The 466,480-nt window shown below is 32.7% G+C and overlaps 19 protein-coding genes, 3 long non-coding RNA genes and 1 pseudogene across 53 annotated transcripts; 13 read left to right on the forward strand and 10 right to left on the reverse strand.

Annotated features, from left to right (window-relative positions):
* Positions 1 to 68,604: 68,604 nt before the first annotated feature.
* LOC122570303 lies at positions 68,605 to 69,101 on the forward strand (annotated as a pseudogene).
* A 43,786-nt stretch (positions 69,102 to 112,887) lies between these two features.
* LOC122570295 (myb-like protein X) lies at positions 112,888 to 208,521 on the forward strand. 5 transcript variants are annotated; one of them, XM_043732412.1, is made up of 5 exons: positions 112,888 to 113,368; positions 201,412 to 201,676; positions 201,922 to 205,685; positions 206,610 to 206,706; positions 207,977 to 208,521. In XM_043732412.1, the coding sequence occupies exons 2-5, from the start codon at positions 201,545 to 201,547 to the stop codon at positions 208,004 to 208,006; spliced, it is 4,023 nt and encodes a 1,340-aa protein (XP_043588347.1). In that variant the 5' UTR covers positions 112,888 to 113,368; positions 201,412 to 201,544; the 3' UTR covers positions 208,007 to 208,521. The 5 variants fall into 5 exon arrangements, 3 of the variants coding, with proteins under 3 accessions (XP_043588347.1, XP_043588346.1, XP_043588348.1); XM_043732411.1 differs by lacking the exon at positions 112,888 to 113,368 and having other exon boundaries at positions 201,362 to 201,676; XR_006317779.1 differs by lacking the exon at positions 112,888 to 113,368 and adding an exon at positions 206,417 to 206,530 and having other exon boundaries at positions 201,363 to 201,676; positions 206,610 to 208,521.
* On the reverse strand, positions 195,736 to 200,492 carry LOC122570299 (BTB/POZ domain-containing protein KCTD9). 3 transcript variants are annotated; one of them, XM_043732422.1, is made up of 8 exons: positions 199,980 to 200,492; positions 198,967 to 199,088; positions 198,698 to 198,883; positions 198,408 to 198,568; positions 198,027 to 198,253; positions 197,607 to 197,936; positions 197,392 to 197,519; positions 195,736 to 197,325 (listed from the first exon to the last, which is right to left on the reverse strand). In XM_043732422.1, exons 1-7 carry the CDS (start codon positions 200,028 to 200,030, stop codon positions 197,403 to 197,405), a joined length of 1,194 nt encoding a protein of 397 aa, XP_043588357.1. In that variant the 5' UTR covers positions 200,031 to 200,492; the 3' UTR covers positions 195,736 to 197,325; positions 197,392 to 197,402. The 3 variants fall into 3 exon arrangements, with proteins under 3 accessions (XP_043588357.1, XP_043588356.1, XP_043588355.1); XM_043732421.1 differs by having other exon boundaries at positions 197,382 to 197,519; positions 199,980 to 200,491; XM_043732420.1 differs by having other exon boundaries at positions 195,736 to 197,519; positions 199,980 to 200,490.
* On the reverse strand, positions 206,610 to 210,034 carry LOC122570304. Its single transcript, XR_006317780.1, has 2 exons — positions 209,367 to 210,034; positions 206,610 to 209,115 (listed from the first exon to the last, which is right to left on the reverse strand). It is a non-coding gene; the product is annotated as an uncharacterized LOC122570304 (long non-coding RNA).
* Positions 210,035 to 211,831: 1,797 nt separating this feature from the next.
* LOC122570261 (mitoferrin-2) lies at positions 211,832 to 213,950 on the forward strand. Its single transcript, XM_043732357.1, has 4 exons — positions 211,832 to 212,114; positions 212,302 to 212,526; positions 212,604 to 212,811; positions 213,758 to 213,950. The coding sequence occupies exons 1-4, from the start codon at positions 211,832 to 211,834 to the stop codon at positions 213,948 to 213,950; spliced, it is 909 nt and encodes a 302-aa protein (XP_043588292.1).
* A 7-nt stretch (positions 213,951 to 213,957) lies between these two features.
* LOC122570301 (protein ATP6V1FNB-like) lies at positions 213,958 to 217,463 on the forward strand. Of its 2 annotated transcripts, XM_043732426.1 has the most exons (4): positions 213,958 to 216,457; positions 216,550 to 216,785; positions 216,867 to 217,018; positions 217,221 to 217,463. In XM_043732426.1, the coding sequence occupies exons 2-4, from the start codon at positions 216,594 to 216,596 to the stop codon at positions 217,444 to 217,446; spliced, it is 570 nt and encodes a 189-aa protein (XP_043588361.1). In that variant the 5' UTR covers positions 213,958 to 216,457; positions 216,550 to 216,593; the 3' UTR covers positions 217,447 to 217,463. The 2 variants fall into 2 exon arrangements, with proteins under 2 accessions (XP_043588361.1, XP_043588360.1); XM_043732425.1 differs by having other exon boundaries at positions 213,958 to 216,785.
* Positions 217,464 to 218,280: 817 nt separating this feature from the next.
* On the reverse strand, positions 218,281 to 220,665 carry LOC122570300. Of its 2 annotated transcripts, XM_043732424.1 has the most exons (5): positions 220,188 to 220,665; positions 219,877 to 220,079; positions 218,861 to 219,063; positions 218,575 to 218,752; positions 218,281 to 218,502 (listed from the first exon to the last, which is right to left on the reverse strand). In XM_043732424.1, the coding sequence occupies exons 1-5, from the start codon at positions 220,483 to 220,485 to the stop codon at positions 218,302 to 218,304; spliced, it is 1,083 nt and encodes a 360-aa protein (XP_043588359.1). In that variant the 5' UTR covers positions 220,486 to 220,665; the 3' UTR covers positions 218,281 to 218,301. The 2 variants fall into 2 exon arrangements, with proteins under 2 accessions (XP_043588359.1, XP_043588358.1); XM_043732423.1 differs by having other exon boundaries at positions 218,281 to 218,752.
* An 883-nt stretch (positions 220,666 to 221,548) lies between these two features.
* On the forward strand, positions 221,549 to 227,895 carry LOC122570297 (ATP-dependent RNA helicase SUV3 homolog, mitochondrial). 2 transcript variants are annotated; one of them, XM_043732415.1, is made up of 16 exons: positions 221,549 to 221,567; positions 221,996 to 222,137; positions 222,233 to 222,468; positions 222,553 to 222,775; positions 222,848 to 223,016; positions 223,081 to 223,192; positions 223,314 to 223,444; positions 223,540 to 223,853; positions 223,929 to 224,070; positions 224,154 to 224,312; positions 224,383 to 224,562; positions 224,630 to 224,778; positions 227,147 to 227,268; positions 227,414 to 227,470; positions 227,547 to 227,641; positions 227,734 to 227,895. In XM_043732415.1, exons 2-16 carry the CDS (start codon positions 222,064 to 222,066, stop codon positions 227,791 to 227,793), a joined length of 2,223 nt encoding a protein of 740 aa, XP_043588350.1. In that variant the 5' UTR covers positions 221,549 to 221,567; positions 221,996 to 222,063; the 3' UTR covers positions 227,794 to 227,895. The 2 variants fall into 2 exon arrangements, with proteins under 2 accessions (XP_043588350.1, XP_043588349.1); XM_043732414.1 differs by lacking the exon at positions 221,549 to 221,567 and adding an exon at positions 221,764 to 221,920.
* An 84-nt stretch (positions 227,896 to 227,979) lies between these two features.
* On the reverse strand, positions 227,980 to 230,235 carry LOC122570298. Of its 3 annotated transcripts, none has more exons than XM_043732419.1 (4): positions 230,017 to 230,235; positions 229,518 to 229,743; positions 228,368 to 229,427; positions 227,980 to 228,301 (listed from the first exon to the last, which is right to left on the reverse strand). In XM_043732419.1, exons 2-4 carry the CDS (start codon positions 229,734 to 229,736, stop codon positions 228,009 to 228,011), a joined length of 1,572 nt encoding a protein of 523 aa, XP_043588354.1. In that variant the 5' UTR covers positions 229,737 to 229,743; positions 230,017 to 230,235; the 3' UTR covers positions 227,980 to 228,008. The 3 variants fall into 3 exon arrangements, with proteins under 3 accessions (XP_043588354.1, XP_043588351.1, XP_043588352.1); XM_043732416.1 differs by having other exon boundaries at positions 230,011 to 230,234; XM_043732417.1 differs by having other exon boundaries at positions 229,518 to 230,235.
* A 9,376-nt stretch (positions 230,236 to 239,611) lies between these two features.
* LOC122570115 lies at positions 239,612 to 242,848 on the forward strand. The gene is made up of 5 exons (XM_043732033.1): positions 239,612 to 239,744; positions 241,111 to 241,345; positions 242,184 to 242,348; positions 242,454 to 242,563; positions 242,641 to 242,848. Exons 1-5 carry the CDS (start codon positions 239,612 to 239,614, stop codon positions 242,805 to 242,807), a joined length of 810 nt encoding a protein of 269 aa, XP_043587968.1. The 3' UTR covers positions 242,808 to 242,848.
* Positions 242,849 to 243,345: 497 nt separating this feature from the next.
* LOC122570116 (CDK5 regulatory subunit-associated protein 3) lies at positions 243,346 to 245,989 on the reverse strand. The gene is made up of 9 exons (XM_043732034.1): positions 245,852 to 245,989; positions 245,278 to 245,452; positions 244,961 to 245,199; positions 244,621 to 244,891; positions 244,414 to 244,544; positions 244,079 to 244,342; positions 243,777 to 243,988; positions 243,533 to 243,704; positions 243,346 to 243,454 (listed from the first exon to the last, which is right to left on the reverse strand). The coding sequence occupies exons 1-9, from the start codon at positions 245,855 to 245,857 to the stop codon at positions 243,383 to 243,385; spliced, it is 1,542 nt and encodes a 513-aa protein (XP_043587969.1). The 5' UTR covers positions 245,858 to 245,989; the 3' UTR covers positions 243,346 to 243,382.
* A 433-nt stretch (positions 245,990 to 246,422) lies between these two features.
* Positions 246,423 to 248,020, reverse strand: LOC122570376 (transmembrane emp24 domain-containing protein 7-like). The gene is made up of 3 exons (XM_043732599.1): positions 247,717 to 248,020; positions 247,217 to 247,453; positions 246,423 to 247,120 (listed from the first exon to the last, which is right to left on the reverse strand). Exons 1-3 carry the CDS (start codon positions 247,870 to 247,872, stop codon positions 246,905 to 246,907), a joined length of 609 nt encoding a protein of 202 aa, XP_043588534.1. The 5' UTR covers positions 247,873 to 248,020; the 3' UTR covers positions 246,423 to 246,904.
* Positions 248,021 to 250,821: 2,801 nt separating this feature from the next.
* Positions 250,822 to 336,899, forward strand: LOC122570354. 9 transcript variants are annotated; one of them, XM_043732554.1, is made up of 13 exons: positions 250,822 to 251,073; positions 265,250 to 265,429; positions 278,013 to 278,248; positions 288,633 to 288,717; positions 289,843 to 289,966; positions 322,967 to 323,386; positions 325,265 to 325,459; positions 326,757 to 329,437; positions 329,744 to 329,835; positions 329,973 to 330,095; positions 330,174 to 330,249; positions 331,199 to 331,463; positions 331,612 to 336,899. In XM_043732554.1, the coding sequence occupies exons 3-13, from the start codon at positions 278,083 to 278,085 to the stop codon at positions 335,989 to 335,991; spliced, it is 8,607 nt and encodes a 2,868-aa protein (XP_043588489.1). In that variant the 5' UTR covers positions 250,822 to 251,073; positions 265,250 to 265,429; positions 278,013 to 278,082; the 3' UTR covers positions 335,992 to 336,899. The 9 variants fall into 9 exon arrangements, with proteins under 9 accessions (XP_043588489.1, XP_043588492.1, XP_043588484.1 ...); XM_043732557.1 differs by having other exon boundaries at positions 325,268 to 325,459; XM_043732549.1 differs by having other exon boundaries at positions 329,973 to 330,249.
* Positions 255,008 to 258,775, reverse strand: LOC122570359. The gene is made up of 3 exons (XR_006317797.1): positions 258,213 to 258,775; positions 255,684 to 255,773; positions 255,008 to 255,604 (listed from the first exon to the last, which is right to left on the reverse strand). It is a non-coding gene; the product is annotated as an uncharacterized LOC122570359 (long non-coding RNA).
* On the reverse strand, positions 317,718 to 318,839 carry LOC122570358. Its single transcript, XM_043732565.1, has 2 exons — positions 318,344 to 318,839; positions 317,718 to 318,272 (listed from the first exon to the last, which is right to left on the reverse strand). The coding sequence occupies exons 1-2, from the start codon at positions 318,772 to 318,774 to the stop codon at positions 318,155 to 318,157; spliced, it is 549 nt and encodes a 182-aa protein (XP_043588500.1). The 5' UTR covers positions 318,775 to 318,839; the 3' UTR covers positions 317,718 to 318,154.
* Positions 336,900 to 337,581: 682 nt separating the features above from the next.
* On the reverse strand, positions 337,582 to 339,384 carry LOC122570357 (WD repeat-containing protein 61). 3 transcript variants are annotated; one of them, XM_043732563.1, is made up of 9 exons: positions 339,278 to 339,384; positions 339,186 to 339,189; positions 338,988 to 339,097; positions 338,751 to 338,920; positions 338,411 to 338,649; positions 338,232 to 338,325; positions 338,069 to 338,162; positions 337,807 to 337,978; positions 337,582 to 337,702 (listed from the first exon to the last, which is right to left on the reverse strand). In XM_043732563.1, the coding sequence occupies exons 2-9, from the start codon at positions 339,186 to 339,188 to the stop codon at positions 337,601 to 337,603; spliced, it is 984 nt and encodes a 327-aa protein (XP_043588498.1). In that variant the 5' UTR covers position 339,189; positions 339,278 to 339,384; the 3' UTR covers positions 337,582 to 337,600. The 3 variants fall into 3 exon arrangements, with proteins under 3 accessions (XP_043588498.1, XP_043588499.1, XP_043588497.1); XM_043732564.1 differs by having other exon boundaries at positions 338,787 to 338,920; positions 339,186 to 339,327; XM_043732562.1 differs by having other exon boundaries at positions 339,186 to 339,327.
* Positions 339,309 to 341,161, forward strand: LOC122570356 (28S ribosomal protein S27, mitochondrial). The gene is made up of 3 exons (XM_043732561.1): positions 339,309 to 339,444; positions 339,596 to 340,709; positions 340,787 to 341,161. The coding sequence occupies exons 2-3, from the start codon at positions 339,639 to 339,641 to the stop codon at positions 341,069 to 341,071; spliced, it is 1,356 nt and encodes a 451-aa protein (XP_043588496.1). The 5' UTR covers positions 339,309 to 339,444; positions 339,596 to 339,638; the 3' UTR covers positions 341,072 to 341,161.
* Positions 341,162 to 341,198: 37 nt separating this feature from the next.
* LOC122570355 (coiled-coil domain-containing protein 22 homolog) lies at positions 341,199 to 345,475 on the reverse strand. 2 transcript variants are annotated; one of them, XM_043732558.1, is made up of 8 exons: positions 345,289 to 345,475; positions 344,638 to 344,809; positions 344,259 to 344,559; positions 343,942 to 344,186; positions 343,439 to 343,855; positions 342,915 to 343,355; positions 342,636 to 342,808; positions 341,199 to 341,618 (listed from the first exon to the last, which is right to left on the reverse strand). In XM_043732558.1, exons 1-7 carry the CDS (start codon positions 345,339 to 345,341, stop codon positions 342,689 to 342,691), a joined length of 1,749 nt encoding a protein of 582 aa, XP_043588493.1. In that variant the 5' UTR covers positions 345,342 to 345,475; the 3' UTR covers positions 341,199 to 341,618; positions 342,636 to 342,688. The 2 variants fall into 2 exon arrangements, with proteins under 2 accessions (XP_043588493.1, XP_043588495.1); XM_043732560.1 differs by having other exon boundaries at positions 344,638 to 344,798; positions 345,289 to 345,427.
* An 805-nt stretch (positions 345,476 to 346,280) lies between these two features.
* On the forward strand, positions 346,281 to 410,865 carry LOC122569893 (DENN domain-containing protein 5B). Of its 6 annotated transcripts, XM_043731524.1 has the most exons (21): positions 346,281 to 346,592; positions 388,507 to 388,616; positions 390,527 to 390,747; positions 397,274 to 397,468; positions 398,103 to 398,574; positions 399,114 to 399,250; positions 399,326 to 399,513; positions 399,779 to 399,954; positions 400,767 to 400,978; positions 401,061 to 401,267; positions 401,358 to 401,366; positions 401,574 to 401,748; positions 401,835 to 402,096; positions 403,191 to 403,298; positions 403,802 to 404,060; positions 404,237 to 404,504; positions 404,677 to 404,989; positions 406,878 to 407,054; positions 407,144 to 407,354; positions 407,435 to 407,650; positions 407,752 to 410,865. In XM_043731524.1, exons 1-20 carry the CDS (start codon positions 346,475 to 346,477, stop codon positions 407,622 to 407,624), a joined length of 4,008 nt encoding a protein of 1,335 aa, XP_043587459.1. In that variant the 5' UTR covers positions 346,281 to 346,474; the 3' UTR covers positions 407,625 to 407,650; positions 407,752 to 410,865. The 6 variants fall into 6 exon arrangements, with proteins under 6 accessions (XP_043587459.1, XP_043587462.1, XP_043587458.1 ...); XM_043731527.1 differs by lacking the exon at positions 403,191 to 403,298 and adding an exon at positions 402,197 to 402,232 and having other exon boundaries at positions 407,435 to 410,865; XM_043731523.1 differs by having other exon boundaries at positions 407,435 to 410,865.
* LOC122569894 lies at positions 383,177 to 385,595 on the forward strand. 2 transcript variants are annotated; one of them, XR_006317610.1, is made up of 4 exons: positions 383,177 to 383,674; positions 384,506 to 384,772; positions 384,879 to 385,119; positions 385,186 to 385,595. It is a non-coding gene; the product is annotated as an uncharacterized LOC122569894 (long non-coding RNA). The 2 variants fall into 2 exon arrangements; XR_006317609.1 differs by having other exon boundaries at positions 384,879 to 385,595.
* Positions 410,866 to 432,972: 22,107 nt separating the features above from the next.
* LOC122570127 (protein spaetzle-like) lies at positions 432,973 to 438,024 on the forward strand. Of its 4 annotated transcripts, none has more exons than XM_043732047.1 (8): positions 432,973 to 433,438; positions 433,506 to 433,619; positions 434,621 to 434,759; positions 434,878 to 435,059; positions 435,664 to 435,729; positions 435,799 to 435,902; positions 436,778 to 436,970; positions 437,474 to 438,024. In XM_043732047.1, exons 2-8 carry the CDS (start codon positions 433,563 to 433,565, stop codon positions 437,516 to 437,518), a joined length of 786 nt encoding a protein of 261 aa, XP_043587982.1. In that variant the 5' UTR covers positions 432,973 to 433,438; positions 433,506 to 433,562; the 3' UTR covers positions 437,519 to 438,024. The 4 variants fall into 4 exon arrangements, with proteins under 4 accessions (XP_043587982.1, XP_043587981.1, XP_043587979.1 ...); XM_043732046.1 differs by having other exon boundaries at positions 432,974 to 433,403; positions 433,492 to 433,619; XM_043732044.1 differs by having other exon boundaries at positions 432,975 to 433,403.
* A 5,730-nt stretch (positions 438,025 to 443,754) lies between these two features.
* LOC122570262 lies at positions 443,755 to 444,261 on the forward strand. Its single transcript, XM_043732358.1, has 2 exons — positions 443,755 to 443,890; positions 443,972 to 444,261. The coding sequence occupies exons 1-2, from the start codon at positions 443,755 to 443,757 to the stop codon at positions 444,259 to 444,261; spliced, it is 426 nt and encodes a 141-aa protein (XP_043588293.1).
* A 9,659-nt stretch (positions 444,262 to 453,920) lies between these two features.
* On the forward strand, positions 453,921 to 454,397 carry LOC122570263. Its single transcript, XM_043732359.1, has one exon. It carries the CDS (start codon positions 453,921 to 453,923, stop codon positions 454,395 to 454,397), a length of 477 nt encoding a protein of 158 aa, XP_043588294.1.
* Positions 454,398 to 466,480: the final 12,083 nt, after the last annotated feature.

Below are 466,480 nucleotides of genomic sequence, written 5' to 3' on the forward strand. Positions count from 1 at the left end.
GGATCTGAGAGCGATAATAGAGAAAAGAAGGGCAAAGGCAATACAAGACGGGGTGGAATGACAGGAAGGTAGCGCAGCAAGGAGGAAAAAAAGACCAAAGTGGCAATAGTGTGTAGGCATAAGTGGGAATAGTGTGTAGGCATAGATTGCAATATAGTGTAAGCATTAGTTTTAGACTAGAGGTAAGAATAGGCTAAGTACAATAATGTGTTGTAAAAATCGAAAGTTCGTCCAAAGCCGAGAGGCACGGACTAAATAAAAAAAAAAAAAAAAAAAAATAAGTAAATAACAATTGATAAAAAAATAGATTTATTTGAGATATAATTAGAGAAAAAAATAAAATCTTTGGAAATAGAATAGATAACTAAAGAATAACGGCACCCTATGTAAATGTGTATAAACTAAGTTGTAAATTTGCAATATTTATCTCAATACGAATCTTGTTATTTCCGTCCCTAACCGTGGGTCGATTTAACGATTTCCGTGCATCGAAGCACAAGACGTAATCAATTAGACTTTGCCCCAGGGAAATTAACATTTTGCGACGATTAAACGGTGGCAGACTCGTGATTTCCTGTCGTTCGTGGCCATCAAATGATCGAGACTCGCTGGGAATATCGATTTAAGTACCGACACTTCTCATCGTCACGAAAAAGAGTTCACGTGACCATGGTGTTTGCACATTTTAAACGATTAGCAGAAGTTATGCTATGCGAAAAGTGATGACGAACCTCTAATTAATCCACTCTGTTTGATTAGACAACAATCAAACTGTGTCCGGAAATGAACTACCGCGGACCGCGGATGTTGTTTCGATCGTAGAAACGACGATTCCTCTTCGAATTGTTTACATACGGTCGTTTGCAGTTGAAGAAAGTGTTTCTCCTGATCGAATATTTTTCCATTTCCATTCGATTACTAAATTTCAGGGTAATTTGAAACCTTTTATTTGAAATAAAAATGATGAATAAATATAACGAGTAACTATGCCAAATAAAGTAACAAAAGAATCTATTTGAAAATAATGCTGTTTAAATAGATAGATTTCAAAATTTTCCAATTATTTCCAAATTATTTATTTACCAAATATTTGATCATTTCAAATAGTATTAGATAGAAGATAAAGGATAACAGATAATTGTTTTATGTATAAGGAATATATTTATTGGCGTGAAATGTTCACCTTAGAATAGGAACATTTCATCACATTTAGATCATCGTGAAAGTTAGGAAAGTTGTGTATGCTTCAAAAAGTAGAATTATACATAGAATTTTAGAGTAAAAAGTAAAAATTCCGTCGACCATAAATATCCTTATATTTTTCTGATGAAATCAAATAACAAATACGTATATATCAAGTAAAACAACAAATATTATAATAATTTATTTTTATTATTCAAATAATAATGTAATATATGTATTGCATTATATAATATATATAAAGTAATGTAAAATAATAGCTAAAATAATGTAAAGTACTTAAGAAAAAATAAGAAAACGAGTAGCAGATAAAATAAAAATTTTATTTTGATAGTTATTTGAATATAAATTTATTTCGCCAATGCTCAATCCTAATACTTACCAATTTTGATATGCAATAACTTTTTTTATAGAATGATTTATGATTTTTCACATAGAGTATTTGCATTACTATTCTGTCGTTAATGACGAGTAAATGAAAAAAGTGGCAGAGCAATTACATTTTTTACAAATAAAATAATAAATTAGCATTTTAGTTGCTATTGACATGTATGGTATGTCGCATTAATTAATCTTGTTAATGCAATTGTTTCGTTTTTGTACATCGTCGTTTTTGCATTCTGCATGTTTTGACAAGATGACTTATAAATCTGAAAACAGACATGAAATTATTGTTATTGAAATTTTTGATGAAAAAGAATGTACAATATTAGAAATAAGATAATCATAACTTAGTAGCAGCGAATGCATTAAATGGATCTTTTAAATTTTACCAGGATATGTAGATATGTATTTGTCAAGCGAATGATGAATTCAAAATTACGCATATAAAATTAGAAATGAAAAAATTAATTTGGATATGCTAAAAAATTATGAATCTATAATCAAAAAATGATCATTCCATCATTCTAAAAGAGCTAATACAAATTACGCAATAAATTATGTAATAAGTAATCTCGATTAATTATCGGATTTTGCATGAAACGAATAAGAATGAAAGAATCAATATGACCTATCTCTGATATATTTGAAAGCAAATTCAGTTATCTCTAACGAAATAGTACTCATTCAATGCTTGAAATAAACACGAAATGCTTAACAAGAAAGCTTTTAAAGGTATTCCATTTTATATGTACAAGTATACTTTAAAATATCTAGAAATTAGAATTACGATATCAAAAATCTGAAACCAAATCAAAAGATCCTATTAGTATCAAGATAACAAAGAAACATTTATTCTCCACTTTTATACTCGAGATGCTACTAGTTAAAAATAGCTTGCTGGCGGGCTAACAATTAAACGAATAGGACAAAAGAACGATTTATAATCACGATGATATGTATGCTTATTAAAATCATTTATTATGTATATAATCATGGTACCACGTAATCCGCGAAATCATTGGAAATGGCGTTCCGACCTATCGGTCGCATATCAGATAATTAATTTCTCCATTCAAATTAATTTATCGCCAACGTCCTATACGGTGGCGTAACTAATTAATTAGCTGAATAAGCGAGTACGACGAATCATCCACTTCTCGCGAAGCAATCGAGAAATTGTCCCTTCTACTCGCCTTTGTCGTTCATTGCCTCATCGTTCGGTTTACTGGAACTATGTATTATGAAAATTTTCAATTGCCTTTCAAAGGAACGATGTTCTCACAGACTATCCTTTTCCTCTTTCTTTTTTCTCTCATTATTTTCTCTTTTTGTGATCCTTTTATGAAATTTTTTATACTTTCTGTCATGCAGGATTCATCACAGCTTCTTTGATTCTCTCTTTCCTCTTCGTTGACTTTGTGAAATCTCTTCTTCTTTTCTATTTTTGTAATTTCGAATAAAATTTTTCTGTTTACATGCAGAGCTTTCTATCTTCTGGCTTTGCCTTCTTTTTCTTTAAGCAGCGGAAACGCTGCGACAGCTACGGGTTAATTTCGTGTTCATCAAAACGGACGCTCGTACTGCGAACGTACACGAGTGGAATGTTGACGCCCGGTAGTGAAGCACTGTATTGTTTTATATAATCCAATTCACACGAGCGATTTGCAGAAATTGGACACTATGTCAAATTTTCATTATTCTTTCGCACTCGATTCATCAAAAGATTTCACGGTGATATGAAAATAATTAAAAAATGTTCGTTTTCTCTCAAATCGATAATAAATAATATAAACATGAAAGTAAATGCGTTTTTGAAAAGCCTGATACTAGTGAAAAAATGTGCCCACTATCTCCTTTTCGCGGTAGATTGACATGCTTTTAAATAACACATATAAAGAAAATACACTTTTTTATGATTTTGGTAACGGATTATCGCATCCACGGCTAAATTGTAACGATATGAATCGATCGATAACGATCGATTGCTGCGATATGAAAGTTGTTGGATTATTATGGGAAATAAGTGCGTATGTGACAGTATGCGACAGTGAAAATTATTCAACATATTGAAAATAAGTTATCTTTATACATAGATTATATAGATATACCAACCATTTGTTTAGTATCAATGGCGCTGATATTCTTTTCCTTTGTTTCGTTTCTGACGGTTAGTTTTTGAGAGTTCAATCTAAACTATAGACGTTCTTTCTTCGAACATAAATTAAATAAAGAAATAATTATTACAACAAGAGATTGTTACATCTTCCAATTCATTGCCTATAACCAGTAAAAGCGAACGCAGAATGCAGTGGCAAATTAATGAATTGCAAGAAAAATTGGATGCGTAAACGTGGCGGTGGCAAACACAGATCAGAAGTAGGGAAAGGGTAGAGAATTTTATACAACAAGAAAGAACATGAAAAGTAAAGAGAGAAAAGTGATATACGAAGAGCACTAAGGTAGAAGTATAAAATCTGGTGAAGACGAGCGACCTTTTGACACTGCGTTCTCTCTGCATTATTTGTCTGTCTTCGTTGTTTTTGGCTACTTTAACGAGAACACTGCGTCAGGAAGCAGCTCGATTGCACCGAAACTTAGACTTCTATCTGTTTTCAACATGATTTCTTTCTCTTCACTTTTCATGTTGCACAAAATTCTCTTTGTTATCTCTAACTCTCTATAAATGGCTATATTTTCCTATTAGGATCTTGCAGATTCTCGTTTGATATGTAAAATTTTATTTTTCTCTATTTCACCATATAAATTCTTTATTCTATTCTTTCTTTTCATTATATAATCGTGACCATTCCACTTCTTTATAATCTTTCCCTTCTCACACTCCTTTCTATGAAATAGTTCTCTTCTCTTTCTGTAAACTATTTCTTTCCTCTTCGACTTTATAAACCCTTTTTCCTTCCAATTTCTTTTTTCGATAGAGTTTTCTCTTCTTTCATTCTTTCCACGGAAAATTTCTATTCTTTTTCTTCTTTTTTTCCCTGTAAGAATTTTTCTTCTTACATTTTCCTCTGTAGAAATTTTCCATTCTTCTGTTTTTCAATTTTCGAAATTTTCTCTCTTCGTCTTTTCATTGGATTCTATTATTCTATTATGTAGGGTGCCTCGGTTTTCTTCCTACTAAACGTTATCAGTACATTCCATAGATCAAAAGAAACAAAACTTGTCATATAAACATATTAATGTAAGTAACTATTATAAATTCCTATTATATTATTTATATTAATTAAGAAATCGAAATTAAAGTATTATATCTACCATTAGTAATGTTTCTGATAGAAATTGTGACACACATCGAAGGAGCGATCTTTCAACACAGTCGCCTCTTTTGTATCTTTCTATTTAATTAAAACGCTCGAATGGTCGCGAACGCGATCAGCAATTATAATGTGTTATTCATTAGCCATGCCATACATTGTGTGGCAATTAAATTGGAATTTAAGAACAATCTCCGTATGAGAGGAATTTAATTATACAGCAGCTTCGATTGATTTCCGATTCATTTAAGGAGAAATCGATAATTAATCGACCAGTCATCGCAGTTCTATTCGCAGCACTATTATAATATTGCACACCAGAAATTTTTTTTTATTTGGTAGACTATTTACAATCAATTCTCATTGAGAAATATAAGTAAATTCTTTTGGCGTGGTACTGTAACTTGGATTATAATAGTTTATAGTATGTTTGATTCTAGATGAATCTAATGCTTCAATCTACTAGGTACTGTCTTCTTAGTCTGCGGATCTGATCCTTCGTGTCAAGTAGTTGGGTAACTAATGGGTTTCGGTGGTTGTTAACTTTTATATTATATTTGTTTCTGAACTTGTATATTTCTTCTTTAACTGTGAGTATCTTAAGGTCGCGATGTATTGTTTCATTGGTAACATACCAAGGTGCATCTATTAAGGATCTTAGAGTTTTTGATTGGAATCGTTGGAGAATTTCTATGTTGGAATTACTCGCCGTTCCCCATAGTTGGATCCCATAGGTCCAAGCAGGTTTTAATATTTCTTTATGTAGCATTATTTTACTCTGCATGTTTAAGTTGGAGCGTCTGCCAATGGGCCAGTAGAATTTTTTTAGTTTTGTTTTCAGTTCTTTAGATTTATCTACGATGTGCCGTTTCCAGTCATCCTTCTGCCTAGGATCTTTGTTTGGAACTGGAATATTATTTATGGTCACCTGTGGGCAGGATTGTTTTCGCAGCGTGAAAGTTATGGATTTATTTTCATTTATTTCGAAGCGCCATTTGTGGAACCACTTTTCCATAGAGTCGAGACCTCGCTGGAGAATTGAGGAGGCAATTATCGGGTCTGAGTGGGATGCTAATAAAGCTATGTCATCTCTGTTAAGGTTGGTAAATCGGCGGTGTAGATGGTGAACAGCAAAGGTCCGAGAACACTGCCTTGGGGTATGCCAGCTTCTATTGGGAATGTTGCGGTTATACCGTCTAAGTATTTAATCATGAACAGCCTATTGGTTAGATATGATTTTAGGATGAAGTAGTAGGTGTGTGGTAGGATTTTTTTTAGTTTGAACAAAAATCCTTCATGCCACACTTTGTCGAACGCCTGCTGAATGTCCAGGAATACCGCAGAGCAATATTTTTTCTTTTCTAGATCTTGGCTGATTTTATGGGTTAGACAATGAATTTGCTTTATCGTAGAATGTTGTTTCCGAAATCCGAATTGATGATCTGGCATTGTTTTCAAGTGCTCTGAGAGTGGAAGGAGTCGTTTCGTTAGCATCTTCTCAAATAGTTTGGACAAAGTGGGTAGAAGACTAATTGGGCGATAAGAGCTAGTTTCATGTATTGATTTTCCTGGTTTAGGGATAAGAGTAATTAGTGATATTTTCCACGACTTAAGATAGTATTCAAGGCGAAGAATTGCATTAAAAATAGAGGTAATGAGAGCAATCCCTTTTATGGGAAGCTCCTTGATAGATTTGTTACTTATCTGATCATGTCCCGATGCTTTCCTGGGATTTAGATGACGGATTAATTCTATAACTTCCAGAGGTGAGAAAGGTTCAATAGGAGGAGACATCTGGAAGGGAGAGTGCAAGCATTCGGCGTTATTTCGGCGGCAATAGTGGAGGAATACGGTTTGAAGACATTAGTTAGGTGACTTGCAAACAAGTTGACTTTTTGTATAAGGTTACATGCTCATCCACCTTGCGGACAGCGAATTGGAGCGATTATTTGCGGAGGACGAGTCAGTTGGAAGAGACAGATTAGCAAGATATTTTTTAAAACAGTCATTTTTGTCATTTTTGAGGATTTTGGTTAGTTTTCTTGTTGCGTTATTTAGCTTACGCTTGTATTCAGGTGTTTTATGATTTTGCCATACTCTTCTTAGTCTGCGTTTTTCTGAGATTTTTATTATTATGTAATGAGGATATTCATGTTTATTGGCAAAACACTTAGTGGGGGTGGAAGAACAGATGGCGTTTATTATGCTGGTGTTTAAATATTCCGTGGCTGCTTCTATATCTTCATTTGTTTTTAAGGATATTGAGGCTGATGTTGAATGATTAAATACTTCCCTAAAGAGCTGCCAGTTTGTGAGTTGGTTGTGAATAAAACCATTAGGTTGATTTTCGATAATTGTTGAGTTAATTGTTGCTATGACGGGTGAATGATCTGAAGAAAGATCCACAGAAGAGTTGATTTGGATATATCTTGGCGAGATGTTTTTAGTTCTAAAGAAATCTAATAAGTTAGGTAGTTTGTTAGTGTCAGTGGGCCAGCAAGTGGGTTCGTCTGTACCGAGGTAATTAAGTGCGTTGACGTTACTGCATTTCAAATGATTTTCACCTCTTACTGTGATAAGGCTGCTGCCCCATTGCGTATGTTTAGCGTTATAGTCTCCTTCATCTATGAATCTATTGCCCAGGTTTTCGAGGAATTTATCGAAGTCTTCTTTGGAAATAGAATGTCTAGGAGGACAATATACTGCTGGTGTGGTGACTGGACCATGTCAATTTTCTATGACTACGTTTGTAGCTTGGAGGTAGTCCTTCTGGAATGATGGAAACTCATAGTGTTTTATGCTGGTCTTGATGATAATTCCGGTGCCGCCGTGGGCCTTTCCACTGGGATGTTGGGTATGGTAAAAGTTATAACCACATATTTTCAGGTATTTTTAATCGGGGAAGTGAGTTTCAGATATAAGCATTACGTCAATTTCTTGTTGTTTTAGGAAGAGTTCTAGTTCGTATTTATGCTGAGTTAGACCGTTAGCATTCCAAAGAGCTATGCGTATTGGTTTTATTTTACGTCGGAGTGTATTAATTTGTCCACGATGATTGTAAGCAATGATAGCAAGTTATTAATTTGCTCTGTTTGTTTCACGATTAATTTTTCAAGCTTATTGAAGTTATCCGTGCTTTGTGAGCTGGGAACACTATTTTGTGATTGATCACTATAGATTTTCGGTCTGCTTTGATTTCCTTCAACTACCTGTGCATAAGAGGTTGAAGGATTAGTGAATTTTTGTGGACTAAGTGCTTGGTTGGTTAGGTCTTTAACTCTGGGTTTGGGATACTTATTTTTATACAAGGTCTTGTAGATTGTGCAACCTTTATAGTTCGCAGGATGCTCTTCTTGACAGAGGATGCATTTCGCAGGAGTTTCTGAAGATTTTCTGCACTGATCTGTAGGGTGAATACCTGCACATTTAACGCAGCGGTGATTGTGTTTGCAATATTTCTGCGTGTGACCGTACCTTTGGCACCTTTTACATTGAACTATCTCTTTTTTTTATATAAAAGGTGGTACAATTTTTACTACATAATTCATTAAAAGATTGATATTATAGGCTTCTTTTTTATTTGGCTTTTGCTTTAAGTCAATAAAGAATAAGGATAGCGGGTTTTTTTGTGATTCTATCCCTTATATTGTTAATGTTGGTTACTTCATGGCCATGATTTAAGAGTTAAAGTTTCAGTTCATCTAAGTTAGTTGAGTGGTGGATGTTGCGCAGTACCACACGAAAAGGTCTTTCTTGTTTCAGTTGATAAGTGTGGAAGTTTGCGTTCAGGGTTTTTCGTAATTTTGTTAGTTTTCTATAGGAGTCTAGATTAGCCGGCAGGATTTTAACCTGATTATTTTCAGTTTTTAGTATGTAATCCTCTTTGTTAATATCTTTCTCGATGGACTTTATCATTGTTTGAATGTCGATAACATCATCAGTGAAGGTTGGTGCGGAAGGAGGATTTTTTTGTGTGTGTCGATTTGTTGATATTTCAACTACGTCCATAGAATCGTCTGTAGATTTTAATATTACGAATCTGTTGTAAGTGGTAACATGGCTTGTTGACGGTTCGTTCTGACTAGTGTTTACATTTTTTTGACTGAGTCTAGCTTAGTTTTCTGATGATGTTTGTGTGGTTTGAAAGATGGGATATATTATTCTTTTGCCATGGAGGAGGTAGAACAGTACGGTTATAGTTTTGCTCATGAGAGCCTGATCTAGTTACTTGGGCCATGTTCGAGCTAGTTAATTCAAATTGAAATAACTAGTCGAGAGGCCATGATTTGAATTAGAGATTAGAAGTGTTGGATTTTCCACGAGTACGTTTAGGAAACACTTGATTTATTTCTGTTTCAACTCATTTTCGACGGAGGGTCGTCACTTGTTGTATTGTGAACTTCACTAAACGCTAGACACACGTCTACACGCTTCGGCGGTCGAAAGGAAACTGAAGACCAGAAATGAACAAAAAAGCACGCACGCATATTAGAATTTCTGCCGAAAGCATTTGACTTGAACAAAATATGCATATGTTATTCCATCGAATTGGAATATTAGTTTTGTTGTGATTCACTTTATTTCTATTTCTTCCACAGTAATTATTATCTGTTTAGGTTTAATTTTTTTCTTGTTCTCATATTTCTAGTATTTAGTACTTCTTATTATAGTAAGATAATAATAATAGTATACTAATAATAGTAAGGTAATAATAATGAAACGTAATAATATATAAATAAATTTGTTATAATATAGAAATAATATAAAATATTTACATGATAATTACTAATATGATCCTTTTAATATTATTATAATATATAATATTTTGGGACTTCTTTGATGGATAAACGAGTTCCAATTCCTTTAATTAAATAATTAATTTAATGAGTTGATTCTACTGCACAAAATGAAATTCTTGAGAAATCTCACGTTTAATTATACCACACTATAATCATACCATATTTTTTTCTTGCATTTTTACTTATACAATATGCTAAAATTGTTTTCCGTAGAAATACTGAAATGCTCTTATGCTTACCCCTTTTACACTGTAAATTTTACAAGATCGATCTTCCAAAACTCTCAAAACTAATGAAATAAGCAGAAGTTCACACGACTTCAATTTTTCTACCTTTTTCCCAAAACTCGAATTGATATCTTCATTCCAAATTTCATTGCGCCATCCCTGCACTAAATCGATAGAATTCAGCTGAAACTCGAATCTAACGACAACGTACCCTAATTTCAATACAGATTATAGCTTTAACGCGTACAGTATCTCGAGTAACGAATATCGAATAACACGATCTCCAGCACCGATACAACCGATCTAGTAATAATATCCGTAACAATAATAATCACGACGATGGTGACGCTAATAACGTCAGCGCCGATTATGTTAACCGGCGGTTAATAATGATCTCTGTATCCTTATGTCGTCGAATCACCGAGGTATAGAGGAGACACGAAGGTAAACGGCGCACGCTTCCAAACTGCATCCCACCGTTCAATCTATTTAATTAACGTGACTTCGCTGGTAAAGTGTTATCAAGGCTTTCGGCAGCATGAACTGGGCGAACGAGCCTTTGTCATATGGCGAACGTCCTACTGTCACGTTAAGAGGCAGAAGTATTTTTTGGCACTCCTGTTCGTGATTTTAGATAAATTGGAATCGCCTCTAAGGATCACTATCTGAATTGGAAACAGTCGATTAATTTCTGTTTATGTGCTGCTTTCATTAGCATTTCCTTTAAAACCCTTTCGCTGTCGTTGAAAGTAGGAAAGGAAGGAAAAAGTTAAATTTAAGGGAAAAGTCGCTGTTCACGACCAAAAATTCAAATTTTTCAGATTTTTCATAATATAACATATATTTTTTCATGTGTAATAATAAAAAATGCTGCGTAGACAATCCAGGTGGATTTTACAACGTTTTTCATACGTAAGTTGTGAGTAAATCGGTTCTTACTGCAAGCCACATGCATGTGACATATTGTTACCTATTCGGTGCACTTGATGTTACTTGACGAATAAAAGTTTCGATAACGAAATCAAAAAGAACGAAAACAGCTATGTTTGCATCTTACATCAAGCGCCGAGCGATCTACGAGTGTCGTGTTAATGTCTTATCTCGCAAATCATTCGTGTGGCTACTTACACAAAATCTAATATTTAATATTTTGTGTTCAGAAGATGAAATCTATCGCCTAATGATAGGTATTTACAATTTTTGTCAATCCAGAGGAAAATTTTAGAGTAACGTAAAACAATGTGTCGCATTGTCTGAGCAATGATAATTTTTTGTTGTCTATAATACATAGAAGTATACATATACGGGAAAATATACTACAATTAACGTTCTTATAACACATACAGTTATCAAAATTTGGTAGTAATATTATTTTACTATATCCGTCATATTTTAAATCTGGTTTTCAAGATTATACATATAATTCCCTCTTGTTCCCTAGATGTCACAACATCGAAAGTAAAACAACGTTGAAAGGATATGCTCATCATATCCTTTCCTTATGCTCTAGATGTTACGCGCGTTTCAAACTGTATTACTTTTAATCATTTAAATAAGGTAATTCTTTCAAAAAGAAACACATACATTATTTAAAATTGTTGCTGATAAAATTATCTCTAAAATAATTGGCTGTAAATATAAAAGATTGTAAAATCGTTTTGAGAATAGACAATGCCGCCGCCATATCCCATATCAACAGGATAGGCAAAACCAGGTTCGTCAAATACCATAATTTAGTAAAACGGATATGTCAATAGGATAGGGCAAAGGAGAAGAATAATTTTATTTGCGTCATACATTGTTTCGAAGGAGAACACAGAAGCAGGTGTTCTATCTCGAATAAAGAATGAGAATGGCGAGTAGGATAATTTGGCTTTCAATAAAGTTGTTCGAAAATTTGGTAACGGGGAAATAGATTTATTCGGTATGAGAGTAAATAGTAAATGTAATCGTTTCTGTTCCTGATTACCTAAGAAAAAATTAAAAAATCTAAACTCGTCTACAAGGTCGTGGTCCGACCAGAGGTTATTTGGAGGACCTTAGTAAAATAAAATAAGACAAAAGCAAAGGGCGTTAAGGATTTTGATCGCCCCAAATTGGTCGAATCAAAACTAATATCCGGTTTTCAAGTGACTCCTCGCGGAAAACTCGATTCTGATCTCGTTTTGTCTCCATGTAGATTGAGGAACCTTCCCCGGACAGGGCATCTAAGTTTAATAGCAAGGAGATTATCTGCCAAGCATTTACGAAGGGTGGGGCGAACCAGACAACAGCAGATATTATGGTAGCGACACTGGCAGGCGCAACTGTGAACTAGTACAAGTCGCCTCTGCATCAATGGCAAGTTTTTGCAGGAAGATTCACTAGAAACTTCGTCAACCCTGAACGTAATAGCGCCCTAGGTTTCCTAATGGGATGTTTTAACGTAACAGCGCCTTATGGCACGTTGAATCCTCACAGGTCTGCAATTTTCCTTATTTCAAGTCACAAGCTCAAAGAGGATAAAGTGATTGCCGTTTCCTGAAAGGAGTTTTCGAATTAAAGCCTGCTCGATCAAAGCATGTTTATATTTGGGACACATCCATAGTGCGGCTGTCTACTATTTACAAATGCTTTATCCGTTATAAGAAATATCTCTAAAAAATGTAATTAAGAATACACAACAATGTTGAGTTCACCTGACAGAATTGGAACTCTCGGAAACATTACAATCAATAATGTATATAAATCTCCAAAAGAACTGGAGACTGAAATCCTCGACGACACAAGACCTCAGGTTCGCAATCCTGATATGTATATGTCGGAGATGAAAGGGACACCGGGGCCTTCCCTTTGGAATTCTTGGGAAAATCCCCAATATTTTAGTTTTTATAATTTAATCCGATTATAATTATCCGAGATTTGTGACAATGAGCTTGGGCTCGAAGTGACAACTAGTCGCTGGACGTAACCGCGGACACGGGATGAACGTTTTTACCTAATAGAGGTATAGAGTAATTGTATAGCTCTTCTTAAAAAGAAATAGTTATAGCGGCACTCGACAGTAAATATTCCAACGGTTTCTGTCTTGTGGCCCGCCACACACAGACCCTATTCTTCGGGCAAAATGATTACCAGATATCGATACATCCCCACAGTACATGTTCATAGGATAGCTATCCTGAGGACCCGCTATAAATCTTAGGATTTACAGTCCCTAAATCTACCACCTACTACGGGAAGATACGGGAAATCTGCTTTTCTCACGAACGACGCTTCCCGCTAGCAACCTTCTCTCAAGGGCGGTTAACATCCTTCTTCAACCATCAAGATAGAAATTAACCAATTAGCAGGAACGTCCATTTCCCTCACTTTCCGAACGAAGGCTTTTCTCGACGAATCCGATGATCTCGTGTCCTTAGACACACCCCATCATAGTTTTCCTCTGCAGCATCATCGTGACGGAAAGTTATTCTCTCTCGTGAGGTCTCATTAGCGGATTACACAACGTCTTCACGATCAGTGAATACTCTACAAAGAGTTAGTTTAGTAATACTTGTACCGTACACAAGTAAGTCGAGTCCGACTTAGACTTTGGAAGAAAGCGCGTTTTGTTATCTCGTTGACCGCGAATTCGTTATCGAACTTAAGACCATTGTCAATGTAATCACCGCGGTTACTTGTCAAATCTGTAATATCCACACTTGTGTATTAATAATCATTTGTACTAGTACATATCTTCTCTACTGCATAACAACAATGTCTAATTCAAATGAAGATTCGTTACACGCCCCTAACCCTAATCATAATGTGATCCCGACATATATATATGTCGGATTCGCATTATGATTAGGATTGGGGTTAAGAGCGTGAAACGAATCCTCGTTATGGTTAGACTTTGTCGTTATGCAATAGAGAAGATATTGACTAATGCAAACATGATTGTTACAGATATCGACAAGTAACCGTGGTAATTAGATACTCGAGACGCTAGTGATAATGATTCTAGGTTCGATAACGAATCCACGGTCAACAGGATAACTCTTTATTAAACGTAAAATACTTTAACACACAAACACGTTTAATGGGACGCTCTGTATATACTGCTCGATGTGTAACTCTCCAAGGCGATCGCACGAATAATAAACTGATGGAAATTTTCCTTCCTTTACGATTGCGTTCGTTTGTTATATACTGGTCCGAAGCATCGAGAAAGTTCCAATCGCCGTTGCTAGGCAATTTCTGCTTGGAGTTTGATTATTAATACAACGTGTGTCCCATTATATTGACACCTCCGACGCAAAATGTCCATCCCGTGACCGCGGCTACGTCCGGCGACCAGTTGTGTCACCTCGAACCCAATCCCACTATCACAAATCTCGAACAAATACAATCGGATTGAATGACAATTGTTTAATTACAGCTATAGTAGAATCTAGATTACAATGTTACGGGATTTTCCCACAGTTCCAAAGGGGAGGCTCCAGCGTCCTTCCATCCCCGACATATATATCATATATATAATATAATATATTATATATTATAATGTATAATATACATCTACATAAGAGCTTAATCTAGTATCGTCCTAGCGGTGTCCGCTTTATTGCATAAATAGTGTAAATATTAAAAAGATTCATCGCTTATGGTTAAGGCGTTAATGAAAGGACAATTACTCTATACGTCAACGTTTCTGTAGATAGTTCGAGCATGTAACTGAAAATGAAGTATTTCAATTTAATTCAATTACATTTTATGTAATAACAGCATAATTAAAAAAATATTACAATTTGAAGAAAAATTATTTATATATTTTATATTGTATTGTAATTTTATATTATATTTTATATTACATTATTATTTTATTTTACACTGTAAAAAGGTAAGTAATGAAGACACTGTTAAAATAATACAGAACCAGCAAATAACTTTAACTAGCTAGGATATAAAAAGTATTAAAAAAGAGTGAACAATGTGTGTATAAGGTGTGATTTTATTGTATTGTATTGTATGACGTGTGCAAAAATGTTGTTCGAAGCTTATTTTTGAAAGTACTTTTCAGTTTATTTTCTAATTTTGTTAAAATGTTAAATTCAAAAATATGAAATTTATTAACATAACTTACAAACGGCTTATAGTAAAATTCTAGTAAAATCGCGTACAATATTCACGAAATGCAAAAACAAATATAGACATTTTTCATACGAATAAACGATTGGAAACGAATGTTTAGTTTCTTGAACAAATAGCACAAGTTCGAAAAATTTCATACAAACTTCGATTGATAACTCGAGTGAGTGATATGTTCGTTCGTTCGTGATTTTTTCAAAGGTTATTCGAGAAATACCTATTCTAAAACGATGAAAGTTTACATTTCACGCTGCCTGGGATATCGCATTCGTACATTGAAATCCATCGATCGAGCTGGCAACGTGTTCACAATTTGTCGCGGGCCAAAAACGGAGTTGTGGTTTATGGTCCATAAAACGATTCAGGCGTTCTATAAACAAATCCACTTTCAATTTGTTCGCATCCTCTTACTGGAAATGCACTGCAATGGTAGATATCGCTGAAAGTTGTCAACAGCAATCGAACGCCTACGATCATATCAAATTCTTTTATTTTTCTATCTTTTCTTGTATTTTGCAATGAACAAATTTTCCAACTGTATATTTTCCAGTTGTTTCATATGTTTCTTATTGTATCATTTTCGTGAATCGATGTGAATTTTCTAATTGTTTCTTGTGAGTGATATATTTACTAAACAAGAAAGATTGGTTTTAAAATTTGGGATTGGGATAAGTATTTGGGATTGAATGGAAATATATGAATTTAAAGTCATACACATATATAATTTAGTCTTGCGAAATTTGCATTCAATTTGAATATATAAAAATTCAAAATTTGATTTAACAATTTAATATAGATTTCAATAGATTAAAATTCGGTTAAAAGCTGGGTTTTATTTGAAAATTGTATCAATAGCAATCACGTACTTATTTGAGTTATTGGGAATGTAGCAATTAATAACATTACACGACTAGGGTAAATTAAACGGAAAAGTATGATTCAGATATGGAAGAAGTTAACATGAGAAAAGATTATTTATAGGAAAATGTATCGAACAAATGTTACTTTAGTCTTTAAAACTTCCTTTATCACTTTAATTAAAGAAAAGACTAATTCCATTGTAATTACGAAAAGTTATGCAACTTGAAAGTACAGTTCCTATAAATATATAGTATATCATTATTGTATAGTATATCATAAATATATAGTATTGATCATTATTCTCGGATGAAGTCCAATACCAGGACCTTCCGTCAGATTCGAATCTGTTAATTTTTGTTTCGTCACTCCATATAACTCTTTTCCAATCTTCGGTCATCCATTCTTTGTAGGTGTCAACAAATTGTTTTCGTAATTTAATATTTTTGTTTGAAAGAGCTGGTTTACTTTCTTTTTCCTTCGCTCTAAAACCAATTCTCTTTAAAGAGCGAATGGTCCATTCGCTAGCACTTATTTCAATTTCCTGAGCAGCAATTTTTGATGTTTTGTAACTATCCGACCGAGTACAGTGTGCAATTTCACGTGCTGCTCTATCCAAAATAAGTCGCGGTCTACCATTTTGTGAAGAAATTGGTGCACTAACATACTTTTTTCTTATTCTTGCAACTATCGTATGACTGACACCACATTTCTCTGTAATTTGCCGCAACGACAAACCTTTATCACACAAACAAATAATACTGTTCTTTTTATCTTCACTAAGTGGCTTCATCTCGGATTAAGCATATCAAACTGAAAAGTAATCTAACAATAGTGTGGAACAGTTGATTGCGAAACAGTGAACAATCAATGCTTATTGACAGTTTCGTTTCCCTGACATTTACATGCTATCATAAACGTTTCTGACGAAACGTGCAAAACTGTAAACATTGTTTCAAAACACAATTATTATAAAATATTCTGTACATTATTAATGTTAATGAAAATGAACTATTACATTTCGTTAATCAGATGCAGCTTGTAGTTACTGTTACCTAATCTTTACCGATCACTTGAATTATCGCCTTTTACATAAAATCAGCGGAGTGTGTTTACACTTTTGCTCGTCTCTGTAAGTGTTGTTAAAATGTATTAATTGCTGACAAAGAAATAACTAAATATAGCTTTATTACTATCTTTCAGAATCAATAGATTACATATCTTAATTATTTCTTTATAATCTATTGAATAATCAGATATATTAATATTAGAAATTTACATATAGACCCACCGTTCTAAATACTATTGCGAATTTATTAGAATAACTTTTTTATCAGATTAATAGAATCATTTTATTTATTTTATTTACTATCTAATTCATATATAGTTACGAAATTAAGCATTCCAGATATAAAGAATTTATTAATTAATAAAAAATAACATTTCATCCCAATATAGTTTTTTTTCTGTTATAATCTAATAAGAATATATTTTATTCTATATCATTTTGCCCTATAACATCTATTTTCCATCTGTAACTACTTTAGCTACTTTTCAATTCAATTAACAACTTTCGTATCTTAATATATCTTGTTATATAATATTATATAACTTGTGCAGCGGAAAAGAATATCGTTAGTATAAATATAAATTATATAAGAATTGTTTTAAAAAAGTGATTTATCCACTTTTCTCCTTAAAAAATGTAAAAAAATAATAAAAATATTAGAAATGTAAAATATAGGTCTTAAACCGTAAAAATTGTTGTACCAACACATAATGTTAAACATAATTAAACATTTAGTATGTCCCAGTCGTACAGAATATTCTGTAAGAATGAAATTTTGTAATGGTCTAAAAATAAAAAAATTCTAGATTATTAGACAAAACAACTGCGTCCGATTATGCAATCACTTTGACCGACGTTGTTCGCATCACGATGCCATCACATCCAAACTCTTTACTAAACTAAATTGAACGCAAATAAAATTACTTTTAAATAAGCAATTACTCTGGCACTAATGGCAGAGCGAGCGTAATTAAAACAGCGACCAGAGCCGCGCGTAATCCGACAAATTTCCTGCATACAAATCCGTCAAATTAAATCTCCTTGTTCCACGTGTGCAACGTCACGACTCACTACAACGCTTATCTAAAAGACAGGAACAGGAACTGTACTAGAGTTTATGAAAATATGTAAAAGAAAGAAAATCACGAATTATGGTTTACAATAATATGTATGTATTGTTATGTTCTCCAGAGTTTATAGAATTTCAATGATTTTTTTTTCTTTTTTTTTTCAATAAAAGATTTAGGAAATACGTATTTTTGATCTGTGGATTTGTTAGTATCATGGAATTCCTACCATATTAGGTTTTTAATCTTCTTGAGTTAATAAAAAAATATACCATACGCAAATATATAAGTACACGTATATATGTACAGGCTCACACAAATGTTCAAACATTTGTGAAAACTTATTTTGAATATGTTATATATGTGCAAAACATTTTATATCACATGAACGATACGATTGGTTTATCACAATCACATTGGTAAAGTTGAAAATGTACCCGAAAATGTACATTGAAGTTATTTATAGCAAGATATTTATCGTAAACATACACTTCATAAAAATCACAAAATTATATAAATAGTTAATTATCCATTATACTAGTAAGCTTCAATATTTCATGAGACCATTTCTAGCATTAGTTTATTAGTATTAATGCATTTCTAGCATGTTTACTAAATATATGTGTTTAAAATAAATATGTTGTAATTAGTATATACATTTACTTTTATCGTATTATCTATTATAAATTATGTACATTTCTATATACATTCTCTAATTTGTGTTAAATTTTACAATTTTACAATAATATAATCTTTTCTATAAAAGCGTTTCATATAACACATACAATTTGGACAATGAACATAAAAGTTTCCCACATTAAGCATTCAAATACCTTTATGAATCCTGTATATTAATATTATTATATAATATTATTTTATAATATTAATATAATGTATAAACATTATGTATAGACGAAAAACAGGGTAAGTCCATGTTCCATTTCTTACAGGGAAGCAGTTTTCAAATTCAGTATACTAAATTCAATAGCTATCAATTAATCCCATGTTATCAAAATTGTCGTTTTATCTGATTTTCGGACTGAACATGATATAGTACTTGTCATCATATTAAAATATTATCTGTTTCAATAGTTATATCTCTAGCTACTATTAAACTTTATCCACTATATCTTTAAACATAACAGCTATTTTCCATCTTTAATTATTTTATATCAAATATATTTTTTGGTTACAAATCTATCACTAGAAAAGGAGAATCACTAAAAATATACTTATCATGTATGTTCTTCTTGTGATGTCAATGGGTCATATAATAGTGTAATTACATATTGTTACGTATCTATAAATCACATACAATATTATTATAGTATCAATATCCTATATAATAATCCTGAAGGTTTTTACGAATTATTATTGTCAATTATGTCACATTATTGCTTGTGAAGCAATGCAATAATTATAAACTTCTTTCAAAATACTTCAACTATTCAGTTTTGTATAAAAAAAACTAGTGTAACCTGCCACACGTATAAATTTATATATCAAATACATTTGAATATCATACCAAATACATCAATCAACAAAAAGGTATAACTATTAATTGCAATTAGTAATTATTTTTAAATTTGTATTTGTATCTCATGCAAATAATCTCTGTAATATTAGTAGTAATTACTCATTAATATTAGATAAAAATAAAAGCTATTGATTTACAAACGCAAAAGTAAAATTTATTTTCAGCAAATATTTCCCAGGAAACTTACCGAAAATCTACGGAAGCACCCTCGTGCCCTGAAATATAAAATACAGATGTTAGTTAATTACTCGAACAACACATATACCACTCCATTTCACCGATACTCATTTAATGGCACAAACTTCTCGCATTGAGGCTATTTATTTATCGATTTACCACTCGAGAAAATTTATCTGTCAGGTCTATAATTCAAAATGTGTCCTCGAACTGTATAGCCATACAGCCTAATTAAGCGATTTATTTTACTGGAATAAATAGCAACGATATTCGAATCAGCAGAGAGAAAAACTTGCTGAAACGTTTCCTAGTTGGACAAACTTCCTGAAACTCGTTGAGTAGGAAGCTTTTGGGGGTTTCCAGGCTGAAAGCCTTCTCGTTCGTCAAGTACGTTAAAGAGAGTGCAAAAACGCCGTTGGCGTTTCATGGCTGCCACTGATATCGCCTCAAGTCTGAGTTTTATGGGGTTTCCTCATCATCAGCCATTATACATACGTAGTTCCTATCGACTTCAAAAACCTTACTTAAAATTTCGTATAATAGATAAACCTGCAACGGTAATTTATAAATACAGAATATGTACTAAAATACATTAATACCAGTAATATATTAGTCTCATAGAAAGAAAACATAATAAGTACATTTTTACTGACTTTTCAATTTTAATTACATAATATGATTGAAAATTGTAATAAACGATATTTTAATATCTTCAATATTTTAATATTGTGATGAAATCTTATTTAGTTTCAAAGCCAAATAAAAAGACAATTTAGATAGCATGGAATATTGATGGCAATATATTTTCAAACAGTTGTACAGAAATAGAAATGTGACCCTGTGGCCTTCAAATGTAAGAGAACTTTAAGTACAGAAGTATGTATAATTTGAACATGATTAGGATACTAGGCATTTATTGAAAGCATTTACTATAGATTTGTTTTCAACTAGGAGACAATTTCATAAAAAAAGTAAGGATTGAATAATGCAAGTGGATAATGATGAAAAGTACAACGAGACTGTCTGCCTACACGGTGTAAGATAACAAACCCAATATTGCACTGATTTTTAGAATTGCACGTAGCAATCCTTATTAATAATGTATGAAATATGTGAGACTAAAGCATCGAAAAAAGAAATTATTAATTATTAATAGGTAGGAAGTAAATTAATTTCCAAGATTGATCAATATGATAATAAGAATTCATGTAAAGCTTGCAATAAGAATGTATGTAGTACTAATGTGAATGTGGTTTTATTTGACTGCAATAAACAGTTTTTGAGTTACCTTAGTAAATTAATAGCATTTGTTTTAAAATTATAATAATTGTGGAGTAAAATGATACATATTTAGGAAACCTCACCATCCCAAGTTTACAGTACTAAAAAAACATTTGCTGCTTTAAAATTAGAAAAAACATTTAAGTAATTTTCAAATTCATCACTCAATCATTAATTGTATGTATAATTTGATCATTATTATATAAAATAATCATTAATTAAATGTATATTATTGAAAATTTTCATTAAATTAATATTTTGTACTTTAATCGATATACTCGTAATTTTCGAATTTGTATAATTACCTTCGCAATGATATTCCATCCAAAAGTGAGAAAAAATCTCGCAGAATGTATTTTTGAGGAAATTAGATAATTATTACTTATGGTCATTTAGGATGACAAACCGAAAATGACAAAAAAAATTTTATAAGCAATATTATTCTAGCTGATAAATTTAATTAATAAATTAATGTGCTGTTACATTTAAAAAGATTCTTTTTTTGAAAAAATAATATTTTTTGAATTGTGCCATTTCTAATATAAAGATATTATGTATTTATTGAAAATGACAACTTCAAATAGCGTAAAAAATAAGATATGTAATAGAAGGAAAGAATGAACAAGCGCAAGTGAGCAAGTGAAATGGAACCGTTTATATTAGGTTGTCCGAAAAGTGTTTTTCTTTCACAAACGTGTTTGTTTACAAGAGTGCACGTTTATACAAACGTGAAACCAAGGCTGTGAAATGTCGTGGTGTTTATCTCAACAGAACAAAATGGATCGTACGTAATTCGACAAAATAATATAAAACAAAAAACGTTGTGCGTCTATTATTTCCTCATAAAACGAAAGAAACTTTTCAGACAACCTATAGTTAGACAATTTCAGTTTTTCTATGTACCTACATTACTATGTAAAAATTCTTGGGCCATCTTCAATAATAACAATTTTGAATCCATCCTCCCATGATGCAACAATCATATTTTTAGAAAATATGCTTACATAACGTTACATAACGTAGAAAGGAATCTTTTGATATTTATTATTTGTTCATGAGAAAGAAGAGAATACCTGATGAACATATTGGTTGGAGCCCAATTAATGTATGCAGCGGGAGTGTGGACAAAATAGCAAAAGTTTAAAATAATTTTATAAAAAGGTGCATGGGATTAGAAATTGTATATTTAACAGGTGAGAGCAGGCAGATAGAATATCGAAATACAGAGAAAGATTATGGCTAGCGAATACCTATTGAAGATGAAGGACTCGAGGAAGCAAAGTAGCTAAGTATATCCTGATATAGCGAAGTTCCTTAATAAGAGGACTAAGAAACAGTATACCGTTGGAATAGATGAAGATGACGAGGAAAGCGTTCACGGGAGCGAGAGACGGAGAAATTTTAGAACTAATAGAGGGAGAGAGAGAGAAGAGAATAGTGTTCAAAATCTTGAATTAAAAATTTCTTAAGAGTTAGCAATAAATTAAAAATAACATCAAGTCTCTTTATATTCATTTAATAGGTGATTTACATTTTTGCACGGTACTGTAATTTCTAAGGCATCCATTATTTCGGAAAGTGTTACTACAGAAAAATTCGCCGAATCTATAAAAGTTCGTAAATTGTGTACACAACAATACCGATAGACATTTTACGGTGGAGAAAGAAATTGGATGTTTTCATGGAACAATGAAATGTGTATCAGGCGGATATTTGTCGGAAACACCTTAATAGATTTCTTCGTAGTTGATTCCGGAAGTAATTCAGGCCGAAGATTTTTCATTTCCGTACTGCCATATCGTCCATATCTACTGACTTTTATCTTTTCATACAGTTCATTCAGGTAAAGAAGTAGAACATCAGTTCCATCTAGGATTCTGAATTTAGGCCAATTCTTTCATATTTTATCATTTTCTTATCTTGTTCCTTCCAACTTTCCATAATTGCCAATAACTTGCCATAACCGACTTTTTAATTACATCCAAGGCATATAGAATACTGAGACGAAAAGAAATTGAAAATTTGTAGAAACAATTTTTATTTAGTAAACGTTATACTTATTTAATGAAGTATTTTTAGACATTTCAGTTCACTTATGATATTTTTTTTTTAAATTCTGTTAGATATCTTTTTGTTATATAACATTTTACTCCATTTTGAAGCGTTGTACATAATGATTATTATTTTCAGATTCTTATTTACATGCTTCTAGTTCACAAATTTGTTCAAGATGGTAGAATAAACACAACTCTAATCTTAATCTTTACGAAATATATGTGTATGAGATTACTTAGCAAATAGTACTTGATAAATATCTAACTTAGCAAAAATTAATTTTAAAAATATAAGTATATATTTTTAAAAAAGTAATTATTTACATCAGCGCACAATTCACTGATTTTGATGATCTTGAAATATATTGTCAAAGTCACCATTCCGAACACCTTTTCGCTATGTACGTTACCGCTACTCGGTTGTCACACACTCAAGAAGGCCACCCGCTCAAAAACAGTAATCAAGTAGACGAAACATCCTGCACGCTACAGCTATCGAAATAATAACAAAACAGTAATTGAATAGTCGCCTCTGATATACATCCGACGATAATCCCTCCAAAGGGATTAAAACATTAATATAAAAATCTTCCTAAATTAGCACTCAAGACCTTATTCCATTGTAACACTGAACCGTCACTCTGTTGGATTTATATAATAAAAATTCCATCATCTTATACGAAGTTCAATTTTTTCACCTTATTCGTGAAACGTTCGAACGTGACGCGAGATCACCGGCGATCTATCGGTTTCGTGATCTCTTGTATTTCCAACGTGACACGGTCTTGGTTTCCGAGATATTTACAAAAACTTCAATAGAATTTAAGTTATGATTACGCTTTGTTCTGGAATAAGTGGCAGCATTTTTATATAGTCCAACCTAAACTTAGCTGATTGATTACCATTTTTAATATTGTATAAATAAAGGAGAAAATAATGCGTTATGATTTGGGCCACACTAATGTTTGGTCTTCATAAATATTTAGCGGCTAGCAATGTCAGCTTAAAATAATTTCTTACAAATTTATCGATGTATCGAATGTTGCACTTGATTTTGATCTTTAATTGATCGAAATAATGTGTACAAAATGCATACGTATCTCCCACACGCAATTTAGTAATTATCACGCACGGCCTTAGTTTTTGAGTTATACGCAAAAGTATGTTTAGTAGTAGGTAGTATATTGCAGGCTGCAGTTAATTGAGATTTAGAAGTTAAAGGTAACATTAGGAATAACGACCTCTGGAAAGCCACGTGGCGTAACACCGAGATTGGTCGAATATTATTTCTCCCCTTACAGTATGTAATTAATAATAAGTGGTAGTAATCGAATTTATGCTGTACTTATAAAATCGAAAGAAATAAGAATTAAGTTATACTGATATCACCGTTAGCAGGATATTGATCTAACCCAATCTATAGCTGATTTATCTTTCTTTATATTAAAAGCAATTAGCAATGAATTAAATTTAACTTGGGCCTATATAAAATCGGAGTGATCTATTCGTCAGAATAAAGTGTAAGGGATACTAAATTTAGTCGATGATTGTATGTGAATACCTAACTAAGGTGGAGGCATGTATAGAGAAAAATTATTCAGTATGATGACCTTGGTAACACATTTCAAGCTCATCAAAATCGGTGAGGTGTGCCATGATGTAAATAATTAGCTTTATAAATTTATCAAAATAATCACTTTTAGAATTAATTCATGAAACTAAATCATGTCCACGGTATATGTAATCTGATCTTTGTATCTATTCTTATACCTATATCTGTATTGTAAACCTAAAATCTAGAAACGAATAAGACACATTGAGAAACTTTCTTAGAAAACTCATCAACGAAACGAACTAAACTGCCAAGAACTATCGTATCTTCGAATCTCTTCATACCGTCGATCTATTCTACTTCGATTAAGTCGTTATCGAGTCTGACAAAGTAAAATGTTGATAAATTACGCGAGAAATCCGACTCATCGTCGAATTGTTCGAAGAGTTCTAATTGGTCGTTAAACACTTACTTTTTTAACTATATAACTGCAATTATGAGTTACGTTCTTGCACACTTCATTGCTTATGGAAATAAAACATTCGCAGTTGGAGCTGGCACAATAAGCGTGTCATGCTCGAAGAGACTGCCTTCCTTACGGGTCTTTCAGTAAACTTTACTTACAGTTTGTTCGAGTCACAAATAATGGACCAGTTTTCACAGTGAAACAATCAAGGACTTTGAATGGGAAGAAATACCTTGGAAAATACCTCCCTTCTTTATCTTCGTATAGAAAAAAGAAAATGTTAATTGCGATGGCATGGAATTTTGGTGATGCAAAATTTATATGCAGTCTATACGGCGTTTTATATGTCTAAGCTAAATATCTTTTTGTATCGAATATCTATGAAAGTCTTGACATCGTTTATAACACAAAAGAAAAGTGCTGCTTTTTTTACGAAACCTGTACAAATGAATCAAGTTCAAATAATTTGAATTCGAGTTTGTGTTCATGCACTATAAGTTTGTGTTCATACAAGTTAATCGTTTGATTTCGAGTTTGTATTTATACAAGCGAAATCGTTTAACTTCAACTTTGTGTTCATACAATGCAAGTTACTCAACTTCAAAATAATATTCATACAAGTTAAGTTATTTAATCTTAAGTTCATGTAAGTTAAGTTACTCGATTTCAAGTTTAACGCTTATGGTATGTGTATGTATAAACATGTTCTTATCATAATTAAAGTCGACTCCTATTTTATTGACAGCACCTAAAAACAAAATATCTAAATGTGTTAAGTGTTATAAATCAGAGTATAACAAACCGAGCCGAATAATAGAATAGAAAGATACCTTTTATACTGATCAATTTCCAATCTAAGTACTAGAGAATACAAAGATTAATCAATTGATATAAAAAAATGTATGATTCTATTTGAAAAAGTAGTGGTGACTTATACATATTCAAAATGTCACTTTCTGAGTAGATATCTACACTAAATCATATATTATTTAAAATCGTTAAATTTTTCCTCATGAAATTCTTTTCTGTCCTCTATCGTTTCAGAGCTATAGCTTGTTCCAGGACAACCTGTATTTCATGTTCCCATTATTTTGCTAAACATTCTGAATATTTGCCTTCAAATTTGATAATGTACAGTTGATGAGTTGACAAATGTTCAAATGAGTTGACAAATACGTAGATGTTCTTTGATACGGTATAGTAATAAATTAAATAAATGATGCAATTGCTATATCTATATCTATACGATATACAATATATGATCGTTTTGGTATTTAATAATAAAACAACAATTGTAATTATAATAATAATTTGAACAACAACCGTATATGACACTTGCTTTTCTTTTATTCATAGAATGGTAAGTTCTAAAGATACGAGAGGATTTTGTCTTGTAGACAGAACGAATATACAAAACAGTTAAAACAACGTGGAAATTTAAAACATGTGTTGTAGTAAACCGCTGCGGAAGGGAATTGCACATAAACGCGAAGGAGTTCGCGTGGAAATTATGAGGTCGGCTCTTAAACACGACATCGCTTTCCGTGCTTTCCACTGAAGTAATTCCGCCGGCACAGCGCGGCGACGACAGTCGCTCGGCATTACTCCTATACTCGTGAAAGGAGCGATAACGAGTATCGAGACGTTCATGGCGGTACCCACGGCCGGAAACGGATTCAATTTTCTTCGAGCAACCGGTGCGAACCAATCGGAACGTGCCCTCATGACCCACCGAATTTCAACGTAAACGACCAAATAAATCTCTTTTGACTTCTACTGAAATATCCAACATTTCTAAGGTCTGAGCTTACTTGAGACGTATACAGACAAATATTATAGAGGGGAGTACCAGGCTGGTATGGGTTCCCAGGATGTAGAACCACGCCTTGGGAAACCCCTATGGATCTGATATTATCCAATAACTGGGTGGCAGCTGGTTAGTGCCTTTGGTCCTCGTCAGCTTGCCGATACGGTGCGGAGAATTTCGGAGAAGTTGGTGGGCCCATACCTGCCAAAACTATTCACCTCACCTTCTCGTAGGGCCCCCCGTCACCCTGCAACGGCATTGACCGGGGTAGGGTGCGGAAGAGTGAGTAGCACAAGGATTAGAACTAATGGTGACGACCTCGGCAAAACTTAAATAAATAAATAATATGGATAGCAAACGTAAAAGAAATATAGCTTATGGTGCAGGAGGGGAAGACCCCAGTACCGGCGCAGTTGTGGGTAGTCAAGTGGGCCCCGCTGCGTCATCGTCTTACGATTACGGCCATTCGGGGGTGGATCGTCAGGCCCCCCGGATCGGTTTCTGCGCCTGGCGAGGAGAGGAGGATATTGAGATAGGCAGAAGGACAGGAGGGTACCTTTGTGGCCCCCTCCATGGTTCCGGATGCCGGACCATCTTCTTTAGAAGTATACTGGAGGGCCTGCACGAGGTCCGACGACGAGAAATCGATAGTCTCGTTGAAGTCAGACCTTTCTATCTGGGTGCTACCGGGGCGAGAAACGGAAGGTGATTTTCACTATCCAGGACATGCCCGAGAATCTCGTGCGTGAGCCGAGGCGTGCCACAGCTGCTGATATCGATGCTGAGATGATCAAGAGGGTCAAGGAGATAATCAGGGTGGTGATTACATCGTCCAACCTTAAGGGAACCTACATCAAGATCCTTAAGGAGGCAGCAGCCTCTCTTGCCGTCGGGACGATGGAGTTGTCCAAGAGGATTGGACCCGTCTGCGGTACCCAGGCACCAAGATTCGTGGATGCGAGGCCGTCGTTGCTCTTGGAGTAAAACGAGGCCCTGCGGAAAGAGCTTGCGAGAATGGCGGTAAGCGCGCTCCAGGAGTGTTGTCGGTGCGGCGTCTCGGCTTCCGAGTCGGGGTGTTCTCCGAGAAATGGACAGAGCGACAACGCGCGTCTCACTGCCCTGAAGAAGAAGGTCGAGGAGCTGGGACCCTCCATCATAAGGGCCATTGAAGAGCGCCTCAGAGATAGGCGACACAATCGTGAGGCACGAGCCAGACAGAATTCGGTGACCTCGGCTCGTACCACCAACTCCACTCAATTACCATCACTCCCGAGGGAGCAGTAGAGTGGAGAATGGAAGGTGGTCGAGCCAAGGAAAAAGGGAAAGAAGAAGGAAAAGGTGAAGAAAGTCACAGAAAAGGCAATGGGGAGCCAAGTCTATACGGCTTCATCCGCGACAGACGCTCAGTCTGGGAGGAGGACAAAGGGCATTCCGAAACCCAGTGCTGCCTCACCGTCGGAGACCTCAGCCAAAACCACGAAAGGTGTGCCGGTGCAAGTGCCTAAGAAGGCTGTGCTCCCTCGCTCACCGCGATCATCTGCGGTGACTCTGACCCTGAGCGAGAGGGCGAAGACGTCATACGCAGAGGTGCTGCCGTCGGCAAGAGGGAAAATCCTGCTGGCGGAAGTTGGCATCGAGGTAGTTGAGATGCGTAAGGCGCTATCATCTTGGAGGTTTCCGGTGATAAAGACCGGAAGAAGGTGTCCACGCTGGCGACTCGTCTGACGCAGATCTGGGCCCGGCCACGGTCAGAGTCGCGGCTCCAGCCAGAATTGCGGAGGTGCGTGTGGTCGGGATAGACGTCTCTGTCACCAAGGAAGAGCTGCGGGACACCTTGGCGTTGGCTGGGATGCGGCGGCGCGGAAGTGTAGGGCGAAGAGATCGGGACCTCTAGAAGCGGTCTTGGCTCGGCTTGGTTACGTTGCCCACTAGTCGGAGCGAGGAAGCTCGCTCAGGCAGGGAAGGTTGCACTGGGATGATCCATTGCAAGGGTCAAAGTCATCACCAAGAGGCCATGGTAGTGCTTTAAATGCTTGGAACTAGGCCGCGTCAGGCCGACGTGCGTATCGACGGTGGACCGGTTACACCTATATTATTATAGGTGTGGCGAAGCTGGGCATCGTACTAAAGGCTGTCCTGCCTCCACATCCAAGTGCGAGTCGCACGGGGCACCTGTAGCCCACCGGATAGGAGGAACGGCGTGCTGCCCGCCGAAGAAAAAAAATGGGAGAATGCCATCAATTCGTGACTCTGCCGCGAAGACGGGCATAGCGGATCCAGCGTGCGCCGAAGGAGGTACCAGAGGAACGGTAGATGGCCGGGAGGAGGCGATGGATCTGGTGCAGTGAATTCATGCGCCTTCTCCAGACTAATCTGGGACGGTCGAGACGGGCGCAAGAGCTGCTCTCCCAGACCGTCCGGGAGAGCAGGGTCGCCTTGGCGGTGGTGGCTGAGCCGTACTGTATTCCCAACATCCCCGACTGGGTCGAAGACCTGAATAGCTTGGTAGCTGTAGCATGTACACCGTCGTTGGGTTCCCCTGACGTCCTACTCGATCGTGGCAGCGGCTATGTCGCCGTCGAGTGGGCTGGAATAGTGTTGGTGGGCGTCTACGTTTTCCCTAACATCGGCCTGGCCGCGTTTGAGGACTTTCTGGACGGGGTTGAAGAATGCGTCAGGAGATACCTTTCCCGCCAGGTGCTCGTATTGGGGGACTTCAACGCCCACTCTTCGCAATGGAGCAACCCCAGAATGAGCACACGTGGGAGGATATTGTCAGACTGACATCACTTGGGCTACCCCCGGCGCCTTCCGACGAGTATTGGATTGGAGAGTGGCCGAGGGGATCAAGACTCTTTCGGACCACCTCTACATTTAATGGAATTGGCGCCTGTAACAGCAGCTACTACACTCGCCACGCAAGCCTGCAGCACCGGAGGAAGAGCCAAGAGTTCTCGCCCACTGCTAAGGTGGCGTGTCAAGGAGAGGTGCAATGAGGTGCTCCGGGCGGCAGTCATTGTGGCTGCCTGGAACTGGGTCGACGAAAAGGCAAAGACCCTTCTTCAAGACGTGAGCGCGGCGTGTGACGCCTCGATGCCCGGTAGTGGACACCATCAAGCCGTCCACTGGTTGCCCGCAGAGTGTTCCAGAGGGCGCGGCGTAGACGGATTCGCGACAATGAAGAAGAAGTCTCCCGCTGCTACGAGGCGTACAGGAAAGCACGACGCACTCTACAGCGAGAGATCAAATTCGCGAAAGCTCGGTCCTGGAGGGACCTTGTTCAGGCGGTCGAATCCGATCCGTGGGGGAGGCCTTATCGGATAGTGATGAAGAAGTTGCGCCCGTGGGCCCCCCACTGACCGCAAGTATAGACCCGACGTTGCTTGCCAACGTCATCGGATCGTTGTTCCCTTCGCAAGACGACGATGATGTGAGGAAGGCACAACCATCCTCCACCTGGACGGTGGAATGGAAGGATGAGATGGATGTCACCGACGACGAGTGTTGGAAGCGACGAAGAGGATGGTCTCTCGGGACGTGTCACCGGGTCCAGACGGAATACTAGGACTCTCCGTCTGCGACGCCTCTTTACAAGATGCCTGAGGGAAGGTGTCTACTCCCGGGCATGGCGGACGGCGAAGTTCGTTCTGATAAGGAAGGAGGGTCGTCCCCTGAACTCACCGGCGGCGTACAGACCGGTGTATCTTTTGTACGGATGGGCAAACTTCTTGAAAAAATAATCGCCACCCGTCTGAAGGCCCATATATCGGAGCGGTTGCCCGGATGGCACGATAGCCAGTTCGGTTTTCGATGGGGCCATTCGTGTAAGGGCCATGGCGAAGCCCATGGTGTCGCAAAACGGGGTGGCGTTGGCGGTCTCGCTGGACGTAACAAACGCCTTCAACGCCATTCCCTGGGACGTGATAGTGGAGGCGCTGGAACGCTTCGAGGTGCCCCCTATCTTGTGCGTATCATCCGGGCCTATCTGAGCGACAAGTGAGTCACTTACAAGGATAACAGCGAGGAAGAAGCGGAAGGTCGGTTGAGTGGGGTGTTCTACAGGGTTCTGTGTTGGGACCCATCCTGTGGATCACGGCGTATGACTCGGTCCTTCGGGCCCCCTGCCTCTGGGCACAGACATCGTCTACTACGCCGATGACACTTTGGTCCTGGCCGGGGGACGATGGTTTTATGAAACTCTCCAACTCGGCGAGGTTGCCGTGGCGTGCGCGGTTCGCGCCATTCAGGAGCTGGGCTTGAGCGTGTCACCTGCCAAGTCCGAGGCCAGGTTCTTCGACCAACATCGTAGAGGAATCCTTCCTCCTGGCCTCTGTGTGAACACCCGCGGAGAGGTAGTAAAAGTGGGGCTCCAGATGAAATACATGGGTCTCATGATCGACAGCCAATGGACGTTCTGGTCGCACTTTGAGCACCTGGTCCCTAAAATGACGGCCGCAGCCAACGCCTTATGCGGCTTATTACCATACGTTGGCGGGGCTGGAGTCGAACTTCGTCGACTGTACGAGGGAGTGGTTCGATCCAGGGTCCTGTACGGGGCGCCGGTGTGGGTGGAAGATTTGCCGAGGAGTCGACACAGCTTACTGCTGATGAGGAGACTGCAAAGGATTACCTCCATCCGAATAGTCAAGGGATATCGGACTATATCCCACGCGTCGGAGTCCGTGCTAGCGGCGTCTCCTCCGTTCGAGCTACGGACCAGCACTTCGACGGATGTACCATCAGCTGCGGCGCCTGTGCTCGGGCGGGAATACGCCCTCCACCTACCAGTCGGTCCGTGACGTCAGGGAGGAGGCAGGGCTCGAGACCTGGGACGGTGGCACATTCAGCTCGTCGCCGAGGATACGGTGCGGTCTCATCGAGCTGATGAAGCGGTCCTGCTGAACTGGGAAGCCTGGAGAGATCGTGGCGGGCTTCTGCTGACATACAGGATGACGCAGGTGCTCACCGGGCACGGAGCGTTCGGGGAGTTCCTGCTAAGGATTCGGCGGGAGGTGACCAGGAAGAGGAAGACACGGCATAGCACACGCTGGAGTTCTGCCCGGCGTGGGAGGAACTGCGCCGTATCCTACAACTCTCTATCGGCGAGAGTTTAACCCCCAAGGCGATCGTAGAACCCCTTGTTGTGGGGGCAACAGGAGTACATCGCCGTCCGCTCCTACTGCGAACAAGTCATGCTCGTAAAGGAGCGCGCCGAGAGAGAAAGGGTGAGAGGAAATCATCCATCGAGAGTGCCGTCACACCGAGGAGGGTCTGCCCCTCCCCCTCGGACTTGCATGACGGCCCAGGCAGCGAGGCGTTAGGAGGAGTGATTCCTCCTGACGACCCAATCTACCAGGGATAGCTCCCGACTGCGTGATCAGAGAGAAGACGAAGGAGTGCTTCAGCAGTAACACAAAGAGATGGTCCCGGAGCTCTCCTACCAACTGTCAGGACGACCACCGTGGAGGTTCTAGCCGGTACGAATCCGGCACTACCCGGTGCCCTCTCCCCGGAGGGCGCGGGGTGCCTATGAAGGTTTCCTCCACGAAAAAAAGACATATATTATAGATAAACATCTACTTTCTCCGTGTAAAGATGTGTAAATTTCTCGATACGATGACCACATTTCTACCTCTGATTACCTATTATCGAACTGTAGATGCTTATATAAATACAGTTACTCGCATTGATATTCAGTCACAATGCTACATTTTTTGTTTTGTATAAGAGAGGTTGATATGTGTAGTATACATGTATGTATACCGTGTTATTTGTTTTACGAAAACACGAATCATTTATTATGTCTTGAAAATAATTTCATAAACAATTTCTTCCCAAAAATAACATTTAATTGTGCGATAACTGTAAAAATAACTTCGTTACAGTTTCCTGATTATGTATGTCAAATTAAAATATACAAAAGATATAATTAATATTATTAAGAATAATTAAATAAAGTATTTCTTTATGTAATAAAAAAATAAAAATAACTGAACGTAAATAAAATAATTTATTAACTTTTTATGTGTATAGTTAACAGAGCTATTTGAAATCTCATTAGCATTTGAACGAAACACTACCACTATGATTGTATTGGTAAAATTTGAAATGAATCTATGACTGTATGTATACAGCAGGTACAAAATATTTATTGGAAGCATACACTTCGCAAAGGTTATTGAAACATTTGAATAGTCAATATTCACTATATTAATCAGCCACAACATGTAATGAGTTCATCTTTACCGCTAATTGTTTGCTTAAGACTATTATTTATGCTGTATACTAATTTTTCACCGTATGTATATTAGCAATAAATATCTTGTAACTTTCATATACATTTTTGGATGGGTTTCGAATTTTACTACTATCGTCACGATAGTGCCTCACTACGATCTTAACAAAATTTCAAAAGATTTCATATAATGCACATAATATTGCTAACTCATAAAAAGATTCTGTGGTATATGTCAGAAAATACTTTTGTAATTTGCTATGCACAGGGTTTTCAGCATAAATCAATGAATTCAATATTTCTAAATCCACGATAATCTGAAGGTCATAGCATTGCAAGTCGTTGAACTTGTCTTGGCATCAGCTACAGTGCTATGAAATCAAAAATATATCATGTCGTTTGAAAAAGTCAATACTACCTTTATTTTATATAAAAAGAAGCATTTTTGGCGATTTTAAGTATTGCAATTTGTATCTGATTCAAAATAGATCAACTTTTGTTTCAAATATCCCTTGCTATATTATCGGAACTATTTGAAAAAATGTGCATACCATTTCGTTGAACACCCTCTACGTTAAAAGTTACATTAAATTGTTTATATTATTTATATTAGACTAGAATAATTTCTGCACATCGACTTTTAATTTTAGAAGCCATATCATCAACATTATCTATTAATTATATCATTCACTCTTGTACTTGATACTTTTAATTGGAGTATTCCCACAATCCGATATCTCATATCAGATTACTCGTTATATAATAATCGATTCCGGTGCGACTCGACTGAATGACTTAATTGGCCGAGCTGGGCAAATGAACACATCAACGGCCAATTGTTGATAACAGAGAACATAATTAGAGCGTTTGACAATAAAATTTATTTTCATCGAAAACGAATTGATTCGTTAATCGACGTTGATCAACTTGCATGTAGATTGCCTTGTAATCAAATGTTCGTTTAATTTTATTAAATACGCCAATCTTACCGGAAACTATTTCGATGCACAATATGTGAAATATCGGGATATATCAAAATTTCGTGGAGATATCATGTAATTTTGTCATGACTATGCTGAATTCGTCTAAGCGAAACCGAGAATCCATAAGCTGGATGAAATTTTCGAAAATTCCGAGAAATTTCGGGCAAACTACTGCACGAGTAGATCGGAAGTGGCATTAAATACCTTAGCAACGTTTCCATTCGAAATTATGGAGCAGACTGCGCGTAAATGTTTGTTCCAGTTAAATACTTCAAGCTTTGGAAATTCCTTTCATTGATAAGGTGATTTGTAGATTTCGCTTATTCATAAGAAAATTTTAAAACTCGCTCGTCACATTATTAATGGATTTCTATCTGTGACATCGAAATTCCGAATAATGTATAATTATTTACGAAAATTAAATTTTGATATAGTAAATACATATGTACAGAATGCCCATAAATAACTATCATTAGAAATATGTAATTGCTAAATGGTTGATATCATCGAAAAAGGAATGCATTAGCTTTTTTACTTTCTTCGTATAGAATATGGTAATTTAAAAGAAAATTCTGTTCACCAAAGTTTTCAAGGCGTTTGAATAATATAAATATCGAAATAGTAAAGGAATCTGAAATATAGTATATATCTATTTTAGTACAGCTAACGAAATATTATTTAAAATATAAATTTTGGAACAGTAAATAGAATCTTGAATGAATTAAATAGAAGCCAATATAATTAAGAAATAAATTTTCCAATCCCTTATAATTAGAATTTTTCTTGTTTATAGTACAAAAAATTTAAAATTTATTACGATTTTTACTTACTTTATAATATACGTAATACTATATATTGTTTTATTGCTATCTATCGAATTATTTAATATTTATTTCCTGATTGATTCGATACTATCTAATATTTCTATTAAATATACTCTAGAATATTAATTCACTGTAGAATTTGAAGCCTGTATCGTCATTTGCCAAATCTGAAATATTGTCACTCAACCATATGCAATCACTCAAAATTAATCCTTAGGGCAACCCACAACCAAGTTCTATCCTTAGAAGAAAGTTTCGTATTTCATAACCCACATTTTCAAAGTTCTCAAACAATTTCAATCGAACTTTAACTATTCCGTCAATGATGCTACATAAATTACATAAATACTGAATGTATCCATATTAATAGACACATATGTATGAATAAGTAAATAAAATAGTTAGAATAATTTAATTTATACTACTTTATACTAAGTAACCAAATAATCTGAGAAGCTATATGTTTGTGGTAATGAGAAAAAATAGATATTAGTAATTAAAAATTAAAAATGTTGATTATCCAGGGAGATTACATTTAAATATGCAGAGAGGTTTATATTTTTTCAATTTACAACAAAAATATAATTCTATTAAAATATATTTCCATTTTGAAATCCCCGTAACTTTTTTGAAATATCTCGAAAAATTTACCTCACTCAATATTCACAAAAATCCAAACCCAATAACGCAATAAAAGTGACAAAAATCATTGTCCTTAAAAAAAAACCTCATTCCTTAATGCCAATGATAAACGACGTTTGTCTTAGAATAGAATTTCGATAATGATGGAATGTATATGTACACACACATATATATACATATATACATACATATATTCTTCGCGTTTTCTCTCTGACATAATGGTTCACGAGCTTCCAGCGTTAAATTATCCCTCCTTCCACTTTACCCTCTCTCCTGACGACGTTTCCATTCAGATCCTTCAGCTGCCTTCCGGTTTGCGTGGAGCCTCGAGCACGCCAAATAGAAGAATAACGAGTGGGGCTATTCGATCGCAAAGTAAATGCCATAGTTTCCCGGACGCTGGAATCTTGCTGGCTGAGATAGAAAGGATGGAATTCCTAATGAGTTCGAATGCTCGACCACGCGAAAATAGGGAAATAAGTTTCAGCTTGCTCGAGACCGATATAGATTAGGTATGGTAATTGGCTGCTCGATTATACTTCGTCTGGTTTTGTAGAACGAAGACTTTCTTCTTAAATGTGAGTATGTTGAGATAATTGGAAAATTTGAAGAGACGTAAAGTGAGAGGAGTGCATGTGGAATTGGCTAATCATTTTCTTGTACTGAACAGAGCTGAAGAAGGAAAGGTCATAAAATTATAAGCCAAGGTAAATTTGAAATTTCCAAAAATCTAACAAACGAGTCATCTTAAATCAAACAGCCATCTTCAATTTATTTCCACTATTATTACCCCTTTTCTTGGATTTTTCCTACAATCCTCTCTGCTTGCAAACCTCTCTTATACATTCTTATTTCCTTCTCTCACAAATTTTATTCTCTATTAAATCACCTATTTCAGCTTTTTATTCCTCCTTTTTATTCTCTCTAATTCCTAGTTTCAATTACTTATATAATCCGACGGTCTGATAAAAAATATTATTTATCAAAATTAAACGTACTTGTCAAAAATCGTTTTCTCTGATTAGAAATTTAGTGTAATCTTTACTCCTTAAAATGATGCCATATGATTTAATTGATATCATATCCTTTATTCAATACTAAGTGACATACTAACTCTGCAATATCATATAAAGTCGCTTTTGCGAATAATATATTTAAAGAGTCATTCTGAAATCTAATAACATTATTTTATCCAATAAATAGATAAAACATTTTATATTCTTTTCAAGAATTCCTACGATATATAACATATCTTTATATATACAACATATACAAGTTGAAATTTATATGAGACACTTTTACTCTATATTGTATATATGTTGTATATAATAATGCATACATATATAGTTTTATATATTATATATATCGGAGATGTAGAGCCATCGAGCCTTTCTTTTGGAATACTTGGGCTCCAGGTGACACAGCTGGTCGCTGAACGTAGCCACGGTCACGGGATGAACATTTTAACCTGACAGAAGAAGTACCGATATTGAGAGACACGCTGTATTAACGGACATGCCCCGGCCGGGAGCAATGTCGGCCCTATGCAGAACTGCCTAGCAACGGCGCCAGGAATTTTGTTGATATTCCTAATCAATATGTAATTGACAAATGAGATCCAGACAGTCTTTTATTGTGATCTCCTTGGAGAGTTTACTGATATCGGGGTTTCAGTTTAAAAGTTACCGAGCGACACAACTAACGTTATTTTGCGACTCAGAGAAAATATAATCTATTGTACAAAGAGTTTCCCGTTGACCGTGGATTCGTTTGAACCCAAGAATATTGTTAAAAGCGTTCGTAAACTTATTAATTGTAAAACCTTGTAAAAGTCATATTTATACGTGTTATATAATTTAGTGTAATATAATTTAGTTACGTAAAACAATGGTAAATCCAAATGAAGAATTGATACGCACCCAAAATTCTAATGATAATTCGACATATATATCATATATAATATAGTTTTATATGTCGGATTCACATTATGATTAGGGTTGGGGTTAAGGGCGTGAAACGAATCTTCGTTATGGTTAGACTTTGTCGTTATGCAATAGAGAAGATATTGACTAATGCAAACATGATTGTTACAGATATCGACAAGTAACCGTGGTAATTAGATACTCGAGACGCTAGTGACAATGATTCTAGGTTCGATAACGAATCCACGGTCAACAGGATAACTCTTTATTAAACGTAAAATACTTTAACACACAAACACGTTTAATGGGACGCTCTGTATATACTGCTCGATGTGTAACTCTCCAAGGCGATCGCACGAATAATAAACTGATGGAAATTTTCCTTCCTTTACGATTGCGTTCGTTTGTTATATACTGGTCCGAAGCATCGAGAAAGTTCCAATCGCCGTTGCTAGGCAATTTCTGCTTGGAGTTTGATTATTAATACAACGTGTGTCCCATTATATTGACACCTCCGACGCAAAATGTCCATCCCGTGACCGCGGCTACGTCCGACGACCAGTTTTGTCACCTCGAACCCAATCCCACTATCACAAATCTCGAACAAATACAATCGGATTGAATGACAATTGTTTAATTACGGCTATGGTAGAATCTAGATTACAATGTTACGGGATTTTCCCACAGTTTCAAAGGGGAGGCTCCAGTGTCCTTCCATCCCCGACATATATATTATATATGTCGGAGATGAAAGGGACACCGAGTTCTTCCCTTTGGAATTCTTCGGAAAATCCCCAATATTTTATTCTCTATAATTTAACTCGATTATCATTGTCCGAGATTTGTGATAATGAGCTTGCAACCGCCACCACTAGTGAGCCACCAACATAGAAATTAACCAGTTAACAGGAACGTCCATTTCCCTCACGAACGAAGGCTTTGCTCAACGAATCCGATGATCTCGTGTCCTTAGACACACCCCATCATAGTTTTTCTCTGCAGCATCATCGTGACGGAAAGTTATTCTCTCTCGTGAGGTCTCATTAGCGGATTACATAGCGTCTTTACGCTCGGTGAATATTCTACGTTTAACAAAGAGTTAGTTTAGTAATACTTGTACCGTAGACAAGCAAGTTGAGTACAACTTGGGCTTTGGAAGAAAGCGCATTTTGTTATCCCGTTGACCGCGGATTCGTTATTGAACCTAGGCTCATTGTCATTAGTCTCGAGTATCTAATTACCACGATTACTTGTCACATTCTGTAATAATCATCTTTGCACTAGTCAATATCTTCTCTGTTGCATAACAACAATGTCTAATCCAAACGAAGATTCGTTACCCTAATCATAATGTCAACCCGACATAATATGCATCATCTCTAATACCTAACAAACCGATTAATTCACCGTGTAAAATAGATATTAACAGAAAATATTGAGTGCAATAACTGATTTCGTTATATCGTCTAGATTTGATTTGAAGCAAATAAATTCTTCCACTTTTATATGATTAATACAGCCCATTGGAATAAATTAAGTTTATAAATTCACACATTCAGAGAAAGTATGGCGTAATTCACCTTTACACAAATACAACTCTTTCTTTACGACGGAAGAGTAATTCAATCTTAATCACACATGCAAGTCGCCAAAAGTCATACTTTAAATTAAATAAAACACTAAAATATCTCTAAAAACTGCCAAGGAACATACGTAAGGCAATATTTCAGTTGGGAAAGTAAAATAACAGAGAAAAGTCGATACGAAAAGAGATTTCGTTTGATTTGTACGAAAGTCGTTATCTTCGCACCTACTTAAGCTGAATTTGGATCGGCCAAGATATTAAAACGCGTTCAACGACCATATTTTACGCAGCTCAGACGATTCGGCTAATCTAAGGAATTTATTTCGCCCCGCGGCGAACGATGCCGAAATAACTTCTTCGTCTCGGTCCCTTTCGAAACTGGTTCGCACTTTTATTACGCTTTGTTACGCAAATGGAATCTGTATCTCGCTCCGGAAAGGAGAACGAAGGTGATATTTCTTTTAAATCAAAGGAATTATGCATGGAACGAATCGAGAGGTTCTTAAAAACAACTTGGTAGTTCCTTACTAGTATTCTTTTGTAACAAGATACAGCGATGTTTGTATTGCCAATAGTAGATGACGAATTGAGCTTGTTTTTAGATTAGCACAATGGTTATTCCGTAATAATGTACAGGTCGACGTAAAACATAAGATAGTTAATTACAGTTTGTCATATCGAATATTATAAATTTGAATTTAATGGATTTTAATCTTGTCTTTTGGTAAAAAAAAAGAAAACGCCTTTCAGCTAAAAAGTAGGTATAATTCTTTTAAAGTTCACATTCTACATCTATCCGAATACTTTAAATGAAATTTCCATTCTTTGCATAAGAAGGAGGACTTTTTAAATTATGGAGATTACTACTGGCTTTTTAATTATAGAAAAATGCTATTATCCAGGAACTTTTTAATACACATAATTTATGAAGATTCTTCTTCTAATATTTCTCTATAATAATTTTATACACTATCATCGTGTTACTAAAAATTCTGTCAAACGAAATTTAATCTTGTTGTCGGAAGCTAAAATGCAAGACGCTCTTCCTTTCCTCTCCAAAATTGTATACTTCGTAGAAAACCTTGAATACAATAAAAGTCTGCATGAATTCATAAAAAAATACGTCTTATTTACATCTCTATATGTACACCTCCGAACAAAAAGATAACACATGGCATAAATGCGGAAAATTTTATTGAATAGTAAACAAAAATGCAAAGATATATTTCATTAACTTAACATCCAGTTTTTATTGTACCACTATATAGTTCCGATGAGAAAACAAATATCTTTTCCTGTAAAATTAGAAATATGACAAGAATTCAGTCGGACAAGTGTAAAGTTTAATGTATGAAGCATATCGACTTATCAACAAACAAATACAAGCATACGTAGTGCGTATTGCAGGGGAGAACTTCGTATTCTAACAGGATAATGCCGCGATCCGTACTGCACAGTTGGTGAAGAAGTACCGTTTTAAAAAAAAGATCGATGTTTTACAATTGTCAATAATGTCTCCCGATCTAAATATAATACAAAATTGTTGGAATGAGCTCCCAAGAGCAGTTTATGAAAATAGACGGCAATTTCAAAGTGTAAATGTCTTAGAAAACTGCATTGTCAAAGAATAGCAAAGAATAAGATAAAAAAAATGATAAATCTAAATCATTACCAAAATGAATGACAACAATTGTGAAAGATAAAGGAAGCTATATGAAATATTACATAATAATATTTTTGGTAAATATGAATAAATTTTCATTTTCATGCAGTATGTCATATCATTTTGTCCGACTGAATGCTTGCCATATTCCTAATTTTACAGGAAAAGATATTTATTTTCATTTGAGAATTATATAGTGATATATTAAAAACTAATTGTTAAGTTAATGAAATATATTCTTGCACTTTTATTTGTTATTCAATAAAATTTTCCAAATTTGTGCCATGTGTTATCTTTTTGTCCGGAAGTATATACGATGATAATATATGTAATGGCTGCTGAAGTATTTGGATGGCCGAATAAATATACTGCTTTTTTCCATGCAAACAATGAACTTTTTAAATTCTGTATAAATCTTCACTTTTTGACCTAACGCTTCAACAATAATTTACCAAAATTAAATATATACAGCATACCCGGTTTATCTGACATTCAAATATCTCGAAAAATATAAATGGCACGGAAAAATGTGTCGGATAAAAATTATATGATGTGGAGGACGATATACTATACTCTTATATACTATATACTTGACCTTGCGATGACCTTGAAGTGTTCTGTGAAAATTATATTAGAATTTTCAAATGAAAAACTGCACAGTTTATTACATGTTGTTGTAACTGATATTGAGATGTTTACAGAACACTATAAAACTTGCATCTTTCATACCATCCGCTATCGAGATACGAAGTATCAAATCCAAATATTTAAAATAATACTTTCATATTTTCTTTTAAATTATTTATTTTATGTCGTATCAGATTTTAACGCCATTAACGACAACTATTATATTGCATTATAATATATTATTATACAAGGTTGCAACATATATTTCCTTATTTTTACTTAATATTGCATATCTTAGACCCGAATACTTATGAACTAGGATGCGTTATTTAAACAATACTTATGAATTATATGTTTAATCACAAATATACATGTACAATAAATTTTATCTTTTTTTCGATTTTGCAACCTTCAGTAGGTGGTTCTTGTGGGTACTTTTGTGAGCTAAACACGAACCTGCAACTCGTCTTTTTTTAGAATCTATAGTTTTTGAAAAAATCAATTTTGGATACAATTGCAAATTTTCAACATCGAAGATGTTTTTAATTCTTTTACAGTAGTGGTTCTCGAGTTGCGGTTGGGAAATTCCATTTATTCTCCCAAATAAAATGATATGTACTGCTATTGCATTATAAGCATTTAAACGTGTTTAAATAGTGTTCAAAGTGAAACGAATACCTAAATGGTATCATCTTTTGCTTACAATTTCCAATTGTGTTTCGAAAGCTAGAAATCTAGGAGAAAATTTAACCCTAACAAGCGATAAAGCAGATATTTTTGCCAAGAAAAGCATGAAGAAAAATTAGAAAATTATGTTTTGATTCCAATGTAAAAGCGAAAAGATTTAGCAAAACGCGCGGCGGTAGCTATGATACTCAATGCTGACAGATAATGGCCGCGCGTTTAGCAGTTTTGCTGTGCTGACCGGCATGTAAGGCAATAGTGACTCTTAATGCTGCAAGTGTGCCTCTCAAGCACTGTAGATAAAGCTGATCGATATGTATCAACATATTATTTCCTGAGAAAATCGTTGATACGGTGGTGGAAATTGTTCTTTTGGAGACTAGAAACAAGCGTAATAAATGCTTATATACTTTACGAGATTTTTCAGGAAAGGAAAGGAGGAAGCACTTTGCCACACTATAAGTTTGTCAAATTATTAGTAAGTCAGCTTGTAAGTAACTTTCGGAATAACCATCTGTATGGCAGGCCTTCCGGAACAGATAAAGGACAACGTTTAGATGGTAAACCCCATATAATAAATCAGTTGCCGAAAGGGAAAAAGAAAAAGTGTCCTGTTTGTTCACCAAAAGGAAGTAATGCGATAAAAAAACAAACAGTTTTCTACTGTAAGACCTGTGAACGCAAACCCGGTTTGCATCTCAATGAATGTTTTAAAAAATTCCACACAATCAATTATAATTAATATAAATATTGTATATCAAAATTATATTAATTCTAAGATGAATAAAGATTGTTTTGAATGACTTTAATATTATTATTTACACATCATTGTAGCATTTAAAATCTGACACTTAAAAGCTTGCAAGTCGAAGTATGATGAGAATAAGTTGGAGTTGCCGGTCCATATTCACAATTAAAAGTCGAAGAGTTAAGAGTTGAGTACCACTGTCGCCGGCGTGTGTTTTGTCAAATTTCATTGTCAAATTTTGTCAGATTCTATTTCATTTTTATATTGGAAATAAAACATGATTTTCTAGGTTTCCTTGATGTTTCTCACAGCAAAAATATCTGCTCTATCGCGCATTAGAGCTAGATCCTTTTCTAGACCTTTAGTTTTTGAGATAAACTGAAAAATGTAAGCAAAAAATGTTTTTTATTGCTAGTATACACTTCGTTTATTACTTTAGGTTGTTCTAAGAAGGATATTATATTTCTCACATATATTTTTTGATCGTAGGAGGAAGTTTTCCTTTTTTTCTTAAGGCTCTGAAAGCGGAAATCTCAAAGTATGTTTTATGCACAGTTTAGTATTACAATTGTTGCAGAATGGCTGACCGGATTTCGTTATTAAGCATTGACGGGAATATTGTAGTATCTTCAACGGAATATAATGTTATTATATCCTAATATTTGTAGTTTATTTACAATGAATGAATTATACAATTATAGACAGAAAAACGATGGTAGTTTCATATGAACTAATCGCAATAACACGCTATAATCTAGACGACTCTCGACACAAAGGATCCAACGTTCGCTCTCACGCGGACCACACTCTCTCGACAACGCTAACAGCACTGTGTCGACAACACAACTCCCACTCACCGACTGACTTCTCGATTTACCTGCTTCGGCTTCTCAACTCAAACTGCCCTGCTCTCGCATGTCTTTTGTCTTCCCGAAGACCCACCACACACGTGCCGCGCGACCGCTCGCGGCCGAAGCCACGCAGACCTTTTCTATCGAAGTATTCCTTTGAAGGACTGATGACACATTTACGGGCCCATCGGCACCTCGGCTCTCGCGACATTGTGTGTGGTCTACCCGCTAACTCCTAGGCCTTATGTCCGCCATACTACATTTGTATTTCATTTTTTTAATACATTTTTTTTCATTATGTGTCTAATTCTCAGTTTCGTTATAATTTTGTATATCTTCCTTGATTCAGATAGAGACCGATTTGAAGAATAGATATTTTCTCTTATTTCAAAGAGCTCGGTACATTTACTGGTTTTCCAATTTTAATTCCATTTGTGTAAGGTTTTCTTTCTTAATTCCTTCAAGAATTTTTTTGCATCTACAATAAGAATTTCTAGATTAGACAAGTCAACGCACACTTTTCTTTGCTTAAATATACAAAGTATGTTGTCGCAATTCTTCTCGAATAGCTATAATATATTATTAGGATTAGATTATTAGGATTAGGATTAGAAATTTCTCTAAATAATTTTAGGTTAGCTGTGATATTCTGCAGATAGTTTTAGGGGTGAGTTTTGAATTTTTTATTGTGATTAAAATGCTCTAAGTAAATCACGTTTTCATTGAAATTAACTCGCAAAAGGTACATATGATTCTTATGTTGTCTTTTATTGCTTCACATTTAATTACATTGTCACTAACCACTTTTATGAATGCATAAATATATGAAAAAATTGAGTTGTCACTAGTTAGATGGTACGATAATTTAATAGTTATAATGTGTGGAAGAAGTTGAGGTTACTTTTTTTATGTTAGGAAACGTTATATTTACAGTGAAGACAAAACTGTATCAATATTAGGAAATTTTACGTCAATCATTATTTATTGCTTGAAATAATAAGTAATGTGAAAAAAATTATTATATATATTTTCGTTGTGGTTTCAGTTTATACAAGACAATCTGTTTTATTTGAAAATTCCTTTCTGTTCATAGTCGACAAAAGAAAACAATTGACTCAGTTGTGCACCGCACATAGAAAAGGAATATACCTCGTGTGCCTTTGCAGTTTGTTTACATGTAGTAGTACATGTAGTAGTTTACATGTAGATTTGTTTACATAAAGGAATTCTACGTCTTAGTTTGTTGTATTCAGCCATAGAAAGAGACACGCAAATAAAACAAAAATAAATATGAGGTCAATTTGTTCAAAATTTGTTAATAAAATTACTACTTTTTTGAACGATGGGTTATCTACACAAAATGTAATGTTAACCAGCCAACAATGCAAAGACTAAGATAACAATATTGTAAAAATATGTTATTAAAGATGAGAGGACGACCTGAAAATATTATCACCGCAAAATGAACGAAGAATTGTGTATTTTATCGGATCCGATGATGTTTCATCTGCCATAGTATAGCTGCAGAGTTATTGAAATAAGACACAGAAATACGGATAAGTAAATGGACAGCTCGAAGGACTCTTAAAAAAATGTTAAGACTGATTTTAAAGCTATTGAAAGAAAAAGAAGTCAATGTTGTCGGAGAAAACTTCGTTTATCATTTGCCAAAAAATGCCAGAGATGGACAATTGCTGATTGGAAATGGGTTATTTGGTCGCACATAAAAATTAACAGAATGTACATCGATAGAGAATCTCTTGGCGCTGGATTCGCAGAGACCAACTTCCTTAATCTCTCAGACAATGAAACATGGAGGTGGCTCCATCATGTTCTCGGGGTGTTTCGCGGTTTTGGCGCTGGTTCATTAGATCGAGTTAATGGTATTGTGAATTAACACATATACAAAGATATTTTGCAGTGGTATCTTTGTGAGAATAGATGCTATTGATAATATGCAAATTGCTAAGGAAAATATAATATTCCAACATGATCGAGGTCCGAAACATACAGCCAAAAACATAGCCAAGAGTGGCTAAAAACAAAGATTTTTGGAATGGGTTACTCAACCTCCACCTCAACCCAGTTGAGAATCTATGGTGATTAATGAAGAAACGATTGTGAGCTTCATACAATGCACCGCCGACGTCAATTACAGAATTGGAAAACAGAATTCACGAACAATGGGGGCAAATATGTCCAGAATATTGTGAAATACTAGTTGAAAGTATTCCAAGACGAATTAATACTCTCCTAAAGGAGAAACAGTTGTGGAGAAAGTATTGAGAATATATTTATGCTAAAATATTTCATTATTAGAAAGGTGCAAAATTTGATCTATTAATTTTTTTACAGATTAGAAAATAAATTATAATGCCCAAAGAATTTTTACGTTTACTGTAAACATGAAAATTGTACATAAAATTTGTTTTTCATTTTTGTTACTACTTATAATGATGAAAAATGATTTATTCAGAAACTGTGATTATTGATACAATTATGCTCCTCACTGTAGTTCCTTACAAACATTTTCTACTCTATTTATGAGTGGCATACGTTGTTTTTTAGCTTCGTTATAAATGGTTTTTAACTTGTTACGAAATATGCGTTTTTGCACTGGATTATTAGCAGAAGCTAATAGGTTACATTTTATATACATAGTTACATGTTAATTTCATTCTTCCTAAATCAACGGGCAATGTTATTCAGCTAGAAGGCTTGAAATTGGACTGGTAGAAAATGCACCTAGCAAAATACGAAGGCCCATATTTCGGATAGAGTCTGGTGTTTTAGCTGACGCGCCTACTCCGTAGATTATTGACGCATAATCGATTTTCAAAATATTTTATTATCATTTCAAATATTTTCCTACCTTACAACAATTTAAAAGAAACACTATTTCCAAGATTGTTTAATTTTATCTAAATAGAATAGACATTTTAAATTAAGTTTACTATTGTATACGTGAATAAAATTTGAATTTTTAGTAATTATTTACAGAAAGAAAATCCCCACTGATTTCGATTGAAAATTGAAATCAGTTGAAATATGTTGTCGAGCACATGATTCTGAACAATTTGTCCCTATACATGTTATCATCGCTCGGCCTTAGTTTCCGAGCTATACGTACAAATAATTTTTATCACTATGTACTTTTAATACCATGTATTTCTTAAAAATTTCGTTTAAATTAGGGCTAATCAGTAAGAAATCAGTGTATTACAATTTATAATTACTAAATTTATTGCTACATATTAAAATTGATATTATATAATCAGAAATATTTCTGCCATCGAAAAATATAGTTATTTGACTAGTAAAATTATATCGGCGTAGAAATAAAAATTCTGCAATGTAACCAACGTAATATTGTTTATGAGTTCCGCAAATCTTAACTATCTGCACAGCACCTATATATGTATTAACAATTAGCAGATGTGTATGAATCAGCAGATATATATGTATACATGTTTCTCACTCGCAACCTGGTGATAATCATACAGGGTCTTAGTTTTTCAGCTATACACAGAAATATGTTTGATAGTACATACAAATAACAATAAACGGTAATAATCGAATTTACGACACATTTATAAGATCAAATAAAATAAAAATTAAGTAATGCTAGCGTTACTTTCCATTTAATGCAACTCATAACCCATTTCTTATTTATATTAGAAATGATTAGCAGTAATGAGTTAAATTTTGGGTGTACTGTATAAAGACGTTTATACCAGAATGGAGTGTAATCGAAATTAAATTTAATAAAAGTTTTTTGAGAATATCTCGAAATTTAAGACGGAGCAATGGTATGTATAGGGAAAAGTCCGGAATGAAGACCTTGATGATACACAAGGTCATCGAAGTCAATGGAGTGTACCCTCTTGTAAATGATTACCGAATTTTTTGTTGTCAAAGATATCAAATTTATTTATACATGTTAAGCCACGTAGGCCACTCGTCGGAGACCTACAGGACGAGATTTTATACTGCTCATCGCTCTTTCTTTTCAACGGAGGCCTAGGTCATCATGCGACATTCACATATGTACATACTGGGGAGGAAATACATACTTGTGTGTGTTTTTTCTCTACGTTCCCTCACTCTCGCACGTACAATACAAATGTATCATATATACAATAATATACCTAATATATCATTCAAAAATTTCAATTACGTATTTCCATTCCCTATTTCTTTTCAATAGATAAAATACTCCTACCTTACACCCAAACATGCTCAAAGCTATCTCAAACAGTCTTGCATCAAGGTAACCACACCGTTTGCACTATGATAGAAAAGCAAGAATTAGAAAAATTCGTAGCTTGTAAATCCAGGCAACGGACGCTCGAAATGACGGCCTAACAAAGGAGCGCTACGGGTATTTCGGGATCTCCATTGTAGTTAGGACGCGATTTATCGCGATAATTTCCATGGTAGAGCTGGTAATTTCTGGGAGCCTCCAACGGTCTCTCGGGTTCGTTCTCGCGCACAATACTTCTTTGTTGCATTGTACACGCGCAAAGAGCTTCCGCCTTTTGAAGTATGTAAGTCCGCTGTTTCGTGTAAACACGCCTAATTCCGCTTTATAGCGCGCAGAACAGCGTCCTCGGTGTTTCACACTGTTTACCTTGTTGCTTAATTGAATGCAGTAAGAGGGTGAACTATGTTGTTGCGATCGCTACCATTTACGATTTCGTTGAATTCTGTTGTAGTTGTTATGTACATGCTAGAATTAAGTAAAGTTCAGACAACTGAGCTAAAGAAGGTAATACAATCTCATATAATTTTAAATTTCTCTTTTCTAACATATTGCATGCTTGCGTTTAGATCGATACGAAATCTTCTTAATTTTTCCATAAACTTCCAGATTTTACAGTATATTATACAAGGTGAGTCAAAACATGTGAAAAGTACAGCAGCAGCTGATAGTAGAATAAGTAGAAAAAAACACAGCACAATAAGTAGAAAATTCACATAGACGTATGTCCGATCTGACCTTAGTTTCAAGTAATGGCTCGTTTAACTGTTTTAGCAGTTGTAATAGTTGCTTACCTAACTTCGGAGAAATTTCTCGAGATGATCAAGTCAGCTTTACCAAAAGCGTGAATACATCGCATCATAGATTGTCGAACTTGTTCGAACAGTATAGATTTTAGATAGATTATAGATAGCAAGAGATTTTAAATGCCCTCATAACTAATAATCGGATGGATTCGGACCCAGAGAGCGAGCTGACCAAGAAATTAGGCCAGTACGCCAGAAAATCGTTGATCTAATTCATCTAACAAATGTCTAGTATCACAAAATAAGCTGTAACTCGAAAACAAGGTCATATCGGGCGTGTATTTATATGAATTTTTCGTCATATTGTAATGTGCTGAAACAATCCCTGCTATCCTTTCCACATCTTCTGACTTACTCCGTATATGCTGCAATATTTTCTATTTCTTTCAATTTTGTTAGTGCAATACTTTTCCATGCGCAACAATACAATTCGATCGACTACATTTCTGTCTAACACTCTTCAACTCATTACTCTCTTGCCTTTTAAATAAATCTACTAATGCTATAAGTAAGTGATATATTTTCACTTCTGTATCTGCTCGCAGTTGAATAACTATGATATATAGTATACTGGCAGAAATCGTAAGAATGCAAAATAAGTCGTCTTTCGTAATTTTGTCCAACCAAAATCAGTTCATATTTACATTTTTCTTTCTAACCCTTTTGTCGTATATCGTATGAACTTGTATGTTCACTCTGGAGATGGTATGCAACATACAGGGTATATAAAATGTACATTTCTTTTCTTTAAATATGCGAAATATAAAAATATATAAACTGTCTTATAATTTTGTCCAGAAAGTACTGTATCAGAGTGTCTAACTAACTGAAAAATTAAGGCACGTTTCGTGACGTCCGGGTAAAGATTGTCAGGAAGACTGGAAGATATTATTAGAAGTGGAAACGAAACTGCAATTGTTTTGAATTCTGGACCAAATAATCGGAACGTGTAATTCCTAGCAGCATCCAAAGTGAATAATTACTGAGTGTAACTGCCGGCAGCTTAGCTTAAGGTAATGTAACCTCCTCAAATCGGATGTATCCCTTTGATGCGACTCGATTGAACACGATCAATGCGTTTACCTCAAGTTCTAGCATAATTAGAAAGAGTTTAACCTTTAACAGTCGATAATTGTTAAACTACACTGATAATTGAATAAATTATTAAATAAACGTTGATATTTAATAATATAAAGAATATAATATAATACTGCATCTTTATATAATGCATATGTTTTGCATATTTATGTTTCAAATCATATGCACGAGATATGCGATATGAATATCAATATGCTCAATAATAATAATATGAAAACTATAAATCATATCAGACGATATTAGTAGCACGTACTTTAACTCTCTCTCTCTCTCTCTCTCTCTCTCTCTCTCTCTCGGATATTTTACATATTTTGCGTGCCTGAATATCATATGCTTCTTGCACAATTATTAATATACATAAACATTCACAATATAGTCATGATAAATATTGAAAATAATATACGATTCTTTTATCCCTTAATATTTAGTTATATTTTGTTAAACTATAAAATATGAAATTTATTTGATCGTTATTAATTAGCCGTAATGCAAATAAATAAACATTGCAATGGATAAACACACCACATTATTGGTACATTATATTCAGCTATTCATAGTTCAGTAAACTTATTTTTGTAATTAAAAATCCTAAAACCAATCACGATATTTTGCAATAAATACTATAAGATTATTCGTTATCTTTTTATGTAAATTATTTATTTGGATTATAGACTTGTGTTGTATAATTATTTTTCATAATTTTACGTCGAATAAGACAATAACGTAACTTGCAGTTTGTAAAATTTACTTCTGCAATCTACTTATTTCGACAGAGCAATTTATTAACATTCATTACTTGCAACTTGAAACATTAAATTTCTCTAGCAGAACCATTACAATCGTGCAAGAAAGCTCAGATATCAATTCTTTAAGTAACACTCAGTCTCAAATTAAAATAAATCACTCTTATTAACGTCCTCTAATCACTTCAATACATTCAATCTTTTAATACATATTATTAAGGATTGATGCATATGAAATGTCATTTCTTCCAAGTTTGAATTTGATAAATCAATACTTGATCTATCATATATCTACATTTATGTATGCACTACACCATTAAATTTCATCCTATCGTCAATTACTAACCATATTAAAAAAGAGAATTCTAATTACAGAAGTTTAACGAATTACGAATATGAGCTTGGTAAGATCTAGTTTGCTGGAAATCTTCGATCCATCCATGAAATGAAAGCGATTTTAACGACTTAGCCATGACGATCGTGAGAAGCCAGTTGCCTCGTGCACCCGTCTTTTATTCGCAATTTAACAAAGAGCTATTCGATTGTGGAGTGCATGGCCGTTCATTAGGGACACTAGGCCGAAATAGACGACGTAATTAGCGGCGCACTTAACGGATTGAACGCGACTAAAGCACTCGTACCATTTGTCCTTAATGGAAGCGTGCCCGACGTGAGCATAGACCTCCCAGTGCTGCCAGCGATTTGATCCGGCCATTTCTAAGATAGATTACGCTGCAATGAAACACCGTCAAAGATATAATAGGCTGATAGATAGTATCAATCACTTTAAGTGGAAGTAGAGCCTTTCGTTTTATGTTCTTCTATTGTCAGAATTAGATACTGTCACGATATGTCTTTCTTCCCTACCTGATTGGTGTCGTCGAAATTTTCAGAGTAGAGATATAATAAACAATCGAGTATTAATCATCGTGAATTTAAGCTTTTAATTTTGCTTTTATTTTTCTTTTGTCTTCTCCTTTTTTGGTGGTGAGAGGGGGGATTTTATAATATTACGATGTCTTTGTTCTATGTCTGGACAATATCTGTTCTAAGCGAAAAATTGTACATTTTTTACTGTTTGTTGTCGCCAAAATGGTTTCTGATGCTGGAATATAGATGTAATAGGTCGATAGACATGTTTAATATGGTTGACAATGCATAGTGATAGATATAGTACTTAATAAACTGATAGATAATTTCACGATATATATTTGTTTCATGCTTGCACGATGTGTTTAAAAAAAAAATATGATGTGATGTTATCTAAAATTCCGAAAATTTTATTCTATATAGAATTTTCAACATGTACGATCTTTTTCTTATTTTATACATACTTTTTAATAAACGTTACTATTACGTATTATTTCCTTTTTTTAATATATCATATTCCATAATATTTTCCTTTAACTCCAAAATTAATTTTTTTCTTGAAGCACATTATGTATAGTTTACTATGAAAATATAGAATAAATAATCAGTTATTGTATAAGTAATTTTCAAATGCTGAAATTATTATTGTATTTTATAGATTTTATTCGTCTTTACATTAAATGAAAGCACAAAATGTTTACGACCATTCAGAGATACAAAGAAACTCATTTTATATTTTTATGCTTTTCTCTATAAATACTATTCAAGCCAAATTTTTATTTCTTTTATCTCTTTATTTATCTTTTTATTTAAACAAAATTTACAAGGTTACATAGTTATAACTATACATCAGCTTACTACTATACATATTATATATTCAATGTTTGTCCATGCTTTACTCTTATGTTTAAATATTTAGACGCATTGAAATTTGATGGTATTAGGTGGGATCTTGTTGAGAACTGAGTGTTTGGCAGAATCTTAAATAAATTTCGTTGAATTTTTGTTGGTAGTCTATAGTTCGATAAAAACGATTGTTTCCCTATTGGTTGTGTTTCCAATGATGGCTGTGTCAATGTGTTTTAAGAAGTATAGCTGTGAAAATGAAATGTGTAGAAGTAGAAAAGATGTAGTTAGACAACGAAGTTTGCAGGAAGATAGTCTGTGCTTTCTTTCATTTGGTTACTGGCTGCCAGGCATGCATACGACCGATGTTGACTCCGATGATTGTAATTTTTTATCATCTAGATTCTGTCTCTCCATGAATCGTAGGGACTCATGACACGATACTTACTATTAGAGTCCCGGAAAGTGGAAGTAGAGCAGTTGAAAATACATGCTGTTCGTTGAATTACTGCCAAGTCACATATCATCTAACTGTTATTATTCAATTGATAGAAAAATTAAATTTCTCAAAAATAGCAATCGTTCCCCACCGTGTTATATAGTTCGTGTACCGTCGAATTTATACTATGCTATTAATGCTGTAATTCTGTCAAAACCTCAATCATTTGTAAATTTACCAACTAATTTCCTATTAATTAATAAGTAGATTAGTTCAAATCAATTGAAAATTTGAGGCGAGAGATTTCAGCTAAAGCAATCACAACAGAAGATCATGAAAGTCGAGCGCGTACCGATGCCAAATATCAGGATTTTCAGAAGGAACACCGGAAATGAGAATGCACTTCCCAACTATACCTTCGTGCAGCACAGCTTTTAACGAGTTTTAGAGACTGGCTGACCAACTTTTCCAATTTAACCAGATGCATTAAGAATATTACAAGCGACCAACCATTACTATATATTCGAATTAGGAAGCTCTGCCTGCAAGCGACATTTTTTTCTTGGATCTATTTTTATTGGGATCATACGTTCTACTAACTGAAAATTCTGATATTAAGGAGCCTAAGAAACTGCCGATTCCAATATTCGAACTCCGTTCTTTATGCTATTGTACTTTTGTGCAATTTGGACAGATTTATCACTATATTAGTAAATGTGAACTGCAATGTATAAGAGAAATCGGTGAAAATGCTAAAAATGAAGAATAGTAAGATTTTAATTCAAATTTGGTTTATACTATTAGTAGATCTGTGTGCAAGATATTTAAGAAAATATTTCAGATGATATACATATTATATGTATAGAAATTTGAAGAAACGTTTGATTATAGTAGATAGTTCTAATATTTATAAAATATCAGTATCTTCTCCTAAATTTCCTAATATTTACTATCTAATTTTTAAATTCTTTTAAAAAATTTTAATTAGTTTTCTAATTATTAATTCATGTCTTTGACGGTTTATTTTCCTAATTCAATTATACATAATTTTTGCAATTTTTTATTCTTAAAATCTTTAACTTTCAACTCTTAAATTTTCAAAATTCTGCTTCATCTCAATATTACAGCATAAAATTGTCGCAGTTTTATATAGCATTTTGATACAAAATTATAATATTTTCACAAAGTGGAACAATAAATAGTTTTAATTGATCAACAAACATTAAATATTTTATAAAAACGTTTAACATTACAAAATCTCGAGCTTGTCAGTGTCAATTTCATGTTGCAAACGTTCAGTTTTAATTTCCAGGAGAAAGAGAGAATTACGCTTTTGCACATTTTTGCTAAATTATCCACAAAGGAGGAGCGCCAAACATGCATATGTGCGTGATAAAAATTCATGAATAAAAAGTGCTGAACCGTCATGTATAGGACAAAAGTGAGAGATAACAAGAATTGCTGCTTTTACTGTGATTGTGCGTTATTATTATTTTTATTCCCTGTTTTTATTGTACTTACTGTGCGACTCGAGTCACGTATAACCACGTCCCAATTGAAGAAAGAATTTTCAATTACTGCCATCGTTTTGAATCAAATTTATGAACGTTGGAATCATAATAATTTATGAAATCCACCCGTTATACAAAAAAATGATTCTTTAGATAATACTTAACAAATATTTATTTAAAACAGAACTTCAATATTTCAAAACGGGTTTAAATTTCTATAAATGGTAAGTGTATATTTCACAAATAGTGTACCCTCTAATACCAACATATATACCACCACTAAAATTTTTTAACACAATTATTTCATATTCAAGCCCATCTCGTGTGAATGAATATCATAACGCACTTTATTTATCATATATCTTTCCCATTCCTTTTATAATTCTTGTCTTGTCATAAGTCTATAGTCTCAATTTTATCATATTCTTTTATTATATTTACCATCTTGTACAATCTTTTTATTGTTGTTTCCTATTTCTTCTTTTCAAATACCGTTTCTTCAGAGTTTCAATCTGATGGATTAATTTCGTCTATTAAACTTTGTTTTGTTATCAATTATCAGTAATTATTTTGAGTAGCATTAAGAAAATTTATAATAAAAATGTTAGATATTTGTGTATTTCTTTATATAAAATTAAGCTTAGAAAAAATACAGCAAAATATGACAAGAGAATTTTTTGATAAAATTAAACGTAATTAAAAGTAAACAAAAGAAACTACAAAAACAGCATTCGAATAATTTCTCAATTCTAAAATTTTGGAAGTTTACTTTCGAGAATCTAAGGATTTTTGTAAATCAAGAATAATCAAATTAATAACTCGGTGAACAATTCTATAAACAATTCAATTAATTATTCTAACTAAACGTACGACGTTTGATAAAAAATTACCTATGTTTTAGGTTTCATTTCATGCAACGCTTTTTATATACCGACTTAGTATTCATTTTATATCAGTAAATCACCTGTTTAAAAAAATAATATAAAATAAAATAAATCACTTCGACCCTCATTCCCTATTCTTCTCATTTATTTGCAAATGTACTTAATGTGTAGAAAAAATATGGAAAATTAAATCAATAAATAAAGTTTCCTAAAAATTCCTGGAGAATAAAAAAAGCTCATTACATAAGTTAATTTATACTTATTTTACTCTAATAATCTTATTATTAATTTTATTGTATGATATTTAATTTGCATCGCTTACTTTCATAATACAAAGTTGTAGAGCATTCGTACAATACGTATAAAATATTAAAAAAGTAAATAATACTAGTAACGATATTTTACGCATGCTCTCTTAAGAGAGTATGCGTAATGTACAATGTACATTAATGTACACCAATACCACCCACTGTTCAAAACCATATACCAATTTTCTCAACATCTCTCGTCAAGATTTCATTCGATACAACATCCACAAAGTTCACCACAAAATCAATAACTAAATCGCTGTTAAATCGTATCTGCTCGATCGATCGAACAGGATTAGAACGATCCAATTCTTTCTCCGTGAGAAGATTTCAGCCACGGCTCTTATTGCCAGCATGACGAACCACTTTCAATCCGACAGCCCGTCAAAGCTCACGACACCGGCAAGATTGCGTCGCGCCTGTCGCGAAGGTTGAAGTTGAAGGTTGAGGTTGAAGTTCGATTAAAGCTTATGGAATCTGGACAGTGATTTTCATTTTGCCATGACAACAGCAAGATTAGTCATCGGGAGACGTCACTCTTGTCGAAGAGCACTTTACACACCCGACCCACCTTTTTTATGTAGCAACATAATTAATTTGCACCGATGTTTTCGAAGCCCTTCCGTTTCCGTCTTACCGATTGTACATTTTACTGCGTTTCGCGTTTTCTTCCACCGTTCCCTCGCCGTCGATGATATAGTCACATTAAATGAAACTGTTGGAGCTAAACGCATCACTGAAAAGAGAGATTTAGCGGAGAAATTTTTTGCGATCAGCAACCGGAGGGTAGATCTACGGCGTAGAGGATCTCGAGATCCTTTTGGAGGATAGTTTACTGAATATGAAACTCTTTTTCACGGTGTTATTAAGGCCATTGTTGACTCGCTTTGAAGGAACAAGATGAAAGCATACATATAGTTGTAGAGTTAAGAAGATGTAGCTAATATTACAAAGATTATAAAATGAGACGCTAGCATATTTAAAAGAGTATTCCAATTTAGGAGGATCAAAGAATCAATTTTTTAATTGCACCTTTGAAAACATCTTCTCTTCAACCTTTAAAACATCATCAAATTTATACGCCTGAATTCAATGAAATGACAGCGATTTTTTTACGGTTTCTTCTATATGGGCTCGTGAAAATATTTCGACACTCTCCATAGAAAACTTTAATGTGCTATATTGTGTAATAATATGAAACATTTTGAAATTTCATTAGCACTGTAATGAGACATAGCTAATAAAATATCTACATGTTTACATTGATCAAATTTGAAACCAGTCCGAAAATTTATATAGAAATTACAATATATTTACTACAAGCATATATTAGTTTGCTGTTGAGTGCCGAAGCGTGCAGACGTGTGTCTAGTGCTCTGTGAAGTTCGTAAAATAACACGTGACGCCCATCCGTCGAAAGTGAATCGAAAAAAAAAAACATAATCAAGTGTTCTCAAAACTTACTAGTGGAAAACCCAACGCTGTTAATCTCTGACCCGAAACATAGCCTCTCGACTAGTTACTTCAAATTGAACTAACTAGCTCGATGATGGCCTAAACATCTCTTCCTCCGCCGTGGCAAAGGAACAATGTATCCCTACATTCAAACGACGCGAGTAACATAAAAAAACGAAAACCGGAAACAAATAAAATAAACACAAACAATAGTCAAAATAAACCGCAAACAAAACACGTGACCACCTACAATAGATTCTCAATACTGGAATCCACAGACGACACCATGGACATAGCCGAAACACCAATTAATCAACATACTCAAAAAATTCCCCCTCCCCCGCCTATCTTCATCGATGATGTCATCGACATACAAACAATGATTAAGTCCATAGAGAAAGACATCTGTAAAGAGGACTACAAACTAAAAGTAAACAACAACAAAGTCAAAATCCTGCCGACGAATCCAGACTCATATAGAAGGCTTACAAAGCTACTAAAGATCGTGAATGCAAACTTGCACACATACCAGCTCAAACAAGAAAGACCTTTTCGAGTGGTTTTACGCAACATTCACCACTCAGCAAACTTAAATGAAATGAAATTCGAACTTTTAAAACACGGCCACGAAGTAATCAACATTAGTAACATAAGGCATAGAATCTCGAAAAACCCACTATCCTTATTTTTTATTGACGTAAAACAAAAGCCTAACAATAAAGAAATTTATAACATCAATCGATTAATCAACTCAATAGTAAAATTTGAACCACCTTTTGTTAAAAAAGAGATAGTGCAATGTAAAAGGTGCCAAAGGTACGGTCACACACAGAAATACCGCAACCATAACTTCCGCTGCGTTAAATGTGCAGGTAGTCACCCCACTGACCAATGCACTAAATCTCCGGAAACCCCGGCGAAGTGCATCCTCTGTCAAGGAGAGCATCCTGCGAACTATAAAGGTTGCTCAGCCTACAAGACCTTGCACAATAATAAGTATCCTAAACACAGAACCAAGGAGACAACCAACCAAGTACTCAGTCCACAAAAATTCTCCACGCCCTCAATCTCCTATGCCCAGACAGTACAGGGAAATCAAACGAAAATCCATAGTGAACATTCTTAAAATAGTGTTCCCAGCTCACAAAATGAACTTTCGCACGTTCGCGGGGAGACGCGATCTCGAAGAAGCGCGCCAACGAGAGTCGTAAATTCCCGTTACGATTGACTAATCGACGCCACGAATCGTACGATCCCTTATTTCTTGTGGGATAATAAGGGTGATTAATTGAAATAACGCTGCGGTTGACAGGTTGCTATATATTTAATCGATCCAACAACTTCGGTGATACAATAGTGAATGCTTGTACGTACAACGACGAGTGAGTACGACCTGAGACTTTTTTAGTATCGTTGCATTGACTGACTGTATTCAATCGAACACTTGATGATGACTTGCTCGAGAGTTGAACGAGAGCAGAACGAGAACTGAACTGGAATGACGTGGTGATGACTGCTTGACCACTTGCTCGAGAAGTGCTGAACTGGAACTGCCCGAGAATTGTACTGAACTTGGAATGAGAATAGAACGAGACTGCTGAACTGGAACTGAGTTGGAATTGGACTCAGACTCGGATTTGGAGAGAATGAGACTGCTGAACTGCCCTTAAGGTGTCTCGGAGGAAAGCTTGGTGTGGGTGTGTCCTTTGACCGAAGAATGCGGATTCGTTATTCACACTTTTCGTCCAGGAAGTGAAGGTAACGATCCGCGATGCCGATTGGTGATGACCCACTCTGATGAATAGGATATGCAGAAGTCTCCCACCAACGTAAAGCGGCGGTGGACTTTGCTCCTGACGAAAAACAGCCTTTTACGATGGACATGTGTTAGCTTTTCCCATCTGGTGACTGTCCACTTTCTCCGTGATTCTTAGGAGCGTCTAATAAACTCAAGGACCTTCCCAAGACCCAGCCATAAACTGCAAATACTTCTAGAATTAGAGAATTCTCCAGACATGCAATTTGACTGGCAAACATGTGTGGAGACAATGCAACTAAAGGTTAATGTCTTTATGGTGGGTCCCTGGGTCTATTGAGAATCGGGAAGACTGTAGATTGACCGTTGGCTGCCAGATAGCGAGGGATGGCGTGCAGATGTCCTACGCGACGTAACACAAAACACGGACAACTTCACTAGACTCGAAAAACTAATCGAGAAACAATCAGAGCAAATTAACAACTTATTATCATTATTAACACTCTTCATGGATAAATTAATACGCACAGAAGCAAAATAAAACCAAGACGCGTAGCTCTTCGGAATGCCAACGGTCTAGCTCAACACAAATTCGAACTAGAACTCTTCCTAAAACAACAGCAAATCGACGTAATGCTCATATCTGAAACCCACTTCACCGACAGAAACTATCTGAAAATAAACGGTTATAACTTCTATCATACCCAACATCCCAGTGGAAAGGCCCACGGCGGCATCGGAATCATTATCAAATCCAGCATTATGCATTACGAACTTCCATCATTCCAGAAAGGCTACCTCCAAGCAACAAACGTAGCAATAGAAGACTGCCATGGTACAATCACCACTTCAGCGGTATATTGCCCTCCCAGACACTTCATTGCCAAAGAAGACTTTGATAACTTCCTTGACGCTCTGGGCAATAGATTCATAGCTGGAGGGGACTATAACGCCAAATATACCCAATGGGGCAGCAGACTGGTCATAGTAAGAGGTAAAATCTCTAAAAAATAGCATAATCACCAACAATCTCAACTACCTCACCACATATGAACCCACATACTGGCCCACTGACACTAACAAAATACCTGACTTACTTGACTTCTTCATAACTAAAAATATGTGGCGGCACCCGCCACGGAATTTTCCGCTGGCTCTGCGATGCCAGGCGTTAGGCCGTCAAGAGTGCAGCATCGGCGTGCCTGTTGTGTGTCATCGATATCCCCATGGTTTTCCTCAGCCAAATTCTCGGAAGAGCAAGCGCGTGGCATGTGTCACGGCACTTCTAATGAGCGCGTTCTAGTGGGGATGTCGATGGGTACCAAAGAAAGAATTCGTTTGCCTCGGATGGGGTCATTCGATCCTGCGTTACGAAACGAAAAACAACTCGGCGTCGAGCCGACGACGAAATCGACGACTGTTAACTTGCGACTTGTGTAGCGACGCTCGCCGTGAGCATTACTTTGTCACGAAACAATAAACTGGACATTATCGTTAAACATCTTCCCGTGTACATTCATTATTCCCACGATACTCATAATCACCTCAAATATCTCGCCAAGATATGTCCAAATCAACTCTTTGGCGGATCTCTCTTCTGACCATTCCCCCGTTATAGCAACAGTCAGTTCAACAATTATCGAGAATCCACCTAATGGCTTTATTCATAACCAACTCACCAACTGGCAGCTCTTTAGAGAAGTCTTTAATCACTCAACTTCAGTCTTAATTTCACTAAAAACTAATGAAGATATCGAAACAGCCACGGAATACTTAAACACGAGCATAATAAACGCTATCCGCTCCTCCACACCTATTGAGACTTCTAACAGCAAACGTGAATATCCCCATTACATATTAAAAAAAATATCAGAAAAATGTAGACTAAGAAGAGTATGGCAGACCCATAGGATACCGGATGACAAACGCAAACTAAACAACGACTGTTTTCAAAAATATCTCGCCAATTTGTCTCCCACAGCCGACTTCAACTACTCACTATGGAAGGCTACCAGGAAACACACGCGCCTGCCGCAAATAATCCCTCCAATCCGCAAGGTGGATGGGTGCGTAGCCCTATAGAAAAAGCCAACCTGTTTGCTAAACACCTATCTAACGTATTTAAACCCCATTCCTCCAAAACTGCCGCGGATATTACTGAATACCTGCACTATCCCTTCCAAATGTCTCCTGCTATTGAACCCTTCACTTCTGTAGAAATAATAGAATTAATCCGTCGCCTAAATCCCAGGAATGACCTAATATGCAATAAAGCAATCAAGGAACTTCCCATTAAACTCACTCATCACATCAATTTTTAACACAATCCTTCGCCTTGAATATTATCCTAAGCCTTGGAAAATATCACTGATTACTCTCATCCCTAAGCCTGGAAAACCAATATATGAAACTAGCTCCTATCGCCCAATTAGACTTCTAACTATCTTGTCAAAACTATTCGAGAAGATGCTAACGAAACGACTCCTTCCACTGCTAGAGGATTCGGAAACACTGCCAGATCATCAATTCGGTCTTCGGAAACAATATTCTACAATAGAGTAAATCCATCGCATAACACATCATCCAAATCCTAGAAAAGAAAAAATATTGCTCAGCGGTATTCCTTGACATTCAACAGGCATTCGACAAAGTATGGCATGAAGGGCTTCTATACAAACTTTAAAAAATCCTATCACACACCTACTACTCCATTCTAAAGTCGTACCTAACCAAAAGACAATTCATGGTTAAATACTTAGACGCCACTACCACAATATTCCCAATAGAAGCTGGCATACCCCCAGATAGTGTCCTCGGACCCCTGCTGTTCTCCATCTACACTGCCGATTTACCAATATCAAGAGAGATAACTATAGCAACATTTGCTGACGACACAGCGCTATTAGCTTCCCACGCAGACCCGATAATTGCTTCATCCACTCTCCAGCGATGTCTCGGCCCTATGGAAAAGTGGTTTCATAAATGGGGCTTCAAAATTAATGAAAAAAAATCCACACATGTAACCTTCACGCTTGCGAAAACAAACCTGCCCTCAGGTCACCATTAACAATACAACAATTCCTAACAAGGACACAGACAGATACCTGGGCATGACCCTGGACAGGAGATTAACATGGAAAAAACACATCACAGACAAAATGAAGCAACTCAAGGATAAACTTAAAAAATTTTATTGGCTCACTGACCGACGCTCCAACCTAAGCACGCAGAACAAAATTACCCTCTATAAGACCGTAATAAAACCTGTCTGGACCTACGGAATCCAACTGTGGGGAACAGCAAGTAATTCCAACATTGAAATACTTCAAAGCTTCCAATCGAAAACGCTAAGATCCCTAATAAATGGTATGTCCCCCTGGTATGTCACCAACGAAGTAATACATCGAGACCTCAAAATACCCACAGTCAAAGAAGAAATAACAAAATATAGCAACAGATATAGCAAAAGAGTCAACAAACATCGAAACCCCCTAATTACTAAATTACTTAATACGTCGGACCAGATTCGCAGACTAAAAAAACACTACCCGTTAGACCTAAGCACAAGATTTAACTAGATATTTATATTAAGTAATATTTACTTATTTATAATACTTATTTATAATTATACTTATCTATGATAAGTATTAACTTATTATAAATATTTAGCCATGTCACTGCACTACGCCAGAGAAAATTACTGAAAATTCTCAATGCGAGAATTGATTGTAAATTACTAATAAATAAAAAAAAACAAGCATATACACACATATTTAGTAAAAAGTTAGTATTGTTACGTCGCGTGAAACGGTCCGCGCGACGTCCTTCATTGTCTGACCGTCAAGCCCAAGCACCATTATACAGATCCTGAATAAACCTAAGGCACCACCATAGACCGAATCCTTTTAGCTTGCAGAAACCTTTAATCCTGCAAGTATTTTCGGTTCATAGTTGGTACTTAAAACAGTCCTTAGGCTTATTGCACGTTCTTACAAATTACGGAGAAAGCGGATGGTTGTCTAACGGAAAAGCTGACTTTTTCCATAAACAATGTCGCCCATGAGCCACGTTGGTAGGAGGCTTCTTCCTCTTATTTTCATTCCTAGCGTTGGTCATAACCAATCGGTATCGCGCAGCCTCACTTTCCTAACGAAAAGTGTGAGCAACGAATCCGCTTTCTTCATACAACAAAGACACCCACTCTGAGCTTTTTTCCGTAATCACACAAGAACGGACTTCACTTCTTCTACTACATTAGGAAAATCAATTAGTTCTCACGACGACAGAACAGTCAACTTGTTCTCTACACTTCATCTCTATACTTATGCTATTGACTTCATCTCTAAACTTGATCTCTAGACTTATTCCACAGTAATATTCGAGTAACAGTCAAAGTTCATCAGTCAGTTCACATCAGCTCGATTAAAAACACAGTTCAAGGAACCTCAAGAATCAGAAGTCAACAAGTCGAAGACAATCAATCAACAGAAGATACATCATCACAGTCGCCAAACACGAAAGGAGTCTCAGGTCGTACACATTCGTAGTTGTCATTTCACATAGGCAGCCTTGTATCACATTGAAGTTGTTGGATCATTTAAAATATATATTAACCTGTTAATAGCAGCGTTATATTCATTCAACCACCGTTATTATCCCAGAAGAAATAAGGGATCGAACGATCCGTGGCGTCGATTAGTCAAATCGTAACAGGAATTTACGACTCCCGTTGGCGCGCTTCTTTGAGATCGCGTCCCCCCGGGAACGTCCGAAAGTTCAAGTATATAACATGAATATCCATCTTAAGCATATATTAGTGTGAAAGATGACCCTACTGAATGTTGAGGCTTATTAATATATTTTATATATTAATATATACAGTATATGTTGCATATTAATATGTCGGGTTGACATTATGATTAGGGTAACGAATCTTCGTTTGGATTAGACATTGTTGTTATGCAACAGAAAAGATATTGACTAGTGCAAAGATGATTATTACAGAATGTGACAAGTAACCGTGGTAATTAGATACTCGAGAAACTAATGACGATGATCCTAGGTTCAATAACGAATCCGCGGTCAACGGGATAACAAAATGCGCTTTCTTCCAAAGTCCAAGTTGTATCCAACTTTCTTGTCTATGGTACTAGTATTACTGGACCAACTCTTTGTTAAAACATAGAATATTCACGGAGCACAGAGACACTATGTAATGAGACCTCACGAGAGAATGACTTTCCGTCACGATGATGCTGCAGAGGAAAACTATGAAGCGGTGTGTCTAAGGACACGAGATCATCGGATTCGTCGAGGAAAGTCTTCGTTCGGAAAGTGAGAGAAATGGGCGTTGCTGTTAATTGGTTAGAGAGAGTTGTTAGCGGAAGCGTCGTACGTGAGAAAAGAAGATTTCTCGTATCTTCCCGCAGTAGGTGATAGATTTAGGAGCTGCTAAGACTAAGACTATTTGTCAATTTGAAGAACCTCAACTAAATAAATTCTAAGATTTATAGCGGGTCCTTAGGCTAGCTGGAAATATACTGTGAAGATGTATCGACATCTTGCCATCATCTTGTCCGAAGAATGGAGTCTTTGTGTAGCGAGCCACGGGACAGAAACCGTTGGAGGGTTTACTGTCGCGTGCCGCTACAACTATATATTTTTTAAGGAGAGCTATACGATTACTCTATACCTTTGTTAGGTAAACGTTCATCCCTTGACAGCGGCTGCGTTCGACGACTGGTTGTCGCCTCGAGCCCAAGCTTACTATTACAAGTCTCGAACAAATACAATCGGATTGAATGACGACAATTGCTTAATTACGTCTATGGTAGAATCTAGATTAAAGTGTTAAGCGATTTCCAAAATACCAAAGGGAATGCTCCGGTGTCCTTTCATCTCCGACATATATAATGTAAAAACATTGCACAGGCCCCTAATTTAGGAAATTGTCCCACAATTCTATGGTCCGTGATACATAATCAACATTCCTTGACTGTATACTGCATCCAATTATGCCACAGAATCATTCTACAAAATCGAAAAATTTTTTATTCAGTTCTATATACTCATGAATATTAAAATTGTTATTAACTATGATATCGTAGAACTTCAGATTTCCAGTAGTACTAAACTAAGCTCGTGAATTACGTAAATATTACTTAGTGATACATATTAACATGTGCTCTATTATTGAAAGATAAAATAATAATAATAATGATGTTTATCAAGAAAAATAAAATAACCTTTTATATCTCTGTTAGGTTATATCCACCAATATACAGGGTGGTTTGTAACTGGTGGTTCAAGCGGAAAGGGGGCGATTTTACACGAAAAAGGAAGTCGAAAATATAGAATAAAAATTTTTCGTTTGAGGCTTTGTTTTCGAGAAAATCGACTTTGAATTTTAAACTTTTGAACTTTTTTTCAACGTTTTTAACTTTTGAACTTTTTTCTGCTCTTTGAATAACACGTCTGTCAAGATGTCGACGATTTGGATACCGGTGTCTGTAATGATCAGCTGCGGCTGATGCGTTACCACCACACGCACCTAACGAAAGTATCATGTCCGTATATTCCCGATTGCTGTATGTAGACATGATCGTAGACTAATAGGTACTGATAGTGGATAGCGATAAAAGTCGGATAGTAAGTTAATAGGTAGGAAAACACTTCGGTCACGTTGGAAGTGTTTATCAACATAACGTCAATCGAGACAACGATGTACAGTGAGATCCGTTATAACGAGACGTGATAAAGTGCACGCGTACGGAGCGAAAATTCAAAGTCGATTTTCTCGAAAACAAAGCCTCAAACGAAAAATCATTATTCTATATTTTCTACTTCTTCTTTCGCATAGAATCACTCCCTTTCCGCTTGTACCACCAGTTACAAACCACCCTGTATATTTTTTCATGTATCTTCTTTTATTCTTATTTGTATTTTTATATATGCTTTATTTTTATATTCATAGCTTGTGTTCGACCATTTAGGGAGAGATGCGATCGCGAGGAAGCGCGCCAACAGGAGTCGTAAGTTCTCGTTACGATTAGATAATCGACGCCACGAAATGATCGGTCCCCTAATTCGTTTAGGATAATAGAGGTAGTTGAACTGATTATAACACTGAAGTAACAGGTTACAATATACACTTTATTCCAACAACTTTGTAGACATAGACAGTTACGCTCGGTGCGTATAGATATAAGTTAAACAAATGACTGATCTAAGACTGATAAACCAGTCAAGACATTGACTGACCAACGTATGAAAAACCAGTCAAGAAATGTTGACTGATTTAAAGATGGAAAACCAGTGAAGCTCGATGACTATTGATGGGTCTGTCCAGCGCACGGGACCATCGGATTCCTTGATAGTAATTTTGGCTAGGAAAGTGGGTGAGGAGGGGTTCTAGCCGCCCCCGAGAGAAAGTTGATAGCGGAGGAGTGAAAAAAATCAAATTTCCCGCGTCTTCCTGGAGTGGACAATAAATTTAAGGGACATTTGAAGTAAAAAGATACTTGTTTGGTCTGAAGTACCTTAACTATGAAAATGCCAAGATTTATGGTAAGTCCTTAAGATTATTAAGGGCACGCAATGAGAGTATGTAGACATCTGGCAGCCAGCTTGCCCGCGGCCTAATTTGTGCTGAGAGTACCCGGACGTAACAGCTTGAAACTCTTAATTATTAAAAAATAGTAACGCCTGAAACAGTAAATTAAAAGTAACACCCAGTCTTGAGCTTAGCTCGGATTATACACCAATAATAATAGAATAGAATACACAAACAAACCAATAATTTATAGCAAACCAGAGTCGCTTCGCAATAAAAGCACCAGATGGCAAACATTTGAAGAACTAATCGTAAGCAAAATCAACTGCAATATTCCACTAAAGACATCCAACAGGCAGTAACAACATTGAGAGAAATTATAAAAGAAGCAGCATGGACAACTACAAATTATGAACCAAACAACAGGCAAACTAAAAAAAATTCCAACAGATATCCTTGACAAAATCAGAGAAAAAAGGAAAGCGAAAGCAAAATGGCAAAAACATTGAACATGTGAAAACAAAAAACATCTAAACAAACTCGCAAAGGAAAAAAAAGTAAAATAATAATAACGAATTCTCAAAATTCATAGAAACACTCTCTGCGCACGAGAATGCCAACTACTCTCTATGGAAAGCGACGAACAAAATAAAGAAGCCAATAAAACTACTCCCAGCAATCAGAAAAGCAGACAACAGATGGGCCAGAAGCAACGAAGAGGAAGCTGTATAATTCTCCAATCGCCTTTGTAACACATTTACCCAATATAATATTAACAACAATAAAACCAAATGTCATTCAGATGAAGAAGCGCAAAATACTAGTACTCCAACTAACAATCACTACACCATAACTAATACAACAGCACAAGAAATTAGAATCACAATCGACAAAACAAAAAACAGTAAAGCACCAGGAATCGACCTAATCAATGGTAAAATCTTGAAAAACCTTCCCCCAAAAGTAATACGTTTAATCACAATAATATTCAATGCAATTTTAAGAATCCAATACTTTCCTAATCTATGGAAGCTAGCACAGAACATAATGCTACCTAAGTCAAGCAAATACCCACACCAAACTGCATCTTACAGACTAATATCAGTACTTCCTGTGTTTTCCAAAATACTAGGACCAATATTATACACATTATACACGGCCGACATACCAACAACTACCAACAGCAAAATACTGACATTCGCGGACGACATGGCTGTACTAGTCAGATACACCAATACAGAAACAGCAGTCACATTACTACAAGAGCACACCACAAAAATAGAAAAATGGCTACAAAATAAACAAATAAAAGCAAATATTACATTTACACTAAGAAAACAGAAACCACCAAATATCCAATTGAATGGCACGCACATAACACAAACAAGGCAAGTTAAATACCTAAGACTCCACTTAGACACACAACTTACATGAAAACGACGTACTAAATCAATTATAGACAAAATACGGATAAAAAGAAGACACATGTACTGGCTAACTAGTCGAAACTCTAAACTCAGTAAAGAAAATAAACTAAAAATCTACAAAACGATAATAAAACCAATCTGGACGTACGGAATACCGCTATGGGGTACAGCAGCAGTGAGCCACATAAATAAACTAGAGTCGCTACAATCGAAGATACTGAGAACAATAGTCAATGCCCCATGGTATGCCAGAAACGAGAATATACACAAAGACTTAAAAATACTAACGATCAAAGAAGAAATCGGCAGATACGCAGAAAAATGCAAGGAAAGAACGGCAACACATCCAAACCAGCTGGCTGCTGAAGCGAGTAAAACTCTCATAGAAAGAAGACTAAAAAGAAAACACTCTACTAACCTCACTAAAGAAATAAAATAGTCAAACTCGAAGATGGTATCCCGCTGGGGGTAGCCATCCACATGTTATTTAGCAATTAAGTTAGAAACATTTACCAAATGTCCAGGTGGACAAATTGTAAAGTAGTGATAGAAACTAGTGATAGAAACCGGACCAAAGAAATACGCGATCTTGCAAAAGCTATAAAACTGAAGTACGACACTGAAACCGACCAGCCACAGATGAGCACCCATTTAAAAACTGGTGCCGATAACATAATAGATGACGAAACTGACGAACCAGACGCTTTACAAAGACCACGAACTAGTCGCAATTAGACCAAGAAACGACTGCGGGGAAGAACAAGGCCTCCAACCAGGAGAGGCTATATGTACTGTTGAGATACTTCGGAGATAACGTAGGTGTTGAAGACTTATATTCATGTTTCAGACAACACGTATCAACACCAATCACTATTAGAAATTGCAGAGATAAATTGAAAAATTTGAAACAAGGAACAACGGAAAGCATACAATCTTTCAACTCTAGATTCCTATAACAGCTTAACGAATTAAACTACGAAGTTCAAAGCGAAAACCGCACGCCAATTGAACGACGACACGTAGCTATGGATATTCAAGAATGCGAAGCACTAAAGACATATTTGCTCAATTTACGATACGAAATAGGACGGATGGTAGTAGTTAGCGATCCGAAAAGCTGAACCTCGCCCAACAACTAGCAGCCGATAGAGAACAATGGTTACGAGAAGCAAATCGTGTTGCCAACCGCCCAAAGAATTAATCTGTTAACACTACGCCCGTATCTAAATGAAATGCTATCGATCCACAACCACGAGCTTTTAGCCAACCATCAGACGACCGCATAAAACTAAAATGTTCCAAGTGTTCACGAATCAGGCACACAGCCGAAATCTGCTATTCTCAAAATTTTCCATTCGCCAACCAGGGAAAGATCCCACCTCGAGTAAACCAAGCAACGGAGAATGCAGAAGAAACGTACCAAGAGTCAACTGCACCGCTACAGGAAGGTTATTATCAATTGTATTGCGACGAAGAGACGGAGGTAGAACCAGGTTTATCATTGATATCGGAGCAGGAATAAACCTTATAAAGAAAAGGCTTCACTGAACGTCTAAACCTCCAGACTTTCCTAATGGGAAATGACAAACACAACACCGACAAAATTTGCAATCTAACCATGCTCAAGAAAAATCACCAATTCCACGTAGTCCCTAACAACTTTCTTCTAATCGAAGATGCAATAATCGGACTCCCATTCCTTACAAAATATCAATACAACGTCACTAACGATAAACTAACCCTAGACGAAATTATATTACCATTCCAGAACACCAACAACAAGATAGAACCAGGTCAAACTCTAATCTCAACTCAATACATTGAAGGAAAGCCCACACCAGTATGTTTTATCAAATCTGTCATATTACAAACGAAATAGAAAAACCCGACAAATTAAGTTAAATCAATAAATTTGCACAAATAATACGTACCAAACATATTTATCCAGAATTTCGGGAATCTCTTGAGAAAATCCTTATCAATTACCTGGACGTTTTTAACATTGAAACAGACTCACTACCATGCACCAACCTAGCCGAACATGCAATCACACTCAAAACAGACCTATAAACATCAAATCTTTTAGACCTCCTGAATGTCATAAAAAAGAAATTGAAACTCAAATCAACGACATGTTATACAAATATCAGATAGTCCTTATAACGCGCCAATTTGAGTAGTTCCAAGGAAGTTAGACGCGTCAGGCAAACAAAAATGGAGAATCGTTATAGATTTCTGAAAATTAAACAAATTAAGACGCGTATCCTCTACCAAATTCGGACGAAATACTCGATCACTTAGACAAAGATAAATTTTTCTCAGCCCTAGACCTCTCGTGAGGATTTTACCAAATACTTATGGGACAAAAATCTAAAAAATATACTGCATTCTTAACGCCACAAGGTCACTTCCACTATAATCGCATGCCTTTCGGACACAAAAACACACCGGCAACGTTCCAACGCATGATAGATACCGCGCTACGGGAATTAGTAGGAAATAACTGTTTCGTATACCTAGACGACATCATAATATTCGGAAGCACCATCCAAGGACATAACCGAAATCTAGTTATTGTATTAGACAGATTACGAAATGTAGGATTAAAAATGCAACCGGACAAATGCGAACTTTTGAAACCAAAGTTATAATATCTAGGACACGTAGTAACAAAGGAAGGAGTAAAACCTAGTTCCAAAAAGATTCAGGCTGTGAAAGATTTTAAAATGCCAAAAACCGCGACTCATATAAAATCATTCTTGGGACTCGTTGGGTACTACAAAGAATTTATACGCAACTTTTCTAAAATCGCGAAACCACTGACAGATCTCACAAAGAAAGACAATCCATTCCACTGGACTGACAAACGACAGTTTGCATTTGACATACTAAAATAAAAACTCTGTGAAGCTCCTGTACTACAATATCCAGACTTTGAAAAAAACATTTACATTAATAACAGACGTAAATAACGAAGGATTAGGATCAATACTCTCCCAAGACGGACATCCATGCTGTTACATATCCCGAACCTTGAACCCTCCTGAGAAAAACTATTCCACAACCGAGAAAGAGTTACTAGCAATAGTATGGTCAATCAAAAGACTAAGGCAATACCTAAAATTTAAGATTCAAAGTGATCATCAAGCTCTAAAATGGTTAAAAAATGTTAAGGATCTGTCATCGAGACTTATGCGATGACGCTTGGGACTCGAAGAGTACAATTATGAAATTTTTTTATTATTTTTCTAACAATTATGAAATTGAATACAAAAAGGGAAAGGAAAAGACAGCTACAGACGCTCTATCCCGATTGTATCCTATCACCGACGAAGAAATTCAATCCGTAGTATCCGATCTAGAGAACCCAGGCTATTATGACGAATATATCGACTGGAAAAATAATATCACCCCAGCTCCAATAATTCAAAAACCTAACAGACCATGTTTTAAACAAATTACAAAAACCGAACTAGAAGACTTTAACGAACAACACTGGTTACATCAATTAACTAAATACTTTACTAAATGCTAAATTGAACGCTTACAAATAGGAATAAACGATAATAGCTTCAGCACGTTAGAAAAGGTAAATATTCAACTCATACTAAGATTCTTAACAACAAAGTTCTGTCAAATTAAATTAATATTTGGACAAGATCCGCCGGTAGACTACAATAACGAACAAAAACAAACGATACTACGCGAAAACCATAACGAAGTAGTAGGACATTTAGGTATACATTGCACCGTGAAACGAATACAAGAGCACCATCACTGTACCAACCTAGAAAAGACGTCACATAATTTATACAAAACTGCAAAACTTGTCAACGAGAGAAACTAAACCGTATCAGAGTCAAAGAGCAACCCTTGATAACTGACACACACGTAAATCCTAATGATAAAATGGTAATGGACATATTTGGACCTCTCATAAAAATCAAACAAGGTAATCAATTTATCCTGTCTATCCAAGACCAACTGACCAAATACCTCGTTCTCATACCTTTAAAGGACCAAACAGCCAACTCGATCATTAACGAACTTTTGGATCACTATGTGTACATATTTTCCGCACCTAGAAGTATCCTCACGGATATGGGACGAAATTTCGTATGTAAACTGATGGATACATTTGAAAAAGCTTTCAAGATCCAACACATAAAAACTACCTCCTTCCACGCGCAATCTAACGGATCCCTTGAACGAACACATACTGTAGTAAAAGATCTTATTCGAACTTATACAACCGACCGACAAAGCGATTGGGACGAAAATTTAAAACTAATATGTATGGGATATAATACCTCAGTACACGAAACGACCGGACATATCCCTTTCGAACTGACATTTGGACGACAAGCTAACATGCCATCCTCAGTATCAAGCACCCCCACCCTAACTAAAGAACAATTGTTTAACCTCTGGAAAAATCGACGTAACGCCTATGTAGCCAAAGCAAGACAAATCTCCGAATCAAACAAAAAGCGATATCAGAGAGATCAAATACGAAAAATCATTAAAACATAAACAATATTCCAAGTAAAAGATAAAGTATGGGTACATAACGATCACAAAACCAACAAACTAGGCCACGAATGGCTAAGACCGGCAGAAATCCTCTCATCCAATCCACCCACTTATCTTATTAAATATTCCAATGGTCAAACACAAAGAATCCACGTCGATAGACTAAAACCTTACTTTCCTGGAAGAAAACAGTAATATTAACAATTCTGACCTTTGAATACTACAGTGGCAATATAGTAGACAGTCACTCTCCAGAATACTACCGAAAACGAAGATGAATGGACCATTCAACCTAGACGATCCACTAGAGACACGCGCTTTAACGGAACAAAGCGAAGCTAAGAAGGGGGGAATGTCACTGAGCCATAAATTAGCGATAAAAAAACCAAGCGGGTCTAAGGAACATCCCGCAGGCCATCGAAACTACAACGTAGAGAGTATTCCAATGTCAGAAAACAGTAACAGCATGACCATCTCTGATCTGGGCCCCGGCGACACCCTCTTCATAGGTGCCAAACCCATAGTATATAAACCTTCCTAAAATCAGCTCTCGACATTCTCTGTTATAACACTCTGAACCGTCATTCTGTTGGATTCGTACAATAAATTCTACTACTATATTTAAAGTTCAATTCTTTACTTTATTTGTGAAACGTTCGAACTGCGACGCGAGGAGATCACCGGTGATCTGTAAATTTCGTGATTTCTTGTGTCTCCTACGTGACACCAGCGAGTTTTTTTTTATTATTTAATTTGTTCAGCTGGACATTAGGTAAATTTTCCTAACTTAATTGCCAAATAACATGTGGATGGCTACCCCCAGCGGGATACCATCTTCGAGTTTGACTAGTTCAACTTCCCGTAATAATCATCCACCCTATCATCCCTACATAATAAACATTTGAAGAGGTATGTTTCTTAAATTTCCATCTTGAGGCCTGACATTGTTGTGCTGAAATAATATCTAACGTAGATACAACGTTTTGACGTGTTACAATATTTTTTATATAAAGTTTTATATTTTCACATGTACATAAAAAAAGAAAGGGATATTGTTCAGAGTGGCCGCAGTGATCGATCGAGATGAAACTTGGTCGGTGCTGTAGGGATGTGAGAAGACCCCAAATATAAAATCTTAGCTTCGGGAAATCATACGTTCGTAAGATACGGGTCTAATTCAAGTCTAAAGCTCCGAATGGTAGTTGCGCCCGATCGGGACGAAATTTAGTGGATATCATGGGATGAAGCAGTAGACCAGAAATATAAAATCTTAGCCTCGGGAAATCATGCGTTCTGAATATACAGACTTTATATTTCAGATCTAGTATCTCATTCCACGGTATCCACCAAATTTTGTTTCGATCGGCCACTGGGACCATTCGGAACAACAATCAAAGAAATAAAGTAATGAATTATGTATGATAATAAACAAATGTTACGATTTACATTTAATAAAATGAAAGAAGAGCACACAAAATAGACTAACTTAAATCCTATGTTCCAATAAGTCTCAGGAATGTCGGAAAAATGATAAGAATCCAGTAATTTTTCTAAAAGTTAACGTTAACTAACAGTAACTCTTTGATCATACTACCCCATTAGATTTAAAGATTTTCATTTTTGTTTTGGTGTATAGCATTGCTTTTCGATATTGATTTTTTGAGCTTATATTAATTTGTAATACTATAATATAATAATAATATAATTGATATACGTAACATTATAGTTTACAAATTATTAACTAGATAAACAATAAACATATCTGGTTTTGGCTACATTGACTTATGTTTTGCTGCATTATGTCTCAGAAACACTACGTTTCTGTTATTAATAACTGATAGAACAAATTTTTCTTAAAACTTGTAAAAACTTCCTTTGGAAAAAGATTACGTCACTTAGCCAGATTAGGCAAAAACGTGGGTTCTACTCATTTATATTATATAATAATTAGTTTATTATTAAATTTTATATTGTAGCATTATATTGAAAATTGTTATTTATGTATACGTCTACATACGTTTATATGACATATAAAACATATAAAACAGTTAATTTAGAGAAATTAGATCTATATTATTTCATATATCGAAAAATAAAATATATTTTATTTACACTATATTTCTATTCAAATTTTAGAATAAAAATTGTTAAAACAATTTTAGCCTTTTATATAATTATTTATAGAAATTCAAAGTTTACGTTAAATATTTTACTTGATATGCTATATTAACTAAAGTACCATGATGCGAATTAATTTGCATATACAGAATGGATACGTGTAATGGATACTTGTCATGCACGTATAACGGGATGGTGCTTCATTAGACAAGTAGAATTGGACACCGCGTGGTCAGACAAAATGAATGGGTCAACATTTGAGCTAACGAGTAGAAACGGATAATCTTTAATCAGACCGACACAAATATGTACTGATATTTAATCGTATGATAAACGATCCCAATAATGGATAAAATACTAATGTGAACAATATTAATTTCGGAGTGAGATGTATAAGCTATAAAAAGTATAAAATACAATGATGAAACATAAAATATTATACTATTCTGTTCGTATTTGTCGCTCGTAGAACACTTCTTTTTTCCACTCTTCTCTACTTTTAACCCCTCGACGTACAATTTTTTTTTCAACCTAATTGGTCAAAAATGCATAATTTTATTTTTAACGGAACTATTTCTCAGCTGCATAATAATAAATCTAATATAATTCTAATGCTATATCCTACGCTTTTTATACAATAAGGTACAAAACGCAAATTAAAAAGAAAATAAAAAAATTATTTGTGCTCGTGTCTGACACGTGCGTAAACGTTAATCCTTTCGAGTCGACTTATCTATATTTGGATTTTATTACATTTTCTTATAGAAATTTAACAATAAACTACGGATAGGTACAGGACCAAATTTGAAAATTTTTTGTCAATTTAAAAAATTGAGAAATATGTGTCCCAGTAAATTTTTTGAGTGGTACATATATGTCTTGGAAAAGTTAAGTAGATTACTGAAGAATAGAAACGAAAACTAAAACACTGATAAATGAAAACGAACCGTTTTTATCAATTTTTACGGGAATATACGTCGCTGAGGTCTGGCGCAGACGTGCGACCTTTTTCGTTGCGATCTCGCTGCGATCATATGTTTGTCTTCGTTGTTTTTATCTGTAAAGACAAAGTGAGACATATGATCGCCGCGAGATCGCAACGAAAAAAGTCGCACATCTACACTAGTTCTAAGAGTCACCAATGCTCATTGTTCGTCAAGCAATAGCGTAACTCGGTTCGAGGTTGAATGTGAAACAATGCAAATGATAAAATTTTTTCACTTTTGATTCTTCCTTTATGAAACTTATATCAACACGCTTATGATATTTCTGGTTAAAGTAAGGCTTAATAGGAATTACAACTTCGACCGTGTTCAGGTATAAGAATAAAAGTACCTAGTAAGATATATGTGTCCAAAAACGCATAACGTACAACGATTATATCATACTATAGATTGAAAGGTTAGAGTAAAATATCTCAGAGAATTGTTCAATGATGCATGTAAAAAAACGAAATTTCTATCATTGTAACGCTGCAGCCATATATCCTACTAAAATAAGAATTACCCAGCGCGTTACTACGTTGTTTACTCTAATTGCCAATCAAAGATAATAATATATAATATAAAATAAGGCACATATGTAGGCATATTATTCAGAGAATCACAAATATTTATTGAGATATAGATAAGGTCAAAGGCGTCTAAACGGTAAGAAACAAAAGAATACTTGTAACGACGGTTCTAGAAGGTTCCAAAGTGTTCCAGACTGTTCTTACATTACATTACATTAATATTATTACTTTATTTCATTATTTGACATTAATATAAATCTAAAGCTCGAAAATTTAAAAAATCTTTGAATCGGGCTTTTTATAATTTTTTGCCTTGAAATAGTTTAATTAAGAAAAAATTGTTTAATTGATATTTGGCAAGATAGTTATCTATAAGGCCAATGCGGAATTTTATATTTTTATACATGCTATTTATTTTGCTGAAATGGTAAAGTAACAACTTCCATTTATCTTGTCGTCTGCTTTTGTCGTTTAACTTATCTAAAGACCATTTATGTATTTTCGTTGCCGTGTTATTTATGCTAACTAGCGAATAATCTGTGGAATAATTTAATTTTATTTGAAATATTATCTTACTTTCTCTCTGACGTTGGTTATTTTCAATAATTCCTCTTAGGACATTATTTCTCTTTTGATATTTTTGTAATAAAACGTTATCAGTTTTGAATTTCACGAACCAATATCTATTGAATTTCCCTAACATCTACATAAGCTTCTTTGAATGTTAAATCCATGCTTCCCACGGCTTTTGTGATACATTTTTCCAAGTTTCAACTCATAAAAATGCATTGTTTCACGGCGCCAAGTAAGAAAGTAACAACTTTATTAGAACACTTCTTAAAACTCGAAATATATGTTTTATTACAAAGTTTTTACCTGCATTCTGATACATATGCACATATTCTATATTCATTTAGGTTATAATGATTATACTGCGGATGTTTATATTTACACAGAATTCACATAATAAGCAAAAATACATGAAATATCTAAAAAATATATCTAAAATATATCTAAAAAAATATAATACTCGTTATAATATTTGATTACTGGGTAAAACAAATCTCTGTTTTGGTTCCATTCTTTAATTGTATTCATAAATATTTGAATTTGCGTATCTAAATATCCGTTAGTTAGTATTAATATGTAGGAACAGAAATATTCAGCCGATCAGATTGCTGCATCAGGATTTGAAGCCGGACCTTTCGTTTTCCGGACGGGTACTTTAACAATTTCTTTTCTTTTTTCTCGTAACGATCGCTTTATTGCGTCAAAAAAGAGTAATATTGTAATAACAGAAAGGTAGAACAACTAAAATAACTAAAAGTTAACAAAAACAATGACATTTAACATTAGACCAAAGGTTTTGAATCAAAGCCTGCACCGTTTTAACATTGATTCCTAACCTATGATATGCATAAACTTATGGTAATGTGCTTTTATACTACGGCTATAACAGTTGGGTAACTCTATGTGGCATTGTACTACATAGGTTTGCCTTCGATTGGTTTGCTTTGGTATTGGGAGTCAGGGAATATAACACGTTGCATATGAGTGCTTTCCCAATTAAGCTACCCAGGCTGTCAGCGAATACCTTCTCTCAAATTCCGAAGTATTACCAGGCGGTCGCCTACAACTCGGTCAGCCCGACAATTGTAACCCGCCCTCGATCACGCACAAAGCACAAATACACAAATCATTAACGTTGGATATCGCGTTGGGATACATCACACTTCTGAAATTATGCAGTGATAAATATTCAACCGATTGAGTTACTGGACCTGGATTCGAACCCAAATCTTCCGCTTACCAAGCCGGTGCTTTCCCAATTAAACTATCCACGCTATCGGCAAACGCCTCCTTTCAAATTTTCAAGTATCACTAGGTGGCCGCCTACAAATATAATAAGGAAAAAGAAAGTATTCCTAAATAATAAAATTATTATATCCAAGACTAGTCAACTCGTTTCCTCGGATAATCGAACAGTCCGCAAAATTTAAAGTATAGCATTTACGTGCAAATTCCAAACATTAGAATAAAGATATCTCATACATCTTCTTTATGGGTACTTGCTATTCTAACAGTCAGAAATCGAGAATAATTTCATGAATCATTTATGCATCTTTATACATTCTATTGAAAATTATTGCTGAAAATAAAATATCCATTTATATGAAGAATAGAATCATAATTCTAACAGACGACGCTGGCACGTGAAAAATGCATCATCGATACGATATGAGAAATCCGTCGACAAAAGCTTGAAGTCCAAGAAAATTTCTTACAATATTGGAAGAAAATTATAAGAAAGATATCTTTATTCATATATGCTTTGTATATTCACTCATAGGCTTTATCCGTTCTTTGTTGAAATTTAAATAACAATTTAGTTTTCTTAATAGAATACAAATATTTCAAACTGAATTTCTTAAAAAATGTAAAAATCAAAAAGGCTAAACCATTCTAAAAATTCTAAAGATTCTAGTTGAATAATTTTTGTCAAGAAAGAACAGATAATGAACATTAATAAAAACCTCCAGTTCCAAAAACTAGTAGTATCACAAAAAAGCTTCCTATCTATTGAAAACTTTGTGTAGTCTATTATTCCTAATGCCAGGCCAAAATCAGTTCATTATTCGCCTCAATTTTCAACAATATTCAAAAAGTCGACCGGCAAAATGTAATTTTTCGATCAAGCCGCCTGTAATCTATAAAGCGCGAAAAGCGCGGATCGATCGAAACATCTTAGTGAACTCGTGCTCCCAACGCAGAATATTGGCCGTATTCTTACACGTACGAATTATAAGCCGTGCGTTTCGTCCGCGCTAAAATCATGCGCCATTAGTAAAGAACGATCATTCCCAATCGCTTTAAATCTATTAGAGTTAAAATCTGTTAAAAGCTAAAATCATTTCGAACATGATTCAAAGCTCAAAACTCTTGAAAATCTTGATCGTCTTGGAATTATTAAAAATCTTAATAGGTTTGAAAATCTTGAGAGTTTAGATAAATTTTTTGATGAATATTCAACATTTCACAAGCACTTTGATTACTTTCAACTAAGCAATATCACCTGTACAAAATATTTAAGAAATTTGGAAAGTCCGAGTTATCATAAATACAGGACTCAGTACTTATCATGAATCATGTTCGCAGTAATTCGAATTTGTCGCCACATGTACAATACAGATTCCAACCGATTCGGAATGTTTCAAATCCGATCACTAAACATAATGCAATTTGGCGAACATTGTTGAATCGAGCGACATTACATCTGATGGAAACGCAATAGTTGAATTACGAATGGTTAGAAAGAGTTGAATCGAGAAATTGAGTCCAGTTCGAAACTAGAGTTATTAGAGCGACTTGTGCGGCCGATTAGAACATGTAATTTTAACGGATTACCGGGGTCATTAAGCGACCAGTCAGAGTTTGGCGAGTGTCAGAGGTGAAGTTAAATCCTGGTACGAGTTTTGGTGTGTAGGAGGAAGTTCGGCAAATTGTGGAGACAGTGTTGAAATGTCATTACGTTTCGGGATGTTTGTGTGAGAATTTGATAAAATTTTTAGAATCAGTTCGTTTATCTTGACGATTTTAAATAATAATTTGGAGTTCGGTGAATTTAATGAAAGTTAGTGGTCATCTCCGAACTAAATTTGCCACATTTTTCTCATCTCTCTGAATTTATTTGTAACTGTGAATTAGTTTGAAAATGAAAATTATAAAGAAATCAAATTTTGCTAATTTATATCAATCGCAAGATTATTGTTAAACACATATTCAGATTTATCAATCACTATTATTCATCAATTTATTATCATTTACACGAATAAAAAATATGACCATAATTGTTGAGCATTGACATTGGTCATTTATTATCATTTATGTAAATAAAACTCTATTTTATACTTTAAATCTGACAAATCAAAGTTAAAATATCTATTAAACTAACAGTTTTTCGACGTGGTTAATGTTTTTCATGGTTCGATTACTGTATTAAAAGATATATGGTTCGGTTAAAAAAAATAAAGCTAATCTTAAAACCTCCCCCACTACTGAATCTGTAAAAAAATAATTTGCGTCACATGATGGACCTCTTCATACCAAACAACATTTGTAAAAACGTTTTTTTAATAAGACCGATCCCCCACAAGATATTTTGATTTTCCGAGATAAAGGAAACACTCTGTGTGTGTAAACATTTTTTCGTTCCTTCAAAGTGTATACTCGCTTTTAACTCTCACTGTATATGTAACGTCAAGACCTCAAAAGCAAATAATTACGTTATTCACATGTGATAATGGCAGTCTAAAGTAAAACGTTTAGAGAGATAAAAGTAAATTTTCCTTTTTGCATCAGATTATATTAAAAATTTCATGAAAATTAGATTTACAACACAAAATACTGCGTAACCTCACAAAATTCCTCGAAGAATCACTTTTTATGTTGCCATGCCTTTTACATAGTCTTTTATAACTTTATTTTTATGTAGGTTGATTGTAGCCCTAGTTGCAAGCAGGCTACCTGGAATTTCTCTTGTTATTTTTTTGTTTCACGTCTGCTAAAGTATGCAGATGTTCATTAGAAGATCAAATACGTGATTTCGTTTTGCATTGTACTGCATACATAAATGAATAATATCTGTGCATATTCTCTGGAGTTTCGCCATTTACGCTACATTTGCAGTAAAAATAAAAAATGCCATTCTCAAAATACTAAAACTTATGATCCAAAATAGAATGTGTATTTTTATGACGAAAAATGTAGGAGTCACCGCAAACATTAAACTGGCGCTTTATCTTTTACTTTTAGTAACACTCATTTGTTTATAAAATTTCCAAATCTTTTTTCTGTTCTAAGCAATTTGCATACAAACATTATTGTGGAAAAGTTGTATGTTGTCGGAAACAATCTTTGCGGAAAGAACTCGAGCAAATTTATTGGCTAATTAAAATGTGAGGCGTAGTATATGAAAGGTGCCAAATGAATACCCGGCGTTTTATTCAACAGTTTGTTTATTAAAATTTGACTAACCCGTGTGGCCCGGGCCTGACTAGAAGAAGTATTCGTTGCGAAGGTGTATTAACCCAATTCGCAACTCGCTCTCGATACCGACTTCTTCGCAACTAGACGCTTGACGTTCACAACTCTCGACTCACGATTCCTACTGACAACTGTTTACTGACACTTGCTTACTGAGGACTGATCTGTTAATCGTCTTTCTTCCCTTTGTCATCTTTTGATATCCCCACTACGCGCGTGTTCGTAACCGTCCGCGATTGTAACATCAATCCACATCAGAGACCAAACCCACACACCGCGGGCAAGATGGTAGCCAGATGTCTACATATCCTTGGCGCGTACCCTCAATAGTCTTATGGATCCACCATGGGTGCTGGCATTTTCATAGTTAAGGCCTTCAGACCAAACAAGTGAGGTAGATATGTCGTGATAGTGACAGCTGCTGGCTGTAGATGTCGCTGCTGGGGTACTGCTGTATTTTCTTCCTATTTAAGAATCGTGGAAGAAAAATCGGGCTCCGGTCACTGGGATTCGAACCCGGGTTCCGAACGTTCGCAACCAAACGCGCTAACCACTGCGCGTCGTCCGACACTAGTTAGTGTCGAGTGGTGGTATTTACTTGTCGAGTGCCGCCACACAAGTATCTTTTATTTTAAGTGCCCCTTTACATTTATTGTCTACTACGGGTTGACACGGGAAAGTTAGTTTACCTCACGCTTGGTATCTTTCTTAGCAACTTTCTCTCGAGGGCGGCTAAAACCCTTCCTGGTTCAGTAACCTTCTTATTATCCAATCGGAAGCGTTGTCTACTGCCCTCATTTTCCTAACCAAAATTGTCATCAACAAATCCGATGGTCCCGTGTCCTTAGACACATCCACCTCTAGCTTTCCTCAGACACAGTATCGCCACTAAAACTCACTTATTCTGTATCCTTAGAATACAGCATAAGTCAACATATCTTTACCGGTTTCTATCTTTAGACCAGTCGCGTACTTGATCAGTGTATACTCAATTGTGAATATTAAGTGAAAAATAAAGTTCAATAAAAAACAAAGTTAATAGTTGTGTTACGGTTCAGCTATCTTGTTTTCATTATATAACCCTCAAGTTTACGTGACACGATCGTGATCATGTACGCCTTCTTCCGAATATTTGACGGAAGGACCACAGGGATACCGATGGACCATTAGGCCTATTGAAGTTCCCGACACTTTCGGCTTGTCGGTACTTACGCTTTATCACGACATTGTATATATTTCGACAGTCTTTCATAAACAGTCTTCCAGCGATGCTATACTATGGACCGATGAAACCGTTGGAAAGAGAATTGTTCTTTCCGGTCTAGTGTCGTTACAAGTGTTTAAAGAAAAAACACAATATAGCACGTACGGAAAAACTAAAAAATATCTATACAAGTTATTTATTGTAACTCATTTATACTACCGAATAAAAAAGAAAGTAAAAGAAATGCATCCCTATTTTTCAAGATAATATACCATTTGGTTAAAAACAGTTCACAGGCTCTCTATGACATAACAAATAAGAAATAACTTATTCATCAACACAGATACGTAATTGGATAATCGTGACCCACATACGTAATAAAGAATCTCTGCTTAGTTTTCAAAAATATATAAATTTGCATGAACATCCGCAGTTAATGAGTTGATATTACCAAAGAACACAACTATATCTATTTTTCTCTATCACCAAAATACCAAAGTTCTGCAAATCATTACTTCGAAAAAATAATCCAAACCCCGTCAAAGTAGCGAATTAGACAATCGAGTGCCACAGATCAAAAGTGATTTAACATCGACGATTTAACCGACGAAACTTCGATAAAGTTACAACAAGCGAGCCGTCTTGCAATTTATTAGTTCTTAGTTAGAGCGTAAGTAGCTGTCGGGAAAGTTGTTATCACCGGTGACTAAACGAGCCAATCAAGACCAAGTGTTCCAGCCCGCAACGCCTTCATTTCGCTTCAGCCGTCATTAAAACGGAAGTTGTGGCAGCCGCGGCATAATTAGAGGCTGAAATCGGTGAACGTCGCGTTGCGGCTTTAAAATTCGATGTGTTGGAAGTTCGTTACGTTTTCGAGATATTGTAGAACTGTTGATTTACAGACAGGTTAATTGATTATGCAGTGAATTACAGAAATATTCGTAGCCTTCCGATTGCCAAATAATTGATATTATTTTACAAGATTCTTATCGAGGATGATGTACGTGAATAATGAATGATGACGTATAGTAAATAATATACCTGGCAAAAACATCATTCAACACATATCTAATTTTACAACCTTAATAGGCGACTGTGATAGACTTTTGCGAGCTAAACACGAATCTGCAAACCGCTTTTCCTAGAACCCACAGTTCTCGAACAAATCAATTAAAAAAAAAAATGTAAATCTTCAATTTTAGAACTGTTTTGTGTTTTCACTGTAGCAGAGCTATCGAGTTGCTATTAAGACGAAAAGATTCTATGGACTCTCCCCAGTCTCTATTATATTTAAATAATGACCAAAGCGAAAAGGACATCTAAAACGTACCACTTTTTGCTTGCATTTCCCAATTTATTTAAAAAAATAGAGGTCTAGGAGAAAATCTAACCATAGCACGCGATAGGACAGATATTTATGCTAAAGGAAGCATCAAGAAAAGCTAAAAAATTATGTTTTGTTTCCAATATAAAAACGAAACAGTTTGACGAAACATGCGGCAGCGTCAGTGATACTCTATGTCGACGTGTAGATGACCTTTACTTTGATCATTATGTAAACATTTAAATGTTTATAATGCAATAACGATACATATCATTTTATTCGTAAGAGAATTTTTTCGTCTAAACAGCAACTCGATAGTTGCTACTGTAAAAGCACAAAACGTCTTGAAAGCTGAAAATTTCCAAACTTTTTCGAAATAAATTTTTTCGAAAACTGTATTCGAAGAAAAAACGAATTGCAGATTTGTGTTTAGCTCACAAAAGTCTACAAAAATCGCCTATTAATGAATGCGAAATCGGGAAAAATTTTAAATTTGTTAATCGGTGTAATTATCATAACATTGTATATCTTAAAAATTTTAGTATTTTTAGGTATCTTAGTACTATTACATTTAGTCAGAAACTTATTACTAGAAGTATCTAGTGGTAACGAAATATGCATTTAAAATTCGGTATAAAAATCTATATAGATATTACAACATTACGTAAAAGTAATGTTACATTTTTCGTGTCGATAACAGGTGCAATATAAAATTTTATATGGCAAAAGAAATATTGTAATGTGATTTTAAACATGATGGCCTTTGAATTATAATCAGTTTATTCCGTATCGTATTTTAATAAATTGTACTTTATCATAAATATATTATTATTCTCTAAACGTTTGAATTCGGTTAATATTTAAAATAAAAACATAAAAACCAGTTCCAATATTGTAATATTAATCGAGTATAGAGATTATATTTAAATATGGTTTGAGGTATAAAAATTGTAAAAGTTGTTATAGAGTCGGTTATTGTAAAGAATCGTACCTCCTATTTGTCTTCGTTTCCTTTAAATGAGGACCTTCATACCATTCATTAGCGTAGCAATTAATTTTCGTAAAAAAGTCTTTCTCATATTTCATCACTTAATTAAATTCGCGTTAATTTCACCTTTGTTTCTGACAACTTGTGCAACTCGCTGGAACCAGAACCTCATTAATCGCACAGTTAGTCCAGAATTTTCATGTATTTCAGCAATCTCTCTCTCTCTCTTTTTCTCCCTTTCTGTTGGTCGAAATTCACGACATCCCCATGAAAAGAACAAGTTTCTCTAAAAAGCCTCATGAATTTTGCATGAAGTAGACATTTGTAACGCATTCTAGGATTATACTAATCGCGAATTCAGAGGCATCTCTTAATGAATTTTATTTTATTATTCAAGTATACATTGAAGAAGGTTTATAAAGTTAATATACTTAATTTATTGGTAAGATATAATTAGGTGATCTTTCTTATATTTTAAAAACTAAAAAAAGCAGTTTTCACTTCATATTTGCTGGAGATTAATTTAAGATTTAAAAGAAACAAAACTATTCATAAGAATTATTATTATTGATAAAGAAAAGTTTATAATTCAAAATTACAATTAATGTCATTGAGTATTATGAAGTTCTATAATTGAACATATTCCGTCCGAGGAAACAAAAAAACGTGAGGATTTTCTTGGGAAATTCATGATGCCTTCGTAATCGAAAAGCTATTTTAGAGAACGGGACTTTAGCAGTTAGATCTATTTCAATAATCGCAACAGTACTTTTAATTTTCTATATTTATCGTGCTCTCAATAGCCAAATGTATCATAAACGCGGTTACTTCCAAAGGATGATTTAATAGATTGTAACTATGCGATCGATTGACGGCCACCTGGAAAATTTACTGCGACCCTCATTTAATTAGCTTCGAAGTCCAACGCTCATACTCTAAGATCTCTCAAAGATCTCCCGTGTTTTGAGCGCACGAAAGTGTTGTGAGTGATGCCTAGTGAGCGTTCCTTGCGTTGAAGACCAAACGGCATGCATATTTTCGGTACTTCCGTTTCGGGTCCTGCTGGACGTCTGATCGAGTTCAGCACGTCAATCTCGTCTGTACCATTGAAACTTCAACAGCATCTCCACCAGACGTGGAGTAAAAGTCGTTCAATCTCTCAGCATCCGGGGAGAATAATTTCATCCGTGTCCTTGAATCGTTAACATCTTTTTCACCAAACATGATGTAAGTATCGTTAGCCTTTTATCATTCGGAGAGAAACCGTCTTGTATTAGCTTTCAAATTGTCAACATCTTCTCCACCAAACGTAGAGTAAGAATAGTTTAACCTCTCAACATTTGGAGAGAAAACCTCTCCATCAGACATGAATTAGGAGCCGTCTTAATCTTTCAACATTCGGAAAGAACAATCTCATCTGTGGTTCCCGAATCGTCAACATCTCCAAGCATTCGTGAAGAAATTATCGGTTAATCAGTCGAAACGATCAGTTGACAGTCCTGTGTGAGTTCTTCGGCTGTAAACAGTATTTCCAAACATTCGTAGAGCGAAGTATCGTTTAATCAGTCGAACGATCAATGAGCAATCTAGTCCGGGCCATTCAATTGCAAACTTCACCACCGAGTATTCGTGGAATAACGTATCATTTAACAGTTCGTAACGATCGTTCGTAAATCTTGTCTCAACAGTAAGTGATAGTTCGAACTCTTCTCATCGTTCGGAGAAGAATAACTCTTAGCGTTGTTGACTGTTCTTCGGTCATTCAACCATTACTCTCCCTCGTGAATTAGTTTTCTGAGGGTAATTCAGCGGGTAAAAAGTATACACATATAGTGCAATGTCATTGATATCGAACGTACACATGTTCTTATACGTACACAACATAAATTCGTTAAATTTTTCTGGAAATAATGTGATTCTTTTGAGATAGGATTAAGTCTACACTTGAAATTAATAATTTAGTATATATGTATATAATTATGAATAATTATAGAAACTGTTGTATGTATATAGATTCATCAGAATTCAAATATAGATGTATTAAATATTAAATATATATAATGTAAATTAATTAAATATTTTAATGCACATGACACACACCAATAGTATATAGATATCAAAAAATAGCTTAAAATTTTAATAAACAACTTTATTCAAACACAGAATTGGATTAAAAATACGTAATGCATATTTAAAGAACACAAGAAGGTCAATAAACTAAATTTAAATTGACGTTTAAATAAGGAAATATCCGCGATTCAAATTCTCTTCGATTAATACGAAATAGGATTAAATGATGAAAATTTACCAAATTTTGAAAATATTTTTCATTACACATAACTTTACTATTTCTGCTGTTAATACTTCCTGTCTTTATTAAAAACAAGATTCATGTTAGATTATCAACACTCTTTATTAGAAAAAAGAAGAAACTTTAAGAGCTGTATTTTCATTATTTTCATAAATCTTATATAAAATAAATCTATACCCAGCACAAATAAATGAGATGCAATAACGAATTTCAAATAAACGAGAAAATTTGTATTTTGTGAACTTTAACGTTTTTACATGAATTGCTTGTTTGTTAGTAGACTATAGATATTTATGTAAATTCATATGTATATTGTGGTAATTAAAAAGATGAAAATTAAATAGAGATTTGTTTCATCTAGTAAATATCATAGTTAGTACTTTACATTTTTGTACTTTTTGTACTTATAAATTTCTAACCAATACATACATAAAAATACGCAGTTTAGTTATTAAGAACAATTATTTACAGTATAATCTATAGCAGTGGCAATTTCAATAATTTCATCTATCTTCGCTTGTATACACTAATCATCGTAGCAAGAAAACTTCATAGAAGATTAAATAGCTGATGGCGGGTTTCCATTAATATGATAAACGACCAACAAATCAGTATAATCGTCTCGCGTTTAATCGCCCCGCTGCAGCGATGTAAAATCACCAAAACGTCATACAAGATAGTTGGTCACTATGAAGGTAACCTTTAAGAATCTCTCTGTGATGGAGCTGCTCCATTTTGCGGCCACTTCTGGGGTAACTATCCTATAATTTCATCAGGGAGAGTGGTATTCACGTGGTACAGTCTTCTAGAACTTTAAAATTTACAAATTACGTAAGCAAATGATTTATACTTGTCTACACGTGTAAAGTAAATTGGTTAATCGTAATTTTAACATCAAAGGAATCTTTAAACGAAGTGAAAGTTGATGTTTGGAAAATGGAGATTCTATGTAATACGTGTATGAGCATGTTTAACAAGACAAAATTATTTCTCACGATATGTAAATATTGTTCTTTTTCTTTTATGAATGAAGAATATGTATGAATTGTTGAAGAATATGTATGAAATTTTTATACAAATACATATCTTTATAAAACAGTACAATTTTTCTAATAAATTGTAAGCTTTTAAAGATTGGTAAAATTTGTTTTATCTGTAGCAAACTTTAGCTATCTACCATTTACTCTTAATCGGTTATATACATTTATTTTCTTTTCATTAGAAATCGCTAATTTCCATTCGATATAAAATATACTATACCGTTATTAGATTTAATAATAATAAAAAGTAATAGGAATAATTTTTAAGGAATAAATAATTTTTTTATCGTATAGAACAGAAGAAACTAGCGGTGACATACAATAATTCAGGAAAATATATAAACACAAGTAGAAAATTTATTTAGCTATTTAATATGACGAAGGCGACCAAAGTCTTGAATCTGGATCTTTTGAATTTGCTGAGCGATTGATTGAAACTGATCATGAACGGATCGATATTGCGGAGTGTTTAGATTATCGGCGCTCGGTCAGCCGCGAACACGGATAACTGAAACGGATCCTCGAGAGAGGTTCGTAATTATATTCATAACATTTAGAGATAATCTAAAGATATATATGGAGAATACAAGTTATTTATTCTAAACATAGATTTACAAGGGCATCACAAGCGTTAATAACCGATTTTGATGAAATTTATAGAGGATATATTTCTAAAATAATATTTGATCCGTATCGTTTGTAGCAGCACATGAGTTAGAGGACAATTCAAATCATGTTGTTATTTTGCCTCGGAGTATCAAGATCGTTAGGATACACGTAATATAAGAATAAATAAACTCCGAGCAAAACAATGCCGCCGCTACGTGCAACCGTCGAACAAAGACGAATTTAAATTTTCCGACTTTCCCCCGACCAGTATAAATAAACGGACGCGATCGCGAGCGACAGTACACACAGAGTATCTAGTGTATTTCCGAGCATCACAAGTATCCAACAGTATCTACCGAGTTACGCGACGATCATTTACGAGTATTTATCCGCGGTTTTATTTTGCGATTAATACTTTATACTAACGACTCAAGCCTACAGGCTGTTCATTAATTTATTATTTTAAATATATTCAACGGTTTCAACAACGAGCAATCTCGTCCTTTAAACCTCACGTACTAACTATCCTCTACACACATAAACCTTCTACACGTTCTTATCATCCATATTTAGGAGGTGAAAACAGATGAAAAACGTAGTTTTCGCAATATCTTGAAAACTCTTCGTAGCAGGAAAAAATGTTGCATACAAAAATTATTTGCCTTCTAGTGGCAAGTTTGATTACGTGAACCGCTTTTTAAAATGTGCAGTTATTATAGTTATATATAGTTATTTGGAAATTATAATAGAAGTTAATATATTTTTATTAATTTTTCCTGTAAAATATAATATCCTTTTGTCTAATTCTGTTTATTTAAACCATGAACCGATATAAAGTAGGTGGATACAATGAAATTTCCAATAAAAACTACTTTTATTAGCAAAGGTCACGTTAATCTATACATGTAAATACTGATGTAACGATAACAAATCTGACATATGTAATTTGTGTGTGTATGTGTGTGTGTGTGTGTGTGTATGCGTGTGCGTGTGCGTGTATCATAATATAATGTAATGTAATATAATGTAATGTAATGTAATGTAATATAATGTAATGTAGTGGAATATGATATAATATCACAGATTGCATTTTTATTATCGTGTTTCGTGTATCGTGTAGAATAAATTCCGTAATATTTTTAGGACTTTTTAGTATTTTTACACGTTTACTGTTTGATATTATGCCTTGTGTCATTTGTTATCATTAATAAAAGAAGTTGTAATAGATTATAAATTAATAAAAAAGATATTAATTTTTATTAGAATTTATTTAGTTATTAGAATTGTTTGGGATTTGGAGTGGTCGTCCGTTTATAACTTGGACAACGCATGTGCCTTTTTTGGGAAATTCTGAATTTCCTACCTCCCAAGTTGTAAACTCTAAAGTAAATATCTGGTATCAATCAGCAATACCAGAGGATATGTGCTCACGAGGGTACACAATTACAAGATTGGAAGGAATAGATACCCACCCCATAAAAGCCATCTCTCACAACCGTTGATTGCCGAAGCGTGTAGACATGTGTCTAGTGCTCAGTGAAGTTCACAATACAACAAGTGACGACCCTCCGTCGAAAATGAGTTGAAACAGAAATAAACCAAGTGTTTCCTAAACGTACTCGTGGAAAATCCAACACTTCTAATCTCTAATTCAAATCATGGCCTCTCAACTAGTTATTTCAATTTCAATTAATTAGCTCGAACATGGCCCAAGTAACTAGATCAGGCTCTCATGAGCAAAACTATAACCGTACCGTTCTACCTCCTCCGTGGCAAAAGAATAATACATCCCATCTTTCAAACCACACAAACATCATCAAAAAACTAAGCTAGATTCAGTCAAAAAAATGTAAACACTAGTCAGAACGAACCGTCAACAAGCCATGTTACCACTTACAACAGATTCGTAATATTAAAATCTACAGACGATTTTATGGACGTAGTTGAAATATCAACAAATCGACACACACAAAAAAATCCTCCTTCCGCACCAACCTTCACTGATGATGTTATCGACATTCAAACAATGATAAAGTCCATCGAGAAAGATATTAACAAAGAGGATTACATACTAAAAATTGAAAATAATCAGGTCAAAATCCTGCCAGCCAATCCAGATTCCTATAGAAAACTAACAAAATTAAGAAAAACCCTGAACGCAAACTTCCACACATATCAACTGAAACAAGAAAGACCTTTTCGTGTGGTACTGCGCAACATCCACCACTCAACTAACTTAGATGAACTGAAACTTGAACTCTTAAATCATGGCCATGAAGTAACCAACATTAACAATATAAGGGATAGAATCACAAAAAAACCCGCTATCCTTATTCTTTATTGACTTAAAGCAAAAGCCAAATAAAAAAGAAGCCTATAATATCAATCTTTTAATGAATTATGTAGTAAAAATTGTACCACCTTTTATATAAAAAAAAGAGATAGTTCAATGTAAAAGGTGCCAAAGGTACGGTCACACGCAGAAATATTGCAAACACAATCACCGCTGCGTTAAATGTGCAGGTATTCACCCTACAGATCAGTGCAGAAAATCTTCAGAAACTCCTGCGAAATGCATCCTCTGTCAAGGAGAGCATCCTGCGAACTATAAAGGTTGCACAATCTACAAGACCTTGTATAAAAATAAGTATCCCAAACTCAGAGTTAAGGACCTAACCAACCAAGCACTTAGTCCACAAAAATTCACTAATCCTTCAACCTCTTATGCACAGGTAGTTCAAGGAAATCAAAGCAGACCGAAAATCTATAGTGATCAATCACAAAATAGTGTTCCCAGCTCACAAAACACGGATAACTTCAAGAGGCTTGAAAAATTAATCGTGAAACTGTTGAAGATCACCGCTTTTAAGAAAACTCTACATCTGGTCTTTTTATCTTTCTAAATCACTGAAGCCATCGACAGCGTATAGACAAAAGACTGGGACGAAGGCAGACCATAAACAGTCGACAGGCGACGTTGGCTTCGGGGTTTTTCAGTTATAGAGTAACACTGCTAGCGTGTGGATCTGGACCAGCTCATATTATTATTTCATTCTTGTAATTTTCACTTCCGTATTCAAATATATTTTTCTACCTTATAATTTATCCACGCGTCTCTCTCATTATACATCTAATAATCTCAACAGAAACAAACAGAGCAAATTAATAACTTGCTATCATTGCTGACAATCATCGTGGACAAATTAACACGCTCCGACGTAAAATAAAACCAATACGCATAGCTCTTTGGAATGCTAACGGTCTAGCTCAGCATAAATACGAACTAGAACTCTTCCTAAAACAACAAGAAATTGACGTAATGCTTATATCTGAAACTCGCTTCACCGATAAAAATTACCTGAAAATATGTGGTTATAACTTTTACCATTCCCAACATCCCAGTGGAAAGACCCACGGCGGCACCGGAAACATCATCAAGACCAGCATAAAACACTATGAGCTTCCATCATTCCAGAAGGACTACCTCCAAGCTACAAACGTAGCGATAGAAGATTGGCATGGTCCAGTCACCACATCAGCATTATATTGTCCTCCTGGACATTCTATTTTCAAAGAAGACTTCGATAAATTCCTTGAAGACCTGGACAATATGTTCATAGCTGGAGGAGACTATGACGCTAAACATACGCAATGGGGCAGCAGACTTATCACAATAAGAGGCAAAAATCTTTTGAAATGCATAAACGGCAACAGACTTAACCCTTTCACTTCGGTAGTCCAGTCCGCCTAAGTGCTCTCCCTGTACGGAGGCGCATGAAACACTATACGATCGTTTGGATATATGAAATATATTACGTGAAATGTTGTTACGTTTGATGTTGTTTCAACAATAAGTAACTTTTAAGAAGCGATTAATCCAATATATCAATAAAATCTACAGAAAATATTCTGCCGATAACGAAAAGATATATTATTGACTACAGATGGCACTGGTGTATACCTGATATATGGGGTACCGATCGTCGCGTGGTCGCCGCCTATAAGCGGCACCCGTAGCAAAAGGGTTAATTACCTCAGTACAAACAAACCCACTTACTGGCCCACTGACATTAACAAACTACCTAACTTATTAGACTTCTTTATAACTAAAAACATCCTATCACACACCTACTACTCCATCTTAAAATCATATCTAACCAATAGGCTGTTCATGAATAAATACTTAGACACTATAACCGCAATATTTCCAATAGAAATTGGCATACCCCAAAGCAGTGTTCTCGAACCTTTGCTGTTCACCATCTACACTGCCGATTTACCAACTTTAACAAAAATAACCACAGCGACATTTTCTGATGATACAGCTTAATTAGCATCCCACTCAGACCCGATAATTGACTCCTCAACTCTCCAGCGAGGTCTCGACTCTATGGAAAAATGGTCAAATGACGCTTCAAAATAAATGAAAATGAATCCGGTCATATAGCCTTCACGGTGCGAAAACAATCCTGCCCATAGATAACCATAAATAATATTCCAATTCCAAACAAAGATTCAGTCAGATATCTGGGCATGATTTTAGACAGAAGAATGACATGGAAACGACACATCGCAGATTAATCCACGCAACTGAAATCAAAACTAAAAAAATTCTACTGGCTCATTGGCAGACGCTCCAACTTAAACATACAGAGTAAACTAATGCTATATAAGGCAATATTAAAACCTGTTTGGATCTATGGGATCCAACTATAGGGAAAAGCGAGTAATTCCAACATAGAAATCCTCCAACGATTCCAATCAAAAACTCTAAGATCTTTAATAGATGCACCTTGGTATGTTACTTACGAAACAATACATCGCGACCTTGAGATACCCACAGTTAAAGAAGAAATATACAAGTTCAGAAACAGATATAATATAAGAGTTAACAACCGCCGAAACCTACTAGTTATCCAACTACTTGACAGGAAGGATCAAATCCGCAGACTAAGAAGACAATACCCATTAGATTGAAGCATTAGATTCAACTAGAATCAAACATACTATAAACTATTATAATCCAAGTTACAATAACACGCCAAAATAATTTACTTATAATTCTCAATGAGAATTGATTGTAAGTAGTCTACCAAATAAAAAATAAAGTATAACTCATTTTAATCAAGTGTTTGATGCTAAAATCCTTTCATAATTTAATAACACTTAACAGATTCACCAATTCGAGGATAAAATTTAACAACTGAAAGCAAAGCAAATGGCTAAAATTATAGATTTATCTAGGAATTTTTATATACAGGATATCCTTAAAATCGTAGTACCGATGGTGATTCTACATTCTACATCCAAAATGAATCGAAAAAAAGAAAGAAAAAGATAACATTTTTTTTATTTAAACCTTCGTTTCCAAAAAATGTGTTTGAAAATCCGCCAGGTCTCCGTGTATTAACTTCTTTTTTATACGTGGGGAAATCCTCATGGACACCTCTCTCACCCCCCCCCCTCCCCGCTTGAGAGCGGCGGGGTAGTCTCGGACTATACCGACTAAAACCCCACGGTGCATCACCCGACGCTCAGCTGGAATGCCTGGGGCCCAGAAAATTTTCGGATTACTGCCAGATCACTCCTGCGTCTTCTTCTGTCTGAGAGAGTCGTTCCTTGGTTAGTTCGGGCATTGGGAGGAACTACCCCTCTTTACGCTATCCCATGGGCCGTTGTGCAAGTCTGAGGAGGTCCAGGTCTTCCTCGGCGTGTCGGCCTCTATGACCACCTAGGACGGCGCAGGAACCCTGCAAGGGTGGGATGTTCTCACCCTCTCCCGCTCTGTTCGTTCCTTTACGAGCATTGCGCTTTCACAATATGAGCGTACTGCTAGGAGCTCTTGTCGCCCCGTCAGCATCGCTTTCACATCTGACGAGGTTACTAATCTTTCGCCAATCGCCAGCCGTAGAACACAACGTGGGCCTCCCACGCCGGACAAAATTCTAACGTGTGTTGGGTCGTGTCCTCGCCCTCGCCACAGTGATGGCAGGTGCTCGTCACCTCTCTTCCGATCTTGTTCAGGCATTCCCCGAATACTCCATGTCCTGAGAGCACCTGCGTCATCCGGAAGGACAGTGGAAGCCCTCCGCTGGCTCTCCAAACCTCCCAGTTTGGCAGGACCGATCTAACGGCTCGCTAGCCCCGGATCTGGTCTTCGGTGAATAGGTGGGAACGCTACCGCTCTCACACCTCTCGTCTAACTTCCCTCTGAACACCTCGAGCCGCCTACTCGGCAGGGGGAGAATCCCCGCCTGAGCTTCGGCTCCTCTGGTCTTCGTACACTCGTCGGAGCGCCAAGGCCTGGAGCTCGAATTCTGCCCCACCGATATTCGGCAGCAGTCCACATAGAGCGTTGGCTGTCGCCGTCACTTTAAGAACCAGGAGCTTGAAGTGCGGCCCAAAGTCCATTGACTGTCGATGGTGAGGCCCAAGTATTTCATCTGAATTACCTCAACCTCCTCTCCGCTTATGTCCAAACACAGGCCGGGCGCAGGAGTTCTCCTACGTCGGTAGTCATAAAACCATGTGGCCTCCGACTTGGCATGGGACACCCTCCCTGGAGATAGCCCGTATCACGCAGCAGCGGTGGTGGCCCAGCGTCTCGTACCACCAGCGTCCTCCGGCCAAGATCAATGTGTCGTCCACGTAACACACCATGCCTGAGTCTGGACGCATGGGGCAACGAAGCACTGCGTCGTATCCGATAATCCACAGAATGGGACTCAAAACTGAACCCTGCGGAACCCCGCGCTCAACGAGCCACCGTCCTTCTCCATGCTTGCCGGTATAGCTGACCCATCTGTCGTTCAGGTAGGCTCGTATGACACGAATGATGTAGGGAGGCAACTCGATAAATTCAAGGGCCTCCAATATCCTGTCCCAGGGTGTGGTGTTGAATGCACCGACTATGTCTAAAGAGACTGTCAGCGCTACTCCACCCCAGGAAACCATGGCCCGTGACATCTCTCGTACCCGGTTCACCATCCATCGTCGAGCGGCCCCGCCGGAAGCCGTACTGGCTTTCGTGCCAACCGGGCACTCGCCTTGACATGTAGGCAATAACTCTTTCGAAGAGGTTGCCCACTTCATCCAGTAGGCACACAGGACGATATGCGGACGGCGAGTCTGTCGGTCGTCCCTCCTTCTGAAGCAGGACCAGCCTCGCCACGCGCCATGTCCGAGGGTAGACTGCCTCCCTCAGACACCTTGTACATAGGTGACGTAGTCTAGGGGCCATGACCGCCATCGTCTCCGCCCATATCCGTCCCGGGATTCCGTCCGGGCCCGGCGCCACGTTGCGGGAGACCATCTTCTTCGTCGCATCCAGCATCTTCTCCTCCACAACCCCTAGTTCTTTCCTCCACGCCACTGTCCAAGTCGAGGAAGTGCGCGGCTACTCCGAGCTGTCCTCCTGTGGCGGGAACAGTGTGCAAATGACCTTCTCCAGCAATGCCGGATCCATATCTGCCGTCAGTGGTGGGGCCCTTAGATGCAGTTTCTTCATCACCATCCTGTACGACCGTCCCCGCAGGTCGGATTCGACTGACTGAACGAGGTCCATCCAGGCTCGGGCTTTAGCTCAAAAGGCGTCAATTTCCCTTACTTTCCGAACGAAGGCATATCTCCACGAATCCGATGATCTCATGTTCTTAGACACACCTCATTATAGTTTTTCTCTGCAGCATCATCGTGAGGGAAAGTTATTCTCTCGTGAGGTCGCATTAGCGAGTTAGATTGCGTCTTTACGCTCGGCGGATATTCTATGTTTTAACAAAGAGTTAGTTCAGTGATACTTGTACCATCTAATTACCATGGTTACTTGTCGAAATCTGTAATAATCTTATTTGCACTAGTCAATATCTTCTCTATTGCATAACAACGATGTCTAATCAAAACGAAGATTCGTTTCATGCCTCTAACCCCAACCCTAATCATAATGTGAACCCGACAAGTATAAGGTATAAATATTTGCAGATTGTACTCGAAGTTAATATACTCTTTTCTAAATTTATGATAAATCCTAGTCGCTTTCAAATATTATACGTTGACTCAACAAATCTTTTACATTCTTCAAACGAATCGTGTAAATAAATCACGCAAGGAATACCTTCATTTCTTAATTACGAACATAAAGGTTTCAGAATGTTCATAAAAGCGAAACATGCCACGCTTAATCTAAACGATAAACAGTTAAACTCAAATAAAACATTATTAAAACTAAATCTGTGGATTTTTTTATCCTACCTTGCTATGGGAATTAAATAATAGACGTTTCTAAGATCGATCGTATTTTTATATTGTTCACCAGTGTTCCAAGTTAAAGTGTTCGGTATGCATAAACTCATTTAGCTATCTTAAGATTAAAATTAATCGATAACCTCCCATAGATTTGAGGGTTAAAATATGTTCGAAATAAATTGATTATGGGAAACATTACATTTTTGCTTATCAATCATATATATAACTATATTCACTTCTATAATCGGTCAATCCCCATTTAGCGGTCTATAACTTTGAAAAACATGAGAATGAAAGGGTATTTTGTAATTATTTAACCAGGATAAAATCGTCGGATCTTGTGTCAATTGCTGCCATTCATGAATATAATTTTTGATTCGAACAGATATAGAACTTAAGAGAATTATATCCGCCTCTTCTGAAGGTGCAACTGATGTTGTGACCTGTATCTCTCTTTCGTTCTAACTCCGTTGGTCTTTCCATTGGTCCTTCCAGGTTGGCGCCGATATTCTGTACCCACTCAATGACATCGCTCTCTGGTTCTTCGTTCGAGACTGGATCTTCACATTTTTTGCATCTGAAATTTAACAGGGTTTTTAAAGCTTAATCTTAATTAAGATCTCGAGCTTTTAACCTCTCATCAAGTCTTTTCCTAAATAAGAATTCATCCGGCGACGCTTCTCTCAAAGTTTCTCCGAAATTGCTACTTAAATTAGCTACAATCAAATTTCTTCTAATTACATTTCCGTCGTGTTGTAAATCAGTGAAGACACTAATCGCTCACTCATGATCTCAACGAGTGAGATATTAATCTCTTTTTTTTTTTTAGCATTTCTTTTAGCATTCAACAAAACACCGACGACTCGTATCACAGCAGTTATTTTCTATTATCAACGATTCTCTCGTCTTTCTTAACAACAGTCGACCGAAGAAAATCCTTTATATTCAAATTCAACTTTGGCAGGCCACATATAATTGCCTTAAGAACATTCTCACTTAAGATTAATGTTATTCTTTTTTTCTACTTATTTTCGTTTATATGTAAAATCATCGTACTATGCTATGCACCCTGTATGGTGTGCGTAAGCAATTGATTATAAAAACCTAGCTCATAAAAAATTGGTAAATGTCTCTATAAATGATCTTCTCTATATACACTAGTTTTTTTTACAGACTTTTTACAATCAATTCTCATTGAGAATTATAAGTAAATTAGTATACACTAGTTCAAAATAAATTTAGTAACAGCATGATTACGTGCTAATTGTAAGGACAAGAAGTGGAACTTGTAACTAAAACACAATTTCACTAGCAGTTATTAATAATAAATGCTTGAAATAGATTCCTATATATACATTGGAATAACAACAATGATCAACAGCTATTATTGTATATTGAGTTATTAATTATTAATTTATTAATGACACTTCAGTGAGATTATTCAAAACAACTAAATTTGAGTTACATGTAGAGATCGATAATAATGAGCCGAATTAATTTGATTTGTATGGTTATGATTCAAAAACATAAAACAAAAATTAAAAACTTTACTGCTGACTGAATTTTCATTACGTTAATGTAGTACAATCAGAAATTATTTCGACAAATATTTATTGAAATAAAAAGTAATATTAATATAACAGATGTTATATTACTGTTTATAATGACAATTATTATATTTATTTATATTATAGTCTAATAAATAATTAGAGATAAATCATTTCCGAAACCGTATTACAGAATCATCATCAGAATTACTATAAATTGGGATTTTCAGTGATTTTTATTCTATATGATAGATTTATTTATAGATGGATTTATTTACAATGAATTAAACAGGAAACGATGGTTATTTAACATGAACTTAATGCAGTAATGTGATATAATCAAGACAACTAAACTGATAATTTATAACTCACAACTAATAATTAACAACTCATTACAACTCGGCAACTAATGATTAACCAACTCGCAACTCTCTCTCGACTCAACTAACGACTCGCAACTAACTCTAAGCACTTAGACTTTCAATTAACAACTGACGGTTAATCGTCTTCCTCCCTTAAATGTCCCTTTATCGTCTTTTCATGCCCCCACCACGCACGTGTTCCGTAACCATTCACGATCAAGGTCACGTATGCCTTTTTTCAAGTAACTATTTGATTAGCATGTCAAATATCTAGGAATACATTTAGATAAACACCTTACATGTAAGCATCACATAAAATCAATAACAAACAGAATACGTGAAAAAATGAAGCAGATGTACTGGTTAACCAATAGAAAATCTAAATTAAGCATAATGAATAAACTAAATATATACAAAACAATAATCAAACCAATCTGGACATACGGAGTCCCACTATGGGGGATGGCAACAATGAGTCACATAAATAAAATAGAAACAGAGCAAGCAAAAATCTTAAGGACAATAGTTAACGCTCCATGGTACATCAGAAATGAAGACTTACGAAAAGATTTAAAAATTCCAACAGCCAAAGAGGAAATCGCCAGATATGCAAAAAAGTATAAAGAAAGACTTGTAACACGCCCAAATCAGCTGGTTGCTGAAATGAATAAAACCATAATAGAAAGAAGACTGAAGAAGAAGCATCCTGCAGATCTCACAATAGAAACACAATAAAACCTGGAAGATGGAGTCCCGCTGGGGGTAACCATCCACATGCTATATTTTATCAAATATTTACAGCTATAATATTTTACCAAATGTTCTACTGGACAAATTGTAAAATTTAAATAAATAAATAAATAAACTATTTGATTGAAGAATCGAGGATACATTGATGGGCCGCTTGGCCCATTGAAGTTTCCCGACCCTTTTGGCCTGTCGGCACTTAGGCTTTTTCGCAACATTGTTTACATTTCGTTAGATCATTCTGAAAAAATCCACGATACTACAATATAATTATGTATGTATTATTAAAATAACAGTTTTTTATTTTATTTATTATTGTATATATTTTTTATTTAGATAATTCTCTAGTTTGTTAATAGTCTAGTTTGTGCCATGCAAAAATCTTAGGTCACTTACCGTTGAAAATGTCTTCTTTTCATGAATAAATATTAGACTTAATGCCACTTTAAATCTTCCACTGCATTTTAAAATGTATTAGGCTCAAGAATTATTAACAGCTAGTTAAAATGATATGAATATAATTTAAAATAATTCATATTTTGTATAAACTTCTTTTGTTCTTTTGATTACAAGAGCTTTCTAGGAAAGTTTTCCAAATAAGTTTTGAATAAACTTACTCGATTACTTGTTTATTCGATAAACCTATTCGATTATCAGACATTCTGTTTTTAGGAGTTCAAACAATTCATTTACTTTTATGACTTGTTCTACATGTGTCTTATAACTTTAAATTTAAAATTCTATATATAGTGGTGAAGTAAAAGCAACTAACACAACAAAGGAAATAAGTAAAAATTCATTTTTATTAACACCATGTGGACATATTCCATAAAGATATGATAATTGTTATCATAAATAACCTGCTCATTACTGTACGCTATAACTCTACATTATATCACAAACCCAAGTACCCAAATCCCAAAACATTTTTCTCTTCATTATCACACAAAATATCGCCAACCAATTCGATATTAGAAAAACCAGAAAAAACCACAAATCTCTTATGGTATTCAACAAACGTCCACATAGTCTTATTCAAAGCAAATTTCCTTTCGGTAACATACAGAACTGTCGTGTGAACGTATTCTTTTTTAATGTAATGGGAGTTAAAAAGTAGAGCATCGAATATTGCATTTCGTTTGCAAAATACATTTCTAAGATAAAAGCGTTTAAACGAAAGCAATCGACAAATCAAATGAATATATATTTGAAGTCAATTGGTTTCTTTCTAACATTAAGAACTCTGGTAAATTAAAATGCTATAAATTATTGATACCTGCTACGCAATTTGTTTCACATTTAACAAGTATGATGTTATTTTTTTTTAAATTACAGTGCATAATATGTTTCTACAATTTTAGTTATCGTTGAGCTTTTAATTCTTCCTCAAAATTGGCATAATTTCTTTGTTAAATGCAGACTATCTAAATTTATTTCCTTGCTTTTATCTCGAACCTTTGTAACCTCTTAAAATTATTTTAATAATATTCAATTTTCATCCGAATTTTCTATTCAAGACACTTCATTTGATTTGTATTTGCTTTATTTAGAAAATAGCCTTTTTCCAAACAGATTCTATTTAATCGTATTTTTTAATTTTATGAATTACATGTTTTTTTTAAAGAATTTTGTAACAACTTTCAGAGAGCATTTATAATCACCGTAAAAGGTATTAAACGTTGGTTATTTAATCAACGATGTTTATTCGATAAATTCCTATACTCATAACTGTGTAACGCTTATTAAACGGTCCAATAATTAAAATCCAGACGAAAATCGAATTTATTAATGCCACTCTGTTAATAATCCATTGTTTAGTACTTACGAGTTCGCTGTCAATATAAAACAATTGGTATACTAAAGAATATTAACGAAAGTTATTTAACATAGACGAAAGTCTATGTGTATACATAATGTTTATGACAAAGTGCTAAATTACAATTAAGAAATGTCGTTCAGTATTAAACGAAAATATATTGTTATTGTGGATTTTAATATCAAAATAGGTTCAAAGCTAGAAAAAAGATGATATTGCTCATGAATCACAATGTTCGTCATTTTGAAACAATTAACTGTGCCCTGACACAATACCTCCACCAAGGAAACAATTAAGACATTTGGAAATTCGAGATAAACAAAACTTTGTGAATGTCAAAGTTCTAGTAGAAAAATAGTGTCGCCTTTTGGTAATAAAAGTGACAGCGATGGCAAATGGTAATGTCTAGTAGGAAATTATAATGTTCAGTAGGAAAAAGAAATAGTGTCCTTTTCCAGTAACAAAGTAATGCTAGTATTTCTATAGTGTTTGTATTGCAATAGTGGAAGCAGGAAAATAGCTATATATGTACTGAGGATATTTATGTATTTATGGAAAATTTTATTATGTAGGATATATATGTATAATATGTAAAAACATTTTAAATGTCCGAAAATGCCCATTATAATATTTAGAAGGTGAAACAAATCACTATTTAAGTATCATTTCTTTAATTACGTAGATGAAAATGTAGAAAGAAAATTTGTGGAACATTGCAATAGTATAAAACATTATAAAACATTAGAACTCCAACTAAATGCCTAAAATTTAGATTATAAATAAAGTTTCACGAAAACATTTAGGTCAAATCAAGGAGAATAATTTTATACTATTCATATCACGTTCGTAAAAAGCTTGAAGTTCTCCTCAAGGAATCCACAGCAGTATTAATTTGATCCTTCGGCCCTCTTCTATCATTCATAAAAAGAGAGAGAATAATCACTTTATTCACTCCTCAACATTTATTTCTGCTACTAGAGAAGCTTATAATGAAAAATTCAATCGCAAAAGATATTAAAACGAGATGACATTTCCTTTAACCGAATGTACTTATCATCAAAGTATATAGGATCTCGTTTATGAAAGTAGGAAATATTTCCGTGATAATTAAAAATCTGCTTAAACGTTCCCATTCTCTTATACGTGGTTATTATTAATTAATTGAAATTAATTATTTGAATTATTAATTGAATCCAATGAAGAAAAAGGTCTGGAAAAAGTCGATACTTCTGGATGTGAAATGTATGAAAATATATCACAGATACGTACATAGTCGACAGAAGAAAAAGAAAGAAACAAAAAAAGGAAAGAAAGGAAAAGAGATTAAACCGTGCAATGAAATCCAGTCTGATCTGAAAAAGGCTTCATTCAACCGCTTTTGATGAAAAGTCGCTAAAAATAGTAACGGTATTGTACATGAGAGAATGGAACGTGTTCATTACGAGGCTACTATAAATCGAGCCAACACTGTAAATCATTAAAAAGCACGAGATACTCTGAGAACGTTTCGAATTGAGAATATCGATTCGACTACGGTGTTTTTTCCTTCGATTTCTAAATATATCTCTTTCTAATGTTGAATAAAAAGGTTAAGAAATAGTGATAGGAAGTGAATTTCTTAATCGATTAAATTGATAGTAAATACGTTTTTAACGTACAATCAGTTGATAATAGCATTAATGCTTCTCCTTATTTTTAATTGCGATACGGTATGATGCTAATATTAATTGTGTTTTATAGATATAAGTAATCAATAATCCTATAAATAATTTTGAAAGGTTCAGATAATTCTCATAATTTATTTTTAATCCCATAATTATCGAATTAATCTTAATTTACAAAGACATAATGTTTTATAAAGAGAATTTATTTCAATAAAATATAGGTAAATACAAATAAATTATTCATATAATTATGTCACAGTTTTTCAAGAAGTGCGAATACAACTACGCAATTTTATATACATATACAGTATTTCTTTCTCAAAGATGGGAGAAGTCGTCAAGTATGAAAGTCCTAAAGGGCAGTACCAAAGTAACAAATAAGAAAAATATATTAATGAAATACTTAAAAAACTTAAAAGCACTGCTTTAAAAAATATATAATAAAATCATGTTTATTTTCAGATATTTCCAGATCTTAAAAAAAATATTAAAATCTTACTAGATCTTCCATATCTCAAATTCAACACCATAGATTCATAATCTCTTTGTCTTTTCTGCAAAATCGCTTATCAACCTTCACAACGCTCATCATTCTCTCATTATGAATACCACGAATTATACACATAAACCTAATTAACTTCACTGTTTCTTTTAAAAAAAGAAATCAATAGACAAAACCTCTTTGACTTAAACAAGATTACTATCTCTTGCAGCAAGAAATCCGTCGAGCGTGTTGAATTATGTTCCTCTAGAAACGAACCCACCCTTGGTTACCACCGATTATGAAGCTTCTTCCTGCAACTCGTTATTCTTCATCGGGCGTCCCAGCAGCTTCGGCATTTGTCTCGACGTGGTCGAACAGCAACAAAAGGAACGAGAACGATATCTCGCGAAGCTCGTTCCAATCTTGTTCAAATGCGATAAGCGACGAAAACGAAGAAAGTCGAGGGAAACACAGTGGAAAAATAAGGAAAGAAATATACGAAAGACAAAAGCTTCTGAACGCAATGCGCCGTCGCGTCGCGCCGCAGCGGTTATGCGGTGGTAACAACATGTTTTTGTATCCCTTAAGTTGAAAGACCTTACCATTCCCTTTTTCCTTCCTTAATTCACGCCCTTTTTTGTTGTGAAAGTTTTTTTGATATCTTCTTGTTACATTTATACTATCGAAATTTGGAATCATTTTTCCAATTCTACTTACATATCTGTCACTCTTAAATATATGAACACTTTCACCGATTTTTATTAATAATATCTGATTGTTATTAAGGATATATGAATTAATAGCAAACTAATGATCAAAAGCAGTACTTAGTATATTTTTGTGAAATTAGGAAATGTTTCAAATTTAAATAGTTTATTTACAATTATCGGTTATAAAGTTAGAATTAAATACATGATCTGTCGAAGTATCAAACGGTCTTAAATGTTATTGTTGGAACTAATCAGGGTAATCTCTCAATCAATGAGGAAAATCCTTTTCTGTTTTATTTATAACTTGACGACCAGACGAGCTGAGTATAATAATCTACCTAAATAAAAATACTGTGTAACATCAATATAAATCTTTTCATTGCATATTAACATTTAAAAGTAAATCTAAATTTTTCTTGGTTTTGTGTTCCACACAACACGTAGCAATTTCGAACTATTGATCGGTAGTCTAAGCACCGTGATAATGATAAAGTTGTAATGAAATGAAAAAAAATAATAAATTGATTAAGTCAATACAATGTGTTACGTCGCGTGAGATGGTCCGCACGACGTCCTTCATTGTCTCACCGTCAAGGCCCAAGCACCATTATACAGACTCTCAATAAACCTAAGGCCCCACTATAAACTGAATCTTATCAGCTACAGAACCTTTAATCCTGCAAGTATTTTCGGTTTATAGCTGGTACTTAGAACAATCCTTAGGTTTATTGCACGTTCTTACAAATTACGGAGAAAGCGGGTAGTTAGCTAACGGAAAAAGTGAATAACTATCTAATGGAAAAGCCGGTTTTTCTCATGAACAAGATCACCCCCGAGCCACGTCGATAGGAGGCTTCCTCCTACAATCTTCATTTATTAACGTTGGCTATAACCAATGGGCATCGCGGATCGTTCTAACGAAAAATGTGAACAACGAATTCACGTTCTTAGTTGAAAAGGCACACCTACATCGAGCTTTCCTCCGTAATCACACAAGAACGAACTTCACTTGTTCTCATAACGACAGAGCAGTCACTTCATCCCTCTACTTGTTCTCTGGACTACAGAACAGTCACTTCATCCCTATACATCTTCTACGACATCAGGAGGGTCAACTCAACTTCTACTTCCTCTACACCAGGGGAATCAACTTCTACTTCTTCTACTACATTAATACATTCAAGTGTAAGAACCTTGCTCTACTACGACAGAACATTCAGTGCGTCTCTATCGGATCTTCATCCATCAAATAATCGTCTATGACATTTATATCAAACGTAACGGCGTAAGTCTTAAGTGTAATAAGTTGTTGGAAATATAAAATTAATAACCTGTTACTCGCAGTGTTATACCACATCAATCACCCCTATTATCCCAAAAGAAATAAGGTTCTGTTCGTGGTGTCGATTATTATAATCGTAACGGGAATTTACGACTCCTGTTGACGCGCTTCCTCGCGATCGCGTCTCCCCACGACTGGTCGAAAGTACATGGTCCTTCGACCCGGATCGTGCCAGTGAAAAGTGCACTTACCAGTGACTACACAGTGTCACGTGAAATCAACATTCTAACAACTTTAATCACATAATCAAACGATCGGCCATCGGAAAGGAACGCCTTCCTCGCTAAGCATACATGCGACCTCACGCCGCACAGTAACGAGCAGCAACCGATTTCCGGACCAACGTCCATTTCATTACAAGGTAAGCTCGTTCAACTCAAACATGGACCACGTTGAACAAATCAGCACGTTACGGCGGAAACGACGCTCCTTAATCAACCGATTTACAATCATGACGCGTCAACTGGAAGAAGGTAAAATCAGTCCCAGAGGAATTAGGAGACCTAGACGAGGAGGAACGAGCGAGCAGCTTGGAGATAAGGGACCCGTATAGCGATACTTTGAAATTTTTGTTATTGTTGTTCACATTTGTAATAAGAAATTAAAAATAAAGTTCTATGAAATATTTTAGAATATAACTTTTCCAATATTTAATATTAAATTAATTAATTTCTATAAAACATTATGTATAAGTATAATCTTATATATAATGCTAATATACTCCAAGAAATCGATATTGAAGTTTTATTAAAATAATAAAACTCATTCTATACATAACAAATAATAGAGGAAAGTATAAATTAAGTACATAGATCATTTTATTTCATATGTTTCGGGGAGGGGAAAAATTTATGCGAGTTATTCAATAATTTAATACATTATTAGGATTAATAATAGTTATTATTAGAGTTAATAGTACACTATATAGTAATAGTACGACTCAATGATATGTCGACTATCGTTCAAAACGCCACTATTATTATAGTTTCGTATTATATTATTACTATCATAATTCTATATTATTATTACTTTACTAGTGTTATTATTATAATTCCATATCTTTCCATTTCCTTTCTCACTTTTCTTTCTGTTATAATTTTAACATCCTTTCTAACAATCTCCGTAACATAAAACTGAGACGAACATTCTTCATCGCTTAATAGCTTATAATAAACAAATTCACACTATTGCCCAATAAAACATTATCCAAAAATAAGATCTCACGGCAAACAAGGCACTTTGTCAGTGTACAACGATTATCCATTGTAAACATTATAATCTCTTTCTGCATGAAATTTCATTCTTCGGAAGCGTCCGAATATTTCATCGGTTTCTTTCCCCATTTTCCCTAGTGATTCGTGCGATCAACTTTTGTCAATACAATTTCTTGTTCCCTGGAACAAGCTCGGATCGTCTAGTCACCGTCAGCCAACCAATAACGAACGACACACCAGCTGGGTCACAGGATGACACCGGGGTGACAAGGGGACAAAGTAAAAAAAGAGAAGCGAAGGAAGAACGGGATAGAGAAAGAGGAGGGGAGAAATGTAAGTTACTCTTCCTCTCGGTGTCCAAGCCTCTCGGTTCGATTTTCCCTCGCGGCCTGCCCTAGCACTCATAACCTAGATTTTAACGGATAACAACGCACCCTCCCCCGCACCCTGGACTACAGCGCGACTGGTTGCAGCTCGTCTGTTTTCTTTCAATCTTCAATGTGGCTTGGCTGTTGGTTCGCGTTCGTCGATATCGGAGGATTCCTTTTCCTTCACCGCTATTCTTCTTCTTTCCTCCTTTTTTGTTCTTTTTTCTTTTTTGTCGCGACTTCAAAGAGAGTAACGGCCATCGATTCCGGGATAAGCGATTCTGGGTCAACGGTCTTCCTTGTGTCCCTGTTACCCCTGGCTGGAGGGTAAATTGATATTCAAGGGAAAAGAAAAAAGCTAGAAACGGATGGAATACAAATGGTTATGTTCCATAGAGGCTTGGGCGATGTTATGTCAGATGGGGGCGTTAGTTTGTTGAAGAAGGATCTGTTCGAGATGGGGATGAGAAGTTTTTTGATGAAATTTCATAAGGCGCACGATGTAGAAAGATTTGTTTTAAAATTGCGATTTGGTGGTTATTGAAGATCACAAGTGAAATAATAGAATATATGTCATATTTTCAAATATCTGTCACAGAAGAGATCAATGAAATGATGAAGTATCGTTTCTCCTTATAGAGAAGCAGTATTAAAGATCAGAATCAATCTGATATTCCGAACATTGTTTTTTAATACAACTTTGGCATTAATTATGTAGTTTTTTATACTATTGATTATAATATTGATTATACATTTTGCTTATTCTAAAATTTCTTATATGTACCACCTATTTTTTAAAGAATTATGTTTGCTTTCTTGTTATCTACGTCATTGAAATAATTCCTATTAACCACCAAGTGATATGAAGATCAGAATATAAGAAAAATATACTTATCACATTTTCCTTATAATTTTATTAATATTTTGTTAAAAAAATAATATGAAAGTATACTTTATACGTTTATCGTATTAATATTTTATTTTAATTATATTTCATTGATTTGTATAAATAGTATTCTCTCTTACTGCATTTCTCACAATAATCTAAATATACATTAAATATAAAACAAAGATTCTGTATTCTTCCTAATGTTTAATAAGTTTTGGAGAACGAAAATAGGAAATACTTTATGAAAGGAAATATATATGATAGGAAATACTTTATATCGATAATAATGATCTAAACAGCTTGTATAATGTGTACAGAATAGTTGGAATCAGAGAGGAAACAAAAGGACTGTCGATCCTTACTGGCCGGGAAATATTGATCCATCGTTCCGCTTCAAACGTGATAACGATTATGTAATTAACAATAAAGTTACAAAATAGCAGTGTATTGTTAAAATATACAGGATGGAGTAGATAAAGTTACGAGCTGCTTTCTCCGAAGCAATTGAAAACATCAACTTGAAATTTTCAAGTGTTCAATTGTGCAGAAAAACTAACGTTTTAGGGTGTAAGATATTGTGCTTCGTAAGAATAGAAAAGATGCTACCCCTACTTTTTTTTAATTGAATGAATTATAACCACAAAGTAATACAATTACATTATAATTCTTAATTCATATCTTCTCATTCAATTAAATGCAATTCGTATACAACAATATATGCTTCTACGAAAGAAAATATGAAAAGAAAATTTCATACCGCATGTAAATCCATAACTCCAGCAACGTTATCAAATATTCGCAGATATAATATCACAAGAATAAATGCGTGTTAGGAGGCGAATGAATAACTTTGAACTAATCTCGTTTCGAGTAACGAAATAATGTAATAAAATAATTTTCAAAGCAGAATACATTTCTTTTGATATTTCCGCTAAATTCCTTAACTGTACAAAATAAAAAAAAAGTGCCAGGAGTAAAACTTTTCACGTTTGACAACATCTTTCCGAATATCAAAAATTAATATGCCATTTCGTTTTTAAAAAATGGAAGTGGCACCTTTTCCACCCTTACGAAACCCATTTCGATAATATTTTATATTCTAAAATGTTACTCCCCCGGCACCATTTAGCGCCTGAAAATTTCAAGCTAGAGCTTGTAATGGCTTCAGAAAAACAGCTTGTAACAATTTATCTACCCTATCCTGTTTGGATGGGAAGTATCTGCCCATTTTCTTAATGTCTTTAAAGAATCAAAAGAGTACAACAATTTTATTAAACTATTTTATTTTCTCAAAAAAACAAAACATTTTGAAAAAGATAATATAGAGCCAAGAAGAAACAATTTAATCTTCCTATGACATTCAAAGCTTTTCTAATACGTTCATGCTGTCGTTTCTTCAAAATGTTTTTATAATTTAGAGAGAGTAATGAGTTAGATCGAAAATGATCTAAGTGCCATACAATCTGTGTTACGAATATGATTTATTATTATGAAATAAAGAATTTAAAAACCTACTTTTTCGATAAAAAAAAAGTCATCTCACAGAAATTCCATTTTCCCTATTTCTAAATCTTGTAATAATACGCTATCATGAGCAGAAACGAAATAAAAGGAAGGATAGAAACAGATAAAATAAGGAAAAAACAAGTAAAAATTAGAAAATAAATGAAATAACGTGGAATCTATCGATTGTGATTCGCAATGGGAATGGGCGACTCGATTTGAAAATTCGAAACAAAAGTAATCGTCCCTCGGTTTAGGTGTCGCCATTACCGGCAGAAATACCGACGTGCCTAAAAAGCATTCGTGCGAGAAAGCGATTGACCGAGTCGCTGGAGCAAATCAGATTTATCGGACACAGACGGGTCAGAATCGCTCTGAGTAATTAACCGAGTTATTCGACGACGAGGAAAACCCGGTGCACCATTCTCTGTCGCTTTTTGATGCTTCGACCCTCATAGCCGACGTCATCCTCGTTTATGGAAGTATCATTTTCGTCTTTCGTTTAACTCACGCAAACGGCTTGCGAGCGCAATCAACGCGTAGCACGTTGAATTTCGACGCATGACCTTTGTTTAAAATCTTTTTAGGAGAAAAGCACAGCATACGTATAGAATGACGCTAATTGGAGAGAAAAAGGAATGAGTTATCAAAGTAAATATTAAATAGAACTGGTTCGTTGGATTTATCGAGAATCTAATGAAAATTGGAAAAAAAGAATTTGAGATGGGAATGATTCGAATGAAAATATAGAGTGATGAATTTGACCGTTGAATTGATTTCTTTATAAAACTGTAATTCTGAAATAGATTACGATATTAAGATGCTGCACTTTGAGATAAAATATTTTGTTTCTGGTTACTTTTAATCTTTAACTATGAACCACCCGTTGCTACACCGGTCTGAATTTTTATTTTCTTAGAAAAATGAATAAGAATATGATAAATAATTGATAATATTAAAAAATATAAATAACTGTATATATATAACATATAAAGATACATTTTTGCCATGTGCATCTTCATTTCTACGTAACATCATGCAAATCCGTGTATGGACAAATTCTTCGATTTAATTTTCATTGGCTATCCGTACCATAACGTAATTTCCCGCGAATTCCCTCTTCCACATTTAGTCAATTCAAAAGCTCCAACGGCCTTGTAGCTAATAACGTATTCTAATAATTAGAATGTCAGAAGCGACATTCACAACTAAAATCGCTATTGCTAAGAATGATGTATATGATCATTTATTAAAGAATGAAAATTAAATGATTCTTTTCATGGTTCTATAAATCGATAATTTAATTTGATATACGTAGTTCGGTAATTATTTACGTCAGGTCATACCTCATTTTTATGATTTAGAAATATGTTGTCACGGCCACTATTCTGAACAACTTTCGCTTATACCTGTTACCGCCACTCAGCTTTAGTTTCCGAGATATTCACAAAAACTTTCAATAGAATTTACGTTACGATTCTGTAGTAGGCGATTGTATTTTTGTACAGTACAATATAAACTTAACTCATTGATAAGAGAGATAACCATTTTTGGTATTGTATAAATAAAAAATAAGTAATGCGTTGTGGGTTGAGTCAAAGTAGTCGAGTAATACCCGGAAACGCTAGTGTGGAATAATTTTGGATAAATACATTGATATATCGAATGTTGCGTTATAGTTTGATCTCCTATTGGTCAAAATAATGTATACAAAATATGTACATGTTTCATGCAACATGCAACCTATTGATAACCATGCACGTTCTTTTTAAGTTATACACAAAAGTGTTTTCGGTAGTAATAAATAATAATAAATCGTGATAATCGAATTTACGATATACTTGCACCTATTTTGTATGCCATAACCTATTTTGTATGCCAGTAATTTATCATTTTCTATTTATATCAATAATGACTAACATCAATGAGTTAAGTTTAGGTGCATCTACATAAAGATGTGGCAAGCTATATGCTAAAATAATGTGTAATGAAAACTAAATTTAATTGAAGCTGTGTGGTGGTAACATCTACGGGACGCTAAAAAAATAAGTGCAAAAGGAACCGTAGCGTGATTCTACACCTCTAGATCGGTGAGCATTTATAAAAAAGATTCCGTGCAAAATTGACCTTGAGCATGATTTTCGAGGTCAAATCTTTTTATTTGCAAAATTCTTTATTGTACTACTTATCAGGGGGAACAAGAGATCGCAAATGACTTTTTCTCCCGAAAAATAAGTTATAGTTTCAATAACTCTTCAATTCACAATGTATTTACATTCTGCAATCAGATACAAAAAAAGTAACATCTATTGATATAGATTAATATTGCAAATCTATAATTATACACATATTGAGTATTTCCCTTTCTTTGTTTCTTTTTTTCTTTGTTTTCTTTTTTCTTTTTTTTTATCAATAGTACCGAATTCGCACTTCTTACTCCGGTCGAATTTCCTTCCAAAATTACGTATAACTTCTTACTTCGGATAGTAAAAAAGATGTTTAATTCGATATATTCTCCTGGAATATCAAATTTCTACCAATGATTCCGTAACCGTAAGTAGAACACAATAAAATCTTTGAATTTTTTTCTTTTCGTATATACTTATTTTTCATCGTAACGGCGGAAAGTATACTGGATTTGACATTACTGTTCAACGGATGTAAATTATAAAATCGAATTATATACAGTATCTTTTACTCCGCAAAGAAAAAAGTCCAGTGATGTCGAATCTCCTGAACGAGGTGATCCATCTCTAACCTCGCATAATTTGCTATGAAATCGTGAACGTAAAAGTAGTAAATACAATGCTTTTATTATCGATGTAGGCATATAATTCTTCGCCATTCTTGATTATATCTTTCAAATTACTGCATATGTTTTTTCACAAGCCCAAATCTTCGCATTTGTTGATTAAGAATGCTACTGCATTCATCAAACGGTACAGGAAACAAATGTAATTACGACTTAAGTATCATCCAATGTTAAGAATTTAGCCCAATAACCTAACAATTTGCAGTGCTGTAACGCAACGAATTTGATAAAATTGCAAGTTTCCTTAAAGATAATAATTAACCTGTTCTTCTTTAGGAATTTGGAGGCGATTTGAATTCTTGATCACCAAATTGTTAACTTAATCGCAGAAATTTGTATTGTCGCGAGACCTTTTTGACACGTAAATATCTTCCATTCTATATTCTAACTGTATTCTAATATATCTGTAATTTTCTGCTGCTTCAATAATAATACAAATGTAGATACAAACATATAAATGTAAATATAAATATATCGTGAATGAAACCAGTTTGAGAATTGTTAAAACCGCAACATCAACATATTTTTCCCAGTGAAGGGGTCATTAGCGACTCATGGTTCTTTTAAGACTTTTCATGATCAATAGATCACGTTGCAATGATAAAAAATCTTGACAACATATTTCAGAGTCGTCAAAATCGCTGAGGCGTGCCCTAACGTAAATATATAATTACTAATCTTTCATTTCAATGAGACACCGAGAGAAGAAGAAATGTTTCCGTTGAATTCGCGAACACCTGGCGCCAATGTCTGTTCCATTTGTTGTCAGACTTTCTCATTGCGAACGTGCGATTCCTTTAGACCTTGAACGAACGTTATCATTGGAGGGGGCAACCTTAAGAATCTAGGCGTACGTGATGGAAAACACGTATACATATCGGGTAAGAAGCCACATATTCTGTTCATCATTTTCTGTTCAACCATCATTCGATATTGGTGTATTGTGGTCAATGTTATTACGCGGCTTGTCACGTGCTTGTGTTCTACCGTTAAATTGTGATTTTCAATCCTTGTGAAAAATTTTAAATTTGTGGAATTTTATTGAAATTCTAAGTGTCTGTAAATCGTTTCGAAATTGTGAAAGAAATGTGCTTGTTTCAAAAACTTGAAAAACATGATTTCCGAGTTATCATTATGAGAAGGTCGCAGGATCAATTACGATCGAAGAATGTTCTTTCGTTTCCATCATGTGACCGGTAGTGAATACGGTAGTGTTATGTCTATCTTCTTAATTCAAATGAATCTATATTGCATTAAATGAAAACGTGTTATTACCAGTTGTTCCGTAAACATGTTTGTGTCAATAAATTTAAAACTGTCATATTTTGAATATCGCTGTTTCAGTGGATTTCAGTTAGATACAAAAAGTGTTGAAGTTCAACTAGCGTCAATTCAACTGATAAAGTAGTAAGTAGGAACTATTAATATACATATTTCCAAATACTTGTGTAAAATTTTTTCGAGATATACTATTTTTTATAAAATGTCCGTAATCTACATGTCCGATTTTTGTGATTGAATGATATAAAGATTGTCCTTTTTCGAACTGAAACATTATCAAAATGTCCAAAATACACATATTCTAAATTGTCATTCAGGTTAATTGTATTACTTGCTACTAACAAAATTTAATTGTATCACTTTTGTTAACTTATTGTTTATACGTCGAATTTTTTTACTTTAGACGTATTACACTGTCTTATAAAACATTTTTCAGTCTTTGCGATATCCATTCGGTAAACCTTGTAAAGTGTCTCGTCCTAAACACGAATTCGGAAGCAGCATTGCTGCATCACTCGCTATTTTTGAAAAAGATGAGTTTTTGTAAAGATGCACGACTTTTTTTCGATATATCAATATAAAATGTTATAATATTTTGTTATTCCAAATAGTTGTAAATTGGCAACAAAGTTTAAAACAGAGCAAATTCATAAATTTCTTATCCGTTACTTTTACAATTTTACTAAAAGTTCTTCATGCAGCATAAACTCCATATTTATACTACATTATAATACCACATTATACAATGTCGGATTCTGTAGACATTTCTGAAAAAGAAATATCGCGAAAAAACTGCGTTCCCACGAACTTTCTTCTTATTTTCCATTAGATATTCTGTTGAAATCAAATTATTCGAACTCAAACGGCTTGAATTCAACTGACTTGATTAGTCTGAAGGAAAAAGTAGATTAGATGGGTTCTTATGAAAATATACGCTTTTATAGAAAATTGGTAATGATTTTATATCGCGATAAGTTCCAACAATAATCAATATTCCCTTTCTTCTTGAAAACTTCTCGAAAATCGTTCACGAATCTTATCGTAAATTAACTATGCTTTGGACCGAAAAGTGTCTCACCCCCAGCCTATTTATTTCATATCTAATTAAACTTTCACTCAATCACAAAGTTTCTCGCTCGAGCACCGTTCATTAATTAATTTATAAAATATACGAAGAATATAGAAGAAATAATTCCTGTTAACTACCTAGTTTTAATCAGCAAACGAATAATTAGTAACAGTAGTTTATTTCATAATGAAAGGTAAATTAGTTTCCTCATTTGCTGAAATAAATAAAAATGACATAAACGAAGGTAACGAATAAAATCCACATAAAGATTTATTTTTATATTTTTTAATTATAACTCTAAATGTTATAATCAATATTTTACTTTTGGTAGTTTTTAATATCATGCGTATTCTGACCATTTTTTAATATTTGTATATAAGGAGCTTTAATTTATTTTACTATTTCTTATCGATAAATTTCACCCTAAAATAAGTAGAAAATAGTACAATGAAATAGAACTTTTATATTTGTTTTCGGTTATTATGTGGCCAGTGGTTTTCTGTTTCCTCTGAAATACGATTTTCTATTTTCCAAACATTCAGCGGGCAACACATGTGTTTCATAAGCAACGATTTTAAAGCATTGCAAATACTACTTTCCGTGTAATCTTGGCTTTTTAAAAATCACATGAAAATTCCAGCATACTAGACTTCGTTTTCGTAAATAAATGTTTTCTATATATGCAATATTAAATAATATCGGTTCTAGCTGTGTAATAATAAATTTGCATTCATTCATTGACATTCGATGAATAGATATCAGTGTTGAGAATTGTGGATCTTAATCGCTGAAATAAAAGTAAAGGAACACTAAGGTTACACTTAGAATTCATATCAAAATAGCTTTAGATTTATTTAATAAACGATTTCCAGGATCTTCGTCGATATACATTTGCATGCGTCTCAGCACTCTCTTCGTCCCGCCATCTGCCATATCACACTGCCAACGGAACAGTTACATTCATCTGTTTTTCGCGACGCCGCGCACACACATACTTCCACACTCATATTCACATACGTGTGTCATTACTATGCGACCAATCTAGTCTATCACACAAAATTATACATATCTCAATAATCAACACAATGTAAAAATTATTAATACAAACTACGGATACTTATGTAATTATACATTTGTCGGCTCGTCGTCAGAAGAAAGATATTGGGCATGTAACGATTCTTCACTGGAACTATACATCTTCCTTATAAAAGTGAAGCGACTTTTATTAACACGAGTATGGGTTTTACAGAGTTAACAAACAACCGCGTTGATAAGACACTTATGACAATGGCCTAAGGTTCGATAACGAATCCACGGTCAACAGGATAACTCTTTATTAAACGTAAAATACTTTAACACACAAACACGTTTAATGGGACTCTCTATATATACTGCTCGAGGTGTAACTCTCCAAGGCGATCGCACGAATAATAGACTAATGGAAATTTTCCTTCCTTTACGATTGCGTTCGTTTGTTATAAACTGGTCCGAAGCTTCGAGAAGGTTCCAATCGCCGTTGCTAGGCAATTTCTGCTTGGAGTTTGATTATTAATACAACGTGTGTATATTGACACCTCCGAGGAAAAATGTCCATCCCGTGACCGCGGCTACGTTTGGCGACCAGTTGTGTCACCTCGAACCCAATCCCACTATCACAAATCTCGAACAAATACAATCGGATTGAATGACAATTGTTTAATTACAGCTATAGTAGAATCTAGATTACAATATTAGGGGATTTTCCCACAGTTTCAAGGGGGAGGCTCCAGTGTCCTTCCATCCCCGACATATTTTTATGAACGTAATTAAAAAAATATCTTTTGCTTTCCTTACGAAATATTATAACGCATACTAGATTTTAGATATTTTATATATTTGTAATTTTAAGTTTCCTACGAACGCACAAATATCCCCAATCTAATAATAACTCCAGTGAAAATTAGATCAAATAATTTATTGCTTTTATTTTAAAATTAATGTCCTTTGACCCTCTAATTCTTTGAGGTTTTGGTCCGTACATCGTACGAGCAGTCCGAGATGTTTGAGAGCGATCCAGAAACAAATACATTTTTAGTTAGTTACATCTTGCGTTTAACGTAAAAGTACTTTATAGGAATTTTATCATGTGTATCAATGTATTTGTTTATTCTATAAATCTGCAGTTTAAAAAAAATTAGAAAGCATTTACAAAAAAATTCGAAACATTAACTGTTTCCGGTCATAATTTCTGGGGGCATTGCTCTCCTAATATTACAATGCCAGGCAATACTCGGACTCTGACTGAAAATAGTTTAAGAATATAAATATTCCTTTGATCATGTTTGATTGAGGCAAAACTGAAAAAAATAACGTAATCTTTGATTTAAGAAAACTACAGATAAAATTAAACTGCAATAGAACAGTCTGTATACTTCCAAACAGTACATACATATTACTGTGCAAACAGCAATTGCTGAAATTTTAAACAACTACAAACAATTTCTCAAGAGGACACTTTTCTCTTATAATTACACAGATAAAGATTTCTAAATTTATATTTTTATACATTTTATTTTAAGGAAATATTCCAAATTTTATTTCAAAATTTACTTTTAAACAACAGGAGGATTGAAATATTGTACGGTTGAATAAAAGAATATTTGAATACGTGATTGGGTAACTGAACACTTGAATATTTGAATACATTTCAGAAATGATCAATATTTTTATATTTTATATTTTTATCTTCTTATATTTCAATACTATGTTGTCGGCATCGAACTGCGATATAAAAAATCTTTTCCTTCATATAAGATAAAAGGTCAAAAAGGCATTAAATTGTTTACTGTGTATTTTTGACTTTACAATGTTGTAGCTGATGTCAATGCGAATTCAATGATTCCCTACTTAAAAATACGTGGAGATTAATTTGAAATTATTTTTTTATATAAAAGAACTATTTCCATTGAAGATCACTCATCATGGATGACCAATATAATGAACAAACTTTGCTATCGTTATTGACGAAACTAAATTAACAAACTTCAAAAACGAACGTATAATTAGGTTAGTGATTCTTATACTTTTACACAGGTGTAAAAAATGCTATACGTATCTGAAAAACGAAGAACGCTTGTAATCTTCTCTGAGCACTTCTTTCGACTGACTCGTAGCAAGCGCGATTTCTACGTTTATAGAGATTGTCGTTTCGTCGACTATCGCTCGAACACAGACAGAAAACTGCTTTCCTGCCGATATGATCCGGCGACGCGGAAAACAAGCTAGCGGATAAAGCGACTCCGCAAACAGAGGCATGTTTAGATACACGCGAACAAGTTCCTCATTCAATTTGACTTCGCCAACCTCGGCTTTGCGAACGTCCGATTCAATTAACCGTTACAACCGCCGTCAACCAGCTACGAAACCGGATAAACAACGCGCGAATCGTGCGACAAACACTACTTTAACCGCCATTGTCATTGAATCCTACTTCTATACATTCCTATACACATACAATTGCTTTCTTTGCAAAGAAGAATTTTAATATATCATAAGGAAAAAGAATTTTGATTTATTCTATTGATCATATTGGATAATGCTTAAAATGATAACTAAAAATTGCAAATATGTATGTATCTAATGAAAGCCATTTCAAGCCATCAGAAATAATAAAGACTTCTTCAAAGAACAATATGAAAATAGCTCGAAACGGAAGGAACAATAGACAATAAGCTCAGCATTTGCTAATAAAGTGGAAAGTTTTTAACTGAACTTTCAACCGTTCGCGGGGAGACGCGATCTCGAAGAAGCGCGCCAACGGGAGTCGTAAATTCCCGTTACGATTTGACTAATCAACGCCACGAATCGTTCGATTTGTATGCAGTAGAATGTGGCATACCATCGACAGAAATGCTAGTTGTTACTTTCTAATAAATTACAACATTGATAGTAAATCTAATAATAGTAATACGAATAATTTTTCAGTAAGAAAATGATAATAAGCAATTGATACAACTATAAATGATAGAAAAAAATAATATAGTAAAGAAACTAAATTTTGTAAAAATGTTACATCACTGTATTATAAGCAATAGTTACATTTCTTCAAAATTATTTGTACACAGTGTTTAAAAAGTAAGAAAAATAAGCAAAAACTACCATAGCGTGATTCTACATCTCTGAATCGGCGAAGATTTGTAAAAAAACAGTTCGTACAAAAACAATCTTGACGTTGAAATTCCAGGTCAATATTCTTTTATTGCAGCGTATTTTAGCAGTCATAAGAATAAGAAGTCTTAGAGGAACCATGGATCGCAACTTAAGAAAAACTGATAAAATTTCAGTAACTCTCGAACTCACTTTATTTATAGTGTGCTTATATTCTACAGTCAGATGCAGAGAAAATATTATCTACTGTCCCTCCTAGATACCACACATTTACTATTATATATTCTATATTTTTCTTTCTTCTTTTTCCTTATTTTTTCTTTTTTCTTTCCCGCTATTTAGACAAACCCGAACTCGTATTTTCTACATTTCAGCCAGGTTTCTTCCTAAGATTACGTATTGACTTTATATGATAAAAACCATATTCAAACGAATGTTTTAATTGTTCAACGGATGTAATCCGTTCACTCCAACCATAAACAATTTCTTTTCTCAAAGGAAAAAATCCACTAGCGTCTACCCTCATGAACGAAAGGCCGCATTTGAATAGCAAGTCCGTATCCTATCTACAGTGATTCAAATATTTCGTTTAAAAAATGGCAAACCGGTCGACCATAGTGACATGGAACACTATCATGTATGAAGCAGATGGCGTGATGCTGTGATATAACTTCACGTAGTTTATTTTGGCTAGGAGACGTAAGCGTAAAAATTGCAAATATGTTGCACTTGTTATCGATGTAGGCAAATATATGAGGCCAATAATGTGATTTCCAATAATTCCCGCCCATACGTCGACGTTGAACCGTTTTTAATTAAATTTTTCGACCACTGCCTGCAAATTTTTGTGAATTCAAATCCTGGAATTTCATTCATTGAGGATGATACTATTTGATAAACTGCTTTCACTTGTATAATAAATAACGCACATTTCAAAAAGCGTAGTTCGCGTTGTAATTTATATATTCAACGGCGAAAACTTCATCGAGTAGCATAGTTATTTGGAGTGTTTGAATTTTATAAGATTGAAAGCCTTCTTATCGTGTTTGTCGCACTGTCGTATGATTGATTTTTACTCGACGAGTTATTCTATGTAAACCCATTAGTGGATAAACACGAGGGAAGGCGATAATTGGCCTGGTCTTCTTTACGCCAATTAATGCGGAGTTAACCTGCATTCGCATGTCGCGATATTAATCCTTGATCACCAAATTGTTAATATATTTAGCTGCTGAAAATAGCATATCAGCCGCATTATCGCGGTACCTTTTCTGCTCGTGAAGATCTTCCATTATTCTTGAATTCTGATATATTTCACGAACTGATCTATCATTTCCTGCTGCTTCGTTAATACCACGATACTTTTTCACTAAATGTAAATATAAATGTAAATATATGACGAATAAATTCAATTAAAAAATTATTGAAACTTTAAAAATTTTTTCAGAGAACGGTTGAGTTGCGATCCATGGTTCCTTTGAAACTTTTTATCCTTATGACGTGTAAAATATACGCTGCAATAAAAAAAGATTGACCTTGAATTTCAACGTCAAGGTTATTTTTGAACGGACTGTTTTTTATAAATTTCTACCGATCCAGAGGTATAGAATCACGCTATGGTGGTCTTTACACTTATTTTTTATGCAGCCTGTATAATATTCATTCGAATCTATTGATATCGTATTTTGGAATGTGACGCATGGATAGAGTTTCTTACTGTAATTGGCGATGGTGAATTGTAACAAAGTTGAGACCGTGAGGAAGTGTTGAGAATAGTTCAGGTTGTAAAAGTGTGTGTTTAAGAAGAGGCCGGAATGATTTATGCATGAGCATTTTGAATTATAGATGTGAAAGTATTTTGATTAAAAAGGATTGGCGAAAAGTATGTTCTATAAAAATATGAAGTTTGTGCGCACGATTGCTATGAAGTATATAATAACTGAGAAAATGTAGTTATTTTGGCTGATAAGTAGAGCACTGATACAAATACATATTTTTAAAATACATATTCATATTTTTATAAGTATAATTAAAAGGATAGTACTTATACTAGTACTAGTAGAAAATTGATTTATTGATTACATCTTGTAAACAGTATTAGATTTTGGATATTTTATGTACTTTTGCATCCTCAAATTTCTCATAAATGCATAAAAATCCGCAATCTCTGATGAGTGTATAATAATGAATCATAATAAATGTGTGGTACTTTTCAAACGTACCGTTGGTAGTAGAAACTAAAAAAATTAGGTGTCTTCATCTATTGTTGTTGCTATTGGTGTATGTTGATTTATGTTGATAGTTGTATTCATAAAATTTGTCAAATATTCTTCTATCGTTTCTTTGCGGCAGCGTTTTGTAAATGGTTCATTTCGACTGCTTGTATTTGGACTGTATATTGTGTGTATTTGAAATGTTGTTGCGTATATTGTGTCTGTTCGGAATGTCGCGTGTTGTAACAAGATTTTATTCTTTTTGTTGTAAATGTCGATTCTAAATTTTCTTCTTGCAAACTATTGTAAGAGTCAATTAAAATTTGTATACTTTGTACATTCGGATTATGGATTGTTTGGTCATAGAATTGTTTAGTGAGGAAATTTGCAAGTATCCCAAAATATAGAATGATCCTGCGAAGCACTATAATAAGAATAAAAAACAGTTGGTGTGGATTAAGCATGCGAGTAATTACATATCAAAGAAAGCGACGTTTGATCTTTCCAATGTACGACAATTGTGCGATTCGGTAAATAACGTGCAATCATAGTGGTAATCTCTTGACAGTTGTGAGCATGGTAGCAGAATTTCACGCCCGTGTGCATTGCATAATTAAAAACAAGGACCTGCCGAATCGTACAGCGACACCGCTACGAGATGGCGTCGCTGTTGTTAGACCATATACATACGTATCTACTTAAGTTCCTATATTTACCTTAGCAACGACAATAAATGAGATTTCATTTGTTTTCCAGAAAATCACTTCCGTGGTCACTTTACATTTTCTTTACATCACAGTCGTACACAATAAGTCTCTTGGTGATCGACTGCTAACCATAGAACACTGTGATCGCTGTATGCGTAAAAACATATATATATACATATTTTGTTTATTATTTTTACGCGTTTATAATACGTATATACATGTCTGTACATATATACATAATATATATAACTATACATCACGGCCGTATCCCACGCGTATATGATCGCCTTTTTAATTACTTTTTTTCGTTAGTGAGCTAAATAAGGCGTGCCTATCTGGTTTAATAACTAAAGATAAAATAACCCAACTTATCAATATTGATTGAATAATATTACTATTTGTCTGTAATCAAACGAATATAGTTAATCATACTTAGAAGGAGCAAAAACTTATAAAAAACTTTTAATACGGGAACTAGAGCATACATCCACGCTCACATTATAACAAACACTGAAAAACAAAATAGAAAAATACGAAACAAAATAAATTTGCATGAACATTAAATTTTTGAGATGATGAGATTAAATAATAAATGAGATTAAATTAAAATAAAATTATAAAAGAAAATATATAGTAAAGGAAGGGTGGTGGGGAGTTCTATGTATGTACGATCACATGCAACTTACACGCAGTGATTGAAGCGCTTACTGCTTGGCGGACTAATTGAGAAACTTTCGCCTTATATTAAAACTCTTACTTCCATCACAAGAGTTGCCAGATCTGTATGTAATAACGTGTATACGACCTGCCTCAGATACAGATTCATTATACTTTTTAAGTTATGGCATTTATGACATTAACGTTTTTAAGTAAATCATATACATATGTTTGAGAAAAATTAAAATATTTTATTTCATATAGTGTAAATAAAGAATTAAAACAAACTAACTTAGTTAGACGTTGTATTGATAATTAATATGTCGCGTATTTCGATAGAATACACGGTACGCGAAGAAATTTACATAAGTTCATAGCGATTGTTACTGCAAACTGCGTATCATCAACAAAGAGCGTTTGCGTATCAAGAGCTCCGCACTCAAAGAATCAATTATTATTATAAACCATTAGAAAACCTCCTTGCAACAAAAAAATTAAATTCTTCACGATATAAGAAGCAAGGGAAGAAAGTAACGAAAGCACGGCGTTCACAGGACTTTTCTCATAGAGAATACCCTACTACGATCAAACACAATTTAATTGGATGTTTCAGTTTAAATTTAATTGGAAAGCTTATTGTTAAACGATATGGTAAAAGAGGTAGGAGTTAGACGAATAATAAAGTTTCCTAGTTAACGAATGCTAATTTTAAAGGAATATTCAAACACTCGCGCGCGCCTTCTGAAGTATTCCAGTATCCTCTCGACTCTTTTAACGACGCGAATTTAATGAACCGGCCCGTTTTGAAGCGCCACTTACGACCGAGAAAACGGGAAGTTTAAATGTTAATGCGACTCCGTCGTGAAGGCACTCGTAAAACGATGATGGGCAAACAAAGAATGTATGATTTCGGAAGAAGAAGAAAAACGACGATAGGGGAAAAGAAGAAGAAGTAGGAATCTGTTGATAATTGTGCTTTCCATCTATCATGTTCTTTTCGCCATCCTATATTGAAAATTGTATAAAAAGTTCTTGTAGTTCTCCGAAAACTGATTCAGCATTCAAAAATAATAGAAGAAGATCATATAAATCTAGAATAAGATTTGGATGAGAAATGAGAGATATGTACAATGGCTCACGAAAGTACCCGAACAAACTTTAAAATAAAATAACTTATTTTTTAGATTGGGGCAAACAGTTGGAGTTTCTTTGTGAAGCTAAAAAAATTTCGAGAAAATTGCAATTGATCGAAATTGTGGGGATGATAGTAAAAGTCGTTCTTTACAGCTTTTTTATCTAAGCCTTTAATGAAAATTTAAAACATACGTTTTGTAGATTTAAGAATTATATACATACTGACATCAGAATTGGTTAACGAGTGCCAATTGCGCTGCGAGCTACGAACTGTTAAAAATGATGAAAACGACTTTCAGCCTAGAACTACAATATTAAATCTAAAAATTTTATCGATGTCTGTCACTTCCTTCTGTATCAGCCGATCTCGATTTACTTCAGGACGTGGATTGGTTTTTATAACTTATAACATTAAGCAATAATTGTCCTTATTGAGTTCTTTAATTTCATGAAATATTTAGTTAATGAAAATAATAATAATAATTAGTGGAGCTTTGGTAAATTGTACCAAATGAACTGTTCCTTTTTAATAATTGCTTTACCCGATAGTTCTATTTGAGAAAATCGTGCTTATTTGCTGTGCATACACACCAATGTATTCAATTGCATATAGGTTCAAATAAATACAGTGTTCTAGTACATTCAAGAAGATATTTGAATTAGAGTAAAATGAATATTAAAAGCAAAAGAAGTATTGTATTGTACGTAAATATTCTTTAAATATTGATGATTATGATTATTCTTCTAAGGGCAACTAGAAACAACTAGAAAAAGTTTTAATTAACGAAACGTTATTAGTATCTGCCTAAAAGATCTGTATATATATAAAGAGTTTTTAACGTCACAACGAGCTGTATAACTTTAACAACTTTTAAAAAAAAAACACTGAGAAAGATTTTTAATATAAAACAACAGATTTAACTGAGGAGAATCGAGATATTGGCACTTAACATTCGAAGTGACATTATACGTAGTTCTTTGTTTTAAAGAATATCATTTTCTTTTCTACAAACAAATAAAATTTTTAATTTCTAAGTTTCTTTTCCAAATATTTGATTATGTAATATGGAAATATTTTTAATACCAAGTATTATTTGTTTTGTTTACGAATTAATCGAATTTTTTATTCTTTAAGTAATATTAACGAACCTTTAAACAATAAAAGTATAAATTTAAAGAAAAGCACTAGAAAAATTTAAATATTTATCGTCTTAAATACAAGAAAGTCTCATTCTAAATTCCAGATTAAAAAAACTAAATGAAAATCTCAGTGAGAGAAAATAAATTTTGGAAGTTTTATATTTAGTCTTAAAATTTTCAATTTTAGTTATCGTCTCTAATAACCATATATACATACATATATGGAGTTCATGCGACGTTAAAATGTAATAAAATAAAATGTGAAGAAACAACGCGGCACTAACGGCATGAGTTCCGGTGAAGAACACAGGTTAGAATTACGGCTTACTTAGGATCTTACCATTAATGCTTACGAACCAACCAACGTAATATAGACTCAACAGGTATGGAACGAGAATAGAATAATACCTTCGAAAAGTTTTCACTCATTATGGATGCACTTTCCGCGAGGGAAAGATTCAACGCGACTAGAAACCACGAAGATCTCGTATTCTACGAAAATCTTTGGGGAACAAGCGAATAACTGTGAAACGATGTTTCAAACTAGCTCGGGAAATGGAAGGAGAGATTTGTTTGGCTTCAGGGTTCCTACCACGAGAAACAAATATTTGAACAAGATTGGTGAAGGAAAGGTATACAATTTTTAGATGGTTGGCGCGTTAGTGATTTGTAGACGGTATAAAAGGTTTTTGATTTAAGAAGAGAGATGAAAATAATAATAATTTACTTAAATGCAACATTCTATAGATATGTCGGATTAGTTTCAACACCTTTTAAAAAGTGGCCTATTTTATGACTTTATAGTTTACGTTATGGTTCCATAATGTTACATTGTTAATGTAGCTATAAGGTCCTGCGTGAAATATTTTCCTGTCTAAAATATATATTTACTATAGCGTTATAATATAAATAACAATCTGAATAATAAGTGCCTATATGACTTTTTGAATTTTTAAATTTCCAAATTTCCAGTGTTTTTAATTTTTACAGTCTCAAAATTTCAAATCCTTTAATTGTACAATTTCTAAGCGTCTACATTTTTTATTTTTGAAATTACCAAATTTGTATATTATCTAGTTTTGCTAACTTATCAATTTTCGAATTTTATTTTGTGACTTGGTTGCTTAAATCTGTAACATTTATATAAATCTAAACATGTAATAATTACATATAACAATAGCACTGCAATATTATGAGCACCATTGACTCACACTAAATTATACGTATTAGCACCTGTTCCACTGACATTCTCCACTTTCTCCATATAATCTTCAACCTTTAATTACCCTATATATTCTCTCTTCAAGAACTAACTAAACCTCTACAAATAACGATGATATTCCCCCAAACAAAAAATACTAGGATCCTAGAATTTCAACTAGAATTTCAAAATCTTCTCGAAGAATCTTTGAAAGCAATTTACAACGTTCCTGCATGCGAAGACCAACAATTTCGCAACAATTATCAACGGTAGTTGGAAGCCTAGGCCCATATTAATGCAATCGATTTTCTCCTCGAAACCAAACCCACACCCATTGGCACCATTGTACACGTACACACACGTGTTTGCGCGTGTATATGATGCAAGGGCAGCACAGTGTTTTGGCCATAAGACCGTAAACAATAGCGGTAACCAGGTCAAGATAGCGGACATATGTATACAGGCGAAATTAGTGTACAGGCAATATGGGACGTGGAAGACGAACAAGAAACGATCCGATTGTAATTAGAATTAATTTATGGCTGGCTACGTTGTAATCGAAAACTGGTTCAACTATTTAATTAATGGTAGGCTAAAATGGTATCGACTCAACACGGTAATTTCTGTCCTCAAACGATTGAGACTCGATACAGGCTCTGTAGACTGTAGACACATTCATCCTTCGTATCGCTTTATGGCTCCACGAAGTCCAGTTAACAGCGATGTTGTGTGATGTAATTTGATACGATCTCGAAAGAAAATTTCTGAGGAAATGACTACTATTCCACATTTCATTTTCACAATATTAAATTTCTGTAGTCATATTATAGTGCTACTAAATGATATAAAACTTAATATACTTGGACTTAATTAATTAGTGCATGAATGCTATAATTAATGTATTGATGAACAAATATTTTTTGTAGCCACATTATCTGTGGTTGACATGTGTGACACATCATTCGAACATGATGAAATTTGCACATGTCTATAGACTAAAAACTATCAATCTCGCGATGAGATTAGTTAAATAAGTTGAAATACGAAATAGTATTTGATTATTGATTATTAATATACGTAATAATTAGTAATGCGCCCCGATTGGATAATTTTTACGAATCCAAACTACCAATAAGTATGTCTTGTATCGATCACCTAATCCCTTCCTCTGTCATTATCTTTCCTTATTAATCTGTAGGTATTTTAGTTTATTGATTTTCTATCTAAATTTCACTTCCTACGTAGACGTATGATATCACAAAGCACACAGAGTGATTGTTGTACTTAAAGGACACAAGTTTGGAGTATTAAGTGCTAGTTTTGTATCTCTTTACTATCCCCGTTTAATTTCATTTCCACTCCTTTCTTTCTTTCCAACTCTTTACTTTCCGCTTAATTTTCCAACATGTCATACATTGTTCAGAGTTTGAAATACGAGACACGAAAATCTAAAAGCTCTATTAACAATATTACTTAAACAATACTAATTTCCGTCGACAGTATGAAACCAGATATACGAAACAAAGAAGAGTCTATACTCAGAAGAAAAATGAAAACCTAACAATTTTATTACTTATTAATTTAACTGAGAAGCTCAGAAAAAAGTAGTACAAATAATAAAAGTAAGAGAATACTATGGGTAAAATTAAGCTTCGATTGTTCTGCTAAAAATGTCCATGCTTTGATTTAAGTGCACTTTTGAAAATAGGTTCGTTTTAGATAAGAACAGAGTTTAGTAGGATTTTCAGGGATTTAAAATTGAAAATTCCTTTGATATTTTTCTGCTTTTCCTAGAAATACGTGTAATGTTGCGATAATATTTTTCTTGGTGAATATCACGGTACATGATTTTTAATTACGCGTTGTTTATATTGTTCGCGATTACTCAATACAAACGTTTTCAAAAGTATTTTCAAAACGTTGGATTGCAAATATTTATTTTCTCTTGCCAAAGATTGAGTGACTATCAAGAAACAATCGAGTGGCTTAAAGAAATGCAATTAATCAAAGTAAGAAATGATACGCAAAACATAAGAAACAGATAATATATGTCGAAATAATAGCCAGTTTGGGTTAGGTTCGAGGAATATGAAAAAATATCCTAACTTTTGAGTCATCAAAAATCGTTCTCTTAAAAATTTCTTATATTTACGAAGAATTTATTTTTAAAATTTCAGTCAACTCGAAACACGGATGTTTTCGGGAATTCTGTATAAGTTCCATTAAAAGAAATCTATTTGTAAACAATAAGCTATACACGTACATTATCATTCATAAATACATACATGGACGCTTTGGTCGATTTATTTGAGTAATATACAAATATTATTAAGATATATAAATTAATAACAAACTAATTAGTCAAGCCAACACTTAGTATCTGTTAAGGAGTGCAGCGCGGTGATTTCATGATACAGCAAAGCATCGTATTGTAGTATCGTGGACGAAAGGCCTAAGAGATACCGGACGAACCATAAACAATGTCGCGAAAAAGCCTAAGTGCCGACAAGCCCAACAATGTGTCACAGGGTAAATTCGACTAATTATGAGTGACCGCCGGGGTAGCATCCAATCACACTAAACATATGATACATCCGTTCTTAGAAACATATTTACATAACGACCAAAGTCTTTTTCCGCTCCAACGAATAAAGAATATAAATACTCCTCCCAAAATCATCCAAGTCAGTCTGCATAAGTCCGAATCAGCCTGAATATTAAAGTCTATCGTTGCAAACCGCAGACATTATAAAAGGTTTACCATTTAATAATTGAGTGAAAATAAAGAACTCGATCCCCTGTTTGGAGATCGACATTTTTTAGTCACTTGCTGAATTATTACGCGACAAATGTATCGTCGGCCCATCAATCGAATAGTTACGCGGAAAAGGCCTGCGTGACCCTGGCAGGATCATCTAACGACTAACTTCATTACACCCACTTAAGGGATATGCTTCGCTACAAACCCACTGGAGGGGGGTGACTGCAAAATTAGTTGACTTTTAGGAATAAGTTAGTTGTCAATCGTCATCCTTAGTTGCCTATTGTCCTTGTTAATCGTCATTGGTCACAGAGTTATCATTTGTTCCAGTTTATTCTTTCGAATTAGATCTAGTCTTCGCTAGTTTATTTGTTATCCTTTGTCCTTAGCAATCGTTCTAATACTTATTTCCCACATTAGTGGATGGTCCTTCGACCTAGATAGCTAGTTTTTAATTAGTCGGCGCACCAGCAACGTGCAAAATCCAGCAAACCTCGTGCGATCGCAGTATTAACACTATCTTTTTGTTTAAAAACTTGGCAATGATATATTAAAATTAAATGCGCAATCCGGTGACATTCTTGCCAATTTTAAACATTATTGCTGATGATAATGTTTTTATCAATTTGAAAGAACTTTCTTTATCTGATCTACAACTTGAGAAGCAAGTACTGTTACAGAACTCTCTTGATCCTATGAAATAGTACTATATGAAATATAAAACATGCCAAAACTTTTACGAAAATGACTGGATTGTTATAACTTTTCACCATTACGGGTCGCATCTTTCAGAGTTATCGAGACATTTTATTACAATTATTTTAAAAATTATAGTTAACATACATTTTTTCGTTAACTTGAGTGTATTTATTATAGTCTGTGCCATTATGTTATTGCATTCATTGTCAAAAGAAAGATCAATCTCAAAATGATTAAATAACAAAGCTACTCTGTAATTTGCAACACTTACAGGTAATTCTGTTATTCTATATGAAGTATTGTGATATTATTTTATGTAATTCATTGCACGAAACGTTGAAGAGAATAAATGTGACAGTATTCTCAAAAATGAAAAGTATGCTCTTTATTAATAGTCGTAAATTCAGTAACGATTAATTTTATTAATTTTATCTTAGCAAAGATAAACAACTTTTTCTCGCATTGATCATTTTATACAATTAACACAAATTAATTTTGCGTAGCTCAATTCGATAACGAAGATATTCGATATATATCGAAGATATTTGATATGATAATATTATACTTTTATAAATAAAATGTGTATTTTTGGTAACAGATTTCGAATGTAATAACTACTATCAATCGTTAACTTGTTTAAATGTTTAGTCATTTATTTAGTAAAATTGTGAAACTCGATATAATGAAAAATAAAAGGAACAAAAAGTGAAAAACCGAAGTAATTAATAGATCGTTCATTTATATATTAAGAGAAATTGATTATATTTATATCTGTATATGAGTATTTTACACTTACTATTTTTATGCTAAAATAACACGAATAAAAGAACGTGAAAATTACCATATATAACATATATAGGTACATAAAATATATGTCAAGTTCTCATTAGGGTTAGGGGCGTGTACGCCGTATCGCCTTGCACGCGCTCTCCTCACTACAATACAGAGTACAATAAGCAGGTAATGGAAGTTGAGATGTTACGACCTTCTCACACAGCATCAACAGCGACAAACAATTAGCACGCACCAAAAGATCAAGTATCAATATCAGCAAAGGTAACCACGCGTTTAGCAGGGTATGACCCATCATAAGCAGAAATTAATACTATAGGATCATTTATTAGAAATATTAGAAATTATGAATTCTAGTGATTTCTATCCTATATGATAAATTTATTGATAGATGGATTTATTTACAGTGGATTAAACAGGAAACGATGGTTATTTAACATGAACTTAATACAGTAATGTGATGTAACTAAGGCAATTAAATTGATAATTCACAACTCACAACTAACAATTAACACCTCATAACAACTCGGCAATTCTCTCGACTTAACTCTCTCAACTCAACTCACTACTCGCAATTAACTCCTCGCTGACTGAGGATTAATCGCCTTTCTCTCTTAAGCATCCCTTTGTCGCCTTCTCATACCCCCACCACGTACGCGTTCCGTAACCGTCTGCGACCACGATCACGTACGGATTCTTCCGCGTAACTATTCGACCGATGACATATTGATGGGACGCTTGGCCCATTGAAGTGTACCGAAGCTTTCGGCCTGTTGGCACTTAAGTTTTCTCGCAACATTGTTTATAGTTCACCAGGTATTTCTTAGACAATCTTTCGATACTACAATATTGCAAGAAGAATGCAGCAGTAAGAACTTCTAAAAAAAGAGAAACTTAAATGAAAACTACATCAGCTGAAACCCTAATACTTCTGGAAGAACACCGGCAGAAACGAAGATTGCAGCATCCGCAGAAGTAATCACGTACCAAAACTCCGTGCTATCATGGAATAATTCGTCACATGACAATTATCCCATGATAGCTTAGTATAAATAAGGGTATCCACTTAGAAAAAGCTCAATTAATTGAAATTTTATTAAGATTCTTTGAGTTCAGTTGTTCAGTTGTCAAGAGTTCAGTCAGTAAAAAGAGAGTCAATTATTAAGTTCGATCAGTTAGAGTCAGTAAGAAAGCTCAGTCAGTTAAAAATTTGTCAAGAGTTTTCTGTTATTCAGCAAGAAAGAGTTAGTTAAAATAAAGTTCAGTTATTCAGTTCAGTTATAGAGATCAGTACAGTTAATTGAAATTTTGTCAAGAGTCAATTAAAAATTTATCGAGATTAATATCAAGTTCAAAAGAACAGCAGTCTTTGCGAAGCCGAGAATTGTTCTTAATCCAGTCTTTGAGTGATATCAAGAAGTAAAACCGAGCATTTATTAATCGTCAACGATTCATCTATAATATTTTACCAAATGTCCTAATGGACAAATTGTAAAATGATTTATTTAAAAATAAAAAAAAAAGAACAATTCATACACTCAGTCTTTCAACAACTATACTAAGTACGATATTCCAAGAGTGCGATCGATTATACATATAAACAAGGTGAGAAGCTAAACATTATAACATCTTTTTCTTCGATTTCGGATTCGTATCACATGTACGATTTCAATAAAACTATTCGTTGATTATTATTGTCAACAATCAAGGAGATATTGAAAATATTTACTTATTTCAAAAAAAAATTTAATCCTTCCCATGCTAGTATCCCTGTACATAACGAGTAAGCCGAAAGAAACGTGGAATCTTATTTATCAGTTGTATTGATACGCTAATTAACGCTACCCATACGGTTATATTAACGAATTAGAACATCAAGAATACGACAGTTTAGAAATTCAAAATAGTGACGTACTCTAGAAGGGTGCGACAAGTTTCTGAATTTACTCCATTCAGTTGACGCGAAGGTGTTAAGAACAAAATTTATTGGAATATCCGAAATAGTGCCGTGTTTTAAAAGGGTGCGACAAGTTTTTGAAACCATTGCATTCAGTCGTTTGCCTAGTTTCAAAAATAACGAGTGAGAGTCGAACCAATCGAAATAGTTAATAACTATTTCTGGCGGTAGCAATTACCGCTTTGACTTAAATATAATTCGAGAAATCTAAGATTCGACATCTAGAGTAACACATAACGGTTACGAACACTGAAGATCAAAACCAGATCGTAACAGTTACATATATATTATAATATATGTACTATACGCAATGTATACATATGAGGTAGTCTAAATAATATACTACTATACTACTCAATGAATTTAAAATTATTATCTTCGTTGAATATTATTAGTGTCTAAAAAGTTATGACTATTCACTTACTTCTCCAATATCTGAATAAAATTTTATTTCGGTATTAGAATGTTATATAATAACAGTGTATAGTAAACCGTAAATTACTGAAGTAGTGCAAGCTAATTATCGAAATAAGCAATGATTCCATGAAAAAATCCCTGTTCTACAAATAGTAATTTGCTTTTAACAATGTATTACCAATCAAAAACCAATAATTTATTTCCAATCACTTAATTTAGCCACTCTATATTCTACACTAATTATATAAAAATTTTCCTTGTCTACATAATTTTGGATCATATTGTTAAACTAACCGCAATTCGTTAAGTATCACCAATTCCAAAATTACAGAAAATCATACACAAGTATAATCCAATTTTAGTTCATATTACATTTAAGAAACAAGCAACTCACTACACGGTAAATTCAATTAATGATATCAATTTAACCCGTTTCAATTAATAAATTCTCTCGATAGTGTATCTAGGAATACAAATTAATTCAACAAAATGAAGAGTACTGGAATAGAAGCTACTTTGCTACGATGGGTTTTCATAGATGAAATTAGATAAATTTTGAAATCGAAACCATAGAACGTTTGTAGCTATACGTCGCACTGTAGAAACGAACCGAATCGATTAATGAAAACCACTGATGAAAGTTTCAATTTGATTTCGTGGAACCGGTCAACTGTGCAACGGTGAAAAGCAATCGAAACCCTCGAAGCGAAACATTTTTGAAAGCGGTACAATTCAAATAACCATGCCTATTTCCTTTGAAAAAATTGCTGTCAAGCATTTCATCGACTTCATAAACATACCAACGAAATTGGTACGAAAATAATGAAACATTAACAGAAAAAGTATTTTTGTGATATTTGCTGTTTGCAAACACATAAAAGTTGAAAAAGTTACAGATGTCAAGTACAAAAATATAATAAAATATAACAGCTATAAAGTCCCGTTTTTTTTCAATTGTTTTACTATTATTAAAATTCGGGCTCGCTCAAGTTTATTATAAAATGTATAACGTTTATAAATTTCTTAATTAGAACTGCTAGAGTGAAAGAAACTGATAAAAACTTATAAAAAAAGGTGATGGATAAAATTAACAATAAACGCTTCTGGAAACTCAGCACTATACTCTAGTAACAAGAATAGTAGATCTATACATATATATTATATAGAACTTTTAATCTTAATCATTCTAATCTAAAAAATAGAATAAAAATCTTCTTGTTCGCAGAATGCTCTGCATACGTATCTATTTACGTACCAAAGATAATTTACTTATTCTTCTTATTCATTAATATTATTCATTAGTAATATAGTAATAATAGTATTAATATTATTCATTCATTGATAAAGATAGTTAGTGATACGATTAAGATACATAAGTTAAGAATGTATTAAATTTACAATTAGTTTTATATATAATATCGTTAAGATATATTATATCTACTTAAAACTTTCGGCATTTAAAACATTTTTACTATTCTAGATATTTGAAACATTTTCGAAACATGTTTAACAAAATCTCTATAAATGAAATTTTTTCTCATAATTAGAATCCAACAAACGAATTTCAATTAATATTTTTGTAATGTAACTAATCTATTTTTCTGTTTAGGTGTTTATCTATTTTTTTACTATTATTTTTTTACTATTTATTTATTTATTTATTTATTTATTTATTTATTTATTTACTATTATTTTTAGTTCGAAATAAGAAAAATTCTAAAAATATATTATACGTCATGAAGTAATAAAAACAAAAAAGCTACTATTTTTTCATTTCATTCAGCTTTCAATTATCAGAGAAAAAAGCATTCATAAAAATCGTCCAAAGTGGAAAACACGAAATATTGATTACGGAAGCGAAATTGCAGCTGGTATAGCCACCGCAATGCCATTGTTGTTGATATCAAATTACATTTTCAACACGTCAACCAACGTACACTTGATATCCAACCACTTATGCGGTTATATCCCTGACAATAGTTCCCGTTTCGAGTTTTCGATCGATGCCTGACTTATGATTGACCAGTTCACTTAAGCGTCAATCCCAACAATATTTATGGATATAGATATAATATTTTGGATAACGATAAAATATAATAAATCCATCTTTCAAAAGTAAACAACTGCAAACATAATAAATAACAATCTTTATTTGATGGTATCAATCGATTACTTAATAAATCTAACAAAATATATGAAATATTAATATATTGATATACGTACAATAAATCTATTAATAATAAAATATAATATAATAAGTCTACTATATTATAAGTCTGTAATAAGTAATGATCTCAATTCATGTACTCAATAAATTTTATAGGATATATTAAAAACATACAACGACTCACGAAAGTATTCAAACGCTCGCTATTGAATAATGTAAACAATTAAGATATGCACATTACACAAGATTTGAAATCAATGTCATAAGTACTATACAAGTATAGATGCAAGTATCAAGATTCTATATCTAAAATTTGGAATGCACTCGATAACATTTGTAGAAGTTATAAAACATTCATTGCAATGAAACAGATTCAAAAAAGTAATCGAAGGCCTAAATCTTAAGCGAATAAACAATGCTTTTGTATACAAAGTAGAAACATTAGTATACTCAGTTGATGTAGAAACATCATGTAGTGAGTTTTGTGCTTCACTGTAAGTAATGTATTGACGAGTTTCGAAAAACCAGAGACACAGATATCCAAGAGAGAATTGATATGAAAATTATACGAAGATGAAAAATCAAGTATCTACGATACATTGTATTATCAAAATATCAAAAACCGAAGAAATAGTCACAAACAAACACCCTACAGGCAGACCCAAAAAACTAACTAATAGAGAAAAAGAAATTATTATACGCAAAATAAAAAAGGATCGAAATATTTTGGCTATGAAACGTATTCAAATAGTTGCCAACTACTTTGGAAAGAATTTTCGTGCAGAATTATGTCGTAGGATTTTGCGAAACAATGATTTACATGGTAGAATTGCAACAAAATATACGTTAATAAGATGAATCAAGTTGGACATTTAATATTTGCGAAGGAATTATAAATAAAGATACTACTGTAATAAAGTTACATTCTCAGATGAAAAAAAATATAATGTGTTTGTATCGTTATGTCTGGAGGCAACCCAACTCAGAACTGAATATTAAAAAATTACGCCCCACTATAAGGTATGGCAATAGTTCCGTGATGTTGCAAGGGAGCAAGAGGCGGGACTGAAAATCTCGTTTTTATAGATGATATTTTAGATAAATATAAATATTTAAGTATTCTTAAAAACAGTTTAAAAAACAGAGTTACAAAATTGGGGTTATTAAACAATTTTTATTTCAAACACCACAATGACTCCAAGCATACAGCCAGAATTGTGAAAAAATGATTATTGTATAGAAAATTTCGATCTTTAACTCGATCGAACATTTATAGGAGGAAATCGGTAAAAGATTAAAAAATTACGACATAACTTCGAAAGATATACTTAAATAAAATATTTTAGATGCATGGGATTCTATCGAACCTAAAATAACTGAAATGATAGTACACAACATCCAGCTATATTTCCAAGCAGTGACTAATGTCGTAGAATTATGTCACCACCTTATTTTTCATTAATATTTAGTTGGGTCTTCTTTGGCTTTAGCTTCCTGCATGAACATTTTAATGAAAAATAACTAATACCGTTCGGTTACTTTCGTAATTTTGTTTCTGTACATGATTGCAATAAATGTTTCATAACTTCCACAAACGTTATCGGGTTCGCTTCAAATTTGAGATATATAATTCTGATATTTAACATAGAACATGAAGTTTAACGTATATATTTTACTTGTTTAAAGTTTCAATAGCAAGCGTTCGAATACTTTCGTACGCCACTGTATATTCGTTTATTTGCAATGTACATGTGATAATGATAAATATATCATGTGACAATGATAAAATATAATAAGCCTATTGTAACCTCAGAAACAAAGTGGATATTAATGATATAGGAATATAGAGATATTAAATTGCAAGCAATGCATAATTAAGGAGAATATCGTATTATACGTACGCTAGGTAGGTACTGTGTGTTTGTTATATTCCGAAAGCCATGTTTCGAATTATCGTCATACTTTATGACGAGGAAAATTAATATCACAGGTTCCTCATAAATCAAGAAGATCCTATTACCTATTATAGGATAACACTGATGCCTGTTAATGAATAACCGAGATAAAACTGTCTTTGTCGTTAGTTACTGCTCGGAATTTTCGGGGCTAAATCTTGACGCAATACCGCCAAAATTGTAGATATTTTTAGTAATATACATTTAATAGTACAATATTCTATTTGGTCCAGTTAATATTATTGTTTCGTTTGCAACAAATTCATTTAAATACTGATATCATTATATGATATAGTAATATAAGTATTTAAGTGAATTTGTAGGAAATGAGACAACAATAATTGGACCAAATAGAATATTATATTATTATAGTATGTTATTTAATATCCTGTTACTAATGATAATTAATATTCTGCACTCCTAGAAAACTTATATCTACATATTACACAAAACATTTTGAAATGTCACTAATACTCTAACGAGACGTTGGAAAATTTGAAACGGATTTGAAAATATATTGAGAAATTATAAGATATTTATTGGAAGAATATACTTCTAAAAAATCAGTGAAGTATTTGCACAGTCAATTATTTACTACATTAATAAGTCACAATATATAGTGACACCATCTTTTGTGTTAAACATATGTTTAAGACTACCATTCACGCCGTATACTAATTTTTCACTAAATGTATGTCTGCAACAAATGCCTTGTAATTTCTATATACATTTTCGGATTTATTTCAGAACTATTACACTCATAATAGTCGTGTCTCGTTATAGTGCTATCGAAATTTCAAAAAGTTTCGAATAATGCACAATATTATACTCATAAAAAGAATTCCGTGATAACTACTGAAATAAGTATTCAAATTTCGTTCGCCACTATAACAATATTTATATTATTATACTTTATAGAATAGTATTTTGCAATGGATTTAAATAATGTCATACATAAATTAATATTTAATAAGCTATGTTAAAACTGCAATTAAATAAACCACCAGTACTGTATAGAGCGCGTTACAGACATAATGTTATAATTTTTGTTCGTAGATTTACAAAATTTGTGCATAAACCTAGGAATTCTTAAGGAATAATGCTGAAATGATCGAAGAATAGGCTACATATCGCAAGGAATGTTACATTATTTATATATGTCAATAAACTAATATTATATTCGTTGAACTAACTTTCCTTTTAAAATGAGTTTTTTTATACATTTGAACTATAATGAAAAACATTTCAGTAGCATATAGAATTTATTGTATAATTTATTTTTATGTCAATTTGTAAATCATTAATCTATCAAAAATTACGAGTTATTACGTAGTGAGAAAGGAGTAAACAAATAATAAATGAAAAATGACAAAGTAATAGATTGGTCGCTACACCATATATAGGGTGTTTCGTTGAACTGAAAACGGTAGAATATCTTGCAAGCGATTAAAGTTATCGGAAAAATGTAGGGGAGATTTAATGTAACAAAAGTTGGGGAGAATTTAAGGTCAAAATCATTTTTTTAAATGGAACCATATATAATTTAGCGAATATTTTAACTTTACTCTGTCAAATCTACCTTTTTGTGTTTACGTTGTAACGTATGAGAAACAAAGACAACGTAAACACAAGAATATCGTTCCGCGCCTTTTTTTGTCCTCCATACGACAAATTAAATTTAAAGTATCTTCTAAATTAATAATACATCGTAGTAGTGGTATAGTACAAAAAGTAATATATCGACATAAGTAGGTTAATATTTCCTGATAGGGAAAACCGAGATGGATTAATCAATGTATTAAAAAATATATAGTTCCTTTTAAGAGAATAAAGTTCACCTTAAAATTCTCTGCACTATTGAATGTGCAGAAATGTACCATATAATGCCCATATAATGCCCACATTCGAACCAAACAACTTCTGTTAAAACATTTTTTTTAATAAATTTAATCCCTCGTAAGATATTCCACCGTTTCCAATTAAATGAAACACCCAGTACATAGATATAGTTTATAAATTATTAATTTCACAACTTTGTCAAACTGTAATTACCTTCTACTTTTTCTCTTGTCTGTATACTTATCGATCCACTGAAATATTAATTTAGAAGCAAAATCCACCCTTTCAGAAAATTCTAGACACAAAATAATTCAAATCTTCAAAGAGTTACACATACACATACAAAAATTTGCACAAAAATTTCCTGAAATTCTCAGTTGGGGGTTGTAAATATTTCTTCTATTCCCGTATACGACAACGAAAACTCTCCAATTACGGAAGCGTGCTAAGTAGGTCGACATGTACTTCAACCACGATACTAATTTTCTTTACTGCTTGCATTTTGCAACATGGCCGCCAAACTCGAAAATTAGCGAACGTAACGCTAATTGATCTCCATTCTCTCCATCTTGCAGCGTCGAACGGCAATCGAGTGACTGCAATAAAATCACGATTTTAATTTCTACACAGCTGATTGTCGATTGTAGCCGACAACGCGCGAGAAAATTTGATATTTCTTACAAAAACATTGATTGTAGAATTATAGTCTCTATTGTAGGGTTTTTATCGTGCATTTATTAATTAACCTTTTCAGAGCATAATAAAAGAACGAAGAATTCAGGAAGAACGATCTACAAAATAATTACTTCCTTATTGTCAAGGCTTCCTATATTTCTGACAGCAAATAAAACTTTATAGATCTTTTTGGCTTTTCCTGTGTTATAAATTTTAGTAATTTCAATTGTTAAACTTAAAAATAGTTTATTCCTTTATGGATACAGATTTATTGTATTTCCGACACAAAATATAAAAAATATATATGCAAATAGTTGTAAGTCCTTTCCTGAGAAATAAATTTTAGTCATTTTATTATACGCTTAGGCATTACTTAAATAAAATATTTGAAAAATAATTATTTATATGATATATCATTTTATTTGACTAAATGTTGTTTTGAAATAATTATGCGCTTATTTGAAAAAACAAGCGATGTTTCTTCAAAGTATTTAATTATTTAACAATGAACAACCGCATTATTTAACAATAACAATAAAATAAACAATTACTTTACTTCGTATTTTATATCTGAATGTATAAATGTTATCTTATATCTATCTATATCTTAGATCATTTCTGTTCTGTTATATATATAGTGTAATTTTGCATCAGAAATATTAATCGTATGTATTAAGTGTCTTATGTGCATAAATTCAAATACGGATTATACAAAAGTAATTAAAATTGAAACAATTTTGTGAGCGAATATTACTATATTGTAAAACAATTTAGCAAGTTAGCGATAATATTTATAACTTAAGTGTATACAAAATACAAAATGTTAAAAAATTCAAATTAACACAGAATAAAGTTACGCGTGTTATTTGTAAGATAGAAATGCTAAAGTAATTGTAATGATTCTTTATTTCAAATTGCCAGCTTTTATATTTATTTCAAATGATATTTACCCAAGCCTATTTCGTTACACAAGATGTATCACGCAACTCTCGTCACGATTTTGCAACCACTTCCGATAATTTGACGACTACTTTCGATCGACTACAAATTGCAATATAAGAAATGTCTAAAACATTGTTTCTTCTATAAAAAATCAAGATCATTTTAATACACAATGTTTATTTCTGTGCATTGCTTATGCTCTTTCTGTATTATTAACAATTTTATTATTATTTTGTATTATTAACAATTGTATTATTAACAATGTATTATTATTATTGTATATTGCGTACGATTAACATTTTTCTTAATGAAGCTCGCCATTTTAAAATGTGTAACTTGATCAAAAAATGAAACAATTTTTAACGATAGCATTTCTCTTTATCAAACCGACATTTCGCATATCACAAGGTATAATATAGCGAAATGTTTAATCGCAGAAATATGTAGATCTATGAAATATGCAAGAAAATGGCATTATATGACAATGGCATAATATGATATATGTAAAAAAATGGTATTAAATGATAAAGCAATATAATTGTTATATCGTTAGCAATATCAGTTAGGTGCTAAAGTGTCTATATTATTCTAGATAATCGAATATCACAGATAACCGTAGATAATTGAGCACTGCGGTAATTAGTGTTAGAGTTAATCATCACATGTTGAGTTAACAGTAATTAGAGGTTACTAGTACAGCATTATCACGGATAATGGATAAATATTTAAATAGCTAGTGGTGAAGCACAGAACGTTCTGGTATAATAAGTGCAATTGAAAGTTTATTTTCTGTATTATCAGGAATAATTGGCAAATAGCAATATATTATAGTACATTTAAGAGCGAATGAATTTAACATAGCATTATTAAGAATTTTTTTATTACGAATTAAACCCAATGCCATGAATATCAAAGGCAATAAATGGTTGGTAAGAGTTAGAGGACAGTATTCCGACGATTCCAGCAGATTATCAATACGGAAGCTCGGAAACAATAAGCCCAACATGTTCCCGTCGTAATTTGCAACATTATTGTGTTGCTTTAAATTATATACATTATAGTATTCCGCAATCGTACTTGAAGAGAGAAATACATTTGTATTAGGAGACAGGAACTCGTGAGACAAAATATCATCAGACATGTGAATGTAGCGTATGTTGGATAGATTGTAGTCACCTAATATACGTATTCATGAATCCGTTGCAACTGACAATATTTCATCAACACATACACAATGGTCAAAATATAGAAATTGAGTATCATGTACCGTCGATAACAAAATTCGTTTCTCGTAAATGCACTTTGATGAAAAAACATTCAATTTTATTTAGTGAAGGAATCGATGGTGAGCATCTCAAATTATTTGTAACCGCGACTTAATAGCCCGCCACTTCTCTTACACTAATTCCTGCCGCAACGAAAGACCATATAGCTGTTAAAAAGTAGCTCTGATCCAACTATTGTCGTCACACAACCAAGTCTCGATGAAAAGAATATCATATTTAAAGAAAGATAAGTAGAGGAAAATAAGAAAGGCAGATCTTTATAAAGATATAGAAACGCTGAGACTGTTTTTACACGGTACTTTCTTACGCGGTTTTTTACATGGTTTATTCAATTTTATATGATTTTTTAACGCGTGTTATTAATTTTTACATGATTTGTTTAACACGTTATATTCATATGTGCACAGTTTTGTTAATACGTTTTACTTATATTTACACGATATTGTCACACGTTTTACTTACTTTTATCTTCAAGTCAAGGAAATCGACAACTACATTCGAAGACCAGTTTTGTCAACATACGAATTCCACTTTATTATCTCTGTAATATAGACAAGCAGCTGTTTTAGAACTGGAGTAGGAGTGTAGACAGTTAAAGAGCGCTATTCATTTATTTAAGAAGCATCAGTTTGAACATTTAGTACTTGAACAATTGAGATTGTATTGTTTTAAATTTCTCAAATTTGCATAAAAATACAAAAAAACATATGTCATCACGACTGATACGAAACGACCAGATAAAGGATATTTCGAGCGACGAAGGTGATCTGTTTCTAGTAATAAGAAAACGCATTCGTTGTAATGTAATAGAAAGTGACGATAAATAAAATGTGGATTTTTGAAAAGAATGGTTTTCTGATTTTCCTTAGCGCATTATCTTTTCTCTGCTGTGTTTATCGAATAAACTATTTTCGAATGCAGTTCTATATTTTAAATTGCTTTTTCTCTTGTTTGCTTTAGTTTAACACAGGTTCGATACTGTGTTGCAAATCAATTATTTTATGATTTTTTTATTCAGCTGTTTTTACACGGTACGCATCCGACGTATAAAAGGAGTTCCATGTGTAGATCGCTAAGTTTAGTTCGAAGACCTCTCACATTTTAGTAGGTTGTAGACACAAAAGCGGATACGTTGCCTTTCGCTCGGTTGGCAGTGTTTCTCCGCATCAACGTGAGCATTCCGTTCCAATGGCGAATTGTTAGAGAAGGATCATTTGTAGAACGGAGTTGATTTCTGAGATTGCGCAAATGACATTTCTATTGTGTTCAGTCTGGTTAGATGGAATTTTAACAGGGTCCTTGTAGTTATTTTTCCATTTAAATAGTTCAATAGTGGAAAAAGATAGCGGAAGTGCGATCTTCAAAAGTCTTGGTTCATTGGCAATATTTTTATCAATCTTGTCTACGGCGATGTAGGGTTGATTATCGTAGTTGTAGGGCATGGTATTGTTTAAAATATTATCAACGTTCAGGCGATCATTAGATATGTAATTTGAAATCAGAGATCCATCTAAATTGCTAGAATGGCGGCACTCGACAGCACAAATACCGCCATTTCGACACTAACTATCATAACGGACAACACATTTACGCCTCAAATTGGTGACTCCGGCGTGATCTGCAGCAACAAAAGAGGTGTGACCGTGATAGCGCTACCGAGACTTCCATCATCGCAAATTGAAACCTGTGGCAATCTGGACTACTACTGCTACGACGAACACGGAACGACCCTTTCATCTTCAGCAAACCTGGACGTCTCACCTCCGATCGACGCGCAAAGCAGGTGACTGGGTGCGAGACGATGACCAAGCTAGGAGCGCGATGTGGCCATTGCAAAGTTCATGGGCATCACCATCAGCACGTCATTATTGAAAAATGGAACAGAGGAATACGACCGTACGCGGAACGCTTCGCACCGTATCGAAGTATCCATCGCCACATCGAAGATCTCGCGCAACATCTGCACGGGTTTGACTACAAGCGGTCGACGCTTTATCCCGCGTCGAAAGACAAATCCGCAGATGTCGAACTTTCTCACAAACGCACACGGAACAACGAATGAATCGTACGACCATAGGCACAACACAGAAAGAGAAAAACGTTATCATTATAAGGGGGTACTGTGGCGGCACTCGATAGCACAAATACCGCCATTTCGACACTGACTATCATTACGGACAACACATTTACGCCTCACTAGTTTCCGATAGATCTAGCAGAATTAGATTGTTGAATCTCGCACGCCTGTCCCCGAGTTCCATGATAACATCTGCCATTTTAATTATCTTGTATGAGGCCTCATTACTATCTCTAATGTAAATTGGTAAGTTCAGTAATCTTGGCTTTACGAGAAGCATGAATGTATCCATGATCGCTGTGTATTTTGACAGTCAGAATTTCACCGAGTTTTCTGAACTCATTGGTAAAAAAGGCGAGGAATACCAGATGCAAACGTATTGTTAGCGAAATCCGTCGTCGTTACTATGATCGTTAACGCCTTCAGATGATAATAGGACAGGTGAGATTTCACAGCAGATCATATTGCCGCTGTTCCAAGAATGGCCAGTTGTAGCTAGACATTTAGATCTAGTGTGTGATGAAATCTCACAGGAATTGCATGTAATCGGGTTTGTCACTAATTTGTCACAGCCTTTACAAACAAATTAGAGTAACGTTTTTTATTGCTTTAAACATTTTAACTAAGCACAAGCAATCAAGTTCACGAGAAATTTGAAATTTTAAAAGTAGAAATCCAGACGTACGATCATCCACGATCGAAATAAACAGAGCAATAGCAGAATACATCTGATTCATTCGGAATCGGTAGACTTTTCTCTCTGAAGGTTGAGAAAATTAACTATTTTCATTCCATGTCTGATGGAGAACATATTTGAACTGACGACGAAACTGACTCTCTGAATGGTGTTCACGGTTGAACTCTCTCTTAACGGGAAGCACGTGACCGATACCTGGAGAAGCATGTGAGGCTTCGATGTTATTGGGTAAAGCTCGCGGTATTTCGTCCGGAGAGCACTTGACTAATCGGGCCGTTACAATCTGCCAAATCATCCTTTAAAAATTTTGTGTATGATTTGATATTTGATATGGTATTCAGAGAAACATTTAATACATTATTTGATATAATGTTTAGAATAAAAATTAATTCCCCGATTAATTTAATATTTAATACAGTATTCGCACATGCATTTCACAACATAATATCCAATTTCATTTAATGCATTTCCATTATGAATTTTATCTTACACATAAACCTATCTTCAACATAAACCAGCAAATAATAAGACAATAATGACACGATAATCTTTAACAAAGCTGTTTGAACATAGAATAAAACGGGAGAAATGCGATATTTATAGATGGTTTCGTACTCGGAACACGTTGAACCGATATTAAATGGAGCATATTTTTCCGTTCCCGACGGTCCACGTCAATACATCGCCTGTGGAATGTCAATGGGCCAGCCAATTTCATGTATTTTTCTTCCCTCTCGTTTTCGTAAACCGATTCGACCCATTTCCCTCGAACGCCAACGAAATTGCTTGATAACGGTGGAAACGGGCTTTGCTTTTTACACTGGCGAAAGATGGTTGATTAATGTGCCGGAAGATTGCGCGGTAAATTTCGAATGGACACGAAGACAATGATAAAAAGTTAGATAGCATTTTGATGAAAACCGATGAGGTTCATGAAATTGTCGTTGGTTGCTGTACAAGGAAAACGAAGTTTACAAAAAATAGATAATATGAAAATTCATTTGGTGATTGAGATCTTTTTATAATTAACTCGGCTATAATCTAAGAATCGTCTAATTGAAACATCGAATGCAAAGAACTTAACAATTTTTTAGAGATTTGAGAATGTCAGTTTATAGTATTAACTACATTAATCGTACAAACATGAAATTCATTTTTTTCAAATTAAAACCAGATAACGCAATAAAATTGGCGCTTGCATTGAATATTCTGTGCTCACATTTGTTTTACACCGCGAATTATTCAATTTGTTGAATATTGGAGTTACATGTGTAGGGAGAGGGCTAAATGGTTTTTAAAAAAACGAGTCACGTTCGTTTACTTAAGTATCTTATGTGATGAAGGCGACCGAAATCTCGGATCTGGGTCTCTTGATGTTTTCTCGGCGACTGACTAAAACCGATCGTCGATGGTTCGATGTCGGAGAATGTTGAGATTATCGGCGCTCAGTCCGCCGCAAACATCATTGCCTGACACGAGTTCTCAAGGGAGGTTTCCGCCGTCTCATTGCCTACACATTTTTCTTTTTTTTTTTTTATTTGGAAGAATTTTACAATCAATTCTCATTGAGAATTATAAGTAAATTATTCTGGCGTGGTACTATGTCGTGTATAATAAATGTTTATCGTATGTTTGATTCTACTTGAATCTAATGCTTAAATCTAAAGGGTAATGTCTTTTTAGCTTGCGGATCTGATCCGTCGTGTCAAGTAATTGAGTAACTAGTGGGTTTTGGTGGTTGTTAACTCTTATGTTATATCTATTACTAAATTTGGATATTTCTTCTTTAACTGGTATTGTCTACACATGGAATTTGCTTTATGATATGATTATTTTATGATATATACAATACAAATTTAGTATCACTTTTAATATTCATAGTTTATAAGAAACGGCAAACAGTGTGATGTGAAAGTTGAGAGAATAAAGTCGATAAAAATTTGTGTTACAGAAACGTGATGATATTTTATTTGTATTAATAACAATAATCTTTTTATTTTTCTTTATTGATATTCCTGCGCTATTTTTCATTTTCTTAATGTGAGTTTCTTAATGATTTTATCCATTGTATACATTTTTTCGCAAATAACAGTTTTTCATTGTTCTTATGTTCAATTCGTACATTTCAAGCAATTTCGCAGATTATGGAATTATCCAAACCGACATTGTTTTAATGCACTGCATCATAATATTTCACCTTATTAAACGATTAACTCGTCATACTATTGGTCATTTTTAACTGTATAGGAACATAAAGGTAAGGAATTAACGGTACTCTGTCAAAAACTAAATCCTTGAAACATTTTAAACGAACATAAACTAACAGTAGTTACACTCTAGATGCACTCTAATTAACTAAAAAAGTGTTAAAGTTCTAATCTCTATTCATACTTTCCCATTAGAAAATTCAAATTACTTTTATATCAAGTAATTGATCCGAAATTTCCGAGGAATAGTGTAAGTATAATATACGGCATTGTAAAATTAAATCCATGTAATACGAACGTTGCAATGTAATATATAATTATTATTATTATTTTTATTTAGTCCGTGCCTCTCGGCTTTGGACGAACTTTCAGCTTTCTTTACAGCTCTTTATTGCACTAATCGCCTTCTTATCTCTAATCTGACACTAATGCGTAATATATAATTACTAATATAATTCAGAGAAGTACTTGAGAATTTAAATACCTAAGTAACTAAAGAATAAAATGTAGAAAATAAAACAATAAATACTTTTAAATAGTACAAATTGTATAATTAAGACGAATAAAATTACCTTTAAAATAAAAGGTAATATTAGCTTTCTGAGATAATTATTTTATAGACTTTCTATATTCTATTCCTTATTAATAAAAATTGATGGGATCAATTAAAAGATACGGATCGAAATAATCGTCAAAATTATCAGAATCTAACCGTCAACAGGAAGTGTTAATGGTTGAATACAGCTCTTAAGATGAGGTACCATCAACTATAATCACCCACTTCGACGATTGAAGTAAATGAACCACTTATGAAGAGCGTGAGTGCTCGGGTAAGACACGAACGATAAGAGGGTTAAATTGATTAACGTAACGGAAATGGTGTTAAATGGTAAAGCTCGTAACGCTCTGATATCGACTAGAAAGAAAATCCGCCGAAATGTACCTAATTAACGTGGTAGAAAGTGGCAGTTATCTCCCACACAAGATATTGTGGAATTATGCTATAAAAGATCAGCTATTTGATCGTGTAAATGTCCCGGTAATATAATTGAAAATATTTCACATATTTATATTAAACATTGGAAAAGGGACGAATCTTATAAAAAATATGTTCCATTAGCATACTAAAAATTCAAGTAATAAAATATATTTTTATAGAGGAGGCAACTTTTCATATTTGCAATAACTTACTTGTTAACAAGTTCTTAATAAATTATCAATCCGATTATGAAAAATTCATATAGAAATTTTTCAAAACCTCTGAAAATCATCAAGTTGGAAAAGTGTCACAAATTCTTTGACAAAATATCTTTGTTCACAAATTCATCTAACTATATCGTAACAGAAATTGTCCTAGAACGTAGTATCATTTACTGTAAATAGTAGATTTATCCAATCCGTTATCGTCGTAGATAGCTTGGACTTCTACAAACATTTATAAATAATAATATTTAATAAATAACTAAATATAAATTATATATGAACTAAATATAAATATGAAATAAAGATATAACGAAATTATGCATAGAAATAAATTAAGTAATTTTTAAATAAAAATGAAGTATCTTTTAGAAAGTACATTATAAATATTTCGTAGAAAAGATATTTTAGAGAAAAAAAATATATTCTTTTACTCGATCTGCTTAACCACGCAAAATCATGCAAGATATCAATGAAGCGAGCATCTGTCCAATTGTGCACTACGATATACAGAGTAATGGAAGAAGAAAGGTGGAGAAAGCTTGTTTTACTCGATCGAGTGAAAGTTCAATAGCGTGCAAGCGTGTTGACACGTTGCTTGCACGACGTCTCGACACTTTCGAGAAAGCTCGTTTAACAGGGCTTGTAACGATTTATACATTAATAGCCAACAGCCACAAAATACTCATTAGCTCACCCTTGATGGCCTTTCGCTTCTTTTAACTGCTCATTAGCTATTTATATCTTCGTTATTCGTGTGGCTGCACGTTTCACCATGTTCGTGGATGCTCTGCATTCGCATGGCACGTGCGTCATCGTTGTTAGAAGGGATTACAGAATGAAATTTTATTTTCATTATTCGGCTGTCTATATGGCGAAGGATTTATTCGCAGATATTAATAATCGTGAAAAAGATTCGTTGCGAAGGTACAGAAGTTTGTTGAACAACTCTTGAAAGAAAATTGCAAAATGCAATCTTGAGATTTTTAGTGGATTCTTATATTAATACATTAACATACGTTTGTTGCTGATCTTTGTAATATTAAATTACACATGTTTATGTAAATTCATACCTTTATGAATACCACTAAAGCAATGAAAGCAATATAAAGAATTGTTTCGCTTTTTATCTTTTTTTCTTTTGGCTGATAAAAATAAGTTATAACATGCAAAGAATATATGAGTAAGTATTGCGAAAATACTATAATTATTTATTTTATTCATTGTATACACACCATAAGTATACCACAATTTTTAAAAGTACTTTGTTTTATATGTGTTCTATATTCTTCCATATCTTATGCATATTGTGCGTTTTCATACATTTAAATATCTTATAATCTGATCTGATTATGATCTGCACTCCTGAATATAATAATATCCAATAATTTTGTTACAAAATCTGTGTTTATAGTATGAAACATGTATAGAAATCTGTGCAAAACTCTAAGATCATCTGTATATGTATGTAGTCGCTAGTTTTCTAATGATAACTAAATATATTTTAAGCAAATGTTCTCACGTACTGTTACACAGAAACGAAGTTTAAAATATTTCCTTCCACTGTTACCTTTTATTATTTCTGTTAATCTAAAAATTTTTTTAAAACTAATATTATTATTATCTTGTTATATCCACATAAAACTAACCAACAAAATACGTCTATTCCTACATATTTATATGTATAATTGAAGAACTTGGAGTAAAAATAAGATAAGTGTGCTTTTATCTAAAAATTTCGTTGCTTGGAAACTTACAGGTATTTTCTATCAAAATTGAACTTTATCTATAGCTTACACAAGTTGGAAATTTACGCTTTTTCTTTGAGCCCCTTATTTATTATCTTATTCTACGTCTTTATTATCTAAAATTTCTAAATATTATTTCTTTCGATTAAAATTCTTTAAACGTATCCATCTACCTCAAAGTTATCTATAAAAATTCATTTCTGCGAAAACTCGAAAACTTTCTTTTAAAAATCGTTGAAAATCGCCACGTCGACCAACTCGATATTCGCCGGACGATCCGAATAGAATCACTAACAGCGAAATTTCTTCGTACAAGCGTCGGAGAAGAATCACGAGCACAGATCCTCGTATCGAATCTCCAGGGAAGTGTCGCTGTTCTCGAAATTCTGACTTCCGCTACCGCTTGCCGTCAAGCGGGTTACCAATGTCAAAATTTTCTTTAAGTTATAAATGCATAATTTTTTTGAATTTAATAAAACGCTCTTAAATTACCAATTTTGGAGTGTCACAAAATCGCAGAAAAAGACAATTTTCAAAATTTCAACTTTCTATCTGGTAATTCTATCTGGTAATCTGGTCTCCTAACCAAATTAAATACAAATAGCTCGCTTAAGTCAAAGAGAATCGAGGCTGACTTGCCTTTTTTTTTAAACAAAATATCTTTTCTTTTCTTTACAACAAAATCATTTAGGTTGACAAAGTCCCACACCGCTATGGATCCTTCCTTGTGAATTTGGACCTAGTAAATTGCATATGCAATATAACGAACTCTTACTGCGCTAATCTTGATTTCCTCGACATTAGCACCGATAGTTTTAGAAATTCACTTCACGGTATTTTATAAGTATAACTGTTACATGCCCGCTCTAACTGTATGTTTTCTCTCTGCTCTACTTTAATTTTAGGTTGTACATTAATGGAAATTTACCCCGTTTGCCCTTAAATAATAAAATAAAATTTACTTATAGTCTTATCATATATTAGTAGCATTTTGCAGAATGACTGCTGTATTTTCTCTAATTCTTTTGTAAATCCAAGCCCCCATATTCCTGCTGCATATAGTAAAATCGCCTATATTATTGCTCTGTGCATGGTGGTTCTTGCTACCCAGTTGCGTACTTTTTCTGCTGTTAATGTTCTCTATACCGTTCCTATTTCGTTTTTCGCCTTTGAAACACTTTGTTGCCGTTTTAAGCGTTCTTGTTGTTATATCTTGTTATATATCATGGCATGCCTAGATATTGGTAGAAATCAACTTCTATTGTTTTCTATTGTTTGCCCTTTGAACTTAACCAATTTATCTTTTTTTTTTGTTTGTGTTTTTTCCTGAAAATTAATAATTTTGGTCTACAAAGTCGTCTGCAAGCAGTCATATTTCTGCTTCTTTTCTTGTTTGTATAAATCCTGCATCTATGTATTTTTGCTTTATGTCGCTTATTAATAATATAAATAGGATTGAGCTTAATGTATCTCTTCCTGAACTTATGTAATTTCTATGTCATTCGGGTAGTTATTTTCTTGTATTCTTACTCTGAATTTTGCATCTGTCTATAGCTTTCGTATTATTTTTATAAAATATACACTTACTCATCCTTCGTACATTTTTTTCTATAAAACTATGTGGTTGACTTTTACGGATACCTTCCTAAGATCAACAAAGCTAGTACATAATTCTGCTTTCTTTTTCATTAGTCCAATCCTGCCTATGCTTCTCATAGCGTTTTGTGTTACTCGCACCAGTCATTTAGCCTATTTGCTAGTATTGTTGTGAAAATCTTTTTATTGCGTTTACCAGTGTTATACTTCTGTAGTTTTCTGAATTCGATTTTTCTCCCTTCTTGAAGAGTAGTATTTGTTCTAATCTCTTCGGATTTGTTCATCCGTATTATCCTGTCGAATAAAGCGGCTAAGTAGATTATCCATTGCCCTAATAAGTTTTCGAAGTATTCACTGATCAGTCTATCTATTCCTTTTTATTCCTTCCTTTTTTAACACTTTGATTGTTTCAGATATTATTACTTGGTTATCCAATATAGGATGTCTATAGCCTATATAGAGAGTGGGTATTTCTTTCTGTGGTAAGATTGAAATGTAATAGCCTATTATTTGATCTTTGATTTCTTTTCCTTTGGTAGAATCTTTTACTAGTTTTCCAGAATGTTGAGGTGTCTTTTATATTCCCAATTATTTCTTGTAACTTTCTATAGTTTTGCTCTTTCTTTTTCTTTATCCTGTTTGTGCATTTCTTCTTAAATTAACTACAAGTATTGTATTTTTATAATACATTTGGGTATTAATAATTATAATACATAAAATGATTTTAAATTGTCTCAGTATATTAATACATGTATGTAAACTCCCTAGAGAGTTTAAGGGCGATAAGGACTTTCTCTGTTTCACGGACAGACCGACTTTCTTTGTTTTACGGACAACCATTTTGAGAGACGCTCATTTTCCCAAACGGACGGAAAGCCATTTTAGAGAGATGCTCATTTCCCAAACGGACGGACAGAGAGCAACAGCAGAGATAGACAAGACCATAGTAGAAAGAATAATTGTTTAAGACATTGAAAATTGACGAAGAAAGACCGGTAGCTCAGGACGTTGAAAATCGATTTTCGATTTTCAGACTTCAGAATCGATCCTCTGAATTACCACGTGATAACGATTTTACATGAATATACTTCATAAAGAAGTTAAAAGATTAAAAATATTTCGCTCATAATAATCTTGGAACGAAATTACACTAGAAGTTACAAATCTTTCGATTTTATCAATATCAAGAAGATTGTATGCTATTCCTAAGGAAGAAATCATAAAAAAAAGATAGATTTAAATTATATTACTACTAATATATTATTAATATAGGACATAATGTTATGTCTATCTCTTTTGTGACTTCATAGAGCTAGAAGCAGTATTCATAAAAATGTTTATGATACAAGTATTATATAAATTTAAATTACCTATTATAAAATATAGCAATAAAATATTTTATTTTTTACTATATGTGCATATTATTCTATATACGTATAGTACTTACTATTTAAGTGTCATTGCTTACATTAACATTGAAAGTCTTTCTATTAATTTAGACCTCCTTTTTAATACGACCTATAATTAAAAAATTCAAGTAACAGGGTAGTTCCGCAAGATTTTATCATTACAAATGCCAATTTTACCACTGCATTTTCGCTTGTAAAAATTAATGTAATTACGTCATAACATTCCATTGCATTTAATTATAGTAATTATAAAAAAAGTTATAGATTTATCAAAAATTTATGTAAAATTTGTAATTTAAATTTTGTAATTCTCACAAAAGTAAACAAATGTTCAGATACTTTTCAGTAATAGTATACGTCCCCAGTAAATCTATTGCAAAATGGCAAAAAATTATGTATTTGTCGTTAAAATCTTTAAAATTCTCTCATTATTAAACTTTTATAAAATAAAGAGCTTTTATTATTCAAACAAAATTCGCTTCTATGAGGAACGCGAGATGAAAAACAAACAACAGAAACAAATTAAACCTCTAAAGTATATAATAAAGCATCAACTGGTAAGTAAGTAATTTCAATTTAATTACGATGAATATATGATCTAAATTCTTTAAACGAAATGCTAATTATTAATGCTAAATAATTTTCGTTGAATGGCAGAATAGAGAAGCACGTGAGCGCCAGCGCTCCATTTTCTCCGCTCTGTCCCGAGGACAAATTAATTGCCTGTTTATACAAGTCGAACTAACAAATCTATTTCACTTCAAACGCATCCTCTATACAACTTCTGTATCCTAATTACAACGTATCCTTTTGATCTTCTCTCGAACCAGTTCCGAAATGCGCAGTAGTCACGACGTACCTACCGATTGTTATGCAGTCCCTGCCTTTACGCTAAAGTCGAGTGCGTAGATATTTGTTGAATAATTCCAGCCACGGATTCATTCCATATATTATTTTTTTCTTTGGTTCTATTATTGCTGACGCGTCTCTGTTCAAACGAGGATGCGAACGAAACCAGTGTGGAAGAAATTTAAACAGTTTCCTCCTCGGGTAGAAGATATTATCGTACTCCCATTGTAAACTTTTTCAATTTTTCGGAAACTATTTTGAAAGTAATATTTTAGGTTGCTTTCTTAGAACTTTCTTTTTTATACTTACGTATTTTTTCCAAAACTTCATAAGGGTGTTTGTGACATGGGAAAGCATATTAAGCTAAATAATTGATCAAAACTTAAGATTACAAAAATAATCTGTCAATAAGAGAACAAACTCAAAATCACAAATTATGAGACAAATTTTCATTTCGTATAAAAGTAAATTCAACATAAACATTAATGAACGAAATTCTATATCTTGGAAAATGTTACAGAATATCTTATGTCACTACTGAAAATTTACTTTTTATCGATTTGAAACCTTACAAATATAGTATTTTTTGTTATTGTAAAATGTCTAATGGAATAAAAAAAGAAACTTTTTATAAATAACATAAATTTTATCTTAAAATTTATATTTATTATTATTAATGAAAAATTTAATCCTAATAACATTATTTTAAAAACAAAATATTTATAAACTATTAATAAATTAACATTAATATAAAGAATGTTTTTAAATAAATTTTCTTAAAATTAATATAATTAATGATATAGTTATTATACGATATCTTATAACATAATCTTGAGGTGTAAGTCGTAATAATGATAGGAAAAAACACAAGTATATTTAACAATATATAAATTTATTATGATATACTCAATATGTCCACTTCATATAGAACTCGCGATTACTATTAGCGGTTCGCGATTCGCGATTACAAGTTGGGCTACTGGTCGATGCGTTTTGATACGCGATACAAGTTCAGACGGTGATTGCTTAAGATGCCGAGGAACTTGGATCAATTATTGACTCGGACCGATGCGTAACGACTCTGACGACTGTAACGACTCTTGTGTAACGACTGACTTTCCGTCACGATGGTGCTGCAAAGGAAAGCTATGATGGGGTGTGTCTAAGGATGCGAGATCATTGGATTCGTTGAGGAAAGCCTTGGTTCGGAAAGTGAGGGAAATAGATGTCGTTGTTAATTGGCTAATTTTGTGTTGGTGGTTGGAAAAGGACGTTAACTGCCCTTGAGAGAGAGAGTTGCTGGCGGGAAACTTCGTACGTGAGAAAAGCAGATTTCTCATGTCTTCCCGTAGTAGATGACAGACTTAGGGACTGTTAAGAGAAAGACTATTTGTCCCTTTTGAGAATCTTAGCTAAACAAATGCTAAGATTTATAGCGGGTCCTTGGGCTAGCTGAAAATATTCTGGAGAATGTATCGACATCTAGCAATCATCTTATCCGAAGAATAGGGTCTTTGTGTAGCGAACCACGGGACAGAAACCGTTGGAAAGTTTATTGTCGAGTGCCGCTACAATCTTCATCTTAATAAATTAAATTTATTATAAATCTATTATTAAAGTTTTTATAACTCGAAAAGAATAAGATACAGTAAAAACTGTTGCAATAATCAAATTTATTAATTTACAAATTTTTATATTATTTAAAACAATAACACAAATTATTGTAAAAATGTACCAGTTGCATTAAGTATTTGAATGTGTTCTTATTACTAACGTATAAAGGGTAAATAAATTGCGTTCAATCTCTGAGTATTATAAACCGAATATAGTTTTAAACCATTGTAGTACTTATCTTCTTTTGTATTTAGATTATTATTGCGTTAAAGTACTGTAAAATCGCGATATACAGCCATCAATTTGTATTTTTGTATTGTATTTTTGTAATAATTCATTTACAATTCGTTTATATTTATTTTGTTGTTACGTATGTGTTTCTATTTGATGATAAATCTGTTTTCGAAATAAAGAAATACAAAACAACGATATGAGTTTTGTAACACATAAATTAGCAATTTCAAAATTTTCTATTATATTTGAAAAATAGGAATTAAATACGGTTAATAGTAATAATAAAAATTATGAAGGTTATTAACAATATGATATATCTTTAGTCATTTAGTCATTTTTAGTTCTACAATATTGATTGTGTGGAAACAATATATTTTTATAGATATCATTATTATTTTTCCGCATAGTTCGTGCGGCGTCGAAAATGGAAACAGCGTTATATACTTTTATTTAGGATTAGGATAGTAGATTATATTCCTATTTAGCAGAGATCCAAAATAACAGTTGTTTTAAACATTTTTTGGAAACAAGTCACTGAGTAAAAATTAATTTTTATTTAAATGAGCCAGTTGTAAATAAATTTCAAAGAAATTTCTCAAAAAATGAAATCATTGAAAAATATTAATTTACAATTGTTCTGATTACGAATAACCATTATGAATGATTAAAATTTTTTTTGGGTATCAATAATCATTAGCAATATTGGAAATGTTATTTTGGTTACCAGTAACCAGTATAAATGACCGATATTTTTTTCGTTACCAGTAATCATTATCGATGAACTGAATTTTATTTTGGTTACCGATAAGCAATATTGACGGCTAAAAATTTTTTTGGTTACCGTTTATCAATATCGACGATAAAAATTTTTTCTAATTGCATTTGACTATTGTCAATTGTTTGTAACGTTAATAATAATTAATATTCATAATACAATATTAATACTAGAGTTAATTGTACTACAATATCTTTTATCCTATTCTTTTGTTCATATAAATGTTCATACATATATACTATTTTTTACTTAATAAAATACATAAGTTTTATAATTAATTTTTTTATATTGACAATGAATATATACCAATTATCAGTAATGATAATAACAATTAATAATAGTCGAATGTAACTAGGACAAATTTTTGACGTCGATAATGATTATCGATAACCAAAATAAAATTCCGGTCATCGATAATAATTACTGGTAACGAAAGAAAATTCTGGTCATTTATTATGGTTATTCGTAACCAAAATTTTGTAATTGAAGATATTGACTCTTATACTATAACTTTTAAAATTTGCTTTATAACAGTTATGCTATCTGCTATTTAGTAGAATAAACGATAATTTACAAAAATATATATATATTTAGTGCAAAAATAATTTTCATTCTGCGAAGTTACCAGTCTCCCTCTTTCTTTTCTCTTTGTCCTTCTTCTTGAAGTTTACTTTAAGTCAACATCTTTTACTTCAAAAGTAACGACAAACTTTCTATTATGTATGCAATTTCTCTCGTGAAATGTTTGTCGAAGAAGCGTGCGAATATGTAAAATCAACTCTTCTACCACAAATTTTCCGTTAACCAGATTTTCCTAGTTCCTTCCTTCTTCTTTTGAATTAAATTTTTGATTCGATCAATACTCTAAGAAAATTTCAATTATTTTAGCGAAAGTAACAGGGCTAATACTACATATGTTAAAGTTCTAAAATTTTGTTCTATTTTTGTTGACATTCGATTTCAACGACAACTTGTACTACGTTGATACTTGCAAGGAAAATGAATCAGAATCTTCCTATAGAATCGAATGCAATTAGTAAAAATTCGATACTATTATTTTTATATCAAATCTGAATTCTGTCATTTTCATCTTCATAATCTTTATTATTTTATTTCTTTTTAATATCAGTAAAATTTTACAAATCACAATGCACAATTAATAATGCTAATAAATAATCTTCAATAATAATAATATAATGAAATAAGTAAAGTCCTTCAGGCGAATTTTATAATTTAGTTACAAACAATTGATCGTCATATTCGATGTAAAATTGTAAAAGTTTGTGCAAAAATAGCCTGTAACCCAGAATTTGTCACTTGTCAATTTAGTAATACTATTAGAAAATTATTGTACAAAATAGCATACAAAGGATATTTTTCTAGATAAATCTAAGTATCGTCATTTATGGACCACATTTTACTCCGGGAAAAGCTTGATCATTTAGATTTATACGTGATGAATGCTACACAGGCTTAGGGTACCCGTTTACGATCCTTTTACACCCTCTTGGAGACAGGTGGGTCGATAACCCCGAAACCTGTGACCCAAAGAATCACCTACTACGGGCATGAACATCTACAAACTTATCTTTATCTACGGTGAAAATAGAGAAGTGTGAAATTTCCAAGAGAAAGGATAGTCGACCTTAAATACATCTGTACAATTACATAAATGCCACAATTTATACAAGAAATTATATATTACGTACAGTATGATATAATTATCGCGATCATATTGATAAGATATGAAAATTTAGAATTGTATTATACCTTCTATAAAGGTATCAGATATTCAGACGTACATTTCACAAAGATCACATAATTATTTAAACAACTGACTATTCGTTATGTTAATAATCTCCAATATTTAGTGAGAGTATCATTAACACCAATTACATACATGTTTAACACATCTACTTATTCATGCTGTATACTAATACTTTTTGTAATAAATATCTCGCAATTTTATACTCATTTTCAGGTTGGTTTCAAGCTTTGTCCAATATAATTGGGATAGTTGCGTTTCATATTAATGAAATTTCAAAAACTTTTCTATAACACATATAACATGAGCATGAAAGCTTTGTATGGAAAGCGTGCAAACACTTTCGATATTTTTATATAGTGATAAGGAAACAGAAAAACTTTTGCTGGATGTTGTCATATGTTTATCCTTTGATAACACGGATGAACAAGTTTGATAAATTTTGTACATATATAAAAAATATAACCGGAATACTTCCATACAGTTTTTCATGAATATGCATTCGCCTACAAGAATTGTATTTTTTGATATCATGAATCGATACGAAATAAGTTCATAAAACGTATGAGAATACGTAAAAAACTTTATTGCGAAGAAAAAGAATTTAAAGGTCGATAAAATTATATTTCCCTTTATAAATATGATTTTTATTCTTCTTTAAGAAAAATAAAGTGACGAAAGATTATATTGTCAGAGAATTTCTACCCTTCCTATCGTACAGTTTTTCACGCTTGTTTGTATTTCTGTAAATTTAATCGTTATTATATCCGATTTTATATTTACTTACTTTTACCGAATCTTCCTAAATTATTTAATTTTGTTACTCTTATACTCACTTTAAAAGTGTTAGAAGGATACGTATTATAATTATTATAAACTTATTTTAATAAAATCAGTTCTTATAAACGAAACTGTAAAGGTAAAAAATATAAAAGATAGAATATATTAAAATTATAAAGGAAAACGCAAGAAGCATTTAGTTGAGATAAAGAAATGATATTCGACGACATTAACTACATTAATAACAACGAAGCGCCGAGATGTAATATTCATTATACTTCTTTGGTTTCTTAATTGATACATGATCAATAAAACAGTGAATGAAAATTATCTCCAAGATCAAATGATCTTTTTTCGAATTATTTCATTATTTATTTATCAAATGAAATAATTTGTTATTTTGTGTCTGAATAAATATTTGTTAAAATAATGTCTCAAGTGGTTTTTAATTCTATTATATATAAACATTAATTTCTTTATAGTGTCTCTCGTATATAGATAAGTTCTGACATTATTTAACGACAATTTAAATTAAAATAAAAATTCGACTAAATTATGTCTCAAGCGTGTACAAAATACATCTAAATTTCGAATTAATATTAAAATTCAAATTATTTGTCATTTTAATTTAAAGAATTAATTTAAAGGATTAACATTAGCGATTGAAATGAAAAATTATTTTAAATTAGATAAAAGTCACAAAATAGTTCAAACGATTTATTATTGCAAATTATTGTTTTCCATTTTTATTTCAAATAAAATTTGGTTAGACGTGCAGCTTTCTACATCCTCATTTCCATTCAGAAATTTTCCTCATTCGCCCGCTTTCTTTTTATATTGAGAAGCAACGACTCGAATCAGCAGAAACATGTATCAATTTCCTCGAGCCACGATACAATACCGGTGTACGAACGAAGCGTATTCCTTGGAAGATCGCAATAACTTGCATAATTTAGTGTTTTCGGCGTATTCGCGAGAACGTATGCAAATCCAAAGCCAGCTGCTCGAGGAGCCCATTCTTTGATCCTGTCGCTGAAAGTTCTACGGATCGTAGTAATTCGACGTTGTAGCGAATTTTGGCCAGATCAATGATAACAATGCCATGAATCGTATTCCCTGGCGTGGTTTATTGCCGGCGAAGTTTCGAGGCCGACCATGCCGGGGATATTTTTGCTATCCTCGGATCTTGTTCGTTCTGATTTAGGATTTGCGCCACCTCTGGCTCTCGAATATTGAAAAATCCGCGAAAACGATAGATTCATAGATGCGTACAATTTTTGAATGAAAAAAATGTATTTGTAGCTACAAAAGGGTAATCTACTTAGCCTGTTAGAAAATGTTAGAAAATGCTATTATGTCTTTCTTAGAGAAATCAAGAAGCTTTTTTTGAGGAAAAGAATCTACTGGGCTATGATAAATGCAGCGTAGCTTATAAGTACAGTGGTTATAAAGAGTATTGACATTCATCATTGTATTTAGCATAGCATTTAATTGCCAATTAATTAGGTTCAAGTATATTAAATTTTGTATCATATAATACATATTTACTCTCATGTGATTACAAAAATTTGGTACTACGGGAATAAAATGCATAGAAACTAATAAAAGAATGCTTCATTGGAAAATGATAGTGCATGACAATACTTTTTCTAGGCTTTGTATGTAGACACTTTAGTTGCTTCATACATCTATTATTAAAATATATCTATGAATTAACAATTAACTAATGATCAGAAATAATATTTACTATCGTCTCATGAAAGCAAGAAATATGTATTAATTATAAATGATATATTGAAAATATTGAAGAAATTCTCTCCATCTTATCTACAACTCGAAAATCAAACGAACTGAGGATAAGAAACTCTGTAATGTTTGACACTTACAAATATCAATTTTTTTATTGCATATTGTCATTTAAAGTTAAATTTTATCGTATCGCAATATTGTACGCCAGCACTATTAAAGAATAAAATTTTCCTCTTTCCGTGTATTTATATTTTTCTAATTAAATCACATTCTATCAAAAATAAGCAAGTATCCACATGCTTTCAAGCGGTAATGTATACAAGATGGCCCGTGATTTAGTGTAGAACTTTTTCAGTGTGTTCTATAAGTAAAAATAAGACTAAAATGCCATGTAGGAAAAAGACCATAAATGCTTAATTGAAAGTCATAATATAAAATAGTTTAACATATATACAATATGATAGTAAAGTTTAAAACAAATATAAAAATGTACATGAAAGTTACAAGATATTTATTGCAAACACAATGCGAAACATCCAGAGAGATCACTAAATTATTTGAACTGTAAATTATTGATTAGTAAACCTATTAGTAAACCTTAATATTTAATGGGGACAGCTTTAGCACTCATGATATGTTTAAAGTAACTCGTGGTATACGGTTTTTTATTAGCTATATTTTGTAATAAATGTCTTGTAACTTCTTTTTCCGATTCTACCACTACATATAATCATGATAGTCATAATAATATCTTACTACTAATGAGATTTCCAAAAGTTTTATATAATAATAATAATATGTTCGTAAACATTTGTTATGCTGAGTTTATGCCACTATATGTTTTTCGTGGGACACGTTCCAAAATTCTTTCTCGACGATAAAGAAAAATAAATAATTTGCATATTATTTAAAAACTAATTTAGTATAGTACATTTCTCTTTCTTGACATTAATTCTCGAGAGAAAGGAGCTTGTTCAATATTATTTGTTTTTCTATTTAATTCTATCTATAAGCACAAAAGTGGAAAAATCCAATTTATAAAAAAGATTTATAAAATAAAAAATAAAAGTTATAAATCAGTTCACAAAATCAATTTTTTGATTAATGAATTGACACAAAGTTTAAACGAAACGAAGTTTCATAAACGTAATATCTGCTTTTATGTGAATTGTAAAAATTATATACGTTATATACATTATATATACGTGTATAATATTTAACGTAATTGCACTTTGTTCAATGGAAAACTTCTTCGACTATACGTTTAAATTTTAATAGAGTTTCCATTTTTTAAAGCTCACCTCTCAAAGTGCGCCATAAATTTCATCTCAAACATCATTTCATTTTTCAAGGAAATATATGTGGTCAGCTGAATTTGATATATTCCATGAAATTATTTTAAAAAATAATATTTCAAATGCACACAGTTATTTTTGCTTTCTAACATAATATTGTTATATTTGTTAAAATATGATTTTCTTTCTCTCTAGATACGTCCTACACGAATACGTCCACTGAATTATTGATTATTCTACTGAAATATATTTTTGAATTAAAAACATTATGCGAAAGAAACTTCCTGATATGAAGAAATATAATTTTTACGTGATTTTCTTTTTCGAAAATGAAAATGTTTTCCAAAATTTCAAATATCTCTGTTATTTCAAAAGTTGCAAAAGGATGATTATTCTGAATTTGCTAATATTGGATAAAAGTGTAATGGACGAAACAAAATCTTTTTTATTTGCTAATGAAATTATAATTAAATCATTGTATAAATGACATCGCAATAAAGACAATTCATGAAAATTCGATATTGTCACTTTATATAACATAAGATGTCGTTAATACTAAAATCAAATCATAAATCATAAAAAATTGAGACAATTTATTAGAGAACAGAACTGGAATAAAGAAATTTGCAAAAAAAAAATATATTTTTTGATTGTCATAAAAATAAATGATGAGTGAATTAAATTCGACATATTTCACGAACTAGTATCTCTTTGAAAAATTATCGTCAAGTACAAAAATTTGCTGCAAATATATTTTACGATCCGTATGATAAAAAATTGAATTCCGATAAAATCGAAAACTATTGCAAAATTATGTCACTTTATAAAGTTATTATCAAACAGAAGAAATTTGCGACAAATATATTTCATAATCATCGCGAAAACAAGTAAAATTCAAATAAATTCTACTTATTGCAGAAGAATGAAATTGAAGATTTGTTAATCAAGCAATTTATCAATTCGTCACGCCTCGAAAATATCCACTCTGTTAAGTAAGTTTCACTTCGTTGGACGATGTCCCAATAACGTCTATTGCGTTACCACCCCAATGACGCGGTTTTGAACACCAATCTACTTACGAGACCTTTGAAGATACTTCCGAACAATACCGCAGCCTGAAGTTATGCAGGGCTAGCAAGGTCAAGCATTCCGATAACCAAACGTTGTACATATTATAGACGGAGAAATCGTAAAGTCAGCTTCAATTTTATCGAGAGCTTGCTTCAATCAGACTTTATTGAAATTTACTTTTATTTTTTGCGAAAACAATTTCTGCATATGATGAAGCTCTATTAATCGAATCTGAGATTATTGCGAATTGATACATAAATTACATTAACTTAGCTTTACTAATATTTCAGATGTTATACATAATATTCTTATTCAATATTTTAACAGTTAAAATTAGAATATATACAAGTAATTAGTTTATGGTTTTAGATTTAAATCGTAATATGAGAAAACGTTTTGCAAATATTTGCAAAGTATCTCTAGTCTATAAATCTATACTAGTCTAGTAACTATAAATACACTTTTATTGTCAAATATTTTGTCACTTATGTCACTTTATAATCACTTTATAGTAATTTTATAATCGCTTTATAATCGCCTTATAAATGTTTCAGTATTATATAATTAAATGATATTAACACATTGACTACGGTCGCAATCTAACATTACTGAATTTTTTAGAATAATTATGATAAGATGAACTACGTAAAATATCTTGGTTTACGTAAATAACTAGATAACATTGTAAGATAAAAGAAGCTTTATTAAAAACTTAATAATTTTCATATTTTCATTATAACATAATATTTTAGAAAAGAGTGCTATAGTGTATTATATTTGATGATTATTAATGTATTATATTATAATTGGTGAAGATATTATAATTAAGTATTATAATGTAGTATATTAAAATTGAAAAATTCCAATCCATATAAATTGAAACTATCATTTACAGAGACGATAAATAAATAAAATAAATAAATACCAATACTCAAGATCTCATTATTAGTCGTCATGAATAATCAAAATATTTGCGTAATTTCCTTTTACGAGTTTCAAACAAATACTATAAAAGTTTCTGAAAATGTAATTTGGAGAAGATTAAGGACATCATCTATTCCATCTGGACAATTCTTTTAATATAGAAATTATTGAATTGTTCTATTACAAGAATTTTTAAATTTTAAAACTGATAATTCTTATCAATTCGGAATACTGAAACTAATTAGTCGTTAGAAAAGTGCACTCAATTATATGGAAATTATTTTAATTAGACATATTCAGTTAATGCAGAGTAACGTGGAAAACACATATAACAAATTTGAGAAAGAAACGCATTTTAAATAAAACTTACAATCACTTAGGAGACATTCACGAACACATCCAAATTACTTATTAAGTCCAAATTAGATTTTAGATCAATCATTTACAATTCTGTATACAGGCTTCCCCTTAAAATACCAGAAAAAGCTAACAGTAACATTAAATCTCTCTCTCCCTCAACCAATAGATATATATACATATGTACATCTCAAACAGAACACGCAAAGTCTACTCGTACGTCTTTCATGTTTCACAATATCAACCCTCATTTTCCCTGGATTAACGAAAAAACGAATGAACCGAAGCCAACTGAAAATTTCGATTCTGTTCGCAGTAGGGGCGAAGCAGGGCGGAAGGAGGGAGTTTTTCAATTAAATCGGAAACGATAAATTCGCGTTGGTGGGAACGTTGGAACGTTTCGTTCGATTTCGTTCAGTAGAAACGATCAAATCTTCCGCTTTCGACGGAAAATTCGAGGAAATGTGTCGACTTTGACGCGGCGATAATGCCGCAGCTTGTCTTTCCATGGTATCCGGCTCTATTGGATTTTGATACGCTTTCCAGCTACAGCCAATGTAATCTGACATTGAATGGGAAATTAATTATACGGAGCGGTGACCTCAGGGACAGCAGCGAGCTTAGGAAAGTGTGCTTTTAAGCGTAACAGGGCACAGGACATCGCGACAGCGTGTTTCGAGGGTGAAAAGCGGCTCAAAGCGAGCCAAGCATTACTGCTTCCTGGTGTTCTCCCCAAACCTCGGCGATCTCTTGTAACAGTACATTGGATATCCAAGGCAGCCAGCTTTTAATCGCTCCGTATAATCTTTGCAGCGTGACGGTAATTAAGATCTTCTGGACGAAATGAAGTGTCTCAATGGAAAAACAGGAGAATAATGAAATTTGATATTGCAGTTTGATGATTGAAAGCATTGGATAACCGCACCACCGGATATAAGAGAACATTTAGGTACTTTTTGATACTTCATGATAAATAGATTACCCATGCTTTACATTAGTATAGTATTATAAATATTATAGTATTATCTATTTTAATATCTTAAATACTACAGATTTTAATTCTACAATATTTTAATATCGTTTTTACTATATTTTACTATTTTTTAATGTTGTATTATGAATAATATAAATTTTACGTATCCTTTATCTATACTCGACTATATCGTAAGTAATTACATATTTTTATCATAAGTATTATAGGTTCTTTATTGTTTTCAGTAGTACCTTACTAGATACTAGATAATATCTTAAATATTACAAATTTTTACTATAATTTACTATCATAAATGTCATATATTTTTCACTTTTTGTTATGCTTCACTAGTGTAAATATTATATGTACTTTATTCCTTATTAAACTTTGTCATTGTAAATATTATAGATTTCTTATTCTTTACTAGACATATGTATCTTCGTAATCTTATTATCTAAAACTCAGTTAATAGTAATTTTGACCATCTATAATTAACTTGATCTTTTACGTATTTCTGGCAAGCACTATCATTTAAACAATGTTACTGTTTTGTGCACATTTTTTATACAGTTTATCATTATCCTTCATGGATATATTAAAAATATTGGCAATACTGGGATAAACTTTGAACAGTCGATATCTTTTTGTGTCATAAATGTTAACTCTTGTGTGAATAAAAATTCCGTTTAAATAAAAATCGAATAATATTGGTGCTTGTTCTTCTTCTTATTTTAACATAAGTTAAGAACAAGTCTAGGTTACGAAGGTTGCTAGTAATTTCGGATGTTTTTCGATATTAATGGATAATCAAATGAGAATACTAAAAACTAACGAAGATATGAGATTTAAAAAAAAATATTTTTTGCTTGATTCTTAGGATCTATTTTACAAAGATAATTCTATGAGTGAGATATAAATATTGGAAAAGAAACTTCCGAAAAATAAGCAAACGATAATTACATAAAGACATATAATTATAATGAAGACTTCCTTTTTACTATAAAGAAAAAAAATTACATTTGCGATATGCTGAAATGAACGTTTAAAATTATTTAAGTAAACACACATTTTATTGATTTCCAAAAGTAGTGAATTTTCCAGTGGATTACCTTAACCGATCAATCACAAAAAGGTGAGCTTAATTATCCACCCTTGATGAATCTGATATAATTAAACATTGCTAAAAGAAGTGGATTTTATTCAAAATTCCTCACAGTAAAACATATGAAATGAAAAGATGTTGTATGTCTATATATCTTGATAATTATAATATATTATTCCTTGTTATAATTCTGTTAATTTTATTATTACTATACCCATTTACCTATGCAATCCTTTCCTTCCTTTAACCAATTATGTTATATATTTTTAGATCTATAGATTTCCATTCTTATAAATTTCTTTCGATACCTGTTTAGTTCTATAAAAATTATAAATTGTAATTTGCAATATGTTATACAATATATAGGAATACATATATAGAATGTTTGCATACGGAAACGTAGAATATATGTGTACATACACAAATATATATTAATATATATATATATATATATATTAAAAAAAATTGAAGAAACGAATAGGAAAAATCGCATAAGAATATTGAAACATAAAAATTGGTTTTACGTTATCACCCAGGAACTAAGCTAAAATTCTTGTTCGTTAAGTTATCCACTAAAGGAACATAATTACCATTACTTCCGCAAAAAAATTTCTCCAATTCCAGCTATTTAACTGAACGATTTACAGTGAAACAACTTCTGAAAATTACCTCAACAGATCAATGCCACGTGGTGAAGCGTCGTTCATGATACACTTTTAGCGTGGAATAATACGTGACAGGGGACTTACCTGAATGGACGATAACGTTGTCACAAAAAAAGAGGAAAAAGAGGATCGAACAGACGTTTTCCTGGGTTATCTGACGGGCGAGATCGACACGCGAATTCCAGTTCACGTTCCACGGTGCAAAATGCTCGAAAGCTATCGAGACGTCGAATCGATGCAACCCGGGACTTTCATCATTGTTTCGTCGGGGAATCGTTCGATTCCCTCTAGCGTCAGCTTCAATCGTCAAAATATTTTGTGCTTGCACTCCCAAAAACAAAAACCTTCGATTGTACTTTATGAAGAAAAGCAATAAAACAAAAAGAGAAGAAGTAATTTTAACACACAATTGACACACAGTGTTCAAACGTCGAAACCCATCACACTCTCTCTTTCTCTCTCTCTCTCCTCTTCTCTCTTTCTGCAATACGGCCGTCTTTTTCTAGTTTCTAATCCCAATGTTTCAAATGTCACTATATCACGTTTCAACCTTAATCAATTCATAAATCTCTATAGTCCTGCGTTTTATCGTTTATTCGAATCACTTTTACGATTTATCATATTTCGACCTTTTCACGAATGCGTTCAGTAATTTGTTCACGGCGGTTGATTACTTGCGGAATCTCTGTAGAAGCCAAAACAAAATCAGATGACCCTTGAACCGTCGTTTTTCAGAATATTCGTTTATTTCACTGGAACGATAGACGGCGTTTTGGCTGACTTGACCACGTGCGAATAAATGAACTCGAGTTGAAGGGGTTGCGCGGGAAAATCAACCGAAGTTTATCGAGAGAACGATGCGCAGGAAAGTTACGATGGAAAGCCTGACAAGCTGCGTGGCGGTGTAGCTGCTGTCCGCGGAAACACTACGGCCCGAAGTCGCTTTCTACCCCCAGCTTTCCGATTCCCAACCCCCCACGGCGTCGCTGTTGCTACCGAAATGCACTCTACCTTGCTTTCTTTGTTCGCTTTACTATTTACGCTACTTCCTTTTCATATTCGTAGAACTATGAATATTCGATAGAACTGGTGGTTCAGTGAAAATGGATTCAACGCAGATGAGTTTTTATCTCACCTATAAATTACACATTGAATTACTTGATTCAGTTAATCTACAACATCTTAAAATTCAAGCTCGAATTTTGCGCAGTATAATAAACTTGTTGCGTATTATGAGACATTATTAGCTTTTGATCCTACGATAGAGTTACCTGTGTCAGTGAGGAGGTATTGTATAACAACTAATAAAATAAAAAATAAAATAACTATCAGAAATAAAATAATATATATACATACGCCACTAAATTACACTACTGTAATTATGAGAATTACAACTGATTCTGAGAATATTAACATTCGTCGAACAAACTTCTTGGTTTTTTATGTGTAGAACTTATATACTAATAGGAAATGATCATTTAGCTATGTACAAATATAATTTCACTATTTATCATGTCATTAACAACGAGTCAAATAACCGAATTTGGCAAATTAAAAAGCGAATATTTTATCTTGGCTCAAATATTCTACTGACTGACATTGTCCTACCTTATCTTCTACCTCACGATATGATGTTATTTAGACGACCTTTTGGCATTTGTTTTTCATTTTAATATTTACGACTGTCATTTTACAAGAATAAAAAATAAAAAAGATTTGTTTCAATCCTCTTTAAACACAACTGTTTCTTGTGTAAGAAAAAATTGATCACAATAGCATACCAAATATTAACTTTATCCTTTATATTTTTTCTTATATTAATATTTATAGGAACATCTATTTAAAGTAACTTCTTCGGGCTTTTTATCTTCTAGTTGTAATTATTTGAGATATATTAATAAATACCAAAAACATCTAATTTAAACATTAGAGAATATTCCAAAGTCTCTGAGAAACATGAAGTATGTATAATTGTAATCATTTTATCTTCATACCTTTAAATCTTTTAGAATTGTGCTAGAGAAAAGATTTATATATACAATCGGGGCAAAAATAAATGGACAGATAGTGGTGATAGGTATCAACGAAGTTTCGTTAAATGTGGCTTGTTTACACAAAAATTTAAATATTAATCTCAATTGTTCACTAAATAATCTAGGTGCTATAAGAATATGCAGGCAATACCAGGAAAAATCAGAGACATGTGTCATATAAATATGCTCTAGCTCAAAAATGCTTTACTAAAACATTTTAATGAAGATTCTAAATAAAGACAATGGTTAAATAAATATTATCAATCAGATAGATCAAAGAGGACCAATTTTTTGACATCTAAAGGTGGTATTTTCCTAGCTTTACCGCCGTACGCTGCTACGTTTGAAGCAGCCTTAAAGTTAGATTTAAGTTAGGCTTGGATAAAATTTTCTGACCTACTGAGACATACAGCCAAACACAAAAATAAGTGAACAAGTAGTCGAAGCAGGTATTAACAAAGTGTAGTCGATCTAGTGCTAATGTCGTATTTATTAAGATTGGATTTTCTTGACGGGTCTGCTGTACGAGATTGAGTCTGAAGCAGCTTAAGATCGCCAGATATCACGCCAGTGGATTTTTGTCTCTGAGGAGCGTTAAATTAAAAGAAATGGTGCTAGACAAAAATTTAAAGAAACTAAAGTGAATAAATATCGCCCATCTGTTTTTATACTGGATCGAGCCAATCCGTTGTTATTTCACATTCTTGAACCTATGTTTATAAAACTTTTCTCTTATTTTTACTCGTACAATATACTAACATCGTTTTACGGAGAATGTCGGGACATCCTGTAAAGCAAATAAAATTTAAGTATATAACACTAGTACTAGATCGACTAAACTTTGTTAATACCTACTTCGACTACTTGTTCACTTATTTCAAACCCTGACTGTATATGTCGAAAAATTTTATCCAAGCCTAACTTAAAACTAACGTAAAATGAAACGTAAAAAGAAATTTAAGTTGTCATGTTGGCATTTGTAGAATTTTGAAATCTTGAATGTACATAAATACTGAATACTATTATGTTCAGTATACGTATATATAAAGTTAGAAATACATATTATATACATACATATACGTAACATATATGTAACATACATGCTTTCCAAAAAATTATAATTTTAAAATGTGATATCTAATTATGGATATAAAATTTAAAAATTCCTTACAAGTGTAACGGAATGGATATTAAATTGAACGAGTCAATATCTTTATTGAAAGTATTAATGATGACTCGGTATTGAAAAAATATCTAGAAAGGACGTAGGGCTTAAAAGAATACTTTCAGCTTACCACATAAGACTTTTCACGGAGCTTAATAAAGTTTTAGATTAAAATTTTGTCAATAATCTGATGATGTAAGAAATTTAGAACCTCGATAAACCTTTGAAAACGTATTTCAGCAAGTTCGCAAATGATTTCATGTTTGGGAATTTTTAACTTGAAGCTTATTTGGCGATCGGATCGAGTATCAATTTTAGGATATTGATTACAATTGCAACTTGAGATACTTGAAAACCTTGAAAGTCATGAGGAGAGTAGTAGTTTTAAAAGTGTACTAGAAGTTCCTCAAATATATTCAAGTCTTTATGATATAAGAAATGTAGAATCCTTGAATATCCTGCAACTTTACAATGAACAGCATTAAAACCCGGCAGCTTGTTGGATGTCTCTATGAAATTCTTAAATCGTAGAAGCTTTCAAATGTTTCAAAATTTACATAACAGTCCTTTTTAAATGGACGTTGAATTTTTAATAACCTTTAAGTGGTGGAAGATGTAAAGTATCTCATATAATCTTTTTCATCTAAAAATATTAAAACTTACTGTGTAAATATACTAATTAAAAATATTACATTATTTTACGAGAAATTTTTGCAGCCTGCGAAAATAGTACTAAATGATAAAAGAACATGCCGAAAAATTGTGTCACATTTCATTCAGAGAAATTTATATTCCTTATGGCATACGTCGTTTCTCCATAATGAAACATTCCTAATCATATTTACATATTGTTTTAAGAACGCGTTAATTCCTAGCATTTTTGCAAAAGAATTTTACAATAATTTCCAAAATATACAAAAACTTTAATATTATCTTTCATTTAAGAAATTTTTTGATTATTTTTATGAACTGTTTAAATAAGCCATAGGATCGATGAATTAAAGATTTTACACGTATATTCTTCGACTTTTTCGACTTTTAACATTACAATGTAAAATAATGTTCGATTAATTTTGACTGCTATGTTTTTAGAATAACGTGGACTGAGGAAACTAGCTTGATCTAGGTCATTCTCAGCAAAAAATGATGACAATCGAAACCTGGAATTCGTACATAGTCACAAAGAACATACGTGCTGAATACAGCAAACAGTCTCAAAATCACTAACCATTTAAGATCATCACATACACACAACTAATCAAAAGAAGTAAATTATCAAAGTAAAAGTAATTGTAAAAGTAAAATTTTCAACATTCATTTGAAATAACAAATTATTACTTAGTCAATTATTCAATGAAAAAGTTGTTTTTCTTTCATGACTCAACTAACGTCCTTTATGTTTCGAGAATTTCTAATAAAATATTACTTATAATAAGCATACATGTTCCTTACTATCAAAAATGGAAATAGACAAAAGATTATATATGCGCGTGTTTTGTATGTAATAATCGGCACAGTTGAAGATTGGGATAGCTGAAGGGAAGCCCAATCTCTGACCGAAGATATTTCAATCACTCTTGAAACGAATCACTCTTGATTGAATCAAGGTCATTCTCGATTTAGATTTGGAACCAAAAATCTTGTACGATTAAATTAATATTATTGGTGAAATTTTACAAATCACAAGATACAAGATGTCAGTATTAATAAATTCTATAACACACAATAATAACAAGCTTGGTAATAAAGTATATGAAATTTTGAAAGTAAACTTTACAACTTACAAGTCATTTGATTGTTCTATTTGGCTTGAAATTGTAAATAATTATTGTAAAATTATGAAGATCGAGTTATAATCTATAATTTGTGTCTTGTCAATTTATTAATATTATTAATTAGTAATTATTATGCAGGACGGTCACTATTAATTGGCGTTTGGAGACGTCTTGTGTTACGAGAACACAAGCAAAATATAAACACCAAGGAGAATATGTAGCCGTTTTTCAAAAAAACGTAGAATAAGAAACGTTCCACGTACCTAATCATGAAACAATCATGATATTTACAATATCACAATTGCGATTAAAAATTAGAGAACAGTTTTTTGTATATTTCGATATCCTTCTTGTTAAATGATATAATTTTATCGAATAGTTACGAGTATGACACCCCTATCCTAGTATACAATTTTACAATCAATTTGTACAGATATCGTAAAAGAGGAAATTTTTTAGATATGTCGCGTTTTCCGAAAATCGGAACTCAAAAAATTCAAAATCAAATAACATCCCTTTATCCAAAAGAAAAGAGTTCCAATTTCATGTCGCTAATTTTAATATAATTTTAAAACGTGTAATCGTCTTTCACTGTGCATAGAAAAGTAAAACGATAGTTTTCCACATACAGTTCCATCAGAAATCCTTATAATTATCTTTAATCCTTCAAAAAATCCCGACTGTCGCGTTTTCCCTTTTTTCACGAAAAAACGCGCTTTAAACATTTATCGCCGTCACCCATGCCAAAGTTTATTCGTCAAAGAACCGGCCACCCCATTCGGTCCACTTTTTCCCGTCATTCCTGTGAACTCGACGATCCTTCCCATTCTCATTCATCCCGCATTTTTTTTTTCTTTTCTTTCGCTCTCCTCCAGCAAAGACACTTTTGTACTCGTTTACGCGATCGTCGCGTTATTCATCCCTAGCCAGCAGGTTAATAAATGTCACCGTAAAGCAGAAAGTACACCGCGAATTTATCGCAGTGCCGCGGTTATCTCTGCCACCACCTGAACGTCCAACTCCCCTCGAATCGTTGTAACCTATGAGGATTTCGAGCTTCGATCGATAAACCAGGATACTCTGTTAACATTTGAATGTGAATATTGCGGTGGCAATGTGGCTTAACATGGCATATATCGAAAAAGGATCATAGAATCTTCCTTGATACGTGCGAACGTAACCCTCCTACTCCTTGATATTTTTATTCCAATCTCGCTTTCGTCTTACCAAAAAGAGTACTTCTAATGTTCTTAAAAAATCTTTAGCCTAACATTGCATATTTAATAACGCATATTGCATTTTATTTAACATTATATATATAGGAAGTCCCATTTAAATCGACCTCTGTAAGTATCTCCAAAACTATGATAACAGAAAATGTTCGCAACAAAAATTAAATGGTTTTAAGGAGGACACAATTTGACGTCAATGGTATTTTCGTAGGTGAAATGTAGAAGACATACGGAGGTCAGTTTTACTTTTTGTTAATAGAACCATATATATTTTGTACACATTATGTAATGGATTAATACATTAATCGATTTATCTCGGCATTTTGTATAAAAACATTATTATGTCCGAGAACCATTAGTTTAGCAGATATTTTAATTTTGAATTTGTAAAACATATCGCATGAAATAGATGTAAGGCATTACGTCAATAATTGTTTTTCTTGTCTGTCAATATGCTTATAAACCTGATGATTCTTAAAAATACTATTTCCATATATGTATTTTCGGCATAATATTTGTAAACGCTATTTATATGTTATTTGAAAAATTTTAAAAAAATTGAAAAAACAATGATTGCAATGAAAACTTAAAATAAGATAATTTAAGACATAAAGAGTTAAATCTAAAAAATTATTATGAAGAATTATGAATTGGTCATTTGGAACTTTCCAATATATCTAGTGTTACTGACTGTCTCATTTCTCTTTCCTACTTCCTTTTCTTCTCTCTCTCTCTTTCTCCCTCTCTCTTGCTCTCCATTTCTTTTGCTCCTATCATTACAGCATCGCAAACTTTACTCTCTTGAACGAACACTTCAATTATTTTATTCCTTAATTGTGCCTACAATGATTCCAAATATCTATCCACATATTTCAGATATCGGGGTTCTAGTTTGTAAACTGCGAAAACTGAGTTTAAAGTTTATGAAGCTCAAAATTACTATATAGAGTTAGGAATTAAAGAACTAAATATTCGGTTGTTTTCTAAATAGGATTTTAATCATATTATTATGAATTTGTGGCGGCACTCGACAGCAAATACCACCGGACGACACCAACTAGCGTCGGACGACGGCAGCGCAATGGTTAGCGCCTTAGTTACACGAACATTCGGGACCCGGGTTCAAATCCCGGCGTCCGTAGATCCGATTTTTCTTTCCATGATACAAAAATGAGAAGAAAATGCAGCAGTATCCCAACACCGACATCTACGCCCGCTTCAGAACCTTATATCTCGGCCTCCACACAAGAGCAGTAGTAGCGCACTATCACCACAAACTACTCTAACTATTACTATTACACCTCAAATTTGTATTTCTTATGGCAATAAGACATATATGGATTGGTTGATTTTATACATTTTTTAAAAAATGGTGTTAGAACAGTTAAGAACTAGGATAGTGCGAATATATATTAGATTCTTGTTTCAAACATATCGAATTTTCATTTACTGAAATCAGACTCTCACAGATCTACGCTTTGCGTCACTAAATTTAGTTACGAAAATCCATTACAAAATTTCGCAAAATGCTGTGGTTAACGCTGAAACGCTAGGGTTTATCGACCGAAAATCAAGGATCCTCTAATCATCAAGAATAACAAGTTGTCAGACCGGTACTCGCGTAAGACGGGATTTAAATGCCACATTGTTATACAAAAGTTTTATCGTTGTTTTCAACGTAGAACGAGGATAGTGAAAGGAAGGCTGAATAAAGAAAGGATTTGTTAGCTAATGAGGGAATTTTAAATCTCTGACACAAATAACGGTAACTCTGTGCTGGGATAATTACATAGATGCGCACGCACACGGTCTCATAATTTCAGAAGTAGAAGTTTCTTGGTTCGTAAAAACGACAACGACCCTGCTAAAACGCGAAAATCTCGAACGAGATAATTCACGGGCCATGAATTGTTACAGTCTGTTTAATCAGGATATAGCCTTGTACACCGTTTGAGCGCCGTTCTCTTTGCTTCAGTTCGTTTCCTTTTAATCGTTGGCGCGCGAACGTTGATGTCCGTAATGATTACAGCATTTCATTTCCTAGATCGTACAGTTTTTTACAAGGATCAACTAACGTTCCCATTAATTTATAGCATTAGTATCACGTTTATAATAGTATATACAATAGTTATAAATCAGAATAATACCCAATAGCCAAGATTAATTTCATAAGGTTCGAATGCTACTCGGAAGATACAGGGCCCGGCCGAATAACATGTACAAGCAGTCAAGTTTCTTTATAAAAGAATAAGAAGATATAGGGTAAAATTTATTCACGTGACGCTTGGTTCTCAGGAAAATAGAGTTTGGAATTTTATTATATATACTTGAACATGGATATTTCCGAACTGGATAGGAGTAAAAATCGGGAGAAAATTATTTTACTAGTAAAAATAAATCAAAAATGTAGAATAAAATTTCCAAATTCGTAAGATGCTTTGTTTAAGCGAGAAAGATAAATTGAAATACCTATCATTTTATGCACTTTCTTAAAAATGAAGCCTTAAACGAAAAAATTTGGTTCACGTTCTTCACTTATTTTCGCATATAAAATGTAGAATACGGACCTTTGATTAGCTCTGCTAATTGTTTAACCATTCTCAATCGGTGATTAATCAAGTTCAAGTATACTATTATACAAATTTTCAAACTCGTTTTTCTCAAAAACTAAACCCCAGTTGAAAAAATTTTATTCTATAATATATTTTCTTCTTACTTTTCCGTAAGAATGCCCTGTGCTCACTTTCAAGTACATATTGCTCGACCAGACCCTGTATAATGATTTACCGGTTTTACTTGTGAAGTATAGATTTTTATAAATTTTATGACTGTTTCAATGTCTGAATGAATCGAACCTGTTTCAAATGAAGGCCACAGGTAAAAAATACGATAAATTACATTTTCCATCTTTTATAGAAAAACAATATTCAAGAAAATTCAATATATTGTTAACCGATTCCATATCAAAATTAACTTACAATTTGTTTTGGGATTAAATACGTGTTTTTGTCAGTTTCTTAAACGTTTAAGAAATATTAGTAACATTAGTTATATATTACTTTTTTTTTTATTAACGTGGAGGAAATCCGCACGAATACCAGGCCGCTTCTGGGGAAAGCTGCGTGGTAGTGCCGGACTCCAATCGTCTAAAACCTCCACGATGACCGTCCCGGCTGCGATCGAGAGAGGCCCGGGAACTGGTGTGAGCGACACACCGTCGTCCCCCCCCCCCCCCGGCACAAAATACATCCACTAATGGAGCGGTGTGCGGCCATGTCACACCGCGTCTCGTCGCCGGGGCCGCCGTGCAAGGCAGTCTGATTCCCCTACCGGACTGCTTGGCGGCCCCGAGTCGCTGAGCTGCCAGCGCCTAAATTTGAATCACACCGGAGGCACGGCGGACCTAGCGCGTCCCGCTGAAACGCGTCCACGGCCTCTGCCGCGCCCTTGCCGGCCGATCCTCTCGGGGTGGGAGTCCCGCACCCTCACCCTCTCCGCAGCCTCTCTCCGAAGCATAACCTGCTCACAGAAGGAGGTCGCGGCCCTCCTCCCTCTCTCGCTCACCAACAATGCCTCGAGGATCACTGGCGGCAAGAGGTCCCATCCGATTTCAACAATGAGGTCGTGGCGCAGCAGCGCCCACGCCAGGCAGTATTCCAGTGTGTGCTGCGCCGAGTCCATGCTCGCATCGCAGAGGTGACAACGCGCAGTCGCCTCTATCCCGATTCAGTGCAGGTACTCACGGAAGCACCCATGTCCGGTGAGCACCTGCGTCACCCTGTAGGTCATGGGAGGCCTGCCACCGTCCAACCAAACGTCCCAGTTTGGAAGGACGGCCTCGAGGACCCTTAGCCCCGGCGTGCCCGCTCTCATATCGAGGCTGGCGCGCTATCTGTTGAGCAGGGCCCGCCGAGCCCGAACCCTAAGGTCGGCGCCTACCGGGCCAACCCCGCCCGACAGACCCCAAGTGCGGAGATAACTCTCGCGACATCTCAGAGCCTGCAATTCGAACAGGGGAAACCCGGCGAGCACCGCCGCTGCTGCCGCCGAAATGGTGCGTAAGCCCCTCACTACCCTGATGGTCACTGTCCTGTGCAGCCCCCTGACTGCTAGAAGACTGCGACGGTTGTCCATCAGGTCCTCCGCCCAGATCGGAGCTTCGTAGAGGAGCCTCGATCGCACCACGCCGGCGTACAGCCGGCGCACTCCGACGCCGGGCCCGCCCAGTCGAGGCAGCAAACGTCCTGAGGCGTTCGCCGTCGCCTCGACCGACGGTGCCACGCGCTCGAAGTGAGCGCCGAAGGTCCAGTGGCTATCGAAAGTCAGGCCCAGATACTTCATGCTGGTTCCGACCCCGATTTTAGCCCCCTCCAAGCTCAGACGATAACCCGCTGGAGACGTCCCGTGACCGGCCCCGCGACAAGACCACATTGCCTCGGACTTCTCAGGGGACACCTTCAGCCCCAATCCCTTGATCTCGGCGATCACGCAGGCCACCGTCAGCTCCGTCAGACGGACGGTTCTGCTCCACGCCGTACCTCAGAACAGGACCAACGTGTCGTCGGCGTAGCACGCCAGTGCCGAGTCCGGAGACATCAGCACCCGAAGCACCTTGTCGTACGCGATGTTCCACAGCAACGAACCCAACACCGAACCCTGCGGGACCACGCGGTACACCGCCCTCCCAGTCATCCCTCCATCCCGGACGGTGTAGACGATACTACGGTCCCGGAGGAACGCACGGACTACGCCCCGCAGGTATGCGGGAACCCGATGAAACTCGAGAGCCCGGCATATCCTGTCCCAGGGAATGCTGTTGAAGGCATTGACCACGTCTAGCGACACGGCCAACACCACGTAACCACGCCGCTCGGCCTCCTCGACAAGGAAGCGGATACAGGCCGTAAACCGCCCCCTCCGGAAGCCGAACTGGCCATCGTGCAGACCGGGAACACTCCGGGACAAATGCCACCACTCTCTCCAGCAGCTTGCCAGCCTCGTGTGAAAGACACACCCGCCGAAAGGCGGGAGGCGAGTCCGGAGAGCGTCCCTCCTTCCACGAAACGGAGAATTCGCCCCGAGACAGGCATCCGTCGAACAGACGCATTAGTCTCGGGGCTAAGACCCCGGCGACATCCTTCCACAGGTGGGCCGGGACTCCGTCGGGACCCGGAACTTTCCGCGCTCCGATCCTCCCGACAGCCTCAGCCAATTCTCCCTCGGTGACCCTCGATTCCGGGCTCTAACTTCCCGCGGTGTCATGTGGATCTTCCTCCGGCGGTTGAGGCTCCTGCTCCCCTTCTTCGTTCGCCGCTCCCGGAAACAGGGTGCCGATAACCTCCTCCAGGAACCGATTGTCCATGCTCTCCGTTGCGGGAGGCGCTCATGGACGGAGTTTGTTCAACACCAGCGCGGATGCACGCCTCGCGGAGACGGGCAATCTCCTCGGACCACCAGTACACCGCGCCAGCCACCGGCGCCAGTTATATATTTCTACATGTTTCTTAATTATGACCTTTATATCTTGTAAGAGGTTCGATTCATTTATGTAAATATTTAAATAATTATATGTAAATACATTTTAGAATATTATAGGTGACGTTAATTAAATTATACTAATATTCTTACCAAACATCGTGAATTTATCATCTATTTCCAAAAGGCTCACATCTTTAAATTTATTAAATTAATCCCTTCTTCAAATATTTCGCATTGCAATACTTTTTTTTAGCCACCAAAGAATATAAATGTTAGAAAATCAGCAAAAGTGGACTATTCATATTTCTGCTGTATGATCTTTAAGTAGATATCGAATCATGAGTATCAGTAAGGCATTGCCATTCCACTGAATTCTTTTAATAAATTTAGGTGAATTAAACAATACTACAAACGATAAACAGGATTCCTACAAATTTTATTTTACGGTTTGTACTTGTAACTACTTAATCATGATAACCGAAAAAAATGATTTTAAATGAATGAAGAATTTCTGTTAAAGTGCTCATAAAGTTTGGAATTTATTCGACCAGTGTACGATTGTATTTACAGGTATTGGGAATACCTTTTTTATTTCCCAAAGTAGAGGATTCGAATCAATCGCCTTTAGATTCAAGTATTTTTTCTAAATACTTATAAAAAGTTCGAATCTAGTCGATCAACGTTTGAATCTACTTGCAACAGACTTGAGCCCATCACCAATTTTTGACAGCATTACATACGTATGTTTTTTGTAAGTCTGAATTGCAAATTTTTTTTTAAGCGATAATGAATTATATGACAGCGTGTTATCGACAAAATGGTTTTATTGTGGATAATGATCTTGTAAAAATCGTATTTTTCAAATTAATCAATATATTTATATAAAAATTGAAAGATATATCAAAGAAGTTTTGATTGTTATTTCTACGTTATTTATTTAATATTATTCAAATTCTATCAGCCGTTTTATCGTAGCTATTTTTTAAATAAATAGCTCATACCATTGATTGATAGTTGAGTGAATGATAGATTTGTACGAATATGTTATAAAAATATATAAATATTTACATATATTTTTACATCTTTGTATAATAAGTGTAATAATCGAACAACTGTAATAATCGAAGCAGAATAATAAATTGTATTTGTGTTTTAAATTTAAATGATAAAATATTATAATGCCGATATTTTGATCTCTATAATAATTGAATTTCTCGAGTGATGTGCGCTTATATACATTCTTCATCAAATTATTAATATTACACGGTTAATATAGTAAAATTTAACAAATTTATGCAGAACATATAACATTTATTAACCATTTTATATAAAATAATAAATGCTTTTCATAAATATTGTTAAAACATAAGAGGAAACAGAGAAAATAAACACAATGTCAATTGGCGTGACCTATTATTAAAATATTAAGTTCTACTTGCAGATGCAATATTCTGATGTCTCTTGTTTTTGAAAGTGAAACATAGAGTGTTACACACTAAAAATGTGAGTTTATAGTACTTACCGAGAGAGACGAAAAATATTTCATCAATATATATCCTTTTCTTTTTATACGTGGGGAAATCCTCATGGACATCCCGCCGCTCTTCTGGGAAGCGGCAGGATAGTGTCAGACTTACTGACTAAAACCCCACGATGGCCTTCCTAACGCTTAACAGGAGTGCCCCGGAACCTCTCTCGAATTGCTACCGGAGCACTCCTGCGTCTTCTCCCATTCTGAGGGAGCCATACCTTAGCTCTAATTTGGGCGTTGAGAGGGACCACACCTCTCAACGTCATCCCCTGGGCCGTCGTGCAAGTCCGAGGAGGACCCAGAACCTCCTCGTCGTGACCTATGACCTCCTAGGGCGGCGCAAAGCCACCCTTCGCCGCGGGACCTTAGAAGGATGAGAAGTACTCACCCTCTCCCGTTCTGCCCGCTTCTTTGCGAGTATTACTTCTTCGCAATAGGAACGGGCTGTGAACGTCTGTTGCCCCCTCAACATCGCTTTTACGACTGACGAGGCGGCCAAACTCTCGCCAATGGCAAGTCGTAGGGCACGTCGGGGATACTTCGCACGCCGGACAAAACTTGCCCTCCTCGCAGTGGTGACAGGTGTTCGTGACCCACTACGGTTCCTCCAAACTTCCCAGTTCGGAAGGACCGACCTAACGGCCCGGTGGCCCCAGACCTGATCCTCGGCGAGTAGGTCGGAGCGCCACCGCTCCCATACCTCCTGTTTAGCTTCCTCTCGGGCATCTGGGGCCGCCTGCCCGACGGGGAAGGAATCCCAAGCCGAGCCCAGTGGAGCTCGAACGGAGAAGACGCCGCCAGAACAGACACCGACGCATAGGATATCGTCCAGTATCCCTTTATGATCCTGATGGTGGTCGTCCTATGCACGCTACTCAGAACAAGCAAACTGCGACGACTCGCCATCAGATCTCCTCCCCACACCGGAGTCCCATACAGGACCCGGACGACTCGCTTGTATAGTCGGCGCACTCTGACTCCGGCCCCACCGATATTCGGCAGCAAGCCACAAAAGGCGTCCACTGACTGTCGATGGTGAGACTCAGATATTTCATCTGGAGCCCCACCTTGACATCATGCCCGTTTACACACAGGCCGATCCCCCCTACGCCGCCAATCATAAAACCAAATAGCCTCAGACTTGGCTGAAGACACCCCGACAGCCTGAGGGCCCAGCCTGCGTATTGCACGCGCTGCGCAAGCGAGGGCGAGCTCGCTGAGACGCAATGTCGAGACACCGCCGCTAACGTCCTCCGGCCAGGAATAACGTGTCGTTGGCGTAACACACCATGCCTGTGTCCAGGGGCAGGGGACGGTGAAGCACCACGTTGGTCTCAAAACAGAACCCTGTGGAATCAATATGTATCCTAAAATCAATAAATTCAAGGATATACTTTCAATTTCAAAAAGTAGAAACGCTTATTTTCACATTTGTTATATTAATAATAGATTAATAATAATAAGTGATTTTCATTTTTCTTAATTTCTCTCTGTTATAAATAGTATAATGGAACCAAGTCATGGAAAAAACTGTCTCGTAGCAAAATGTATCGCGAAATAAAATTAAGGCAGATGAAATAGATTGCCGACAATCAATCCCGCAACAGGCTATACCCATAAGACAAACCACGCTGTTAATAGGCTGTGATGAGCCAGATTATGTAGTTATATCGGGTGACACGATTTGATGGAGCATGCCGGATTTTCAGTTTAGAACGGATATGAAACCGGAGAACGTGAATGGTTATCGATCACCAACAATTTTCGAATGTTCTGTAGTCTGACAATAAACTTGTTCAGGCTAAAGTTTTTAACTAGTATTTTATGATAAAGTAAAGTGTTTCAAATACGTATTTTTTATTATCAAATAACTTTTCCTTTATTTATTCTTGTTTCTATTCATCCAAATATTTCTACTTTGTTCTGTTAATTTAAACGTTGATAATAATCAGGAGACGTACTGAAAGAATAAAAGACGAAAAGATTATTATAAAAGCATTCGAACATTCGTAATCGTTTATAACATTGATAATTTATAAAACAAAAACAAAACTATTGCATTCATTCGTCTGTAGAGCTAAGGAATTATAATAAAAAATTACATTAAAATGTAGAGAATATAAAGTAATACATTCAAAGAATTTATGTATCCTAAAACTAGTAGGAAAATCACACAAATATAAAAATTATTTCAATTAAATAGAATATGTTTTATGTGGTTAAAGTTTTATTTGAGAAAACGACATTTCAAGGAACATAAAAAATAAATAAAGAAGAATAATTGTTTACGATTAAAACCAAAATGGCGATGTCTGTATCTTCGATAATTGAGATGTGCATATAATACTTTTAGACGGTTCATATTTTTTAAACAATTCCGAAACCAGCAGGATAATGACTTAAATGCTTCCTACTTTCATAAGAACTATAAAACTTACTTATTTGTTTAATTAGAATAAAGTAATAAAGAAGAAAAGAATTCCAGACATCGTATACAAAATTCACCACATCGATCTAATACCTTCTTCATAAAAATTATTTGAAACAAAAAAAAAAATGGGAAAGCTAGAAATCGAAGAATTCATGACTTTCACGAAGAGGAAAGTCGTGGAAAAAAGAAAAAGAAGAAAAAGAAGAAATGAAAGAGAGAAACGGAAAGCAGCGTGCCTAAGAAAGTAGGATTTTTCGAGGCTAGATCGTTCGAGGAGATTGGCGGCGTCTGACAAAGCCGGTACGTGACCACTTTTGCCCGGGAAACTTTCCCTTGCATCTTTGCCCACCCAACACGACATCGCGTGTACCTCTTTCCATTTTTTCCCCTCCGGCCCTTCCTTCTCCTGGCACTCTCGTTTCGCACGGCTCAAGATAAGAACGGCACCAAGGTCCTGCTCTAAATAGCGAACGGTACCTGACCTTCCGACCTCGACCCTCGTCGCCAGGGGACGTCGATGCGATGAATCGAATCTTCAGGACGTTCCTCGGAGCGATCTTTTAAGAAGTTCTGTAGCAGTACATAAGTCACCGGTGGTCTACCATGTATACCAAAGAGAAAAGTTTTTTATCAGATAAAATGAAAATGTTTTTCGTCTGATCCACAGATTAAAAAAAGTTAACTCGAATTTAATTTGGGATGATGAAAATCAATTTTACATATTGCCATTTTACTCTAATATCAAATTGCTCTAATCTGCACTATAATATTTAGTTATAGAAAGTTACATTTATGTTTTGGCATATTTAGTTTCCTTGCCCCTTTACTTTCAAAGAAATCGTTTAATTTTTTTGTTATGTATAGTTATGTTTGTTGCTTGTTTTAAATTTATAAGAAACAGTAAACGAAATAATTAAAAACCCGTTTAATAGATAAAAATATTATCCCTTTCTTATTAATGTAATTTTCTTTATAACATCAGACTTGAATTGTTTCTCACAAATGACAAATATTTTTTTGCAAGTAGTTGTTTCTTATGCTTTAGAGAGCAGAAAAACTTAGAAATTGATGGAAAACATATCTCAGGATAAATGATTTCAATTTATTACGATGCTACGTCATATCGAATTTTCAGGTTTATAATGATTATTACAGATACTAAATAAATTAATGATTTCAAATGGAATATCACAGTCGAAAAGGATTAAGGACATTATAGATTCAAAATAAATTTAACATTTTTTCTATTTAATTAACGGAAAGATTAACTGTTTTTTCGTAGGAAAGAGTTTCTTAAGGAAAAAGATATCTTTATAAGAAAAAGCCTTCCTTTGATAAAAACAAAATTTTTGTTGAAAATAAGTGGATACCAAAATTGTAAATTAAAGTATATACTGTTTTTATTTAAAAAGTTATAAATTTTAATAGATTTGAGTAAATGTAGATATTTAATAACTACAGATGCCTTGTTAACATAGGTATTTCCTATTTCCAATGAATTTACAACCAATAAAAAATATAATTAGCAAAAAATTAAATGACTTGTTTTATAATCGAGGGTAACTTAAAATGCTTGGGATAATAGTGGTTTTTTTTAATTAAATATTTTAGAGCAGATTACTTATAAGATCTAAAATTTATTAAGTGTATTGTCTGATCATCAGGAAAGGTACGTATATCTTATCACTTATTTAACAATGAAATTTGTAATATTGTTATTAAAAACTAAATATATATTATTAGTTTATTGTGAAATTATGACACGTGACAAATAAACGGCGATTATATTAATAAGACAAGAGAAATATCGTATTCTTTATTTTCAAGAAAACTTTTATTCTTCACTTTCGGATATAATTTGTAGGACACTTTATATAATATAATTTAGAATGATACAAAAGTTTGATTTGCAAGTCAACGTATTTTTGAGGGTGTTTAAATTTATGTGGAATATGTAAGGAATGTCCAAATTGAGGAATAAAAAGCAAGATAGTATAGATAATATGAAAAATACCTATATGAAGTAGCAACGTACATGCAAGCTATGGCATTTCATATTATCGTATCCCTGCAAGAATGTGCCACGTTGTTATAGAATATCTAAGGTGCACTTTCATAGTGAAGTTACGTAAAGGGTGCACTTCAGAATGGAATCACGCGATGTGAAGTATGTGCTTTGAATCTTATTTTGCAAGATCGTGTATAAACGTTTTTTATGATGGATAATTAGACTTCTTGAACAGCGTGTAAAGATAGATATTGAAAAATTTGATGTTTAACATTTCGTGGTAGCAATCTATGAATTTTTTATCTTACTTTTATTATATTTTAATTTATTTCACGTTATCCAACCATAAAGTTCATTTACAATCTACAGTAACTTACATTATTATTCGAACAATTTGCATTAATTTTAATGTATATAATAATTTTATATAATTTATATGTAGGAAATAGATACTGGGATGAAAAAGTATATGGATTATCATAGCGATATATATGGGAGAAACTTAAAGAGTCTAAAATGATAAAGTAATAACGAAAGAAGCAATTATGAGGGGAAAGGCGAAGTAATAAAATGAATACGTGAAATCGAAAAGAAAAGGAAGGAGAAAGACAAACAGATGAACCGAGAAAAAAAGCAAAAATCACGAAAGACAAAATGAATTCAGAAAATAAAGATTTGCTATGTTAGTAAAACGGTAACTTTTTCTTATTTTATTGTGTTTTATAATATTTATGTTAATCAGAATTATGTAGAACCATGTATCCCGAGAAGAGAAACATTATCATTAAATAAAAAAGAACGTATAATATAATTTATATACACATGTACATAAAAAGGTAGCGAGATTTATATGCAATTATGGATAACGCGAGATTCGACTGTTAATTAGAAAGCATTTAATGATGCTGCTCCTTTTATTGTCTTTTTCTGCACTTTTACAAAAAGTACGAAACTACTGTGAGCTATAGAAAGATATATACATATATAAATATTAATATAATAAATAAATTTATATATATATAAAATATAACTATATATATAAATGTAATGTAATATACTACACAGTATAGTATAAATAGCGCAAGATACGGTACGGTGTATGTAGAAAAATGTAGAAAAAGTACACATGAAAAGTAGAACGAATAAAATTAAATGTCCGAAAGATAAATTAAACAACGGAAGATGCCGTTAAACGCACAATGAAAATCTAAACATAAAAGAAAATTTGAAACACTTTTCCCCGTCGTGCACTTTAAACTGCCCTACTTCTTTCACGCTGTAATTACGTCGATGTAATGCACATTCGTACGTTACGTGCATTAAATCTCTAATATGGCTGGGAAGCGAATATAAAGCGCCTTGAAAAACGTTCCTGCCTTTTTTTCCTCCGTCGCGTTTCCCTTTTTCACCCTCGACGACGAAAGTTATAAATACAATTTCGGTACTGATCCGAATCTAAACTAGCGGAGGTGGCGCGAGAGGAGGAGTAAAACGCGTGCCGATAACAAGGTATCTGAGTTAACGTTCAACTTTAAACACTTCGCCAGTCGAGTATCACTCGAAGGATCTTATTAGCAGAAGGTCGTGCTAAAGTGCCACTATTTAGTGAACCTATGCAATTTCGTGCGCCGGAATATAGAGTCTCCAATTTAACGTTACGTCACAACTGCGGCTCTCAACTTTCATTCCTTTCAGCGGCACGAGCTGCGATCTCTTGCCTGCGTAAGTTTTCGGATTGTTAAACGTAACGATAAATCGAGCAACTCCGATATTTTTTAAGAATTAACTATGGTTTAATGTGGGTAGAAGGGGATAATCGATAGAATTGTTAGGTGAATGGAAAGAAGAAGAAAGGAATTTTAGCTCTCATTTTTTATGGAACAGTAATAGTTTTAAAAATTATTATTATCATTAGTATTAATCATATAAAAAAGTATCTATAAATATTATTATAACAGTAATGACATTAAGTAGTATTATAATAAATAATAAGTAATAATAGTAATAGGTAGATAGTTTTATTTCAGCCTGACATACTTGGATTACTATTACAAATAGGGCTTGGATTACAATTTTTTAAAACTTTTTAATATTGCAGATAACTTATTATTACAAATATCTACAGTTATTATCCGCAACAGTCTTTCTAACTTCCGTCTCTGTCCCCTACTTCTTCTCTGTTTGGTTTTCTATAACTAGTTATTTCCCTTCTTCGGTTTTCCTCCTCCCTCCTCACCTTTGACTCTCTCTCTCTCTCACTCTCACTCTCTCTCACTCTCACTCTCTCTCACTCTCACTCTCTCTCTCTCTCTCTCTCTGCACCCTCTCCCATTCCTTCTCTCCGTTCACCATTTTCGCCTTCCTTAACCCTTAGTAATGATAATAAATAATAACAGGTAAAATAAAAGCAGTACCTATATAAAAAATAACAATACCAATAGATTGTTAGAAATCCTGTTTATTTATCGAGTGAAATTCTTGTAAAGCTTCTGTTAAAAACTTCATGGATTAGAAGAAAATATTAAAAAACGATATAATATTAATTTGAGATACTACAAATATATATTAACTTTGATTAGAATACCTATATTTGAATATTTCTGAAGATTAGAATATGTTAATTAGAATACTGATTAGAATATACAGAAAAATGTAAAATAGAACCAGGTATCTAATATATTGTGTTCTAGGGAAAAAATCAAAAAACAAAGAAAATTTCGGATATACTTAGAAATCTCAAGTGTATCATTTGAAATATATTAAAAGTATAATAAAATATAAGAAGAAGAAAGTATTTCTCTTAAAAATTTATCTGGCTACCAAGGAATTAATACTATTTGAGAATAGATAAAATTTTTACCCCCAACCTCTAATATCACTTTATAAAAACGTTTTAAGAAGTTTTTGTATTGTTTTAAATGCAATTACTGCATATTATCAATAAAGAGTACAGCTAGTAAATAATTACAATTAAAAGACACTATAAAAAATCATATAACAAACACATGAAATATTACTTTAAAAGATATAGAGTAATTCATAAACTCATTTGTAATTATTATATCGTGGAAGAGTAAGATTCAATTCAATTCAATTATTCAATAATGTTCAAGATTTATTTTTCCTATTGAAAAATATAGATATTGACTACGATATATCCAAATGATTGTTAAATTTTCACATCACACAATGTATACCATCATTTCAGCTTTTGAAAGACTCACGGCTATACTTTAGTACAAATCATATTTATAATAATTATTTCTAAATAGAATTTTTATACAGTTTTTGTGTCACGATTTATTATAATCACATATACTTATTTATCAATAAACTGTTTTTTAATGATCATAATTCATATCCTAATGAATAATTTTACAATTGCAGCATGTTTTGAAGCTTTATAACATCCAATCAATCCTCATAAAATTTTTAGTAGAAATATAACAAATTATTTCGTTGTCAATTATAATACATCTTGTTGTATTATTGCAAAGAGTAGGAAACAAAGAGAATAATTGTAATTTATAATTTAATATTAAATTTGCCATATTGAATAAAATGAAATCATATAATCATAAATCATATTTTAGTACCAAATATTTTAATATTATTATTGTTATTCATAAATCCTTCCTTTCAATTTAGGATGGCTTCCGGCTTGCATTCCCTCTTATTTTCCTTATCTCTTAAATCTAAATTTAAGCTTTAAATGTTAAATTATTCAAATACAATATAAAGCTAGTTTTCTTGAATTATGTAAAAAAATTCACCTCTGTACAAAAAATACCTAATAATTATTAATATTCTATTGGACAATAACGAATAAAAATAAATATTAAAACATAAATAGCTTTACTAAAAAAATGACAAAAAAGAATCGATCAATCTGACTTTCAGGCATAAAATTAGTAAAACAATTCAAGGATATTTTACAAGTCCAAATAGGAAAGGTATTTCAATTCAAAAGATATTTCATAGGTTAAAGCAAACTAAAAATCAAATCAAGCAATAATATTATAATAAAATGAAAATCTGGTACCGTTCCTTAAATTCTTCTTATGTTTGAATAGCAACTTCTTATTGTAGAAAATAATCGTTTTCGCAATTTCGCGAGATTTTCATTTGGTATCCTGAGAGCCCCTGTTTCAGGAGCGTAGTGAAGGTATAGAGGGACCTGCTTCGTGGCACAATTAAGCTACAGTTGAACTACTAGGTAAAATGGTTAGCAGCCTCGTTTCCCGAAGCAATTTGACATCAAAGAAGTCTCAAATGTGACCCCGTACACGAGTCATTTATCGCATGACAAAAGAAATCGCTAGTAAATAAGTGTGCCGGGACATTTTGTGTCCAAAAGAGAATCAGGGAGTTCGTTTTGTATTCCTGCCACCACCACATTCGCAATCAGAATGATTTGAAAATTTAATAAAATATTATTCATAATAACATTTTTTCACAATTAAAATTGCATTAAATACGTACGAAATTTAGTAATTCGTAATTCGTAATATAATATTAAAATAACTTCCTTTTCATATCGAAACAACAAAAAAGCAAGTATCGAAAATTTATTTTCTTACATATATCTTGAAAACAACATTTTTAATTACACAATACAAAATCTTCCATTAGACGAAACTAATCTATTTAATCAATTGGTTAATTTTGAAATATAGAAACATAAGATTATGTAATATAGAAAATCATAAGACAGAAACATAACAAATTTAAATTTTCGTTTTTTACGAAGTATTTTTAAAATTTAATATAAGCAAAATTTATTATATTAGAAGTTATAATATTAGCTTAGCTTTGGCATAGAACAAATGATATATATATATATATATAATATATATACAATATATATAATATTTTCCTCTACGACTTGTACGAGATAAGTTGTTGCCAATGTATCGTTCAATTTGAGGATTCCTGAGCATCCCGCTGTTTAGGCTGACCTAATTTCGTTCGTGTAAGGAGGTTTACTCGCTCACGGGGATATTTCGACTGATCTTTAATTGTCAATAACTAAAAAACAAAGCCAAAAACGCAATTTTTTATTTTTGATATTCATTATATTTTAGTTTCAAGAATTATCCCTCAAATTTCTTTACACCTGTAGCCAAACTCCCTATGCAATAAAGTTTGACTTGTTAAATCCTGGGATACTATTCTTACATTCTATTACCTCTTTGCATAGAATTAAAATTTTACATAATCATAACTATTGAAAGTTTCAAAAAAGCTCATTTTACATTTTATTATGATCTTTTCCCATAGCTGAATAGAATTCTTCGTCTTTTGGCTAAGGTATCAAATCCCAGTTATAATAGTTTCACCTTCTTTCTTTATTTTTCACCTAACCCTCCAAATCTACCAAAAAACTTCAATGTCGATAAAGGACACAGAGAAAGAATAGAGCAACTTTCAATAAACCTTATTCCCATCAGAATAGAAATAGTCAACCTGAGGAGCGTCTGCGATGGCCTCGTTAAAGTGATTTCGTTACTCTGGGTAGTGGGTAACTCCGTAGCAGCCTGACGAATGTTTCTGGACTTTGGTAAACGAGATTAGGACAAATCTCCGCGAGCAAGTTGCGACCGTAGTCTCCCATCGACGCGTCTCGTGTAACTGCAAACAGTCGTGGCACGGACAAATTTAATTCGACTGAACATTCTACACGCGCCAGGCTTTTCCCCAACGCCGATTATTAAATGTATATCTAGTCTACCGATTCTCCAAGGAATTTAGCGGCAATTTATGACCACAAGAGCTTCGGTGAACCTACGTTCCACGAATCTCGCAATAGTTCGTAACTGCACTTATCCGTGGCATAATTATCGAAGACAAGTGTGTTACAGCCGAGTAGAAACATCTTTGAAAGCATTAACAATTTGTCGGTTGTTACGTTTAAGTTACATGCAATGTAACACATTACAATGAATGGAAGAACGCAAAATCAAGAACAAAATTTTGCCATTTAAGAATTTTTAAGAGATAATGTTAATGAAGAATTAACCAGTGTTAAGCAAATTTTCAAATTCGATTTTCTATTTAAAAGATTTTCTCTAAAAAAAATTATTCTAGGTACATTTTCGACTTATCTTCATACGCAGAATAACCTTCTATTGATTATCTACTCTTGTCTAGCTGGGAATTAAGCAAAGTTACGTATATTCCACAAGTTTGTAAACTCAACTTTCTCAATTTTGCGCAATTTTGTTATTCTTGATTTTCGTCTTACTTTAAATCACAAAATCTTCCTGGCACCATTTGTACCATGAAATGCAGACCAACTTGTATTTTTACCACAAATGTGATCCTTTCTTTCGAACATTACTTCAAACATTTATATTAGAATACACTTCAATAAAATATTGTCATGTCCGCGAGTGCGCACGTCGATACTCCCGTCTAACGTTAAGCGCGACCATTTTCGACCATTCATCATCACTCTACCAATACTACCGACTCAGCGCCTCTAGCGGGCATCACCGTAACTAAAGTATTCTACTCCCACTAGCAAATGAATGAAAAACCACTCATATGTATACTTGTGTATTACAACCCGTATTAGAACCCGTGAAGCCGCGTGTAAAGCAACTTAATCGCGGCCACATTGTGGCTTTAGTATGTGGCACTATCGTTCGATCGATGTACTTTACTTTCCTCTATTCTCCTTTAGCCTCGCAGCAGTCAACACTTTGTCACCGAAAGATACTTCGTTTATGCGGCTTCACGAGATTTCATATCCACAGTATACTAATATGCTAGATTAATTCGATACCCTCCGCTAAGTGGTCATATTCGACCATGACCATAAACTTCACGCAACTACTTCGAAAATTAATCCCAAACATGTACATAAAATATCCAAACTGTAGGGAGGTCAGATCAATGTATACAGAAATAGCAAATCCGGTTAACATTAATCTTAAAGCTCCCTCAACATTTTTAGGAATTCAAACCAGAGAGGCTGGTTTGCGAAATACCAATCTCTAGGTACGGAATTCAGCTCCCTAGCTTTCACTGTAAGAGCTCAAGCAGGACGAAATAGCTTGCTCATTTCTGTCATGAATTTCTGTCTTTCCTCAGAATCCTTTCTGATTTACTCAAATTTACCTTTACCTCTATTCCCGCCTATCCATAAGCAGGCCAGGATCTGCTCTATCTGATGGATCAGCGAAGTAGTTTTCCTTCCTGTTACATTTTTTCTCTCTTTAGCGACTGTAATATTTTATATAATTTTTGATATTAGGTTAGCTATATTTAAGAACTTGACAAGGTTTTTTATCTTGTCTATATGAAAGCTGCGTTTTAGTGGTGGTTCTATCTTGCAAAGATCTCGTCAATTATTATATTTAAATGGAATAACTGGCACTTACAGGGAAGCTCATTCTAATAATAGATTGCGAGGTGATTACTACATACCCTGTACCTATTTCCTTTTTAGAATCGTCAGTATGGATGGGACTGTAGTCTTGGTATTTATTAGGTAATTATTAGTCAAAGCGGACTTGTGTCGAATTTGCGTAAATCGAGAGCTCCAGGTTGACTTCAATGTTTCGGCATCGTCCAAAGTGGTAATTTCAAGTCTTCTAGAGTTAATATTGGAAAATTTAATATTTAAATTTTGTACTATTTCATATATTCCATCGTAGAATCGTTTCGGGTAATTTTGCTGTTCAAGATACTTCACATTAAATCGACTTCGGATGGCGACATGATAAGAAGATTTACTGGACGTTGTTGAGATTTTGAATGCTTGGCCACTAAACATTTTTCTTCTGATTTGAAGATGAGGTTTGTTGGCTTTTTTTAGGAGTCTTGGAATATGGTTCTAAATGCTCCTATAATTGTTCACAATGCAAAATGGTGGATGATAGCGTCAAATGTTTTAATGGTTAAAGGGCGTGATGAGTTGTAGAGATAATTGAACCGTAAACCAATTTGGATCTGATGAATGACTTATACATGTTAATAAATATTTCATAGTCTGCTCTCCAGTTATTTGCTACTACTATATGATTTTTTAAATGTTAGAATGTTCAATTTTTTGTTAAACGTTGGGGCACGTAGTGTATTTTATCTTTTGCATCATCGATACTTCACTTGCACTCAGTTATCCGCACAAGACACAGACTAAAACCGTTCCGCATATACTTAACATTCATCCGCACATTCAGTCTTCGAAATATATAGCTGTATTTAAACTTTAAAACCCTGTGTCAGATTCTATCTAAATATCCCTATCATCTTAATCGAGACAGGGAATTCTTCTGATTCATGGTGTTCATACTAATTGACACGAGAATTTACGACTCTCGTTGACGAGTCACATAGCAGGCGCGAACACAGTTGAATATTTAACGTTATCTAAATATAATTTTTACGTTTACATTGTTTTTTCTGCTTGGTGAAGATAACAACTTGGGATTTGATCTGAGAAAACTTGTAGCCAGAAATAGAGATAGAGATTATTTAGTGTAAGTTGTAGAGAATCTTTTGCATTGTTTTAGAACTTTTACCTTAGCGATAATGGTCAGAAAGAAAGACTTTTGTTAGGGATGATATAAGTGACATTACTTCGTTAATTGCAATTAGGGACAACGTAACGCTTAGAATTGATCCTCGTGGAACACCATCCTCTATTTCTAAAGATTGTAATATAAGATGAGGCGGATATGTCGTATTAATAGTGATAGCTCCTGGCTGTAGAGAGGTCGCTGCTGGAGTACTACTGCTGTATTTTCTTCCTACTTAAGAATCGTGGAAGAAAAATCGAACTACGGGGGCGTCGCGGGATTCGAACCCGAGTCCCGAACGTTCGCAACCTAAGGCGCTAACCACCGCGCTGCTGTCGTCTGGTAGTAGTTAGTGTCGAGTGACGATATTTGTGTTGTCAAATGCCGCTACAAAGATATTGGACTGCACTTTTATGCGTTGAGTCTTGAACATTTCAATGAAAATTAAGATTCCCTGTGAATCCCAAGGACACAAAGCAACTAGTAAACATTGCCTACATACCATGTCGTTGCCTTTTCAATGCTACCAATGATCTGGCCACGCTAATACCGTGTTTAAATATAAATCCGTTACATATGTTGGACTCTGTGCTGATCAAGTGATCAAACGTCGAATGAAAATACCTGAAGTTACTTTGGTATGGAGATAGAACATTACTAACTTTGAAAACCCAACGGTCTAATTGATACGCTTCTTCATTACCTTGCACATAATATTAGTAAGTAAAATAGATTAATAGCACTCTAGCATTGTTGGATTTTTACCAGATTTAACAATTGGAATAACTATGACATTTTCCCACACTTTTGGGAATACAATATTTTCCCAATTGCAGTTGCATAGTTTAATTAGGTTCCTTTTAATAATAGTCTAAAATTGGTTTGCTGAAGATAGATGACATCTGTATTGCATTTATTGATTAGGATCTTTAGTTCAGGTAAAACGGCGAAAGAAACCATTAGAGTTCTATTGTATAATAGTGATAGGCATTTCGTATAACTGGTTATTTAGGGAATTTTGATCTAAAGAACTATGAATATTTGGTCAAATTCATAATCTGATTCGCAATCTGTTGACATTGAAGCGTCACTAAGAATTGATTATGGATTTGGTGGACTAGCTGCAAGTTTTTTTGAGATTCTGCGGAATCTATTTTTAATGGCTTTTACCTTGAGATGAAGATATCTCTTTCAACATCATAATTAAGGCCAACGTGTCGTGTGTTTACTTACGTGCAATTTCAAGTACATTTTTATTGAGATAAATGTCAGGTTGGTATGATCACTAGTTCCTACATACAGAATTGGTACGACTACTTGCGATTCTCTTCTGTTTTCCCCGTTCGCCACGTTTTTTCTGAGTATCCGGTGTGTGAAATGGCTGTACAAGGTGGTGAAACACAGAGCATACAAAACTAATCTGTGTGAATCAATTAAATATCAAACCCCAAACCTATTTTATAACAATTTTCTGATACAAAAGCATTTTCAAGAGATCTTGGTCGCCATTAAGTGGCATTCTGTGTTAGTTGGCGTTGACGAGGATTTTAGCAAGTTCAAGCGTTTCATTGATTTGTTCTGCCTTTCCGACTTTAATTTTTTACTTAGCAGTATTATTTCATGATTTAACTGGTATAGTATTATGTACTATGGATAATGGCGTGTTGGCGTAGCTGTGTTGTCAATGTCTGTAATATTGTATAATTATAACAATGTTGGATAATTGTAATATTGGTGCTTTCTGTGCACGTAGAGTGCGTTCTATTGTTTGAAATATGTCGTAAAATCGATTTCTCTGTTACCGAAGGAGCAAGAGGTTCCTGTGCCGATATGATCGATTCACTTACTTTCTTATTCTCCTTAGTGAGAAATAAATAGATGTACTCATGTTCTCTTTTTGGATAAAGCTTGGTAATATGTCTTTCTTCATTACAGCAGAAACAGTTAGGCTTATCCGTAGTTATGAATACTCTATACTGAGTCTCTCCACGTGTAACAATAAAGGATTCTGAAATTTTAGATGTATCTTCCGGGCCTCCTAAAGCTTGGTATACGGGAAAAACATAATTCTTGAAGGTTAACCCTTAAAAGGGACATCTTGGAGGTAGTTCAGACGTGATTGTTTTTTTCCTAAAGTTTCATGCGAAATAATGGAAGATTAAACAGAATAATTCGTTGAAACGGATAGATCAGTGACCTTACTTTCACATTTATATTATTGATGAAAAGTTTTTGTACTTGTCTATTAAATAATCCGACTAATTCTTTTTCTTTTGAATCGAGGTAAATGCACACTCGTGTGTGTGAAGTAAATCTTGTGGAACGAGATGCCACTATTCTACCAATAGCATTTACATAATCTTTAATGGACAATCCTTTTACTAACTTCAAAATTATCGTTTGGTCCTTTTTAGGAAAAATGCAGTTATTAATGATCTCCGCATATTTGGGAAAGTTTTTGGTTCAGTTGGGATTTTGGGATACAGGATTCGTTGAACTAGGCATTGGTGAAGCAGGATCCCATGTATGAGGATTCAATGTTTTAACAAATTCTATAATTCACGATTCTATGTCTGCCCGTCCTTGCCAGGTATTTCTGTTTCTCTTATTTCCTTCTTTTATCAACAAATTATTTTCTTGCTTCCTTAGTAATAACATTTTTAATTTTATAACGTACCAAATACGGACTTCAATTTAATTATGGGTCAAACACCAACATGTGTACTGGATTGTTATCTTAACGGGCTTAATAGTTTTGACGTTAATCTATCTCTACTTTAACCAATTATTATTTTCGTTGTGAGGTGCAAAAAATACGCAAGGAAACTTCAATCATATGAATAAGGGCTATTACGCACTTGGTCGCCTGATGACCAAGAACTATGCGAATGGACTCGACGACCAAGCTCATCAATTCGAAAACTCAAAAGTTGTTAGCATTGTAGAAATGCTCGAACGGAATGGATGCCGAAGAAACTGTTATAATTATAAAGTTGATTTTAAAAAAAGGGGAAAAGGGAAATATTGGATACGTCCTTGGGTACGTTCTTGCAAGAACCTCATATGAAAGAAATTTACATATTTTTTAAAGGCAATCCATGTCTAACGAAATACCAGTACGTCGATCATATTTCCGTGATCGCTGGAAACTCGCTGCTTGCGACGATCAAGAGCGTACGGGCTCATATACTCCAATGAATCCAGTGGTCGCTAGCTACTAGTCGATAGTGCATATTGGCCCTAATTCTTTCATTTTATTTAATGAAAAATATAAGAAATTTAAAATAAAATTCAGCTTCTCTTCCCTGTTATTATATGTTATAAAATTATTTTATTTTTATTTTTATCATCCTTTTTAAATCCTATTCAAAATTTTCTGTTATGTATTAAACAATAAATTCTCTAAAAAAGAATCAGATATCATGAAATATTTTTAATAGTCTAATGTAATATTTAAAATGTTCTAGCCATTTCATATCCTGTATCGAAATAATTAGTCAAAAAGAAATGTCAGAAAATAAAAATCTGCCAAAAAATAAGAAGCTCCTAAATGAAGAAAGAAATAGAAAAAAAGAATGAAATATTTGAGAGAAAGATTTTCTTAATAAAAAGAAAAAAAATGATGTATGAAAGGGAACTGTAGAATTCCTAATTAAATTGAAGAAGCAGTTTAATTCAGTATCAATCATATTATTCTTGACAATGTTTTAATAATCACCTACATAAAAACATGTATAAAAGAATGAAGAGAGAACCTTTTCTTAATACACATATGTGCTACCACTATTATCAATTAAAAAGAAAACTCTACGTTGTGAAAAAAAATATTTTGTTAAAAAATCTTTCTAAAAAAATATTTCTTACAAAAAACATTGCAAAAATATCAAACATATACTAAAATAAAGCTCCTGCAATCCCATGGAAAAATGTACTCAATAAATATATTATAATTCTAATTTTTATGTAAATTATAAATATCTTTTTTAAAGATCTATCTGTATATTTTTAATAACCATACCTACCACGATTATTATTTTTTTATAGAAATTTACAAGGAAATTAATTTATTATCCTACAGAGACTCTACAGTATGAAATATTTCTATTTGGAAGTCACAATCTGATATCTACAAAATATATTGTATTATACGCTGTAAAACCCTATCGTTATATCGGGATACGTTCATTTAAAGTACACTTCCGAGCTCAATGTGTAACGTAGCAAATGTAATAGTCCACACTTCTAATACAACGTCACACCCACGTCATATACAAGCATTTACTGAAACATTCAACCTACTGATTGGCTTTTGCTAAAAATTTATCTTAGATATGTATATCAATATTAATTTATTTTTAAAAATCAACAGAAATAATTATTTTGAATATTATATATTAAAATGATAATTTGATGTATCTGTTACATTTGTTTTGCAGAAACATTTCTGTATCAGTATTTATATCAATATTAATAATTTAACACAAAAATTGTACCATATTTATAGTTTTTAATTATAAAGAGAACTACCTCATATTGCTTCCATTTAAATTATTAAAATCTATTAAGTGCGTTTGTGGCTACTTATATACAGATATATACATATATATTACTCTTTTTGTATGTTTAAAAAAAATATAATTTCTTCAAAATTTATATACTAATATGTAAAACAAACATGTTACTTTATAATATTTGCTGAGAATGTAAAAAGAATAAATGTGTTTTTTATGACTCTATTATACAATGAACAAAAATAAATATATTTTGTATTTTATTTAGATAAAATACTATAAATAATTTATAGTATTTTATTTAGATAAAATACTATAAATAATTTATATGATCAATTAATCAATTAATCGACGGAAATGCCCCTCATTAATTTTCGAAATTAAAATCCTCATCCACCTTAATATCCTTAACTTACAAAAAAGTAAATATTCTCACTCAAAGATTATAGATAGAAATCATGAATCCGTTAAACCGTCGATTGCAGTGGTAGGCCGTAGATTTATGATGCAACAATAATTTTGCGTGACAATAATTAAATGCATCGTACATCTATAAAAATGATATTACTGAAATCATTCTACGAAATAAATAAATATAATATTTACATCACAGAACCTAAACCACATTTATCGTATCGTTTGAGACATGTGTAATGGCGTTAACATCAAATCGAATGCAGCATCCTTGAAATTTGCGCCTCTTAAATTCGCGTCATGTAAATCAGATCCCGATAAGTCACAGCACTGTAACAAATATAAATAATTTACTTGTATCATAAAAAAACAAAGAAATATGTATTATAAGAAGAATAATTATTAATAAGGTAGTACCTCTAAATCAGCACCAGCTAATATAGCTGATCTAAGAATACAGTTTCTTAAAATAGCATTTTTTAACGTTGCCACCCTAAGATTTACGGCAGCCATGATACTGCCTTCAAGATTGGCACCTTTAAGATTTACACCTTCCATATTAGCGGGTACACCTAAAGGGTCTTCAAAATTACACGAATGTAAATCGGCAGCGGCTAAATTCGCGCACAGCATTCTTACGCGAATTAACTGTGCACCTTGTAAATTTGCATAAGACAAATCTGCTCGTTCAAAACAACAGCCAGATAAATTCGAACCTGCTAAACTACAGCCACGCATAATTGCATACTGAAATATTATTTCAAATTTATGATAACTACATTTATTTATTTACATAAACTTAATTTATTATTATAACACCAAAATAATTCTAATTACCTTAAAATTTATATTCCTGAGATCTAACTTTGATAAGTCAGCACCAACAAAATTAACACCTTGAAATCTAAGTTCTGAAGTTGTAGGTGTTGACATAATTGCTTTAAGTACATCTTTACGAGTAAAGGATACCAAACCACTCCTCTGAAGTTCTTTTTCATCTGCCATTGCAGTCAATATATCAATGGCACCTTCTATTCCATAGAAACGTGCTTCTGCCAAAACACCTAAAAAAAAATGAAATATATAAAAATACAAATAAAATTACAGTTAAAGAAGAAAAATCTTATATTCAATAGAAAAATTATTTAAATCATAATCACACCAAAAACTCATACAACTAACAAATTAATAAGTTACAAAACATTCTAAATATCACACCTGCTGCATTCACATTGGCATCAAGTATTATCTGTCCATGTCTTAAATAATTCAACAATGGTTCAAAGTACGTGGGACTCCTATCAATTAAAAATGCACCATTTTTGTCTTGTCGACTAGGTAAGATTCTTTGTTCTGTGTCTGTAGCATCTGTAAACATTCTGTGTTTTCGTATTATAAATATGTGCAAAAATATTAACTAAAAATCAATAAAACAGTACCAGTACATTTTCTGATATAGTAATTACAACTCTGCTTAGACCATAAATCAATTAAACATATTTGCTTACCTGGCCAACATACACGTTGGTTCCTTTTTTGTTAAAGTATCTCTGGTTGTTGTGAAATACTTTCCACCAACATTCAGTGTAATCCATTCTGAATTAACCGAATTCTGATTTATCTGACTTCGAGTACAAGGCTTATCCTTTGGAATAAAATCTTCTCCACATGAAACATATAAAACATCGTCATCCCTGCAAGAAGTTTATTCTGCTAAATTATGTGTGTTATGAACATAATAGAAAGATAGATTGATTATTGATATAGTTTATTTTACCGAACTATATTGATATCATCGATTTCTCCACCCTGAACATTAAATATTCTTTTAGCAGTAATGTTAAATTTTGAACCAGCTGCTGTTAGCAATTCATCTAATGAACTGTTTACTATAAATACCTAAAACAAATACATATCAAATTATATATCTAAAATTTATTGTAATTCATTAAAATAACCATCTAAATCAATTTTGAATGAAAAACTTTGTTATTACGTGTAACAACATTCGGTCAAACAAAAAGATATAATTATATAAATTCTATCCTACAAGTAAAATTAAATTACATTTCTCCATAAAATGTATTAAATCTTTCATGAGTATAAATTTATCATCTATAACATAGAAATATTATAAAACAGCAATTCTGTTTATTTTTACAATCCTTTTTTTATACTTATTTTAATTGTTAACTATATAAATTTTTTAATAAGTATAAAAATCTTTCATAAAAATTAAATACCAAAAAATATAAATGGGTTTTAGAAATTATAAGAATACTATTTCAATTGTTCTTTATTAAAGATTTTATTTAAATATTATCGTCTCCAGTTTAAAAACTAAAAAATATAAATATGTATAAACCATATTTATATTTAATATTCATTAATTAACAATAATTAATAAAATTTACTAACACATTTAGATACAAATAAAAATATATATATTTTGAAGATTAAATATTTTATTTAAACAAAAAGAAATTATAAGAATATTAAATATAAAAATCTCCTAAAAAGCTGTCCACGCCAAAAAAAAGATAATTTCCAAGTATACACTTTTTGTTTATGTAATAAACATACAGCATATATATGTAGCAACATTTTTCTAATATCTCTATAAGTATATCATGTAATATATAAATTTATATTATTAAAAATAAAATAATATGTAATTTAATTACGATATAAAGCAAAAGTTGAACAAATATAATGCGAAGGAATTAATTGAAAATGAAATGTAAACAATTAATCAAAATTTATTATACATATGAATAAAATCGCAGCCACCTTGCCATTTGAAACATCGGTGCCATTGACAAAAAGTGTTACCCTCTTCATAACTAGAAAGCTGTAAATCTTTATATAATAAAAAAAGTAGTATTAGTATACTATTAGTATACTAAATAAAATCAAATCACAAACAAATTGCATTTAACACCGAACAACTTGCCATGTTAAAAATGGCTGTAAGATCTGAGGTATACATTTTTCAGATGTTAATACCATACAACTAAACGTGAATCATAAATTTCTCATTGAGAAAAGGCCTTAAGTGCAAAGTTTCGACGCTTTCATAACTGCATATAAAGAAATTTATAATTTAGGTAAAAATTATTACCAGGCTTTGATTTATTGATTGATTAATTGATTATTTACAGGCATTGATACATTATAGAAAATCTAAACTATTTTATTTCCGCTTTTTTGATAATTACCAAGATAAAATTTTAAAAATATATCTTTATAATGTTTCGTATCATGTAACAATCTAATTATCTCAATTAAATATAATTAACTTTAATTAAATATAAAAATAACTGTGATTTATTATTACTGAAAGCATGCAAATTTAAGTGAATGTATTATACTGTTATCAAAGGAAATTTCCTCTCTGCTGTTATATTCGATTTGATGAAATTTGCGGACTTTAAGATTGTTTCGGATGCCCATAAAACACTGAACACAGACTTCTGTCTGTAGCGCTAAATCACAATTATATAAACAAATCTCAGCATTCATATACCGAAACTTAGGGAAACCGTCCAAAAATTGAGTCGTTTTTAGTCGTAAAAAATCAACATGGAAGGTCAATAAAGTCCGCGTTCTTGCAAGACAAACAGAAATGAGTAGAGTGTCTCTGATTCTGTCTAAAATATTCATATCATGTCACACGTGCGCAGAATGAGAACTTTCTTGTCTACCATGTTGATTTTTCATAGCTATTCACGATTCAATATTCGAGCGGTTTTCACTAGCGAGTGTCGAGAACTGTCTATATTATTGCGGTGTGTGCGGTCGGATGCAAAAATTTTATGATTTTAAAATCACTCGTTACTTGCAGCTTACACTATTATACCTAGCAATACGATTTATACTATGCTGTACTATGTATAAAAATCTACAATAATTCACAAGCGCATTGTGCTACAATAATTTATAAGCGATCTGTTTTACACATAGTCATATATTAAATCAATTTTAAATTTCGTTTCGGTTTATAGATGTTTGTAGCTAGGTAAAAATTATCGAAACCAACTTCACATAATCATACCAAAAGCAAATTCACGCGATAACGTGACAATATTAATTTCTTTTACTCTCCCATGTTTGTTACAAAATATTTTATCGACTTCAATATCTACCTTATTCTATGATACTTGTTATAAATGAAGCTATAGAAAGGTTGGTACCACTGATTATTATTCATTTATTCACACAGATCCAACATTTAACCTAGACGCGAAGTAAGAAATTATGGCTACGTACTGTTTCACAGGATGATTTCGTCAGTGAAAATGAATGATTGTTTAACATTCAAGTGAATTATAATCATTTTAAATACTTTATTTATCATGGAGTTGGGTTTACCTAACACGTTATTACCAGGTGATCCACGATTAGTAGATCACATTGTAGGAGAAGTTAAATCTCAAGGAATTTTTGATCAATTTCGTAAAGAATGTATTGCCGATGTTGATACCAAGGTATGCAATATATTTATATATAATATTTAAACAATTGATTCATTATTAAAACCTTATACAATGATATAACTATTACTATATACATTTTGAACAATATTTTGAAATCATAATAGTCATTTTTAAAGTAATGTATATATATGGTTTTTATCTACTATATTCAAACACATACTATATAATAATAATTTTTTATGCTTATTTATAGGCATATATATTGTTGGTAATAATTTTTATCGTTTTCATTGCAGCCAGCATATCAAAATTTACGTACAAGAGTAGAAGGATCTGTAAATTCTTTCCTTAGCAAACAATCATGGAAACCAGATTTAAACAAAAATCAGTTGAGAGAAACATTAAGGAAGCACATACATGAAGCTCCTTATTTAGATGCCGGTGTAGAACGCATAGTAGATCAAGTAGTAAATCCAAAAGTATATTCTGTCTTCATGCATCAGATTGAAGATGTAGTATACAAATTTTTAGGAATAGAAAGACCTAAGGCAAAAGAAAAAAATGGTTTGTGTGGCCTTAAAGATTTATTACCCAAAGATTTAGATCCTGTTTCACCAGAGTCTGATAAAAATAGTTTAAAAGATGTATCTTTGGAGTCTATGGATGCCATGGAAGATTTAGAAATAAAAAAAGATATAAAATTTAATGAACAAAAGTCACTAGAAGAAGAAATCTCCAATGAAAAAGGTAAAGATAGTATATCTGAGAATGGACAGGTTTCTTCAGAAGAAAAAACATTAGATGAAAGTGATAAAATTTTTAATAAGACTGGTAGTATTTTAAATTTAAATACATCTGGAAAATCAGATGATAAAACAGAGGAGGATGAAGAAGACAGTCCCACTTTTGAACCAATTGATATTATGAATCTAAATGAATCTAATAATTCCAATGATTCACATTTATCAGGTATATCAGAATTAACTAGCCATAGATCTAGAAGTCCTGATTTTTGTAACGAATTATCAAGAGACAACTTTGATTATAGTAATCAAGATTCACAACTAAGCAAAGTTTCTTCTGATTCTCGATTATCTATTGTAACTGACTTTGGATCTTCTAATCATGCATCAACTCCGATACATGATCCATTGAAAGATGAAGTCAATAAAGATAGATATGATGTTAAAAATATTAAAGACAATTTTAAAGCTATCGGAGAATATGAATCCAGTAAAAATAAAAGTAATAAAAATATTTTTGAATTAAATAAGAATAAGGATGTACAAGATGTTAAAGATTCTAAAACTATTAAAAACAATTTATCCTCTAAAGAAAATTCTCGTGATGCTACGGATAGCAGTATAAAAGATAGATATGAATATAAAAATAATAAAGATAAAAGCAGAGACCATGAATCTAAATCAAAATCAAAAGATAAAAATCATGTAAAAGATGGGAAGCATCATAGAGATAGAAGTAGTGACAAAAAAAAAGAAAGGAGTCATAGCAGTTCAAAGTATGACAAGTATGATAAAAATAAACCTAAAGATAAAAACGATCAACCAAAAGAAACTATAGATAAAATTAAAGATACAGAAAAGGATAACTACAATAAAACGAAGGAAGATAAAATAAGAGAAACAGACAAGAAAGATAATATTAGTAAAGAAGGAAAAGATCTAAAAGATCTTTACAAAGAAAAGATTAGGGAGCTTAGAGAAAAGAAAGAATTAACAGAAAAAGAAAAATTAAACAAAGACAACAAAGAATCAAAATCAAATAAAGAAAATAAAGACAGAAAGGATTCTCCAAAAGATAAAAAGTTGTATAAGAAAGATCATAAAACTTCCTCCAAAAATTCTTCATCAAGTTCTCATGAAGTGAAAACTATTAAAGCATCTGAAAAAGTTATTGATGGGAAAGAAAAAAGAAATGAATCAAAGGACAGAGATAAGAGTAAACGAGATGAGAGACGTACTTCTAAAGATCATATGAAGTCTAAAAATCATATCAGTATGAAATCAGAGCCACCAGAAAAATTAGATAAACAGGATGCAAAGAAATTTATAAAAAGTGAAAAAGAAGAAAAGATTGATAAACCTGAAGTAAGGAAAGATGTTAAGTCAAATAATGAAAAGGTAAATGGTAAAAAGGATGCTAAAAATCATATGCAAAGTAAAAGTTCAACACGAAATGAGAAATTAGATAGCAAGAAAGATAATAAAAGTGATTCCCAACATAAAGACAAAAGGCGAAGAGAAGAGAAAAAGTCCAAGTCAAAAGATGACCATTCTAGTTTAAGAAGGAATTCTAATGATCGACGTTCTACAGATAGAGATGGTTCAAATGGGTCAAGCAGCAAAAGTTCACAGTCTAGTAATTCTGGATCTAACATTGCAAATAAGTCAAACACATCAACTTTTTCTAAAGAAACAAATCATATGAGTAATTCAGGCAGTGAAACATCAGACAATGTTGAAGAATCACATCCAAGTGATCTAAAGTTATCATTTGAACAACAAAGTTATAAATTGGATAAAGCAACAGAATTACATACAGAATACAAAACTGACAACACTAATAATCATGAAATACACATTAAACAAGAATTAGAATTTAATGACATTAACCTGCCTCTAAAAAAACGAGCATTGCTAGGAGAAGACTATAGCATTTCAGGAGAAATGAAAGTAAAGAAACCAAAATTTGCAAAAAATATACATGAAGCTAAAAAGTTAATGAAAATTAGAAAACAGATAGAGAAACAGAAACTTAAAGAAAATAAAAAATTAGAGAAGAAACTTAGTGAAAGAATAGAACAACCAATTCAAACAAATACCATAAATAATGATAATGTTGAAAGTATGCCAGATGAAGAACGTGTTCAAATAATAGAAATACCAGATGAAGAGTATGAAGAGCCGTATCCTGAGAAATATACTAATTTAACATTAGAAGAAAGATCAATAATGATGTTACAAACTGAAGCTGGTGCAAAAGATTTGTTGGAGACACATTCTAATCTAAAATTGAAATTGTCAGACATGGAACTGTGTATAAAAAAATCATTAAGTGAAACACTTCCCAATAAAATAGAAAAGGAATCTATCCAACCACTGAGTTCAAATATTCAAAAAACATTGTCTGATAAGAAAGGAGTTGAAAATTCACAAAATAAAGAATCATTGTCTTCTAGCATAGAAGAAGCAGACAACAATATGATAAAGGCAGAAGAAATAGATAATTCTGTAGACATATATTCTAAGAAGGAAACGCAACAAGAAACCAGTGTATCTGAAATAAAAATACATGTAGTACCTCAAGAACCAAGCCATTTTAGTATTGATACTAATAAAAAAGATGTAAGCAAGAAAAAAGAGCAATTACAGTTAAGTAATATAAATACACATAACACGACTTGTTCAAACAATAATAAAAGTATAGAGATACCTACAACATCAAAATTTAGAGATGAAGATGTTTCTCAGGATGCTCAAAATAGTAGTCTTTCTAATGTAAATAGCTGTACAATTAATAGAGATTGCATTATAAAATCTAAAGAGCAACCAGAGGCAATAGAATCAACATCAATGGAAACTGAAGATAACGAAGATTGTCGTTACTTCAAAGCAGATAATGAAAAATCAGAAAAATTTTCTAGTTTCTTAGAATCATTGGAATTGATAGAAAACAGTTCTTTAGAAGACATAATAGAGAGTTTAGGAGGTCAAGTTGTATCTTCAGTGCCAAAAGCTATGGCACCACCTTTACCAAAACGCAAACATTCGTCTAGCCCATTAACAGATATATTATTAAATAATTCAAATAATAATAACGATAGCCATAAAAGAGGACTGAGTCTACCTAATGAAGAAGCATTAAGTAATATAAAAAAGAGAAAACTGGTACCTAAGAAGCAAAGGCTTCAATCAAACATATGTGCTCCACAAGGACTTTTAAATGGGGAAAATTTTGTTATGCCTTTAAGTCCAGAAAGTGATGTATCTGCAACAAGTGAAAAAATACCCTCTTCAAATCTGATTAAAGAAGACAAAGGGTATGTTGAATAATTATTTCTTTTTCATTTTTACTTATTTTTTTAACCCCTTAATGCTTTTCTCAAATTCACCATTATAAAATGCACAAATTTTTCATTTATTCATTTTATGTGGATATGAAAACATATGTTCTGCATTTTTAAAGATGTCATTATAAAAAGTAAAGAATTGTACTCAACGTGCCTGATTATACAATGATTAGATCATTTTCTGTACTATTTTTCTGTATAATATGGTAATAATTCAACAATAATAATCGTAGAAAGAATAAAATGTAACAATAAAAACAATAAAACAAAATTCTAAACTATCGAAAAGAGAACATAAGGAAGAATTTTAATCATTCGAAAACTGAAAAAATAGACATATAATATAGACATATATATAATGAGACATACCACTTTAAAATTGTCGATATTGTTATCTTTTATTCATTTCATTCATAAGGAAGCAATTAGTAAAGCAATATACAATATAATTTATAAATAGCATAAAATGTTACAGTTTCAATTTTATCCGTGGTTAGATTGAACATCAAGCGGTGGGCATATTGGCCTAGCTCATGAATTGGACATGTTCATATATATCACGGACGTGAGCGTCAAGGGGTTAATATAGGGAAGAATGTTAAAACCAGAGTTTTTTTTTATAAACTTCTAGACAAATATTTTATTTTTATAAGTATATGTAAAAAATTAAAAATCTTATATTTATTATAAATTTGTTTAAGGTCTTAAGGTCTCTATTTATGAAAAAAGCAAGTTACCTAGAAGCTATTGAGATATCAAATACCAACAAATTATATATAACATACAATGTAAAAAGTTAAATCTACACATTTTTTGTAATGTTAAAAAATTTCATTTAAAATATGGATGTATCTTCACTAATCATACTATAATTAGTTTGTTATGTAATTGCAGCCGGCATAGAAGCAGTCAACGTTATTCAAGTGATGACTTATACAAACCACGTCCATTATTTTCAAGTTCTTCTCGTAGAAGTAGGAGATCTAATCAGGTATAGCTAGTAGTTCATAGTCTCAGATGTTGAATTGTTTTACTTTATATAAACAGAAATCCTAGTTGTTGATTCTAGTAACACACCCTATATTATATTTGAATCAAATATTTTTAAACTTTAATTAATGTAAGATACTGATGTGACCAAGGAAAAATTTGTGAACTATTATACTTATAACATATTTAAAATTTATTCTAAAAATTTAGTCATATCTTTTATGCAAAACATTTAAGTTAATGTATTTAATGTTTCTTTAAGTATGTGTTAAATTAGAGAAATTTGAAAGTTTTCTATAGATTGGCATTCTTTAAATATATTGTAAATTTGAAAAGAAAAATCTGCATTACATCTAAATAGAAAGAATACTAAATATATTTTAAGGAATTCTTACATAATGTTATAATTTGAATAAGAATTACTTATGGTAAAAATTATTAAATCTAACACAGTATTAACAAAGAAAAATATGCACTTCAAAATATTTTTGAAATAAAAGTAAAGATCTTTTAAGAACATTTATTTAATAAATAATCAAGTATACAATACTTTGATAAATTCAGAAAACGCAAACAATGTGAAATACGTATATGAATGAATTGAAAATTGTTGCAAAAATTTATTTTTTCAAGAATATATATAAATTTTTGTGAATATGTATGTTTAAGTTACATTTCAAATTATATTAAGTACTACATCTGAATAATTCTTGTTTATAAAAAAAAGATAGTTAATATTTTCTCATATTACTTATATGAAAATTATTGTATAAAATTCAACTTCTTATAAAAAATACACAAATGCATAATTAATAGTGTGCAATTTTCGTTGATATACAATACATTAAAAATATACATGATATATTTATAGGACTACAAGTTAGGTAATTATTGTATACATATTATTTAAAACAAACACATTACTCATAATACAAGTTTTGTGTATGCTTATAAGAAATTTTATAGTGTAATTTTCTTTTAAGTTACTATTCGCTAAAGTGTACATGTTGATAAAGAATGTGTAAGAATAGTGCAAGCCTGATAAGATTAAAGGGAAAAAATTGTTAATACTTCTGAACAGTTATTTTAGAGAATAATGTATGATTCAAAGTATAACAATATTGTTTGCTTCTTGACATATTCTATTGGTAAATATATTGCACTTTAATTTAGCGAAAGCATCAGTAATTAAAACCAATTTTTCTGTGATGTTAAAAGAAGATAAGCTATAGTTTCTATAAACGTTTCTTCTTTTTTCTTTCTTTTTTAAGTATCAAACAACAGCAACGAGAAAATTGTAATGCAGGGGAACGACTAATTGCACACTATCTCATTTCCAACTCAATACTTAAAGATTGTAATATTAAATTTTTACAAAGAATGTTATATTTATTAATAAGCATATTCTTTATTCTGTACATGCATAAGTTTGTATAAATATGTATATAAAATAGAAGTAGATTACACTTTATTACTGTGAAAATAATGTAGAATATTTTTTCCAACTTTTTAAAATATTTATTGCTATATGTAATATAGTAACTAACAATTTATAAAACCCATTATTACTATAATTGCTTTAAAATAAAGTGACTTTTTGTATACATGTTAAACAATCTATAAATATTTAAATCCTACCTTTAATTTTATATATTTAAATAAACAGTTCTACTACATTGTATGATATATTTAAACTGGAATTTTCTTAATTAGGAGTAATGCTGTAATTTCCTTAATTAAGTATGTAAAAAGCGATTTCATTTTAAACATTGTAGATGATAAGGTCAAAATAAAATTGTGTATAATTGCGTGGTTATGTCGATGGTAGTATAGAATTTAACTACAAAGAAGTACATCGTACAAAATATGAAGTTAGCGGTTAAACAATTAAATTATATATTGAAGAAATTTCAGTTACATCTGTTGAATTAGCCTGTTTTTTCTTTCAACTGAAGGAAAACTATATATATCGATCGACCTTGTTATTTAATCATACTTGATATAAATATGCAATACGAGCAAAGACCCTTATGTATTATTCAAAACATTATATCATAAGTTGAATTTTTACGTATACAAAAAAACAAGTTAATATAATTGACTCGATTGAATCATCTTGGAAAGTACTGCAACGTGTAAAGTATTGCACGCGATAGTTCGTAATCACGATATTTTCTATAAATAGAATATGTGAATAGTTTGTCATACGGTGCGTAACACGATCTTGTACGTGTTTTTACAACACGTGCATTGTCTAGAGTGTTATAGAACTGCCTGTAGAATGTTGTTATAAAGCACGAAATTCAAAGCAAACACTAAATTTTTCAATGACATTGATCATTTACCTTTTCTTTGTGACATTGGCTCTTTTATTGGACTTTATAACATTAAACGAAGACAAATGTTGATTCTTTAACAAAATATAAGTGTAATTGATATAAAAAATGTAAGTTACAAAACATAATTGTTGTTTTAAATATACATTATATAATATAAAACGTATAAGTATTAAGTAGTAATATTTTCAAAATGAACATCACCAAAAAATGAATATTTTCTTTGAAATAAACATTTATATTGATTTCTAATATATGTTAGTCATATTTTAAAAGGAATATAATAGAGTAGAGAACCCTTAAAATTTATAATCAAGTGCACTACCTAAGGTAAAATGCTAAATATCTGAGATAACTTTTACCGAATATGTAAGAAACAATATATATATATACAAGCATGAATAGCATGCTTGTAACAGTACCAGACTACTTATTAAGCTGCTACTGCGTAGCATACAACACGCACCAACCACGTGGTTGAATACGACGCATGCGCGACACGTGCACGAATACCTAACCTCACTGAACAAATGTATGACGACTTCATATAACCGTATCGCGAAGAATGCCAGTATGTATCGAGTTCCGTAACGATTCGAATAAACAACCAGACACAAACGCCATGTGCCCCTGTATTTCATGAAAGTAGTGTAAGCAAGTAGAATAATTTATTTGCGGCACGAATACCTGGAGGGGACTATACATTGTAAATTTGCCTGTCGGGGTAGTAGCCTTTTCAATTCCAATACGGTTCCATTAAGACACGATCAACGAGTACGATTACGTCTCATCATTTCTAAAGAACGAACGTTATTCTCATATCCTACCAAATGAACGTTTCGGGGATTCCAAGGCAAATGCTACTACATAAACGGTAAACTCGGCATTAGTTATTGCCGAAAACGTGTTGTCTGCTTTCATAGAGTGCATATAGAATTTGCGGCATTTTAAAAGGCGTCAACTAAAATTTTGAGGAACGTCTTCAAAAAAATATGAATGCGGAAGTTTATGAGACCTTGCCTACATCTTCTGTAGCTATACACATGACAGCAGGTGCAATCGCCGGAATTATGGAACATTGTGTGATGTATCCACTTGACAGTGTTAAGGTAATAGCTTTATTTCTCGCACATTTTTTCTTCAGTACTTTACATAACCTTAACTATCATCTCACGGAATTTCATTTCCGCCGCATTCTAATAAAGCTCAATGACATTTAATATCATGACAATGCAAATCGCACAGTCTTTGAATAGTAATAAATGTGATTTTCGAAAACAGTTCTCTGGATTTTATCATTTCCTTCGTCGAAATCTAGAAACCAAGTTTTACGTTATGTGATTGTCGTAATCTTAAGTAAATAGTGAAGTACTTAAATTTTCAAGATAAATACAATTAATCTTCATGAGATATTAACATTTCACCGTATAATTTTGTGTTTTATATCACAGCTACAAAATTATTGTGCAATCAGTTTAAGCAATATAATTTCATAATTATTTCCAGGTACCGATTCTTAGAATTTACAAACGACTGAATTAATCACCAAATGATTTAGCATTAATGTTCTGTAATAATTGTTTACTATTTTTCAATACTTATTAAAATAGCAAGTATACGATTTATTATGTCACAAAACATTGCTGATATTATATATTTAGCCATTTACATAATTAAATAATGATGAAATTATATATGTTAACTGATAATGATGAATAAAACAGATTTTGTGTAATAAAAAATAAACTCTCTAGTCTCTATTTAATTATTTTTAATTCACTCATAAATGTACAAGTATTATTTTTTCATGATCCCTCTATTATTACAATATATAATTGAACTTTTTTAGTATATTCAGAAACTTGTGTTTTAATATTTAGTTTATAATCAATAAAAAAATAACATTTTATAAAGTAATTCTTTTTTAAATATAAAGACAAATATAAAGTATTTTTTTTTAATATAAAGACAATTTCAGTATTTGATTTATATATTATGTTATGTTGGAATATATATGTAACACACAATTTATTAAATGTTAAATGATCAAATGTATAGAGACAATATCCAAACCATTCTGTTTGTATTTTTTTGATACTGCAAAAGATTTATTATTTGACAACATGAAATGATTAAATAGAACATGAGATTCAAATATTCATTACATAACACATTTCTTAGTTCTGTTACAGTAGGTTCTATTTTTGGATTTCTTTTCAACCTACAATCTATATTAGTAGTTACTTTCACATCTAATTGTTAGAAAATATACTTGCAAAGAAATGTAGATATAAAGTAGCATGAAAATTTATTTCATATAAACAATGTATCTCTCCTTAAAGTTTAATGAGCTATTCTATATGTTCCATATATTATTTAGAAAATAATAAATATATGCATTATTATCTGTTATTTTCATTTATTATCATCTTACATTTTTAATGACAAAGATATAATGATTAAAAAGGTCAATAAAAAATAATCATATCTCTAAATAATTGCAAGACATGGTTTTAAAGCTATCATAATACTTTCATATCTTTTTCCATCATTAAGTAATCATTCCAGAATATTAAAAATGTAATAGAGGTTAAATAGTTTCAGTTTTTTGTATGTTATTATAGTCTGAATATTTTTATATATATTCATATAAAATCAATATTTTAAATTAGTTATGAGAAGTAATATTTACTTGTATTATTAAGCAAATAAATGAATTTATTTAGATGGATGTCTACCTTATTTTATCTTATTTATAATTTTTTTTATCTTATTTATATTTAGACAAGAATGCAAGCATTAACACCAAGTTCAGGAGGAGGTGGAGGAGGTGGAGTAGGAACAGTTCTGATTAGAATGGTACAACAAGAAGGTTTTCTGAGACCAATTCGTGGTATGAGCGTAATGGTTGTAGGAGCTGGTCCTGCACATGCATTATATTTTTCGTGTTATGAATTTATTAAAAACAAACTCCTGAGTTCAAGAACAAATCCTAATTTAAATTTAGCTGCATATGGAACTGCTGGTTGTTTGGCAACACTTCTTCACGATGGTATAATGAATCCAGCAGAAGGTAAAGCATCTTACAATTAGCAAATAAATAAATTATTTATTTATTATATAATTTAGCTGTTATGCATTGTATATATATTTTAAAGCATATAAAATTTTTTTGGGTGGGGGGAGAAATACAACAAGCTAAATATGATTCATAATTTCTAGAATTTTATTTAATGAAGAATAAAATTATCTTATTTCAGTGGTTAAACAGCGATTACAAATGTATAACTCCCCTTATCGAAATGTTATGACATGTATAACAAATATATACCGAAAAGAAGGTATATATGCATTTTATAGAAGTTATACAACACAGTTAGCTATGAATGTGCCTTTTCAAATGATTCACTTCATGACGTATGAAATTGCACAAGTTTTCACTAATCCTGACCACACATATAATCCAATTGCACATATGGTATCAGGTAAATGTATATTTTTAAAAGGAACTATTTTATTTCATTACATTTGAAACTTTAAAAATTAATTATATAAATTACAGGTGCATTAGCAGGAGCTGTTGCTGCTGCAGTCACAACACCTTTAGATGTTTGTAAAACACTTCTAAATACACAGAGTGGAGTCCAGGTTCAAGGCATGACAGATGCTATTAAAACAATTTATAGATATGGGGGTTTACGTGGTTATTTCCGTGGTTTGAATGCTCGTGTCCTTTATCAAATGCCAGCAACCACTATTTGTTGGTCAACGTAAGTATACATTGTAAATATAACGTTATGAGATATAATAATGATTATATATATTATTTCTACAATATTATTTGAAATAGATTATTCAAATTAATATAGTAGTTATAACTATAAAAGATTAAGTGTCTGAGTTGAATTGAACATCTAAATTATTTACTCTACCATTAATGGTAAGACAAAATGACTAAGAAAGGTTTAAATCGTTTCAAGCCATGCATCTTGTGGTAATAATAAAAATCTCACCAATATCATTTAAAGGGTATTCTAAGTTATTGATATTTTTTGTGTATATTAACAGTTGTTTTTTATAATGTGATGATGCAGTTGGTAAAGCTAATTAAATGACCTACAATGTTATAACTTTGATATGATCTTGAAAAAATCTTGAAAAATATAAATGAATCTAATGGTGAATAATGCATTGTGCATATTTACTTCTTGGCTGTTATAAACCCATTCTCAAAAACATTTTATATACTAAATTCTGTCAGATTACAATATTTTAAGATCAGTAAAATCCAATTGATTAGATTAGATTACTATTATCGACATAATGTATTGTTACAACAAAGGAGTAAAAATAAATATGGTATTGGATTATGATAAATATTAAAAACAAATAAAATAAGCTGATTTATTATGTTTATTATATTGTTCCAATATAAATTTCTTTTCCTTCTTCAAAATTATGATATCACAGATCACTGAACTCATCTTAATGTTGAGTACAATATTAAAGAAAGAAAGTATTGACGACCTTGAAATAATTTTTAAGGTCACCTTGAAGAGATTTTAAACCTCTCTAACTTATTTTTCCTTAATTTTAACATTAGCAAAAATAATTTAGATGTTCTATTTAAATCAGACACTTAATCTTTTATAGTTATAACTACTATATATAGCATATAGGATATCAAACATAAGTAATTTTTTATGACTCATTTAGATACGAATTTTTCAAATATATACTACATAAAAAACAAGGCGATGGACATCGCAGTCCGGAAGTTGACAACGATTATGCAAGTGGCATTAATCAGATTCAAGGTACTTCTAGGTCTAGTCGTTTTCAAGATATGAGTGCATATCTCAACAAGAATGCTCCAGCTTCAGTGTTACTTGATGTGACTACAAGATAGGTATTTTTGAATCTTTTATCGACATCACATTGAGAAACTATTGGATGGTGAATAAAGTATCCGTTTTTTCGTATTTGGAGAGTTTATCAATAATATTTCGTTAATTCATCTGTTGCTGCGGTATTATTACATATGTATAATAATTCATAACGAATGAGTACATGTACAATTAAAAATTCATTTTGAGCCAAGTGCAGGACGCAGGCCCAACGGAATAAGATAAATGTATCAGAAAATTTCTTACGTTACTTCTTAGTGTATGACTGTTTTAAATAATATATATCAACTACATTATGATGACTCCATTTTTTAATATGTCAAAATAAAGAACAAGTAAGAATTCACACGTTACTAAGCAATTAAAACATTATCAATTAATAGCAAATATAAAACAATGAATTATGTATAAAAGAATATTTCGTTTTTCTTGATACTATAAAATCGAAATTTTTACTGTATATTACGTTCTATTGAACTAAATAACTAGCAATGTATTAGTATAAAAAAACTAATGGAATGAAATTATTAATTAGCAATATTATTTGAATGATAAAATATTGATGCTAGTATAGATGACTGCTGTCTGGTGTGCAGAGATAATTAAACATGCTATCATCTATCCTACTGTTCATATGGAGTAGCAAAAAGTTTATTATGTAAATTAGAAAATTGAATTTATTTTATAAATATAAAATGTAACAGTTTTGTCGATAAATTATCTGTAAACTATATTCAATTTATTTATGAAATGATTTATATATTTTTGTTATGAAGTAATTTGCATTATAGCTTATTCGTGTGAATGAATTCTGGCGATCGTAAAGTACGTGATGTGTAAAAAAACTTGTAATGTTACAATAATGATCTATTAAAGTGAGTCATACGTAATTTTTAATCAAAAGAATATACATGTATTTTGCATAGAAAAAAATTGTTGAAAATATTTCACTTAAATACAGTAAAGTTATATTGATTGGTACGAACATTTTTAGATATATTAAATTTGAGAAGTATGCTCCACTTGAATAGTGGATTAGATTATATAGCATATTTAATATTGTACTATATATTTAAGTTACAAGAAAACAGTGGGATGCATGGAAAAGTGATTAGCAAGAAATGTGTGTAGCATAATCAAGTGGGTATATTTGAAATATGACTTAAAAATTTTTAATCAGGAACCACATATGCTTTGAAAGAAAAGATACGAAATTTTACTATTTGATATTTACATGAAATGATAATGCAGGTTCTAAGTTTAGATAAAATGTAAGTTCATAAAAACTTATCAATTACGGAATGAAACGTTAGGTAAGTGTTGCGTAAAGGTACAGAAGAACTTAGATTATTTTGTAGAACAGTGTAGATAAGTTAATATTACACGCGTATGTACAGTATAAAGAAACAAGTTAGGAAGAAAGAAAACGGCAACGTTATTGTGCGATAAGTACAATTCGCCTTGATTATACAAGTACAAATTAAGAATTGCTCCTTAGTCAGTTTGTAATATAAACAACAGTGCATCTAAACGTTATAATATAACATAATATTGCTTCCTATGGCTGTGATTACTGGGTCATTTGATGTTGACTTTAAGAGGGAGTAATATCATATGAAAACTCATACTTCACGCCATATTTATTTATTCTTGTTCATCGTTACCGATATATCATTATTTGACGTCATAAAATGTCACTGATTCTTATGTACGCAAATATATATATTTTTTATGATAGAATTTTTTTTCAAATGAAAGAAGAAGGTATTTAAATTATTTTTATGGTGCGAAGATATGATTTTTGACAAGAAAAAAATTTACAATACAATTTAGTAGGTACATTAATCTATTCGCGTAAACATATTATACATATACACGTTGTATATATAAAATATTAATGTACCGAATGAATAAGCATTTTACATTATTTATTATTATTAGTATGTGTTCATGTGATATCCGGTGTTTAATGAATTTGTACGTACATATATCTTGTGTTTACAGTAATCTTCAATCTCCGAAATTTAATTATCGCGCAAAATTAATTGTATATTCTTTTTAATCGTTTAAATAAATATTCACGTTGTAAAGAGTAAAAATTACTATTAGCCGCTCAATTTTTACTATTATCTTCAAAATTAAATTTTACATATATTTGCGGTGATCACGATGATCAATCGATTTTCATAGACTATTTACTTGAAAAATTAATGAGCAAGTTACTCATACATTTTTTTTAAATTAATATTCGTAATATACATATGACATTATTTATCTGTTAAATTTACTAATTTTTTTATCACTTTATATGTAAAATAATGCTCCCACTGATATTATTGCATAAGTTAATAATGTTAGCGCACTAAAAGGTAATTGAATGACATGCAGTAAAATGTATTACATGTAATAATGATGTAAATAAAATGATTCTGTAAGATATAAAAACAAGTCATGGAAATATTTTTCTTGCCTATTGCATTAATGAGAGAAACATCAGAATATCGAGATGGTATGTAATCTTATTTCAGAGTTAGGCTATGTTGAAAATTCTTTATAAATTTAGTTTTTTCTTAAATCAATGGGCGTATATTCAAATTTTAGTCACTTTTTTGCATAAACTACTAAGCATATAACAAAATTAAAATATGTCAACCAGAGGAGGAATCTGTGATGCTCGTTGCCAAGCATTTCACACTGCAATGATACAAAAAGAAAAAAACACACGTATTAGATGGTTTTTGAAGAATCAACACAAATTATTAGATCATTTGAGAAAAACGGAGGAAATTAAACTTCCGTCGAAACATGAACCAGAAAAACATCCAGTCGTGGATATTGTATATAATTGTGTTATATTTAATAATAATTACCCATATATGTTGTACAGTGAAAGTTAGATGAGATTTTCTGTTTTATAGATACATTTAAAACCCTTACCAAATTGGAGACCTCTCGAACCTGATGGTTCTATCAATATGAACATAATGAAACCCATTGATCCGCAAGTAAGAACTATTCTGTATGAAGACGCCCCGAGTTTTGTTAACGCTGAAAATTATATTTCTGAAAGGTTTTACATATAATAATAATTTTTTGTAAATGTAGCAAAAAAAAGATGACTGCCTAAAATCGTACTTAAGTAAAAAATATTGATGTTGCATTTCTTTGTTTCAGTATTGTATCGGTATTCTTCTTAATTTCGATTTCTTACATTGAAAATATATATTAGCAAAATTGATATTTTGGGCTAACATCCTCATTGATTATTTTAGAGTAAAAGACATTCCTGAAAATCGCTATTACTATCCGGATTGCACAAGTTGGATATACGGATGGCGCTTAACAGATTATCCGCCTATTCCACGAAGTAAAGTTGGACAAACAAATGTTATGATTCGTGAATTTTATCATTCAAAAATATCGAGCCTTCACAGAGATCCAGAATGGTATCGCTCTTCGAGAAGAATAACATTTATATGTGATGATAAAATGAATTAGTTTCCTATTAGACGGAAATTTAATCAGGTAACTTTTTACTTCAAAGTGTTTTGTGAAAATTTTTTACCAATTGTACTTTTCTAAAAACAGCAAAATTTTTGTAAGTGAACGTTTTCCTTTATGATCTACGATTAACTATGGTTTATTAATTGTTGTCCTTTTATCTACTTCTAGTTTTCATAAATAATAAACTATTTTCTTTCGTTGATATCACCTAAATATTTCCCATATACAAAATATTAATATCCTAAATTTTACATTTTTTCTGTATTGAATATTTCTTTATGGTATTTACTTTCCTTTATATATTTTTATGTTCATTTCATCAAATACTAAATATTACAGACCATACTTTAAGTTTGCATTTTTTGTATTTTTAAAGGAAACAATACATATTTAATCAACAATATTTTACGCTTGACGATACTTCTATAATAGATTTTGTACATCTCATACGCTGTTTTTTTCGTAAATCTTACTTTTTACGATTCTTTCCTCCAAGCTAAACAGTTGTATTTTTCTATTGTTTAAATAAGATGATATATAAAGTAATAAAAATTTTGCTAAATTTGTTAAGATCTATTAAGCAAAAGATATTTATTATATTGTCTTATTTAAAAAATCGAGAGGAGGGAATTATACAAATCCCACTGCTTCAATAAATCTCTTAAAAGAAAAATGTACCTGTTTATAACAATTTACGAAAAAATAGCTTGTAAGATTTATAGCAGAGCGTTCTTTGTGTGTATCATATTTAACGATTATAGCTTTATAATCTTTTCTGTTTTTCTACTATCTTTCCATTTCTTCCTTTTTTTTCTTTATCCTTATATCTGAGTTAATCAAATGTTGTAATCATAACGGTAATAGATAGTCTGCTTGGCCCGGTATAGCATGAAACACAAAATTAATAAACTTCTGAAAATGTTTAGTAACTTTACAAAGCTCTTCGCCCAATAATTTCTTCTCCATATGACAATCGACAATTTCTTTTTTCATGATGGTAATTATATCTTTTAAGCGGACCATTAATTCATAAAATTCTTTGATTTGTTGCTGTATTAAAGCATAATTTCCTATGAAATATTTCTTCTCATATAATAAGCGAAATTCGAATAATTTCGTTACCTGAAAGTATTCATGCATGATATGTTTCTCTTTATTACTTCGTAATCGTTCCACACAGAGGATATAGATTAAATCTGCGGCATTTTGTATTTCAAACTGATGTCTCTGAATATGTAAATCTCTGCTCATCTTCTCTTTAAAATCCAGCATTTCTTTTTTTAATTTTACATGCTGTTCCCTGTATGAATTTTAATTCAAATTACTTATGCAAATGCAATGTTCATGCAGAACATGTTATGTTATGTGCATGTGCGTATGCATGTTATGCAGATGCGCAGTTATGAACCTCATTATCTGATTAAAATCGGCAATTATATTGTCCCTTTTGGCGCAAAACAGCTTTTCAAATTCTTTGTACAACGATAGGACAACGTGAGTCATTTCCGCTCGCATTTTTCGTGTCACTTCCTTGGTCACGTTTATTCGTTCTTGTACAACTGCTTTTTGAGTGTTCTTAGCACATTCTGCAGCTGCTTTAGACCATTCTCCCTGAGAAGTAATTTCGTTTTTTTTTTTTTTTTTCGTAGACTTGCATAACTTTTAAACTACATTATATGTACATATATTCACTTCTCATTAAACTTTTTTCAATAGCGTATTTTCAACAGCATATTTTTCACAATCGAGAATATACGAATGCTGTCCAAAAAATGCTTTTTGATAAAAATGTTAATTTATACAATAATAGCTAACAATTCCATTCCGGCTAGATAAAGAAAATATTCGATAATTCTCGTACTCAACATCCTTGAGGTAATTCAAGGTTACACAATCGCATATATATTAAACGTGTTTAGAATAGAATTCTTCTATTTGGCGAAGTTACTTATACAAGCTACTCCAATTACAAATATAAAAGTAACTTAACTGCATTGAATTCTTTCATATGAATGATGCTATCTTGAATTCCTTCGTTATTGTTTTAATGCATATATTATTGTCATTAATAGATCATTAATTTTATTGCTTCTACATCCGATTATTACAAAGCATTATCAGCTTATTAGATTCTTTCAATGGTATTTTATGTAATTGTATTAATAAAACTATATTAATAATAAAAAATTAATAACAAAAAAAATAATATTAATAAAAATACATTGATATTTATTATATTAATAAAATAGATGTAATCTATTTTCAGTAATATATCCTTCTATTTCTTTTCTCGTTATACAAACAAATAAATAAACAGTCACGTGTTATGATCTGAATGAATAATAATTAAATGATATTCATACTCTCTTTATATGTATATAAAATTTATATGGAAGAAATATAAAAAGTAATGCAAATCATTACTTCAAGTTGTTTCTGTAATTCACGTCGGACAGTTTCAATATAATTTTCATATTTTTCATGCAACTGTTGAACGTGCAGCTCAGCTTCTTGTCTTTTTTTCGCTTGATACATATAAAACTTCTCTCGCGATTGCCTCTCTATTTTGTCCTTTAGATTTTCTTCAATTTCCTTTTTTACACGTTCTAAGAGAGCTTCACCAATTTCTAATTATTTTATTTAAGATTACAATTATATACAACATTTTGAATACTTCTATGTTATCTAATATATTTTGATATATATTCACCTATATATATATACTATAATGTTACCTAATATATTTTGGTGCACGAATGCTTTTCTGATTTGATAATCTGTTGACGGTATGAATTTGGTTTTGGGTAAATGATGGTCAGATGGAATTGGAAAGCATGCTTTTGATGTTTTTGATGGTGTCAATACATCCAACAACTTTATCGTATCATGATGAGTATAATTGAAAAACACTTGTGCCAAAGATGGACCAAGACAAGCGTGAACTACTGACGCAGGTGGAACATCGTTGTTCGAACACGGTTTCACATTACACTTTGGAGTTGTTTGATCTGTAACAATTTCATTTTCTCTCATCTATTTAAAGATGCAGTAGCAATGTAATAAACATGTTAATATTTCAACTTACGCATGACTTTTGTATTTAAAATATCTTGTAATATACGAGAAATTTATAAAGAGATTAATTTTGTAAAGGAATTAACCTTTGCAAGTTGATATTTTTAACTGAATAACAAATGATTAATGAAATAAAGAAACAAAGGAACGAATAATTTATCTCAGCTAGAAATATTATGAAATTTAGAATATTTGACGATAATATATATTATATAACAATCTATATATATTGTTTATAATAATAAAACTTGAAAAAAATACAAATTCTATACAGTTTAAAAATTATGCAATTTATATATATATAATATTTAATTTAATTTAATGTAAAAGTATAATGCATACAATATTTTATTCTTAATCAATAAAAACTTTTATCTTAAGATAAGATCGTATCAGTACATTTTAAAACAAGAGTTTTGAATAAGTTAAAATTAAGAAACTTTACATTTAAGAAATCTATTTTTAAGCCCAATTTGTCAAAATACGATGCAAATATAGAACAATCACATTTTAGAAATTAAAAGGGGGAAGTATTTTCAAGTGCAACAACTGTTATACACTAGATTGTATAGTTATACATATTATAGTTTTTATAACTATACGAAGAAAATAATACTTTTATATCAGGAACAACTAGAAAATAATAGCATAAGTATAAATTTTGATATTGATACACAAAACTTGTTGTTGAAACTAATGAAATTTATCATTTTTTATCAAATATAATATTATATTAATTGCAATATCTACACTGTTAAAAACAATTACAATGAGAATATTAATAATTAAATATGATTTAATTGATTCGATGAAAATTGAAAATTCAAAAAATTGATCCTTTGGAGAAATTTGTATATTTTAACTAGTTTTGTGTATTTTACTATGTACGATGTAACTATGTACGAATATATTTTTATTTGATCGATTTCGTAATTTATAGTTCTAAATGTAAAAATTACCTGATCTTCCAAATCATGTTAAGTTTGTACATTTATGGTCGTTGTTACATAAAAAGTAACAGTAAAAGTAAACTTTTGAAGGTAAACGATGCAAATTAATACTGTGAATAAATTAAAATGAAAAATATAGTAACGATTTATCCTCTATATTAGTCTACATCACGATTGTACAAATAGGTTTCGACACTTGTTAGGGAAAATCGTCCGAAAATTGAGTCGTAACTAGTCGTGAGAAATCAACATGGAATATAACAAAGTTCGCGTTCTTACGAGACAGACAGAGATGAGTAGAATGTCTCAATCTCTTTCTAAGGCATTCATAACATGACAAGCATGCTCAGAATCGAAACCCTTCTTATCTTCCATGTTGGTTTCTCACGACTCAATTTTTGGACGGTTTCTTCTATGTTCCGGTATTGAGTGTTGAGACTGTGGTTTGTATGATAGTGTTTGCCAATCTGTTTCACTAACAAAGATATCGCGATGTAGCTTAACCTTTTCTGTTCTAGCACGCGAGGTTTACATTTTATATACGGTAAATTATAGAATATGAAAATAAATACAATTAGTTATAAAAATGATACCAGTCATATATCTTGTCACAGAACAATTAAAACGGCGAAATAATTTTATAGTGTCATCAGTTTTAAGGTGTTTTAGCGTTTCATTATACTTGAAATTATCTTAATTGTATTTGGTAGAATTTTAGTAATTACATTAATTTATTTTATAAATATGATTTTTAGACAATTAGGTTCTAGAGTTAAGTTTACCCAAAGTATAAGAAATAAACAAAGCAAAGGCAATGCACAGTCTATAAGTACTTTATTTAAACCAGTTCTTGTAAAGAAAGATTCAGATACTGCAGATGTTGGAATTGAATTATGTGGTACCTTAAACAAATGTAAAATTATACAAATTTTATGTGATTTTGCAAAAACTGAATCGATTAAAGAGCTAGGTGCAAAATACGGATTAGATGGTAATCTTTTTGTTATCTGTATATTATGTGATAAAATATTAATTCTGTAAAATTTTTCGTTCCTAATCATCTAATCATTTGTAGATGTAATTTTTACCTCAGCTATGGGAAATTTTCGGAAACATTGTATAGAATCTAACAAATTACCTGCAGATCTTCATGTTATTCTAAGTGACATTATACAAGGCTCTGGACATATTACAGATATATTTCCATACTTTTTGAACCATGCAAAACAAATGTATCCACATATTGATTATTTAGATGAATTGAGAAAAATCAGTGATTTACGAAATCCACTTTACTGGTAGTTGTTAACTTATAAAACTTAAAAAGGTTGGTACGTAAAAATGATCTATTTTAATTATTATTATTTTAGGTATCCTATAGCTAGGTCTAAGAAAAGAAAAATTATATTTCATGCTGGACCTACGAATAGTGGTAAAACGTATCATGCGTTAGAAAGATTTATCTCAGCAAAAAGCGGTGTTTATTGTGGACCTTTAAAGTTATTAGCTAATGAAGTTTTTAATAAATGTAACTCCAGAGTTAGTATAAAAAGTAATTATTTTATTTTTTGTTACTTATTTTATTAAACATGGATAAATTTAGGGTACACCATGTGATCTAGTAACGGGAGAAGAACACAAATATGCAAAGAATGTAACATCTCCTGCAAACCACGTATCATGTTCTGTAGAAATGGCAAACATACAAAATGTTTGTAAGTAAATTTAATTAATAATCTTCAATTTATACAATATTATTACCTTTTATATTTAATTATTTATTTATATAATTTTATCAAATAACTTGAACAAAAAATACTTTAATAATTATTACAGATGAAGTAGCTGTAATTGATGAAATTCAATTAATACGTGATCCAAATAGAGGGTGGGCATGGACAAGGGCTCTTCTTGGGCTAGCAGCAGATGAAATACATTTATGTGGTGAATCCGCTGCCATATCTATAGTGCGTTATATAACTTTACTTTATAAACTTTATAAACAAATTGAAACAAGAAATTTTTAAAACTATAATATATTGTAATTTCTGTGATAATGTAGATACAATCTATTTGCCTCACAACTGGAGAGTCGGTAGAAATAAAACAATATAAACGATTAACCTCACTCGAAGTAGAAAACTCGGCACTTTGTTCCTTACAAAATATTCAACCAGGAGACTGTGTAGTTTGTTTTAGTAGAAATGAGATATTCTCCGTATCAAATGCTATTGAGAAAATGGGACATAAAGTAGCTGTAATATATGGTAGTTTACCACCAGGCACAAAAATAGCGCAAGCTGCAAGATTTAATGATGTTAATGATCCTTGTAAGATATTAGTAGCTACTAATGCAATAGGAATGGGCCTTAATTTGTAAGATCATAATTAAAAATTTCAATCCTTTAGCACGATATAACGAAAATACAAAACATGTCTATATTTTTTCAGACATATTCGTAGAATTATATTTTATTCTATTACTCAACCAACTATAAATGAGAAAGGAGAAGTAGATATTGATACAATTTCTGTATCATCTGCATTACAAATATCGGGTCGAGCTGGTCGTTATGGAACGCAATGGTCGAAGGTACTTTATAATTAGATTTAAATAAATTAAAAATCATTTTAGTGGTAGATGAAATTTAATATTACTAATCTTTTATTTTTTAGGGATTTGTAACAACTTATAAACCTGAAGATCTTCCTTTATTAAAAAAACTACTACAGCAGAATCCAGAAGAAATTGAACAAGCTGGAGTTCATCCAACAGCAGACCAAATAGAATTATATGCCTATTATTTACCAAATGCACCATTGTCAAATCTTATTGTAATGTATTTCAACATACATTTAATTTATAATTTATTATAATCTTAATATATTTCTTTTGCTTTTCCAGGATATCTTTATTGCGTTATGTGAACTTGATAGCACTTTATATTTTATTTGCAATTTAGACGATTTTAAATTTCTTGCTGATACGATACAACATATACCATTACCTCTTCGTACACGATATGTGTTTTGTTGTGCACCAATCAATAAAAAGATGCCTCTAACGTGCAGTATGCTTTTAAAGGTAAATTAAAATATCAATAAAGTTATAAAACTTCATATCGAAAAATTTTTATGTATTTTTTATACAGTATGCTCGACAATGCAGTAAAAATGAACCTGCAACTGTTTTATGGTTACGTAAACAAATTAATTGGCCTCCAAAAATGCCATTGAATCTTGCTGATCTTCTACATTTAGAAAGTATATTTGATGTATTGGATGTTTATCTTTGGTTAAGGTAAGTAATTGCATAATAATATGTAACACAGATTAACATCTGCGTTAATACACAGAGCATTTCAGAAATTATGGTATAATCAGCAAAGAGACGATTTTCTAAAAACATGAGATATAATTTTGTCATTTGTAACTTTGTTTAACACTAAACCTACCGACACTTCGTCTATACCTATTCTTACCGTGTGCGGTCAGAATGACCGGTGATTAAAGAAGTAATAGTTTTTATGATTTAACTTAGATAATGGTTAATTTATAACTAAATGTTTATAAAATGATGAATTTTCTTAAAATTTCGTCCAAATTTACTTTTGTTTAATTTTAACTATAGACTTAAATAGAATCATACTTTTATTTATATAGAGATATATCTTATTCAACTTGGCTGCATTTTTTTACAAATTATCTTATCATCAAATGTACATTTGCCACATAAATATTTCCCGCATCTTAAACAAATTTTCGTAATTTTGTAACCTTTATTAATTTTGACAAGTTTTTTGTAGTAATGAATCTGAACTTGTTGATAGTTTTATTGCACGGTTCTTTTTCCGCGATTCTTTATATAAAAGTAATGTATGCACCAGGTTTATAACAATTTTGTGAATTCTCTGTAAATTGTCCCCATACTGTAGATACCATTGCAAATTTATTGATTCGTAAACGTTGGCTTCTTTCGCTCTTCCTATCAAATCGTATAAACCTCATAATTTCAGCAAAGTCATTCCTGCTCATTGTTTTTGATAAAAATGCAAGTCTCCAAATTTTATTCCATAAATATGAGACATCTAAATTTTTTGCCTGATATGCACCGCGGGCATATAACAGAGTAATAAATGCATCTAGTTTTGTTGCATCTTGCTCCCTCTTAGCCCCCAATACTCTAAATGCTTCTTCTTCCGTACATTTTATTATATGATACTTTATACGGTAATCAATAATAAGATAAAATGCTGCCTTTACTTGTCCTTTCATATATGCCGTTTAGCATATCCCTAAAAGTATTATAAACTGATGTCCTGCCAGGTTTGGGACTTGCATCTATTTCTCTCCAAACTATCCCATCGGGCCCAGTTTCGATACGTTGGTTCTCTACATCAGTCTCACCCTTTGCTTTGTCTCACCCTTTATCAACGATAATTTCTTTCTTTTTTGTCCTTACGTAAACGCTTATTTATAATATTCAACTTTAATTCGATTGTAAATAGCTTTTCATGTGTTTCCATGTCGTTTTCAATTGCTGAAGTTTCTTATTCATCGCACACTGAACAGTCTTCTTCTATGTCCGTTATTTTTTTTTTATAATTTTTTTTTTAAAGGTCTTGACATTTCTAGGATAAATATTTATCACAGAATAATACCATGTACGGAATACAAAATTATTATCAAATTTGATATGTTTTACTTTTCCTTTTATAATAACTTTGTACAAAACGCTCTGAGATGCTTTCTGTCTGAGTTTTAGAAATAACAAGTTTAGATATCAACTAATTGACTAACAAACTGAGATGTATCCTAGTCCAAAGGACAATAGCAAGTTAGAATATGGTCTGTGACGGCGATATTTATACGAAAGTATTGATGAGTATTGGCCGTTTTCTACCAACGGTTACTCGAGGGTGGAGATGGGAAAGCGTTTCCCGTGTTTTATCGCAATGAGCAATAATCCTAAGAAACTTCTCGACTTTTAAAATGTTTGTAACCATGAACTGTAAAAAATGTTAAATTTTATGACGGTTCCTTAGAATTATTATGGGCCTGAGTTGATATGCTTGACAGCTGGTGGCCATCTTGATCGAGGGATGGATTATTTTTTATGACAAGATTACGGGTGTAACAGCTGTTATTATTTGTTATTACTGATTTTGTTTGTCATTTGTCCTTGAGATAGCCTTTTCTTTGTACTGATTGCATTTATTTTAAGAACTACTAAAATATTTCGTCGGGCGGTTAAAATGACCGCTCACGATAGGCAAGGCAGAGTACAAATTTTTCTCAGAAAGTAAAAGAGCAAACTAAAAGTAAATACTGAAAAATATATTGTATGCATGTGTTAGGAAAAGTCAGAAATTATGAAACGATATGATAAAGTTTAAATATGGTTAAATTTGTGTAGAAGTTCGAGAGCAGTCATTTTGACCGCCGCTGGTAGATTTAGTGTTTAAAAAAAGTCGAGTTTGAAAATTTGTCAATTACACATGTACGAAGTTACTTCTTAATGAAACGTGTTCAAACTCTCCTCAGCATGTTCTATATTTCGAAAACAAGGCGTTGTATAAATAAATTTATAGCGCAGAAACATCCTCTTATTAATTGTACCATAATTACTGAGATATTATGTGCAATGCATTGAATTATATTATTTGCAGTTATCGAATGCCAGACTTGTTTCCTGATGCAGATGCAGTTAGAACATTACAAGAAGAATTAGATAAAATTATTGAGCAAGGAATTAGAAGAATTACAAGATTATTTAAGAAGTCGAAAACAGGTACATCGATTGTTTTCAGTATGCTGTTCATAACAAAATTTATATACAATTATGTAGAATTTGATTTATAATTAATTATGACATCATTGAAAATTTATTTATGAAATTAAAAATAGGTTGAATAATGTTTGCTTTTATTAAATAGATTCTGAGACTAATAAAGAAGAGTCGTATGATCCGGACGAAAATCTACGAAAAAATGGTAATTTGTTAGATATTAAAAGCATTATGTGTTTATTTTTCATAATTCTATAAATTACATTACATATATATTGCAGATAAACATCGGAAAGATACATTAAGTTATTCGTTGATATCTCGAGGTCTCCTAACGCCAAAAATGTTAGAACAATTAAAAGTAGAATGGTCTATGGTAAAAAGAATCTCTTCTATAAAATAAAAAATTTCTATAATTTAATCAGTTAAATTATGGATAAGTATATTAACTTTTATAAATCATTTTAGGAACACAACAAAAGAACTTCAATAGATGGGAAAGGAAGCGGACCCAAATCTCGTAGGTAAAGGAATCATGTTACTTACTTATTGCAAATTAAATGAGATTTGTGAGAAATGTTATCTTTTGGAAGATAATGCGAGAGAGATTAAAGAAAACTTTTTAAATAATTTTTGTGTATTTTTAAAACAATTAGTGTACTCTCTACAAGAATTATAAATGAGATGATTAAGGTAAAAAGACGCAATTAAAAATTGTACTTCTAAAAAAAGTTTATTTAAAATTACTTGAAGATATTTATAAATTCATATCTGCGATCCTGTCTGTTTGTACGTTTGTGTTTTCGACGAACTGAATATATATTCTGCTGTTGTTCTGTAAATATTGAAGGATTGCGAGGAAATACAAGCTTTTTCAATTTATGCTGTAATGTGTGAGATAGAGAAATGCATCTTGTACATCTTGATGAATCGTTATTCACTATCAGTGGACATAAAACATGTCGCCATTTTATACCATCTTTATAAGCAACTATGATACGATGCATATTTTGGAATCTTTCGGTATTATATATACCTAATTTAGAAAATAATAGCTTTATTTCTTGAAAATATTCAAAGAATAAAAAATATATATAAATACCTTGACAGACAGTCCTTTGATTGAATTCATCAATAAGTTCTTCTATATCTAATAAACTCTGTACCTGTAAATGTTTTCCTTCTCTTATGAGGTTATGAATAAGTGGATTAATCTCTTTATTTACAACAGCACAATGCAACATCATATCACTCTTAATAAACACTTGCTTCTCTGTGAATGGCATTCCACTTTCTGTCATTCCCATATACAAATACACTATCGTTGTTGTGAGACCTTTTGATGTTACTAAACAAGACCAACCACGTGGTAATAATACCTCTGTACATATTTCAAGTAAATCTTCGAACAACATTTGACTTTCATCAATTTCATTACTCATAGGATAATACTTATTTAACTGATTATAATTTAAATTATACATTATTTGATTTTCTATATATACATTCTCTGTGGTTTCAAAATTATTATCTATTGATTTCTCCATAGAAGCAATATCTTTCTTCACTGCTTTATGCTTCCATATCATTGTTTCATGTTCTTCAGAAATATAATTTTTAAAGGGAGACTCTGAGACTTTCTTGGTTACATTAGAATAAGAATCCTCTTTGGATACTTGATTTTGTTTCTCCCTTCTGTCTTCAGAATTTATGTCTTTCATTAAGTTTGTATCAGAAATAATACTGTTCTCCATAAAATTTGTTGATTTACTCTGTTTTACTTGATTTAAACTTTGCTTCGGAGATTCCTTAATCGTAGATCCATTATAGGATGTATTATTTACATTTGAAATATTTTCCGATAATTCCATTTTGTTTAGGAAGTTTTGCTTAGAATTATGGATACAATCATTAATATCACGAGAAAATTGGTAACGTAAAGATGTAATTTTATGATTCCCATTATTATTTATTTGTAATTTTTCTTCAGTTCTTGGTATGAGGAAATCTGTTTCTTTCTTTTCTACTGTGCTTACTTTATTAAATTTACCTATATTATTATCAGACTCACCAGAATTTTCTTGAGCTTGTGCATTTTCTTCGAGATGATAATTTCTTCCAGGTACAGCTCCTGGTCTCAATCTGCATTTTTTATATTTTATCTATAAAATAATAGAATTTTTTCATATGTGATGATTTAAAAATGTATGATATTTATATAACGTAGTAGCTACAAAACTATTATAACTTACAGTTATAACATATGGTGGCACTCCACTGACCCAATGTGTAATAATATCGTCTTTGTGAAAATGTTTACTACAGACATATGTATCATCAGTAACAGCATAATTCTCAATAGCTATGGCATTTTGCCACTTTTTACGAGTCTCTGGATCTTTTGGTGCCGAGAAAAAGCTATAAGTGTTTCTGTAATTGGTTTCCTTGCACAATACACACTTGCGCGTCATAATGACACTATAAAATGTATTTTTATATTATCTTACTTTAAAGTATATATAACATTATTACTACACATTTTGTACCGCTTTTTATAGTACATATTATACATTTATTACAATTATTTTAAAGTGACATGGTACAAAACAATAGATCATAGAAATAAATTTAGGTTATACTATCTTTACGTTAAAATACCATCAAAAGTTAATATATATTTGCTTTAAAGCTTCAGTCAATATTATTTTCTATTAATTCCATGGAATTTCACATTTAATTACATACATTTACCATGATTGTTCACCAGTCGTCAATATTGTTTTAAGGCAACTATTCGATTTTCGTTCAATAGTATTATTTAATAGGAGATATTAATAGTGGTTGTTAATTTTGCACTTCATCTTGAAAAGATGATTCAGAGCATTTTGAGTAGAAATTGAGAGTTTTTCCACGTTTTAATACATCTTTAATAACTTATTTATTTTGATCTTAAACTTTTGTTGACTTTCATCGCCCTCTATTGGTTTATTATCATATGAACATAGAATGCAACAATTTTATAAACGAATTCATTTAACTTCGTTTTATAAAACAAAATTTGAATGATCAATTAAAGAAATCTAATGAGGGAATAACAGATATATATATATACTATTAAATTAAAATTAAACATAAAATGTAGAAAATAAGAAACACAAAAGAAACATATAGTTTCATACATCATTTCAGTTTCGAACACTCCTAGAAACTTTTTATGTATTATTATATAAAACATTTTACAATTCAAAACAACATTAAACAATTTCATTAACATTGTGATGAAACACAATTATCATAATCACACTGATATCAATTTAAAATAATGAAAAAATTATTTCATTTTCTAACGTCAGTGTTCGTTGCTATTTTCTTTTTATTTACTGTTTGTGGGAACTGAGGAACTCTGTTTTGAAGATAAGTTGCGGAGTTGTAGTTCTTTAATGAGGAAATAGATTAAACAGACGGAGACATACTCAGGAAGGATTTAGAGTTAAGGATCTCAATGATCTTTAAAATTTGTTCTACTTGAGCAATTCTCGAAATGATAAGATGAAGATATGGGACAAAGTTTTCGGACGAGAATTCTGTAAAAAAGATATGATATCAAATTTCTCGAGAGATATTTATTTTTTTAGAAAGTGTTAATTCAGCTTTTTTAATTTTGTGCTTGAAGCTAGTCCTCAATAGATTCAAATGTGAAATAACCTATTTATACCCTTAGTTGATCATTAACAACTGAATTTGATTATGAAACGTCTTGTTGAAGAGTTTCTTGTCTAATTAAAGAACAATGTGCATCTGCGAACAATGTACCTTCTTTGGTAATAAATCTCATGTGCTTCGTAAGTACGTATTGTTTATGTATTTTCAAGAGGGAACAGGAAATGTTCCACCTTAAAACGGAGAAGTAAGTAAGGAAAGAAGCAAGTGAACAACTTAGTATCTTTTATTTTTTAACATTAACGAGTTCAATGTTCTTGTTAACGTTTGAACATTTGAACCTTTAAAAGATTAAATTGAGGAATATTTAGAAATTAATCAAGATTTTGTTATTGATTTTTCTGTTAAATTAATGTGTTCTCCGTGTTTAAAATTGTAATATTCTTATTATATAAATATATATGTAAATATGTATACTCTAATTAGCATTGGTTTAAATAAAGACAAAAATGATAAATATTTTACATTAAAAATACAATTTAAGATAATGTTGTAATAAAGTAGAAAGTGAAGTAGAAAAAGTGAGATTAGCAAATTCTTTATTTTCAATAGTTTGTTTTAAAATGTTCATTTTGATCGAAGCGTAATATTCTGCAGAAATTCACGTTCAAATATTTCTATTAAATTATAATGAGGACTAAATAAGATGATCTATTATTTAAATAATTATTTTCCAAATATTTTATTTACATAATGTCTACATCGCAGCTTCAAAAATTTGCAACGTGATCAATTTCTGTGACTCTGTATACAGTTTCCATTTTTCATCCAAGCATTCACACATTTATAAAGACGATAAGTTGACGTATGTATAATCCTTGATAATCAGACAGTTGTAGTTTCTACTCAATTTTTCATGACTGCATATAATTCGCGAATCCGGCATTTTCAGTGATACCAACCACTTACGAAATTGCAAAGGATCGTTGCATTTCACGCTAAGAAGCTGTTTTTCTTTTTGTGTTCCTTTTTTAACAAATGTCTAAGCAACCGTCGTTGTATTGGTTGACTGAAAACATTTTCTAAGAATGCCCATAACAGTAAAGTGAAAAGAACCACTCCGTATCGAGGAACAAGAAAGCGTTGAAAAAGAACGAAAGTTAATGGGCCAGTTCTTAATGGAGCCCCGACATTGAAAGTAAATGCACGAAAATTGCATAATTTCATTGAAAACGATCGAGCCAATTGATTAAACTCAATTGCACCTTTTAGTGGATCCTCTGCCAATTATTACAAAAATAAGGTTTTTCTAAGTAGGTATATGCATACATATCTATGTGTACTATTTTTCTTAATTAAGTACTTAATGATGAGTCTGTTATATACTTTGTTTCCAGGCTATAGGTTTAATTTGTATGGCTGATGTCTAAAACGCGTTATTTTAGTATTATCGAATTATTTACAGAAAAATTTTATTTTAATACTTTGCCATTTTTACTTTGTTATCATACATTTATAAGAATTCAGACATTTTCTGTTACTGTTTAGGTAAATTTTTATTTATTTTATTTGACGATTAATGTTAAGTTTAAGCTAATGATAACTTAAGCTGCTGCAAAGAAATGTTGTAGAAAGTTGGAATCTTAAAGATTTCGTGTGATTTTTCTTGTACATAAAATGTAAATAAGTCTTGCCTTTCCTAGAATTGTTTTACCATTTCATATTTTGGTTGATAAGGTTGTTGGTGAAAGTATATAATTGATTCGACGATAACGTGGCGTTAGAATCCTCCATCCTATTACGCTTGCCTTGAATTCAGGGTAAAATAGGTAGAGCCTTGATACGCCTGGCAAAATTACGCTACGATACACTCGGCTTCACAGACGGTCTACTTTTGAGAGCGGTAACTAGTATCTAATTTACATATTAAGACGAACTAAAATCTTTCCAAGGAAGTAATCGCGATCTGGGAAAATTTCAAGCTAAGCAATTCCAAGCTAATTTTCTGTAATTTATAACTGTGAAATGTTAATTATTTAAAATTTTGAAGATCTACGTTTCACGACGATTTTTGAATTACAATTCTACGAACTCGACTTTTGTATACATATATCGTACAATTAAAAGTAAAAATACATAATGAATAAATATTATTATGTCATTCATTTATACATTTATGTAACAATCTAATTTATAAATAGCGTTGAAAAAAAATCGCATATCCTTATCCTATGCTCTATAAATGTTTCATTAATAATAAATGCTTCGCTACATGTTACGAATTTTTTACATGCTCTAATTTCTGCTATACAATTCATTAACATGAATGTTTTAGAAGATATTTATTCCTTCGATTCTATTTAAGTTTTATAATACACACTTTAATATTATACATAGAATTTTTACAGAAATAGATTAGATTTGTTAGATGAACCTGGAAATCGCAAGAGACTACAAAATGTCAAGGATGAGAGAAGGCAAATAAAAGTTGCAATGATCTTTTAGCATATCTCAGTGAGCATAATCCTGTGTGGGAGGGTTTTACTTGAAATAAATATGAAAGATAACAACTTAAGATAACCTGTTTCAATTCCAAGTATTAGGTCATTCCATAAATAATATCGTGTTTATAAAATTTTATAATATTTATTAACGAATTATTATACCACCATTTATAAAATCATCTTTTTGGTAATTTTTGAAGTTCCCTCTTGAATAATTGTTAAGATTCTAAATCTTTTACCCTTTATAGCAATCTTTAGTGATCGGAATAAATGAAGCGAGAAAGAACGAATAAATAAATGAAATGAAATAATGAATAAATGGAGTTCGTACGCGTTAAGTTTAGAGAATAGAGAGAATGGTATAATTTTCAATTGCATTCCGTGATTTTATTTATTGTTTTCGCTGCCTGCAGCCGAGCATTGACACGATGAAACAGAATTTCTTTCTTCCTTCATTAGTACCGATTATTTCTAACTCTTTTAATTGCTGACGATGATTGTACATTTCGGAAGCTTCTATTTGATTTTACCTTGGAAATGTAAAATGCAAAATGGGAGACTATATTACTTACGACCTGACGTTTAAATAATACGTACACAACTCTGATAATTACCTATTACGTGTGTAATTTTGACAATGAAATTTCGAAAGAAACAAACGCATTTATCGTGACAAATAAAGTAGTTGGCTTTGTTCACTGACAAACGGGAAATATTTTTAGGTTGTGCAACCTTAAATGGATAGATTGCGTGCTAACCAATTGGTCTGTGTTTCCTTCTGATTCGCATTCTTTAGAGACTACTTTCTCACGATGCTCGTTCGTAGACCTTTAACAGTCATTTCATTGCACAGATACAGATGCACATAGAATAACTGGAAACACGGAGGAGGTAAATGCCGAGGTAAATGCCGAGCAACAATTAACATTACTTTATTAGCGGAAGTGTTCTTACTTGTAATTGGAAAAAATTTTACAGCATTAATTTCGCCTATACAAAAGACGAAATTGAAGTTGTAAAATGTTTCTTTACGCGTTGTGTACGTCTAAATGTTTCTTTTATGCTAGGATAATTATCGGAGATGGAATTCTTGTCACGTGAATCAAGATATTTTTTCAGCCAATGGTTAAATAAAATGTTATTTTACATTACGTAAAAACTTAAAATTATATGGAATTTAAGTAATAATCTATAGACCACAGATGTTCATACAAATTCATATTTTTATAGCATACAAGTAAGGAAATGAAACCTGGGTAAAAAATTCCTATCATTAAAATGCATACTTTTTGCACATTTATATCTAAGAACCCACGTATATTGCATTACATTTATGTTCGAAAACAGATCGTATACTTTACATATATGATATATTTATCTCATGAAATTGATTTAATTTCTCATAACTGTGTACCGTTCGTAACAATGTTAATGTCAAATTTTGACTGGTTGGTTAAGGGCAGGATATAATGAGCAGTTTGTGTTGTGAATTGAGATATCTTAGTTTTATTGAATTTAGCGTGCTATTTTAATCGTAACTGTAAATTACATATATGGCGAACATGGTTTTCGTAAATATTTTCAAAGCAAATATTTCAAAAGATAAACAGGCGTTATTTTTTTTTGTGTAAACGTTATAAGAAAAAGCAGTCAACGACTTCAAATTTGGACAAATTGCTTATAATTTGTTTACAATTAGACTGCGGGTTTTTTAATATTTTTATGAACGTAGCTAAAGAAATGGAACGTAAATAGAAATTTGTTTCACTTGCTAAATACTATAATCTGTAAATACTGTACTCTGAATGTTTTAGTATATTATCTGTATGCATTGTATGCATTTTTGCATCTTTAAATTTTTCATATATACGTAAAAGCTCCTGTCTAATTATAATGTAATACTATATGTATGTACTAAATTAATCACAAAAGTATTATAAAATTTCTGTAAATAATGACTATATCGTAGTTAATATATTAAACGTATGTAAAATGTATTTGCATATTTTCTGATTTATTTACTTTATGTGCATAAATGTCTTTATTGTATAATTATCGCCCACAAATATTCGCAGTTTAAATAGTCTATAATTGCTTTTAATATTGTAAAGAAATGAGTAATGTGAATTAATATGCATGCAAATGTAATAACATAATGCATATGCATATGCATATAGCATAATGTAATACCAGAAGTATAATTTTATACACTTTGCAAGTTTTTAATTTGTTTACTAATTTTTCAATTTCTAAACAATATTCAAAATAAACTTCTTAATCTATTCCTCAGTTTTAGAGATAATGTCATTATTTCTAATAAATATTCCAATACATCTTCCTGTCTTTATCTTAAAATCGTATAAACATTTTTTATTCCCTTAGATCGACTTAGATTGTAAAATGTACAAAGGGAAAGATTTATTTTACAACGTATAGCAAAAAGTAACTTGAAGATTCTCCGTAAAGATCACTGAGAACGTGGTTGATCCAAATTACTCGTTTCTCTTAATGTCATGAACTTAATCATTGTTATGTAACATTATTCAACACCTTGTTGGGAAATTTTAACCGAATCGATTGTCACGCTAGGCCAAATATTCCGGGAGAGCTGTCGTAATTCAGGAAATGATATCTGCAACGACACCAACAAACCATACTTAACGCGAGTGAAACTATTCGCGACGTTCATTCTTCGACAGGCCATTGTTCTATTTGTCGTTTATCGGTTGTGTACAAGCGTGATCTTGCAATTTCCTGCGGTGAATCTCGTGTCACGGATGTTTTCCTTCGTGGTGCAGGAGGATTGACTTTGAAATCGGATCTGAAATCCTCGCTACAGGCATTGTTACTCAAAGGCACGGATTTCACAATAATTGCTCGTCTTGCTCCTTTAAGTTCCATCAGAGGAGGTCAAGCATAAAGAATAAAAAATGGCAGACACATGTTTTAACGATTAGCAACATGGTGAAGTTGTTATATGTGATAACTAGAGAATCGCCTATAAATGATTTGAAAGTCGTATATTGAATATTTTGGAAGCTTTAAAAAGGAATCGAAAATTATTTATTTATCTTTTTTGTTTGATCCTTTTTATATAAATGGCATTCAAAAACTTTAAAGTTTATGAAAGTTCGCCTCTTTTTGTTCGATATGGAAATGACAAATGGATAAAGAAGACAAATAATTACTTTGACGAAAATAAATAAGTATAGTCGAGGACAAAAATAAGTGGACAGGCAGTGGAAATACTTATGTATTAATGAAGCTTAATCCAACTACTACCTAACTTTTCTTTATTGCATATTATTATAGTACACGTACTAATTAGTAAATAATTGAAAATAATATTTACATTTTTGTGTAAAGAAGCTGTATTTAACGAAACTTCTTTGATATCATTTCCACTACCTGTCTGCTTATTTTTGTCCATAATTGTACATTTGAAAATAAAAGTATGTAGTATATGTATGTCGAGGAATTTCAAAATATTATTTTGAGAAATTGATTATTTTCAAATCATTTATTTGCCAAATATTTGATTATTTCGAATAATAATTGAAGATGGAGTCAAGATAACAGTTTTTGGTACATGTATAAGGAATACATATATCTGTCTATAAATATTCACCTTTTAAAAAATTTGATATCAAAACATTTCATCGGATTTAAGAAACATAAAAGGCAGGAAAGAAAAAGAAGTACAAAACAGGGTATAAAAGATGGAAGTACCCAGATTTTGAAATTTATATATGAAAATTTTCCGTAAAAATAAACATTGTCCAATAATTTTAAAAAAATTGCTGAAGGTACGTAATTTTACAGTAGCAATCTAATGCAACACAGAAAAATAAGTTTGTCCACCCGGTTAAATCAAACAACGATATACGTATGTATATACATCAAATAAAATAACAAATATTAAGATAATTTATTTTTCAAATAATAATATTTATTTATATATTATATATATAGTAATATACAATAATATTATAATAATGAAACAATAATATATACAAAATAAACGTTGCTTTAAGTTGCTTACGATCGTATAATATATATCTATGTAAAAGCAACGTTTATTTTGATAACGTCCAATTCTGATTCGTATGCCTGTCAGTTTTGCAACTTTCGGTATGGGACGGCGTGCTAAATACTTTTTTTACATGTTTTAGGAAACCATAATGGAATACAAAAGAATTTTTCTCGATTTTGATATAGTATTCCACAGAAATCTGATAAAGAATTTGTGTATATAAAGCCTTAAAATTTCAAATGAATATTAGTCTTATATTTTTTAAATCATTTGGCGTATACTGCATCAAACATCTGTTGCAAGTACAGCAAATACCGCTAGATTCAACGTAGCACATCCATTCACTATACCAGTAAATACGAACCAGCTGGGTTCTACCGTTCTACTATTTTGCGATTTCAAACTACGTCAGTCAGTCGGTCAACGGATAAATTTTCTGCTCCCAATACTTGACTATTGGGATATGATCGATATCTTGGACTTTTAATGAAAATTATGTCATCGTTGTTTCTCTGTTTTATATCTAATTTTGTAGCTTATTGATATATGTAAATTTATATAATATATAAAAAATTGATGTTAATTTCACGGAATTTTAATGATATTTAACAAAAGAAGATATTTTACAAATAATGTCTTGCAAAAATTATAGAATGTACATTTAAAGAAATGCAAATCTTCTATAAAAGTTACATAATTTGACATAAATTCATTCAAACAATTTTATCAACAAAATAATTATTTTTACTTGTGTTCAAAATTATCGTGGAAATTGGGTTTAAAACAATCTCTGCAGCATCATTTACGCTTGTCCTTTAACCTCTGAGCTTGTTTTGGGAGAGATCTGGACTACTTAAAAATTAGATCACGTCTACAACGAAATCTCATCTTATAAAAATATAAATCTATATAGCTTTCTTTACATATTTTCTTCGACACAAACTTATTAGAAATCAAATTATTATATCACTGTATTAACAAAATAACTCCAAGATAATGAAATGAAGGATATATTCGATAAAAGATCTGAAAAGGAGAAACAGAAATAAAACTACCCAAAAATAAATAAAAAATAGTGTGTGAATGAAACTGGATTAAATTACGAGACTAACAAACATAATCATATCGAAAGTTATTTCTTCTTCAGAAGCTATAACCATCAAAAGGACACCTATAATAAAAGAAGACGAAGTAATATACTTATAAAGATAAACCATTAAAACAGCGATCGAGATAGGAGATGAATAAAAAGCGAGTAAAAGGTGAATAAGTTGTTGAGTATTCTCCGCTTCGAGGAAGTCGTCGAAAGTATAACAGTAGGTTTCTCAGAGTGCGCCTAAGCGCCTCGTGTCTCTTCTCCTCAATGAAGAGGATCAGTCTAAGTGCCGTTCCTCGAGTACTTCATAGCTAGCTCCAAAGAAAAGACTCGGAGTCACGGAATTCAGCAAAACAGTGAATCATGACACGTCAAATGTTTTGTGGTAGGAAGGGGTAAATTTCCCTGTAGAGGGAATCGATGGACCAAAAGCATTTGATAAGGCTGAACAGTGTTCATTTGACTCTTCCGCCGACGAAAGGATTTTGGCTCTGATTTTGGAAAACAGTGGATACAGTGCGGTACAGAAATTTACTCGAGCGAAAAAAGTTCTGATTTTAAAATAAAAAGGACAATATTTTGTGCAACAGGTGAAAATGGTTGATAACTTTTAAATATTTACGAAAGTGACATTTGCAATGAGCGTATTTTTTAAATAAATCGTCGATGGATCACATTGCTTGGAAGAAGATTTACCTGTTCAAATATATAGACTGACGGTTGCATAGATGAATTTTAAATGATATCTGAAGATTTTTGGATGTTCAAGAATTTTACGAACATAACGATCTTTGTTCGAAATTGTGTAAAAGAGAATAATTTCAAAGTATGAAAGGATATTGTTATTTGCCACATTCTTTGATTTCATCGATCTCGATCAATAAATCTGAATGGATCCCTCGTGATTGATAATGCGTAATGAATAATGCGCTCACGCGTGAAACGTTACGATTCTTCGATACTGGAACCCACGGATCGTAACATGTTGAATAACTTTAAGATTCGTAGCTGACATTAAAAGCTTGTTTTCGTATTTGTGAAAACATATATTCAATGATTCATAAAAGAGTCAAAACCGTGTTAATTTTTCATAGCTCTAATTGGCCACAGATGATACCTCGTCGAAAAATTTTCATCCTTCTTTCCCTTGTGATATTTGTAATGCTGCCTTGTTATCAAAGTCGTGGTATGTCATAATAATTTACAGTGGCTATAAAAGATATTTGCATTTTATTGTGCATATTTGTTATAGCACTTTTATATTAAATAATTAGATCCAAGTATATGAAATTTCGTACCATTTGGCAGTGCTTTCATATGACTATAACAATTTGATACTATGAGAATAAAATGTAAAACCTGATAAAAAAATACTGGTATGTGCAAATACTTTTTGTGGCCACTTAATAATAAAAGAAAGCTATATATATTTTTTTTATCAATGTTCATGCATTAATGTAATGTTTATGCATCGACTTCGATGTCATTACCTATACTCATGATGGGTACTCCTCCATCTTCGTATGAGGATCTAATGTCATGCTATATCTAATTACGTTACAATATTGTTACATTATTTTGTTAAATAATTTGGGTTCTTCAACGAATTTTATCAAATTGTAAATTCTTTTTTCTTGCAAATTATTCTTAAGAAGTTTAAAACTTAATGGAAAAAGTAGTACAAGCGGATACTCTTTTTTAAAAACGAGATAGTAGAGGAAGCAGTTGATCAGCATTCATCTAAAGAAAAGATCATACAAACGTTTTTACAATAGGGATATGTTAATAACTACAATATTTTAATTTAATAATATAGGAAAGAATAACTTTATTCTAATATCTAAGTGTTTGAAAACATAAAGATACCTTTATTAAGCTTTTGCACGCTTTACGCACAATTTTCTTAAGTTATATAAATAATCCATCTCTTGTATCTTCCTTTATTGAGCCCCTGATATTAAACGAATCATAAAATAATACGCGTTTACTCTACAGCAGTTAATGAATAAATTTTTTTAATGACATAATCGGAAGATGTACCGTAGACGGAAGTGTGTCTTGTTGCTAGAGATTAGGGTTCAGTAAGCGTGAAAGAAAAGAAAAGGAGCGGTTGAAGACCGCTTTTAAGCCAACAATTGGAACGAAAAAAAAAAATGAATAATTCGTATTAGAAATTTTAATATCGTTTAATTAGAATATATAACATTCTAAACATAAATTTATTTTTATGTGATGTGTATATTTTAAATTTATAAATTTCATGGAAATCGTATATAGACAATGATGACGAAACATGAAATTACTAGAGAAATTACAATAATTTCAAAGATAACTAACTTGGGAAGGAGGTAAAATAAGTTTGTAATGACAATAAATGATGCGCGTGCATAAGTACGTTTCGTGCAATGAATAGTTTATTCTGAAAATAAATAAAAGAAATTTTCGTGCAGGGCGATCATTAAGTGATCCGAGTTGACCTATTTTTGCATAATATCATAATACCTATTACGTTTCTCGATCTTACTTAATTTATTGTCAAATATCTGTTATAGCCAGGAATAATCCAAGTACTCAGAAATTAATTAGAAATAGAGAATCGTATAAGTTACCTGAAGATAAACTTTTATTCAACTACACAAAAGATCAGAAGAAAGAAAATCTTCATATAAAACAAAATGATGAAAAATGGGATGCGATACCTATACAATACCAAAAGAAAAATGGATACATACATGAATCTCCATCTGTTAATTTTACACACAATCATACAAGAGACAATGAACTACCGTAAGAGTTTAATGCTTTTTATACTTTGCAATTATTTTTTACTTTAATAAAATTATACTAATTTGTGTAGCATTACTTCTTTTAATAAAAATATTCATATAAGATATATTCATTTTAATTACATATACACATACAGAGTGTCCGGAAAGGTAGGGATAAAACTTATACTACGTGTTAATGAGATTAAACAGGTAGAAAAAGTTCATATCAATTTATGTCCAAAAATGCTTTATTGAATAGTTATAAGCGTTTAGAAATTTTTGTTAAGTGTTTTGGCAGTTATAATAAACGTTCGAAATTTCATTCTTCTACAGGAATGCACTCCATTCGTCAAATTCTTTCGAATATTCCTGCTGCTGTAGAAATAATGGTAGATGCGCATTTATGTCTGTTTACGAGTCTGTATGACGAGTCTTAGGATGCCCTTAATCATTAATATTGTCGATATGTCAAGGTTCTCATCGAAAATGCAATTTGTTAATAACTATTAACAATATTGTATTGACAGAACATACCGATCCTTTTAGTTGAGTACTTTGAAATATTGACAATCTACATATATCAATAATCTGAGAATATCCTTATGAACAACTTTACCAGAAAGAAATCTTTGAACGCTTATGTAACTCTTCAACGAAGAATTTCGCACATAAATTCATGTAAACGTTTTTTTAGCTACTTGATCTCATTAACACGTAGTATAAGTTCTTTTTCCTATTTTTAATAAATTTATTTATTCTTACTTATACTTATCTTCACCTTTCCGAAACCCTGTATAAAATTTTTTATACTACAAGAAAATAATTTTTAATTATTCAGAAAATGTACATTGTTTTAGAATGTATGGTGAACAGATCTCAACGCACAAAAGATTTAAAAGAGGTGTGATACATTTGTATAACATGGTAGTATGCGCCACTGGATGTAATCCTTTAGCTTATAAGGGATATGGATGCTACTGTGGCTTTTTAGGTTCAGGATATGTAATAGATGGAATAGATAGGTAAGTTCTCTATGCATAAATATTTGAATTCACGATGATATAAAAAGATGTAAATATAGATTTCAAATTACATTAATTTAAATTACAATTTAATTATTTTTATAGATGTTGTAAAATGCATGATTGGTGCTATGATGCTACAGAATGTCCAACATTTTCAGAATACTTTGTACCATATTATTGGAGATGTTATCGCGGTTACAAACCAGTATGCGGTTAGTTTCGTAGAATACATTATTTTTATTTAAATAACTTACTTTTATTTGGAAGTATATTTTTCTCTATATTGTAGCTGTTGAACATGGAAATTGGGGAGGATCTGGATCATGTGCTCAGCGATTGTGTGAATGCGATCGTTCATTCGCTGAATGTTTAAAACGTTATCCGTGTCCAACAACCAAAGCTGTATGTACTTCTTCACCTTGGAGATTAGTGCAAAATCTTTTTATGATCATGTAATGTTTGGTATAGAATTGTAAAATATAAATAACTGAATTGAACATTAATTTATGATTTAATAATATTGTGTTCATACCAAAGATAAGAAGCGTACTTTAATAAGTATTGTAACATTTATTATGAAAGGTACAAATTTTTCTGTAATATCATAAATCAACAAGACAATATATTAAGTTGTCCAAAAAGTTTCTTTCGTTCTATATAGAAATAATAGAAGTATGATATTTTTTGTTTTATATTATTTTATTGAATTATGGATGATCTACTTTGCAGTAATAGAACAAATTTCGTAGTAGTAGAACAAAATGGATCATACATAATTCAATAAAATAATATAAAACAAAAGATGTTGTACATCTATTATTTCCTTATAAAACGAAAGGAATTTTTGGGACAACCTAATACATCGAAACAGTCCTCTTTCATTTTATACCTATTATTTTATTAAAGGAGTAAGTATTCATTAAAATGTAAAAAAGGCATACAGAAAATTTGTTTACATAGTATATGATATTATATATTCTGCAATAAAATCTTATTTACAGTAGATATATTCTCTTTTTTATTTTAGTTATTTACAACATATTTATACCTCCGGTTAAATGTACAACTCTGTTTTTATATTTTTTTGAGATATCTTTTTCAATCTATAAATAGAAAAAGAAAATTAATAAATAAATATACGCTAACAGATGAAATTTATTAACAAAAATTATTGCAGATACCTCTACTTGAAGTTCTTTTGTTCTCTGTATAAGAAGATGAAGAAGAGGTCGAACAGTAGTAACTTCTTGTGCACACTTTTCTCGTTTCTCTCTTACAGATTTTTGTAAAGCTATCATTTTATCAACTAAATTTAATTTTTGTTTTAATGATGAAGTTAAGACATCTACATATCTATAAAAAGAAATAAGCTTCTAATTTCTTTAAAATAATATATAAATATAATATTTATATTATTTGGTTTACCTCGCAGAATGTTTTATGTTATGTAAGTGCTGAACTTTGGTATCCAAAATTTCGGATAAGACAACTTGAACGTTATCTAACATATTCTGAGTATTTTCTAATGTAGAATTTTGTACAATAGAAGATGAATCTTGTAATTGACTGAAGCTTAAGAAATTTACACTATCGTCACCTTTGAATTCATATAAACGTAATTTAAGAAATGCTTCCAGCTATAAGAAAATAATTTGTTTTAGAAAATAAATTTTAATCATCACTGAAAGAATTATGTTTGTAACTAGAAAAGATAAAAACATATATACCTCAAACAACTGGTTAATAAAATCATTTCTAGTAGATGGATTATCAAGGACTGTGTACGCTTCAGTACCAGTAGCAATTCCACCTTCATGACCAGCTGCTTCTACGACTATACCAGATTCTTCTAATGAAATATTATAATCAATATTTCCAAGTACAGCTTCTTCTACATTTTCATCACCCCAATCAATTTCACCCCCAGCTTCTAAATTAACATCGCCGAAATTTATACCGCCATTTATATCAATTTCTCCAAAATCAATTCCCTAAATTAATGACGATAACATTTAGAAAAATTTTCTAAGTTATTTGTAACATTTTACAATGATTCACATACAATGTTATCGATATCTTCAACTTTCTTCTTCTCCAGATCATCATTATCTAAGCTTATATTTAAAGGTGGTTCACTAACTGATAATGGAGCTTCGCCATAAATCCATTCATATGTAGTAGTATTTCCTTTATCTAATTAATTTATAATATTTTTAGCATAATATATGTATGTCACTTTTCAAAAAATGTTTTTATTAATTTAGCATACCGACTATGTATTGTATCATAGGAACACAACCATCATCATACTGTCTACCAAGAGTATAATTAACAAAACCACAATAGAATTCTACAACTTTTTCTAATGACTTAATCTTTTTAGCAATTTTTTCATAAATTTCTGGAAGTTCTTTTACTTTTTCAGATAATTCCTGTTTAATTTGTTTTCCAGGAATACCTAGCTGCTTACAAAGTGAGTTAAATTCCAACCTAGCTGCATTTTCTGATTTTTTATGGTCTGCCTCTCTTTTATTAAAGTCCTGGTAAAAATATGTTATATTATTTATAAAAATATAATAATATACAATGTACATATAATAAATACCCACAACTTGTATTTGTTCCAACTTTTGAATTTGTTTTTTAGTACTTGGAATTTCATAATTAACATTTCTTATAAGTATCTGAGAAACTTCTGCAAGATATAAATTGTCTTTTTCATATAATCGTAATATTTCCTGCCAATCTTTCATTCTTTGTGAGCCATACCTGCCAAATACATTTTTTGTATCAGCTTCAGTTTCTTTCAATATTTCTACTATTTTCAAACAATGAAAATAATTTATATCTGAAAGAATAAAAATTAAATAATAAATGTAAATTGAATTATGAACAGAATAAAATGTAAAATATTTATGTAGCATACATGAACCAGATAGTAATTTTGCAATTTCCTCGTGAACTGGCATATCTTGTATCGCATTGTTAATTTTTTCTCTGATAGTTAAAACTTTTACATGCCAGTCCTTAGAACAATGTCTTCTGTTTATTAACCATTCTAATAATTTTCCAATATTAATATCAATAGGAATATCCTGTTCCTAAATAAGATATAACATCAATTATAATTTAAATTGTATTAAATATTACACATACTGCAAATAAGAAAGTTATTATATAAAATTATGAAAACATTAATAAATAAACTATCACATTAGAGATATTATTAATTTAATATATTTTTAATCATAAATTAATTCTATAAAATATATGACATCTAGAAATATATTCTATAAATTCTATAAAATTAAAGATTATAAGTCTTATTGTGATAAAAAATACAAGGAAATACTATCATTATACTTGCATTAAATAAATACAATATTTTTTGTTAAAAAATAATTATTGATTGTATATTCATACATTTAATAAAATAAATCGTTTTTAATAACTTATAAAAATAGATATTGAATTGGATACGTGAGAATTCAAAAATTTACCTCCATAATATAAAACTTTAATAGTTTTACTAAAATTTGTTTACGTCTTTTTCTTGGTTATAACAGCTGTTACTCTGCTTGTGTCGTGTCAGCATATTAAAGTGAGTGTAACAGTAAGGTTATTCTGCCGGCTGTCTAGAAGACACGTATTTCCGTGAAAACGGAATTTAAATTGATTACTACATATTAGTATTATTGTGTGTATGTAGGAATACATATTCCACATATTCCAATTGCAGATTAATAAAAATCAGCAATAGATACACTATGTTTTACGCTTTTAAATGCTAAAATTATTTTTTTATAAATTAGTTAAAAAAGATAATGCATTAATTCTTCGGATACGAGGATGTGCGATTTTATTTTATATAAATCCTAAGTTATGTAAAGCAAAGAATATATATAGGAGAAATCAGAAAGTAGTATTTATACATATTTTTCTGTTAATTGTTACAAAATGCAAATTTGAGATATTCTTTATTTGTCAATCAATACATTAAATACAATTGTAACAAGTTATATTAATATTTCAGTAAGATGGGAAAAGTAATCGTAAAAAGTAACACATTCATACGCAAATGTTCTAGTTTATTGTTACACATTTACAGTAAGAAAAATGTATTTTTCATGACAATGTTACACTGTCAATGCCAAAGTACAGTTATAACTTAAAAATTTATCATTAAAAGAGACAGTCCAATTGATTCCACATTCCCCTTATAGCTCGTAATAGAGCAGGTACTTGTTAAAGTGTCCTAGGTTTTATATAACTTAATTTAAATTATACACACATGAACGCGCATACACAACATCCTCATACTCCAGGAAACCACATGTTTCTGCTGCTAAATTATTTCGTATCTTTGGAGTTGTACTTTTCAGTCCAAAATAGGTATGGACACAACAAACAACTGGCCAAAGTTAACATGGCACCATAATTGGTAGAATTTGTGAAACATTAAATATGATGGTGTCCCACATTACTCTGACGGATTAGTTATTGTATTGCGAACAAAGAATGTATTATTATTTGCAGATGCACTAATGAATGTATTAACGCTTTCTTTCTGTGAAAAAGGTCCTTAAAACATACACCTGCCCCACAGATATGATCAAAATTGTAAGTGTTTCCATAATGGACCATAAGAGCACACGAGTATTCAAATCTTCTGCACGTTTACGACCTTGCGCTTCTCTTAATCGATGATGTGTTTGATAGTCTAAAATACTATTCAAATGCTTATGTACTTCTTCAGCCGAAGATTCCATCTAAAACAAAATATTTATATGACTTTTATTTTGATCTTACAAACATTTTATTTTATATTTTATATATAATATAAAAATAATTGACATAAATATTACCTGTGTCATAACAGTTACATGCTCCCCAACTGGTAATTGATCACCCACTCTGAAATCCATGTAAACAAGTTTGTGTGAAAATGTTGAGAATTCATTGCTAAAACAGGCTTTATATACTCCTGATATTGATGCTGTAAATTGATGTGAATCAAACTGTGTTTTTATTTGTTTATAAATGATTTCTGTATTTGGTGCTTCTAAAATTACATCAACATCATATTGTCCACCTGTCACAACCTAAAAAACATTTATTTGATTGAAATCATACCATCTTTATAACCTATAAAAGAATTCTTTGGAGAACATGTTAAATTTTAGTGTCAATATTGCAAAGTTGCAACATGTTTGTATTTCAATGACAAGTTGGTAACGACTACAAAATTAAATGTGGCTGACATTATTGCGTCGAAATAAACTACATATATTGCTTGTAAATTTTATTTTAATAACTACACATTACCAAAAGAAGTATCTTATTAAATAATAAATAATCTATGTACCTGGAATTCGAGCATTGCTGTCGTGTTCTGTTTGATCTCTTCGTAGAAACATTGTTTCGCATTGTCAGGTAGTTCGAAGGATAGTTCGACACCACCAGTACGTAATATGGTACCAAACAGCGAGACAAGCAGCAAACAAATTGACCAGTAGTTCATTCTTCGTTAGTTTAGTGTCTTTTATAAATTATTCACATTTAAGTTCGAAAAAGATTTTAAGATACACTATTCAATTAACTGATCAAGGACCCGGCCAGTATTTTAACCAAACAAGCTATTTTAACGTGGCCGGATATTACTTGTGTTAATACGACAGGAGCGCCGCTGAAACGGAATTAACTGCGGCGACGTCCAATTCGAAAAAATGTTCAAATTCTTTTACATTACATAAAACATCTTTTAAGAAATTCAAAATAAACTTTCTGAGTAAATTTCAATTGAAAATTGAAATTAATTAAAAGTTACAATTAAAAAAAGATTCAGTGAAAAGTTTGATCATACATATATAAAATATCTTATTGATTTAAAAAAATACGTACACAAAAAATGTTACTTTTTATTATAATTTTTTGACATATTCACGTCATTTAAAAGATATATATTTTGATTATGAAACTATATCTCCTGTATCTTTTACTAACTCGTTTATATATCATTATTACAAGGATCCATAAATTAATGAATGTCAAATGATTAATTTATAGAGTATTTTATAGGGTAATTTATAGGGTAATTCATAGAAATGTCGATGATTAATTTATAGGGTATAGCTACATAAGTTTTGTCACGTTTTTTTTCACAGTATTAATAAACACACGTGCTTATGACTTAGAAGAATATTAAATAGTTTCGCCTACGTGTATTGCATGATTCTAAAAACCGGAAGTTGTTTCAAAGTGTCAATTTCTCAATACTTCCGCTTTTGGAATAGACGAATAATGTTTAAATAACAATATATTGCAACTCCAATCAACATTTATTCATATTAAGAAATTTAAACGTATAAATTTTTAAGTCCAGCTTAGAAAGTTTTAGTTTTTAATAATTGTTTTTAGGTGCGATTAAATTTTGTTATATAGATGAAATATTTTATATGTATATATTTTCATACATAACTTATTTCCATGTATGCAATTAGAATATAGAATGATTTGCATGTATGTCTTGTGTATATTCCCTATCAGATAGAAAAGACTTTAATACTGCAAGGGAACACGTGTATGTGTAAAGTAGTATTTGCGTGAGGCGCCCTAAGACCCCGCCTCCCATTCTAATATAGTCTCCTCGTCTGTCATGTTACTTATTCATGGAAGTGTGTTGCAGGACAAATCACGTGTATCGAAGGGCAAGGAGGGCGTTCAAAAGAGGGGCAGAGCAGTATAAAGATTCTTTTCGTTATAAAAGGAAATCAAGCGTGAAAGGATGTGAAAAAATATATATCACCCCAAAAATGATATCAAGCAAGTACAATAGACTATAAAATTAAAAATATACAAAATAGGTTGCATGAAAGAATTATATGAAGAACTACTATAAAAAAAAGAAAAATCCCTTGAAACATTAACATTTAGTTTGTAATAATTAAATATTTAACTGTAATTGTTAAAGCTATGTCTGAAGTAGATCTGATATTTTCGAGACAGAAAAATGAAATCGCGATTACGTAGATTATATTGTGTAGATAAGCGGACAGTGTAGTGTATACATGTGCATAGTTACTATGCACATACATATACGTGTGTATACTTGTGTAATGTAATACCATATATATATATATACATACATATGTATACGTCCTATCATATAATCTAGACTCCTTGCTGGCACGGCAATAACAGTCACGAATTTTTTTATAATTCCACATAGCATGCTTGAATGATCTTTAACGATATCTGCAAGCAGTTTTAAATTTGATGTGTTATTATGTAGATCACAAAATCAATGTAAGTTTAATCAAAGTTAAAATGTGCCGGAGGTTTTCATGCAGTATTTCTGAAAATAATAAAGAAATGCTAACTAATATTTGGAAACTAAAATACGTAATAGGCAAAATTGATATGTATTGATATTTTGAAACACAGATATTCTTAGGATTATATTCTTAATATATTTCTATTAAAGAGTGGTTATTATATGTATGTATATCGATGTTTCCGTATACTCCGCATCGATTACGTGTACCACTGTTACAAGTAGTCATGATTTTACATGTATATGTAATTAATTAATATTTGCATATATAATTACTTATTATTTCACATATAATTGAACGTATACGTTTCTAATGATTTAACTATATTTATTGTCTTTACTATACTTATTTATAAATAGTATTCAAAAAACAAATTTTTATAAAAAATCCTGGAGCACCTGCTCTATGTCGTACACATACACGGTTCGTGCATATGTAATGACCACGTTCCGTTTGAGACTGTGTATATACGTACATACACTATCCGTCAAAAGTTTCTGCATGTGTAAAGGACAATTAGAATTTTAGAACTTTGAATACAAAACTTATATTTTAAGAGATTCGGAAAGTGTAGAAAAATAGAATATGTTAAAAGATATATTTAGATGTGATAGTTACCTAATTTTAATTTCGTTTAATTTATTTTTTTTATTTCATTCGCATTTAACAATTTCAGTATGTGCAAAGATATTAATATCACGTATTATTTGTAACTCGCATATAGATTTAGAATAATAAGGTTTAGATAATGTAGGTTAGAAATTAGAGGTGCAGAATTAGAAATTAGAAATTATGTACATATATACATATAATATGGCGTTATAAGGTGTGTTATATTTTTGCATACACAAAAATGCATACATAATAATAATAATAAATGTATACACAAAATTGTATATAAAATAAAAGTGTCAATTGCAAGTAATGTGTGCAAAATTGAAGAATCCTTTATCAGTAACATATGTATTCAACTTTTGAGCGATAGTGTATATACACGCGTATTCGTGTATACACGAAGAGTCAGGTTCGAAATACGAACAACATGAGGGGTTTCTCCACTACGATTAACTTCATAGGAGTGGGGGAAGAAGCACACGATCGCATCAAGCTCGCACCATGAGTTTTCGAACGACAACGGTAGGAGGCAGGTCTCTTGTACACCTCTCTCGTCTCTTACCAGTATTATTTTTATCGAGAAATTTTTCTTTTGCACAGTCACAAGAAATTTATACGTGAAAACATTTTTTGTGTTTCTATCGTGAAAAATTGATAAAAAGTAACGCGCGTGAGAGAAAGAACACTTATTATTGGAGTTCAAGACAGAAGATGATGATCTGGTTTAACATAGGTCGGTGACTTGAAAAATCTTCAGGCTAGCCGTCTATAAAGTAAGTCCTTTCAGATAAAGCGTATAATCTTCATTGGAACGTCTATGCGTAGAACATATACAGTGGAAAAAGTATACAAAGTGTGCATAATACCTATATAAAAATATATAAAATATATAAAACAAAGTATTGGTTATAATATTTGGTGGATGAAACAAATCTCTATTTGATGCGATTATGAATTTTTAAAATTCAATCTTACTCTTATTTTGTCAAAGAAGATTTTTAATGTTTTAAGAAAAATTGAACGGAAAATGATGCATACCTTTAACAACTTTTCCATATTTTGTTTTCTGAAATATTATCCGACGTTGGAAAGATACAGTTGGATAAAACATTAAACTCAGGAACTAGGCTCTACTTCTGTAGTTACATTCATAAAAACATGATATTGCATAGAAATCTGCAGTGATAACTATTCTATTGGTTTTTTTTGAGTTTATTTACATGTGATTACTCCAGACAAGTAATTGTTTTTTCTACATATATCTTAATATTTAAAATAGTATTGTAGAAGAAATATTGAAAGAATTGGTTGATGGTTTTCACGAGTTAGTACTCTTCTGACCTCTGAAATTCGTGCATTGTTTTAGCTATAATTGAATTGATGTCACAAACAAGCATTTTACCTACTGAATATTTCTTTGAATGTACCCGTAAGGCAATAAACGAAAGACTTTATGACAGTATTTTGAAATATTCTGCCCATAATCAGCAAAATTCTTCTAGTTTATACACAAATAATAATTATATTTTATTATATTAATTAATAATAGTTATTGAAATCAAATATTAGAAATATTATTCGTCGTATTTATGTTTCCGATACTTATTAAATTTATTGCTAAATTCATTATTTATTTATTTTTTATTCTACTGGTATTAATTTTTCATGGTAAAATGATATATAGTATTGAAAAAGTTTAAGAGATATTGCGATATTTTCCCGTCGTCGTATAGTATTATTTTTGTTATCAAATTACACTTTCGGACGCAATCGATATAGGATCAGTGTCTCTTCGTTGTATCGTACGACATGTTTTGGAAGTTTAGAATGTAGGTTGGCTTTTAACAATTACTTAATATTTAGTGTGCAAACTGTAAATAATTTTGCAAAAGCATTTTGCAGAAGCATTTTGCAAAATGAAAGTAAGAAATATTTTAAAAGGTTTATGTACATAGTATATTTGCATAAAATAGAAAAATTAAAGAATCGGTTCCATTTTAACATTTTTAAAAATACTTATTTTAAATGTTGAACTGAATGGTTATTGATAAATTATTCTTTAAATTATTAAAATACATTTTCTGTACTTTCATATTAAAAATCAATAGCAATATTCACATAAGTTTGAAGATCGAACTAATTACGATACTTATTGTAATTTAAATAATTATTGTATATGTAATTTGTTGGCTAATGTTCATTTTAGATTATTCGGTTAATTCTTACTAGAAAATTTATTTTAAAAAGGCTGCATATACAGAGTGATTCTAGATGAAAAAATAAATCGAATGTATACATAGAATAAAATTTTTTTATTTGACACTTTGTCTTCGAGAAAGCCGAGTTTGAAAATTTATTTAGTATATATGAATTTGTGTAATTACCAACTGAGTGGGAGTAATCAATTAGCAGGAGGACATTTTACATACGAAAATAAGTGAAAAATATACAATAAAATCTTTCCGTTTAAAGCTTTGTTTCCAAAAAAATTGAATTTGAACGTGTTTAATTAAGAATAGACCTGGAATTTTCAAATTTTATGTTTTTAAAGACGAAGTGTCCTATGAAAAAATTTTGTACTACATTCTTTACTTATTTTCGTACGTAGAATAACTTCTTGTCGATTATTCGTTCCTGCCCAATTCGGAATTACCCATATTGAAATATGTATATTTTACAAATTTCAAACTCGATTTTCTCAAAAACGAAGTTTATTTAAATGTTCTTTCTAAAAATTTTACATTAATTTATGTCCATGTTTCATATACTAAGATAGTTAAGATAACATGTACCTATATAAATTTATAATCATATATTTTTTTCATTTCATCTTACAATTATATTTCAATCATCATGTTGATTTTACGTCCTTTTTTAGGATTTCACCGCCAATTTCCATGATTAATCAAGGGTAGCGACGTTGGGTTATGCACGAATCGCGAATGCTGTAATGTAACGAACGTTAAATATAGTCGAATATAGCAAATAAACGAAGCAAGGTTGACGGACGCGATGCTGAAATACTCGGTTTATTAATAAATTTCCTCCAATGTTTTCAATGTACACACATACTTGCATATGCATCTAAATGTAAAAACTACAGTGACAGTACACTACCTAATCTTATACTTAACACATTGAATGCCGCGGGGATCACCGGTGATTAGTAGAAATACATAATTTGAACAAATGTTAATAGTTATAAATCTTTTATCATTAACATCGTTACTACAATGGTTACTACAAATTAGTGCAGTATAAAACACATAAAAATAGTTTTATTTATACATGAAATATAGATCTATTATATGTACAAATTGCGATGTGTCGTATTGAAATACTCCAAACAAAGAAAGGGTGAGCTAGCACAGTCTTCACAATATATCACGACTTTTTTTTACTACAGTTTTTTGTAGTTATCCTCCTTAGCGTTTTTTAGTCTTTTTCATAACATATTTTGCAAAATCGTCGCACAGTTGTAGCCTTTACCGACATTGCTTTTAATTCATGACGTGGTTTTCACAGCAAGCTTTCATATGGAGAAATGGAAACCTCATTTTCGTTATCATAATATTTTTTTTACGATTTTTCCGTGTTTTATCTTAATGAGCAATAACCCTAAGGAACGTTTCGACTTGAAAGATGTCTGATGGCAATTAAGGGCCTTGACAGTAAAGTAAAAGATGCTAAATATTGTGACGGTTTTTTAGGATTATTGTAGGTTCGAATAAGTATGACCGAGGGATGGATTATAGTTTGGAACAATTATTTAACAACGCGAAGAAACAATATGAGATAATTGATAAACGAAAAGAATAAGTGATCGCACGAAATCGCACTTCAGCGCCACGGGGGTCACCGATGACGTCAGTGAGATAAATCCATTATAACATATTTCTTATAGGCAATATTTGAACATTATATGTATCGCATATTAAAAAATTCATCCCTGAAAAACTAGCGTGGCATTCAACATGTTAAACATTAATTTCTTTACTCAATTATTTCATATCCATCGGTTATTATAATAAATGAAAAGTTTGCGAAAAAGGCTTGAAATCGCGAACGAAATGTTTATACAATTGTTTTTTGTGATTAATATATATTAATTAATATAATATATGTTTATGAGTCGTAAACGATGATTCTAGTTTCAAACAAATATTTAATAGAAATTATAAAAATCTAAAAATTTATGAAGTGATACTTGAATAAAGTATAAATAAATTATTACATAAAAATAGAATAGAATAATTACATTAAAAAAGTCGTTCGCTTTATTCTTGTTATCATATTTGTATTTTCTGTTTTTATCATCTAATTTCCAAGCAATGGAGTAAGTATTTACAGAAAATTCTATTAAGCTGATAGAGAAGCTATTGTAATTCAGGTAATGATATACAGAATGCTGCGAAACAGACGCCTAAAATTTTGTGAATTTATAGCAAAATTAATCTAGAAAATATATCAGTGATTAATTATCGATAGGTAATTGTTTATCTTTATTTAATACATACATATATGAAAAGAGTTATAATACATATAGAATAATCTAATATCAGGTTGTTTCATAATAAATACTATTTTCGGTAATACTTATTTTACGGCATTAATAGCGCAATTTGTTTTAATTAGAAAACAAATTTTTATTTATAGTAAGAATCATCTGTATCCATACATTTATTATTTCGGAGCAGCTCAGCTAAGTATATATTCAAAAGGAAAAATGATCTGGAAACTGTATATTGTACTTAGAAAAAAGTAAAAAATATGTATATAATTGCTTTAAAAATATTATCAAATCAATGAAGGTAGTAATGGATCTTGGTGTCTTAGAATTGATAAAATCGATGTTTTTTAAGCAAAACAATATACAAATAATTTGTTTATTAGAAAAGTGACATGTTTATTATGCAACAACCTAATACATTTATCCATTCAATTCGTAACTTACTTTAGTATATAACCATGAAACATTCGTAACAGTACTACAAATCCTCCAAAATTGTAACCAAGAGACATGAACACTAGACATGCCAGGGAGGGGAAATACATTGTGAAATAAATTTACCGTAAGTCATAAAAGTGCGTGCTTATGGTGTTCATGCGGTTATGGTCTTATATACTTGCCTATACCTTAGTACGTTCGCACGTGAACGGAACGTTATACACGTTGTTCAATCGATCTCTTACCATCCGCGTTCGATAAACTCTACTTTTCATCGCGGCGACATTTGCAAATAGACAGGTCAACGTCCTGGCGCATAATTGAGAGAATCTCTTCTTTAATAATTAGCGGGAAATCTACAACCAATGTAGATTGGAAAAAACGTGCATTTGTAACGCTTCGTTGACGACTTTTATTCTAGCCAGACTAATTTACCGCGATACAGGATGCGCGTAGTATCGTTGTATAAATGGCTGTATACGAGGTCCGATCAAATAACAAGTAACAGCAGGAACGATGTGATTCCTTATGTAAAAATAAGAAAAAACAGTAGAATAAAATTCTTTTAATTTTCGGTATAGTTTTCGAAAGAATCAAGTTTAAAAATTTATCAAGTATACTTGAACATGGCTAATTCAGGACTGGACAGGATTAAATAATCGACTTGTGTCGACTGTGTCGGAGAGACACTAGGGTTAGCGTCGTGGGCGTCTAATGAATCTTCACGAGGGTTAGCCATTGATGCGGTACGACACAGGTGAAGTTTATCGCTGCGATGAAGGTGTTACAATCTTGGTGGTTTATCACGGTGGTTGTACGCTCGCGAAGTTAGTGACAATGACCCCAGGTCCGATGACGAATCCGCGGTCAACGGGATCGTAGATGTATGCTCTCCCAAAATCTAAGTCCGGATCGTGAAGACGGTACTCTGTTCGTTAGTAAGGTCGCAAACAGGAATGAATCTTCGTCGCGATGGTGCCACCGAGGAAAACTATGACGGGGTGTCCCCAAGGGCATGAGGTCATCGGATTCGTGGAGCTATGCCTTCGTTCAGAGGGTGAGGGAAATTGACGTTGCTGTTAATTGGTCAATTTCCACGTCGATGGTTAGAAAAGAATGCTAGTCGCCCTTGAGGGAAAAGTTGCTAATGAGGAGCGTCGTTCGAGAGAAAGTAGGTTTCCCCTAGGTAGGTTTCCTCAGGCTAGCTGAACGTGCACTGCGGAAACGCATCGGCATCTGGCGATCATCTTACCCGGCGAATAAGGTCTTTGTTGAACAAACGTTCNATCCCTTGACCGCGGCTACGTTGGCGACTGGTTGTCGCCTCGATCCCAAGCTCATTGTCACGGATCCCAAATAAGTACACTCAGGTTGAATGACAATTGTTTAATTACGGCTACGGTAGAATCTAAATTACAATATTACGGGATTTTCCCAAGGTTCCAAAGGAAGGCTCCGGTGTTCCTTCATCTCCGACATATAAAAGAATATATTTTGTATCCGTTCATCGCATTTATTTTACTGACAAATTCACCAAGTGTGAGAACATACGTAAATATTATATATATTATCGAATAATTGCACTTTCATGTAAATATGAAATACATATAACTGTTTCAAACGATATTTAATTTGAATAATATTAAATAAATAATATGTGCAAATAATAATTGGAAGGTCTTTATTATATCTTCCAATTATATTTCTTCATGTCAATATCTCAATTAGTTTGAAAAATACAACAATTTGTAGAAAAATTTTCTTATATTTTCTAAAAATAACTCCGCTATTAAGGTATTATATATTCATAATAAAGATATACTATAATTTATGTTTTAATAATGATACTACTATGCTGTATTTCTTCTGTTTGATTTTTCTTTTCCGGTTTAATGGCCTTAAAAAAAAGAACTTAGTTGGCTCAGTTTACAGCAGATAGAACTCTTAAACTAATTCGCAATTAAAAACTAACGACTAAACTAAGACTAAAACTATCGTCTATTGCCTTGCTGTCCCGTTGCACCTGTTTCCTCTTGCTCCCCTCCGCACTACTGTACTATAGTTGTTCTAGCATTTTAAAGCATTCTATATTTTACTATTAATCACTTCTTGCAATTGTTATAAGCATTAATATTGCATTGTATTGGATGTTGTCCCTAGCCAAAAAAATCACATATTTGAAAGATTAGACAGCAGGATGTACATATGACAAAAGGAATTCCTAAAATACTGCTATTTCCAATTTTTAAAGTTGATCATCAGCGAAAAGATATTGTATTTCCATATATATGAAGAACTTTGGTCGACAAAAACTCTGTCTCTATATTTACAAACACTATAATTCATTCAAGCGTCTGAATTCAAACAACTTTACCAGTGTGAACCTGGTATTTGCGTGTTTTGAAATATTCCTACAAGCTTCTATAATGGTTCTCATTAGTTAAGTCACTCGAGTTCAGGTTGCTTGTGTTCAAGTACTTAATACTACTTAATATTAATTGCGTAATTAATACTAATATTACCTTGCTAATGCGAACTTATTATTATCTTGCTTGACTTGAAATACGATCTCGAATGAAGCTAAAGTTCTTTCAAATACATATGCCTTGACTTGAAAGGAATAACGGTTGCTATACATCGTGCACCTAAATTTATGGTGCAAGCGAAGTCAAAGAAGACCTTATGACTCAAAATAAGACGAAAATTAATGAACTTTCGACCGTTCGCGGGGAGACGCGATCTCGAAGAAGCGCGCCAACGGGAGTCGTAAATTCCCGTTACGAATAATCGACGCCACGAATCGTTCGATCCCTTGTTTCTTTTGGGATAATAAGGGTGATTGAATGAATATAACGCTGATATTAACAGGTTAATATATATTCTCAAAGATCCAACAACTTCAATGTGATACAAGGTTACGTATGTTGAATGAGCAACTACGAATGAGTACGACCTGAGACTCACTTCATGTTGGTGACTGTGATGATGGCTCTTCTGTCGATTGACTGTCTTCGACTTGGAGATTCTGTTGACTTGACTTCTGACTCTTGATGTTCTTTGAACTGTGTTTTAACTCGAGTTAATGTTAACTGGCTGGTGAGAGTTGACTGTTGCTTGAATGTTACTGTGGAACGTATTCAACTTATTATGTCATGTAGAAATCTCCTATCAATTGTCCACTCCTGTATAATTAAGAACTAGTCTCAAAGTAGAGAAATTTCCAAATTCTCTGAAGTAAAGGCTCTTGCTCAATTTTGTTATTCTCGATTTCGCCTTATTTCGAATCGTAGACTTTCCCTGACTTTACTTATATCATAAATCTAACGTCACAATGCATAACATACTGTTATTTCTTGTTTAATTAGTTTTATGTTTGATCTGTACAAACACAAACTTCAGATCAAGTGACTTGGATTCGACTAATTTAACTAATACAAACGAGACATGATACACTTGACTCATTTTCAATGCCAATACGTATACCATATATGCATGTAGAATATACACGTGCACCATTTTGCACGCACGTTAAGAGCATTGGTATCGATTCTTGAAACGCTGGCTCACTGGCTAGAAAGAGAAACATGCAACGTGCCGCTATTATTAGACACTGCAGACGGCGAGATTCAGGACTCCCCCCCCCCCCCCCATTCATCTAACCGCGGAAGAAAACTGACGTAGATCCTCTTTCGAGAGAGGAACGTCCAGCTAACGTATCTACCTGTTTCTTGTTGCTGCGTAGTCTGGTTTCAGTTATGGACCACGGAGCAATGCAAACTTGCAGACGCGCTTTACCAGACTCGTTATACCTTCATTCCGCGGCATTATATTACCCCTTCCATCCACAGCATTTCTTTCTACGAATTTACCTACAATTAAAGTTTCCGGAGCGTAATCCAACATCTGTCACCGCGCGTGAAAGCAAACGGGGCTTAATTAGCGCGACCGTGTATACACGATGCATGAAGTAGAAAGCGACTCGTCGAATAATGAAATAAGTAAGATCGTTTCATTAACATTTATGAAAAAGATTTAAGAAGATAAATAATTAGGGAGATCATTATAGATAAGTCATTGGTTTATTTTACAGTACTTCTGTGTATTCCTTTGAAACAGGATTAGATAATTTTTTTCATAAAGATAAGACATAGCAATATGAATAAATGAGTCGTTTCAATTATGTTATTATTTTCCTTTTGCAGATAACATAAAATAACTTTATTATGTGTCAAGATCAGATTATTCATATTTTCAAATAATTTTCCATTTTGGTTAACTCTCTTAGATGAAATATGAAATGTTTTTAATTTTAATTACTTCTCAACGTAATGATATCCGTTGTCAATATTGTTTTAATCTTAATTATCCTTGAATAATAAATGTCTGAGATGATATACATAAGATGTTGTGATCAGTGTTTTTAACGCAATTAACAATGTTCATACGATACAATTAGAAATTATTTCAAATATTATTTTAGGAAATATTTGTTCAAATGCAAAATTTCAAATAAGATAAAAACTTATTTCATATTTATTTTATTTATTTATTTTATTTAGTCCGTGCCTCTCGGCTTTGGACGAACTTTCAGCTTTCTTTACAATTCTTTATTGCACTAATCGCCTTCTTATCTCTAATCTAACACTAATGCTTATAATCTATTTACACTTATGTCTACGATTTATTGCAACTTAGCCTACACACTATTGCCACTTTGGTCTTTTTGCCTCCTTGCTGTGCTACCTTCCTGTCCTTCCACCCCTTCTTGTATTGCTTTTACCCTTCTTTTCTCTATTATCGCTCTCAGGTCCATTAGTCCTTCCCCGGTCCCATTTAATATTTCTTCCATTTCCTTTGCTCCTCCTGTTATTTCACATTCTTTTAGCACATGTCTCAGGTCCTCTTCTTCCCCTCCACATAATCTGCACCTTCTTTCTTCCTCCTCTTTCCAATGTTCTTTCGCTTTGGTTTCGTTTCCGCACCTGAATCTGGCTAAAACTCATTTCATATGATAGATAAATAATAAAATAATTTTCAGAAAAATCATTTGTCCATTCAAATAAACCAACGCATAATTATTTCAAAATAACATCTAATCAAATGAGATAATATATCATTTAAATAACCATTTTTAAATCATTTTCATCAGATCATCATTAAAAAATCATTTTTCGAATATTCTGTTTGAATAATGTCTTAGTCTGGTTTGAAATATTAAGTACATAGGCAATTCTCATTGCGTGTGACGACCTGTTATTTTGTCGTTGTAAAGAAGAAAAATAACAGAAGTTTTCGTTATACACATACTACATATGTAAATATGTATGTACATAACATAATAGAGTCGAGGATAAAACTAAGTGGATACGTAATGGAAATAGATATCAATGAAGCTCCATTCAATATGGCTTCTTTGCATAAAAACGTAAATATTAACTTGAATTATTTATTAGATAAAACTTAAATATATAATATTAGTATTACAATACAATGCAATAAAAATGCGTTCGATGAAACTTCATTTATATCTATCTGTACTTGTCCATTTATTTTTGTTCCCAACTGTATAATTATAATATGTATATTTATAAGAATTATAATAATATTATAATATACATATATCATATTGTATAACAATAAATATATAATATAACAATAATTGAATACATGATGCTTGTATGATGATGAAAAAGGATATAGTAGCTTGTGTCAGATAATATTGAATATACATATTATCATAAGAAACTTGGAAACAAAAATTGGGAAAATATAGGGCCAGATTTTGTTAAAAATTTAATATTACAAATGTCCAATAGATTGCAGACAGTCACTCGCTGAAATGAAGAGTCATGAAATATTAATTATAACACATCTTATCTGACTATATTACGATAAAACGTTACCGTTATTTGAATTTTATATAATTATAAGTTGCCGAATAATTTCATTAGTATTTGTTTTTGTACATTTACAATCTATTCTAAATAATGTTTGCCTATATTATACATTTACATAGAATATTTAACTACATGTAATAATATAGAATATATTTTTCTTTTTATGTTTATATTCCAATTGTTTCTCACAGTGGATCAAAATAAGAAACTTACTAATAGGACATAGTAGTTTTGAAATTTTTAATATATATATTTGTCCTACAACAACTTTAACATGCAGTTGTGGAATCCTTCTCACATAAAAATATCTGTCTACTGTTACTGTCATTAATATTCATAAATATAATAAAACAGAATAATTTTTTTAAAATAGAACCAAAAGACTCAATTCTTTTTTAGAAGTGAAAAGGATTAGTTTACTATATGACGTGTAAAAAGCAAAAAAGAAATTGCAATTGGTTGGAATCACGAAGGCGAAAGTAAAGATAGCTTCTTGTCTGGGCGTGTAATAAACATTTAAATAACATTTTGAAAATTAATGTCAATTATATATGTACATGCTGAAAATTCGATCGAAATCGGTTAATGTTACTATGAGCTATAAATGGCTAAAAATCGTAATTTTTCATAATTTTCGATCTATAACTGTAATAAATGTGAAGATTTTTACATTTTTCGATGCCTCTGGCTTGTTTCTGCATCAACAGATTTCGATTAAATTTCCCATATATGTATACTGAATCTATTAGTAACTGACGTAAATTTATAAAAGGTATTGTTTAAATTTTCATTATAGGCTCAGATAAAAAAATTGTAAAAAACGACCGTTGCCATTTTTTGCGATTCCGACAAACTGCGATATTTTCAAAATTTGTTATACGTCATCTAGTAAACCAATTCTTCTAACTTCTAAAAAAATCAAATCGTTCGATCCTATCTTAAAAGAGTTATTCCTTTTGAGAAGATATTACGAACATTAATGGGAGTAACTGTACATAATTACTATCGAACAATGTAAATATAGCATATTTCAATATTTATTTTCTTCCATTTTTACTTTCAAACTTATACTTTTATTGTGAACTATTTATTTCAATGTAGAATAATACTGCACATCGGAATAATGAAAGATTTGAAAAATAAATCTATTATTCGCAATGAAACAATGAGCAAATCCATTAATTAGCAAAATGTTCAGAATTAATCCAAAAGATACTAAACAGGAAACATGTTTATAACAAAGACGATTCTTTGCGTATTCAATGCAGAAATCGTAAAATGTATGTAAAAAGCGTGAAAGCGACACATGCATTTAAACGGATAACCGGAATCGGCGATTTAATGCATTATCTTACAGTGGAAAACTTTCTCTGCACACGTCGTGAAATCTCGTAGTTCAGTGTAAACTAGAAAATGTTTAATAGAATCGATGAAACTATTGTCCCCGGTGTGTTGATTATCTTTTATTACATCGAATAACCTATCGTTCAAGTAACAAGTTCGATTGAACTTGTTAAATATAACTTATATGTTTAATAAGATATCCGTGTACCTTTGTTTTATTTTTCATTCATTGTATTATTACATATATACAATTTTCTATTCTTTTCTGGAATATGTTTTTATGAAAGAAATGACAATTTCTTTTTAAACTTTTATTCCAATAATGATATACGCCTAATCATTAGAAAGTATTAATCTTTTCCTAACTTTTTCATTTTATCTATTTCGCGGTATACACTACTGAAGTTAGTTTATTCAAACAATTCACATTGAAAATTTCTAAAAATAAATAACAATGAATTATGTTACAATAATTATTTTGATTATTTGATCAATTCTGTTTCTGCACGATTTTCTTTCTCTAGTCAATTTTTTTACAATCTCGTATCTGCAATTTCGCATCTGCAATTGTAAATTCGTTGGAAGTGTCTTTGATCCATTCCAGATTATACGCTTGTGAACCATGGAATCGTTACAGTTCAAATGAATTCGCTAATCAAGCCCCTTGCTTCCCCCCGGACGAAATAATAACAGAAGAAGCAGGCGATCATTTGCGTCATGAATTGATTTCGCAACAATGAGTGTAACAGCCAATATGTGATGAATTGTTTATTAACGTCGAGCTTCTGGAACGGTATAAATAAACGCATCTCGCCGGCTCTCCGCTTGTTTGAAGTTGCAATTAAAGTTCTGGCGATAATGAAGCAGACAATGCGATGCGAATGAATTTATGAATCCGCGTTCTCTTCAATTTGCCGCGCGTAGGTAATTACCTTTTGCGAAGACATATATGTACTGTTCCAGGGATACCTTTGAGTTATTACGTCGACCTGTAAGATCATTGTATAATCAATCATAAATACAATAAATTATTATTAGTGATATATTCATAATTTATAGCAATAATAGTCATAATTTAAGTAAATAATCATAATAGTTATAATTTAGGATGTAACTTAAATTATCTTGAAATTTTTAGTAGATAATTTGGTTTAGAAAATTGTTTGAGAAGAAGTTTAGAAAGAGTGGAAGTGTATTTAATTTTTAGTTTGTTATATCAATCTAGCGATCTTCAGAATTCTTCCTCAATAGCTCGAATAATGATTGTGTGTAAATCATATTAAATCAAATTAAATTATTTTTAGCTCTGTTTAATTTCCAGCAGTACAACTCTAAACGAATAATCAAGATGTTAATTTAATTATATTCATGTACAGTGAGTACAACAAATATTTGTACATACTTTCATTTTCCAATAAAGAGATTTTTTTATCACCTTCTATATCTCATTTCCATCATCAAATTTTTGTAATCATATAAAGATCTATTGCTAAATGATACGAAATTTGTTATACTCGGATCTAAACTGTCAGTATATCAATGCAATAATAAATGTAGTGGTGTACAAATACATTTTGTGACCATTGTAATTATTTCAATTTTATACAATATACAGAGTATTTAAATTCTTGTTTTTTTTTAACAACTTAGATACTTTTACTGATATAAAAAATTCTGCTAGCACAAAATTAGCTGGTTTAGAAGAAGGAACATTGCGATTCATGATTTTTTGTTCGACATTTTAAACTTGGCGATATTATTTTATCAAACGATGTGAATTTTTATTTTCTATGCAAAGCATTATTTGGAAACGATTAGTTTCAAGACAAGAAGGACATAAACACAAGTATATTGCTTTTCATTTTACCTTGGCTATCATAGGTATGAGAAATTTTATAAAATTAGAGTTAAAATATCCTTTAAATCAATAGTTTTCAAATACAAGTAAATATATCAATACGTTTTTATAGAAAATAAAACCACGTGTTGGTGTATAACAAAATATTTAGTCATGCTGATAAAAATATCTCATAGCAAATCACAATATTTGTCATTTTGAACCATTTAACTTTATCTTGACATAATCTCTTGTATCGGTGAAAGTAGCTAAGATATTAACGAATTCAAAATGGATAAAATACTGTGTATGTAAATAATTTAATTCAATATTTGTTGTTGAATTTATTATTTATTATAACGAGAGCCATTTTAAATGTATTTTAATTATTAATAACAATAGCAGGAAATGATAAGAAAAATTTATGAAAAAAAATTCTTAGTTCAAAAAAATAATTCTTTCTCTTTTTAGGTACATACATGCTTCTGTTAAAACCTTTTTCTATAGCTGCAATTCAAATATTACGATTTTATTCTTGATGTTGAGTATTTTTACGATTCTTCTTTCACCATTAAAACAAAAATATTTCTATTTCAGTTGCTATATGTTTTAAACAAGTTTTATTCCAAAATCTGTATTAACATTTAATTTGAACAAAGAATTTTTGTACATACTTTTTAAGAATATTATTATATATATTATATATTATAAATATATATTATATATTATATATTATTATAAATATACAAGTTATGCAATATATTGCATATTATATTAATATACATATATTATCTTTGTAATCTTCTTTTTGCTTCGATATCATCTGATTTAAAACGAGAAAGCGATACGTCCCGGTTTGTTAAGGAATAGCATTCTCTTCTTTCTTATTTGTCTAAACCAGACTTGTGTGTTTTAATTTACAGGATAAGGTGAAACACCGAAGTTGCCCTCTCGCTCGAGACTACCGTGACCGTATTGGATTTCTATTTCCTGTACGCAGGAGAACACACGCACATGAAGAGTGCTCTGTCCTGTTTCTACATCAAGAGGGAAATTATGAGAACGATACGGGATCTTGGAGGACGTGCGCGAGTTTAGCGAAGGTGAGCCACCGATATACAATTTTTTTTTTGGTCCCTACATCTAAAACACATTTCGTAGTATACATTATTTCGATATAAATTCTTGAACATAAATTCTTAAATGCAACTTAAAATATTCTTGAACTTAATGTAATTTTCGTTATTTTCAATTTGGGATCCGTTTCTACTTGAAAATTTTGTATTCGTTGTTCTATGCATTTATGCTGTAAACAGTTTTGTAAACAATGTGAAATAATTTCGTATGTAATTATTCAGGTGCAAAAGATGTATTATATCCTGTTAATGCAAGAATTTCATACACTCTCGAATGTAACGTAATTTATGTACATGTATTAGTATATATATATTTCTTCGGTTTCACAACCAAGAAAGGAATTGGTTTACAATATTTTTACATAGATACGAATGTCATTTTTTCGAATTAAATTTATTTACAAATTACACCTTACAAGGTTTAGAAAGTTCTTACTCTGTATTTTTTAAATGGTTTTTCAAAACGTTCCAAATAATAGTAGGTGCATCTGTATTTTCCTTTTCTTTTATGTACGAAAGGTTTATTAAAACCAGTAATCTAATCAAAATCTGAGTATTATCTGAGTAGATTAGAAGATAAGCATAGTTTATACGAAGAACATTTGAGTTGTGACTTTAATTAAAACCCAAACCGAATCAGCTGGCAGAAAGTAAGAAAATTTTGATAAGAAGTAAAATTTAGGAAATTCTAATGTTATTTCTATTTCAATTTTAAATTCTATTTTATTTCTACTTAAAATTTCTATTTAAACCTATTGTAATAAAAATTAAACAGACGATACTATTTAAAATTATTGTGAAGAACAATATTTGTACAATTATTGTAGTAACATGGTGCGATATACTTAAAAATGGTATTAATTGCAATAAATATTTAGCAGATAAATATTTAGTTGTACAAATAGATTATTATTGCTCAAATAATGATTATATATCATAAATCTATTTGTCTTATGTAATACCATTTTAATGATTTCCCTGTTCGTCTAAAAATGATGATACATATTGCCCTAGATTCTAAAAAAACATTCAATAAAAAACTCAATGAAGATTCGAACGAAGAGCATTGAATAGTTGAGTTACAAGTTCTACGTTTTCATTTCGTTTTCTTGTTCGAATTAAACGAGGAATGTGTAGTAGGCGATCGCATTCGATACAGGTTTACAAATGCGATGCAACGAGGTCTCGTCGAACGCGAGAGGCTTTTCTTTATGATCAACCAGTTGCAGGTCACACATGGTGATTTGTGCTTTTATGGTGTTCCACGAAAACCGGTAGACATTCCCACCAAGGCATTTTCTGTTTTTGTAACAAACCTTGTAACTATAATTAACCGACGAAGAATTTGATGGCGTTTCTCCTCTTTCGGTCAAAAGACGCATTTAACCTTCGCAACGAGAATCATATTATACATGATTATACTGGTATTTACTGATATTTCTGCTTTTTTCTTCTTTCTCTTATTAGGTATTTGAATTATCTTTTACTATAGAAAAAATATCCAAACTTTTAAATCATGAAACTATAGTGCACTTAACATTTTTTTTTATTTAATTACCTTTCGCAATCAATTAAAAAGATACATTTAAATTAATTTAATCGAATTAATCGAAGGATATATTAGCTTGATTTATAATAAATGTTGTTTTGAAATGTACAGTTTCGACATTTGGAGATGAAACTTTTTAGTGGAAATAAAAATCATCCGAATCAATTCTTTTCTTTCCTTTTTTATATGTTTATAGTAATATAATTTTTATTTTATTAGTCATAGCTTAGTTTGATTTAAGTTAAATTTTTTTAATTCTTTTATCTCTATCTATTATCTTACTGTATTAAATTCTTTATATTCTTTTATTCTAATCTCGACTATTTTGAATCTTTCATTATTATTTTTTTAATATCAAACAATAATTCTTTCAAAATTAAATAATAGCTGGACAGTTCTTATTTTCTTCCTATCCAAAACATATATGTAAATTTTTTATTGAATATCGCATTACCTTTTAACGTAAAAAATATTTACATTTGAAAATCACATGATACAGTAAACGTATAGCGTTTAGTTTCCAAATCTTATTATTTTTATTTTGATAATGAAATATATTCAAATTTTTCGGACGAAAGGCATAGAGGCAATTCTTACTTTATTTATTACTTTACTATATTTGTGTCTTTTTAATTTAATATGTATATATACCTCTTTGTGTTCTCTTTTTGTGGTTTTGCAACAATCTTGATACCCCAATCTTGATAGTTTTCTGTATATACTCGATTTCAGCACGATTATACGAGCAGACTCTGAAGCATACTGAGTCATCGAAGACGTTTTACGATCTTCGTTGTATGAAGCAGAAATTGGCACGAAAGTAGAACTAGTTTTCACTTTTGTATCGTCACTCTCTATTCGATGTACCATCAAACAGTCGTATAGTTTAATGCCCCGTCTGCAATAGCGTAATTTTTCAAGAAAGTTCGATTACTTTTTATTTAATGATACGTTTCTCGTGATAACTTATAGATTTTTGTAATAAAGTTAGAATTACATTGTCAATAGAAAAATAACGGACATAAAGGTGGAAAAAGAGAAGGAAATAAGCTTAGGAGATGTTAATACTTTTCCAAAAATAGCTACAATTGATGTTCCTTCAATTTATGACATACATGGGTGTAAAATAAATAGAATTCTGTGATATGTTTCCACCGATACATAAAAATAGGAAATTTAAAAAAATAAGGAAAAGGAACTTGGGGGATGTTAGCATTGTTTCAAAATAATAAAAAGCGTTTCTTTTTTAAATTTGTTATACAAACTATAATAAAATAGTATTACGGACGGTTAATTAAACCTATAACTTATTTTGTCACTGTATTCCAGAATTACCATATACTTTATATTTGTATCATTATATCATTATTATTATTATGTAGTTCAACTGATCGTCTATCCGTACATTTTTCACCAATGATCAAACCCAAATTAATATTATACCAACAATTTTCCTGTTACACGAATGAAATTACACATAAATTATTGTAGGCTATTTTTACATTTTCACTGCTATAATAAGATCTCATTTCCTTCTGATTGTTTTACGTACCTTTAAATTACACCTGAGTCAGTGAATTTACGATAACAGTTAAAAATACATAAGATGGCTCGGTTCCACTAGGCAGTAAAATTTTAGGTATCAGTTGTGTCAAGATTTATTAAGAAAGTTAGGTGGTTCAAGGTTTTCGAAGCTCTTAATTTCGAATAACATTTGGAGCGATTCAGGGCATTCGTCGCATGTTCGAAGAACGAGTCTGTCCCTTGCTAAACACGAACCAGGAACGACACGAGGGGTTTCTCCACCACGATTAACTTCCATCACTGGAGTGGGGGGAGGAAGGGCCTTCGTAGCCGCGTTGAGCGTGCACCATGAGTTTTCGTTGGACAGCAGAAGGAGAAGGTTCTGCTCGTGTGTCTGCTTCACAGTGTGTCGAGCATTTCTCCTCTATGTATAATTCTATCGTAGCGTCTTGTTTAGCTTAGAATGTGACACGATCTGTTATTCTTTGCCGTCTTGTGAAAGAGACAATTCGTTTACTTCTGATTCAACATCGAAGATCATTTTGAGACAATCGATGATTTCTGAGATCCTCGTGACGGATAATTATAAGGTAATTGATTTTAAAGCTTCAATCTCTGGTTAGATATCGCTATGGAATTATATATATTGCGATCAAAGATATTACAGAATTGGAGAATTAGTATCTCTTAGAGGATTTGTTTTTGCTATTGTAAATTATTTTATTTTTAACAGAAAGGTCGTGTTTTGAAGTTAACTAAGGATCGTTATTTCTCTACTAATTTAGAGGAAATTGTAATACGTATTGTTTTTAGTATTCTTTAGGGAACTAGAAAATCGAAGTGCATATACTCTTCATCGTTAAAGTATATATATTTGTTATTGCGATGATAGATGGTCGATTTATTTATAAGTAGGTTTGGATGAAGTTTACAAGTGGGACTATTTAAATTTGTATTTGTAATGAAAATTTCTTACTTTTCACTATTTTACTATATTCTACCGAACTAATGTTTCCATTTTTAGAAAACTTCGGTTTTGTAATAGCAGTTGATCGATGTTTTCACAGAAAAGTCGAATATATTTTGCTTTAGACAGAGAGTCAAATAACTTAAATTCATAAGTTATTTACTAAAAATTTTCTTTTTTGTTTTGCTTTAATATTTTGTAAAATATTAAAAACACTTGGTTTTACACAAAGCTCAGAAAGTGTTGAATAATATCGATTACATAAATTTGTAAACTTTTACTAAAAATTTAACGTTTCAACCTTGTCTAATATTTTTAATCTTCTTTTTCAGTAAATGATTCGATAGTGCACATTTTAAGCTTTGAGAATCTCACAAAAAAATAAAAAGTTTGTAACACGAGTGATTTACTCCTCGTATAAAGCGAACAATGCTCCAATTATTTTTAAGTATAGTACTTAGAGGTATATTTAAAACTGGAAGTATAGGTATGTTAAAAAGATTGCATATTTATCGTAGTTATTAATTAATTTTAGGAAAATGAAAATAATCGACTAACTTTTACGGGCTAGCAAGTAATCAACATTGGAACTTTAAGTAGGTTACAGTAATTATTTACAAATTTCGTTACACAATGCGGTATAATCTTCGTCTTGTTAATTACCAGCATCTTCAGAGGGGTTAGCTTCATAAACGCGTTGATTAATATTTCATGATTATGTGGATTTGCATAGAAGCACTTAATGAGAAAAAGTTTTCATATATTAAACCACAATCTTACACTTTACATACTACACGCATTTTATAAATATATCTTTGATTCTCTCAAAGTATCAGCGCGAAAGCTAGTGATCAAATATCAAAATCTGCTATCAGATATCAGAAATATCAAAATATCCTAAATTTCCTTCATAATCGCTAAAAATTATTTTTCCTTTTACTTCTTTCTTTTGTAGCGATTCAATATCAGAATCTGCGTTACTCCAAATTTGAGACCAAGTGCATGAAATAATTTCATAATCGCCAGATTATTCTGAACGTCTTCTCATAAAATAACATGCATCGAGCCAGTAAACAAGTTTGGTTTTCTAGAAGATGGTCTTTTCTAAGCCTATCTGCTTGACTTTTGTGTTATAACAAGGCTTCCACGTCGGTCAGTGCACTTTTCTTTCGAACGAATCGTAACGGTATGCAGAGTAAAATTAAACATCCATAGTATAATATGGTCATAAAATGTTAATCAGCTGATGATGAGTTTACGGTCTGACTGTGATTTAATCTTTTTCTTTCTTTTGCAGTTTTCACGTGTGCAATATGAAAAACTGAGCGATAACCGTAATGATGAACTTAGAACTCTGAATTGGTATCACGAATCATTAATGATTGCTATAGTTTCGGCTACATTACTGAATATTAGGATAGTTAATTTTATTTTGCATTTTATATTTAAAACAGATGATACATAGAATACAAAATAAAATTCAAATTAATTAAACTCTTGCAATATGGCCGAATAATACCAACTTGTACCGTTTGCAACGCAAATGCTTTAATTATGATTTTTTATTATTTTTCTTTCTCAGTTACCCGCCATTACATTTATCACATTCAGTTTTAGTCCTATTCAATAGCATATTTTTCAACATTTCTAGCTACTAAAATATTTGCCAATTCTCATAAAAATTGAACGCTGGGACAATATTCGTTAGCAAAAAGGGAAAGAGATGTTTAACTTTTCTCTATAAAAGCATAGAATTATTTCCATTAAAAGTATAGAACCCACTGTATTGCACAGTTGCTACTACAATAACATTTATCACGTGAACCTGACTATTGCACCTTCTATTGTGTTTCCATCATTAAAAAATGGAAGAAGGCCACCTTATAAATCAATTTGTACGCATTTACTATCTTTTCCATCTTCGAAACGAGACCCCTGATTTGGAAAAGTTTCACTGTAAAAATATGCTGCAGCTGCTAATCGATCGTATCGTAAAAATTTTCAGAGTGTAAAACGTTAATTAGATTTTACTCTATTGTCTTCATTGTAATCGTATTTTTTCGTCTGCGAAGTTATCTTCAAGGAAAGGTTTTAATTTATATTTTCGACGAGGTGTACTATTTTGTTATATTTACGTCAGAAGTTACTTCAAAGTTTGAAGTATTTTGGGAAATAGAATTCGTTAAGTTTCATAGTATATATCTGGGGAAAGAGGAGTGTTTTTGACACGTGAAGTGATTATGACTGAGCGTTGACCGCGTTAATAAATTCCACGTAACACGGCAAAGAGGACAACGCTGACATGGTAGTGTATTTTTAGAACGCAATTTTGGCATTAAGCGCGTGCAAAATAGGAGTCTACATCTATGTAGAACGTAGATCTTGCACATGCATTTCGCATACGTGACCAGGTCAAGTTTGGCGCTCGAAGAACTTAACTATTTGCAGGGGTGAAATATCGTCGAATAGCTAATAGTCTTAGTTAAATATACATATGTACATACATTGCATGTTTATACATTGTATCTTAGACTGTCACCTTACATAGGTACTTTTGAATATTTTTCCTTTATTTTTTAATAATGTCTCGACATTGTAATTAATGAGTGAACAAGTATGATTATTTTGAAGAATATCTGTAACTATAGTATTATACAGAATATCCTTTAAGTGCTTACTGTACTTTACGAAAAAAATAAAGTATATTTAATCAATATAGATTCCGAAATTATACTATTATGATCTAAATATAAACATATCTATAAAATAACTATATCTATAAATTTCTACGCACACATATTTAAATATCCAAATAATTACACAAGGTTTATTCAGTCTTTTCCTATATACAATCATATTATTCAACGTATAAGATATATGAGTAAAAGTAATGAAAAAATGTCTCCTTGAAAAGTTATACCAGAGATACAGAGTAATACAGAGTAACGATGGATTCTCGCTATTCAGTCAATAAAGGATAGAAACAGATCAACGATATTTACGTTAATTCTATTACGATATGTTGAAATTGAAAGATTATATTGAGAATTTTTTAATAATTTCCTTCAATTATAGCGAATGCCTTCCGAATTATTAATAATAAAATTAAAATTGTTAAAATATTACGTTTTAATATGTAAAGTAACAATTTCTAAGTTCATCGTCTTAGCGATGAATAAAATAAATGAATGATGAATGAAATCATCGACTTCATTCCCGATATTTTGCCAAACACAACAATATGATATTTACAACACTAGTAATTATGTGTGATTGCATAAGAGAGTTTCCATGATTCCCTTACAATGGCACTGGAAAGGTTTCATCGTAGGTAGCAGATACTGCAAAGTTGCCAGTTTAGTTGTTCTAATATAATTTCTGAAGGAATAACAGTAAATTATCAAAATAATTAGTTTATCAAGTTAATGAGTTCTTTCATTTCTTCTTGGTCAATTATAATCGGATAATTTATTTACGTATAACTTGGTGATCACCATCACCAGAATTTCATACGCTTCTTGATTATGTAATTATAAATTTAAATAGTCATTAACTTCTACCACCTTTACACTTTAACTCTTTAAACATTAATATTAATATTGCACCGATATCTTATAAAAGCAACTGTAACAAGTTAGTTTGCCATGAATAATTTATCATCAATAACTTAGTTGGTGTAGTAATATTCTTCGTAGGTGTAATGTAAATATAATATTAGAAATTTAGTATTCTCTGATTATTTAAATATTACTATTTAGTAGAATATATAATTACCTATTTGCAATTATTTACTAGCCTTAAATGCCTCATTGAAGTTATGAGCAATTGTCTTTTTTTTAAGTTTTAATGTAACATAAAATGTAGATTTCTCGAGAAATTTCTTCTTTAATACATTTAAAAGCAACTTGGTTTGTTTAACAAAATTATGTACTTGTCGTGTTTATACAATTATGTTACTTGGTTGTTACTCGATGAGTTACCGCCATGGTACTTCATCGATTGAATACCTTCGACCTTGGCTTCGAAAAGTCAAATAAAAAGCTTTTTCTCTTTATGGAATGCATTCAGCCAAAGTTTCTTATTGCAACTTAGACTGGTTCCAGTCATGGGGACCACGAAGCGAGACAGACGCGCTCTGGCAGACCCGCTACGCCTTCATTCCGCGACATTATTTTCTATAAACTGTGTTTCTTCCATGGGTTCACCTAGAATTCATGGTTCTTGCGTTCAAGATCATCTTGTGTACTATTATCAAAAGGTATTTTAAGTATATTACATCGTTCTATCGGATGATACGTATTTACAACAATTGTGTATTTTATTATCCTTCGGTTGAATTTTTGGGAATTTGAATAACTTTGATTGAGAATTTAAGTCTTTAATGACAATTTCCTTAAAGATAATTACATTTTTCAATGTTATATTTAAACGCAACGAATAAAAACTAATAAAGTAGCGAAGACAATTTTTTACAGGTAAATCTTTGAGGATTTGTTTATGATATTGTAATTAACCAAAAATCAGCTATTTTTTAACTCTTCGTCCATTGGATTATTTTATATGTAACAAATGATGCTGCTTTTCAATTAATATATTTATACGTCCTATTATCTAACTGAAGTTTATAATAAAAAACTACTTTCATTTTCAAAAAATGTATCAGATAATTCGATACCAGTATCCGTTAGCGATATAAATATAATATCTGTATAAACGTTTGAAACTGAAATTTCCAAGTATCAAAATTTGAAAAAATGATCTTTAAGTTATCTTAATCCATATTACGATTATTTTTCATTTTTGCTTCCAATTCTTAAAATACAATTTGAAAGTTAAACATATTACAAACCGATTTACACAAAAATGAGAACATAATTTTTAACTTGTATGAAACTTTGGCACAATTGCAAAGACTTCAACAACAACATTTGAAAAAATTAGCAAAAATTTGTGAGAAACGGGAAAAATTCCTGAAAAATGTTAGCACAAAATTAGACGAAGTAACTACTGAGCGTGGTTACCAAGTCTTAGACGATGCACAAACAAACCGGTTGACGCGAACGAATGTGGTAAGTTTAGGGTTCCCTCAACTTGCGTGCACGCGCGCACGCTTTTCACGTGTCGAGCTAGTGCCGACGGGGATGGAAGGGGCTGCAGCGTTTCCTCCCTATCGACAAAAGCTCTTTTAAGCACGAACGAGTGCAGTACTTAAGCGTACATATGCATAACCGTGGAACACGGAGACTTGCAATTGCAACGACTCCTGACTCGTAGCATTTCAACCAGAAGGGGTTCTCCGCGTGTAGAGCGACGAGTTTATGTAGCTCAGAATCTAGCTTTTATACTGTATACGGTATCGCTCTTCGCGGTTTTTCAGACTTTGATGTCACTTGTAATTCTATAATGACAATCGTTAGAATGAATTTTCACAATGTAATCTAGCTTTCTGGGTCTGCTGTGTGAAATTACTTTACAAATACAGAATGTTTCGCATCTCTAGATAGACATATTTTTTATAGTGATTAGAGATAGAATAAAATTTATAAAACGATATTAGATAATGTACACTAGCGGCCAAAAGTATGTGGATAGTTGTTTATTTTTAACGTTTATGTTTAAACGTAATTTAATTAGAAAATTACAAATAGGAGGAGTCGGATGGAATTTATTCTTTATTAGAGTTATCGTAGAATATTACGACACAAATACAAGATGTATTTTTAAATGTCGGCATTTGTAATTGTTAAACATTATGAAGTTCATTGTTCTCAATTTCAACAATAATATTTGAAATCCATTTATACTTCAACGAGTCATACATTTAGTTTCAATATACTGTTAATAAGATCTTAAACTAACAATTGTAATTTCATATAATGTACAGCCAGTCACGAAATTCTACAAACACCTATTGGATTTTTTATATTCCGTACATCCTTTTTCTTACTAAAGATGCGAGTGAATAAATTGTGTTACACTTTTAACAATACGTATATTAATGCGTTAAAAGAATTTGTAGAGTTAACGTTTTCACTAAAAAATTTTATATTTAACAAGTGTATGTAAATTTTTGTGACTGACTGTATGTACATACATACGTATATCTGTTAATTCTACAAGGAGATAGTAAGTATTACTTTCAACTGTTAGTTAGCCATTAATTCGTAATTATATTTTAACATTTATATGAGATGCGCAGTTGTACGAATCAACTGAAATATTCACATTACGAGCGATAATTCTATCCACACTCTACCTTTTTTTTATGTAAAAAAAGTGAAACTGCATTTTCTTTTCGGATATACCAATCTTTTGATTTTTCCTGCCTACGCGATATAAAGTACCACTGCAACAAATATAACAATATCACTACTACATATAAAATATAAATACAATAATACAGTAATAATAACGATAGTGTGTTACAGCTGTGTTACAGCTGTGTATGTATAATATTTTTAATCGACTTCTTACGTTAGATTTGGATTTATATCTAATTATATACTATTATATGATCACACACTATTATTAGTATCAAGGATGGACCAACGAAAATTAAATAAAATTTACGAAATATTTCATTTTTTGATATTTTGATATATTTGATATTTATTGGTATTTCACTTTTTGATAAAACGTAATTGTAAACAACTTCTTTATTCATCGCAATTCTATCCATGAACTCGAGTAGCTTTCATATTATAAAAGATGCTTATTATATAAGGTTCCTCACTGCATTTAAAATCTTTTAGAATCTTGATATACTTTAAAATATTATTTATATGTTGGTTTTTAGTCAGTCTTAGTCACATTAATTATCAAATATATTTTACTTAATCGTATAAATTTAAAGGAATATGTTTCTCTGTAAAAGCTTAGTATATCTTGTGAATTATTTTGTTCTCGATCATTTAACTCTAATATCTTTATATCACGAAACTGATTTATTTAAGAGAAATTATGTAGTTCTATTTTTTTGTATTCTTATCGTCTTCTGTATATTAATAGATAAATGATAATTTGTTTTGGTTCAAGTAAAATATTGTCTTGAGCGAAAATAATAAAATTGTCGTACTATTATTTACTACTTGATTATGCATTAATAAAATTTGATCGTTTAATGTAGATATTTTTAAGACAATGAAATATTGATTCCTCAAGTGTTAATTTTTAAAATAATTACATACTTGTTTAACATTTTATATGTTATTTGTATATTATGGGTGTTTATGTAAACACATATTTTCACAGAAGGTTAATAGAGAAATGAAATCTAAATATAAAGAGCATAACCGAATAAACACGATAAAAGTATCCCAAAATCAATTTAAATTTATGATACGTCAATCGAGAGAGTTTTCTAGGAAAACCATTTTGACAAAATTTTAGTCTCCTACTTCTATTATTGTATATATATATATATTTACATAACAATATTTGAGATTACTATAGTTGTAGTGTGATATATCTAGGAATTTTTTTAGATCTTTTGACTGAAAAACCTATTTTCAAAAAATTAGGAAGGTTTCAAAATGCCAAATTTTTTATTGGTGTTATTAAATGACAACATTTATATTTTTACATTAGAGGTTGCCTGACATGTCTATTAAATTATAATTTTTGTGGGCTTTTTGATCATGGAATGGCGCGTCATAGCTAAAAAAAATCCACTATTTCTTACCGTGTATGGATGACTGATCTACTTTGTATAATTGATATAGTGTGCATATCGTATGCTATATGCAATTCTAAATAGTTTTACCTTTATTAAATGAGTGAATTTTAAAATGTCTTATCTAATATTACTAATCTTCATCGCTGTCGTCGTTGATCACAGTAATTATTAACTACATTATATTTACTAACACATTGAAGATTTTTTTGACTATCTCAGCAAGCCTCATAATGAATGCCATTATCTAGCATATGATACATAATAAATTATCGCAGCGATATACGAGCAACGCTCAATACTCCGATTGCCATTTACAGATTCATGAAATTGTCTTCTTATTTTCGAGCAGTCAATTGAGTTTGTTTATGCAGCACTTGTAGTTTTTGGTATTAATATACCGGGATTTCACTTGAAATTTTATAGTATAAAATTTTATATTAAGTATCATATTATTATTTTCTTTTAAATAACGCAAGCTAACATTATTTTCTGAGTCCATTACTTTTACCATGTATGGCAATTCACTTGTCGATTATATAAACTTGAGGAAAAAGCTTATAATTTATTGTAACATAAGCTGTAACATATTAGGATGACTACAAAAGTGTTGTTAAATATTTCTTATTAAATATCGTATCGTAAATAATATTCGCATTTTTAAACTTATATCACACATATTACTAACACATTTTGCATATTCTTCGTGAATATTTGCATATTTTACATGTATAAATGTCATATACTTGTTATATATTTAACATACGTAAACATTCGCAATTTAATTATACGGATAAGATGCGTTTTATATTGATAAGCAATATTCATTTTATTACAGATTCAAATCGGATGGCTGTTCTTTCAAAATCTAGGCGCAAGGGCGCAGTGAAAGATAACAGTGTACAGCAATGACGCTTCCGGTATCGAATTATCAGGAATTGCTCATTCAGGTTCGGGAGCTGACGCATGAAACGATCCGTCTGCAAAGACAGTTGTCTTCTGACCTGTTCGACAATGCCGATCCGCCAGATGTAAACCACAATTTCTCTCTCGGACAAAAGAATTATGAAAACGGTAAGTTTTGAAAAAAGAAATGCTAATTTATTTCTCTTCTATTACGATGTATTAACATTAGAGAGAACATCGACATTTTAATTTAATAATAAATCTTGTTTAAAATAATAGCAGAAAAACAAAAAATAAAATAGTAGCAACCAGTTGCTCAACAATTGTTTTTAAGAGCAATATCAAAGAGAGGAAATTCTATCATTTCCAGCGTCAATTTTAACCAAATTCTGCTTACAAGCTTTCTTTAATTAATCGATTGATCTGTTGTACATATAACACGTAAGAAACATATTTGATATCAATAAAATCTTTATTACATTTAATGTACCTTTACGGAACAAAAACGGATATTTGCCATAACGGTTACTGGATCGATTGTTTTTTACTGCATCGTAAATGTAGCTCGCGACATTGCTGAAAGTCCGTTGAACTTACGATAAGAGCTAGTATTATACCGTTAGAATCCAGAGCAACTTAAACAAGCTTTTTTCCTAATTTAAATAATCTTTTTTAATTTAAGCAGTAAGCAGTAAAGCTGCGTTTAAATCATATGAGAAAATGTACCTTGGTTTCGTTTTTACACTAGTATGCATAAAAAATTTAGTAAAGTGATAGGTAATAATTTCAAATGGCAGTTTCTTAAATTATTAGAGCAGGTAATCAATTATTTAATAATTATCATAACTGTTTATTTAGTACAAATTTGTAATACATAAATAGTGAATTTTTATATTCTTGATATAAAATCTGAATTTTATTAATAATAATAATAGAAATAAAGATAGTACACCGAGTAATAGTGAATAAAAGCGGACTACTTAGCGACACACCGTACTACAAGTATATCTAACTATTATTCTTGAAAACGAACACTGCAAACTATATTTGGAGATAAGTGACCTTACACTACAATACACACAGACAAAGCAATACTATACAATAGGTTAGTCATCACCCTTCAAGGTAAAAACCAAAAGATAATCTACCTAATAGATATATCCATACTGCTGAGCACAAAACGTAATAGAAAAATGCAATGAAAAAATTAAGTAGAAAAAATATGAAATCAGGAACAAGTACCTGATAATAATACCCACTCATTATGTCGATAACAGCAATTACACGCCGTACACGTTAATATATCATCTCGAACAACTACCAGTAAACACAAGCATTCATCATCATATGAATCATTTTAAGAACCTGAAACATAGTTCGCTCTTTCCTACAGACAACAAAATTCGATGCGCCGTTTTAGGTTGACCTAAGCTCATTGGAATGAACAAATCCGTCCTTAGGAAGACGAAACAAATAAAACGAGTTTATTAGAAATATGCAAAGGTAACAATAATATCGTTTTGCATTGAGCGCTACGATGAACTATTGCTGTTAATCGAACTTAAAGTTCATCTCAAGATCACTTCAAGATCATAGTGTAGTAGGTCATTGAATTCATCTTGATATCAGCTATAATTCTGTGAAGTCCAAAATATATGGTATCCATTTAAAAAAGTCAATATGTTCTTGATTTCTTTATTGAAAAACTCTGTTTTAATTTTTAATTTCCAAATATGTAGTGAACCGAAAACTAACTAACTTTTGTTCAAAACGTTACTTTGACATATTATCGGGACTTTATACATCTTGTATAAGTTACTCATATAAATTAAATCACTCTTAAGAATTAAATGAACACGTTACACCCTATGAATCTTCCACGTGTGTTACAATTATATAAGTAAAACTTCTTATCTTACCGGTATATAATTAACTAAAATTTTGCATTTACCTAATTGTAACTTAGACCACGACATATAAATTTCTTTTATAATATATATCTTTAAATGTAATATTTTCCTTCTCGCAAGATACATGATCTTACCTCTGTATATGTTATTTTAAATTATTCTGCCTCACTTTCTTATTTATTTTATACGGTTTTCACATCTTTTTTTTCTTATGCTTTTTGTATTTTGTCCCCTTTTTCTACTTGGTTTTTTTTAACATCCACTATAAGCTTCGATTTCCTGTGATATAATCTTCTTTTTTTCTTTGCATGTATTTTCTTAGTTTTGGTTCACTCTTTGAGAAACTGTTGATATGTTCTCTCACTTTCATATTCCCAGTAACTATTATGTCTTACTCGTTACAATTTCTGAATTTTGCCCTTACCTATCTGCTCTAAATACATATTCAACTTTTATCTCTATCATCCAGTTGTCATACACCTCCGTTGACACTGAATTTTATATTTTATTTTTCCTTTTACTCTTATTTTTTTTCTAAACTCTCATTCTTCTCTCGTGTCTCCCTTTTTCTCCCCTTACTTAGATCAATATATTAATAATGTTAATATTACCCAAAATTTCGTTAGTAGCTTTTAATGTTGCAAAATTTCTTGAACTGATTCTTCTTTGAAAATTTGTGCATAGTTTTCAGCTATGTCGAATTATCCATGCTAATTTCAATACAAATCGATCAATTATTAATTTTAATATGAATTTACTGTTACTAGTTTCCATACGAATTCACCGATAACTAGTTTCATGTTTTCAACGGAAAATTTATAAAAAGCAAATATTATCTTTGATGGCGAAGCAAGCGATCGAATATATTGTTCGAATACCAAAATTCATTGAAGCAGAAGATGTTCATCTCGGTCGCGTCTATTTCCGTGTCTGCTTTGACGGAGGACAATCGTTTTCCGTTTCTTGCACAGTTCCTCAATATTATCAGCGTGAGACGTATATACGAAGTTGGATGACGGTTGTGCTGTCTGGCAAGTGGCGTCTGCGAGTCCAAGAGAGGCAAAACGGTTGGACCAATGCCATACCATGCCAAAGTACGTATGTACTTTTGGTCCGCGTGAGACATCGAGAGAAAAACGCGTTTGCCGGATCTTTCACAGGCTTAAAAGCAAAAAACTGCACGTGCAACACCTGTGATGCGAGTATCTTTACTTCTCTGCGTTTTTCGTCGCACGAGTTATATTTCCCCTTTTTAACACAAGATATGAATTGGCAGAGAATATAAAATGTGTAAAAAAAGCAAAATGTTGAATTGTTGCCATATTATTATCGGGCAGCAAAGTTAGAATATTATGTAGTTGATGAAGTCACAACTTACTAGTACTGATCCACTCTTTTGCATAACGTTCGTTAATTTGGCAAATTAGATAAACAAATAAAATATTGCAACCAAATTTTACAAATTAAAAATAAGCTAATTATATTATATTATGTGTATTATATCAGTCACCTTTCTAAATTACACACAGGGATGAGAATAAGCAATTAATGAAAAATTATTGCTTAATTCTATTTTTAAGTCGATGTTTAATTATTTATTGTATATATATTTGATATATCTAGTTAGTATAAAGAGTATCTTGTATTGTAGTTGATAGAAGCTTGATAGAAGATTTGTATTTCAATCATTAATAAGAAGCGGATACATAATATAGTAATTACTAGGTGTAAACATAGTGGCAAAATAAATCAAAGAAGCGAAATCCCTTGTAATCCTTAGTAAGAAGGAAAATAATAATATTATCTATACATTTGATATATCAAATAATACAAATTATTTTTCTTATTTATATATTTTTAAATGCTCGGTTCGATATGTTTTAAGTAAAATGGTTAATTTTGACTAAATTGGCTATTGTGAATTCGAGATTGTGATAGGTCATTTGTATGCGCCTTCGTTTATCCTCTGATGAAATAATCGATTAGATAATATTCATACAAGGCAAGAGCCTGCAAAAACTCAAACGATGCTCATTACACAAGCACCCAACGTAAATAATAAAATTTCCTGTTGACAATCCAGTGCAGAACGAATTATACATTATACGGTCGATGCGTCGCGTTTAAATTAAAGCGACATCCAGTGCGTTAAATTGTAATGTGACAATTACCTTTCGAATTAAGTTGCGCTCTCTGTGTGGACAGGACTCTAACACGGTGGGATTATTTTTATTTAAGCATACTTAAAAACTTTATATTTCGGCGATCTATCTAATATAACTGTTTTTCATGACGTTATACCCTAGAATGGTATTAGACTTGAAAGAACTTTCGTGTTCGAAAATTAGCATGCTTAGTAATTTTTTTTTCAGAATTTCTCTCTTTCGATATTTCTATGTTCTTATAATAGAAGGGATCTTCATACAAAACGAAAATATTTTATAATTGTAACAACTGTTGGTAATCTGATTAGAAAAATTAATATAACTAAAACAATAGTTTGTGTGACTTTTTTTCTTCTCTCGAAAGCAAGAATTTTTTCACTCCCAATTTTAATGACTTTGAAATATGTTCTCGAGAATTCTGTAATATAATATATATTATGTGTATATATATATAATAAATACAAATTCATTAACATTCTGAACAATTTCTTCTTATATAAGTACATAGACAACCGTTGCTCAGCCTTCTTTTTCAAGATATTTGCAAAAAAGCTCCGATTAAATTACGATTACGATTGCATCCTATTATGAGGTAAACGGTCGCGTTTTTATATAACCAATCTAAAATTAACCCACTGATGAGAATGATAACCAGTTTTAATATTGTATAAATAAAAAAAGAAAAATCACTGGCTTATAGATTGGGCGGGAATAATATCCTGCTGCCAATAGCCGGCGGGCAACGCTGGCATGGAATAATTTTCGATAAATCGGTATATGGAATTGCTTAAAAACTTAACAAATATGACCTACCATCATTGAAATATTATTTACAGTACAAATATTTGTGAAAGAAATCGTTAAGCAATACATGTAATGTGAAATATAAATTGCTTATAACTTGAAATCTAAAGCCAAGCGACGATTATATGTATAGGCAGAAATTGTTCGGAATATTGACCATGACGATATATTTCAAGGTCACTGAAATCAGCGACATTGTCCTTATTCTCAGTAATTAACAAATAATTTTTTAATAAACTTGTTGCATAATATCATTCTGTTTTGAATATTTCAAACAGTTTAGTTTCCTTTATTTTACCTTTTTTTTCTTCTCGTGACTATTTAAAATCGTATTAAAATCTCACAATCAGATTTCTTCTCTTTAATATCTTGTACATACCCCTAGTTTTAGATTATCAGAAGAAACTTATTACCGAGTTCGATGTGATAGCTTATTTTTGAACCAGTTCCTGTATTGTCCGCATACATACTTTTCCTGTTTATATAACAATCTTCAAGCAATTGCATAATCGACTTATGCGTTCGTTTGCGCGAAACAGTTGCGATTCATACGATGCTGATGTCAAAACCTCAAAATTAGAAAGAGAATTCGGTTTTGTATTCGATTCGAGCGGTTCACGAATACTTTCCGTGTTATATTTAGCCGGTAATAAATTCAACATTATTTTACGGAGTCGGAACGTTTACGATGATCGTTGAGAACACGTAGGCTGTGGTCTATATTGAAGAACTCGTCGAGGTTACCGCGTTTTCCTGGCTGACACTGGAAGAGATGTGAAAACAGGAAAGTTCGGAAAAACGTTCGATTCGCGTGTGACACGCGCTGGAAATGAGCGTGTCGTTTCTAATGCAATATATAAGTAAGTTTATATTTTTGATCGTACGCTAGAATTCCATTTATCTGAGTCCCATTTACTGCAACGAAATCATAAAATAACCATTATGAGTTCAAATGAAAACCACAAGGAAAGGACATGATCAACAATTTTCAAAATTCAATTAAATAGTTCCGTGTTATTAAAACTGTTCGTTCATTTTGATATAAGATCAAACATATTTTTTTACTCTATCGAAGATCTTACAAATGTCAAATTGCGATTATATCGAATATGTGATAATAATATTAAATATATTCTCAATTGTTTAGAAAATTAGCAATATTATTGTATTTTTTTCGTTTGTTTTTCGATAATCAATTATAAACATCTCTATCCTATTGTTTTCTATTACCCTTTCTCAATTACGAACTAATTTTTCTATTTATATGTTATGAAATCTCTGTGCATAACCTTACATTTGGTTGATAATGACGATTCTACGACAGATGATATGAGATTACTTCTGTTATGAAAAATTTATTTTAGGTTCTTCATTCAATTAGCATTTTTACGTCTTTTAATACGTGCTATAAATCTATAAATTTTGAACTCCTGAAATTTTTAACATTCACAGGGTAATCAACAGGGTCCTGAGTATCAAGCGATTTTAATTTTTTAATTTTTAATTTTCTCTATTTTTCGATTAGTTGAGAATTTTTTGTATTGCTCAGTTGCACTTTGTTTCGCATTTTAATCATATCGTAATATGCAAAACAGGTGTAGGAATTTTTCTTCGTGTTTGAAGAAATTTTCATGATCGTCTAATCAAAAGTTTAAAAAATTTCGTGACTGTCGTGATAAATGAGGATGATAATTTTCTTTGTATTATGAGGACAAAAAATTGACCTCATCGCTTTTCGTTTTCAAGTTACTAAAGCTTTTTATCAGTCAGTACTCTGCCGACCATTTTGCACAAACATCGTTTCTATCGATTATTGTGTAATCCTTGTCGCTAATTCATAACCGGACGTCAGATTTTTATGCAATTGTGGGAAATCTAAAAATACAAAAATATCCAGAATGCATATAGTATGCAAAAATACAGAAAATATTAAAAATAAAGTAGTCATAATATTTAGTGGGTAAAACAAATTTCTATTTAACAAATTTGTAGATTTACATTTGCACGAATGTTCGTAGTCTACTCGTAACAAATTATATTTAATACTGAAAGCTCTTTCTTTAGTGTTCGTTTCGAAGATGTAGAGAAAACATACTTGATAGAACCAAGTGAAGAATACTGGTACTTGTAGTATTATAATGATGTGTGTAATAAGCTTTCGCAAAAGTAAATACATCTCTTGAGAAACACACGCTTGAAGTAAAAATGGAACGACGTGCAGATTTCTAAATAAGTAGTTTTGATAAATTTATATATCCACTATGTTTGTTATTACAAGTAAAAGTTTAGTAACATTGGGAACGTTAGAGAATACATTTCGATTGTTCTATTTAAGGAGAGCGCTTGGGCTGTTTCGTCTGAAACTCCATTCAATTATACGAACGTGTGAATAAACTGCATATTTATGCACTTTCGTCACCGATGCTGTGTGTAAAGGCTCCATCGTGATTCACATACAATACACTTCGGTTTACGGTTGAAACAGACTGAGATAAATGAATATTAAAGCAAGAAATCGATCATCAACTTGTGAAACACGCTTTTAATACATCCTTTTTTTTATTGTACCAACTCTCTACGGTCCTGTGCTGAATTAAGATTCGAAATTCCATGCGTTTCAATCGATTTCAGTTTTAACACGTTGACTGCCATGGGGGTCACCGGTGACCGGCACTCGATTTGGCTATAGCGCCGTGGGGGCCACCGGTGGCCCTCACCACGAAAAATGCTTCAAGCATGATTTTATAACTTATTTTATTTGCTGCAAATAATATTTCGACATAATATGCATCGCATAATGAAAAGTTCACGTAGGCGCCTTGGGCAAACCATGGAAAATTCGTCTGGCAGTCAACGTGTTAATATACGTACGCATAAAACATACTCTTTCGAGTTATAAATTAATTTGATGGAAATATTTCAACGTGCATATGTTACTATTCACGAAATTATTAAAATACTGCCAAATTGTGAACAGCTTTTGGAGGTAGATTATTATCATTTAGTTGGAATAAACTGTAGAATAAGACTCAGGAAGTTCGGTAGATTCGTTATTTTATTAACATACTTAATATCAATTTTCGAGAAATTTTTATTGAAATAAACTAACCTGTGTAAGAATCAGCGAATATATTTAAGAAAAAAATATACGACAAATAAAATGCGAGCTGGTAAATTTAGTTAACACTCTTATTTCCACGATAGTCATTGCACATAAAGAATTATCAAGTAGATTAATAATCTCAGAAACTAGCTATGGAGGTATAGGTAAATTTTATTCTGTTTGTAAATAATTCCTCCTCTTGCATGTTTTCAAATTGTCAAAGTGCTTGTACGAATAGCTTATCTATTAGATATAATATGTATAATAAGTAGAGAAATTGCAGACAAATATTTGCGACCTATAAATAATTTGAGAATAATGTTTGGGTATATTAAAAAATGGAGTTATTGACTATTTTCACTTATATTGTCCATTTCTTTTAATTCGATCTAATTTATCAAATTAAAAATAACAAAAATAAAGTAAAAGTAAACTAAACTCATTTCGGTTACACATTGTGTGTCAAATCCAGCAAAGCATATTACAGTTACTGGTACGCTCAACTCCATGTAACACTGAAATAAGGACGAACGAGATATAATAATAATATATGTAGGAAATAATATAATGCCAGTAGGTTTGGTAACGGTATGATTGTTACAATATCGTTTAATGCTCCGTCAATCTATGTTTACGCAGTCACCATTCGTCACTAATTACTCTCCTTACAACGGTTCTCTTTATAATACGCTGACAACACTCCTTGACAATGCTGACAACACACACCTGATATCTCCAGGCAATCCATCCACGATACTACACTATAATACATATATAAGATAAATATATATTAATAATAAAGACAAAGATTAAGTAAAAAATAAACACTAATCGACAAGAAACAACTGCGCTATTTCTACAAACTAGGTGCGAAAATAGAGAAGAAAAGCAGAAAAAAGTATAAATATGTGATATTAATTTACCCCATATTTACAAAAGCATTTCCCGTATTATCGGTGATAGAAATGGATGACAAATTGTATCGTTCATACTTCATCTTTGATGTTCCATTTGCTACGTAAAGTGCTTTCGATATTACTTCGTAACTTATGAAATTAAATTTGCTGTATAAATTGCTCGACTCGACGCAAGAAACATGAATAAAATACAAGCGAAATATAAACTTGTTTTTCTTTCTCGTAATTATGTATTGCGCGATGACAGAGTTGGTAAGAGTGCGTACACGCGTGTAATTCGGAGTTCCCAGCGTAGAATCGTGAAACACCCGCTGGAGTGTTGCACCCTCGCCGTTTTTTAGTTCTCACCGCTTACGTCATGACCGACTGCGCTTTTCTGTTTACCATCTTCTGACGGTTTACTATTTTTCTTCTCTCTCTATTCCCTGAGATTTTGGTTATTTTTGCGAAGCGCGTTGATAGGTAAAAAGCAAGCGGATTCAACCAAGTTTCAAGTGCCCGCGGATATCCGTTGCGTTAAAATTATCGAATAATCAAAGATGGAACATATCCTTTTTCCTTCTTTTTTCTATTCTTTTAAGGGTATTTAAACAGTATAGAATCACGATACAATTTCGATGGAAAAAATATATATTTCACGTCGAGGTCCGAAAGTTCCTCCTATGAAAAATAGCGCAGAGAAGGCAGTAGTTTTTATGATGATAAAACTCTGAAATTTATTACGTATGTAAATACCGTAGTGTATTTTTTTGTTGGACTCTTATGGTAATTAGGGATGGTACTTCATAATTTTTGTTCAATTTACGATTTTATTAATTCAAGAAATTTGTATGTGTATTATTCAAGAATAGCGATTAATTAATCTTTTTCGAAAAAGTAATAATTGTTACAAGTTTCCGGCCAAGTTATATTTTCATATTAACGTAATATCGACGAAATTCTCTTTATAAAGAATTTAATAATCTTTTATTTTGTAAATCATATAATCCAAGCACTATATTTCTTAATTTAATGCCTATGTAAAGAAAAATCAAATTTTTTACACATCAAAAAATATGGTTTTATTTAGAAGATAGAAATAATTTCAAAACGATAATCTTTACCAATTAATAAGATTTCATAACAAAAGTATTTTCCAGACTAATGGATTTTTGTTATAAATAGTTTGATTTTAATAGAGATGAACGAAATGTAACGAAATGTAATGTTTCATGTATGATTATATATTAAGCAAGAGTAAGTGCCTATTATCTATTTTTATCTATTTTGTTATACATCTCTTAATAAAAAATTAATCTGAAGCAATATAATTTATCGATGACTATTAATCGTTAAGCGATTATTATGTATAAAGCAATTTAAAAATCATTGCATATCGTTGTACCGTATATTGTACTGTATGTTTGTTTCCATACATATTGGACATTTATTTAAAAAAACAAACTCCTTATCTCAATAATATAATAAGACTTTACTGTGGTCATAAACTGCAAATTTAATTTTAGGATATAAAACAAAAGAAACGTCTTTAGTGTCATTAAACAGTTGCACATTTGCACGCATTGCAAAATTTAATTGATTTGGTTATAATTTCAAAATTGCCCGTTATCTTGCAAGTTCAACGCTAACTTTCTATAAAATATCATGTTTCAGGAAGACACCTAACGGACAACGTGATACAGCAGTGCGAGAAAAGTAGAAAAGACGAGGCAGGACAGAACCCGTTGGCGGAATACAAGTGAGTACAAGCATTAAACATGCCTTTGAAGATACTTCTGCTTCAGAATTGCACTCGCTACGACAGAAGCGTATCTCTTAACGCGGGAAATTGTAGCCATCTTGTTGCACCGTTTTACCGAGTATCATCGATAGATGCTTGAAATCTCTACAGAAATTCTGTCCAAATTTTGTTTGCTTCGTCAATGAAAAAAATTGTAATTTATCATAATCCTTTTGTGTAATCCGGAATATGAAAAGTAACGATTATTGTAAATAAATAATTCAGTGTAACTAAGTAACCAAAATTTTATTTTCTTACGGAAGGAAATGGTTATAATTTATAACAAGTTTGTATTTTAATTTTAAAGTTAGTAAGTAATAATTATTATAAATAAATAATTCGGCGCTGGTATAATGGTATACTAATGAAATATGATAATATCAATATCATATTGCGTAACAAGTTTAATAAAGCATCGCATTTATATAAGATGTATCATTCTTGTTCTATTATTCTTTGCAAATGGATCGAGCAACTTATTTTTTCCATTATTCGAAGGCATTCGTATCTTTATCAAAAACTTTCGATATGTATATTTCTATATTCTCTAAATTATATCATAATTATATAATTGCAAAGAAACTCTTTCGTTTCTAATATTCATAGCACAGTGAATATTTAAATCCAATCTTTGTTATATCATGAAAAAGTCTGTAATCTGACGTATATATACGTATATATGGCATATAAAACAAATAATTATTTTATTAAAATATCGTAATATTCATTTTCTTGCTTCTCCTGTCATTAAATGGTAAATATTTATCCATGTTATTTGTTTTTTAACCAGTAATGTTTAATGTTTCTATAATATTCCTTAAAATCCAACAACGAAGTACAAATAGTTTCATTGTACAGTATAATACTATAATGACAGAGAAATAAAATAAAATCCACTCCCTCTAAATGAAATATTGTTTGCGTTTTATTGTTTAGTGTTTACATTCGATATTTGTATATTTAGTTAATTTTATATTACATAACCTAATATTACAATATTATAACATAAACCTGATATTACAATATTATAACATAAACCTGATATTACAATATTATCCTATTTTCTATATATTTGTTTTACAGAAATTTCCGGTTTCGACCACGGTTTTATCAAAATTTAGATTCTACTGAAGGAATACGAGCAGGAGAACTAACCAGCCGTCTCTTGACTTGGAGAAGTCGAGGCCATCGTCCAATAAAGCTGCAGGTAAGCTGGTTCAATATTTCCTTTTGATCAGTGCGAGTCCACATGGAAAATAGCTTACGGAGCAAATAGACATTTCACGTACAGAATGACTAACCACAAACAGAACTCCGATATATTTAAAAAAACAAATATATTTCCCAGCAATACACGTAATAAAGAAGAGAATATTCAATATTATAATTTGTTAGAGTTATTAAAATTTTGTCTGCTACGTTATCCTGCGTTTTTAATTTTACAAACGAGAGTAAAATTGAGGCGAGAGAAACGTGAGCTTATTAGCAAAGCCAAAATATAATTTATAATTTCGCAGTAAATTACCTCTCGGCGATGAGATTTTTAACGAGGATACTCACGTCAAGTATGTTTGCACTGCTGTGTTTTTCTTCTTCTTCTTCTCCCTCTTCTCCCTCTTTTTGTCTTTCTGCGTGTTGGTTTTTTTATAAACTCCAGTAAAAATTTTCTCAGTGCTAGCGAACTAATACACTCACGCTAAAGTATCGAGCATGCCGTGCCACACACACATTAATGACAGTGATATGCTGAAGTGGTGAACAAGATAATACGCAGCATCCGCGCTAAACTGTCCCACTGTAATTTGCAACTTGTCATCATAGATAATCCTCGTTTTGAACTAACTTGAAATCGATACACACTCGTTAACGATATCCTCTAAGCATTCCACTATTGATTTTTATAGCATTGGCGGCAATTCTTCACATATATAAATATGTATTGCGTAGGATTTCTGACTTGGATTAAACAACTGCATTATTTGTCATTGAAAATAAGGAAAATAAGGCTATGAAGGGCTGTCACGAGTTCAAAACACGATCACGGTAAATTAAAGTGCCTCAAACTCATATTGAAGGTTATTCTAAGACCATAAACACTTTTTTGCTTTCAGTATGTTTCTTATAATTACATGTCATAATGAACATCAACACGAGTTTGATGACATTGTGGTCTTGAAACGACCTTAAACAATGAAATACCGATATCAAACCATTTGATGATTCTTCGTTACAACTAAATAGTATCGTTATTGTTTACGTTATTGTTATTAGTTGTTTCTATTGTTTTTCAACAACAAATCATTATCAGTAAGTTGAGCGTTTTGCTTTGTTCATTATAATATTTTTAATTTGTATGGAAAATGGAAATCTTTACGTAACATTTGCGTATTATTTTATTGCTAGATACTCGATCAATTAAGATAACGTCACAAAATCGCTCGTTCGAAATTATTATAAAACAGTGAAATCTAACGAACTTTACAAAAAGTATAGAACGATTGTATTAATTGTTATATTTCTATATCTGTTATGTTTCTCTATTTTTTTTAATTTTATTATAGATTTAAGTCAACGACCCTTGAACCACCCTCTTGGCGATAATAGATAGAAATAAGAACGAAAGGAGTGGAGCAAAGTTCGCGTGATGCCCAGATTAGGGTAGACTTTATTTATATTATTTCGAGCAGATTATTACTCATTTCGTGATAGCTTAGAAGCGACAATCTTCGCTGCTGCTGACGTTCTTTGTTTCGTTTATTCATCATACTGTCGCTACGTTAAAAAATAATAAACTTTATTTAATCACTAGTATCACTATAATGTACAAAATATTGAAAAATCTGTTTGCATACAATTCAGCTTAAAAGTATCACAAATTGTATAGTTAAGTTTGAGTAGTATAATCGATATAAAAATAAAGATTATACGTTTCAATGTTTCAATTAGATTCATTAAAATTTGAAGATACACTGAATTGGCACGTGCGCTTAGTATCTACAATTGGAATATTTCTTTCACGACTAGACTACGGTTTTTCATGTATTTATTAAAAATTTAAAAATGCAGAGATATACGAAACGAACATAATATGTAAGAATGTATAAAATATCCAAAGTAAAATTATAAACATAGAAGCTTACCTAGATTTTACTACTTCTTTAAATATGTTCATAAAAATATGAATTTGCATACAAATTCGCAATTTGTTCATGACACATATTCGAAAGTTTCAACTTTAATAATTAAACCGCGGATTCTGGATATTTATGCAAATTCGTATTTTCACGAACACGATTGAAGAAGTAGAATATTTCTTTTTTTTTTATTATTTAATTTGTACTTTACAATTTGTCCAGCTGGACATTTGGTAAAAAAAAGAAGTAGAATGTAAGCAGAAATTTGTTTCAGTTGTTAAATATCGTAATAAGTACTATATTTCGAACATTTTATAAACTTTTGTCACCATATTAAGTTCATTTTGTACATTTTTGGCCATTAAATTTGTCATAAATGTGTAAACATTCCCATCCTAATTATATGATACAATGATGTCATGTAAAAGTTTGAAATTTTATATCGATCAACCTTGACGTAAGGAAAAGGAAAAGAATTGAAGCAAAAGTTTTTTCATATTAAAACATTCAACCAAAAAGTATAAATTTTGTAAGAAAACGCAAAGATCCCAACAATGGGATCGGTTGTCTGGCCTTCGTCACCGTCGGTTTTAAGGGAATACAATAGCACAATACAATAACACTCCAGAATACAACAAATTAGACCCTTTTCACACATATCAGAAGTGGGATTATATAAGACAAACTTTTATATAAGACAAATTTTTTCTTTTATATTTATTTATTTCATTCTTGCCTTTTGGCTTTGAATCGTTTCCAACTATCAGCTTTACAACCGTACATAATCTTTACGATACGACGATAAATGTGTGAAAAATTAACAAGATGTATATAAAATCGCAAAATTTATAAAAATTTATATAAACGCAACGTTAATTCGTAATATTCGAAATCGCGTAGAATACTGCTTGAAATTCGTCCTCGTTGACCATTGTACAAAGAATACCAAAGTATCCTAGTCGTTGCAGTTGTAAAATCGTTAGAGCCCGCTAGGACTCCGCACACTAAGGGAAAGGGTCTAATTTATAGTCCCTCAAGTGTTTTCACTTTCTCTTCTAAAAATCGACGTTAACGAAGGTGAGCGTTCCGATCGTTCGAATATTTACATTTTCTTGCAACTTATAGTTCTGAGTAATGCAATGGAAAATATATTTGACACGGTTCTGTACGAAATCATATTTTACATCCGGTTTTCCTTCATCAGAAATATTTTCACGATCAAGGTCAGCTGATTAGCCTGAATAAAAGTCGCGTACAAACGCGGTGTCTCTTTGTTCTTGCTCTGCCGCATATTTATTTTTCGTTTTTTCCCTCTTGAAAAGAGGGGAAGCTAGCATGGTGAAATCGCGAGAAGGGATGCCGTTTAATTCGTGGGCATGCGCTCACCATCATGGGGGAGTAGTCGTTGCAGAGGGGTTGCCGCCTCTCTTTGGGGTAATGTTATTGATCAGAGTTTCTTCTGTCCCACCAAATGGCTCAAGTGTATCACGCCATGGGGAATCGAGCTACGATTTTTCCCCCTTGCTTCCAGCGCAGAAACTGTGGCTGTTGGATTTGATATAAACTTCTGAATTTTCTGCAATATCTATGTACTTGGAAAAATTATTAGGTCATCAGGAAATATTTTTTTTAGAACGGAGGTTTTGTACGAATATCGCGTTATGTATTTATTAGCAGGTCAATACCATTTTTACAAATGGATGTAATTCTCAACAAAAAAGAGGTCAAGGCTTTTGTGTCTGGAAACGATAATTTAAAAAACATTGTAACTTTAATTTTGCAAAATAATACTTGTGTTTATATGATATCTTATGAAAACTGAATTCTGCAAAAATAAAGTTAAAAAATCTTAAATACGAGCAATTTATAAAGAATTAAAAATCATATAAATTATATAAAAAAATACATCGATAAATTTCTAAAGATCTCGAAAGCTTACATCAATTGTTTTCCATAAATAAAATTTATATTATATATTTAGTACTACATATATAATATATTTATTTTATTTATTATTTTATAAGTGTATTCTTATTCTTATTTTTATTATTATTATTATCATTATTGATTAGAATATTATTATTAATATAATATATGTAAGCGACACAAATATTAAATATAACAATCATTACGTATCATCGATTTCGTAACAATTCTTCCTTTATAAATGATTATGAGCCAAACGTTTCAAGTAAAAATACAACAGTAAAACAAAGCAGTAAATTGGTTATATAAAAAATTTTAAACCTTTTATATGTTTTTTATTTGAAATACGAAGATTTTTTATTAAGGAAGGTGACATGAAATTTTAATAGAAAAAGAAATATCACCTTCGACCCTTTTCTGTCAGTATTATTATTGACGTAATGTACACATTGCACAAAGTAGAGCAATCGGAACAAATTCACGGATAAATCGCGAAATTACTATTAAATCATACACCCCGTTTTATCAATAAAGGAAATACGGTATGCAGAATAATATGCGAAGTATTTGATAACCAACGATAACGAAGAACAATAAAAAGTAGCTTCCACTTGACGCACGTTGCATTCTAATCGATATACCAAGGCGCCAATCCGTTTCCTGATCAATCTACGCTCAAGAACTCGTCCCTAATGAGGCGAAAAAAAAGGATTTTGATTAGATATCCCAGATAAAACATTCAATAACCGTGAAACAGAGTAAATATAACAGAAAAACGATAAGAATACAGCAAAACATGGAGGTGATACGATTGAAAGGAAAGATAATAATTCTAAGTATAAAATAGTATGTAGTTTCTTAAAGATACAGCGAATAGAAGAAAGGAATTTATGTTGAAAAAAAGGAGAAAATGCAGTTTTCAGAAAAGCGTGAATGAGGGGAAATAAATAACCTTGCATACATTACATTAGTAGGTATGTGAAAATTAAGTAAGCAAAGATTTTTCCGTTCACAGGTTCGCATGAAATTGATCGCGATTTATGCAGAAGCACGAAAAAAATTATTTTAGGCTGAGGATAGAAATTTAGTAACAAATTCTTGTCATATGTAATAAAATCGGTCATTGTAAATTGAGTAAATATTCACTATTTTGCTGTGCATGGTGTAAACTGTAAAAAAAAGAGAAATAGGAGTAATAGTATGATGCGAACAAAAGAATAATCTCAAGTATATAAATATAAAAACGCAAGGAAGTCGATGAAATGACGGATGACGTAACGTTACTTCTACTAGAAATTATAAACGAAACAACCTCTTGTTTAACGAAACGGTGCACGCAAAAATGCATAACACAGCTTGCAATTACACAACGTGTTCTAAAGCTTACCATAAAACAGAAGCAACCAAGAAAATAAAAAATAAGGGAGAATAAAAAGCGGCTCTAAGAGGGTCTAAACTGTCGTAAAAGTGAAAAGAAAACTTAATATTATTTGATAGATAAAGCGAACGATCCTTTGTGTCTTATGAGAAAAGCAATGAATCAAAGACGCAGATCGAAACGTCAAAAAAGGCAGGACAATTTCACGCAGCGGAGAAAGAACGTACGTACCATCGGCAGCGGTAGAGCAAGAGAGAAACGAATTTATCCAGTAGCGTAAGAAGGAAAAGGACAGTCACGGATCCATGGAGTGTGCACGAGCGAGGGAGGGAGAATAGAGAGAAAACAGGATAAAAAGAGAGATAGAAAAAGACACAGTGTTGGAAGAGCGAGAGGTATTGCATAAAGGATTGAGTGGAAGAGTGAGAGAAGAGGTTGAGTGAGTCAGTGATGGCGTACAGCAGCCAGGCCGAGCCCAGCTGTTCTTCGATCCCCTAACCTACGTCAGTTTATTTCAGCTACCAACACTACGTAGTCCTGAACGCGCTCCGTGCTCTCATGTACCCGTCGATACCTCGTTATCCCTCGATCTTCCGGTTTTATCGCCTTCTATTCATTAACGTTTTTTCATCGTAATTTTTTCGTTCCGATTCGTAACTTCAGTGCCAGAACTAAGGAAGAAAGGAAAAGAAGAAGACAAAGTGCGAACAACGTGAGATAAGAACGCTTTATTCGTATAAAACAGTGAATCGATTGTGAACGGTGCTCCATGCTCCCCGGAAACGGCGATGAAGCGACAGTGACGATTGAATCGTACTTGAAAACGAATCTCCCCTGACGATATATCGGTGCGAGCGTTTCATGGTATAGGAAAACGTGCGCGACTCTGTCAGACCTCGTTATCTTGGTTTTTTTGACGGATGAACCGCTTTGAACCGCGATACCTTTGCCTTCGGGCACTTTTCGATATCGTTCGAGCGAGAAAATAACGAATCGAACGCGACGTTCCAGCGAGTCGCGATTGTTCACAGAATAACGCGTATTTTCAAGTCGAATCGGAGTGGTGCATGTTCACAGTGCGAAGGAGTCCTCGACAATCCCTGTAATTGAAAAGGAACCGAAATTTCTTTAACGAGCGCAGATCGGTAAAGAAGAGACCGGTAGATTTCCTTGGGAAATAGCTTGGCAAAAGTAGAAACGCTCGTGCGGAAATTGAAAAGGATGTATGTTTGAACAGAGGATTTGAATAGAATGGGCGATCTTTTGGATTACGACCAATGATTCGAAAAATTCTGGAAATCTCTTTCGAAACGTCATATGTTTGAAGAAAATCGAATGACGGGATTTATCGACGTAACTAGTGATTTTCTTTCGAGATCTACCAAATTTTTAAATTAAAATTCGCAAGAAATTGTAAGAGCAAACTACGATTTCGCGAGGTATCAAGATTCTTTTACGACAGTGAAAACCTAAAGAAAGTGAGAGTTGCATTGGACAAACCATGCGTCTCTTGTATTTTTGGACAAATTTATTTGGGAATTAAGGACCGAATAAGGTAATGAAAAATAAGATTAAGTAAGACGTTGATATCAAGTTGAAATTTTCTTTGGAAGAAGTCAGACAGGAGAAGGAAGAAAGCTGATTTTCCTTCTTTATCTCTCACCGCAAAAGGCGCGTCCGGTTGATTTGCGAAACGAATGGCAAAACGTGGGTCGTAAACGAGTCGAGTGGTACCGTGCAACTATAAATGGAACCCGTAATGCCAAACCATCGACCGTGTCACGAGGAAAATAACATTGCGAAGGAAAACGAAATTTTTAAAGAATCGTGAATGAGAACAGAAATTCTTCCTAGATCAACTTCAGCTAGATATTACGATAGATATAATACTAAGAATTATAAAGCGTAATACCAAGTATACAAGATTAAGTATACGGAAAGATTGTTCCTTCGATAAGATAGCGTCCAAAATTCTACAAATTAGAATTCTAAGATCACTCAGCACCTTCCAAATATAGAATGTGATAAACGTTAACTACAATAAACAATTTCGCATTAAAAGACAAAAATTAAAATAAGAAGGGAAAAGAAAGTTCCTCGCACTGTATCCGGAAAAAGACTGTACTTGACAGGTACGTAACTACATTCCTAATTCCAGTTTCAAGATATTACGATGCATAGCGATCACTGTGGATAACCGGTCCGTTTTATAAATCGTATCGTTCGATCGTTCTCTACACCAGCGTCAAAAGTGCAAAGAAAAAAATAGTTCCTCGCTCGACGACACATTCCACAAATTCTCAAGAGGTCAGCGTACCAATTAAGGCTCGTAGAAACGGTCTGTCGCTACGTTTTCGAGTAACGAAGCAAGAAGCAGTCGGACAAGCAACAAGTACAAACGAAACGGTACGTGAAAAATAATAATTAACCAAGTCGCGAAAAGGAACCGGCAAATGAAGGAGGCTCTTGGCGCAGTCGAGATGAGGTGCTGATGAAATGCCAGAGGGACATTTCGAAAATCTTTGCCTCGACGCATGCGTGCCGACGCACTCGACGCCCGATGGAGCGCGATGAAGCTGCCCCTCGGTGGATGAAGAAGGGTCGAGACCTGGAGAAGAGTGGTTTTCTGATGGTGTGCGTCGACGTCGGACCAGCCAGGTTACACCGGGCGCCGCGACGCGTCATTCCACCATTCTTTCGTGTTAACCTCTCCACTTAAACTTTCGATTTAACCTTTCGATTTGTCTGTCCGAACGAAGCTCCTTGACCGATCAGCTGATCACAGGAAGACAGAATACGATAAAAACGACAAAACAGAGAAAGGTGGAAAAACAATACGGGATATAATAAAATATCGGAGAAAAGAAAAGTTATGCCGGGTGAAAATAGAGAGAGGAGCTTAAGACAAGCAACGTCTGGTGTAAGAGAACTTTCTCCGTCAAAGACGAGCGAGTTCGAAGTAAGAACACGCGGCAGCTCGATGATCCCTCTTCCTCGTGCGATGCCACAGAACCCGAAGACCGTTAAAACGGAGAAGAATCGTCTAAGACTGATCATGGAGAACAACAGAGGGTTTGTGGATACATCGGAGAAGGAACGAAGGATCAACGTGGACGAAGATGAGATGGGCTATCGAGTGTCTGCCATCACGGAGCCGGCTACACCGCGATACTGCGACCTATCCTGCAACGTGTATCGATGTCCTGTACGAAAGGTGATTGGTGATTCTCCCCGTTTGAAGATTCTCCTTCTTCTCCTTTTTCTTTTCTTTGTCATCGCTCATCGATGAAAATAGAAACTAATAGAATTCACCACGGCACTGGGGTGAGAGTTACAACGTGTCAATTCCTCGTTTCGTGATTGGATAATAAGTGAACGTGGTCGGCTTTTACGGGTTTATTCTAGCTGAGGAAGAATATGACACGTTCCTGTTTTTGGCATGTTATTGAATAATTTATGGAGCGGACTAGGTGAATTTTATGATTCTTCCTTTTATAATGATCTTTCGTTATTCCTGAGATATCTGTTTAGATTCCCAAGGTATTTTATCTGATTGTTCACTTTCGCTCTGTATCGAATTATATTAGCCACGCTGATTATATTGGTTCGTTGTTTTGAAGTGGTCTTTGTTTCGACGTTGATCTTTTAGCAATTATTTCACGCGAGTCTTGATTTTGTGTTTTATATCGAATTACGTTGGTGCAATTCAACGTTCCTTTTCTGTAACGATCTTTTATTTGGATTTTATGTTTCTTTCGTAGTAATCTTCCATAAAATGTATTAAGTAATTACATATTGACTGTGGGTTTTGTATCAAATTATATTCATAGAAATGATTATATTTTTTTGTTTCTCGATTCGTTTTATGCAATCGTTCACTTTGGATTTGTATCGAAATGAGATTTTGTCGATGTTCTTTGTATTTTCTATTTGTTTTACGCAGCTAGTTTATGCCGAGATCAATACTTTATTAATAGTCTGATATCGGGTTGCTGATGCTTTTGTTACTGCATAATAAAGTTAAAATTTTGATTAGTATTTTGCAAGTAGAATATCGTTCTTGGAAATATTGATCGCGGATAATGTCATTAAACGTTTTTAAAGTAGATATTGTAATAATGCTCGACTTTATGTTTTCTTTCCAATATAGGGAAATTGATTTTGACTAAATCAATTTTATATTAATCGATGATGAATTTATGGTATTGACAAATTCGTGAAAATTAATTGAAAATAATATTTCGATATTGTCAAGATAGATTTACTGGTACTAACACATAATATACTCCTTTTAATACTTTTTTACTATTCTATTTACTATTCTATTTTCTATTCTACTATTATATTTTCAACTATTCTACTATTTATATAGTATTCTACTTTCTACTAACTATTCTCGTTTATGTTAGTAAATTGGTTTGTAATTACTTTATATTAATTGATATTAAATTTATAGCAACTAAAATATCAAACGGATATTATATCCGATTAAACATATTATCGTTGTAAATATTAATTTAAAATAATGTTATTCGATATCTTCAGAGTAAACTTCTCATTTTTATTTTTGATTTATTTCACAGTACCAAGAAATTGCTTTCGAACAGACACAAAGGAACGCTTAACGACATAATTTCGCCAAAAATGCGATTTATCTCTTTCTTGCCTTGACTTCTTCAATTATCGTTCATCTTCTCTAATTTGATGTATTAAATACATCGCATAGACAACGTTTCACTTGAATATTTTCTGAACCACAGCTATTCACTTCTCTTACCCGTGAGTCACTGCACTTTTAAGATTCGAACTGTTCTCTCAGAGTATTTTGCATTTCACAAGGGATCTTCAATGAATTTACTTAAATCTTCCACCCGATAACGAGTTACGCTTATTGTCACACCTTTTGGAACGACAACCGGAAGATTGCGTCTTTTTCGCACAACTGATTAGCATGTTACGTTTTCTGTCTGAGTTTCGCCTTCGAATCTTTGTTTGTACACAAATGTTTCAACAGAAATTTGTCTTTATTTATATACTCGTGAAAGTATTCGACACTTACCACAGAATTTTCTTAGGAATACATTATGTTCATTATTAAAAACTGTATAACGTTAAAACACGTTCCCTTTTTGAAGCCATTCAACTTTTATCCGGAACGTTTTTCGACATAATTAATAGTATCGAAAATATTTCAGCTTAAACTCTTAGATGACTCACCTTCGTACGTACAGACTACACATACACTTCGTGAAAAATTAGTATACGGCATGAATAGTAGTTCTAACTATACAATTAATGATAAAGATTGTCTCATTACTCGTTACATATTGTGCTTATTAATGCAATGGATAATTGACCATCCAAATAATTTGGTGCACTTTCCAAAATGTGTACTTTCAATAAATATCTTGTAACAGTTGTAGCTTCTATACTATGTATATATGACGTGCTTTGGTAAAAAGGAATTAAACGTGTGAAAATATACGCGTTTCCAGATAAACGCGTTTAAAATTATGCCTTCGAAGAAATATTTAAAAAACACGAAATGAATTTGTGAAATACCTTCACCTTTAAAAGAGACACCTTATCGAGAAATATTCCATTCGAAATCGTTTAATCTTACTTTGCGATGTTTTCTTCTATCTTTAGAAGATGTGAAAACATTTCTTCTATCGTTAAAAGATGAAAATACTTTCTTATGTCTTCGCCCATTAAAAAAACTATAGTCTGGTCTAAACTAAAGTCTCTTGTATAAAGAGTATATAAATTGTAAGTGTAAAAACCCCTACAACGGGATTCTACACCTTTGGATCGATAGAGATTTGTAAAAGTCTGTGCAAAGTTGACCTCGACTTTAAGATTCAAGGCAACTCAACCGTTCTCTTATAAAATGATATTAGAGTTTCATTAATTTTATATTCATATAAAACTAATGTTATTTATAATATATTTACATCTCGGATAAAGTTTACTATCGAATTGAATAATTACACCATTAGATTAAACGTGCTTTCCATTGCCTAAAATTAACACGTAATTTTCTTAAGAAACGTGGTCAAAGTATATTATAGAAATACAAATCCGGAACTGCTTAAGTGTTGACTTGAACAACGGTGGTGGCCATGTAGAAGCTGACACGTAGGAATTGCTATTACGTAGATTGAAAAAGAGAGAAAAAAAGGAAGAAGTGTGATATATAATGGTATATCAGGTGTACATACGCAATAGATGCTGTTTACCCTGCATCTGGCTACAATATATATATATATGTCGGAGATGGGGGGACACTGGAGCCTCCCGTTTGGAACTATGGGAAAATCCCGTAATATTGTAATCTAGATTCTACTATAGCCGTGTTTAAACAATTGTCATTCATTGTATTTGTTCGAGACTTGTGATAGTGGGATTGTCGAGGTGACACAACTGGTCGCAGAACATAGCCGCGGTCACAGGATGAACATTTTTCCTCGGAGATGTCAATATAATGGGACATACGTTGTATTAACAATCAAACTCCAAGCAGAGATTGCCTAGCAACGGCGATTGGAACCTTTTCGAAGCTTCGGATCAGTATATAACAAACGAACGCAATCGAAAAGGAAGGAAAATTTCCATCAGTTTATTATTCGTGCGATCGGCTTGAAGAGTTACACATCGAGAAGTATATACAGAGCGTCCCATTAAACGTGTTTGCGTGTTAAAGTATTTTACGTTTAATAAAGAGTTATACTGTTGACGTGGATTCGTTATCGAACCTAGAATCATTGTCACTAGCGTCTCGAGTATCTAATTACCACGGTTACTTGTCGATATCTGTAACAATCGTGTTTGCATTAGTCAATATCTTCTCTATTGCATAACGACAAAGTCTAACCATAACGAATGTTCGTTTCACGCCCTTTTAACCCCAACCCTAATCATAATGCCAATCCGACATATATATATAACCATATCGTAAATAAAGCGAGTCCAAAAACTAGTGGGACTCGGTGGAAAGAATTTGATCTTGAATTTCAAGGTTAAGGTCAATTTTACACGGACTCCTTTTTACAGATCTCCACAGATATAGAGATGTGAAACTAATAGTAGTGATACTAGTTTCTACACTTACCTTTTATACATACTGGATATAAAGATATTGACGCAAATGTTGTAAACATTTAAACATGCTGGGAACAAAGCAATTTATTTTTAATTTCTCAGCGATATGAATCTAAAAAGAACACAAAGAATCGAGATTGATAATTCCGTTTAGAATGTATGTAACAGAATGTATGCAACGTTGAATATCGTTAATTAAAACGACAATTAAATCGTAAATTAGATTATGCATCGAATGATTCATAAAGACGTCTTTTAATTTGATTATTCTACGTTTCTTTCAACGCATAACTCAATAACTTCTGATAACTCGTTGAACAAATTGATAGATGTGTTTCTTCTAGTGCAGACTTTCCACGAAAGCGCACAATGCAAATTACATGATAATTTCTCTGTTATTTTTCTACATTATCTCAGGCTATCTTACTATGAAGAATTTTATTACAATTGTATTATAATTCGAGAGAAATTTACAATTACATAAGAGATTAATGTTAAAATGTGGTACTTAAAATAATGTTTACTTTCTTCTATATTTTACGTCTTTAATTATCATTGATCCGTATTGTTTCCTTAATTACTTAATAATAATAACAATTTATTTGTACTTAAAGCCTAGGGTCTATTACAAGGAGATAGTTGCATTCTTAGTACTTTCTTACACTATACTATATTGTTACTTTATTATGTTTTATTTACTTAAATTATATTACTTAACTTTCTCATAATTGTTAATATGTATCTATGCTAGTGTATACAATTGCGTATATATACTTATATACATATAGTATTGTATTGTATTGTGTACATACCAACAATATGATATGCAAGGAGAAAAAATTTCAAAAAGGAAAAGACTCCTTCCAGATACTAATCATTAACAATAGAGAGGAAGCGAAAAACACTTTCAATTATATGCAACGAGTCATAAGAAAATTGAACTTACAGTTAGATAAATAATAAATCTTGATATATATATAAAGATTTATGATATATATACACCACTGTGCTGCATACACAAAGATAAATACATACTAAATATTAAGAAAAAGTTAAGAAATATAATATAACGTATTAAAATAATAATAATATATATATAGAAATATCATTTCCGTATGTGAAGCTTTATTGTGCATCTAATTGTAAGTACAGTCTTCTGATCGTTATGGCTGATTGCACTTAATTGAAAATGTTTTTTGCCTTTTCTCTGCTCTTAATGATTAGTATCTAGGGAAATCTTTTCTGTTTTGAACTTCTTTCTCCTTGCATATCATATTACTGGGGACATACTGATATAACATGTTTCAAGGTTTCTTCCCTTTCTATGTTATGTAGCTGACACGCTCTGTGCCATTTATTTTTATTCTTTCCCCTTTCTCTCCTGATATACTAAATTCATGCCTTCCGGCTAGGCGTATTTGAGCAATTGTCCTGCTGTAAACTATTCGTAGTATGTAATTTAGATATTCTTCTCTGTTTAATTCTGTTAGATTCTTTATATATTGATATATCGTACGATAGCTTAAGCTCAATGCTTTATATCTCTGTCATCCAAAAATGCTGTAATTTCTTCCAGTTCTGATATTCCGGATTCTTATAGCTCTGTTAGTTTTTCCTTTGATATTGTGTACCAATTGTACGTTTTGTGATTATTTCTGTTTTTACCTAAGTTTTTTAGTTCTTCAACATTCTGGATTCAACATTTTAAACATACTCCCTGAAATCTCCCATTTTTAATTACTTATAACCTTACGTTACAAGCAACGTTTTTAATAAACTGCACAGAATGTATTCTTGAATCTTTTGACTAAACTTGGTTAATATATTTTATGATCGAAAATGAAGAAAATAATGTGAATTATAAATTCTTATTTAATTTTTATTTCATCTATTCTACAGGCTCTAATATAGAATAATATAAATCAGACAAAAAGAGATAACTCGTTCCAATAAATCATTCGAGTCTTCATTAAAAAGTATAATAGCTTGGAAGACGGAGGAAATGATAAGGAACTCACTCTTGTTATAATACAAGATAAAAATAAGTCAACAATCTATGTAATTACATACAGTAAACTCTCGTATAACATGGTACTGACAAAACATAGTTTCGTATAACACGGTTAAGAAATTGCTGCAGTTAGCGTACGATATGATGGCAAACGTTACAGCCACCAGATAAAACAGTAGATAACTTTCAAAATGCAGCAATAAATGAAAATCCTCTAATAATTAAACTTTTATGTATAGAGAAATTTATATATCTAATGCTACATAAATGCATGTTTATAATACGTAAAGAAATTTATTTTTGTATTTGTAATAAATTTTTGAACGATAGAATCTGTACATGGCATCGCATAAGGAATTATATATATAATTATATATATAATTATATATATCTAAAAGATGAAAAATGAATTTAATTTTTTATAGAAAGAAATGCTTTCTGAAACTCTTGCATGCTAATATGTTCTTTATATAATAGTAATAAACTTTCGTTTTAAAGTGTCATATTCTTTAGTATAGTATTTCGATAAGTCTTTAAACAATATTTTTTCTATTTACTCTATTTCTTCTCGTAAGCAGTTTTAATGAAGTTTCATTTGAAAATATATTAGAACACCCTATATATGCAGTTTCGATGTCTTAAATGAATTAAAGTAGTTTAAACTGGGTGCTGTAGCTTTACTGTGGCATATCGCGTACGTTCTTCATTACTTCTCACAATGATGCTATTTTGTCACAATACGTGGTACATTCGCTGGCTTTGTCGCTTTATTTCTTAGAATTAGACCAAAGTAGGGCAAAGAAGAATACTCGAGAGATTTAATCCTGTCACGCTAGCACCGTGTTTAAAATAGTAGAAGATTCCTCGAGTGACCGCTCGAAAGCAAAAGTCTCAGCTCGGATTTAAATTTATATCGAGATCTATGATTCCAATTCTTCGATATCGTAGAAATTTGTGTAATAATGGAAAAATTTATTTTGAGAATTAAGTTCGTATCGCATTTCCCAAAGGTAGGTTCTAAAGTAAAACACGATTGAAAACATATTAGTATTCTTCACATATAAGGAAGACTTTACTAATTTACGCGAATCTGAATTAAAATATTAAATGGAAATAATGTTCTCTCTTTTCATTTATAAACTGCTACAATTATTATAGTATTATCTAGTATTATTTTCAAACTTTTCGGTAAACAAATTTTTAACTGTTTTTACTGATATTTTATTCTAAATTAATTACAACTCATCACGTAATTTAAGCCTTTCAAACTTGCTGATTTGTAATTCTTTATATGTGTTTTTTATTGTAAGTATTTATTTCACCATTAAATTTTTTTATAAATTATAAATTTTTTTATATAAATTATAATTTATATCTTAAAACTATTCATAGATGATTTCTTTATTTAAATATCCTAATAACTTTAAAGCCATTAAAAATATAGATATTTATCTCAGCGCGCTCTGATTTTATGTCACTATAGATTACTATAATTTGTCTAGTTTTTGTGTTGTGTTTGGAACTTAAAAAAGATTGATTTATCTGTGAGTTATTAAGAAGTTAATTTCTCCTTTCGCTGATAATTTTGATAAGAAAGAAAGATTTCTTTGAACTTGAACGTTCAATGAGAAACGTGAAGTGTTCTGCTCGTATACGTGTTGCACGTGACTAAAATACACTTCCTTGCTTGGTCGTGTCAAAAATAAAAATAGCACTCGCAGAGCATTGATTCCGATGTTCTGGATTCGTCGAAAACAATAGATATACAAGTATAAAGATTTTCGACTAGAAATTAAAGATCTAAGAAAGAAACAACCTACAAAATTTGGAAATAAAAAAGATTCTGAGGAAAAATGAAAATGAAAAATTTAGGTACACAAACTTCTGATTAAAAATGATCATTATAGAAATACGTAATTTTCATTAAAAATGTAACTAGGAGATAAAAATCTACGGATAAAAGAGAAAGAAAATACCGTACAAGATCTTCGACTAAAACTACAAAAAATGTTAGAGTTATAAAATTGTATAATATATATAGCTATGACAACTATAACACTACATTTCTATATTGAATACTTGCCAAAAAAGTACTAAGATTGCAAAAAACACAGTTTCGTTAATACTCGTCTTCGTAATGGAATTCCGCCAAGTTCATTACCACTGAGAAAGAGATGCTCTCGATCTAGCATTCACTTCTCGTTTCCAATAGGGAACCAGATGTGGGCAAATTTGATTTGATATCAGAATAAAACATATTATATTATCTTAAAATACTAAGACGTCTCAACCAATGTATCATCTGCATTTTAAAAATAAGATACAATCGGGAATTGTAATTTTATTTTATATCGAAATCAAAGAAATCATCTTTGAATAACTCTTTACTTTGCTTTAATTGCTCTTTAAGTATATTTGAATAACAAGCAATAAATCTAGATCATTTAAAAATTTGTACTTCTGACGTAATTAACGTAAGTTGTATCAGAAATTATTCAGGGAACTAGTTTGGAAAATATTTGCTTATCTAAAAAACCATACAAAATGTTATTCCATTTGATAGATAGAAATAATTCAAAGGAAGATCATCTTGTTCAAACAAATTAATGTATAATTATTCCGTAATATTATTTAACCAAATAAGATGATCATCTTACCCCATTTATAGTATAGCTCGAGAGAGACTCTGGCAAGCTATCCAATGTATTATTTTAAATTTCACATATTGAATGTTATTATACCTACATAGCTCAATTATTAATATTTATTTCTTTTACAAAAAAAACTGCAAGTATACACTTTTTGATACCAAAAATGCAAGAAATCTTGATGACAAGCAAATAATTATTCTCTAAATCGTTCATTGTGGATATTTCATCATAGTTTTGCAATTTAAAAGGATTAGATTTTTCCTCCTCAATATATATTAATAATTTTTCAAATATTTCATTTAATTTTCATATTTCAATCCCGCTTTAATTTTAACAAACAAAAAGTACTTGTAATGTCTTAGTAAGACGTTGAATATAAAGTTGAAGGAGAAAATTATGCATAGCGATAAGATTTTTTTCATATTTCGTTCAAGCTGTTAAGATACCTTTTATTGTTAGAAAAATATAATGGGATTGTAAATTGTAAGTGAGGGAAAGAATGTAGCAGGGTTACATAACATGTACGTGTGTAAGACCAAAAGTCTCGTGAAACACCGAAATCACCAAAGTTCATCGACATCATCGTACCAAGCCGGCTGTACGATTTTTATTCGCATTCTTCGTTTCTTCTTGTGCTTCATCATCTTCTTCTTCCTAAAGCGGCCCTCTTTATCTTAATTCCTCAACCATGCAGACACTAACGTAACGGCACACAATTGTACGAGTCAGAACCCGATTTATAAGCATATCCGAGTTTTGATCATCGGTTCAATTGTAAAAACAGTTGTCTATTCTGCGATAAACGGTTTACATGATTATTTGATACTCACAGACACGGTCCGCAAGGGCTCTGTATCCTTAGCGGTTTATTTACATGGGAACTAGAGACTTATCTTTCCAATGGCAGAGTAAGATGGCCGGATAAGAAGCAGGCAGGAGAAAGGAAGCGAAGGTTCCAGGGTGAAAGCTAGATAAATTCCTTGGTTACTCTTGTCTACTATTATTTAGTCTTTTTATTCGAAGGATTCCACTGGCGAAAAGTAGCTAGGAATTACTGGTGAAACTTCATTCGTGGTTTTAATTCGGACCTGAGCCGGAAGTCGAGGAATATTGCGCTCGAAAACGCGTTTGCTTCAAGGAGATTGTAGTATTGAGAGAATTATTTGAAGTAAGAGTAAAACAATTATGGATAATTAAAGAAAGTTGGAATTATCGATAGTTAAATAATAAACTATAGTAGAGACGAAAATGGACGGTTTGATTATATTTTTAAAGAAATTGCAAGATTGAAAGAATTCTTTAGAGCAAAACTATTAAGGTGATTTTAATAAAAAATTTGTAGGTGATTAAGATTTTAATCAATTATCGATGATAAAATACTGTAATCAGATATCAGTGAAATTGTAAGATTCGGAGAATTGTGTAGAACAAGAGTATTAAGGTGATTTTAATGAAAGATTTTGTGGGTAATTAACAAAATTTGTTGTTAATGCTGTTACAATCATAAGTAAGTAATTACCAATAATGCGATTTTACTAAAAGCTTACAAGAATGAAACTCAACGTGATAACGATTTTATAAAAGTAATAGACAATTGTAGAAAATAATAAGAAAATCTACCACTGATTAATTAACTGAACTACGGATATTTATACATTTATGGAAAAGTTAAATATGTAACAATGCACATAATATACACATAATATAATATTTAGAGAATGGAACAAAGATGTATTTGATTTCTATTCTTTTACTTATACGTATTCGTATAAATCTGTACTTGTAAAATAACCCGATAGTGAAGTGGATATTAAAATACCGGATTTCCTGTGTCACTCTTATGTTCTATTACTATTTCTTCTCTTCATACAAAGAATTTCATGATTAGAAGCCAGGAAGAATCCTCAAGACCCTCTAGTATAATTTTCTTAATTCTTAACTATTTGTTTATTTAATTTTCTTAACTATTTGTGAAATTTTACAAATCTCAAATTACGAAGTATTAGTATCAACAAATTCCCTTGCACATTGTGGCAATAATAATAAGTTTAATAATCAAACAAATAAATTTTTACAAGTAAATCTTACAATTATTAATCTTAAAATCTTAAAATTAATAAAAATCATTATTGCTAGTTATTTGAAATATTATTACTATGTATTATTTTACATTGGTAGCAATGCAATAACACGATATAATAATAGATCATTGAAGAAAGGAAATACCTAATACTTATAAAGCATAAATATATCGCTCTGTACTATAACAATAATAATTAATTATAATTATAATAATATAGAAATAAGATAATGTTACTTCTTATTAACATCACAGTAAACGTCTTAACTAACGCGTAAGGATCTAATGTCTATTTTTCTTCTACTTGAAATTTCGTGAAAAAATGTCTCAGCACTATGTAATTAAAGTTCTTAATAGAATAAATCTTTCTCGGTCTAAGATAAACGATATAAATGTATTTTGAAAATTACACTGATGATAACAAACGACTTGATGATGTTTAAAGGGGTAAATGAAACGAAAATGCAAAATTGAGGCTAACGTCTGAACGTACTTGCTGTGAATCACGAGCCAATTAAGAATGATTCACCATCGTCGGTGGAACGTCAATTTCTTACTTAATATGCGCAAGTTACGAGGTGAATAATAACTCACAGTTTGACGATAGCGGAGTTACATTAAATGAAAATTTTCTCCTATACGGAAAATTGTCGCCTGCAGAATAGAATTTTGTATCGTGCACAATTTTAGAAAGCTTCCTACACGAGGAAACTAATATACGCTCGTTATGTTTATTTGCTATCGTTCGCAGTAAACGAGTTTATAACTCGATGAAAGTCAGTGGTTTAGTACATATTAAAGTTTTTCCGTCTCACGATAAAATAGTGCGTGAAACGAATAAATGATTTTAATGAACAGCGGGACGTTTATTAATTTAGTAAATATATAATTGATCGATTGAATTATAATTAATCGAGCCAAAAAAGGATTGATTAATTCTTCCTACGCTTCTTTCTATGTCTATTTTTATACTTTGAACTTCATGTTTATTTTCTCTTTTCAATTTTCTTCTTACTCTATTTTAAATTTGTTAGGACGTAAAATTACTGAAATTCTCTCTCTCTCTCTATCTATCTATCTATCTATCTATCTATCTATCTATTTATCTATCTAGATAATTATTCGTAAAAGTGTATATGTGTAATAATGGCTATAAGTAAACTCATAACATGATAAGTAGCGTGAAGATGATAAATCATAACGTAACATGATGTGATGCAATATAATAGTACATTGGTAAATATGAGTAAATAGAGAATTGAACAATTGATTTCAACAATTGAAATTATTTTAATACATATATTTTAATCTTTAAATTAATATCATATGATATTGAATATAGGATTTTAAATTAACACTTTAATTCAAGCATACTTGCGAGGCGTAATCAAATATTTTTTTGAAGAATGCAAGAAAAAAAATAAAGTTCACAATTTATTATATTACCATTTATAATTTCTTGACGTATAAGTAATCTAATACTGCATTAAATTATTCCACTTTCTCAACTATTCTGTTTATGACTAACTCTAGATACTCGATTTAAATGGCCATGTTTTATGTAAATATCAGCTGATAAAAATCGTTACACTGCTCGACTCTCCACGTTCACATCAGAAATTTTAACAGTCTGTGAAAATCAGGAAAACCAGAATCGTAGCCATAAACCATAAGAGAAACCTCCGACTATAAAATTATTTTCACCAACCGACTCTCTCATTTACGTTTCTTACGTAGATATTATTTGAATCACCTGACACAAAATCCTACCTTGAACCGTAACTTACCAATGGTTTCGAAGCAATTTACATAATCTCATCTAATCAGTTTCTTATGGACTTCTCTATTAACGACCAGCTGTACTTTAACAATCTTTAGTGCCATCTTCAAACACATCTACAATTAACTCATTATAATTTAACGTGACTCTAAGATCGTGCTTGAAACAACGTTACGCGTGGTTACTCGTGTTACCAGCGTACTCATTGTTCTTGAACTTCTCGAATGTCGGAGAAAACTGAGTGAAAGTGGCAAAATTCCTCCACAATACTTATTCTCTGCCGATCTGCTCTCATTGTTATTTCCTTTAAAGATCTGTCAGATTTATAACACTTTTTCTATTTTCAACACCTTGTAAGATGGCTATTTTTCAATTATTGCTATGATTTTTAGTTGTTTGTTTTTGTAATTATTCAACTGAACATCCATTTTAAGAACATCGTAAAATAAATATTTTTTAATCATAATCAATACAACTTTTTAATTACGTTTAATACGTATGATCTTTAACGATTTTTTCTCATTATCATTCAATTTATTTCTTGAATTTGCATGGCGTTCAATTTTCTCTCTCACTTTCTTTATTTTTTTTTATTTTAATTCTATTATTAATATTAATAATTAATTAATAATTAAAAATAATTAATATTAATATTTGCTCAACTCCTTTTCTATGAGTTTGATAGGATTCTGCGCTGTTTTCTCAATATTTTATTGTTATTGAACATTTGACGTACTATGTACAATGTATGTATTTCAAATTCGCTTCCATTTTGATGCATTTGATGCAAATTCATCAATCTCATAATATTAACATATTTGGCACATGATCAAAATCTATTGCCTGATTAAGTATGTGTCTTCTATCGATCACGACTTACTATGATTCAAATTTTGTGAGGTATTTAAGGGAACAATTTTAATCTTCTTTTACTAATATCTAGGAAATACAAATTTTCTCGGCTTCGCACGATGCCTTAGATACCATATTCAGAAAGTTGTGAAATAAATTTTTACAAAATTTCTAATTTCCTGAAATATTTCGATATTTAGAACATTGCAAAATCTCTGTTTCTCGATTAAGTACTTATTTTTCTATTTATTAGCTTTGCGGGTAATTATTTTCATCAAGGCATACCTCATCGATTTTGATGACTTTGAGATATGTTATCAAGATCATTCCGTGCAACTTTTCCCTATACATGTTACCGCTGCTTAGCCTTAATTTCCGACATACTCAACAAATACTTCAATTAAGTTTAATTTTTATTACACTTCATTCTAGCATATAAGTGGCCCTATTTTTGTATAACCTCAACGTAATTTTATATAACCTGACTCTAATATAAAAAATTAATTATCCTTAGTATAAATGGGAAAGATAATGGGTTATAGGTTGGATTAGATTAATATACGATCGCCGTGAGGCTACTCTAGCATAACTTAATTTTTATTTCATTCAATTTTGTAAATGTATCGTAAATCCGATTACTACCATTTACTTTTACGTATATATATTATCAAACATACTTCTGTGTGTAACTCACGAATTAAGACCGTGTGTGATTATCACCAGATTGCGTGTTGGAACATACATATATACATCTTTTGATCACTTGAAGATCAAAATGAAGTGTAACATTCTGTATATCAATGATCGAAAATTATTTCATGTCAGCATTGCTGGTCGCCTAATGACGACCGGGTACTAATTTAGCTCAACCCATAACCCATTACTTTTTCTTTTTTATTTACATAATATTAAAAATGGCTATCTCTCTCATCAATAAGTTAGTTTAGGTTGGACTATATGTAAATATAAGAATGCGGTCGACTTCAGAATAGACTATAATCGTACCTAACCTAAAATCTATTGAAGATTTTTACGGATATCAACGAATAATGTGGTAACATGTATAGAAAAAAGTGTTCAGAATGATGATCTGAACGTATTTCAAGATTATGAAAATCAATGAGGCATGCCCTAAAATAAATAATTATCACTCTGCGTAGGCAACCTCAAATGGGCTCAAATAAAATTTCACTCGTGATTTTCTTCAAAGCGAATTTTTATTCTTCCCGAAAAACCATTGAAACGATTATGTAATATACGAAAAACTTAAATTAATGTTCCAGAATGTTGTCAGATATTTTAAGAACTTAGAATAGTAAGAAACAGATAGGCATGAGTATCAACGACATAGTCTGTCCGTAAAAGAAACGGAGATAGCCTTGTCTGCGAAAGACTAATATTTGTGGAATGCAAATTCCTTTGATTTCGTGCAATATAGCAGATACCTTATTTAAAATATTGTGGTATACGCATAAGCAAATTCTTACAACCTGATAAGAGATACTGTGGTTTAAGTTCATGGTACAAGCAAATTCTATGGTTCAGAATAAGAAGAAGATCAAGAATAAAAAATTGAATTTGAAAACTTGTATGTGTGTTTGACTCATACCTGATTGAAAAAGAACGGATAATTGGCAGAAAGTTAATCTACATATATTCGAAAATGCATAACAAAACTTCTTCAATTGAAGCCTTGAAAGAAAATTGAATTTGAAAACGTCGAATATGTGCGTGCTAGGTTAGTTCATAAAGAATAACAATTTTTCCTAAAGGAAGCTTTAAACATAAAAATTTTATTCTATATACTATCACCGGCTGCATTATCGATTTATTTTTGCATGTAGGATAACCTTTATATTATATAGGGTAGTAGAGATTACGGTATGATATATCTATTAAAAAGGCTCGTGCACACGTATGCTTCAATATCTCAATCTATATATGTTCAGTACATGGCTATCCGTGCATTATTTCATGCGTATCTAAATGTACGTGTATTAATAAATCCATATTTTGATTCACGTGATTTTTCCCCATATTATTCCAATAAATATATCGAAATATTCTTTTATTAATTTCGCAATCTCCTAGATTTCTCGGATATCCATATATTTAGAGTCACGCGAATTAAAATACGGATATGTTGATATACATGTATTAAATATATATATAAACATACGTGAAATAGGGATCTCTATTTTCCAACAATCATGTAATTGGAAATTAGGTAATTTCACATATACTTGACGCGTTTTCAAACTCGACTTTTTCGAAGATGAAGCCACCAATGATAGTGGCCCACCAATAGAATATTCCTAACTCCAGTTGTGCCACCTATGAAGGCTCACCTATTTCCATATTTAGAACACTGAAAAATCTGTATCGTGCCGTTAATTTAGTGTTTGATTTTTCTGCATAGTATTTAAATTCCTCTGATTCTGCAGAATATCGCGAATACCATTTTTAGAACATCGTGCAATCCGCAAATTCCTGCACTCCCATAGAATATCTCGATACCCAGATCATCGCAACAACTCTGGTTTCTTCTTTATTAAGTATTTAACTTTTTTGCCGTCATTAATATAGACGCGACATAAATTCCTCCGGATCCATAAGATGTTCCGGATGGCATTTTCAGGGCCTGGCAAGTTGCGTTAGCGATGACCTTTCGTTGGCCCGGAACGTGGCGGGTTAATTGCTTGTTGCACGCAGTGGTAGGTTTCGTGACGGTGTCTAATGGAACGGCGCAGCGCGGCGTTTAAATCTCGATCACGTCGTAATGACGAGCTCGGGAAGCTCTAGAAGAACGTCCATGAACCTGGAGAGAAAGTACAACCAATCGAAATTGCCGGGTCTTTCAGCGCGAATTCGAGCAATACCGCTTTCCCCGGCTATGTTTGTTTGCTTTGCTTAAAGAGAGCGAAACTGCGAGGAAACGAACGCGGCTGCCAGGCCTAAATTGAGTGGGATAAAAATGAGTGAACCCTGTGGAATACACGAAAGCAATAATTCCCGGCCGGATGATGCTAAGCCAGACAATATCGTACGGCTGCTCTCAGTTTTTGGATCGGTTTCAAACGTTTTGTATCGGAATGAACTGTTTGGTTAGTGAAAACTTCCATATCTTCCATGTAGTTTGTTGTTCTTCTTTCCTTTTTCCTTTCTTTTTTTCTTTTTTCTTTTTTGATAAAAAGAGAAAGAGGTAAGAAACAGTCAGCATAGGTTTGATATTGTGATTCGTAAAAAAATAAAAATGTAGTCAGTCACGAAAGTCTATAAATATACGGGGTATTCTAAAATTATGATACGCTGGTCGGGTGCTAATTTTACATGCAAAAACAAATCGAAAAAAATAGAAAAATATTTTTCACTTAAGACTTCGTTTGGCTTTGAAAAAAATTTTGAAAGTTTGAAAATTTGTCATTAACCGTATCCGTATATTAACTTTCCGCGATATCGATCCGTTTTATCACTTTCTTACATTCTGTACTTAATTTGAATTGTTTCAAAAATATTACAAAAATATTATATATAAGATTGGTACTGTTTAAAAATCATTTTCGTAACTTAACGAATGCTCGAAGTTTACAATTTTGCTCTTTGAAGTAAATTATTATGCACTTTTTGTAATGAATTATGCATATTTTTTAAATCTCCAAACGCCAAAATAATGTTTGTTTTTAATTCTTCAAAGCTGTTATTATGCTTGGAGATATTTGATTTTTCGCACGTTCGCGGGGAGACGCGATCTGGTAGAAGCGCGCCAACGAGAGTCGTAAATTCCCGTTACGATAGACTAATCGACGCCACGAATCGTACGATCCCTTATTTCTTCTGGGATAATAAGGGTGATTAATTGAAATAACGCTGCGATTAACAGGTTACTATATATTTAATCGATCCAACAACTTCGGTGTTATACAATAGTGAATGTTTAACCGTACAACGACGAGTTAGTACGACCTAAGACTCTTTGCGTGTCGTTTCGTATGATGATGTCGACAGACTCTATTCGCGGGAGATCGACCGAACACTTATTGACGACTTGAAGACTTGATCGAGAATTGATCGAGAGTTGGTGACGACTTGACCGAGAGAGTAACTTGTTGATGACTGCTTGAGCACTTGCTCGAGAGTGCCGAACTGCCCTTGTGGTATCTCGGAGGAAAGCTTGGTGTGGGTGTGCCCTTTGACCGAAGAACGCGGATTCGTTGTTCACACTTTTCGTCCAGGAGGTGAGGGTAACGATCCGCGATGCCGATTGATTATGACCCATTCTAATGAACAGGATATGCAGAAGTCTCCCACCAACGTAGAGCCGGGGTGGACTTTGCTCCTGACGAAAAAACAGCCTTTTCCGATGGACATGTGTTAGCTTTTCCCATCTGGTGACTGTCCGCTTTCTCCGTGATTCTTAAGAGCGCCTAATAAACTCAAGGATTTTTCCAAGACCCAGCCATAAACTGAAAATACTTCTAGAATTAGAAATTTCTCCAGACATGCAATTTGACTGGCAAACATGTGTGGAAACAATGAAGCTAAAAGTTAACGTCTTATGGTGGGTCCGTGGGTCTATTGAGAATCGGGAAGACTGTAGGTTGGCCGTTGGCTGCCAGGTAGCGAGGGATGGCGTGGAGATGTCCCACGCGACATAACAATATTAAAAAAGTAAATAATAGTACAGATTGACGTCATGGAAATAAAAGTACTAGGAAAAAAGTAATAGAAAGAAAGTCGCGACATTACTTGACAGATTTTCAAACCTATCTTTTTCGACAACGAATCCTTAAATGAAAAAATGTACTCCTTGTATGTTCAGTTATCGAAGATTGTGCATCTAACTTATCAAAGGAATTATAGATGCGCTTTGCGTAGGTCACTTACATGGTCTTAATATAATACTAAACCATCTTTATGATTTCATACAGATGTAACAGGTGTATATAACTTTCGTAACATTGTATTTTATATTTTAGTACTTCTTCTTTTAATTTAAGATCATAGTGAATAAATCGTGTTACATTTTAATAATACATATGTGTCTTAATGTGCCAAAAAGCTCGTTTTCTGACATTTTTGCTACAATATTTTATTATATATACAAAACAATAATCAAACTAATCTAGACATACGGAGTCCCACTATGGGGGATGGCAGCGATGTGTCACATAGATAAAATAGAAACAGAGCAAGCAAAAATCTTAAGGACAATAGTTAACGCTCCATGGTACGTCAGAAATGAAGATATACGAAAAGACTTAGATTCCAACAGTTAAAGAGGAAATCGCCAGATATGCAAAAAAGTATAAAGAAAGACTTGCAACACACCCACATCAGCTGGTTGCTGAAACGAATAAAACAATAATAGAAAGAAGACTGAAGAAGAAGCATCCTGCAGACCTCACAATAGAACAATAAACAACCTGGAAGATGGAGTCCCGCTGGGGGTAACCATCCACATGCTATATTTCATCAAAACTTAAATTATAATATTTTACAAAATGTCCTAATGGACAAATTGTAAAATGTAAACAAACAATAAATAAAAAAAACAACAATATTTTATATTTAAGAAGTGTATGCAGACTTTTGTGATAGACTATATTCATGTATAAGGTGTTTCACACGAATGAAATAACTCATACGCCTTTTCTGATTGAGATTAGAATAAGTATTAAAGGAAAATGATGAATACTGCTTACACTTGCAGTATTTATCTTTTATGTATATCTAAATGTATATTTGTTAGTAAAACACCTTATTTAGTACAGAGTTGCATTAAACATATGTGGCTAATTAATCAAATTTTTGTAAATTTCCTATACTCCTCGTCAAAAAGATAACCCAGGTGTGCTATCTTTAATTTCTAAATGACGCGTGTAAAGTTTTTCGTCTGTATCGTATAATATCAAAACATTATGAGCTCAGAATATGCGGTTCGTTGAAAATAATTGAAAATATTATGAGGTTTAGTGTGTAACAAAAAAGATTGTTTTATTTTAAGAACGAAATGATAACACATGTAGAATAAGAAAATAATAATCAACATAAATTGTAACTAACAATAATTACTTATCAAACATGTATACTTATTTAATAATGGATACATCCCTCTTTATTTTCTATTACTTCTATTGTACGATTTGGTATCGATTTATATAGTTTCTGGATATAATTTTGGCTTAACGTAACCCATTCGCGTACAATTGCATTTTTTAATTCTTGTACGTGTTGATACTGCTTTCCATTCGCGTATACGCCGTGAACAAGTTCTGCCCAGCAATTTTCAATAATATTATAATATTAATGTCGGGAAGCGTGCAGACCACGGCAAAATAGACATATTATTTTCATTAAAATATGATTGTACCAATCTTGATGTGTGTATAGATGCGTTATCTTGCTGAAAGATGTAATCAGGTCCAGAAATGCATTCTGCATGATTATTTATTTGTTCTTTGATTAAATTTATGTATCGGACACTATTCATTCTCCCATCGATGAACTTGATACTTGTTTTGCCGAAATAACCGATGCCGGCCCAAACCATCACGCTGCCTCCTCCCATTTGTCGTCGAATTGCTGGCATTGTTTCTTTTCCTATGTCATGAAAATAATATTGGAACCCATCAAGGCCATCCAAGTTAAATCTTTTCGTCTGAAAATAGTACCCTTCTCCATTTCTTTTTCCAACGCAAAGCGCAAACGTTCTTTCTTTTGCAAAGCGTAAACGTTCTACTTTGTGTTTCGTTGTTAACGAATGTTTCTTTCTCAATTTTAACCTCTTGATATTTTTGCAGGGTAGTAGAACTCGACGAACACTTGAAACAGTAGCACTAATACTACATTTTTCCATTATTTGCTTCGTTGTTAACTGCGAGTTGGAAGCTACACGCAAAATTAGTCGATCACGATCGGATAACAATGATGGCCGACCAGTACTTTTCTTTTTGCCATAATCTTCAACATTTTTTAAGAAATTGTGTATTACTCTACGACTTCTTCTTATTACTTTCGATATTTTTGCAACTGATAACCGTTGTTGTTTTACTTCAGAAATTTTCTTTTTTTCAGACTCGTTTAATTTTTTTATGCGTCCCATATTTACAAATTTATATAATATTGTACTGTAATCTTTACTCGTTGCTAGATCATGAACTACTGAGCAATTTCTAAACATATTAACAGAGTGTGTTATCATTTCGACCTCAGTATGGAAGAGTATTTCTTTGTTGTATACAAACATCTACGACATTGTGACTCATTTCCAGCAAGCCGCATATTCTGAGCTCATAAAGTTTTGATATTATACGTTACAGACGAAAAACTTTACACGCGTCATTGAGAAATCAAAGATAGCACACCTGGGTTATCTTTTTGACGAGGAGTGTATATATATTCTGAGATATAATAACGATTAATTTTATGCATGTAAGAGATACACGTATGTATTATACATATCTCAAATCTCTATTTATTTATTTATTTATTTATTTATATATTTAAAAAACCAGTTTCGCATATGCGTCGTAACACTTGTAAGAAGAATCATTCATCTTTTCAATCTCTGATATCTTTATCTAATTCTAATCAGAAAATCCAGTTCCGGTAGCATGAATCATGCTGTATAAATAATACTTCCATATAAGTCATTCTTTTATTAGAACTTATATGATTAAATATTTCGTGGAGATCTAAATTCTAATATTAAAAGATGTTCTTAAAATTTACATATAATTAACAGAGAAATGTTTGTAAGAAAAATAAGTTGCGTATTTATTTGTAAAGATAATTGAATTATAAAATTGAAAAAATATGATATATTAATAATGAATATAGATTAAAAAGTATCGTAATGTGAAATATGTTCTTATGAACAAAGAAAAACTTCAATTTTGCATTTAAGTGATGTAAAAGAGTAAAATATAAAATACTTCTTTAATCATTTTTATTAGATTCTATGAATAGCATAGTAATCGGTTCAGTTGCTAATCTAACCGATGGATTTTACTTTTTTTTAATTAACTTCATATGATCTATCCTTGCATATACACATATGTGTATCAATTAATGAAGTAATACCTCTATGTTTAAAACAAAACATTGAAATATTATATGCAATTTGTATTTGTTAATTCACAGTCTTGTTTCGTATTAAAGTCAAAATTAGAATTGAACTTCAATGCAGTTAACGCCTGCCTTTGAAGGCATCTCACTGAATTTGATTTATAATGTGATTCGATATCACAAAGCAAGGGGTTAAAATACCCAGTTAGTGTCCTTTTGAAAGCTAATCTTCAAATAAGGAACGTTTTTATAATTTATACTAGAATTTTTTTAATAATATTTCAACTACATTACATATTACCAATAATTAAAATAAGTAACTTTTTTAATAATTTATATTGAAACAGTGTTATACTTTTGGTATTATATTCAAAAGACATATACATTAATATTACTGCAATAAAATATTTAATTAGAATGAGACTGATTTTCATGGAAAAGATACTGAATGATTAAAAGGTGATTCATTATATGTTAACGTTTGATATCTGAGATATTCATTCAAAGAATTCCTATAGTCTACACATATGAATGTATTTTTAGCACAGGCAATTGTGAGTGATACTGCGTTTGCTCGTTACTTTTGTCCGCACGAGGATGTTACATGATAAGAACGCACTGCCTACGCTTCGTTATATAACAACTTATGTCCTGAAACGTATACTAATTGTCATTATACATTATACATGCAGTATACATATATGTATAATTCACTTTCTTACAATTCACTTAAAATTTTTTAAATCATATATGATAAATTGGTATAATAAAATCTTATATCCTCTTTTCTTTGTCTTTTATGTTGTCTTGACATTTTCATTTTCTCTCACGTTTTACGTTTCGTATACAACGGTTTCGGTACCATATAATCATCGCAATTTATCAAACTTCATCTATTGTAGTTACTACAATGTAGTACATAAAGCGTACACCTACCATACGCATTTACAAATTGCCTTGCATTCTCATGTTTTTAATCTTACATATTGCAATCTTATTGTTAGTATTATAGTATAATATTATAGTATAGTATTATAGTATAGTATTAATAGTATAGTATAGTATTATAGTATAGTATTAATAGTATAGTATAGTATTATAGTATAGTATTAATAGTATAGTATAGTATTATAGTATAGAGACACGTTCAATGTCGTATAACGAGAGTCGTAAATTTTCGTTGCGATATGATGATCGACGAATCAACCGATCTCCTATTTCAATTAAGATAATAGGGGTGTTTGAATGATTATAACACTGAGTTTAATATACTCTTTATTTCCAACAACGTTTAAGAATGCGATTGATGCGTATACAAGTGTTTTCAGCGAAGCGTTAAGAGCAAGTTGAAATGTATTCTGTTCGAAGGGATGAAAACAAGTAAAGTGTTTGTAGCAATTAAGGGCCTTGGCAGAAAGGTAAAAAGTTGAATTTTATAACTATTCCTTAGGATTATTACAGATCCGAGTTAATATACTTATACAGATGGTGACCATCTTAACCGAGGGATGGATTATGGTTCATGGTAGATTCCGGGGCAACAAAACCAAATCCATTAAGTAATGTACTATTTAAATTGTTTGCTCTGACTTAACTTTTGACAAAAAGCAAAAAATTCGGAGCCAAAAATTCAAACTTATTTTACAATTAAGAAAAAAAATTAAATGGGAATCTAAGACAGCTACAAGTATGTAGCAGAATAAACTTATACCAATAAAACCTATAATATATAATTTTATTAAAATAACCTGATATATTAGGCTTATTACATACTGACTTATGAAATATCGAACCAGAATATTATGCTGACTCGTACCACCTTGTACCAATCGAAGGAATGACTGCATTCCTAAGTCATACAGCCAATCAAATTTCAATCATTAATGACTAAATGGTAAATTATTAGGCGTAAAATATTTAATAGAAGAAAAAAAATCTTTAACAATATCATCATTGTCACGAAAGAAATGAGTGAAAATAAGGTTGAGAACATCTTCATAAAAATTCCAAACGTTTGCATTACATCTTGTCACTCAATTCTCCACAATCTGATTTTTAAATCGAATATTTTATCTAACATTACGCTTATTCTTGGCTGACTTACAACTAACGCATATCTGAAAAATTCTCTAGAATTACAAATATCAATATCTACATCTTATTAACACGTACACAGTGAATATTTGCAGATATTCGTACATTATAATTGCACATTTTGTTACGTTTGCTTTTTCTCGTTTCCTCAATAACGATTTTTGTTATATTTCTACCTAGTAGAAAATTTCATCCGTTTTAGATTTTGAAACCTATATGACTGTACTGTACGGAGCTGGAAAGGTGATTAGGGGGACAAAAAGAACGCGTTGCTATATAGCTTACGTATATGTGACACTTCCGGCCAGTATGTGAGCTTATCCTCATGATTATGTTGCATCTGTCAGAAACAAACGATTAGACCTGCATACTTATGCCTAATCATTTTCTCATTTCTGTTTTGCATATGGTTATAATCTTTACTTTAATTTTCATATATTTTGTAATTTTAAATCAATAATGTTTCTTCCGAAATTAAAAACCACAAAGCCGGTAAATGTTATAAAGCAAATAATAAGGAGGGACGATGCGAACATATTTTGTACATCTATTGGACGAACAATGATAATTATTTAGCATATGAATTTGCTGTAATAAAAGAATTTTTTATTTTTAAAAGTTAAAAATTACGATTTTAAATAAAGATTGAAATAACAAAGATGTCCAAAAAATCATTGCAAACAAACGAGAACAAAGTAAATTTCTATTATCGCACAATCTGCACTCGAGATTCATGCAAATTATGTACCTACCTAAACCAAAATACTAGGAAAGATCAACCTAAATCATTCAAAATCTCTCGAGCAACCCTGGACTTCAGATTCCTCTCCCATTTATTTCCTATTATTATGCAGTCTCTATACGAAATTTCTATACAAATTCTTTAAGTACACTAAGATGCTTAAAGAGATGATCGTAAAAAAAATATTCATGGAAAATCTCAACACCAACTTTGTCTGCGATTTATTTCGCATTGTTATTTTTCACAAAATACGAATTTTTAAAAAGAACGCGGTTGTAAACTGTATGCCAAGTACCGACACACGACGTAGTCTGTAAAAGGATCGCGTAATACCGTGATTTTTATCCGGGAATCTTCAAACTACTCATTTTGTTGATTATTATTGTTGCAGGAAGACGCGGAGGATAGTCAAAAAAGAGCGGAAAGATTGTTGTCGGAGGAGTGTCGCGTGTTTCGCGGAGCGATAGGCGTCGACGTGGAAGGTGTCGGCTCGTGGAGGGCTCAGAGGCGCCCTCACGACATCGAGGTATCTACGCCCCTGATCGGCGTCGCGGCGCACGAGCTGGAGTCGTCCGTGGACGGCGCAGCGTTCAACCCTGTCGCCGCAGCGGCGACGACATCCGCGAGATGCTCGCTGATGAAAAACACGTTGAAAACGCCGTCATCCTCCTCCACTTCTCTGCCCGTCAATGCCCACATCAGGCCAAGGTTGTACCTAGGCTCCGTGATCGCTGAGACCAGCAAGGAGGATGCCATGGAGCCAGAAGTAAAAGAGGAGGACGAACGAAGGTCGTCCACGCCGAGCCCCGAGGTAATTCTTTTATCTTCTTACTGTCTTTCCATTCTTACTCTCCTCCTATCTATATATTCTTGCTTATCTCGTGCATACTCTTTTTTTTCTTTTGTTTTCTGCTCCAGCCTTGTTGATGCATGCTACGACGTGTGATTGATAGGTTCGCATAGAACGATCACAGAGAGATGACACTGAAATTGATCGGACTAGACTGTGTATATTTTTTCCTTTGTCGAGTGGCCGTTGTGTGGGGCTTTGTTTTTCCGAATCGAAGAGAAGCCTGTAATGCGCAGATAGAACAGGTGAATTCGAATACTCCGAGGGAATGCGATTGTCCATTGTAATGGATTGGTTTCTTTGTTTGTTATTGGAAGAACTCTATAAGCGATTGCAAAATCCCCGGCAATGTTTTATCGTTTCTTCTTTTGCACGATTCGACGTGCCAAATAAATCGATGTTTACCGATGTTAATTTGGATCTTTTTCATATTTGCTCGAATCTTGCATGGTGTTTTGTAGTTTCTGTATACTGGTATATAAACTGTCAGTGATGAAGGTGAAATTACCATTTACCATTACATTTCGTTATCTCCTATGATGACAAAATGTCATCGTGTTGTCCGACATTATGTAAACCTCTATCGTCAGATGACAACGGTAATTGTATCGAAGATAGTTAATGCAATTCCTAAAAGCACAAGCGCAGCGTCTAGTACCGTGCCATAACAAGTGTGTAAATCAATTAATACCTATGGGGATGCTCAAGAGTGTGTAAACGAAAATGCGTGACGTACAAGGTTCTCCATTAAGCGATCAACAAAAGTTGTATGTTTATTAAAACGTTAGTTGGTTGTATGTTAATTAAAATTTCTACACACATTGCCTACTCTCCATAGCTAATTAATCGTTCAATAAACTATTGCATTCTTATATAACTAGTTCCGAAATATCTGAAAAACAAAGACTACGTTAAATCTTACGTTATTTACAATATATCGGCGATATTTTCTGCTGTTCAAACAAATTTAATATTATCTTGTCTTAGTCGAATAATTAAAAAGAGATGGTTGGAAACCACTGGTATTGCCTCGTGCTTGTAGAGTACGAGTTCTTCCTACATGCACTTCCACCAACGTAGCTCCGTATTGATTTTACGGAGAGCTCATTCTGTCTTTCTCTATCCTTGGTTATACTCGTTTACTCATATATCTATATCCTTTCTCGCTTGCGCTTCTATCTCTGCGCTTTTTTCTTTCGCCCCCCCCCCCTCCGCCTTTAACTCGCTCTGTCACCCTAAACATTTCTGCAAGAATTTATTTCGTACGTTTTCTGTAACCTGTGCAAGAACGTAAGACGCTTAGAGTACGAACGTTGATTATTTCACGGTAGGGCAGCTAGACTTGAGTTAACTTCATGGCTTCCGTTCTGTTTTTAGCGGGAAATTTGACTTGTTTCTAGAGTGTAATGTTTTTATTTTGTTTCCTTTTTTTTTTTGGAGGACGAGCATGATCGTATTTAACATACATATGGTCAATGTTTTAAAAGATTTTAAAAGGTGTTCGTGTCGTAAATTTAAAATTACAAAAAAAAAATTTAATTTGGAATTACAATGTTTGATTAAGATTATACGTGGTAGAAAAGAATTTCCTATAGAAGATGAAATGTTTTCTAAAAAAATAGATTGAGTTTATAAAAATTGGTAAATTCCTATTATTATTATTTCTCTTGATTCATGCTGAGGATAACTAAAATCTTGTCTGTTTTCATATTTTTTATCGAGTGTTAATAGTAAATTATCAACTTGTTATACTTAAAGGACTTTTATATTTTCACGAATACAATTTTTTGTCGCCATACAATGAATTCATCGTTAATTAGATTGTTTAACTATGTTTAGCAGATTTATACAAGAAGAAATAAACGTTACAATGAAGGTGGAAGTAGCGAGGAAGACAGCAAACCAGATACATCCCTACAGGGCCACAGATTACCATCTTCTTATCGGGGAACGTGGCCCATCAGAAGAGACATATGGGCCAATCAACAAATGGGCTTTTCCACTCAACAAAGCACATCAATCACTGTACACAACGTAAGTCACTGTTTTTCTGAACCGTACATCGCACAATCGAATTTAGAGAAAAATAATAGTATTTTATTACTTTAATAGTTTTACAAATCGATTTCAAAATTATGCGTTATATAATCGCATTTTACGAAAAATAGTAGCCATTTCTTATCTTGAATGTCAAATAATCTCAAAATTATATTACATTAAGGAAAATCTATTTTGTTATTTTACTGATTTCACTAAACATCTCCAAAATTATGTAATATTTTGAAGAATCATGGAAGAGTAATATCATTATTCACTTTGGAGATGTGACGGGTCCAGGAGTTACATTCAAAAAGATATTTTTTTAATTGATTCAAAAATTATCTTTTTCTGCAATTATTAACGCTATCGTACAATAAGTTTCTGAGCAGTATCTTTATTTGACTTAATAGTACTTCCTTCGTACTGTTAATATTTTGAAGAATACTAAAGAATACAAAAATGTTAAAAAAAGGAAAATACGTCTAAAGTGTAAGGATATAAATATGGAACATACGTATATATCGTGAGTTGAATGAACAGGACATTAATAAATACGTAACCTGTCATAAAGACGGCGCTGAAAAGGGAGCATGACCTGCGAAAAAGAAGTTTGACTCATCGTACTAACCATTATCATTATTGCACAATCGATTTGCGAAGCTAAAATGGCCATGAATGATTTAATAACTTATTACTATGGAAATCTACTTTATTAAGTCATAAGGCATATAATATTACATATTTGAAAAATTAACGCGAATATTAACATATAATAATGTAATGAAGGTGCGATAAATATATTTTATATAATAGAATATTATATAAGCGAGTTGAACTATTTTTCTATAATATATTTAAAACGTTTATATAATAATTTATAGTTTTTTATAATTTTGTATAGTTTATATAATTATAAGCGTTTAATATGTTAACATTAAACGATTATTTAATAGAAACAATTAATTAGAAAGAGCGAATAATTACAATTTAATAAATAATTTACAACGTTGCAAAGTATATAAATAAAAGATTGAAAATAGAATAGATAGCCCTTTGTGTATAAAGTAAATAAATAAATTGAAGGTCAGTTTAAATTTCCTCAGAAACTTTACAAAGATAGTCGGTCTTCGATTGTTGGTAAATGTAAGTCCTACAAAAGTAGGAAAAAGGTTCTTAATTACTAAAAAAACTAATTTAATTATTACTTTTTAATAAAGAGGAAAGGATTTCAAAGGTGACAGTATTCTTCCTAAATCAAAATCCTAACATTAATTTCCATCCTCTCCCATAGGACGTAGCCAGCGTGATGAGCTTTTCGTCGAATTCGGGTGGGGCCCTCGGCTGTTCCACGGAAATGCAAGGCGATCGAAGGCTAGGGGCGAAAGTGGACGTAGTGTACAATCTACTGGGAATGCTTGGTAGCACGGAGGGCCGAGAGGACATGAGTGCAACGCTGCTCTCTATGAGCAATTCGATAGACAATTGCCTCATAATGAGGCAATCAGGATGCCTTCCACTGTTGGTACAACTGATTCACGCTCCAGGACAAGATCCAGAAACCAGAGAAAAGGCATCTCGAGCTTTGCATAATATAGTGTATGCGAAAAGCGACGAGAGGGCTGGACGCCGGGAGGCGAGGGTTCTCCGATTTCTAGAACAGTTACGGGACTATTGCCAGACTCTGAGGACATCCCTAGAAACCGGTCAGGTTCCCGATGATCTAGAGAGGCATCCCGGGCCAACGATAGCGGCATTGATGAAACTTTCCTTCGACGAAGCCCATCGTCACGCCATGTGTCAGCTCGGTGGACTTCATGCAGTTGCAGAGCTAATCGAGATGGATCATATGGCTCATGGAAGCGAATGCGACGATCAAAATTGCATCACATTGCGTAGATATGCCGGAATGGCTCTGACAAATCTGACATTCGGCGATGGAAACAATAAAGCATTGCTCTGTTCCTTCCGGGAGTTCATGAAGGCTCTGGTTTCGCAATTGAGAAGTCCAAGCGACGATCTCAGACAAGTCACAGCGTCTGTATTGAGAAATTTGTCGTGGCGAGCTGATACTAGTAGCAAGCAAACGTTGAGGGAAGTGGGAGCAGTAACTGGTTTGATGAAGGCTGCGATGGAGGGTAGGAAGGAATCAACTCTTAAGTCGATACTCTCTGCACTTTGGAATCTGTCGGCACACTGTAGCACAAATAAAGTGGATATTTGTGCCGTAGATGGCGCACTGGCATTCCTCGTGGATATGTTGAGCTACAAAGCACCATCTAAAACTTTAGCCATTGTTGAAAACGCTGGTGGTATTTTGAGGAATGTATCTAGTCACATTGCTGTTAGAGAAGATTACCGAGCCATTGTAAGAGAGAGGGGATGCTTGCAAGTATTGTTACAACAATTGCGATCACCTAGTTTAACCGTCGTTAGTAACGCCTGTGGAGCTTTGTGGAATCTTTCTGCCCGATGTCCACAGGATCAGCGTCTGTTATGGGACCTGGGCGCAGTTCCAATGCTTCGTAGTCTAATTCACTCCAAGCACAAGATGATATCAATGGGTTCAAGCGCAGCCTTGAAGAATTTACTGAGTGCCAGACCAGGCTGTAATAATCTCGTCCACTTAGACTCGACAGCACGCGGATTAGGACTTCCAACTCTACCAACTTTAGTTGCACGCAGACAAAGGGCTCTGGAGCAAGAAATAGATCAAAGCTTGGCTGAAACTTGCGATAACATCGAGCCTAGTACATCTCCGACTAACAAAGACGATAAGTTTTCGTTCAAGGTGGAACATAGCTTCTTGGGGATCAACACGCGAACTTTACGCTCCTATCAGCTACATAATCAACCTGGCACATCCAATATGAAGTGCAACGGAGTCGCCAGAAGCGAGAGTAGAGACTCTATGCGCTCCATAACAAGCACTCATTCTGACACCATGTTTGAAAGGGTAAATCGACACGTATTGAATGGACTATCTCCTACTGATATTCAGATAAAACAACAGTCCTCGTCACTACACTCCGCAGTCGGTTTCGACAGTGGAATGTCCAGTGATGCTCACTCGAAGACCTCTTCGGAGAAGAAGTATACGTTACGCTACAAAAACGCCATCCCGGATCGTTTGAAGTCGTCAGACGGTTTTAATGGTCTCGTCGACCTTAGATGCACTAATTCTACCATTTCCTGGTCCTCGGCTCCGGATCAAGAATCCGCCTGTTCACAGAATTTGCTACACTCTTCCGTAGAAGACAACTTGCCACAAAGCATCACGTCTGTGCTCAAGACTGGTAGCCAATCCAGTATTTCCGAGGAAACGGAGTTGAACGTTTGCACAAAAACCGAATACGTGAGCACGAAGCCTGGAATAGAAACCTCGACCTCGTTATCATTCATCAACAACAGCTCTCCCGCGAAAGACAACATCAACTTTGGAAACGTCTACGACAAGACCGTTTTGCATCAGCACAGTTCGTTGAATACTATACAACAGGCTATTTCACCGACTGTCAGTTATCGAACAGAGGGAAATCTGTTCAGTGATTATGCCGAGACGGATTTGGATCAACCAACTGACTATAGTTTGCGTTATGCTGAACGAAGTCTGGAAGACGAAGGAAAACCACATTCTCACTATTTCCCGAGTAACGATCAAGAGCTTATCCACGAAGATACAGTAAAGACCTATTGCACAGAAGGAACTCCGCATGGAACGTCCTTAAATTCTTCTAGAGCGGCATCGGCTTCTGACTTGCAGGAGGATAGTCGACAGAGAAGTTTATTGAAGAAGATTCAGGAACAAGGTAAACTGCAAGATACGGAGGAATTGAATGTAGAATGTACCAGAATGGAATGTACGGAAGTTTCGGGTGACAAGAAGAGAAGTCAAATGTTGCAGTACTTTGAAACGAATATCAAGGACAATAATATTGAGGAAGATGATCGCACTTCTATGAAAAGTTCATTGAGGTTTGTACACTTTTATGTAGATAATAAAATTAGCAAAAAGAACATTTTATTTAAAAAATAAATGAAAATTTTTAGTAACTTATTTCCTTAACAAAAAATGTTTGGATCCTAACTATAATCTTGATTATATATATAATATGATTACACATGGTTATATCATGATATATATGTTATGTATAATATATACATATACGTACATCTATGTGACACATTTCCTATCACTTGTTATTTTCTTTAACTTGAGGATACCCTACATATTTAATATATGAAGAAATAAATGAAAATTCTGTATTTTCCTATTCGCAGCGTAAGAACAACAATTACACAAGTATCTTCGAGCAACTTGCAATATGCTGAGGGTGATAATATAGCGCCCAATTCTACAAAAAATAAACCAGGTAAAGTTACAGAAAAAGTTGTTTATACTCACTCTCGATACGACACGATTCACGAAATTCAACGATACTGAAAAATTTTTTCTAAAAATATAGAATTTTATTGAAACAGTTAAAAAAATGTATTTATTTTATTATAGAGAAGAAATATGATACACAGAATGGCATGTTTGAAAAAAACGATAAATTTGATAAAAGTTATCCTAGCGACGGTGTTAATTCGTACGTGACTAGTGCATTGAAGGCTTCTAACGATTCAGGATGTAAGGAATTTGAACTAAAAGGAGATACCCGTAACATGCCTTATATATTAAATATAAACAACTCTTCCGAATGTTTAGATCAAGTCAGTGATGGCGATGAGGACGACGAAGATCTGCTTACAGCTTGCATTAATATTGGAATGCAAAATAATAGGTAAATATTTTGATTCGGTATAAATGTACTATAATTATCAACAACATCCTTGGTAGATGTACAGATCGAACTCAACCTTTCTGATTTCGATGATTTTTTAATATGTGGGGGGGGGGGGCATGATTCCGAACAACTTTTTCCCATATATGTAACTGGTGGTCGGCCTTAATTTCCGAGATATTTGCGAAAAACTATCGTTACTACCACAGAGAATTGTACGTTAGATTGTGCACAAATCTGTGGCATCATATACGTCTGTTTAGTTACCAACTGCCGAATAAAATGACCTGGTCGGAATTTTCTGCTTATGTATACAAAGGAGAGTGGAACGAATAGGGTATCCGAGATGAAGGTTCGTACACAACGTGCGTAAGCGAGGCTGTAAGAAATGTCTGCTATAACTTAATTAAAAATAAATATCATTTTTAGAATTTAGAGTTTAGATTAGTACTTTTAACCCGGCCAGCAATGCTTGCAAATGATAACAGTTACCTTATTTCGTAAAATAATATCGATTATTCATTCGCCTATTATTTTTATAATTCAGCAGCGATCGAATTGGGGAATCTGACTTAAACCCAATACATACATCGATGATATTAATTTTTAATTGAGTTATAATAGACATTTCATACAGCCTCGCAAGTACATATAGTTGTGCACAGGGCCTTTAAGCCATAGCCTCGTTCATAAACAGAAGATAAGCAGTCGATGGCTGGCAACCAATACTAATGCATACGCTGTCACAGACGCATGATCGTAGGTAAAATTCACTGTAGTGAACACTGTATCGACAGTTTTTTGCGAATACATGCTCCATATATTAAAAAATCATCGAAATCAAAGAAGTTGAGTTCTACATGTACATTTACCATATTTTCTTTATCATTTTCGCTAAACGAAATAATTTTTAATTGAAAAATAATTCTTACGTTATTTCTTTTTTTAGGCATAGGCATTCGTTTATAGGAAATAACTTTGAAAAAGTTCCACGAAATGAAAGCAATCTTACCAGGTACCAAACAAGCGTCGCACTAGATCAAATGGAGTGCAATTCATCTGTCGATTCTACCATGAACAGTCTTGATACAAAACAATCGGGATCTGAAGAAATGGTAGATCCCGATATTTGCACTGATAACGTTAACGATAACTCATCGAATATGAATATTGTGTCAGATTATAGTCAAAATACGGCCAAATTTATGCAAAAGGTGATATATCTATATCGTGCACACAATTTTGTATTTTTATAAATTTAATTTCAGAATTTAATTATCTTCGTACGTTATTTGAAATATTACAATAGAAATGTACAAAAGCATGCGCATATCTTATAAACATCGAATATTCTTATTTCAGATGATAGAAACTAAAATTCCAATGCAACAATCGAATCAAGTTTTGCAGAATGAATTGGACAAAGTAAGAAACACGGAACGCGGTTCGTTATTAGGCGATGATAGTCTGTGCAATTTCTCATTACCTTCGAACTTGAGGAATAGCCCGATATTACATGAAACAGTAGTGTTTAACACAGAACCTACACAACAGCAATATCTATCTAGTATCGACACCCAATCGAACGAAGACATGTCGTCTCTGATACATAATGATCTTATTGACAATGATCAAAATATAGATGATGATTCTGCTAAGTGGGAAAATGATAAAACATCAAAAACATTAAAAGACAAAGCGATTGAGAATTCGTCTATGCAACAATCTTATACTAAAGTAACAGATTCAGAGAGTAGCGAATCGATCGATTCCGTGGAACAATCAGAACACGCACTTTTAGAATTGTGTATACAACCTGGATTAACGAAAACTATGGACAATATTCAGCTAAATAAAACCACGATGAATAAAATCGACAGTGAATTTGGGGAGCGAAAAATTAGTAATTTTGATGAAAGCGGTAAAATGTACAATGACACATGTGAAATAGATGGAATTAATAAAGAAAAAGTTGATTCAAAACACAAACTGGCACAGAAACCTGCAGACTCAACGAAATATGTGGAGAAGGAAGATGTATATCGGCGTCAAAGGGATCCTGATGCTATGATTGCCTCGTTAGATCGCTTAACTGCGACTCTCGTGCAACAAACGGAAGCAATTCGAGAACGAGATTCGAGCGCAATGAAACAGAGCATATTGAGTGATACATGGAATGAAGATTCTCCTAATGATGTATCTTTTCCTAGCATAAGTATTAGTGCCCCTATAATCGCTTCATTTAAAAGCGATGTACCAGAAGAACCAGGAACAATCACCTCAGAGTGTTATGAAACAGCAAGTAGCGACAGTGGGCACATGACCAATTCAAAAATTATTCAAAGAGAAGCGATTAAATTGGCTGAAGCGGTGGATGCAGAAATGAATCGACAGAACGAACTAGATACAACCAGTATGACGTCCATGGATTTAGAAGCAATAAAACCACCTTCCTCGATGGGAAGTTTACTATCACTGACAGCTAGCTACGCAGGTTCGGGTGACTGTAGTGAGTCGTTCGTTAATCGAGACAGGTGTAATTCTACGTCCTTGCCTCCAATCCAGGCGAAGAATATATCTTCGACAGATTCTCGAAGCTGTCGTAAGAAATCTCTTCCTTTGGGTGTCGTAGCTAAAAGAGCTCTGAGTCAAACTCAGAGTCACACCGGCAGTCTCGAAAATTTATTGAACGAATGTACTGGTTCGCACTTAGAAAGTGTCAAACCACCGTCAATGATGGATGAGTTACCAGACGTTGGCGACATGGAAAATAGTATGTTGAGCGTGGCCAGTATTACATCAGAGGTGGCAGATTCTAAAGATCAAGACTCGCAGAACTTAAGCGGAAGCGACGCTGTTTTTGATTTACTAAAACCTGTTGCAAATGTGCTATCCATGACGTGCATGCGTTACGCCGAAGCTATGCAGAATAGTGCAAACAATAGTTTGAGTGAATATCTGGAGAACATCAATCCACCTTCGCTGTTCAACGAAGTGTGTGAAATGGATGAGTCAACAGTGGAACAAGCTACAGAAACTATATGCAGCGATACGTTGTGTATTGACGCGGAATTACATACCGAAGAAGCTCCACATCCTGTGATGATAGACAGGATCGACGAAGCAGGTGATACCGACGAGGCAGTTACACCAATTTCGTCTGAATACTGCGTTACTAGCTCGGCAGAGTCCACGCCTAGGAAGCGATTACATAGAAATTTAACACCAAAGCAGAAAAGAACTTTGGCCAAGGAAAGATATAAGACGTATACTATAGCTGCGGAACTCGACAAAAAGGAAGAAGAACGACAGGAAAACGTAGTACAGGAGAAGATTGCACGGGGGAAAATTTCACCTTTTTCCAAATTGACACCTAAACAACGTAGACAAGAAGATAGAGCCAGGTTTCAAACACAGGTATTGGAAAATCCCTTCCCCGACATGAATCAAGATCAAAATAATCAACAGGAAGTTAATGTTACTTATGAACAAGAGAATTCTGAAAAGACAACGGGAGCAACGTCCCCGGTAAAATCTGCTATCCCCACATTGTCAAAACTATCCTCTTGTAAAACGTTGATTAAAAAGCGTGCCGAGCAAAAGAAGAATAGGGAAAGATATCGTACGAGAACTTTGAACGATTCAGAACGCATATTCAGAGATACAGAAAGTAATACTACTACAAACGCGATAGAAGATAGATTACCAGATTCAACGCACACTATCGAATCGGATGAAATTCAAACCATGTTGGAACAGAATGCAACCATCGTGTTAAATACATTAAACGAATCAAATAAGACAAATGAAACTGGCGAGGATGGGTTACTGGATTGCGAGACTATTAGTTTAGTATCAAATGAATCAGAATCAGAACGGAACCTACGGATGCGGTTTGTCAACGGCGTTTCGAAAAAACTAATAGGTTCGTGTGTTCCACAAATGGACAATGTACAAGAACCAGAGGACGCTCATAAGGAAACAGTCGAGATCGAAGAACCCAGGTCGCAAGAAGACATCAGGTATACAGATAATGTGGAAACTGAGAGCGAGGATGAATCTAATAATACCGAGGGACCACCTAGAGAAACAAAAAGGCCCCGAATAATTAAACCAGGAATGGTGAGAGATCCCAGTAATGATTCTAACGCTACGGATAAATCAGACCCAGAAAGTCCGAAGGCCATTCGCGGAAGAAGAAAAGCTCTCTACTCAAATCCAATTACGCGAAAGCCAACGCCACAATCGTCTCCATTGAAACAGGTGAATCCTGTCAGTGGAATACCTATAGGTCGTAGCAACACTTCACCTATTGTAAGAGCAACTAGAGCTACCACGCTGAGACAAAATAACAATAGTCCAGGTACAGCGACGAAAGAATCAACAAAATCAAATATAAGTCCTAAAATGAATCCCAGCTCAACAGATGACAAACGAACGAAGATTTTATCGGTGGCTGCAAAAAGAGCATCAGTTCCTCAGAAAGGATCGTCATTAACTTTCACAAAGTCCGTAAAGAGGCACAGCACACCTCCAACGTGTTCTTCCTCGAACTATCAACAAGAAAGTAGGACGGACGTAACGATTAAGCCCTTGGAACGACAAGGAACATTTACCAAAGACGAACCAGAAGTGGAGAATGCGCCCACCGTAGAGTCTTCGTCTTCTTCGCCGATAAAAACGAAAATCGCAAAACCCATTAGAGGTGCAACATCCAAGGTACATCCAACAACTGGGAAACCAAAACTTACGCCAAAGACACATCAAGCGCACCAATCAAAATCGTCAAAGGGAAACGCTTCAGAGAAGATTCAATCTTCGAAAGCATTACCGTTACTGGTGGCTCCAAAACGATTACCTACAGGAAAAGCAACTGCAACTCCAAAAATATCAGCCAATAATCAAAATCCTGCACAGATAGAAAGCGGTAAAGTCTTTCGAAAGGTAGGTCCTCTTGGTCAGAGATCTAACAGTAATTCCAGTATTGTATCCAACTCCTCGACCGGAATGCAAACTAGAAAATTGGCAAAGGAAGCGACTAGTAAAATTGCAAGTCTTTGGAAAAAGGTAGAAGAGAGTAAAAATAAGCAACGGTTTGAGAAACCAGATACTAGGCAGTGGCTACAGCCTGGTGATTGTGCTAACGAGATGGATACCCCATCTCCAGTGAGCAATCCGCCAGCTTTCAGGTTGTTTCGTAGTTCCACGTTCGAAGGAGTGCCCCAAGAGAATGATAATCCCGAATCAGCTTTGTACAAATCGAAATTGAAGAGGCCATTGGTAATGGGCGTACAACCTAGTAAAGTGAAATACAGAAACTCTTGTGACTTGAGCGGAATGAACGCAAACGACGCACCTTGCAAGATTCCTGTAAAGTCTAGTGACGCTTCTACGTACAAGAAAGACATCGTAGATGTAGTTGATACCTCGGTTGTTCTGCGAAAATCACAGCATACCGAATCCTCCACAGCAGAGGTGGATCCTATGAAACGAATATCACGTCTTGGTTCCTTTATAAGAGTAGACTCTGCGAATGCAGAAGGTTCTGCACAAACATACGTTAATGGGTCCGGTGTGCGTACACCCGCGTCCGCCATTGTCCCACCTTTTAATTACAACCCGAAGCAGGATATCCCTTTGCAAATAGCCAAAGTAACGCCGGATGAAACTGAAAGCAAATTCAGAGTGACAGATTGTCATAGCGACATTGTTACAGCTTCTACGAGAGTAACAACGGTATAGTGAGAGCCTGTTATAAAGTAAACAACTTTCTTTCGTAGTATTGCTTTTCTGTTTCAGGCTAGTCATTGTACATTTGATTTACTGCTGTATTGATCGTAAATCAACACGCAGTACATATATTACGAGTACTTGATAAGTAAGTTGAAGGTTTCTTTCTTACCTGACACATCGTTTAAAGAACACCGAAAATCTTCATGATATCTCATTAATTTTTACACACTAAAGATAAGAAGAATAATCGTTTGAATACTTTTCTTCGTTGCATGTGCATTGGCAATGCAATTTTTATTCCCCCCTTTTTTAAAGAGGTATAATTAAAATGTGACATAGCCGAAAATCCCGATATATCATTCCTATTCACTTTGCGTGTTGTATATACATATATTGAGAAATTCCATAATTACGAAGAAAATTAAAAATCGGTAGTACGTAGCAGTAATTATGCTCGATTATTTAATTCAATTTTGTATATATTAAACGTCGATGAAGAATGTAGAAAGTTTAGTGATATGTATTACGACTCATGATGTATATGGAAATATGTCGCTATGCATCTTCGTAATAGATAAATTTGCAAGGAATAAGATCTGTATTTTGTTTCCATCGTAAACTGATTTGTATTCTTTTAATTGAATACAAAGTCTAATTACTTTTTAAAGACTGATAGAAACACGATGAAGATTTGGACGAAACTTGGACATTTTCAGCGCAACAGAATGTTACGACAAAAGCAGTAGTGATGTTTATATCGATGTAGCGGTCTAAGTAACGCTAAAATGGCATTATGTGAAGAGACAAAATTTTGTAAACCCTTACTTTAAGTTTCTAGTCTACTTGAAAATTTACAGTTAAAATAGCTTCTATTTTGGTCATATATGTATTACATAAAAAAATCGATTTGCATGTAACAAGTGTCTACTGATTCGATTGTTACCCTTTCTAAAATACATGTAGGTACAATTAAGAGTGTGTACGGATCAATTATGTATTTATAGATCGGAAGGTTTAAGAGGTATTGGCATGACGTTTAATAATTTTACTTTCACACGTTCTCATTTGTTTTCTAGTTTCATTGGAAAATTTGCTACTGTTCGAAACATTTAATGCGATACTTTAAGTTTGTTTCTATATCGCGTCATCTTCCCTTCTACATGCACCCGATCGATCTAAAATTTCATTAGAAGGAAACTGTTTGACACGATATAGAATAGATTTTACTATTCATTATTTACGTATTTGTTACACAAGTCTTATACCCTGTTCCAGTTCGAGTTAATTAGATTTAACCCTTCCAACTTGGAACCACATCAGGGTACCTTTATATCTTTTTTCTTCATACAGGATTTGATCTGTACACCAGAATTCCTTTTCAGGGTTCTTTTGTAATCTTCGTCTTTTACTTAGATCTTAAGTATTCATCTTTTGTTATACTGTATTTTAGATTCGGCAGACATCTTAATGATTTGTATATTAATAATTACAGTACAATAAAATTTATAGATACTAATATCCATTTTGTTTGATATTACATTCATATTAAAACATAACATTTAAAGCAATTAATGTAATATATAAAGCAATATACAATTATTCATATTTATACAAAAATTTATTTGTCATATAATGGACATTCATAAAGATTAATGGATTTATCTTCAGATACCGATGCAATCATGTTATTTCTTTGTGGATTGTACTTTACAGCCCATACCTAGAAAAGCAAAATGCTCACAACTCCAAATCGCAGATTACTTTTTCTGCTTTATAAATTTACAATAAAAGTTCCATAATGCTGTACGTAATACGATATCTCACCTGATCATTGTGTTCATTAAATGTATGTAAGCATTGTCTTTGGGCTAGTTCCCATACTTTAACTGTATGATCTGAACTACTAGATGCAAACTGTTGACCATTTGGAGCAAAAGCAACACCAAGTACCCATGAGGCATGACCTGACATAGTTCCTGCTAAATTAGCATCTTTCCTATATGTAAGAATAAGAAGGTATATATTAATGTTTCAATGTTTTAATCATATTTCTATTTTATGCGAATTGAAACTACGAATTACTTACACGTCATACAGTTTCATATGTCCATCATCTGATGCGGTAAGAAGTAATTGAGAATCCGGTGAAAAACAAAGAGACCTGATAGGCATTGCATGACCTAAAATATTTCAAATACATATTAATAATTGTAAATCATCAATAACTTATTAACAAAATTTGTTATTACCTTCCAATGTACGTAAAACTTTTCCATATGTAACATCAAAAATATTGATAATCCCATCAATTGCACCACTAGCAATGTATTTACCATCAGGGCTCTAAAATAAGTAATTATATAATACAAAAACTATCTTGTGTTATTTTTGCACAAAATTATACAATATAAATGTTTAAAATACATACATAGGCAACGCTCAATATAAATTTTCCACCTCTGGTATCTAAAGTTTGTTCTTGTTTGCCACTGTCTGTTCCATATAAATGTATTTTACCTGAATGACTACCAGATACAATGAATTTATCATCTGGAGAAAATACCACTGTCCAAATATCTACAGGACCTACTTCAATGCTTGATATTTTCTCTCCTGTTTCCAAATTCCATAGTTTTAAACTTGAGTCTAATGAACTTGATGCACATTCTGAAAGCATGTATGTACATATCATATTGCTCTGCTAACATTAACATATTCATTAAAATAAAATACATGCAAATAATTTTGTATTTTTATTAATTATTCACTTGAACCATCTGAATTAACTGCAACAGATACTACACCAAGTGAGTGACCAGTTAATTTATATTTTAGATGTAAACTTTTGTCTTTTTGTTCCCAAACTTTGACGGCATCGTCGACTGAACCGGTTACTAAATATTCCACTGTCTCATTCCCATTAAACTGCATCGATTCACTGCCATATAATGAAGAAAATTGTACAGGAGTATATAAATGATAAAAAATACATCGAAATTAATTACCGTGAATCTTCATTATCCTCCTGTAATTCCTTCTTCTTCTTTAAACAGCCCCAAGCACAGGTCCAAATGCTATCTTCATGAGCATTTTCAGTTTTATTAACTATCGAATACTGAAAAAATTTTTAATTCGTCTTTGCAACTGTCGCATAACATAACCTTTATATCGTGATAATTTGCAAATTCATTTATATTCCTCACCATTCTAGAAAGTATGTATTATCACCAAACAATGATTGAAAATGATTTTGATCTAATACAAAATATGCTGTTCTCTAACTATATATACGTACTATCTATTTATAAACACACGCACACATAACTTGAATATCCAAGAGTTCACCACATGCGTATGCGCGATAGCAGCTGATTACAGGCAGCTGGATTCGTTGAAATCAAATGTGTTTATGTTGAAAGTATTCTCAAAATTTTGGGAAATATATAAAATAGTTTATAATAGGTAATGTAAATAGAAACGCATAAATAAGAATTACAGCTTGATTTTATCAGTACTGTGCACATTTAAAACAACATAACATACTTCTTTTTATACATTATATTACAATTGTAATTGTAACCTTTCTGTTTGATTTGATTGCGCAAATGAAAAGATATCAAAGCTACCTTTTCAAGAATATGATCTAATGACAAAAAATGGAGTACAAAATGTTGAAAATATTTAGGTCCGGTAGAAAATTGTATTATGAGTTCCACAAAACTGTGGTGCAAAAACGATCTTTTTTATCAGAAGCATACCGGTGCGAGAATGCATGGAAAGCTCGTCTGCAATATCCGTTACTCCAAAAATACAAACCGGAGGATTTATTTATAACCTTGGACAATAAATTTTTTGTTGATGGAAAAGTTAGTGCCATAGACATAGATATATTTGCAAATACCATACAAAGCAAAGATCAGGTAGAAGAATTATTGAGTATAATCCAGAAACTACGAAAAAGTGCAGAAACAACAAATACCTTAGATTCAACGCATCATGCTGTCATAAGATATTTATTTGATAATGATCTTACTGAACAACTTATGAATGTGTTACATGACAGACTTAAATATGGTATTTTTCCTGATTATGTGTGTTATAACATGCTCATGGATGCATATATAAAAAAAGAAGATTATGCCAGTGCTGTAAAAGTTGCTGTTTTGCCTATGTTGCAAGAGGATACTGACAACTTGATAACTAATGCACTATCTATATATGCTTGTCATAAATATTTAGAACATAAAGATACATGGCAAAAGCCATCAGAACCAATAGAAGATACTAAAGAAGAAATAAAAATACGTGTGGATTATCTTAGAAATCCTTTCTTTGATGACCATTTTGATCTTACTGATCCAATTGATTTAATTGGGAAAACACTGGCTTTCCAGGGAAAATTTATGAATAATACACTAGGAAGGACTTGTCAACTGAGAGGTCTAATATTATATAAAAAATATCAAGATGCATCAAAGTCAATAAAACAGTGGTTAAATGAAGTTGAAGGAGATATTGTTTACAATGAAGTTTTTGACTTAATTGAAAATGACAAAGAAAAAGTACATGAAGAAAAAGCAACAAATGAATTTGAACAATTAATGTTAGAAGTCAATGTGTTAAAAGAAAAGAATTTGTGTAAGGATAATTTAATTGAAGCATTAGAAAATAATGTTAAATCTGCAGTTGAAAAGCAACACGATATAGATATAAATAATCAGTTGCAGGTAATTGGAAATACATTAAAAAATACAAAAGGAGTATTAATTAAATCTATCATTTATTATTTTGCTTAATATTTCAGACATATACTGAATGGGAAAAAAATAGACAATTAATATTAGATAAACAGATAGAGGAAATAAATCGAGAGGCCAAACTGCTGGAAATAAACAAATTGAAGGAAGAAATGAAGAAACAAGAACGATTTTTAACTTTCTTTGAAAATGAAGAAGAAATAGAGCTACAGATAGAAGAAATGGAAGCAAAGGAAAAGGAAATTATGGAAAGACTCCTTAAAATACATGGCGCTCAAAGGAAACTGAAGATATTAGAAGGAGAAAAAGAATATATACCACCAATGATCTAAATTCAGAAAGAGTAATTTTTGACATATTTATCATTTTTTAATAAATGTGTATAGTTAAAACCTTAATAAATTAAATACTTTCAAAAACTATGTTTGAAGGGTTTATAATAATAAAAAACAGTAAAAATATGTATCATATTATTTATCTCTCATATTTTGTACATAATTGCTTAAAGTATTTTCTTAAATGTTTATTATGTCAGTTTATAGCGGATATCTCCAAAGCCACTTATTTCTTAGAAATATGAAAGTTAATTGTACAATTAAAGTTTATGCTAAAAAAATTATTAGGCTTTGTAGCAAATAACGTTCCGTTTGAGCGTTGATATTGAATCCATTTATGTCACATCTTGGCCCTCTTATAAACACGATTAGCGAATTACGTATAATTTTACGTTACACACAACTTTGGGCCAAGGCACAGTTTTAACAGTTACTACTAAATTTAGAATAACTGTTAAAAACTATTTTATAGGCAGCAATATATCAAATCTTGCATAACTATAAAATTTGGTCTTCGTAATCGTATTCGTTTATGAGGAATGTTCTGTAAATACAATAATATAATTTCACTTTTGGTAAAAATTTTCTAATTAAAGCTCTAGCTCATTCTATCTTTAACATTAACACTTTGATTGTCACGCCGAAATCACATGTTTCGCTTAAGACGCCACGGGAGTATTTTTATTATTCAAAGGCTTCGTTTATTTCAACAAACAATTCGCATTCGTTATTTCGTCGTAAACAAAACGTCCAGAATATATTGTTGAAACGTGTAGAAGATATTAGTAAACAGTATTTGCTCATTCTATATACAGGGTGGTTTGAAACTAGTGGTACAAGCGGAAAGGGGGTGATTCTACGCGAAAGGAGAAGTCGAAAATATAGAATAAAAATTTTTCGTTTGAGGCTTTGTTTTCAAGAAAATCGACTTTGAATTTTCAACTTCTGAACTTTTTTTCAAAAGAACCATATTCGCTGAGGGTTCGTTCTGCTCTTTGAATAACACGTCTGTCAGGATGTCGACAATTTGGATACCGGTGTCTGTAATGATCAGCTGCGGCTGATGCGTTACCACCACACGCACCTAACGAAAGTATCATGTTCGTATATTCCCGATTGCTGTATGTGGACATGATGGTAGACTAATAGGTACTGATAGTGGATAGCGATAAAAGTCGGATATGAAACTCTGTATATGATTATAAAGCAGCATTTACGATTATTTTCTAAGCTGTGTTTATAATAATATTCGCAGATTACCCCTCAAAGATATGGATGCAAACATAGTGCACCGTTAGATGCAAGATTTGTTCGCATTTTTTTTTTTTTATTGATATTCTAATAAAAATGTTTAATTGTTCAATGGGGCACTTTTTGTTTCAAAGTATCTTCTATTTATCGGTTATATTCAAAATGCCCTAACTGTTAATTTTCATACAATTTTTACAATTGTAAGAAGTTCAAGCGCTCCGGTCACCAATAACCACCGTGGCGTCACAGGAGAAACCGTGGCCGGTCATATATGACCAACGTGGCAGTCAAAGTGTTAATGGAACTTTACCTGGTCGTTGTTATTACAAATAATATATCGTAATATCACAGATTATGTAAAAATCACGAAGTTTTACTCTGTAATTGTGCCGTTAATTCTGCTGTTTCTTGTTTCATTTGTTTCAAATCAGCAGTTATCCTTTCCAAATTTGCTCCAACATTTTTTGTAGCTTCAGAATCAATCTAAAATCCATTGTAACACTCTAATTATATTAAGTTTCAATAATTTGACAGCAATATAAAAGTCATCTTCAAAGATATTATTACCTTTATACTATACGATATTTACCTGCTCTTCTAAGTCTCTTATTTCTCTTATAGTCGCACCTGTTTCTTCTACTAAACTTACGAGTTCACTACAATCAGAATGAAGTGTGGCCAATAATTTATAAGCTTTTCTTGATGCCTCATTCGTTCTTGCATCTCGAAATATTAATTCATCAGCAACAGTAAAGGATCTTTCTAATCTGCCTGTAAGTGTGTTAATTTCTTTTTGGATTTCACGCGTGTCAGCTAATACTTTATTAATCTCATCTCTTTGTTTTCTAATATTATTAATTATTTCTAAAATTCGTTGAGTATATGCGGACCTATTCACTTCTTTAGGGAGTTTTTGAACTTCGATTACTAATTGTGAGTATTGTTGATCTTTATTACGACATTCTTCTTGTAATTCTCTCTCCTTCTCTTTTAGTAACTTAATATCATCAAGCTTCTTCTGACTTGCACTCTAAATATAATATTCAATACATGAAATTTTGAATTTATGTGATTAATTTGAATTTTATTTTATATTAAGATGATAGTACTTACAGCTTTAGTAGAATGCTTTTCTCTTTCTTGTCTATACTTTTGGATTAGAGGCACTCTATGTTTCTCCCACTGATTACCTAAATTGATTAATTTATTTGTAGTAACTTCAATTGCCGCCTCTAGTTTCTTAATATTTTCTTCGCCATCTTGAAATAGATCATAAATTCTTGCTTTAATCTTTTTTTGTTCTTCATTAATTGTTAACTCTTTCTCCTCATTTTGATAATTTATCGTTACTTGTGCTACACTGGTACTTAGGTTCTTGATTGCATCTTGCAATTTTTCTATGTCATTTCTAGAACACTCACATTCTATTTTTATTTTTTCTATCTGTAAGTCTTGTTTTTCCATCTTATTTAATACTTTTTGTTCTATAATCTTAGTTTCTTTAGTGCCATTATCTTTTATCTGAGGTTGCTATATACAGAAAAATAATAAAAAATTAATAAAACAGTCTAGAATGAGACTATGTGAACATCGTTACCAATATTTTTGAAGCTTACTTTGGAAGGTAATGTTCTATCTTTTATTGAATTCCCATTCAGAAAATTAACATCACCAGATATATTAGCGTCAATAATTTTATCGCAATATTGTTTATTTAACCAATTTATTTGATCAAGAATACTCATTGAATGTGTATGAAGAGCTCTTGCATTGTAAGATATCAAAGAAGGTAGAAGTGATGATTCATTTTGCACTTGCTCAGGCACAGATTGCAGATAATGTATGCAATAATCTTGATATTCTATAACAAACAAAATTTTCTAATCAAAATATTATTATAACATTAAAATACATTAAATGTAAGCAATATTACCTTCTTTACTCTCCATTTTTGGAACTTCTAAATTCACAGATTTATAAGGGATTCTTGCTCGTCCTCTATTTCTAAATCCCTTTGTATGACAATAATGTGGTAACCATGAAACTGATAGACTCTGTGCTATTGCTGTTGCTATAGATTTTTCTAGTAATGCAATATTGCTAACAGGTTCGCTTAGAGGTTTATCACTTTCTTTTGGTAATTTTTCAATAAGAAACATGAAAACTTTCCTTAGGTCTGCTTCTGAGCTATATAAAAATGTTTGGTAACCAATATCACCTTTGTACCCTAATTCCTAAATTTAGAAATAAGATGTCAATAAAATTAAAATATCAAAATTGCATAAATAATTTATATGTTTATAAAATCTTACTGAACATGCTTGAGCAAGTGTAGCACCTAGTCGAAATCTGGCTGCCATATTTATAGGTAAAATTGTTGATAATCCAAGTCCTGGTCTTATTATGTCTAAACATTTTACCGTTGCCTCTACTACCAATTCTGTGTTAAAACCACTGAGATTTGTTATATTCTCTGTTATGTCACTAAAAAAATTGATGTTAAAAATTTGCAAAGTATTTTTATATGAATAATACTTTATTTAATTTTGAATTGCTAAAGCAGAGTTAAGTAATGTAATTTACATAACATATGTGTCAAATAAATATTATTTAGGTTGATATACTCTGCAATATACATGTAGAACAAATCGAAATAAATTTTTCTATACAATCTTGCAATTAATTCATAAATTATATCAGACTTTTGCAACTATTTATTAATCATTTAGTATTTGGAAACACTGTTTCAATGTCGCGATCTATATATATATATATATATTTTTTTTTTAAAGTAATATCGTAATGTCTTCCTGTTTGATAAAATAAATTACAAATTATTATTTGGAAGTATAAAATATAATTCACATAAACATCACCGCCCACTTTCAGTCATATAAAACCGGTTGACATCAGATATCAAGAGTTTATTAAATGCATAAAACGTCGCAGAAAATGGATCTTACCAGCCTATTTGACGCAATGAATGAATGATTATATTGTCAACTTCCTCCATCATCCGTAAAAATGTGAAAATCCTATACTCTTTTACTATATTATTGTATTGAAAGAAATTTAACTTGAACTGCACAAATCTAACCTGTCCATGAGTGAACAAACATTAATGCACTATTATACAGATGGCGCGATAAATTATCAGTTTTACCAACGCGAAATGTACTCATACTACACACACATATATTAATTGTTTCATTATTTCTCATCTATGATTTATATAATAATCCTCGAAAAAGAGATAAAGTTTCATGACCATAACTGAGACAAAATGAAAATAATATATAACATATAATGTAATATTATATAAAGTTATAAAGCAATCACAAATTTTTTCTTAAATTTGTATTTTATGCGAATAAATAACCAGATTTACTATTGTACCAAAAAACCTTGAACATTTTTTATCACGTGATAATAATTAATTTTTGCTTTTATTTATGTTTGTACAAAAATATTTGATTAGAAATCAAGATAAAAGTTGTTTTATTATATATATATATATAATATGTACAAATTGTTCAAATTATTACTTCATAGTGTTCTAAACAATTGTATAAATTATCTTTTAAAAAATCTATTTAAACCATAGTGAAACTTTATCCTTTTTTATCTTTTTCACAAAACTATCATTTACAAAAATAACGTTGGAAAATAATAGCGTAGGCATTCTGTTTTATATAAAGATTATAAGTTTTATTTTTCAATAAATTTTATTTCTCGATGAACATCAACCAATACTCGGACTCGTTGAACAAATTCAAATCAAATAAAAATGAAGAAATATAGAAATCTAAATGATGATGAAACGATTTATTTGTATGTATTCGGTATTTTAATTTGTAAATTCGGATGGACTTAATAATTTAAAATTACGCGCCAGCTTTCAGCCCCGACTACGAGAATCGATTTGTAGGCAAGTTCACGTGACAAAGTAAAGATCAATTATTCGCGGCGAGAGATCCGCACTCCGCGGAGTCGTGCGTTACGTTCTGTACGCGTCAACATCAGCTGTTGTTTCGCTGTCGCGTGAAATGACAGTTTCGTGGAGGTTCATAATGTGGAAATCGTTTTCGTGAGGGTGCTTCTTCGTCTACCGCGGAGGTGAGCCGTATCTGATCTTTTTCTCCGGGTAAGATGAACGGGAGTTTGGGAATAATGCGCGGACCAGAGCAACATCCTCAGAGATTTGCGGATTATTTTGTCATATGCGGATTAGACAAAGATTCAGGCCTAGAGCCAGACAAGTATTTCGGTGAGTTCCACTATCTTTTTCTGAGCATTTTTGGTAAAACGAACGATGATCCTCTTGATACGAATCGTTTAGTATTTATTTAATCTCCAACGAGAGTTGGAATCGCTGTTATGAATGTTCGGTGGCTTTTATGGTCTGACAGAAAGACTGTGCTACTGTTGCAATTTTCGAAATCGCTAGATTGCGCAATGATAGATAATATCACAGAGCACTGTCAGTTATTTACGTCTATAAGATAGCTTGTATTCAAGAGTCCGAGAAGATTCATTAGTTCTCATTATCTTTTCATTCTTGGTTTATGGAATTTTTTTTGTTGATTGTAAGATTAATTTCTTTGTAAATTAAGGGGCGAGGTTTATGTAAAGCATAGGTTGTATAACTACTTGTTTTATTTGCACGTGATTGACACGTGAATTTCAATCGATGCCATTGCACCCTTTATAAAATATATCCCTTTGAGCAGACTCGTTGACAGTTCTATCAAACACATCGTCAGTATCTTCTCGTAATATAAAGTGATAAAATATTTTTTAAAATTTTAGATATTCGTCTTATATTCAAGTATGCTAGATAGCATATCTTCTGTAATAATATTTTCCTGAATGAATGTTTTATTCTTGATATGTTTTCAAATACAAATAGCCATCAATGTCAACATATCATATATAATCTTGTTAAGTTAGTAACATAGAAGGAAGCCACATTTTATAGAACCTTATACGCTCGATAATAATCAAGTTCATAGTGTATTTTTATTTTCATATTTTTTAATGCCACTTAAATCGATATTTTCAGTTGCTTATTTTAATCTTCCGTAAAGAGGATGTTCGTTACACGTTTCAACATGTTGCCATTATCAGTATTACTAAATGTTAAGTGCAATAAACAGTATTCGTTTATCATTAGTACGTTATTACATAATTATTATTTTGATAATTTAGGTACACGTATTTATAGATACATTAGAGAAAAATATGTTCAGATTATCTTGTTATTTGTACTAAAAGATAATTATAATTAGAATTAAACGATTCCACTTTGTAGCAGTGTCAAGTATGATGTAGGTTACCTTAAAATAATTTTTCGGCGAAATAAATTCTAATGTTACTCGCAATTTCAAGTTAATTACAAATAGAGTAACAATTCTTAAACATTTTTATTCTGATTTACAACACAGCAGTCAAAATTATACAATACTTATTACAGTTTACAGTAGTACAGTATATTTTATTAAAATCTATTTCCCAAACTGTTTTCGTCTAATAAATATTTTTTATGATATAATATCAATATATCAATATAAGGAAAGTATTATCTATTCAGTTAATTTTTTTGCCACGAAAATATAACTCATTATTATAAATAGAATTATTAATTAAATTACGAAATATTTGTATAATATGTTATTTCAAGCAATAAAATTTATCTCGATTTATATTAGGTGCTTATACTTTATTAGGTGTACTGATTGTTATCGATAAATTGATAATTGACGAAACGAAATTACATTTTGGTTATTCATGTGTCCGATTAGCCAATGTCTTCATTTTTCTACAAAACTTGTAAACATCACTGTATATGTGCAATGATTAATAGTTCGTAGCAAGATGAGAAAACGGGTGGTGTCGTTGAAAATGCAATTACTAGCCTAATTTGTTAGTCAACTTTGTTGAATATTTTACTGTTGCTCGACTGACGGTTAGCAACACTCAGCCGTGCAAAACCGCTGGAAACGCGAACAATGAGGGCACAGGAAGCAACGGATCTTCTTGGGAAGAAAGATGTTTCTCTCGTTTGAACGATTTTTCCTGAGAACGACTCGGAAGATCGTTTTATAGAGCATAGTAGCATGTCATCGTTGAGAAAATTCCGCATTAGAAACTGCACGTGTGGAGTGATGACCATCCTTTTTGTTATAGCGATTGGCCGCAGTTTCTTCTGTTTATTTACGTAATTTCTACAAACTTGGCGCAATGCTTATTTAGATTAGCATTTCACGGCCATGTTTGTTTTCCCCTTATACTCTATTTACTACTAATACTTCGAAAGAAGACTTGCTTCCTTTATATGGTAGGAAATAGGAAGTTGTGAAAATGCAGTTTTGAATAAAAAATTAGAGAAAATTGCAATTGCTGGTTTTTACTTAAATATTACGTAGTACAATTAAAGATCGTTTTTTGCTATTTCCTCCATTTCTGTTCATTTGTATTCGAAACAAGAATTACGCATTTGTGTTTGTGTTATCATAAATACATTGTCAGATATATTACGTACTTATTACAAAACACGAAGCAAAGGTTCTGATAAAGACAGCAATTTATTATATGGGATAAAGCGCGTCTTAGTTATTATTGAATTATATACATATTATATATAGTCAGTTACTAAAGTAAACGTGCTCCTCTTAAATAGGGAATATTAGATATGGTAAAAATATTAGCCCTGCGAAGTCTCTCGACACGCTAAGACACATATTGATAAATTATGATATAATTTATTCATTTTCACCTTACGAAAGATACACATAGTGTTATACCTACGTGAGATAAAAAATAGTAGGCTTAATATTATATTTTTATCAATGTATGTATTAATATCTTGTAGGTCTTTCCTAAGCATCAACAGTATTCTATTATCTTCTTGATGTTGAGAAAATTGAAAAGTTATATAATTTTTGATCTAATTTTATCCCAAGATTTCAATTCTTTCCATTCCTGTTAGAAATATACAATAATAATAATAATTGTGTTGTTATGTAAATATAAATAATTTTATGACAAAATGCATTTTCAGTTTCTTTGTTAAGTTAGATGACCGTTAAGTTAGAAAACCGTATGTAGATATAACTTGTATTTAATCATATATACAACCAATACATAATTACTAGTATTATTATCATGTTTTATATTTCTCATTATTTATTAAATTCTTTTGCTAAGTACATATAAAATCTCCAGTTGGATATCAATGAAACAAAACAATTTGACAAACAACAATGAGTAATGAGCTTTGTCCTTAGAAGCATATTTTGATCAAGTTATATGTGCTTACTATTTCCAAACAGACGTACTCAAACGAGATACATATGTTCTCATACAAGAGCATCAAATGTCGTTCTTAGTCGATCGTGTCAGCTTCTTGGAAGAATTTATGTAATGTCGTTAGTTTTCCAAGGTGGACGGACATGAGGCGTAACTCAATCCTGAAAACTCGCGCGCTAGCCGATGAAAGTGGCTAGTATTGAGTTACGACACACTTGTTTCGCTACGAATTTCTACGGTTGTTAAATGCAACACGTGTGTGCATCGTGGTGTATGGTATTCTACTGTATCGGTATTCTACTATATTCTACTATATCATACCGCAATTTATCACTAGCTTCTAGTGTTATACATTAACATTCTACGTTTATGATTTAAGTTCCTAGCAAATAAAAAATAATGATTTCAATTAATAATTTTGACCTGAATTAAACTCCTAGTTACAAGAAAATTACAATAGATTAGCAATTAGTTGTTAATGAGACAATTATGAAGTTTTAGTTAGGTGAATCTTTGCTGAAAGGAATTTAATTTACTTTTAGAATATTTTAAGTGTATTTATCTATTTGAAATTTTTAAGTTTTAATTATTTATCTTTTGAGAAAAAAGTTTTGGATCATAATTAGATTAAAATAGATATTGTTTTACCTTCTTTGTCATTAAAAATTTCAGTTTTAGTCTAAATTTCTCAATTTCCAAATTTATATACTAATTATAATACTACAGAAAATCCAAAATATTGAAAAGATCTCGAAAATTAACTTCTTTTTATAGATTAATTTTGAACGTTTTAAAAATAAATAATACGTAAAGTGTTTCTCTACACTTCTCCAATTTTTTTTTTATGGGAAATTTTTTTTTCTTCTTTGTCGAATTTCTTTATGCAGAAGTAAACGTTGTAATCTTATCCGAAAGGGATAAAAGAATGTTGTACGCGTGGAGACTTTGCCAGTATAGATTGAAAGAAACGCGACATGAAACGAGACGCAGTTTGTACTTTTACCAACGTTCGGCTGAAAAATACTCGGGCTATAAATTGAAATGTAATTCTGGCGCGCCCCAGAAGCGTATCTCATTCTGCGCGACGAACAAAGGCTAATTGTGAACAATGGCAACAAGAAGGAGATAATTCCCGCTTTCGTTGAATCGTAACCTTCGACCTCGTCCGTTCGACGTGTTTAGCCGTGTCGCGTAAAATGAATATACTGAGTGACGCGTTGAAAGAGTTGCTGATGAAACCTATTTAATTTTCAGATATCAAACATTTCATAATAGCTATCTTATCAAAATTGCGTAGCCATCTTTCTATATCAAATATAATTTTGCTAAAATATGAATTCTGATAGAACTGTACACAAATTATGGCAAATTGGAATATTAGTGGATGAAGTTAAGTTTGGGGTAAAATGTAAATAATTGACAAATAAAATAATTGACAATTGTATGAAATTGTTAATTAGAAAGATTTTTGATAAAATAAACGATCCGTGAAATGTATTTGGTTTGTAAAAAAAAGACATTTTTTATTGTCGTAATGTGTTATACAAATACACATACGTATGTTTACAAAAATTATTTTATACGTATTGTATCTTAGGATAATTATAAGCAATGAAAAAGCATTTGGCTTATTAACAAAAGCAACTTGTTTTATTTGTAAGAAAATTTGTAAGAATAAGAGAAAAGGAGAAAGAGAAGGAAAAGTTAGGTAGCTTTCTGTATGATATATTTCGTGATAGTAGTTTCCTGGAGTTTTTCTAAAAAAGAAAGTTCTCGAATAAAGCGCGGTGCGACAAAGAAACAGAGGGGAATTCTAAAGATACTGCACGCTGAGAGCAGCTGCAACAGATGCAGCGCAATGCATCGTGAGCAGCCTGAACACCCTCAAGGGTAACAAAATTAATCAGAACACAAGAACGTTTCGAAACGAAGTTCATTTATTTGTCTAGCGCGGTATTAATAATCTAGTTAGGATGTTATCTAACTATTGTTTTTTAGCCAATTGAATTCAAGATATCATATAAAATATATCCCTAATAATATACTTTTATTATATTAAAACATTTTTTTAATAGCAAACGCAGCTTTAAAAAACGTTATACAGGCTAGATTTTTAATAGATATTTATTTGTTCTTTTTAAAAGTCATTGGTAAAAACGTAATAAGTAGTTTGATACAATTTCACATCAAACCTATATTTTCATTTGACTTTGAGATTATGTATTTGTATCATCTTCGTGAACATTACAAAAGTATTAATAAGATTATTCTTTCTGCACACTAGTATTACTTAAATTAAATTAACATAAGAGTGATGTCAATATTATTCATTTCTTAAAAAACATCGTAGATATATTTTCTACTTTCAAAAGACTTGTGTCTGTAAATGTATCAAGTCATCCCCCCTTTTAATTATTTTATGTTAAAATATTTCTTCTTATTTATCTTTTAGTCATCAAGTGACGTAAATGTCAGAAAATTATAAGGGAAATTATATTTTTGCTATGTAATAACAATAACATGCTAACAATAAAAGAAAACTGCGGAAGAAGATATGTCACATTTCCTATTTTTCATATATGGATAGTTTTAAAGTTCAATATATTGTCAATTAATCCCCTGTTATAAAAGTTATCTTCCTATTTGATCTCAAAATTAGTTTTGCTACAATAAAATATACAATAAAATAAATATCTATTTTTTCAGCTTCTTTTTGCTTTAATAGTTATACTTTTAACTTCTACATTTCGTTAAATATATCTTTGAATCTGACAGGTTCTTTTCACTTCTATCTATTTTATATTTAAGTATTAAATATAATAATTTATTTTAAGTATTTACTATCTGAGATAATACATGTTAATTTACTAAATTATTTATATAAAAAGATGTTTATATCGATAGATATATACTATCTGCTAATAAACAAATAGTTTTGTAAATTATAAGTATTGTAAATATTATTTGTTCTCGAATTATATACAATTTATTTTAAGAAGATAATTGAATTTGTTTTTAAAAATGAATAGTAGTGTATCGAATAAAACAGTTATCATTTACAGGTTTGTTACTTTGTGGTTTGGATGATTTCCGGTACAATAGATTCACATATCTCTCAATCCCAATAGAAGCAGCCAGTATGCTCAAACTCACCCATTCGTCAATTTAATATGTTGGTATAGTGAGACGGTTCGATCGATCCAGTCGCTCGCAAAGTTCAGTTATTAAATACGTCTGCTTCGTTATGGTAAACGATGCTTGTCGCAGGATGATAATAAGCCAGAAAAATGACTTTTCTTAATTAAATTCTACTTTGCAACTATTTGTGAGCAATGTATCTTGTAAAAGAGAGTCTATGTATTTTAAAGTTACCAGAAATGTCAATGATTAAATGGTTTATATGAACCGATAAATATTGAAATCGATGTTTATCGTGGCGATAGCTTGCCGATAATTATTAGTAGCATCTGCATTATCGATATTTACCGATGTGTATTTAGGCGAATTTCAAAGTGTTATTATGAAAGGTAAAATTTCTGTACAAAGTGTGCGAATATTGTAAAAAAACATTAAACATGCAAATGGTACGAGAAAATATATTTGATAAAATTATCATTTCATCAGGGATAAATGAAAATAAACAAGATTGCTTAAACCATTTACTATATATTATATTGTATAAGAATTATACTGTGGGCTTAGATTTGTGGTATAGCTGATGTCAGAGAAATTCCATAGCTCGAAATTAGAAGAAAGTCAAGAGTAACAAAATTACAGGCTTTACTTTTGAGTAGATAGAGTTTGGAAACATGGCAAGTAACATCTGTATTTAACTAATTTCTGACTGCATCTGAGTGAACAATTAACAGGAAGTTATATTACATGTTAAGATAAGCCGAAAATGTGAAATAAAATTTTTGCGCCTGTAGTCTCATTATTGATAAAATATGTTAGAATTAAACAATTTTTCGAGTACATGTGTACTGAATTATTTTTTGACCCGATATTTCCAAAACGACTTTCTCCACTTTCCAAACTTCCCTTTTGTCAAAACGAAGCTTTAAATACAAAGTTTTACTCCACTTATCAATTTATTCAATCAATTCATCAATCTTCAACTTATTATATTTTGTTATCTAGGATATGTAATCCGCGGTCGATTGTCTGTTCCTATCTAGTTAGAAATTAGTTAAATTTTCGTATATTTACTTTTAAACACAATTTATATTATTCCTCGTTTTTACATTATTATTAATATTATTTTGGACTACATAATCCCCCCTGATATTGGTAAATCTATGGTAAATTATTATAGATTTTTCGTATTACGTATCTGCATATATTAATTGGATATTTTTAATAAACTAGTGGAATATATTTTTACTTATATTATATTTTGTGAATATCGTCAAACGTTACACGTATCGTTTTGATAGTAGAGTTTTCAATTTTCGTAGTTTTTTTTACTGAAGAACATATGTATCCATGGAAATATAGTAAATTGTGTTTCCATATGTTTCTTAACTATTGAAAAAATCGTTTGATTCGATCAGTTTTAAGAAAACTTTTTCTTATTGTGATTACTTCTGGAAAGTTTAATTATAGATACGCACATATTCGGTGTGGTAATTATTTCATATAGTTTAAAATGAGGATAACGATGAAAATAAAAGACATAATAAATGCAGGAGAAAGTACGATAGAAATGTTGTGCTGAATAGGAGAATCGCTTACGTAGATGTACATATGATATACACTCTTTAAAACAGAATAACATTTTCAGAATTGAACCAAATGACTTGAGTTTTTTTTTTAGAAGTTAGAAGAATTTATTTACTAGGTGACGTAAAAAACTTTTTTAAAGACTTTCTACAACTTTTTTATATGGCTCTGTAATGAAAATTTAAACACATTTTGGAAATTTATGTGTTATACATAAACTAAACCTTCTAGCTTATCAAAAAAAGAAAAAAGTCAAATCATTCGATCCCTTTTTAAAAAAATTGTTCTGTTTTATAGAGTGCGAATATAAACAGTAATTGTACATACATCAATTTTTACTAATCTTATTTTTTTATTTCTTCCAAAATTAGTGTTACGAGTGGTATTTCAGCGGTGTTTTAATATAATGTACAATGTACAGTATTATAGTAGTATAGTTCTGTATTATTTCTTCGATTACATGTATTTTACGATAATATAGATTTTTGCTATAAAAGCAAATAAAAAAGTATATATATATGTATATTATTCAGAAACTTTTGTGATTTGAGGAACATAATTGTAAAAGAAACGTCCATATTTTGTTAATAAAATTTAATTAGTTACCTATGCATTTAATACCAAGATCACATGTAATCCATAGAAAAAGAGAAGCTTCCAAAGTGATATTGAGTTAATTTAAGAATTAACGCAATAAATAACAAGGCAACATATGATCTAAGTATAATATCTAATCCACAATAAAATCATCTAATTGCCGTTCGTTTCTGCGAACTGTTTTCTCAATTGAAGCAAACGTGGTTAGGTACGTGTATGTTTAACTGAGCATACATAATTCGATCGGCCTACGGTATAATGAAAAGAAGGGAAGAATACATTGCATTAACATGTAACAGTCCTCGATGCACTTTAATTTAACAGGAAACATATAAACCTGTGCAATCACGTTTGCTGTTATATCGCGGTAGAAGAATTGAAACTTTCCAAAAAAGCAATTTTGCTAGAATTGCAGGCACTATCGAAATATATCTAAATATTGTAAATATGTATGGAGTTGATGTTGCGTACGTCGCATAGCGTGGCATTTTAATACTCTGGCAAAATAAAATGTAATTTTGATACAGATGTATACAAATTTATTGTGAATTTATTGAGAATGAATATTACGAAAGTATTAGAATATCCATTTCGCCAGAAAACGTACAAATTGTTCGAAAAAATAATCAACATTTAATAGCCTGATAATAATGACTGATAAACTGACTTTCTTCGTTTGATCATATGTCACGTATTATATATTTACTCGAATTCTTTTTATAATTTTATTATACCGATACCCTAGCGTGAAATTTTTATGTATGTACTGTTACATGCTGTTATTCGGGATATGTTCATATTTTTTTCAATCAGAATTTTATTAATCTTTTAGATCCTTATAACATTTAACACGTAATTTAACCTCTCTTTTACAATTAGGCTTTTAACAGCTTCATTATATTTACAATGTTAATTTTTTACTTATGGCTGGACTTGGAGGCAATACAATAGATACGTAAAATATTATTTCAGACAAACGATGACATCTATCATTCAATGTCAGCGTTTGTTTCTTTTTATGGTAAACTGACAATATTTTGGCATCAATGTTACAAATGAATTAATTTTTCTTTCTTTAAGTGTTTGACATATTTTAGTACTTGTTTCAAATGGAAAATTTCATTTTGTAACACTGAAAATTTTTAACAAATTTTTATTTTGAGCATCTCTTATTGAAAATAGGGTGTTTTTAAATTTGAAAATTATAATTCAAGTAACAAATTACAAAGTTAGAAATTAAGAATCGCATTAATCTGCTACTATCAGTTTTACTTTTACTTTTGCTATCATTCTTGTAATACTTTTCTTACTTCACTTAACTATTTAAGTACTATTAAAAAAAAAAAAGAAATGCTAAATACTTATCAACATTTAATTGAATATTATGTTTTATATCGAAACTAATATTTCTTAGAATATTTGCGTAAAATTATTTTTCTATGTAAATTACATTTAAGCAATGTAATTTATTATTTTGACGCAGAATATATAGATGGCACAAGCTTTTAATAAGAACATACATGTGCACATATTTTGAGAATATCTTCTAGGTTTTTTTGACCAGCTCTTTGAAAATAGTCCTCTGTGCGTCACTTTCTCTTTGATTCTCATTCATTTTTCTTTATATTCACGCACCATTTTCGCAGAAAAGTATTTGTGCTCATATATAACGCATTTATTTTTATCGTTGTTTATCTGCTCACGAATTCTACGGGTCACTACGTTTCATTGAATCGTCTCGCGATGCCAACTATCTATAACGTATCATTGATTTGAAGATCACCGACTTTTGAAATTTAAATAGGAACGAATGTCGATGCCAATGTTGGATTTAGGAAATAACGTTAATTTGTATCGATGACTGATTAAGTTTCTCGTAGTCATCTTTCTTTGAATTTATTGTAGTTAGTAGAAATAATTGGTATCCATTAGTAGGATTCAACTGAACTTGCAGCTTACTGTTAATTGTTTAAAGTATTTCTTTCTTTTTAATTTTGTTCCGGTCTTTCTATTCTTTTCAACTTAGTTGTGTTTCTTTTAACGTTAACAAATATCTGAAATTTGAACAAGATATGAACAAGTCCTTATTGATATGTACGATTCCTCGCTTTAATTTTATGTTAAACATCTTAAAATATTCCAAATGTTTTTTGCTTGCTAAAACAAAAGTAAGATTGAAATACGTATGTACATATATAAAAATTCGAGCAATGCAGCAGAGTTAGATTAGACTTTATAGAAAGCTGTATCACTTTATTTAAAGGACAATATAAACTATTAACACTAAATTATTTTCACATAATATATACTATATTACATTTGAACAGTTATATACGTATAACAATTTTCTGGTCAGCATCTGATTAGTTATTTAAAAGTTAAATTAAATGCGTTTCCTTAATTGAGTCAGCATTCTTTTTTAGAGGTCAAATGTAGTCACAATTAAATACCTGCATCATAACTGAAGATGATTATAGCTTTTGAAGTTGTGATTATACTATGTACTCACATCAACGACATTTACAATTCTTAGCCTGTGAATATCAATTAAAAATATACATATCTGGTTATACACAAAGAATTTTTTATATTTTAGTCCGTACGTTGTTCTATTTTTCCTTTATTTCACGACGGAATAAAGGAAGAGCTATTCTGTCTAGAAGAGTCTTGTTTCCGGTAAACAGTATAGGTTATCAGTAAACGATGGCTGTTTACGCAAGGAAAACACATTCATCTAGCAAGTACGCGGAACATGTATCTATGTCACTAGTATATATTCGTAAGATAGTAGGTAATCATTTGATTATCTTCTTATTGCTATACAGGGTGACATAATAATATATCGTTAGATTTTTATCACGTTTAATTTTATAGTAGCATAGTACACCATTACTATCACGAGGAGTATCAATGAAGACGCATTGAATCAGTTATTATACGACGATTTAATGATCAATAAACCTGTCTTCATGAAATGGACCTTTCATTAATGTTAAGTACGATGTTAATACTGCAGTAATATTTTTTATCATAATGTATGCTCTTATAAAACATTGATGAGATTTTGATTTCATACTATATAAGTAAGTACACTACCGCTCAAAAATGTCCGGTCACCTTTTTCTGACAGAGTGTAATTCAATCAGAAGTTTATGGGAAAAATAATTTACAATTATTTTATTTTTTATCATCGTTACAGCTGTACATCGTAGAATATTAGGTACTTATCGATATGTCCCTCACCTCATTGATGATGTATGATTTTTTAATATATTGTAGAAATCAACATTTTGAACAATTCTTTCCTATACATATAAATGTATAGAACCGTCGCATGGCCCTAACTTCCGTCGGCACCACCACAGTGAATCCTGTCTATAATTCTTCATCCGTGACAACATATTAAAAATATGGCCGAATAAAATGTCACCTAACCCAAATCTATATATATTATAAACAAAAGATAAGAATTAGGTTTGGATTAGGCTTTACTTTATCTCATTGTCGTAAGGCGGCCGAGAACTAATACTAGCGCATAAACTATCACGGATGCACAATCATGGGCAGAATTCACTGTAGTAGTACCGACAGTTTTTTTGCGAATCTCTTGAAGCTAAGGCGGAAACAATAAAAAGCTGTTCAAAATCATGTTCTTGACACATACTCAAAAGTTATTGAAATCGGCGAAAAATAACGTGCTATAACTTACTTGACATTCGTTGTCTTGTCGGAACTTGCGGAACTATTTTGTTGAAAAGCTCTGAACTATTTATATTTTCTGAATTATAAATCATACGAAGATTTTTTTCTATTAACACCAGGACCAGCGACGTTATTCCAAACTGTAAATAAACACGATGTAATTCTAAATTAATTTACATTGTAATTCAATTAAACAATGTACATCTGCATTATTGCTGCTTTTTAAACGAAATTTAAACTTACAATGCATTGGTTCGAATAGTAAAAATTACTTTTAGTCCGCAATTTGTAATTTGCTTACAAATTTAATAAAATTCATATATGTGTATGTACTATTACCGTGAATCTATCAAGTGAATACTTATCAACGGTTATATAACATATGCGTGTACAATGTGTATAAAAATATTTGTACAGTATTTTACACGTTTGTTCTTTTTGGTAAAACCGCAGAAAAGCTAACTATGCGCCGATTTCGATGATTTTTTAATACGTGCTGAGGGACACGATTTCCAACAACTTTTTCCTATGCATATTAGCGTCGGTTTCGCTTAGTGTCGAGATATTTGCAAGAAACTGTCAGTACCACACAATGAATTCTGCCTATAGTTGCGCGTTTGTGGCAGTGTATGCGTCGGTTTAGCTACCGGCCGCTAACTGCTTATCTTCTGTTTATAAACGAGAGTTCGTGTTTCTTCGAAGACCTTGTGCACAACGTGAAATGCAAGACTATAATAAATGTCTGTTATAACTCAATTAAATGTGAACATCATTAATGTGTTGGGTTTGAGTTACTTTTTTCAATCAGGTCGCCATGAGGCGGCCGGCTACGCTTCCGTGAAATAAAAATAATTATTCCTTTCGTAAAATAATATCAATTATTTATTCGCTTACTATTTTTATAATTAATTTGTTGTTATTTTACGCAAGCGTTGCCTCGTGGCGGCCGGATTGAAGAGTCTAAGCCGAAGCCAAACCCAATACATTGATGATATACACTTTTAATTGAATTATAAGTTGCAACAGACGTTTCTTACAACGTCGCATATTCACGCTGCGCACGAGGTCTTTAAGCTCTTTCGACCCTCGTTTATAAACAGAAGATAAGCGGCAGGCAACCAAACTGACGCATATACTACACAGACGCACAACTATAGGCAGAATTCGCCGTAGCGGCACCAGGAATTTTTTGCGAATATCACAGAAACTAAATGAGCACTTCTTACATGCATAGGAGCAAGTTATTCAAAATATCCATTTCTACAACATATCCAAAGATCATCGAGATTGGTGGGTAGTTAGCTTTTCATCAGTTTTATGTTCTGTTCTTTTTAACATTTATGTATTGATCAATTACGTCTGAACATTAAACAGTTCCTAATGCAAAGTAATACTTTAATCTAATTAGAAAAAGAATTGATATCGTAGGAGTGGTATATTAAGGGTAAAAAGTGGAAGAGGTATCTTGATAGGTGATAAAGTTCCAGTTTCTAACACGTTAAATACACCATAGAAAATATATTATTCGTACTTTCCTAATGTTCCCTTCTCCCTCATTGCGAGCGTGGGTGACGTCATCATAAACGGGGTCATTTATGCGCGAAGGGTCCACGTCATTTAAGTGCGTAAGCATTTAAAGGGCGGAAGTATAGTTGCAAAGCCAAATTCATATGATACGTATGGGCTGCACGAGCAACCGTTTCTATGTGTTGCAAAATACTTATAAACTTGGATTATTCACTTATTGCATAGATTATTCTTCTTATCTTGGATTGTTGATTCAATTTATGCAGTTTTATAATGTTGATATTTTATTATACTAATAGCTTTTAAACAATTTGTTCCCAGAACATTGATCTTTATTCCCTTAAAACGCAGCTATATAATATTACTTATCGCTTATTTTACTACAAATATAGAAATCGAAACTTTTTCCAAAAGATAGTATCGAGCATAATTTTATAAACATTTACGTAAAAAGGTTAATGACATAAGGCTTGTTTCATTTCGACACATTTTCTTAAAATTATTTCTATTGAATTTTATGTTATTATTTTATATAATACATTGTTACGATGTGTTATTGTATTATTATTATTTTGCTATATATTATATATTTATGTTAGGGACAAATATCATTAAAAATAATTATACAAATTATACTTACATACAAAGATCTTGTTTCTAGATCATTAAGCATATTGAGATATTGGATATGATTTATCTTTCTAATATAAAAATTTAAGACTGTTTTTTTACTACGTTATTAGTCATGATTCGTTATGAGTCATCTGGTAGTAGAGCTTAAAATAATGCTGTTTTTGGTGGCGTGAGAAAATGTCTCAAGTGTGAAAAGTATGTTTTCAGAAAGTACATAATGCCGTAAAAAATTTTGTCACTGTAAAGGTTCGTTATTACGTGAGTGGTGGCGAAGATAGATTCATTTTACATATAATACCTCTTTCTTTTGAAATTATAATCTGATCGTTAAAAATCACAGGAATTAATGGAAAAAGACGTGTCTTCTTATATATAGTTTATTTTTTACATAATTATTGAAATAACAATCATGTTATTGTAACTACTAATCTATTCATGATAAAATTATTAATTATAATTGATTTATGATCCACAGACACATTTTTAAGTAAAAATATGTGTCTTTTTTAGTACATACTTAAGAATTTTTAATTAAACAAATTGAATGTCCCGTTTAGTTTCGCAAATATTTTTCATAAATGATAATTATGTTAATGTATCCTATTTGTAAAAATCATATGCCATCAAATGATAAAGTTTATAAACTTCTTTTTCAATTACTTCGTACTAACCTAATTGAATAAGTTAATTAAGAGATGGGGAGAATTAGCTAAAGTGGAAGTTTAAGAAGGGGATGGTCCTGTAACTGAGACACTCTCGTCGAAATCGGTCTAAACTAGAATCGTATCTTCTTTCCATACTCGAAACCAATATGTCTAAAAATAACATTTCATATGTGGTAAGGTAATACAACCCTTTCGTAGATTGAGAAAAAGGTGTAGTATTTCGAGGAAAAGGAATGAAATGTGAAGTGGTGGATAGTTTTATGATAATTAAAAATTCTGCCGACGTTATTATTAATAATTAGTTGATACTTTAATTCTGTATTAATTTAAAATTGTTATCAGCATAATTTGTACGAAGAGACATTGTATCTAATAAATAAACTACGGATTTTTATGAAAATTTATACTTTTATCGATCTCCCGTATTTATCTGTACAAATCATAAATAAGATCTAAATAGAATTTGTTTCACGTCCTAAAAATTATGAATGTTCTGGATATTTCATATATTTTTATATATTATATGAATTTTATGCATTTTTTCAACCTCAAATTTCTCATAAGTGTATAAAAACCCGCAATATGCTGATAACACAGCGTGAAAAATGAAAATAAATTCAGTTAATATAAAAATGAAAAATTATTTTCAGAAATTGATCTTTTTATTTGCACTTTATTCAGAAGCAACTATTTTAACATTCTAATCATTTGTGTTCTGAAACGAGCTGTAGGAGGTGAAACAGAACTTGAATTTATCATTCTGGCTTATGTTCAAGATATAAATATTATTAAGGTGTATTATTTTTAGATGAAAATGGATTAAATAGAAATTCCATGCTTTTCAGAAGAGAAATTTACATTTGGAAGTCATTTGTATCTTTTCTTTCTGGACTGTAGAACCATAGATAAATAGAACCATCAAAAGTTTTGCTTCTACTGCAAATTTTTTGAAAAAGAAATATAGGACATAAAAATATCATCATTTTTTTCAATACTAAATACAATACTTTATATACATAAATCTATCACCCCAATCTATGTAACTTTTTATGAGTTTTAAAGACGTTAGAATATTTTCTTTTTCTCGTTAATTAAACTGTACATTTATAGAAATTTTCCTAATTGAAGTTTTGTAGAATACTAGACTTTTTCTAGCACCTTGATTCTTATCTGATCGTTATCTAAATTATAAATTCTCTTGCTTGCTATTTCTTTCTGGATTGTTTTCTCGCAGCCTTTATTTAAACGAACGTTTGTTGTACGGTTCAGTCTCGTTTGCACAAGTTCAGAATGAAGTGAGGAACTAGGACGAATCGTGCTCCAGTTGGCAAAATATTTTTAGCCACGTCGAGGTTTGCAAAAAGAAGGATACCGATGAAAAACGGTTTAACTCTTTCATTGGTTTATCGATTGTCATGTACCCATTCATGCATTTCGATAAGGGTGTGTCGAGTAGATGTGAAATGATGGAAGACAATTTAAAGCAACAAGTCGATAAAAATATGTACAATTCGATTATAATGATTTTTTATTGCACTAAATTGACAAGAAAATATGTGTGAATATATAGGTAGAAATATAATATATAATTCGTGGTATCATCGAAAGGGGGATGATTTATCGTGAAGATGTGAGTGGAAGATGTGTAGCAAATCATTTCTGAGAAACGTTGAATTTTGAATAGAGTTAATTTCTTGGAAGTTAGACATTAATTACTTAAGTTATATTTAAAATAAAGAATTTAAAGATTATTAAATAAAAAAATTATAGTGAGTTTTTATAAATTTCCTTGTCACGACTCATTATTATTATTTAGAATTATTCGATAGAATTTTTTGTTGTAACTATTATTTCTGTAACTTCCATAAAGGTTAAATTATGGAATCATATAATGTAGTTAAAAAGAAAATCAAAGATTGAGGTGTGTCTCTACAGTGTTTATTCTATATTACTGATATTACTATTACTGTTTGCTATATCGCATTGTATAATATTACCAAGATTATTGTGGAATATATTAATTAGAATATATTAATTCAGATAGTGTAATACACATATTTATAAGCGTGGAACGAGGAGAACTATTAATTGAATACCTACTTACGTCTGTTAGTGGAATTCAAACTTTTTACTGTTTTCCATTAATATTTTAAAATTGATTTTCATTATTGTTTTGAATCCCATACTGTATATATTTTGCGGTGTTTCATATGAAGAAAGCTGGATAAAGCACTGTTTACGAAGTGAAATCATTCTAAAATAAGCATTGCAATTTATAAGTGACGTACATAAGCAGCTATATTATGTAATGTAATAACGGATGGAATCGTATAACGTCCATTTTTATGGTAATATGGCAATTAATTTAAGTGTAACACTTTCGTGTAATCTTTCCGAATAAAAATTCATTTAATCAATAATTGTAGTAAATAATTGTAATAAATAAATAATTGTAGTAAATGATGAATAATTGTAGTAAATAAACTTGATAGATTATTAATGTTCCAACACATCCAAATCAATTCTCATTTTGAGAAGAGTCGGAAACGGGGTCAATGGAAGTAAGATTAATGTTGTGTTCTAAAAGGGCGCGATAAAAATGGATAGTATGAAGAAGAATAAAGAAAGAGAGATATAAAATTTCAAAGTTTCTAAACACCATAAAAATATACATTTTTCAATCTTCATTTCTTCCGTTTAATGTCATTATTTAATTTTGTAATTGTATCTGAGATTATTGTGGAAATAAACATAAAAATAAAAACTCATAAAAAAATAGCTATATGCATATAGGTAAAAAATATATAAGCTAAAAATTTAGTTATGATGAATGTATCTCGCTTTTGTTTTGCAAAATTTTGACCCGAACAGGATGTGCCCTTTGTGTTCGTGGATAATACTTGTTACATAGTGTCTCACGCGTGTAACGTAACCTCGAATCAATACTTTCTGCACTATAGGGGTACGCCTAACGTTTAATGCTCGTTTTTCGTTACCCTCTTCGGCTGTAATCTTCTTTTCTTCCTACATTTTATCCTTGCTGATCGGTCGTGCACGAGGTTGTATCGGAGACCACATCTTTCCAGTCTGATCTTACGCTATGATAGGCACATTACGTAGTAGTAACTGATCCTTGCATATTACTTTGCAAAATTACAAAGTTAACAATAACGCAACAAAGGAAGCTAGCTATTATGATAAAGTACATTTCTATAATGAAATCATCATATAAAAAAAAGGACGTAATTGAAAAATAAAAATAAAAACTTATAGAGAAATTAAAATAATTTTAAAGCTAAATAATCATGCTATAATGAATGTATATCGTACGACGGTATATTGGTGTTTAATTAAATATTGTATGTTTGTGTATCATTTCTTTTCATTTTATAATATGTACAATTTTATAAGAATAATTGTACAACCTCTATCAATTTTTTTATTCAATTTTTTTTTTTTCTTAGTCTAATAGATATGAAGCGATCATGGTGAAGACTATTCCTTTTTTTTTTAATCGGTAGTTATAATCTGTAAACAAATTATGAAGCAAAAATTAAGATGCAGAAATTACATAAAAAAACACATATGTACGTTTGCTGGTTTAATGATAAGGATCATTTAAGTTCAATACAGATGTTCATAAGAACATCTGTATCCTCACAATACGTCTTTTGAGAACTGCTTATGAAGTTGCTATCAAAGAAATGATAAAAGATATAGTGTGCACTTTGTTATTCGATTTGTAACATTCAGAAAGATTTTAACACTCGGCGAAGACACAATTTGCTGCCTCCTCAAGTTGTATAACGACTGTAGGAAACAAACTTTTCAAGAAAGTGTTGAAGAGTTAAACAAAGCGAAGTGGTTTCAGCTTCTTTCTCCTATATAAATTTCGTTTTTCTCTCTGCCCTTTTGTGAGGTAAAGGAATAGATAAGCAGCGAATACACATTCTTAATTTTTATTTTTGTAGAAAACTTAATTAAAAGTAGAAAGAATTATAAAAAATATTTCCTAAATTATATTGTATCAAGCTCGATTTCTTGAATATTATTCTCAATGGGTATTTGGATTCTGAAGGATAAAATTTGGATACATCTAATTTTAAGCGAGGAGAATGTTAAATCTTAACATTAGAACTATGAAATTCATCAAACTAACAAAATAATGAAAGACTTTGACCTTTCTTCTCTTACTAGATATTCAAATTATATTAACTTACTTTTGATAAACATTGATATAGACTTTTATTAAGATTGAAAAACACACATACTTATTTTATTCCCTCATACTACTTAGTTATAATTATTCAAATATAGTATAGTTACATACGTATTAAAAGTTAGTTGTACCGCAAAAGGTAAATAAAAAATAAAAATGATACTTTTAATATTTGAACTGTACATGGTAATGTTACATTACATTAGTAGTGTGGTAATATTACGTCATAATATTTCACGTACCTCAATTTTTAGAAAAATAAAACAAGAACTGTTTACTATCTAAGCTATTACATAATTATAGCATTATTTGCAGAGTTGTGTATCAATTTATTTGACTAAATACAGTTTACAACTAAACTTAAAATAACTTATGACTAATATCTAATAATAATTCATTTTTAAAATTGTGCATTTTCAAAAATGCTGTTTCTTTTGCTACTAAGAGTTATGTGTCCATTACAGCTTTCCAACTTGTTTGCAACAATATTGCGGTTTTGCATAATGTACATACGATTGTAATAGGATCTTCGGTTCTTCCGTTAGGTTCCATACCTGTTGGTGAAATATTATACTATATTATTTCAGAAACTAGATATCTATGTTGCATTATTACAGATAATTAATGATGTATCTTTTAATACTTATGCTTTTATGACGATATAACGAAGCATCATATGTATATATGTATGTATAGAATCTGTAAAAAATTACAATTGTATTACTCAATGAATTATAATTACAGAGTATTGTATATAATTCAATTACATCGTATTCAATTACATTGTAATTCATAATTTCGATCTCTCGAACAATTGAATTACAATGCAATTCGTAATTGTAATTGAAGTACAATTACAAAGTACAATATAATTGAATAAAAATTGCGAATTAGGAGGTAACAAAATTGAGAGATAAAGGAAGGAAAGGACTACGTGAAGGTTTCAAACAGAAAAAGATTATTATCAGTGATAAATATGGCATTATTCACAAATATTTATTTTACTTTTCCAGAGTTCTGATCTGTAATTCAATTACATTGTATGTCAATTATGCTTATTATTACAGTAATTAACAATTTAATTAATTAGAAAGTTTGTATTATGAAGCTGTATAATGCTTAACAATTAATTATATTATGAGATATTACCTGCAGCAAGCCATGTAATTATTAGTATACGATTATATATAAGATGGTTGAGAAAATTTTTTCAATTTTTTTTTAGTAAATTAGGTGCACCATAGTTAAGCGAAATATTATGCAATTTCCATTAATTTTATAGGTGTCCTACCATATTACAACAATGATATCACACTTTATTTCTTAAGTTCGGGATAAATTTAGTTAAAAATATTATAGTAAATATTTGTTAATTCTTTTCATTATCACCTTCAGGAAAAGATATAGAAATGAAAGCGATTTAATCGTAATGGACACTTATATGAGATGCGTTATTTACTTAAGAATTTAATTATCTGAGAAAGTTGGAGTTTATTCTTTTGTGAATTTGATATGAAGAAAGTAAGGAAAGCTACACAGCTATAATGATTACAACTTATTTTTCCAATGAAGCGTTTCTTTAGCAAGTCATAACATTTCATTTTTATAATATCACTTTTTTGTAATCATATGAAAGTACAATACAACGTCGATTTTCCGAACGTTGCACTATTCGAACACTTACTGGATCATTCTATTGCCCAAGCAATGTCGAGCAGTAAAAGGAAACAAATACATGTTCCAAATATCTATAGTTAACTATAATACTCTCTGTATAGTCCTCAACCAAGTTATCTTTCTCAAGTCGTCATTACATAGATGCGCAAGCAGAATTATTAATTTAACAATCAATTACAATTTCAGTCGATTGATTATCAAAAAAATTCAATTATTCTCCTTTTTTGTAAGTATGTAATTAGTTGGGATAATCGAATCCTTACTGTTTTACTAAACGATATGAAATAAAGGTTAATTTATCGAAAAGCTACCACCTCATAGATTTCGGTATCCTTGAAATATTTTGTTGAGGTGATCGTTCTGAACAACATTTTTCTATGCATATAATGGGTTCTAGTTTTCGAGTTATACGCAAAAGTATATCTGTTTTAATATTTTAATATCTTCGTAATAACTATGAACAATGGGGAAAATAATAAAAGTTTCGGTCCAAATTTCTGAATTGCAGGAAGATTAAGCTATTTAATGTAAAAAAAAGGATGAATACAGAGTTGCTTACGGATAAGTATGATGTGTGTTCTATTAGTAAATTTGTCAAATGTACAATTTTGTATATAATATGGAAAGGAAATATATACATATATGATACTTTTGTGTTTCCACTTTTTGTATATGTACATACTTTCGTATATAATTCGAAAATTAAAACAGAGCGTCCATTATACATATAGCAAAAAGTTATTCAGAACGATAATCTTGCCAACATATTTCATGGTCACTGAAATCGGCGAGGTATCTTTTTGATAGTTTCACCGAAACAAAATATATGTATTTGAATTTAATTAATTATATCTAGTGAGACGAAACATGCCTCGAATACTCGAAATTGAATAAAGAATAAAGAATTAGTACTATATAAATGCTGTAATAAATACAATGGTGGAGAAATATTTTTTGTAGTTAGTGTAGATTTCACTAACATCTATATATATCAGTAAGGCGATCTGTTGTTTGATTGGGGTTAAAGTCGAAGGGGAAAGCAAGAATATTAGAGTAATCTTTTTTTCCTCGACTATATATATGTATAATTAAGTTGTACGACGTCATCCGTGACGATTGTACCAGAAACTCGAGCGAAATACCTTCACATTTCCATACCTAATCATGAATATTTTGCATACAAGTTTCAACAACGTCAATGTTTTTTTGAATACTTGAGATTGATTTTCAATTAACAAGTTTTGAAGTGCAGCACATTTTGTAATCATAACATATAGATGAGAAATCAATAATAAATTTTACGCAGCTTTAGAAGATTTTCATCATAGTTTGCGAAAAATGATAAATGATGGAATTAAAAGAAATTTAAAATTGAATTTCGTCAGACTTATCATTTATTAGAATTAAAAATTATGTAGAAATTCATGATAAAAAAGTTGTCAACTGTTATTATTAGACGGCGAATATACGTGCATTATGAGAAATTTGAAGATGAAAAAATTTGTAGGATACATATATACATTATACGCATAATATGATTATATTTAATAGGTGAAACAGGAACATCTACATTTGAACAACAGATTCCATTTTTCTTAATTATGTTCACGAAAATATGTATGCATATACATCCACAAATCGAACTATACAGATATAAAGCATTATAAACTCTTACATTAATAAAGAACAGGAAGATAACAGTAATTTCAAATAATGTATTATCAATCCTTTTTTTTATTATAAAATATTGACTCTTCTCAAAAGGCTTTTAATTTCTTTTATCAATATATATAGGAAATTCAGAACATGTTAAGCCTTAAAAATTGTACTACAAACCAAAGAAATAGCGTAAGAAAAAATGTGATATTGTAATGAAATAAAAATTAAGACTTCGAGATCTTCAAGTTTTCAGAACTCTTTACGATGTAAGTACTATGTAAGTAATAAGTAAATTTACAGATGTTTATATTTTTTCTTTTTGAAACAATGCTTTTTATTTCTTTATCGAAAAAATGTGGCAGTGTTTTTGATCGATCGTAAAACACAATTCTCAAAGTGCAAACAATTAAGAAAGGGATGAAGGCTACGAAGGAAATAGAAATTCTTCTCACGTAAGAAGAGGCTTTTTCCTATGAGATCAAAGGAAATGTTATATTTCGTGCGCGTTCGAGGACACCGGCAGCACCCATCGTTTAACTAAGCAATCGCCATACAATTTTCTCCGGTCAATTAAGCTCACTGACGACAGGAGTGCATAACGCGCGGCGTACATCGTGAAGGAAACGCGTAGGTGCTTTCTCTTCGAACCAGGGACTATACTAACTGCAATCTAAGCGATAGCGCAATAACGTAACACGTCTATGACGACAAAAGTCCTCTTAGCCATGGAAAAGCGGGACCGCTATTTACGGTAATATCTGATTTCTTTTTTCTTTATGAATCTTCCTGAAGACAACGACGGCCGAGCGTTATGTAATGCTTTTGCTCTTTTTCAATTACCGATCTATTTTCATTATTTTTATCCCTGTTTTTGGATGGAACGGTTCGGTACCGGGGTTATTCTGATCTGGACACTATCCATATCTATACGTTCGTCGTACAATGGCATCCGATCGAACAATCAACAAAAAGCGATCTGTAAAGGCATATAATACCGAGTAAAAATATTTTCTCATTTAAATATGTGTATAAATATATACCTATTGTATTTACCACATTGCCTTAATTTCTTTCCAATTTCCATGCTGCTTCTTTTCTTTCATTATCACTAATTCTTATTATCACTAAAAATTGTTATCTTGTTGGTTATATAAAAAATATATCTAGTAAGTACAATCTCTAACGAACTCAATAAGTTTTTCAAAATCCATCATTAGTATCCTTTTGCTATCACGTCTAATCGGTCCTAATCGAACCGAAATATATGCACACTGTCAGTGTCACGTCGGGGACACAAGAAATCACTAAACCGATAGATTGCCGGTGATCTCGCGTCGCAGTTCGAACGTTTCACGAATAAGATGAAGGAATTAAACTTTGTATAAGATGATGGAAATTTTATTGTATAAATCCAACAGAGTGACGGTTCAAAGAATTATAACAGAATGAGATATCGAGCGCTAATTTAGGAGGGTTTTTATAGTGAGGTTTTAGTCCCTTTGGAAGGGTTATCGTCGGATGTATATCAGAGGCGGTTATTCAGTCACTGTTTTGTTATTGTTTCGATAGCTGTGGCATGCAGGATGTTTTCGTCTACTTGATTACTATTTCGGAGCGGGTGGCCCTCTTCAGCGTGTGACATCAGCATCGATACATGGGCAAGTCCCAACGTATTCCGCATCAGATAAAGCATTCTTCGAGCAAATGTCGGATACCAGATACATGTTTATGTTATGTTACATGAAAATTCAAATGCATTAAAGAATATTTGTCTGATCGGTGTTGAACTGATACGTTCCATGTGCATCCATGATAAAATAAACCGATCTTAAGTCGAAAATCAACTGAGTAGAATATCTTCATTTAAGGCCTCGTTTTGTAAAAAATACAGTTTTAAACATGTTCACTTAGGAATTAGTATGGGTACTTGATAAATTTTCAAACTCGATTTTCTCTTAAACGAAACTTTGGATGAAATTACAAACTTCTATTACATAAGCCTAGGTTGCTTTTGTAAAGAAAAATATTTCTAAGTTTAAAGTATTCATTCATTTTCCAAGTGTTTTAATAAAAATTGTACTATTTATTTTACCGGCGATTAACAATCCCGTTGCGTAAGGATACTATTGTGACATATTGGTCGTCTAATAACGATAAGACGATAAAAACAGATATTTATTCTAGCACTAGAATATTTTATTATTTCAATTATATTTCTTGTTTTTAGGGTTACAAATACATATTTTTTCTGTTGAATGAAATTTTTTAAAAATAACTATCTCATACTTAAAGAAGATAATTATAAATTAAAAGATGTGACAATTACTTCTGACCTCTCAGGTACATTTTTTTATTTGTAATAGAAAAAAGTATCTTATATAACTGAAATTAGTAAATTAAAGTAAGACATTTTCTATTCCAATAATAATCATATGAAAATAAATACACATGATTCTGAAAAATTGCACAACGAAACACATGTGGACCATTCATTTTGAAAGTAGTGTAAGTCCATTTTCCTTTATTTAGAGATATTGAAGTGTTCGAGTTTCCATCGACTGAATAATCCTGATAAGGTCTACTTAGCTTATCCATGTTCCTATAATGTGTTTGAGTGGATGTGAATTCATTATACAAATAGTATTTTCGAGAATTAACTAGACCAATACCGCTTTTCATGGTAACGAATGGATTCACACACCACTTTCAAAATTAGTGAATTACCACTTTCAAAATAAATGCCTATGCAACTCCAATTATTATCGAAATTTTAATTGATTAAAACAAGAAAATATTCTAAGATTTTAATTGTAAATTGCTTATAAATAAAAAGTTCATACTAAAGTATATGCGAATTTCTCGTTTTCTTGATTTTTTCAAAAAATGGACTTACACAGAGTAATAATTATTATATATAAATAATAATCCCAAAATAAAAGATTCATATGAAATCGATAAAATAGACAGGACTCTAATACATATCAAATATTAAAGATAATAATATGAAGTAACATATATAATATGATACATAGTAATATATATAAAGAAGCCGAAATATAAAGTCTTTTATAGCATGTATAACATGTATTACCATATTCTAAATATTCCGTGCTGTTCGTTTTTCCTACTCATTCGCAATATTTTTATCTTCGTGTTCAGTTATAAAATTATGATACAACGGTCACGGAAGTGATTCATCGTCGGTCGATGTTTTGATCAAATCGCACGAAGGAATCACGAATTTGGAATGAAAGGAAGAAGCAAGTGGCATTTATCGAAATGCCTCGATGATTGCCAAATAGCACGGTCTATTGGATTATCGTCGTTACTTCGTTCATGAAATTTCCAAACGGAGATTAGCTCGTAGAGCAATTGATAGTGGCAATCAAAGTCATCAAGCGGAGTTAATCTTCGGTTGGTTCCTTGAATCGGTAAATGCGACCATTTGATTAGACCGAATCGCGTTTGCGATGCTGCTCTATTACACTGCAAAGTTGAGAACGGGAATTATTACCCTGATAAAGTTAAATCGAAATCGAACGATCGTATAGGGTATTGTTGTAAACATCCGAGTTTCTCCGTAATTATATCTTTAGCGCTTACAGATTTTTTCGTTATAATTGAACAGTGATACATACAGGATGTGGCTTCATAACCTGTACAAACGAGCGCGAGGAAATTTCTTATGAAAAAATAAAAGCAAGATATAGAATAAAATTATTTCGTCCGAGGTTTAGTTTCCGAGAAAACCGACTTTAAAAATTTGTTTGACATGTGTGACTTCAGCGAGTTACCGGCTAGGCACAAGTAAACAAGCAGAAGAAGGTTAGTCTACGTGCGGGAATAAGTAAAAAATATAGAATGCAATTTTTCTGTTTAAGGTTTCATTTTTAGGAACATATGCGCATGATAAATCTTCAAATTTATTTTTCTTAGAAACAAAGCGTCTTATGAAAACATTTTATTCCATATTTCCTACTTAGTTTCTCCTACTTAGACTGAAACTACTTATATCCATACATGATAAATTTTTAAACACAATTTTCTCGAAAACTAAGGCCCAGACGAAAAAATTTGACTGTATATTTTCTTCTTGCTTTTTTATAAGGAATCACTTTATGCTCGCTTGTATATGTTATTTGGCCGCACCCTGTATGACAGAATGTATGTTATGTACTGTTACTCATTATACGTCATTAATATTCGAACATACTATTATATCTCTGCATTTGTTGCTTTATATACGAGGATGATTTAAATATCGTATTACTTATTCTAGTATGAACTAGTAGTTGTAGCTTGAAGATAAATAAATAATTCCTTCCTAGCAGTAATGTTTTATCGTACAAAAAATTTTAAACAAAAATTGTCATATTTTTATGTCACACTAATATTCAGATACTCGTGCGCATATTAATGTGAGTTACTGTAGACATAATTTGTTTTCCAAATGATATACATAATTGGATTGCAGATACAACAATTATTAACAGGGCGGGGACACGTACTGTAATATTGATCATTTTGATAACTGTGTAAGTAATAAGACCGCGGATGTTTACACAACTCCATACTTTAAACCGTCGTAATTAAAAAGGTAGGAGCTAAATAAAAATTTCCTTTATATGTTAAATATTATAACAAGTATTTGAATATTTTATATACTTTTACATACTGTTATATGCACTCTGTTTGTTTTGTACTTTTGAATTTCCTATAAATTGCATAAACATTCGCAATTAATAATAATTTTAGTGAAAATTAGATAAAATAAATGCTGTATGATCCGAAATTTTATTTGAAACAAAAATTTCTACTAAGATTTATTGTTTTTATATATTATATTATTTATTATATTACATTACATACTTATTATATTAAAAATAATTTGCAGAAAATAATTTTATTCTACATGAAAATTACAGATTCTTACCAAAGTAACAATTATTACCAAATAATGTTTCATTTTGGTTGACGTTTTCAAATAAAATAATCATATGTCATTTTGTGACATACGTTTCATGCCGATTCAAATATATAATGCAAATTAAAAGTTATAAAATTTTGGATGCCAAAGAAGAAGTTATTACTTCGTACGATAAATGATTCAAATTATTATAATAAGTCACGTAATAAATTTTGTGTAAAAGTTATTTATCAGCAGATTAGAGTTAACGTCGCTATCTTTGCCAAAACTGTCTGATAAGTTTATAACCTATCATTTAAAGAGGTAATGTTTTGATATTTTGTTTCGTATTAACTGTTAATTGATTGAATTCAAAAGAAGTATATTTTGCTCCTGAGAATCCATTTAATTAATAAAACAATAACTAGCTACCGATTTTCAAGATTTTATATAATAGTATTATTTAATCACAATTTCATATAGAATTAATGACACTCAACTGACCGAGAATCAAAGTGGTATAAGTAAAAATCTTGAGAACTGAAGGTCAATTATGTATTTCAACTGTTAAAAGCATTATTACTTTAGCTTTACCATCAATTATATTATAATTCCACTCTTTGTTCAGATATATTTCATAATAAAAACACATAGAAATACATTAAAAAATAATGAAAAATGTGATAAATAATAATAAAACGTAACACTATTATGTATTAAAAATAGTAATTGTTTGACTTAAAGCTAGTCCAGACGCGGCCAGTAGCTTAGTCTAATAGCAAGTAAATGACTACCGCGAATGATTGAATGATTGAAAAACGTCGCTTTCATCCTTGTTTCATTCGCAATAATCCTACAAAGTGAACAATGTAAATCCGGCTTTACTTGCTATTAGACTGAACTACGAGTTGTATCTAAACTAGTTTTTACGTCACTATGATTCTCAATTGAGAACTTACGGCATAACTATTTACAATGATGAGCAAAAGTGTAAACACACGCCGCTGATTTTATGTAAAAGGCGATACTACGACTAAGTTTTCAAGTGATCAGTAAGGATTAGGTAACAGTAACTACAAGCTACGTTTGATTAACGAAATGTAATAGTTCATTTTCATTAACATTAATAATGTACAGAATATTTTATAATAATTGTGTTTTGAAACTGTGTTTACAGTTTTGCACGTTTCGTCAGAAACGTTTATGATAGCATGTAAATGTCAGGGAAACGAAACTGTCAATAAGCACTGATTGTCCACTGCTTCGCAGTCAACTGTTCCACACTATTGTTAGATTACTTTTCAGTTTGATATGCTTAATCCAAGATGAAGCCACTTAGTGAAGATAAAAAGAACAGTATTATTTGTTTGTGTGATAAAGATTTGTCGTTGCGGCAAATTGCAGAGAAATGTGATGTCAGTCATACGATAGTTGCAAGAATAAGAAAAAAGTATGTTAGTGCACCAACTTCTTCACAAAACGGTAGACCGCGACTTATTTCGGATAGAGCAGCACGTGAAATTGCACACTGTATTTGCTGCTCAGGAAATCGAAATAAGTGCTAGCGAATGGACCATTCGTCGCTCTTTAAAGAGAATTGGTTTACGAGCGAAGGAAAAAGAGAGTAAACCAGCTCTTTCAAACAAAAATATTAAATTACGAAAACAATTTGTTGAGACCTACAAAGGATGGACGACCGAAGATTGGAAAAGAGTTATATGGAGTGACGAAACAAAAATTAACAGATTCGAATCCGACGGAAGGTCCTGGTATTGGATTTCATCCGAGAATAATGATCAACCAGGTGGTATAAAACAAACTATGAAGTTTGGAGGTGGCTCAATTATGTGTTGGGATTGCTTTACTCACAGAGGTGTTAGTCCCTTAGTTTGAATCGAAGGTATGATGCGAAAAGAGCATTATTTGACCATTCTACAAAGTAATTTACCTTCTGTAGTTAATTCTATTGGATATAATGAACGTGAAGTAGTATTTCAACAAGACGGGGATCCTAAGCATACTGCAAAAATAGTTAAAATCTGGCTAGAAAATCAAAATTTTTCTGTGATGAAGTGGCCAGCACAAAGTCCGGATATGAATCCGATCGAAAATTTGTGGTCCATTTTGAAAAGAAGGCTGACAAAATATAATAATCCACCTTCAGGTGTTCATGAATTATGGGAAAGAACACAACAGGAATGGTACAATATTGAACCATAAATCATTAAAAATTTAATTGACAGTATGCCTCGTAGATTAAAAGCATTAAAAAAAAGTAAAGAAAAGTGGACGAAATACTAGGTTGAAACCTTAATTCGACGAGTATAATTAAAGTGCAAAACTGTACACATGGTTTGAGATGTCCATTTTTATAAAATGTTCTGTACATTATTAATGTTAATGAAAATGAACTATTACATTTCGTTAATCAGATGCAGCTTGTAGTTACTGTTACCTAATCTTTACCGATCACTTGAAAAATTAGTCGTAGTATTGCCTTTTACATAAAATCAGGGGAGTGTGTTTACATTTTTGCTCATCACTGTATGTGCGAAATGAAGCCTTTACGATTAAAGTTCACCGTGATTTTATATGTCTTTAAAAGTATAATAATTTTAATTTTAATTTCGAGTAATAAAACTTATCAGATAAGTTATTGAACATAAAATTTTAAGATAAGTCTTAAAATTAATTTAAATATTGAGATAATGCATACATAAGAAGAATTTCAAATTTTATCTTATGTGTCCTTTCAAAACAATCAGTTAGAATCGATTCTGCCTGTGTAGCTTGTATCAGAGAATGAATGAAGCCATTCATGAAATAAGTAGAAAACTTAATTGACACATAATAGATGAATACAATGAATCCGTTCGAGATTAGTAATTATGATAGTTATATGAGATTTCTTCAATCGATGTTGCAAATAATCTTAAATATAATATAAATGACTAACTAGAAAAAATTATTCAAATTAAGTCAACATGATGGAATCTAAATTAAATTAAGGAAAAACATACATTCTAATTCTAATATTTATAATTTCATCTGATAAAAATAAATAAATAGGAGAAGAAATGAAGTGAGAACAGAAAACGAAATATTATTTTGAAATTACAAGTGCAAAAATGAAAATAGAATTATTGAAATCTTATTTATCATCTGTAAATATCTGAATTCTTCTTAAACATGTAAGAAATCAACGAAATGATAGTGTTCTTTTGCTTTTCATAATTCAATTACCATTTGCTACTCGCTAAGGGATGATTCGTTTTCACGTCACAATTACTGAAATTTTCAAACTTTACAGATATTTTTTTGAACTTCGAAACTAATTTGTATAGATCGGATACTTCACAAGTATGATCTACAAATGTATTGTGATTATAATATAATAAAAATTTTAAACCAATCCGAAGGTGTATATAGAAGTTACAATACATTTGATTGCAAACACATAGTGAAGAATTAGTATACAGCATAAATAATAATCTTAAATATACAATTAGTGGTGGTATAACTAAAATAGTCTTGTTACATACTGTAGCTTATTAATAGATATAGCGAACAATTAACTGTTTAAACACTTTGGTGATTTTTGAAAAGTGTATGCGTCCAATAAATATCTTGTAATTTTTATATACATTCTCAGATCTGTTTCACATTTAATCGATATAATCACGATAGTCAGGTCTCGTCACAATGCTAAGGAGATTTCAAAATCTTTAATATAATATCTAATAACTTATAAAAATGTTCCTAGGAGTGTTCGATTACTTTTGTGAGCCATTATATGCATAGTGTACGTAGTATATAGTAAAATATATAATTACTAAGTCTTCCTATAGATAATTTATACATATTTAATGGACTATCAATTCCATAAGAATTCCATTCCGTTCTTCTAGAACATAATCTTCTATGTAATTAAGAAATTTTAACTAAAATCCTGATAGGATTCACACGAACACTTTGTGTATCGCATAAAGGACTCCGAGTTGAAGCAAAGATAAAGAAATTACGCTGAATGGTTGAATACAATGCAAGGCTTGTTCAAAGCCTCAGAACAATCAACTGGAATTACGGCTGGTAGCAACCGGGAATATCGCTGAGGAAACACGGAGAGACGAAACTCTCGTCACGTAGCTTCCCTTCGATTCAGCCTAAGGAGAATAAAGATTTTTGCAGCATTGCATCATCGATGATAACTGTCATGACTGGTGTAGCAACCCTCGGTAATTTCGACGGGGAAGAATGCCAAAAGTGTTTGGACCAGATATTTCAACGAGAAGAGAGAAATTACGGTGATAATCCTTAAACCACGTATCCACAGGAATGCAAAATTCGAACAATTTAGAAATGTCGGATTGGTTATATTCAATTGTTATTCTATTCCTTAACACCAGAACTATCAAATCCGTCAAAATGAAGGACTTCAGATTTTCTTCTTTACAATTATTGAAAACATACCTTGGTGATACCACGAGGTGGCCATGACTTTTTTAAATTGCATAACATATTTTTTACTTTACAGCGTAATACCTGATATTAAGACGAGTTTAACGAGCTGTTATACTATAATCCTGAAATGACCTTGAATCTAGAAATGTGAGGTCAAGCAAGAAAAGGCATTGTGGAAAATTTTTTTTATTTAAATTAAGATCAAAATGATGCTTTTAGATTTAGATTTTAGATTGGAAAAGATTACAAATAGCGTACATTTATGCGTTTAGTTACAAGTGTTCGAATCGCTGAAAGTTGTTTAGCATTTCGGGATTACTTTCATATGCGTCAATCTCTTATGATTTATGATATAAAATTTAGACGGTGTGGCGTAAATGTTTCACTCTACTTATTTTCTTAAGATGTTCTATTAGTAAGATCATAAAAAAGAATGATTATGATTCTTAACTTTAATGGATATCATTGAGAATATTAATTTTCGTAATTATACGTTCGTAGCAAATTTTCAAATGCGATATTATCAAAAACGCAAATTCACGCGAACAAATTTTATTTTGTATTTTCAACTTCTGTTTACGCAAGCAATCACGACTTCCCCGATCGCACGGCGATTCCGAAATTACTCCCAAGTCACACGCGTGATAACAACGTTGGTTGGAATACGTTGTGCATCTCCATCGATTGCTAAAGAGTAGAGGACATGATTTTGAACGTATGTTATAAATACATGTATATAAGTGTAATTACATACTCATATTTTATATATTTTGTGTGATTATAAGCGTTGTTCAGAATGTTCGAAAATTATTTGTCACATCTACTATAACATTATTCTACACTTATGAATCGGAGAAGATTTGTAAAGAAACTACCAGGAAAATTGACCTTAATCTTGAAATTGAAGGTCAAATATTTTTTATTGCATCGTATTTTACTTTCCATGAGGTTAAAACCCGTTTTCTTGGAAAAGAAATGTTTAACTTCCATTAGTTTTTCAATTTTACAGGTTACATTTTTCAGTTAAATACAGAGTAAGGATCGTCCATTGTCACACGTAGATACTTCAGATAAACTATTAGATATTCCACTTTTTCCTTTCTTTCTGTCTTTTCGGATCTACGTAATGGCCATACTTACCATCGCGTTTCTATATTTTGGCTAGGTTTATCTCTAAGATTATGCGTTGCTTTGAAGTGGGAAGAAAGATTAAATATTCAATCCGATGTTTTAATTGTTCGGCGAATATGATCCGTACACTCGAACTGAAATGATTCACTGAATTGATTCAAGCATTGGAAATCACAAGGATTTGGAGCTTCTTGTGGGCCGAAGTAATCTTTCATTATTCCTTGCCAGTTATCAGTATATTTCACGTGTTAAAGAATAGTAGATGCTAGCAGCTTCATCAAAAGTATGCTATGTGAAGTCTATCTGATTGCGAGATCTAAATATATTATAAATAAAATCATTTATACATTTGTATATAGAATTAATGGAACTTTAACATTCTCTTCCAACAGAACGATTGAGTTGCATCCCATGATTTTTTTCAGAATTTTTATCCTCATCATGAAAAGAATACGATGCAATAAAAAATTTTGCCCTGAATTTTAAAATTCAACGTTAATTTCGCTGCTATATTTTTTTTTATAACGCTATGGTGATCATAACAAGTCATTTCCAAAGATTCTGTATAATAAAATATTTCAATATTTAAATACATTAAGATAAGTATTTTGCAGAAAAGGCTTATGATATTCTAAGTTGCATAAATATATAATTTCAGTTAACAAAGATTAATCATATAATCGTTTTGCTACAAAAAAGAAATAATGTATTAATATCTTCTGGCAACAAACGATTCATTTTCGTTGTAACAATACCTTCGGCTCTTGGGAAACACTAATGATATAATCGACGTTGTTGGTATCGTTAAATATTTGTTAGCAAGTTCTTAGTTCTTAGTAATTAGTCGTGAATTGGGCATATACATATGTTTCAAATTCAATGCTTGTATCATATATTTGTTTCACAAATTACTTGCATAGATATACTTAAATATTCGGTTATTTTGTTCTATATTAATAATCACGCGAAATAAAATATGAATGTTATGTATTATTACACGTATAGTTGCATATTTTTATACCTGTGTACCCATGCATTTGTTAAAAACTGCCCGAAATGAAACACGAACATGTTACACGTGAAATAGAGATTTCTACAAAGAGTTTCACAAACGTTCATAAACTTATGCGGCCGGTACATTCGCGCCTTTAGGAAGGCACATCTTAGGAAAAAATCGTCTAGACGGAAGTATTATGCAAATCTTGCATGTTTCTCACCAAGTTGCAACAGATTTTTATAGTTGCTTGTTAACTCTTCTACACTTTGAACTTGTTTTGTTGTGGGGAAAATTATTTGAGATAACAGTGGATGAAAATCCGCAATAGTTAGAGATGTGTTAGAGTTAGAGATTAATTTTGGATGGTTAAAAGGATTGTTTTGATTTGTGTTTCGAGATGAAATTTGGGGTAAATTAAGCGTGGAAACGTTGGGGGAATTTCGAAGATTCCTTTTCTGATCGCTAGCGGCTTTCTCGTTTAAGGTCTCGTTTTAACACGTTGACTGCCAGACGACTTTTCCATAGTTTGCCCAAGGCGCCGACGTGAACTTTTTATGATGCATATTATGTTGAAATATTATTATAGCAGCAAATAAAATGAGTTATAAAATCATGCTTGAAGCATTTCTCGTGGTGAGGGCCACCGGTGACCCCCACGGCGTTCTAGATAATTATTACGATTGTCCTTTTTTCAAACAATCGTGCTATGTACTTTTAATATTTGCTGCGTCGCCGGTCACCAGTGGCCCCACGGCGATATAGCCAAATCGAGTACCGGTCACCGGTGACCCCCATGGCAGTCAACATGTTAAGAAAAATAGATTTTGAATGTATTTAGTCAGCAATAAGCTCGATGTATGCGAACCCAATAAATTTTCAAATTCACTTTTCTTGAAAACGAGACTAGGCGAACAGACTTCCTTCTCCAATTTACTTTACTTTCTTTTCTTTACTTTACTTTCACGCGTAAAATAATTTTCTTCAATAGCCCATCGAATCAGAAATTTGTTAAGTAAACACATAACAACAAGCTACTTGATAAGTTTCCAAACTCGATTTTCTCGAAAACGGAGTTCACAATGCAATTTTGTTATTCTCAATTTGGGCTTTAGCTTGAGTCATAGAATTTCTTTTGTTTCACTTATATCTACCACGAAATGTAAATAAATATTGCATTGTGTATAATAATGAATCATTCATGGGAGATTTTGTATATATCTTGGTTTTATTCTAATTGTGACAGTTAACAAATTTAGAACAATTTTTAATTTATTGTTACAATAAATTAAAAAGTTGATTCTTTCATTACTTCACTTCTGATTACAACTTTGCTTATTATATGTACTATACATGTTTGTTATATTTGTTAAAATAAACCACGTTTAGTTAGTGTTTTAAATTAGATTAAAAATTAAGAATTTTATTTTTGTTTTAATTTTCGTAAATGCGATGGTAGCTCAGTATATATAATAAGTAAAATAGAAGGACACATATGACAATTTTTTGTCCGAACAAAGTTAAAAGGTTGCAAAAAGGAAACAATCGATTTAAACAAGCAGAAGTCACTTTAAATCCGAGTGACTGCTTTCTACAACCACTTTACAACCAGTTTACAAGTCACTTCGACTGCAGGGCACTCGTATTTCAACTCTTTCGCTTTTTCTTCTCTACCTTTTTGTAACTTTTTTGAATTTTAACTTTCCTAAAAGAAGGATCTGCTAACTTAAATCGGTATTTCTATACTCCAACAACTAAAAGAAAAGTAGGGAAATCTTTCGAAACTTAATTTTACAAGCATTAACGAAATAACAGCATGCTGCATCATGAAAATAACTTTATAATTACTCTATATCCGTGAATATATATCAGCATTCCTAAGTACATAAAAACAAGAACATAAATTTTAATTATTCTGATTTAAAACATTATAAAATACAGTTTCTTAACTTTCGCGCTCCTTAATCTGATGAAATATTACACTATTCAGTTATTCCTAAGGCAAACATTTCATAACAAATAAATATACAATATTTCGTATACGAGAGAAACAATTATTTCTTATCCTCTGCCTTCTAGTATTATTTGAAATGATCAAATATTTGGCAAGTAAATAATATGGAAACAATTTATTTCTCAAATTAAATTCTGGAATTTATTTGAAAACGACTTTATTTTCAAATAAATTCATTTGTAATATTATTTGGAGAAATTATTTGATCTATTTATTCATTATCTTTACTTCAAATAAAAAGTGCCCATTTCTGACTAGAACTACCGGCAACTACAGTATAAAACTTGTATCAAAGAAATTAAGATGCAAGGAATAGGATAATGTTTCTAACGCAATAAAAAACGCAAGCTCTTTTATTCATATACTTTACAAAAGATCATTCAAACATAAAAAAATGCGCCATTATAAATCTATAAAATTTCTATAAAAAATTACAAATTTCTCATTTTGAAAGAATCTTTTCTCTGGGCAATGATCGCGAATTTCTATCGTGACATAAATTTTATATCTGAAGAAATTGAATTTCTTACAATTATTATCATGAAGTTTCTATTTATTTCATAAATATGTAGAATATATTCATTTTGTAAATGTGTAATAATCATTTTTGAATAATATTGCTGAAAAAGTGCGTGGAGGAGAAGATTAAAAGTCAGAGGGAAACGAAATGGGGAGAGTAAAGGATAAAATGTACCAATGAAAGTGGTTATAAGCACTTATAGAAAAACAGAAAAGAAGTAGGGGAAAGATGAGTGAAAAATTGAAGGTAAAAAGAGATTGAAATAGACAGACAAACATTACATGGAAAATTACAAGGAAAATACAATGAGGTGTGTAAGGAGATGGAATCACACACACAACTACCGAAATACTTACAGAACAGAAAAGAAAATGTCGATACAAAAATTAAAGATAAGTATCACGTATGAAAATCTGGAAGACGACAATAAATGTTGAGATAGTGAAAAGGGGAAGAAGTGTATGCTATGCAAAGATACACAGGAATACTAACCTACCTTTCACATGCGAAGAACTAAATAAAATCACGTTTAAGGAACGGGGAGATAGTTGCAGAGGAGTTCAAAGAAGAAGTGGTGGAATGTTGCAGGCAATTGGAATTGTTTAAGGAAGCAGGTAAAACGCTTAATAAATATGTTATAAGCAACAATATTAAAGAAGGATAGTGCAATAAGAAAAAAGAAGTAAAAGTACAAACAGATGAGAGAAGATGTGAATATATGTAGAGTTAAGAAACCAAAGATAGCATAGTATAGTACAGGTTAGAATAATAGAATATAATTTAGTATAGTAAGTTGGAGTGGATGATAACAAGGCCAAAGAGACGCGAGAAAAGCGTGAGCGGTGGAAGCATGAGTGGGATATCTTAAATAAGCAATTATTGTAAAACCGAGCCCGCTTCTTGGTAACACGCCGAAATGGATATACGTATTAATGATTATTGAATCGTTCTTTTTCTTTTATTTATGAAAAGGAGACCTATATCATTTTTTAAATATTTTTCAAATTGATTATTCGATCATTATTTTTAAAATAATATTATCGCAAGTAACGAATTCATATTTTACATTTTCATAGAAGTCCTGTCCATATTTCTACTTAACTACTAATTACATAAAAGTACGTCCATTATAAATATATAGAATTCTTATATTTCAATTTAAAATTACTCTGTGAAAAGAATGTTAAAAAGTCAATAAAAAAGAACACGTGTAAGTATTTTTATATGACTAGTGGTTAAGTGATAATATGAAAAAGACATATTTTTCTGGCATGAAATGTTTCGAGTATACGCTAGCGTGCAAAAATTTCCGGTTAGATATATTTTTTATATTATTTACTAAAAGCGATATGTAGATCGGTGTGAACTATTACTGGATATACGGGCACGACAACTAAGAGAAAACAGTGTTACAAATAATAAACTCTTTATTATCCTTTATATAGATGTTTACAAAATCGTCAATACGACGCTTTCAAAAGTTTCCGGCCAGGCGTATCTCCAAATGTATTCAGAGTTTATTACGCTTTATTTGCGTTGCATACGGATGTCAACATATCAGAATTAGTTACTAATGCGTCGTCGCAGCACTTAAGGAAGACATGAAAATACTTCTATTGATTATCGGGAGAATATCGAAATCCGTGAGGAAGGAATTGCTAATATTAGTCGCCCGACTGTGACAAAACGTTTAGATCTTTTAGCTAGATCAGGTACAAAATATCCTTTCGTCAGTAAGAAGAATCAGAATTTAAACTGAACAATCGACGATTGGAAAGATGTGGTATTTTCTGGTAAATTAAAATTTAATCTATTCAGGAATGGCAGAGGACAATGTAGGAGACGTCCTGTTGGAAAAATATGATGTGAGATATCAGATACCAACATTAAAATACGATGGAGGAAATATAATAGTTTTGGCCGTATTTTTTACTCAAAGGATCGGTCCACTTTTAGGAATTGAATTAAAAACGGAAATTATGCACAGCATCATGCATCGAGATATCTGATCGGAAACTTTTGCACACCACTGTTAACTACGTTAACTATTAACTCCGACGTAACTATATATTCAAAAACCCATATCAAAACCTTGACGCAATTTATTTAATTGAGTAAATTTCAGATAGTAAAATTGAGTATTTTTTGTTTGGAAAACTCGTAAGTATTTATAAGTTTTATAATTTCAAAAAGGGTTCAAGAATTAAACTGGGAAATTATGGATCATCTCCATATATTGATTGACCTAGCAGCATCTGATTCAGCTCGTTGCAGAATATCTTCATTTATTACTTAAAATAACGAAAACATCTGCAGTGTTGAATATCAATGGAACATCTTATATGTTAATTAATACGTAAAGGTATATAGTATATGTACTTCGATTTACGCATCAGAATTTTGAAATAGAAATTCCGTGTACCAAAGATTATAGTTTCAAGGTGAAATTTAATTTCAAACTTAGCGATCTTCAATCAATGTGCCACAAAAATTTCTAAAGCATGTAATAATTTATTCAATTATATTGACAAATAAAAAAATGGTAACAACCAATACAATCATAGCCGTACAGTGTAAATGTTCCGTCTTGAATTGGTTTATGTGTGCCACGAGATGAAAAAGGTTGAAAATCACTGAAATAGAATAAAAAATATTAAAATAACTTATTTTCTAAATATGTTATTATTTAAATAAATATTTGAATAAGAGTTTATTCTCATAATGTCCTGTCTTCGCTGAGGATCCGTTTCCGTTAGCCAACAATTATGCACCCCGTGTAATCAAATTCTCGCTCGACGAGCCCACATCATATGCATTCCACTGCCTTCCTGGGCAGTTGTTCGATCATGAACGATTAACCCCGTACAAGGGTGCTGTTGTGTCCATCGTGTGCGAGGCAACTGGAACATCGCCAAGACTTTCAACAGTCTCATTCAGGTCGAGCTGCTCTGGGATATGTACCACGTTCAATAACAAGTTGCCGACGCTGTCGTGGAGAGACTCTAATTTTTCTGAGGAAAGGAGGAGAACCCTCTTCCTCCTCTATTTCTCTCTCTCTCACTCCTTTTCTTGCTGTAGGAATTGCAGCTTCCAAGATGCACTTAGGCTGTGCTGAACCAAGAACAATGTGCAAACTGGAGTAAAGTAAATGCACCCCTGCTAAAACTCTTTTTTAAATGTCGAATCTCTCCCTCTTCTATATGTGTGTGCGTCTTTTTTGTCTCATCTGGAACACGTATACACATCACTTTTCTCGTAGAGTGGTTGACCGACTTGAACGTTTCTCGTGTAACGAGGAATTTGCACTAATTATTTCGCTGTGATGATACTCTGTCTGTGAAGAGAGGCTTCTGTCAAATACTTGGGTCGAAAGTGTTACGAGGTTTGGAGATTGGACATGATTGTGTAGCGATGTAGGCGTTGAAAATTGTATAATGTTTTGGAATATCTTGCGATCGAGGATATAGAAATGTACACTAGTGTTCAAAAGTAGAGTGTATATCTTTAATTATAAAATTACAGGTCAGATGAGTCAGAGGCTAGCATTAGAGACAAAATCTCTGTTGCTTTAGCGTTTGTGTATGGCATTATTAAAGGAAAAAATTGAACTTTGATTGATGCGAGCGAGAGCAAAAATAGAAGACCAGTAACCGTGTCGTCAAATACGCGCACATTCATATAGACGGTTGTCCTAATCGTAAACGATAAAACTATCGCAGGACAAATTGTCGCTAAAGTGCGGGGCCTCGAACTGTAATGGTTTCATTCTGTATAATCGTCGTAGCTATATATGATAAAATATTATGATGCGATTAAATTGAATTTTTAAATTTAATATCCTAGGTTAGGTTTTTATCTTTTTAAAGTTCATGTATTATAACTATCATTGAACTAAGATAGTAGATACATATAAGATCATAAAAAATATATCATTTTACTGTGATTATAATATGCAATTGCTGTAAGATCAATGCAACTTCTATTGTTCAATATGGTAAAAATATTTACACAGAAGATTGCAGTCGTGCAATTCCTTACAAGTAATTGTGTTACCTTATTGTAATTTTTTTGTTTTCTAGTGTGACATTGAAAATTATTCAAGTACAATATAAAATTTTATAAGAAACGGAAAGAACAAGTTTTAAACAAATTTGTAACATGTGTAAATTCTACCTTGTTTAGCTCTAAAAAAAGACCCGAAGATTGATTAAAAAGAAGAACATGTTTAAGTATTTGGTTAAAAGGTCACGGTCTCCACTTATCGTTAACAAGCATTACAACTCATCATTTTCGCAACATGTTGTTTATGATCATAAATGTCAGGCTTTTAACTTACTTGAAGACAATGTACGCACAACGTGTGAATTTAATTAATCTCTAACACATACATTTTTTTTTAGTTTACAGGTAGAAAATAATTAATTTCTTTGGAACGGAGAATAATTAACAGTTCTGTAAAGATTTATTAAAAGTAATCAAAAAGTCAAACAATGAACATATTAGTTACATCGCCTAAATTGTTAATGTTTCTTTAAAGAACATGATCACTATTAATAAATTTTTAACATAATTAATACTAGAACTACCAAACCAATCAAAATGATTAATATCAGATTTTTTGTCTTCCCAATTACAAAAACGTGCAAGTATGTACATATATTTTTTAATATTAATATTTACTCTTAGTTAATTATGTACAATATATTTGATTGCATATGAAAAGTTGGCAGATCTAGTATTAAAAGGAAGTCGATGCTTGTAAAGAAACTAAAAAATTGATTAATAAATGCACTTATCTGATTTTATCTCTCAACTGCTATCGTTGGGACATAAATAACCACTACAATTTAAAATAGGGATTGCTTAATATTAAAATATTAATTTTTTTTTTGTGTTCTATATTTTACGCGATATATTATATACATAACAAAATAATAAAAATACCCTGAATACCTTAAACTTAAGGAATCTAATCTAGTTAGTTATGGTTATTTAACGCATCAATATCAGTCGAGGATTAACTATTAATCAGTAAAAATAAAAATAACTAAATTATTTAGTTTTCATAAATGTTGTCATTTTTATACATTAATTATTAAAGATATAATATTTCTTCAATGAATATTCGTTATAATATAATATAATGTAATACAATACATGCATTTTTATCTTTTGGCCCAATGTCCTTCAAAAAGAAAGGATCCTTTGGATTTGTTTAGCTTAGACAGAACTAGAGCAAATTAATATAAATTAATGTTTATTACGAAGAAAATAGCATGAAATCCGAGAAGAGAAAAAATATTACGAAAACATAAATTTTTTGTATTATTATCCTTTTTAAATCATAATTATATGTGGGTAATTATGTACATGCACATGCTCGCGAGCGATTAAAATGTTTTATATAACTTAGAAATTTAACAAAATATTGTCCTTTTTATTTTAGGTGACTCCTTACAATGTACACCTCTGGACCGAGCGTATAAAAGCAAAGTTTTGGGACATTATCCTGATTCTGTACCATGGAACCCCTTCGACGAACACGCTGTGTGCATGGTACGTTATTAACAACAATTATCGTTTTTGTGAATCATAATGCGAGAAACAATGTTTTGAAAATTTCACGATATTCGTACGAATTGATTTTAATTTTTGTTAACCTTAGAAACTAGGGAATTTCGTATTACTTAGAACTTTATCACAGATCATTTGGACCATATGTGATTTTCTTCCTTTCGTACATGCTTTTAACAATCATTATGGGGTATTTCTAAATACTGTTTGGTAAAGTGATATTCAATAACAGTTTTCATCAATTTCTTTTTCCAAAGTACGAATGCACTATGAGAACGTAAAGAACGAATGATTGGCTATTCTAATTATCAAAAGTTGAAACAATTAACATGTTTTATTTAAAAGTACAAAGAAATAATGGTTTCAAGCGATTACAAAGAAAATTTAGCTTAATATAAACCAAAATTTTTTCAATTATGTTCTACCAATCTTCATACGAATTACATAATTACATAATTGATCAGTGTGTGATGTTGTCACATCATTATACGATCATATCATGATTTCTTGAATGGTACAGATGAAAATATGAAATTTTATATGTATTTATCATTTACCATTTAATGTCTCAGTATATAATGTTAAAAATATAGACAATAATTAACCATCAAAGTCTAAAAACAAAGGGTACCAATGAGAGCAAGAAGAAAGAGAACAATAACAGTCAAAATGTTTGCACCTAATGTTTTAATGGATCTTGCTTTAGCATCTTCGGTATAAGTATAATATTTCCTATTCGATATCTTATATCCTGTACTCTATATGCTAAACGATATTGAAATTAAAAAAGAATTATTATTATTGTGTTCATCATTTAAAGATAGCTCAAATTCGTATTGGAGTTATAAGTAGATATGAAACTCATATAAATTTTGTAAATTTATATTAATACTTTCTAAACTTCATCAGATAACATACTAATGCATCATTTCACGATCTAAAAACTAAAATGAGAATCATATAAATAATGCCAATTTCTACATATTTTTACTCTACTCGTAATTTATGTATTTTTAAACTTATCTATAAAATACTAATAACGTATAATTATTATACAAATTCAACACTCTATACGCCCTAAAAGTGCCCGCGAAAAATGTACGTTTCTCAAACTATACTTTCTTAAAAGTTCCTTACCACAGAAAGAACATTACTGCTCTTTGTTTATTCAACCGTTTCTATCGCGTTACTTCATGTAGTTCCGTTGAAAATTCTGTTAAGGATAGAAAAAAGAAGAGGAACAATGCTTTTGACAAAGTTTGATAGAACCAGTAAATTGAAAGATTAAAAGTATAAAGTATTTTATATACATATAGTAAAGATATTTTCATTTTCATAGATATATATACAAATTATATTTCTCGTAATTTTAATTTTATTTTTACATTATCAATGACTTTTTTTTAGATAAATTTGATACCTTACACGAAGAGACAAGCTGTTGAGCTATATTTTTCATTTTCTTTAATAGGATTTTTTAAAATTTAATGTTTTTAGTTGATTTTGAGACGAAGTATTTATTTTCGTAACAATTAAAAAGTTCTTTTAAAATAGAGAAACCATTTTCCATTTATCTATCCGATTCCACGAAACTTACCTCGAATGGCTTCTCTCGAAAACACCCTCGAACATAGAAAAAGGAAAAGGCACTGTAGGTACTTTTCGCCAAGCTTTAACAGAATTACTGGGACGTAAAATTAAGAGTGCAAAATACTCAACGTATATCCGGTAAACTGGGTACACATTGTTCGCGATCAACAGCGTTATATAGGCTGGCGCGTCCTAGTTGCGAATGGTAAAAAGTAGAGGAAGAAAAGACGAAGAAAAGAAGTAGTGGAGAAATGAAAAGGCGCTGTGTGCAACGTCTGTTCATTAGATATTCAATCTTGCAGCTCTGCCTGCCGAGCGGCCTGAGATTCCGAACCCAGAAACACTCGGTGGAACCAACGTTTCACTCGTTCGTGCTCACCAAGGAGGACGGGCACAGAACCTACGGGTTCAGTCTTGTTTTCTACGAGGAGTGCCGGAATCGCAAGATATGCGCGGCTATGCAAACTCTGCAGGCGATGCACATCACGGAACTGAGCAGCGGGCAAAACGGTACACCACCAACGTGAGTCTTCTTTCCGTTGTTTATTTTCCTTTGCTTGAGTTCCTCCATTATGCGGTTGATCCTTTTGTTACGTTAAGGATAACGTGATTAGCAGATTGCACCTATTTATGCGAATTCATATTTTTATGAATACGATTAGAGAAACGAGACACAAGAACATTTTGTCTAGTAAATAATATAACGAGTATTCTAATTTGAATACTTTATAGGGTTTTGCACATCATACTCATCTTGTGCATTTCAGTACCTTCAAATTTCTTATCAATGCACAAAAATCTGCAGTCTAGTGATCAACTTAGATCATTCCATAGTAGATCGATTGATATTTCTTGTGTCGTATGAGATGGTTCAGAAGGGAGTTTAAATCCTACCTGCGTACCGTGCACAAGTACTTGAACAGCTGTCGCAATTCGCTTAAAGATTGATATTTTTTTACATTTCGAAAAATATGATCGGAGAACGTTTCTTTACTGTTATTGCCTGTTATAAGTAGGCTCAAATTCTCTGAAAAATTCAAATTAAAACAAGATATATATCTACATCACTCAGGAATTCCGTTTATTACTAATAAATATCTAACACTTCATAAAATCTACATAAACTTTTAGAATGTAGCTGGAAACATATAGTTGTTTCAATCGCGATAACGCACCAACATTGAATGATTATTGATCTCTGTAGGACTAGTATTCATTCATCTTCGATTACTGCTCTTTTAATTGTACTAACTAATATCAATTATTGCCTTTGTCAATATCTATTAACAATATGTATATGGTTGTCTGAGATAAGATCAAAAGCTAAAATTAGATTGAAATGTTTCATTTAAAACACATTTTATATATCTGTAATAATTTAGAAGTACCGAAGTATTTATGTACATATTCTTAAGTAATAATTCGGTTTTTCGCTGGTTTCGTGTAACATTTAAATTAAATTATCAAGGAAACGATTAATCAGAATTTTGTATTCATGAAACAGATTGTGATTCAACATAGGAAAATGTTGTTAAAACTATTTGCAAGAGTTATATTATTGTAATAAATTATAATAATTATGAAATCCTCCCGGAAGGACAAGCAAGAGTTAGAGTAAACAGAGGGGTGCAAAGATAACCTGTTGATGTTGAATACCAAAAAAGCACTCCAACTAAAGGGAAGAAATGGGAAATTACTAGCAGCATTCATAGATTTTCCAAAATTCTCAAAGCCGTTTTGCATAAAACTGATATATAAGATGAATAAGAGTGATTAAAACTATTGACGAGAACGTATCGTTAAAAGTCACATTTGTGGATGGGAGAAGGACAAGTGAGATAGAGATTTCGCAACGAACATTGTTACAGTATGTTTAGGAAAATGGTTTAACAATAAACATAGATAAGTCAAAAATAATAATTGTCTAAAAAGCAGAGAAGAAAAAGAAACAAGTTAAAGAATACAGGTATAACGAGTCAACACTAGAAGTAATAAAAATGTAGACATATTTAGGAGTACACTCTTATGCATCAGGACTTTTCGGATAGACGGCTAACTATTTCATGAGCAAAGGTAGAGCAAAATGCGAAATTGGGAACGAAGACTACATCTATTCAAGTGACATCAACAGCACTATATGCGAGTAATATTTGGTAGTAGCATATTCAACTGCAGAAATTGCAATTGGCACATTTTATTACAAGATAAATTAAGAGAAATAAACGGAGGAGATGTTCTACAAATAACCAGTGTACAAGAACTATTAAATCAATTACCTAATATAAGGAATAGGTCTTTTTTTAGATGTTTTTTTATTAATTGTTTCTAATTGTATAGTTACAATTATTTACATTTATTTTATTTATTTATTTGAAAGTTAACGTTGCATCGGTATGAAACCATATGATGTAAATGTAAATGTGTTTCCTTTTGAGCCATCTGGATAAACTTGAATAACAATTTTTAGCAAGATGGCTTTTTATCCTGTGTTAATGTACTCCACTGTTGGGATTTTTAGGTACTCTTCTTTATGTTATCGTTTCTTACATATCTCAATGTGTATAATGTTGTTCTTAGAATAACTGATTGTAGATTTTCTATTTCCTCTATATGGGATTTGGCAGCCATGCTTCAGAGTTGAATTACATATGTCCATATGAGTTTGGTAATAGTTTTGTAGATCTATAGTTTATTTTACTGTTTGTATTCAGCTTGGAGTTCCTGGTTATGAGCCATTTAATAGTTTTTCTACCAGTTTTTATTTGTCTAATTTTCTCTTGAATATGGATTTTCTAGTTTAGTTTGTTGTCCAAATGAAGACTAAGGTATTTGATGGAATTTGTTTGCTGGATTTCTGAATCATCATCCTTTAAGTGTATGCCCACAGCTCAATAGAGCGAGGAAAGAAGAATGGAATTTTCCACAAATGCTGATTTTAAGAGGCATCAAGTAAGCAAAAGAGTTCGTGTACTTTATCCAGGCATTAATGAAGATAATAGGGTTGGCATCGGACATTAATCGTGTTACTATCATTTTGTTGGAACTAAGATTCAAGGATAAATTTATACTGTATTAAATATATAGAAATTTATTATTATAATATAAATTAGATTATAAGTTAGGATTAAGAAAATAGTATTAATTTTTATGCAAATATCTATCGATGTAGGTATGTAAGCATAAACTATATAATATATGCCAAACAAATTTCTTGTAATAGGCATGTAATCTAATGAACGATAAATTTACTATTATTATTATTATTTATGATTATTATAATTATGTGTTGGCGACTGCAAAGTTCTCTAATTTAAATTCTATTGAAAAAATTTAAGGTCATTTATTATTAATTTTCAATAAGAAGTATAAATCTAAGAATTAATAACTTCTCGATTGCATTACATTCATTGTCCTTTCGAGGATATTGTCGAACAATTTTTTAATAAATTTATTTTCCACTTTCTACCATTCTATTTAGAAAAACTTCATTTCAAAAAGGTATTTACTTTTTTGACACTTTTTCCTTTTATGACTCATTTCAAACAATTCCATATATGTTCTGTAAGGTTTATATCAAGTTTATATTGATTTCACTTCCAAAAATTTATTGAACTAAGGAATGATTTGACACTAAGAAGGGAGTATTTAAATATTCGTTTTTGTATAACAGTCTGTGAAGACGATTTCAAAGATTATGTTTGATTAATATTATAAGATCAGCAATGTACATGTAGCCTAACCGTAAGACTTCTGCACAGTATTATATTTATGAAATGAAACTAATTAATAAAGTTTTCAGTTTCATTCAATACAGATACATTATCAAACAAAAGTATCTTCGTATAAAATTCTTTGCAGATCTGTAAAGAATGTGACTCTCTATTTAACGTTTTTGCAAAATACAACTATCGACTCTAAAGTTTAACTATACTATGAATTATGAAATTTAAAGATAGTTAAAATAAAGAAAATAGATAAAATACCCATAAAAGTCCGTTTTCAGCGGAATAAAAGCATTGGCACACTTGAAAAATTTAGTTAGTAAGTAGTTCAGTTAGCCATCCGAGAGTCAAGAGTCAAAAGTCGTTAATCGAGAGTTGTCATATCACACTACTGCATTAAGTTCACGTTAAATAATTATCGTTTTTTGTTTAATCCACTGTAATAAATCCATCTATCAATACATTATCACATAGAGTAGAAACCATTGGAAATCCTAATTTCTAACATTTCTGAATAAAGAATTTCTATAATACATTCATCCACGCGCTTGCTCTCTCTATTCCGAGATATAAAACCTCAACAGGATTAGTGATGTCAGAGTAGTAATATGGGGAATGTCTTTTGTTGCAGGAGAGTTTGTTTTTATTGAATGTATTATTACATTATTATTACACACATTACTGAATAATACTATGCACAAATACAGGTATTTAAATATTTTAAAGCAAAAGTGCGAGAAAAATGAAATTTAAGACAAGACTGTTATGTTCAACAGGATAACGATTCCAAATACATAGCCTATATTGTTAAATAATGGATCATTTTTAATACATCGGATATTTTAACGACTCTTCCACAATCCTCAGCTCTAAATCCTGTAGAAGATCTTTGGTCTGAATTAGGCAGAAGGACTAAAACACATCATATTACATCTAAGCAAGAAGAGCTGTAGAAATTATTGCTTGAAGAATAACACAAAATAGGTCCAAAAATTACAAAAAATTTAGTAAATTCAATACCTAATCGTCTGAAAGCTGTTATAAAAAAATGAATTGCATACTAAATAGTAAATCAAATGTTACGATAAATTTATACCGCAAAATCATAAGTGTGCCGATACTTTTGTCCCGCTTAAAACGGACGTTTATGTATATTTTATCTTTTTTTTCCTTTATTATAACTATTTTTTAAATGTATACTTAAATATTATATACTAGCATATATAGAGTCGACAGCTACATTTTACAAAAAAATTAAACATAAAATCACATTCTTTACAGATTTACAAAGAATTTTATACGAAGACTCAGGGTCCGTGTACGATGATGCGATAATACTTTTTGTTTGGTACTGTATGTATGTATCGAACAAAACATCTTGTACAGCTTCCAGATATGAAATATATCTGGAAATGTAATTAGGAGTTCTTCTGTTGGAAATATTGAAATAGTTTTGTCTCAATTGTCGAACAGGAATACTATTATTGATTTATCGAGCTATTATATTTCTTGTTCAGATAATCGACATTCTATCTCAGTCTTCTTTCTCATTATATAATAGCGAAATATACGAACAATTGCTTCAAACTACAGAAAATAATTGTACTCTTTAATATCTTGACACAAACAAAGAAACGAATATAAACCTTTACAATTAAACATGAATATCTGTATTTGTTACGATCTAGTCTTGATCTTCGGGGTTGGTAACCGTTATGTGTTACTGTGGAAAAAACGGTAGTTGCTGCCACCAGAAATAGTTATTAACTATTTCGATTAATTAGACTCTCTTATATAAAACTTGTCGCACCCTTCTAGAGCGTGGCACTATTCCGAATATCCCAGGAGGTTTTGCTCTAATTACTTCCGCGACAACTGAATGGATTTTTTCAAAACTTGTCGCACCCTTTTAAGGCGCAGCACTATTTTGAATTTCCAAACTGTTGTATCCTTAATGTTTTAATTCGTTAATATAACCGTATTAATAATTGATAAATAAAATTCCACGTTTCGGCTTACCCGCTATGTGCAAGAGCACTAGCACGGGAAGGATTAAGGTTCTCTTGGAATGAATAAATATTTCTGATATCTTCTTAATTATTGACAATAATAGTCAATGAATAATTTTATTGAAGTCGTACCATGTGGTACAAGTCCGAAATCGAAGAAGAAAGTGTTACAATGTTTAACTTCTCACCTTGCTTATATGTATGGTCGATCGCATTCTTCGAATATCGTACTGAGTTAGCATAGTTGTTGGAAGACTGACTGTATGAGTCTTTGACGATTAATGAATGGTCGGTTTTATTTCTTGACGTTACTCAAAGACTATATTAAAACAGTTGTCGTCTTCGCAAAGATTACAAATTCTTACTGACTCTAACTCAACTCGACGAAAATTTCAACTAACTGGATTGAACTCTATAATTGAACTGAATAACTTTGCTGAATAGCTAAATATCTCTGCTGATGCCGATACTTGATCTTTTGGTGCGTCTAGTTGTTTGTCGTTGTTAATGCTGTGTAAGAAGGTCGTAGCATCTCAACTTCCATTATCTACTTATCGTACTGTGTACTGTGTATTGTGGCGGGGAGAGCGCGTTTTCACATAAAATATTTTCATTCGGGAAATATTCTTACATGATATTAACAAAAGCGAACCTTTAATCATTACCGTGTTTGTTGCTTTTTTCTTGTTTATAAATTTTCTTTTAAATTGTTTGATAAATAACGTCCTAAGTTAAATGTTGTAAAATATATATAGAATGTTTGATGAGAAAGGAAACGATAAACGCAAATAAATTGTACGAAATACTAAACCTTGTACAAACTAAAGATACTAAAGATTGCACAGAATGTACGAAATAAGTTTAATAAAAAAAAATTATTCGGTAAAATCCTACGAAGGGCTTCTGCTATCGAAAGGACAAAAGAAATTGGTACCAAATATTAATTATTTCGAGGTAGATTGATACCTTTTTAACAAATTACCAATGATTCTTGAATTAAACGTTTTAAAAAGTTACAACAAATTTAAAATGACATCAATATATTTTTATATTCATCCATAAAAACAAAACATTTCCATTTGGTACGTGATCTAGGATTTTTGTGCAGAAATGCCGTATATAAAACAGATACTTAAAAGGTTTAAATACTTTTAATGGGTTCGTTCTACTATTTGCCCCCTAATGTCCCATGTAGGAACTTTAAATATTCTGTATTACTTGAGATTATCAATTTAGCGTAAAATAATCAAAGAAATTCAATTTAAATAAAGATTAGCAGAATCGAATGCATGAAGATGTAATATAAATGCGTTAGCAGGGCAAGAAAAGGCCAGGATGGACATAACACGCGATCGTTGCCACGGCATTTCAAGCTATCAGCACATTCACCAGGTGCTGCGTTAGGCTACTACGACTCCACCAAAGACAAGTTGCTAGTGACTAAATCGATATCCTTGCTATGCCAGCAGCCTTACCTTCATGCCGCGAAAACGTTCCTGACTAATCTCTACAAGTAAGTATATATCTAACTTATCATCTTACAACGTTCCGTCATCTCTCGCTAGTTTGATAATGTAGAAGATCGTTAATAAACAACTTTCATCCTTGAAATAACCATTATCCCAAGCCAAATTAAGTTAAGTTTCCTTTGAAGATATTATAAATTAACATTTTTAGTGACAAGAAGTACGAAATTTTATTTTTCAAATAAATTTTTCAAAATTTCCAATGATTCGTATTATTTTTGTAAATTTCTTCAAAATTCATTTTACTCCTTTATTACTTTTATAAAGTTAAATATTAAAGAAAGCTGAAGCTTGTATAATTTAACCAATCAATTACTATCACACAGTAAAAAGTATAGATAACGCAAAATAACGTTTTTGCTTACAAAAAATCAAAGAATAAATGTATTATGGACGGCATTACACATTTTAAGTGGAATTTATAGAATAAGAAAATTCTTTTAGGAAGTTAATCATCTATCAAGAAATATAAGCCTTTTAAAAACTATAATTTCCAAGGGTGAAAGAAAGTTAGAGGTATATACATTTAAAACTACGTAAAATTTAAGGCAATACCGAAGCTTACATTCCTATTATATATACACTACTTATTGGAAGCTAATCGAATATTTATCTTTATAGATGTGTTCCTAGACATCCAGGACCTGGTCTTAGTTTAGAGTCATACGTATACAATTTGCTGTACAATGTGCCGGTACCATTGCCTGGAAAGTCGTTAAAATTCTTCATTCCCAATGACGAGCCAGCGAAATCGCCGTTAGAGCTGGTTATCCATCAGCCAACGCCATCGCAGGAGTTACAGATGCTAGATTACCCTCTGAAGGATATATTCACATGGCTTGGAGCGGATTGCGTGATTCAATTGTTTACATGTGTCCTATTGGAGAATCAAGTATTACTCAGAAGTTCAGATTTCCACAAGTTGATGGTGGTATCCGAATGCATAACGGCGCTTCTCTTTCCGTTTTCCTGGCAACATGTGTACGTGCCGATATTGCCCGCCAGTCTACATCACTTCTTGGACGCGCCGGTACCATTTATAATGGGTTTGCACGCGCAAAGTGAGGGCGGTGTATTGAAAATTGCCAGCGAAGTGAGTGTTTAGCGCTTTTCAAAATCAGCACCTTAAAATTTCTATTATCTTGTACATTGGAAATTATTATAAAAATTAAATGGAAAATCAAATGCTTTAGATCCGGAAAAAAATTGTTTCTCCGCTATTAAAATAAAGGAATAGCTCTCTTTAGGGGTTGTATGTTTCTTTCTTTGAAAATATATTTATTTCACTGTTTTATTTGTATTCCTAAAATTATTTGTTGAAATATACAAAAATAAAAATGCGCTAGTAACACCGAATATGTTATTTGGAGTGGGCATTTAAAAAAATCAGTCATTTTTCTCTTGTATACATTTCTGTTTTACGATAGAATAGATTTACTAAGATAGAGAATTTGGCAAAAATTTTAAAATCTTCTAATCCAAGTTGTACGAAACATGTGAACTAGTTTGAATTTAAGATTATTTTATGTTACCTAATCTAGTCTGACGTAGTTAAAATGTCTTCTCCTTTTTTTCTTCTTTTTATTTTGTGTTTGAGATGACGCTATTTTAGATTCTATTTCTTGATTACAGGCAAATCTTTGTTATGTAGATATAGATAAGCAAAGTAGCCAATTTCCAGAAGAGTTACCTGTATTTCCACATAAAATGCAATTTATTGCCGAGATTAGAGCTCTCTTAAATAAGTACAAAGTACCACACGCGGGAAAGTAAGTTGAAAATGTTCATCTTTTTCTTTTTTATATGAGTATTTTTCAACTGCTAAGATCAAAATGTTTTTTCAGGACTGATAACACGGTCATAAATCATTATAACGGTGACATCATGACTAGTAGTTTGACGCTTCCTGGTTCTGGATGTCATCTTCCTCGCAGAAAACATTCGTTACACGATGTCTTGGATTGGAATCGACCGGAACCGACGCCGCAATCAGACACGTTACAAAGGATAGTAGATATCGCTAAAAGAACTGGTAAAGATTTTTTATTTTATATAATTTTATTTTTATTTATTTTTATATAAATTCCTGTATATAAATTTCTTTAAATTTATTTATATAAAATTTTTCTGCTTTCTTTCTAAGAGCTCTAATAATAGAAGACTTACTTAGGTGAATTAAACATTTTTATAGTTATTGTATGCTAAATATAGTAAAGGAGCTTTTTAACTAAACGTAAATATATTTAGTTTTAGAGCATCATTTGGTCATTTTTGTTTAGTATCCGTTTTTCTTATAGGAGTGAACGTGGAAGATATCGATTCAGTGGAAGATAACGTGAAAGAGCAGATACTTTCACCTCAAGAAGAATATCAAGAGATGCTTATGTTTAACAATGCCATTAGAGAGATTTTTCTGAACCGTTTTGTACAGATTTTTTCTAATTACGAACACTTCGTTATTCAACCAAGTCAGGTGCGAAAGAGTATTCATATAAGTTGCTTCGTAATATATAAGAATCTCTTTAGAAATTGATTTAGTACGCGAAAAAGATAAGAAAAGTTCGTATAAACATATGTTCTATTTATTATAATTTTTGAGTTACAGTGAGTTTTTATTCGGACTCATTTCTCCATGGGAAATGAACCGGATAATCATGTGTTAATTTCTTAAATACATACACATTTAAATGTGATGTATATATTTTATGCAGGATGATGCTCTAACGCATTTCAGTTAGAAGCAGTTAGGCTACTTTGAAACAACCGATTTGCAAGTAGTTGAATAAGTCGTGAAGATCCTGTTTCCTATTGTGCTCGCTCTACGATTTAAATCGGACATGTGAAACATACATTGATAATGTTTAAATATTTCACAACAAAACTAAAGAAAGTTTTCAACAAATTCAAGCTATACAAATAAGAAGAGTAGGACGGACAATAGTAAAACGTCTGCAGACTTATGTTTATGCGCAAGCATATTATTTCAAAGCCCTATCATAAAATTAAGCAAATGTAGTTCGTTAAAAAGCAAACTCTCTAATCGTTAATTCAAAAATAAGAAAAAATATGTTTATTTCGATCTTTTTTACCTTTTGTGTGCACTAATATTTATATTTATATAAATGAATATCTATGAAAATAATATTTATATAAATTAATATCTAATATCTATAATAATATAAATGACATCTATATAATATGAATTATAAAATATAAATAATATAAATAGTATCTAACATAAATATTAAACTGTATTTGAGAAAGAAAAACGATTGTTTCTTTCAGGACAAAGATGAATGGTTGAATAATAGGGATAGTATGCATGTTTTTGATAAGGCTACATTTTTATCTGACCAACCCACACAGCATTTGCCATTTTTATCAAGGTTTCTAGAAACACAAATGTTCGCATCTCTTGTCGACAGCAAAGTTATGTCAACGTGGAGTGAGCTTGATTTTAACACACGAGTTTTTGATCAAAGAATTTCTCTCTTAAGGTAAGCATAAGAAAGATAAATTTTCTGTACCATTATTCTATGATATTCTCTCAAATGATAAAGTTATTCTTGTTTATTATAGGAAAAAAGTTGGAGAAGGTATTGTAAGATCGACACGTTATGAACCTTGTACAAGTATTGAAGAATCGCAAAAGGTATTGGAACAAAGGTTGACAAACGTAGATTTTGAAACGAATCCACCTACAGAGATCGTTCCTCACAGAGCAGCGTATTTTCGAAGTTTTCCCTTGTTAGATAGTGTAGCATTAAATAAGGAACCAACTCAAAGGTAAATATTTTGAACAAATGCATTTTTTGACAATTAAATCAACACAAGAAATATTAACGTTTATTATTTTATTTCCTGCTTCACGTGTAGTATACTTCGGTAAGAATTTACTTGAAATTTTACAGCATTATACATATATATTTGAGATTACTATATATTATCATATAATTTGATTCACTATTTTATTTTTTATTTGCAGTATCCTGAAAATCAGCTATTATAATTATTAATTGTCTAAATATTTTATTTATTCATACAATTTTTATTTTTATTCTTAGAGTTTAATTAATTTTATATCTATAACAGTAGTCGGAGAGGTCAGACTCAGTGGAAGTATAAAATGAAATCTATGGAGTCAAATGGGAAAACTCCAGTACCTCAAGAAACACAATCGCCTCGACCTCAAACTAAGCTCTCTGCAGATATGAGTCCAGCATTAATAGCACAAGCAAATTGGACATTTGTTGAAAAATTGCTCAAAGTATATTTACTAAAATGAAAACAAAATAAATAAATTTATTAACACGAGAAAGTTATGTTAATTTGCTTTTTTGTGTTTGTTTTAAGGATTGTAAATCAAAAACAAAAAGAATGTTGGTTGAAAAAATGGGCTCTGAAGCAGTTGCATTAGGTCATGGCGGTGAATCGTTATCCGATGTCGAAGAAAATACACTAGTTGCCAGTCTCTGTGATCTCCTAGAACGAGTTTGGAGTCATGGATTGCAAAATAAACAAGGGAAAAGCGCTCTTTGGTCGCATCTTGCCATGTATCAAGAAGAAGAGTGCAACGACCCGAGTAAACCAATAGATCCTAATTTTCTTTCTCCTGGTATGTGGAAATTTGTTATAATTTGATATCTGTTACACACATCGCACTTTATCATCGAAACTGTAATATTTACTAAAATTCATGACGTTTGGAAATGCAGCGTTAGCGTGGTGCGTCCTACGGAAACGACTCGATTGTACGTGTCTTATTCTATTTCAGATAAAGTGTTAAAAGTAGAGATTAGTTTCTCATACGTAGATACTCTGCACTCCCTTAGTTGTAAGTGACACATTATTCATAAATAATTATTTATTTGATTCTACATGTTTTTGCTAAACGTGCACATACTATAGTGAATATGTTTGACTGTTATTTCCGAGAGAATATTGATTCTCTAAAATCACGCGTTTTAGATATAGTGTTTTGCTATTATGAAGTATAATTTAGAATTGCAGAACATAATACAAATATTTCTTTATATGATTAAATTGCTACCTACTTCCTTTTCCATGCTTACTTCATAGGTCTTATCCATTTTCATTTTATTTAAAATTTTATTTATTATAGGTTCTATTACACTCAACCTCCTATAACACGGCACTGTAAAAATTCGGTTTCGATATAACACAGCACAAAAATTGCAAAACGATTTTATATACCACGACTTAATAAATATGAACAACATTCATATAGCACGTATGTATGTTTTACTACATTGTTTTGATTTCGCTTAACACGGTTTCGGTACAATGCAAAACGAATTAATCGTGTAATAGGAGGATTGACTATATTAAATATATTGTCCTCTACTTACGATGGTAATGTAACTCAAAGAGTAAATAAAATATTTTGAACTATAATTTTAAAGTATCATTGAAACATTTTTAAATATTAAAGTTTCATAAATAGTTCCAAATATTAAGTAGTTTCACATATTAAAGCTCTAACAAAGAGATAGTTATCTAGTATCAAAGTAATATTAATACAAATTAATAATTTCTTCTTTTAGTATCATAACGAAATAAAGAATAATTCTTTACTTTATTGAAATTAGAAATATTGCTTTTTGAGTCACAATATTATTTAAAACGTGGATCAATATTTCTTTTTCAGTTGATTTTTATTTGCGTTTCATTTTTCTTTGTTGTAAATAGCCAAGAAATCACCAAGTAGCTTTTTTGGATTACCAGAGCGTTTAATTTCATCTTTAAAGGGCAAAAATATGTTTGAAATTGCTTCTTATATCAAGGAGAATTTTAATGGTAAGCCCTAGCGTTGGCTTGCCGCAAGTAATTCGATCAGCTTTTTCTCTAATACACATATACACACTATTTCTATATTTAAATTTAATAATCATAATAAATATTAGTAAATCGCATGATTTGATATATATTTTAAACATTAAAAGACAGTTTTTAATACATATTCACACAACTTATAGGTATCGTAGATATGTAATGTCAAAAGCGATTTCCTTTTATTAGTTTATTAGTGACGTACTACGAACCGAGTACAAAAATATGAAATAATTAGCATGTATAACGCAATTTTAAATTAAAAATAAAAAAATTTGTATTTTGTACATGGAATGCCTGAAATGATTTTTCCAGGATGCATCTATTTCTTTTTCATCCAAAGCATGAGATCATCATTTGCATGCATTGTTAGAAGTATTTCTTATAAAAGTGTGAAAAATGAGTGCCAATTATTTTGTCTATTTAAAATTATCGTGTAATTAGATTTCTATGTTTGTTAACAATAACAGATCTACCAAACCTGGCATTGGAGATCGACTCGCCTACACGAGGCACGGACAAGCACAAATCTCCTGGCGACAGAAAAATTGGCCCTGAACATTTGAGGCCTTTGCCTAATTCTTTGCTTTTTGATATTCGAAATGTGCAGGCAATGACTGATATTAAAACGCATATTGGATATGCTAGAGCCTGGGTTCGATTAGCACTTGAAAAGAAACTTCTTTCTCGTCATTTGAAAACTTTATTATCAGATACCAGATTGTTAAGGTAAGATTGGTAGAAATATTACTAATTACTTACGTTTTATAATATTGACAAATTGGCTTTTAGTTGTTACAACTTGTTTTACAACTAACATAAATAATAGTTAACATTTTTGGTTATATTGTAGAATATTATATAAGTAATAAAATTGAAGATTTTTTATGTCATTTTGTTTTTAGAAGCCAGTATAAGCGCTCGGCATTTTTGCGTTGCGAAGAAGAAAAGGAACAATTCTTATACCATCTTTTAACGTTGAATGCCGTCGATTACTTCTGCTTTACAAACAATTATCCAACTACGAAATTGCCATACAGAGTCGTTATATTTCCTAGTCGAAAAGCTAGCGCTGCTACTACTTCGGCAAACAGTTGGATCGCTATTTCTGGTACATTGTGTGAAACAAATCCAGTGCCAATTCCCAAGGGAGCGTTGGAATTTGTGTTTCATGTATGTTCTTATAAATTCATAATTCATATTTAACATTTCATGATTTTTCAAATGTATGCATTTTTATATTATATTATATTTGCAAATATTTTCTGAACTTTAGAAAATATAGAATGTTAAGAGAATTAATTATTTTTCATGACTTTACATAATTTTATAACTTTTATTTTAGCATAAGAATTTGGGCGTGCTCTCTACATTGCGTATAGGACATGACAATACAGGTCTTTCGCCAAAATGGATGGTAGAACATGTTGTGGTGAGAAATGAAGTTACAGGACACACATTTAAATTCCCTTGTGGTAGATGGCTTGGCAGAGGTATCGATGATGGATCTACTGAAAGATTATTAGTAGGTGCCTTGGTACCACGTAATATTGATAGTGAAGAATTGGTTGAATCATGTTCAACACCACCAAGATGTAGGTCTCCTAGTATACCTAGACGTCCTATAGTGTCTCAAGTCGAACTGCAACATATGTTAGGTAAATATTATCGAAGTACATACACCTTTGATTTTCTAATTCAGAAAGTAAATTTAAATGTTTATATTATGCCAATGAAAAAAAAAATATATATACATACATATGTAATCATTTATATATTTTCACTTATATACAGGTTGAGTCAAGAGGTGAAACTAAAATATTTTCGAAACTATTAATTCTATTAAAAAATGTTTTAGATATTTTAATATTATTAGCTTTATTATTTATTATTAGTTGGTCTATTGGTGGGCGCTTAAAAGTCATGCTGTGATCAACTTTGTTTTTTTTTTTTAATAGAATCATATATTTTTTAATGCTTTAAGCGATACAGCTCGAGATTTACCATAAAATATCATTTACCTACTTGTATCGAAAAACTATTACTTTGGTAGATATTTTAACTTCTATTTTGTAAAATTTATCATATAAAAGGTCTAATAGCTTTTCGATACAAGTAGCTAAATAATTTTTTATAAAGAATCTCTAAACTATATCGATTAATGCATTAAAAAATAAATGATTCCATTTAAAAAAATAAAACTAACATTCATACAATCTGTAAGCACCCATCTGCAGAAAAATTAATAACATTAGAACATGCCTCCTTTGAAACCATACAATTTTTGTCTGAAACACTTTCGATATAATAGTATCAAAAATATTTCAGCTTCAGTAGAATTTGATCTTTATTGCACCTGCCTTACACCATCTAACTTATTGGCTAAACCATCTCTTTTTGGCCTTATTTTTATTTCATTACTCTGCTCCTTTTTACCCTTCCTTTACCCTTCAGTCATTTTCAATCTTTCCTTCTCTATGTTGTCCACCCACTCTTCACCTTCCTCTGCTCTCCTAATATCCTCTCTAGGTTTTCCTGCTATCCTCTCGCTTCTTCCTCGCATATATCTCTTGCACATGTTCCCATGTCTCTTCCTCTTTTCCACACAGCCTACACTCCTTTTTCTCTTACTTTAACCAATATTTTCCTTCCCCAATCTCATTGCCTAATCTGAATCTTGTGAGTCTCCTTACTTTCCTCATTTCATCTTTTCTTCAGGTGTACTGGCATTTCTTCCGCTCTTATGCCTTATATCAATTATTGTATCTTAATTCGTATATCTTCTTTCCTCTTTCTTCATTCTGCTTTTCTCTCTCTATGTCTTCCATCTCCTATTTTTACTCTTGCCTCCACCTTCCTCCTCCTCTCTTCTTCCTACTCCCTCTGTTTTCTTCCACGCACTCTCCTTTACCAGTCTCCGTCTAGTTTCTTCCTTATATTTCCCTTCTCTCTTTTTTATATTCTCCACTCTTCAGTCTTCTTTCAAAGCTCCATGTCCTTATTCTCGTTCTCATTCTCGTCATGTCTCTTTTTAGTTCCTCTCTTACCAAGTATCCTAGAATATACCAATCCACACCTAATACCAATCTAAAATACCCATATCTTACTCTGTATTCTGTGATTGCTCATATTAGTTTATCGAGTAATCATATTCATTTTCTCCAATCCTTTCCAAACATTCCTTTTCCTAACCCTTTTTCATATCTGCCTTTTTACAACTGCCACCTTCTTAACTCCTTTTCTGATATGTACTTCCTGTTCTTTTCCATTTCTTTTCATTTTGTATATATATAAAATCCTCTATTTCTTCATTTTTCTATTTCCAGTTTCACTTTTCCACCTCCAGTCTTCAATCTTATCACATTCGATTATTTCACATTTAGCGTCAGACATTTTTCTTTCAGGTATCTCTTCAGGCTCTTTATGATCTTCACAATCTCCTTTTTTCTTTCTGCCAAAATTATTATATTATTTCCTATATACAAGTTATATTATAACTTATAATTTCTAAAATTTCCATTCAAGAAAATTTATGTAATTTTATAGGAGAGTCTGTAAACGCAATTGTCAAATTCCACTATAGAAGAGAATGTCAGGATGGTTCTCTGACTGCTTTACTTTGTGGGGAAGGTGGTCTTGTGCCATCTTTAGAGCAGATATTTTTATTCGGTTTTAAGAACCAAAGAATATTTGGGAAAAATTTTTACGTTTGGGATTATCTCTGTAAGTTATTATTTTTGGCTATTTCATTTTAGTTTTATTTTAAACCTTCTATTCAAATAAATAAAATAGTTAACTTTTATTTGTTTCAGTACGTGTAAAAGAAAATTTTGAAATTTCTTTGCTGGAAGAAATGGACGAATATTCACAGAGGCTGAATAAAGATAGACGAATTCACGTAGAGAATAGTCAAAGATTTACAACTTTAAGATGTTATTGTCATCTTATTGATCAAATTAACTTATTCAGTCAAACTCTTGGTAAAGATGGAAAATTTCAGTTATTCATTTGCTTAGCAGCAAGGTATATAAGTTATAATTTTAATAGCTTAAATATTTGTTGGGTTTATTACTGCAAATTTAATTGCTACTTTCTTCTTCCAGAGAACAGCTTCTTCATTCAATGCTACGGCCAATGAGTGAAGCGCGCTCTACTGCAGACATGTACGAAGAAACTTCTTTCTTAAGAAATACTACATTATTAAATTTCCTTATTCACATTCTTGAACCACTAAGCGAATTTCACATTGTCCTCGAAAAGAGCTTGACTCATGGAATTTCTAGTATATGTTAATTTATCATAAACATTCCAATAATTAGGTAAGATAAGCTGGATTTTTTGTTATACGCAGCACTTTACAAAATTTTTATTTTTAAATGATTGCAAAATAACTTAAATTTGATCATATACTTTCCTGTAGGATACATTTCTTTAAAACGGCACAATTTATAAAATTCTAAATAATACGAGGCGAACAGGATAAATGTTATAGTATTGGAAAAATGATGAACTTTGTAAAACTCTACTATTAAGGATCTAAGAGAAATTTAATAATGCAAATGAAGACTGTTATGCTGATGTAAAATAGTCGTTTTTAAATGATGAATTGTTTGACAGAAAGTTGATATATGAGTGATAACGAAAACAAAGATCTTTCTCTGTTCCGAAAGTTGATGATATTGATAACAATAAGAGTTCAGTGCAAAGATAGATGATCTAATTTCGCCCATCTTGCCGTAGATAATTAATAGAGAAACTAGTTAAGATTGTTGAAACTGACGTATCGTGTACCAAAGATGTGATCCTATTAGTTATTACTATTAGTATTATTGATATTATTATTACTAAGGATTTAGTTTTTTTACAATTTTTGCCGTAAGCAGAATATCTAAAGAGCGTGCAAACAACGTACATTGCAATAATTAATAAGTTAGACAAGATAAATATCAATTTTGTACGTTCCATTATTTATTGCATTAATCGAAATCATTAATAATAGAAAATATAACTTTGTCGAGAGAAATATTAGAATAGGGAAAAATTTACGATTTGTTAATTTTAATCTTTCTCCATTCTCATAAATCACATCATGTTAAATCATGAAAATGGTCGATTAATTTTTTAATACGTTGTTTATACACACTTGTGAACAGATACCTGCATTACTAGTTAATACTATTTCTTTTACATTTTTTTTATCGAATATGATCGAAAATTTTTTTATTTTTACTTATACGAGTACTGAGCACAAGAAACAATAACGTCAAAGTTTAAGATTTAATATTAGCAATTTATATTTCTTCTCTTGTAAAATTTGAAATTCAATTAGTATATTGTAGTTCGTCGAAATCAGAAGTACGTAATGTATTATGAGAAACATTTATGCGCATATTCAAGAAAAAATGGACCAACCGATTTAATCATTTATTACAAGTTTCGAAGTGTGACAATTGATTTTTGACGTGCAAGCTGCTTCTTCGAAGTTTTAATGTAATTGATGATCAAGATAAGCAGAATACTCCACTAATTTGAAGAAATAGCTTTCAAAGTACAATTTTATCGCTAGGATTTCACTGACATTCAATACCACATCCCATTGCTAAAAATTGTTCTTTCGTATTATTAACCAGTGTACTATTGCTCATTCTTCGTAAAGCACGCGTGAATAATATTTTTATCATAAACTTTAATGTTTAACGAGTTTACTTGGGTATACTACAATTTTTGAAAAAATCTTAATAATTTCAATGATACTAAATTTTTGGGGGTTTCGTTTTACTTTCTTGCTATTTTATTTTAATATTAAACACAGTTAATATTAAGCATTAAATTTAATTTTAAATAAAGAATTACTAACTCTAAAGAATTTTGGGCATTGAAAAAATATTTCGTTAAGTAAAAAAATTTAATACAACTATTTCTCATTTTCAATTCACCTTAAATTTAATTACTTTTGTATCTAATTTAAAAAAAAAATATTAATTTCAAGGAGAAATAATTTTAAATATCTTTTGTTGATGATTGTAACCATAAAATATACAAGATTCCAAAGTCAAAACATCAAGTATGTATTCACACGTGTTCATTATGTACATTCATGACATTGATACATATTAAGAAATAATTTATAGCGAGTCTCTCGCACCTGTGGCCAAATTTAAAAGTTTACCGTGTCATCTTTTACATAGATCCGTGGATGTAAAACTTTAATTCTAATCTCTGTTAACACATTGCTTATTAACTAAGAGTATCTTTTAATATATTTTTCAACGTTAAGCTTTTTATATAGTATCCGTTATTACATTTTAATCTTTCTGAAAATAGAATGATTCTCTATCTCCTCAATTATAAAATACAAATTTACCAGCGTATATATCATATAGAAATTTTATATCTAAGTATTCTATATTTATATTTGCATTCTATTGTATGCTGTTTTATCAAATAATATTGAAGTGGAAAGCAATGTGTTAATAAATGAATAGGAACGGACGAAAAAAAGAAAAGTATAGAATTTGTTAGTTATGTATCATTAGTTATTTCATCCGGAACATACATTAAGATTCGTTTGTTAATTAATTACGTTACTGTATATTGTTGACAAAAATAATGAAATACTCGCTTAATGATCTGGTTGGGTTACTTTCCCTGGATTTTGTAGGAAAAAAATAAAACGGTTGTACACATGAAATTATGTTTCATATCATTTTTAAACGGATTATTGTATATTTTGTTGTTTTAACAATAATCACGTTTAGTCAAAAGGGAAAACAAAAAATTGTATTTTAGGTAGTTGTAAAATGTGTATTGTGATCGTTTTGTTGTTAAATTGGAAGATAGTGCGTTGCACTTTATGTTATTTTACTTTATTATGCTTTGGAGCATGCCTAGTGTCGTCATGTTAAAGTTGCCTATAATTTGAATCTCTCTATGATCTTCAATAAAGTCAAATGTTAAATGGGATTTATACAAAATATGTACAATAGATATTTTTAAAATATTAATATTACAGGAAAAAATGGCGAGATAAATTGAAAGCTGTAATGAATTATGTATAAATGAATTTTTTTGTTATTTTTAATATACAGAATGGTTCATTAATAAATAAAATATTTAGGATTATAATTTTATAAATTTTTACTTGGAAAGGATTGTAAAATACTTCATATGTCAGCAAAATTATATATAATTAGTGCAAACACATAGTTAAAGAGCTTAAAATATAAGCTTCGTAATAATATTTCAGACACTTCAACATGACGATGTGCGCTTATTTACAATACTCAAACAAGTAGTTTATGCGTAAGTTTCGATCTAAGGTTTAAAAGTCATGTCCATGTAATCACGATCCATGCTCGATCGTTCCATAGATTCCTTACCAAGTTTGTATATAAATTAAAAATTACAAAGCTTCATGTAACGTATAATAGGATCTTTTACAAGGTAAGCGCCGCATAATATAATTGTATATATATATAATGTAAAACAAAATATTATAATACTGTACAGTAGAATAAAGAATTACCAAAACTGATTGATTTGTGTTACAATTAAAAAATTATTAAATATTTAAGTATTGATGTTACGATTTGGTCTTGATCTTCGGTGTTTGTAACCGTTATATGTTATTCTAGATGTCGAAACTTGGGTTTCTCGAATTATATTTAAATCAAAACGGTAGTTGCTGCCATCAGAAATAGTTATTAAAACTATTTCGATTTGATTTGACTCTCATTCATTATTTTTGAAACAAGACAAACGACTGAATGCAATGGATTCAAAAACTTGTCGCACCCTTCTAAGGCGCGGCACTATTTTGAATTTCCAAACTGTTGTATCCTTGATGTCCTAATTCGTTGATATAACCGTATGGGTAGCGTTAACTAGCGTATCAATATAACTGATAAATTAAATGCCACGTTTCGGCTTACCCGCTATGTGCAGGAGTACCAGCACGGGAGGGATTAAAGTTTTCTTGAAGTAAATAAATAGTTTCAATATCTTCTTAATTGTTGACAATAATAATCAATGAATAATTTTATTGAAGTCGTACATGTGGTACAAGTCCGAAATTGAAGAAGAAAATTACAATGTTTAGTTTCTCACCTTGCTTATATGTATAGTCGATTACACTCTCGGAATATCGTATTGAGTTAGTATAGTTGTTGGAAGACTAACTGTATTAATCACAATTCACAATTAACCTCTTAGGTACGGTTGAATTTTGTGCGGGGCTGTTTCTCTCTACGGCAGAGTTTGAGGCGAATTACGCGTAAACGATACAGCACTACAATGTGTAACAGATAATGCTGTTCTCTACGCAAGCACATTGGAATGAAGTTTTTGATAATTAAATTATAACTTTTCTTAAAGATATGTTGCACATACTTTATCTTTAATAATTTACTTTAATAATTAATAATACAATTAAGTGTGATATATGTTAAAGCACGGTACGACACATGGATCCACGTTACAATTTTCACACTCATAACACGATAGTGTTTTTCAAATTGCTCTTCGTTTCCTACTTTGAAGTGACATTTTCAGATTGAAGATTTTAAAAAATTATAAGGATACGGATCGGCATGTTAAAAAGAGCATCTAATAATGGTATATTTATTTTAATGGAAAGCAACAATCGATATCTGACACTGGCGTATCAAAAAAAAGACTATATATTCTGCCTGAATATTGTTAACACTGTTATAAAACATTGCGAGGACAAAAAAAGGGTGAAGCAAGACAAATGAAATAGATCATTTAGTTCAAACGGTGAGCGAATGAGTCAGTAGAGTGAGCCACTATAGTGGCGCGTCGTAATATAAGATAACATCCGCGAAAGCGACTGTAGTGGCGCATCGTACCTAAGAGGTTAATGAATACTCGGTTTTCTTTCTTGATGTTACTTAAAGATTATATTGAAACAAACTTTTAACTGACAGACTCTTACTGAACTCTATAACCTCAACTCATAACAACTGAATAATAAGAACTGAATAACTGAACTCATGACAACTCAATTCTCAACAAATTTTTAACTAAACTGAACTTTGACAAAATTTCAACTAACTCTCTTTTAACTGGATGAGCTCTTGCTTCTAAGTGCTACCCTTATTTATATGAGACTATCATGGGATAATTGTCACGTGACGGATTATTCCATAATAGCGCGGAGTTTTGGTATGTGATTATTTCTGCGGACGCTGCAATTGTAACGTCAACAAATATCTACAACCGACTCAGAATATCTGAACCGCTTTGCACGCGACACCAACTCCCAAACCAAAAGAATAAGAATTCAGCACTTAGGCATAATATAAGCAAACATCTAGAAGGACTGGGTCTTGACCGAGGCTTCAGTCTTTCGGTAACGGTCTAACCGTGAACTTGTACTCGTATTATAGAATAAAGGTATCTCGAACTTTGGTTCAAGAACCCAACATTTGTTTTATTATTATTTTCCTGTCATTTTTACGTGACACAATCTTCGGTTCTGCTGGTGTCCTTCCAGAAGTATTAGGGTTTCAGCTGATGTGATTTTCGTGAAAATATTATTGAATTTTTCCTTTTTTTTGAAGTCCTTGTTGTTGCATTCTTCTTGCACTATTAGTTTCTGCTGATGATAGGTCGTACTCTGTTAACACGTGGTTACCTTTGTTGATGCCGATACTTGATCATTTGGCGCACTTGTTTGTCACTGCAGATGTTGTGTGAGAAGATCGTAGCATCTCAAGTCCATTATCTGCTTACTGTACTCTGTATTGTGGTGGGGAGAGTGCGCGCAAGGCGGTCGTGTGCGGACGTCTCATTGTTCTTTGTTTCTATTTCGATGTTCTTAGTTAGATTTCAATATTGTTCGATAATAATGTTGTGTATATATTTATTAATTTATTGTGATATTAAAGTATTTGTACGTGCCATATTTCTTATTTCCTTTAAATTTTCTGTTTTTTAATTCCATTCGCCTAGAATTGTGTCTCGTGCTATTCGCGAGTTACGGCGTATCACGTTACGCCTCGTATGGAGCACGAGACGTGACAATTGTATATTTTAATTATCATTAGTGATATATATAAAATGAATTTTAAGGCCAGTAAATTCTGTGCTAATACAAGTCCTGTAACCTCTGGAACAATTGGGTAGGAGATGATTCTACATGAAAAGATAAGTCGGAAATATAGAATACAATTTTTTCATTTGAGGCTTCATTTTCGAGAGATCAATTTTGGAAATTTTTTTAGCATATATGTTTTTTTAAAATTATTAACTGTTTACGAGTTGATTGTTTAATCAACAGGAGATTATTCTACATGTAAAGATATGTGAAAAAAGTAGAATACAATTTTTCTGTTTAAAATTTAAAAAAAAATTAAGTTTCTACGTGCTTAGTTCAAAATAGGCTTGGAATTTTTAAATCTTATTTTCTCAGAAATGAAGCACCCTATGAAAAAATTCTGCACTACATTTTCGACTTATTTCCACACGTAGAGTAACCTCTTGTCAATTATACACTCCTGTCCATTCCGAAATTCCACAAGTCCAAACATACTTGATAAACTCGATTTTTGTGAAAATAAGGCCCGGCTGATGCTGCGGTATGAGCTGTTTTTGGGTCAGTGATTTTTTCGGGTCGTATATAAGGAAACCAATGTCAACCCGGTTTATGCTTTTTGAGTACACTGATCTGATCTTTCTTCTGGCCGGTTGACTTATGTAGGTATTTGAAGTTGGTTTACAATTGTGGAAAAGGTATTAGTGGACGATCAAGCGTAAGCTGTCAAACTAATCGGGACCCGTATTATTATATTATATACTTATACTTGATTTTAGATAGGGAGAGGATAACTGTGGCCACTATTGCCTTTGACTCATATAGTGACTAAATGAGACCCTTCGGTTTTCGGACTTGTCGTCGAAGATGACATGATAATTCGTCTCAGTTTATCAGAAAGCGAGTCATTAGGTTCATCATACAACAGTAGTGAACGGGACACGTAAAAATACGTTTTTTGCATTTACTTTTGTTTGATTGTGAGACAAATGCAAATAAGGGTTTGTATGTAGATACGGAATATACACTTCACTCTACTACAAGACAGGTCCTTTGTATAATACTAATTTTAGTAGCAATAGCATAGCCGGTTAACAAATGCGGAGGACTAGAGTTCAATTCCCGCCCTACTTTTTACGATTCTACACACATATGTATAATGTATATACACTATCATGTATAAATATGTAGACACTTAGTCCAGTTGAGGAAGATTGAGGAGGAAAAGGATTGAGAGATATTTTTTTATATTTTCAGTATTATGGTGGAAGAATGTTTCTTTACTATTAATTCTTAACACTTGCCGTAACTAGGATCAAATGGTGTGCTAAATTGGAGCTGAAGCAAGCAATATAGTTGCATCAATTAAGTTCCATATTTATCTCTAACGAATAGCCGTCACTTAACTTACGTGTTCTTTTAGAAATAATTTTCATCTACCTTCAATTATTGCTTTTTTATTTATAGTAATTAATATCAGCTAGTGTTTTGATCAATGTCTATTAAATGTATATAATTAGTTAGTTAGTATGTTTTGTTGATAAAAAAGAATTAAGTATGTTTGAAAGTAAATGATAAAGTAAGAAAAATCGTTAATAAACAAAAGAAAGACTCTAAAATATTTCTCAAAACTCCACTATGATTTTAATTGAGCATATTTGTTGTTACATTGTGGAAAAGATCATGGAAGAATTAAGTTTCCCTACCTGAACCTGAATTTTTAATAAATCTTTTTGTAGGTCAGTCTCGATTTGTAACGAATAGTATTATTTTCGACAAGTGGGTTGCAGCTGAATCGGAGGAAAGAAGATGCAGATTATTAATTTTATTCAAATCTGTTTTAATTTAGGAAGTTCTTCCGAAAAGTTTATAAAAACTTGGAATGGTATCGTGATTTATATTGTGCAAAATTGAGTCTAAAATGGAAGAAATCCAATAAGATGTTAGAACGTCTTCGATAATAAAATGGTTTGCCAGCTTATTTTCCTAACCGTATAATGAACATAGCAACTTCGAATATCAAAGAAACTCCTCGTGATAGACCACTAAAATTGTTTGAAAAGTTCTTTGCAAAAGGAAAAAACGAAAAAGAAAAAAAACATGTAGCTACTCATGATAAAATCATCGGAAGAACTCTCCCTTGCTGTAGGTACATCTGCACGTTTTCCAGGAATAAATATCTTTTTTTTTTATTTGGTAGATTATTTACAATCAATTCTCATTGAGAATTATAAGTAAATTCTTTTGGCGCGGTACTGTAACAGGAATAAATATCTATATAAAAAAAACAATAAATGCCTTACACTGACACAGGCAATAACTTTATGCTTTGATTTAGATCTACCAGAAAGGGAATGCAATATACTTCCGAGAACAGTCGTAACTGTATTGCACAACACATAATCGTTTCTGAAGTTAGTAATCATTAAAAGAAAGAAAAAAAAAAACAACTATTGCCTCACAACATTTCAACTATAAAAATATCAGCATAAATGCAACTGCAAAAAATATTAAATATCAGTACGAGCAGTACTTTAAAATTAATTTGCATTAATAACAATATAGTTGCAAAATTAATATGCAAATGAGGATTTAACGGCAGTTCTTGATCATTCACAACTGACTGATGAGTATATACTTACGTGCAATTGCATTTGTCTTACATAAATTAATTGATTTAGGTAGTGGTTGGTATTGTGGGTGCATCCGCGTCTTGAATCGATATTTGTTTGTATAAATAAAGTTTCTATTCATAAAATAAAATGCAGAACTTGTCCGCAATAAGGAAGCTACAATAAATGAAGAAATCGAACAATTAGAAGATTAGTTTCGATCAACAAACGGCGGAAATACGTTTCGGAATCTTTTTTCAATTTTAAGGTGAATTGTGAAGTAACAGAAATTAATGAACAACTAATCAAGAAGTTCTTCATAGTACAGCCAGTAGTAGGAAGTTAGACATCGATAAATATAGAGAATTGTTAAAACGAACAAAAGAATTATATTTAAGGTCATATGATTGGTACTATATAAATATAGCACTTTTATAGCACTTCTCGGATATCGTTATAATTGGCGAACCTATGTCAATTTCGAAGTTCATAATCTTTCCTTGTACTTTTAATTTGCATGACGTAGCATTATTTATAACACTACTACTACTTCCTTCATTAATATCGAGAAGATTACCAAACTCCTCGGTTAAATCATCACATTCTTGTAAAAAATTATGTTTATTGCATTTGGACTTTCTTTTGAAAGTAACATTCACATCTTTGCTCTCGAACTTACCTCTATTAGGTACATTAGCCGTACATATGTATCACAACTAGGTGTCCAACTTTATCACATTTATTGTAATGTTAGCCTTTGAAACGACAGCTATTAAGCTATGTACAGACAATGCGAAACAGACCCGCGAAGAAGCTTCGCCCAGTAATAGTCTCGTGCCGTCACTTAGAGTACGTAAAAGAATCAAGCGAGTAAGGATTTGAATCGACATTTGTTGGTTCGCCCTGAGACACAGTTCAAGGTGAAGTAGCCTGGGGGATCTGCCACACACTATTTGTACATAACTTTAGACATATGATTCGGTTACCGCAGGAGTAGGCATCTCCCGATCCTTTATCCCGTTTGACGTACTAGTCGGTGTGAATCCTCTCTTTTTTGCCGACTTATCGGAAGGATTTCTCGAATTCATAACGTTCGACTATAATGCTTGGTTTCGACTGTAGGTGACTTTTCATCAGCTCCTCAAATGTTTCTGAAGACAGTAACGATGGTGGATATAAATTCCGCAGTGTAGAATATCCTACGCTTCCGATGAAGTTAATTAAATGTAACCTTTTTTTGGTTATCAATTATTTCGATTGTGATAAAAAAGCTGATAAGTTTCTAAGAAGTTTTAAGAAGTTGAAATAATTGACATTATCAACTCCGCTCTTTGCCGATATCGACTTAATCCATTTGTTACCTGTCTGAATCCCAATAGCTCCGTGTGGCTTTCTCAGCGCCACAAATAAGTTATTTACCTTACCTCTTAAGGATTTAGTCACATTTATATGTTTTACTAAGACCGAAATATGACCACGACGTTTAGATGGCCTCTGAAATTTTCATTTCTAACTTTTCCTACGTCACGTAAATATCAGATAGCTTTATATATTTATATTCACTACGGTTTGTGTCCTATAGATTGTACTTAATGTTAATACTCAAGATTAGGTTGTATTTAAGTAATAAAACTGCCGTTTTTAGCGATAGATCCTAACAGAAAATTTCTTTCAATGGATAAAATTTTTTTAACTAGTCTAGTACGATACATAGTTGCATCCCACGCGTGTATGTATTTAGGCGCCAAAGACATTAACCTGGATACTCTCTTTACAAAACTGGATATTGTTATACCTCCACCTATTTTATCCTGTGAAATGAAAGGAAATCTAGAAAACCTAAGGAATCTAAAGAACCTTAGAAGGTTGTTTTTGTTAGGCGTATAAAAATCAAACCGATTATACATGGAAAATTTCCATAATCTTGTCTTGTACAGTTTCATTGTTGTCAGGGCTAATACTAATAAATGCTCCTTAGCCCCCTGCAAGGGGATGCCAATAAATTAAGACCTGGGCCAAACAAAGTGTCTCTTTTACGAACAACTTTTTAAATAATAGATACCAGCTTTGTCCTGAACAATCGTGTATTTCCATAATCCCTGTCGCTCTATTTTACTTGATCTTTACCACAGTCCTCATAATCAAGCTAAAAGTAAGGAACGCGTAGAAATACAATCCTGTCCAACTATATAGGTTCTTTTACATATTTCCGGCAATCTTATATGTTACGGTAAAGATAAGGACAGGGCTTGGATGACGATACCGAATTCTCACGATATGCATATGGAACTTTATTTTTGACGATTCATAGCTCACTTGAAGAAGGCGCTTTCAGAATACATTCATTAGAAGCTTTCTGGCTCATGATAGATGCTGCGTTTGTTAGCCAGAAATTAAAATTTTGCCAGCCAGATTCTTTTGTGATTTCGAGCAATTCCGTAACTTTTAGTGTTCCTCAAGCGCCCTATGACAGCTCTTATACCATGAAGATTTCCCACTCAATAGCCACGATATACTTTTATGTATTTTTCCTCCTATCTCGGATCTCGTTTGATATCTTACTGCGTCTGAGGTGCTTCAGATTCAGATTATTTTCTAGCTAGCATGCAACCTTAAGAGCATGCGATTCCTTACTTACCTTTTACATTTAATTATCATTTTTTTACGAAATGAATAGGGCTTAGTGCAGTTCAGCAGGAAATATCTTAGAGCAACTTTGAAATCAAAATAAAGAGGAAGTATATGATGATTTACTTTTTTGTAACAGTAGCAGTGATTCTTGTAGTGATGATGATTATATACCTGAGGAAGGGGGAGGAAATGTTAGGAAAATTTTAGCATAGAAATAATCCGATCTAGAAAGATCCGTCGATGACCGGTACATTCCTGATCCTTCTTCGTTTGTTCACGGTTGTCCATTTATTGTCCATTTCGTGAATCCTATTGTTACGGCCACTTTCTTGTACACCGTCGCTACTCATACATATCAACGGGTATGTGAGCTCGCCTTCTTTTTTTGCACCTGAGGAGGGGAAAATGCCTTACACGGAGGTTCTTATAAACAGTTAACCTCCTTGTGTAACTCTAGCTGAAGATTACAAAAATCAACAATAACAACCTATTCAAAGATTTTTTGCTTCTAAACCTTGTAACCCAAAACACCGTTTGTGTTCCAAGGCACAATATTATGAATCTCTCAATTTTGAATTTACCGTTTCAACTTGAAACTTTTTCTACGGCCATGGGTCGCTACATTTCTTTCAGTGAAGCTTTAAATTTTAAGTTAATTTTAATATTCTTACAATCACTAACGGTCATATAATTCCAATCTAGGGTACTTAAATTTTTTCAATCTTCTATTTCGAATTACGAATCATGGTTATAAAAAGATCGGAACAATGGCCATTGTATCTTGATATAGCTGCTATATGCTTATCGGTACGTGACTTACTAATCACTGATAAAACTTGATTCTCAATTTATTTTGATTGTGTGGAAAGTAATTTAGACGATGTTCTATTAGAATATATGCGTGAATGAGGTATTACTGATATAACCTGACTCCATAATTAATAGGTTTAAACTGATGTATGTTTCTGTACATTAAACAGCAGGCATAGTACTGCGACACCGATATTTGTTTTGTTGTACCCTTTGTGGTCTGCATTATACATGCCGTCTAAATTGTCACTTGGAAATAATATTAGCATTAAAACTACCACGTAGGTGAAAATGGCTATTTTGACAACTTTATCTTAAAATTCCTACTTCGTGTTATATTTTTTCTCCGCAATGATGTAATGACTTTTGCAGGGATAGTTAAAGGAATAAAATAATAAACTTTAATTTTGTTTTATTCATTTAATATAAAAGAAATTTTATGTCATGGCTACTTATACCAGTATAGGACAAGTTGACCCGGCATATTGGCTGGTCAAGATGATAGAAGTCAACGTTTGGAAAATAACAAATTTGCATTAATATCGACCGTATGGGACAAGTTTATTGAAAACAGGCAGAATTGCTATAAATCTGGTGCAAACGTTACAATAGACGAGCAACTTTTCCCAACCAAAGCCAGATGCAGGTTTACACAATATTTACCGCATAAGCCCGACAAATTCGGAATTAAATTTTGGCTGGCATCTGATGTTCAAACAAAATATATTGTAAATGGGTTTCCTTATTTAGGAAAGAACGAAAACCGAACACCATCGCAACTTCTGGGTGAATTTGTGGTACTCAAATTGATTGAACCATATAGTATGATGGGAAGAACCATAACGACCGACAATTTTTTTACAAGTTTGTCAGTGGCATATAAATTATTAGCTAAAAGAGCCACACTGGTTGGCACAATACGCGGAAACAGAAGAGAACTCCCTAAAATTTGTAAAACGACGAAGGATACTGTGGTTCGCTTTTCGTCGCTGCTGTATCGATCAAATGAGATTACACTCACAATTTATAAAAGTAAGCCGAGAAAGAAAGTTTTTATCCTGAGCTCTAAACATAAAACCGTCAAAATTGGAAAAAGCGAAAAGGGCCTACCTGAAACGGTCGAATTTTATAACAAGACAAAATTTGGAGTAGACATAGCAGAGCAAATAAATGGCAAAAGATATAGCGCGAAATCGGGATCAAGAAAATGGCCACTTCAAGTATTTTTTAATATTTTAGATTTAGCTGGTATAAATGCCTGGATTTTATATAAGGAAACCACAGGTGAGCAGATATACAGAAAAGAGTTTATGTTTCAATTAGCAGATGAACTTGCCGCTGACAATGAAAAATTATGAGTAGAACAAAGAGCGTCTGAGATCCAAAATACCTCAAAGAACTCACCTTATTCGTGCAAATATTGTCAGATAAGGTATTGTAAGAATAATAAGACCACTACCATTTGCAATGTTTGTAAAAAATACGTATGCGGAAAACGCACGCAAGAGAAAGTTAACGTTTGTAAGAAATGTTACGAATGACAAATTTTGTACCTAATAATTCAACTTATATATGTATTTTATTTATTCTATTATGCTTATTACGTTTATTATTCTATTATTATATTATACTTCTTATATTTACCAATGGAAATTTATTTTAATATTCTTGTTATTAAAGATTTAGGTACTAACTATTCTTCATTATTGTACTTATTGTTATTATTACAGTTGTTATTATATAGTTTTTATGATCTCAGAACATGTAGTTCCTTTTCTAAGATAATAATAAATCAATAAATATAAAAATATGCCATTATTACGTATTTTTTAAAGATTAATCATTTTGTCCTGTTTTGGTAGAGATAGCTACCTCTCAAACGTCGGTAGTTTTAGTGTTAGAAAAATAGAATCTATATATATATATATATATATATAGATAGTTTTGGTAATAGGACACTTTAGGATAAGCGCATAAATCAAAATCCAGCAGTATACCGTCCTTTGAAACAATTACACTGTTCAATAAATTTTAGCCTTTTTCAATTTTATAATGGTTCTTATAGACTTTGGATACTAATTTAACTAGACACGAATCTGTAAATCATTTTTCCCTGTAACCCACAGTTAAGAAAAAATTAACTTTTGAAAAAAATTGCAACTTTTTAACTTTGAAAACGTTTTGCGCTTTTACGCTATAGCTAGCTATAATAGCAGATACTGAGTTGCTATTGAGACGAACACATTTTGTGGTATCTGTTGAATAAAACAATATGTTTCGACCGTTCGCGGGGAGACGCGATCTCGAAGAAGCGCGTCAGCGGGAGTAAATTCCCGTTACGATTCGAATAATCGCCGCCACGAATAGATCGATCCGCTATTTCGATTAAGATAATAGGGGTGGTTGAATGAGTATAACTCTGATTTTAACAGGTTATAATATATATATTTCCAACAATTATATAACTTCAATATTGGATACAATTGTGTGTATGTTGACTGCCAAACTACGAGTGAGCACGCCTGAGATTCTTTTCGTGTTGGCGACTGCGATGATGTGACTTCTGTCGATTGACTGTCTTCGACTTGGCGACTGTGATGACTGATTGTTACTTCTGAGCTTTGTCTGTTACTGTTACTCGAACTATTTGTAACTGTAAACCTAACCCCAGTCTTTCGAGCATTGTAGCAATTTGTAAGCTCTCCGTGAGCGGTTCACCTAGGACAGTATATTCATTACATTTTATTAAGAATTGGACACATAAGCTCCTGCGTTTTTTCATCATCGTCAAGCTTCTGATTTGCAATGGTTTTTACGATGAATACTTTCGTTCAGAATTGCGACTTTTCATGATAATTTCTTTACGAATTCCATACATCCCTCGCACTTGTTGCATTTCTCGCATGTATCAGTTAGTTCCTAGTATCCTTCACCATCAGACCGGTCATGGCACGAGTTTTAACATCTTTCTTTCTCCATTCATTTGTTACACGACTTGAACGTCCTTTACTTATCTCCCAGAGATCTTCCTTCGTTAATAAAAGCTCAACTTTATATTTCTAGTTGTAATAATATTCATCGTCCAATTTATCGATTGATACTTTAACTGAAAATTTCACTTTCAAAATTAATTGAAATAACTTTTACTACTTAGCTTGAGCCGATAATCTGTTAAAGGTTCAATCATCAAGAATCCGCATCGTCAATTAATATTAATATGTAATGATAGAATCATCACTCAAGAGGTTTGTAATTTAATCGCACATTTATATGCACATATTGAAATATTAGATTTATAGAGCACGAGGGCAAACATAAGTACAAACGATGTTTAGCGGTGTGTTAACCCTATGTATTAACTGTTGGTACAATTTATAACGCTTGCGCCAACGGAGTTATTTTTGAGGAAGCTATTTTCTATCCGTCGTTTCTATTAGCTTCGCGTGTATTTGGTACTGGTATTTTGTAATAATCAACATGCTGCACCACTTTTATTGCTACAGTCCCGCATTAAAAATTCTTACGAACCGTCACTGAACTTATGCATATTTTCATAATATAAATTATCCCTTTTTGTCTTTTGTTACGGATGCGCACAAATATTTATCTGTAAAAAGTAAAAATAAATATTCACAAAAAGGAAGCCATCTCTGATTTTGATCATTTGTTTAAATGTTGTCAAGATCATCATCTTCAATAGTGTTGTGACAGTTTTACTTAGGGTTCTCCTTTATTAATAAGTTATTGTCAAGAAAAGTTTACACAAAAGTTCATAATTTTCCAGAAACAACATGTTTACATTTACCAGAGTGTGACATTTACCGAGATCTTAACTAATCCAGGTAATACAAATCCTTTCTTTCTTTTACGTGCAGGAAGCCTTCATAGATAACCCGGATCCTCCAGGGAAGGGCGCAGCGAAAGGGGTCCGGGTTTTTCTGCGATTCCTCTTTTGTCCCCTGCCTCCTAAGTCGGGACTAGTTGACTGGCCGATCCTCTTGCTGTAGTTTCCATTGCCTCTCTTTCCCCGGTCTCTTGAACAGATCGTCACAGAAGAGAATCGTCACATTATTGACAAATTGGCATAATGCAGAAATGAGTACCGTGGAAAGAACTCTCCGCTATGGAACTCGGACTGCCGTCAAAAAACCTATTGCAGTTATAAATTACATCAAGTTCACGGGAGGCGTTGATCGCGCTGATCAGTATGCCTCGACATACTGCTGTATGAGAAAGTCATTGAAGTGGTGGCGCAAGTTATTTTTTGGGGGAATGAAAATTTGTTTAATTAATTCATATATTCTACATAGATTAATAGAAATAAAAAGAACGGAAGGCCACTTAATCACCTGCGATTTATAAAAACTTTAGTAGACCAGTTGAGAGGAGATTTTCGACAACCGCGAGATCGAGCTTGGACGTTGACTGCTAATTGTGATGAAATTCGGTTACATGGAAAGTTTCATGTAATTTTAACAAGAACAAAAAAGCATTTTAAAGTGTGTTCTTACCGAAACAAAGTAGGAGAAAGATACCAAACAACTTATTATTGCGATACTTGTCTCGACAAGCCAAGGGTACATTGACAGATGTTTTATAGATTATCATAAAAAGGGAGAATACAGAAAAAGGAATTAAAAAATCATATGTTCAAAGATGTAACTATATATAGATTATTAAAATATAATCTTTTTTAAGTTAATTTTTGTATAAAATCATATTATGTTACCTGCAAGGCACTCGTCACATACGCGCAAAATCACCTCGAGTTGCTGTTACGCTCGACCGAAAAGGCCGTCGAGTGCAAAGGGTTAGGTTTTGGAGGTGAACGCTATTCTCTCCACCTTCTCCATTGCTCTCATAATTTCGGCGCCAATGCTGGTCGTTGTTTGGCCGATTATGGCGCTTTTCAAATTCGCTCCTGTTCCATCTCTGTGGCGGTAACTCTATATGACGTTCAATTCCACCCGAATTTGTTTCCTCAGCGTCAACGACATGTCGTCATCTGACATTCTCCGTCCTAGTCACGAGAGCTCCCTCCACAACGACCGTCGTTGAGATAATTCAGACTTAAGCCAAACTTAACACATAATAATCATCATTGATTAGCTTAAAATTAGATTTGGGTTAGGTCAGGTTAAATATTTCCAGAATGGGATGAAGAGAAAGGGACGGAACCTCCTCCGCCCACGCTTTTACTTAATGATACTACTGTATCAAAATATAACGGCGACCCCAGCTAAAACTTTCACAATACTACTCTGGGTGATGACCTTGGTAATATATTAAGAAGTTATGGAAATCGGCAGTTGCTCCCTTTTTATGAATACTTACCGGTTTTCCTTTGTCTATACCAATTGCTAACTGTTGTAACGTACGAATTGCAAGGAATGAAGCCTCACGAGCTTCCATATGTGACCGAGTTTAGTTTTTATTTAATTAGCTATTTGTATTTCTTCGCTGGTCAAAGGATTTTTCAAAATCTTATATTTTCCTTATGTCTGCAGGCGATATATAATTGTATAATCTAAATCAAACGACTGGTTGAAGTAAGTTGTATTGAGTCATCGGTCTACTAGAAGAATAACGAAAATTACTATTGCAGAGAGAGCTATTAGATTTAGCAGAGGCATCAAATACTGTTTGGAATTTCATAGTACTCGATTTGATTACTGATGGGGAACGTAAAATCCATTCGTCTCGTCGCTGTTACAAATTGTCATGTGACCTAAACATTGATAGCCCATCATTAACTCGCTACATTTTTTGCGTAGGTCATCTTGACCTTCTTAACCGTCGTACGTGAGTATAAAATCGTTTTAATGTTCCTTTGTACGAATTGCTTATTTTTTATTGCTTTATTTCGGTCCGCATTGAAGGGAACATTTAAAACGTATCGACCTTTTAATCATGGCGCGTATGTGTTTGGATATGTTTGTGTTCGAAAGATAAATGTTTCTTAGTTAAACATTCCCTTAATTATCAAAACTTTGTCCACGACCTATTAAATATTTTTTGTAAGAGATACTACGTTAATAATTAAAATACTAATGAAATTAAAAGAGTCATTAAATATAATAATAATACTAATAAATACGCTATGAAATAATTTTGTTTTGTTTCGTTCCAGACTTTAATGACTGTTGCCGCGTTCTCTTGTAGATACGGACTTAAGCGGTGGAATTTATGGGCAGTCGGTAATCGCTTATTGTTATATATTAAATCGCGGAAAATGTCGTAAAAGCTATTTCATTCCATGTAATTTGAATGGTATAATTTTTATAATCTGAATGGTTTAATTTTTATTTCAGGTAGTATCGATTTTATGTTATTAATCGTTGGAGAGTTTCGCAGGTCTGTAGGCGGTTCTAACAAACATTTACGTTGTTTTATATCAAAGTTAGATTTGAAATTTGCACTTCCGAAAACTGCACGTTCCGCTTCAGTTTCGCTATTGCCTTTTAATGATTCGATGTTAGATTGCATTCTTTCCAAATTTCCGTAAACTTCTTCTAACTTTTGTTGGCATTGATCTAACATACTTACATTCTCGGAGTTTTCAAATCCAATATATCGTTTCCGCGTTAACTGGGCTTTACACGCAGTGCGATTTCGAATAAAATTTTCGTGAGGAGACACAGGATCCACGTAGGTACTCCCTTTGCATCTTCGTCTTATTGAAGACGGGGGAGACGTAGAATTCACGTCTGCTTTGCAGCCTCCACTGGTTGAAGGGCTGAATAAGAGATGTAGTCGATATTGCATGTTTCCTTTGTATCTCCTTACTGGTAGGGAGAAAAAATCGTAGCTTTTGATTTATGAATATTTTTATGATCACTGAAGCGTCGAAGACTACTCAGAAAAGTTATTGGAAAATTAGTAGTAACAGATTTAAGCTTAGATTTATGTTGCAAATTATCGGAGCTGGAGATGAAGCAGATGAGAAAAATGATGATGAAACAGTCGTGAAAAGAAATGAAAGAGGTATTGTTGTAGTTACGAGGATCAGGTCGAAAGGAATCGATAACAAGAAGAAAACACTTTGTCAGAGATAACGGAAAGTGCAGATAATGAAATCGAGGAAGAAGATAATCCAAATGAGCCGAGCGAATATCATTTCTTAATAAATAGTGCAACTGATGATAAAAAGACAGAATCTGATCAATAGGAGAAAACATAAAGTAAAGAAGATGAGTTGGAAACTGATTGAGGAAAGAACAAATTTTTTTTTATTATCTAATTTGTACTTCATAATTTGTTCAACTGGACATTCAGTAAATTTTTCTAGCTTTATTGCTAAATAACATGTCGATGGCTACCCCCAGCGGGATACCATATTCGAGTTTGTCTATTTTATTACCTCAATGAGGTCAGTGGGGTGTTTTCTCTTTAGTCTTCTTTTTATGAGAGTTTTGCTCGCTTCACCAACCAGCTGGTTTGGATATGTTGCCGTTTTTTCCTTGTATTTTTTTGCCTACCTGCTGATTTCTTCTTTGACCCTTGGTATTTTTAAGTCTTTGCGTATATCCCCGTTTCTGACATACCATGGGGCGTTGACTATTGTTCTGAGCATCTTCGATTATAGGGACTCTAATTTATTTATGTGACTCATTGCTGCTGTTCTCTATAGTGGTATTCCGTACGTCCAAATTGGTTTTAGTATCGTTTTGTAAATTTTTAGTTTATTTTCCATGCTGACCTTAGAGTTTCAACTAGTTAGCCATTACATCTGTCTTCTTTTTATCCCTTTTTGTCTATAATTGATTTAGTATGTTACTTCCATTTAAGTTGTGTGTCTAAGTGGAGTCCTAGGTATTTAACTTGCCGCTGCGGCTCCGCCGCCGCCCTAGGTCGCCATAGGGGTCGTCACGCCGAAGGAGTTTCTGGACCTCCTCGGACTTGCACGACAGCCCGTAGTCCGTGACGTTAGGAGACGTGGTCCCTCCTGGCGGCCAAATCGACAGGAAAGGCTCCCCAGAACACCCGACGAATAGACGAAGGAGTGTCCCGGTAGTAATTCGAAAGAGGCCCCGGGACACTCCTGCTAAACGTCAGGATGGCCACCGTGGGATTTTAGTCGGTTTGAGTCCGACAGTATCCCGTCGCTTCCTAGAGGGCGGCGGGGTGTCCGTGAGGATTTCCCCACGAAAAAAAAAGATATTTAACTTGCCTTGTTTGTGTTATGTGCGTGCCATTCAATTGGATATTTAGTGGTTTCCGTTCTTATAGTGTAAATGTAATATGGTTGCATTTACTGGGGTTTGTTTTTATTTGTTTATCTTGTAGCAATTTTTCTACTTTTGTGATATGCTCTCGTACTAATGTGACTGCTGTTTCTGGATTAGTGTGCCTGACTAGTCTGTACAGCTGTCTGTGTCGTCTGCAAATGTTAGTACTTTGCTATTGGTAGTTGTTGGTATGTTGGCCGTGTATAATGTGTATAATATTCGTCCTAAGACGCTTCCTTGCTGTACCTCTACCTTGCTGTCTTTAACTTCAGAATATGCGTCCTTTATTTTTACTACAAAGTTTCTGTTGTTTAAGTATGATTTGAGTAAGTGGTGGATTAGTTCCGGGAAATGTTTTCTTATTGTTTGTAAAAGGCTTTTATGGTTCGTTTTGTCAAATGCTTTCTCGATGTCCATGAAGAGAGCTATAGAGTATTGTTACTTTTCCATTGCTAGTAAAATTTCGTTGACGAGCCTGTGCAGTTGCTCTATCGGGGAGTGCTTGTTTCTGAATCCAAATTGGTGATCTGGTATTAATTTTTCTGTCTCTATTGTTGGTTTTAGGCGATCGTATATTATCTTCTCTAGTATTTGGAAAACACAGGAACCAGTGATATGGGTCTGTAAGATGCAGTCTGGTGTCGGTCTTCGCCTGGCTTAGGTAACATTATGATCTGTGCTAGCTTCCATAGATTAGAAAAGTATTGGATTTTTAAAATTGCATTGAATATTGAATATTATTGTGATTAAACGTATTGCTTTTGGGGGAAGGTTTTTCAAGATTTTATCATTGATTAGGTCGATTCCTGGTGCTTCATTGTTGTTTGTTTTCTTAATTATGATTCTAATTTCTTGTGCTATTGTATTAGATATGGTGTGGTGCTTGTCAGTTGAGGTACTGATATTATGCGCATCTACGTTCGAATGACGTATGGAGTTATTATTGTTAATTTTATAGACAGAATAAATTTTACAGAATGGAGTAAATATGTTACAAAGGTGGTTGGAGAATTGTTCAGCTTGCTTTTCGTTGTTTATGGCCCATGTGTTGTCTGTTTTTCTGATTGCTGCGATTAGGTTTATTGATTTCTTTATTTTGTTCGTGGCTTTCCATAGAGAGTAGTTGAATTTTGAGTCTCTATGAATCTTGAGAATTCGTTATTATTATGATCTCTTATTTTACTTTTTATTTCCTTTGCAAATTTGTTTAGACGTTTTTCGTTTTTACGTGTTCTATTTTTTTTCTCTGATTTTATCAAGGATGTCTGGTGGAATTATTTTTGTTTGCCTGTTGTTTGGTTTATAAATAGTTGCTCATGCTGCTTCATGTATATTTTCTGTCAATGTTGTTACTGCCTGAAAGACCAAATGAAAGTACAAAGATAAAGATAAAGAAACAGGTAGTAAAAAATGAGGTAATTTAACTGAAAAATTGAATAGACCAAGTAATTTCAGTGTGTCTAATTCAATTAAACAAAAAATTTTCAAGCTAGGCTCCATAATTATAACTATCAAAAACAAAATTTTTCCAAATACTCCTTTTAAACCTTTATACTTTACGCCAAAAAAACAAAGAAAGAAGTTTAATTATTTATAATACCATTAAAAGAAACTCATGCACAATTGCTTTCTTTAGCAATTATTCACTCTGATTTTCAGTTCAAAAAGCATCGAGACAGATATCTGATTTGCAGTAGACGATGAAATGATCAGAATAGATCTATCTAGAACGCGACCCTTCGGAATTGATAGAAGGAGCAGAGTGTCAGAAACTGTCCACTCTAGGCAATATTTTGGTACTACGTTGAAGGAAGATAGTTTCGAAAGTAGGGCGGTAATAATAAAGAATACAGCTCTGATTCATCTTTGAAAGAGTATATTCCAAATACAAACGATCAATATCTCAGAAACAGATAAACCTTAACACAAAGCAAGCGACAAGAATACATAAATTTTAGGAGAAAAAATTGGTGTGAAAAAAATGAACAATTATCATTTTTTTATCATATTGCATTCTCGATAAGGTACATTCAGTGACTCGTGAAAATACCTGAATTTAGAAACTGCTTACCAAAATTTAGAAATACTTACATATAGAAAATATTTGTGACTATATTATTAGGTGTATTATATGAAACATTTTGAAATTTTGTTAACACTGTAATGAGACACCGCTATACTCTTTATATTAATATAATTTGAAGCTGATCTGAAAATGTATATAAATGTATATAATGTATATGTATGATTTATTAATATAGTAGATAATTGACTGTTTAAGCAATTTTGCGATTTTTGTAAAGTGTACGATAGCAATAGATATACTTATAGAACTTCTACATACATTTTCATATTTGTTTCAATCTTTACTAACGTAATCATGTCATCATATATCCTGTTATATCGTTACGAGTCAATTTGAGGAGGGCAATACAGAGGCAAATCTAGTGTTGTTAATTACGCTGCTTGCCGAAGGAAATAGATGTGAGAATGTTTCGACATATGGTTAACATCAGAAGCTACAGAAAATGTTAGTAGTAGGCGTCGTAACTTTAACTAGCAAGGGTAAACCTCGGGTGGCAAAGGTATATCTTTGAGGATTCGCTATGCTGGATATTATAATTGAACAAAATGTTATGCAGGGTGAGGCACGTAAAACATAACAGTGGGATATTGTCGAAAATATTGGCGATATAAGAAAATGTTCTTATGAAAATTTAAGTATTCTAAGGGACATAACTTTTCATGTAATTGGACCTTTTACATGAAGGGATCAAGAACATATCAAGGTCATTACCTTTCTTTAAATGGAATTATATATATTTTTTAATTCACGTAAATATAATTCACGTCAAGATGAATTCAACTATTATAGTCAATCGTTGTCGATCAAGGTTAATTCTAGGTCACAAAAAATTAAGATACGTGAAACTTGTGTAAGAACAGTGCATAAGACTCATAAGGAAAACTAACCTTGTCAAATTTTGTCACTTTATACATAATACCTAGATTGCGGATAATTGTTTCATGATTATATTTAATATAATTTTTCCTCAATATAATTACAGATACAGTCACAATAAGCTTAACATCATGTACTTATGTATCATCTATGTAGCATCGTGTCAGCATCGTGTATGTGTTATGTAACCTGAAAAATTGATCATGTTATATAAAGTGACGATCACATTGATAAAAATGATAACTGGTTAAAACAAAATCGGAATGTATTAAATGGTATAAAATCAAAAATGCTGGAGTGTTCTTTTGTAAACCACAAACATAGAGAAGAGTTATGATGAACTCCTCAAGCTTGCTAAGTAACATTGTAATTTTTGCAAATGATAACATAAACTTTTTAACAACTTCCTTAATAGAAAACTGTCTGCAAAAATTTTCATTGTTGCGGATTTTAGAAATGGTTCACAGCTTATTTTGGTATCTTATGTAATGTAGATAAAAAAATGAATAGTTGGTTACGGTGAACAGTTGTCTCTGGAAACGGATTCTAACATCAGAGATCAAGACAAAGAAGCGGATGTTAATGACACGTGCATCCACACAAGTCTCTAAAAACTCAGAATTAGTCATTCTTTTACGCGGTATAGCTGCAACATCGAGTATGTTCTTCTCATATTATTTTAAATTTATTTATTAATATTTAATATGTTTATAATTAATTAATATAATATGATTGGCGCTCTTTTAAAAACAAATGTATATTCTTTTCAGAAAATCTTTCCACTTAATCTGTTACGTCTCTCAAAACGCGAACGGACTATTTAACTGGAATAAGATGTTGGGAAATTGCTCGGTTTGATTTGATACTTGTACGGTCAAAATAACGGGATTGACAAGTAGGTACTTGATAAGGAATGAATATGGGCTTAAACGATCAGCTGTATTTCGTGACTAGGGTTTCGTGAAATCCAATCCAGGCACCGCCAATTTGAAGGTAGAAGAGAATAACACTCGATATGGTCACTGTAAGTTGGTAGATACTGGCGATGATCACGAGATCCGCGCTGTGAATTGATCGAGAACCGGTAGTGCATCAGAGCAATAGAACTTATGGAGGCCCAGGAATATGCCGAGGCAATCGACAAAAAGAGAGAGAGAAAGATATTTTTCTATCAGAACTGTGGCTGTGTGGCCATATATCCATATCTATGCGACCAGATAAATTTGTATTTTATTTCTCAAATTACTGAAAGTTATTAAAAGTTTTTTTGGTCATTTGTTTAAATCTTTTTGTGTAACTAAAAAAATACATGATAATAACACTAAAATCAATAAATAAAATCAAGAATGATTATTACTGGAACGATATTATTATTGGTATGGTAAAAACATCTACGATCTTAAGAAATAACACAATGAAGAAATATTTAAGAAATATTAAAACTGTTGAGAAGATTGAATTAAATACAGTACCTATATTTTATTAAATTTAAAAGTAATTTATTTTACATTTATTTATTATGAAACAATATTAGTTTTCTCATTTTTCCCTTTACTTGTTTTTTTAGTGTTACTTATTGTTATAATCTTCCCAATATAAAAATATTTTATGTTAATATAATACTTAGCAATTATATATTAATCAAGTCTCCTTTGTAATTTGCAAATGTTTCCTATGACAATGTCTGGTCAAACATATTGAGAAATACTCTAGTACATGTACATTTAATGTCGAAATAAACAGATAGAAACGATTTTATTCCTCAAAACTGACATCTTAAATATGCCGAATGTAGAAAGAACAAATCAAAGAGGAAAAAGGTACTGAGAGTCGACGCGTTCAGAATCTAAACGCTAAAGGCTCTAAAGCCGTTGAAGGCGATAAAGTGAGATCATTAATTCAAAATTCAAAATTTTTTATTTTTAATTTGTCTATGATCCATGCAACTTTTACCAATATGTTTGTTACACCAAACACAATATAATTTGAATCATATTTGCTTACTTAATAAAAGATAATTAAATAAGTGATAATAAATATGAATAAATAAATATAATTCAAACTATATCGTGTTTGGTTTCATTTTAACGAGAAATATCTCACAAATACGTTAGTAGAAGTTTAATTTAAAAAACGTCAAAAATAAAAAAGTTTCACTTTTGAATTAGTATTTACATACATTGTCTTAGCGATATCTGGCGTTAGATCATATTACAGTAATCGGCCGTGATGGCCAGTCGAGCTCCATGATGCGTCGAGGGGAATCTCCTCCCAGTGGTGGGGATAACGACGATGCAATTATCCAGAGATTCTTTTTTGTCAGTTATCGGAGGTTTCCGTATTTGATACGCTTTGTTATTTGATATATAGGAGGCATTATTATATATTATTAATATAATACTATAATATATAGAAGATATTATTGTGCGTCTTATCCTCACAAGAGAAAAACTCGGAGTGGGAGAGAGAAGAGCGCAGTTACGACACAATATCTACTTCCCTGTTGATTCCATTAGAATAAGCTCTATGATTGGATCTGATGCTTTTGGTACAGACTACATTATATATTTTGATAGCCAACAGTAATCAAAAAGCTAGACGTGCTACTGGCTTCGTTGCTCGACACTCGATTATCAGACATTGCTTACACTAGAGTCTGGTTGAGTGATTAGACCGAACAGAAACAACTTGTTACGGCGAGCACAAGTTCATTTTAGTGTCGTTGGCAGTTATCGTTCGAACATTCAGCCGTTAATTCGGCGGGTATCAAGTGCAGTGCGTATCATCATTGGACACGCAAACATATATACGTAATAATAGACAAAGTTGGTCGAGCAAAGTCAAACTCTCGTTAAAATTAAAGTATTGTATTTTCAGAAAAAAAGGAAAAAGAAATCAATTAGGAAAAAGAGAAAAGCTATTTAACAATATAAGATGAAGGAACATCAGACCATAGTTTCTGTATTTAATGTTGCAATTGTTTTGTTGTTGGTAAGTAACATGAAAAAAACCTTAATAAATTGGGGTTAGGTTACCAACTACTTACAATAACTTTATACAAAGTTATTAGTTAACATATATATGTGCTTTCATATCTTCCTTATACTTCTTAAGACAAATTTTTTTTGCAGAATTGCTCAAAAAGATGTTTTTATTATTAATAATTAATTTAAAAAATAATTTTATTTTGGTTCTGGAAGGTTTTATTGAATGATACTTGTTTTAGATAAAAGAACTTACAAATTTTAATGTCCTCGACCATTCGAAGAAACGTGTTTCTACAATGAATAGTTAATAAAAAATAATGTTTTTCAAAGGCTAAAAGAATTGGGTCCTGAAATTTACAAATTTCTCGCTCTGATAGTTTAGATTTGATAGTAGTAATTCTTTTCGTGATAGCTTCTAATTTTTTTGTTGTTGCATTTATTGAATCATTCTGGACTAGTGTCTATTAGTAGTGGAATAATGTCTCTGTGTTATTGACCAAATTTTTTAAGTTTGAAGGATGAATATATTTCTGTAACAAACTTTGAGTTAAGTATTAAAAATTTTTTGACGTTCGAACCAAATAATCGCGATAAGCCGACTGAATTGGATAGTTAGATTACAAAGCTGTTGATTGAAACAATATGTTGATTCGGCAAACTGCTTTTACGACTTGAACTAGCGACCGTCTCTGCAGTTTTAGCACGTAGAAGTTTCAATAAATTTAAAAGTACAGTTTGAATCATTCAATTTTTAAGTTTTAATGATTAATCAATATGAATGAAAATTTCTAAGGAATATTTTAATATTAATAATTAAGAAACATTAAACTATTCTTTTTTAAATTTTCTTTTCTCGCTGAAAATATTTGAAACTATGCGTATAAATATAAACGTAAGTATATTGTAGGGAAACACTTTTGTGTTTCTCAAAAAAGGAAATCAGGTTTTTTGGGAATTCATAGAATCAGAAACATTACAAGCTTAATGTATCTTATCTTTTGAAAGGTCTCCAACAGTGCCCACAGCGATTCTCGTCGATCGTATGAGGAACCCCGCGCTTCTTCATCAGGAAATTGGAAGTGGCCTCTAAATCAAAATAATGCAATGGGAGAAACCAGATCTTTCACGAAGATGAACACAGCTAGTTTGTTTCTTAACAAAATTAAAGATTTTTTTGCTCTTTATTTTTAGTTAGGGAAGAACATCAACACTTTATTTAACGTCTTCCCTTCTTTTTTCTTACATGTGTTCAACAATATTAGAAAATGGTAACATCGCATTTCTTGATGATTATACCGCACTGATACAACCGAGGGTGGGATCAGTAATACCTTCTTGTAAAGGGCAGAGCTATTGTGAAGATGTTCCGAATTATCCTACGAATTTGGTGAAAGATATCATTGCCAGAAATCCACATCTTGTAAATTATACTTCTGTTGACATGGTTGGTATCCATTTTTGTAAAACTATTTTCATCTTCTAATCGAAGGTTATAGGAAAAAGACAAGTACATATTTGTCGATTTTCTGATTTTAATGTCATCTTACGATAAAACAGGAGAATCTTAATATGACATAATTGGAAATGAAAATGATCTGTTAATTTCAAAGACGTTAGTTTTTTTTAAATAGCTGTTAGGTCAACGAAGCTGTATAGAAACAAAAAATATAACTACTATATCAAAACAAATAATGTTTCAACATTATGAATAGAAATTTAAAAATTCTAATATTTTGCAAACTTTAAAATGGATTAAAAAAGAAAGAAATATGTAAACCCACAAAAAATATAGAGAGAATTTTAGTAATAGGAGATTGACTGATAATTAATTGCATTTTAAAGCTGCTTTGCTGTAAAATATAATAAATATAATTTATCATGTTCTTCAAATTTTTTCCGACACTAATTTGTCTTTTTCTAACACTTTTATCTTATCTTTTTCTTAAATCCTATAAGTTATTTTATTCTTTTATTTTTGTAAATCTACATAATATCCGAAAACAATGGATATATACTATTTTATTTTCCAAATTTGGCTTTACTTTCAGATAGATATGCTCAAACCCAGACTAGGAGAAGATTCTGTTGAGACAGAATCGTTCTGTGCATCATCTGTAAGTATAATTTAGCATTCGATTTCTATCTGTATCTTTCATAACACAATAATTTCAAAATAATTTCAGGAGCATGTCGTCCTTCCGAAAACGGCGGAAAATATGAACAACGAGTGGAAGTATATCCTTAACAACGAAGAATTGAAACAGGGAGTACGTATAGAAAAATGCATGTAAGTATATATTTTGTTTCCTAGATGAAAGAAATGTTTCATTAACACCTTTTCACTCTATTTCTTTTACGCCACAAAATGCTAACAGGTTTATATAATAATATGTATTGCTACTACGTATATAGGAAATAGAATATTATAACAGATTGAACGGCATAGACAACAGTGATGGGAATACATAATTACTGAAAATCTTATTTTTGTCAATTTCATTATTGAATACCCTAGATCAGTGGTCCTCGATCTGAGGTATGCGTATCCCCGAGGATAAAGACTTTAAGATTATGTCAGAATTTGATTGATTGCTTATTACAATTTCAATAATTTTATAAGATTAAACATAGAAAAGATAATGTCTATACATGTTTTATATTATTCTCACTATTATACTATAACTATAGTTTTATCCATGTAACTATACTTCTCCAGGGAGTACGCGAAGCATAAAAGTGTCTTGAACCAAGTCAAGTTATTTTTATCGATACAACAATGCAATTTCTATTTAATGTTTTAAAGCTTCTCTGCAAAACATGCAGTCAGTCACGAATGTTAATACTTTCAGCACTAAAATTATATAACAATTTAACCTAAGATTAAGAAGAAGTAAAGTAAGTCCACCGTAAACATTTGCATTCTTTTTAACATTGATAAAGTTCAAAATTTTGCAATTTCTGGTATAATTTCGTTTTATGATTTTTGTAAACTAAATGTATAATCATATCATTTTTTGGAAATATGTTAACTAAATTCGTAAAATTGATATAGGTTTCAGTAGACTTTAGTTACTGACAGGAGCTTTCATCATAAAACAAATCGATAATTAGGAAAAACGCTTGCACTTTAAGAACGATTTTTAAATCATTTCTTTTTTATAGTAACGAAGGCCAACGCTGCAGCATAAAGGATGGCATATCAATGGGTTACGAAACCACATGTAAACAAAAGTTCGTTTATAATCAACTCCTAGGCCTAGAGGATGATGGTTCGGTTGCCTACCAGCATTTTCGGTTTCCATCTAGTTGCTGTTGTCACGTCAAATTCATCGGCACTTCGATACGGATTGGCGGAGTAAGTGATTTTCAAAACAAATCAACCAACACCAATTGATTTCATTAAAATCGATTAATCTTCATTTTTCATCGGAGAATGTTATAATTGGCAGGTGATTGTACAATAATATATACAATACACGATACAGCTGCCATGTTAGATAAAATTGTGCGTATATTAATATAGAGCTTCTTAAAATGTTAAAGAGAAGAAAACAAATTGCAGAAATTTTTATTCAAAGTTAATTTTTTGCATTTTAAGTTTTTGTTTGAGTAACAAATTTTACAAGATAATATTAGATAACATATAACTGAACAATTATAATTTAATCTTTTTTAATTTCAACATAGACTAATTTTCAAAGGAGAGAATTATGTTCTTTTATATTTTTTACTGTATAGTCTTTTTTTATTACCTCGACATACTAAATACTACATATTAGAAAATGAAATCAAACGAGATACTATGTTATCTACATCTGAAGCATTACCAATAACATAATTCGTTACTTATTGTTATAGAGATTTTCTTCTCCAAAGGACAATCCCAATAATCTGAAACATTAATATAAAAAGTAACATGGATCTTAATCATCAGACATTTATTATACGTTGCCTTAAATGTTTTAATATAATTTATTCCCCATAATATGAAAAGTGACAGAAAATATGAATACAAATATAACAAAATTTAAATATGGCGGGAAGACGAACGAAGAAGATATAATATATGTGAAGTACGACAAAACAACAAAAAGCAACAGTTCTTTAGAAATATGTCCTGAATCTTTTTATTTTACCAAGAACTGTATGAATAAATAAACCTTTTTAAAACATCAAATTTCCATTACATTTTGTATTAAATTTTTCCAAAACAGGAATAAGAATATACATAGTTAAACTCTTATAAGTCGACCTTTTTCGCCTACGAGTGAAACAATTATAAATGATTGTAATTGTTACTTTGATGTAAAATTTAAGAATTAATAACTGTAATAAAGAGACAATATTGTAGCAATGCAATGTATACTAAATACTAATAATAGCAACTAATAAAACACAGTAGCACAGTATCATGCAGATAAAATAATTTTGTAAAATATTCACAAGATGCGGATCCACTTCTGATTTCGACAATTTTTTAATATGTTGTCAAGGTTATCACTCTGAGTAGCGTTGTGAAAGTTTTAGTTAAGAGTCGCCGTTTATTAAAATGTTATTATCAAAACAGGTTTATAATACAATTATTTTGTATTTTGATACGATAACATCGATAAGCACAAGCGAAGGCGCTTCACATGCCCCTGCACCCTGTCTGTAAGGAAAGTCTAGCCTGATTTAACCCTAATCTAATTTTAAGCTAATCAAAATTGAGTCTGGTTTGGGGAGTTCAGGAACTCGGTGCAGTACATGTTGGAATTTTGTTTGACGTGGAAAGTGCTGCGCTACCTTTTACGACTCGTCATTCGAATGATGATACGACACTCATTGACGAATACGTGGTCCCCTCGGTAATTATGGAAGTGATCCTGGGGGGACGAGGGCGGGTTGTACGTAGGTGAGTTCACGGTTGGCGTACGGTGTAGATTTGCGTATTCACTGACTTCCGGTTAGGGACAGGTGGTAAGGAGATGTAGCTGGCTGGATCCTATTACCTCAGGTGCTGTCCCAGGCCATCACGGCCGGATTGTCTCGAACTTACACGATAGTTCAGGTAGGAAGTGGCGTGAGGTGTGGTGGTTGCTCCGCACGTCGAAATTAACAGGGAAGAGGCTTTGTAACCCTCCTGGAAACATTGAGGACGGCCACCGCAGAGTTTCACTTAGGAATCTGGCACTACTCCGCCGTTACTCTAAAAAAATGTCCGGTTTAAAAATGTAAATAGGAAATTCGGAAAATTATATTATTTTGTATAAATCTTTTGTGATAATAATTTTGTAATAAATGGCGGCCCCCAACTAAAATCTTTCTTCACAATAATAATTTATGATTTAAATGGAGAATCCATGGAAATTCTTAAGATTTCGAAAATCAAGGGTAAAGCGTTTAGTTGGTCACATTCGAAGGCAGAACATATAGCAATAGACTTTAAAAAGTTATTATGAAATACGAAAAAGGATGTTGACCATTAACCTAATAAATTAACGTTAAGAAAGCAACTCGAAGATAGGATTTGAAAAATGAGTGAAAACTTTAACGAATATCACCACGACAAACTAGTTTTGACTAATCAGGTCGGAATTGAAGAGGAAGAAGAATTATTGGGCCATATAATTGACGGCAACTTCGATGAACGTCTATGTGATTGTCACGTCGGAGACACAAGAAATCAAGAAACCGATAGATCGCCGGTGATCTCCTCGCGTCGCAATTCGAACGTTTCACGAATAAGGTAAAGAAATTGAACTTCGTATAAGATGATGGAAGTTTTATTATATAAATCTAACAGAGTGACGGTTCAAAGTGTTACAACAGAATAAGGTCTTGAGCGCTAATTTAGGAGGGTTTTTATATTGAGGTTTTAGTCCCTTTGGATGGGTTATCGTCGGATGTATATCAGAGGCGGCTATTCCGTTACTGTTTAGTTATTATTTCGATAGCTGTGGCATGCAGATATGCGTTGCTTTGAGATATGGGAGAGATGGTTAGTCGGATGATACAAAATGACTAGATAACTCTTTGTTAAAATCGTAAAGTGTATTTTGAAATAACAAATAGATACAAGAATGTTCGCTAAGTCGCTCGGTACTAACTGATTTGCTAAGATTGTGTGTAACTCGCTGATGAGATCGCACGTGATTGAGACTGATGAAACTAGTCTCCTTACAATCGCGTTCGTTTATATTATATTGATCGAGTTGGTACCGGTAAATTTTCAATCGCTTTTGTTAGACGGTCCCACGTAGTGACGAAATTGTTTTTGCCCGGAGTTTAGTTATTATTACAGTATATGTGTATCCTACGATATTGATACTCTGAGGCAAGAATACACGTGGCTTGATTTGTCCTCTAGCACGTACGCCGCTACAGAGACATTGTCGTTATTGTTTGAAGCTTTTGGGAAAATAATGTTAAGATCTGAAAGTAATAAGATAAAGTAAGTTTGAAATCTGGTATGTAAACTGATAGGAAAAAAAAGAGAAACACGACTAGTGTATGTACACTTTCAAAGAGGGAGAAACGATTGCGTTTCACCTGCGGCAAATTTGGACATAGCTATAAAAACTCTAGGAAGCCGAACTCAGATAAAACAAAGTCGGTAGTCGTTTCGCCTATCGATACTCAAACCTCTACAATTGCAGAACATCATCATTGATGATAAAAAACAAGAATCATTGGGCACGTATGCCTTTTGGAAATACTTATTTCCTTGACTATTGACTCTCGTGACTATTATGTTTTATTAACGGAAGAAAAAGAACAATTATATTTTTTCGAAGCGTTAATGAATTCAGATTGCATTATAGATCTTATGACAAAGTCTACATATTTAAACCTTTTTAATACTTACAAATGTAAACCTGATAGGGTGGGAGGGAGGGGGTGTTTGGTTACGGCCGCTTAAATAAATCTCTATTATCAATTATCGGTTGTATTATGAGTAGAATTGAAATTAGATTTATTGATTGCAAGCACTAAATTGGAAGATATAATAATGCTTTCTTATAATTATTATTTCTTTACTTAATATTTATTCGCAAAAAGCACGTCCAAATTTCAGACTGAACTGCTAAAAACTAGTAACAAAGTTAGTAACAAAAGAGAAGAAAAGAATATGGATGTTCAGTCATATTAAACAAATGAATGCTATATCATTCTCCCATTTATATTACAATCTATGTATAAAGATAATTTATTTTTAGTATGTCGAAAATTTCTGCTATCACGCATTACACACACGCACTCATTTTTCGTAGTAATCCAACAAAATTGTTGCCAAATAATATATTTATTGTAAAGTTTATGATTATTTCGGATGAGACTCCTTCTTATAATATGCTCGAGCACAAATTTACAACACAATAACGGAGTTTGACGGTAACGCTTAACCAAAATGTGGATATGAAATATAACATATGAAATTTAATGATATATTAAATATGGAGACTATAGAAATATAAAGCAAAAGAAATCTTCGTTACAATGTTATACGAATATATAAATTTAAAATGGGAGACAGGTAAAGTGGATTACAAATAATAGAGTCTTAAACAAGATTACTGTAGAAGATAGATATCCACTTTCCTGATAGAAGATAGGTCACATTGCTAATAACTCTTATTTTACTAATCTAGATTTGAAAGATGATTTTCATCATGTGTCGATTCCACAAACTTCCATGAAATAGCTTCTTTCGTCACACCAGATGGGCAATTTGATTATCTAAAAATGACTTTTGGTGTAGCTAATGTACTGGTTGTATTTTAGAAATTTATCCGTTTAATATTTAAGCCCTTGATTAATTCTGGTAAAATACTGTTGTACCTCGATGATATTTTCATCGCAACAAGTAGTATTTCTGAAAATTTAGATATACTCAAGGAAGTATTAAAGCTATTATACCGATATAAGGTAAAATAAAAATTCAATAAATGTAAGTTTTTGTCGACTTTAAGACAACATTATATCAAATACAGCTAACATGCAAGCAATTCAAAATTTTCCGCAACTTAAAATCGTAAGACAAACTCAGGTCCTTCTAGGATTAACAACAAGAGTTATTTAAAGTTTTAATATTCCATGTTTGATAACATTTCTATATCTTACATATCAAAGGTGGGACAGTATCGCTTGCTTGTGTACGGGTACAAATAGAGCACGAATTATTTAGACAAGAAAGTGACTCTATAGTGCTGCGACTAGACTCTATCTAACAGTACTACGAAATCCAACTTTTAATTAGATTAAATGTAGCTGTAGTTGCAATATTAAGTTATTTTAAGTGCGAAGTGGATCGGTCACAAAGTAAATCAAGTAAGTAAAGATGAAAATATGCGTTAACTCTCAAGAGATATCTTGATCGTCAGATCAATCGTGTGGACGTTTGCTCGGTCAACAGTGATAATAAGTGTGGGGACAGTCCAGTTCTAGGAATATATCGCTGGATCATTCGCGTGATCGCTAACGAGATCGTTACACAAAGAGTGACAGAGGGAACGTTCGCAGAGTAATTTGTGCGACCAGGGAAGGCACAAGAGGCGCGATTCGTCCGTCGATTCAAAACGAAGGCAGGTTCACGGATATTCCCGTGATGACTGTTCGATCTTTTATCGTGATCGTTCACACAGATCGCGAAGCTGTTCTTCGAGAGAAGCACTCCGTGAAAAGGTGAAGCGACTGGAGTTAGAGTTGCAAAATGAACGCACGGTGCCAATATTCGATACCTTTCGCGCCAGTGTCTAGATAGAGCAGTGCGTACAACGAGTGAATTGGTTTGTGTGACGGTATCAGTGATCCGACGATATGATCGTCAGGATCATCGAGCGAGATTCGAAAGTCCACGCTCAACGATTTTATGATGAGGAGTAGGAGTACGACCAGGAGTTTGTGGAAATCTTTGAGTCATCTCCTGATCCCATAATATCGAAAGCCGGCACCATTTGGGAGCTTATTGGAAGAAGTCGCTAACTTCTACGCCCGACCTAGATAGAAGTTAGGCGACTATTATCTTGCAAAGATGTCGAAGTTGCGTGCCCTGAAGCTTTATATTCCTAACACGTAGATAGCGGATGCCGTAATAGCGGACATCGGCTCGCTCGATTCGCGATTCATTGCTTGCACGCAAGGTTGAACGAAATGGGTACAATACTGTGAACAGAGCCTGAAGAAAACAAATCCGGTATCGCTCGTTCGATCACAACCGACCGACATTGGACAATTATACGTCTCCGTTTGTAGGATATGTACGATGTTCTTTGCTATATAATGTTTTGTTCAATTGTAATACTTAACATAGTGAACCCGCAACGACGTACTTTTGCCGCTCAAGGAGCACCGATTAGTTAAAAGTTACGAAGCCTTCGTTAGCTATACGTTGGCTCATCCTAGCGTTTATTTCCTTGAGAAACCAGTGCCATTAACAACACTGGATTTGTTTAATTAACAACTCCATAACCTAAACGGTAGCCCAGTCATCCCCTTCGGCTTATAACATACAAAAAGGTATACGGCTTGAGTATGCTTGAATCAAAGTATAATCTTACTTTATTTAGTTATTGATGAGAAAAGAAACGTCTTCATTTGGGGTTCATTCTGTTCACATCCACCTTTTAATTTTAAAGCTAAAAGGAAAAATATAAATTAGTTTTACATTTACTTACCTACCATTATTTTGCTAGGCACGACACAAAAACTCTTTATTTAGTAGTTTTACTAAATGATGTTTTAAGGTTAACGTGCTTTAATTATTATTGTTGAAGGTCACCATTTCTAAGAAAACTCTACATCTGCTCTTTTTAACTTTCTAAAGCACTGAAGTCATCGACAGCGTATAGACAAAAGACTGGGACGAAGGCAGACCATAAACAGTCGACAGGCGACTTTGGCTTCGGGGTTTTCAGTTATAGGGTAACACTGCTAGCGTGCGGATCTGGACCAGCTCAAAGTATTATTTCATACTTGTACTTTCACTTCTGTATTTAAAATATATTTTTCTCCCTTATAATTTATCCACGCGTCTCTCTCTTTATACATCTAATAACCTCAACAGGTTATGGGCCCAGAGCTGTAAATTACAAGGTAGCAACGCGAAGTGAATAAATTGTTAAAGTGTTGTGCTTAGTAAAGTAAGTGATAGTACTAAAATGGAATCAGCAAGTGCGAAGATCGAGATGTTACGTGGCGAAGAAAACTGGCTTCAGTGGCGCTTTGTCATGCGTACACTTTTGGAGGAACATGACGACCTGATCAACGTGTGTGAAGGGAATCTGTATCATGCAGGTAACAACGCGGAGAAAGAAATCGCCCGTCAAAGATTTTTGAAGGCAGATCGGTTAGCGAGAAAATTAATTGTGACATCAGTAGGAAGGAAACCGTTGGATCTTCTTCTATGTTGCACAACAGCACATGAAATGTGGAAAAAGTTGAATACAGTATATGACATGAAGTCGGATGAGAATCTAAATATGGTCCAGAAGCAGTTCTTCGATTTTAAATGGGAAGAATCTGAAAATGTCTCTCACAATTTATCAAAGTTGGAACTGATAGCGGCGAAGATAAAAGCCCTTGGGAGTCAAATTGGCGAGAAAATGCTGATAACGTGCATTTTATCGGTGTTACCAAACAAATTTGACCATTTTCACAGTGCGTGAGTAGAAAAATGTTAATATAAACAGTGTGCATTAACTACTTATCTTATCCTCCATATTAATTGCCCTTCTTGGTTTATCTTTGTTCCTCAAAAACAGAAAGCTCTTAGCGGGAACCCATTTACTTTTGTAAATACTATTAGTGCCAGCATTCGATTTTGAAGTTCTTATTTCCTTAATTCTCTAGAGCAATGACTCACAAGAATTTTTATTTTCTTTTTTTTGTCGATTTCTTTAGGTTTGCCGAAAGACATTGCTATTTCCATTAACCCATTGTGCCTGTTATGCTATCTAATTTATATTTTGGCAATTCCATAGGTTTGAACAATCGCGATATATTCCTAAGAGCCTCAAAACTTTCTCATTTCTCTATTCTGTCATTTTTGCATGCGTTGTATCGCATCAGATCCACAAGATCAACTAACTTCCTAGTTGATTTACACCTGCATTTATATCGACCCTACGAAATACCTCCGTACCAATCAACGATACGTATGATCGAGCGGAACGTTTGTACCACTGAAAATACCTAAAGTTCCCGTGATTCGAGATTTGGAGTGGACGTCAGTTTATGACTCGGACAACACATTTCCCTTTTTTGGGAAATTCCGAAGTGCCTGCCTCCCCGAGCTGTAAACCTTATGACGCAGGCATAATTAAGAGAATAAAAAACACCTTAACTGTCGATGGGTCAGAGGAAAAGGGAAACACCTGGCAATACCAGAGGATATGCACCCCCGAGAGTACAGGTAAACCAAAAAAACCCAGGAACGGAAAGTCACAATGTATGGACGAAATGCAGCTGCTAGAGGGGGGAGCGACAACATCCTAGGACAGTCTTCATCAGAGCGCCTTACCGTTCGTGAAAAACTACATTTTCTTCAGTCTCAACAAGATCGTATAGTCGTTGTGATCAGAGCATCAAACTCTGCTTGTATCCTAAAAGGGCAAATAAAGTGCCAAACTATATTAACATTCGATATATTAAACTTACCTCCACCCTGAACGTTAATTCATTCAAGGTTCGCGATATAAACCGATCGGTTGATATGACCGGTCGCTAGTTAGTTGAAAATTCGTAACACCCGTTACGGCAGATAAGGAATAATAGAGAAAAGATACAGACAGAGAAACGGAGGTGAAAGTGAAAATTTGTCGCTGAGTCTGCTGGGTAAAACTAAGCTATTATTACTTGTAAACAATTGCTATTGAATAACGAAGTTTTATTTATTAGCAAAATTTTTATAAATTGTTCAGAAATATACAAACGAGGCATTTATTCAGTTAGGTATGATTCTGAAAATATCAGAGGTGTCAAAATGAAATTTATCACAACTCAAATATACACCTGATACACCTAATGTTATCACAATCTTTTCTTGCGATTTTGATTTTTGAAAAAGTTGAAAGAAATTAATATAATTAGATATAAATAAATAATACTATTATAAATAACAATAATATATTAATATTAATAAGTAAGATATAATAAGTTTGAAAAATGAAATGAAGTAAAATAATAGATTTTTTAATGGTTCTAAGGAGGAAAAAGTATAAGTTTAAATAAGTTTTAATATTTGTTAAAATGCGATTTGATCATACAATAGCGCGCAACTTGGTTGGCCCACTGTGCGGCCACAAATACCAATCGTGCTGTAGTAGAGAGCTAAGTGTTGATTGATGCGGATGTGTCGTCAGGAAGACCTATAAAACCCGATGATTGTATGCAAATAAACATTTCTGTTACAAATCTTGACCATCACAACTCATCAAGTATAAAATATGAAATTGTGTGAACCATCTAACTAACGCTAATTGCATAACATTCTTTTACTATATGCACAGCGTTCATGCACAAGTATTAAAATCTGGGACACATGCAGCATGTAGCACGATGCGAGATCCGACGCGGCAACTGTTTCTACTTACCACACCATGAAGTTTTGAAATCGTCCAGTTTTAGCACCAAATAAAGGATGTTTTCAACGATTTCAAGGGTACTCCCAATAGTGAGTCGTTGAAGAGGCAACTGCGTCCGGGATCAAAACTACATGAAGTGGTTAGGTCGTGATAGGTATTGAAAGAACACTTAGATATATTCAACACTAAATATTTATTCACAATATATTCTGGGTGTACACTGAAGCGCAGATTACTATTAACGGTGCGCAATTTGCGATTAACAGTTCGCCTGCTGATCGATGTGTTTTGATGCGACGGGAGTTCGGCGATGATTGCGCGAGATGTCGAAGATTTGGATTGTTAATTGACTCGGATCGTGCGATTGTAACGGCCGTTGGGTGTTGACTCTAGTCTATCTTCCGTACGGACTCATTGAGCATTCCTTAAAAACCAGAGCAGGGGTGCAGTGCGCTTGGAACCTGGCATCCTCACACTAATGCCTTTTCATTTATGTTCCAGGTAAGCTAGTACACTGAACAATTAACCATCGATATTATCACAGATCGTGAAATTATTCAATCCTCTGAGATAGCTAACTACAGTTATCATGTAGGCGGAGATTATCCTGCAGGCGATATGGGGTAAAAACTACGACTGGGATACTCCACTTTCAACTTTGAAAAATGACGACAATTTGTCAATAATCTCGAGGTGTTGGATACTATACATATCTCGATGACTGCAAGTATCGTCGATGACACAACAATTCCAGCTGCTCGATTTGCGAACGTCTCCGAGCCGAGATAAGCCTTGCTGCCAGCAAAACGAATCTAGCATCCCTCAAGTGCCACTGCAACTATACGCCATCTGATGACGGTGCACGTCTGAAGCGACCCCACTCTCCATGCTCTAGCATGGGTCAAAGGATTACTTTCCAAAGGCATACTTATGTCGTGAATCACGTCGCAGAAATTCAAACTACTCTATCGGAGGCAGAGTTACGGACCAAACACTGATAGTCCTGTGAGCTCTGCATCTCGCGCTTTCTCAGGCTTCAAGTGGATTGCTCCGGGTGGCCCGCAGCCGACAATTCAAACTATACCTCTCACGTTGTGCATGATAACGAATTCGAAACACCGGTACTAATAATGTGCTTCTATTTCTGCAGTCACCTCTTTCGCATCATCGCATAGTATCTCTGGTGCCTCTATATTGTTCAGAGAAAGTTCTTGACGTTCAAGGCATCCTAAGCTTACAGGAAATCCATCATGTGCAATGGCACTGCATCCAAACATCTCAACAATCGGCTCGTGTATCACAGAGAGATCGAAGCGCTTTGCAGACAGAAGCCGTTCAAACCATGTAGCCGAATAGTGCGGCTTGCTTCAAACCTTGACGGCAATGGAATCCTGACCGCTTGAAACACTGCTAAGCTAAGACGGATAACATCTGATCATTCATTCGATCGGTCAAGCATAATTATCAAGACTGCATTTCATGCAAGAGCTCAAATGATACTGGGATCCTTCCGAAAACGACGTTCTGATGCTCCTCAAGGGCAACAGAAAGTGAAGCAGTGCAGAGTACGATGTACCTGTCGCATACGATGGCGGGCGAAAGCGGCAATGCAATTTATTCTTATTACAGTACTCGCGTCATCCATATTAAGACAGCTTCCAGTTACTGAACCGATGCCTTCCTCGTTGCGCTCAGACGGTTCACATGACAATGGGAACTCTGTAGGACGTTCACAACCGACTGCAGAACTAACTTCGTCAGCGCGAATGCGGAGTTTCCTTCAAGCAGAGTTCGATCCTCGCGTCCGAACTGGCGATCTTCGGCACAAGGTGAAAATTCATCCAATCAGGAGCGCTTCGTTTCGACAGGCTATGAGTTACATTCAAAGAGATGACGACGCTGCTGTACCAAATGGATGCCCGTCTGAATTCACGGCCATTCCACTCACTATCGAATATATATGATTTCTACAGCTTGCGCCTGTATACGCATAGAAACATACTGTTCGTCACCATCCCGGAGTCAATGTTAATTGAGGTGATGTCGCAACAACTCTTCGGGTAGCAGCTCGTCCAGCAGGAATTGTACCCGTTTTGAATACGATGTAGCCAGATAGTGTATCAACTGCAGATGCGAGCAAAGACGGAACGCGCAATAACCGTAAGGATCTCCAGTAGCATTGTGAGGAGGTTTATCACGAAGTCAATTCTTCTGTCGATATCAAAATAAGAAAATGGACACGGTAAAACCATTCCAAACGCCTTGATAAGACTGCCCTTTTCTCACACTGATTGCTGACGTCATCAGAGCATTAAGCTTATCAATTTCTCGACAGTCAGAAGGAAGTTCGTTGGCGAAATTCTTAAAATTGCGTTCGTGAACTTTCAGCTCACTGTAAGAGCGCGTTTCACCTCACGTCAATACCAACGCGTCTTGTTGTATGCGTGTTATCGTGCCGTTTTGCGAAACATTTCTTTTATATCAACCAGAAATGTCACATTGTTATAGTTAATTCTGTAATGTTTTGTAAAATATTTATAAAATATTACTTACGTTGTCAAATTCAAATTCTTGTTCATTGTCAACTGAAACAAATAGGACAAAAATAATGAACAATTTTCTAACAATGCTCAACTCAACTTAACTTGGCGTGCGAGATATATGTTCAATTACAAATAAAAAGCGGCACATAACAAATACAGGTAAAGAAACTAGTTTAATTGATTATTGTGTATCAAGGAATTCGCAGATCCGCATTTATTATTTTTATATATTTATATCTTTAAGTTTTTCTAAATAACTAATTCTTCCCTAAATTTTCTATTGTAAAATAAACGAAGTAAATTTTGGTTTAAAACGATTAAAATAAATATAATTGACAGGATGTTGTGCGTATTACGAGGATATGATGATTTCCTGATTGCACGGTTCAAAATCAACTCTTTGCACATAGGCTTCTTCGAAACAATACTTGTCAAAGCAATACTACCTTTAAATAATACTTCTGAGGTGAATAGACCTCAAGATAGTACTTCACAAAACAATACTTTGCGAAACTCATCGCACTCGATCTTGTACGTTGACGGACGTGCAAACATCATTCTCTTCTCTTCAATCGGATGTCCTTTTCTGAAAACCTATGCTTTCCCAAGTCGATGGAGTGAGAAAAGATTGATATGCGGAAGTAGGGTAGAAGGAGAAGGAGAGAGAGAGAGAGAGGGAGAGAGAGAGACAAGTACACGCAATCCGGATTCTCACAGATTACCTGAAGGATTGGTGTCACGATTTACCATGCCTCAATTGTGATTTGAGTAACTCATATCAGCAATTAATTAATTTAAAAATCCGCTATATCGTAAGCAGTTTCTTATTAATATATTAATTAATAATAAAGTTGATATGTTTTTCATTATTATTCGACAACGATGACCAGCTTTTAACGTTTTTTACGGAGAATCTTTTCCATCCGTATTTCACAATCGATAATCGTTCGTCAATTCTATTCGGAGTTTTCACGTAGATTTCGGAAGGACTAAGATGCTTTTGAGGTTTGTGAAGAAAATTTAGGGTAAGTGGATATAGAAAGACAAAATCATGTGTTTCCGGAGCAGTAGCCATTGGTTACCCTACTTTCAAGCAATATTAAACCTGTCTTACAATAAGTAGATTTGAGATTATCTGGAACGTCATTTCACAATCATCAGTACATTTTTTGCATATCAATATCTGTGTCAGACCATATTAAGACGAGTCCCAAGGCTCATAATCTTGCAATACTCTTCTAGACATTCTTTTATCTTCAATAACAGTGGAAATAATTTACATATTCTATCTGGAATTTAAATGAGACACACGTCGATGGTCAGCGATGCTTAGCGAGGAAACGTTGATAGAAGAGAACGGGTATGTCGGGATTAAGATCGGGGTCGCGTACTTCGTTAGCGGTTACTGCTCGCCCAATGTCAGCCTGAACACCTTCGACGGCTATATGGGGAGACCCGACATGTCCATCGGGGTGGCGGTGAGGACGTGCCTAGAGCTTATCGTCGCAGGGGACTTCTATGCCAAATCCAAGGCGTGGGGTGGCAATAAGACCGATAAAAGGGGAAGAACGCTGTTCGAGGTTTTGGAGAGGAATTACTTGGCTCCGATTAGGATTGGTACGGGTACCACGTTTCAGAGAGGCACCAGGAGTAGTTTTTTGAACGTCGTGAGCGTCAGCGATAAGGTGCATAAGAGGCATAAGCTTTCCGTGGTCCTCGAGGAGTATAGCGCCTCCGACCACAAGTACGTTTTCCACAAGTTCAAAGGCTTGGGTAGGTCTGTGAGAAAAGGTTGTTTCAAGTTTGCGACGAAGGACGCTGTGCCGGAAACTTTTTTAAGAACTTTCGACGACAAGAGATCGGTATAATTTATTGAGAGCGCGGGTGGGTGTGACGACGAATCAGGAGGATTTTCTTCAGAGGATCATCGAAGAAACATGCGAGTCGTTAAAAAAATATCTTTCCCCCTAAGGGAAGTAAGAACCCGAATTACTGGTGGAACGATGAGGTTGTGCGGCTCCGGGGAGAGACCCTTAAGAAGAGAAGGATAGCGCAAACAGCTAGAAGGAGAAACGAGGAGTGCGCCGTGCAGAAGAGAGCCGATTACAAGAAGAGCAAGACAGAGCTTAGGCTAACTATCTTCTCGAGTAAGAGGTCATAGCCAGACTCAGAAGGACTAAGCCGTGTGCAAGCCTTGGAAGGGAACAGGCAGCGAACATAATCGATAATCATAAACTAGAGGACACTGGTGCTTCGAAGTACGACCTTACCGAAGAAATCGGCGGTGGGACCTCCGGAGCTGGGGACACGATCCATATGGAGGACTTAAGAGAAGCGGTCGGCCGCCTGAGCGTAAAGAAGGCCGTCGGTATAGACGGGATGCCGAGGATAGTCATCAAGTTGATCTATGAACACAGAGCGCAGGATCTGCTGGCCATGGTCAATGCCAGTTACGAGATTGGCAGAATACCGGTCAAATGGAAAGTGGCCCGGCTGATCTTGCTGAATAAACCCGGGATCCCAGACTCTCCTCGTCGTACTGACCTATCAGCATTCTACTGGTGATGAGTAAGGTCTAGGAGTATACCTTCAAGGCGGTAATCGAGAAGGAATTGGGTATGGACCCGTTTCATCGAAACCAATTTGGGTTCCGCAAGTGGAAAGGCACTATCAATGCCATCACGCAGGTTTGTAAGTTTGCGGATGCCTGCAGGAAAAAGAGATTGGTCTGCGTCATGATGTGTATCAACGTCAAGAACGCTTTCAACACTTTGCGATGGGAGGTAATCATGGCGGAGTCGAGACGCAGGAGTCTCTCGTACAGGTTGACGAGGGTTCTCGTGAACCACTTGAAGGACCGCTACGTAGTTTTCGAGAGCCCGAGTGGAAGGGAGTTAGAAGGGAGATCTTTGCTAGAGTTTCACAGGGCTCAGTGGTGGGCCCGTTGCTGTGGAACTTAGTGTACGACGGTCTGTTGGCCAGATTCGACAATCAACCGAATGTGAGAGCGATCGCATTCGCAGACGACCTTGCTGTCATGGTAGGCCTGAATAAAAAGGAAAGCGTGGAGGGTACACTGAACCTCCACATGCAAACGATCATCAGATGGAGCGAGAATTCGGGTCTCCAGATAGCATGGGATAAAACGGAAATTATTTTGTTGACGGGCATGAGAGTTCCAAGGAGTTTTAGCATTACCCTGGTGGGGATGACGCTGTGCACGCACAAAGCAGTGAAATATTTAGGTGTGGTACTTGACAGTAGGAGAAATTTGTATAAGCACATAGAGGAGGTTTGTGCTAGAGCGGATGCGGTGGTAGGGGCTATTAGAGGGCTCCTACCGAATGTAAACGGCCTCTCCAATACCTGCAGGAAACTGTACTATCAGGTATGGGAGTCGGTCGTGCTATATGCCTCTCCAGTGTGGGAAGATGCGCTGAATAAGGTAGTTGACGAGCTTCGCAGGGTGCAGAGAAGTGCCCTGATCAATACCACGACTGCATATAGGACAATCTCGCACGCGGCGCTGTGCGTGCTGTCGGGGACCATGCTCATTCACATTAGGGCGATAATAATTGCAAAATCTCCAAATATGTTGTTGTATAATACTTAAGGAATCGTACGATCCGGATAATAACGAGGCTGCACCGAAAGATGTAAGTCCGAACACCAGTTTACCTATGCGCAACATATGCACGCTTTGCGTCGCAGTGCTCCGTTCAGTAGCGCTATTCCGGCGGCGCGGTGGCCCCTACATCGGCGTCACTCCGACGGAGCACACTGCCGTAGCGAAAGAGTTAAAGCGCTGAGGAAGCTAACAAGAGAGAGGAAAAGAGAGTCTAGTGGGACAGATATTTTTAACAGCGCTTACAAAGGAATAAGAAGAAAGCTGAAGAAGGAAATTGTGGAAGGTAAAAGGAGAGCTTGGGTTGGATTTTGCAGAATTTTACAAAGTGACCCGTGGGGTAAACCTCACCGCACGGTTATGAATAGATGTAAGAATAAAGGACCTGCGAATGACATGCCGATTAATACAGTGAATGACATTTTGAATAAGTTATTTATTATTGGGCATAAACCGTCGCAACACGAGGTCTTAAATGGGGACATGACGGGATATATCTCCGGTGATAGTCCACACACCGAGAATATTACTCTAGGGGAGGATGACGTAAAAGAAATAGTGGTAAACATCAATATAAAGAAGGCGGTGGGAATAGATGGTGTACTTGGCGATATTGTTATGTTAGTTGGCACACAGAGAATAGAACTTGTAACTGATGTGATGAACAATATCACGAATGCAGGACGGATTCCCAGATGCTGGAAAACAGCTAGAGTGATATTGCTTAGGAATCCGGGCAAGGACCCTAGGCTTCCTAATGCATATAGATCAATAAGTATACTCCCGATGCTGAGTAAGGTATGGGAAAAACGCTTAAAGAAAATTATAAAGAGATGTATAGAAGTGGACCCATTTCACAGGAGGCAGTATGGTTTTAGGAAGAAAAGGAGCACGGTGGACGCCATTAATCAAGTGCTAAATTTGGCGAACCTGTGCAAGAAGAAAAGGCTGATCTGCGCGATGATCGCCCTGGATATTAAGAATGGGTTCAACATCCTTAGTTAGGTCAGCATTATTAATGAAGTGACCAGTAGGAAGCTGCCTGGGAAGGTTATAAGACTGGTGAAGTATGAAGTTTCAGCTGGTGTGCCACAGGGATCGGTTCTTGGACCATTCTTGTGGAACTTGGTGTATGACAGGCTGTTGGAAAGATTGGACAATCTGGTGATGATTAAGGCTACAGCTTTTGCAGATGACTTGGCCATTACGTGTGTAGTTAAGAAAAATGAGTGTGTGAACGTGAAGATGAACGGGTTGCTGAAAACGGTGTGTGATTGGTGCGCGAGTGTCGACCTCACGTTGTCCAGGGACAAGACGGAAATAATGTTTATAACGGGTATGCGTGTGCCGCGAGTTATTGGAATCAGTTTGGGTAACTCGGTGGCCAAATCAGCAGAAAGTATACAATATTTAGGAGTCACTATAGACACTCATAAGAAATTTGACAAGTACATTGAAGCGGTGTGTGCGAAAGCGCATGTTTTGACGGAAACCCTTAGGGGTATCTTACCGAATATTAATGGACCGCCTAATGTGGCGCGGAGACTGTACTATACGTGTGGGAGTCTATAGTGATGTATGGTGCACCATGGTGGGCTGTGGCAGTGGACCTTGAGAACAATAGGAAGACGCTGAAAAGAGCGCTAAGAACAGCACTGTGTATTACAACGACGGCTTATCGTACTGTCTCACACGCGGCGCTTTGCATGTTGACGGGTAATCTACCGACTTACATCAAAGTTAGGATACGTAAGGAATCCTATGATATAACCAGGATCATAAAAAGCTCGGTTGTTGATAGCGAGACGTGTCACGGTAGTAGCACGTTGAAAGAAGAACTTGATGTAATCGGTAAGAAAGCTTATAAAGACTGGCAAAGCGAGTGGGACAATTACAATGTTACTAAGAAATTGATACAGAAGGCATCCATTTTTGCCAACAAGAGGATGGACATCGATCATTCCACCATGCAATTACTAACTAGGCGTGGAATATTTAACGTTTACAGGAAAAGGATCGGTAAGGAGGTCGACACCAAGTGCTGGGATTGAAGTGAGGCGAATGATGACGCGGAGCACGTCCTTTTTGTGTGTCCAAAATGGATTATCGGAAGGACTGAGCTGGAAAACTATGTTGGGATAAGTGTAAATGTTGATAATTTGGCGGAAGTGGTTGCAGTCAAAGAGGAATATTGGCAGAGACTTAAGAGCTTCTGTAAAACAGTTATAAGCCATAGAAGAGAAATGGAAAAACAGAAGGAGTTAGTGAATAGCAGGAGCGTGGTGATACGCGGCGAGTAGATAAGTGGTGACGTGAGTAGGGCAACCCTGATGTATGCCGATCAGCAATGCCGGGGTTGTGTGAGTCAAGACATAACAGTGGAATGAGGAGGGGTTTTTAGCGGGTATGGCAATGACATCTGGACAAGTCCCGCCTAACTCAGTGATGCGGTCACTGGGTATGCGTAATGTCATTTTCCCTTCTTCGCGTAAAAAAAAAGAAAAACAAAGGTTGGGGAGCATAAGGCGGGTATGGGGTCTCAGGGCGTAGGACCACGCCCTGGGAAACCCCGATTGATCTGATATTTTCCTATAGTCGGGTGGGGATTGGTCGATGCCTTTGGCACCCGTTAGTTCGCTGATCCGGCGCGGAGAATTTCGGAGAAGTTGGTGGGTCCATACCTGACAAGACCACTCACCTTATCTTCTCATGGGGCTCCCCGTCACCCTGTACCTGCCTCGACCGGGGTAGGGTGCGAAAGATTGAGTGGCACCAGGATGGAAACTTCTATTGACGACTTGGCGAAAAAAGATATATGTCGGATAAGCGCTAGGATTAGGGTTGTGGATGTCAAATGAATCTTCACGAGAATTGATGTGGTACAACACAGGTGAAGTTAATGTAACGATGGAGATGTTACAGTCTTGACAATTAATCGCGGCGATTGGGTACTCGCGACACTAGTGTCAATGGCCTCAGGTTCGATAACGAATCCGCTGTCAACGGGATAATAGATGTACGTTCTCCCAAAATCTAAGTCTGACTCTTTGTTAACAAAACGTGAAGTATTCACTGATCGTAAAGACGTTACTCTTTTTCGTCGATGAGATCGCACGAGAGAATGACTTTCCGTCACGATGATGCCACAGAGGAAAACTATGATGAGGTGTGTCTAAGGACACGAGATCATCAGATTCGTAGTGCGATACCTTCGTTCGGAAGGTGAAAGAAATTAATGTTACAGCTAATTGGTCAATTTCCATATCGGTGGTTAGAAAAGGATGCTAACTACCCTTGAGAGAGAGAGAGAGAGAGAGAGAGAGAGAGTTGCTAGCAGACCGCAGACGTCCAATCCAGCAGGAACGCCACTATCTGGCATTTTTTTAAATCTATCATAACTGTATTTATACGACCGTTTGCCGTCTAATGTCTTTAAGATATATCTGTCTCCTTCCAAAAGTTCTTCTGTTACAAATGGACCTCGGAATTTTTATCTAATTTGGTTTGGTTTCTTTCCTCATTTTTTTTCGTAATACAAAATCACCGAGATTAAACCTAACCACTATAACTTTAGTTTTATCAAATCTAACTTTATCATACTTAGCGCTATCCTCTGTCCTCTATTGCCTGCTGTCTTACATCAGAAATATCTACTTCTCCTTCTTCAATATTGTCGGGTAGCAATAAACCGTGTGATCTTACTGTTTTACCGGATAGTAATTCTAACAAATTCGATTTAGTCACGCGGTTGGTGGTGCAATTCAAGGACAATTGTATTTCCCCAATCGCGTCTTGTCATGACCGCCGGGTCATTTCTATTGTTGTACACATGTTCTCCAGCGTGCCCATAATACGCCCTACCTGTCCATTGACTCTACTAGCACTGGTTGCTATTAAGTGGAGTTTAATAATTTTTACTTTGACAAAATCTTGGAATTCTTCGCCCGCAAAACATCTTCCTTGATCTGCTATTATCCGACAGGGACTGTCGAATAAAAATATAGCGGACTTAAACGCTTTAATAGTATTAAGGTAATCTATTTTACGAGTATGATACAGGTACGCGAATTTAGTAAAAGCATCAACCAAAATAATAACATATTCTTTAGAATCACTTTTACCGCTCAGTTTGCCCGTTATGTCCATGTGCACTGTATGCCAGGGTATGCTGATCTTGGGTATAGGATGTAATTCAGCTTGTATTTTACCTGAACTAGCCTTCGAAACCTGACAAGCATGACAGTTCTCTACGAATTTACGAACGTACTTCGCCATTCCTTCGAACCAGTAATACTCGTACAGTTTCTCGAGCGTTTTATCCCAACCCAAATGCATAATTGACTGATGCACATGGTTAATAGCGGACCATCTAAAGCCTCTCGGGACCATGGGCAAGCAGAGGGTCCTGCGCTTTCGTTGTATTTTACGGTAAAGGGTACCGGATCGTAATTCGTATTATTACAAATGTTGCACTTTAACGATTATAATACAGCAAGTGACGAATGCAGTGATAATGCAGATAGTGGCGAAAATGTTTGACGGCGTTTACAACTGCTAACGTCTTTAGTTTATAGGAATGATACCTAGATTCTGCAGGGTTAGTTCTTTTACTGTAATATTCAACTACTATATATTTACCTTCAACCTTATGCATTAAAATAGCCGCATATCCCTCCGAATTAGCGTCGATATGTAGTTCTATCGGATAATTGGGGTCGAATATCATTAACACCGGCGCGTCAGTCAGTACGGAGATTACCCTTTGTCTTATTTTTTCATGCCTATCTGTCCAAGTTATGTTTCTGTTACCGGAACTCAATGCGTGTATTTTATCAGGGTTGGGACGAACTTCTCCGTTATGAATCACACAACCCATGTAGAGCATCGATGTCTTTAAAAGAGAACATTTCGATAAATTAAAAGAAAACCCGGCTTTTAGGAGGATATTTAATACTAGTCGGCAATAACTAGGACGCCATCTCACGACCACGGCCGTTCGAAGGTGGACCGCCAGGCCTCCGGACGCGTTTCTGTGCCTGGCAAGGTGGTAAACAGCAGGAAGGAGATAACAGAGGAGAACAGAGAGCCTCCAAGGAGAACTACGAGGGGTTCGCAGAAAACCGCAGACAGGTCGGAGAGTGTGTTTTTCGCTCCGACCATGCTAGCTGATGCCATGTCATCGATGGCAGGAGGATTGCAGGCGCGAGCGAAGTCCGACGACGAGGAGCCGGTTGCTTCGTTCGCGTCGCGCTCACCAGTGGCTTCGACGGCGTCCTGGGGAAAGAAGAGGAAGATTATGTGTACAACCCCGGACGTTTCCGAAGAATTAACCATAGAAATAAGGACAAGCTCGGCTGCGGACGTCAGCGCTGGGCTAACCAGGCACGTCTCCGAGATAATGAAAGTTGCGACGACATTGTCGAACCTTAAAGGGACGTATATAAAAGCCCTAAAGGACGTGGCGAGTTAAATCACCGTCGCATGGATGAACGAATCGTCGAGGAGGACGGGACCAGCGCACAGCAGTAACACCGGAGCTACAAAGCTCGTGGAAGCAAGGCTGTCCGTGTTGGGGGAGGAAAATGCGGCTTTTCGCAAAAAACTGTCTAGAAGGGCTGCTTGTGCTCACGAATGCCCGCGGTGCAGCGGCTCAGCTTCCGAGTCTGGCCGTCCTCCACGAGAGGGTAAGAGCGAGAGTGCGTGTCTCGATACCCTAGAGAGGAGGTTCGAAGAGAACGGACGAAGAGAAGCATGGATCACTCTGCCACTCGCCGCACCACCCAAACGTCATCGCTCCCGAGGGAGCAGGAGGGTGGTGAATGGAGGGTGGTAGAATCCAAGATACAGAAGAAGAAGAAGAAGAAGAAGAGGAAGACAGCCGCCGCTGGAGAAGAGACGAAGGAAGGGGCTACTGCGGCTCCACTGTTGAGAGGCCAGCTACGCAGGCATGAAGTACCCCACGAGGAGTGAATCCTTCCCGCCCACCACCAAGATGGCGTCTTAAAGAGATGCTCCAGGCGGCAATCACCGTTTCTGCTTGGAGCTGGGAGGCACGAACAACAACAACGTCGGGAAGCGTCGACGAGGAGGCGGAAAGCCTCTGAAAATACATGAGCGGGGCGTGTGACGCCTCGATGTCGTGCTCCGTTCCGGGTGATAGACACAACAGATGTGTATTCTGGTGGACCCCCGAGATCGCCGAAATCCGAGCGAACTGCGTTCGGGCCCGCAGAAGACTCCAAAGGGCACGTCGCCGTAGGCGGATACGCGACGAGGAAGAGGTCTCCCACTGCTACGAAGCATACAGAGAGATGAGACGCACTCTTCGCAGACGCAGATCAAGATCGCGAAAGCTCGGTCCTGGATGGAATTGGTAGAATCGGTCGAATCCGATCCGTGGGGGTGGTCTTATCGGAGAGTAACGAAGACGTTACGACCTTCGACCCCTCCAAAGATCATAAAGAACATATTTATTATTATTAATATGCAATATAAAATAAAACACACAAAATCGAAAGTATATAAAGAGAAATCCTGTATGAAGAAGATAATTATATTAAACGATAAAAGGGAGAAAGGCGACTTTGGTAAGATAAATGGCTAATGGAACCAAAATAATGAACTTACGACGAGCTGGGCAATGAAATGGACTACGAAAATGGAAGAACAATTTATGTGGAACACTGATACGATTCTGGATAAACTCAAAACAATTAATAACATGGATAAGTCGAATAAAGCTATAAAACCTACGGTCCAGTGGTTTTCGGAGCCCCCAGGATCCGTCACTGTTTCGATTGACTTATGAGGCTCGATCCGACGGTCATAAAACGGCTGGAAAAACAACGAGGGAGGGGTCGGTCAAAGGGCCACCTCTCGTTCGATAAATACGATCGGTGATCATTGAAATGGCAACAGTGACGCAGATGCAGGGAATACTCGTGATAGAGTAATTAATCCTGGTAAAAACGCGTCAGGTAACAAACCGAAGAAAGCGATAAGACGTCAAGTGGGAAATACCCTGGAGGAAATATCAATATTCCCAGTAAACAAGAAGAAGGTGGATCCGTTCAAACCGGGTGGAAGACTGGCACGGAGCCCAATTGGAAAGGATAAAAGAGGGCAGGAGAGTGAAATGCAGGTGGATTCACAGAACGAGTTGACCGACCAAAGTAACCTCTGACTCCTGAGACTATGAAAAATAAAATATATGAAATAATAAAGACATGAATGCCATACTACCAAAAAAAAAGGGATGATAACGGAAAAAAAGAAGAGTACATGGAGGAAATATCCTCCTCGTCAGAAGAAGAAAATAACGAATCAATGAGCCCAATGAACATCAAGAACTGGATAAAAATTCTTGATGCCGTCATGCGGAATATGGTGAAAATTGTAAATAAATTGAAAACTTCAGTAAAAAAAAAGATCCTACAATAGAGAAACTAAATGCTGTTAGTGCAAAGCAGGTAAGGAGTATTAAACGCTGGATGGAAAAGTATTCCAAGGAAAGAACAGGGATGCAGCAGAAAGCAACAGTGACCACGCAAATTTCCCCAAGGAAGGGGGAGATGAATATAAGAAAATATAACAGGCACGCAAACAGACTCTGAACTAGTTGGAAGTATACCTTCAAAGAGGAAGGTGATATCATCTTTGGAAGGGAAAAGAGTCATGCAGAGGAAAAATCCTATGCAGGGCGAACACACATACGCGCTAAAGAAGAAATTGATAGCAGCTTCAACACTTTTTTTGTAGGAAATAACGCGAAATAGAATATTATACGATGCAGATTCTTACCGGTTATGGCATTTTCAACCTTTACCGGTATAGACTTTGCAAAAAGTCGCCTACAAGGTATTGGGATTATGGGGATAATCAGAACGATGTCGAGCATGTGCTCTTTAAATGTCCAAGATGGGTAGTGGAAAGAGTTGCCTCTGAAATAGACTCTGGAGCGGAAATGAAGACAGATAATGATGTAATAACGAAGGTTGCGCGTGACGATGGGCTCTGGAAACGATTCACGCGATTCTGTACTAAAGCGATGAAGGCCAAGGAGAAGGAAGTTGAAGGCCGAACAGGTAGGAGAGGAAGATGGAGAACATAGACCCTTCCAACTTCAAAGTGATAGAAGTAGAGGCCAACCCTGAAGTAATGTCGCATGATAGTTCGAGGGATGGAATCTTGAGTACCATTTCAGTAGCGAAAATGAGGTAGGGGTTTTAAGTGGGTATGGCGCTACCATCTTGCCGAGTCCCACATAACTCAGTGGAACGGGACACTTTACCGCCTCGGGAAAAGAAGGGCGAACACACATGAAGATTTACCCAACATATGGAAAGAGTCTGCGGTGAGGTTGATACTCTGATGGGCGTGCTAAGGACGCTTCTGCCGAACGTCAACGGGCCTATCGACTCTGTGAGAAAACTCTATGACTACTTTTATTCTTCTCTTTTGCATGTAAAACGCTCCTTGCATACTGGCGGAAGTGGGGAAATACGTCTTTTGTGACAAGCTTCTACTTTTACTCCAGCGAGGTCAAGTTAAGGCCAGGTCTTCTATTGCGTCCCGTAGCTTCTGTCGATCCTCGTTGTAGATAGGACAGTCCTGTAAGACATGCTGAGGGATTTCTTCCTCGCCACACTCGCACGTTTCCATTTCGCTCAGGTTGAATGACTTGAGTTTACTGTTAAAGTCCCCGTGGCCACTGAGGTACTGTGTTATATAGTGGTCGCGTGTTACTCAGCCGCTCTCAAGCCTATCCTTGATTGTGTCGAAGTAGTCAAAGATCGTCCTGCCCTTCTGCGTAGCCTGCGAACATTCCTGCCATTTCCCAACGGCTTCTCTCATTATGCTTCTTCGCTCTGCTTCCTTCGTCGTGGCTTCTTTTCTTCCTATACAGTCTTGCTCTTGCTTCGATGAGTAGATCAATGGGCAAGATCCCGGCGATGACCAGCAGGCGCTTCCGTGGATGTTGTCCTGTAGACTTTCATCACCTGCAGCAGGGCTATCCTCTGTGATCTTATTAGGGTTCTTCTTGCTGTGTCAGCACGAACAACCATTTGTACAGAGTAAGCATGGCCATGTATTCAAGCCTCCATTTCGGCTTGGCCACTGTTGTGACGCTGCTGAATAAATGCCTGCACTTGTGCTTGGTTTCATGCACGTGCCGGTTGACTTCAGACCATTCTCGAAGTACACGCAAAGACACTTGATCGCTCATAGCATTCTGATGCTTCTGCCGTTGATTTTTATAATTGGTGGTCTCTCCGCATCCACTTTACCTTGGCTAGCAGCATTTCTGTTTTAATAATGAGATAATGAGAGTTTCTTCCTGGTGCACCAGGTGGAGACGCGTGTAACTGCTTCCTGTCCTCTTCTCTGCAGTCCTTCCCTCGCATTTCCGGCGATTAGGATTACGATATCGCTCGCATACGCGATCGGTTCGCATTCTATTACGCTTGTTGCTAATTCAGTCAGCAGGTCGTCGGATATAAGGTTCCAAAAACTCAGTCCCAGTACCGATCTCTGCGGGCATCCTTTCGTGACGGGTTTATTGACTACTTCGTTCTTTCCGGTGATCTGCACGGTTCTTTCCGAGACATACATTATCGAAGGCGCCTGATATGTCGAGCGCGATTCCAAAGACATATTTCTTTATGCTCATTTTCTCGACCTTCTCGCATAGTTTAGCAATTGTATCTTCCGTTGATCTTCCGGATGGAAGCCGTATTGCTGGTCCGATATCATCTCGTGTTTGTGGAAAATGGTTGCCATCCTGGTAGCAATTAGTCTCTCCAGTAATTTACCCACCATGGAGAGCAAACAGATTGGTCTGTAGGACTTCGGGCTAGTTCTATCCCGATCCGGCCCTTTTGGAATGGTGATGACATTATCCACTTTTCAGCGTCTTGGGTAGATGCCCCAGGTGAGGTAACCGTTCATGGGCGTAAGGAGCTCTTGATGAATTCTCCCCTAGGTGTGTTGGATAATCTCTGTCTCGATTAGGACGGAGCCGGAACATTTCCCTTTGTTAACCGCTTCACAGCGTCGCTGAGGTTCTGAATTCGAAACTCCGGGGTATCCACGGCATTCGGAGGGGCTGTCGTGTTTCTTCTAATCACTGTCTGCTCCGGTGAATCCATTCCCTTTTAGTCGTCGGGTAAGAGGTCCGACAGCATCGCCGCTGCAGTGTATCGCCAGTTGGGGGTATCCCTTTGTGGCGTCTGCAGTGTGGACCACTGTCTCTTCTCCCCTGAGTTTACCGCTGACCGTTTTGTAGGCAATTCCTCAGGGCTCTTTGTTTCCTTTTCCGGTTACAAAGTCCCGCCAGCTCTGGATCTTCGGCTTTGTAACCGTTTTTGTGTACTCCTTCCTGGCTTCCTGGTACCGCAACTTTTCTTGTTCTCTCGTTGGAGGGTCCTTACCCCCTGGTATTTCCCCCTTCTTGCCCTGTAGGTGTTTCTCCTTGCTCGTGTGAGCTCCTCCGTCTACCATAGTACGGACCGATTGTGCCATTTCTGCTTTGGAATGGCCGCGTCGTAGGCTCTTATTAGGATTTCCTGCATTTGTTCGGTCATTCGTTCAACGTCCTCCGCCTCCTGGATGGTTGTCTCTCGAAGTGTCTCTTTCCCGTCCATGAATTTTAGTTTTCTCTTTTGAATACCTTCCAATTGGCAATTCGCGTGTTATACTTTCTCTTGTAGCTGCGGTGGACTTCTTCTCTTCTCAAAATCAAGACGCGTCTCCAGTATCCTGTAGTCACTGGAGGTTCCGTCTTCGCGAACTCTCCATCTTTTCACGAGCGGTATTACCTCCGGACTTGCCATAGTCACGTTTATGTTTGAGCGTCCTAGAGTCGTCTCGAATGTGGGAGTTTGTCCCGGTTGGTTAAGGACATGAAGGCCGTACTTTGCAATAACAGCCTCCAGAAGCTCCCCTCGGTCGTTGAAGCTCCAGCTACACGGTGAAGCGGTGATTTAGCATTCGCGTCAATGCCAATGATCATCTTCTTTCCTCTGAGGCTCCTCGGTACTTTGCCCAGTTGTTCAATACCGACTTCGATGTTCTCAGTCGGCGGGAAGTAGTGGCTTATTACGTAAATTTCTGTTTCACCGTCGCTTATCTGCACACATACGCAGTGCGTAGTGCACAATCCGCCGACTTCGAACGGTGTTGAGTGTCTACTTCTTACTCCCACCGCCGCCATTCGCGGGTCGTATTTCGAGTCTGAAGGCATTTTCCCTTCAATGCCGTATGGCTCTAGCATTAGCAAGATCTAGTCGCCATCAGCTCCCATCTGCGTCCTGATTTCGTGGGGAACTATTTTTGATCTCTGCATGTTATGCTGCAGGATCATTATTGCCCTTCTTCTCCCATGTCCGCTTCCTTTTGCATCGGTTGGTTTATTCAGGCCGGATTCTTTCTACAGATGTCTCTAATGCCTTCTTGTACATAGGAAGACTCACGCTGGAGGCTGCGTGGTCGCCCTTCTTCCCGCTCTTCCTACAGTTCACGCAGCTAGCGAACTTTTCTCTATTTGGGCACGCTGTACCCACTTTCTGCACAATGCGCACATTTAGTAATTTACGCGGCAGTACTTTGCTACGTGCTCATAACCTTGACACTTATAGCAGTGACTGATTGCTATATAATTCCGGATTTTGCATACATTCCAAGATATTTCTCCTGATAAGAGTTTTTCTCCTACCTGCGGGGGCTACTTCTATTACCCAATTCGTTTCTTCGTTGTACTTGCGACCCGTCCTGAAACAGAACTTGATCGCTGCGACGTCCTCTTCCTTTAGTCTATCTTGGTTATGCTTCCTAATACAGGCTTGTATCTCCTTCTCCGGGAAGTTCCTTGGGATATCATATATTATCACCCTGGGCATTCTCTTCTGTAGTGTGCTGGCCTTTAGACCAGCCTCCTTAAGCTTTGCGCTCTCTGAACGCTTTTAGTCCAGGCGCTGCTGGAGGTGATAGAGGAGAAGACCGATGATATTCAGATCAATGAGACAACAAGATTCTTATATTGTGCTTTACTGATGATGTAATTTTGCTTAGGAAGGACAGAAGGGAAGCCTAAGAATAAATAAACATGCTACAGAATTACCTGAAGAGTGTGGGAGTAAATATCTCTGGGGAGAAATGCTTGACGTTTCAGGTGGTCACGAAAAAGAACATCTGGTATGTCAAAGACCCAGAGATAGAAATAGAAAGAAATAGAAAGAGGTCGTTTACCACCTGTCGAATCGGAGGAAGCTTTCAGGTACCTGGAAGCCAAGATGGGACCCTGAAATTCTGAGCACTCCTCTACGGAGGACGCGGGGTGCCTTTGAAGGTTTCCTTCACGTAACAAAAGAGTTCTACTTATTAAAAATTCTGAGGTGTTGTTTCAGTTTATGTAATTTATCTTGAGTTCATACTATAATAATTATATAATTTAAGGTTACGTTGAAGTTTTATATATTCTGACGGCAAATTAATGGTACATTAAAAGCAAAACGAGACATTACGCATGCACAGCGAGATTTCGTAACCACAGCTATCAAATATCAATAGCGGCGCAGCAGCGGCGAAAATTTATTTAATTATTTGATACGAACCTACCTCTAAGAACCAACTGAGGAACTCAATCTTTGGAAAGCTGAAAAAATTTTTAATTAGTTAATTGTTTCATGTTCAATCTGGCCAGTGATCCCGGTTTCACTACGCATTTAATAAGCTAGCTAGAAGCGGAGCATTCGCAAATGTGAGTCGGTAGAGCGCTTGTTAAATGTTTATATACACTCAATTACTTCATTGCTTGTGTATACACACGTCCCAGTATACACTGTACACAGCGCGCCCTAAAGACAAACATCTAAATTATTTTCATTCGTATTGGAAGTAAATATCCTACAGTGTTTCCGTGATTAATTGTAGAACATATATTCACAATTCCATCGTTCGTGTCACCAGCTGTCGTTCGAACTTCATTATACACCTAGAATTTAGAGTCTCTAGATCTCTGGTGGCAGAGTGGGGAAGATACCTACAGGTATAGTACGCTGGTCCTGGTGAAATAGTTTCTCTGGTAAACATCCTTAAAATCTGAAGTTCAAACAGCGTCCGGAAATTGATCGTAATCGTGAAAACATTGATACTATAAGGATGAATAATAATCCATCACAGAATTCCCTGGGCGAGAACAACTCTTCTCTGTTACCGATGACCACTGGAACGTCATTCATGCTTTACATCCAGTGGAAACCACGTGGAAGATCAGTGGACTCAGAAACGGGATGATGGATCAATGGAAAACAGAAGGGAAGACATAACCAATGTAACCGATGCATTAGCACAGTCACCAGGACTTTTCCTGTCCCAAGGTACATATCTTGATGTTTATCAATTCCAGTAAAATTTATTTCTCTTCGGCAGTTCCAGTAACGTTCAGTTGATCCACTAAATTTTTAAATTATAAAAATTATTTTTATTTTGTATCTCTATAAATTGAAATTAAGTCTTTAAAGATTTGCAAAAGAAGAGTATAATACAGGTTTTCGTTTAGATTAATGCATTAAGGAGTAACTGTTCATCTAATTGTTTAAAATAATTTAATAGATAGTAGTAAATAGATATTAATATTATGGTATTTATACAAGCGTAAATACACTTTTTAGATCTAACGCTTTTCAAAATATTCTAATAGTTACGTTAATAAAGTTTATTAAAAATTTTGTTTATTAAGAATTACAATCCAAAATAGTAAATCATTCTTCTCTATATAAGAAAGGTTAATAAAATTAGTGTACGTTATCACCATTTTCCGCTATAACCTCTTAACTAGATCATCTTTGTGAGATTCAATAGGGGTACAGGAGAAAAAAGAAACAAAAGATTGATTCCATATACCAGTAATGGCTGTTTCCATGTAACTGCTTACGGAATATTCTTCGCGACGTGGAAATTCTAATCTTTTTTTGCAACTTGTATCTGATAAACACAATTTTGCATATTACGTACATATGGTCGCAACGGGATCGCGCGGATGAAAGTCGCTAGTGTGCATTCAGTTTAAAGCAGTTCACACGAGACGTAAATTTTAGCGGCAACTAGGCGTCAAGTATGCGTCGATTAAAACGGA

Source organism: Bombus pyrosoma, linkage group LG8, assembly GCF_014825855.1.
Source record: "Bombus pyrosoma isolate SC7728 linkage group LG8, ASM1482585v1, whole genome shotgun sequence".
Lineage (NCBI taxonomy): Eukaryota > Metazoa > Arthropoda > Insecta > Hymenoptera > Apidae > Bombus > Bombus pyrosoma.

What these genes read in the sequence shown, in the direction of transcription:
- LOC122570358 (XM_043732565.1), bottom strand. Translation starts at nt 318,774, where the DNA reads ATGGGACGCATAAAAAAATTAAACGAGTCTGAAAAAAAGAAAATTTCT. An exon ending in GGAAAAAGAAATGGAGAAGG is followed by an intron (nt 318,273 to 318,343) that starts GTACTATTTTCA and finishes TTCATGACATAG; the next exon opens with GAAAAGAAACAATGCCAGCA.
- LOC122570116 (XM_043732034.1), bottom strand. An exon ending in AAAATTACTATCTGGTTCAT is followed by an intron (nt 245,200 to 245,277) that starts GTATGCTACATA and finishes TTATTCTTTCAG; the next exon opens with ATATAAATTATTTTCATTGT. An exon ending in CAAAAGAACTTCAAGTAGAG is followed by an intron (nt 243,455 to 243,532) that starts GTATCTGCAATA and finishes TTCTATTTATAG; the next exon opens with ATTGAAAAAGATATCTCAAA.
- LOC122570115 (XM_043732033.1), top strand. Translation starts at nt 239,612, where the DNA reads ATGATTCATAAAAGAGTCAAAACCGTGTTAATTTTTCATAGCTCTAAT. An exon ending in GCCTTGTTATCAAAGTCGTG is followed by an intron (nt 239,745 to 241,110) that starts GTATGTCATAAT and finishes TATCTGTTATAG; the next exon opens with CCAGGAATAATCCAAGTACT. An exon ending in GTAATAGATGGAATAGATAG is followed by an intron (nt 242,349 to 242,453) that starts GTAAGTTCTCTA and finishes TTATTTTTATAG; the next exon opens with ATGTTGTAAAATGCATGATT.
- LOC122569893 (XM_043731523.1), top strand. Translation starts at nt 346,475, where the DNA reads ATGAACGGGAGTTTGGGAATAATGCGCGGACCAGAGCAACATCCTCAG. An exon ending in ACGAACACGCTGTGTGCATG is followed by an intron (nt 388,617 to 390,526) that starts GTACGTTATTAA and finishes TCAATCTTGCAG; the next exon opens with CTCTGCCTGCCGAGCGGCCT. An exon ending in TTCATTTGCTTAGCAGCAAG is followed by an intron (nt 407,355 to 407,434) that starts GTATATAAGTTA and finishes TTCTTCTTCCAG; the next exon opens with AGAACAGCTTCTTCATTCAA.
- LOC122570357 (XM_043732563.1), bottom strand. An exon ending in AGTTTTACGTACATTGGAAG is followed by an intron (nt 338,163 to 338,231) that starts GTAATAACAAAT and finishes GAAATATTTTAG; the next exon opens with GTCATGCAATGCCTATCAGG. An exon ending in TTAATGAACACAATGATCAG is followed by an intron (nt 337,703 to 337,806) that starts GTGAGATATCGT and finishes TTGCTTTTCTAG; the next exon opens with GTATGGGCTGTAAAGTACAA.
- LOC122570127 (XM_043732047.1), top strand. Translation starts at nt 433,563, where the DNA reads ATGAAGGAACATCAGACCATAGTTTCTGTATTTAATGTTGCAATTGTT. An exon ending in ATTATACTTCTGTTGACATG is followed by an intron (nt 435,060 to 435,663) that starts GTTGGTATCCAT and finishes CTTTACTTTCAG; the next exon opens with ATAGATATGCTCAAACCCAG. An exon ending in AATCGTTCTGTGCATCATCT is followed by an intron (nt 435,730 to 435,798) that starts GTAAGTATAATT and finishes AAATAATTTCAG; the next exon opens with GAGCATGTCGTCCTTCCGAA.
- LOC122570297 (XM_043732415.1), top strand. Translation starts at nt 222,064, where the DNA reads ATGATACCAGTCATATATCTTGTCACAGAACAATTAAAACGGCGAAAT. An exon ending in TGCAAAATACGGATTAGATG is followed by an intron (nt 222,469 to 222,552) that starts GTAATCTTTTTG and finishes AATCATTTGTAG; the next exon opens with ATGTAATTTTTACCTCAGCT. An exon ending in AATCCGCTGCCATATCTATA is followed by an intron (nt 223,445 to 223,539) that starts GTGCGTTATATA and finishes GTGATAATGTAG; the next exon opens with ATACAATCTATTTGCCTCAC.
- LOC122570299 (XM_043732422.1), bottom strand. Translation starts at nt 200,030, where the DNA reads ATGAAGAGGGTAACACTTTTTGTCAATGGCACCGATGTTTCAAATGGC. An exon ending in CCGATGTTTCAAATGGCAAG is followed by an intron (nt 199,089 to 199,979) that starts GTGGCTGCGATT and finishes TATTTGTTTTAG; the next exon opens with GTATTTATAGTAAACAGTTC. An exon ending in GATGATATCAATATAGTTCG is followed by an intron (nt 198,884 to 198,966) that starts GTAAAATAAACT and finishes AACTTCTTGCAG; the next exon opens with GGATGACGATGTTTTATATG.
- LOC122570300 (XM_043732423.1), bottom strand. Translation starts at nt 220,485, where the DNA reads ATGAGAGAAAATGAAATTGTTACAGATCAAACAACTCCAAAGTGTAAT. An exon ending in AATTACAGAAACAACTTGAA is followed by an intron (nt 219,064 to 219,876) that starts GTAATGATTTGC and finishes ATTACTTCTCAG; the next exon opens with GGAGAATGGTCTAAAGCAGC. An exon ending in GATTTTAATCAGATAATGAG is followed by an intron (nt 218,753 to 218,860) that starts GTTCATAACTGC and finishes AAATTCATACAG; the next exon opens with GGAACAGCATGTAAAATTAA.
- LOC122570355 (XM_043732558.1), bottom strand. Translation starts at nt 345,341, where the DNA reads ATGATGGAGGAAGTTGACAATATAATCATTCATTCATTGCGTCAAATA. An exon ending in AAAAATGGAGAGTAAAGAAG is followed by an intron (nt 344,187 to 344,258) that starts GTAATATTGCTT and finishes TGTTTGTTATAG; the next exon opens with AATATCAAGATTATTGCATA. An exon ending in TAAGAGACTTAGAAGAGCAG is followed by an intron (nt 342,809 to 342,914) that starts GTAAATATCGTA and finishes AATGGATTTTAG; the next exon opens with ATTGATTCTGAAGCTACAAA.
- LOC122570295 (XM_043732412.1), top strand. Translation starts at nt 201,545, where the DNA reads ATGGAGTTGGGTTTACCTAACACGTTATTACCAGGTGATCCACGATTA. An exon ending in CTGATTAAAGAAGACAAAGG is followed by an intron (nt 205,686 to 206,609) that starts GTATGTTGAATA and finishes ATGTAATTGCAG; the next exon opens with CCGGCATAGAAGCAGTCAAC. An exon ending in GAAGTAGGAGATCTAATCAG is followed by an intron (nt 206,707 to 207,976) that starts GTATAGCTAGTA and finishes TTCTTTTTTAAG; the next exon opens with TATCAAACAACAGCAACGAG.
- LOC122570263 (XM_043732359.1), top strand. Translation starts at nt 453,921, where the DNA reads ATGTATGGTGCACCATGGTGGGCTGTGGCAGTGGACCTTGAGAACAAT.
- LOC122570301 (XM_043732425.1), top strand. Translation starts at nt 216,594, where the DNA reads ATGTCAACCAGAGGAGGAATCTGTGATGCTCGTTGCCAAGCATTTCAC. An exon ending in AACATCCAGTCGTGGATATT is followed by an intron (nt 216,786 to 216,866) that starts GTATATAATTGT and finishes TCTGTTTTATAG; the next exon opens with ATACATTTAAAACCCTTACC. An exon ending in GAAAATTATATTTCTGAAAG is followed by an intron (nt 217,019 to 217,220) that starts GTTTTACATATA and finishes TGATTATTTTAG; the next exon opens with AGTAAAAGACATTCCTGAAA.
- LOC122570298 (XM_043732419.1), bottom strand. Translation starts at nt 229,736, where the DNA reads ATGACGCGCAAGTGTGTATTGTGCAAGGAAACCAATTACAGAAACACT. An exon ending in TGCCACCATATGTTATAACT is followed by an intron (nt 229,428 to 229,517) that starts GTAAGTTATAAT and finishes ATTATTTTATAG; the next exon opens with ATAAAATATAAAAAATGCAG. An exon ending in TCAAAGGACTGTCTGTCAAG is followed by an intron (nt 228,302 to 228,367) that starts GTATTTATATAT and finishes TTTCTAAATTAG; the next exon opens with GTATATATAATACCGAAAGA.
- LOC122570262 (XM_043732358.1), top strand. Translation starts at nt 443,755, where the DNA reads ATGGAATCAGCAAGTGCGAAGATCGAGATGTTACGTGGCGAAGAAAAC. An exon ending in AGGGAATCTGTATCATGCAG is followed by an intron (nt 443,891 to 443,971) that starts GTAACAACGCGG and finishes TTGTGACATCAG; the next exon opens with TAGGAAGGAAACCGTTGGAT.
- LOC122570376 (XM_043732599.1), bottom strand. Translation starts at nt 247,872, where the DNA reads ATGAACTACTGGTCAATTTGTTTGCTGCTTGTCTCGCTGTTTGGTACC. An exon ending in CAGCAATGCTCGAATTCCAG is followed by an intron (nt 247,454 to 247,716) that starts GTACATAGATTA and finishes AATGTTTTTTAG; the next exon opens with GTTGTGACAGGTGGACAATA. An exon ending in ATGTAACTGTTATGACACAG is followed by an intron (nt 247,121 to 247,216) that starts GTAATATTTATG and finishes ATTTTGTTTTAG; the next exon opens with ATGGAATCTTCGGCTGAAGA.
- LOC122570261 (XM_043732357.1), top strand. Translation starts at nt 211,832, where the DNA reads ATGCAAGCATTAACACCAAGTTCAGGAGGAGGTGGAGGAGGTGGAGTA. An exon ending in AATTGCACATATGGTATCAG is followed by an intron (nt 212,527 to 212,603) that starts GTAAATGTATAT and finishes TATAAATTACAG; the next exon opens with GTGCATTAGCAGGAGCTGTT. An exon ending in ACCACTATTTGTTGGTCAAC is followed by an intron (nt 212,812 to 213,757) that starts GTAAGTATACAT and finishes TGACTCATTTAG; the next exon opens with ATACGAATTTTTCAAATATA.
- LOC122570356 (XM_043732561.1), top strand. Translation starts at nt 339,639, where the DNA reads ATGGAGTACAAAATGTTGAAAATATTTAGGTCCGGTAGAAAATTGTAT. An exon ending in ATATAAATAATCAGTTGCAG is followed by an intron (nt 340,710 to 340,786) that starts GTAATTGGAAAT and finishes TTAATATTTCAG; the next exon opens with ACATATACTGAATGGGAAAA.
- LOC122570354 (XM_043732549.1), top strand. Translation starts at nt 278,083, where the DNA reads ATGACGCTTCCGGTATCGAATTATCAGGAATTGCTCATTCAGGTTCGG. An exon ending in ACAAAAGAATTATGAAAACG is followed by an intron (nt 278,249 to 288,632) that starts GTAAGTTTTGAA and finishes ATCATGTTTCAG; the next exon opens with GAAGACACCTAACGGACAAC. An exon ending in CGTCCACGCCGAGCCCCGAG is followed by an intron (nt 323,387 to 325,264) that starts GTAATTCTTTTA and finishes AACTATGTTTAG; the next exon opens with CAGATTTATACAAGAAGAAA.